The sequence below is a fragment of the Leopardus geoffroyi genome, chromosome D2 (genome assembly GCF_018350155.1).
Source record: "Leopardus geoffroyi isolate Oge1 chromosome D2, O.geoffroyi_Oge1_pat1.0, whole genome shotgun sequence".
Lineage (NCBI taxonomy): Eukaryota > Metazoa > Chordata > Mammalia > Carnivora > Felidae > Leopardus > Leopardus geoffroyi.
In genome coordinates, this window is record NC_059334.1 from 25,193,041 (window position 1) to 25,732,268 (window position 539,228).

A 539,228-nucleotide genomic window follows, 5' to 3' on the forward strand; every position below is an offset into this window, starting at 1 on the left:
TTGTAATCCATATTATTTTATTAGTTTGCCAGCACCTTGAGGACTGAGCCCATAATTATTTGTTTCCCTAGTCCAGGGCCTGGCTTAGCGTTGCTCAAATATGATTTTTGCTTTTGCTTTTTTTTTTCTTTAACATTTATTTACTTTTGAGAGAGAGCAAGTGAGGGAGGGGCACCGAGAGGGGTACAGAGGCTACAAGGCGGGCTCTGTGCTGACAGCAGAGAGCCCAAAGAGAGGCTCTGACTCACAGACCGCGAGATTATAACCTGAGCCGCAGCCGCAGGCTTAACGCACTGAGCCACACAGGCACCTCTCAAATCTGATTTTTGAAAAAATCAATCAGGTACACGAATAAAGGTGAGGACTGGAGAGCAAGAGAAGGCGTAGCAATCTGAGGGATCTGGGGGGAAAAAAATCATGCTGGAAGTAAACCTGAGAGGCCAAGAGCACAACTCAGCCATTTTACTCAAGTTTCAACAAGGCTGCCCATCCCCGCGTGACGTCAGAGAAGACTTCAAGCAGCTGAAGATACGCCTATCGCGAGAGGAAAGACAGCCCGCGAGCGAGTGTACGCCAGTCCGGCCCCGCCTTCCCTGAGCCCCACCCACTCCCCGGTCCTCACTCCCACCTTTAACCAGCCACGTGTGACGCCATGACGCATGCGTGGCCGCGGCGCGGGGGGCGGGCCCGCGGCGCGCCACCGGAGGAGGAAGTGGTGCGGTTGTTGCTCCCTCTGCGCCCACTGCTGGCTCCCGGGGCGCGGAGAGGGGCAGCTGCCGCCGCCGCCGCTCCGTCGCCCTGCTTACTACTGTTTCTCTCCATGTGCTCCGGCGCCGTCGCTCCCCTTCCTCAGGCCGCCGTTTACCCCGGGGTCTATGGAAGTAATGGAAGGACCCCTCAATCTGGTGAGTAGTCCGCTGAGGGTCGTGTCCGCCCTCGGGAGCCTTTGCTTCAGGAGTCCTGTCGCGCCTCCAGCGTGCTGCTGACCCTCGAGGCCAGGAGGCGGGTTTGGCGGGGGGTGGTCCTGAGGGGTGGAGGAGGGGGGCAGGCGTGGTCCCACATCGGCTACGCGAAAGGCGCCCCAGACATTGCTCCCTCTGGCATCCCCGGGAAGCTATCACGTCTCATTTCCCGGCTCCCCGAAGCGTACCCTGCTGCAGTGTAGTGAGTGAGGGGCTTCCACCAGCCGGGAAAGCCACCTACTCTTCAGGCTAGAGGAAATGCTTCCACGCGCCACGTAACCACCTCTCTGCAGCCTGGAGGGGCACTGAAGCCGGCCAGCGCAGCAGTGGTGTGAAATACTGGTTTTAACTTCTAATACGTAGGGTCTGAAGTCTCAGCTTCATTACGGTGGAGAGTTGGAGTAATACCCCCTCTCACCCCCGTCTCTTCCTCCACCCATTCATTTCTCGCCTACATTCGGATGCATAAACTGAGGATCACCCTTCTCGAATAAGTTGGAGACAGCTGGAAGAAAACAGGGCCGTCCCTGATTTTAGCTCCGTTTCATCACTTTAGGCATCGTGAAAATACGGTAGATGTTTGCCCCTTCAGAAAAAGCGCTCATAGGCCATTTACTTATTACTGTAGGCTTTTCTGATGATCTCATTAAAACAGAAACGAGAAGCACGAGTTCTTTTCTAACTGACCACTGCATCTTTTGGTTTCCTAGAGGGTACCTATTTTGGTTACTTAAGATTCCTTAAGGTTGTAGCCAGACAGGAGGAACTTGTACAGGCACAGGTTTGCATGCCGTTCACTTGCGCTGGTGGGCGATGTTGGCATTGGGGAAAGGGGTGTGTGGAGAATTCGTTTCTCAGGTTGGAACTCTGAATCCTAGTGTCGTGGAAGACCCCCGGCTTCATTTAAACCATTCTATAGAGAAGCAATGGAGCACGGTGGCTTAAGACTATAGATTCTGGAGCTCTACCGCTTCGGTATCAGTTATGGCTTTGACACTTAATAGCTGTGTGACCTTGGGTACATTTGTTGACCTCACCCTCTTTCCTGGTTTGTTGTGAGGATTAAAGGAGTAAATAGGTGTAAACAGTACCTTGTCCCTAGTACAGTGTAAGAGTTAGCTATTATAGTAATCAGACCATAAGCTCTTAATTTAAAATCTCATTTGTAAAATGAGGTTTGGATTTGCTGAGCTTGAAAAGCCTAAGATTCTAGGACCTAAAGCTGTTTTTCCCAAATGACTGGTGCCAGGTTAGCTGCTCTGAGAAGCGCCTCCTAGTTTTAAGTTAAGCCCACCCCCACTGGTAAGAGTTGTTTACACTTAAAAAGAATTGGACTAGATTTGTGAGTTTTTAAAAACCAGGGACACATCTTGCACTTTTTGTTTTTAAGGTCACATATAGTTTACAGTGAGATAGAATGGGTGGCTCAATACTGAAACTTCACAGGAATATTATTAGAAATAACTAGCAGTTTACAGAGTGCTTCAAAGTTCAAGTGTCCTTGCAAAATGACCATTGGTTCAGTTCCAGTTAGCTTCACTTTATTTGGCCAGAGGCTGCAGTATATACTGAGCCAAGTGCCCCACTAGTGTATGGTAGCTTGTGAGAAGACGGCAGCTGGGTGACAGTTGTAGATGGGGCAGCAGAATCACCAGTTTAGGAAAAATTAGTTAAATGGTGACAATAGTACTTTTATAGAGGAGAATTTGGGAAAGAGCCTCTTTAAGCAGGCTAGGATAAAATGTATGTGGACAAGTATCAGAAATTTGGCATCTTGAACTCTGAAACCATTTGAGATTTGAAAGATCTGAGTTGTAGCCGAGCCGTTAGAAGAGAACAGTTGAACAGAGATTAACATTTAACTTGAATCATTGGAATTGTACTTGTAAATAAGTACCAGTGGCAGGCCTCGGAATTTGTCACTCAGTTTTAAAAGACTGTTTTTGTTTGTTTGTTTTTGTTTTTTGAAGGTGATCACTTTTTTTATGTCAGTTAAACAACTTAGTATCAAGTTGACTGAACCTGAGAAATAGTTCTCAATACTAGGATTTAATGAGTACCTTTGAAAATCCCAGTAGTTTATACAGGCTTTTTCTAATGACATTATAGTGTAGTCCAGATTTGTTGTATAAGGACTTATTACAGTATCTAGATTTATAAATATGTGTTCTCAGAGCATCCTTGGAATTTAGGAAGAACTGCTTCCCAGTTCTACAGAGAAATAAGCCTAGACTGAGAGAAATTAAGTAATGACTTAGATCAGTGGGTCACAACTTATTTTAGTATCATGACCTTTTCTAGCAGTACTTCTGAATTAATGTACAGTACTCACCATTTTCATTTCAATATGTTCCTTATATTGAACTGTGGATTCTGTGTCATTTAGTGTCTCTGCTTTAGTGTTGATTCTCTTATGTTAGGTTTGGAGTAAAGGCCATATAGGCTTAACTGCTGGTAGTAGATTTTTAAGATACAGAAAAGACTGGTTCAACTTACTCATTTTTTAAATTTATTTTTTAAATGTTTATTTTTGAGGGGGGCTAGGGGCAGACAGAGAGACAGGATCCGAAGCAGGCTCTGTGCTGACAGCAGAGAGCCAGTTGCAGGGCTTAAACTCACGAACTGTGAGATCATGACCTAAGCCACCCAGGTGCCCCCAAAATAGTCATTTTAATATGTCATACAGACATTGTATTCTAGTTCTCTTGTTTTTGAAATTAGACAAACGAAAAATAAACTAAATCATATTTCCATCGTTGGGGGGAATAGCTAGTCTTTGGACTGAATAAGTTTTGTTTCATCAGTTTTTTTATTTCTTTTTGTGAATTTTTAATATGGAAAAATTGTAACTTGTAAAGTTACTTGGTGTATATTTAGGCCTTTCTTTCCATTTAATTTTGGCAAAGTGGGTGCTGTGCTGGTAGCAAATGTCAAAACTTGTGTGACATAATTTGTAGTTCTTTAATTTGTTTACTGCCTATTTGGGAAGTGATGTCAGACTAATTTACACATGACTGTTGCTCATGCTTTGCTTACCTACTCTGCAGACTCTGAGAACAGGGTCCATGTGACTGTGGCCACAGTTGTATGTTTTTGGCCGTATTAAGGGTGCTGAGAATGTTTGTTGAGTAACTGAGCTTCTCTCTAGAGTGGTCAGTTTCATCTAAGACAAGGAATCCAATATCATGTTTCAAAGAATGGCCTTTTACATACCTGAATTCTTTGTAATTATCTTATCTTAATTATGTTGGCAGTAAAATCTTTAAGGTAAAAATGAAGCTGTTTTGAACCACTTCCTTGTTGCCCTGAAAAATTTCAAGGAAAGTTCATCCTGTCACAAGTTAGTTGGGGCTCAGTGGAAGGACTGGGGAAAGGTGGTAGAGCACTAAGACTTACCCAACAATTACTAAGTGCTGGGATTGGCATCAGGCACTTTATATATACACTTGACCCTTTTTAAAAAATGTTTATTTTTGAGAGAGCACAAGTGGGGGAGGGGCAGGAGAGGGGGACAGGATTCAAAGCTAGCTCTGTGCTGACAGGCTGACAGCAGTGGGCCCAATGTGGGGCCGGAACTCAAGAACCACGAAATCATGACCATAAATGAGAACATAATTTAAATATGCCTCCATTGTATTACCAGTATTTACATAAATTTAAATATTTGTTTCCATGACCCTAACAGTCTTTATTTATTAAATGTTTCACATTTTTATTTAAATTCCAGTATCACATAATAATAGTTTCAGGAGTAGAATTTAGTGATATCACTTACATATAACACCTAGCGCTCAATCACAAGTACCTTCCGTAATACCTGGCACCCATTTCGCCCATCCCCCTCCCACCTCCCTTTCAGCAACCCTCAATTTGTTCTCTATAGTTAAGAGTCTCTTTTATGGTTTCTTTCTTCCTTCCTTCCTTTCTTTCTTTCTTTCTTTCTTTCTTTCTTTCTTTCTTTCTTTCTTTCTTTCTTTCTTTCTTTCCCCTATGTTCATGTGTTTTGTTTCTTAAATTCCACATATGAGTGAAATCCATATGGTACTTGCTTTTCTCTGGCTTCTTTCACTTAGCATAATACATTCTAGCTCCTTCCACATCTATGAGATTTCATTCCTTTTGATGGCTGGATAATATATATACACGATATTCCAGTGTGTGTGTGTGTGTATACATACATACACATATACACCACATCTTCTTTACCCATCAGTCGATGGATATTTGGGTTCTTTCCATAATTTGGCTATTGTCAGTTTGCATTCCCACCACCAGTGCAAGAGGGTTCTCTTTTCTCCACATCCTCACAAACATCTGTTGTTTCCTGTGTTGTTAATTTTAGTCATTCTGACAGGTGTGGCCTGATACTTATTATAGTTTTGATTTGTATTTTCCTGGTTATTGATATTGAGCATCTTTTCATGTTTCTGTTAGTCATCTGTATGTCTTTGGGAAAATGTCTATTCATGTCATCTGCCTATTTCTTAAAACTGGATTATTTGTTTTTTAGGTATTGAGTTTTATAAGTTCTTTATATATTTTGGATATTAACCCTTTATCGAATACGTCATTTGCAGATATCTTCTCCAATTGCAGAGGTTGCCTTTTAGTTTTGTTGATTGTTTCCTTCCCTGGGCAGAAGCTTTTTATCTTGAAGTCACAATAGTTCATTTTTGCTTTTCTCTTGCTTCTGGAGATGTGTTTAGTAAGAAGTTGCTATGGTAGATGTCAAAGAGATTCTTGCCTGTGTTCTCTGGGATTTTCACTATCTCTTGTCTCACATTTAGGTCTTTCATCCATCTTGGTTTTATTTATTTTTAAATTTAATCTTTTAATGTTTAGTTTTGAGCAAGTGAGTGTGTGAGAGAGAGAGAGAGAGAGAGAGCGCATGGTGGGGGGGGGGGGAGAGAGAAGGAGACACAGATCTGAAGCAGGCTCCAGGCTCTGAGCTGTCAGTACAGAGCCCGACATGGGGCTTGAACTCATGAACCATGAGATCATGACCTGAGCTGAAGTCGGATGCTTAACCAACTAAACCACGCAGGTGCCCTGATTATTTTTTTATTTTTTTAAGTAGGCTCCACGCCCAGCACAAAGTCCCACGTGGGGCCTGAATTCTGACCCTGATCGAGACCTGAGCTGAGATCAGGAGTTGGACACTTGGGGTGCCTGGGTGGCTCAGTCAGTTGAGCATCTGACTTCAGCTCAGGTCATGATCTCACAGTTTGAGTTTGAGCCCTGTGTTGTGCTTTGCACTGACAGAGATTCCCTCTCCCTCTCCCTCTCCCTCTCCCTCTCCCTCTCCCTCTCCCTCTCCCTCTCCCTCTCCCTCTCCCTCTCCCTCTCCCTCTCCCCCTCCCCCTCCCCCTCCCCCCATTGTGCATGCATGCACACACTATCAGCAATAGCCAAAGTACGGAAAGAGCCCAAATGTCCGTTGATGGATGAATGGATAAACAAGATGTGGTATATATATACAATGGAGTATTACTTGGCAATCAAAAAGAATGAAATCTTGCCATTTGCAACTACATGGATGGAACTGGAGGATATTATGCTACATGAAATTAGAGAAAGACAAAAATCACATGACTTCACTCATATCAGGACTTTAAGAGACAAAACAGATGAACATAAGGGAAGGAAGACAAAAATAATATAAAAACAGGGAGGGGGACAAAACAGAAGAGACTCATAAATATGGAGAACAAACTGAGAACAAACTGGAGGGGTTGTGGGAGGGGGAATGGGCTGAATGGGTAAGGGGCACTAAGGAATCTCCTCCTGAAATCATTGTTGCACTATATGCTAATTTGGATGTAAATTTTAAAAAATAAAAAAATAAAAACCCAACAGGAATTTAAAAATAAAAGTAAATATAGCATAAAAAAATAAACATTAAAAAGAAAATTAAAAAAAAGAGTTGGACACTTAACTGGCTGAGCTACCCAGCCATCCCTCATCCATTTTGAGTTTATTTTTGTGTATGATGAAAGAAAGTGGTTCACTTTCATTCCTCATGTTGTTCAGTTTTCCCAGCTCCCCAAAGACTTTACTAATAGTCTACTGTTGACTGGAAGTCTTACCAATAACATAAACAGTAACACGTATTTATATGTTATACATATTATGTACTGTATTAACAATAAACTAAACTAGAGAAAAGAAAATACTAAAGTCATAAGGAAAGTACTTTATAGTACTGCACTGTACTTACTGAAAAAAATCCATATATAAGTGAACCATGCAGTTCAAATCCATGTTGTTCAAGGGTCACCTGTGTTATTTATCTTCTTAGTAGCTGTTATTTCCCCATTTTACTGATGAAGACATTGACATGCAGAATAAGTGGTGACAGTGGGATTTGAAAGCAAGGTTCTCATTAAAATATTGGTCTTACTATTAGATCATTTTGACTGGGATCCACAATTAGAGATTTTTACATAATCAGTACACACATACATATGTATATACTACGTAGAGCTGTCACATTATGCATGTCTCTTGGGATTGTGTAAAATGCAAGGGCCCTCATAAATTTCACCCAAAACAAAAAAAGCTGAAACTGAAACATTATGATGCCATAAATGTATGTCTGTGTGTATATGCAGATATATAGAGTGTGTGTATATATATATATATGTATATATATATATATATTTATAATACTGTGTATCATGCACTCTAATATTTACTAAGATTTTTTAAAATGCTGGTTTTGGGACGCCTGGGTGGCTCAGTCGGTTAAGCGTCTGACTTTGACCCAGGTCATGATCTCACTGTTCCTGAGTTCCAGACCTGCATTGGGCTCTGGGCTGACAGCTCTGAGCCTGGAGCCTGCGTCAGATTCTGTGTCTCCCTCTCTCTCTGCCCCTCCCCTGCTTGTGCTCTGTCTCTGTCTCTCAAAAACAAATAAATGTTAAAAAAAAAAAAAAATTTTTTTTTAATGATGGTTTTGACCCACTGAATTGATTTCAGAACTCATTGGTGGATTGTATCCTGTAATTTGCCTTCACAGCAGATGGCGGCAGTTCTGAAAAAAAGCAACTGAAAATGAGGTAGAAAAAAGATGCAGCAGAGCTGCATGTGGGAGAAGTTGATCCTTAGACTTAAAATCAAAAATAGGTCTTGGCCTTCTCTAACACTTGAGCAGTTATCTTAAGTGTGATTGCATTATATTAGTTTGACCGAGGTCAATTCAGTACTTACTCTTAGGAGATACTACTTGCCTGTAGGAGACTTACAGTGAATTGATGGTGGAAGGGAGAGTGAATGCGACTTCTCCGTTGCTCTCTATTGAAGACCCTACCACAAGGTTCAAGAGTACATTATATTTTCCTCTGCCTTTTTGATATTGTGTTTGGTATGGTGTTCCTTTTCTTGTCATCTTTACATACACAGCTTTCCCCAGGGACACGGAAATAATTAAACGGAAAGTAATAGAAAGTAACACTGTTTTCCTTTGGGGAAAAAAGACAATATTTAATCTGTATTTAAAGAAAATTTTTTTGAAGTTTATTCATTTTTGAGAGAGAGAGAGTGAGCAGGAGAGGGGCAGAGAGAGAGAGAGGGATACATAGAATCAGAAGCTCCAGGCTCCCAGCTGTCAGCACAGAGCCAGACACAGACGGGACTCGAACTCATGGGGCTCCAACTCATGGGGCTGGAGCTCACGAACCGTGAGATCATGACCTGAGCTGAAGTCGGACGCTTAACGGACTGAGCCACTCGGGCACCCCAATCTATTTCTGAAGCAGTTAGCATGTGGAAGTAGAAGGTACTTCTTGGTGGCTGCAGTTATTAAGTGATCTAGTTTTAGCTAGGATTTTCATTGGTTGCAGGTGATGAGAGCCACTTCAGATTAGTTTATGCCAAAAGGAATAATTTATTGAAAGGGTAATTGATTGGAATCCAAAGAAAGGTGCAGGAAGGGCAGGGCTACATTGCAGGTAGGTCTAAGAAAGTATGGGACCTGAGGCTTAAAGATGATCAGATTCTCCCTCTGCCACTTCAGGCTTGACTGCTTTATGTCTCTGCAGGCTTAGTTAATTCCTGAATGTCACAGTAGTTAGAACCACTTAAAACTTTCTTGACATAGTCTCTGTCCCTAAGTTTGAAAATGCAGTGGAATGAATTCTTTAGTGTCCAGGGGATGAGGTAATTAAGAATATGGCAATTTCCACAAGAATCATATTGATTGCCTGGAAGAAGAGCAGTTCACAGAGACCAGTGGGATGTGTGTAAAGGGTTGGCTCTTCTGAGGAGGATTCAGCAAGGGAGGAATCTGTACAGGGCACACAGTAAGACGTTACGGTTTTACTTTTTATAAAGGTTTTAGAACATTTTGTAATAGCGTGCTTTCATTTTTTTTAAAACTTAAAAAAAATTTTAAGTTTATTTGAGAGAGAAAGATAGAGAGAGGGAGAGAGAGAGTATCCCAAGTAGGCTCCACACTGTCAGTGCAGAGCCCCATGCAGGGCTCCAATTCACAGACTGTGAGATCATAACCTGAGCCGAAACTAAGTCGAATGCTTAACTGACTGAACCACCCAGGTGCCTCTTGTGCTTTCATTTTTACTTGAGAGGGAGTAGGAAAATTCTGATTAAAATGTCCTAGAGATTGGGTGGATGAAATGTGAATGAAGTAAATGCATCAAAGACCAACTCTTGGGGCGCCTGGGTGGCACAGTCGGTTAAGCGTCCGACTTCAGCCAGGTCACGATCTCGCGGTCCGTGAGTTCGAGCCCCGCGTCAGGCTCTGGGCTGATGGCTCAGAGCCTGGAGCCTGTTTCCGATTCTGTGTCTCCCTCTCTCTCTGCCCCTCCCCCGTTCATGCTCTGTCTCTCTCTGTCCCAAAAATAAACGTTAAAAAAAAAAAAAGTTTAAAAAAAAGACCAACTCTTTTTCTGTATATATGTATATCCATATATATAGTTATTTTAAATTTTGATGCAGAATTTGATTCTGATATTTTTCTGAAATACAGTAATGTTCTGTCAGCATTTTCCAGTCTTTGGTTTTGTTACCAACTTTTATTTTGATTTTTTATTTTTTTAATGTTTGTTTTTAAGAGAGAGAGGGGCGGAGACAGGGTATGAGTGAGGGAGGGGCAGAGACAGAGGGAGACACAAAATCCAAAGCAGGCTCCAGGCTCTGAGCAGTCAGCACAGAGCCTCACGCGGGGCTCAAACTAATGAACCATAAGACCATGACCTGAGCTGAATCAGATGCATAACCGTCTGAGCCACCCAGGCGCCCCTGTTACCAGCTGTAAACATGACTTCTTCCATTCTTCCCTGCAACTTACCATTCATTCCCTCGTCCAACTAACCAACAAATATTATGAGTAACTACCTTCTTGTCAGGTACTGTTCTGGACCTCAAGGACTTAACAGTGAATAGGACAAAGTCCCCAGTTCTTACAGAACTTTCATCCCATGTCTCTAGTTTTCTTTCCATCTATTGTATCCTCTTTCTGTATTTTCTTTAACATCTTAAGCATAGTTGCTTTCAGTTCCATGCTGTTAATTTCAACATGGATTATCTCTGGATCTGTTTTCATTGTCTTTGTCTTTATTATCAATCACATTTTCCTACTTCACATGCTTAGTAAGGTTATTTTAATATTTCATGCATTGTGGATGATATGTTGTAGAGACTGAAGTTAGCATCTTCCTCTAAAGAGTGTTTTGTTCTGGTTGGCGGTTAAAATACTGGCAGATCACCGTGATCCATCTAAACTTGGTTTTAGGCTTTATTAGGGTGGGTCTATTTTAGTTTTACCCATAATGCCTAGAGTGTGATTCTCGCTCCTGGGGCTGACCTTTCTGGGTTCTCAACTGAAAGTCTCCGGTGTTCACCAGCATCCCTATACTCTTCAGGTCTAAACTACAGCCTGTCTTCCCAACATCGTGTAGCTTGTGAAATGTCTGCTTAGAGTGTCTGCTAGGCCTCCTGGAATTATAACCTGGTGCATGTGCAGCTTAGACGTTGGCTACAGACCTGAAAGGACTTTTGTATGCATATTTTTAGGTTGTCTTCAGTGTAATTCTTTCCAATCCTGGACCCTCCTCAAATTCCAACCTTTTTGCTCTACTCTTCATTTCTTTTCCCCAAGTAGATACCACCTTCTGCTTGGGTTTTGTTTTTCTGCACTGCATTTTGGAAAGTGCTCTCAGAAAGAAAGCCTCACCTTGCACTTTTTCCTTTTCTTAAAGTTGTAGCCTTCTGTTATTTTTTGTTCAGTGTAAAATGTTGTTTTTATATATTGTAGCCAGCTTTGTAATTGTCTACAGCTGGAGGGTAAGACAATGCTTAGCTTGCTCATCTCCATGAGAATTCAAGAGGTTCTCAAAGCAAAATTACATCAGTTTATTAATAAATTCTAAATGCCAGAAAGTACTTAAATAAGAGATTATAGTATCATGAAATCTAATACTCAGTGACAGTCTTACGAGGATTGGCCAGTCACTGCTTTCCCTATTTAAACATTATCTATTTCTAGGGGCATCTGGCTGGCTCGGTCAGTAGAGCACACAACTCTTGATCTTGGGATTGTGAGTTCAAGCCCTATGTTGGGAATAGAGCTTACTTTAAAAAAAAAAAAAAAGATTTATTTCTAAATAGAATTTGAGGCAGCTTAAAATAAAAGACAAAGATGCCATACTATTAGTATATGAGATATGAGTTATACAGCAACTTATTCCAAAATTTAGGAGCTTAAAACAGCACACATTTGTTTTCTCATAGGTTCTGTGAGGCAGGAATAACGATATGGCTTAGCTGGGTCCTGCTTCAGGATTTCTCATAAGACTGCCATCAAGGTATCATCTGGGGCTGTGGTCCCATTTGAAGGCTCCACTGGGGCAGGAGCTGCTTCCAAGCTCACTCACATGGCTGATGGTAGAATTCAGTTCCTTGAGGACTTTTGAATCAGCTTTTGGATTCAGTTCCTTGCTGGCTGTTGGCAGACTACCCTCAGTTCCTTCCCTGAGAGCTTTTTGGTAGGGCAGCCTGCAACATGACCCTTGGCTTTATTAAAGTGAGTAAGGGAGGGGCACCTGGGTGGCTCAGTACCCTAAGCCTCCTGAGATTGAGCCCCTTGTCAGCTCTGTGCTGACAGGTGTGGAGACTGCTTGGGATTCTCGCCCTCCCTCCCTCCCTTCCTCCCTCTCTCCCTCTCTCTGTTTCTCTCTCTCTGCCCCTCCCACCTCTCCCCAGCTCTCTTTCTCTACCAAATCAACATTTTAAAAAAGTGAGCAAGGGGGGAGTGAATGCTACCAAGATGGAAGCCAGTGTCTTTTGTAACCTAATCAGAGAAGCAACATCCCCTCCCCTTTGCTGTATTCTATTCTTTAGATGCAGGTCACTAGGTTTAGTGCACATTAGAGGGGAAGAGATTACATACGGGTATGAATACCGGAAGGCAGGGGTCATTGGGAGCTATGATATAGCTATGATATAACTGCTTACCAACAGTTGTTGATAAAGAAGTAAAGAAAATAAGAAAATCAACAAAGAATATCAAGAAAATATAATTTTGTGGAACATCAAACTAATAAGCTGCACAGCAAAGGGAATCATTAACAAAATGAAAAGTGAAAAGGCAACCTGCTGAATGGGAGAAAATATTTGCAAATCATGCATCTGATAAGGGGTTAGTGTCCAACAAAATACATAAAGAATTCATACAACTCAATAGCAAAAAGAACAAACAGTCCAATTAAAAAATGGACAGAGAATCTGAAAAGACATTTTTCCAAAGGAGACATCCACATGGCTAACTGGTACGTGAAAAGATCCTTAATAATCACTGATCATCAGGGGAATGCATATCAAAGCCACATGAGATATCATCTCACCCATGTTAGTGTTTATTTTTGAAAGGGGGAGGAGGGGCAGAGAGAGAGGGAGACATAGAATCCAAAGCAGGCTTCCAGGTTCTGAGCTGTCAGCACAGAGCCTGATGTGGGCTCACAAACTCACAAACAGTGAGATCATGACCTGAGCCGAAGTCGGATGCCTAACTGACTGAGAGCCACCCAGGCACCCCTCATCTCACCCATGTTAGAATGGCTAGTATCAAGAAGACTAGAAATAACAAGTGTTGGCTGGGATGTGGAGAAAAGAGAACCCTTGTGCACTATTGGTGGGAATGCAAATTGGTGCAGGCACTATGAAAAACAGTATGGAGGTTCCTCAAAAAATGAAAAATAGAGACATCATGGGGCACCTGGGTGGCTCAGTCAGTTAAGTGTCCAACTTCAGCTCAGGTCATGATCTTGTCGTTTGTGAGTTCAAGCCCCACGTCAGGCTCTGTGCTGATGGCTCAGAGTCTCGAGCCTGCTTTGGATTCTGTGTCTCCCTCTCTCTGCCCCTCCCCTGCTTGTGCTCTCACTCTCTCTCAAAAATGAGTAAACACTAAAAAATTAAAAAAAAAAAAAAATAGAGATACCATATGATCCAGCAGTTCCATTTCTGGGTATTTGAAGAAAACAAAAACACTAACTTGAAAAGATATACCGACTATTTGTAACAACCAAGATATGAAAATAAGTGCCCGTTGATGGATGAATGGATAAAGATGTGGTATTTATATAATGAATATTATTTAGCCACAAAAAAACCCAGAGTCTTTCCACTTATGAAACATAAATGGAGTAGAGGGCATTATGCTATTTGAAAAAGTCAGAGAAATACAAACTTAAGTGATTTCACTTACAGATGGAACTTAAAAGGCAAAACAAAACAAAAACCCAAACTCATAGATAGATTGGTAGTTGCCACGGTGACTAAGGTTAAAATGGATGAAGGAGGCCAGAAGGTACAAACTTGCAGTTATGAATAAATCCTGGGATGCAATATATAACATGGTGACTATAGTTAATAATACTGAATTACATATTTGAAAGTTGCTAAGACAGTAGACCTTAAAAGTCTTGAGCAGAAGAAAAATTTTTTTTGTAACAGTGTATGGTGTATGATGTTAAAAGACTTACTGTGGTAATTGTTTTGCAATATATACAAATATCAAATCATGTACACCTGAAACTAAATAAATGTTTTATATGTCAACTATACCTGAATTAAAAAAATATATATATCCTATGGGACACAGCTACTAATGATTAGTTAACTGTGACCTATTAGAATGATAAAAGATAATTAGGACAGAAAAGAAAACACCATTTTTTTTTTTTTTTAAGTATAGTTGACATAGTGTTATATTAGTATCAGGTGTACAACATAGTGTTTTGACAGTTGTATACATTACTCAGTGCTCACCATAATTAGTCACCATCTGTCACCATACAATGTTATTAGAATATTATGGACTTTATACCCTATGCTGCACTTTTCATCTCTGTGACTTGTAAGTGGAAGTTTTTATTTCTTAGTCCTCTTTACTTCATCTGTCAACCCACCCTCTTCCCTGTATTTATGAGTCTGTTTCTGTTTTGTTAGTTTAGAAAACACTGATTTTTATGAAAGATTTATGCATTTTTATAAGAAATCCAGAGGGTTAAAACAGACAAAAAATTGAGCTCATTTATTTACCAGCTAGGGAGATGAAAATGAGTTAATGGAGTTGAAGCTCTTGAAGAGTGTTACATTGCCTTTTCTGTCTAACAGTTTCCTGGTCAATATTGATACTTTATTTAAGAAAAAAAAAAAAAAAGCTTAATTTGGTCAGTACTCAAAATAGATGCATTCTTAAACATTAAATTGAATTGTTAGTGAAACCACTCAAAGACCTGGAGTGTCTTTTATCCTTTCTGAATGAATATGAAATATTACGATAAAGCCTTTTCCATAAATCTTACTGCATCTTGAAATACTTGGCAAAAGAAAAATGTGTTAACAGAATTAAAATATATCAGTGCCCAGGGGCACCTGAGTGGCTCAGTCAGTTGAGCATTAGACTCTTGATATCGGCTTGGGTCATGATCCCACAGTCATGGTGGGATGAGCCCCTTGTTGGGACCCACCCTCACTGTGGATCCCACGTAAGATTTTCTCTCTCTCCCTCTCCCTCCCTCTTCCCCCCCCTTAAAAAAATTAAAGATATATATATATATATATATAGAGAGAGAGAGAGAGAGAGAGAGAGAGATCTACATAGATAGATATAGATATATATATGTATATGAGTGCCCAAACTGCTTTTTAGAATCTCTCACCAACATTTTCCATTTCAATTGCTTTTTGTTGCTGTTTTGAGTTACTGAAGAAACATAGTTATGGACTTAACATTTAATGGCTGTGATTCTACCAAGAACAGTATTTAAAGAGATCAGTTTTAAACTAGAGATTTGTTTTAAATGTTTGTTTATTTTTGAGGGAGAGAGACACAGAATCTGAAGCAGGCTCCAGGCTCTGAGCTTACCAGCACAGAGCCCAACATGTGGCTCGAACTCACAAACATGAGATCATGACCTGAGCTGAAGTTGGACGCTAAACCGACTGAGCCACCCAGGTGCCCCTAAATTAGAGATCTTTAAAATTTGTTTTAAAAATAAGAGGTATTAAAAATAATCATAAAAATAAGAAATATTACCAAGATAATTTTCCTATAGTATCTTCAGTTGGAAAAAAACAAAACAATTTAGTCTAGTCTCCCCAGCTATATATTGTGAACTTAATGGCAGGGATTGCCATGGCTTTTATTGTCTTCTAACTAATTTTCACGGTACTCTCATTTTAGAGATGAGAAAACTCAGGCAGAAAGTTAAGAAAGCCAGTTTCATGTGTCTAATAAGTGTTCAAGTTAAGATTTGAATCTAGGCAGTCAAGCTCTGTACAGAGACTCTGCTTGCTGGGTGTGTAACAGGAGCTTAGTAGGAACTGTATTTTATTTTATTTTTTTTTTGAAGTTTATTTATTTGGAGGGCAGGGAGGGGCAGAGAGAGAGGGAGAGAGAATCCCAGGTAGGCTTCTCTGTGCTGTCAGTGCGGATCCCACAAACCGGGAGATCATAACCTGAGGCGAAATTAAGAGCCTGCCGCTCAACTGACTGAGCCACCCTGGCACCCCTGCATTTTTTTTAAATAGGGAATTTGATTGCTGTGGTGCCAGATAACCTAGAGTAGGTGTGTATTTTTAAATGAGATGTAACTCTTGAATTGGCAGAGTGATCAGAGCTTGAACTTTACATGGGAAGGTTTTAGGGAAGTCAGGACAGGTATGAGATCCTATTCTCACCACTTGAGAACTTTTTGTGTGTTTCTTTGGTATTTAATAATTTATTCTGTTATTATGGAGCTTGAAGTTTATTTAGGGAGTTGTACTTCATAGTACAACGTAGAAAGTGGTTAATATCACCAGAGGCAACCTCAGAGAGCATCTCTTCCTGCTTTGCAAAGGGTGTCCCAGAGCCAGCAGCTTCAGCTACATGTGGGTAGAATCTCGACCCCCTGTTCTAGACCTACTAAATCAGAGTCTGCATTTTAACCAGATCCCCAGGTGATTTGTATTCCACTAAAACTTGAGTAGCACCGATATAGTCCATGTCTATCATCTTACAGGTTCATCACCTATAAACAGACCCTGAAGGATGAAATAATTTAGCTGGTTAGTGGGAGAGCCAAGACTTGTGCCCAGAGCCCTGGCTTCGTGGTAGGGCTGGATCTGCACTTTGCCGTCCACAGTTAGGAGATACTTTGGAATTTCAGAGGTTTGTCTCTTATGTAGGGCTTCTTTCAAAGCTCAGAAAGGTTAAGGCACATGCAAATTCACCCCTTCCTTTGTGGGTTCCCCCACACACACCTAGAACCTTGTTGATTGCCACTTGCTTTAACTATATTATCAGAACACATAGAGAAATCATGTTGATTATAACTTAGTTTTCTTTGTGTATATTCTCTTCCCAAAAGATCTGTGTCATTTCTAGGTACCAAAAGATACTCCTGTGTTCAGGACGTATTTTATGCTCAGTTAAAAGTATTTTAAGCCCCTAGCCATTTCTTTTACCCATCATTATTTTCAGGAATAAATTGAGACTTAGGGACAAAGCTTGTTTAGTTATCGTTTGAAGAGTAAACAGCCTCTGAAACAGTTGAAATGGATGATCTTGCTTTTAAATAGTGTTGTGTCTTCTGACATAAATAGAAGGGAAAATGTAAACAAGCATGCATTGCTGATTTCTGCTTTTGTCTTCACCTCTGTTTTACATTGAGTGTGATTTGCAAACATGCCCAGAATATTTCTACTCTGTTGCAAAAGTGATTCTCTGAAGTATTTTTATGAGACATCTGTGGCACAGTTTTTGAAAAGCATTCAAGATAAATCACTTTACACCTGACAGAACAGATTTGCTTTTTGCTTTCTTAAAAAATTGAGGTAAAGGGGCGCCTGGCTGGCTCAGTTGGAAGAGCATGCAGCTCTTGATCTCTGGTCCCGAGTTCAAGCCCCACATTTAAGTTAAGGTTACTAAAAAAAAAATAACAATAAATAAAGATTTAAAAATTGAGGTAATACACATAGCATAAAATTTATCCTTTCTCATTTTTAAGTACACAGTTTAGTAGCAAGTATATTCATTTGTGCAACAGGTCCCCAGAACCTTTCACCTTGTAAAACTGAAACTCTCCACCTTAACTCTCTTTTCTCTCCACCCCCTGGCAACCACCATTTCACTTTTTGTTTTTATGAGTTTTCACTACTTTCGATACCCATATAAGTGAGATCATATAGTATTTGTCTTTTTGTAACTGGCTTATTTATTTTAATTTTTTTAAATTTATTTTGTGGGGGATGGGAGAATGTGAGCAGGGGAGGGGCAGAGAGAGGGAGAGAGAATCTCAAGAAGGCACCACTCTGTCAGCACAAGTTCAATGCGGGGCTTGTACTCCTAAACTGAGATCATGACCTGAGCCAAAATCAAGAGTGATGCTTAACCGACTGAGCCACCCGGGTGCCCCTTTTATATTTTATTGTTAACATAATGTCCTCAGAGTTCATGTTGTAGCATGCATCAGAATTTCCTTCTTTTTCAAGGTTTAATAATACTATTATATATGTATGTATATACATATATAAATATATAGAGACATTTGGGTTGCTTCCACCTTTTTTTGACTGTTGTGATTGATGCTGCTATGAAGATGGGTGTACGATGCTTTTTACTTTTTTTTAAAGCAGCGTTTCTAAATCACCTGTGAGTTTGTTAGTGAGGAAAACTACCTAGTTAGAAAAATTGACTTTGATCATTTCTGTCTTGCTCCTTGTCTGCTAACTGTGGAAGCTTAGGTCAGATATGTCTGCTGCACATCCTCATGGAAGAGAGGGAATCACATTCATAAAGTTGTAGTAATTCTTTTTTTCTTTTTTAATTTTTTTTAAATGTTTATCTGTTTTTGAGAGAGAGTGCAAGCGAGCATGAGTAGGGAAGGGGCAGAGAGAGAGACAGAGACAGAGACAGAGACATAGAATCCAAAGCAGGCTCCAGGCTCTGAGCTGTAAGCAAAGAGCCTGGTGCGGACTTGAACTCATGAACCGTGAGATCATGCCCTGAGCCGAAGTTGGATACTTAACCGACTGGCCACCAGGTGTCCCATGTTGTAGTAATTCTTAAAGTGTAGCACACATGTAAAGAGGCCAGTGACTACTTGTTAATCCATTTACCTTTACATTTGGGGGCACTTGAGCCATTTGCATTCACATCTGAGTTTGTTGTTTTGGTCAGTGTTACCTGAAAAAAAAATCACTGTAATATTAAATATTGGTGTAATTCTTTAGCTGTACAGTATACAGATTTTTATCTTAAATAGTAACTTTAATGTTGAAAGGAAAGAATGAGTTAATAGAAGCTTGAATTTTACTATTTTATAATTTCCTTATTGTAGTTTTTAAACTATACAAACTAGTGAAAGGATCTACAAGATAGCTTTTGTTTTGAAAGGAGGTTGTTAAAAGTCAAGTAAATAAGTATACAATCTGTGATTGTAACTCTTGGTTAATCTCTGAAGAATGGAAGAATGTGACTCATTGAAGGAGCTCAGTGCTGGTGTTAAACTTGATAGTTTATTGGTAGAGTTGAGAAAAGATGCCAGTCCTCAGATGCTACCTGTTAGATTTCTCATAGATACAGCTGTAATGGTTTGATGGGTGGCAAAAAAGGCATTATTTATCTTGTCAAAAAATTTTAAGTCGTGTCTTTTTATATAATTTGGAGGAACTTAGGAATGTTTGTCTTCTAGGCTCATCAACAGAGCAGACGAGCAGATCGTTTATTAGCTGCAGGAAAATACGAAGAGGCTATTTCTTGTCACAAAAAGGCTTCAGGTGAGTATTCTTTTAAAGAAATACCAAGTCTAAACTGGAGGGCAGTTTCTTTTCTCCAGTATCTCTCAACAGTTTATTCAGAATGAAAGTCACAATAGTAATGATGTGCTGTTGGCCTGCATATACAAGGTTGACAGTATTGACCTACCAGAATGTCAGTTTGGACTATTTTTCAAGTGAGTATCTTGGATTTCCCAGTTCTTCCTAACCTTGTCTTTCTAAACCATGAAGGTTGTATATGCAATACTGGTTGTATATGCAAAATGACTCCTGGACACAGCTTTCTGAACCTGGAGAACCCTAAAGATAGAAGTGATTGCAAGATATCTGTCAATATACATCTTAGTTACTATGGAAAATGGATTTCAGTTAGTTAGCCATTTTGGGTTATGAAAGTAATAACTAACTTAATTCTAACCATTTAATTTTCACTGAATTTCTAAGATGCTGATAATACTCTTCTGTGGTCTTCCTTAGTTTCCTTCTGAATATTTCATCTGTACATTCATGCCTATGGTGTCATGCTGATGATAGCTTGCTTTTTTAGGTATGAAATTTAGAATTAATGACTTCTTATCAAGCACCTAATTTTATCCCAATCAGTCCCACAGTCTAGCATATGCTGAACTCAAATAGATTTTTGGGGTCTGTTTTGTACAGACTGGTTTCAGTTGGCTAATTAACCTAAAAGCTTTGAGGAGGGAGTGTTTTACTTATGCTGCATTCAAAATAGGCCACCTTTCTTAGAACAAATCTTATAGTCTTTCTGTTAGAGGAAAACACTTTCTTTTTCTTCTAGGCCACTGCAGTGATTAAAGCCATGTTCTTTCTTGGCAGAATATACCCCTCCAGTGTTGCCTTACTGCTGAAATACCACACAGTGGATCCTGGTTTGAATAAGTCCTTTTATGTTAGTGATTTTTGCCTACATGTCCATGATTTTTAGGAAAAAATTCGAGTCTTATTAAAAAAAAATTTTTTTTAATGTTTATTTTTGAGACAAAGCACAAGCGAGGAGGGGGAGGGGCAGAGAGAGAGGGGGAGACACAGAACAGAGCCTCACACAGGGCTCGAACCCATGAACTGCGAGATCATGACCTGAGCCAAAGTCAGACGTTTAACTGACTAAGCCACCCATGCACCCCTCAAGTCTTATTTTTAAAGAATGAGTTTTGCCACTGAAGTGTACTCCTTCAGCTGTAGGGCTGAGTGCATACTACGTACGCCATAAGTCTTTGTGAATTTTTATAGGGAGTTTTATGGGGACCTTTATGCAACATTAAACTTGGCAGCTAGTACTCTTTAAATCTTTCATAAACCATATTTTGTTATGAATGAAATTGTTATAGTCACTATACAGAAAAGTCAGTGTACTGGGTTGCCTGAGTGGCTCAGTCAGTTAAGTGGCACTTGATTTCTGTTCAGGTCATGATCTCACAGTTCATAAGTTCAAGCCACACATCAGGCTCTGTGCTGTGGAGCCTGCTTGGGATTCTCTCTCTCTCTTTCTCTGCCCCTCCTCTGCTCACGTGTTGTCTCTCTCAAAATAAATAAACAAGCTTAAAAAAAAAAAGAAAAGAAAAGACAATATATTACACTATTTAAAAAACAACAACAGTGTTGTGGGTGAATGCCCCAGTGAAGTAATACCTCTGGTTAAATAACCCAGAGTCTTTGTGGTTACATGTATATAAAATATATCACAATGGAGTGATCAGTATATGTTGTGCATTGAGCGTTAGGAGGTTCTGAATATATAAAAGGGAGAAACGTTTCTTTCATTCCTAATCTGTGTCCCTGTCTTTGAGGAATTAAAACCGATGTTGGGCTTTACACGCCTTTCCCCACTTTCTCAGTATCTACAATCTGTGACATTCTCAGGAGTAGAAAAGATAAAGGCAGCCTTTTGGATCCCATTAGTTTTAATTAGGGAGATAGAACTCAAGTGTGATCAGTTAATCCCACTGAGCTGATGTGATTTGGAGTTTAGACTGGGTTAAAAATAGCCTTGTGTTTTTTAGAGTGGAGTTGTGAATGTAATGCTAATTTGAAAATTGACGTGGTTGGAATAAGCTTAGTATTTTCTAAATTGACTTATATCTAGGGCTTATAGCAGAGGTGCTTTGGGAGGTATGGGTGTAAATATATTCTGAAGGGATTTATTTTAGAAATATGATAGGGAAGGGCGCCTGGGTGGCTAAGTTGGTTAAGTGTCCAACTTCAGCTCGGGTCATGATCTCACGGTTTGTGGGTTCAAGCCCCTGTCGGGCTCTGTTCTGACACCTGGGAGCCTGGAGCCTGCTTCCAATTCTGTGTCTCCTTCCCTCTTTGCCCCTCCCCTGTTCGCTTGCTCTCTCAAAAAGAAATAAACATTAAAAAAATATATAGGGAAGGTCATCATCTGAGAATGACTGATAAAAAGGAAAGCCTGAAATAGAGAACTTAAGGGCAAAGGAGGTGCCTCTTATCCAACTGTGAAAGATCAGAGAAGATTCTGAGACAAACATTTATCCTGAGATTACATAGCTAAACTCATAGCCTCTATACTTTGTGATCTTCTGATGGATTTTTTTTTTAAGCTCTACACCTGACATGGGGCTTGACTCCAGGATTGTCAGAAAAATCTGTTGCTCAGAAACCTTGATTAGCAGCTATAGCTGGATAGAATTCTTGCTCATAGTCTTACACAGTCCACTTGCCTAAGTGGGTTTCTTTTCTTTGACAAACAGCAAAAAGAGCAAAAGCTTAAATGCGAAGTTGATAATAGCCATTTACAGTGCTTAGAACTCCAGCAGTTTAGAAGATGAGCAGACCTCAGAGTTCACAGTGTCTACATATACTTGGTTGAAACCTATCTTGACCCGGACCTTCCCATGAAGCTATGGCAGCATGAAGATGATTCTGAGCAGATCAGTCTTTGTCATTCAGAGGCAATATTTTGCTGTGTGTGTGAGATACTCAGTTGTGACTCTGGAACAAATTCATGACTATGTAATCAGATGAAATTTTTTTCTTTTATTAAGACCCAAATTTTACTTATTTATTTATTTTTACTTTTTTTTTTTTTTAAGTAATCTCTATACCCAGTGTGAGGCTTGAACTCACAACCCCAAGATCAAAAGTCACATACTCTACCAAGTGAACCAGCTAGATGCCCCCTTAAGACCCAAATTGTAAATTAAAACATGGGAAATACTTTAAGTGGCAGTGTGACTCTTGATTTTTTTTTTTTTTTTTTTTTTTTGGCTTTGGAAACTCCTGTCCTTGGGTATTCTCTACTGTTGTGTTATAGTTGCAAGGTTCTACAAAGGCAGTCCAGTTGGTTTAAGCCTGGTTTTATGAAACTGTTCCCTTTGTTTAAAAAGCGAATTTACAGCAAACTATAGTTCAGATGGGGAGACGATGGTATGTGGAAATAATAGGGAAGTTCATCCACACTGTATCGCTGCAATAGGTAAGAGTGTCTCAACAGCCTTAAGCATGAAGAAAAAGACAAATAGTCTGTATGCAGTTATATAGACTTACTACAGGAATAAAAGACACAAAAGTTGAGGAAAAAATTTAACTATGGCTAGAGCAAAGGCTATATAGCCAACTGTTTTACTGTTGGGGAAGGACCATCCAGTATTTAATCCTATCTTAAACATTATGGTATAACCTAGTAGGCAACAGTTCTAAGTCATGAACTCAAAATCATTAAAATATTTGGCTTTAAGATGACAGAAACATTGCCCTGTAAGATCTGCAAAAAGGCAAAAAGGAACTTAATGTAGGGATGAGAGATACTGAGACGTTGATAATAAGAAATAAGAAATGGAGATTGTGTATGATCTATTATGATACTTGTCTATACTCTCTTTTGTTCCAGGCAGTACATAAAAGGTCTTCCAGAGGAAGACAACAAAATACAAAATGTAATTAAAAATAAGCAGATGAGGAATCCTTAGAAAGATAAAATGAGGAGTGCCTGGAAATATTGTTCACAAAGTGTACCATGAGTTCTTGCTTATTTGATAGAAGGAGAATTTGGCTTTAAGCTTTTTAGCAGAGAGGAAAAATGTATTTTTACAGTGACTGTTTAAATTCAAGTAAATTAAGTCACCCAGGAGCTGATCCTAAGGTCAAAGAGAAGCTTAAGTTTATTATTTATTAGGACTATTTAGGGTCTTAATAAAAGACAACAATTTACAATAAATATGTCAACAAGTTCTTAATGGCTTTTAACTACCTGATTCATGCATGGTAGGTTAGGTTGATGGGACAGCTCAGAAATAATTCAATAAAGGTAGTTTTGAAGGAGGCCAAAATGATATAGTCCAAGTATTCATGTGGTTAAAAAGACACCTATAATCAATCTCTTGACATTTTTGTGATCATAATAATAAGGTTTGATAAGGTTCTTGCTTAGTTTTAATCCTCCCTAATCCTATTTTTTTATTAGGCCATCTTTACTTTCTTAATTGTGAAATCTACAAGGATTTTGAAGAGCAGACTCCTTCAAGGTGGGGTAGAGAATATCTACAGTTGATTACCACTGACTTCTTGGAGAAGTTAAGAATCCTGTCCTCTTGGGAGGCTTGGGTGGCTCAGTCAGTTAAGCATCCGACTCTTGGTTTTGGCTCAGGTTATGTTCCTGCAGCTTCGTGGGTTCAAGCCCCATGTCAGGCTCTGTGCTGGCAGTATGGATCCTGCTTGGGATTCTCTCACTCTCCCCCTCCCTCTGCTCTTTCCGCAGTTGCACTGTCTCTGTCTCTCTCAAAATAAATAAATACAACTTAAGGGAAAAAAAAATCCTATCTTCTTAAAATCCCCACCTTGTTTGATTTTGGGAACAAGATAATTATGTAGCAGAATTGCTTGGAATTGCTTCTAAAACCAGTTCTTTTTTGTCATAGGAGTGTTGAAATTCTTCCTTTGACCTGTTGATTACAAAATTATGACACTCATTAATGTGCCTTTTTTTTTTAACCAGCATATCTTTCTGAAGCCATGAAGCTCACACAGTCTGAGCAGGTGAGACAATTTCTTAATATTTGCATAAGGGTTAGAAGGATTTTCTTGTGGATACTTGAATTGTGTGTAAAATAAAGTATTATGCCCTTCTTAAAACACTGTAGTCAAAAATACATAAAATGGAGAAGATAGGAGTACTTCAGAAATTAAAACTAAGTGAACTACTGTTGACATCCCAGAGATGGCATGCAGAAACTTCTGTTTTCTATTAGTTACTTCTAGATCTCAGATCGAGTGTTTCCCTTAGAGACTTCTAGGGTCTTTCCTGATCATTAACTCATTTGAGTATTAGCTCAACAGAAAGTAAGCAGGCCTGGCCAAGGGTCGACCAATTGGACTTCCCTTTGCTTGCCAAAAATAATTTAAATCTGAATTTGTCTTTTCCTGAATTCCTAAACAGTTCTGGTACCTTTATATTTGTTTCACCAATGGCTTTAAATGTTTTCCGTGTTAGGGGAGGGTGTACCTAGGTTTTGAAAATGCCTTCATCCAAAGATGATTTTCTGATTATGCAAGTGGCAGGGTACTTAGGAGATACTCAGTAAATGTTTGTCTAGTTGAATTAAGGAGATCTTTTCTGTGAGGGGATGTCAGTGGCAGGGAGAAAATGCCACTTCCTCAAACTGAACCAAGAAAATCTGAAAGTTGTGTTTTATTTCCTGCACTTCCTTTTGACAGTATAGAACTGCTCATGTTAGCCACATAATACATACATGCACTGAGCCTTCTGAGCCCCTTAATAAAAAGGGATTTTAGCTAGTTGTAGTATACATGCCTAAAGCAGAAAGTTATTCTAATTTCAAGCTGAATACAAATGGCATTTAAGTTTTTAAAAATCGTATCAGATAGAATTCTATTAAATTGCATTGTCATTTTTTTTTTTTTTAGACCAGTGTTTTTCTCATTTAGAAAATTTTTAAAGTACCCAGTGTGGGGGTGCCTGGGTGGCTTAGTCGGTTAAGTGTCTGACTTTGGCTCAAGTCATGATCTCGCAGTTCTGTGAGTTCGAGCCCCACATTGGGCTTTCTGCTGTCAGCATAGAGACTGCTTTGAATCCTGTCCCCTCCCCAGTCCCTGGCTCCTCCTCTGCTCTCTCTCTCTCTCTCTCTCCCTACTTTCAAAAATAAATGAAAACATTATAAAAAATTTAAAAAGTACATAGTATGGTTCACATATTGCCAGGCAATATTTTAAACCAAATATTAAAGTTTGTTTCACATACTCTATAGTGAATATGTTACTTTTCCAAGTAGAAAATTGTTAACAGAAAGTTTCCACAAATACTCACTGACAAAAAACACATTCAGCTTAGAAAATGTTGAATAGTCAACTGTTGAATAACTTGGGTCTTAGGGATGCAAGCCTCCTGTACAGTTGAAAATCTGCCTGTAATTTTTATACCCCCTCTCCCAAACTTAACTACAATAGCCTACTGTTGAGCAGAAGCCTTAATGATAACATAAACAGTTGATTACATATATTTTGTATGTTAGGTGATTATATACTGTATTCTTCCATGAATGTAAGCTAGAAAAAAGAAAATACTAAAATCACAAGGAAAACATTTAAAGTAGTATCCTGTATTTGTCGATAAAATAAATTTATGTGGTCTGTTTATGAGATGAATTGTCTGTTACCACCTATATCAGTACTGTCTTACAGAATACAAAACTGTAGAAATTAATACGTATTACTAACACTAGACATCAAAAATGAAAGTGAAAAACTCGTTTATGTGCAGGTATAACAGTTCATGCACTGATGAAGTCGTAGCAGTGTGATTGCTTCATGGCAGCCTGGTGTAATCCATACTCTTGTTTCACAGTAGCCTAACCTCCACACCACTGTATGAGTCCTTATAAAGGGTTTATGGTCTACAGTATTACAGTCATCCATAATACAGTATTGGAAACATTATTAACATTTTTAAAAACTCACTTATGTGGGATGATAGGCCAATATACAGTTTCTCCCAATTATGAGAGAGAGGCATACCTTATGGTAGTGTAAATCTCTGAAAGCAAACTTGTAAAATGGTAAGAAAACTTAATCACGACGCCCATGTGAAGGTAGACTGTTCGTTTGCACACAAGCCTCGCACGCGACATCCTACACGGTGAGTACTTAGGCGGTGATGGTGGTCGCCCAAAAACATCTCCCACGTTCTTGCAGCACAGTTACTATTCCACACGCACACATAGATAAGTTTACTAGCTGTATGGCATGATGATGGTTGACTGTTCATTAAGTGGAAGGAGATCATCAAGGTTGTCACGTTATAATAAAGTCTTTTTTTTTTTTTTTTTTTTCTCACAAATCAGGTTGATGGGGCTCAGGCTCAGCTGGGCAGTCCTCCGGGGTCGAGGGCTGTCATGCGGTCAATGGTGGTAGTTGGTGGTGTCACCTCAGAGGTGTCTTCTCTGTCTGGTGCTGGGCTGAGAGGGCTCTGATGCTGGGTCTGAAACTGCTAGGGCTCCTCAGGCAGCGAGGCATCTCTCCTCATCCTCATCCTCTCTTGTCTCTCTCTAATCTGCCCACATGGTGGTTGAGGAGAAGCCAACAGATAGTGGAAGTTCCACAACATTGTCCCTCCGTCTGCCTTGTTCCTTGAATTGACCACAGAGGCCCACCCAGTTCGAGGGGAGGGGAATTAGACTCCATCTCTTGATAGGTAGGACTTTTCAAAAAGTTACAGACATGTTTTTTTTTTATTTATTATTTTATTTTATTTTTTTCAGACGTGTTTTAAAACCACCTCACTGGGGCTGGACTGCCCTGGTTGGTCCACACCTCTGCTTTGCCTTTTGGCTGTGTGACCTTGGGCAAGTTCCTGAGCCTCTCTGTTCCTCAACTGCCATTCATTCTGTCATTTTTAAGTTCAGTTGATAATACAATGTTACATTAATTTCAGGTGCACAACATTGTGATTTGACGATTCTGTACATTATGCAGTGCTGACCATAAGTATAGTTCCAATCTCTCACCATACAGTGTTCTTACAATATTATTAGCCGTATTCCTTCTACTGTCCTTTTCATCTCCATGGCTTACTTGTTTTATACCTGGACATTTGTACCTCTTAATCCCTTTCACCTGTTTTATCCATCAGTCCACACCCCTCCCCCCAATTGGCAGCCACCAATTCTCAGTATTTATGAGTCTGTTTCTGTTTTGTTCATTTGTTTCTTAGATTTCACATACAAGTAAAATCATAAGATATTTGTCTTTCTCGGACTTATTTTACTTAGTGTAAGATCCTCTAGGTCCATCCATGTTGTCACAGGTGGTAAGGTCTCATTCTTATGGCTGGATAATACGCTACTGTTTATATATACCTCATCTTTTTTTTTTTTTTTAATGTTTATTTTTGAGAGAGACAGAGGCAGCATGAGTGGTGGGGGAGGGTCAGAGAGAGAGGGAGACACAGAATCCGAAGTAGGTTCTGAACTGTCAGCATAGAGCCCGACGTCAGGGCTCAAAACCAAGAACTTTGAGATCATGACCTGATGCTGAACCTACCGACCCACCCAGGTGCCCCTTGTACCACATCTTTTTTAATCCATTCGTCTACCCACAGATACAGATTGTTTCTGTATCTTGGCTATTGTAAATGTTGCAGTGAACACAGAGGTGTGGATATCTTTTCGAATTAGTGTATTTAGTTTCTTTGGGTAAATACCTAGTAGTGGAATAACTGGATTGTAGGGTTGTTGTATTTTTAAATTTTTGAGAACCCACCATACTGGCTTCCGTAGTGGCAACGCCAACTTAACATTCCCACCAACGGTGCATGGGGGTTCCTTTTTCACCACGTCCTGCGAGTATTTATTTCTTGACTTTTCATAGCCATTCTGACAGGTGTGAGATATTTCATTGTGTTTTTTTATTTGCATTTCCCTAATGGTTAGTGATGTTGAACATCTTTTCATGTATCTGTTGGCCATCTGTATGTGTTTGGAAAAATGTGTACTCAGGTCCTGTGCCCATTTTTAAAAACCGATTGTTTTTCTTATAATGACTTTTATGAGTGCTTTATATAATTTGGATGATAACCCCTTAGTGGATACTTCCATTTGTGAATACGTTGTCCCTTATGAAAAGTAGGTTCCCTTTTCATTTCGTTGATGGTTTCCTTCACTGCAAAAGCTTTATATTTTGATACTGTCCCATTTATTTTTACTTTTGTTCTTGAAGAGAGAGAGAAAAAAAAAATCACTAAGACCAGTGTGAAAGAGCTTACTGCTTATGTTTTCTTCCAGGAGTTTTATAGTTTCAGGTCTCACGGTTAGGTCTTCAATTCATTGAGTTTATTTTTGTGTATGATGTAAGAAAGTGGTCCAATTTAATTCTTTTGCATGTAGTGCAAACACCAGTTTTACCAACACCATTTATTGAAGAGACTGTCTTTCCCCATTGTATATTCTTCTCTCCTTTGTCATGGATTTACTCTATGTGCATTTATTTTTTTGACTTCTACTCTGTTCCATTGATGTATATGTCTGTTTTTGTGCCGTGCCATACTGTTTTGATTACATAGCTTTTGTAATATACTTGTGTGTGTGTGTATATACATACATACATACATACATACATACATACATAATATACTTTTATTTTGCAATAAAATCTGGGAGCATAGTACCTCCAGGTTTGTTCTTTCTCAAGATTGCTTTGGTTATTTGGGACTTTTGTGTTTCCATATACATTTTGGGATTATTTGTTCTAGTTCAGTGGAAAGTGTCATTGGTAATTTAGTAGGGATTGCACTGAATCTGTAGATTGCTTTGGGTGACATGGACATTTCAGTAGTATGTCTTTCCATTTATTTGTGTAATCTTTATTTTTTTCATCTGTGTCTTAGTTTTCAGACCATAGGCCACTTTGGTTATAAATTTATTTTTAGGCATTTTATTCTTCTTGAGGTAATTGTAGATACGATTGTTGTCTTAATTTCACTTAATGCTATTTTGATATTAGTATATAGAAATGTGATGGATTACTGTATATTTTGTATCCTGCAACTTTAGTGAAATCATTTATTCTGGTGGGTTTTTGGTGGCTTCTTATGGGTTGTCTGTATATAGTATTCTGTCATCGTCAGATAGTGAGTTTTATTTCTTCCTTAACCAATTTGAATACCTTTTTTTTTTTTAAATCTGATTACTGGGTATGACTTTGGTATTATATTGAATAAATGGCAAGAGTTGATGGTCCTTATCTTGTTCCTGATCTTAGAGGGAAAACTTTCAGCTTCTAACCATTGAGTATGATGTTAACTGTGGGTTTTAAACATTTATTTATTTTTGAGAGACAGAGCACAAGCAGGGGAGGGGCAGAGAGAGAGGGAGACACAGAATCCAAAGTGGGCTCCAGGCTCCGAGCTGTCAGCACAGAGCCCAATGCGGGGTTTGAACTCACAAAACCGTGAGATCATGACCTGAGCCGAAGTTGGACGCTTAATCGACTGAGCCACCCAGGTGCCCCAGCTGTGGGTTTTCATATATGGTCTTTATTAAGTTGAGGTATGCTCCCTCTAAACCCATGTTGTCAAGATTTTTTTTTTTTTTCCATGCATGGATGTTGAATTTTGCCAAATGCTTTTTGTGCATCTGTTGATGATTTTTATCTTTCATTTTGTTAACATGGTGTCTCTGGTTGATGTATTTACAGATAATTGACCGTCCTTGCATCCCTGAAATAAATTCCACTAGATCATGGTGGTAGATAATCCTTTTAATATGTTGTTGATTCAGTTTGCTGATACTTTGCTGAAGATTTTTGCATCTGTGTTCTGATATTGGCTTGTAATTTTCTTTTCTGTAGTAGTGCCCTTGGCTGGTTTAGGTATCAGGATAGTGCTGACCTCACAGAATTTGGAAGCTTTCCTACCTCTTCTATTTTTTGTAATAATTCCAGAAGGCTAGGTATTAACTCTTCTTAAAATGTTTGGTAGAATTCACCTGTGAAGTCATCTGGTTCTAAACTTTTGCTTGTTAGGAATTTTTTATTACAGATTCAGTTCACTTACTAGTAATCAGTCTATTTAAATTTTCTGTTTCTTCCTGCTTCAGTTTTGGGAGGTTATACGTTTTTAGGAATTTTTCCTTTTCTTCAAGGTTGTCCAACATGTTGGCATACAATTTTTTGTAGTAGTCTCTTACTTAAAAAAAAATTTTTTTTAGAGGCACCTGGGTGGCTCAGTCGGTTGAGGTCACAATCTCACACTCCATGAGTTCGAGCCCTGCATCGAGCTCTGTGCTGACAGCTCAGAGCCTGGAGCCTGCTTCAGTTTCTGTGTCTCCCTCTCTGTGCCCCTCCCCTGCTCATGCTCTGTCTCTGTCTCAAAAATAAATAAAAACATTAAAAAAAATTTTTTTTTTAATGTTTATTTCGGAAGGAGAGACGGAGTATGAGCACGGGAGGGGCAGAGAATGAGGGAGAGAGAGAATCCAGAATCCCAAGCAGGCTCTGCACTGTCAGCACAGAGCCTGATGCGGGGCTTGATCTCATGAACCATGGACCTGAGCTGATATCAAGAGTCTGACCTTTAAATGACTGAGCCACCCACATGTCCTTGTTCTTTTAGATGAAAAGTTAGATTGAGAGTTTTCTTGTTTTTGTAATGTGGGTCAGTATCACTATTAACTTTCCTCTTAGAAAGCCTCTTTTGCTGTATCTCATAGTCTTTGAACTACTGTGTTTTCATTGTCTTGTTGGAGTCCTCTTTGATTTTTTTTTATTGACCCCACTGATTGGTTAGTAGCATGTTTTAGCCTCCACATGTTTGTTTTTTCTCCATTTTCTTCTTGTAGTTGATTTCTAGTTTTATTTTCTGGTGGTTAGACAAGATGCTTGAAATGAATTCAGTCTTAAATTTATTGAGCCTTTGTCCTGTGATTTATCCTGGAGACAGTCCTGTGTGCACTTGAGAAGAATGTGTATTCTGTATTTGGATGGATTGTTCTATATATATCTGTTAAGTCCATCTGGTCTAATGTGTCTCTTAAGGACAGTGTTTCCTTACTACTATTATGTGTGGATGATCTCTCTGTTGTGTAAGTGGGGCCTTAAAAGTTCCCTGTTGTTTATTATTGTCAGTTTCTTCCTTTGCATCTGTTACTATTTGCTTTATATATTCAGGTGCTCCTTTGTTGGCTGCATAAATGTTTCCAAATATTTTCTTCTTGTTGGAGTGATCCCTTTAACATTGTGTAGTGTCCTTCTTTGTCTCTTATTACAGCTCTTGTTTTAAAGCGTATGTTCCCTGATATAGGTGTTGCTACCCCAGCTTTTATTTTGTTCTGTTTGGATAGAATATCTTTTTCCATTACTCCACTTTTATTTATTTATTTTTTAATTTTATTTTTTATTTGTTAAAATTTACATCCAAATTAGCATACAGTGCAACAATGATTTCAGGAGGAGATTCCTTAATGTCCTTTACCCATTTAGCCCATCCCCCCTCCCACAACCCGTCCAGTAAACCCTCAGTTTGTTCTCCATATTTATTAGTCTCTTCTGTTTTATCCCCCTCCCTGTTTTTATATTATTTTTGTTTCCCTTCCCTTATGTTCATCTGTTTTGTCTCTTAAAAGTCCTCATATGAGTGAAGTCATATGATTTTTGTCTTTCTCTGACTAATTTCACTTAGCATAACACCCTCCAGTTCCATCCACGTAGTTGCAAATGGCAAGATTTCATTCTTTTTGATTGCCGAGTAAAACTCCATTGTACATATATACACCACATCTTCTTTATCCATTCATCCGTCGATGGACATTTGGGCTCTTTCCATACTTTGGCTATTGTTGATAGTGCTGCTATAAACATGGGGGTGCATGTGTCCCTTCGAACCAGCACACCTGTATCCTGTGGATAAATGCCTAGTAGTGCAATTGCTGGGTCCTAGGGTAGTTCTATTTTTAGTTTTTTGAGGAACCTCTATACTGTTTTCCAGAGTGGCTGCACCAGCTTTCATTCCCAACCATTACTCCACTTTTAGTCTGTATGTGTCTTTAGATTGGAAGTAAGTCTCTTGTAGGGAATATTTACATAGGCCTTTTTTTTTTTTTTTTAATCTATTCAGCCACCCTACCTGTTTTGATTGGAGCATTTTGATTGGAGTCTTTACATTTAAAGTAATTATCGATAGGTATGTATTTATTGCCATTTTAAAAATTGTTTTCTTGTTTTTGTAGTTCCTGTTCCCTTTTTTTCTATTACTCTCTTCCCTTGTATTTGATTATTTTCTTTAGTGTTATGTTTGGACTTCTATTTGTGTGGTAAGGGTTTGGTTTGTGGTCGCCATGAGATTTATATATAATAACATGCATATATTGCAGTCTGTTTTGAGTTGGTGGTCATTTAAGTAGGCATGCATTCTACAGGCACTACATCTTTAGTCACCTTATCACCTTCGTGTGCGCACACCCACACGTTTTATGTTTTTGACATCTGTTTTATGCCTTTTTATTTAATGAGACCCTTAACTGATTATTGGAGATTTTGTTGATTTTAGTACTTATGTCTTTTAACCCTCATACCAGCTTTGTCCTGGTCGATCTACTTCCTTTTCTGTATGTTTTGCCTTACTAATGAGAGATTTTTCTTTCAGGTATTTTCTTGTTTCTAGTTTTGGGCTTTTATTTTCTGCTTAAAGAATTCCCTTTAATGCTTCGTGTAGAGCTGGTTTAGCGGTGATGAACTCCTTTAGCTTTAGTTTGTCTGGGAAACTCTTTGATCTCTCCTTCAATTCTGAATGGTAAGCTTGCTAGGTATGTTTGGTTGTAAGTTTATTCCTTTCAGCACTTTGAATATTTTGTGCCACTCTTGGCCTATAGACTTTTTGCTTAGAAACCAGCCAATAGTTGGCAGAGGATTCACCTCCTGTAACACTATCACCAGAGGCCTAGCCTTCCCCCCTTCTGTAACTGGCATCTTTCTGTGATGTAGCTGGAATTGCATTAAGCCTGTGTATCGATTTGGGGAGAGTTGGCATCTTTAGTATCCTGGGTCTTCTAATCAAGGAATGCAGTGGACTGCATGTGCCCCCAGCACTGGTGCCTGGTCACAGCTGCACAGGGGTCGCGGGCATCCTGCTCAGGCGCCGCGGTTCCTACCCTGCTTGCTGTGGGAGGGTTGGGAGAGAGCCACCCCTTTCCCTCTTCTCCCTGCCAGGAGCTCCTACCGCTGGCGCTGGGTCACCAGGAGCCCTGAATCCAGGAGCTTGGAGGCTTGCTTCACACAGACACAGGCACCAGCCAGAAGCATTCATCTTAAAAGGCCAGAGCCCTTCACGCTTTTAAGAAAGACAGTGTCAGTGACCGGGGGCTTTAATTGGTCTGAAACAGAGCACCTGAAAAATAGAACACGTTCTCCATTTCCTTCCAAATTCTGTAATTGGCATAGTTGGTATTTGTTACGACTCTGCTATTGTTTAGTGTGCAGCACGGTCATGATGTTAGAAGACCTAAGACCTTCGGAAAAAATAAATCATTCCACGTTTGTGATATCTTCATTGTGGTGGTCAGAAACACACACTTTTATACAGGATTCTTGCAGTTCCCTAAAGTGTGTACCATGTGATTTGTGGTCAACTCCTGCAGTGTTTTTCTGTCTCCGTCTTCAGTGACACTTCTCCAGACTGTGCTGCTGCTCAGGAAAGTGGAGAATTAAATGTGAGATTGTGAAAACCTGTCAGTGATTGCTTTCTTCTAGCCGTTGCACTTGGCTTAGTTGCCAAAGAACAGCAGATATGTTCAGTTCTTTACCAGTGTGTGGTACTTGTTGTATTTTTTCTTGCTTTCCTCCCTCCCTTCCTCCCTTCCTTCCTTCCTTCCTTCCTTCCTTCCTTCCTCTTTCCCTCCCTTCCCTTTCTCTTTTTTCTTTTTCTTTCTCTTCTTCTTCCTTTTCTTCTTCTTCTTCTTTTTCTTCTTCTTTTTCCTTTTCCTTTCTCTTTCTCTTTTTCTTTTTCTTTTTCTTTTTCTTTTTCTTTTTCTTTTTCTTTTTCTTTTTCTTTTTCTTTCGAGACAGAGTGCGAGCAGGGGGAGGGGCAGAGAGAGAGGGAATCTCACAGAATCTGAGCTGTCAGCACAGAGCCCGATGCAGGGCTTGAACTTGGGAAAGGTGAGATCATGACCTGAGCCGAAGTCGGACACTTAACCGACTGAACCACCCAGGCTCTCCACTTGTTACATTTTCTTCTACCATTTGTACACTTTACAGAGGCCTTTTTTTGGAACGTGTGTATGTTGGAAAAGTGTTTTTGTTTCTGAAATTGCCGTTTCCCATGTTGTACTTTTCCCTTGCCACCCAGTTTATATGGAGGCTTCATGTTTTTGTTGGCCAGACAGATAGCAGATTTTACACTGCTGTTGACAGAACATGATCCTTTTGATGGTGAAAATAAAATTATTGATTTATATAATAACAAAACCCAATATGTTATTTTATAGTTGAGGTTATATAAGTTTCGTCGAAACCAGAGTTGCAAAGATCTCTACAGAAATGACATTCATGGGGTGCCTGGGTGACCCTGTCTGTTAAACATCCAACTCTGGATTTCGACTCAGGTCATGATCTCGTGTGTGAGTTCCAGCCCCACAATGGACTTTGCACTGACAATATGGGGCCTGCTTGGGACTCTCTCCCTCCCTGTCTCTTCTGCCCCTCCCCCACTTGCAATCTCTCTTTCAAAATAAATTTAGAAAGAAAGAAATGATATTCAGAGAACAGCCCTAAAAATTAGATGTTGTTACAAAGATGAGGAAGGAGAATACCAAAAATTCATTTTCCCAGAATAGAATCTTGCTGTTTCCAAATATATATATATATTTATATATATATATAAAACAGCTGTTAATCTTTTGGGGATTCCCGTATACATAACTAGTTGTTTTTCTCTTGCTGCTTTTAAGATTTTCTTTGTCTTTAATTTTTGACAATTATAATGTGTCTTGGTATGGATCTCTTTGGGTTAATTTTGTTTGGGGCTCTATTTGATTCCTGGACCTGATGTGTGTTTTCTTCCCCATGTTAGGGAAGTTTTCAGCTGTTATTTCTTCATGTGAATTTTCTTAGTCTTGATATTTTCCTAGTAGAGATCCCTTAAATAACTATCCTTATCCCCCAATTTTTTTCTTTTGGTGTTTACTTTGGGTGATTTCTGCTACCCTGTCCTGGAGATTGCTGATCTGTTCTTCTGTATCATCTACTCTGTTCTGTATAATGTATTTGTCATTTCTTTTATTGTATTCTTCTGTTCTGATTGATAATTTCTTATATTATGGAGATATTTTTTGTCTCTCTGTTGAAGTTTTATGTTGATTCTTCTCCTAGGTTTGTTGAGCATCTTTATTTACTTTGAACTGTTTATGGGGTAGATTGCTTATCTTTGTTTCATGGAGTTGTTTTTCTAAGGATTTGTCTTTTGTTCTTTCATTTAGAATGTGTGCCTCGGTCTTCTTATTTTGGCTGGTTCTCTTTATGTATTAGGGAGTTCAGTTACATCTTGGTCTTGGAGGAGTGGCCTCACATGGGAGATGTCGGGCTCAGAAGCGCAGACCCCCCTAGTCGCCTGTGTGGTCCGCACGCACCCTCTTTTTGTGGTGGGGCCATGACTGTTGTCTTTAAAGACCCAGTTGTCTTTAACAAAATCAGGGGTTCTACTGAATTGCAAACATAGTATGTAAATTTTAAGTGTTATAAAGTTATTTAGAAAGGAGGACCTTGGGATTATATTCATTGGAGATTACTAAAGAGACTTAAATGTTAAATGACACCTTTCCTTCTGTGTGATAGGCTCATCTGTCACTGGAATTGCAAAGGGACAGCCACATGAAACAGCTCCTCCTCATCCAGGAGAGGTGGAAAAGGGCCAAGCGGGAAGAGAGACTGAAAGCCCAGCAGAGCACAGACAAGGATGCGGCTGCCCAGCTCCAGGCCCCGCACAAACCCCCTTCTGAGGATGCAGAGGGCCAGAGCCCCCTTCTCTCTGAGAAATACAGCCCTTCCACGGAGAAACATCTGCCTGAAATCCAGGGGGTCTTTGACAGGGATCCAGACACACTGCTGTTTTTACTTCAGCAGAAGAGGGAGCCAGCAGAGCCGTGCATTGGAAGCAAAGCCCCCAAGGACGACAAGACAATCATAGAGGAGCAGGCTACCAAGATCGCAGATTTGGAGAGGCACGTCGAATTCCTCGTGGCTGAGAACGAAAGGTTAAGGAAAGAAAACAAACAACTAAAGGCTGAAAAGGCCAGACTTCTAAAAGGCCCAGTAGAAAAGGAGCTGGATGTGGATGCCGATTTTGTAGAAAAGTCAGAGTTGTGGAGCTTGCCACCACATTCGGAAACTGCCACAGCCTCTCCAACCTGGCAGAAGTTTTCAGCGAATACCGGCAAAGCCAAGGATATCCCCATACCCAACCTTCCTCCCTTGGATTTTCCGTCTCCAGAACTTCCCCTTATGGAGCTCTCTGAGGATATTCTGAAAGGATTTATGAATAATTAAAATGAAAGGCCATAAAGGAGCTGAGAAGAAAGGACAAAATAATAGAATAGTAGTTGATCCAGAAAAAAAAAGGGAAAACCACACGCAAGGGTGATTCCAGAGATGCTTCGTCGTCTGGCGCACTGTGGGAAGAAGCGTCGCCGGGACTTGGGAAACAGTCACTGTGAAGTATGTCATGTCCGATTGACTGACTCCAGCTGATTCCAGACTTGGCAGACACTAGACTCTCGGAGGTTCACTTTCTCCTGATACAAACCAAATGGCTACCTGGAATAACTTTTTCAAGCAACAGTTATTTTTCTTATCTTCAGGGTTAAAATGTATAAAAGTATGTATGATTAATCTATAATGCCATAAATGATAATGCAAAAACCTAAATAATATGGTGGCCCTAGGGGCCACCTTGTGTTTGAAACATGCTTTCTATCATGCATTGACTGTATGCATTTTGTTATGCACATTTCGTTTGTTGAATAAGGCGTGTGAGACACACCTTTCTAGATGAAACTGTGCCACACTTTGCACTACTCACGACATAATGAGAACCTCAAGACTATCAGGAGAAATATTTAAATTTCCATTTTATGAAGAAAGGAACCAAATTGTTAGTTATGCTTTTTAAAAAAAAATTACCGGTTTACATAATTAATCAGGGTGCATTTTAAGTTCTAACTTTTTTGTTTATCGTTTAAATGTATCATTTGAAAATACTAAGGAAATATCCTTTACTGATGCATGAGTGGAAGTAATGGTAGTTGACAGTGTTTGATTGTAAGAGATCAATAAAGTAATTGTGTTTTATACCTTTGTTGAATGTGTTGGTAGCTTAAATTTTTTTTTTTAACGTTTATTTTCGAGAGACAGAGACAGCATGAGCGGGGAAGGGGCAGAGAGAGGGAGACTCGGAATCCGAAGCAGGCTCCAGGCTCTGAGCTGTCAGCACAGAGCCCAACGTGGGGCTCGAACCCACGAACTGCGAGATCATGACCTGAGCCGAAGCCAGACGCTCAACCGACTGAACCGCCCAGTCGCCCCAAATGTGTTGGTAGTTTAAGGGCACGTTTTGTATGGTTTCTCTGTTGTAAATCCTGAAGATGAATTTGAAGAGATTCAGCCAATGACAAACGATTCTGGTATGTTAAAGTTGTTCTCCGTTGTTGCAGTCTGTTTCCCCGACGACTGAGGTGAAAGAGCATAAGGAGGGTCCTGAGGTTTAAATGTGTGCCTGGCCGCCTGGACAGTGCTCAGTTGCAGGCGGCTATCCCCGGGGCCCCTGCCACCAGCCAGGGCACGGTGGTTGGGGAGCACCACGCAGGCACGGTCCCACCGCTGCAGCAGGAGGGGGGGTGGGATGAAAGTGAAACGTTTGGGTACAGACCACGGGGGTGTTTAAAGCACGGACTCGGCTTATTGTGTGTGATTGTGGGAGGGACAGACAGATGGACCAGCGCACCACACTGCCTTAGAGACTGGGTCAGGGACTGCCAGGTTGAGGGTGGGATAGGGCTCACACACGGGGTGATGAAACTAGCAGAAGTAGGAGGAGTCCAGGTGACTGTGCCAAGGCCCCATTTGTTCAGGTCTCATCTTGCTGCAGATGAAACCAAAAATAAGCTAGCTTCTTACGAGTAAGACTTCTATTCTCTGTTAAAAGTTATGTCAGTTTGGGGGCGCCTGGGTGGCTGTCGCTTAGGCATCTGACTTTGGCTCAGGTCATGATCCCATAAACCATGGGTTAGAGCCCCACATCGGGTGAGCCCCGCTTCTCTCTCTCTCTCCCTCTCTGTCCCTCGTCGGATTCTCTCTCCCCTCCCACCCCCTCTCTGCCCTTTGCTCACTTGCGTCCTCTCTCAAAATACAATAATAAAATGTTATGTCAGTTTGTCCATCTCAGTGTTGGAATATCCCAGACTGATTTATCAAACTTCAGATTTAAAAGTTTGTGCCTCAGATCAACTTACGAGTCTTGATATTTGTCTCTGAAAAACGAGGTTGGTAGGGCACCTCTTTGGCTCAGTCAGGTAAGCGTCGGATTCTTGCTTTTGGCTCAGGTCTTGTGGCTAGTGAGTTTGAACCCCACGTTGGGCTCTGCACTGGCAATGCAGAGCCTGCTTGGGATTCTCTTCCCCCCCCCCCCCCCCCCCAACTCCCATCTCTCTCTGCCCTGCCCCTGCTTGTGTGCTCTCAAAATAAATAAAATGAGCCTGGTTGTATTTTGACAGGAGCCCTTTGTAAGCCCTGCTCCTTTTCCACCAGCAGTGTCTCCCTTGCTTGCTTCCCTCTTTCTCCACCAGCAGTGTGGCCCATGCTTATCAGAACCCCATTCTGACCATCTCCGAAAAGTACACGCTTAATGGACTTCTTCACTTGTTCTGAAGCTCCTACACCAGTTAATTTACTCTTCAATCTGGTTAAATTTTGTGTTTGAATCTTAACATCCGTGTCTTTTGACCAACACAACTTGGCACCTCTGGGGCATCCTAGCGGTGTCTTCCACTGACTAAATAAAAACACATGGCCATCTCCTCTGGGGTTTCCAGCTGTTCTCGTGTCTTCTGTTTGGCTTAAGGCACCGCATGGGATTTAGGAATAGCCTGTTTCCACTAAATGGCAATGCATTATGCTTGTACGGGAAGCTGAGTGGGCTCCTGTACTAACTTACTTAGTTGGTGGCCTCTCACTATTGAACCCAGATGGCTAGCTGGATGTTAGAAGGCCTGGAAGGTGCTCAGGTTTGGCTTTTGCAGAATGATAAACATTTCTTTCAGAAATTAAGTGGTATGTGGTAAGTCTTAGCTGTCCTGCCATGGTAACCACAGGTAACCTCTAGTTCCTGGAAACCATGCGTAAGAGAAAAGAGAAGAAAATATTTCCAAGATCGTTTCTTCAAAGCCATTGTTTATCTCATGTTTTATCAAGGTTATTGAAATGAAAATATTTTGTCTCTAAATCCATTCAAAATGTTAAGTACGTTATCTTTCTGCTTTTAACCCTTTGTAGGTACTATGTCATGTATTTTGGATGTCAATTTTTAAAGCCTTTAAGACCTATTACCTCATAATGAAACAAATCGAGGTCCAGAAGGTCATGACCTACCTGCAGTTTTCTACCAGCTTGGAGACAGAGCCAAGAGTGAAGTGGTTTGACAGTCCTGGGCTGTTGTTACGGGGCCACACGGGGATGAGTTCTCCTACTGTGGCTAGTGACCCGGACGTTCCCATTCCTCTTCAGGTACACACTGTACTCTGCTTCCCAAGGACAAGTTGGGGACCACCTGCTGAAGGTTGTTGGTCCTTACACTCCGTTGTGAAAAGCCTGTCTCCATTTCCTGTGGTGTCCCTTTTCATTCGTGCAGGGTTGTGATTAAAGTGTTTTAGACGGTGAAGAATACAAGTGTGAGGCAGTTGGCCATAGGATGTTTATAATATACGTGAAGAGTCCAGGCTTTCATGAACTGTAATAACAGTAGCTATTGTTGGATCATTCTAGACCAGTAGACTATAAATGTAAAGATCAAAAGTGATCATTACTATATTTTGTCATAATCCCAGCATAGCTGAATTGGAGACCTCTGTGGGAACAAATGGTATAGTTTGAAAAAGGAGAGGCTCTTGAAGATTCTATTTTGCCACAGTTGGAATAGTGTCCTTGAAAAGTCACTGCTGAGCAAGCAGTGCCATCTAGTGGACGGTGAGGAACTTTTCTGGTTCTCGTTGGGTCAAAAGGGGAGTGAGTGTGGGCTGCAGTTAGGAACTCCTTAATTGGTCACTAGTAAATACCTCATATTTAAATACTCTTCTAATAGTAAATATTCTCTTATTCAAGTCGTTTGTAGATATGCATAGGCAAAAAGGGAAAGAAAGCCTCAATTTAAATCAGATATTTAATAAACACCCTCTTCTGCCACTAAACCTGTAAGGTAGCTGGTGCAGCCTTCATGGAAGATGGAATGTGACCAGAGGATGGGGAAATGGCTTCCTCCGTAGGGAACAGCATGAACAGTATGGAGTCCAAAATGGGAAAGAGGAACTGTAAGCTTGGTCACAGTCAAATCCTGGCAAGACACGTGAGGAAATCTGGTGGAGGCTCGCACAGATTGTCCGCTCATTTCCTAATGGTGAGGGGGCTGGGATCAGGTCCTGGTCTTGAGGAGTGGAAAATATTTGGAATATGCTCCCAAGATTAGGATTGCTCAGGAGCCAAAAGGATCTCAGAGAAGCTGGGCTCAATTTTTGTGGTTCTTAGCTTGCTTCTCCGTTGTAGATGTTAAACTGGGAAAAGAGGGTTGGGTTCTTGGTGTGACATAAGGACAAAAAGTGAAGGAATCAAGGATACAAATGAGAATATAGGTTTTTTTTCCCATTAATGTTTATTTTTGAGAGGGAGAAAGCAGGGGAGGGGCAGAGAGAGAGGGGGCAGAGGATCTGAAGGGGGCTCTGTGCTGACAGCAGAGAGCCTGATGCAGGGCTTCAACTCATGAACTGTGAGATCATGACCTGAGCCAAAGTCAGATGCTTAACCAACTGAGCCACTCAGGTGCCCCCAAGTGAGAATGTCTTTAGTATCAACAAACAGTCCAAGATGTACAAAAGATGTAAGACAGGTTAGATGATTAGGGAGCAGAGTAGGATTGAAGTACTAAAGTCTCAGAAGGGGTTCCCAAAGGCAAAGGATACTTTCTAGAAAGAAAGGTTGTAGTCTGAAAAGGGGGTTCTTGGTTTGAGGAACCAGACTTTTAGCTCTATGCTCCCTTGAAGTTGGTTCCCCAAAGAAAAATTTTGCTGCTGAGGGTTATTATAAAGACCCAGAGCCTCTCTGTTGCCACCGTACATCTTTTGTTGGCTTACAAATTTTTTTTTTAATGTTTATTCATTTTTGAAAGAGAGTGTGTGAGCAGAGGAGGGGCAGAGAGAGACACAGAATCCAAAGCAGGCTCCAGGCTTCGAGCTGTCAGCACAGAGCCCGATGCGGGGCGTGAACTCACAAACTGTGAGATCATAACCTAGCTGAAGTCGGATGCTTAACCGACTGAGTCACCCAGGGGCCCCTTTTGTTGGCTTTAGATCAGATAATTCCCTGTTCTTATGAGAAAATAGCTGCTCACAGGGAGGGGCCTATTTGAAACAGATGTTAACCTCTGCCCCCAAACCCTTTAGTTTCAGGGTTAAAACTAAATATGGATGCAGCAAGAAATTGAGTGGGACAAGGGTCATAGACCCATTTTCATCTTTAGGTAGTTTTCATTTATTTAAAAAGCCAACACCGGGGCTCCTGGATGGCGCAGTCGGTTAAGCGTCCGACTTCAGCCAGGTCACGATCTCGCGGTCCATGAGTTCGAGCCCCGCGTCAGGCTCTGGGCTGATGGCTCAGAGCCTGGAGCCTGTTTCCGATTCTGTGTCTCCCTCTCTCTCTGCCCCTCCCCCGTTCATGCTCTGTCTCTCTCTGTCCCAAAAATAAATAAACGTTGAAAAAAAAAAAAAAAAGCCAACACTTTGAGGGCTGCCTGGGTAGCTTGGTTAAGCATCTGTTGATTTTGGCTCAGGTCATGATCTCCTGTTTCATAAATTTGAGCCCCATGTCAGGCTCTGTGCTGATGGTGAAGAGCCTGCTTGAGATTCTCCCTCTCCCTCTCTCTGCCCCTCCCCCGTTCACTTGTGCAGGTGTATACATACTCTCTAAAATAAAAAATAAACCAACACTTTTGGGTAATGTAAATTCCAGAAGGACCTTTGTTCCATTCTTTAGAGTTGATGGACACTTCTGGGGAAGACAGCAGAATGGGAAGATTTTAAGCACACTTGTCAACCTAAGGAGCTCCACACTGAGACACATAGTAATTAAAATAGTAAAAAGTAGTGATAAGGGGAGAACTTTAAAAGCAGCAAAAGAAAACAGTTACATACAAGCCCATAAGCTTATCTGCTGATTTTTCAACAAACTTTTCAGGCCAGGAGGGAGTGGCATGATGTATTCAAAATGTTGAAAGAAAAAAAATGCAGCCAAGAATTCTCTATCCAGCAAGGCTATCATTCAGACTAGAAGGAGGGATAGAGATTCCCAGACTAACAAAAGTTAAAGGAATTAATGACCACTAAACCAGCCCTACAAGAAATGTTAATGGGGACTCCTTGGGTAGAAAGGAAAGACCATAGGGAGGAGGAAGTAGCATAAAAGCAGTAAAATTTTATCTATAAAAATCAGTTAAGGGATTCACAAAATAAAAGGATGTAAAGTATGACAGCATACATTTGAAACATGAGGGTGGTATGAGTAAAGAATGGGTTCAAACTTAGGTGACTGTCGACTTAATATGGACTGCTATATGCATAAGATGTTACATACGAACCTAATGGAAGCCACAAATTAAAAACGAGTAACAGATATACAAAAAATAAAAAGGAATCCAAGCGTATCACTAAAGGCCAGCACACTTGGAACAGATCAAGAGAAGAAAGGAACAGAGAAGAACTATAAAAACAACCATGAAACAAGTAACAAAATGGCAATAAGTTCATGCCTATCAAAAATTACTTTGAATGTAGATGCACTAAGTGCTCCAATCAAAAGACAGCGTGATGGAATGGATAAAAAACAACACCTATTTATATGTTGCCTATGAGAGACTCATTTCAGACTTAAGGCACATGCAGATTGAAAGTGAAGGGATGGAAAAGCATTTATTATGCCAATGGAAGTGAAGAAAAAAGCCAACGGAGCAATTCTTATATCAGACAAAACAGACTTTAAAACAAAGACTATAAGAAGAGACAAAGACGGACATAAGTGAAACAATCCAACAAGAAGATATAATAATTGTAAATATTTATGCACCTAACATGAGGGCAGCCAAGCATATGAAGCAGATAATAAAAATAAAGGAGGTAATTGATAATAACATTAATAGTAAGGGGGTTTAATAAACCCCACTTACATCAATGGATAGATCATCCAAACAGAAAACCAACAGGGACATAGTGGCTTTGAATGACATTGGACCAGATGGATCTGACAGATACATTCAGAATATTCCATCCTAAAACAGCAGAATACACATTCTTTTCAAATGCATATGGAACATTCTCCTCACCTATTAGACCACAAAACAAGTCTCAACAAACTCAAAAAGATCAGAGTCATACCATGCATCTTTTCCAACCATAACACTATGAAACTAAAAATCAACCACAAGAAAAATTCTGGAGAGAACACAGATACATAGAGGTTAAATAACATGCTACTAAGCAATGAATGGGTCAACCAAGAAATCAAAGAGGAAATTAAATAATACACGGAGACAAAATGAAAACCAAAATACAACAGTCCAACATCTTTGGGATGTAGCAAAAGTGGTTCTAAGTGGGAAGTTTATAGAAATACAGGTCTGCCTCAAGAAGAAAAATCTCAAACAACCCAATCTTACATCTAAAGGAGCTAGAAAAAGAACAAACAAAACCCAAAAGCAGGAAGGAAATAATAAAGATGAGAGCAGGAATAAGCAAAATAGAAACAAAAAAACAAAAACAAAATCCAAAAAGATCAAAAAAATCAGGATCTGGTTCTTTCCAAAGATCAACAAAATTGATAAAACTTTAGCCAGACCACTAAAGAGAGAAAAAGAGAGGAGAGAGGAGAGACTCAAAATCAGAAATGAAAGAGGAGAGGGGCACCTAGGTGGTTCAGTTGGTTGAGCATGTGACTCTTGATTTGGGCTTGGCTCAAGATATCACCATCTGGAGATTGAGCCCCATGTCAGGCTCTGTGCTGACAGCACAGAGCTTGCTTAGGAGTCTCTCTCTCTCCCTTTCTATTTGTCCCTCCCCTGTTTGCACGCTCTCTCTCAAAATAAATAAACACTTGGAAAAAAAAAAAAAAAAAAGAAATGAAAGAGGAGAAATAACACTACAGAAATACAAAGGATTATAAAAGAGTACAAAAAATGATATGCCAACAAATTGGACAACCTAGAAGAAATGGGCAAATGTCTAGAAATAACATAACTTCCCAAAACTGGATCAGGAAGAAATAAAAAGTGAACAGACCAATTACCAACAATGAAATTGAATCAGATGGCTTTACAGATGAATTCTACCAAATATTTAATGAAGAGTGAATATGTATTCTTCTCAAACTATTCCAAAAAATAGAAGAGGAAAAATGAAATCTTCCAAATTCATTTTATAAGGCCCACATTATCCTGATACTATAAAAACACTACAAAAAGAGAACTACAGGCCAGTCTCTCTCATGAACACAGATGCAAAAGTCCTCAACAAAATTTGGCAACCCAAATTCAACAATACATTAAAAAAATCACTCACCATGATCAAGTGGAATTTGTTCCCAGGATGCAAGGGTGGTTAAATATTCACAAATCAATGTGGTAAATAACATCAACAAGAGGTAGGATGAAAACCATATAACCATTTCAATTGATGCAGAAAAAGTATTCGACAGAGAACATCCACTCATGATGAAAATCCTCAACAAAGTAGGTTTAGAGGGAACATACCTCAACATAATAAAGGCCATATATGAAAAACCAACAGCTAACATCATCCTTAATGGTGAAAACCTGAGAGCTTTTCCCCTAAGGTCAGGAACAAGACAAGGATGTCCACTCTCATTAAACTTTTATTCATCATAGAACTGGAAATCCTAGCCACAGTACCCAGACAAGACAAAGGAATAAAATGCATCTAAATTGGTAAGGAAGAAATAAAAGTTTCACTATTTGCAGATGACATGATATTACATATAGAACACTCTAAAAACTCTAACAAAAAAGGTACCAGAACCTAATAAATGAATTCAATAAGGTCACAAGATACAAAAATCAATATACAGAAATTTCTATACCCTAATAATGAAGTAGCAGAAAGACAAATTAATAATCCCATTTACAATATCACCAAAAATAATAAAATACCTAGAATATACTTAACCAAAAAGGTAAAAGACCTGTACTGTGAAAACTATAAGACCCTAATGAAAGACACTGAAGATGATTCAAACAAATGGAAAGATATTCCATGCTCATGGACTGGAAAAACAAATATTGTTAAAATGTCCATACTACTCAAAGTAACCTACAGACATAATGCAATCCTTATCAAAATACCAACAGCATTTTCCATAGAACTAGAACAAAAAAATCCTAAAACTTACAGGGAACCACAAAAGACCCCGAAGAGCCAAAGCAATCTTGAAAAAGAAGAACAAAGCTGAAGGTATCACAATCCAGATTTCAAGAAATACTACAAAGCTGTAGTAATCAGTATGGTACTGGCACAATAGACACATAGATCAATGGGACAGAATAGAGAGCCCAAAAATAAACTCAGGATTAAATGGTCAATTAATCTTTGACAAAGGAGGCAAAAATATGCAATGAGAAAAAGTCTCCTCAGCAAATGGTGTTGGGAAAACTGGACAGCTCGACGCAAAAGAATGAAACTTTCTTATACCATACACAAAATAAACTCAAAATGGACTAAGGACCTAAATGTGACACCTGAAACCATTAAAATCTTAGAACACAGACAGTAATGTCTCTGACACTGGCTGTAACCACATTTTTCTTAAAAAAAAAATTTTTTTTTTACATTTATTTATTTTTGAGAAGCAGAGTGAGACAAAGTGTGAGTGGGGGAGGGGCAGAGAGAGAAGGAGAGGGGCAGAGAGAGAAAGAGACACAGAATCCGAAGCAGGCTCCAGGCTCTGAGCAAGCGGTCAGCACAGAGCCTGATGTGGGGCTCGAACCCACAAACTGTGAGATCATGACCTGAGCTGAAGTCGGATGCACAACCGACTGAGCCACCCAGGTGCCCCTGTAACCATAACCACATTTTTCTAGATAGATCTCCTGAGGCAAGGGAAACAAAAGCAAACAAACTACTGGGACTACAACAAAATAAAAATCTTCTGCACAGTATAGGAAACAACCAACAAAACTAGGCTAACTGAATGGGAGAAGACATTGTAAATGACATATTCAATAAAGGGTTAGTATCCAAAATATATAAAGAATTTACACAACCCAACATTAGAAAAGCAAATAACCCAATTACAAAATGAGAAGACCTGAACGGACATTTCTCTAATGAAAACATAAGATGGACAACAGACACATGAAAAGATGCTCAACATCATTCATCATCAGGGAAATGCATATCAAAACCATAGTCAGGTATCACCTCCCATCATATTGCAAAGAATGGCTAAAATAAAAAACACAAGAAACAAGAGTTGGCAAGGATGTGGAGAGAAAGGAACCCTCTTGCACTGTTGGTAGGAATGCAAACTAATATGGCCACTGTGGAAAACAGTATGGAGGTTCCTCAAAATATTAAAAATAGAACTACCATATGATCCAGTAATTCCACTACTGGGTATTTACCTCCAAAGTACAAAAACACTAATTTGAAAAGATGTATGTGCCCCTATGTTTACTGCAGCATTATTTACAATAGCCTAATTACAGAAGCAGCCCAAGTTGCATGGATAGATGATGGATAAAGATGTGGTGTATGTATACAATGGACTATTACTCAGCCATAAAAAGGAATGAAATCTTGCCATTTGCGACTACACAGATGAATCAAGGGAGTATAAATCTAAGTAAAATAAGTCAAAGAAAAACAGCATGATTTCACTCATGTGGAATTAATCAACAAAGAAAAAAGAGACAAACCGAAAAGACTCTTGACTATAGAAAAGTGACAGTTACCAGAGGGGAGGTGGGTGGGAGGATGGGTGAAACAGGTGAGGGTGAAACTTATTGTGATGAGTACTGAATTATAGAACTGTCGAATCACTCTACTGTACACCTGAAACTAACAGAACACTATGTTAACTATAGTGAAGTTAGAATTTCACAATTTTTAAAAAGTTGTATAGAAGAAGTATTTGTTGAATTTTTGAAAAGAGGCTCATATTATTGGAAGACTGGTGACAGAATGAATAGGCTCACAATTCAAGACAGACTTGGACTTTGACTATTTGTTTTTAATCTATTATTTATTTTAAAAAATTGTTTTAGAAGTGCCTGGGTGGCTCAGTCAGTTGAGCATCCGCCTCTTGATTTTGGATGAGGTCACAATCCCAGGGGATTGAAACCTGCGTTGGCCTCTGTGCTGCTGTGCTGGGTGCGGAACCTGCTTGATTCTCTCTCCCCATTTGTCCCTCTCCCCTGCTCATGTATGCTCTCTCTAAAATTAAAAAAAATAAAAGTAATCTCTAAAACCCCACGTGGGGCTCAAACTCAAGACACTGAGATTAAGAGTTGCATGTTCTAACAACTGAGCCAGCCAGGTGTCCCCATCTTTGGCTATTTTTAAATGCTATTTTTCATTGTCTTTTTGTGGTTATGTGGTGGTGAATCTGTGGGTTTACAACACTGCTAGAAACATTTAGTTTAAAAGTTAGAATGGCATAGTACCTGCTTTGGGTGAACTCGAGCCTTTATTCAGGCTCCATACTCTTCCCTGTCTGCTGCTTGCAAATCTGTCCCAACATAAATTTACAGGGAACAATTTGAGCACGATGTGAACTTTGTGTTTAAGGGGCAATTTTGCCTGCAAGAAAAACTTAAGTGAACGCAGAAAACTGCATCATCTGAACCTTCATGCTAGTGCTGAGCCACACCTTTCCATCCATCCACACCTGGTATTACACCTTCCCCTCTAATTCCACACAACCCTTCTTCCAACACGGCACAGTATTTCTCACCAAGCAGCAACCCTTCCGATGCTCATTTCCAATGCAAACTTCTACTCTTTCTTCTTTAGGGTAAAGTGCCATTTATTTTATAGTAGTAACCTATTCTTAAATATTTAACATGTTAAGACACTGCTGCCTCACTTTAAAAAAATTTTTTTTTAATATTTATTTTTGAGACACAAGAGAGAGCGCGAGAGCGAGTGTGGGGGCTCCAGGCTCCAAGCTGTCAGCACAGAGCCCAATGCGGGGCTTGAACTCACCAACCATGAGGTCATGACCTGAGCTGAAGTCGGACGCCCAACCGACTGAGCCGTCCAGGTGCTCCCGCCTCACTTTTTAAAATGTGTCACTGGTAAGTTTTTCAATGTTATGCCCAAATCCTTGTTTTTCCTCCTTTAAAAGTCCTGTGGTTTTCACCAGCATAGTGCAGGGATTCTTAGGAACTGACTGGAAAAAAGTTTGCTAACAAAACATCAGCATTGATCTTGTACTCCCCGCCGCCGCCCCTGTATTCTTTACTAGCTTGGTAGGACCTCTGAATCAGTTACCATCCTATGTTGGCAGAGGACCATGCTGGCTCTCCACCTTGTTTTGCACTTCTTCATTTTGGTTTGTTCACCGACCCAGCCCCCCAAATCTTTTCATCATCTGTCAAACCTGGGGTCAAAGACCAGGGGACAGGAGCACATTGTTGGGCTCATTTGTCCTCGGAATGTACCTCCTCTCAGAATGGGAGTCCAGCTGTGACCCACACATACAACACACCATTCTTGATTTGCCCCTCCACTGACCCCAGGGCTGAGGTCTTTTTCGTAAGACAAGACAGAAAAGACAGGCAATCCTCCAGGCTTAAGGGCAGCTGGTTGGCTCATTTACAGACAACTGAGTGAACAGCTTAAGTCAGCTGTGAAAATCTCTCCAGTCAGGAAAGGGAACCCACTTTGTGTGCAGCCAGTGACCTGGGGCTTGCCAACATTTCATTTTTGTTTGAAAGGAACTTTGCTTTCATTAAAAAAAGAACCAGATTTCTGTGAGAGCCAAACTATATACTACTCGGTTTGAAGGTGTCACTATCAAGGTTAATTACTGTGAAACCAGGTATGTCATAACTTGAGTCTGAATCTTGGCCACTTGCTACATCCCAGTATTCATAGTGCACGGTATACTGAATAGCTGTAGAATGGTAATTAAGTAATTTTCTTTTTTTCTCCCTCTTCCATGGCCAGCATTCCTGATCTGATCTGGGAGATGATCTTTGATAGGTTGGCATTTAGGAATAGAAGATGATAAAAAACAAGCAAACAAAAAAACAAAAGCAAAAACAAACCCCCAAAAAACAAAACAAAAAAAATGGGGGAGGGGCAGCACCTGGGTGGCTCAGGTCATGATCTTGCAGTTCGCGGGGTCGGGCTCTGTGCTGACAGCTCAGAGACTGAAGCCTGCTTCGGATTCTGTGTCTTCCTCTCTCTCTGCCCCTCCCCTGCTTGTGCTCTCTCAACAATAAATGTTAAAAAAAGAAATAAAATGCCAAATTTACATCACTGTATATGTACACACACAGAACAAAGGTATGAGAGCACATGTTTCTTCTGAAGCTCACTAATCTTACACAGATATCACCAAACCCATATTCCATCTATCAAAGGGAAGCATCAAGAACGACACATTTTATGGGTGTTCCAATCCCAGAATGTGCTGGGCAGAAGGGAAATGGGTTTGGACTCATGCAAATCATTACTCAGGAAAAAGAATTCAAATTCAAGTCCAAATTAAAGTAAAACGGGAGGGATCTGAATATTCAGCACAAGTTTCCCTGTATAGTCTCTTTGAAGATTATTTTACACATTTATTATGTACTCGATCACTGTCTGAAGGAAACGGACATGCTCAGATGGTTGCATATGTGAGAAGCATCTGAGCTAACCAAAAGGATGAAGGAAACAAGCTAAATGGGCAGAGGAATCGCTCCACCAGGGATGTGACCGGTAAAACAACTCACAGCATTCCAAAAAGTCACATGTCTTTAATGATGAAAGCATTAGAGTCCACTCTCTCCACCCTGCCTTACCAAGAATTAGGTCACTAGCATGGAATTCAGACCATGGATAGAATACCTGTATCAGATGAGTTTGTTTTGAAAGAAGCCACACTGCCAGGCTTGATCTGCCTTAGTTTCAGCCTCTTGTAGGGGTTGTAGTACGGTTAAAAGGTGGCTCAAACAACAGCAAAAGCAGCAAAACCTTTTGAAACCTTTTGGAAAAAAGTCACAAGACTTTAGGTTCTTGGCAGACTTTAGGGAGCAGCAGGCAGTCTACTCTAGAATTAATATCTTGGGCTTGAAATTAATTTCACATCAAAATTAAATCAGATGGGACTTTTGAAAGCGTTAAGCAGCAAATACCATTTAAATGAACTGAAACATGTTTAAAAAAATAGTATTAAAAAGGTCAAAAACTTAGAAGATTAACATTATCATTTGAACGATTCCTCAGCCCAGTGTTTCTAGTCAAGTAGTCGGCACCCATCCCATTAACCCCTGTGCCCCGTGGGACATTAATGTGACCCGTAACCTCATACTCCTGGCTGAATATTGCCTGGAGTAGGTGACATCATAGCCCACAGGTAGTTAAAAGATGGTACATATAGGGGCACCTGGGTGGCTCAGTCATGATCCTGCGGTTCAGGAGTTTGAGCCCCGCATTGGGTTCTGTGCTGATAGCTCAGAGCCTGGAGCCTGCTTTGGATCTGTCTTCTCTCTCTGTCCTTCCCCCACTTGCACACTCTCTCTCAAAAATAAAAATTAACATTAAAAAAAATTAACGATGGTAGATATAAACAATGGAAAAAACTAAGCAACTTGCATGGTCACAACTTGGGCTACTTACTACTTTTTTCTTTTTAACTATGTGCTTTCAAATGAGAAGAAAAGGCTGTCCCCTTCAGTATCCTGCAGGTGTCAGTGGAGGACGACATATTTCCAGGAACATGCAAATGGATAGGTCTATGTGAGCCTCAGAGTAACCAACTGGTGATAGCTATTAAAACGAAGACTCCGAATTAAAGCACCTTACCAGGGTCACACAGTAAGTAGCAGAACTCATATTCAACCTAGACTGGCTGACTTTAGGCCACTGTGTCCCCTGTCTTCCTCCCACCCCCAAAACTATCTTATCAGCTAGCTCTGTGGTGAAACACATTTACTTGAAACTGATCACGTACGCTCATAATCATGGCTTTAAAAATTCACATATGCATTCTTCTTTCAATGAAAATGTGTTCATAAATAACAAATAGTAGTTACCAGTATTCCTTTTTTCAGTTGTGCCATAGGACAATGAATTGAGGCACTTGTGATGGCCCATAAAGTCTAAAGAAAAGCACAAAACTTATAAAACAAAGGAAAAATGTCCCAGAAGAGAACATTGTAAGAAAATGCTTAGTAGTCATCATGACGATGAATCCTTGGTAGTATGCACATCATAAAAGGAAGAACTCTGGAACACGACATTTTTTGATAAAGTCCTTTTAATGGAAAATGTAAAACCCCTTTCAACTTTAATGTACAAAGCCATATGTAACACTTGCACTTTTAACAAATAAAAGCAAGCCAATGTTTTAAAAAAATACATCATTAAATGTATATATGTATATATTTACATAGCATATTAAGTTTAATATTTAGCTTTAAAAGTTCACATAAATTTTACCAAAATGAGACAATTTTAAATAAATTACACCTTTTGAAAATGTTAAATTGTACAGTCAATAGCTTCAACAAAATATTGAAGTGTCCGTATTTAGTATCTACTTTATATACTTCATATTTTACAAATTTTACAATTATTTGGCAGTAATTTCTGATTATGACATGAATGCTGTGCGATTCAGCAATTTCCCAAATGCAGGCAATAGCTGGTGTTTGTGTCCTATTCTCACAGTAACTGTCTCAATGTAGTGAAAAATATCCGTTATTTTAGTAAACTGTACAAGGTCACATTTACACTTGATCAACAATATAGCGTAGAATTTTGTGGGTTTTTTTTGTCAAAAATAAATACATCATTTTAAATCTGGCATTTTCACAAACATCATATACACTATAATACAAAAACAGCTATGAAGTGCTGCTTTTTAAATTTAGCTTGTTTTCATAACTAACATTGCATCACAGGAACTGTGACTTATGCTATACTGCTGCGGTATCAGTAACAAGTAATTGCTACAAAAGAGAATTTCTTGGCACTGATGGTTTTATGACGCTTAAGTCAATGTGCATACTTATCATCATTCGAAAGTAATTACAGTTCAATGGCCTAAAAGTATCAAACTGGACCACACCTAATTTTCTTCCATATCCTCTACTTCATCTTCATGTATCTTCAAAGCTCTCACCATTTCCTTAACTGCATGATACAATATATTTTTAACCTGAAAGAGATTTTGATATTTCTAATCACTTAAGCTGGAGATAAATTAAAGCTTTTTTTTTTCTTAATGAGGGAAAGATACACTCAAAATAAAATAAATGTCAAAGTTAAAAAAATGTTAAACTGAAAGTTAAAATAAGGGCCACTGAAAATCATACAGTTAAATGCATACTGTTATTAAGCTGTGGTTGTTATCCTAATGTGACAAACAAGGACAATGATTGCCCAAGCAGTTATGCACATATCGTATTTCTGAATATAAAAGGCACATAAGAACAGGAGTCAGTTAGAAAATTCATTTCCTACCTGTAGTTTATCATCGTAATTGATTTCCTCCTTCAAAAGTCTCAGTTCCTGTGTTAAATGAAATGACTGTACAAGATGTTCTGGAGACACAAAGTCTTCAGTTACCTGAATACAGCTGTGAAAATTCTGTACCTATCCCCGAAACAAAACAGTAAAATAAAAATTTTAGGAGGCAGGAATACCAGAGAACTTATTTTCTCCTGAACATCAAATGCATTTCAAAGCAGAACACCACGCTTTTATGAGAGTTCTATCACTGAAAAGCTTTCATGTGGAAGGACTGTGTAAATGTAGTATTTTTAAATGATGAAAAGAACTTTTCCAGAAATCCTTCAGAGAGGCTAATAATCAGATTCTAAATTACCAATTTGGTCATGGTGGATTTCTTGGTGTTACATTAAAAAAAAAAATAAGAGCGCAGCTGATAGGATCTGCTTCCCTGTTCGGTGCAAACAATCTGATGTCGCTCCTCTGGCTTTCAGCATGTGGGTCATTTCACTGTTAATTTTTACACCAGAGAGTGGGTTAAAACATAAGAAATGAAATTTAGTTTGTGAAAAACTGGGAAGAAATCCAGTTCTAGACAGATCTATTGCTCATGACAGTTTTGGAATTATCCTAGGATTTTATTTTTGCCTTTCAAATTAAACAACTAAAGACACATTCAGTCTCTAGTGGCGATATTACTACAACTGATGTCTCCCCTGACTAAAATGGTTTTCACAAAAAGCCAATTTTGTTATTTATACACCATGTACAAACTGACTTGGTACTTCACTATTTCTTGGAATTGTTTTTTTTTTTTATTAATGCTTAGTGTAATGACAGAGAGAGAACAAAGCTGATCCAGTCCAGATTTTTGTGATGTTCTAGGTCTTACAGTGATATTTAAAGACCTCATAAAATTCCTGGGAAAGGAGAAATAACTGAAAACTAAACATTTAAACTAATTCTAAATGGGAGGTGTGAAAAGTAAGATAGTAAGTGGGGATAGAGAACTGTGGAAAAAATGTGATAGAGTGATGGATTCCAAAAGTGCTGGAATTTCTCCTCTGGGAATAATGTCCACCTGCTCAAGTCTGCAGAGTTCTTTAAGTCAAGCACTGTGCCTCTACTGATAACTTGGTAGCACATATAAACATTCTCTTCCGTTAGTCACTAGGTTGTTGGTTCTTCTGTAGGACGAACACAGTGATGCCTCACATTTTCAGCACTGCTATATAGTCTCGCTGGATCTTCACCATGTGTCTCTAGAACAGATGCTCTATTTCACAGAACAGGAAATGATGGATAAGAAGTTCAGTGCCTGTTCCAAGATAAATCAGCCAACAAATGGCAAGCCAACAGGAACCCAGCTCCTGTAACATTTTGTCTAACAGATGCTTTATAGTCCTATATTAACTCGGTCCTGTATTAACTCAGTCCAGCATACACTCTCCAAATGTCCTTTCACTTATCTGAATGTACTGTGGGGATTAAGCCTTCAAAAGTTCTGCCGTGTACCTTTTAGCATGTCTGCACCTACTTATAATTTTTCTCTTCATTGGTATTCTAATTTTGTTCATACATCATCTTCCTGATTTTCTTTACCAGAGTCCTTTAGCTCTTTGAGTACACTTATGACACATGACTTAAAGTCTATGTCTAGTAAGTCCAATGTCTGGGCTTCCTTGAGGAGGGACAATTTATGTCGATTGTTCTTCCCCTATTATTAGGCATTACTTTATGGTTTCTGTTTATGCCTTGTAACTTTTTCCTGAAAAATGGACACCTGAACATTATAATGTGGTTACTGGAAGTCAGATTCTCCCTGTGCCTTAGGGTTTGCTGCTGACTGCTGAAGGCTGGAGTCATCTATATTTTTTGTGACTTTTCAACACTATTTCTGTTAAGACTGTATTATTCCTTGTTGGGTGTGATCACTGAAGTCGCTGTTCCATTATCTGTGGTCAGGCAGTGACCTGCCAGAGATTTTCTAAATGCCCCAAATCAGCTGTCCTTTTCTTTACTGAGCAGTCCCCTGGTTGATGTAAATTTGGATTAAATTCCAGAGTTCTGAATAAGTTGATTCTGTTGGTTTTACCAGTTTATGGTTGTTTTAAAATCATTTTTAGGACCATGACATTTATTATTGCTTATAAATACTATTATGCTTTCTGGGCTCCTGGGTGGCTCAGTCGGTTAAGGATCTGATTTCGGCTTGGGTCATGATCTCACAGTTCGTGAGTTAGAGCCCCACATCTGTGATAGCAAAGAACCTGCTTGGGATTCTGTCTCCCTCTCTTTGCCCCTCCCCTACTCGTGTTCACTCACTCTCTCAAAAAATAAACTAAAAAAAAAAAAAATGCTGTTATGTTTTCTAATGACCTCAACCTGATACATTTTACATAAAGGCTTACAGTTAGTGTGAAGAGTCAAGAACACATTTGAACTCTTCGTTCCACTTATTAATTCTGGGCCATCTTTGAGTCAAATTTCTCACCTTCTTGACAAACTGTTTTATTCATACTTGCCTTCAGGACCAATTATAATCATAAACAGGTAATGTTAAAAAAGTGTAACTCTTTGTGTTCACAGGTTATTATCTTGCCACTGATTGCCATATACACAAGTGATTTGTGAGAACTTCAGAGTGAAAGATTTTGCCAAAGTCCTTTTAGCATTATGAATGCAGAGAATTCACAAGTAGCAATATTATAAACTCACTATAAATGGCCAAACACAATCAATGAAGATAAATAGTTAAGGACAAATTTATCACTGAAGATTTTGTGACTTTTTTTTTAATAAAGTTTTTTTTTTATTTTGAGAGAGAAAGTGAGTGCACATGTATGAGCAGCGGAGGGGCAGAGAGAGGGAGAAAGAGAAGGGAGAGAGAATCCTAAGCAGACAGAGCCCAACATAGGGCTTGATCTCAAGAACTGTAAGATCATGACCTGAACCGAAATCAAGAGTCAGATACTTAACCAACTGAGCCACCCAACACCCCTGTGGCTTTAAAAAAGGAAAAAAAAAAAAGGGGGGTTTCTTTTAAAATAAAGGCCACGATGAACATCAGGGTACTAGAGCTAAGACCAAGGAAATCCTGGAGGTGAAGGTCCACGTGCCCCATCTAATGATATATCAGACTTTCACAGATTCAGTCATGTTTGCCAGTGAAGATAAGCCGGCAACTAACTGAAGAGGGAAGTTCTTTTTTTTTTTTTTTTTTTTTTTTTTTTTTAATTTATTTATTTTTGAGAAACAAAGTGAGACAAAGTGTGAGCAGGGGAGGGGCAGAGAGAGACGGAGAGGGGCAGAGAGAGAAAGAGACACAGAATCTGAAACAGGCTCCAGGCTCTGAGCAAGCGGTCAGCACAGAGCCTGATGCAGGGCTCGAACCCACAAACTGTGAGATCATGACCTGAGCTGGAGTCAGATGCTCAACCGACTGAGCCACCAGGTGCCCTGAGTAGTTAATACATATGGAGAGTTGTGGCAATGATACTTTCCCTCAGCTAGGCCTCTCAAAGTGCTCACTGATGACAAACCAAAGAATACAATGGATCATTTGGTCAAAGCCATGTTTCGATAGATGCCCTGGATTTGCAAGGGCTTCTTATCTGCCTGGTTTTCGAGGCGTGGTCCTCAGAGAGTACCATCAGCATCACCTGGGAACTTGTTAGAAATGCAAAATTTCAGGTCCCCCCTTGGACCCACTGAATCAGACATTCTAGGGGTGGGGTCTAGCAATCTGTGTTTGATTAAGCCCTTGAGGAAATTCTGATGTATTTTTAAAGCACAAGAACCACTAATTAGAGCTTGGGTTTATTTTAAGGGCTACCTGTAGTCTGTTGGAAGTGAAGTCATCAACGAAAAGTTTTTAGGACCTCTAAGGACTAAATGAGTTGTAAATGGTAATACATCTCAAATCCAAGTTAATATGGTGAACGGTTTTTTTTCCTTTTAATTTTCTCTCAAAACCACGTTATCGTCACTTGTGAGTCATGGACAGCACCCTTTCAACAGAGTACAAATATCATGCTGTCATTATCACACCACATAAGGAAAAGAAGACAGAAATTGTTGTGCTTATAGCTGGCGATTCTATGCCAAAATCTGCCGCGGAGCTGTCCTAGAGCACTCAGCGAGCTAGCGGCGAAGCTCGGAATAGAATCTGCCAGTCTAGGTTATCCATGCGTTTCAGTGTACCGGAGTGGGGTATCTTTTATACTCTAGAAATCTACGATGAAATTTGCTCTCTAGAATCTAAGTGATATTTCTACCTAGCTCAAAAGAGAGCATGTTTTTCTATGTACTTATGTGTACAGTCATAATTGGAGTTATATTCCAACCTAAGTAAACTTTCTGAAGTGGCCAGAGAAGACACATACAGAATGAGGCTAAAATTGACACGTTTGTACAAAGAGCACAATATATATAAATTGTGGAAAGTCATAACTTTGTTTTCATCTGTACTTGTGTGAAAATATGTTGTATATGAGAACATATTTTCAAGCTGTCAGGACTTACAAATATTTAAATGTATTATCCTAAACATGGGAGACAGCAATGAAAAACAGAAAGCTCTGTCCTCAAGAACCTTCTATTCCAGTGGGGATTAAAAGACAATAAACAAATTAAGTAAATTATGAATAATATTAGAAGGTGATGATCAAAATGGAGGAAAATAAAGCAGGGGAGATGACAGGGAACTGGGAGACACAATTTGCAGTTTAAAACTAGGGTGAGTGGGATGCGTGGGTGGCTCAGTTGGTTAAGCGGCTGACTTCAGCCCAGGTCATTTTCTCGAGGTCTCTGGGTTCGTGCCCCGTGTTGGCTCTTTGCTGGCAGTTCAGAGTCTACAGCCTGGAGCCTACTTCAGATTCTGTGTCTCCCTCTCTCTCTCTGCCCCTCCCCTGTTTGCTCTCTGTCTCTGTCTCTCTCAAGTAATAAACATTTTTTAAAAATTAAAAAAAAACCAACTAGGGTGAGGAAGGTGACATTTGAGCAAATAAAGCCTGTAAAGAATGTTAAGAAGGAAGTCTTACAACAGATTTCTGAAAAAAGAATTCCAGGCCAAAGGATTAGCAAGTACAAAGGCCCTGGGGTACAAACACGTATGGTGTATGTGAAAACCGTAGCAATGGCAGGCAGGGTGGTCAGAGAGAAGTAAGGAGGAGAGAAGTAGGGGAGGAAGGCAGTGAAATTGTGTATGTGTGTGTGTGCACGTGTGTGTATACATGAGAGCATGGACAGGATACAAATAAAGATCATTTATGGCCTGGGGAAGCTTTGAGTGGAGTGTTATATGAACAAAACTTTTTAACAGTATCACTCTGCCTAGTATTTTGAGAAAACATGGTTTTTTCCCCCAAAAAGCAGCAGCAGAGAGACATGTACATGGCATAGAATCTCTGTGGTAACACTGGTTACCTTTGAAGGAGAGGAGCTGGGGGCAAAGGTGAGAAAAAGACTGAATTTTTACTGTGAACCCTTTGTACTGTTTGAATTCTTAAAAATCATATAAATGTATTACACTTCAACATAAAAATTATTTGAAAATAGTCCTTTCAACAGATAATAGAACTGATATGTCCATATGCAAACAAAAAACAAAAAACAAAAAACCTCGGTCCAATACTTTGCACTATGTACAAAAATTAACTAAAAACTAGTTACAGACCTAAATTTAAGACTAACAACAATAAAGCTTATAGAATAAAACATATAAGAACATATTTGTGATCTTGGGCTACACAAAAATTTTGGAATTACAACAATAATAAAAGTATGATACATAAAAGAAAAAAACTGATCACCTGAACTTCATCAAAATTAAAACACTTCTCTTTAGAAGACACCATTAAGGGGGTGCCTGGGTGGATCAGTAGGTTAAGCATCTGACTTCAGCCTAGGTCATGATCTCGCCATTACTGAGTTCGAGCCCTGAGTCGAACTCGGTTGCTTACAGCTCAGAGCCTAGAGCCTGTTTCAGATTCTGTGTCTCCCTCTCTCTCTCTGCCCCTTCCCCACTCACACTCTCTCTCTCTGCCCCTTCCCCACTCACACTCTCTCTCTCTCAAAAATAAACATTAAAAAATTTTTAAAAAAAGAAAAAAAAAAACCCAACTGCGAAAATGTACAAAATATTTGAACACACATTTACCAAAATGGACATAAAGATGATAGCAAATAAGCACATGAAAAGATGCTAAACATACCTGGTTATTAAGAAAATGTAAATTAAAAGTACGAGATACCAATGCACATGTATTCAAATGCTTGCAAACAAAACTGGCAATAAGTACTGACTTATCACTGTCCCCAGATGGAAACCACCCAAATATTCTTTAATTGGTAAGTGGATTAAAAAAAAAAAAAAACCATTATATTTATACACAGAACTACCCAGCAATCAAAAGAAACCAAATACTGATACACACAACATGGATAAATATCAAATGTATTACATGTTGAGTAAGAAAAGTCAGATTCTAAGGGCGACATATCATAGGACATTCTAATCCAGAAAGAACTATAGGAGGAAACAAGTGGTTGCTGGAATGTCAGGTTGGAAAAGTTGACTAATAAGGGGCAGGAGGGAATTTTTAGGAGTCATGGAAGTGTTCACTATTTTGTTGTGTTGTTACCTCACTATATAGTTCTCAAAACTTATAGAATGCACATATATAAAATTATACCTTGATTTAAAAAACTACACTGTCCAGTTTTATTAACTTGAAGAAAGTAGATACTAGATAAAGTTAAATATGTAAGGATTTTCAGGGGAACTTGTTTCATATTATCAAAGAATTCTTTCTATTTACAAAAAGATTCACTGCACTATTCTCTTAAAAAGACTGCTTCATTGAGGATATTTTACTTTTTTGTTACTAATTAGCTCTTTTCTGATAAGAGACTAGAAGGCAAAAAAAAAAAAAAAAAAAAAAAAGGGTATGTGGGGTGAATCCCATTTAAACTTTAACCATAGGGGCACCTGGGTGGCTCAGTCGGTTGAGTGACTCTTGGTTTCCGCTCAGGTCATGATCTCACGGCTAGTGGGTTCGAGCTTGGGATTCTCTCCCTCTCTCTCTCTGCTCCTCCCCTACTCACACTCTCTCTCTCAAAACAAATAAATGAATAAAAAACTTAAGAAAAATTAATGAAAAAATAAAGCTGAATCAAAAATGAAACAACTCTGATCACTGACCATGGGACAATAAAACAATTTAATATAAATAATGTATTAATTTAATCAACACATTTAATATATTTTTTCCTCCAGTAAGTTATTGTAGTGAAACAGGTGTATTATTATGTTTGTGTTTTACTATCATAAATGCCATTTGATATTTAAGAATGATAAATCTAACCCTGAGCTTGACATATTAATAAAAACTAAGTAAGTAACTATTATCATTTATGGAGTATTTGTGGTATTATATAACAATGTCACAACACTACACAGGCAGTTATTGCATATATATGGTTATACAAAATGTGGAAAATTTTCCATGTCTTATGTAAAAGTACACATATGAGATATATATAATATCTCAATAACCAGGTGGTGGGAAAGGTGGCAAACCCACTCTGGGGGCAAACTAGCTTTTTGGGTTCTTGGGTTTCCCCTACACACTTTGTTACTGTGAAGGCTAAGCTGGTCCACAGTAGCTCCAGTCTATTGGAATCCACTGTGTGCTTTTAATACAATCCTCCAAGCCCACTATGCCATTTTGCCAAGTGCCACATAGTCCAGCCACAGAAGCAAAGATAAGGTGTTTTAGTTTCTAAATTTTGTGGATCAGTAGCTATGAAAATTACATAGTTTCTTTGGAAACATTATCACTGTGTTAGCAACCTGACAAGGGGGGAGTTACACAAAAGCCTGAATTTTTGAACGGTCTAGTCAATACTTCATTCTGCTCAATTTGGTGCCTTAGAAAATGTGTGATCTCCTAAGTCTTATTAATAACTTAAGTGTTAAGTCTCACTACCAGGAACCGAATATATAGTATCTCATTTTCCCCTTAAAAAGACTTAAAAATTAGATTTACATCCACTAAACCAGAAACAATACAAAAATGGAAATCTGGCTCATGTTAAAATAATTTCAGTTCTCAAACCATTTAACTACGTCAGATCTCTTCAAGCACGGGAAAGCTATCTTGGTAATTTCTTAAGGAAAACAAACCGGTGTGGGTCATTCTCTTACTTACCAGAACAATTCCTTTTTCAAAATTGGTTCTTTCAGTAAATAGACTGTTAGAAATAAGTTTGTACACACCTGATGAAGTGCTCCTGCTGGTAAGACAATGGCATCACCGAGGAACTGAATGAGAGTGCAAGTTCTGACTCCATATTCCTCAAGCAGTCTTTGGCGGAGCTTTCTGTTCACATACCAGCTTTGGTCACGTATTGGATCATGTTCTGGTAGAACTTCAAGGCCTTGTTCTTTTGAAATCTGCAATATGGATTAAAATTAAAATTAAAATATATACCTCAGTTTTAAGTAAGGGAAATGATAAATCCCGTTCAGTTAAATTTCAATTTTCTTTACAATAACCATCTCTTGTTCTAATAATCTTTTTTTAAAATTTTTTTTTTTTAACGTTTATTTATTTTTGAGACAGAGAGAGACACAGCATGAACGGGGTAGGGGCAGAGAGAGAGGGAAACACAGAATCAGAAGCAGGCTCCAGGCTCTGAGCCATCAGCCCAGAGCCTGACGCGGGGCTCGAACTCACGGACCGCGAGATCGTGACCTGAGCTGAAGTCGGACACTTAACCGACTGAGCCACCCAGGCGCCCCTCTTGTTCTAATAATCTTAACCATCTTTTGTTCTTAAAATCTTATGGAATGTGTGCACTTAAGGTAATAATATTCTACGACAATTTGAAAAGCCAAAGGACATTACAACAATATTGCACCAAGAGGTTGTTAGTAAAGCGAATCATACTACCACCTTTAAAAAAAAAAAAAATGTGTTTATTTTGAGAAAGACAGAGAGTGAGTGAGTGTGGGGGAGGGGCAGAGAAAGAGAAAGGGAGAGAATCCCAAGCAGGCTCCACAGGGTCAGCACAGAACCCTGAGGGGTTTGGGGTTTGATCTCCCAAACCATGAGATCATGACCTGAGCACAAATCAAGTGTCAAGACTCAGATGCTTAACTGGCCGAACCACCCAAGTACCCCTATACTATCACCTTCTCAGCTCCTCCTTGCCCCATGAAGATTCTATCCATTTGGTTTCTTTACTGTTATTTCAAGAGTACAGCACAGAGATTAGAGAAAGCTCACTTTAGTAGCTTTTTTTCCAAGAGCCAAACCATCCATATGTATGGACTTCTTAAACACTTCCTGATCCTGATCTTTTTAGAAAGGTAAGTACAGGGGCGCCTGGGTGTCTCAGTCAGTTAAGCATCTGACTTCGGCTCAGGTCATGATCTCATGGCTCGTGGGTTCCAGCCCACGTCAGGCTCTGTGCTGATGGCTCAGAGCCTGGAGCCTGCTTTGGATTCTGTGTCTCCCTCTCTCTCTGCCCCTCCCCACTCATGCTTTGTCTGTGTCTCTCAAAAATAAATAAAAAACATTAAAAAAATATATATGTACAAAGGTAAATACCTTTATATTACTAAACTTTTAATCTTTGAAAAACCAATTTCAAGGGACACTTTTACTAAAATAAAGATCCTACCTTCTTTAGATGTTTCTATGACATATTAGTTTTTCTATCCTGTACTTTTTACTACTTTTCACCAAGAGAAACATCTGACTCATCAACAGATTAGTTCTTTACTACAAAGGAGATAGGGGAGCACTAGCAACTGAGAAGAAGTTTGCCATTCAAATATCTCAACGTGAAATGGGCTTTAAAAGGAGTAAGAGAAAGGAGTTTCTGACTTTCAACAGCAACAAGATATCCTGTCCTCTTTCAAAGCAAAAATTATTTAATGATCTTATGTTGCTGAATGATAAATGAAGTTACGTTAAAAATTTCTAGGGGCGCCTGGGTGGCTCAGTTGGTTAAGTGTTCGACTCTGGATTTCAGTTCAGGTCATGATCTCACAGTTCAGGAGTTCAAGCCCTGCACTGGGCTTTGTGCTGACAGCGTGGAACCTGCTTGGGATTCTCTCTCTCAAAATAAATAAATAAGTAAACACTAAAAAAAAAAAAAAAAAAATTAACAAGTCCTTGGGGCACCTGAGGGGCTCAGTCGGTTAAGTGACTAGTTCTTGATTTTGGCTCATGTCATGATCTCACAGTTTGTGAGATCGAGTCCCGTGTTGGGCTCCGCACTGACAGCAGGGAGCCTGCTTGGGATTCCCCCTCCCCCACTCACACTCATGCTCTCTCTCTCCTCTTTAAAAATAAATAAACTTAAAAAAAACTACTAAGTCCTTGATCAAGGTGAAGAAGTAAATTATTCGTAACCTAAATTATACCTTTTGAAGAAATTCCCTTATCTTGTCAATGTCTTTCCCTGCATAAATATGCCACAGAGCACCAGGTATCTCACTTGAGTCCTTCAATCGTTTTCTTAAAACATCATCCAAATCTTCTTCCTCAAATTTCTTGAGTACTCCTGAAACATAGGAGAATATTTTCAAATTAGTCAATAAAGAGCACCAGGGAGCCAAGTGTCCCAGAACTGACCTATGAGAGCAGCACAGTGCCTGACTAGATAGGACTCTTAAGAGAGGAGGTACACACACAGTTATACTGTTACAAAACAGAAAACACTGACCCTAAGGAGGGGGAGAGTAACAGTAACTTTCCCAGATCATTTGTTTTCTGAAAACCAAAGAACAAGGATAAAACACTCAGGGGCTTCTAACTCAAACTTCACCAACTTTCTTCCTGTCCTAAGGGGGTGGTCCTAACAATGATTTGTACTCATATAGCATTTCATAACTGACTGAAGACTTTCATGACCACTGCTAACTACTTAGTAAGGTAGGCAAGGATCATAATCTCTATTTTAGGCTTGAGCAAATAGGTTCGGTTGGGGGGGGGGGGGGCTTGTTCATTACCATGACATGACTACTAAATGGCCAAGCAAAATGTCTTAGAATTCCTGGGAGATCTCATATGTACATATCTGTAATTAAATGCAAATGCTTCATGTGCTGTGGTTTTGAGGCAACATCAGGCCATTCTTCTAAAATGATGACAAACTAAAAACTGAACATCTATATGCACGTACAGAAAAAGGAACAGCTAACTGGCTATCTCTGAGTGAAGCATAGTATACTTTTACAAATTCCTGATTTAACTACAGTGAACATTTAAAAGAAATGTTCTTTTGAGAGAAAAAGAAATTTATTGCTTGCTACAAAGAACATCTCAGATATTTCCTAGTTTGTAACAGTACATTCTTTTTTATGCTTAAAAACTGGTTGCAAGGATTTCTTTACTTAGACATGAATGTACCAGGCACTGTCCTAGAATTTTGGGACAATAGAGTTAAAGAAAGACCCAGTCAAGACCTCACAGAGTAAAAGAAGGGATTAATAAATGTAGGCGAATAAACAAGAACACTACACTGAGGTCAATGCAATCAGGAGTATAAAAGGTACACAAAACTGGTTCAGTTCTCAAATGTTTTATATTAACAAAATTATAAATTGGCAACCTCAGAATGATTTCTCAATTTTTTCCCATTAAACTTCACTGTTCTATGAATTAAAAAAAAAAGGAGGAGGGGGATTATTGGGGTAGAGAAAGCTTATCTTTTTTAATAAAGGCCTCTAGGGGGAGACAACTATATGAAGGAATATGCCCAGGAGGAGGTAGGAGGCAGGAGAGCCATTACAGGTGGAGGAAAAAGCATATGCTTTCAGCAGGTCAGTATTTCTTGATGTGTTTTAAGCATTAACCCTAAACATTCCTTTTTAAAAAAACACTCCTTTTTTTGGGGATCATCTATAAAGAGTGGCAAAAGCTTCAGATAAAGACAGCCAAAGGATTAAAATGGATGTTTTCTCAAAAGACCAAATACTATGCTACAAATGAGGGATTGAAGTTGTGCAAGAATAAAGATAAATAACAGTCTCAGCATTTAAGGACATGAAAGACTAGTTAAAGAGAAATGCAGGTATAACCTCTGTATTGGAAAATAAATGCTAGAGGGGTTGATTTGAATGAAGTACAATGAGGTACAAAAAGAGTTAATTAACTACGTAGCATCAGAGGCTTTAAAAAGAACAGTAATCTGAACCATAAGTCACACGTTTCTGTATTAGAGCTAAGACTATAACCCAAGTATGCCCAACTCAAATCCTGGAGGGGGTGGCGGGGGGGCTCAGGGGCAAAAAGTTTTTATCTACTATAATCAAGGGTCAATCTAAGAAGCTAAATAAGAGTGTAAAAAGGATTTTCTAGTTTTGGGGGAATTTAGGTTGTGTTTTATGGAAGCTGTCAAATACACAGAAAAACAGAGTGAATACTACAAATGAACCCCCATGTTTTCAGCACCTAGTCACTAAGTTTAGATACATCCTTGGCTCCAGATACAGAACTGGTGAAGTATGTGGTAGGTGGGTAATGTGTAGAATTTCACATGAAGTAAATGCAAACTAGGAAAGATAAAAAATAAATAAATAAAATTCTCGGACCCTAGAAAAGCCTGTGATTCCATAAGGTGTTAAGAACTAGGGGACTAGTACTATAGAAGCCAAAGGCAGCATTTGAAGAAGACGCAGTGATTAACAGTGCCATTTATTACAGAGGGTAAGCATCAAGACCAGAAAGAAACCACTAGAACCACTTAAACTGTGAATGTTGTGAGGGCCGCAGCAATAGTAATTTCAGTAGGGCAGCAGGTATAAGGCCAACCCGCACTGAGCTGAAATGTGAATGGCAGTTGACAGGGACAGCAAAGAATCTGTTATGAGGGCAGGAGCGATAGGATGGCAGTGAGGAAGACAAGATTTGAAGGACGTTTCCTTTTGATAAAGAAGAAATAGTCTAGAGTGTACTCCTACTCCAAAGAAAATAAACCAGTCAAGAGGGAAAGTACAAAGAAGAGGACAGCAGGTGGAACAAGGTTTCAGAAAGAAATCCAGAGGATGGAACCTAAAACCTATACACTGGGTAGAGAGCTTATTTCTACTTAGGAGAAAAGATTCCTTCCCTGATAGTAGAGAGGAAAAAATGATGAATGCTTGAGGCACAAACCACATCTTATTCATCTTCAGACACCCAGTGCCCAGTTTCTAATATCCAATAAATGTTTATAAGTGAGCCTAATGGTTTATTTTCACAAACAGAACATTTAAAGATAGCAAAGGTCAAATAATAACACTCATTTTTAAAACTAAAATTCCTATTATATCAAAAAAAGACAGGCAAATCAACCACTCTTAAAGTAATAAAGATCAGAATATCTCTCTATCTACTGCAATTCTTTTTGCAATCTTTGCTGTTTACTGAGAGGCTGACATTCTGGACAATAAGTCCTAGTGTGTGTGGTTATTTAACTGTCATCCCAAAGACCACTATTCAAGTTTCTTTACCTGCTTTTGAAAGAATGCCATTTCCTTTTGCTATGCCAACATAGACTAGAATGTTTACAACATCAGAGACTTCAACATGGAGATTTGTTGTTCCTATGTCATGATCTTTAGCAGCAGCTACACCTGTGTATAAAAAAAAAAACTTTTACTTGACCGAACACATATCCTAAATATTCTCCCCAAAATTGGCTCTATGAGGAACATTTGTTAATTGTAATTTGAGCTATAGTCTCCTTGTTTCAAAACCTGCTTCCCAAAAGCCACAATGCAAGAAATTCCCATAAAATCAAATTAATAGAAAATGTAAATATTTTGCAAGGAATTCATAAGTACTTAACTATATTGGCTATTAATTTCCAATATACTATTTGATAGGAAAAAAAGATTTCAATGGATTACTAGAAAACAGATTTAGTAGTACCTAAAAATAATCTGACAATTATCTTTGGACAGAAGTTAAAATTTCATATAATTCCAAATTCATGGAAATGTAAATATATACCTACCATAGGCACTGCACAACCTGGGTCCTAGATCAGGGCGCACAAAAAATCCTGGCAAATGAGAGGCCAAGTTGAATTTTCCTTCTGGATTACAATATTCTGGCAATGGCAGGCTTTTTAAAAGATCTTCATATCTGAAGAATAATAACACTGACTTGAACACAGATTTACATTCTTTTCTTAAAATTTCTAATGTTTACATTTTTTGAGAGAGATAGACAGAGTGCAAATAGGAGAGGGGCAGAGAGAGGGAGACACAGAATCTGAAGCAGCCTCCAGGCTCTGAGCTATCAGCACAGAGCACAATGCAGGGCTCAACATGGGGCTCAACCTCACAAACCGTGAGATCATAACTTGAGCAAAGTTGACAAACTAACTGAGCAACCCAGGTGCCCCTACAGATTTACATTCTTCAGTGCTTTCATAATTTTCAAGTTGTTCAAAAGTTAATACAACCTTTCTCTAAGGACTTGGACAGGTACACTTTCCTTGACCTCATTCAGTTAAAATTTTTTTTAAACATCTGAGAAAGAGGGCACCCCTGACCTCATTCAGTTTAAATGAATGCGTAACACAAGGGTAAGCAAGCATCAAACAAAAGTGACAATGACTAAAATTGCAGTTCTGCTTCTCTAGTCTTAGAAAATTAAAAGCATGAATGGGTGCCTGGGTGTCTCAATAAGTTAAGTGTCAGACTCTTGATTTCAGCTCAGGTCATGATCTTGTGGTTTGTGGGATCAGGCCCTGCATGGTGTTCTGCACTGACAGCATGAGCCTACTTGGGATTCTCTCTCTCCCTCTCTCTCTACCCCTCTCCCGCTCTTGCTCGGTCTCTCAAAATAGACACGTAGATAGATAGATGGATAGGCAGACAGATAAATACGTACATACATAAAGCACCGACAGAATGGAGGTCCCAAAAAGAATTCCATGTCCTTTGACATTAGCATTCTTTCCTTTACTTCCTAACATAAAGACTTTATCCTGCTGAGGCTACAGAGATTGGGTTTTGCTTTTAATTGGCAAAGAAAATGCCTACAGGTCAAATATACAGTTCCTTATCCTACTTCTGGGGATAATCTCAGCTCAATTTCAAAAACCCAGGTGTTAAAAAAAACAAGTTTTAAAATCTATACCTTGCTGGCATCATAGTCTTGAAGTCTTCTCCTGAAGGGCAATCTTTCAATTTTAAAACAACTGTTTCTCCACTTTTCATTTTTTGCCGTTCTATAAAGAATGCAATTTATTACTAAAAGATAATCTCTGCCTTTTCATTGTTATTAATGTTTGGAGAGGAAGGAAGAGATGTAAAATGAATGATTCAATTGTACAGTAGGTATTTAATGAATGCTTGCTCATTGCCTTTAATTTCTTATGTACTTATATAGTTTTAGGAATTTCATTCCTTAAGTATATAGGTACTTATAATAGTGCAAAAATATTCTTTAAAAATTTTTACAATTGTTACTGAAATCAGTTTTACATTTTTACTTTTAATTTCTAAGTGTTTTACATACATAACTCTCAAAGGTTTATGGGGTTGCCAAAAGTACTCGCCATATAAGGAAACATGGTATGAATAACTTATGTATGGTCAAAGGAAATTAGGGGTGGAGCCAGGAATAAGACTCAGTCTCTTCTTTCTAAGTATTTGTTTCTTTTTTTATTAGCCAAAGTAATATAGAAGTTTCAAAGATTAAAAATCTGTTAAGTCATATTTGCAATTTATCATTATTGGAGGAGTATGTTTCAGAAAACAGTAAAACAAACAAAAAACAACATACTTGAAACTTCTTCAAAACCATCCCAGAATTCCTTAACATTGGCATTTGAAATAATGCTGTCTTTGCAGTTCAAGAGATCAGCTTGGTGGTCTCCAAAATCAAGACTAATTGACTCCGCCTTCCACAAGCTAATGTTCATTTTCTTATGCACACCAGAAACCACTGCAGGCTTATAAATAGATAGATCAATAAATAAGTTAAAAGGTATATAAGGACACTCAAAATTTGATTTTATATGCACATACAACAAATGGATAACAGCTTAAGTTTCAGGACTAATGACAAACTGTGAGAATAAAAGAGACTATTAAAAATAGTCCCTGACCTGGAAAGATGTTTACAATATACTGTCAAAGAGAAAAGATAACGGGAGAATGCCATATAAAGTACACTGCCATTTTTGAAAATTAAAATGTGTAGTAATTTTTAGGAAAGAAGTCCAAAAAGCTATACTAAAAATTTTTGTTCTGGGCAGTATAAATATGGATTTTTGGTTGCTTTATCTATAGACTAATTTTTGAAGATAGAACACATTTGTATGTATCTAACATACATAATAAGATTTTACAATAAAATACATACAGTCATTGAGATTAAAACATAATTTGTATCACTTAAAACACACAGGAGGTTCTTTACCTCCACAAGGATCATGATAAATAAAACATTAAATAACCAGGCATAACATTAAATTTCAAGCTTAATGGCTGATTCCTTAAAAGTAAGTCTCCTTTGAAATCATATGAATTTGAATTCCCTCGAGGCTATTTAATCCTAAAACTAACAACTGAAGATTTATAGCTTCTAAGACTCCAATGCTGATGTAAAAAACAAAACAAAAAACAAACACACAAAAAACAAAACAAAAACCTTTAAGATAGTCTGATGTACTGTTCTTAAGGTGGTTTTTTTTTTTTAATTCCTTTATTATAAAAGAAGCAAAAATCTGGGATATGGAGAACAAAGAAAGTTGTGATTTGAGAATCTCTTGTAAAATATAATATATAGTAAGTAATCTTAAACTTCATTAAGACAATTAAAATTTGGGGAACCATAGAGCATAATACAACAAAAACCATCCTTGAGTCTAGTTAACTACTTGGGTGACTATTCCATTAAACCTCCTTTCAAGGGAGTAATGATACACATCCAACATTTAAAAATAGGTTCAGTTAGGGGCGCCTAGATAGGTCAGTAGGTTGAATAACTGACTCTTGGTTTCGGCTCAGGTCATGATCTCACGGTTCATGAGATCGAGCCCCACACCGGGCTCCACACATTGACAGCATGGAGCCTGCTAGATATTCTCTCCCCCTCCCTCTGCCCCTCCTCTCCTCACACGTACATGCACAAAACACTCTCTGTCTCTCTCAAATAAGTGAACTTAAAAAAAAATCCTATCAGCTATTAGATAATTAACTATTATTGGCAATTTATGTATTAATTCCCAGCCCCTATTATGGCTATCCAGTAATACTCCTAACCAGCCCAATGCCACTCTTTCTAATGGTAACCATATTGTTAAAAAAAAAAAAAAATGACAAAGGCAAATTAACTAGTGTATTAGAATCTTCTGAAGCAGATTCCTAGGGTACGTACCATCATCATCACCTTCCTGAAATAATGGAAACCTACCTAATTTGACTCCTTGTCTCTAGTCTTATTTTCCTCTAATTCAACTTCCAATCTGCTTTGCTGTCAGTTAATTTTAAAATGTCAATCTGATTACTTTGATTCCTCAAATAAAACCAACAGCTACAGAATAAAATTCAAACTCCTTAGTGTGATTAAGGCCCTTCATAATCATAACTCTAATTACCATTTCCTCACCATTATCCCACAGAACTCTTATCTGTGTTCCAGGCAAACAAAACTACTTAACAGTTTCCCAAGCACCTGATGCTTTTGATTATTTCCAGTATCTTGTTCACATCCAGAAAATTTTCACTTAACCCCTGAGACATTAATTCAGACTACCCCTTTGGAATTAGTACTCTAGCCTAGTCATTCCCTCTTTTGGTTTTTTTAGAGTACCTTAAAATGGTCCTTAGCATATTTAATGTATTTATTAAAATATTTCCGTTGACTGTTCAAGCACACAGAAAATCAAAAGGTCTAAATTATGACCCACCAATGGCATCAGGGCTTCAAGGAGAGCCAACCAGAAAAAAAAGAAAGAAAGGAGGGGGAACTAAATATTGTGTATGTGCAATGAATGGGTATGATATTTTCTGGGGAGAAAGGAAACAAGCTTTCTTCACAATGTGAAAAGGTTTAGTGACTTAAAAAGATTAAGAACCTTTGCACTAAAATAGTTTGCTCATCTACTTATTTTTATATAACTTACTCATTTTATATATCTTTAATGGCCAGCAAAAAGACCAGGTTTTATTAGGTGCTCAATAACTACCTGCTCAATGAAGAAAGTAAAATAAAATAGCAAAGAATGTTTTCCAGAAAGCAAGAAAAAACAACATGACAATAGTAAGTCATGCAAATTCTCAATTTTGTTCACAATTTTTGTTCGCATTAATGTAATAAACTGCCATCTGACATGAGTGCCAAACATTCTATCAAAACTTTGGTCAAAGGGAAAATCATTTTTATTTGAACAGAATAAAATAATGGCGTTTGTCATTCAAGATCTGATGAACTAACACATCAATAAATGCTCTACGGATAAACATTAAAGGCAAAAACATCTACACTTTTCATTAGTCCAAGGAAAGTGCTTCTAGTATTAACACTTTAATAATAGATACGTATCTGTTAACTGGACCAAAGTACAAATGTAAAAAAAGGCACTGCCAAATTTGGTAAATATATGGCTTTATTAAAAATCTGTTGACTGATAGCTAAAAAAATGAAACATCAAACAACCCGTGCTTCCCTGTTAATTCATATAAATTTGACCAAAGAATATAAATTCAGAACCAGTAATTCTGGTAATCTTTTTGTTTTCGAGATCTGACTTCCAAATCCAGTAAGTACTATCTTTCCCCTTTCTTCTTATCCAACCAGTTTCAGTTTCACTAATCAGCTTAAAATACTCACTTGTCCATGTTTCCAACACTCTCTGAAAAGCTTCCAATTATTAATATTTTTATAATCCTGAAGCCACAGAATATGCTTCTCGCAGATCCAAGAATGTGGCACGTCATTGTACAACATACTGTTTTCCTCCGTGGACGAATTTCTGCACTCTTTAGGCTCTTCTTTCAGCTCTGGTTTTACATTTATCTTAGAGGCTTTATTTGGTGGAATTTTGTTTTCAACAACTGAAGCAATTATGTCATCAAGAATGTTTGGCATACTTCTTCCACTTTTACCACTCTATTAGGGGAAAAGTTGTATTTTGAGAGGAAACATATATACATTTTTAAACTTTCACTAACAACCAACATTAACATTTTATCTGCCTTCAAGAATATCTAATCATGTCAGCAAATATGGATCTGTAGTCCCTACGCTGTTCCTAACAGGTATGAACCAGAAGTCTGGTGGTCTTCCATGAGAGAATCTGCCAGGTCTGCAAAAACTGCAACTGTGGCCTTTTACATTATTTTAGGACTAGGACAGACAAGATAGATAGGTGGAATTTCCCATATATTTTAAAGATCACTAAAAATTTGTGCCTACCTATGCAATTACTGGTTTTTATTTTCTTCTGGTGGATAATTAGAACAAAAATGGATTACTAAATATTTTAAGTAACAAAACATTAACTTCCATGTGGTTTATTTCCCCTACTAGATAGATACATGGTTTTCAAATTCTGAAGGAGTTATCTTAGGGCTCTTCTGGCATGAAATGCCCCTCCCTCAACCTTTTTCACATGGGAAAAAACCTAAAATCTCCAGCTTTTAAGCTACAAGATTTATAATGCAATTGGGAATATGTCTGGTAATTGGTGTATTTTATTTCATTTGCATCTATTTATTGTGTAGTTCACAGCCAAATCCCCAATTCATCTAAATTTAAGGTCCATATGAAAACCAAAAATCTGGCATCTCACTCACTGGGGTTCCCATCGAATACACTGGGGCAAAGGCAATGCCAGCATCTGTAGAACCCACACGGAGCTTGCCAGCTGTTGTGGTCAGTAAATCTCGTAAGGTTGAGCCTTGTTCATTATTCTGGGACACAGGAGGTGATGTTCTGCTATTTGGAGAATCAGGATTGTCGTGTTCTCTCTCTTCTTTAATTTGATTTTCAAGGGCAAATTCTTTGTTTTCTGAAATACAACATTTACAAAATTCAAATAAAACTAATCATGCTGCTAAAGTACAGACAAAACTGGGACCCTACATTTGATAGTGAGAGATAAAAAGTGTAGCACTAGTGATTTATTCACCTGAACACACACCAGAGGATGGGTTAGATCCTTCAAAATGGAGTCAAACAGTTTGAATATGAAAAGGCCTTCCTCAATATCTTAGACATGTAGCTGAGTTTGCACCTGTCACAAATGAAAAATGCTATAGCTAAAACAGGGAGAAAGTATAGTTTAAGTTACAAATCTACTGCCCTGGTGGCTTTAATGATATGCTCATCCACAAATGATTCTAACTACTTTTGATACAATCACAGGGAGGTGAGTTCCTAACAATAGAAAACAAATGTTTTACTGTATCCAAGCCATACATAATGCAAGCAAAACACAAATGTAAACTGTTCTAAGTGAATATTATAATGTATCATAGTACATTGTTGGTTATATTATAGTCATCTATTATATACTTAGATAACTTCATTTACCTTTTTTTTCCTCTCTGGACTTTTGCTCTGCAAGATCTGCTAACCAGTGCAGTGGTGACTGGGATTCTGGAGGAGTTAACTTGCTGTCTGTGCTTACGTCACTCCCTGGGCTGCTGTTGCCATTACTTTCAGACTTCTGAGGGTTATTCTGCTGCTGAGACTCAGGCATGCACAGAGAAATTTTATTACTGTGATTAAGAACATTCTGTAAAACCTATAAGGGTAGAACAATTAAACTTTAAAAATACTACCTCTTCAATTATTGAGAGTTAAAAGTAGTAACATTTATACAGTAACATAAAAAACATAATTTACAAAACACAAGTCCTAAACTGATTTCAAATAGCAAAGATGATTAATTTAACTATGCATTTCATTTGAATAATTAGAAAGTTTTACTTACTTGAGATACACCATTCACTGCAGGAAAATTTCCAACCTGTATATTCTGTTTGTTAGTACAATGACAATGGGATTTAATACCATATTTTTCTCTAAGAGTGTGCATCGCATCTAGAAGATCTGTCAAAACTACAAAATATATAAGAGTGGTTAATAAAAAGATAGTTAAGACAATAAAATTTTTTCCAGTCTTTTCTTGTGCAGGTTTTTTTATGTCCTTTCACTTTGCTTCCCATTTTTTCCTTCAATTCTTCCATCTCTTTCAGGTTTGATTATTCAACCAAATTCATGTTCTCTATTCTTTTCTCTCACCTCTATTCTTGAAAACTCAGTATGCTCAAAAAAAAAAAAAAAAAAAGGAAAATAACCTTTCATCATAAATCTAGTAAGCTTTTCTGCCACACTCTAGTTTCCCCCTCCACAATGGTTCCTCTGACTTTCTTCATCACTGGGTCTGGGCTGGCCTCATTAGGTTTATTACACACCAGCTTCTAAGAACTGAACAAAAACAATTCAAGATTAGATAAACCTTACCTCTCCATTCTATTATATTTCTACGCACTCCTAAATAATCTAGACCAAGAAAGAGCTGTTACACTACTAAGTAAATAATGTACATTTATACTTACCAGAACCGGGTATAATTTGAGTTGGCATTAAATGTTTGTGATCATGAGGCTGTCCCTTCACACACTTCATCCAAGCATACAGTTCTTTATCTGTATGATTATAACATACATACTTTTATATCCATCATGGTTTTATAATTATAAAATTGATAACATATATAAAGAGCTTAGCAATTATATAAAATACCAATAGCAGGCCTCAAATTGGTTTGGTTGGTTTTTAAAAGACTAAGTTCCACCAGTCCGAGAATTTTATAAAAACAAGATACAAAACTGATATAATATTATTTATCCTTTTCTGAAATTACCATTCTTTATTGTCATTAACGTATTAGTTACCTCTATCTTCCTTGTCTAAAATATAAGCTGTTAGAAAGCATTTACAAGTTATTGTGTAGGTTCTGGAGGGGAAAGTTGGAAAGTTTTTAAAGAAAACCAGTTTTAGACTGGATTTGAATTTTATTTAGTCTGAAACTTCATCAAACAATAGTTCTGGATTTTTTATGCTGACTTTAATGAGCTTTATGATATATATTGAAGCTCACAGAGCCACATCATAAGTAACTGTGTATGTCATCAAATTTATAGAAAAAGATTTCCTTGAGATCAAGGTATTGCATATTATGCTAATTACTGTTATATAAAGCTATAACCTAGCCAATAGGAGTTTATCACAATATTTGACAGAGAAATAGAAATATATAGATAACAATATATAACTGAAGGCATAGAGGTTAAAAAAAAGATACAATGACTATACTTTTAAAATTAACAGGACTGTGAATATCAATAGCAATGCAACTACTAAGGTTTATTATACATACCCTATCTTATTCCAAAAATGATACATGCTCATATACATGCAAACAGTATGGAAAAATACGATGAATTAATTTCTTTACTTGGGCAAAGGGAAAACAAAAGTAATATGGAAACAGGAAAAAAGAATATAAAATGCATGTGATGAAGTTTTATAACAGTAGAGCTAATTTTTAAACTAAAAATATCCAAATACATTTGTATAGTTTTGAAGATAGGTAACTGCCCAGACTGCATTCCTTATTATAGCCTCACATCTTACTTATATTTATGTATCTTTTGCATGTCACAGAAACACCCAGCTGTGATGTTTGGAAATGTGTCCCCACTCTAGGGGTCTTTTTGTTTATGTGTTGGGTGTCTAAGAAAAAGGCTCTAGTAATCTTATTAGTGGAAAAGATACTGATAGCTAAATCATGGTTTATCAAGTTAAGTATTCTGAAAGAGTTTGTTGGATATGAAAATGACATATATCATTTTTAGACATTAAACAGTTTTTTATCACTAAACATGACTTTACTTCTAATACTTTCACAATTCAAATCCTCTCATTTCATGGAGACTTTATCCCAAACAAATAACTAAAAATTTCAGGTTACCAATATGAGGTAGCTACTTCTAAAACTGCCTTGGATAAGCTTTTTCTAAAAACACTTTTATCATGAGAAAACGTGAATTTAGTTACTTCTTTTTTAAATTTTATATTATCTTTAACTGTATCAACATGTAGAACACTGTTTTAGTGACATTTCATCTAAAATAATAGCTTCAAAGACTACTGTTAAATATAATAAAGACTTCTTCATTCTCTAAGAACTACGGGACAAATTGATACTAGTGGAAGCATATTCTTGAACATTTTGATCTGAACTTTATGGACCAATTACTCAGGAAAATCAGTTCACACGAGTTAAATATTCAATTGTGACTTATGTGCATGACCGTGTAATTAACAGGTCTTAGAATAGGCTTCAGGCTCCTACACACTGGAGTCTGAAGGGAGCAAAGCCTATCCTAAATTGGGCTACATTAAAAAACTACCTGCTGAAAGGAGTGGGTGGATCTACTAATCAGGATAAAAAGATGTAGATGCAGTTTTTATTCTAGGAAATCTGGACATTAATAAATTTACCAAACTTCTTTAATGTATTGGGGGGGGGGAACCTCACACACATATCATTTCCAGATGAATGATCCTAAAGAAAATGAACATTATAAAAATTTCAATTTACAGAAAGTTATAAACCAACCTCTAGAACTCTTCCTTTCCTTTGCCTTGTAGCAATCTAAGCAGACCACAAATCCACATTTCTGGCAGACCCAATGAATGTTAAACAATGTTGCTTCACATGCATCACACATTTCCCGGACTCCTCTCACTGCTCTTTTCCAGGCGATTTTGGCTGAAACACAGAGAAATAAAAATTTAAAGGCAAGTATGCTCCTTTCCACACAATTTTCGCTGAAATACACAAACACAAAAATTTTATGGCAAACCAAGAACTCTGAAGGATATAATTAAAGATCAACAGATTTCTTGAATCAGTAATTCTCTTCAGAAGACTCACATCTAATGGAGTTTCTCAATCTTAGCACTTTTACGATTTTTGACTGAATAATTCTCTGTTATGAGGGACTATTCTGTGCAATGTAGGAAGTTCAGCAGCATCTATGACCTCCACACATTAGATGTTGGTGCTCTACCATCCACTCCCGACCTTTCAGTCATGCAACCAAAAATGTCTCCAGTCATTACCAAACATCCCTTGGGGGACAAACCACTGATTTAGGAGAAAGGAAGATTTAAAGTAACTCATATATTAGGTGCTTTACATATGTAAATATAATTACTTTCTAAACAAAGCTATGAGGTAGTTACTCCCATCTTACAGTCATACAGTTAAAAGCAGGGAATAAAGTTGAGATTCAAATATAAATCTATCTGATTCTAAAACCTGTGATGAACCACAGCAGATTAAAAATAAATGGTATGGACTGTGTCTTATGCTGGCAAATGCTGAAATTTCCCCATTCCACATCTGAAGTATCCTTACCATGCTAACTTATGTCATAATGGCAGAAACAGCATAGTGCTATTGTGACTTCATGAATTGTTAATACATTAAGTTGGAAAAGATGTTGATTTAAGTACACATAGGTGCCTTTGTACATAAAAAAAGTGTTATCAAATTAAAATGTCAGTAACACTAGATAAAATAAGGGACTGCTCCTATTAAATATACTTCAAAGAGAAATTCTTAAAATCAAATTTGTACAGTTGTATATTCTAAGTATTTAACTTCCTTACCATCCTTTTTCACCCAGGACAAAGCTGTTTTTTCAGATGTTACTAACTGACAGAACTTATCACCTATTATATCCAAGATGTATTTTGAAGTTTCTACGTCTAGTTCATCATCTTCATAATTTTCATGTGTCCATAAGCTCATAGCTTCATCGTCATATTGGTCAGGAGAAGAGAAACCATCTATTCTAACCACTCCATTTTTACTAAATGACAATCTGAAATATTAAAACATAAAAGGATTAGACACCAGTCCAGTTTTTTTTTTTTTAATGTTTACTTATTTATTTTGAGAAAGAGACTGCGAGTACAGGAGAGGCAGAGAGAGGATCCCAAGCAGGCTCTGAGCTGTCACCACAGATTGAGTCACCCAGGCACCCCAAGACACCAGTCCAGTTTTATAAAGTTGTATTTTTATAATTTACACTTTTGTATTATAAACATGTAAATTACATTTGTTAAAAAAAAAAACAAAACAAGAAAATAGGGTAGTCCTTCATATACACACACACTTTTCATTATTAATTAAATTTAACAAACTTAAATGACTCCCATAGTGTTACACAAATGGCAATGATAAGCAGCACCAATTTTAGGTTATTTCAAGAAATAATATTTTTCCTATCAGTTATACTTAACTATTTATTTCAGTCAAATGAAAATTGTGTCTGAGTGTGTAATGACAAGAGTTAAAATGTTGGCCAAATGTTGCCTAGAGCAATACTTTTATTTTATACATAATCTAAATCAAGAACCTCTAATATTGAAAATGCCCTAAATCACCTTAAGACTTTCACTGGGAGGATTTAAAAAATACCAAGTATAGGGGCGCCTGGGTGGCGCAGTCGGTTAAGCGTCCGACTTCAGCCAGGTCACGATCTCGCGGTCTGTGAGTTCGAGCCCCGCGTCGGGCTCTGGGCTGATGGCTCAGAGCCTGGAGCCTGTTTCTGATTCTGTGTCTCCCTCTCTCTCTGCCCCTCCCCCGTTCATGCTCTGTCTCACTCTGTCCCAAAAATAAATAAACGTTGAAAAAAAAAAAAATTAAAAAAAAAAAAAAAATACCAAGTATATATATACATAGTTTTCATTAATTAAAATGACACTTTATTTATTTATGATTTAGAGGAAAGGATGAAACTCTCAAAAGTTTATTAGGAACCCAACTAAGTATACTTAGTTCCTCTCAGCTTGCCATCCAATTTACTTAACTACTCAATTCAGAAAAGTTTAGAGTAAATGGAAAGCAAAATTGCCATTTTCTTCCGGGCTGGTAGTTATTCTTCAGTATCATAGTACTTACTCTATTTACTCTCAACTGGGGGATATCAGAAATTCATTACAATTCATTCTCTATTTTTCAAATGGACAACACCAACAACATTCCTTTTCCCAGGCCCTTTTCTCATCCTTTTATTACCTAAACCTTTCTTTTTTTTTTTTAAACCAAATTTTCCCTTCATTATAATCCATCATCCTTTTTTGAACCAGATTTCTCCCTTTGTTATAATCTATTATCTTATTTCAGCTTTGTGTTATTATCTCTACCTGAAAATTTCTTTCCTTCAAATCTACTTTCCTTCTGTTTTCTTTTTCTTTTTTACTGCAATTCCATGTGCCCTACTTTCTACAACTATTCTTTAAAGTTGTTGATCCTTTGGGGATTGTTGTCGGTCCATTGGGGATTGTTGGCTGGAAAAACCATGAAGTAAAAGTAAGAAACAGAACTTGGTTCTGTTCCTAACAATACATGTTCTTGGGGTCTCCACTGGGCCACCAGCAGAGGTGTATTTGCCAGAGCAAAGTGTTTCCTAACTTCTTAGGAAGTTGATGATTAGGAAAATATTTGCAGCTTATATTCATACACATTCATATGTGCCTGGTACGACTAAGGACCTTTTGTACTTTATCTCATTTAATCATGAAATCTCTCTGAAGTAGGTACCACTATAATTAGCATTATGCATATGAGACAGGATGAGCTATATAATCCTACTATAGTTAATAAAGTCATATAGGAAGCAAGAGAAAGAGCTGAATCTCAGGAATGACTGATTCTACCTGTGAAACGTGATATGGTAGTATGATATGGTACTGACAAACCCTTTTTCTAATTTTATAACTCATATTTTTATAGCTACATGTTTAACAAAACATGTGGGTAGTCCATGTAATGCAATGACTTTGGTTTGATACCTAGATTGTTTGCCTAGATTTATAGACGATTTGTGATTGCTAACTAATATAAATGGTCAAAGTATATAACCATTTAAAAATTCCTTAAACCAAACAAATTGCTGCTTCCTATCATTTTCTAGAAAATACTATTTTCTCATTAAGGAAAAATAAATATCTCAGAAGAGAAAGGCCATATGAACACAAGTAACAAGAGAATATGAATTTAGTCACATGGTTAGATATTATTAATCACAAAAAAGTTTAATACTCTTTTCTGATGTTTCAGAAACAAACTCAAAAGACTCACTCCCACCTCTAAAAGAGACCCTCAGAATGGCAGTATAATTTCCAATATCCAATAGACATATTTTCCCCAATTACATATTTCTACTCACCGTCTAAAGTAGTAAAATCTACAAAACACCGGGGAGTGGGTTGGTTCTTCTCCTTTTTTACTCCGAATAAGTCTACATTCTCGGCACTTTTGCAAATTAGGCCCTATCTCACAGCAGGAGTCATCCTGTAAAAAGGATTCCCCAGTTTGCTTCAGCTTCTTGACTTTACGCCAATCTTTTAATACCGAACGAGGGATGCCAGCTGTAAAACCAGTAGGAAATTATTAGCAAGATTACAACTTTTTAAAAAAGTACACTCCTTGAGATAAAGTTCAAGACAAGCATACAACTGTCACAACATATTAAGACTGTAAAAAAGAAGCAGACATTATACTTCTAGGTCCTCATTAATAACTAAAAGTCCACAGCAGCATTTCTATTTACTTACTATTCTATTAATCAAATGAATTCTTATGTCAGTATACTGGAAATGCAGAGCTGAGTAAATCTTCCAGCTGACTGAAATCTTTATATATTAAATATTTATATTTGTACAATAGCAAACACAGGAATCATTCATTTCTATGTGAATCTATAGCTAAAAATATAGCCCTTCTACACAGGGATTTGGTATACACAGGAGAAAGTTATTTCAAGATCAAGATATTTCAGGAAGAATCTGAAGACCAAAAGTTAGTACTTTCAGAAACTACAGACTAATTCCAACATACTTATATTGTTTTGAAATATTTAATATGATTCTCCAAGGTAAGTGTGGTCCATTAAAGATAAGAGGTAATTTTATAATACCATTATTTGAGAGAAGAGGGGCTAATAAGCTGTCTCTTAGTATCTCTCCCTCATTATGATGTCCTCCATTTGATTCAATATACTGATGGAAGCAGTATCTTTTAGAAAATAAAAGGGATGAAGAAAATAAAGAAAAAAGCCAGTATTAACTTGATGGTCTTTTTTGATGGTAGAAAAGGCATCAGAGAAATCTAAAGGAAAAAAAAAAACCTCAAATGATTAACATTTGAAGAAATTATTTACTATGCTCTACATCACTGCACCATCATGTTTACTAACTTCAACTTAATTGTTATAACACTGGCTCAAGTATCAAGTAGATAATCTGTCATCTACAGAGCAGGACTCAAAATATTATACATAAATTAAACTTTGCCTATTAAAAAAATTTAAAGCATATTCTTTTAAAAACAACCTATGTTGGGACAAGCATGTATCAGACTCCTTTTTTAAAAAAAAAATTTTTTTTGAATGTTTATTTTTGAAGGAGAGAGAGAGAGACACAGCATGAGCTGGGGAAGAGCAGAGAAACGGAGACACAGAATCCAAAGTGGGCTCCAGGCTCTGAGCACAGAGCGTGACACAGGGCTCGAACTCACAAACCGTGAGATCATGACCTGAACCGAAGTCGGACACTTAACTGAGCCACCCAGGTGCCCCCAAATATCAGACTCTTAAAAGTGTACTTACATCTGTATGTCAGGTATGAGATTTACATAGTTTGCTCTTTCTGTCATGTTCAAAGATATTTCCTACCCTGTGCTTTCTAATCACTCTGATGTGTGGAAAAGAGGCAGTACAACTATTCTCCGGAGACGATCTAATTCTTGCAGAAATATGTAGCAGATCTCTGGCCTTGAGCTCCCACTATTACTTACCTGTTGACAGTGTAAGGAGTACAATGACAGCAAGATAGCACATCTTAACATAGGAAGTACAGAGTTTAAGCTTCGGGATGGCTCATTTAAAATCTGCTTCCAGTTATTAAGCACTTCTAGGATTGTTGCCTGGTTCTTTAAACTACCTGCTCTCCCCTCTTCTGTCTCTAACTTAGGACAAGCCATTTGGCTTAATCCACTAAAGAAAGACATATTATATGCACACACCACTTATGGAATAAAAATGTTTCCATAAGGCTAGTATGAAGAGTTTGCTATCTCCTCCACTGCATATAAGGCAGATTTCCCCTATAGACAGTATAAAAAATTCAGAGCTTTTAGAAGTCAGAATGAACAAGAATGGTACACTGCTCATAGATTTTTACTTGGCACACGTGATTTCAAACATTTATTTACTTTTTTTTTCTGTTACACTTAGAATAAACTAAATTCAATGTATTTCTATTTTGACTAGAAAACAACTATTAACCAATATGCTTTTACATTACAGGTAATGGAACAGTTCAGAGAGTATGGATAACCATACCACTATGAACAATTTAAACAGTATTTATAGAACTGGACATTTCAAAGCAAATTTCAATTCTGTGACACAAAATAGACAATCTGAAACTATTTTTAATTTAAATGAATGGATGAATTACAAAGACACAAAGTCCTAGGTCATAGAGACAGTTTGTGATATTGTGATTTTTGTTTCTAAACTAGGCGACACACAATGGTAGCGAACTCCTTTTATGAATTTTATTATAAAAGTATTCACATAATAAAATAACTTTATTTTTCAAATCTATACATCTAATTTATTGCCAATATCTAAAATCTAAACTTTGAGAATAACACATTTAAATCAACAAAAAATACCTAGTATTCTTTCATGCCATAAGAACATTTTCATCCTTAGTTCTCAATTTACTAGCAAATACTCAATCAGCTGCTCTAGCCAACAGAAAACTATGGAGGAAGAAAATAGGAAACAAATACATGCTAATCTTTAATCTTTGATAGTCCATCACTTAAAAAAAATTTTTTTTGAGATATAGCAATTAATTCTGATTATATAGTCTGGTTTTGTGTATCATAGGACTTTGGACATATTTAAATTTGATGGATAATTTCAGTTCATAAAATTATATAAGAAATTAGTCACAGAAAAACAACCAACTTTTAATTAGCAGTATGGAAAGGCAGCAGATACGAAGACATTCCAAAGCAATAGATAAAATCTATTGTACCTGGCTTTAGAAGGTACTAAGAAACACACTATTATAGGAGTTATGTGTATATAACTTACACATGTGTAACAGTGTATGTAATCACATTACACTCTCTAAGTACTGACTTAACTCACTCTTTTTGACTATGACTGATGACAACCCCAATGACCATTAGATAAAGGTCATATTTAATTCACGAGGTAGATGATCCACTCAAATATGGAAGTTAGATTTATGAACTCCCAATTTAGAGAACTTTTCTAGATAGCCAGAACAAAGGCAGAACAACTCTGCCCATAATTAACAGATGGCAATGAACAGTCAATATTATTTTGGACTTGACAATAGATGGGGCTTAGAATACCCTCTCTGAGGCTAAATGTTAGTTACTAAGGAGAAGAGATTTGACTAAGCAGCACAACTTGGAGGGGGGTGGGATGCTGATTCCAGTCTGTCGTTGAACTCTTACTTGGGAACCTGTACATTCACTGTCAACATGAACTAGAATATGTACTTAAGAGTTAATTTTATAAACTTAACTTCACAAGAGTTTTCTAAGTGTTAAAAGTTGGAAGATTCCTATCTCTGTTTTCTGTAAATTTAACTCAAGTATCTATCTGTATACTCAACACCAAAGGAAATGTCATGTGAAACAGAAAAGAAACAATTATTGACCACACTATGCCTCCTTAAGAATTCACTGGGGAAGCAAAACACATGAGAAAAGAAAAGGCAACACAGTACACAATCCAATACTCAAATAAATGGCATGTATATTGTATCCTCCGATGTCAATCTCCCTCTCTTTCTTCTGACTATATTTGCATTTCAGTCTGTCAGCCTTTCTGTCTCTAGTAGAGCTTCGTTCTTTCACTTTCTGACTGTCCTTTTCTATGATTCCATCCTCCTGTTTTTCTGTCCTTCACTTTGCCTCTGGTTTCCACACAGGCATGTGAAAAAACCTCATTCAGTGAAAAGGCCCAAATACAAGCCTTCAAGCATCCAAAGTACTTCTTGAATGTCCACACTGTCAGATATTTCATATATTGTATGTGGATGAATACATGGATATAGTGAAACTATTAAGTGCTTTCTGCATTGTGCAACATACCTAAAAAGAAATAAGCAAACTGAGAAAAACTACTTCTAGAGTTAAAAACCTACAGAAACACTTTAGAGTGAACACTACACTTATTTTGCCTTGCTAATAAGGCCACAAATGAAATATAATCAGTTTTGAAACTTTTACTTACAGAAATTTTTCTTGAATGTAGAAATGAGCACACAAAACCACAATCCCCTTTTATTTAACTTTTACCCAAAATAAAGAACTTTTTGAATGAGTGGCAATATTAGTTAAATAGAAGGTAATTTCGAAAAGCTTTCAATTTTGTTACCAGATGAGAGAAGGGATACAGGGCGTATCCACACTAATTGAAGTGGTATTTTTCTAAAAATGTGACTTAAAGGAAGTACATGTGACTAGGATTTTTTCCACAACTACATCATGTTAAAGGTAAATAGCTAATTTTAGGAATCCACTTGACAGTACTTAGAAATGGTCAAAATTCTGAGTAACTACTAAATCGGTTTTCGTCAGAATGCTAGGTAGAACATATTTCTACAAGTCTTTTAAAAATGGAGAGATAGGTCTTCTCTCATTTTCTTTTATAGGGTACTTGGGAAATGCAGAAATGAGGTCTACGAGCACATACATTATGCTAGGGCAGACAAATAAAAGTCAAAATATGCCTCTGTGCTCACTCATCTTGACAGAACCTACACCATTATTGCAAGAACATGCAGCCCATTTTGCCTGAGATAAAAAAAGTAATTAACTTACCACTATTACTGTTGCTCTGCAATTTCAATTTACTTTTTTCTTTGGCACTCCTGCTGAGAACCCCATTGGGTTTTAAATCTTCTTCTATTTCACCTTTTCTCTTCTGCAAGTCATTTTGCTTCTTTTTGTAAGTTGGCTTAGGTTGCCTCTTAGTCCTTTGCTCTGACTTGCTTTCACTTTCATCTGAGTCTCCACTTTCAGAGCCAGATTCGTAAGTTCTTTTGGCTTTTCTCCTAGTGACTTTATCATCTTTTATGTATTTATCAACTATCATCTTACTATCTACACTATTTTGTATGTCATTAGATGTAGAGGCTATTAAATTGACAGAACATGGCTTGATAATTTCTGATACAGAATTCCCTGAATTTTCCATTTTATTAGTATTTTTATCTTCCTCTGAGTGTCTAGTAAGCCAGGCCTTTTTCAGTTTAGTATGGTAGTTAGGTTGACTTGTCTGGGATGCTTGCCCATTTCCTACAGAGTTTGCTTTGTTTATTGTACTACAGGCTACAGTGCTATCCGAGAGAAGGGAGGCTGAAGATGTCTGATTTTTCACAGCATTAGGCTCAGTCTCACTGACATTACTACTTTTATACTGAGCTGCAGCCAATGCTGCCTTGTGCTTTTTTAAATGGATAAAATCAGTTGTGCCTGAGAACCCAGAGCTGGGCTGAACAGCACTTCCTGTCTTACTACTGGCTGGTGTAACTGGAGCTGTGGTGCTGACCCTGCATTCTTGTATCTGAGCCACTGAATGACTGACACTTTTTGAAGAGGTACATTCTAAGGATTTAGAGGCCAAAATGGTATTCGATAAAGAGTAAATTATTTCTGAACCCCCCCAGCTGGAAACACTGGTGGTAGTGGCAGCAGATGTGAATACATCCGTTTTGGTATTACACACTGTATTTACGGCAGACATGACTGAACTGGGAACACTGCCCTGTGAGACAGCCTGGACATTTTTTTCAGATTTTATGTGAGCACTGTCTGAATTCACACTTGGCAGAATGATTCTTCCAGTCTCCCCAGCTTCTGCTGGTTTGAGACAATCTGTTTGATTTGCCCCAGTTGAAGATCTTTCACTAACTCGATCTTTGGAAGCTAACTGCATTGCTGGCACACTCTCAAGTTTTGTACTAGATGGTGGACGAACAATGACAGATGCCATAGCAGCCTGTGACTTTCCACTGCTTTTCTCCACATGCCATTCAGCTTTCTCTTTGCTGAGGTTATTATTAGATTTCCACATTTCTGACAAACTCTGTTCAGAAGAACTCTTAAAATTGGCCTGAGAGTCTTTTGGCTCTGGAATTAGAGTTGGAGGCTTTTGTGATTCTTGAACTTTCCCACCAGCATTTACAGGCATCACTGGGGTTAAAGTTGGAGGGGAAAGACTACTATAGTTGCTTTCCTTTCTTTCCAGGCTGTGATGGATTGGTGGGTGAAATACTGGTGCTCTATGTAAAGCAGGCATGCTCCGGAGTGCATTTGTAGAAGAAACTGTCAAATGGGTAGGACTCCTACAATCATTTCTGAAGGTTGTTACCGAGTGAGAAGCAATTTGATGGGGAAGATGTTCTGGTATCTTGCCTACTAAACCTTCACTTTCTGGTTGGTGTTTAATTAAGGGGGGAGGCTTTGAAAGAGAGGATATAAATGAAGTCAGAGTTTGAGGATTAGCTGTTGCAGCAAGGGTATTACTCTGTTTTTCAGTGTAAATATGTGAAACCTCTTTGGATGGATAGGACCTTGGTGGTTCATTGACCACACTATTAGACAATGTAGTGAAATAGTTACTTTGGGGCAAACTCTGAGGCACTGAGTGCTTCATTTTATAAAGATCGGATACTGAACATTCTACATCCTTGTCTTGTTTGACAATGACATGGCTTTTAGGGCTAGAAGATGACAATGCTACTCTGGAATAACTATCTCTCTCACCCTCAAGCCCCTTGATTTTAGTTGTAAAGGGAGCAACATCAATACTTTCTTGAAGGATTCGACGGTGTTCCTCCTTATATTTGTGTAATCTCTCTCCAGTCTCCTGGGGTTGTCTCTGTAATTGATTCAATACAGGATCCACAAAATGTCTATGCAATAGACCATCTTTTCCAGTCTGTGACCTATTCAGATCTAGGTCATTTTTTGCTGATGTGGATGCAACAGAACGTAATGGTTCAATGAAAGCTTTCCTGTCCAGTTCTCTGTAAAGAAAATACACATAAAGGTTTCTGTAACAGCTTTTTCTGGTATGATATGAAGATAGCTTCTGTGTAATATTATGAAAGGAAAACATGACTTTGCATGTACTTTAATAATACAGAGTACATTAGAAAGTATATCAAAATGGAAACAATAGTACTTACTCAAAGCCTAGTTTTAAGATGTTTCTTAACTTAAAATTATCTGTTTAGAAACCAAATTAAGAAAAACTATGAAAGACGAGGTACTCGTAAGTTTTAAGCATTGGTGAACTTACTCTTTATGGTGATCTATTAAACTTTTTGTCAATGGTGGACTGGAATGTGCTGTAATTTTAAGAGACCGATGAGGCTCTGCACTGGAAGGTCTGACAGGAATGTGACTAAGTAATCCAACACCATCTGCTGAGGTCACAGGGGTGGGCTGATGTAACCAGGGACTGGGAGAATTCTATTTAAAAAAAATACATATACATGTATATATATATATCAGACTTCAATTACTAGAAAAAGCTAAACACAGTTATCACAGCAGGACTTTAATGTATATTTATGAAGCATAAATGACCTTTTCTAAATATATCTTACAAGAACTATTCAGACAAATAAATAACATAATTATATGGATTTTTCCATGTAGGAAAATCAACCAGTATCATCATAGTAATTTCCAAACATTTGTTATTTTTTTATATTGAATGCAGATCTTGAAAGCATTGTCTTTTAACTTCTAAATGTACAGAACCTAGTTCATCAGATTTCCTAACATTCTAATACCATAAAAATATGTACTGCTAATACAAAAAACAGAATTTGTTATTACTGAAGTACATGTCACCAGAAATAGAATTTCTGTTGTCAAAAATAACAAACTTTTTCAATGCATCAATTTACTTAGAATTGGCAGAATATTACATTTTGAAAGCCACTTGTACTTTGTTTCCACTACAAGCTATAAGCACTGTTGGACCATTAAACTTGGAAGTGTGGAAGTACAACAAAATTAATCTTTTATATATCAATATGCTGCCTTTCTCATACTGAATGTTTGGTGATACTGATCTCTATGTTGATACTTAAAACTCTCTAATTACATGGGTAAGAATTCGTTCTATACTGACATTCATACACACATCCACACTGACATTCTTCCAGAACATACTTTGTGGAGTTATACTTCACTGAGATATTGGGAAAATCCCCTTTGGTTTTAACAAAGAGTGTATTTTACATCTCAAAGTGATAATGCAAAAGCAGTATGATATCTTAACAAAAACATGCTGCTGTAAAATTACTTGGATTAAAAATATACATTATATTGGGGCGCCTGGGTGGCGCAGTCGGTTAAGCGTCCGACTTCAGCCAGGTCACGATCTCGCGGTCCGTGAGTTCGAGCCCCGCGTCGGGCTCTGGGCTGATGGCTCAGAGCCTGGAGCCTGTTTCTGATTCTGTGTCTCCCTCTCTCTCTGCCCCTCCCCCATTCATGCTCTGTCTCTCTCTGTCCCAAAAATAAATAAACATTGAAAAAAAAAATTAAAAAAAATATATATATACATTATAAAGCATAAACCTCACATAACAGAAAAAATACATATATACACATTAGACACACATGCACATATGCATAAAGATCATGCAGATATGTTTAAAAGGCCTCAGTTTTACACTATCCAGAAATTTTAAGCTACAATCACTTATGGCAATGTTAAATTTTTGACTATAAAATACCAACAAAAATTATTTCCTAATTGTTTCCTCACTTCTACTCACAATATTAGGATTAAGAGATCTTCATTTTTGTTCAAAATGTTACTTAAATTCACTGCTATATAACTTTACATAACAAATGAAAATGTGATATGCTTGTTTTTAGTTTAACAAGTTTGTGACCAGTTAAGAAGACATTTTATGCCCTTATATATATATGGAGGCTAGATTGACACAACTGAGAGAAAAATACTACCCAAGCCACTTCTAACAGTTACTTAGACTGATTTTTCAGGGTTGGGAAATTATGGAAGACTCAAAACGATTTGCCAGCTCTCAGTTCCCATGTGTTCTAGTCTGTCTTTGTCCAGTATCAGCTGCATCTACATTTGTGACACATGAGAGTGAACGGTCAGAGTAAAATGTGGGTGCATTAGGCACTAGGGTCACCAGGCCTGCTTTCAATAACGGTAAAGAGGATACTGTAGTAATTAGTGACTCTTCATTGACTTCAACTACTTAATTTATACATTCCAGTAAGATTCTACCTGCCACAAGTTCAATAGCACCATCAAGAATGGAAATGGGAAGCTTATGGATCAGATCAACATAAGCAAAATTCTCCTAGAATTGAGATCCTGCCAACATCAAATGTGGGGATGTTGGTGCAGAATAAATTGTGGAGTTCACTAGTGACTTCATTAAAGAAGACCAAAACTCACACAGAAATGGAGTCCAAAGGAGTTGATTATTTATTATGGGATTAAACCACAAGAAATATCCTTTAAAACTGTCAGAACTCTAACTGCTAGCTGATGTCCCTTTACCAACAAGGTAAACAATCACAACTTAGGAATCAAGGAAGGACTTACTACCATAATCTATGTCACCACTGCTACCCAGAATATAACAATTCCTCTGACAGACTTGGCATGAGGAACACCACCCTTGCATTTATTACCAAGGCTCTACATAAACAGTATTATCCCTAAGTGAGAAGCTCACTAGCATTACCTTCCAAATCGTCACCCCCTCTTGCCTAACTTGTGAAAGATGTCAAAAATACAGAAGTTCATTGCAGCACTATCCATTATAGTCAAGGGGTAGAAGTTACCCATAAGTCCACTGACAAATGCATAGAGAAAATGTGGAATATACATATAATGGAATATTACACAGCTTAAAAAAAAGAAAATCATGTTACATGCTACAACACGGATGAACTTCAAAGATATGCTACATGAAAGAAGCCACAAGAGGACAAATACTGTATGACTGCATCAAATGGAGTATCTAAAGCAGTCAGAATCATAGAAACAAAGTAGAAAGGTGGTTGGCCAAAGAATAGGGGGAAGAGGAAAGGGAATTAGTGTTTAATGGGTATAAAGTTTCAGTTTTGCAAGATGAAAATGTTCTAGAGATCTGTTGCACAACAATGTGAATAAAGTTAACACTATTGAACTGTACACTTAAAAATGATTAGGATGGTAAATTTAATGTTAATTGATTTTAATCAATCAATCCATCAATCAACCAAGTTTTAGAAATATTCTGGGGAGACAGCTGAAGAGCAACTTGAGCTGCACCAAGGACAAGGACTAAGTTGTCTGGTGGAGTTTAAGACACCCATTCTCATTCTTTTTGATACTGTGGATGGTAATGCCCTCAACAATCACTTCTTAGCATGAAAATAAATGTGGCTAGAGAAACCACATTCGCCCATGAGGGAATAGGAGCTCTCTATACCACCACCTTCAGCAAAACTCCTCACATTTGATGTTGGCAGGACTTCAGTCCCAACTTTACTCCCAAATACCAGAAGTCTCCAACTTAGTCACCCTTCTGAGAATAAGAGCCTCAGAGAGTCACAGCCTGTAACATACCATCAATATTATATCTAGCTGGGAAACATAAAAATTTGTCTTGAGAATAATTTAAGATATATATCCAATTTATATATAATTTATATATATATATATATATTTACATATAACTTTACATAAATTTTAATCCACAAATTGTACTTGTAATTTAGCTGAGCATAATTATAGATATGTACCATAAGTTATCAAGACATTCATTCTTCATAATAGATATGTCAGAACCAATCTAAAAGTTTTACTTCTTTAAATTGGCTTTTAAAAGTATGTAGGCTTTTCTGAGATATCAGCTTCCATGGTTCCAAAGTTACTAAGTATCAAAAGTTTCACTATGATTGGAAAAATTAGTGCTTGAAAGGTTCTAACATATTTTATAATAAGACAAAAAATTAATGGGATATTGGAAACGCACTTGTATACATGTTGATTAATGCACATACATTGATGTGTGCCAAACCACAATGTAACTTACCCTCCTTAAAGAAGATTCAGCATTAACTGCATTTTCTGGGTGAACCCACTTAGAAGAAGGTAGACCAAGTCCTGAGTATGCATGTGTTCCATTTGGATATTGCCAAATAATTGGATAAAGTCCAAGCTGATTATATGAAGCAGAAGGATGGGCTTGTCCAAGAAGATGAGGGGACTGATGCTGTAATAACTGTTGCTGTTGCTGGTGTGCTAATGCTAAGTGGCTCAAGCTGCTGGCGTGAGCAGTCTCTAGTCGTGGGTGGCCACCAAGTAAGGAGGCAGCAGGCACTCCAGGTAACACAGTAGGAAGTAAATGAGGGTGATGAACAGAATGGTGTGGACCACTAGTCAGAGGGTGAGTGTTAATGGTAGGTATTGGAGTTTGACTAGATGATCCCGCAAGTAAGTGAGGTGCAGGAGTTAAGGCAGGGTGATGGGTACCTGGATTTAAACAGGTTCTATGGGATGAAGAATGAAGAGGAAAGGGATGCTGGTTTAAGAAAGGTGAAATGTGATTAGTTCCTGTTTCTGACCCAACAAGTGCAGGATCTCTGTAAACTGTGAAATGCTCATTTTTATCAATGATAAGAGGGCTCTTTGTAGCTTCTAAGGTACTGCCTCGAGTAGGAACTGAATGAAAATTGCATCTTGATAACTCATGTTCTATCTTGTTTGCCAGTCTTCTCTCACCAGCAGCTTGGCTGTTCACATAATTGGCCTTAGACTTTACAGAATCAGGAGAATGGGTAATTTTAGGTTTAAGAACTTCAGGTGAGGGATTTGATTTTGTCTTGTGAATATCTACTGAAGTATTAAGTTTAGATTTTACTGTCTCTGGGGGTGGGCTTCGCTTATGCAGCTTATCTTCTGTGACAGAAACTGCACTCAGAGAAGACATATAAGAGACATACTGGTTTTTCTCTTTTTCCATATTCAGGTGATCATTTCCTGAGGAAGCACTCCTAACATTCGATTGGGTTAAATCTACTTTAACTACATCACTGACCCAGCTCTGGTCGGAATCTTGTTTTGCTGTTTCCAAGTATTTTGCATTTGCAATAGAATGTTTTGAATCACTAACATTAGGATCCATTTTCTGAAGTGTCTGAAGGCCAAAGGTACTGGAGGTTTCCTGAGCCACCTTTTCTGAATTAGTGTCATTCGTAATATCAATAACACATTTTGGTGTGGGTGGTCTGGACACAAATTTCTCCTTTGGTAATGATTCCACTGTATGTGTTTTTTCCATATTGCATTCTTGAAGAAGTAAATCGTTAGGATTATGATCAGAAAGTGTGGCCTGCTCTGATGAACGAATAATCATTTTGTCTTGAAGCTGAGTGTCAACAGACTTCTGCTTCTCTGCTTCTTCATGTTTTTTATCTTCCTGTATTTGATCCCAGGGAGGCTGGCTGTCTATTATTAGTGTCTCTTCTCCTACCTTCTCATTATTCTGGGATTTTCCTTCTTCTCCATTTACCTTTGAAGTGTTTTTATTCTTCAACTCATTCTCTGGCTTCTGCTCTGAGGAATTATTTATTATTCTCTTATTTGAATTTTCTGAGTCACTGCTCTCAGAAAAGTCTGAAACATTGTCGGTTCGTAGTCTTTTCATATTTAGTTTCTTTTCATCTTCCTCAGGTTTCCTTCTTTTATTCATCAACTGTTTGTTTTTCCCTTTAGCATTTTCTGAAAGATAAAAAAAAGGAACAGTTTTATTTTGCATAACTAAAATATTAAATAAGTACCTTTTAAGTGTATTTTTGTTTTATTTGTTCTCATTCCCTTAAAAAAATTGAGTCCTACCTCCTCGTGCTATATACTCATACTTTTCCTCCTTCATCTTCTCTTCATCTGGTATACTGCTATCTGAGCCCTTCCTCTTACTTGGACGAATATTTCTTTGTTGCTGTTGCTGGTGTGTATTCTGTTTTGGTACAGCAGCTTGGGAGTTCATTGCTGGTCTGGGACTATTTGCTTGGGCACGTGTATAATGACCCTAAAAATAACCGATTGAACAATGATTATTTATTACCTGATCCTAAGTAATCTAAGGAAAAATATGTATATAATAATACATCATTAACAACATACATACGTGAACAGCGTTGCTATTTTGACTGGCGCGAGACCTTCGCCGTGATGTGATGCCAATATTTTCACCTTTTAACAAAGAGTGAACAACATCATCTAGAAAGGTCATTTGAACCATAGAAGGATCGACATTCTGTGGTTCTAGTACCTAATCCACAACACAAAACAAGAACAAAAATTAAATCCAATCAGCTAGTCGATATAATATTAGGTATAACTACTGAGTAGAAAATGTTTAAAAATCAGTTTGGGATACTTAATTCATAAGATACTGTCAGACTTGCAATAAATCATTTAGTCATCAAACATAATATTAGCTTGTTTAACATTCTGAAACCTACTGTTTCTTCTGCTAACCAAAAATTTAAAAGCAAATATATTTATTGCAAGTATATCTTAAAAAAAGCAAGGCTAAGAATCAATTAGGAGTATAATGCCAAGTCATAAAATGTATTTTAAAAATAGGAATTTCTAGGGGTGCCTGGATAGCTCAGTTGGTTGGGCATCTGCCTCTTGGTTTCATCTCAGGTCACCATCTCATGGTTTTATGGGTTCAAGCCCTGCACTGGGCTCTGTGTTGTCAGCACGGAGCCTGCTTAGAATTTCTCTGTCTCCCTCTTTCTCTACCCCTCCCCCACTCCCTCTGTTGCTCTCAAAATAAATAAATAAACTTTTAAAAAATTTAAAAGTTAAGGGGTACCTGAGTGGCTCAATCGGTTAAGCGTCTGACTTCAGCTCAGGTCATGATCTCAGTCTGTGAGTTTGAGCCTCACATCGGGCTCTGCACTGACAGCTAGGAGCCTAGAGCCTGCTTCAGATTCTGTGTCTCCCCTTCTCTCTGCCCCTCCCCTGCTCGTGCTCTGTCTCTCTCTCTCAAAAATAAATAAACATTAAAATAATTTTTTTTAATGAAAAAAAAAAAAGGAATTTCCAAAAAGCAGCTATAAAATAAAACTAGGAAAGTAGAACTTGAGAAGAAAATGACAAAAATTGTGTAAATGAATACAAATGGTAATAATTTTTTAAAAAGACATGTTAAAGAAGTAACTATTTTAAAAACCAAAGGCAATTCTATGTTCCATTAAGAAATGAAAATTTGCCACCATTTTAGGAAAAACAAATAAATACAATTAACCGATATAATTTATTCAGCAATTTGGCTAAAATTTTAAGCAAAGCATTTGAACTGTTTCTAAAGGGGTACTCAATTATTCAGAAACCCTCCACAATCCACTCAGGTTGCAAGGTGTAAATATTTTTTTTTTGAGCTACAGCTTTGAAAGATTTGAAATCAAGACTTTCAGACTGTTCTTTAAAACTTCATATGAGGGGTGCCTGGGTGGCTCAGTCGGTTAAGCGTCCGACTTTGGCTCAGGTCATGATCTCGTGGTCCGTGGGTTTGAGCCCTGCGTCAGGCTCCGTGCTGACAGCTCAGAGCCTGGAACCTGCTTCTGTTTCTATGTCTCCCTCTCTCTCTGCCCATCTCCCGCTCGCACTGTCTCTCTCTCTCTCTTAAAAATAAACATTAAAAAAATAATAAGATAAAAAAATTTAAAAAACTTCATATGAAATTTATATCCTTAATACTTAAGGGAGCATACCAACTATGAAACTTGACTTGAAAAGAACTACAATGGTGTGCATTAGTTTTCATTAGTGAAAAGCAATCATTTGGGAAATACATTTATTACTGGAGATAGAAAAACAGATTTTAAGAAAGAAAATATTAGCTGATGAAAGGATTAAAAAAAAAAAAGGAATACTCAAAAGAGTTTGATGCTTCTATTTCAGAGACTTATTTGATCAGTGTTGAAACAAATTTGGTATCACTATCTCACTATGACCTAAAGTGACCTCTAATAAACATCAGATACACTTAAACTTATTAGAAGTATATTACTACAGAAAAAACTTAAGAGATGAAAATTATTTACTGCAAACTTATTGAACCATTTTTTGGGAGGCATGGACTATCTGAATTGTAAGTATCTCTCTTCGAAAGTATTATTAACTGGACTAGTTACCTGATCATTCATAACGATCATGGTGCGAGTGAAGAGATCATGATGAGTAATTATGCCAGTAAACCACTGGGTGGCAGAGTCTTGTCTATATACTCTCACTCTGTATCCATTTAAGGAATAAGGACCTTAAAAAAACACACACACACAAGAAATAGGGGTATCTTAAATGGAGACATTTTCATTGAAGAATACCTTTTAGGAGAAACAGGAGCTTTGTGATAGATGAGTAATATCATTTTCAAATATTGGTTTTTAAAAAATGTATTAGAAGTGACTACATATACCTTAGCGCCAGATCACTGTGAAGTTATCATTAAACACTCTGCTACACATATATGTTCTAACTCAATGGAAATAAAATAAAGTATTTTGGCATCATGAATTAATAAAAGGACAATATAAAATGTAAAGTTATAGTCAACTAGAAAGTCATAAGGCTACAAAGCTACTTAATAGGTGTGGGGTACAGGACTACGTGGCTGAAATGAAAAGGTAATTTGGGATTCCATTATCTTGAGTTTTCTAGTTGCCAAAACTCTACATAACAACTACAAATTTTAATTCTTCTGTTGACAGCTAGAAAAAGCTGCCAAAGTCTTGCAACATACAGAGATTATTAAGTGAATTATAAATATGGCACTAAAAGGCATTCTAAATAAAGAACTATGGTGTACTTTTAGATTAAACTCACTTTTTAAAGGGAAGGATTAAATAATAATAATATATATCTGCATATATTCACATTTACCTATTAAAACAAAAGTCAGTCCACAGAAGAGAATAATGGGAGATAAAAATTTCTTCAATTCAGGTACTAAAATGGTATCAAATATTTAAAAGTTTAACAAGAACTGTGAGGGATAGGATGGAAACTGATACACCTTGATGACAGCATTATACATGGACAATTTACAAACGCTTTCAAAATGTGTAAGTGCTTAATCTTCTTTAATTCTCATTATTTTGCCTCTTATAAAAATTAAGAATATGAAGTTGAATATGGTCAAATAAAACTTTTAGGTGAGAGATCTAGGAATGAATTGATTTTTAATTCCTGGGCATACAGTTATAAGCCATTTAACATATCAATTAATGGTTTAATATTTATTTGCCAGTTTCAAAACAAAACTATGCTAATGTTGGCCTGAAATATAAGTCAATTAACAAATGTATAGAAAATGTTCCACTTGACCTATAAGTTAAATATATTCGGGACCATGATAATCGATTATACAAACTCTAGTCTTTTCTAACTGTGGAAGAATAAGACTCTAAGAATGTAATATAGCAACAGCTTACAGAATAAGTATGATCAATTTTCAATTTCTATTAGCACAATTTTCAATTTTTAACTGTCTTATTCCTACCACAAAACACAATTTAGAGTCAGCCTCAAATAATTCTGCTTAGGTTGAACAGGGACTATACTGCCTCAATTTTTCACCTCTATAAATAGGGTAAGAAAACAAAAGTTGCCAAAATATATTAGCCTGGCATCTTCAATAAATTGCAAGGAAAAGAGGAAAAGAGATCGGACACATCAACCCATTATATTGTGGACATTTTTTGGATCCCCTGATTTAAAATACATAAATAAATAAAATAACAATAAAAATCAATCAAACCTGTTAAAAGTCATTTGAGACATTTACGAAATAAGTGAAAATTTGAACTTGAGTATCCAGTATTTAATATTAAAGAACTATTAATTTGGGGGGGGGGGCATAATAATGGTATGCTGGCTTTGTTTAAAAAATTCGGCGATGACTGAATTTGATGGAAGGAAACAGGAGCGTGGATGGGGCAGGACCAACCAAGGTTTTATAGCTGTTAGGGCTGGAAGATAGGCACATGGAAGTTCGCTGAAATATACTATTTCTATGCATTTTTCATATTCTCTATAGTAAGTTTTAAAGAATATTTAGCCTAAGAAGAATTTAATACATAGATGATCTGCTCTATAAGTACCCATACAAAGCAGAGTAGCCACACCTTAGAGATGATCTCTATTATAACTGAAGTTAAATGACATGGAAGTTGAGGGTTGAGATAAATATGGGTATTTAAAGACAAAATTCCTTTTTAAAACCATTCAACAAAATATCAATACTTCATGCCATACTGTCCTAGTTTCAATTCAATGTCACAAAAAGCTTATATGATTTTACAAATAGAAAAAGAAATCACTAAGAATTATAAAACCCCACTGGTTTGAAAGTCACATGTTATAGACAAATTTATAACTTACTAAAAAAAGAAACAAAACTAAAACTAGTATGATGGTCATTGCTGAGGAAGGTGAACTGAAATAGGCCACTTTTATCAGATACTAACAGCATTCTTCAAAGGAAATCATTTGTGGCTTTGGGCAATCCTTTACTCAAACAATGCTTCCTTCTCCAGGAAGGACACACCTAACTGTATTCTGTAATATGGAAATTTTCCTATTAACAAAACACCTGTGTGGTTATAATGTCATGCCAGTCATTTAACTCAGATGAGCTAGTAAGCTGGTGAAGTTATGAGCTTTCTACTGAAATTATGATTTTGCTATTTTCCCTCGACTGGACAGAACTCAAAATATTAAACTGGGTCTTCTATTTATATTGCATGTAATTGAACAACCAAAACCAAACAAGAAAAACTGCCCAGTTCCAAAAAAAATTAATGCAGAACTTCAAAATAGTTACCTTGCATAAAAATCTCCTGAACCTTTTGTTCCTTTACCCAGACTTTCACTTCTTCCTGAAGTTGCGGGTTGTCCCTGAGAACTGGGTTTAGGCTGTCTATGTCGTCCTAGAATTACAGATTAAAAGAAAGGTCCATGTTACGCTGTCCTAACGTTAATATTACGAACTCTCCCTCCTATATTTTCTAAGGATTGAAGAAAATTCCTTCATCTAAATGTATGTAAAAACACAAATTCGTAAGTTATAGTTCATTAGCAATTACATAACAGCAGAGCATAAGAAATTAACCTATGTAAGATTTGATCCTTGACAACAATCCTAGACAAAATTTGAAATTTACTAATGTGTTTTCTAACTTTAAGTGTGGCCTTAGATAAGTCACATTTTTAAGGGTTTCAGGATGAGAAGCAATATACAAACCAAATAGCATCAGGTCATCTAAGGCTGGTAGCAAAAGAATCGAGTTGAATATTTTAGCGACAATACATATATACATAGATGAATTACCCTCTTCCCATAATGCCTAAAATGTTTTAAACTACAAAAGTCATTATCCACTCTCTTGATTTAAATGCCATCAAATTCAGTTCTACTCAAACTCATCTGACCAGTAACTTCACTGCTAAAAGTTTTATTTTTTCAACCCAGTGTCAAAGCATCCAGGCAATTAAAATTACATTATTGATGGTATTATCCTCATAACAGGGTGGATCTAGACACAGAAACAACCGGTTCTCTCTCCTTGGAGATGTGAATCACACAGTCACATGGTTTCCCACAATCTGTTGGTCCCCCGCTGGACTCTTTGACATTCTGTTCTCTCTCTCTCAAAGCACCTCTGCTGCTCCTGCATTTGAGGTCAGCGGCAGGAGCCCTAGAGTAGAGCTGGGAAGAACAACAAAGCAGCACTGTCAATTGGCGGCCCTTATAAAAGTGGACTGGCAGATCATGGAAACCAGTGAACAGAAGGGAGCAGAGTGAAGGGAATTCTATCTGGTGAATAAAAATAATGTGGCAATTTGGAAAAGTCAAAAAGTAGCTGAAGAGTACAAAGAAGGACCCCTCATCAAGCAGGTGATACTTCAGTCTTCTAGTCTAAAGTTTATCTAAATAAAGCTTTTTCTTCTCATCTCCTCATGACCTTTAGGGGCTATCATGTATGTATTTTTGCAATAATAGTGTGGCAAATACTCTGATATTTCATTTATACCTAGTGAATACCAACCAAGAGGAAGAAATACAGGCCTTCAAAGTTATCAACTATATTCCTTCGCAAATAAACTGAAATGCTACTTTACAGAAGGAAATACTAGAGTGGAAAAGTATCATACAAAATGTAGATAAAATCTGTCATTTTGGGGGAGGGGGTGGAATGTCCATGACAGGTCTTCTTTTTTGTAAAGAAACTTTCTAGCAATCCCTTTTTTCCACACTCCTTTAATAATACACTGCACACTTACTTACCCTCTTTATTTTAGGAACAGAAAATACCATGGAAAAGTTCAGACTCTAAACCTCTTGATGCACACCAGGTGACAGTCTATTCTATGACAACAGAACAAAGGAAACATTCTATCTCCCAAGGAAAACCATTACCATTTCCAGATAGCTCTGACAACTATCAAGTTCTTTCAAAGTCTTCCTTACTTTAACTTCCACACACAGATCCAAGCTTAACTCTTCGAAGTCAACAAACAAGTCTAATCACTTCCCTACCTTAGTTCTTCAAACATGTGCATTCTGGTTTTGTTTCCACAGCTATGAATCTTCTCTAAACACCTGTCTTTATTATAACCACTCTTCCCTTATTCTAGACATTTAATTGGAAAAAAGATGGGCACTTGTCTAGAAAAACACTACACAATCACCTGGGTGTCACTGCTGACTTCTTCTTTTTTAATTTTTAATGTTTATTTATTTTTGAGACAGAGCAAGAGACAGAGTGCAAGCAGGGGAGGTTCAGACAGAAGGAGACACAGAATCTGAAGCAGGCTCCAGGCTCTGAGCTGTCAGCACGGAGCCTGACGTGGGGCTTGAACTCATGAACCGTAAGATCTTGACCTGAGCCGAAGTCAGACGCGCAACCAACTGAGCCACTCAGATGCCCCACTGCTGACTTATTTTAAGTTTACTATGGTCTACTACTTCCAATCTTTCATACTTTGGGGTAGAAGGGGTATAAACTGCTGTTAAAGCAACACTGGCAATACTTCACAGACAGTCATGGGTATGGTCTAAAAAACCAGTTTCCTGTATTGAAACTTCACGGTTTTGGGCGCTTGGGGTGGCTTAGTCAGTTAAGCATCTGACTTCAGCTTAGGTGATGATCTCACAGTTCATGAGTTTCAGCCCCGTGTTGGGCTCTGTGCTGACAGCTCAGAACCTGAAGACTGCTAAGGATTCTGTGTCTCCCTCTCTTTCTCTCTCTCAAAAATAAGTAAATAAACATTTAAAAAGAAAAGAGGGGTGCCTGGGTGGCTCAGTCGGTTGAGCATCTGACTTTGGCTCAGGTCATGATCTGGCAGTTTGTGAGTTCGAGCCCCCTCACCCCACCCAGTCAGGCTCTGTGCTGACAGCTCAGAGCCTCAAGCCTGCTTCCGATTCTGTGTCACCCTCTCTCTCTGTCCTTCCTTCCCCTGCTCATGCTGTCTCTCTCTCTCTCTCTTTCAAAAATAAAGAAACATTTAAAACTTTTTTTTTTTTTTTTAATTTTTTTTCAACGTTTATTCATTTTTGGGACAGAGAGAGACAGAGCATGAACGGGGGAGGGGCAGAGAGAGGGAGACACAGAATCGGAAACAGGCTCCAGGCTCTGAGCCATCAGCCCAGAGCCTGATGCGGGGCTCGAACTCACAGACCGCGAGATCGTGACCTGGCTGAAGTCGGACGCCTAACCGACTGCGCCACCCAGGCGCCCCTCAAAAATAAAGAAACATTAAAAAAAAAAAAAAAAACAGAAAGAAAGAAACCCATGAAACTTCACAGTTTAAAACTACTAGGCGTAGGGGGGCCAGGCTGGCTCAGTCAGTACAGCATGCGACTCTTGATCTCGGGGTCATGAGTTCAAGCCCCACATTAGGTGTACAGTTTACTTAAAAAAAAAAAAAAAACAAAAACAAAAACAAAAAAAACAAAACACCTACTGGGATATAGAATTTGCTCAACATTTATTTTTATTTTATTTAAAACATTAAGATAACAGGCTATATTTCCAGGATCATTAAACATACAAATATCTCCTCAACAATGACCCATTTCTAGTGAGAAAAACGCACCATTAAAAACTGATAACTTGAATCTATTTACTGAAATGACCTTATAGATCAAATTTCTATGGAACAATTTCCTCATCTATAAAGCAGTCACTAATATCTGCCTCTTTCCATCTTAATGAATGTGTTTTTACAATAAGATTTTTTTAAAAATAACTACAATTAGCTTTCTTAAGACATCTAATTCTTAATTATCCATGGTATTGGATGACATGTATTACTAAATTAGTTAAAATCCAAGAAAATTATCCCAACATACTGTCCAGTTATGACAGTCCTATTGTTGCTGGAGTACTCCTTTTTGAATTGTGCTAAGCTACAGGTATTTGTATTGTAGTCATCATTCCCATTTTAAAGGATAAAGGATCAAATCTTACAAGAGCCACTACCAGGTAGCCAAACAAGGTGTTTTTTTTTTTCCATTTATTGACTTGAACAATTTTGTGAAAGTGCTACAGTCTATAGTGCTAAAGTACTACTGTACTACCCTTATTTTTGCAGAGAACTGAAACTAAGGATCTGTAATTAGTATTAATTATTAATATGACTATTCAGAATCTTTTGGAATACAACTGATTAATAAAGAACTTCAGCTGTGCCCTGAGTTGGTATGAGATTTTAAAAAATTACACAGTACTTCACTTTTTAGTAATTAAGTTACCTATACACATAATTTTTATATTGACTAACTAAAATAATATGTATTCTTTAATTTCCCCAAAACAAATCACCCAGAGTGTGAAGCTACAGCACCCTCTGTGAATCTCCTCTCCTCCATAAATTCTATCCAATATATTATTCTACGAATTATAACCTCCAGCAAATGACTTAACCAGGTCAACAAGATTTGTTTTAACTAGAAGCTTATATAGAAAACATAGGAAAGTTCTAAACAATGCCTTAAGTGATTAGGTTCTGGACCTTTACGGTTCATTTGTGTGCTGTTCCTCTGTTTGCAAAGAGAGCAGAAGCTTGCTCTAATTAAACATCAGTGGGGTACCTTACTATAAATAACAACAGCTAACATGATTGCATGTTTACCATGGCAGATACCATGCTACCATACTAGGTGCTTTCCATACAAATCAACTTTTACAACACTTTTCTGAGGTCTAAATTATTATGCCCATTTACATGTTATATACCCAGAGAGGTCCATGGTCATATAATCAGGATATGATGGAGAGAGATAGCATTTTAATCTACTTCTGTAACTCTAGAGAGCTCAGGCTCTTTTCACCTACTCTTTCTCCCCTGAGTCAGTACAATGAAAAGGAATGAGTAAGACTGTTTACTATAACTGCGTTTCAAAATTTGATATATTTCTTCACATTATATGTAAGAAGTAAAAGGCAACTTTATCTTATGAAGTCAGAAACAGAGTCAGGTGGAAGTTATCTTTCTGTAACCCCCCTCAAATTAGTTATGTGAAATTCATAGGTAGCAACAGTCTAACACTTATCTAAGAGGGGAGACTTTGGATGTTAAACTGATGCAGTCTTTTTTTTTTTTTAATTTTTTTTTTAATGTTTATTTATTTTTGAGAGAGAGACAGAGAGTGAGAGGCGGAGGAGCAGAGAGAGAAGGAGTCACAGAATCCGAAGCAGGCTCCAGGCTCCGAGCTGTCAGCACAGAGCCCGATGCGGGGTGTGAACTCACGGAGTGTAAGATCATGACCTGAGCTGAAGTCGGATGCTTAACCGACTGAGCCACCCAGGTGCCCCAAACTGATGCAGTCTTATAATCAGAAAGCATAAAAGAGAATATTTTGGCAATATGACTTCATCATGACCTACAGACTCTGAAATGGTATATTTCTAGGTAAACACTGCCCTAAATTACTATTTGAGGTAATAAAAAAAACCAGATTTTTTTTCTTGTGTAGAGAAGAATATGATGGAATATTTTTTTTAAAAAAAGCATTCCTCAAAATATAAAAAATTTTAAAATCAGGTTAGAATCTGTACTTTGACATTAAGACTACTGTACTACCCTTATTTTTGAACCAATTCTCTACTTCATTCCAGTTCAAAGGAAAAAAAATTATAATTTATATTTAATTTATATTGTTATAATTATAATTATAATAGCATAAAAAATAAGATCACAGGACTAAGATATTCAGATATGCCTGACTAGGTTTAAGAACAGGAATATTATGACAGTGTTCAAAATATATGTTAACAAATTTTCTAAGATAATAAGGAAATGATTTATCTTACCATAACACAGTGCTCCTTACTGATTCAACAAATATTTTATGTCACATACACTCTGGATGGAACTACTGACAGAACAGCCAACAGAGGCTTGAATCAGAGAATATACCAGCTGTTAGTTTCTACCTAGGTGACTGAGTGCATTGGCTTAATTATAACAGATTTGTTCTAACGTCCTAACTGATGTCTAGAATAGCACTTTCATTTTAGAATACAATATCACGAAACTAAGTTTCTCTCCCTTTGGACAATTTCTGTTACAGAATGACCTAATACCTGCTTTCAAACTGATACTGATATGTGGCTTAGTAATAGAATGATTTTTTCCCCTACAATAAAATCCTTGACCTTTGTAGTAACCTCTTAAATCCCATATTACACACACTTCCCCATAAAAAAAAAATGACACTTGATTGTATTTTATAAGAGTTATTCATAAAAGCAACTACCTGTATGTCGAATGTCAGGTAAAGTAACTGAACATTCATTGCCACGCCATTTTCCCACAGTCATCATTTAAATTCATGGTTCAGCAAAACTACAAATAATTGCCAGTCCTTAGATCCCTGGGGTTGCTAGCCAACAGTTAAAAAACATGAATGTTAAGTCCACATAGGTCAAGAGTGACATCCACTGCTATCGCAACAATTCTTGTATAACTTATAAAAGAATCCACTTTGTTAGTAAGGATTTACTGGAACAGGAAATCTACTTAGTCTGAGAACTACTACAAAGATCTTAAAAAAGAAAAAGCAGAGTTGCCTAAACCATCTGCAGTTTAACTAAATCTATCAATGAAAGCTTCCACATATTTTCATGATTTAAACCAAGGGTTGGCAAACTTTTCCTAACTTGGCCAGAGAGTAAAAGTAGATTAGGCTTTGAGGGTCATACTATCTCCAATGCAAGGACTCCACTCTACTACTGTAGCACCACAAGCTGCCAAACAATACCATAAACAATACACAAATGAAAGAGTAAGGCTGTTTTCTAATACCTTTATTTACTGACATTCTGTGAAGCTTGAATGTCACAGAACATTCACGTGCCATGACATATTATTCTTCCTTTCACTCTTTTCCTGTTTAAAAATGTAAAAGACCTAAATATTTTACCAGCAAAAAAAGAAAAGAAAAGAAAAGGAAAGAAAAGAAAAGACCTTATAGAAACAGGTGTCTGGATGGATTTGGCATGCGGTAGTAGTCTGCCTACTCAGGATTTAAAATAAGAATAAATTACTGGTACAAAGCAAGATTAGAAACTTCTAATCAAGGCAATGCAATTTGATGGTAAACTGACTGTAAACTATTTCCATAAATGGCTGCATTTTACACACACACACACACACACACACACACACACACACACACGAGCACAGGAAAATAACTCAATGACCAAATCCTTCTCATTAATAATTAAAGAAAAAATATACTAAGGTAAGTCATTTTTTAAGGCTTTCACAAATAAATGAAGTTTCCCTGATATATTCCTGTGCCATGTTTAGTGTTCCAAATATAATAACATATCTGGTTTCAGAGTAGAAAAATCACCTACTCTGAAAGATAAAGTTTAATTCTCTTAGGACAATGAGAATTATACTCATTAAATACAAAGATTGGTACCATCCACATCTGTGGACTTCACAGGAGGGTAAAAACAGGCATGTGCATTGAAAAGAGAAAATTTTCCTAAAGATAGTGTTCCAACATTAATCCTATGCTTCACATGTCTGATTTGTTAAGAATACCAGAGATTTTAAAATTTCTGTACATATATGTTAAGATACACAGATTTAAAAGTTTTACATAATTAAAATCCATAGATAATTAAGTCCTGTGTATACATATTTTCATAATTCCTGGTTGATTTTGGTTAATTCAGAAGCCTAGAATCTAGACTATGATTTAAATAAACATAATATCTATCTTTCAAAAACAAAATCATAGGGGCACCGGGGTGGCTCAGTTGGTTGAGTGTCTGACTTTGGCTCAGGTCATGATCTCACAGTTCAGGGTTCAAGCCCCACATCAGGCTTCCAATTCTGTGTTTTCCTCTCTCTCTGCCCCTCCCCCGCTTGTGAGCTTGCACACGCTCTCTCAAAAATAAATAAACATTAAAAAAACTAAAATCATAAAGATTCAAATGACAGAGAGAATGGACTAATGTTTTCTATTATCCACACAATTCTTTCTTCACTCATATAATCAAGGAAATAATGTGATACGTTCATTCTAAATTATGTCCTGAAATCAAAAAATCTAATTTCTATTAATTTCTCAAAAAAATGAGGTAAACCGTCACTACAATTAACTTCTAGTTCCTTTTCTTTTTTAAAAGTAAAGTAAATGTTTATTTTTGAGAAAGAGAGAGATACAGAGCATGAGTGGGGGAAGGGCAGACAGAGAGGGAGACACATAATCTCAAACAGGCTCTAGGCTCTGAGCTTGATACAGGCCTCAAACCCACTGACTGGGAGATCATGACCTCAGCCAAAGTCTAATCCTTAACTGACTGAGCCACCCAAGCACTCCTAAATTCTATTTTCAATTAATACCACCAATGGGAAAACAGTTCTGGAAATGGGAGTAACGTTCAGAAAGTTTAAGTGACATTTAGGTGTATTTTTATTGGTTAAAAATGATTCTGTTGTATCAAGACAAACAGCAGTCCCCAACATTTCAATATTTGATAACTTTTAAATATATGTTTTTTAAACAATATTCTCAGCATTAGTTTTATTTTTATTTAGAAACAAAAACAAAAAAAAAAATGATGAACAGCTTTCACCCTACACTGATCCAAACCAATTTCAGTCAACAACTTACAGAAAATTAGAAATATTTTGGTGTATTATGTTTCTTCTCGAAACTAACTTTTCTATAAGTATCTTCATCAGACATTGTGGCCTAAAGGTAAGTGATGCCTTCTAGTCATTTAAGACGATATCCAGCATGTCAATAGGAAGTCATTTTAAGTTTGTCCAGGCATAAAATGAAAACACCACTGTGGTTTCCCCCCACATTTTTCATGTTTTCAATTCCATCCATTTCACAGCATCATCACTTAATCACAAGAGAATAACAAATTATCTAATATCCAGAAGGTTCTACTAACTGCATAGGATCCTAGAGCTAAATGTTTCATCCTTTTCATAAAGTAAGAAATTGTAATCACAATGGTAGTTTACAGGACTATAAACGTATGAGGTATACATTTTTTAAATCTCTGGTTAGAAGTTAAGATTGAAAACTGAGATGTGCCTGGGTGGCTCAGTTGGATTAAGCATCCAACTCAGGTCATGATCTCACGGTTTGGGAGTTCAAACCCCACATCGGGCTCTGTGTTAGTAGCACACAGCCTGCTTCAGATCCTCTGTCTCCCTCTCTCTCTGCTTCTCCCCTGCTTGTGTGTGCAGCACACATTCCCTGTTCTCTCTCTCTTTCAAAAATAAATATGCATTAAAAAAGAGAAAAGATTGGGGGCACTTTGGTGGCTCAGTTGGTTAAGCATCCAACTCTTGGTTTCAGCTCAGGTCATGATCTCACAATTTTTTGAGTTCAAGTCCCACGTCAGGCTCTGTGCTGACAGCACAGAGTGTGCTTGGGATTCTCTCTCCCTCCCTCTTTGTCCCTCCCCCACTCGTGCTGTCTCTGTCTCTCTCAAAATAAAGGGATACATCTTTATTAAAAAAAAAAAAAAAGATTGAGGGTGCCTGGGCGGCTTAGTCGGTTAAGCAACTGACTTTGGCTCAGGTCATGATCTTGTGGTTTGTGAGTTCAAGCCCTGCATCAGGCTTTAGGCTAACAACTAAGAACCTGGAGCCTGCCTTGGATTCTGTGTCTCCCGCTCTCTCTCTCTCTCTCTGCACTACCCCCCCACAACCGCGCTCTGTCTCTGTTTCTCAAAAATGAGGAAACGTTAAAAAAAAAATAAACATTGAAAACTGAGTGTTTTCTCAATGAGGAGGTAATATAACTATTTCTGTATGGGGAGATTAACTTAATCTTATTTATATGGTCTTATTTATAAGGAACACAGATACTCACTGAAAAACAAAACAAAACAAAACAAAACAAAACAAAACACAGAGGAGGGGAGGACCCAAAGAGGGATACATATATGGAGAAAAATTCTTTGTTTCTTTTATGTCCTCCAGGCACTAACTATAGGATACTCTGAAAAAGAAAACCATTAGGGCTGAAGAGGAAGAAAATGTTACTTCATCTTGCCACAAAATTGTCTCCATATACTTCTGAGAGAAATGATCAATTGCTTTCAAATAGTTTACCTGGTATTTTCTGCTGAATAAAAATAATGCTGTTACTTCTAAAATGTTTCCAAAACATAAATGTGAATCAATTTTGGTGACTAAACTCTTTACAACACATTATATGATAAGACGTTAAGTCTTTGGGATTTATTATCATTACTAAAATTATAAGCTTTAGGCAGAAGTTTAAATTATAATAATTTAGGAGCTACTTGATTACCTGTATATAAATAAAACATCAATATTTTAAATATTTAGTTTTGAGAGTGAGTGCAAGTGGGGGAGGGGCAGAGAGAAGGGGACAGAGGATCTGAACTGTCTCTGTGCACTGACAGCAGCAGTAAGCCTGATGTGGGCCTGAACTCACAAACCAGGAGATCATGACCTGAGCTGAGTCGGATGTTCGGCCACCCAGGTGCCCTAAAATATCAATATTTTAGAGTCAAGAATGTTGGAGACATATATCAACACGAAAAAACCAAAAACAAACAAAAAACAAAAACAAAAAAACAAACACTATGCAAGAACACAATGTACATGAATCAGAAATATATAATTCACTGAACCCTGATCCTTAATTTGTGTGATTTCTTTTTTGAGAAAACAGACTTCAATGAAAATTAAGCCTCACTTCTATAAAAGCAAGCATTAGAAGCAATGACCTGTTGCAAATAGCTTGGGTGGCCTTAATAAATTCTTGCCAAACACAATCAAAGGCATTGACTTCTTGTAGAAATCAGTGAGCAAACCTGAGGTCAGCAATGAATCCGTAAGTGGGGCTTAGGTTATGATTACAAGCACATAAAACAAAAAATAGACTCTTTCTTCTACTTATCTTAAGGGCTTACGTTTATACTGTTTCTTTCTTCTAAAGTCTTTTTGCCATAGTCTTAACAATCTTGTCAATATATTACTATGAAAATAAACGTATCACCCTTCTAGAAAACCTCCTTTCTGACATTGTCCAGGTTAAAATAACCTACTAATCTTTCTAGATTGTTTTACATGCATGCCTCATTTTATTGTGCTTCAGGAATACTGCTTTTTTTTTTTTTTCTTTTTTTAAATTGAAGATCTGTGATAGCCCTGTCTTGACTAAGTCCACACTGGTGTAATTTTCCAACAGCATTTGCTCACCTCGTGTCTCTGCAAAACATTTTGGTAATTCTCAGAATATTTATTTTTCATTAATATTATATTTGTTATGGTGATCTGTGTTCAGTGATCTTTGATGTTACTATTGTAACTTTTATGGCACCATGAACCATGCCCATTTTGACAGCGAATGCAATTGATAAATGCGTGTGTTCTGACTGTTCCACCAACCAGCCACTCCCTTTTTCTTTCCTTCTCCTCTGGCCTCCATATTCCCTAAGACACAACAATACTGAAATCAGGCCAATTAATAACCCTACAATGGCCTCTAAGGTTCAAGTGAAAAGAGGTCACACATCTCTCACTTCAAATCAAAAGCCAGAAATGATTAAGCTTAGTGAGGAAGGCATGACGAAAACTGAGACAGGCTGAAAGGTAGCCTCTTATGCCAAACAATTAGCCAAGTTGTGAATGCAAAGGATAAATTCTGAAGGAAATTTAAAGTGCTACTCTAGGGGCGCCTCAGTGGCTCAGTCCATTAAGCGTCCAACTCTTGCTTGCAGGTCAGGTCATGATCTCACAGTTCATGGAATTGAGCCCCGTGTCAAGCTCTGTGCCCATAGCACAGAGGCTGCTTGGGATTCTCTCTCTCTCCCTCTCTCTCTGCCCCTCCCTGCTCCCCCCCTCCTCAAAATAAATAAACTTAAAAAAAAAAGTGCTACTCCAGTGAAAACACGAATGATTAAGACAGCAAAATAGTCTTATTGCTGATATGGGAAAAGTTTTAGTAGTTTGGACAGAAGGTCAAACCAGCCACAACATTCTCTTCAACTAAAACCTAATCCAGGGCATGGTCCTAACTCTCTTCAATTCCCTGAAGGCTGAGAGAGGTGAGGAAGTTGCAGAAGAAAAGTTTAAAGCTAGCAGAGGATGGTTCATGAGCTTTAAGGGGAGAAACCCTCTCCATAACATAACCGTGCAAGGTGAAGCAACAAGTGCTGATGTAGAAGCTGCAGCAAGTTATCCAGAAGACTTTGTTAAAAGATAATGAATGAAGGTGCTACAATAAACAACAGATTTTCAATGTAGGTGAAACAGCCTTCTACTGGAGATCCCATCTAGAACTTTCATAGCTAGAGAGAAGTCAATGCCTGACTTCAAATATTCCAAGAATGGGCTGACTCTTGTTAGGGGCTAATGCAGCTGGTGACTTTATGTATTTATTTTAAATATTTATTTATTCTTGAGAGAGAGAGAGAGAGAACAGAGGAGGTACAGAGAGAGAGAGGGAGACAGAATCTGAAGCAGGCAGGCTCCAGGTTCCAAGCTGTCAGCACAGAGCCCGACACAGGGCTTAAACTCACAAACCTCAAGATCATGACCTGAGCTAAGTCAGACACTTAACCAACTGAGCCACCCAGGCGTCTTGCTGATGACTTTAAAGTAAAGCCAATGCTCATTTACCATTCTGAAAATTCTAGGTCCTTAAGGATTACATTAAATCTACCATGCTTATGTTCCATAAATGGAACAAAGCCTGGATGACAGCACATAGGTTTACACGGTCTACTGTTATTTTAAGTGCACTGTTGAAAACTATGGCTGAGAAAAAAGATTTCTTTCAAAATATTACTGCTTTCAAAATATAATGCACCTGGCTACCCAAGAGATCTGATGGAGATATACGTTAATGTTGTTTTCATGCTTGCAAATACAACGTCTATTCTGCAACACATAGATCAAGGAGTCATTTCAACTTTGAAATCTTATTCTTTGAGAAATAGATCTTGTAAGGTTATAGCTGCCATAGGTAGTGATTGCTTTGGTGAATCTAGACAAAGTAAATGGAAAACCTTCTGGAAAGCATTCACCTTTCTAGATGCCATGAAGAACATTCATGATTTATGGCAAGAGGTCAAAATATCAACATCTACAGAAATTCAAAAGAAGCTGATCCTAATTCTCATGGATAAATTTGAGGGGTTCAAGACTTCGGTGACAGAAGTAACTACGGATGTGGCAGAAATACCAAGAAAACTAGAATTAGAAGTGAAACTTGAAGATGTGACTGAATTACTGTAATTTCATGATAAAACTTGAATGAATGAGGAGATTTCTTGAGAGGGATCTACTTTTGGTAAAGAAGCTCTGACGACTGTTGAAATGACAACAAAGGATTCAGAATATTATATAAACTTAATTGATAAAGCAGCTGCAGGGTTTGAGAGGACTGATTCCAATTTTGAAAGAAGTTTTACTGTGGGTAAAATACTATCCAACAGCATTACGTGCTACAGAGAAAATAGTGATAAAACACAGTCGGGTAAAATACTATCCAATAGCATTACATGCTACAGAGAAATTAGTGATAAAACACAGCCAATCAATATGGCAAAAGTCACTGTTGTCTTATTTAAAGAAATTGCCACAGCCACCCCAACCTTCAACAGCTACCACTGTGCTCAGTCAGCAGCCAACAAAACTGGGGCTAGACCCTCCACAAGCAAAAAGATTACAACCAGCCAGAAGTGAACATGATGGCTAGCAATTTTTAGCAAAATATTTTTTAATTAAGCTATGTATGTTGGCTTTTTTTAGACATAATGCTATTACACACTTTAAATAGATTACAGTATAGTGTAAACATAACTTTTATATGCACTGGGAAACCATAAAAATCACTTGACTTGCTTTATTGCAATATTCAGTTTATTGCAGTGGTCTGGAACCGAACCTGCAATATCTCTGATGTGTGCCTGTATTCACCACATCTCATGGCTCCTTGTTTCAGAAAAGCAATTTTATGAAGTGAATGAATGTTAAAAAAAAAAAAAAATACAACAACTATATTTGGACTTCTTCAACAATAACATAATTTACCTTTATCTATAAAACCTGTATGGGGCACCTGGGTGGCTCAGTTGATTAAGCTTCCTACTCTTGATTTCAGCTCAGGTCATGATCTCAGGATTCGTGGGACTCAGCCTGCAGGGATCTGCACTGACAGCACCGAGCCTGCTTGGGATTCTCTCTTTCCCTCTCTCTCTGCTCCTCCCCCCATCACTCTCACTTTCTCTCAAAATAAATAAATAAACATTAAAAAAAAAAAAAAAAAACTAATCCCTGGGCACCTGGGTGGCTCAGTCAGTTAAGTGTCCAACTCTTGGTTTCGGTGGCTCAGGTCCTAATCTCACCGATTGTGGAACTGGCAATCAGGTTGGGTTCCACATTCACAGCATGGAACCTGCTTGGGATATTCTCTCTTCCCCTCTCTCTCTTTACCCCTAATCCTCTACTGCTCTTACTCTCTCCCAAATTACACTTGGGGAAAAAAAAAAAACAACCTTTATGTAGCTTGATCCTTGAGTTTTAACTGAGAGAGGGTGGGGGACAGGGGAGAGAAGAATCATCTTCAAAAATCTACCTTGAAAAGGGGCGCCTGGGTGGCACAGTCGGTTAAGCGTCCGACTTCAGCCAGGTCACGATCTCGCGGTCCGGGAGTTCGAGCCCCGCGTCAGGCTCTGGGCTGATGGCTCAGAGCCTGGAGCCTGTTTCCGATTCTGTGTCTCCCTCTCTCTCTGCCCCTCCCCCGTTCATGCTCTGTCTCTCTCTGTCCCAAAAATAAACGTTGAAAAAAAAAAAATTAAAAAAAAAAAATCTACCTTGAAGCTTTCTGCCACTGTAAGCAGAGTCATTACAGACCAATCCAAAAGTTTAGGAATCTCCCCTTGAACCTTCCACTTGGTACTACTTACCATTATTTAATTCATTAATAACTACAAAGGAAATGGTTAAAATTAATTTAAGAGAAGTATATATTGCCAGAAACTATAAAGCAGTGAAAACATTCTAAATTTTTAAAAAGTCTTAAGACATTTTAATTTCATGTATAGTTATAGTTCTATGATGTTTCTGTGGTCTTAATGACTTCCCAGTTTTGTACCAACTGAAATATGATAATGTGAAACAACATTCTAATATTATTTTCATTATATAGATCTTCATCACTGAATGAATTTCAAAGTTCATTTACTGTTTACTTAAAAAATATCACCTCTGTTCAAATATATGACAATCCATAATTCTGGGGAAATCAAATGTTACTATAAAATATCATTTAAAGTGAGAAATGTTCTAACTACAGTGAATTTTCTAACTTCAGTGTTCCACTGAACATTTTAAATTATGCCCTTCATTAGCTAATTTTGACACATTCTGATTTGCAAAACTGACTTTGGTCTGAAGGCTTTCACCAAAAATTATCAATACAAAAGAAAAAAAGTAAAACCTAAACTGAACACTTAACAGAATCCCAATTCAGAAAAGGTTGCCATAGTTTTGGTTAATTCTTTATAGTTAAAAATGTATCCAATTAATCTGTATAAATAAAATATGCTGAACTGAGCATTACTGTTTCTCTTTCTTAAAAAAAATTTTTTTATTTTACTTTTTTCTTTAGTAAACTCTATGCCCAACATGGGGTTCGAACTCACAACCCCAAAATCAAGAGTTCCATACCTTACTGACTGAGCCAGCCAGGTACCCTGAGCATTACTACTGTTTTCAAACTCTTCACGGCATAATGATAACGTATGTTATTTATCAAATATATTTCTCTGGGTAAAGAGTAAAATCATTTTCCCTGACAAAAACACTGCTTATAATATTAATACTGATAAAAACAGACTAAATAAAATAGAACCAAGCTTCAGACTTCATGTCTAACCAAAAGACACATCTCAAATCACAATAAAGACACCAGGGAAACAAAATTCATGAAAGTAAGTATTTTAATATAATTTTCTATCATTATTGGTTTGAATTTATAACTTGGAATTAAAATATTTCCCCAAAGAATACTCACTTAGGTAAATGGATACTGCTTTAAAAATATTGTATCTTTGATTAAAAGATTACAAATACAATCACAATAACATTCTTTTTTCTCACTACTTTTCCAACCAGAAAGGAAGTAATACAACATTTTCAAGAACCATTACTTTCCTAAATTATTCAAGATTAATTAATTGCAGAGGGGCACCTGCCAGGAGGCTCAGTCGGTTGAGCATGTGACTTCAGCTCAGGTCATGACCTCATGGTTCATGGGTTTGAGTCTCACATTGGGCTCTGTGCTGACAGCTCTGAGCCTGGAGCCTGCCCCTCCCCTGCTTGCTCCTTCTCAAAAATAACATTAAAAAATTTGTTTAAAAATATATATATGAGAAAAACTCTGAAAAAAGTTCTATTTCACTATTATTCAGGAAACACAAAATTTAAATATATTCTAATATTTTGGTTGATCAGATTGTTAAAGTTAAAAAAAATTTATGACACTGGGGTTAACAAAGCAAAATTAAGACATAAACAAACACTAATCGTAAGAGAAAAAAACCCTGCCTTTACTGAAAGGCAGTTTGACTACACATCCTATTCTGAAACAATATTGTTTTCTATAACTCAAATAGGCTTGAAGGGACTTGGAAACATAGGTGAATGATGTTAGTATATAACATAGAAGTAATGCTGGTTCACATGTCTTTTTTTTTTTTTGCACTACCCATTATGAAGTAGTTGAATGCTACGTACACGAATAAAGCTGAACATCGTACTAGATACAATACTCATCCATTTCACTTTCTTCTCTTAGTTTCTAATGTGACCACATGCTGACTTATAAGTTCATATTGATTAGACTGCCCCAATCTTCTTTTGCTTTGATTCCTTAATTCAGCAATCTCAATTCTTCCTTACACATTCTTATTTTTCAAGCAACTTTCCCCTTTTTCTTAAATGCAAAGTACTATATTTAACTAACTTTATTAGAAATAAACTGTTACAAGAGTGCTGGCTAGCTCAGTCAGGTAAGTGTCCAACTCTGATTTCAGCTCAGGTCATGATCTCATGGTTTGTGAGGTCAAGCCCCCTGTCAGGCTCTGCGCTGACAGTGAGGAGTCTGCTTGGGATTCTCTCTCTCTGCCCCTTCCCTGCTGGCGCTCACACACTCTTTCTCTCTCAAAATAAATAAATAAACATTTAAAAAGAAAGAAATAAAATGTTATAAGATTATTACTTAGGTTTGTCCTCATCTGCATAAGGTTTAAACAACCTATTCTGTGAACACCATTTCCCCCCAATCCTTGTCATTATAGTTTGAGATTTTGTAAAACATGAGATCATTCATACATACTCTTCCACACAATTAACTTTAGAGGAATCTAAGAAAATAAATGAACAAATAACAATAACACATGGACAAGAAGAGTCTACGTTTTAAAATAAATATAAATATAATATATATTATAAAATATATAATATATATAATATAATATAAATATAAAACATTACAGAATTAGTGTCATATGTTTCATTACTATCAAAATCTATTATAAGACTCTTTTTTTTTAATTTATTTTGAGAGAGAGATAAAGAGCAAGTGAGGAGGGGCAGACAGAGAGGGAGTCAGAATTCCAAGCAGGCTCTGTTCAGTAAGTGCAGACCCTGATGTGGGGCTTGAACCCACAAACTGAGAGATTACGACCTGAGCCAAAATCAAGAGTCAGATTGCTTAACTGACTGAGCGACCCAGGTGCCCCTATTATAAGACTCTTGATTTCATGGTTGTGAGTTCGAGCCCCACACTGGGTATAGAGAGTGCTTAAAAATAAAATAAAAAAAAAATTATGTATAATAAAAAGACAATTTATTAAATTGTTTATTAAAAATAAAATTAATTTTAAAATGCAAAAGAATGTCAACAATTTGCTCATATTAATAACTCCCTTTGTTATACATTAAAGTTCCAACTGAAGAAACTTTGAGTAACAAATATAATATCTAGGAATAAACCTATCCAAAGATGTAAAAGATCTGTATGCTGAAAACTACAGAAAGCTTATGAAGGAAACTGAAGAAGATACAAAGAAATGGAAAACATTCCGTGCTCATGGATTGGAAGAATAAGTATTGTTAAAATGTCAATACTACCCAAAGCAATCTACACATTCAATGCAATCCCAATCAAAATTGCACCAGCATTCTTCTCCAAGCTAGAACAAGCAATCCTAAAATTTGTTTTTAATTTTTAAAGTTTATTCATTTTTGACAGAGAGAGAGAGAGAGAGAGAGAGAGAGAGAGAGAGAGAGAAAATATGAATCCGAAGCAGGCTCCAGGCTCTGAGCTGTCAGCACAGAGCCCGATGAGGGGCTCAAACTCATGGACACCAAGATCATGACCTGAGCCAAAGTCTGACGCTCAACCGACTGAGCCACCCAGGTGCCCCAGCAATCCTAAAATTTGTATGGAGCCACAAAAGACCCCGAATAGCCAAAGTAATTTTGAAGAAGACCAAAGCAGGAGACATCACAACCCCAGACTTTAGCCTCTACTACCAAGCTGTAATCATCACGACAGCATGTACTGGCACAAAAACAGACACATAGACCAATGGAATAGAATAGAGACTCCAGAACTGGGCCCACAAAAGTATGGCCAACTAATCTTTGACAAAGCAGGAAAGAGTATCCAATGGAAAAAAGACAGTCTCTTTAACAAATGGTGCTGGGAGAACTGGACAGCAACATGCAGAAGAATGAAATTAGACCACTTCTTACACCATACACAAAAATAAGCTCAAAATGGATGAAAGACCTAAATGTGAGACAGGAAACCATCAAAACCCTAGAGGAGAAAACAGGAAAAAACCTCTCTGACCTCAGCCGAAGCAATTTCTTACTTGACACATCTCCAAAGGCAAGGGAATTAAAAGCAAAAACGAACTATTTGGACTTCATCAAGATAAAAAGCTTCTGCACTGCAAAGGAAACAATCAACAAAACTAAAAGGCAACCAACGGAATGGGAAAAGATATTTGCAAATGACATATCGGACAAAGGGCTAGTATCCAAAATCTATGAAGAACTCACCAAACTCCACACTCGAAAAACAAATAATCCAGCGAAGAAATGGGCAGAAGACATGATTAGACACTTTTCTAAAGAAGACAAGCAGATGGCCAACAGGCACGAGAAAAGATGTTCAACGTCACTCCTCATCAGGGAAATACAAATCAAAACTGCACTCAGATACCACCTCATGCCGGTCATAGTGGCTAAAATGAACAAATCAGACTATAGATGCTGGAGAGGATGTGGAGAAACAGGAACCCTCTTGCACTGTTGGTGGGAATGCAAACTGGTGCAGCCATTCTGGAAAACAGTGTGGAGGTTCCTCAAAAAATTAAAACTAGAGCTACCCTATGACCCAGCAATAGCACTGCTAGGAATTTACCCAAGGGATACAGGAGTGCTGATGCATAGGGGCACTTGTACCCCAATGTTTATGGCAGCAGCACTTTCAACAATAGCCAAATGATGGAAAGAGCCTAAATGTCCATCAACTGACAAATGAATAAAGAAAATGTAGTTTATATACACAAAGGAATATTACTTGGCAATCAGAAAGAATGAAATCTGGCCATTTGTAGCAACGTGGGTGGAACTGGAGAGTGTTATGCTAAGTGAAATAAGTCAGGCAGAGAAAAACAGATACCATATATTTTCACTCATATGTGGATCCTGAGAAACTCAACAGAAGACCAAGGGGGAGGAAAAGGAGGAAAAAAAAAAAAAAAAGTTACAGAGGGGGAAGGAGGCAAACCATAAGAGACTCTTAAACACTGAGAATAAACTGAGGATTGATGGGGGGGTGGGGAGGAGGGGAAAGTGGGTGATGGGCATTGAGGAGGACACCTGTTGGGATGAGCACTGGGTGTTATATGGAAACCAATTGACAAATTTCATATAAAAAATAAAATAAAATAAATAGATATGTATCATGATAAAAGAAATTCATTTTAAAATGCAAAAGAATGTCAACAATTTGTTCATATTAATAATTTCCTTTGTTATACATTAAGGTTCCAACTGAAGAAACTTAAGTTTCAATAACAAATACAATACAATCTGATAGTTAAGGACAATGAGTACATTCCATAGAAACATAGCTAGTTCAGACATTTTGTTGATATTGATATACTTGAAAATACTCTTTGCATTCTCTTAATCTCCCGATTAAGATAAAACTCCTTAGATAATTTTTTAAAATTACTAAAATCAGAAACTTAAAAACACTGCTATTTAAAATCTGTTACTGGGGAGCCTGGGTTGCTCAGCTGATAGAGCATCTGACTTCAGCTCAGGTCATGATCTCATGGCTTGTGGGTTCAAGCCCCGTGTGCGGCTCTGCATTGTCAGCGTGGAGCCTGCTTGGGATTCTCTCTCTCCCCCTCTCTCTGCCCCTCCCCTGCTTGTACTGCCTTTCAAAATAAATAAATAAATTTTAAAATAAAATAAAATATAATTTGTTTCTAAAAATAGTTAAAGGCTTACAAAAAGAATGGGTTATTTTAAAAGCAATTCTAGGGGCGCCTGGGTGGCGCAGTCGGTTAAGCGTCCGACTTCAGCCAGGTCACGATCTCACGGTCCGTGAGCTCGAGCCCCACGTCAGGCTCTGGGCTGATGGCTCCTGATGGCTCAGAGCCTGGAGCCTGTTTCCGATTCTGTGTCTCCCTCTCTCTCTCTGACCCTCCCCCGTTCATGCTCTGTCTCTCTCTGTCCCAAAAATAAATAAACGTTGAAAAAAAAAAAATTTTTTTAAAGCAATTCTATTAACAAGTCACTGATTATACCAAATAGGTTCAACTGAATGTCTTACAAAAGATATTTATAAAAATAAAAATCTTTAATTTTATAATACATTTTTGATAAATATTAAGTCATAAAATTTAAATTTCACTAAGCTAGAGTAAATAGTTTTTTTCCCCTCAATAATTGAGAGGTTGTGGTACAAAAAGAAACACTTTACAATGCATTTGGTGAGTGTTCAGGGGGAAAAAACAAGAACACGTGCAAATAAATGACTTTTTAAATAAGGTAATTTATACAGTACCCATGTAAAATAAAATATTTTATATTCATCATAAAAAAACTGGATGTGGCATTTCAGATCCTGTGCCAGAGAATTAAATGCCTATTTTAAGTATTTAGACAACATATCAATTTAAGAAAACCCATATAATGAAGAAAAAACTAAATTTCTTCAGTTCTCAATTATTCACAGAAAAATTACTTATTTTATGTACCCTGGGCCATACAAAGTTTATCTCTATATGGCCACTCCTGAAAAAAAGCACCTCCAATGATAGGTTTTGCAACTTAACTCAAATTTAAGCAAAATGAAGATAGTATGACACTCACAACTGTTACCTGTCAAAACATTACAAAATCAAAATTTAAAGACTCTGTGGACTGTTGGCATTACCAGTCTTCAATCATCCTAGCTGAGTAGCATCCTTAGGTTCAATATAACTTAACTATATGCAAATTAACTGTGTATGATTTATGGGACAAATCTATTTTCAACCTTTAAAAAATATCTATTTAAGTGTAAGCTTATTTATACTCATCAGTAAAATCAACAAAAATATTTTGTAACTGACAGAACTGATAGAAATGTTAATTTCATTTAAATGTAACAAACCCTTTGCTAGTCCGACATGCTCTCCATTTTACAGATGAGGAAACATACTCAAAGACTAGGTAATTCGCCCTTAATCACATGGCTGAAGGCAAATTCTGCAAGGGTCTGACTAATGTCAAAGCTCCTCCCGCTCAAACTTTTCCTAAACCATCTACTTGTAGAATCAAAATTTTGAATGCTCTCTGCTGGGTTTCCAGTAAATTTATTAGTAATATACTCACAAAAAGTGAAAGAAACCCCAACAAACCAAATCATTTATTTTAAATACAGATCAGTTCAGGGGTGCCTGGGTGGCTTAGTTGGTTAAGCGTATAACTTCGGCTCAGGTCATGATATCGTGGTTTGTGGGTTTAAACACCACACTGGGCTCTGTACTGACAGCTCAGAGTCTGGAGCCTGCTTCATGTTTTATTTCTCCCTCTCTCCATCCCTCCCTCACTCACACTGTCTGTCTCTCAAAAATAAATAAACATTAAAAAAAAATAGGGACGCCTGGGTGGCTCAGTCGGGTAAGTGTCTGACTTCAGCTCAGGTCATGATCTCGCAGTCTGTGAGTTCGAGCCCCGCGTCTGTGCTGACTGCTCAGAGCCTGGAGCCTGTTTCAGATTCTGTGTCTCCCTCTCTCTCTCTGCCCCTCCCCTGCTCACGCTCTGTCTCTCTCTGTCTCAAAAATAAATATTAAATATTTATTATTAAATATTTATAAAAATAAATATTAAAAAAAATTTAAAAAAAGGATCAGTTCACAGGAATATGGTATTGTAAGATTTGGAATGGATATCATAAACAGCAAAGTATAAAATATGATTTATCAGATATAATTAATTTATTAAACCATCAAAAAGGATTTTAGAATGGGACATACTATATTAACATACATGTCCTATCACATCAAATTATAAGAAAATGACTACATATCTTGCCTCATTTTGTTCAATTATATCAATGTTAAATAAAAAGCTAACTAAATTATTTTCATTATATTAATTAAAGGGTGTGCCTGGGTGGCTCAGTCGGTGGAGCATGTGACGTTAGATCTCAGGGTTATGGTCTCAAGGCCCACATTAGGTGTGGATTACTTAAACCTAAAATCTAAAAAACTAAACACCATTTGGGTTTCTCTGCTGATCTCCCAGCTGAAATCAAGCTTTCAAAGAAATATTCTCTTGCTTAAATTTTATGCAGACCTGCAATACTTCTGCATTTTTAACTACAACTTGCTAAGTGTCACTGGTGTAAAGTCTGCTCAGAATTACTACAGAGCAAAAATCAGAACAATTAAACTTTTAAAACCACTTGAAGGAAAAGGTGTTTCCTTCTAAAGCCACATGTTAATATTCTTTGTGATACCTTTAATAATAGTTTTGAACTTTTTATGGCAGTTCAAAAGTTTGGAAGGCGATTTTTCTTTCAAGCTATTTATCAGCATGGTTTTAACACAGTTGAGTCATCATGAGTTCAACCTACTGAGTCACCTGCTTACAGCATCTGCCAACCACAATTTACTAACTGCAGCTTCCTCAAACTTACAACTGAACAAACTCAGTAAGGCCTAGGAACTGTTTAATGTTTTCCAAAGTAGCAACTGAAAATGCTAGTTCAGAACAGCCCCTGTTTAAAAAAAAATGAGACCAAAAAACCACCAACTTCCTTGCTCTGAATGAGTACTCCCCTATGGCAGTCTCACTCTACCTTGTATTCCCCCTTCCTGGTAGGAGAGGGAGTTCAACCTAAGAAGGACATAAAATTATATGCTGGCTTAATATTTTTAAATAAGTAGTATTCTACTAAAAATAATTCCTAGGTACCAATACTGAGCTGGAGTATATATACAATTGTGCCAATAACTATCCTGATTGTACATGGTGAACATTAACTTTAATAAAATATTTAAAAAGTATAAAATGAAAGTATAATTTCAAAATTAGTATCACACCACGTACTACTTGGGGCTGACTTTCACTATTTCCAATTTCCACCATTTCCAGCTATGGAGATGATAAAAGTATGATCTTGGAGAACTAGTGTACTATACTTCTCTTCTCAGAAATCCAGTGCAAACTGGTAAAATCAACAAATCTTATACCTTAACAGACTTAGATCTGCCAAGTGACTTATCTTTTATCATATGACCCCTATTTAAATCTATCTGTTCTCTTCATTAGGATCTGGTAGAGTAAATGCAAATATATGAGAAATGTGTTAAGTTATTCAGAAAAAAGGAAGGAGTTAAAACTACAACTCTTAGGGATCATAACACAGAACATCTTAATTACCTAGTACTGCTAAGGAAGACAGTATGGCACCATGTACTTCACAATGATTAGCAATCATTGTTTTGCTATTCCTAAAAGGAGAAGTTTAGCTCATCTAAAAATCTAATCAGAAAAGGCAAGGGGGGCACTTGGGTGACTCGGTCAGTTGAATATGTGACTGCGGTTCAGGTCATGATCTCAGTTTGTGAGTTCGAGCCCCACATCAGGCTCTGTGCTGACAGCTCAGAGCCTGGAGCCTGCTTCAGACTCTGCCCCTCCCCCACTCTCTGTGTCTCTTTCTTTCAAAAATAAACAAAAACATTAAAAAAAAAGAAAAGAAAAAAGGGATGAGAACATAACAAAGTGTGTTAAACAAATGGTTTGTCTCCAAAAAGGGAAGTTTTAAAAGGTAACTGAGAGAAATAAGAAAATTTATCAAAAATACTAATTCTGAGAGTATTTCTATAGTTCCTTCACTAAATAGCATACTAAATACAATTTAAGCTTTTCATCAGTATTCATGGTTATCACCATCATTGATTATTCTGACTGACTCACTCATAATTCTTAATTGATGTAAAGTGTTGTTCCCTCTCTATCAAAGCATTCCAAAAAAACAAAATTTGAGTTGTAACTATTTTTTAGTTTCTTTTGTACCCTCTTGTGCTCTCAGGTTCCCAATCTACTACCATCATCCCACGTTAAAAATTCTCCTTTTGGCTTCTCCTGTTCTGTGGCAGAGGAAATCAGATTAGACAGCTTGTTGGAATTATGGTGGGACTAAGAGGCTCCCTATGAGCAAAATTTTTAGGAATAGATTTCATTCAGTAAGATTTTGAACACCAGGTGTCTATTAATTACTATGTGAAGAAACTGGCAACACATATAAGAGTTTAGGCCCTTGATGATCTTAACAAGTCTGTAGGAACAGGGACTAACACAATTCACTGCAATACAGATTAAACAGAATTTTACATATGCTACAGAAGAGAGACAAAGATAGTGGGGAAGAATCTAGCTAGGTGTATTGGGAAAGGTATCACAGAAGAGGAGATATTTGAGCTGGGACTTGAGAAAAGCATGGACACCTAGAACTTTGGAACTTTAAAAATTCAAGGACACCTGCCAGCCTCTGGGAGATCAGAAAAGGACTTTCAAAAAGAAGGAAATGTAGGTGCAGGCACATACAGATGACACAGTATGGCCTATGTGGAGACGTGTAAGTACACTGGTATGAACTGAGTGAGGACAGGGGATTAGCTGAGTAGGAAGACTAAGGATTAGTGAGTAGGAGAGCTCTGTAATAGACTAGCAAGATGAGAATGAAAGCCTGACAATTAAGATGAGGACAGCATGGACACAGTGATGCTACGGCAGAATCAAAAATATTTGAAGGCCAATAAATAAGGGCAAATGCAAAACATAAAACATTCCCAGGTGTCTTTTGAGTGACAAAACAGGGTAGATATGTCATGCCATTTAGCCAGGATACAGAAGGACTGGCAAGAATGACAAGGTGAGTGCTGAAACTTAGCACAGCAGAGAGTAGAATATATGGGTTTTACCTGCTCAATGACATCTACTGAGACGACAATTTATTTATTTATAAATAAGTCTTATTTATAAATAATTATTTTAATATTAACATTAAATATAATTGATTTAATAAAAATTATTTTATATATATGCATCATGATAGTCTATCATTCCTGATGTTGAGAACTTGTAACAATTTAGAATGTCAACTGTGAATTAGAATCAACTATATATATAAAACTTTCTTGTTTATATATGTATACGCATTTAGGGATGAAAATAGTATGATATATGGAATTTGCTTTAAAATAATACATAAGAAAAAAATAACAAATAAAATAATACATGAGGAGGTGCCTGGCTTGCTTGGTCAATAGAGCATGACTCTTGATCTCAGGGTTGTTAAGTTTGAGCCCCATGTTGAATGTAAAGATTAGTCAAAAAAATAAAATCTTATTTATTTATTTATTTATTTATTTATTTATTTATTTATTTATTTAATGACTGCGTGAGTGAGAGAGGGAGGGAGGGAAGAGAGAATCTTAAGCAGGCTCCATACTCAGCACGGAGCCAAATGTGGGCTGGATCCCATGAGCCTGGCTGGGATCATGACCTGAGCCGAAATCGAGAGTCAGACACTTAACAGACTGAGGCACTCAGGCATGCCCCAAAATAAAATCTTAAAAAAAAAAAAAACAAAAAAAAACTCTCTCTCTGCCCCTCCTCCGTTCATGCTCTGTCTCTCTCTGTCTCAAAAATAAATAAAACGTTAAAAAAAAAAATTAAAAAAAAAAAAACAAAAAACGGGGCGCCTGGGTGGCTCAGTCCATTAGGCGTCCGACTTCAGCTCAGGTCACGATCTCACAGTCTGTGAGTTCGAGCCCCACATCGGGCTCTGGGCTGATGGCTCAGGGCCTGGAGCCTGCTTCCGATTCTGTGTCTCCCTCTCTCTCTGCCCCTCCCCCGTTCATGCTCTGTCTCTGTCTCAAAAATAAATAAAACGTTAAAAAAAAATTTTTTTAAAAATACATGAGGAACAGTAAGAGGAAACAATTTTGGCCATTTATTGGTAATTGTTAAAAGTGGATGACAGGTACATGGGAATTCATTTTACTCTTCTATGTCTGTATGTTTTAAATTATCTGAGAAAAAAGTTTTATCATATCACACTTCTGCTAAATACCCTCCAAAAGCTTCCACTTCAGGTTTAATAAGAACAAAAACCAAAGTATAATAGCCTAAAAAACCTTACTTAATCTATCTTTCTTATTTCATTTCCTACTCATCTCTATATAGTTGTCTTCTTGTTATTCTATGAATGCTTTCATTTTAGAATCCTTCTATTTTTCTGTTCCAGCTAATACTTCCTATCAGGTTTTATTTTCCTCTATAGCACTTACAGTCTCCTAATACACTAAAATAGTTACTTTGCTTGCTATTTCTTCTCACTACAAGGTAAGCTATATAAAAGCAGGAAAATTTTTTTGTTTTGCTCATGGTTGTACTTTAACTATCAGAAATAGTGCCTGGGACACAGCAGGTGCCCAATAAATATTTGTAAAACTGAATCAGTTATAGAAAAGGGGAACACATTTCTGATAGGAGAAAAATGGAGGTAAGGCAAGGTGCAAAAACAGGTTTGAGGGCAGGAAGTTAAGGGGGTTCCTGCGTGTAACCTACATTTCCACTGTGCTGCAGGGAGAGGTCTTCTATTAAGAGAAAAGGAGGAAGCTAAGTAGAACAGTGATAATTTAAAATAACTACTTTAGGAAATGCAAACTCAAGGAACATAGAAAAGGATGCCAACTGGTACCAAAGGATCAGCTGAGATCAGACACAATACAATGATACCAAAATACATGGGGGTATTTTTCTCCTGCTTAAGTCTTAAAGCTTTTAAGCATTTGGGGCAAGGCTTTCCAACAGGATTTTCTGTAATAATGGAAATGTTATATATTTGTATTGTCCCACATATGGCTATTTGAGTACTTGAAAAGTGGCTGGTCTAACAGACAAAATTTTAAGTTTACTTTTACTTAATTTAAATTTAAATAGTCACATGTGACTAGTGGCTATCAATAATGGGTAGTGCATTTTTAGGGTGTAAAAATGAAGAAAATAAATGGTAGAGGACTATTCTAGGATCAGAAATTAAAAGGCAGATGTGGCAGAAAGACAAAGGCATAAGGAAGTTAAAGTGTTGGTAAAAATGGGTAAAATAATATACCACAGAAATATCTTGGCTGGAAAAAAATGAAAAGAAAACTCGAAGGGGCGCCTGGGTGACTTAGTTAAGCGTTGGACTCTTGATTTCGGTTCAGGTCATGGTATCCCAAAGTCATGGGATCGAGTCATGTGTTGGAGCCTACCTGGGATTCTCTTTCTCCCTCTCTTTCTGCCCCTTCCCTGCTCGTGCTCTCTCAAAATAAATTAGATATTAAAAAAAGAAAAGAAAAGAAAGGAAAACTGGGAAAATACAGGAAATTCTCCAAATATACGACCCACTGGTAAAATTGTAAAGTCTGTGAATGAGATTTATTTTGTCTGCTTAGGGTTTTAAGAAGTTGCTACTTCTTCCCCCCCAATTTTTTTAAAGTTTATTTGTCAGAGAGGGAGACAGACAGAGTGCGAGCAGGGGAAGGGGCAGAGAGAGAGGGAGACACAGAATCTGAAGCAGGCTCCAGGTTCTGAGCTGTCAGCACAGAGCCCAATGCAGGACTTGAACTCACAAACCATGAGATCATGACCTGAGCCATGAGCCAAAGTAGGCACTTATCTAACTCTGCCACAGAGGTGCCCCAAAAAGTTACTTCTTCTAATGAGTCTCTTGAAAGTACACATATCATGAACTGAGATTTACCCAACCAGACCTATTTATTTTTGAACTTCTAGCATATTTATTCTCTTTATCCCCAATTCTATAGGGCATAATGTACTTCCATATACACTATCTCATAGACAATGGCAACACTATCATGAGGCAGGTATTACATATCTAATTTCATATATGAAAAATAAATTCTTAAGTGGCTGCATGCTTTGCCCAACATTTCATAATTAGAAGCAGAGTTGGGATCTGAGTCCAAATTCACCTGTTGTTCTACTAGCAAATTCTGATACTTAATAGATGTAAATTTTTTCCTCCACACCAAAGGGCCACAATTCCCTAATAAGATACATTTTAGATATGTGTATATATGCAAACGACTACATTGTAATCTTAAAAACAAAATTTCAAAACTTTGGCAGCTTATTATTTAATTGATGTATGCTGATTTTCCCTCTTTATTTTTAAATTTGATTCACTGTAAACTATTATTGGCACTAGGGGTGCCTGGGTGGCTCAGTCAGTTAAGCCTCTGACTTCAGCTCAGGGCATGATCTAACAGTTCATGAGTTCAAGTCCTGCATTGGGCTCTCTGCTATCAGCACAGAGCCCACTTGGAATCTTGTGTCCCTCTCCTTCTGCCCTTCTGTCTCTGTCTCTGTCTCTCTCTCAAAAAAAAAATATATATATTGGCACTAAATCAGATACAGTAATGTCCATGGAGTTTAGGGGCAAAAGGCAGAGTTACCCAAGTTGTACCATGATCGACATCGAATTCATAAAAAATTCTGGTACAAATATGTATACATATGCCTATGTGTTGAATAAGACAGAATGGGAAAGAGGAAGTGATCAAGACCAATAAAAACAAACCAGTAGTACTGTCTGCTCCTTTACAGCACTGGTAGTGAACATCATTAATTAACTACACCCTTGGCCAGAGCAGAGTCTCATAATCCTTCATAACACAAACAACATGCTATTTAGATGATACCAACTAATGCCAAGTTTGCTCGACTGACATAATGTGTATGCAATAAACATTAAGAAAAATTCTCAACAATGAACTTTGTTAAGTATTGGAAGGAATCATTAATATGTGATAGAACTTAATTCCTTGAAAAAAGAAGTGGATGTGGGAAAAACAAGATTAAAAAACTATCCTTCCGAGGTGCTCTAGGTATTGTGTTTTTAAAGTCTACATACTGGATAATGCCTTAAAGACCTCTAAGTTTGAGGTCTATTACATACATGAGGAGACTTTACCTATTCAGATTTTTTATTCACCCCTTTATACAGAATTTTTCTATTTCCAGACATGGCTATTCCATGAATGGCAGTGGGGAGAGGAGTTATTAATTGGTAATATCATGTTATTCCCTTGTAGGGTACCTGACACACAGGCAAAAAACATCTAGGAAAACATTGGATTTTTAAGATCTGTTACTATAGGTATCCCTATTTAAGTGCAAATCTGATGGAAAAACAGGACGCATTTATGATTAATAACCTCTATCAAATGACTAGGTATAAAGATCTCAAGAGAATGTGAGTGATATAAGAATTTGATCTAGAATGAAAATGGGGGGCGCCTGGGTGGCGCAGTCGGTTAAGCGTCTGACTTCAGCCAGGTCACGACCTTGCGGTCCGTGAGTTCGAGCCCCGCGTCAGGCTCTGTGCTGGCAGCTCAGAGCCTGGAGCCTGCTTCCGATTCTGTGTCTCCCTCTCTCTCTGACCCTCCCCCGTTCATGCTCTATCTCTCTCTGTCCCAAAAATAAAATAAACGTTGAAAAAAAAAAAAAATAGAATGAAAATGGGTTGGTAGGGGAACCACTGATAGCCATGAGAAAACATCACACTGTTGAGACTCAAGAAGCAAAACTATGGTAACATTCAGAAAGGAATGACAGAGGGTGCCAGGGTGGCTCAGTTGGTTAAGCGTCCGACTTCAGCTCAGGTCATGATCTCACGGCTCGTGAGTTTAGCCCCATGTCGGGCTCTGTGCTGACAGCTCAGAGCCCAGGGCCCGCTTCAGATTGTGTTTCTTTCTCTCTACCCCGCCCCTGCTCGTGCTCTGTCTTTCAAAAATAAATAAACATTAAAAAAAAAATGGATACTCTTAAAAAAAAAAAGAAAGGACTGACAGATACTTTCTTCTCACATTTTAGGGTGTTGGCAGTGGCTGGTAGGCCACTGTCTGCAGACCACTTCTAAGCTGATTTGACAAGACTGTTTTGAAGGTTTCTAACCTTTCCAGTTTTCTTAATCTACATCCTAATGGCTTGAAATAAAGAGGAAAGGATGTGTGAGGAAGTTTTTCTTCTATTAGCATAACAGAGATGCTAAAGACACTTAACTGTACCAAAGCCACAGATGCCTACCATCCTACAATTCATTACAAAGCAAAGAATCAAGTATCAGTAATACCTGTGACAGTTAATATTGTGTGTTACTTTGGCTAGGCTATGATGCCACAGTCTACATGTTGCTGTGAAGGTATTTTTCAAATGTGATTAACGTTTCAATCGGTAGAATTTGAGTTAAGCATATTACCCTCCATAATATGTGTCGGCCCAATCCAATCAGTTGAAAGCCTTATAAGAAAGCAAGAAGGAGGTTTTTTAAAGAGGAAAGAATTCTGCCTCCATACTGCCTTTAGATTCAAAATCAATCTTGCCAGAAATTTCCAGACTGCTGGCCTGCCCTGTGGATTTCAGACTTGCCAGCCCCCACAATTACATGAATCAATTCCTTAGAACTGCTCCCTCTACTTCCTTTCTCTCTACACATGTTTGGGGTGTGTGCACGTACGTGTACACACACACACACACACACACACTCTATTGGTTTTGTTTTGCTAGAGAATCCTAATACAGTACTCTATTGAGAAATACTATTAGCTTTACGTATCTCTTTCCCATCTTCTAAACCCTTGCCTTCTGAAATAAAATAAAATAAAATAAAACCAAGAAAAAGAAACAGGCAAAACTCTGGTATTACTGCATCAGTTGATTCCACAGCACAGACACTATGAATATGCCTCAATTTTAGAACCTTCAGCATGTAGCTATAATTATGTCTCTCCCCCTGACTTGAAAGAGAACAAAGAATTTTATCTGTCTTAAATTCCTAGTACTAGCCAAGTGACTGGCAAACAGCAATAAATGAATGACTATATCTTAAGACTGATTAGGTGTGTCAGAAAATTTCACCAGTTCAGCAGAATAATATACTTTAATTATAATTTATCTTTAGGGTTAAACAATCACTTGGACAAATTAAGCAGTTGTAGAAAAGTGAAAAAAAGTGGTACCTCAAGTAATCAACAGTGTGTACCTCAAGTTATCAACAGTTTAAGGACAGACATATAGACTAAGGAAATAGAACAGAGAGCCCAGAAATAAAATTTTAGAATCAATGGTCAACTGATTTTCAACAAGGGTGCCAAGACCGTCCAATGGGAAAAAGACCATTCTTTTCAGTAAATGGTTCTGGGAAACTTAGATATCCACATGCAAAAGAATTAAGTTGGACATTTACCTTATGTCCTATAAAAAAATTAATTAAGAAGGAGTCAAAGACCTAAATGTAACAACTAAAACCTCAAAATTCTTAGGAGAAATTTGTTATGATGTTGGAGTTGGTAAACATTTCTTGGATAGAATAGTAAAAGTACAGGCAACAGGAAAAAAATAAGCAAGTTGGGCTTCATCAAAATTAAAAACTTTGTACATCAAAAAACACTTCTGAGAGAGAAAAGACAACACAAGAATGGGAGAAAATGTTTACAAACAATCCATATCTGATAAGGGACTGATAAAACTCCTGGCCTCAACAACAAACCAACAACTCAATTCAAAAAATAGGCAAAGAACTTCATACCCACTAGGATAGCTATTAAGAGGGCCACGTGGGTGGTTCAGTCTTTAAGCATCTGACTCCAGCTGAGGTCATGACCTCCCAGTTCAGGAGTTCGAGTCCCACATCAGGGTACTGTTAGTGCAGAGCCTGCTTGGGATTCTCTGTTTCCGTCTCTCTCTCAAAATAAATAAATATACTTTAAAAAATTAAAAAAATAAAAAGTAATCTCTACACCAAAGATGGGGCTCGAAATCACAACCCCAAGATCAAGAGTCACATGCTGTAATCACTGAGCCAGGCAGGTGCCCCAAGGACTCCATTACTTTCCAATTTTAATCTTGAGTAAATCTAGGACTTCAGGACACCTGTATGCACAAGAGAGAAAACTGAGCAGCTGAGAAAATAGGGAGAGTGCAAAATATCTTGAATAGCTGTTTGGATTCTCTATCTATGGAAGAAGTGAGTCTGAAAATGATGCACAGATCTGGAGTACAGCTAGATGCCAGTGTTTGAAAAGTCTAGGGAAATTGTGCAGACAATAAAATTAAGAAAAAATTTAATCTTGTATTTAGGAAGGATGTCAACTCTAAGAAAAATAACAAAGTGACAAACAATGATGCTAGCTACTGTGTGAACCGAGATGCCAAGTCACAACTTCCTTAAACCTCACTTTCTTTGCCTATAAAAATTGCTATCATATATTCTCTCCCTTCCTCATAATCCTTCCACCTTCCCCTTTCAGACTTTCATTCTCCTACACTCTATCTCTACTTTTACAAAGAAACACAAATATTAGGTCTAAAAGGTCTTGGGGGTGGGGGGCAGGTGGGCAAATTGACAATGACACACACAAGTCACATGGAAACTACTATTATGAGAAGCAAAACCTATGAGTAAGCAGAAGAAACCTGTCTGCAGAAAGGACACTGAGGAAGAGGGGAAGAAGGAATATGTGACTTGAGTTCCTGACTTTCTAGTTCCTAATTCCATTCCAAATAAGGTTCAGCTGTACTTGCCTGCTACAGATCTCCATGACACTGCCTATTGTATCTTTTTAACACCCCCACCCACTTTTTATTTGAGCTAGTTTAAGTGGGATTCTACTTTGCCACCTATGCATTTGTAAGTTAGGCTTCTCATAGACTTGTTATGAATTAAATAAATTAATATATGTACCCCGAAAACATTACACACAATTAAGATAACACAATGTTTTCCTCATAAAGATAACATAAGGACTTACAAAAATAATGCACATGGAAACATTTTGCAAATTTTTGAACTTTACAAATGTAAAATATTAACACACTAAAATAAAATTTTGAGATTTTAAAATAATATGGCTATGCCTTAGTAAGAATTTGCAACTGGGTAAAAGGAATAAATAGTATCAACCTATTTTGACTGGCAGAAAGAAACTAGAAAATCTTTCTCAATGGTAACTAGTGACGGCTTAGGATCCTTTGAATCTGGTGTCTAGAAGCATAATTTTACATACTTTAAATTCATAACAGCAGTCACAAAAAAATTACAAAGAGACTGGCAGATTTTTCAGCATATGATCATAGCAGATTTGGGACCAAGAGAGAACTATTGCAGACTGTGACTTATAAATGTTTTTAATCTGAATATTGCAGAACAGCTCATACTTGCGCCAAATTTCAGTCAAAATAACATGTTCCTGGACTCCATGGATACATTTTCAACACACCAAGTTTTGCAACCAATTTTCACAAATGAAGAACTCCCTTTTTAATGGCAGCAGAAATGCATTTAGATAAATCAACATACCTGATTTGTGGGACTTTAAGAAGCATATTTTATAACTACTTTTGAAATTATGGTGATATAAAAATCAGGTAGGTGGGACATAAAAGTACTTTTAAACAGAATGTAGTGAAAAACTACTGAATATTAAAACATTATGTACCAACTTTAAATTTTAAAAAAGCCTACTTAAATGAGGAAGTTCAGTGGACTGTTTTAGCTACTGGTTCCCCTTTTCTTGTAGTCCATCCTACTTTCTAGGCTTCAGCTTGGCTCCACTATTGCAAGCTGTCACTTTTGCCTAGAAATGGAATAAAGCCAAGTACTACACAATAGCAGCTTCCTGCTTTGGCCTCGTCTTCTAGACCACCCCCAGGCCAATGCCTGCCCACAGATGCTGATCCTACCACGCCAAAAATCCACCAACAGTCAGTTCACAGCTAGGGCTATGATCCTGTATTTTTTTTTTTTTTTTTTTTACACTCTTGGCAGAATATATATTCCACAATCTCACAGTTCTCGTTTTCACTGACTTTATGGCAACAAAGCATCTCTAAATTTCAATCAAAGGTTAATATGAATGCAAAGGGAGTGAAAAGGGAGATGCATAAAAAAACTCAGGGACTAATTGAGAATGTGCTCAACTTCTTTCTGTCGAAATATAAATCAGAAACAGGTATAGAAAAATATAGGCTAAAAGTTCTCTCAATAAGTACCATTAATACACACAATTCTGTTATTCTAATCCTGTATAATTTTGATTTGCATCTGGCACTGTCTGACTCACTAGTTTTCTCTTTTGAGATAAACCTGGAGTTAAATCGAATGTCTCCTACCCCTGAAACTAAAATAATTAGTCAGCGATAAACTTGTTTAGGTTAATGTTGGTCAGAAATGGTTGTTTTTTCACCTTGAGCAAGTTCACAGAACTGTTAGTGTTGAGAAGGAACTTCAAAGGTCATATAGTCCAACAACTTATTCAATGCTTAGAGGGCTTCCAAAACATAGTACTGTGTCCACATGGCTTCTCACCAGAGCCAAATAAAGAAAAACAATTCTGTAACTTCCTGAATAACACTTATGCTTTTTGAGATAAAAATAACTATCAGCAGCAAATGGAGCTTAAGACTTTCCCTGTGGAAAAAAAAAAAAAAAGGTAAGAGAGTTTTTTGGAGGGTAGTATCACACGAGGGTTCTATATCTTTTCTAAAACCATTTTCTTAAAATAATACTTTAAGAAGTCACCATAGAATCTTATCTAAAAGGTGTGGGGGGGGGGCATAGAAAAGAAACACTACTACAAAGATATGTTGTTACAAGCTGACCATGGCTTGTACAGACAGCTAACAAGTTTATCTACAATCAGATGTAGAAAGAAACGGTAAGAGATCCAGAGACAACAAATAAGACAGATTGTTAAAAGAGGTGCAGATGGTGGAAGACAAATATCCAATGGTTATGTATCATAGGAAGAGAAAGGAGTTTCAAATATCTAGATACCATCTATAAAGAGAAATAAAGAACATGTCTAAATAGGTACCTTCTCCTGAGCAATTTGTATGTAGTAATAACTCCTAAATATGTCACTTCATTTAATCTTTCTAACAACTCTGAGGTAGAGAACAGCTTTATCTTATACATGAAGAAACCATTTATTTAGAATGCTTTAGACTTTCCCAATGTCACATAGCTAGCAAATGGCAAAGCTAGGATTTGAAACCATGTCTGCATGAACTGACTTCAAAACTCTTTCTTAACCATCATGCTATACTGACTGTCTAGGACAAAAGACTCTAAATGAAGACCCAATCAATTAGCTGCTTCTGATGTGTATAATAACCAGATGCCACTGTTAATGTAGAAAATTTTGTTACTCTCTTGCTTCAAAGCTTCCAATGATTCATTTGGCCTACAAGATAAAATTCACTAATAACCGTACTTAACAACCCTTTTCCTCTTTTATTTGACCCCACAATACTTATTAATGTAGTGTGAGGTCTACTATTCAAAGTCAAATGCTCTTCTCCAGCTGGACTGATCCTCTACAGTCTTCTGCATCTACCTCCTTTCCTTACTGATGGATCATGCTATCCATCCTGCCAAATGTCTGGCCTTACTGTCCTTATTTTTCACTTCCATCTCCCTTCAAATGAATCCCACTCAAATTCTACTTCCTTCATGAGACTTTAACCATTTCAAGCTCTACTGATTTCTCTTTTCTTCGTTTTCCTGGTCTTTACTATGTATTTTTGGCTCCTTAAATCGAGTCTATTTTTAATATAAGTTCTTGCTGTGAATTATAAACACCTTGAAAAAAAGTACTAGGACTTAGTATATCAATTTTTTAAACCATTAAGCACCTAGCAGGATGCTGTGCACAGGGAAACCACAGAATTTAAATAACTGTTAAATGAATGAAGTCAACTGGGATGTTTCCAAGATCAGACATCAAAAAATTTTAAGGGTAAGTCAAAGGGAAGTAGAATCTAAGCATAAAATTTCCATTTAAAGACTCCTTTCTGGGGAAGTATCAAGTGAGTCAATAGTCAGTGGAACACAAAATAAAGAGTTTTAGCCTCTCTCTCTGCTCTGGGCTGGTTTCTCCCTCTCTCAACTACACTGTAGATGCTCTCATTCTTGGGGGCCGGGTGCGTATGTGTGTGTTCCACTCCCATATTCTAAAAGGCATGCTTCCAGTGTTTCTTATAAATTTCTATAAAACATATCTCTTAATAGAAAGCTCAGTTATCATGAAAAAACCTAATTTCTTTCTTTAAAACAGTAACAACGACAACAACAGTTTGTTGGGCAGTATCTGGAAGTCCATTTATTTTTTTTTCCTTTTAGTTAATTAAATTAATGGGAAGCAGTAATTTGATACCAGGAAGAGAACAAATCGGAGAGGAATTCTGGGAAAGAAACATTTATATAACTATGCTAATAAATCCTGTACCCGGCAAAAATCCCATTTCCTCTATAGGGATGTTAGTCTTAAAATGATAGACCTACACTATAAATTGAAGTGAGGGTAAAGAAAAGTTTAAAAAATATTTTTTTTCTCTACCCACCAAAGTAATACTAACATGAAGTTCTGTTTACTTCCTTCTGTAAACTATTAGTACCACCACAGTACCCTGGGGAATAAATCTGCTCATGAAATGAACTACTACCAACAAGATTTTCAAAATTTTGTCAGTAGCTCATTTATGTCAAGTGTTTAATTCAACAAAATATAACACCTAGCTAGTAACAACTAAACCAGCAGTTAATTGTTCACCTTAGCTGACTGAGGACTAAATTTTACCTCACTAATATCTCATCTTGGTTGTAAAGCAGTTCCGAAGTCCATAGGACAATAACAAAAGTTTATAAGGAAAAAATACAGGTCTCTGCTACATTCCACTCTCAAACTACTGGTAATTTATCCTAGGCAATCATTTGAGCTATTTTTAGTAAACCAGATGTGTTGGGCAACAGCTACCTTAGGGATATTCTGAAACCAGAGCCAATAAATTTGTATCATCAATGATGTAAAACTTATGGGTCAAAATGGACTCAAGCAGGGATAACAACCTTTTCACTGAGCAATACAGAAATGACAGATACACAGATGTGACACAGTCCAGACACATTCATTAACTAAGTATTTTAAGACTCTTCTCTGTTCAAGTCTTTAAGCAATTTTTAGTCCAGGTACTAAGAAAATACTGAGGTTTGCTCCACCTGTTCCCTTTTTCTTCAACCAGCAATTCACAGCACAGTAGTACTATATCTAATATTTAGTAAAGCAATTCAATGTGCACATTCTATGATGACAGAAACTGCAGCATTAATAGTCCTATCCCTAAACTTTTATCACTTTATTATGACCCAGAACTTCAAAAAGGATCTTTCCTTCAGGTCTGTGATGAATCTACCTTATAGTAGGAAAAATACCTCATTACTACGATGAATTTTAATACACAAGAAGACAAACATAGGGTATAAAGTTGAACAAGCACATTCTGCTTCAAATCTCTAATAGTTTTAAAGCAGTGCCCTTGGTATTATCCCTTTATTACATTTAAAAACAAAGAGAATCGAGATCCCTAGAAAATACTGGACTAACAAGCCAGACCAACCCAGATTTGTTGAGATGAGTCATGTACAATTTTCAGGTAAGAAATAATCTCTTCTATATCCTCTATGAAGCAACCAACCTGAAAACTGCAGGTGTGTGCATGGCCAGAAGCCAAAATTCTGAACAAGATGATTTCAAAATCATGCTAAGAGTTCAATGTTCGTATTTCATTATCAAACTTTTTTCAATGAACTTGATAAAAAACTTCAAATTTTAATGTTTTTAAAAATTTTTTGTAATCACCCTCCAAAGAAAAGCAACCATACCACACAAAAATAATAGCAACTAACGAAACAAAAACAAAACCCCAAACTATGAAAGGCATCTTTCAGAATCAATAATTTGATTTTTTCCTCCTTCTTCCCAGCCAGTTGAAAGACAGAGTAGAATGTGCAGAGTTCCCTCCTACTTCCTCTCTTTTCCCTTCCCCCTCTACTTCAAAGAAAGTTAACTGCAGCCAGGCATGATCAGGAAATCTGAAAGGAGGAAGCAGAAACTCATTTGTGTGCATAAGGAAGGAAAAAAAACAGAATTAACAATACCATGCTGCTACAGTGACCTAATTAATATGCATAGATTATATTATTTAGAAGATATTGGTTTGGTTTTTCTCCTCATTCAAGTTTCTTTCCAAAAGAGTGAAAACTACAACAGTGATTGTACCCCAATTCCCCAACTACATGCCACCTAAAAAAGTGACCAGATCAACTTTAATACGCGGCATGTGATACTCAATGCACTGAAATCAGAGGTTAAGTGTAGGATTCAAACCAGTGACCTAAAAGTTAAATGATCTATATTCATCTTGGTTTCCTAACCACTACACCTTAAACAATGTTACTTTCCTGATATATCAAAAAATAGGGCTGTACAACTATATAAAGGAAATTAAAGGGAGCATACTACTACAGAATAAAATGCTGAGAATGCAAGGAGAAAGATGGTAGGTGGGAATTCCCACTATGAAAACATTTGTGAGAATTTTTAGAACAAAAGTTATGTGTACTCATCACTCCATACACAAAGGCAATTTCTAAGGAAGGTTTTCCTCCATCACACTTAAGAAGTCTATAAAGGGTAATTAACATCTAGATTCAGAAGAAACTGCCTCATGCAATTTAAAGAAATGAGAAAAAAATAAGGAGAACATTTAAAAAACGTGTTCAATTTTCCCCCAAACTCCCTTTGACTTATATAAGGTTACCCTAAAGTTAAGATATGTCAAGACACTATTTACAAAATCTATGCCAGTAACAGCTGCCATGTTTAAGATGCCAAGGAATTTAATGTACTGTTTGGACAAGTGGTTAGAGAAAAGCATTCTGGGATAAAGCCACTCTAATTACATGAACTCTAAAATTGTTTCCTTTATTGTGAATGTAGCTAGCTATATTTCACAAACTCATCTTAATAAATAAATTTGAAAAACTAGACTGAGCCATCTTAGGTATGTGGAGTACATTTTCATTCAAAATGTTACAATAGGTGTCTATCATTTACATATTAGAGAAAATATCCTTACATATTTTTTAACCAGATTTAATAAGACACTAAATCTATTAAAATACACATAAAATAGCTCTATTATAGATCATCTATTACTTTTAAAACTCCTAAGAAATTCTAAAATTAAGGTATGCTGGATCCCTGAATCAAGTGCTGTTAGTATAATTCCTTCTGATTTTTTAAAACTGAGAACTCAGATTTGTGAAAGACAAATGGTTAAAAGGTCAAGAGAAATCACTTCACCTTTAGAAGACACAGTATTCTTCTAGGTTAGAGATCAACTGGCCTATACCAGCAGAGCAATATAAACAGCTTACTAACAAAGACAATCATACAGTTCACCAAATCAAATAAGACTTTAGCTCTTGTGCTTTGTTTTTTAAATAAAATTATGTAATTAATCAGAATCTAAAAGCTTAACATGTAAAAAACAAAAAGTCACCTCAAAACCCCTATAAAATGTTAGCACATTCTTTCAATGATTATAATTTTAATAAACATGTTGTGGAGTTTTAGGCCACCTGGCAAAAGAGTTTATTTTTAAAAGTAATTTCTACATAATGATTTCACTTCTCTAAATCAAATCCAAGCTGAAACTTCCAAAGTGCTGCTAATCAGCAACCACAAAATTAAAACATTAAGGGCTGGAAGGTTCCTTTGATTTTACTAGACTCATCCAGTCTAATTCCCACTAAAAGACTGTTAGAAATGAAATTATAATAAGGCCTAGAGTTAAGCTAAATGGCATTCACAATTATAAACAAAACAAAATAAAACCCAAGGGAAAAGCTCAACACCTCCAATATTATACCGGAACTTGCTATGAATTTTTAGCTATAAATACTGTAAACAAAGAACAAAAAAGCTAACAGTACAAAAACTAGGTCATTTAATGAAATAAGAAAAATAATGTGAAAGGACAAAGAATATCTTTGTAGACTTCAAAATAACATCTAACTCAGGAACTATCATCCCATTCTGGTAGATCTAACAGAAGATGCACATAACTACTCTAATTCCCTAAGTATTATAACTCCACACACAACAAATCACTGCTCATTAACTCAGCTCTTGTTCTTTCCATGGAAACGATGCCTCTATATTTTATTTTCGGAAAACAGTAACTATTCTGAAATGAAATAGGAGTACTGACTTTCAGCTCCATTAAAAAAAAACCGTCAAGCTAGTCCACTCATCCTTTCTTTCAATGCAATTATATTATTTTAATCACTTAAGTAAAAAATGCATGAAAGAGATTTAATTCAATCTGAAATCCAAATATATAAAGAAAACAAACTTCTGTTCATTTTTACTTATACCTTAAGAAACTAACCGACAACTTCACTAGAAATTTTAAAACTCACTTAGTCTATTTTTGATAGGAGTTTCTTCACATGATTTCTATCTTAAGGTCTACTAGAAAATATTTTTCCAATTAAATGTATTTGTATTCAGACTGTAACTGGGAACTAAAATTTAGAAAATGAACAATTAATGACAGTCTAATGGAAACTTCTCACTTAAAAAGAAAAAGAACTACTATTACTATATGCATAAACATTAATCTCATTTAATTACATTAATTGACCCAATTCTTAATCTTTAGAGCTTGGAGAAAAGGTAATTTATACTAATATCTAACCAGTTATTTTCTAACAATGAACATTATTTATAATGGTAGGGACTTAATTTTGCTCACTTGTGTATTCCCAGCAACAGAATGCTGCCTGGCTCATAGTAAGTTCTCGGTATATAAATCTGTTGACTGGATAAATTAACCATTTATCCTATAATTAAAATTTATTGAAAGCACTGGGTTTCTTGCACACTACATGTTAGTTCGAACTGACTATTTAAAAGAATATCTACATTACCAGTGAAGTTTAAAGATTAGCTAACTTTTAAAAGCAACCTAAAATTTCTTACCTGGTAGGGTTGAAAGGCACTATCTTCAGTTAAAAAATCCAGTTGTTTATCTACAAGGAATTCTACCGCAGTGATTGAACTGGGTATACTTTTTTCAACCAGGGGTTTGAAAGTCTGGTAAAAGAAAAAAAATTTATAATGGTTATTTTCTCGGTTTTATATTCAAATACGAAGGGTATATATGAATACAATGTATAAATGTCATTATTATAATGGTTTTAGGATACCAATTAACATTAGTTTTTATATTATAATCTAAATGCTTTTATCCATACAATATTTTGTATTTGAAAGGAATGAAGTAGATGTAGAGGTTGTTTATTTTAAAAATCAAATATACATGGTGTATAAAAATTTCTAAGATAAAAAAAGAAATTGCTTCTGAAATAATAAGCTTGGTAGGAGAGCATTCTACTCCAACTCTCTTTTAAAAAAGTATTAAGTATTAATCTTTATAAAAACAGAGCAGGTATAGTTTATAGTTATTTTTTTCCTAGCTCATTCACATCAAGGATTTTAAATGATCAGGATGCATCTGGTCTTTTAACTCCACCCCGTGTACTACCCACCCCCGCCCCTGCCCCTGCCCCAAGCACAAATAAAAATCCAGCTGCTTCAGTGAGAGCAGCATGGGGGAAGGGAAGCAGGAAAAGAGGGAGGTAAGAAGTATTACACAAAATCCACCTCTCAGTCCAGACTCTACTACTTTAAAAATCAAACGAAGGCACAAACAAACCAAAAATAGAGGATCCATGGTGATTTGATTATTTTAAAGAACACTGGCTCATCTTTTACATAAAGGAGTTTTTACCTATATCTTGGGGTAGGGTGGGAGTGAGGGAGGCGGAAGAGGAAGGAAGGAAACAAACGCACTATGTATGCATTTTTTTAATTACTGTCACACTTTCGAAGCAGAAGCAGCCTGAATAAAAACCCAAGTGTCATATCCTCGGTACTTTTCTAAAAACTTAACATATAATGGCTTTACTATTATAAAAGAATCAAAGTTTGGAAAATGGAATTAACCAACTTAGTTTATAAATTACCTATAGAACATGGAGAAATCTTTCTTGTTACAAGCCAACTTTGGTTTGGATGCAAACCAAAGCTTTTGGCACAGACAGTAAAAATGCCCAGGAGATTCAAAGCCATTGTGTTTCCCCTTCTCTTATTAGGTCTTAAAGAAATCTAACATCCTGCTAATCACAACTAATATGCACTGTGGGGAAAAAGTTTTCAAGATCTTTAGTTCAGAGTGGCTCTTAAGGAGTTAATTTCTGTATTTAAGAAATTCCTTTTAAAGCTTTCGATTTGATTCATTGAGGAGTCTGTAACTGTTAAACACATGGGGGAAAAAATAAGCATTTTAAAGAAAACGATACCATGAACTTAGAAATAATATCTTCCTTCCAAAATTAAAATAACATGAAAAAAATCCTCTTACATTCCCACTTATTTTCAGTATTTATAATGAGAAAATCGAACCACAGTAATAAGTTCTTTCCTCCCCAGTCAGTCCTAAGGCTAACCTTTTAAGTACTACATATGTATCAGGAGTATTCTTATCTGGGTGAGAAATTACATTTCAAAACAGACATTCTCCCATTATTTAGCTATCTCCTGCTACTGTTGCCATCTAGCAAGTTTCCATTTACCAAGACTAAATTCCTAAGATTATTTCATAAAATCCTATTATTTTACCTAACAAGTGACTAAAGTTTTGTAAGCAATCCAAGAGGATTTATCTTATTTAGACTTTAAAATGCCTACCACTATGTGATTGACATGAAATACGTAATATTTTTCATATTATATCTTGGTTTAGTTTTTAGTAAACTAGAAAACATTGGCACCTTTTCAAGACTTGATTTAATCCTTGAACTTTATTCAAATGCTCTATTTCTTTTCAAACAGTACCATGTCAGGTCAACTCGGGAAGGTTAACAAAAAGGTCCACAAAAGCTATTATCTAAGTGGCTAAAGGTACAATTCAATTAAGTAGGATTTGAAAAAGAAGTAAACTCCTGTCTGAGTGCCTCTTTCTTACGCAAATAATACAGGTGGTTTGCATTTCCTATGAGACCTAGTCATTTTATAATATGAAAAACATTCTTGTGAAGAAAATCTCTCAGAACTCAGCTATTTAAGGTAGGTCAGAGTGCTAAGGGTAAATTTTAACAGGCCAACTAATCATGATTTAAATTACTAAGTTTAGTTTCTAGGCTAAAATAAAATTCTCTTAAGGTAACTAATTGAAAGCCATTGGGAGAATTTAGCTACCAGAAATGTTAAAAAAAATTAGTTTATAAAGGTCTATTTCTGATAATAATCATGTACAAATGGAGGTCAAGAGTATACATGCTTCTTAAAATAGTATTAAATAGGGCCACAACTTGCAAATTTTAAAATGTACAAATTATATTTAAGCTACAAATATGTTCCAAGCAAGTGCTGATAAACACTTTTACAGTACTTTGAAAGAAATGTTCCAATATGTATTAAATAAACAACCCTGAAAATGTGTGATTTTTACTACTTTATGGAAAAATTAAAGACAAACGACATATGTAATTAAGTAGTTAAAAAACACTGATTTTTTTTGAAGTGGAAATCAACGATGTAACCATTATTAGTATTTGTATCCAAGTCAGACACATTTCAAAGACATGTTAGTTTAAAAAATAAAAAAATATTTAAATAAAGTGAATGGATCCTACAGCTTTTAAGATGATTCTGTAGTATATTTCATGGGTCTAGGTGTACTGGAATGTAAAGAAACTAGAACTCATACATAACTAATTCAAGACTCTAAAGATATATCATTCTATGAGGAACTTCCACAGCCTAAGGGGAAGGAATGAGCTACCATTTGATGAAAGTCACAGAATATGGCCCTAATCACAAAAAGACTATTATTCGAATGCTGAAAAAAGCCTTTCAAAATTTAAATAAAAATTACTAATTTAAAATCGAATAATCATAATTAAAAAAAACTTTTGCAATTTTATTAATGGATTAAGAGTTCCTTTAAGGTCCCTTTGTCTGTGTTAACGATACTTTAAAAATAGTCTAAAGCTAAAATAAATACTTAGTTGAGAGCCTGCATTTCTAGTAGGGCCTACACCACGCTATAGGAAGAATGCTTAGAACAACTGTATCCTGTTTGGGGCTCCATGCTGCACCACATTCCATTCACATGAGGAAGAGGAGAACAGATGAGCCCTCCTCAAAAAAACATTTTTAAAATAAATCAACTACAGCTCTCAAACATAACTCAGCTGCTCAAACAAACCACGTTAAAGCTCACATTTAACGTTTAACTAGAAATTCATGGAGTTTATGTCTGCAGTCTGAGTTTCTAACAACCTCCAGTTAACATTTAACAATTCCTTTTCCAAGTTAAAAAAAATCATGCTCATTAACTACAAAAATCTGATATAAGCTTTACTAAGGGAAAATAAGGAAGCAGAAAACTAAGCAACATTTTAGAAGTCAAGGTTTAGTCTACACACACACACACACACACACACACACACACACACACACACAAAGACTGGAGTGACTTGAAAGAACAAAGTCCAAATTCCCACCCAAGCAGGTCTATTGAAAAACACGATACTGTTAGAAAACAAGTTGGGGGTGGGGACTGGAATACACCACACAAAAAACCCTCACAAAACAAACACCCTCACTTCCCTTAAAACACTATATTCTAAAAATGCTAATCTGAAACATTTCTGCTCTAATACTTTAAACAAACTCTAGTTTTTAATCTTTTTACAGTGTTATGAAATTACTACACACACAATAATTCCTTCTAAACAAACGAGATAGTTAAAATTTCTTAAAACTAAGAACACTAAGGCTCGATCAATAAAAGGCAGTGACCTTAATTCCTAAGGCTGAGAAGTAAAACCAAATGTAAATTAAGACAAAAGAAAAAAGGAAGCAGAAAAATACAAACCGTACTTTGTTCTTTAAAATTTTTAAGTATCTTTAAATCTCAGAAATCCACGACACCGTTTTAAAGGTCAAGAAGTAGCTGACATTTCCATTTCACTCTTGAGCAGGATTTTTTATCTAGCCTAAATACTTCTTTAGTCTTCAAAAATCACAGGCAAATGGCTCTCAAACCAAGCATTTCTGAGCTCACTTGCAGCGTCGTCATTGTATAGGAAGAAAAGCCAAGACCACAGAACGAAGCAGAGCTGTAACCTAACAAGTCTCCGACGAGCAAATGACGATTTTCTGTCTGCTCTGGCTCAGCCCTGGCAGCGATGAGGATTACAACTCGCTCTTTGTCATCAGCACTGTGGTGTTAACGACTAAGAAATCCTGCAGCTGAAGCACTACTGCATCCTCCGATCTGGGTCAGGATAATTTCTCCCGAGGTCGCTTACATAACCAGTGAGATACTCCAAATAGAGAGAACAGCCATCCATCAGCTAGAGAAAGCCTTTCCCACTGTACTCTGTCTGCGTGGAAACACACTGCAGTAGCTTCCAACAGTGCAGACACCCAAATGAGAAAGACTACTTGGCTTAGGGCACACTGAGAGAAGGGAAGGGGCGGTGCTCTGTAAACTGTAACTAATCCCCCGTCACAGGTGCTGATGGAGTCACTTCCAGCACGAGTCACATTACTGGTGATTACTCATTTGGCTGCGGCCATAGAGACTGGCTCATAATTTTAACAACAGACAAAGACAGACTAGTGGTGAGACGGAGACCTCAAGTTTACTGTCTCTTTCAGTAAAGCAAATGCAAATACAAAGTTTTTGCTTTCCAGATTTACCAAGGTGAGAAAGTGCAGAAAACAAATAATATGTAAACATCTCTCAAGCTGGCAAAAATGAAGTATAACATTAAACCACTGAAAATACTTTGTTTTAGAGTACCTATTTTTAGTTTAATCATTTGTCCTTAAATATATACTGCCATAAAAAATTCTCAGGAAAAAGAGTTATAAACATTTTTGGATTAACAGTCTAAATGAAATCAAATGACAACAACACTTGAAAGAAAAACTGGTAATATTTATTTTAGCAGATTTAAAAAGATACTCCTGTAACATTTTTTTCTTTAGAAAAACAATTTAATCTAGACAATTCACAGTTATAAAAATCTGAAAGTTGAAAGCATAAAATATATTTTTCTAATGTGTTACCTAACATATGCTCTTAACTTCTTTCTAATCTCGAATTATATTGTCCAATATGGTGGCCACTAGATACACATGGCTACTCAGCACCAGAAATGAGGTAAGCCTAGATTCAGAAGTGTGCTGTAGGTATAATATACACACTGAATTTGAAAAAAGAATGTTAAATATCTGTAAGTATAAGAAGACAGTCACTTATTTTTAAATGATGTGAATGTTCTTTTATTATAAATTTGATATCTTGTAGATATCAAAGACAGATATCTCCCAATTTTATTTAAAGATTTTATTTTGGGGGCATCTGTATGGCTCAGTCGGTTAAGCGTCCAACTTCGGCTTAGGTCAGGATCTCAGTTAGTGAGTTTAAACCCCGCATAGGGCTCTCTGCTATCAGCACAGAGCCTGCTTCTGAACCTCCGTCCCCACTGCCCCCCTGCCTCTCTGCCCCTCCCCTGCTCTCTCTCTCTCTCTCAAAAATAAACATTTAAAAAAGAAGTTAAAAAATTTTTATTTTTAAGTAATCTTCACACTCAACATGGGGCTTGAACTTAACAACCAAGAGCCACATGCTACAATGAGTGAATCAGCCAGGCACCCTCAATTTTAATAAACCTAAAAATTGACATTTTTTTTTCATACAGCATATCCAACCAGTTCATCAAATCATATTAAGAGAAAAACTTCCCAGGGCGCCTAGGTGGCTCAGTCAGTTGGATTGAGCATCCAACTCTTGATCTGGGCTCAGGTCCTGGGTTCGAGCCTCAAGTCAGGCTCTATGCTGACAGTGCAAAACCTACTTGGAATTCTCTCCCCCTCTTTCTCTGCCGCTCCTAGCCGATGAGAGTTGGCATGCACTATCTCTCTCTCAAAATAAATTAAAAAAAAAAAAAAAGAGAGAGAGAGAAAGAAAGAAAAACTTCCCACCACCAGCCAATGCCCTGACTCTCTACACCTATTCCAGATGTACCAGTTTCATTTCACAGAAAACATCAGGTTCACTACTGAAAAGATATTTTCAATTTAGTATATGGTATATGACTGACTGTACCTACAAAACTCTCAACCTTTTTTTTGTTGTTTTAAGGATAAAGGAGATGGATAATGATTATTCTAAAAATATTAGTAAGATACAACTTTAAGAGACTAATAGTACTAAAATACAACTTTAGAACAAAGTTTTGTTTTGTTTTGTTTTTTACATTTATTTATTTTTAAGAGACAGAGTGCAAGTTGGGGAGGGGCAGAGAGAATGAGACACAGAATCCAAAGCAGGCTCCAGGCTCTGAGCTGTCAGCACAGAGCCCAATACAGGGCTCAAACAGTGAGATCATGACCTGAGCTGAAGTCAGACGCTGAACCTACTGAGCCATGCAGGTGCCCCTAGAACAGTTTTTTTTTTTTTTTAATAAATCAACTGCATATTACATCATACACACCATTCCAATAATTTATTCATAATCACTTCACACATGAATATAAAACATACATGAAAAGAATTCACAATGTCATTTACAAAAAAGCCCACAACAACTGGATAAATATGACAGTTTTATTCTGACCCTCCAATAACACAGAAACATCAAATGTTTAATTCAGGCTATTATATTATAAAACATCACATTTTAAATACATTTCACACTACATTTCTACAATTTCTTGTTCATTAGAGAATGAGTTTAATACTTCATAGGATTCATCTTACAAGCTCACGTAAATTCAGGTTTGACTATATATAACGTATACTTAGAAACAGCTGTCTTTGCTCCTCAAGTACTATCCGTCCCCCTACAGAATCAAACAGCACATAGAACTACAGTTAGCTAACAATCCACCTGCCACGATATTTATATATTCCTAGTGACATAAAATGCAATATTTTTTTAAATGTTTATTTATTTTTGAGAGACAGAGAGAGAGTGTCAGAGTGCAAGCAACGGAGGGACAGAGAGAGAGGGAGACACAGAATGCAAAGCAAGCTCCAGGCTCTGAGCTGTCACCCCAGAGCCCGACGTGGGACTTGAACTCACAAGCAGTGAGATCCACGACCTGAGCTGAAGTCGTAAGCTTAACCAACTGAGCCACCCTGGTGCCCCAAATGCAATAATTTTTTAAAAATAAAAATAAGTAACATTAGTAAAGAAAAACCATTCATTTTTATTTCATACTATATCATGGCTGAATTAAATACTTCTCCATTAGGATAAAGAAATACTATAAGTCAACTTTCAATGCAAATGAGTGGGGCACAAAGATGCAACTAGTTGAAAGCCATAAATATCTTTTTAATATCTATTTAATAAATTGGGCTTGACATACAGTTTAAAAAATGTTTTTAAATATTTTTAAAAACATATGAATGTGAGTTTGGTCTGGTACTCTGGAAATACAGAGTATTAGTATTCCTAACACAAATAAAAACAGTGAAATAACAATATAGAGAACATACTTGGTAGCAAGCATATAATAAATTGCTCAGCTTTTACATCAAATCTCCTTAATTTTTCTCTTGTTCTTAGAACTCCTTAGGGATGGTAGATGCCACCTTTCAGACAGCAAAAAGCACCATTTTGAGGAGAGCAGCATTTTGGGCCTTTAGATTCGTTGTTCTTATGGGTTATATCTTAATGGATTAAGGTAGTAAGCTGAATAGTTATTGCTAATTTTTCTTTTCTTTCATTTCTCCCACTCCCCACCTGCCTTTTTTTTTTTTTTTTTTTTTTGGTTGGGTGAAGGTGGGGGGCAAAAAGTTTTCTCTGGCAGCTAAACCAGGCTAGAGGAAGAGGAAACTACTCCAGTTACTGCCCAGAAATACACATGTCTGACTTCCTTCCTTTTTAGCTGGTTTCTAGGTTACAAGCTGAATAAATCAACAGAGGTGAGAAAGTAAACAGAAGCTAAAAGGAAAGCAACACGGTATGGCTAGCTAAAGAAAATCTGTTCTTTCCAATAATGTAAGAACCTTAATTACATGTGCAATTAAGAGTTAAAATAAATGAGCATTTTGGTTCCATTTATCTTGGGTCATGAAAGAAATAAATCCCTCATCTTTATAGATGTAGAAGTCTAAGGAAACAAGTGGATTTCTCTAAGTATAGATTTTCAAAAAAACCAAGAGCCTCTAAGTTCAATAGCCTAGCATTGTAAATATTTTTGTACACATAAAGGTAAGAAAGATGAATAATAGTAGTTCAGAGAATTTCAACATGATATGGCCTTACATGAAGGCTGACTAGATTCAGGAAAATATCTTTCAATATGCCCTATTGTCCTGTAATATATGAAAATATATAATCAAACACATAACTACTGCATTGTGGTAATGTTCAAAGGATTAACTTCTTTACAAAAATGAATCCATGCAGAACTTCCTGGGACTGCAAAGATTATGTAGCACTGTTTCCTCCTTTCAACAGACTGTGAGTTCTACAACGATTTCCAGATGATACTGGCCTACTCTTGCTGATTTTTTAAACTCTTTTCTCTCCTTCAATCATGCAGCGCAGTCATTCAACCAACAGGTATGGGGTATCTTTTGCTTGCCAAGCACTATGCTTGACCCCAAGGAAACAATGGTGAGGAAAAGACAAACAAATTCCTACCCTAGAGCACATTTCACACTTTTTCAAAAAAATTTTTTTAATGTTTATTTATTTTTGAGAGAGAGAGAGAGAGAGAGAGAGGGAGAAAGAGAGAAAGAGAGACAGACACCAAGCACGTGCAGGGGAGGGGCAGAGAGACAGAATCTGAGGCAGGCTCCAGGCTCCAAGCTGGTCAGCACAAAGCCTGGCGCAGGGCTCAAACCCAGGAACTGTGAGATCATGACATGAGCCTAAGTCCAATGCTTAACCAACTGAGCCACCCAGACGCCCCATATTCCACACTTCTGGTAGGAAACAGATAATTATCATAGAAATAAAATATTACAGCCTTGTTAAGAACTTAATTAATAATTGGAGAATTAGTGCAACTTTCCCTCCTTTCTTCAGCATATCTTTCATAATGGACCCAGTCATGAGAGGAGGGGAGTGCAACAAAATGTGTCCATTCTTGGGGCACCTGGGTGGCTCAGTGGGTTGAGCGCCCGACTTCGGCTCAGATCATGATCTCATAGTTCGGGAGTTCGAGCCCCACGTCGGGCTCTGTGCTGACAGCTCAGAGCCTGGAGCCTGCTTCAAATTCTATGTCTCCCTCTCTCTCTCTGCTCCTCCCCCACTCAGGCTCTCTCTCTCCTTCAAAAATAAAAACATTTAAAAAAAATTTTTTTTAAATGTGTCCATTCTTTAAACCTTGGTAAATTTTAATCACATATAGTTGAACAAAGAAGTATCCTCACTGTTGACGATACTAAAACATAAAAAGTCTACACAAATAGTCTATATATTTTTCAATATGCTTATGGCTGAATTCAGTTTCCTTTGTTTTGTTTTTATCCTTCTAAGCTTTCTGAATACTAATAAGCCATCCACTCTACAGTAGTTTTGAGTTTGTCATTTCTAGGTTTTCTCTTTCAGAATCTCCCTGATTAGACAGACTTCTTTCCTCCCAGTATTATGAGGTTCCATTTCCTCTTCTGTCTCTGTAACTTTGCAGGTATGTGCCATTAAGATAATCAATTTTTTGTTCTACAAATAAGTGAGTAATTCCAGACTGTATTTTTAGACTTGTATTTCATACTAAATACACTGTCATATATAAGTAGGACACTGTCATACTTATATCCTGTCACCACATAAAGCCAAATATGAGTAGAACTAAATGCTTAACCATTCCTAAGTTATTCATACTTCTTTCCAAACCAGTGTAAGTACTATCACTACTTAATTGAGATGTCGATACCTCAAAATTAATTAATAAAATGATCCTGTTTGATAATTTAGTTTGTTTCCTTTGCTCATATACTATTCTGTATACCTGATATTTTCCTTTAAAACTCTGTAACGAAAATGTAATTTTTCTATACATTCTTCTATAACTTTAATATGAACTCAATAAAAGTACCAATAAGATTTGGAACTAAAAAATCAATTTTCTGGAAAAGTAAGTATAATCAGAAAAGTTGTAAAAAGAGAGAAAGAAGAGAAAAAAAAAATCAATGACAGGGAACTATCCCTAATAACATACCATATTTGAATGCTCTAATTAATACAACAGTGTGAAACTGGAGCATGAATAAACAGTATCAGTGGATAGTTTAGAAAATCCCTAAATAACATCAGTTAAGTAGGAGAATTTTGTGTAAGATAAAGATGGATTTTCACGTCATAGGCGGAGAAAAAGTGAATTAGAAAACTGAATAATTGGGGGGGGGCTTTTAAAAAGGGAAATGGAACTTGAGAGAATAACAGTCTAATTTTTGAAAGTTTAATTTGAGAGAGAGAGGGAGTGAGCATGTGCACGTGATAGGGGGAGGGGCAGAGAGGAGAAAGAGAATTCCAAGCAGGCTCTCTGCTACCAGTGCAGAGCCTGACATGGGGCTTAAACCCAAAAACTGTAAGATCATGACCTGAGCCAAAATCAAGAGTTGGATGCTTAACCAACTGAGCCACCCAGGTGCCCTGAGAGTAATAATCTAATTTTTACAGATGAAGAAATGGACATCCAAGTGTCTGGAGTACCTGGGTGGCTCAGTCAGTTAAGTGTTGTACTCTGGTTTTGGCTCAGGTCATGACCTCACGGCTGCTAACATCAAGCCCTGCATCAGGCTCTGGGCTTTGCACTGACAGCATGGAGCCTGCTTGGGATTCTCTTTCACCTCTCTCTCTCTGCCCCTCTCCCCCACTTGCATGCACATACACATGCACTCTTTCTCTCACAAAAAGCCAACCAACCTTGTTTATAGAAGCCCTGGGACTAGAACGTGGATTTCCTAATTTATAGCTGAATGATTTTTACTTTCTAAGATGGTGTAAAAACTGTACTGTTTTTATGCTTGTTGGCATGAAGCAGCACAGAGGAAGGTGTTTTGCTATCTGCTGAATAAAACTTTAAACTTTGAACATAAAATGGAGGAAAATGAAACCAGTCTATAACAAACTACAAAATCATATACCACCCAAGGAAAAAAGGGTAGAGCATTAAGAATTTACATATTTCTAATATGCCTTAATAACACATATGCCACCTTTCAGAAAGGAGAAATAAGCAGGATTAAGAAAAAAAAGCAACTCAACATGAAGAGGTTTAAATAAATAAAAAGAACACTTGGGAAGATCATAAACCATTAATGGTTAAAAATAAAAGGAAAGTTTAATTTAATTCCTATTTTGTTACTCTACTTTCTGTCAAGAAAATGATTTTCAATATGACAAGTATAAACTGGAGACTAAAAATAAACTAAGCCATAAAGGATAGTAGAGGATTCTTTTTAAGAAACTGATTTGGTGGGGCACCTGGGTGGCTCAGTCAGTTGAGTGTCCGACTTCGGCTCAGGTCATGATCTCACAGTCTGTGAGTTCAAGCCCCGCATCGGGCTCTGTGCTGATGGCTCAGAGCCTGAAGCCTGCTTCCGACTCTGTGTCTCCCTCTCTCTCTGCCCCTTCCCTGCTCATGCTCTCTCTCTGTCTCAAAAATAAATAAAAAAAAAAAACCATTAAAAAAAAAAAAAAAAGAAACTGAATTAGTAAATCACATAATTACATTAGAGATAATTTGGAAAACAAAATAAATGGGTAAAAAGGATCCCCTGGTTTTAACAATTCTTCTCAGCCAGTTCAAAAGTAATTGCACTTTCAGCCCTTTTTTCACAAGTATATTTGTTACCAAGTTTTAAGATATAATTAAAAAAATTTTTAAATTTATTTTTGAGACAGAGAGAGAGGGCAAGGGAGGGAGGGGCAGAGAGAGAGGGAGACACAGAATCCAAAGCAGGCTCCAAGCTCTGAGCTGTCAGCACAGCCTAATATGGGGCTTGAACCCATGACCTGTGAGATCATGAACTGAGCCAAAGTCAGATGCTTAACCGACTGAGCCACCCAGGCACCCCCAAGATACAATTTAAAAGGAGCAGCTTATAAATTGTATCTTGAAACTCTTTTCATTTTACTACATTGACATTATTTTAAATAGCTACCTAATAAAAACTTAATCAAGTAAATGAACATTTAATTTTATTATGCATTTTCTTAGTGTTGGATATTAAGTCCTTTTTTTCACTCTTCTATTATTACAAAGAATAGAAACATCATCGTGCTTTCATTAACAATCCAAGTTTAGATGGGTTCAAATAAATTACATGTTAGCATACTGACTTGATGGATATAAACTCAGAGCTGTTACTGGGAGCCTCTGAAAATAAATCAAGGCATTATCAAGATAGTATGGACATAGGCATCTATTGATATTTATAAAAGAGGGGGCAATTCAGGAACAAACTACATACTAGCAACTCCAGCAAAACTCCAAGATGGAAAATTAGAATCATGAAAAAAACTAATACACAGTGATTACTAAGAGCCAAATATACTCACTGAGAATAATTTGTCTTCTAATAAAAACAAAGGCTACTTTCATCAAGGTAAAGTCAATGAAATATGGGCTGGATGACAGTTTTTGATGCATTTGAAACTGGTTAAAGAAATACTAAATAATAGTACTGTTTCTAACCTGAATGTTTAACCTGTACCTGTACTCTGTCTAACTTTCATCTTTTGTGTTGCACACTATCACATGCTGACTATCTTTATTAGCAAATTAACAAATGACAGAATGATTCAAAAAGAGACACAATAATCCCTTAGATCTTGCATTGGTCATACTATCTCTGAATATCTTGTTCAGTTTGGGCATCACAATATAAGAGAAAAAATTACAAACTAAGATGTGTCAAAGACATTTAAAAATCATGGATTATTAGGGGGTGCCTGGGTGGGTCAGTCGTAACGGTTAAGTGTCTTAGTTCAGCTTAGGTCATGATCTCGCGGTCCATGAGTTCGAGCCCCAAGTTGGGCTGTGTGCTGACAGGTCAAAGCCTGGAGCCTGCTTTGGATTCTGTGTCTCCCTCTCTCTCTCTGCTCCTCCCCTGCTCACACTCTGTCCCTGCCTCTCTCTCAAAAATAAACAAATATTAAAAAAATATTTTTTTAATAAATAAAAAAAATCATGGATTATTAGGATCATTGAAAGGAATGGAGAATGTCTTGCTTGGAGAAAAGGAGAAGGACAAATAATAATTATTTACAATTATTTAAAGGGCTAGGAGCACCTGGGTGGCTCAGTCGGTTAAGTGTCTGACTCTTGGTTTCAGCTCAGGTTATGATCTCATGGTTTCATGGGTTTGAGCCCCAAGTCTAGCTTTCCACCAGCAGCTCAGAGCCTGCTTGGGATTCTCTCTCTCCCTCTCTCTTCCCCCTCCCCCACTTGCATTGTCTGTCTCTCTGTAAATAAATAAATAACTGAAAAATAAAATAAAATAAAATAAAATAAAATAAAATAAAGGGCTAGGCAATCTGGAAAGGAAGGACCTTATAAGTAAAATTTTGAAAGCCAATGCTAGCTCAGCACAAAGAATAAAAAAATTTCCAATAATTAAATATTACCATACCAAAACAGACTTACTTACGAAGTAGTAAGCTTCTAAAAACTAGAAGCAGTTAAGAAAAATCTGGGACAAACACTTGACAAGTCTATCACTGAAGGATCCGCTTTATGGCTTTGGCAAGGAGTGATTTATAAAACACTAAAGATTCTCTCCAATTCTAAAATTCTAATACTATGTTATTTAAGCCACTTCATGTTTATGAGCAAAGTGAAGATAAGATTAAGTCAAACTTTTCATAAACACTGCTACTTTTGCATATATAAAAGCATAAAACAAATACTGCTAAATGTTCATGTATTCAGAAAAGGTGGCAGAATTAAAAGTAAATAGTAACTTCTGCTATTTCAGAATAAATTAATAACCAAGGTTTGTACCACTGGGCAGATATAAAACTCCATGGGAGACTTCTGTGACATGGAATTTCTGTAATCCACAGACCCTTTATCTCTTATGATAAAAAAGCAAATGTAATTTTGTGGGAATTAAAATATTACAAAATTAAATCAACCCAACCATTAATGCAAAGTATGTGTTAAAATGGTTAATAATCACAAAATCACAGAAGAAATTAAAACTTAAATTAAAATAAAATATGACTTACAGTCTTCAGTCCTGTCATACATACCATCTTCAGAAAGTAGTACATATGCACTTATGTTTGCATATGTCTGATTACCTGGCCATTTTTTGTTCAAAAACGAATTTAAAATGTATTTTCCGATTTTTCTTAATCATTTCACTGTTTGTACTCTTGGAAACTTGAATAGAATATCTATCTCTTCACTAGTTTTGTTCATTTCCATCTGGCAAACATCTGTTTCTTGTGCAGCACAAGTCAACAAGGCTCTACAATTATTTCCCCATTACCTCCTTGTTTGTCAAAAACATCATCTGATGATGTCAGCAACAATCTGGAAGCTGGATTTTTCAACTAATAAGGGGGATTCACAATTTCCATTAAGTATGATATTGTAATTATTTTACTTATTTAAAAAATTAATGCATTTTAGGAGGCACCTGGGTGGCTCAGTAGGTTAAGTGTCAGACTTCGCCTCAGGTCATAATCTTGCCATTGATGAGTTCAAGCCCCATGTTGGGCTCTGTGCTGACAGTTCAGAACGTGGAGCCTCCTTCAGATTCTGTGTCTCCTTTTCTCTGTGTCCCTCCCCTGCTCCCGCTGTCTCTCAAACATTAATTAACATTAAAAAAAAATTTTTTTTAAGTAATGCATTTTGGGTGGTGATGATCATGTATACTAAGTACCATTTAGATTCAAAATATGGTTAATACAAAAATTACCAAAGTTTCAATCATGTTTCTTTAACTATTGGTAACTTATGCCAACACTTAGACAGTCATAATATATCAAAATACTGCTATGTAAATCTGAAAAACTAGGGGCACCTGGGTGGCTCAGCTGGTTGAGTGTCCGACTTCGGCTCAGGTCCGTGAGTTCAAGCCCCACGCTGAGCTCTGTGCTGACAGCTCAAAGCCTGGAGCCTGCTTTGGATTCTGTATGCCCCCTTCGCTCTGCCCTTCTCCCACTCGTGGGGTGTCTCACTCTGTCTCTTAAAAATAAATAAATGTTAAAAAACTTTAAAAAAATACTATTTAAAAATTTTTTTTAAACTAAAATGGAAGAGAAAAGTTGACATAAAGACTTTTGTACTGAAGTGGTTTCTTTCAATTACCAACAAATTAATGATTCATTTAAAATGAACTTTTCTTGGGGCGCCTGGGTGGCTCAGTTGGTTGGGCTTCTGACTTTGTCTCAGGTCATGATCTCATAGTTGGTGGGTTGGAGCCCCGCATCGGGCTCTGTGCAGACAGCTCAGAGCCTGGAGCTTGCTTCAGATTCTGTGTCTCCCTCTCGTTCTTCCCCTCCCCTACTTGTGCTCTGCCTCCCTTTCCAAAATAAATAAACATTAAAAAAATAAAAATAGGGGTGCCTGGGTGGCTCAGTCGGTCGAGCGTCCGACTTCGGCTCAGGTCATGATCTCACAGTCCGTGAGTTCAACCCCATGTTGAGTTCTGTGCTGACAGCTCAGAGCCTGGAGCCTGCTTCCGATTCTGTGTCTCCCTCTTTCTCTGACCCTCCCCCGTTCATGCTCTGTCTCTCTCTGTCTCAAAAATAAATAAACATTAAAATAAATAAATAAATAAATAAATAAATAAGACAAAATGAACTTTTCCTCTGGGGTGCATTGGTGGCTCAGTTGGTTAAGTGTTCGACTCTTGGGCTCAGGTCATGATCTCCCAGTTCATGTGTTTGAGCCCCACATCAGGCTCTGGGCCGACAGCACAGAGCCTGCTTGGGATTCTGTCTCCCTCTCTCTCTGCCCCTCCCTGGCTTGCTTTCTATCTCTCTTTCAAAATAAATAAAAATAAACTTTAAAATGAACTTTTCTTCTTTTATGTTGTGTTATAGTACAATTTAAAGTTATATTGCGTGCTCATTTTAACAGCACATACACTAAAACTGGAATGAAAGTTATACTGCAAATGAATACAAAGAAAATGAAAACCCATAATGTAATATCAGGTCAATTTCTAATGTAATTTCAGGTCAATTACTAATGTAATTTCTATACACTTCCTTTAAACAAAGACCCTCCCCTCTAAAGCTCTAAGTTTTCTTAATTCAGGTCAGTTCCTGTTTCACTAAGGACTTTCCTTCCCTCTAAAGGATGAGGCAACAAAAATCCCAAGAAAAACTGGGAAATGAAAAAGTTGAGACTCATTAATGATGCCCAGAAGCCTGGCTTAAGTTTATCTCTGTAGAGAGAGGAAAGTTTCAAAATTAGAGTCTTCATGGATAATAAAGATTCCTTCCAGGGCCTTAGTTTTCTTCAAAGTTTCAGATAGCCTGGAAGCAGTCTACTCAAATAAACTTCTTTTGGACTCCTGTGGATTTAATAGTGCTTTATAGCTTTTCAAACAGTTGCTTTTTCCTTGGGTATTTGAAAGCTTCCCAACATTGACAACTTGGACCACCTGCTACAGGAGATTTTTAAAATAGAACAAGTTTTCCTAACTTTCAGGAATCCTTAGGATTATATTTCCTGCTTCCTATTACAGGTCAATTTATATTTTAATGTTTTAACTTTGAGTTCTATTCTACTTGGCCTTGGAGAACATAAGCATACTTTAAAAGCTACATTACTTCGTTAAAGGAAAAAAAAATATTTTAAGTGATCATGGAACTATGCAGTTTTCTACTCTCGTAGAAAAAATGCCACACAGAAAAGCAATTGTTGGGGTGCCTGGGTGGCTCAGTTGGTTAAGCATCCAACTTGGGTCAGGTCCTTACCTCAGGGTTCCTGAGTTGGAATCCTGCATCTGGCTCTCTGCTGTCAGCACAGAGCCTGCTTCAGACCTTAGGTCTTCCTCTCTCTGCTCCTCCCCTACTTTCACACACACACACACACACACACACACACACACACACACTCTCTCTCTCTCTCTCTCTCTCTCTCTCTCTCTCTCAAAAATAAACATTAAAAAATAAAAAATAAAAAAAAGCAATTGTTTATGAAACCAGTTTATCAATTAATAGGTCAACTAAAAATGCCTGTGTACTTTCCACTGCTGCTTCCTTTGCCAGGAAGGAGTTTTCTTTACTATTCTCTTATGGTGGTGAACTGGATTGAGCTTTGTTATGCTTCATTATGTTTGTTACTATTTTAATTGGTGAGAAATTCTGAAAGGTACACTTTCCTCCGAGAGCATGATGTTGAAGGCACGGAGTGGTGTCAGCCAAGTTCTAGGATAGAGGTTCTCAATGGGTAGCTCCCTGTCCAACAGCATCAGCAATAACAAACAATTAGCTAAAAATGCACATTATCAGGCTCCATCCCACACTACTTGAACCAGAAATTCTAGGGGTGGGGTCTAGCAATCTGTTGTGACAAGTCTTTGAGTAATTCTGAAGCACTGTGTAATTTGAGAACCAGTGACTTAAAGCTTGTGTCCTTAACCTTTTTGGAGTTGAGGAACTCTTAAGAGTCTGAAGAAAGCTATAGTTTACCCAGAAACATGAAAATACTTAATTTTGCATCACAATTTGAGGGGTTTCCAAGATCATCTGGAACCTAAGAATATATATTCCTAAGTTTTAACCCTGATGACCTACTGAATCAAAAACTCTGGGTACTATACTTTAAAAATACTTTTAAAAATATTTTTCAAATCTTTCCCCTGCTGCCTCAACATTCCCACAAACAAGCTCTAAGTACCCTGCCCAGGTGACCAGGTGCCCCTGGCCCACAAGATCCCCTTGTTGCCCTTGCCTCTGACCTAGTAAGAACATTCAAATATACCAATAAAATACCCTTGTTCTTTTTTGTTTATTCCATGCAGACCACCAACAAAGGTACTAACCCACAGATCTTTGTACTCCCTCTTGGCTCCACACCTACTTGGTTGAACCTACTCCCTTCTGGCATGCAGTGACTTTGTTTCTCTATGACCTGTAAGTGTAATAAACTTTGTTTCCCTGTGCCTCTCCTGTGTCTTCTCTTGTGGCTGCACCTGACTGAACATCACAAAGAACACAGAACAGGCCCAGGAATCCTTAGTTTTAAAATGCTATCTGAGGTTCAGTCAGCTTTGGGAGGCCATGAATCTTGGTTGAAAACACCTGGCCTACTGTGGCTATATCTCAGGACAGAATGCCCCAGTCAGGTCTTAGACATTCTCTTGACAGATCAGTCTCCTTGTCACTTTGCTAACTTAACCTCCTACCTTCTCAGGAAGCACAGGATCTTTAAATAGCTTACATTGGAAAGCTGTTCATTCTCAATGTGGGGATATTTGAGCCACGCAGAGATCAATTTCACTCATCAGGTTTTCAAAATCAAATAACCTAGGGCTAGCAGAGGCTAAGCTCATTCCTCTTATGCAGAGAGATAACTATTTAAAGATGTCTTCGCTTCCTAAAAATATCAAGCAGTTAAAGCAGCAGGCTTAGAAAGTGGCACTGCTGCTTCCCTAGATTACACAGAAAGAGAAAACACTGTCCAAATAGTAAACAATATAACCACAAAGGTAGTTTCTTCTTGATGCTTAAAAAAGATGAGGTTTCCAATCATTGTTCCCTACTTTCTACTCATAGTAGGAGGAACAAAGAGGAAGTTCCTCCAGAGAAGATATGAAGAGCCAGAAGTGTGGTTAATCATTCAACAAAAGATTTCAAAGCTGATTAAAACTGCCTGTGAAGCAGCAAAAAAAATTTCCCAGGTCACATGAACTATGAACTCAGAATGAGTTGGCTCAAGACTGTGGCCCAAGGAGTTGAAGGACCAAAATCGAACCATAAACTTTTCTATCACATATAATTGATTGTAGCTATTTTAGGGGATGGAGTAAGGGTGGAAACTAAGGTTAAGTGTCCTACCCTGACATCTAGAAAGTATACATGATGTTATAATTAAGATGCTCATCTGTGAAAAAATACATTCAAAATGTTCATTTTGACATATAAAAGCATAAAACATTTACTACTAGTGAATCAAGCTCTCAAAGTAACAAGCTTTGATAACTATAAGTTCATGGCCATTCATTATTCATTTAGTTAGCAAATGTCTGTGAAGCACCTATAATGTGCTACCTATACCACAGAGCATGTGGAAATTTTACACAGGAAAGTAAAATTATCAATATTTTATTTTCCCTGGCATCTATCTAGATAACAAAGGAACTGCTCTTACACAATGAAGTTTAACAAGAGTAAATGTTAAATCTCCAGGTTTAGGTTCCAAAAAGCTACTACTTAAGTATGGTGCAACATATACTCCCACCCCATCCCTCACAAGCACACATTAGTATAATATGTGGTAAAACTTGCTTGGCAGCTTTCGATGCAAAAAAGGATTAGGAAGTTTTATTCATTCAACAAATATTCAGGGGAACATCTACAATGTGTTAAGCACTGTCCCACAGGTTTTGGATGATGCAAAGATGAGGCTAAACAGAAACTCATTATGAGGCAAGAATGTACTGTGGTGTGAATGCTAAAAATGCTGTTATAGAGTGTTCCAAATATGTTAACAGTCCCAGTATATTGAGATCACTTCACATGAAAATGAAAAGCATCCCATTCAGAAAAACATTGACATTAGAATATAAACAAAAGCAGGAAATCTGCATAGTGAAGCTCTGTCTATAATCAAGTCATACTAATACTGGTTAAAGGAACTGGGAATGTTTAACCTGAGGTCTTTACTATAATATATAGGAAAAACTTAACATATCTTGTTCTTTTTTAAAAAAAAAAAACTTTTTTTTTAATGTTTATTTTTGAGAGAGAGAGAGAGAGATAGCGCAAGTGGGGGGAGGGATGGACAGAGAGGGGGACAGAGGATCCAAAGCAGCCTCTGTGTTCACAGCAGAGAGTCCAATGTGGGGCTCAAACTCACGAACCATGAGATAATGATCTGAGGCGAAGTAGGACGCTTAATTGACCAAGCCACCCAGGCACCCCAAGATTTTTTTTAAGTAGGCTCCACACCCAATGCAGGGTTTGAACTCACGACCCTGAGATCAAGAGTCGCATGCTCTACTGACTGAGTCAGCCCCATAACATAACTTGTTCTAGAGTAGAGGATCTTAACCTGGGTTTAGAACATAGAAAGAAAATAAAGAAAAGAAAGACAAGTAAAGACCTTCAAGGAGTCCAGAAAATCCTTGAAATTATTTACAAAAATTTATGCATATAAGCATTTTCTTCCTAGAAAAAAGGGTTAGTTGATAGTTTCTGTAAGGTTTTCAAATGAGCCTCTGATCCAACAGATCTAAGAAATGGTGTCTAAAAGATAAATGAGGTCCACTAATGGAGGCAACGTTAACTAGATATAACATATATAAATATAACATATAACCAGATTTTGGTCCAATGTTAGAAAAAGCTGGGGCGTCTGGGTGGCTCAGTCAGTTGGGCGTCCAACTCTGGCTCAGGTCATGATCTCACAGTTCATGAGTTCGAGCCCCATGTCAGGCTCTGTGCTGACAGCTTGGAGCCTGGAGCCTGCTTCAGATCCTGTCTCCCTCTCTCTCTGCCCCTCCCATGCTCACACTCTGTCTCTCTTCTTTCTCTCAAAAAAACAAAACAAAACAAAACAAAAAAAAAAAATAGAAAAACTAAAAGAAAAAAGAAAAAAAAAGTTAGAAAAAGCTTCATAACAATTTTAGGTGCCCAGTAATAGAATGAGCTACTTTATACCGGCCGTAATATCTCAAAAAGAAAGCACTTATGCAGAAGGTGTTTGTTTATATAGGACACCATGGTAGAAAAAAATGCAGACATACTTTAAGAAAATAAGAGTTTTCAACATTTATCAAAAGAATTTTAGAGGCTAAAATCATTATTATGTAAAAATTTTATTTATGGGTAGGAGGTATATGATATAATAAATGGCTGTAAAAATATGTTGTGTTTTTGGGATAAAATCCAATTCTGATCTAGCTAACAACAATAAAAATGGGAAGGATGAAACTCATAAGATGTGGTTGGTATAGACAGCAAGCACCCTGTGTAGCACAGTAGACACAGAAAGAGAACAGACAGAAAGAGAATACACAGAAACAGCAAGTAATTCTAATCATTAAACTCAGATGTCACCTATATAATGATAGCTATGTCACCCTTAAATGCTCATTCATTGGTAATTCTCATTATGGCCTTACATGTCTTCTGCCAAATATGTAAAAGATTTAAGGAATGGCTGCTCAGCAAGGCTTTGGTGAGTAATACTTGCGGCCAGGCTTACTTACTCCTGCAAAAATAAGCATGTATTGATTCCAGGCCCCTTCCCTTGGCTGAGTTCCAGCCTCATATCTAACTCTGATCTTTAGTTATGTTATCAGCTGGGAAGGCTGTGTGGCATATACAGGACAAAAACACTTGGTTAAGACTCAGAATTATGATCCTTTCATCTCATCTGCAACCTATTCTCAATGTGTTCCTCAACCTCGTATCTTTCTCCTTCTTTCTTTTCAAAATTTTATACATATGTATACATATTTTAAGTAAACTCTATACCCAACATGGGGGCCTGAACTCATGACCCCACGGTCAAGAGTGGCATGCTCTACCAACTGAGCCAGCCAGGTGCCCCTGTTTTCAAAAACTTTAACAGATCTTATTTATAGGAGCAGTTTTAGGTTCATAGCAAAACTGAGCAGAAAACGAGAGAGTTCCCATGTAGCCCCTACTGCTGCACATGTACAAATTTCGCCATTATCAATATCCTGAAACAGAGTGAATTATTACAACTAGTGAACCCTATATTGACACATCATTATCACCCAAAGTCCACGGCTTATATTAGGGTTCACTCTTGGTGTGGTATATTCTAAAAATGTATGGGTTTTGACAAATGTATGATTCATAATCATATTAGAGTATCACAGAATAGTTTTACCGCCCTAAAAATTCTTTGCGTTCTGCCTATTCATCTCTCCCTCCCTCCCCCCAATCTTTTTACTGTCTCCATACTTTTGCTGATGCCAGAAAGTTACATAGCTAGAATCATATAGTATATAGCCTTTTCAGATTGGCTTCTTTCATTTAGTGACATGCATTTAAGGTTCCTCTATGTCTTTTCATGGCTTCATAGTTCATCTGTTACTAGTGCTCAATAATATTCCATCATCTGGATGTATCCCAGTTTATTTATACATCCACCTAACTGAAGGACATCTTGAATGCTTCCAAGTTTTGGTAACTGTAAATAGAACTGCTGTAAACTTCTCACGCAGGTTTTTGTATGAACATAAGTTTTCAGCTCATGTGAGTAAATACCAAGGAGCACAACTGCTGCATCAAATGCTAAGAGTATGTTCAAATTTTGTACGAAACTGCCACACACACTGTCTCTCAAAGTGTCTATACCCACCGTACATTCCCACCAGCAATGAATCAGAGTTTCTTTTGCTCCATATCCTTGTCAGCATTTGGTGGTGTTAGTAGTTTCGGTGTTTCCCATTCTAGGAGGTGTGTAGTGGTATTTCCTTATTTAAATTTGCAATTCTCCAGTGAATCTGATGTTGAACATCTTTTCATGTGCATGTTTGCCATTTATAAATCTTCTTTGGAGAAAGGTTCTGTTCAGGCCAATTTTTTGATCAACTGTTTGTTTTCTTATTGTTGAGTTTTAAGAGCACTTTGTAGGGGTGCCTGGATGGCTTAAGTCTGTTAAGTTTCCGACTTTGGCTCAGGTCATGATCTCACAGTTCATGGGCCTGCCCCGACATTGAACTCTGTGCTGACAACTCAGAGCCTGGAGCCTGATTCGGATTCTGTGTCTCCTCTCCTCTCTGTCCTCCCCCCTCCCCCCCTCCCCCCGCTCCTGTGATATGCCAGAGCGCTCTCTCTCTCTCCCCCCAAAATAAATAAATAAACATTAAAAAAAAGAATTCTTTGTATATTTTTGATGATAGTCTTTAATGACTTTGATAGACTTTGATGATAGTCTTTAATCACACATGTACTTCTGAAAATACTTTCTTCCAGTCTGTGGCCTGTCTTCTCATTCTCTTAGTCCCCTTACTTGTTGCTATATATTTTAAAACTAATTTAACAGTTCTGTAATTCCAGTATTTTAATATGATCTGTGGGTCTTTTTGTTGCAGAGCTTCTTAGAGACTTTGCCAGTTAGTGTGCATAAAAAGTACATTATATCAGGGTAATTTCTTATACAACACTAGTAAACTTCAGCTCACCTATCAAAAACTTCACAATTACTTACGTTTAAATCACTGTACTTCTTCTCAGTTCATTTTTTTGATAGTCATGTCAAAAGGCTTTCATTTGGTTTATTCATGGAAGAATGTCATAAGAGAAAACTATTTGTTCTCCTGGAGAACAATTTACTTTCTAATATCCATTTTGTAGGCACATGATAAAAATGATTTATGACTTGAAGAAACAAAACCCACGGATGTAAACTCATGGCTAGAAATGTTAATTAAAACAGCAAAAACAACTGATAGATAGTAACAACTTTTAGAAATAAGTATTTCTTTTCTCTTGTAGCAATAGCAGGAGTGCTCTGGCTTATAAATTAAGACAATGAGCAGTGACCTGCTTTTCATGACTAAAGCTACTTGATGGATGGTATTTGCATATTTATTTATAGCTTAAATTTATGTATTTATAAATTAAATCTTGTCATAATAAAACTCCGAGACTGTACAAATTCCTTAATTCTAAAGTAAATATTATTGCAGCTGATATTAAAGTTCGTAGGCTACTGGCTGAATCTTTTAGAAACAAAATTTTTAGGGGGTGCCTGGCCCATTCTGTTGGAAGAGTATGCAAATCTTGATCTGAGGATTGCTGAGTTCGAGCCCTATGTTGGGTGTAGAAGATTACTTAAAAATAAAATCTTAGGGCGCCTGGGTGGCTCAGTTGGTTAAGCATCTGACTTTGGCTCGGGTCATGATCTTACAGTTCATGAGTTCGAGTCCCACAACAGGCTCTGTGCTGACAGCTCAGAGCCTGAAGGCTGCTTCAGATTCTGTGTCTCCCTCTGTCTGCCCCTCCCCATCCACACTCTGTCTCTCAAAAATAAATAAATGTGCATCCTTTCTTAATAAAAACCCTCAAGAAAGTCGGATAGAAGGAACATACTTAAACATCATAAAAGCCATTTATGGAAAGCCCACAGCTAATATCATCCTCAATGGGGGAAAAACTAAGAGCTTTCCCTCTGAGATCAGGAACACAACTGGGATGTCCACTCTCACCGCTGTTGTTTAACATAGTGTTGGAAGTGCTAGAATCAGCAATCAGACAACAAAAGGAAATCAAAGGCATCAAAATTGGCAAAGATGAAGTCAAGCTTTCACTTTTTACAGATGACATGATATTATACATGGAAAACCCAACAGACTCCACCAAAAGTCTGCTAGAACTGACACATGAATTCAGCAAAGTCGCAGGATACAAAATCAATGTACAGAAATCAGTTGCATTCTTATACACTAATAATGAAGCAACAGAAAGACAAAGAAACTGATCCCATTCACAACTGCACCAAGAAGCATAAAATACCTAGGAATAAACCTAACCAAAGATGTAAAAGATCAGTATGCTAAAAACTATAGAAAGCTTATGAAGGAAATTGAAGAAGATATAAAGAAATGGAAAAACATTCCATGCTCATGGATTGGAAGAATAAATATTGTCAAAATGTCAATACTACCTAAAGCTATCTACACATTCAATGCAAGCCCAATCAAAATCGCACCAGCATTCTTCTCGAAACTAGAACAAGCAATTCTAAAATTCATATGGAACCACAAAAGGCCCTGAATAGCCAAAGTAATTTTGAAGAAGAAGACCAAAGCAGGAGGCATCACAACCCCAGACTTTAGCCTCTACTACCAAGCTGTAATCATCAAGACAGCATAGTATTGGCATAAAAACAGACACATACACCAATGGAATAGAATAGAGACTCCAGAATTGGGCCCACATGGCCAACTAATCTTTGACAAAGCAGCAAAGAATATCCAATGGAAAAAGACAGTCTCTTTAACAAATGGTGCTGGGAGAACTGGACAGCAACATGCAGAAGGATGAAACTAGACCACTTTCTTACACCATTCACAAAGATAAACTCAAAATGGATAAAGGACCTGAATATGAGACAGGAAACTGTCAAAGCCCTAGAGGAGAAAGCAGGAAAAAACCTCTCTGACCTCAGCCGCAGCAATTTCTTATTTGACATATCCCCAAAGGCAAGGTAATTAAAAGCAAAAATGAACTATTGGGACCTCATGAAGATAAAAAGCTTCTGTACTGCAAAGGAAACAATCAACAAAACTAAAAGGCAACCAACAGAATGGGAAAGGATATTTGCAAATGACATATCAGACAAAGGGCTAGTATATAAAATCTATAAAGAACTCACCAAACTCTACACCCGAAAAACAAATAATCCAGTGAAGAAATGGGCAGAAAACACGAATAGACGCTTCTCTAAAGAAGACATCCAGATGGCCAACAGGCACATAAAAAGATGCTCAACATAGCTCCTCATCAGGGAAATACAAATCAAAACCACACTGAGATATCACCTCACGCCAGTCAGAGTGGCTAAAATGAACAAATCAGGAGACTATAGATGCTCGTGAGGATGTGAGGAAACGGGAACCCTCTTGCACTGTTGGTGGGAATGCAAACTGGTGTAGCCGCTCTGGAAAACAGTGTGGAGGTTCCTCAAAAAATTAAAAATAGATCTACTGTATGACCCAGCAATAGCACTGCTAGGAATCTACCCAAGGGATACAGGAGTGCTGGTGCATAGGGGCACTTGTACCCCAATGTTTATGGCAGCAGCACTTTCAACAATAGCCAAATGATGGAAAGAGCCTAAATATCCACCAACTGATGAGTGGATAAAGAAACTGTGGTTTATATACACAATGGAATACTACTTGGCAATGAGAAAGAATGAAATATGGCCTTTCGTAGCGACGTGGGTGGAGCTGGAGAGTGTTATGCTAAGTGAAATAAGTCATACAGAGAAAGACAGATACCATACATTTTCACTTTTATGTGGATCCTGAGAAACTTAACAGAAGACCATGGGGGAAGGGAAGGAAAAAAAAAAGGTTAGAGAGGGAGGGAGGCAAAACATAAGAGACTCTTAAAAAAGCTGAGAACAAACTGAGGGTTGATGGGGGGGTGGGGGGGGAGGGTGGGGGGTAGAAGGGAGGGGAGGGTGGGTGGTGGTTATTGAGGAGGGCACCTGTTGGGATGAGCACTGGGTGTTGCATGGAAACCAATCTGACAATAAATTTCATATTAAACAAAAATTAAAAAATGAAATAAAATCTTTAAAAAAATTTAACATAGCTTTCAATATAGCAATACTTACTATAATATTACCTAAATATAAAATCAGATGTCACAAATATTTTAAAATTATGGCATTTTCAAAATGTCATTTATTATTCAAAAACGTGATTACAGAGCATTCTTTTTTTCTTTAACATTTTTTTACACTACAGAGAGCACAAGTGAGGCAGAGGGGCAGAGAGAGAGAAAGAGAGAGAATCCTGAGTGGGCTCCATGCACAGCAAAGAACCCAATGCAGAGTTTGATCCCACGACCCTGGGATCTGAGCCAAAACCAAGAGTTAGCTGCTCAGCCAACTGAGCCACCCAGGTGCCCCCAGAGCAAAATTCTAAGATGACTGTCTCTGTTACTTATAACATTTTTTATTTTATTTTATTATTTTATTTTAGAGGGAGAGACAGTGTGAACAAGTAGGGGAGGGGAGCAGAGGTGGGGGGAGAGAGAGAATCTTAGCTCAATGCTCTTCACAGAGCCTGACACTGGGCTCAATCCCATGACCCTGGATCATGACCTGAGCCCAAATCAAGAGTCGGATGCTCAAGTGAGTGAGCCACCCACGTGCCCTTGTTACTTACAAAATTTTAAAAAATTATAAAAAACATGAGTATAAAAATCACAGAAAAATATCTAGAAGGAAGATTAACAGTAGATGCACAAAATCAAACATATATAATATAGCCTTTTTCAAACAAAGAGATGACAAACAGGATAATACTCTAAAATTACATAAATTATATAAATGTTCTAGGAAGCAATACAAGCATGTTTAGGCCAACATTGACAAAATATCCTTAAAGGAAGGAATACAGGTATGAATTAGAATGTTAAGGGAACTCCGAAAATTTATGAAATTTCAGAAAACATTTAAAACTGAACAAAAGCTCCTGAGGTTATACTACTGGGAAATACTGTATCCTACTGGCAAGACACAAACAAAATGACTTAATACATCTCTAATGTGCATGATTTCCCTGATACTTATTTATGAAAAAGATTAACATATACACTATTACAAAATTCTTGCGACTTTGATGTTAATATAAAATCATTTATATTCAAGGTTGGAATTCATTTTACAACAAAAAGACAAAAATGAAAAATGAGGAATGCCTGTAGAAATATATGTGATGAACTCATGAAAAGAATATTAACAAGGTGAAGAATCAGTATAATGTGTGCTTTTTTTGGAGGCAGTGTTGAGAAGAGTATTAAATATATCAGTTATATATCTGTAGGATCTTTTCCAAATACTCGTAGCTATTTATTAAGAAAAACCAAATCAGAATTACAACTTTCGCATTACCTATGTTACTCTTTTCTTAGAATAAAGCCTACTTTTAAAGACTAATCCTTTAACTTAACATTACTTTTCTTTCTTTTTTTGTGGGAGAGGGGAAAAGATGAAATCAAAGGGAAAATATGTATAGGCATAAAATATTTACATTTCCATTCTATATTTTAATTGCACTCCTACTAACTTGTTTTATTTTTTAAGTTTATTTAAGTAATCTCTACACCCATTGTGGGGCTTGAACTCACAACCCCTAAATTAAGAGTCGCATGTTCTTCCAACTTAGCCAGCTAGGTGCCCCAGGACTCCTACAAACTTGTTTTAAGAAACTGTTTAAAAGTCATCTTACTGGTCATTCCCACAGACTGAATGACCCTAGGATCTATTTAAGTCTGTGGGAGTAATTAAGACAGGACAAACATCATCATGTCATACTAATATCCCACATTCTAATGCCAAATCCACTTTATAGTTCCTCATTATTAACATGATAATATAAGATCAGCCACCATTCTTACTCTCTTCTGCAGAGTCATACTGCCAACCTAGTCAAATTGTCTTATGTTATTAAAAAAATTTTTTTAATTTATTTATTTTGAGAGAGAGAGAGAGAGAGGCAGCACAAGTGGGGGAGGAACCGCAAGAGGGGGAAAGAGAGAATCCCAAGCAGGCCCTGCACTGTCAGTGCAGAGTCTGATGCAGGGCTCAAACTCACAAACCATAAGATCATGACCTGATGCCTAACCCACTGAGCCACCCAGGCACCCCTTAGCCAAGTTCTCTTTTCCAGCAGGATCATGTATTCTAACCCTCAACCATAATCATTTCCACTATTGTTACTTAAAATTTTTTTTTTAATCTTTCATTTTTTGTAATCTTTTGACCACAAATATCTAGGGGATAAGCACTGTGTAGAACCAAACTAACATCTCCAGCTCTCACAGAGCTTTCATTCCAAGTGGGGGTGAATATACAACAATCACTACTTTCCTAGCCATATTCCAAAGTGAAGACCTCTGCTGTTTCTTTCAGGTCTTTTTTTTTTTTTTTTTTTTTCAACGTTTATCTATTTTTGGGACAGAGAGAGACAGAGCATGAACGGGGGAGGGGCAGAGAGAGAGGGAGACACAGAATCGGAAACAGGCTGCAGGCCCTGAGCCATCAGCCCAGAGCCTGACGCGGGGCTCGAACTCACGGACCGCGAGATCGTGACCTGGCTGAAGTCGGCCGCTCAACCGACTGCGCCACCCAGGCGCCCCTCAGGTCTTTTTTTTTTATGGTTACTGCTACCACTCTCAGAGGGCTACAACATAGCTGGCAATATGTAACATTTACTTGTCACCCTTTATGGAAAACACTTTACATAACACACTCCTTGACATTAAAATAGGGCCTCAAAATAAAATCTTCAAGTTATGCTATTTTGATAAGCCAATATAATCTACCTTTCTATTTCTGCATTCTCTTCAAACTGCTCTCAAAGTAATGTCCCATTTATTGCCAAATCCCTGTCTCTTTTCAGTACTCAATTCTACTTAACTCATAAGCATTTCACATTAATGTTCCTAGAAACTTATTCTTTCCTTGACTCTGAAGCCTGCTTGGGATTCTCTCTCTCCCTCTCTCTGCCCATCCCTGACTGTGCACACACTCTATCTCTCAAAATAAATAAACTTAAAATAAAAAAAAGAAAGAAAAGAAAATGTAGATCTAAACTGTTATAGCCAGCAAGTTGTTTTATTATATTATATGAGCCTACTATGTAAAGTAGTGTCACAATCATCTTGAGACCACTAAATTAAAAAGGGGAAATAGCAGTTAAGGAATTCTCCCTCAAACATTAAAAAAAAAATCTTATGAAGTTAGTACACTAGTTAGTATTTAGTTGGTTAGCATTTAGAAGAATTCTGAGGGTACCTATAAGTATTATAAAATAAAAACTTGTTTATTTTTTTAAGTTTACTTACTTATTTTGAGAAAAAGAGAGCATGAGTGGGGGAGAGGCAGAGAGACAAAGAGAGGGAGAGAGAGAATCCCAAGCAGGCTCCACACTGTCAGCACAGAGCCTGATGTGGGGCTTGATCTTAAGAATCATGGGACCATGACCTGAGCCAAAATCAAGAGATGGATGCTTAACCGACTGAGCCACTGAGGGGCCCTTATAAAATGAAAACTTGAATAAGAAATTAAGTGTTTCAGGGCGCCTGGGTAGCTCAGTCAGTTAAGCATCTGACTTTGGCTCAGGTCATATCTCTCAGTTCATGAGTTCCAGCCCTGCACTGGACTCTGTATTGGTGGTGTAGAGACAGCCTGCTTAGGATTCTGTCTCTGTCTCTGTCTCTCTCTCTCTCTGCCCCTTCCCCCACTTGAGCGCATCCTCTCTTTCTCAAAATAAATAAACTTAAAAAAAAAAAAAGAAATTAAGCGTTGCCTGGGTGGCTTAGTCAATTAAGGGCAACTTCCACTCAGGTCATGATCTCGTGGTTAGTGAGTTTGAGCCTCACGTTGGGCTCTGTGCTGACATCTCAGAACCTGGAGCCTGCTTTGGATTCTCTGTCTCCCTCTCTCTCTGCCCATCCCCTGTTCACACTCTGTCTCTGTCTCTCTTTCTTAAAAATAAACATTAAAAAAAAAAATTAAAAAAAAAAAAAAGAAATCAACCGTTTCAAGCTCATGAGTTGTCTTTTCATAGATTCTTTTCTTGCTCTGAATGCATACAGGCTCACTAGTTAGCCTGTTGATCAAGAAAAAATGAGCTTTAGGGTTGCCCTGGTGGTTCAGTCGGTTAAGTAGCTGACTTTGGCTCAGGTCATGATCTTGCAGTTTGTGGGTTCGAGCCCCACTCTGCTGTCAGAGCAGAACCAGCTTCAGATCCTCTGTCCCCCTCCCCCATTTGAGCATGCACTCTCTCTCTCAAAAATAAATAAACATTTATTTAAAAAAATTTTTTTAATGTTTATTTTTGAGGCAGAGAGAAACAGAGCATAAGCAGAGGAGGGGCAGAGAGAGAGGGAGACACTGAATCTGAAACAAGCTCTAGGGTCCAAGCTGTCAGCACAGAGCCCAACGTGGGGCTTGAAGTCATGAACCATGAGATCATGACCTGAGCCTAAGTTGGATGCTTAACTGACTGAGCCACCCAGGCACTCCAAAATAAATAAACATTAAAAAAGATCAGCTGTAAGAAAACAGGAACTTAATTCTGAGTTAACTTTTATGACCAAGATTCCTTACATGCAAAAATTTACAATTTAGCTCCAAGTGTCAGAGAACAAATTCTGTAATATTTTAGTCAATAAGTACAATTGATAAGTATAGTTGTAGTAGTTATGTCTATAAAGTTACCATAAACACTGAATTACCAAATATTGAGCCACACAGCTCCTAATGAAGAAGTATGAGTAGCTTCCTGCAAGTCGCTGAGTCACAGCTGTATCAACCTATCAATACACAACCTTCTTTTATGTGTTTGTCTGCTTCAAGACACCTTAATAAATCACTGACATTGAAATCAAGGCCAACAGCACTACAACTCACGTCTAAATGAAGCTTATTTAATTTTCTCACCTATGAAATAATATGCTTCTGGTATAAAAATTCAACTATTACTGGGTTTAAGTCATTCCTGGGTTTAGTGGGGGGAAAAAAAAGTTTGGTTGGTTAGAGCTAGTATTTCAGCTATAAATAGAGCACAAAGTTATCCTCACAGAAACGTTAAAGCCAGATTAGTAATTTTGAACAAATTGTGTATACTATGTACAAAGTACACTTTTACACACAACAAATAATGTTAACTTTTAAATGCATCAACTTCACAGACACCTGTCTCTTCATTAACATTTTGATTTTCAAAAGCCCAGAAGAAAAATTATATTAACACCAAGAACTTATTTAGCCAGGCCATTTTAGAAAATGACAGCACAATTGGGGCGTTTGGGTGTCCGACTTCGGCTCAGGTCATGATCTCACAGCTCGTGGGTTCGAGCCCCGCGTCGGGTTCTGTGCTCAGAGCCTGGAGCCTGCTTCAGATTCTGTGTCGCCCTTTCTCTCTGCCCCTCCCCTGCTCACACTCTGTGCCCCTCTCTCTCTCAAAAATAAATAAACATTAAAAAAAGAAAAAAGAAAAAAGAAAATGAGAGCACAATAAAGAAAGAAATGAGACAGTTAAAATTTTCTCCTATTCACGAAATGAAAAAGTTGGACAAGATGACTTTTGAAAGTCCATTATACTGCTCTACAACTACATAGTCTAAGGTTCTCACTAAGACCATTAGGGACCAGACCATAAAGGCACACTCTGCAATATCTTTGGTGACTGATTCAGGGTTTCATCATGCCCAGGTATTACAGACTTCAGTGTCTGAAGAAAAAAAAGGTTCAATTTATAGCCCTGATAGATAAGCTTGGATAAAAGGACTTCAATTACAACCTCAGCTAGAGAAGAGAATGAGATTATACCTGACCCTTGAACAACATGGGTTTGAACTGCGTGAGTCCACTTATACATGGATTTTTTTTCCAATAAATACAGTACAGTATTATAAATGTACTTTCTCTTCCTTCTAAATTTTTAAATAGTATTTTCTCTAACCTACTTTATCAAAAAAAAAATACAGTTTATATCATATAACACAGAAAATATGTATTAATCAACTGTTTATGTTATTAAGGCTTCTGGTCAACAGTCAGCTATTAGAAGTCAGGTTCTGGGGGAATCCAAGGTTACATGCAGATTTTTGACTGTGTGCACGGGAAGGTGTCAGTGCCCCAACTCTCAAACTGTTCAAGGGTCAACTGTATATGACCAAAAAAGGCAAAGGAAATAAGGAAATATGAAAAGGTGAGAAAACAAGAAACAAGGAAAGGTTAAAAATGAGACATCAGAACATATGATATAAAGTAGAAAAACAAAATTATTTTAAACTTGTGTTTTATCGTTTCTTAGGACTGCTGCAATCAAGTACTGTGGGTGGCTTAAAACAACAGAACTTTACTGGCTCATAGTTCTAGAAGTAAGAAGTCAGAAGTAAGAAGTGTCTGACTTTTCGGCTCAGGTCATGATTTCATGGTTTATGAGCTCGAGCCCCCGCATCAGTCTCTGCTGTCAGCACAGAGCCTGCTTCGTATCCTCTGTCTCCTCTCTCTGCTCCTCCCCTGCTTGTACTCGCTCGCTCTCTCTCAAAAATAAAAACATTAAAAAAGAAAGAAAGAAAAGAAAGAAAAGAAGAAAGAAAGAAAGAAAGAAAGAAAGAAAGAAAGAAAGAAAGAAAGAAAGAAAGAAAGAAGACATCTGAAAGCAAGGTGTCTGCAGGGTTACTGCTCCCTCTGAAACCTGTGAGGGAGTTTCTTCCTTGTCTCTCTCTGTGTAGGTGGTTTGCTGGCAATTTTGTGTGGTTTGCCATACAGCTGCATCACTCCAATCTCTGTCTGTGTATCTGCCTCCCTTTCTCCCTTAAAGGAATGCTAGCTGTAGAGGATTTAGGCCCACCCTAATAACCTCCCCTTAACTTGACTACATCTGCAAAGACTCAATTTTCAACTAGGGCATATTTGTAAGTACCAGGGGTTAGGGCTTCAAAATATCTTTTGGTGAATACATTTTAACCTGAAACATATTATTTCCAAATATTTACATATTTGAAGTGTTCTCTCCACACATTATAACAAAAAAAGACAGAATGCTGTATTTGTTATAATCTTTCAAAATCATAAATCAATGATTTACAGATTAAATAAACATTACAGACAGCCTATAATGTCAAGAACCATTCTAGAAAATGTGCAATTTGGAAAAAAGTTTAGAACTTAAGATATTTCAATTATTGTACCTTAAACACTAAAACTGGATTTTGTATTACAGTATACTGGTAAGTCCGCTTTAAAATAAATAACTCACCTGTTTCAAATACCCTATAAATACATACCTACTCTGTTACTGCTGCCCATAAATTTTTAAATAAAATATTAATTTACAATCTTTAGAAAAATATAAAAATAAAATGGTTTGCAGATAACAAGATAAGGTCAATTCCTATGAATTCCAAGAGGCTCTGCATGAATGCCCTTATCTTTGTGGTCAAACTTCAAGACCATCCCAAAAGTCATCTCCCTAAGAAACACAGAGAAAGCCTCTCAAAGAACCCAGTCTTCTTGAATTTTCAGTTTTCTGTGGATGATTAAGCCTCTGAATTATGTCACTTACAGTAACAATGATGATCCTTTATTTCTAACAAATACATGTAGACTGTACAATAAATTCCTAGAAGTGGAATGTCTGAATTAATGGGTATGTATTATTAGAATTGCTGATAAACTGCATTGTCTATAGAAACAGAGAAGTATACATTAAACAAATGTATTTCTTAAATGTCTACTCTACTAGGCCTTATCACACTTCAGTGACTATAACATCCAATCAAATATCTAAGGTAATATGCTAATTCAATATAGTTGGAAAGCTATGGTAATTATATTACTAATGAGGCCAAGGTTAGGGACTCTATCTCAAATAGATGTTTGGTTTCAGAGCCACAAACTACCTCCTAAAATAATAGGTCAGCACTGTGATTAAAAGCACAACAAAATTACTGATGAAATATTTGTGCCACAGGGAATGGGAGGCTATCTTTCTTTGTCTAGACATAAAACAACTTTGTACATCTTTTAAATTTACTACTTTAGGAAATGATAATAGTTTGGAGAATTTGAAAAGAGGAAAATGTTTCATCACAGGAAGGGAATTTTACAGAACCATCCCTCTTACATGCACAAAACCTTTGGTCAACTAATTTTCTTTAATAAATGTTAAAGGTAGATCATTTAAACAGCACAGCACTGCTTGCAGGGTGAAAACTGAGACCTAAGGAAAAAAAAAAACATTAAGAAAGTACCATCTACAAGGGCTGCATATTCAATTTAAAGACCTCAGCAAATTTCCTTAATAGCCACTAAAGCATAAATTTATAGGAAGAGCAATAAAAGAAAATGCTTGAGAATCACTATCTCTCAGAAACACACAGGGTACACAATATTAAAATATATACAGGGAAACACCAGTTACCCTTTCAGTCCAGGTAAGCACATCCAATTTCTTTAGCTCAGATGCAACAAGTTTTATCACAAATTCTTTCATAGATATTGTATGTATATTCAGGCATGCATACACGTATACACAATATAGAGACCATATATAAAACAAATGGTTTAAAAAACTCTATATACCTTGTACTGCATTTTTTAAAAAGCTACTCTCAGTACACTTATGATGAGCACTAGTAATATACAGAATAGTTGAATCAGTATATTGTATACCTGAAACCAATATAACACTGTATGTTAACTATACTGGAATTCAAATAAAAAACAATAAAAAATGAAATAAAATTAAGAAGTTCTGGAAGTCATCCTGTTCCCTATCAGTATATACCGAGCGACTTCATTCTTTTTAATGGCTGGCTGCATTCCATTCCTCTAGATGGATGGATCATAATTTTTTTTTAAGTTTATTTATTTTTTGAATGAGAGAGAGAAAGAGAGAGAGAGAAAGAGTGCCAGAGAGGGAAGGGCAGAGAGAGAGGGAGAATCCCAAGCAGGCTGTGCACTGTCAGCAAAGAGCCTGACATGGGGCTCAAACTCATGAACCATGAGATCATGACCTGAGCCAAAGTCAAGAGCCAACTGATTAACCAGGCACTCCTCATAATTTATTTAATAGATATTTAGGCTGCTCCCAATCTCTTGCTATTATAAACACAAGAATAAGCCCCCACATAAGTCATTTCCTACAAACCCATGTATGCTGTAGAACAAATTCCTAGGGAAAAAAAAATGAGTTGAGTATATAACTAGAACTGTTCTCCATAAAAGCTGTATCTCTATATCTTATTCCATCAACGAATGAGTGGCCGTTTCCCACACCTTTTTCAAAAAGATGCTATCAAGAGGTGCCTGGGTGGCTCAGTCAGTTAAGCATCTGACTCTTGATTTCAGCTAAGGACATGATCTCAAGGTTCATGAATTTGAGCCCTACATTGGGCTCTGTGCTGAAAGTATGCAGCCTGTTGTAGATTCTGTCTCTCCCCACTCGCTTGTGTGCCCACACATGTTCTCTTTCTGTCAAAAATAAATAAATGTTAAAAAAAATTTACACAGAAAGCTAAGCCACAGTTAGGACTCAAACATGGTAAGAAATCTATTCAAATTCTCAAATAATAGCTTTTCTTATACTCCAATTAACAATTAACCTTAGCAGCTCAGCATACCTAACTAAAGAAAGACTGGGGGCAGGGGGGGCGCCACTTAGTGGAGCATAGAACTCTTGATCTCGGGGTTGTGGGTTTGAGCCCCACACTGGGTATAGAGATTACTTAAAAATAAAATCTTAAAACAAGAAAGATTTCAGTATCCTATAAAGAAAGGTATCTAGATAAAGATAAGTGCAAAATATCATCTATTTACGCATTTGTAAAGTGTTTAGTATTGGGACTATTATTGAGTGAATCTAGTACTTGGCTTGAGTTCCTGTAACAAAAAAGTGATTATCAAGCTGCCTCTAAGAGGATCTATCTAACGGGGAGTTGGCTCTTCCCAGAACTGGTGCTGAGATTTCACTGCTGCTTCCCTTTCAAAACCATGCTTGTAGGGGCTTCTGCGTGGCTTAGTTGGTTGAGCGCCTGACTCTTGACTCTGTGCTGACAGCTAGGAGCCTGGAGCCTGTTTCGAATTCTGTGTCTCCCTCTCTCTCTGCCCCTGCCCTGCTCACACTCTGTCTCTGTCTCTTATAAAAAGTGAATAAACATTTAAAAATATTTAATAAATAAATAAATAAATAAACAAACAAACAAACATTAAAAAACATTTTTTAAATTCCTATGTTTAAAGTCTTCATTTCCAGTGCCTCCAAATATGACATTTCGAAGACAGGGTTGTTTTTTGTTTTTTTTTTTTTTTTTTTTTTACAGAGGTAATTCAGTTAAAAATGAGATCATCAGGGTAGGAGATAGTCCAGTGAGGCTAGCGTCCTCATTAAGAGGAGGAAATTTGGGCACAGGTCCAGAGGGCAGATGATGTGAAGACACAGGAAGAAGATAGCCACTTATAAGTCAAAGAGAGATGCCTGGCACAGATCCTTTCCTCACAGCCCTCAGAAGGAACCAACTCTGCTGACACCCTGATCCTGGACTTCTAGTCACAAGAACTGTTGAGAATATAGATTTCTGTTGTTTAAGCCACCCAGTCTCTGGTATTATGTTATGGAAGCCCTGCCAAACTAATATAGCAAGTGTTTTATCACTTAACATACTTCACAAAATAAAGTTCTAGTGAAACTACAGGGAACTCAGGAAAAAAAGTGAGCAATGTATATGCTATCACCACAGAGTTCTTTCTTCTGAGCAAAATCTCACAGTGAGTCACTATATCCTGAGTAAAACTCACACTAAACAATTCTAGCCTCCACTGAAACAGGGCTTTTGGGTAGGATGTTTTATGTCAGAAAGAAAAAAAAAGGACTTGGTCACACAACAATTTGCTCCTTCTTCCCTTTTATTCTTCAAGAAGACTGAGACTATCTTAGTACTCAAGCTCTGATATGCAGAGCAACATGTTTTTAAGTAATGGATACTGTATAAGTTCTAAGTTTAATTCAACAGAACAACATGAATATAGTGGTACATAAAAACTGTTAAGTGTCTCTTCACAGTAAATAGTAAAATAAATAACTTTAAAAGTACACATGATGCACTAATGACTAAGTTCTGCCTTGACTTTGACATAATTTTTTGGATCTTTTTCTATGGTTTAGATCCCCAAACTTCATAGGGACTAGTTAGTTGTATGTGACTTATAAGACTATATAACTTGACTTACCTACTCCATGTTTTTTTTTTAATCTTAAAGACATCCAAAATACTTTGAAAATATATATTCAAGTACAATGACCTTTTTTTTTAAGATTTAACTTACAAAAAAAAATTTTTTAACGTTTATTTATTTGAGAGAGAGAGCATGAGCAGGGGAGGGGCAGAGAGAGAGGGAGACACAGAATCCAAAGCAGGCTCCAGGCTCTGAGCTGTCAGCACAGAGCCCAATGCAGGGCTTGAACTCACAAACTGAGAGACTGTGATCTGAGCCGAAGTCAGACACTCAACCAACTGAGCCACCTAGGCGCCCCTTAAGATTTTAAGTAATCTCTACCCAACATAGGGCTCAAACTCACAACCTCGAGATTAATAGTCGCATGGTCTACCAACTGAGCCAGCCAGACACCCCTCATGAGCAATGACTTTTAAGTGTCCCCATCATTAAGCCTATAGAGGAAGTATAAGAATTTTAAATATCAATAACCTATTAATAACACCAGATGCATTGCTAAGCTAACAGAAAGACATTTTTCTGTTTTCCAAATTTTCAAGTAAGCACCACAATAAGATAAATTTTGTGGGTAGTTTTACTACCATATAAAACAAGAGTACTTTCCAATACATATGTAAAGATCATTATTCAGTCTGGTCAATCATTTGCTCTTCATTTTTCATGGCTTATGTATCCCTGAATTAACTGAATTTAATTTACTAGAAGGTCTTTCTCAAAGGCATACTGCTATGCTTGTAATCAAAGTTTACACCACCATAAGTAATTTAATTAAAATACATTTTTCTGACATTACCTCTTAGTAGTTGCATCTGAAAAGAAAGTATAAAATACGTAATTTTTATTTCAATATTTTATAGTGGTTGGCATTCACATTGAATACTTTGACAGATTCATTTGACTTTTCCTAGTATGTCCTTTCTTTTTATCTAGTTCCTATTCCGAAAGGGAAGTAGGAATGTTGACAGTCACAAAAAGAATTAATATCTTAATGTTTTACTATTTTTTTAATATATGGAACACCTAGATATTATCCTTTACAGGATATTTCAATGCTTCAACATAAATACTGTACATACTAAAAATAAGTAGGACAATTAAAAAGTAGGTTTAGGTTTCCGGGTTAAGATGGAGAATGATATACATGAATTTAATTTCAGTCCCTCCTGAAATTCCACTAAAAACTACATCAGGGAACTCCCTTAGAAGGAAATATACTTTAGAAGGATAGGAAAAAAAGGGTAGTAAGAGGTATAAAAATCAATGACATTTTGAAAGTTAGAATGGAAATGGACCAATGGTAAATGACTAGAGAAAGCTAAGTTCCAGGCTGAGATAGAAAGAAGGTGAAAACCAATCTATTTCACACCATAGAATTTTCAAAAATGGGCAGTATCAGGTAACAATGGAACTGAGGGTAAAGGGAGTAGAGGGCTAATAAAGCAAGAAGGATGTCAGTGAGAGCCATTTAAGAAGAAAAAAAAATCAGATCCCTCAATCCCCTCCATGACTAGGGAGATATGCTGTCTTGAAAGGTTTTTTCTCTAAAAAGTTTAAAACAGAGGGTCTCTGGATAAAGAACACAAACTCAGTTCAGGGCTTCATCATCTTGTCCAAACCAAAACAGGAAAATTAAGTGACTATACATATTAATATCTAAAGTCAGAGAATCCAGCCTTCTTCTCCAATTGGAACCCAGAATCCTTACACTCAGATCCTTACCATGCATTCAGAAGAGTGACTCTTCCCTGGAGAAAGTAACCAATCTGAGAAATGATAACTCAAAATCCTACCACACGAATTTGGCCCATAAACAGTCTTCCCAGATCACCATCCAATAAAGCCTAAAACAGACAAACCCTATCCATGCACTTGAAACTTCCAATCAGCATTTTGGTTTCCTTCTCAATCACGAGCAGCCAGTCAGTGATATTTGGTTATCTTTGGAAAGCCTCTAAAAGACAGAGTCTATAAATAAATAGACAGATGAAAGGGAAAGCATAACATGTAAGAAATAGAAGCTAGGAACAGAGACTAAAACATGAACAAAACCAAAATTTATATTCTCAGATTAAGATATCTCGTCCACAAAACAAAAACAAGATGCTGTAAAAGAAAATCAGTTGGAATCTTTTTTTTTTTAATTTTTTTTTTAACATTTATTTATTTTTGAGACAGAGAGAGACACAGCATGAACGGGGGAGGGGCAGAGAGAGAGGGAGACACAGAATCGGAAGCAGGCTCCAGGCTCTGAGCCATCAGCCCAGAGCCCGACGCGGGGCTCGAACTCGCGGACCGCGAGATCGTGACCTGAGCTGAAGTTGGACGCTCAACCGACTGAGCCACCCAGGCACCCCCAGTTGGAATCTTAAAAGGAAAGTTGAGGAGCGCCTAGGTGGCTCAGTCAGTTAAGTGTCTGACTCATGATTTCAGCTAGGGTCACAATCTGAGTCATGAGATCAAGTGCCAAGTTGGGCTCCACACTGAGCATGGCACCTGCTTGGGATTCTCTTTCTCCCTTTCTTTCTCTCTCTGTGCCCCTCCCCCACTCATGGGTTCTCTCTTTCAAAATAAAGAAACAACAACATAATGAAAGGAAAGTTGAGGAAATTTACTTCTTAGGAAATTAGAAATTGAAAGTAGAATAAAAACAGAGAAATGAAAAACAGGAGAGAAAATTAGAGAACCAGAAGAAAAATGAAGGGCCAATGTCCATTTTAGGTGGGAACAAAAACAAAGAAGGGAAAGCTATAATCAAAGGGGGTAGAACAAAACAAACCAAAAACAATCTCCCAGATTTGAGAAAGTAAACTACCAGATTAAAAGGGCCTAAACACAATGGATGAAAATAAACAGATAAAAAGAAACCTCGCAGTAGAACTTCAGAAACTTTGGGGAGAAGACAAAATTCTACGAGCTTCCAGAAAGAAAAAAAAAGTGACTCCTGGGTGGCTCAGTCTGTTAAGCGTCCATCTTAAGCTCCGGTCATGATTTCACAGTTCATGAGTTCGAGCCCTGCTTCAGGCTCTGTGCTGAGGGCTCAGCCTCTCTGCCCCTCCCCCACTCATGGTCTGTCCCCCTCTCTCTCAAAATAAATAAATATTAAAAGTTTTTAAGAAAAAAAAAGGGACATAGTCTCAACATCTGGCATGGAAGCTTTTAAATAAAATGGTGTATCTTCAAAATAGTGAAAAAAAACTTATTTTGAAGCTAGAATTAAATACCTAGACAAACTATTATCAAGAAAGACCAGGGGGGTCTGGCTGGCTCAATCAGTAGAGCATGCAACTGGATCTTGGGGACATGAGTTCAAGCCCCATGCTGGGTGTAGATTACTTAAAAACAAAATCTTAAAAAACAAACAACAACAACAACAACAACAACAACAACAACAAAAAACAGAAAGAAAAAAAAAAGAGAAAGACCAAAAAACATCTCTCTCAAGCATCCAAACTCAAAAAGCTATTCAGGATGTATGTCCACCAAAATGACAAAATAAATGAAGAAAAAGGAAGACAGGAATAAAGAAAACAAGTGAGCCAGCACACAAAGGAGAATAAGGCAACCTTTATGAGCAAAGATAGCAAGAATCTAGGGGATACCTGGCTGGCTCAGTAGGTAGAGTGCGACACTTAATCTCGGGGTTGTAAATTCGAACCCCATGTTGGGTATAGAGATTACTTAAAAATAAAATCTTTATTTACTTAAAAAATTTTTTTTAATATTTACTTATTTTTGAGAGAGAGAGAGAGAGAGAGAGAGAGAGACAGAGTGTGAGGAGGGAGGGGCAGAGAGAGAGGGAGACACAGGATCTGAAGCAGGCTCCAGGTTCCAAGCTATCAGCACAGAGCCTGATGCAGTGCTCAAACCCAGAAACTGCGAGATCATGACCTGAGCTGAAGTTGAAGGCTCAACTGACTGAGTCACCCAGGCACCCTCCCCTCAAAAAAAAAAAAAAAAAAAAATCTTTAACAACAACAACAACAAAAAAAAACAACACAGAAAGCAATCCACATTAGCATACTGTGACTTAAGTCAGTTAAGTGTCTGACTTCAGCTCAGGTCATGATCTCATGGTTTGGGAGTTTGAGCTCCGCATTGAGCTCTCTGCTGTCAGTACAGAGCCCATTCCGGTCCCTCAATCCACCTCTATCTCTGCCCCTTCCTCACTCGTGTGCAGGTACGCATATGGGCGCTCTCTCAAAAATAAACATTAAAAGAGAAAGAAATAGATTGTTGAGATCTATTATCAATGAGATCCTCTCTGCCTAAATAACTTTCTGTAGTCTGAGGATAGAATTCCTGGTTTTAAGTCTAATATATACTTGACATGTCTAGATCATGTGGTAATGAAGCTCATGCTCTCTCCTCCGTGTTGTGCTGGATATATTATCAATGGAAAACATGCATTTCATACTAAAAACTCTTCTGCTTTGACTTACTCCTCTGAACTTGGGGTAAACCATAGTGAGTTTAGAATTATGAGGCAGATAGTAGCCCATTCCCTCTGATTTCACTCTATATAGTATCTGTATTAGTAAGGGCCCACCAGATGCCTCAATGGTGGTAAAGAGGACTCACCACTCAACACTATTCACTTTATGAGTGAGTCATTAGGATCTCCCCCAAAAGAGACTGTGAAGACACACAATGACCTAGAAACTGTTCTGCTTATATCTTCTTCTGAAAGCCTTTAGCCAATGGTAGCAATAATATGCTCTATACAGAGTTAAATCTGTGTTCTTACTCAACTCTTGAAAACTAAATAATAACTGTTTATAGATACATATTGGGTTATAAAGCTATAAATAAAAGCAAAGGAATGGTAACACAGAAGTCATGATACTAGTTACCCCCTTTGAGGTGAGGAAGGAGGAAGAAATGCAACTGAGGTGCACTGGTAATGCTCTACTTTTTAACCTCGGTGGCAATTAAAGAGTTGGTCATTCAACTGCATAAATTTATGTAAATAAAATATTACATAAAAATGTTTATACACGTTTTTATTTTTATAGTGCATTTCACAATTTAAAAAATAATGTTTATTTTCCTGAGCTAGCAACAAGATGAGTCACATAAATAAAAACTTTTCTGTTAAATTGATCTAGAAATGCTCAAGGCAGACTTCTCCTAAGAATGCAGGCTATTCTATGAATGTAATTCACCATATTAAGATATTAACATTCTCTCTCTCCTTCCTCTGCCCCTCTCCTGATGGTATGCACAAGTGTGCACACTTGTACACTCTCTCAAAAAATATATATCAAAAGAGAAAACTACATAACTATCTCATTAGATTAAAAAAAAGCATTTGATGAAGCTTAATAATCATTTATGAACAAAAAACAACTTTTAAGCAATAAAAGAAACAAGGAGTTTTACACTAATAAATGAATCTATGTAAAATCTAGGGCTAACAGCACTTTAGTGGTGCAAGATTAGAGGACAGATTTCCAACTGCAATGCCTGCAATACCTATCAGGGTAGAAGCGCTGATTTTGCTCTATTTAGCCTTTGAGGCAGGTGGATGAGGCCTAAGGCAATGCGAACACCAATTACAAGAAGCTGCCTTAGCTTATTTTAATGTGTTACATACAAATGTGACATTTTCTATGTATGCCATGACATGAACAAGGTTGAGAAAGCAATGTTGACACAGTATATTTTAATTTATTTAAAAAAAATTTTTTTTAATGTTTAATTTTGAGAGAGAAAGAGAAAGAGAGAGAGCATTGGTAGGGAGGGGCAGAGAGAGAGGGAGACACAGAATCCGAAGCAGGATCCAGGCTCTGAGCTGTCTGCACAGCTCAGCCCGATGCGAAGCTCAAACTCGTGAATGTTGAGATCATGACCTGAGCCGAAGTTGGAGGCTTAACCGACTGAGCCACCCCAGGTGCCCAGCCTATATTTTAATTTTAAAAGCTACTGCAAACCTTTTCATCATAGAAGTTAGTATTCCCTTTTACCATCAAGAATGATATAATGATGGGGAAGCCTGGGTGGCTTAGTCAGTTAAACACCTGACTCTTGGTTTTCGCTCAGGTCATGATCATGTGGTTCATGGGTTCGAGCCCCACATGTGGCTCTTTGCTGTCAGTGCAGCGAAGGGATTCTCTCTTTCCCTTTCTCTGTCCCTCCCTCACTCACACATGCTCTCTTTCTCTCAAAATAAATAAATAAACATTAAAAAAAAAAAAAGGAATGATATAATAATGCCTACTACAAATGGCACAAAGATGCCTGTGATGACTGTTTGTATCCAACACTGACCTGTAGGTTTTAGTGAACATAGCAGACAAGAAAAATAAGTTTTGAAAAAAGTATAATCCTTGGAGAAGAAGAGTAAAATGATCACTAGGCAAAAAATCCAACATAATTTATAGTCAAACCATTGTAACACTTGAAAGAGTTCAGAAAGTCTCCTGGTTACACAAAATTTAATCATAGTTCTGGGGCGCCTGGGTGGCTCAGTCAGTTAAGCATATGACTCTTGATTTTCGCTCAGGTTACAATCTTGCAGGTTGTGAGCTCAGGACCTGCATCAAGCTCTGCACTGACAGCACGGAGCCTGCCTGGGATTCTCTCTTTCCCCCCACTTCCTCTCTGCCCCTCCCCCATGTTCTCTCTCTCTCTCAAAATAAATTTTAAAAACTTAAAAAAATCATATTTCTATATATTAGCATCTATTATAAAGTACAGCATAAAAAGATTTTACTTGCAATAGCAGTAACTACTAGAAGAGTGAAGGAATTAGTTATCAAAAGATTATCAAGACTTTTATGAAAAAAACTATAAACTCTATCTAAAAGCATAAGACAAGATCCTAAATAAATAGACATATACACCATTCATGGAGGAAATGATTCAATATGGTAAAACAAACACTCCCCTCAATTAATATACACATTTAATATGATTCCAATAAAAAATGTCAAAGGAATTCTTTTTTCTACATATCAAGCTAAACGTGCAAACTGCCAAGAATAGCCATGATAGAACTTAAAGACAACAAAATATGAGCACATGCTTTATCAGGTAACAAGACTTATAATAAAATTACAATATTGAAGACAGGGTTCTATAAGTCCAAGAAATACAATTGGCACAGATTAGAGAAATCAGAAAGAGACTTATTCATTAAGAAAACTTGGTATTTAAAAGAGACTGCACTGAATATCTGTAGAAAGGGATGACTTAATAAACACTGTTTTGAAAAAAAAATGTTGCTTAGAAAATTAATATACTACATGGAAAAATTTTGATCCTTGTCTAATAAAATACACAAAATTTACTACTCTAAAATCTGAAGCTTTTATTCACTAAATCTTATAATCACATATGAAAAAATGAGCTACTGGGAGATGACATATGTAGTGTAGAATCAATAAAGGATTAGTATCTAGAATATATAAAGAAATCCTACAAATCAATCTTTTAAAAGCAACATCCTCCTACTGAACAATAGACAAAAATATTGGACAAGTTACTGCAAAAAGAAGAAGCCTACAGGGTCAACAAATGTATGAAAAGATATTAAGCTTTCTTAGTTATCAAAGAAGCACAAATGAAAACATTAAGATGGTATTTTATGACACCAGCAATTACAAAGACTGACATTAAATGTTAAAAAGATGTGAAAAAAATAGGAACTCTCAATAAGAGCTGATGGGAAAATATACGGAGAGCACTTTGCCTCTGGAGAGCCATTTGGCAATGTCTAATGAGGTAAGTATGCCCTAAACTCAACAATTACACTTCCAGAAATATACCCTCAAAAAGGTCTTACTGTGTGTCATGGAGATAAGCACAGAAACGTGCACTACAACATTATTTCTTATAGAGAAGTAAGAAACAACCTAAATGTTATTTGTCAGGGTATGGATAAATAAATTTGAAGAATCATATAACTGAATACTATATGTAAGTTAAACAAAGTTAAATGAAAAAAGCAAATTACAAAATGACATATAGTATGTCGTTTATTTATTTATTTTAATTTTTCTTTTTAACATTTATTTATTTTTGAGACAGAGAGAGACAGAGCATGAATGGGGGAGGATCAGAGAGAGGGAGACACAGAATCTGAAACAGGCTCCAGGCTCTGAGCTGTCAGCACAGAGCCCGATGCGGGGCTCAAACCCACAAACCTTGAGATCATGACCTGAGCCGAAGTCGGCCGCTTAACCGACTGAGCCACCCAGGCGCCCCTAGTATGTCAAGTTTAAAATATGCAAAAATAACACCACATATTATTATGAATGTCTATGTATGTAGTCACAGGATATAAGCACATACAATAAGAAACAACAAATTTGGATAGTGATTACCTGCAGAGAAAGAGGAGAAATAAATTAAGGAGAAGAATCTGAGGAACACTTTTCTTTCAGTCATAAAAAATCTAGAGCAGACGTGGCAAACCATTAAGATGACGCAGCTGCCCTGTATGAACACAGTGGCATATTACATTATTCTTATTTGCTGTAGGCTTTTTTTAATCCACCTCATTTTTCCTTCAACTTGAAAAAAATCTGAATTAAACCATATATCTATTAAAAACCAAGTTTAATTCTTTAACAAAATAAAAAGCAAACAAAATTGCTCATAATAAGGACTATTTCCAATCTCTCACTAATTTACTCCAGAAAATCTAAACATTAAGCCTATCCTGTGCACCTTGTAATGTCAAAACCCTGAAACAATGTGAACAGAAATAAAAGACATATAAAATCTGATTTTGAGGTCCAGAAGAGAATACATACTTCAACCCATAAAGATCACAAAATAATCACTAGAAGTTCAAGTTGAGTAGATTAAAAATTTTACTGATTACACATCAAGATTCGTATCTCATTGTCAGCACAGAAGAAAACACAAATATAGGCATTTATAAATGCAGCATTAAAAGAAAAAAATGATTCAACAATTATTGAATATCTACCATGTCCTATAAACTAGAAATTAACATACAAATATTCATTTCATCTATAGCTTCTAAAAAGCATTGTTAAAAAAAAGTTACCCTATGTGGTCATCCATTATTATTCCCAACTTTGTGCTGAATAATATCATGAGGATTATTTTTATAAAGGTACTATATATGCTTTAAATGAATATATACTCTGCAATCCTTGGGTGTAATGCTCTCTCAACATATATCCAGTACTTTAGACCTGTCACTTGTGTTGTTTATATTGTTTTTATTTTATTGCTTTATCTTTTGTCACTCAAAGAATTGTTGTGGATTCTTCTATTTCTCCTTGTAGTTTTCTCAGTATTTGCTTTAAATATAATCTAATCTTATCAGGATATTTATTTCTTTCTCATGAACTGAATGTTGTAATTTTGTAGTATATATCACGCTAATAATGCTTTCTGCCTTAAGATCTAACACATCCTAGATTTTTTTTTATTACTTTTTGACTTATTTTTCCATTCTTTTACTTTCACTTATATTTTTTCCTTAGCTATTTTAGATGTATGTCTTGTACAAACATGTTTTACTACTTAATAAAGTGTAACAAGCTGGGTTCTAACTGATGAATTTAGTACAGTTACATTTAATGGAATTACTACTATATTATATTTACATCTCCCTATAATTTTCCTTTGAATTTTCCATTTGTCCCACTTGTTCTATGTTTATTTTTCTTTATTTTCTTTTTGATGAACTTAGAACTTTTAAAAGTTTTACTGAATCAATATATACATACAGAGAACTTCACATAATAATTGTAGAGCTTGATGTATTAACACAAAACAAATCTAGGTAATAAAAATCTCAGTCAAAAATAGAGAACTACTAGAAGCTTAAAGAACCCAGTAGTGTCTCTTTATCTTCTCTTACCTCTCTTCCCTCTTTCTGCAAAGATAAGCACTATACTGACTTTCGAGACTTTTATAAATTAAATTTGCCTGTGTTTGAATCATGGAGCAGGTACTCTTTTTGTCTGACGACTTTTGTTAAATATTGTTTTTACAACTTATTTGTATACTTGTGTATAATTGTAATTAGCTTAGTGTCAGTGTTTTATGGAATCTAGTTATAATGTACTAAAATTTTTAACCCTAAAAAAAAAAAAAAAAAGAAAGAATTAACCTAATCGGAGCTAAAACATTTTTTTTAACTCTACAAAGAAATCTAAATAAAAATATCTTCTTAAAAGAACTGAACTGAATATACTCAAAGTACAAGCTTTTAAAAAGAAAAACCTGTGTTATATGAGATATATATTTTAAAAGTTGTAAGAAGTTGGGGCACTCAGGTGGCTCAGTTGGTTAAGCATGTGACTCTTGATCCCAGCTCAGGGCTTGATCTCAGGGTCATGAGTTCTAGCTTCATGTTGGGCTCCAAGCATGGAGCCTATGGGGAAAAAAAAAAAAAAAAAAAAAAAGGTTGTAAGAAGTGAAATGTGAAGTAAATGATTTTGCAGGAAGACTTTTCTAAATCCCTTATACAGTATTTAGCAATACTGTTAATTCCTGAGTTTTCTCTTTTCTCATTCTTATACTTACTTCTCCTGCTAATTAATCACTTACTTAAAACCTGAGACAATAATTTATTTTTCTTCACACCAACTTTTCAATCTTGCAGCATTTCAGAATAGCTTACAAGATTGAAAACCTAGAAACTCAAATTGCAGAAAAGAAAAGTCAAGAATATTTTCTCCTCAAATGAGTATAATAAAAATGATGGGGCGCCTGGGTGGCGCAGTCGGTTAAGCGTCCGACTTCAGCCAGGTCACGATCTCACGGTCCGTGAGTTCGAGCCCCGCGTCAGGCTCTGGGCTGATGGCTCAGAGCCTGGAGCCTGTTTCCGATTCTGTGTCTCCCTCTCTCTCTGCCCCTCCCCCGTTCATGCTCTGTCTCTCTCGGTCTTAAAAATAAACGTTAAAAAAATAAAAATAAAAAGAACTAACTAGGCTTTTATTTTAGGATTAGTATGAACATATCTCTCTATTCTTTGGTATTAGCTACTTTTTTTTAAGGAAGAAAACAAAACTTTACCAACGTGTTTTATTACCTTCACTTCATCTATCTTTTTCAGCATTTGTCTTTGTATCTGAATGACAGTTTGGATGTATAAAAAAATTCCAAGCTCTTTCCTTCAAATTTTTAAAAATACCAATGCATTTTCTGCTTGCATTCATAGTTGCTGTTTGAAAATGTGATATAAATCAAATTTTTCATTTCTTTGTGACTTCTTTCTCATCTCTGGAAGGCTTTAGATTTTTCTTTCCCTTTGGAAGTTTTACATTTAATGTGTGTTGTGGGATTTTCCTTCTCTCTCCCATGACTCTTTGTGGGCCTTTTTTTTACCTGAAAATACTCATCCCTTCCTTCCCTGCCACTCTAATTCTAGAAACTCTATCCCCTTTATTCCTTCACGTATTTTCTGATCACTTTTTTTCTCCCTCCTCAGATTCCTATCATCTGGATGTTAATACTTTTGCTCTTCAAAGGATTTATTCTGTTATTTATCCTATTGTTTGTATTCATGTCAGCTATTATGTTTCTTATATTGAATAACTTTTCCTCCCTTATATTTTCTTATTTTATATTGTTAATCTTTCTTCCCCAATTTTTTTTAGCATAAGTATTAGGATAATTTTATATTCTCAATCTATTTTTGTATTTCTACTATGAATTGAATCTGTAACTGAGTACACTATTTTTCTTTTCTTTGAAATATCTTATTATTTTGGCCTGTGTGCTCATTTTCTTCTAAGAAAACTCACTCAAACAATGCATATGGGACAATGCCAGACCACTTGTCAGCCCCAGTGAGCTCAGGATGTTGAAGTGGCAAACACCTAAGGTAAAGAGTTTTAGGCAGCAGAAAACTACAGTTAATCTCTCTTCTTTTTTTCAAAAAACAATTCCTTGCGGGTCATCTGGCTGGCTTGGTCTGCAGAGCATGTGACTCTTTTTTTTTTTTTTTTTTAATGTTTATTTATTTTTGAGAGAGAGAGAGACAGAGTGTGAGTGGGGGAGGAGCAGAAAGAGAGAGGGAGACACAGAATCCAAAACAGGCTCCAGGCTCCAAGCTGTCAGCACAGAGCCTACAGTGGGGCCAGAACTCCAACGAGATCATGACCTAGGCTGAAGTTGGACGCCCAACCAACTGAGCCACCCAGGTGCCCCATGCATGTGACTCTTGATTCTGGCTTTGTAAGTTCAAGTTACGTTGAATGCTGGATATAGAGACTACTTAAAAAATAAAATCTAAAGAAAACAAAAAACAAAAACCAATTCCTTAGGAAGGGAGCTTCACTCTTTGTTCACAGGAAAAAATGTCATGCAAGGGAGATTCTCTTCAGACTATAATTTATCAGTACTAGGAATGTGGTGGGCATGAGGTAGGGAAGCAACAGTCCATCTCTCTCTCTCATCCCCTAAGAGGCAAAGTACACCATCCTGATTTCATTTCCTGAGGATATGAGGACAAGGGTTCTGAGACACTGCAGATATGGAATGATTAGGCAATTTGGGTTTAATGGGGAGAAGCAAGAGCAGAACTCCAATAGTTCATTTTCAATTTTTCTTCACAAAGCCAAAGTAAGTTGCTTCTAGCCCTCAAACAAAACTCCCATCCCATACACCCACTCAAAACTCTTCCACCATCTTAGAAGTTTCTCGCTATATGTTCTAAACCTTTAGTTTTCTTTATAAGACTACTGAAGCTGATCTTGGGTAAGGGAGCCAACAGTCACACAACTTGAACATCTTTGTAAGAATGTGAACATTCTTTTTAATGATAAAATATTTTCTCATCTCTTGAGTATATTAGATTTTTTCCCCTTAAGTTTTCATTCTTTTTAATGATAAAATATTTTCTCATCTCTTGAGTATATTAGATTTTTTCCCCTTAAGTTTTCATAACTATTCCTTGCAATTTCTTGGGTATCATTTTTTCCCCCTGTTTGTATGCCCTCATGTTGGGAAGCTCTTTTCAAGTATTGAGCACTCTTCACTATTAATTTATATTAAAGAGAAATGAAAACTCTGGCTGGAAAATGAGTGGGTGTCAGCCTCACCAAAAATGACTAGGTAAATGCTGACTGTTGTAGTGAAGGGCTCCTAAGGGTCAGAGTATTTCTTCTCTGAAAAACTGTAATTTCTGTAAGAAGAAACCTCCCTCCAATCTCTTGCTTAGGAGGTATATGCCAAAGTCGACAGTATTCCGGGAAGAAGCCACAGAAAATAGCATAGGGGAAGGAACTCCCACTACTTAGTATGAAGATTTTTAAGTTGCTAGATTCTCGGGGCACCTGGGTGGCTCAGTCAGTTAAGTGTCTGACTTCAGGTCATGATCTCAGGGCTTGTGACTCCAAGGCCTGCATTGGGCTCTGTGCTGACAGCTTACAGCCTGCAGCCTGCTTCAGATTCTGTGTTTCCCTCTCTCTCTGCCCCTCTCCCACTCATGCTGGGTCTCTGTCTCACAAAAATGAATAAACGTTTAAAAAAAATTTTTAAGTTGCTAGATTCTAAACTACAAATTACAAGAACCTAAAGTCAGGATACTTTAGTTTTTTGTGATTTTTTCTTTCCTTTTTTTTTTTTTTTTTTTTTACTTTAGGTGTTTTCTCACCTTTACATTTATTGAAACTGTTAAAAATTTCTATATTTGTCACAGCACAGTCCAGAACAGAATATATGAGGTGTTTCCATACCCAGTCAAAAAAAAAATGGTATGATATTCCTAATGGAGAAAAGGGTTTTGAAAAATATATTTTATATATATGAAAATTTAATGGATATGAAAATTAGATAATACTGATGGAAGAACAGGACAGAAATGGCTACTTGGGTAAGACCTAAGTAGGGTTGTGATGAGAGTAAAAAGAAAGGGTAATCAGAAAATTGTACTCCTACTCATGAAGGACAGGTGTCAGAGCCAAACACAGGGAAGCATGCTGGCCACACAAACTAAGCCTAGAGATTGCACTCGTGTGTCCTGAAGCACAAGTTGGAAAAAAATATTATTCATTCATAAAACAGAAATCACACTGAGTATAAAAAGGTTAGGAACAAAAAAAAAATAAAAATAACCTCTTGTATATCTTGGCATACTTAGATGTTATATAAAATGAGATAATAGCCTTTTTCCTTTTTGAAAATTTTTATAAACAATAATATAAATTAATCAAAAGGAATGAATAAATGCTTTTATCATCTAGACAATAACGTCTGCATTTTATTAAGCTTACTACATAAGATGAACCATGTTATACATACTCAATTTTCAAATAAACTATCTTGTATGTCCTCAAGTAACACCATCTAGTATATTCATTTAAAAAAAATTTTTTAATATTTTTAATTTATTTTTGAGGGGTGGGGGATGAGGTGGGGTAGAGAGAAGCTAAGGCAGGCTCTGTGATGTTAGCGCAGAGCCTAACATGGGGCTCGAACTCACAAACCACAAGAACATGACCTAAGCCAAAATCAAGGGGTGAGTAGGGGAGGAAATGAGAGAGAGGAAGACACTGAATCTGAGGCAGGCTTCAGGCTCTGAGCTGTGAGCACAAAGCCCGATGCAGGGCTTGAACTCATGAACTGCGAGATCATGACCTGAGCCAAAGTCAGTCTTCTGTTCATTTTTAACTGGATTCTTTGTTTTCTGTTGAGATTTTTAAGTTCTTTATTATTTTGGATACTAAGCCTTTATTGGCTATGTCATTGGCAAATACCTTCTCCCTTTCTGTAGGTTGCTTTTTAGTTTTACTGATTGTTTCCTTTACTGTGCAGAATTTTTTTATTTTGATGTAGTCCCAATAGTTTATTTTTACTTTTGTTTCCTTTCCTCAGGAGACGTATCTAGAAAAAAGTTGCTAGGGTCAATGCCAAAGAAGTTTTCCTATATTCTCTTCTAGGATTTCTATGGTTTCATGTCTCACACATTTAGTAGGTCTTTTTTTTATTTTTTAATTTTTTTCTATTTATTTATTTTTTTAAGTAATCTCTACACACAATGTGGGATTCAAACCCTGAGATCAAGAGTCACATGCTCTTCCAACTAGGCCAGCCAGACACCTCTCACATTTAGGTGTTTATTCCACTTTTTCAAATGTTTATGTTATTTGGGGGGGGGGGGAATGGAGGGAGACGGTGCACACACATGCATGGGGGAGAGGCAGTGAGAGAGGAGGGATAGAGGATGCAAAGTGGGCTCTGTGCAGAGAGCAGACAGTCCCATGAGGGGCTTGAACCCACTCAACAAACCATGAGATCATGACCTGAGCTGAACTCAGATGCTTAACCAACTAAGCTACCCAGGCACCTCTAATCCATTTTGGATTTTACTGTTGCATGTGGTATAAGAAGATAGTCCAGTTTTCCCAGCACCATTTGTTGAAGAGGTTGTCTTTTTTTCCATCAGATATTCTTTCCTGCTTTGTCAAGGATTAACTATGGGTTTATTTCTCAGTTTTCTATTCTGTTCTATGGGTCTATTTTTGTGTCAGGATCATATTGTTTTTATTACTATAGCTTTGCAATGTAACCTGAAGTCCAGAATTGTGATGCCTCTAGCTTTGCTTTGCTTTTTCAAGATTGCTTTTGCTATTTGGGGTCTTCTGTGGTTCTGTACAAATTTTAGGGTTGCAAACCAAACACTTATTTTTACCATGTAACACCAGCTGGCTATCTACCTGAGCCTTCATAGGTCTTTATCCCAGCAAACTGACCAAAATGCAGAGTATAATTCTCAGTGTTACAAACTCAAATGTGTTCTTATAAGCACACTGAGACTACTTAGGGGCAGACATTAATTAAGCTTGTTAACAGTTACATATAAAACAATGTAAATTTATTATTTAAAAATGATTAACATTAGCTCTCAGTTACTATGGAATACATGGATAAGCAATAGTATGATCTCTTCCTTAGAAAAGTTACTTAAGAGGGGTGCCTGAATGGCTCACTTGGTTAAGTATCTGACTCTTGATTTCAGCTCAGGTCATGATCTCACTGTCATGAGATCCAGCCCCGAGTCAGGCTCATTGGGCTCCAATCTGAGTATGGAGCCTGCTTGGGATTTTCTCTCTCTCTCAAAATAAATAAACATTAAAAAAAGAAAAGCTTAGGGTGTTTGGGTGGCTCAGTCAGTTAAGTGATGGATCATGGCTCAGATCATTATCTTATGCCTTGTGAAATTAAGCCCTGATTCTCCCTTCCTCTCTCATTATCTCTCTCAAAGTAAAATAAATAAACATAAAAAAAAAAGAAAAGCTACTTAAGAAAGCAAATTATAATAAAAATTTTTTACTTGATAAACATGAATGATGTAAAATAGGGGGATAATCAGCCACAATAGTAACATAGGGTATCATTTACGGCAGACAGTACTTGGATGGGCAATGTCAACTTTGGCTCTTTGTATTTCCCCTGTCTGATTCTATTATAACCTAAGCTGAACAGTTTTTTCTCTTCCAATCTCTAAATAGGAGCAAGTACAACTGATTAGATAACATATCTACTTAGTAAATTCTGATTTCATTTTAGGCCTATCTCCTAAATCCCCAGAGTATTTTTTTGACAGTTCATTTACATAACAAATAAGTTAATTTACATAAAATATTTTGCTGATTCCAGAGACTGTTAAGTATAATCCTTGTTAGGATGAATTATATTAGTTTACATCTCAGAGAACTATCATATTTCCAAGTTTTTAGAGCCATATATTACAGCTGTCCCCATCACTTCAGTATATATTCGATGTAGATTAACACACTGTAAGTGTGCTCATCCCATGTAGCTTGTACATATTAACTGCTAAGTTAGTTATACTATAGCTATTTACTGAATTGCAAAAAATTATTTTCAATAATAACAGCAATATATAAGAAGGCAAAGATGTATTATATATTCTGGTGCAACTAAAGCAACATTATTTCATATAGTGAACGATCATATGAGAGAATGGGTAACACGAATGAATGACAACTAAGAAAAGAAGTCTGTAATTGACAGAGAAGGCACTAGGTAGAAATCTGAAGGTTTCAAAGAAGTGTAACAACCCATTGAAAGTTCTGTTTAAAGAGAATTAAACACTGGGGTGCCTGGATGGCTCAGTCAGTTAAGCGTCCAACTTCAGCTCAGGTCACGATCTCATAGTTCGTGAGTTTGAGCCCTTGCATTGGGCTCTGTGCTGACAGCCCAGAGCCTGGAGCCCGCTTTGGATTCTATGTCTCCCTCTCTGCCCCTACTCCCCTCACACTCCCTCTCTTTCTCTCTCTCTTTCTCTCTCTCTCTCTCTCTCTCAAAAATAAAGGTTAAAAAAAATTAGAAAAAAAAACCTAAACACTACAGCAATTGATTAGTTAGGGATCACTGTACTAATTTATGTAGTGATTCCTTAAAAGAACCAGGGAGCATCCAACCTGAAAAAGGACAAACTTTAGAAGAATACAGTAATATCTAGAGCCAAGACACATGCCTACAAAAAGATGCTTCATCTTCATGCCACTACCATGTTTCATGAATTTACATAAGCCTATATAACTACAGTTTCATCAACTGTAACCTAATTTGTAAAAGGGTGGAACAAATGGAAAGCTACTTCATTGCCAGAAGACAGACAGATATAAATGTGTCTATATGTATGTGTGTATATATTTTTCCCCCAGGTACCTAAAGTCTTTTAGTGCCTTACAAGAATAAATTTTGGGCTAGCTATATATTCTAAGAAGCGCGCGCGCACACACACACACACACACACACACACACACACACAGCTCAAAAAGCTTACAAAAGATAAATGATTTGGTCTTAATCACAAAATTAAGGAAAGATCCACTAGAGATTCCAGGTTTCCGATTTTTATTTTGCTGTCCATGATCTTTAAACCAAGTTGTTTTTTTTTTAAAGCATTCTGAAATTTTTAAGAAAGTAATGAAAATGCTGAGATATCTAGGCAAACACCAATAAACAAACAGATTTGAGGAGCTTAAGGAAAAAGTACTCTGATAGCTTTTGCTTTTGTGTATATTCAAAAATTTTCATAATAAAAAATAAAATGAAATACTTATAGGAAAAGAAAAGTTTCTGCTCCAAATTTATTACAAATACCTATATGGACATTTTCATAAATGACTTAATATTATATTTGTGGAAAGGTATAACATTAAGTGTTGGCTTTATTTCTATATTTTTATTGGTAAAGGCTTAATGTCATGGCTGTTTCATATTAGATATAATTTTTTCTTTACAAAATTGAAAGTCAACACACACATATATACAAAAGTACATAAATATAGGAATAATTTTCACCTAAAACTAAATGTTTTCCCTTCTAAACTGTGTATCTCCTGAGGTCATGGATGCATACTTTTGCATCTTTCTATTCCAAATACATAACATGTGCTTACCATGAAACACAATCTAATAAATGGCTAAACAATAGAATCATATCAAAATGTTTAATCCAGTTTTGATACATTTTAACTTTGCTAAAAGAGGTTGTTTTAATTTAATTAATTTGAGGCACTAATTTTGGTTACATTTAAGAAATTTAAACAGACAATATGTAGAAACACATATTTTAATTACATTTCACAAGGTTTAGGAACCTTAGCATTTACCATCTATACAGAAACTGATAAACTACTGACCTTAAAAGGTAGGACAAATTTTTTTGAAATAATGATTCACATTATACAGTTTTTAAAGCTAAAACACAGTATCTGTACTCCCTTTCCTGCATATGTGAAAGGCAAAATACTGCTATTAGAAATTTCTCCTAAGGACAAATCTCAATGAATAAAAATGCTACTACCATCCGCCCTGCAAAAATTTCCCACTAAGTTGTATCACCAGACAATTAGGAGGCAGAAACTTAAGAGTATTAAGAATACAATTACCCTGCTCTAAAAATGAGGAAATGTTTCTTGACAATCTTTTCATTTGAGCACTCACAATTTTGTCTCAGAGTTTTTCAATTCTTGCAAATGAAGTATAAAGGTCACTTCACCTTGATGTCTTTTCTCAGTTGAATTTTAGATATTTAAGTACAACTTTTTTCAGCAAAATTAATTTATAAAGATAGACAAAATTTTCTAAAGTCAAATACCAAAATGAACTCACAAAGCCATTCCTCAAGACAATTAAAAAAATGTGTTAAGGGGCGCCTGGGTGGCTCAGTGGATTAAGCAGCCACCTTCAGCTCCAGTCAGGGTCTCACAGCTTGTGAGTTTGAGCTCCACATCTGGCCTTACGCTGACAGCTCAGAATCTGGAGCCTGCTTCAGATTCTGTGTCTCCCTCTCTCTCTCTGCCCCTCCCCACTTGCACGCTGTCTCTCTCTCAAAAATAAATAAATGTTAAAAAAATTTTCTTTTAATTAAAAAATGTATGAAAATGAGAGCCTATTTTGTAACTGATAAAAAGCAAAGGAAGGAACTTCAGTGATTCACAGCACCCTTAAAAAGCCTTCACAGACAATACTGACATAAAAGTATAGCCACAGAATACATTAGATGCTGACCCAATAAAAGGTAATAAATATATTCCATTACTGTTAAACATATATCACTTTTTCAGTACCATTAAATTTGATTTATTGGCATCAAAAGTTTTAATAAAGGAGAAATGAAACATGGTCTTTGCTATTCCTTTTGAATATAAATTTGTGTTCAAACAAGTTTTGTTTTTTTTTTTTAAAAAAGACAGACTTTCCTCTTTTTAGAATAAGGAAAAAAATTTAACTTAGCTTTCACCACTTTAATAAATCAAATTGTATCAATTTTATATTTCCTGCATAAAAATAGTAATTAACACAGGTTACTATAACCTATAATTATATATGCTAAGCATACAATCCAGGATCTTTTTTTAAAACTGTGGTTTCTTTTGTTTTCAAGTCTTGTTCCCTAGGCTAAGGAGTTCTAGTCCTTCACAAAAAGAACTGACCCAGAAAAATGGAGACACTACCTCACAGAGGATAAGGTCAGTACAGCAGTCTGAGAAAGTGCCTCTAAATGTTGCTATCAGAGACTGCTGTTCTAGGTAGCTTCAACCTTGAAAATAAAATTTATAAGACAACCAACTGGATACTTATCCAAAAATGATGATTATCTAGTTGTGAGAACAATGAAATACAAGAAAGGCCTTTACAGTACTGTATAAAACCAAATATTCTACTTAATATTCAGTTAAAAGGACACTTAATTCTAAATACAGTTCCTCTTGAAACCTGGCATTTTGATTGTGACATGCAATTTGAACCATTATAATTGTTTGGAAAAATAATGGATAGAAATATCTAAACCATGTTAACGTCTTTAGTAAGCATATAAGAGTAGAATCAAATCTAGGCATCTGGGTTTACGTAACTATGTACTTACCAAGTTTACAAGTTACTACTATATAATGCCTTTCAACTTGATTTTCTTTAAAGATTTCTTTCTTTCTTTTTCTTTTTCTATCTTTCTTTCTTTCTTTCTTTCTTTCTTTCTTTCTTTCTTTCTTTCTTTCAAGAGAGAAGGCACAAGTGAGTGAAGGGCAGAGAGAGAGACAAGGAGGGAGAGAGAGAGGTGGGGTTCACGCAAATGGGGCTCAAGCTCACTCAATGCAGGACTCAAACTCACGACCATGAGATCATGACCTGAGTTGAACTCAAATGCTTAACTGACTGAGCCCCCCAGGCTCCCCTCAACTTCATTTTTTTTTTTTTAATTTTTTTTTTCAACGTTTATTTATTTTTGGGACAGAGAGAGACAGAGCGTGAACGGGGGAGGGGCAGAGAGAGAGGGAGACACAGAATTGGAAACAGGCTCCAGGCTCTGAGCCATCAGCCCAGAGCCCGACGCGGGGCTCGAACTCCCGGACCGCGAGATCGTGACCTGGCTGAAGTCGGACGCTTAACCGACTGCGCCACCCAGGCGCCCCTCAACTTCATTTTTAAGATCAGGTAAGATATTATGGTACTGCACATATGCTTCTAAATTTGAAAAAAATTTCTTTTTTTTTTTTTTTCTTGAGAGAGAGAGAGCACAAGGCAAGAAGGAACAGAGAGAGACAGGCAAAGAGAGAATCCCAAGCAGGGTCCATGCTGTCAGTGCAGAGCCCGATGTGGGGCTTGAACTCACCAACCCTGAGATCATGACTTGAGCAGAAACCAAGAGTCAGGTGCTTAACTGACTGAGCTATCCAGGCACCCTGCCTCTAAAATTTTTAACCTCAGTAATGTTTACTTTGCTTATATTTCAAACCTCATCTAGAACTGAAAAGTTCTGAATCACTGCTCTTCCCAGTAAAGAAACATGGAGGAAAGAACAACTTTATGTGTTGCTGGGGGGAAGGAAGTAGAAGGCATGTATGTGAGGAAGAAATCTGAAAGAATCTTATTCCTAGAGCTACTTCCTGGGATATTTAATAAAATCTAGGGCACAAAAAAAAAAAAAAAAAAGGAAAAGGAAAAGAATGAAAAATTCAATTTGAATCATAATGGTTAGAATACAAAGGACAAATACCATAAAAGTTCTCAGCACAATGTGTTTTAATGTGATCATCAAGATGTTACCATGATTCCTTGGTTTTACACAAATTCTCTGTTAGGAGGCCTTGAGAATTCACACAAGAAGAGCCCCACAACAGAAGAATGCTAAGAGAACCTTAGAAAAACTAATTCCTAATTAGTGACCACTGCATTAGATCCTAACCCCTTAGTTTTCATATCCTTCTGAGATGCTTTGTAAAGTCGTAGAAAATCCACTATCTTTTTTTGTTTGTTTGTTTGTTTGTTTGGTTTTTTTAGTAAGTTCTACGGCCAGCGTGGGGTTGTGAATTCACAACCTGAAATCAAGAGTTACATGCTCTACCTATTAAGCCAGTCAGGTGCCCCCACCTTCTTTCTTATAGTATTCCCCTTACAGTGGCAAAGCTGTTCCCTGGGCCATCCTTTATTCAAGTCTCTTTCCTGCTTTGCTTCATTCATTTAGCTACAGGAGGAACAGAAAGCAGATGAGCCAGAGGCATCTGCCCTGTCTTCCTAGACACAAAGTATACTTAGTGACATTCTGCAGGTTTTATTACTAAGTAAGGAAATACTTCCCATTTAAAAAGTATTTGATAATCTAAAAAACAAATCTACACATTCATTATTTTACTTAATCATAACAACTTCCAATGAAACTGGTACAAACTGATAGAGTTTAAAAGATATATAAACTCATAAGGTTTATAAAGTACATGTTATCTTACAACTAACCCAAGTGTTCTTTCTATCCAGGCAAAAATTCTAAACCAAAAGAAATGAACAGTGCCAAGAAGGGACAAAGAGATAGAGGGAGGGAGAGGGGGAAGGGAGGGGAGGGGGAGAGGGGGGGAGGGAGGAGGTGAGGGGGAGGGAGAGAGGGGGAGAGGAAGTACAGGAAGGGTAGGGAGAGGGGGAGGGAGAGGGGGAGGGAGAGGGGGAGGGAGAAGGAGAATCCCAAGCAGGCTCCACATTGGCAGCATAGATCCCAATGCAGGGCTCAGACTCACAAACTCTGAGATCGTGACCTGAGCCAAAATGAAGAGTCACAATGGAGCCACCCACACGCCCCCAGAAATACTATTTCTAAAAAGCTTATTTGGAGCTCTTTAAAACAGATATAAATATGATTGGGAGTTTAGAGTTTTTCTTTTTTTTTTTTTTAATTTTTTTTTTTAACGTTTATTTATTTTTGAGACAGAGAGAGACAGAGCATGAACAGGGGAGGGGCAGAGAGAGAGGGAGACACAGAATCTGAAACGGGCTCCAGGCTCTGAGCTGTCAGCACAGAGCCCAACACAGGGCTCGAACTCACGGATCGTGAGATCATGACCTGAGCCGAAGTCAGACACTTAACCGACTGAGCCACCCAGGCGCCCCTAGAGTTTTTCTAAAGGTTATTCAGATACAATTTAAGTATGTATTGCCAAGATAGACCCAGATGTAATGGCATAATTTTAGAGATGCTTAAGAGTTGACTACATATGCTACATGAACTCCATAAACTTAAAAAATTTGAAGAAATAATCTTTTGATGTTTTAGCTTTTTATTAAGCTAAATTCTCTATCTTTTATAGTGGGACCAGTTATATTTTCACATAATTAAGACATGAGAATGGGCAAATATTATTTCCTTCATCCCAGTGGAGTCTCCTTGCTTATAGGAAAAAAAAAATTAAGAACAAAAAAACTAGTTTATACTTTCAGTAACATTCTCTTTGAACAGATACATAACTCATTTTGATAACTGCTTAATAGATCTAGACAGCCCCACAGGAAGAGGACAGCAATGAACATACCAAAGGAAAGGTATGTAAAAAATGGGATAAAGTAAAATGGGACAATCACTGAAACATAATACACTCAATATCTGCATTCTTTGAATGTCTAGCTTATGAAACTCTTATTTTGGGAGAAACCTCTACCTTTTCAGGCAGTCTCTCACCTATAGAAACTGGAAAATGCCAATACATTTCCAGACTCCTTAGCAACTAAGTCTATCGTTCAGACAAATCTGCCCCAGAATTTGAATCTAAAGCCTGTAGGAAGAAGCAAAGGACAAGTAAAGTCAATGCTGGCAAGGGTACTGGAAGTAAAAGTATCTTTTTTTGTTGTTTTGTTTATTTTGAGAGAGAGAAAGTGAGAGCAGGGGAGGGGCAGAAAGAGAGGTAGACACAGAATCCAAGCTGTCAGAACAGAGCCCAACACAGGCTCGAACTCACGAGCTGTGAGATCATGACCTGGGCCGAAGTTGGGTGCTCAACTGACTGAGCCACCCAGGTATCCCAAGAAGTAGGAGTATCTTCATCTGCTTTCCAGAGGCAGTAATGTTCCAACATCAGAATAGTGACTATGTAATTTATTGTCCAAACTGGGACATTTCTGAGAGTGAAATGAACCATCAATTATTACCAAGAAAAACCAAGATGCATGGCTATATAAGCATTAATGGTATTGCTATAGTGCCTCTGTCCAGCACAGAACCACTTTTGTGATCTGATTTCCTGTCTATATTGGTTCCTGCACAGTCTGCAAGCATGGTCTCAGATCTTGCCGGGAACCTGTGTTCCAAAGTTCTTTACTGAAATCCTTTTTCTGCTTAAAATTGTCTTAGTTGGTTTCACTACTTTAACAAAGAACTGGTAAGAACATCTACAGTGAACAGGTGACTATTTAGTATAATGGGGAGAATTAACTTTGGATGCTTTAAAGTTCCACTTGCTATTTAAAACCACTAAAGTAAGTATATTATAAAATTTATCTACCATATTTCTAGTTCCCTCTTATTTCAAGGAGATGAACTACATTCTCTACTATATTTTTCTACTTTAGCAAAGGAAGATACCATTGTCTCAATTTACAAGACAATGTAAAAAATACAAGATATAAAGGTTAAATGGAAAGATTTGTCTTTTCTGCAACTAGATGGAATGAAGGGAAAGGGCAGCTAATTAGTACTTATCCTCTGCTACCTCCCTGGTGCTTCTATTCTTAACTCCTTCCTCTTGGAAGTTGGGCCAAGAGTCCTACAGTATGCTTTAAAGCCTGTCTGAACAGTACACCAAGCACAGTGGTGCTGTGGACTCCTCTGTGACTCATTTTTACAGCTCTCCCTCAGGCTCTTTATATTCAAAGTATCATCACTTCTGCTATCCCGGTTTATTTTGAGGGGTAGAGGGAGGGTAGCCTCTCTGCTTCCTGGAGACACCTTGGTGGAAATTCACTTCAGCCTCTAAACAAAACAAAACAAAACAAAACAAAACAAAACAAAACAAAACAAAACAAAACAAAAAACAAAAAAACTCCAAAAAAGAAAAACAGAAAGAAAAAGTCATATAAACCTAGAATGCGTATGTCCTAATTTGTGCAGAAGCTTTAACAGTTCTTAAAATTAATAAGCAAGAGAAACTAGTAAGAGAACCAGCCACCCTAATGTTCCTGAAAGAAAGGTGCCTTTGGCCATATTTAACTAATGTGACTTTGGCACCCTCTCTGTCTCTTCTAAAATCCCTAAGAATAATTACCTTACACATATGATATTACCTTACCTATGATAATTACCTTACACCTATGATAACTTTCTCATATGAGAAAAATCATAATGCAGAGGAGTACAGAGGAAATACAATAGCAGGATAGTTTCTTCATCTGTCTAAAGAGGCAGTTGAATTTAAACTTCTTCTGGTTCCTTTTAACACAAATACTGTACGGCTCTACATTTAATCATTTCATACTAAATTTTATAATTTAAAAACGCTTATAATCTTTGTTTTTGTTTTAATTTTTTTAATGTTTATTTTTCAGAGAGAGAGAGCAAGCATGAGCAGGGGAGGGGAGAGAGAAGGAAATAGGCCCCAGGCTCTGACCTGACAGCACAGAGCCCGATGCGGGGCTTGAACTCACAAGCTGTGAGTGACCATGGATTTTTATCTATATCCTTTTAAGTTTTTCAGTCTCTATATTAGCGAATTTGAAGCTAATCTTAATGAAAGCATATAGATTTAGAGTTCTTACATCTTCTTATTGAACTGACCATTTTAACATTGTAATGTTTCTCTAAATCTCTAGTAATAATTCTTACTTTGAGTATTTGTACAATAGTTCTATAATTATATCAACTTTTAATGATGCCTTGGAATAGTTTAACTTTTTCCACTGTATTATTTTCAATCTCTTTTATATTTTAAGTATAGCTCTAATAAACAGCACAGAGTTGGGTTTTGTTTTTTATTTTGTCTGCCTATCGTTGGATTTTAACTGAACTGCTTAATCCATTTCAATGTAATACAATGACTAGTATAAATGGGTGAAGGTCTACCATCTGATTATTTGTTACCTATTGGTCCCATCTGCTCTGTTTACTTCTTTTTTAATGTTTATTTATTTTTGAGAGAGAGAGAGAGAGAGAGAGAGAAAGAGAGAGACCGAGCAAGCAATGCAAAGGCAGAGAGAGCATTAAGACAGAGGATCTAAAGGGGGCTCTGGGCTGACAGTAGAGAACCCAATGTGGGACTCAAACTCATGAGACATGAAATCATGACCTGAGCAGAAGTTGGACACTCAACCAACTCAGCCACCCATGCGCCCCTCAGTTTACCTGTTTTTAAATGCATTTTCGATTAAACAGATGTTTTATTGTTCCATTTTTTTTCCTATTTTACTTCCTATTTTATTCACTTTTAAGTTATACAATTTTAATAACTATTTTGGTGTTTACTCTAGTAGATTGAAAAAAATTCCTTAATTATTTTTACCTACCATAATTAGCAGTTTAATAATTTTAAAAATAATGCAACTTATAGCAGTTTAATCCCATTAACCTTCCTTGTCACCCACTGTGCTATTATCATATGTTTTACTTTTATGATTTAAACTCTATAGATCACAGTAAATAGTTTCTTAAAGGTAATACTTTAAAATTTACCTACATTTTATATTTGTATTTACCTCAATTTTATATTTTATAAAATATCTTTATATTTATCTATAACTCCTCTGACACTCTTCATTCCTTCCTGCACTTACATGCCTTTATCTGGAATGATTTTCCTTCAGCCTGAATGCTGAAAGGGCTTTACAGTTAAGTTCTACCATGCTTTCAAGAAACTTAATTCCAATCCTTAAAACATCTTCCAGAATAAAAGGGGAGAGTATTTCTCAGCTCATCTTTTGAGTATGCATAACCTTCAGACAAAAAGCAAGCCAACAACATATATAAGAGAAAAATTATCGGCCAATCTCAGGACTACAGATGCAAAAATTCCTGAAAAAAGTTAATGGCAATCTAAGGCCAACAATATGAAAAAAGATCATTCATTAGAACTGATTTGGGTTAACCCAAGAAATCTAGGGGTAGTACTCTTAGAAAATGTTATAAATGTCACTCAATATAGTACAATAGTGAGAGATGCACCACGTCTTCAACAGCAACAGTGGGTCTCATGGTCTGGGCATTGTCAGGCCCTGTTCCAAGGGACTGTAGGCATATGCCAGTCCTTGCTCTACCATAATAATGAAAAACCATGATTAAAAATCGCCAATATGTTGGAGGAGATGAAACAGGACTCTGTGAGGTATGCTCCTGAGACACTGGAGAAATATGATATAGAAAAGGGCATTGTGGCCCATATTAAGAAATATGGCTATTAAGAAATAGTGTAATAAGAATTCAACCCCACCTGGCACTACATTGTTGGGAGGAACTTTGGTAGTTACCTCACCCATGAAACCCAATACTTCATCTACTTCTATCAAGGCCAAATAGTCTTTCTTAAAACTGGTTAAAAGTATAGACTATTCTAGGGGCACCTGAGTGGCTCAGTAGGTTAAGCGTCCAACTTCGGCTCAGGTCATGATCTCATAGTTCGTGAGTTCGAGCCCCGCGTTGGGCTCTGGGCTGACAGCTCAGAGCCTGGAGCCTGCTTCAGATTCTGTGTCTCCCTCTGTCTGCCCCTCCGCTGCTTGCACTCTGTCTCTGGCATGGTCTCAAAAATAAATAAACATTAAAAAAAAATTAAAACAAAAAAGCATAGACTATCCTAGACCCAGTGATCCATCCAAAAACAAGGACCACAGCCTAAACTCCCAACACCAGTTCCTGAAATCTTCAACCTTGATTAAAGGAACACTTCAATCTTTGAAACTTTGTGTTGTTTTGTACAGGGCATTCTCTGTACTAATTTGTTGTAGCTATTAAAATATTAGCAAAATATCTTGTATTTATTTTCCATTCCATTCATCTCTGCCCTATGTTTTTTCTTCTAAAAATAAATTCCTTTCAAAAAATTAATAAATTTGTTGGAGGAAAACAGTATTACATATAATTTTTTTTAATACATGGAAAAATACAGTCAACAGATGCAGTATTCCATACAACTCAGCACATACTCATGATAAAAAGAATCAGGCAAAATGAAAAGAGAATTTCCTTAACTTGATAAAGAACATCTACAGCAAAGACCAACTTTAATGATGATAAAGAAGCCCACAATCACATCTATTCAATATAAAATGGTAGTCCAAAATTATTGAAAGAAAAAAGAGAAAAAGAAATATTAATAACACAAGAGACTAAAAAAGAAATACTGTCATTATTTGCAGATGGATATATCCTCCATGTTGAAAGTTAAGAAAATTTTGTCAGGTTGTTAGATACAGAAGTAAAAATTTAATTTCATTTAATTAATTGCATCTATTAGAAAGTAAAAGTTTTTTTTATTTATTTTTTATTTTTTATTTAAAAACTTTTTTTAACGTTTATTTATTTTTGAGACAGAGAGAGACAGAGCATGAACGGGGGAGGGTCAGAGAGAGGGAGACACAGAATCTGAAACAGGCTCCAGGCTCTGAGCTGTCAGCACAGAGCCTGACGCGGGGCTTGAACTCACGGACCGCGAGATCATGACCCGAGCCGAAGTCAGCCGCTCAACCGACTGAGCCACCCAGGCACCCCTAAAAGTTTTTTTTTTTAAAGAAATGTTTATTCATTTTTGAGAGAGAGAACATGAACAGGGGAGAGGCAGAGAAAGAGGGGTACAGAGGATCCGAAGCCGGCTCTGCACGGACAAGTCCAATGCAGGGCTTAAACTCACAAACCACAAGGTCATGACCTGAGCTGAAGTCGGATGCTCAACTGATTGAGCCACCCAGGAGCCCAAAGGTTTTTTTTGTTTGTTTGTTTGTTTTAATCCCAGTATAAACATACAGTGTTATACTAATTTCAGGTGTACAATACAGAAATTCAATAATTCTATACATTACTCAGTGATCAAGGTAAGTGTGCTCTTAATCCCATTCACTTAGTTCACCCATCCCACCACCTGACTCCCCTCTGGTAACCATGCATTTGTTCACTATAGTTAAGAGTTTGTCTCTTGGTTTCTTTTTCCTTTGTTTCTTTTGTTTCTTAAATTCCATACATGAGTGAAATCATGTGGAATGTGTCTTTCTCTGACTGGTTTATTGTGATTAGCATTATACACTCTAAATCCATCCATATTGTTGCAAATGGCAAGATTTCATTCTTTTTATGGTTGAACAACATTCCATTGTATACAAAAATCACTTCTTTATCCATTCATCCATCAGTGCAACTTGGGCTGCTTCCCTGATTTGGCTACTGTAAAAAAATGCTGCAGTAAACACAAGAGTGTCTATACTTTTTCCAATTTATCTTTTTTGTTTTCTTTGGGTAAATACCCAGTAGTGTAATTACTGAATCGTACGGTAATTCTATTTTTACATTTTTGAAGGACCTCCATACTGTCTTACACAGTGGCTATACCGGTTTGCATTCCCAACAGGGCAAGAGGGTTCCTTTTTCTCCACATCATAACCAACACTTGTTTATTGTCTTTTTGATTTTAGCCATTCTTACCAGTGTGAAGTGATATCTCATGGTTGTTTCGATTTGCATTTCCCTGATGATGAGTGATGCTGAGCATCTTTTCATGTGTCTATTGGCCATCTGGATGTCTTCTTTGGAGAAATCTCTGTTTATGTCTTCTCCCCATTTTTTAATTGGATTATATGGTTTTGGGTGTTGAGTTGTATAAATTTCTTACATATTTTGGATATTAACCCTTTATAAATATGTCCTTTGCAAATATCTTCTCCCATTTTTTAGTTTTGCTAGTTATATCCTTTGCTGTGCAGAAGTTTTTTAATTGGATGTAGTCCCAATAATGTTTTTGCTTTTGTTTCTCTTGCTTCAGGTGACACGTCTAGAAAAATGTTGTTATGGCCAGTGTCAGAGACATTACTGTGTTTTAGATTTTATGGTTTCTGGTCTCATATTTAGGTCCTTAATGCATTTGGAATTTATTTTTGTGTATGATGTGAGAAAGTGGTCAAGTTTCATTCTTTTGCATGCAGCTCCCCAGTTTTTCCAATACCATTTGTTGAAGAGACTTTTTCCCACTGCATATTCTTGCATACTTTGTTAAGGGTTAATTGACCATGTAATAAGTGTGGGTTTATTTCTGGGCTTCCTATTTCTGTCCCATTGATTGCTATGTCTATTTCTGTACCAGTACCATACTCTTTTGATTAATACAGATCTGTAATTAAAATGTGAAGTTCAGTGTTGCCTGGGTGGCTCAGTCAGTTAAGCATCTGACTTTGGCTGAGGTCATGATCTCACAGTTCATGGGGCTGAACCTCGTGTCAGGCTCTGTGCTGGCAGTGCAGAACCTGCTTGAGATCCTCTCTCTTTCCCACTCTGCCCCTCCCTAACTTGTGCTTTCTCTCTGTGAAGTTTTGAATTGTGATACCTCCAGCTTTGTTTTTCTTTTTCAAGACTGCTTTGGCTATTCAGGGTCTTTTGTGGTTCCATAAAAAGTTTAGGATAGTTTTTTCTAGTTCTGTGAAAAATGCTATTGGTATACTGATAGGGATTACATTAAATCTATAGATTGTTTTAGATAGTATGGATATTTTAACAATATTTTTTCTTTCAACTCATGAGCATAAGGAATGTCTTTCCATCTGTGTGGACTTCAATTTCTTTCTTTAGTTTATTCATTTATTTTGAGGTGGGGGAAGAGAGAGAGAGAGAGAGAGAGAGAGAGAGCGAGAGCACGAGCAGTGGAGGGGCAGAGAGACAGGGAAAGAGAGGATCCAAAGTAGGCTCTGGGCTGACAGCAGAGAGCCCAATGAGGGACTCGAACTCACAAACCATTAGATCATGGTCTGAGCTGAAGTCAGATGCTTAACCAACTGAGCCCCTTCAGACATCCCGGTCTTCAATTTCTTTTATCAGTGTTGTATGGTTTTCAGAGTACAGGTCTCACCTCCTTGTTAAGTTTATTCCTAGACATTTTATTATTTTTAGTGCAACTATAAATGGGACTGTTGCTTAATTTCTCTTTTTGCCCTCTCCTTAGTAGTGTATAGACATGCAATGCATTTCTGTACATTGATTTTGTACCCTGAGACCTTACTGAATTCACTGTTCAGTTCTAGCAGTTTTTTGGTGAAGTCTTTAGGGTTTCCTATGTATATTATCATATCATCTGCAAATAGTTGAAAGTTTGACTTCTTCCTTACCAATATGGAAGGTATTCCTTGTCTGGTTGCTGTAGCCAGGACTTCCAGTAACATGTTGAATAAAACTGATCAGAGTAGACATCTGTGTCTTGTTCCTGACCTTAGGGGAAAAGCTCAGTTTTTCGCCAGTGAATATGAACTTAGCTGTGGGTATTTCATATATGGCTTTTATCATATTGAGGTATGTTCCCTCTAAACCTACTTTGTTGAGGGTTTTTTATCATGAGTAGATATTGTACTCTGTCATATGCTTTTACTGCATCTATTGAAATGATCATATGGTTTTTATCCTTTCTCTTGGTGATGTGCTGTATCATGTTGATTGATTTGCAAATAATGAACCATCCTTGCATCAGGAATAAATCCCACTTAATCAGAGTGAATGATTTTTTTTAAAATGTATCATTGGATTCAGTTTGCTAATGTTTTGTTGAGGATTTTTGCATCTCTGTTCGTTCATGAGAGTTACTGGCCTGTAGTTCTCTTTTTTTGTAGTTTTGGTATCCAGGGTAATGCTGGCTTTGCACAGTAAGTTTGGAAGCTTTCCTCCCTCTTCTAGTTTTTGGAATCATTTTTAAAGTAAAACTTTTTAAAGAAGCATTATTAAAATATCTAGAAATCATCAATATAAAAAGCTTCTGCACAGCAAAGGAAACAATCAACCAAACTAAAAGGCAGCCTATGGAATGGCAGAAGATATATAAATGCCAATGACATATCTGAAATCTACAAAGGACTTATCAAACTCAACAACCCCCTTCCCAAAAAAACCAAATAACCCAGTTGAAAAATGGGCAGAAGACATGAATAGACACTTTTTCAAGGAAGACATCCAGATGGCTAACAGACTCATGAAAAGGTGCTCAACATCACTCATCATCAGAGAAATACAAATCAAAACCATGATGAGATACCACTTCACACCTATCAGAACGGCTAAAATTAACAACACAAGAAACAACAGGTGTTGGCGAGGATGTGGAGGAAGGAGAAACCCTCTTGCACTTTTGGTGGGAATGCCAACTGGTATAGCTACTTTGGAGAACAGTATGGAAATTCCTCAAAAAACTAACAATAGAACTGCCCTACAATCCAGCAACTACACTATTAGCTATTTACCCAGAGGATACAAAAATACAGATTTGAAGGGGTGCATGCACCTCAATGTTTATAGCATTTTCAACAATAGACAAACTATGGAAAGAACCCAAATATCCATCGACAAATGAATAAGGAAGATGTATATACAAATACAATAGAATATTACTCAATCATCAAAAAGAATGAAATCTTGCCATTTGCAATGACGTGGATGGAACTAGAAGGTATGATGCTAAGCAAGGTAAGTCAAACAGAGAAAGACAAATACCATATGATTTTACTTATATGTGGAATTTAAGAAACAAATAAGATGATCATATGGGAAGTGGGGGGTGGGAGGGGAGAAAGGGAAACAAACCACAAGACACACTTACCACAGAGAGTAAGCTGTGGTTAAGGAGGTGGGCGGGGGATAGGTTAGATAGGTGATGGGCATTAAGGAGGGCACTTGTGATGAGCACTAGGTGCTTCAATTCAAAATGGGCTTTAATCCCTATAAGGCCTAGTTTATTCAAGTATACTTTTAGGGCTATCTTCCCTAAATAGGGGTGATTTTCGCTAACCAGGGGACATTTGGCAATATATGGAGTTACTTTTGATTGTCACAGTGGGTCCTGGCATTGTCTACATTGTCCTCTATTGAGTCTACAGGCCAGCGATGCTTCCAAACATCCTTCAGTTCACAGGACAATTCCTGACAACAAAGAATTACCTGGTTCAAACTGTCAACAGTAGTAAAACTGAGAAACCCTGATGTAGAGTACAGCTCCTTGAGGTTTTAGCATAAAACCAGAGAGGTTTGTTTAGCAAACAGCTCTATCCTTAGAGGTCCTGAACTCCAACTTTTGTCTCCCTAGTCCAGTAAGCATGTCAAAACAACTGCTTAGCTTCTCAACCTCTCAGTGGCCTTTTCTGGAATCTGTACACCATCAGGGGGAAAGAAGGTCTCAAATGTCCTTCTCAGGGGACTGGTTTTCTTTTCACCCCAGGGCTTTGGCTCTGTAATTCTTCACAGCCTTGGAGACTGTGATATCTTATAAGATAAGCTCTTTATTTTTATTTTGATTCATCTTTTACAGTTGTTTTCAATAGTAGAGTTGATTCAAAATACCTTCCCTACTTGACAAGATTCTAAATGTATATGTGAGAACAAAAGGACAAGAAGTAGCACAATATTTTGTCCCACCAGATACCAAGTCATGTGATAAAGCCATAGTAACAAAACAGTATGAGAAAAAAAGACACAAAAGAAAGGAAAAAAAATTAAAATAAAACCAAAAACCTTCAAAGAACTAAAAAAAAACAAAACAAAACAAAAAAAAAAAACAAATAAAAAATAAACTTCCAAAAAAAAAAAAATCCCCAAACCCCAAGCAAAACCACAGTAATGAAGTTTGTATGATATAAGAATAGTAATATGGGGGACTAACAGAGGAAAAAAAGAAAAAGCCTCCAAATAAAGCCAAACATATATGGATACAAATGACAAAAGCAGGCATCAAGATTGACAGGAAAAGAATGGACTCCATCTTGCTGAGACAAGTGATTAACTAAAATGAAATTTTAGTAGTACCTAACAGCAGATGCAGTCACTTCCATAACAATGAATACAAGTGGACATCAGTAAAAAGCAAAACAAACAAAGAAAACCCATACAATGCAATGGCAAAAGATATGGACATTTTACTGAAGATGATACATTAAGATGGCAAATAAGCACATTAAAAGATGTTCGACATCATTAGCCATTAGAGAAATACAAACTAAAACAGAGTGAGATACTTCATACACACCAGAATGGCTAATATAAAAGTACACTGATGACTTCAAATACTGGCAAGGATGAAAAAAACTAAATCACTCATACATTACTGATAATAAAAAATGGTATAGCCACTCAGGGTAAGAATATGGTAATTTCTTACAAAACTAAACATATGCTTGCCATATGACTCCCAACTGCATTCTCAGGCACTGATCCCCCCAAAAATATAACTTATATTAACACAAAAATCTGTATGTGAATGTTCACAGCAGCTTTATTCCTAAGAGTAAATAACCAGACACCATCCAAATGTCCTTCAACAGATGAATGATTAAATAAACTGGGTACATCTATGCCATGGGAATATTACTCAACAATAAATTGGAACAAATTATTGAGGCCCACAACTGTAATGAAACTTAAGGGAATTACGCTGAGTGAAAAAGGCATTCTCAAAAAGATACAGTATCACTCCGTTTATACAATAATCTTAAAAGACAAAATTATAATAATGGAAAAAAGAGGGGTGCCTGGATGGCTCAGTCAGTTAAGCGTCCGACTTCAGTTCAAGTCATGATTTCACTGTTCGTGAGTTCAAGCCCCACACCAGGCTCTGTGCTAACGGCTCAGGGCCTGAAGCCTACTTTGGATCCTATGTCTCCCTCTCTCTTTGCCCCTCCCATGCTCATGCTCTGTCTCTCTCTCTCTCTCAAAAATAAATAAACATTAAAAAAAATAATAAAATAAAAAAAGATGGAAAATAGATTAGTGTTGTCCAGGGGTTGGAGAGAGGGGTCATCATGGCTATAAAAGCATGAACGTGGGACCCTTGCAATGGTACTTCCCTGAATCTTGACTGTGGCGGTAGTCATAGGAATCTACACAAGTGATGAAATCGCATACAACACTAACACACATACACACACACACACACACACACACACACACACACACACACACACATGAAATTTGAAAAAGTTGGCAACTGTATCAATGTCAATTTGCTGACTGTGATATTATACTACAACAGCTATATAACATGCTACTACTGGAGAAACTATATTCGCACTGATAAACATTATACTTCATAAGGTACATAATTGGTCCTGGAGTGTTATTTTTAAAAATATATTTTTTAGTAATTTTTTTAATGTTTATTTGTTTTGAGAGAGAGAGAGAGCGTGCACACATGCATCAGTGGGGAGGGGCAGAGAGGGGAGAGAGAGATTCCCAAGCAGACTCTGTGCTGTCAGTGCAGAGCCTGAGGAGATTATGACCTGAGCCAAAATCAAGAGTCAGAGGCTTAACTGACTAAGCCACCCAGGCACCCCAGAGTGTTATTGTTTTTAAAGTAAACATAAACTATTTTTAACTCTCAATTATGTAGAACATAGGTAATATGGGGAAAAAAAGACCATAAAATAAAAATGAGGTGAGTAAAATAACAACATAACAGAAAAAGGAGATATGGTATGCCAGGATAAGATTACTGAGTAGTACAGAATTCATACTATTGTCTTCAAATCAAGACATTATTATTATTATTTTTTTTTTTTTTTGAGACAGAGAGAGACAGAGCATGAACGAGGGAGGGAGACACAGAATCCGAAACAGGCTCCAGGCTCCGAGCTGTCAGCACAGAGCCCGACGCGGGGCCCGAACCCACAGACCACGAGATCATGACCTGAGCTGAAGTCGGCCACCCAACCGACTGAGCCACCCAGGCGCCCCCAAGACATTATTTTTTAAAAATGTTTATTGAGTTAGAGAGAGAGAGAGAGAGAGAAGAGAGCATGTGTGAATGAGGAAGGAGCAGAGAGAGAGGGAGAATCCCAAGCAGACTCCACACAATTCAGCACAGAGCCTGATACAGAGCTCAATCTAACCAACCATGAGATCATGACCTGAGCTGAAACCAAGAGTCGGACACTTAATCGACTAAGCCACCCAGCTGCTCCAAGACATTTATTGTTAATGGAACAGAATTGAGAATCCAAATATAGAGCAAGTCATATGTATCAACTGATTTTCAATAAATATTCCAAAGAAATTCAATGGAAAAATGATAGGTCTTTTCAATAAATGGTACTGGAGCAATTAGACATTCATATGCCAAGAACAGAAAAATGTCTACCTTTCTCTTGTACCATACACAAAATTAGGGGCACCTAGTTGGCTCGGTTAGTAGAGTGAGTGACTCTTGCTCTCAGGGTTGTGAGTTTGAGCCCCATGCTGAGTGTTGAGATTACTTAAAAACAAAATCTCTGAAAAAATAAATTAGACTTCCTCTAACATAAAACATCTGCTCTCTGCAAGAAATTAAGAAAATGAAAAGGATATAATTAAAAAAAATCAAAATAGACATAGAATATTAACAGGTCTTTTCAAACTCAGTTAAGACAACAACAAAAGTATGCAAAATCAGTAATTCAAAACTGTCAAGTCATGAAAAACGAGGTAAGGCTAAGTGTCCGTTTGTTTATTAGGCTGCTATAACAAAAATACTGTACTCTTGGTAAGCTTTAAAGCAACAGAAATAAACCCATGCATATATGGGCCAATTAATTTATGACAAAAGAGCTAAAAATATACAACAAGGAAAGGACAGTCTCTGCAGTAAATGGTGTTGGGAAAATTGGTCACATGCAAAAGAATGAAACTGGACCATGCCTTTGTACCATACACAAAAATAACTCAAAATGGATCAAAAACTTGAATGTAAGACCTGAAACCATAACTTCTAACATAGGCAAAAATCTCCTTGACACAGATCTTGGAGATGATTTTTTGAGTGTGGTATCAAAAGCAAAAGCAACAAAAGCAAAAATAAACAAGTGGTACTATATAAAACTAAAAAGCTTCTGGGGGCGCCTGGGTGGCTCAGTTGGTTAAGCATCTGACTCTTGGTTTTGGCTCAGGTCATGGTCTCATTGTTTCATGGGTTTGAGCTCCACGTCAGGCTCTGAGCTGGCAGTGCAGAACTTGTTTGGCATCCTCTCTCTCTCCCTTCTCTCTCTGCTCCTCCCCCACTCATGCTGTCTCTGTCTCTCTCAAAAATAAATAAATAAACTTAAAAAAAAATGTAAAAAGCTTCTGTTCAGCAAAAAACAACCATTACCAAAATGAAAAGACAACATACTATGTGGGAGAAAATATCTGCAAATCATATATCTGATATGGGGCTAATATTCAAAACCCATACAATTCAATAGGAAAACACCAAAACAAAACAAAAAACCCCCAATACATTAAAAAACAAAAAACTCCCAATCAAGATCAGAACAGACATTTTTCTAAAGGAGACAAACAGATGGCCAACAAGTACATAAAAAGATGCCCTACACCATTAACAGGGAAGCACAAACCAAAACCACAGTGAGATATTACCTCATGCCTATGAGAATGATTATTATCAAAAAGACTAGAAATAACAAACGTTGGTGAGGATGTGGAGGAAACGCATGAATTGTATACTATTTGTGGGGATGTAATTTCTGTAGCCACTACAAAAAGCAGTATGGAGGTTCCTCAAAACATTAAAAATAGAACTACCATATGATTCAGCAATTCGACTTTTGGGTTATTTTTCTGAAGAAAAATACTAGCTTGAGAAGACATATGTAACCCTTGTTCACGGCAGCATTATTTACAACAGCTAAGATACAGAAAAAACCTGTGTCCACTGATGGATGAATAAAGAAACTGTAGTGTATATACGTGTGTATACACAAACACACACACAATGGAATATTATTTGGCCATAAAGAAGAATAAAATCCTGCCATTTGCAACAACTTGGACAGATCTCAAGGTCATTATGGTAAGTAAGAAAAAAGACGAATTTTGTATATTCTCTTATATGGAATCTAAAAAAAATCCAACAAGACCACATACACAATGAAAAGATTGGTGAATGACAGATAGAGGAGTGAAGGGTGGGAAAAATGGGTGAACTGTTTTTGGTTTTGCTTTTAGTTTAAATAAACTGATAAATTGGGGTGCCTGGGTGGCTTGGTTGGTCAGGCGACTGACTTCAGTTCAGGTCATGATCTCATGGTTTGTGAGTTTAAGCCCCGCGTTGGGCTCTGTGCTGACAGCTCAGAGCCTGGAGCCTGCTTCTGATTCTGTGTCTCCCTCTCTCTCTGCCCCTCCCCTGTTCACACTCTGTCTCTCAATAATAAATAAACGTTAAAAAATTTTTTTAAATTTACATTCATACAAAAATGTGTGTATGAATGTCTTCAGGAGCATTATTTACAATTCCCCCAAACAAGAAACAACCAAAGTTATCAATGGGTGAATGCATAAACTATGATACACCTATATAACGGAATATTCCTTAATAAAAGCAACAAACTACTAACATGAAATAGTACGAATGAATGTCAAAAGTATGATGCTAAATGAAAGAAGCCAGCCTGAAAGAATTACATATTATATGATTACATTTATATATTACATGATGTTCTGAAAAAAAGCAAAAACTATAAATGAAGAACAGTTCAGTGGTTGCCAGAGGTCAAGAATAGGAAAAAAGGAGCAGTGCAAGGAAATTTTGAGAGTGAGGAAACCATTCTATATACTTATTGTGGTGTTATTTACAGGTGTCTGTAAATTTGCCAAAATTCACAAAACTATACGTGAAAAAAATAAATTTTATTGTATATAAGCCTTTTAATAATCCAACAATTTTTTCAGAAATTGTACTCAAGTACTTATAAAAGTGAAGCTATTTACTTTTACATAAAGGAGGGGGGGAAGTATATACAGATTAAAAGAAAATGTATCCAATTCTTTAATAGTTATTTTCTGCAAAATATTAAAGATGACTTACTTTACTCCTTACAACTTGCTTTGTCTTTCAAAAGTCCTAGAATGGATATTACTTTAGAATCAGGAATTATATGCCATTTTTAAAAAGTGGAATTGTAGGGGCATGTGGGTGGCTCGGTCAATTAAGCAACTGACTCTTAATTTCACCTTAGGTCATGATCTCATCCTTTGTGAGATGGAGTCCTGCATTGGACTGACAGGGGAGTCTGCTTGGGATTCTCTCTCTCTCTCTCTCTCTGTCCTTCCCTTGCTCACACACATGCTCTCTCTCAAAAATAAATAAACTTAAAAAAAAAAGTGGGATTATATACCAGTTATAAAATTTCTTTGAGTAGCTGAAAAACAACTAAAATCAAACCATGGAAGAGGAAAAATAAAAAAGAAATCAAATGAAGAGGAGGCATTAAAGCCTGTGATAAACAACAGTCTATTTGTATTTCCTTCTACTTTGCTACTATTTTTAATTACCTTAGAGTATCACTCAGTGTCACAGTATATTATCCCTTCTACTTCACATCATCATTTAACTCAATTAAGATGCAATTAAAAAAACTAATTTAAAATTCATCTGCTACTGAGAACTTTAATTTTGGTGAAAAGAGGTATGTCCAAAAATTTCAGGATTTAGGTGTTTCTGCATGAGAGGACACACCAACTATATTATCATGCCAATAGTAAAGCTGGCTCCTGCAGGTGACATTTTCAATCAACTTTTACAATTCCACAATATAGAAATAAAAGGAACAAGTGAAAATTACATTTTTACACAAGTGTGTAACTTCTCTTTTTATGCCATCTCTGATTTAAGTGTTTTTTTTCATATATGAACATTCAATCATAAACAAAGGAAGTAAGTTTTCTAATTGCAGCTACGGAAAGGCACAGAGGTCAGCAAGTAGCTTGAAAAAGATTTTTAGGGGCACTTGGGTGGCTCAGTCGGTTAAGCTCCGACTTCAGCTCAGGTCAGGCTCTCACGCCTTGCAAGTTTGAGCCTCGCGTCAGGATCTATGCTGACAGATCAGAGCCTGGAGCCTGCTTCAGATTCTGTCTCCCTATGTCTCTGCCCCTCCTCTGCTCACACTGTCTCTCTTTCTCCTTCAAAAATAAATATTAAAAAGCTTTTTTTAAAAAAGATTTTTAATAGACTATACTTTCAAATAGTTCTCAAAATACTTAATATACAGAGAATATTCCATTCCTTTCCCCCCTTTTCCTGTATCTATTTCTATTCCCCAAATATCCCCATTTGAAATACACACACAAAGGTAACCAGGATTATTGGTTTCTTTCGCCTCCTTGTCAAGTTCCTTGATGTGTAAATAAATAAATACAAGCATGTGTATTGACTTTTCTCACCTGTGTTACCATTTTTTTGCAAAAAAAAAAAAAAAAAAAAATAGCAGAAAACCATATGTAGAACTCCACATCTTTTCTTACTAATATGAGATAGCATTGTTATATTCAATTGTTAATATCTTTTAAGTACTAAGAATAAAAACAAAATGTGAAATATAAGGCTCAATAAAAGTCCTACAATGAAATGTAATATGTAATACACTCACAAATTTAGGTTTCAAGGCCATCAGGAGTGCTGAGGTGAAACATATTAAGAAAATGTTAATGATTTCTACAACTGTAAATGAGAAGCAAGACTCATTGGGAGTTAGCTGAGGTTGCTTCCCTATCGCCAGTATAACATTAACCTTAGTGAGATCCCAAAATGCCTCTTTTTTTTTTTTTTTTTTTAACGTTTTATTTATTTTTGAGACAGGGAGAGACAGAGCATGAACAGGGGCGGGTCAGAGAGAGGGAGACACAGAATCCGAAACAGGGTCCAGGCTCTGAGCTGTCAGCACAGAGCCCGACACGGGGCTCGAACTCACGGACCGCGAGATCATGACCTGAGCCGAAGTCGGCCGCTTAACTGACTGAGCCACCCAGGAGCCCCTCAAAATGCCTCTTTAAAGTATGGTAACTTCAAAGCTTAACCTGCCTATACTTAATATATAAATGATAGTCACTAAATTTGTATCAGGTACTTCCAAATTTTTCAGCACAGCAGCTATTTAGGTAGAGTGGCTAAAAACATACAACTGAACAGAGAAAACACATTTCATAAATAGATAATACCATATCACAACTTTTACTTCCTCATGGCACAAAGTACCAAAACAAAGCACCAGCAACATTAAAACCCAGAAACACGTGGCACCTGAGTGGCTCAGTCAGTCAAGGGTCCAGCTCTGGATTTCGGCTCAGGTCATGATCTCATGGTTTGTGACTTTGAGCAGGGCATCCGGCTCTGTGCTGACAGTGTGGAGCCTGCATGGGATTCCCTCTTTGCCCCTATCCTGTTTGCTCTCTCTTTGAAAATAAATAAATAAAAACTGAAAAAAGAAATTAAAAAAAAAGATTTTCTCTCTCTTTACCTCTCTCCTGCTCGCTCGCTCTCAAAATAAGTAAACATTTAAAAATAAATAAATAATGAAAAAAATAATAAAATCTAAAATAAAAACCCCAGAAACTGTGCCATGGGATTTTTCTTCTGCTTTTAAATTCAGTCAAGGGACAGAAACAAAAAACTTTCTATTGTTTGAGCTATAATGAAGCCTGGATTCATGTCACCTTCAACTTTGTCTTCTTGTAAAAATAATTTCAATAGGCAAATTCTATCTGTTAATTTGAGCCCAAGGCATTTATCCTGAAATCAGTATAATAAAAACAAATATTTAAAGTTTTATCAAATATAAAATTAAGATCTAAAACTAAGTATTACCTATTTTTCAAGCATGGAAATGCAAACACTGCTTACTAATGATAACAAAGTTAAGAAAACATTCAAGTATCATTAAGGTACCAAAGTCTCGGCATTTGACCAAGAGACATATCCTACATAGGAATCATTGAGTCATCCATAAGAATTTGAGTCATCTCCACAGATCATGAAAGTATGGAGATGTACAAACTTTGTGGACTAAGACTGACCCAGAGCTTAAAATATGATTAACAAGAAGCTTTATGTAATCAATAGGTGTTATACATTTCTAGGATGTTTTCTAGGTGTTATTCATTTACTAGGATGATTTCTAGGATGGGTCAGGATAGTCTAGGTTTTAATCTTAGGTCTGGCACTCAAAAACTGCAAATACATAAACAAATTGCTTACATCGTAAACTTCAGTTACCTCACGTGCAAAATGTACATGAAAAGGATGTTGTAAAGATTCACTCAGATGATACAAAGGTGATTTTGCTCTGGTATGGAGCAAAAAGTTATCAATAATGTATTTGTGTTGTCATATACTACATGTTAATGATATTCAAGATACTGTGCTCTAATACTTGGGTAAAGTATTAATACTTCCTCTCTCACTCAACATAAATATATAAACTTAAAAATAAAAGTACATGGTTTTAAGAACTCTTAACATTTTGTCCCCCAAAAATACAAAACATGGCTTATAACTAACAAGGGAAGCACTTATTACTTCTATATCATAAATATCTTACAATGTCAATAAAAATTTCCACCAAAAATATCATGCAAAAAGAATGATTTTTATTCATTATATATCTGAAAAGATTTCTCCATTTGTTTCAATGAAATTTCACAAATGAATACTTAATCTTTTCTGTAATAAGTGCTTATGTTTCTTTTCCATATGTTTTAAAACCTTATTATCTAACCTGATGCACTAACTTGAAAATTATTCCACCATTTTACTTATGATTAACAAATAAAAAAACAAAAATAAAACCCCAAATCTACCAACAATTGTTTCAGAACATTTTATTTTACAAAGTCATGTCAGTTTTGCACAGTAATAGCACCAACATATGCCATGAATTTATTGAAGGGTTCTATATAAGAAACTGCTTTTAAAACTCACAAACAGGGGCACCTGGGTGGCTCAGTCAGTTAAGCGTCCAACTTCAGCCGAGGTCATGATCTCAAGGTTCGTGGGTTCCAGTCCTGCATCAGGCTCTATGCTGATGATAGCTCAGAGCCAGGACCCTGCTTTGGATTCTGTGTCTCCTTCTCTATCTGCCCCTCCCCTGTTCACACTCTGTCTCTCTCTCCCTCTCCCTCAAAAATAAACATTAAAAAAATTACATAAAATTTACAATTATAATCTACATGTGAATAATTCGTAGATTAAATCAGGACAACACTAATTTGGGGTCTGCAATTCATAGGAAATACTAATTTCACTTACTTCTAAATGCTCATATTAAAAAATAGAAACTATATATATATATATATATACACACACACAGACACAGACACACACACACACACACACACACACACACACACACACACACACACGCTTTACCCTAAGAGCATCTGCTGAATGGAGGCAAACTTGAGATTTTGGGAAAAGAGTAACAACACATGAATGCCACAGTCAGCTCAAAGCAAGAAGGCTAACAAGAGACTCACCCCTCAGAAACCTGGAACCATAAAGGGCTAACTAAGCATACCTTGAGATAAGAATAGACTCACTCCATTCTTTTCACTTTCTTGGGTCTGCAAAGAAAGGTAGGTTAGCAGTAAGCAAATGTAGTTTACAAAAAATTCTTTGTAAGTTGTAACTACAAACTAGCTCTCATATGGATTCATTCACATCACCTTAATGATACAAAAAAACCTTCAAGCTTTAAATTTAAAGAGATCTAAGGCCATCATGATGGTGCCAGCCTAAATATATGTCAGCCTCTCCTCTCTGGAGAAAGCTACCTTCATTCTACGCCTCAAAACATCCTCACACAACTCCCCCAAACATCTCAGTCTGGAAAAGGAGGGAGTGGTGTGAAGAATAAAAAGGTAACTGAAAACAAGAAAATAAGGTAACATTACTGAGAACCAGAAGAGACAAAAAGGAAAAAATTCAGACACGATAATTAATAGACACAAGTTAATACAGAATAATCATGAGTACTGTATGTTTAAACAAATGAAAGACAAGTTTAGAAATATGTGTAGAAAACAGATTTTTTTTTAAAAAAAGGCAAGCAGAATTGGAAAAGAACCAGATAAAACTTCTAAATATAAAAAAGCCAGATTTATTGAAAGATTCTGAAAACACAATGGATGGATAAAAGCTTATTAAATATAGGGGCTCCTGGGAGTCTCAGTCGGTTGAGCACCCAACTTCGGCTCAGGTCATATCTCACAGTTTGTGGTTCGAGCCCAGCATCAGGCTCTGTGCTGACCTTTGCTCAGAGCCTGGAGCCTGCTTCAGATTCTGTGTCTCGTTCTCTCTCTGCCCCTCCCCCGCTCACGCTTTGTCTCACTCTGTTTCTCAAAAATAAATAAATGAAAAAAAAAATGAAAAAAAAAAAAGCTTATTAAATACCACTGAAAAGAATAAGTAGACTAGAAGTCAAATCAGAGGAAATACAATACTGAGAAACATCAACAAACTGTGAAAAAAGATTATAGATAGGGAGAGGAAAGTGTGATGAAGTCTACATTAAGTCTAATTCAGAATTCCATTAATTGAGGAGAGAATTTACAATTCTGATAGTAAACAAATACGACCCTGTCTTCACTGGATATAGATTCCAGTAAGAAAGGGTGACATTCACCAAATTGTCACATAAAATATATAAAATTATACTGTGAAAAATCAAATTGGGAAAATTTACTAAGTACTTTACTCAGTTTATTTATTTTTTTTGCCCCTTGCAGTGCTTTCCTCAATTTAAACCCTGGGTTTAGAGAGCCCTTCCACGAAGACATGAAGTAATATTTAAGGTATGAATTGAGTTAAGTAGTAAAAGTGTTCTAAGCATAGAGAACAGTATATGCAAAGGCATGAGGCAGGAGAAAATACGCTATTTTCCTAGAACCTGAAATTATAGGGATGATCAATGAAGAACAAATGGGGCAAGGGGTAGGGGTACCTGGGTAGTTCATAAAACTAGAAGAGCAAGATCATATAAAATCTTATAAATGGGGAAATTTGATCTTTTTCCTAATAAGATTAATGAGAAAATGCTAAAGTAATTTAAGCAAAGGAGGTGAAAAATTAGATTCTCACTTGGAAAGTATTCATAATAATTGTTCGTCTTTTGGGAACCAAATAACTTTGGGAATTATTGCTAAATCTATTACCTCATTAACATTTTATAGTAATCAGGAACTTAACTATAAACATAAATATAATTAATATAAAGTATAATATAATCAGTTGCACAACCACAACTGCAACAAATGGCTTAAAGATTAAAGACTTCCCTCATGTCACTGAGAGATGGGAGAAAGGTGATCAAGATTTTCATTTTCTTTTATGCCAGTGAAATTTTAACTTTTTAATTTCCTTGCTTTGAAATTGTTTTGACATCTTTTCTCCATTTAACTTTAAAATTTTTAATTTTATTATTCACTGTGCTTAACTAGCTGGATCTTTCTTATTAATCATTTCTTTATTTCAACCATTTTTTAAATTTTTATGTATTTTTAGATCTCTAAATTTAATTGTATTTTATTACAATTGAGCATGTTTAACACTGACTTTTACATAAACTTGTATATGTCACTTTTCCTCTAGCTTTTTATTTAAAGTTTATTTATTTCTGAGAGGGAGAGACAGAGAGAGCACATACACACATGGGGGATGGACAAAGAGAGATGGAGACAGAGAATGCCAGGCAGGCTCCACACTGTTAGCAAGTAGCCTGGTGTGGGGTTCAAACTTATGAACTGTGAGATCATGACCTGAGCCAAAGTTGGTCATTTCACTGACTAAGCCAGCCAGGTGCCCCTCATTTTCCATCCAGTTTTAAAAACAACCACTATTTTAGTTATCTTTTACATTTATTTCTTTTTCAGAGTATTTTCTATTTGAATTTTTAGTTTATTCTATCATTTTTATCACTTCCTATATCTTTTAGCTGTTTGTATTTATCAATAATCTTTATTTTTTAAAGCTTAATCTACTTTAATGAAAAGTAAATGCCTTTCAATACTTTGTCGAGGGTGCAGATCTTATTTAACAAACAAATTAAAAAGCAAGTGTTTCTTTGATTTTTCTCACGTGTTGTCATCCAGTTGATCTACTTACTTTTTCCTTTTATTTTGAAATAATCATAGATTCACAGGAAATTGCAAAAAAGGAAAAATAGTACATAGTTACTTAGTTTCCCCTAACAGTTGCATTAGTATAGCTATGGGACAATGTCAAAACCAGGAAACTGAAAGCGGTACAAACTACAAATCCCATTTCACCAGTTTTACATGCACTCATAGCCGTGTGTATATGTGTGTGCACACGTGCACACAATCTATTCGACTGTATCCTTAGTGTATATTCATGTAACCACCACCACAACCATGATGTGGAATTTGTTCCATTGCCATAAGAATCCCTATTGCCCTCATACCTTTTACAAAAACCTTGAAATGAAGCTTAAATTGATTTACATAAGAAAGTGTATAGAGCTACTCCGCAAAAAGAAAGATTCCTGCACTTTGTGGAGAAGATAAAAAAGATCAAAGGTGTAAGAAAAGGCAAAAAAGATTTTTTGAGGAACAGCTGTGTGAGAGTAGCTCTCAGTTGGAGACAAAGATATGCAAAGACCTGGTAGTTTTGTCCCACATTCTGTCCTATCTTCTCCAGAAACTTCTTTAAAAAAGATAGTATATGCTCATATTTAAATAATGATATGGGTACCACATTAAGAGGCAAGCAGACCCAGCTTTATTTGGACCACACGATGATGAAGTTTCAAGACTAGCTCATTTAAAGCCCAATAAAACCATAATTTAGCAGAAATAGGCTACATGCATCACTATTTTCTAAAATAAAACTCATCTGGTACTCCAAAATTACTCATATGTTCTTTAAATACACTATATTTAAATGAGGACTCCTTGCACTTCAATAAGAAAAAAAAACTAAGCTTAAGAACCATTTATCTCACATTTAAAATTATAATAGTATCAGATTTACACAATCTATATTATAGTGCATAGCAGTGCTATATCATAACAAAAGGGTTGCAGAAGATTTTATCCAAACCCACACATACCACCACTACATACATATTCCTTACCACTACACTTCACAGATTACAAAACAGAAGACAACATTTGTCTGCAAACACGACATATGTCAGAATACCAGAGATTTACTGGCTTTACTCACTAAAAAGTGGGAGACAGAACCATTTCCAATGATAAAAATATTTCCAAATCTGTAATTATTTCTTCACCAGAAAAGGTGAGAGCTTCCTTTTTCACTCTGAAAGTGAATTCCTTTGATATGTTTTACCTCTAAACCTTCCCTGAAGAACAGAAAAAACCTTGCTAATAATTACATTCCTAGAAATCTGTAGTTGAGCCCAAGATTAGCACAATCATCTTTGAATTTACCCAGTTTAGAAGATATTACAATGGTTTGACAGGTTCTTTCATGGCTCATACATCCACTTCAACTTTATCACCTTAAGATATTCAAAATCACATTTAATTCATAAAGTAGTACATGAATAATAAGTTTTCCATTTAGTTTTAAAAGATTTTTTGAAAAAATTTACATGTTTACCAAAAAAAGAGGAAGAAAAGCAGGGTAGGAAAATCTAAAAGAACACGTAACAACTGGTTAACGGCAGATATCTATGAGAAACACATAGATGAGAATAAGAGAAAATTATCACTTTTAACCTTATGTAACTCACAATTATTTAAACTTTCCAGTGGTGCCTGGGTGACTTAGTTGGTTAAGTGTCCAACTCTTGGTTTCAGCTCAGGTCACGATCTCACGGTTCTTGAGTTTGAGCCCTGTGTCGGGCTCTGTGCTGACAGTGCTGAACCTGCTCGGGATTCTCTCTCCCTTCCCCCACTTCCTAATACATAGTTGCTTCTGTCCTCAGTAAGTTACATAACTACATGTCTCAGTTTACTCATCTGCAAAACAAGGATAATAAAAGTATCTACCTCAAATAAAAGATACAAAACACTGAAAAAAATGCCTGGAAATTAAGACTTCAAAAATTGAATAATGTTATATTATTGGTACTAGTATATGTAATGAAACAATAAAAACTTAATACAAATAATGTTTTCAGAAGGTAAATATAAATACTTCAAAACAGTAACAGAGGAGATGTTTACCTATTTATTTTCAGGTAAGATTTATGCCCAGTTGTGGGGCTCGAACTCATAACCCCAAGATCAAGAATTGCATGCTCCACCGACCGAGCCAACCAGATGACCCAATCTGTATTTAATTTTCATAGAACTTTTCACAAGTGCAGTTAAATAACCGTGTCCAAACCAAGGATCACAGTACTCACATAATCCTTACTTAGCACACAGTAAATGGCAAAGAATATGTAATGAATGAAATTATCATGCAACACATATATGATGTTACTGCATTTTAAGTTATTTGTAACCATTTATAAATTAAAATTAAAAGCTAATTTTTTTTTTTCAAATTAGAACAAATGGTAGACATGACAACTACATTTCTGAAAGACAGGAAGAAAATGGAATCAACACTCTCCCATCTTTATTTTACATGGCTAGCTGCTTTTGGTTGCTTCAAATTATAATAACAAAATGAAAATCCATAGCAAGTATAACAAGTATAACAAAAAAGATTAACAGATATAAGAAATAATTAATAGATATAAGAAATGGAAAGGTCAAATAATCAAGTAAATGTTTCCAAAATAATTTCAGTGTATAGATATTTTTCACAAATTATATCCTGAGAAGAATAATTCACTGTGGCTTAAGAAAATGGCAAGAACAAAAAGCCCTACCACATCATGAATACCCTTACTGAGAAAAATTAACCATTCTGAAAAATAAATTCTAGTTAACTGCAACTAACTGCCATTTTTGGTTTAAACAATAAAATGTGACAACAATCTAAAACACAAAGGGGTGCCTGGGTGGCTCAACTGGTTAAGCATCTGACTCTCTATCTCAGCTCAGGTCATGATCTCAGTTTGCGAGTTTAAGCCCCACATCTGGCGCTGCATGAGGGTGTAGATCTTGCTTGGGATTCTTTGTCTCCCTCTCTCTCTGCCCTCCCCCCTCAAAGTAAAAACAATTAAAAATAAATAAAACACAGAAAAAAATGTAAGACAGATCATGGATTAGGGTTAGAAAAGGAGAAAAAAGCAGAAAGAAAAAAACTGCAAATTCAGTAATATGTAACTTCCCAATTTAAGTCTCCATAAAAATAAGATTTTAAAATGGAAAAAATCCACATTTGTATAAAAAAATCATTTCTTTTAAATACTTTTAAATTGCTTTTGATGATTTTAAATGTTAAACTGTTTCAAACATTAACAGTAGCTACTGCCTTAAAATTATAATTATTTTTTGTTTCTTTTTATGTAACCTTTCTGATTTTAATATTAAATAAGTTTTTTAAATGTCTCAAGAAAGAAACATTATTACTTGGTACTTGTATACCTAGAACTTGGCATACTGAAGTTAGGAGCAACAAATTAACAGATAAAAGAAGAAATGCCTCTGGGGTTTGATATATAATTGCTTTGCTGGCTCCTTCCTAATTTCATTTATGGCATGTCTTATATTTATGACTCAGTAAACATATCCTGCTCCTCAATTTGATCCCACTCAACAAACATGGAAAGCAAAATCCAACTTGTGGATTAGAAAAAACTTAGATCTGGGGTGACTGGGTGGCTCAGTCGGTTAAGCGTCTGACTCTTGGTTTCAGCTCAGGTCCTGATCTCAAAGTTTCAGGAGTTCGAGCCCTTGCATCGGGCTTTGCGCTGGCAGCAAGGAGCTTGCTTCGGATTTTCTCTGTCTCCCTCGCTCTCTGCTCCTCCCCCACTCATTCTGTGTCTCTCTCAAAATAAATAAACTTAAAAAAAATTTTAGGTCTGTCAAAGGTACTCAATTCTGGAAAAAAATTTAAGGATACTTGGAATACTAGAGTTCACTTCTTTTTTCATGTGATTTTAGAAATACTGATATATTAACATTACTAGTTTGAAAGAACATGTTTAACATTTAAAACAAGAAAATCCTTTCAATTCATAACCACACTAAAGTATCATTCATTCATTCATTCATTCATTCATTGTTACTCAATAACAGTATCAGGTCCTGTGCCTGTACTGAATACATTTAAGTGCATAATTGTTGCCCGCATTCAGGCAAAAAGTTAACTATAAACCTCATTAGGTTAATATCTATTATTTATATACTATTTTAAAACTATGATGTGAGCCTTGGTCAAGGTGAGCCTTGACTATCCATATAAGCATGAGGCACTAAAAACGTACAGAAAAGGCTTTGTGAGTGACCTTGGGTTAGTGAGAATCACTGCAGGTTTGCTGCAATTTTAGTGGGATTTCTGGTGTGTCTCACCATAGACTGAATGGGTGGAAATATGACCATTCTGTTGGAGGATCCTTAATAGTATTTGTCGCTTTTTTTCTCTGGGCACCTTCACTTTCCCTAAAAAGTCAATCCTCTATTCATTTCCCTAGGGGCTAACAATGTTCAAAATGCAGAATGTAGGAAAAAGGGCTGAAGGAAAAGATGCACCACTTAGTAAAAGGATTTTAATGTAGTCCTCTCGTGTCACACCAGAAATACTGACGCAAATGTCCTTGAAGCCAAAACCTCTAGTGCTCAGATTCTTGATAATGTACCCTCCCACCCCCATTTCCCATACAGTGAGAAGGGTTGGCTGCCTGGATGGGAGTGTGGGGAAGGTCCTGAGAGAGGCTACTTCTGTTCTTACCACCTTTCAATTAATCCCTCCATTTTCAGCCCCATCCATTACTTCTACTGTGCAAAGCATATGGTGCTCCAATTTTTGAAACTTTCTGTGATCTGATAGCATTCTCTGCTGACATTTACGTTTCAGTTCTCCTGAATCTTGCTAAGTAGGTCACTGCTTCTCATCCACTGTATATTCTAAAACGTTATTAATACCTTGTTACTGTCGTCTCCTGTTCTCTTTGTCCTCTTCTATTTTTTGTTGTTATTTTTGTGAAATTTTGGAGGAATGAAGATAAACATATATTCCACCAGGTACATTTATCCAAGTCTCACTTAGATTTTTTAAACAAAGGGATAAATGACAAAGTCCTAGTCTCCTTCCCATCACTTCACTCTCTTGCTATAATAATCTATCTAAAATACAAAAGTGACTATTTAACCTACATGTTGTGATTCGGTGACTGTACATTCTGTACAGCAGGAAATGTCCAAAATCTTCATTGTAACGCAAGACCATTTATGATCTAGTCTCTGCTCGTTCTTCTTTACTTCATCTTCTGCCATTCCATCATAATCTATGTTCCAAATTGGCATAAATCCCTGGAATTTTTCAATCAGGACCTGTTTCCCCATAAAACGGCTTCTACCCTTTTCTAGTCAGAAAATAATCAATTCAGCATATAAAGTCACATCAAGGATCACTCTCCTCTGTGTAGCTTTTCCTTAGCTCCCTTGCCAAGCTAGAGAGCTTTCCCACTTCTCCCATTTTTTTATAAACTTTGATTGTATCACTGATTGGTTCATTTTCTACCCATGTCTGTCTCTCTCCTTACTCTCTGGACTTCCTGACCAAAGTTTTCTTTCAGTTTAGTCTTGGTTATATCTGCAAAACTTTAAATTACGTGATCAGAAATAAAGTACGAGTATTAGGTTGTTTTCTTTCTGAGAGTTTTCCCAAAATTAGCCTGATTTTTGAAAAATATAAATGCTCTTCCCATGATTTTCCTCAGTAAGATTCAATAATTAGCAGGATGTATGTTCTACTACACACACAAAAAAAGCATTATCTTGGAGATAGGAGTTTAGGGTTCCATTTCCATTGTGCTAGTTAAATTGAAAATAAATGTAAACAAATCAACTAACATAATTACTCTAACCGCCCCCCCCCACACTTTTTTTTCTTGCTGGGAAATAGAGGACATTAAACTGACTAATGGTAACACCATAACAAGAGACTTTTATGAAGTGTTTTATATATGATATATGCTTGTATGGTAAAGAATTAACCTGATCAAAAGAGGAGTCTGGCCTCTACCCTGGGCTACTGGGAGGGGACCTCTATGCATCTGGAATGTCTTGCTTAATAGGCATGTCTATCTGTCTAGAGGCTTTGGCCACCGGACAGTCTAACAATCTGATATGTGATGGGAGCTCTGGGATACACGGTATCAGCTGTGACCTCCAGAGAAGTGATAACTAAAGGTATTAGACTGACCTGGGAGGGGATGAAGACTAAAGGTCAGTCATGTGGACAGTATGTGATCAAGCCCCAATAAAAACAATGAACACAAAAGGCTTGATTTGAGCCTTCCTGGTTGGCATTATTCTGCATGGTGCCACACACTGTGGCTAAAAAAAGGGAATACTGTCGATGACTCAATAGGAGATGAACCCGGAGCTTTATGTTTGAACTCCTACTGGACTTTGTACCCTAGGACTCTTCTCTTGACAGATTTAAATTTGTATTCCTTGTCTGTAACAAACTGTGGGTGTGAGCATAGCAATTTTCAGTCAGCTCTGTGAGTTTTTCTAGCAAATTATCAAACCTGAAGGTAGTTTTGGGAAACCCTTGAACTTGCAATGGTGTCAGAAGTGAGGGCAGTCTTGTGGAGGTGGTTTTCTCAAATTGTACAGATTGCTAAATTCACTGCAGTTGGTATCAGCAAGACAGATGCTAACCTGCTGAACTGTGTGGTTTGGGAAGAAAAAGAATGAGAAGGTAGGAAATGACAAACCTTTTATTTCTGGGTGGCCACAGGGCCAATCCATGGTATGAAACTACAACTCTACTGTGATCAGTTACCAGAGGTGAAATTTACCAACGGAATTTAGAGATGGTGGATCTAACTCATAAGGAGTTAGCTCACTAAATACATTAAAAAAATGCAAAATTTTAAAAATGAGCTAATTATACAATCTCTTAATTATTGCTATATTTAATAGCTAAAGAGAAAGTAAGGGAGAGTGTTGGGGAAGATCCTGATGCTGAGCCAAGCCTGGGTTTTGGCCAGATCCAGCTATAACCACTAGCCACAGATCCATTTCTGCAGAGAAAAGTTATGCTGAAACAACAGATAATAAAGATTTGTAGGAGAACAGGGAAAAAGAAGAGTCAAGAGACTCATCCTGGCTGAGTGAAAATCTTTAAATCATTTTAAAGAAATGAGATGACTGAAGCAGACACTGAGGACTGTCAAAACAAAGATCTTATCGCAGCACTCTCAGAGTTTAGGAGAGGAGGCCCTGATAGTCTCCCCAACATTAACAAGAGCTAAACAGATCTACTTCATTCACTCCAAGTTTGGAAAAATCTTAAAAACCAGAAAGGGGGAAGATGACCATACGAAACTTAACTTCAAATTTCCTGAGCTGATGTTTCTACAATCTAATCAAGATTAGAGATAAGAATGCCTGAGACCCCTGGCTAAGCCTCAGCTGGGATCCAAAGATCAGAGGCACATTAAGTAAGTAAAATAAGACCAAAAAAAGATGATTCTGGGACTCCTTGCTACAGGAGCCCCAAGCACTAAGGATATAAATCCAATGGAGGCTACAGTTAGATTAAGGGGATACAGAAATATAAAGGTTGATAGGATTAAGGTAAAAGTTTAGATGAAAACTGGACTGTCTGAACAGACTTTACATAAAGTGGTTGCATCTCCTTTACCTGAAAGTATTACAAAAATTATTTATTATGTCTGGGGAAGGTTTCTCCTACTTAGTACTATAAAACAGATGGCATATAAAGCCATTTTAAGGGCAGTTGGTTAAGTGTGAACCAATGAGAATGCTCTAAACCACACAAGTTAATTTCAAACAGTATAGAAAAGAAGTTAGACAAATTCTTTGTACAATAGCTCTGTGAACGGGACTCTTAAGTGCCAGTATCATTTGGCTCTTACTTTTCAGGCTACATCAATTATAAAGGATACCATTTGGAATAGAATCTCTGGGTACTGGTCCTATTGGGCTATTGGATTATGTGGTATACAATGTCTGACGAACTGACCACAAAATAACTTGATTAAATGCTAAAGAAGTTCTCTGTTTATAACAGAGAAAACATAGCAGTGGCATATCCAACATGCTACAGTATACTATGCACAAACACATATCGTTTTTGTTGGTGGAAAGCTATTACACAGAATACAAAAAATAAAAAACAAACAACAATGGGTTTCTCATGAGATTAAAGCAATAAGCATCACATGGTGGGTCTGAAACCCCCTGGGAAACACCTCCATCCTGAGACAAGGAAGAAAGAAGGCCTATGGGAGGCTTTATGGCACACTCTAATTTACATCTAGGTGTGATTACCACTCATCGAATCCTAGTATGGGGGACTCAACATTTTAGAGTAAAAAAAAATGTATCCTAACTACTCCATTGGTAATGAAATTCATGGTAAATTAAACAACACAGGCACACAAAACAGAAAAGGACTTTAGAAGGTATTGCTACTGATCTAGGCATTGTAGGACAAGATGAATTTGCTTTTAATGAGGAGTGGCACTCAGAAGATAAAGACCTACTAACTAGAATAAGCAGATTAGAAGGAGTTCTCTTCTAAGACGAAAGCAAGGGAGGAGAATCAGTCTATGAAGATAATGCGGTTGTAGTGAAATGGTTCAGGCAGACTCAGCAAATAAGGCTAGGAATGAACATTGGGAAAGAACTGTGTACTCTGACCTAAAAGGGCCCCTGGACTGATTTAATATAGATGAGGGCTAAAGTAGCCATGGGACAATGGCCCTCTATCTTAGCTGCTAAGGCTCAAGGGGCACACCTAAGAGGATCTTATGGACCTCCAAACCCATGGAAGTTCTTCTGGGGTACTTGTAATATACATAAATGTACTATGACTGCCCTTGCCCCCATGACCGACCAAAATAAGGCATACCCTTCGGTATAACCTAACAGGGGCAGGAATTATTCTGAACACTACTTGAATCCTCCCCGTATGAGAGAGGTGGGCCCTACTATATATAACACACAGTCAAAACCAGTCTTAGTACAAGCTTGTGAACTGAGAGTGAACTGGCTTTGTTCCAATCTGACTTGGGACCCAGAAATAATGGAGTAAGGGCCAACTGTAACTAAGACAATGGTATATGGGCAAGAGTCAATTTTGTTGAGGAGACAAATTTCTCTGCAATTTATTCTGTAATGAAACTGAAAATCATTCTCTAATGAAACTAAAAATAATACTGATGATAATCGTATGTATCAGGAGATTGAGTAAAAGCTTTCTCAGGATACAATGCTGATAGAAAAAGAATGGCCTGAGGAAAAACTACATCTAGCTGGCCATCAGCTAATTTCTATGCTAAATAAGTTTATCAAGTTATAAATTTATCGTAAGTTACAAACAGCAGTAAATCACAGAAGTAAGTGGGTAAGTTAGTACAAGAATATGAAAATGTATGAAATGGCTTTATAAGTCAGATCAACTATTTATTTCTATCTATCCCTACTCCACACTAGCTCCTCCAAATGTTGATCATATTCATAATGTTGCTAGTGCTATGACCATCACATAAATGCTATTTATAAGTATATTTATAAGTATAGATATCCAGACAAATATTATTGTTTTGCTGTAAGAGAGCACAGGCCACAGACTAGCCTGTATGGTAAAGAAGCATCCCTTCCCAAAGAGAGATCTGGCCTAGATGTCAGCTACTGAGAGGTGATCTCTAGCCACCTGGAATGTCCCGCTTGGTAAGAGTCTTGGTTTGCCTACTAAACAGTCTAACAATGTGATTTCTGATAGGCCCTTCGGGAATTTCAGTATCATCAGCTCCACTTCCAGAGGAAGTTGTAACTATAGGTATCAATCCGATGTCCAGGAAAAAATAGAGACTAAAGCTCAGGTATGCAGACAGTATATACACTAAGCTCCATTAAAAACTGTGAACAGCAAAAGCATGGGTGGGCTTCTCTGGTTGGCAAAAGTCAGAATATTGTTGCACATTGTGGCTGGAAGGACATAATACTCTCTGTGACTTCATAACCCCCCCGTTGTGAACCCCTCCTATTCCCTGTGGCCTATGCATCTCTTCTACTGGTGGGTTTTAATCTTCATCCTTTCTCTGCAATAAACTGTAGGCACTAGTATCACAGTTTTCATTGAGTTCTAGGAGTCCTTCTAGTGAACTATCAACCCTGAGAGTGGGACAGGGAAACCCTCAAACTTACAATTGGTGTAAGAGAAGGTGGTTTTCTGGGGATTCCCCTAAAGCTGTACAGTTGACAAAACTCACTGTAGTGCTACACTAAGGCTTTTATTTATATATTTTGTTGCTTAACCTTCACAACGTTATATAGTAGGTGCTACTATTATGAATACAGTGAAGACAGAATAAATAACTCAAGATCATCCTGATATATACAAATATGTGTGTGTATATACGTATGTGTATGTATATGTGTGTGTGTGTGTGTGTGTATATATGTATGTTTACTTATTTATTTTGAGAGAGTGAACATGAGCAGGGGAAGGCAGAGAAAGAGAGACAGAGAGAGAGAGAGACAGAGAGAGAGAGAGAGAGACAGAGAGAGAGACAGAGAGAGAGAATCCCAAGCAGGCTCCACACCATTAGCAGAGCCCGACATGGAGCTCAAACCCACAAATTGTGAGATCATGACCTGAGCTGATATCAAGGGTTGGACGCTTAACTGACTCAGCCACCCAGGAGCCCAAATTCATCCTGTTATTAACCACAGATGGCACAGTAGGAATTTGAACGAGGAAATGCAACATGAAGACTTGCATTCTTAGTATATTACACTGCCTTCCTAAGATGGCTGCTAAGGTTCTCTTCTTCAGCAACTACATTCTCTAAATCTATGACTAGAAGATCTCTAAAGTTACATCAAGCCATGTAAATCTATGAGTAAGCAGTAATTCAGACAGAGTTAAAAACAAACCTTAAATAAGCTTCATTATATTTTGTCATTGTTTGAACTGTTATTTTTATTAGAAAGTTTTAATTCTTTGTACTAATATAGGAAAAATATTAAAAATGCTATATTAACAAAATTTATTTATTTTTTTAATGTTTATTTTTGACAGAGAGAGAGAGAGACAGAGCATGAGTTCAGGAGGGGCAGAGAGAGAGAGGGAGACACAGAATCCAAAGCAGGCTCCAGGCTCTGAGCTGTCAGCACAGAGCCCAACGCGGGGCTCAAATTCACAGACCGCAAGATCATGACCTGAGCCAAAGTCGGACGCTCAACTGACTGAGCCACCCAGGCACTCCTATATTAACAAAATTTAAAAAGCAAATGTTAAAAATATAAACAATAAAACATATATGATAAAGTCATTATATGAAATTTCCAATTTCTTGGGAAATAATAGCTATTTCTATTGAAAAGACAAATTAGGTCAGACATAATCCCACTCTTTCAAACAATTATTTTAAATACTTTATATTATTTTATAAGTGATTTTGACACTGCTATAATCAAGATGTTTTTTACTTGAATGTTATTGTCCACACTTCTCTGAAGTATTCATAATTCTAATTTTTAAAAGCTGCATAATATTTGATTAATTTCAAAATATTCACTAATTTTTGGGCACTGAAGTTGTCTCCTTTTTTCACAGGACTACAATGAACATCTTTCTTCATGTAACATTCTGGCTTTCAGTTTTGTATGTGCAGGCCTAGCACACTATCTGGCTCACATAAAGTGGTAAACATTAACTGAATTGAATATAATTTTTACTTTTTAAGTTTATTTCTTTTTGAGAGAGAGAGAAAGAGAGAGAGAGAGAGAGAGAGCGTGCACGTGTGTGTACATGCACAAGCAGGGAAGGGGCAGAGGTAGACAGAGGGAGAGAGAAAATCCCAAACAGGTCCTATGCTGTCAGTGCAGAGCCCAACCTGGAGCTTGATCTCACGAACTAGAAGATCATGACGACCTGAGCCAAAATCAAGAGTTGGATACTTAACTGACTGAGCCACCCAAGCACATCTATAACTTTTACTTAAAAAAATTTTTTTTGTTAGAATAATTTCCTAAGAGTAGAATTAATGAATCAAAGAGTATGAACTTCCTTATGGTTCTTACAATATACTTTTCCCCAAAATAATGTCATTTGTGACCCACAAGAAAAGGTAAGCGTGCTCATTCACTGCAGTCTTTCTCAGCATTAGCTTTTATCATTTAAAAAATGTGATACTTTACTACACTTAATTTGATCTCATAAAGTGCTTTACCTTGCAGAGAATAATAATCGTGAAGGTATAAGGTCTTTATTACCATTTCATCATTTACCAAAGCACAAAGAACTGTAAAACTACTCATTCTAAATCTGGAAACTCAATTATCAATATGCAAATATTCTTTAAATGAATTTATTTCAAAGTTCAATTCAGAGTTGGAGTATGGCATAGCTTCACATTTCAGTAAACTTTGGTTGAGGTCCTAATCTAAAAACCAAGTTTGGCAATGTAACAGCCAGATATAATGGTATTTTGTCCCAAAGAGCAGTTAATTCTGTTCTACGTTGAGGGTTTCTTTCAGAACAGAAAACAACTGAAAAGTACTTTCACCAAGCAAATAATATAAGTTCTTTCCCTCTACATCTTGAAAATAACCTATTTTGGGTAATTTTACATCACCTCCTCTCCTCCATAACAATTTAAAATCTCATACTTGTATTTGATTAGAATGAGGGTATCTATTATAAACATTTTTATTATTTGTCTTTGACTACTTGCCATGTTTAAAATTGGTTAGTTGCATATTTTTGCCACAACTGGCTGATTATGCTTTCCTGTCAATTTTTATCTGAGTATAAAGTAATAGCCAGAAAACTTGCTATAAGTCCCAGTAAAATTCTTTTTCACTAGCTGGGGTAGAATAAGTTCATCACTTTAAAATGAGCACTTACTAAGATGGATAAGGCACTGTGCTAGATGTCTAGGAATGATTCACAGATGACTAAGACATGATTCCTGTCCTCTAAGAACTTACAATCTAGTAGGGAAAGACAGACATGCAAACAAATAGGTATAATACAAAGCAGAAGTGCTAGCTGTTAAAACAGAGGTACAAACAAAGTTCTACAGGAACACAGGATGGTGAGATTAATTCTGGTTGGGGTGATCTGGAAGGCTGAGCCAGAAGAAAAGTAGTAGAAAACTCTGCCCCTTAGAAAATGCAGCAGTGTTACAGCCCAGCTGGGTTAGGGTCGAAGCCCCACTCCCCACAGAAGGTTTTCCTAAAGGAGATGGAGCCAGGGCCCTAATCCAGTTAGGTAGGTTATTCGCTGATTTCAATTATGAATGCCAACACTTTCTTTCCCTGGTGCAGATAAATGTGATTTCATGAATATCTTACTTTATTTTTAAAAATGAAATTTAACAATGTATTAAGTAACTTACATAAAAATGTAAGATATTTTGACTTTCATCATCAGAATAGCCTCAGGTGGTACCCTGATCATAGAGGACCAAGCCAAAACAAAACAAAAAAAGACACCACTTCAGCAGGTTTATAGGCGGTGGGTACTCCAATACATGTTTTGCTATTGATACACTGAGAGGAAAGATGCAGAGACAATTCCAGAGAATTGGTATCATACTATCCCATATTTTGTTGATTTTAATTTTTAAATTTTTACTTTTTTTTTTAATTTTTAAAAATTTAAAATAAACTTCAGAAAAGGCTAATAAGACAACAGGGGTTTTTTTTTGTGTCATGTCATGACTTCAAGAACCAGCAGGCACATTGCTAGTTTCTACTGATTTCTTAGAGTAAGTAGGCAAGATAATATAACCAATATATAATATTTAACAGGTACCACACGAGGGGTGAAACAACTACAAAGAAGATAATACAAACATATGTTTCAGTACAAAAGAACATGAAATCAAGTATCATGTACACAGAATCAGAAACATTAAATCTGTAGAGAATTAAAGACAATTCTGGCTGTTTAATTCCACTGCTATCTCATATGTATCCCTCAAATTTCTCAAATTTGTAGATATAGCATTTTATTCTACCAAATGAATTTAAAAACTCTGAATTCATAACTGCTGCTTATAGATATCCTTAAATAAGCCTCATTTGAATGAACAGTAGAGAAACTATAATCTCAGTTACATGTACTAAAACATAAAGGAGTGTTTGCAGAAGGCTATGAAACTTAAAATGATTGTCTAAAGTATACCAAGCACTCTCATTTCAATGACTTATTCTATAAATTTTGACAACCTCCTGAAATAAAGAAAGAAAACAGGAAGAAAAGAAGGAAAACACATCCTGACTATCTAAATTAAGGAAGATATCTCATTATAGACTTTCTTTAAATATAAACATACAATTCAAAAAGACTTGCTAAAATTAGCCGAGCAAACCATGAAACAAATACAAAAAGGGTTATAGTATCTCTAATAATATAAAGAAAGCTTAGAACAAATATTAGAAAGACACAAAATCCTGATAATATTTGAAAAAACACAATCACAAAAATACAAGTTGCTAATAAATATGAAAAAGTATTCATCCATTAAAGAAATGCAAATTAAAATAATAAAATAGTATTTTAAAACATGAAATTAGTAGATATAAAAATTACAATATTCAATTCTGCACTCAAGTTGTAAAAATCCTTTTTTAAATGTTTGGGTTTTTAAAACAAGATGGTCTGAAGCAAGTAATCAGTGTTTGTGGATGCAGGGGTGAGTTGGGGGGGTCAGGATTGGGGTGAGATGAAACCCTCATACATTGGGGACTATGGCAGTAAGTGCAACTTTTAAACAATCTGTGAAGAGTATCAGGAGATTTCTGTATCTTTTTTTCAAGTTCACACCCTCTGACCAGTAATTCTACTGCTATGAATCTAAATTTTTAAAATAATCAGAGAAGCAAACAAAGATTTACATATTTATCACAATAATATTTATCAGTTACTTATAGTCACAAAAAGATTAGGAACAATACCAAACATTAGGGAAATGGATCATTTTAGAATGAAATATTATGCAGCCATTAAAAACTGTTACAACTACTACCTGTGACAGAAATGTATAGAATCAAATATCAAGTAAAAAAAGCAGGATCTACAATTTTAATACATACTTAGCTAAAACTATGATTAGAAAGCAGAGATTTTATATCCTGCTGTTTATTAGTTTTAATATGCGGGAGGGCACATACCATCTTTACTATTTAGGATTTTCTGTATATAAGATCACATCATCTGCAAACAAATAACTTTACTTTTCCTTTCCAAGTTAGATGCCTTTTTGTTCTTTTTCTTGTCTACCTGCTCTGGCTAGAATTTCCAATGCTATGTTGAACAGAAAAGTGTCATCCTGGTCTTATTCCCCATCTTAGAGGAAAAGCTTGCAGTCTTTCACAATTGAGTATGATGCTCGCTAAGTAGAAGGATTTAAAATCGGCACATAAAAAAAGAATTGTTTCCATACTCTAATAATGAACTATGTGAAAACAAAATTATCAAATTGACTCTACTTATGACAGCATCACAAAAAAGAGTAAATTACTTAGGAATTGACCACATAAGTCAAAGACTCGTACAGTAAAAACTATAAAACACTGCTAAAAGAATTTAAAGAAAACACAGAGAAAACACATCTTGTGGTCATGGATTGAAAGGCTTATTGCTGTTAAGATGTCAATAATACCCAAAGTAATCTATAAGTTCGGCGCAATCTATATCAAAATTCCAAAGTTTCTGGCTGAAGAAGCATCCATCCTGAAACTCATACGGAATCTCAAGGAAAACCAAGTAGCCAAAATAGTCTTGAAAAAAAAAACAAAGGTGGAATACTCACAATTCCTGATTTCAAAACTTACTACAAAGCTATACAGTAATCAAAACAGTACGGTACTGGCATAAAGACAGATATACAGACTGATGGGACTACAACAGAGAGCCCAGAAATAAACTCTTGCATATATGATCAAATAATTTTTGCACAAGGTGCCAAGACTATTCAAAGGAAAAAGGAAAGTCTTTTCAATAAATAATAATAGGAAAACTGGATATCAACAAACAAATGAAAGAAGTTGAACACTCACCTAAAACCATAAGTAAAAATTAGCTCCGAATGGATCAAAGGACTACATGTAAAATCTAAAATAGTGACATACAACAAAAGCTTCACAATGTTGGATTTGGAAATGATTTCTTAGATATGACACCAAGACAGAGGTGACCACAAAAAAAAAAACGACAAACTGACTGGACCTTATGACTATTTAAGAAAAACTGTGCATCAAAAGACAATGTCTACAGAGTAAAAGGCCAATCCACCAAATGGAAGAAACTGTTTGCAGATCCCATCTGACAAGGGATTAATATTCAGAACATACAGAGAATTCCTAAAACTAAACATAAAACCAACCTGATTCAAAAATGGGCACAACTTACATAGATATTTCTCCGAGGAAGATAAACAAATACCATATAAGCACAAGAAAAGATGCTCAGTATCATTAATCATTAGATAAATGTAAATCAAAACCCCAAGAAGGTACCACCCATTAGGATGGCTATTATCAAAAATTAAAACCAGCAAGTATTGCCAAGAATGTAAAATAGTACAGCTGCTGTGGAAAACAGTATGGCAGTTCCTCAAAAAATTTAAAAACAGAATTACCATATGATCCAGCAATTCCACTTCTTCAGCAATTCCAAAAGAATTGAAAGTATGGTCTCAATGAGATGTATGTACACCCATATGCATAGCACCATTATTCACAATAGCTGAGAGATGGAAGCAACCTAAGGGTCCCTCAACAGACAAATGAATAAATAAAATGTGGTACATACATACAATGAAATATTATTCAGCCTTACAAACGAAGGAAATTCTGAAAAGGCTACAACATAAATGAACCATGCAAACATCATGCTAAGTAAAATAAGCCAGTCACAAAAAGACAAATACTGTATGATTCCGGTTATACTGAGGTACTTTGAGTACTCAAAACCATAGAGACTGAAACGAAGATGATAGTTGCCAGGAGCTGGGAAGAAGAAGGAATGGAGAGTTGCTGTTTAATGGGTACAGAGTTTCAGTTCTGTAAGATGGAATAAGTTCTATAGATGGATGATTGCACATACAACACGGTGAATGTATTCAATGCCACTGAACTTTTATACTTAAAAATGATTAGGGTGGAAAATTTTACATTAAGCATATTTTACCACAATTTAAAAAAATTCATTAATTCTATGGTGCAAAAAGAACAGGGAAATACTTTATAAGAAAATATGTCAAAGAAGTAAGCTGGCTATTATTTGGTAATGAAAACAGAATGATTATTATGATTTTCTATTTTATACCATTTAGCATTTTCCAAATTTTTAAATAATGTGCAGGGTTTTTTGTATAAGAAAAAATGAACTGAATTTTAAAAAGAGGCCTCATGATTAATTACTTATGTGAGGTTAAAAGGTTTTCAAAAGAGGCACCTGAGTGGCTCTGCGGCTGTGTCTGACTTCAGCTCAGGTCATAATCTCATGGTTCCTGGGTCCGAGTCCTGCATTGGACTGGCTGCTGTCAGAGCAGAACCGGCTTTGGATCCTCTGTCCTGCTCTTTCTGCCCCTCCCCCACTTGTGCACAAACTCTCAAAAATAAATAAACACTAAAAAAAAATAGAAAATAAAAGGTTTTCAAAAGAAATTTCTAAAATAGTGACAAAAACTATTTTTTTAAAGTTTATTTTGAGAGAGAGAGAGAGAGAGAGCATGCATGCGCACATGAGAACAGGGGAGGGGCAGAGAGAGACAGACAGAGAATTCCAAGCAGGGAGCTCAATATGGGGCCTGATCTCATGAACCACAAGATCATGACCTAAGCCGAAATCAACAGTGAGACACTTAACTGACTAAGCCAGCCAGGTGCCCCTGACAAAAATTATCATTAAACAATATTTCCTAAGATATATTTTCTCCAAAGTCAGTAATTTATGAATATACATTAGGAATTCACCTTGATATTAATAACCGTCTCTAAGACATGGCAAAGGTTTTTCTAAAGTTGTTTATTCTTTACGATACTGAAGCATACTTTTTAGTATTATTTTTACTGCTTCCTACTTTTGAGACTTTTCATACAAAATTCACATGTCAAGTTTTAACCATTTTTTTTTTTAGGTTTATTTATTTATTTACAGAGACAGAGAGTGCAAGCAGGGAAAGGGCAAAGAGAGATGGAGAGAGAGAATTCCACACAGGTCCCTACTGTCAGCATACAGCCCAGGGCTCAATCTCAGGAACCGTGAGATCATGACTTGAGCTGAAATCGAGAGTTGGACACTTAACCAACTGAGCCACCCAGGCTTCCCTTAACCAATTTTTGAGTTAAAGTTTATAAAATAAACATAGGGGCGCCTGGGTGGCTCAGTCAGTTAAGCGTCCGACTTTGGCTCAGGTCATGATCTCATGGCTTGTGAGTCTGACCCCTGCGACGGGCTCTGTGCTGACAGCTCAGAGCCTGGAGCCTCTTCAGATTCTGTGTCTTTCTCTCTCTCTCTCTCTCTCTCTCTCTGCCCCTCCCCTGCTCACACTCTGTCTCCCTCTGTCTCTGAAAAATAAATAAACATTAAAAAAAATTCATAAAATAATAAACATGTTAGTCATGGCTTTAAAATCTTCATGTTAACAATTCAATATACTCATGCAAAAAGTATTTCTTAAAATCTTTCATAGATAAAATTATCTTCTTTGCTAGAGTATTCAAAGTATCTGGCCAAAACTATAGTTCATGGAAAACTATAGTTCATGGATATCATTTTTCATCTTTCGATATTGTAAGTATTATCTCTTAAAAATATTATACAACTCACTTCATTCTCTCTTTCTCTCCCTACATTTTCTTTTTAACCACTTATCTCTTCAGACTTATAAGGTCTAACTAAAAGAGAAAATGTATAGGCACTACAATTATTAACAAGAAAATCCATTCTTGTAAATATTTATGTCAAAAAATATATGAAAGTATCTGCCCTGATGGTAGTTATACCAAATACCTAGAATAACATTTCAATGGCTTTAAAAATATGTCTTCAGGGGCGCCTGGGTGGCTCGGTCGGTTAAGCGTCCGACTTCGGCTCAGGTCACGATCTCACGGTCCGTGAGTTCGAGCCCCGCGTCAGGCTCTGTACTGACAGCTCAGAGTCTGGAGCCTGTTTCAGATTCTGTGTCTCCCTCTTTCTCTGCCCCTCCCCTGTTCATGCTCTGTCTCTCTCTATCTCAAAAATAAATAAACGTTAAAAAAATTTTTTTAAAAATAAAATAAAAATATGTCTCCAATATCAATGTAAAAACATTATTTCATTCGAACATATACAGCAAAATGGTTAAACATGATATGGTTTTTTTTCTTAATAAAATTACTTTATTTAGTTAGTATCTTTCTTTTTTGTTGTTTTTTAAGTTTATTTATGTATTTTTTAGTAATTGCTACACCCAACATGGGGCTCAAATTCACGACCCCGAGATCAAGAGTCACTTGCTCTTCTGACTGAGCCAGCCAGGTATCCTTAGTATGCTTCTTTTACAAAACTCTTCAAACTCTAGTTGAAAATGTTGTGAAACCTATTATTTATTAAATAGAACACATCCTGATATGAATTTTACCTATTACATGAACATATAATTTCACATTAAATATCTGCTATCGTCCACAAAGAATTCACTCAATTTTTACTCAATTTAACCAAGGAAAATTACATGCTACTGAATGCTTTATAAAAAGTATCCTCTTATCGTCCACATACACAGTCATTCAGCAAAACTGCTCCCCATGACACTCAAACTAGTCAACTATTTGTTAGTAACCTTTGACGCAATTTATAGATTTCTCCTAATTGGATGGAATAAACTATCGGTAGACTAAATATGCTAAAAGAGCACTAACAAAAAAGACATATAAAATTGTTTAACAAAATAAAAGCTGTATTTGGATATTTCTGCCAGATACTACAGAGCTTCTTCAGCAATAATCTATAATCACCAAGATAAATCTGAAATTATATTCAGTAATTGTTCTTTTAAAACAAACAACTGAAAATGCTTAATGAAACAGGAATAGATCTTACCAATGCAGGCCACTGAATTTGTTTGCTCTTTGATCCCTGAGTCTGGCTAGGGTCGATCCTTCTGGCCCAGATTAAGTGGTATTCCACCAAGAAAGTTGAAAAATCTTCATAAACTTTAACCCACTCTCGTTTATCCCATTCAAGATCATCAAATTCCACATACACCTATAGAAAAAAAAAAACATAAAACTCCCTAAGTTTGTGGATACAGAGTATGATATTTTAAAATACAAGCCATGAAGTTGAATTAAGAAAGACATCAACACATTCATTATTTGAATTAACATTTCTCTTAAAATCATTATTTAACGAATTTTCATTAACCTCATTAGAACTCCCTACTTATTGTATATCAAGAAGTTTATTAGGAAAAGCAAATTACACAATATTAATCAGTCCAGACTGGCATCTACTAAAGACATATGAAAAGACTGTGGATACTGATGATTCTAGAAGCAGAGGTTGGGAAATAATAAATATTTTAGGCTTTGCAAATCATATGGTTGGTCTCTGTCACACCTACTTACCTCTGATTTTATAAGTACAAAAGAAGCCATAAATAATATGTAAACAAATGACTTTGGCTTTGTTCCAATAAAACATTACTTAAAAAGACAAGCAGCAGGGCAAGGATGGCTCAACATACGACAATCAGTGTACTATACATTATCAGAATGAAGGAAAAATACTACATGATCATCTTGCTTGACACAGAAAAAGCATTTGACAAGCTTAATGCTCTTGCATAATAAAAATACTCCAACTAGGAACAGAAAAAAACTACTCCAACACAATGATGGTAATATTGAAAAACCTACAACTAACAGCATACTGAATGGTGAAAGCCTGAAAGGTTTTCCTCTAAAATAGAAACATGAATGTTTGTATTTGGAAAACCAAAGCAGACTCTTCACACTCATTCATTCAACTCTTTCTTCTCCCATTTTCATCCTTTTTCCATTCACCACCTAAGAAGATCTCTTCATAGAGCTGTCTTCTCTACCACATTATGAGTTTTGTTGGAGGCATTCTTGGTCTTACCCTTCTTCCACCCATCTTCTGCTCCCTTATATGTGAAGTGTTTCACTTCCTCCTTGTTTAAATCCTGTTTGTTCTTCAGACCTCACCCAAGTTCTTCCGGAATGTTTATAACCCCCACTTTGACTCAAACTTACTTTTGAACTCCTACAAGCACTTATTTTTCATATAGTTTATATTAGTGTATAATCAAATTCTGCCCTATATTCAAATAAAATGAGATTATTATTATATTATGCGTGCAAACTCACTGAGGGTTCAGCTGTTACAGTGCCCAGAACAGCGCTGCATACATGTGAAGTACTTAATAATATTAAATATCTCCTGACTCTTGCAATCATTGACTTTTAAACATGGACACAAACTGGTGTATGTTTGATTTTGAGGTCTTTGTGTTGCTGCTCATTAGGAAGCTAGTTAGACATGCTTACCTGTTAGAACTGGGAAAAAGGAATACTGTTCAAGGAATTAACATCTATTCCTAGTTATCTATGCCAAGTCAGAGCAGGAGCCCAACAAGAAAGAAGCCAACAAAACTGGTGGCTTCTTCTAAAAACACATTCTAAGGGGTTGAGCTGAGGTCCACCTGGTGCTATGCAGAAGTTTTAAACTATATACCAATATCTCTATTACCTGAAATCTTGCAAGAGTCTTGTAATTACTGAATTGTGGTATAAATGAGTTATTGGAAACTACAGAAAATTGGGGTGCCTGAGTGGCTCAATCAGTTAAGCATCTGACTCTTGATACTGGCTCAGGTTGAGATCTCCAGGTTATGGGATTGAGACCTGCACTGTGCTCCATACTGACAATGCAGAGCCTGCTTGGGATTCTCTCTCTCCCTCTCTCTCTGCCCCTCCCCCTCTTGTTCTCTCTCTCTCAAATAAATAAACATTAAAAAAACATTGCCGAAAACTACAGAAAACTGAAGCAGAAACAATGCTCAGGGAAACCTGGGTAGTATCTTTGCTTTCTCCACATGGGCAATAATATGGTCTTGTTGACAAAATATTTCCATCAAAAACCTAAAGAGCCATGGTTTTAAACATTTCCATATCTAAAGGGCATAAATTCAATGTAAATTCTTCCAGATGCAAAGTCTTTTGATATAAAATTAAAATTTTCAGCATGGAGTGAACTTTCTAAACTCATAGTTTATCTTGCATGGACAGTATCACAGACTTTTGGGAATCTGCTAGGACCCTGGGGACAAAAGGAAATGAAATTCTTTTCCTTTGCTGTGTAGCAAACTTACCTTCATATTATCAGGACAGTGAAGCGTTTGAATGTCAATACATACATAGATAGACAGACACTAATAAGCTAGCCTATTATTGTTACATGGATTCTGGCAAAATACATGAGACCCCCTAGGACTTTATTACTTAAAGCAAAACCTACTTATTACTTAAAGCAAAATACCAGTGTGCTGCTTGTGCTGACTCCTCATGCCTCCCAAGACCCATGGAAAGGTTGCCAAGCACCAAAGGATGAACACCTGTGCACACAGAGAGTTGTGCCATAGGAGAGGAATGCTGATCATGTGAGTGTGTGGGGAGGGGGGAGTTCCCCCTTTTATATTTTAATTTTCATTTTGAGAGACGAGAGTGTTGCATGCATATGTGAGGGGGGAGGGCAGAGAGAGAGGGAGAGGGAGTGAGGGGGAGGGAGGGAGAGGGGGACAAGGAGGGAGAGGGGGAGAAGGAGGGAGAGGGGGAGAGAGAGGGAGAGGGGGAGGGAGAGAGGGAGAGAGGGAGAGAGAGAGGGAGGGAGGGAGGGAGGGAGAGAGGGAGGGAGGGAGAGAATCTCAAGCAGGCTCTGTGCTGTCAGTGCAGGGCCCAACATGGGGCTCGAACTTACAAACCATGAGATCATGAGCTGGAATGAGAGTCAGACGCTTAACCAACTGAGCCACCCAGGCATCCCTAAGGAAGAAAAGTTTTTTTAAGTAGGCTTCACACCCAGCATGGAGCCCAATGCAGTGCCCAATGCATGGCTTGGACTCACAACCCTGGGATCAAGTTCTGAGCTGAGATCAAGAGTCTGAGGTTTGACTGATTGAGCCACCCAGGCACTCCCCCACCCCAGCTTTTATAATAAGTAGAAGCAAGCCTGCTATTGAAGTTATTACCTCACCCTTCATTGCTGCTCACAACTCTAAGAAATGGCCCTGGTAAAGAGTGGTCAGGTTTTCCATTCTTGGTATATCTCACAAGAACATGCAGGGATGATCAGTGCCCATATTGGATTTTCTGAACCAATGCAGATACGATTAACCAAATAAGTAATCTAGACTTATGATGTATTGGTATGTATGTAGGGTGAGGTTTGGGGAGACACAGTTTCTTTCCATCAATCTGCAAACCTAACCTATATAAACACTGTACATACTTGGTTGTTTAATTATATGTTATATGTTTTTAATGTGTACTTTTGAGAGAGAGGGAGAAAGAGTAAGAGTGTGCGTGAGCGGGAGAGGGCCAGAAAGACAGGGACATAGGATCCGAAGCAGGCTTCACATAGTGAACGCAGAGTTCAACGCAGGGCTGGAACTCACAAACTGTGAGATCTGACCTGTGTCGAAATCAAGAGTCAGGGGCTTAGCTGACTGAGCCACCCAGGCACTTCTACTTATATGTTACTTTATATTGACTCCCTCCTCATTCACCTCTATTGGGTCCTTCTGTCTGCTTATTTTTCTGTCTTAATAACTAAAAATACAAGATCCCTGAGGGCAAGGATTAGTTTGCCTTTTTTTTTTGCATCTCTAGTACCTAGCATGGTGCCTAACAAACTAAAGTGCTCAGTAAATGTTTCTGACTACCCAGCACCATGTAAAACATATCATGAGTACAATTAAATGGCTAATATGCAAAAAGGAGGGCGGGGGAGGAAGGAAGGAAAGTTCCTAAATGCAATATGAATACAGTTGCTTCATTTACTAATTAATCGCTGCATCCATAATTATGAAGAAAAAGAAAAGGAAAATTTCACTCAGTACACACTTCTGATTGCATATTAGAGCCTATCATTGTGAACACGAAGAATTCAGAAATGAGAGACATACATCAAGAGTTAACAGCTGTGGACATTGTGGTAATTACCATGAGTGAATATGATGTGAGAAAGAGGCTAAGCAAAATAGTCATTAAAAATAATTACTTCATAATAAATACGTGGTAAATGCAGTTTTTAGCCCAAGATATAAAACAGTGATTTCTAAGAACTGGTCACTAGATAATTAAAAGACTGTCACATATCTCTTTTAATACATGTCTTCTACAACAGATCTCAACACGCACAAATTCTCAGTTTTATATGTGCACAGTAACAGGCAACAGAAGAAAAGCAGTCAGACTGTCAAAGGGATCACTAGCAAGATGAAAAAAGTGTAAGCAGTAGTCATGCGATGCAGTTTCTGCTATATGGCCCATTAAAAATAACGTAACCTTTAAACTTTTCAAACACAAGTATCATCTAAATGAAGAATGTCTCTTTTCTCCTGCATGGGTTGATTGCTTGAACGTGGCAAATAGATTATGGTCCCTTGGTCTGGAGACCTGTATTCAACTTACATATATCAAAATAATAGCATATTAAAGCTCAGAGTTATTATTTTTGTCTAAATTGTACTTTCAGCTCTGCCACTTTATTTTAGGGCCTCCAAATAAGCCAAAATCTATCTGCAAAATTACACACTTAATTTGGGAAATAAAGCAGGAATAGTAAAGATATTTGCTATATAAAACTCTACTAATGTACCAATTTGAAAAAATATTCAGATTGGTATGATGGAACATTTTGGGAATTAAAATTTATCAATAATTATCACAAAATTTTTGAAAGCTCCTAGAAGAATCCCTTATTTTTCTAGAACTATAAGTAAAACAATGACCAATGACTAAGAAAGCTTGTATCCTCTCACAATATGCTGTTTTCACTTATATTTATAAAGAAATTTAAAATTACACTATTGTCACTGTTAAATCAAATGATAAAAGCAAATTTAGTTATTTTTACCTTGGTATCAATATTATCATACCAACGTGGTGCATGATGAGCCTCACCTTCTTATGCACCTAAAAATAAGCGTGACCTACATGATGTCATGTGAGAACTGTGAAGAGTTCCTAGGATTGGTTCTGCCAAAAGCAACAACCAACCATGTGCTAAAACCTCTAGACTCTAAAGAATCTTTTGTGTTAAAAATAAAAGCACAGGGGCGCCTGGGTGGCGCAGTCGGTTAAGCGTCCGACTTCAGCCAGGTCACGATCTCGCGGTCCGGGAGTTCGAGCCCCGCGTCGGGCTCTGGGCTGATGGCTCGGAGCCTGGAGCCTGTTTCCGATTCTGTGTCTCCCTCTCTCTCTGCACCTCCCCCATTCATGCTCTGTCTCTCTCTGTCCCAAAAATAAATAAACGTTGAAAAAAAAAAAAAAATTTAAAAAAATAAAAAAATAAAAAAATAAAAGCACTGAACTATGTATTAGCATTCCTCATTATAGTCTACATTATAGAAATGTCACTTCATTTTTTTCTTTTTAAAGTTTATTTATTTTGAGAGAGAGAGTGTGTGTGTGTGTGCGCACAAGTGTGAGAGGGGCAGAGAGAGAGGAAGAGAATCGCAGGCTCCGCACTGTTAGTACAGAACCCAATGCGGGGCTCAATCTTACCAACTGAGCCAGATCAAGAGTTGGATGCTTAACCAACTGAGCCACTCAGACACCCCAATATAGAAATGTCATTTGTTTGTATATAAATAAACATTAGGGAAACCAAACAAGCTATGAACAATCACGAACTAATAAGTCACAAATGTCTCACTTTATCAGGGGTCGGTCGTCTCAAGGCTTTTAATGATGCCAATGTTCCCTGTGCATTATTGATAAGAGTTTTACACCATGAAATTTCCCCCAATTTATTTGTCCATAAAATCTTCATTATGAGATACCTAACAGAATATTGCTCTATAAAATAGCAATATAGGAAAAAATGGACTAGTTTTTCCAGAAAATTCACCTATCTACAAATCTATATAAAGAATTTGGTGGATAACAAATGCGGGGGGGGGGGGGAGGGGAGGGATGTCCAAAATCTGGTCATTGCTGCCCAAATACTCAAAAATTTAAAATACGATACAAAATTTATGGGGTTTAGAATATAGTACAGTAAACTCCAAAACTTTTTCACTGAGAACATAAACACTGTCCTATGCTTTCACAAAACCAGAAACATTTAACCATGGCCTAAAGTTCATACATGTTAAAAATCAGATTACCAAATTAAAAATATAATATGACAGATTAAATTAAATCCCGCTCTAAAAAATAAAGCATATTTATTATAAAAGACAAACTGCAAGTGGATATTTTATATGAAAGTAATCAAATAGAGAAAATATGATAAATTGACACACTTTAAGTAATGCTATTATGAATGGCTTAGAATCATACTTAAGTTTTACAGGGTTTGGAAAAGATTCTGAAAACTAAATAAAATTAAAATCATTTGTTAAATTAAAACGGTCAAAATTAATAGGCACCAAAGGGTGCCTGGGTGGCTCAGTTGGTTGAGCATCAAACTCTTGGATTCTTTTTTTTTTTTTTTTTTAATGTTTATTTATTTTTGAGAGAGACAGAGACAGAATGTGAGTGGGTTAGGGGCAGAGAGACAGGGAGACACAGAATCCGAAGCAGGCTCCAGGCTCTGAGCTGTCAGCACAAAGCCCGATGCGGGGCTTGAAGTCACGAACTGTGAGATCATGACCTGAGCTGAAGTCGGATGCTCAACCGACTGAGCCACCCAGGCTCCCCTAAACTCTTGGTTTCAACTCAGGTCATGATCTCATGGTTCATGAGTTCGAGCCCCACATCAGGCTGTGTGCTGACAGTGCACAGCCTGCCTGAGATTCTCTCTCTCCCTCTCTCCCTCTGCCCCTCTCCCCAGCTCTCTCTCAAAATAAATAAATGAACTTAAAAAAGAAAAAAAGATAAAAGGCACCCATATGAACTAGCCCAAGCTTAAGCAGAAGTAGTGTATTGAGCAATAATCAACAATTCTAAGAATTATTCTAAAGAAACTAGTTGCTCTTTTTTTTTTAATTGGTTGATCTTAAAAAATAATGAACTAAAAGTTTGAAATTAAACCTGGGAAACATTCTGGTATAATCCAAGGTATAAACAATTTGAAACAATAGAAGTGGCTTCTGAATTAATGATTCTGCCCTAAGATTAAGATTTAAAATTATATTTTCTTAACATTTTCAGAAGGTGTTAGAGTCTCCTTTAGTTATAAAAATCAACACCATTTGACTTTATGAGTACATGGAGAGCCCCAAAATACAGAAGGGGCCTACACAGCATAGGTGCTATAAATTGGCATATATTTCACAGTAATCTGGTTTCAGGAATGCACGGACCATATTCTTCATTTATCCAGAGGTCACTTACTTACTTATCAGCTGCATAGCCAAAACTTCAGAAGCAAGCACAAACATCTCTGAATAGTCCTAAATAGTAGACATCAAAGATCCAAACACTAGAGTGGAAGATCCCAATCCCATCCATGTCTGTGAAGAGAAAAACCTTTAATAGGCACAAGGCTGCAAACCTTGCAGCAGCAATCTAGAAAAAGCCTCAAAAGATGAAAAGAAGCAAATAGAATAAAGGACAGACATCCTTTGGAGGCTTAAGAAGCATTTACCTTGACCTAGGTCTCATTCTACTTTATGTGGGGCAAGGGAAGGAGGTTAGTGACTAGATATAAAAAGCTGGATTTTTGTTCTACTGGCTTTTTCCATTAAATATAAGGAAAGTAGCTACACGCTCTCTGGAAACCATAGCCCCCCATAATTCTCTCTAGAGACCTTAGGGCAATAAGAATTATGTATATTTATGTGGTGTGTGTGTGTGTGTGTGTACACACACACACACACACACACACACAATGGAGTATTACTCGGCAATCAAAAAGAATGAAATCTTGTCATTTGCAACTACATGGATGGAAGTAGAGGGTATTATGCTAAGCGAAATTAGTCACAGAAAGACAAATATATGACTTCACTCATATGAGCACTTTAAGACACAGAACAGATGAACACAAAGGAAGGGAAGCAACAATATAAAAACGGAGGGGGACAGAACATAAGAGACTCTTAAATATGGAGAACAAACAGAGGGTTACTAGAGGAGTTGTGGGAGGTGGGGGACGGGCAAAATGGGTAAGGGCCATTAAGGATTCTACCCCTGAAATCATTGTTGCACTATATGCTAACTAACTTGGATGTAAATTTAAAAACATTTTTAAAAATAATAACAAAAAAGAATTATGTATCTTTAAATAGGTAAGCAGCACCCATCCTTTCTCTGACTCCCAAGTACAGAGGAGGAAAGGTCTTTCAAACATGTTAACAAAGGACATTTATTTGCCATTCACATCATTAATTAGAAATGCTTATCCAAACAAAACTAAAGTTCAACTAAGTAATATTTTCATTGTGATGAAATATATATAACATAAAACTTGCCATTTCAGGCATTTTTTAAGCATACAATTCAGTGGTATTACACTCAAAATGTTATAGAACCTACTACAATCTAGACCCAAAACTTTATCATCACAAAGAGAAACTTTTTATCTGTTAAGCAATAAATCCCCTTACCCTCTTCCCCAGTCCTTTGGTAACCTCTAATCTTACTTTCAGATATATGAATTTGCCTATTCTGCATATTTCATATAAATGGAAACATACACTGTTTGTCCCTTTGTGTCTGGAATATTTAACTTAGCATAATGTTTTCAAGGTTCATCCATGTTATAACATATATCAGAACTTCATTCCTTTTTATGGCTAAATAATATTCTATTACATGTATATGCCACATTTTATTCATTGATCTGCTGATAAACACTTGGGTTGTTTTTACATTTTGGCCGTTATGAATAATGTAGCAGTGAAAACTGGCATATTTCCCTGACTTCCTGTTTTCAACTATTTGGGGGTATATATCTAAACGTGGAATTGTTGAATCATATGGTAAATTCTATGTTTAACTTTCTGAAGAACCAATAAACTATTCTACACAGTAGCTGCACTACTTTGCACTCCCATCAGCAATCTATGAGAGTTCCAATCTCTCCACATCCTTGCCAACACTTGCTATTTTCTCTTTTTTTTATTTTTTATTATAGTCATCCTAGCAGGTGTAATTTAACCTTTTAATAACTAAATCTTGCATTTTATGTAGTTGTATTAAATTTGCCGTGGTGATGGGGCGCCTGGGTGGCGCAGTCGGTTAAGCGTCCGACTTCAGCCAGGTCACGATCTCGCGGTCCGTGAGTTCGAGCCCCACGTCAGGCTCTGGGCTGATGGCTCAGAGCCTGGAGCCTGTTTCCGATTCTGTGTCTCCCTCTCTCTCTGCCCCTCCCCCGTTCATGCTCTGTCTCTCTCTGTCCCAAAAATAAATAAACGTTGAAAAAAAAATTAAAAAAAAAAAAAAAATTTGCCGTGGTGAAATAAAAATGTAAGTACAATTCTATAGAGGAATCCAGTATGTATTCACACCAATATATTACTAGAATGATAATCATAACAAGTGAAATTAAAGTACATATGATGGCATGTAAGTCTAGGTTCTAAAAGCTGTAAAGTCTGGAGATCACAGGGATAATCTTTCATCTCCCAAGGGGAATTCAAACTTATTATTGATAATGGTAATTAAGGCAATACCAGTAACAACAAAAATATCTAACATTTCAACAGTGTTTAATTTTTGCCAGGCACATATATTAAATCATTTGATCATCACACAACCACCTATAAGATAACTAGTATTGTTGATAATGGTAACAAAAATAATACCAGTGACTACAATAAAAGAAAAAAACCCAGCTAACATGTGAATAGTGCCTACTATATGCCAGGTACATATATTAAGCTATTTGATCATTACATATACCCAGTAAATAGGTATTATTAACAACTTTTCAAAATGTGGAAGCTAAAATATAGAAATTACTTGCCCAAGGCCAAGCAACTAATAAATGATGGAGTCAATGAAAACACTGAAATAGCTCATAAGAGGCCTAACAGTCATAGCAGCATAGTCCCCAAAGCATATACACAGCATATGATAAATTACTGAATATAAAGTTTGAATAGGTGATTCCTTTTCGGCTTAAAGGTCGAAGACCACACACTTAAAATGGCCCTGAGATTTTCCACACTGAGTCTGTAAGTTAGATTCTTGGCGGGGGGGGGGGGGGGGGGGGGGGGGGGGGGGTGTAAGGGCAAAAATGGGAAGTGATGATCATATGAAGATATAAGCAGCAAAATTAAAAAGAGAGACTAAATTTTGATTTCAATATTCATAATGTGAACTCCTTTCTATGAATCACTTGCCTAATAACTTTTTACAAGACTACTTGGTGAACAATAAGATGTATCAAGAATTACAAACTATTCAAAGATGTTTAAGTTTCAATTACCTTCTTTACATCTAATGAAAAGAATTATATTCCTGACCTGTCACCAAAGTTCCTATTTCATTACAAAATCAATATATATATATATATATATATATATATATCCATATATATGGATATATATATGTGTGTATATATATATATATCCATATATATGGATATATATATGTGTATATATATCCATATATATACACATATATATGGATATATATATGGATATATATATATCCATATATATATACACACTGCTATCTTTTGAATAAATTATATATAGTATTTAATGTAATATCATTGATGATGATGATTGTCTTATTCGGCTTGGGCAGTCATAACAAAACATCATATATCGGGTTGGCTTAAACAAGAGAAATTTATTTTCTCAGAGTTTCAGAAGCTGTCTGAATTCAAGGTGCCAGCGTGGCGGGTTCATGGAGAGGACTTTCTCCTTAGGTTGCAGACAAGTTGTCTTCTCAGTTTGTGCTCACATAACCTTTTCTTCTTGGAAGTGGGGAGAGAGAGAAGCTCTCTGCTGTCTCTTACTAAGGCACTAATTCAATCATGAGAGGCCCCTCCCTCCTAACCCTAATTATCTCCCAAACACCCATCCCAGATACCATCACAATGGGGGTTAGAATTTTGTAATACGAAATACTGAGTCCATAACAACAGTAATGGCAGCATAAACTGTCATTGGGAGTACTTACAATGTGTCAGGCAAGGTTTTACAGAAGGGAATACTAAGGCATAGAGAAATTAAGCAACTTAACAGCTTTTGGGCAATTATGTAAATAATGATACACACATGAAAACACCTAAGTTTAGACTTCTCTTTTTTCAGTAGCACCACCTAACAAACTAAGAACTGCTGAATGGCTCAGGAGGAGGAAAATCATCAAGTTCAGTTCTTTCTTAGCATAAGGTGGCTTGACAGACAAAACAGTAATTTCTAGACATTTGAAAAAGTGAAGGAGTGAAGCAGCCTGACCAAACAAGAAGGAAAGAGCCTTCCAGAATCTCAAATTCTGAGAATGCTTTTAAAGCACGGAAGTAAAATCAATAAATAGAGCTTTTCTATATAAGAAAAAAGGGATACCTGGGGAGTAGTTTACAAATCTGAAGGCATGAGGATGCGACGAAAAGAGTTTAAAGGAGTGGGACAGCAACCAAAAAACAATCTGAGGAAGAAAAATCCAAGTTAAATGCAAAGTCCTGAATATTACAAATGCTTGTTAATAAATCCCCAACATAATTTATTTAGAAAAAATCTCAAATTCTGATTTTGATCTTTTGAGGCATGATTAGAGATTATGCTAAGGATATACTGTTTCTACAGAAAAGAGGTCAAATGCATAAACTCCCAATATGTAAATATAATTCCAATTCCTAGGAGCATTTAAAAAAATTTTTTAATGTTTATTTATTTTTGAGAAAGAGAGAGAAACAGAATGTAAGCGGGGGAGAGGCAGAGAGAGAGGGAGACACAGAATCCGAAGCAGGCTCCAAGCTCCGAGCTGTCAGCACAGAGCCTGATGCAGAGCTTGAACTCACAAACTATAAGATCATGACCTGAGCTGAAGTTGGACACTTAACTGACTGAGCCACCCAGGCACCCCAAACCTTTTTTTTCTTCTTTATTTCCCTTTCTTTTCCTTCTTTCTTCCTTTTCTTTCTTTTCTTTTTAATTTTTAATGTTTATTTATTTTTGAGAGAGAGAGACAGCATGAGCAAGGGAAGGGCAAAGAAAGGGAGGGAGACACAGAATCCAAAGCAGGCTGCAGATTCTGAGCTGTCAGCACAGAGCCCCATGTGGAGCTCGAACCCATGGACTGTAAGATCATGACCTGAGCTGAAGGTGGACACTTAACTGACTGAGCCACCCAGGCGCCCCTATAAAGTCTCATATGCTTTTTAGGGTAAAAGAAGAATGAAATAGCAATCTCAAATGTAGGCCACCTCCTAGTATGTTGGTAGGGCAAAAATTTCTATAATTATACCACATTATCATGTCACAGGTTGATTCCAGGATTTTTTCCTTGAGAGAAAGGAAGGAAAAACCCCAGTTAGGGAGTCCTCTGACATATCCGCTTTCAGCTTTCCCTCCTTTTTGCTTTTAAAAGGAAAATGTGGGAATAGAGGTAAGGGTGAGGAAAGACATATAAAATCACTAAACAATAAATAAAAACACTGAAAACTAAGATTAAATATACATATACTATTCACTCCCTAAATGCCATATAATTGTTAATGAAGCAGCTTTGGTGGGAAGAGAATATATTAACAGAGAAGCAGGACATAAATCGTGGGTCCCAGAAAGTTTAGAATATGGAACCCTATCTCTAAGCTTGCAAATGTTCTATTTCCAGGGAGCTCTTAGAATGTATATCAATTTTTCCATGAGAAATTAATGGTGACTTTTCATAATAGGCACAAGGGGGCACTGAAGCACAAAGTATTAAGTATGTCTTCTAATATACCTCAGGACTTACCCTAGGATTGGGGGGTTATGGAGGGGGTAGGAGACAGCTGGAATGTATACTATATCTCCATTTCATAAAATTTCTATTCTTAGTTGAAGAAAGACTTTACAAAACTGGATCTAAATGTACACATTTTTTCAGCAATCAAATTCATGGAATGAGTGTTTCCTTCTATCAAACCTCATTAACAGGAATTGCTCTGATCTCTTAATTCTTATTAGGTCAACTGTAATTCATGAATTTAATAAACAACACAAAGTCCTTCAAATGAAAATCACTACTATTTACTGATCTCACCTTTCATTTACTTATTTTTATTAATGTTTATTTTTGAGAAACAGAACATGAGCGGGGGAGGGGCAGAGAAAGGGAGACAGAGCAGGCTCCAGGCTCTGAGCTGTCAGCTCAAACCCAAGAACCACGAGGTCATGACCTGAGTCAAAGTCGAAGCTTAACCAACTGAGCCACCCAAAAGCCCCTGATTAAAAGACCCCTTTTAATCTATGGGTCTTTACCATAATAGAGTGAAATCTACAAATATAAATTCATAAACAATTTGTCCAATTTTATATACATATAGGCATATACCTCATTTTATTACACTTCACTTTATTGTACTTCACAGATATTGCCTTTTTTTTTTTTTATAAAGCAAAAGTGAAGGTTTGTGGCAACCGTAAGAACAAGTCTACTGATGTCATTTTTCCAACAGCATTTGCTCACTTCACATCTCTGTCACATTTTGGTAATTGTCTCAATATTTCTAACTTTTTCATTAATATTGTATTTGTTATGGCGATCTGTGGTAAATGACCTTTGATGTCACTAGCATTAACAGTTTTGGGGCACCACAAACTCACACCATATAAAACAGCAAACATAATAAATGTCTTGTAGGTTCTGAGTGCTCCACCAACCAGCCATTTCCCTATCTCTCTCCCTCTCTTCAGGTCCCCCTATTCCCTGAGACACAATAATACTCAAATTAGGCCAAATAATAATCCTGCAATGGCCTCTAACTGTTCAAGTGAAAAGACGTCACTCACCTCTCACTTTATTTTTATTTTTTAACGTTTATTTATTTTTGAGACAGAGAGAGACAAAGCATGAATGGGGAAAGGTCAGAGAGAAAGGGAGACACAGAATCTGAAACAAGCTCCAGGCTCTGAGCTGTCAGCACAGAGCCTGACGCGGGGCTCGAACTCACGAACTGTGAGATCATGACCTGACCAGAAGTCGGACACTTAACCAACTGAGCTACCCAGGCGTCCCTCACCTCTCACTTTAAATCAAAAGTTTGAAGTGATTAAGCTTAGCTAGAAAGCTGAAAACCAACACAGGCCAAAAGCTAGACTTCCTGTGCCAGTCAGCCAAGTTGTGAATGCGAAGGAAAAGTTCCTGAAGGAAATTAATAAAAATGCCACTCCAGTGAACACATTAATAATAGAGCAAAACATCCTTAATTGCAGATACGAAGAAAGTTTTAGTGGTCTGAATAGAAAATCAAACCAGCTACAACATTCCCTTAAGCCAAAGCCTAATCCAGAGCAAGGCCCTAACTCTCTTCAATTCTAATTAAGGCTGAGAGAAGTGAGGAAACTGCAGAAGACAAGTTTGAAGCTTGCAGAGGTTGGTTCATGAGGTTTAAGTAGTCATAACAAAAAAATACAAGATAAAGGAAGCAGCAAGAACTAATGTAGAGGAGTATGGCAAGTTTAAAGATGATCTAGCTAAGATAATTAAGGAAGGTGGCTACACTAAACAACAGATTTTCAATGAAAGCAAAACAGCCTTCTATTGGTAAAGATGCCACCTAAGACTTTCATAGCTACAGAAGGTTCCAAGAACAGGCTGATTCGTGTTAGGGGCTAATGCAGCTAGTGACTAAATTGAAGCCAATGCTCATTTACCATTCTGAAAGTCTTAGGGTCCTTAAAAATTATCCTAAATCTACTTTGCCTGTGCTCTATAAATGGAACAGCCTGGATGATAGCACATCTGTTTACAACATGGTTTACTGTATTTTAAGCCCAGTCGTTGAGACCTACTGCTCAGAAAAAAATTTCCCTTCAAAATGTTACTGCCCACTGACAATGAACCTGGTCATCCAAGAGCTCTAATGGAGAAACACCAGATTAATGTTGTTTTCATACTTGTTAACATAAAATCCAGGAGTCGTTTTGACTTTCAAGTCTTACTATTTAAGAAATACATTTCATAAGGCTATAGCTGCCACAGATGATGATTGCTCTCATGAATCTAAACAAGTAAATGGAAAACCTTCTGGAAAGGATTCACCATTCTAGATGCCATTAAATACATCTGTGATTTATGGAAAGAGGTCAAAATATCAACATTAACAGGAGTTTAGAAGAAGTTGATTCCAACCCTCATGGATGACTCTGAGGGGCTCAAGACTTCACCTGAAGAAGTTAACTGCAGATGTGGCAGAAACAAAAAGAACTGACAAGGGAAACCTGAAAATGGGACTGAATTGCTGCAATCTCCTGATAAAACTGAATGAATGAGGGGTTGCTTCTTATGGATGAGCAAAGTAGTTTCTTGAGTTGTTATATACTCCTGGTGAAGAAGCTGTGAAGATTACTGAAATGACAACAAAGGATTTAGGGTATTCATGAACCTAGTTAAGAAAACAACAGCAGGGTTTGAGAGGACTTCAATTCTGAAAGAAGTTCTACAATCAGTAAACTGTTATCAAACAATATCACATGCTAGAGAAATCATTCCTGAAAGGGTCAATAAATGCAGCAAATTTCATTACATTAAGAAATTGCCACAGTCACCCAACCTTCAGGAATCACCACCTATCAGTCAGCAACCATCAACAAGGCAAGACCCTCTACCAGCAAAAAGATAACTACCTAAAAGCTCACATGATGGTAATAAGCATTTTTTTAGCAATAAAGTGTTTTAAAATTAAGGCAACACATTTTTTTTTAAGACATAATGCTATTACACACTTACTAGACTATAAAGTAAACATAACTTTTATATGCACTGGGAAACCAAAAACTTCATTGGATTCATTTTATTGCAGTATCTACTTTAGTGTAGTGATCTAGAACTGAACCCACAATACCTGAGAGGTATGCTTATATATGAAAAGCTATTTTGAAAAATCTAATTTTTTTGTAGAGACAATAACATAATGGATTCCCATGTGCCCATTACCCAGCTTCAACAATGTTTATCTCATGGTCAATCTTGTTTCAACTAAAAAAAAAAAAAAAAAATTATTAATCCATCAGTCAGCATTCAAGTTTCCCAGCATGGGCCTTTTTTTCCTTTTCCATTTGTTCAAATTAAGATCATAGTAGTACCACATATTCCAACTCATTGACATGAAATTTACATTTCTTTTTATCTATAAGGTTTCATTTACCTCTTTTCCTCCTGAAACTTCTTTGTTAAAGAAATGAAGTCGCTTGTCCCATGTAGTCTTCAAGTATCTGTATTTTGTGGACTATACCCCTGTGACATTTTTAAACATGTTTCTCTGTCCACGTAATTTTTTGTAATTGTCGAAGTTAGAGTCTTAATCAAATTCAGAATTGATAAAGAAGACAAACTCATACACGGTACTGTGTTTTTCATTAAGGGGCATACACATATTGCCTTGTATCTGTGATAATAACAGCAATGATGAACAATGCCTAAATACAACATTTCATTGAGAGCAACAAAAAAGTGACATTCTACTTTTATCATTCCTTCATTATTTACTATCTGTAATGTGCCTATTAAGTGAAAATTCTCATCAAATCTTTGGTTTCCAAAAGGTAGTTTGTTTAGAAAAGGAAGAATAAATGCTTGTTTTTTAAGAGTTTTTGAAAAAAAATGAGTTGGTATCCTAACCTCCCAGAATGGTAAACAATGAGAACACATTTTTTAGGGGAGGGATCATTACAAACTTTTGGATTTAAATAAATGTAGTATGCTTCAAATTAACTGCAGTTGGTTATTTCTATTAGTGTCAAATTTTCCCATCTTGACCAATGAGAGACTCTTCAATTAGTTTCTGAGTCTTTTAGACACGGACTTAGTAGTCTTTAACAGCTTTCTTGCTTCTGGTATAACAAAATACTCCAGGATCATCTTATCCATCTCCTGACCCAAACCTGAAACCAACCACATACCCAAGGAACATTGTACTTTTCAACGGGAATCAGCATTACTCAGAGACAACAGTCTGGATTCTAAGGAGTGCTCATTACTCCTGGGTTTGTCATTTTATCTATCTAGACCTTATATAGTGATAAGAGTTAGTATGACTTGATACTGAAAAAATTCTATAGTATTTTTTTAAAGTTGTGTTGTTCTTATATTTCTATTTCTTTCTTCTCCCATACCGTAATTCTTGTTATACAATGCCACCAACACAAATTCATTTGCCTTGTTGTACAATATACATACAACAGTTTAGGAATAATAATACCAACACTATGATTAATGAAAACCATATAAGGTTTTTATATTGTTCTTATATCTTCAGGGTATAATCCACCAGGCATATATAATCAAATTACTTGTTTTAAAGTCACTTAAAATAGTTCCTTCCTATAATTACACCACTTAGGCTTCTTTGTTTCATTTTGCTTTCACTTTTAGTTTTTTAAGTTTATTTATTTTGAGAGAGAGCGAGCAAACGGGGGAAGGGGCAGAGAGAGAGAGAGAATCCCAGGCAGGGTCTGCACTCCCCACAGATTCCGATGCAGGGTTCTATCTCCTGAACCATGAGACCACGACCTGAGCTAAAATCAAGAGATGGATGCTCAACCAACTGAGCCACCCAGGCACCCCTACTTTTTTTTTTTTTAATGATTAAAACTTGTTTTAGAATTATGTACATTTACATAGTTTCAAAATCATACCTAGAAAACAAGGTACTGTATATTCATAGAACTTTAGCTATTCCCTCTATCCTTGTTCCCTAAAATGGGTTAGTTTTTTTTATTAATTCCTAAATTTAAAAAATAAAAGTAGACGGGGTGGCTGGGTGGCTCAGCCGGTTAAGTGTACAACTCTTGGTTTTGGCTCAGGTCATGATCTCATGGTTTTTGAGTTCAAGCCCTGCATCGGGATCTGTGCTGACAGTGTGAAGCCTGCTTGGGGTTCTCTCTCTCCCTCCAAATAAATAAACTTAAGATAAAATTTTAAAAACTTCTTAAAACATAAATAAAAGTAGAAAGGTACACACACACAAATATATTTAATTAGATACACAGTAACATTCTTTATGAACTTTTCTATATCTTATTACTTTTGCTGCATAATATGTATTGGCCATCATGGCACAGAAGATGCTCCCCATTTGCTTTTACACCCATACAATACTCTATTGGGTAAATGAACCACACTTTATTCAGTCAGAAACCTACTGATGAATACAGTGTCCTTTCAGTCTTTTGCTATTTAGACAGTGCTACAATGAATGTAGCCTTGTGCATGCCATTTTGTATTTATGCCAATCTGTGTTTGAGATATATTCCTAGGAGATTTACTAGATCAAAGAGTAAATGAGTATTTAACTTAGCTAGATGTTGTCAAATTCTCAATACACAAGGTTGTAACATTTTGTATTCCAATAGACAATGTGTGAGAGAGTGCCTATTCCTCCAGTCTCAGCAAATGGATATGTTGCTGATTTGAAAGAAGGGGGGGTGCAGGGAGGAGCACCTGGGTAGCCCAGTCAGTTGGGGGTCTGACTTCAGCTCAGGTCATGATCTCACGGTTTGTGGGTCTGAGCCCATCAGACTCACGGCTGTCAGAGCAGAGCCAGCTTCAGATCCTCTGCCTACCTCCCCCCACTCCCGCCCCTCCCCAGCTTGTGCACTCACTCGCTCTCTCTCAAAAATAAACAGATATTAAGAAAAAAATTTATATAAAAAAAAGGAGAGGGGAGAAAGAATCTGACTGATGAAGATTATCACCTAAGGGCAGTTTTATTCACATTTATATGCTATTTCATTGATCTAATCTTATTTTTATTTCCTGCCTTGTTCTTAGTTTGGGTTTTATTTGCATTTCTTTTTCTCTCTTAAGGTAAACCCTTGGGTCACTGATTTTTAGGTTCCTTCTTTCCTTTTTTTTTTTTTTTTTTTAATTTTTTTTTTTAACGTTTATTTATTTTTGAGACAGAGAGAAACAGAGTATGAACAGGGGAGGGGCAGAGAGAGAGGGAGACACAGAATCTGAAATGAGCTCCAGGCTCTGAGCTGTCAGCACAGAGCCCGACGCGGGGCTTGAACTCACAGACCGTGAGATCATGACCTGAGCCAAAGTCGGACGCTTAACCAACTGAGCCACCCAGGCGCCCCAGGTTCTTTCTTTTCTAATAGAAGCATTTAAAGATATAAATTTCTCTCTCAACCCTGAAGATGCACCTACACATTCTGATATACTGCATTTTCATTATCATTCAGTTCAAAATGATGTTTAATTTCCCTTGCTTTCTTCTTTGACCCACAAATTGTCTAGAAGTGTACTGTTTAATACCCAAACATTTGAATTTTTCCCCTAGCCATCATACTGTTATTAATTTCTTATTTAACTCCACTATGGTTCAAGAAAATAGTCCTGTATTATTTCCTTTTAAATTTATTTAGAATTGTTTCGTGACCCAGCATATGGTCTCTTTTGATGAATATACCATGCGCACTTGAAAATAACATGTATTATTACAGCATGAAATGTAGTGCTATATAAATGTCAATTAAATCACGATGAATGATGATGTTTTTCAAATCTTCAATGTCTTTGCTGGTTTTTTATGTAGTTGTTCTACCAACGCTATGGGAAGAGTGTTAAAATTTCCAACTATGGCTGTAAAGTTGCCTATATGTAATTTATATATTTCTGTAAAATTTTGCTTCATGTATTTTGAAGTTATACTGTCAGGTGCACACATATTTGTCATTGTTATATCAGAATTGTGACCAAGAGGCAGTACATAGATATGAAAAGAAACAGCAACTACATTAACACTTGTTCTAGGTCTGTTTTTTAGGAAATTCAATCCAAAAGTATGAGTCATTGCTATTTATTAGTTGCAATGGATCAGGATCAATATGATATAGTTCTTATTTCCAAAGAGACTTACAATCATATTTCAAAAGCATTGCAATAAATATCTAGACAGTAATCCTTATAAAAATACCACAGTACAGATCCTTAAATTCAATTTTTACATAATATATGTATATACATTCTTTCAATTCATTTTTACATCTAAATTCTCTCAATTCACCCAACAAAGTAGATATTACATACATTTTATAGTTGAGAGAGGTAAAACCCAGAAAGACTGAGTGATTTATCCAATATCACACAGTTAACATTTGGCAGAGCCAGAACTCAAACCTGAGTCTACTTTTGCAATATCACACACTGCTCAAAAGGAAGAGAGTATTCAACAATGTGGATGGGAGGCCAAAAAGCAAAGTTACAGTTTTTAATTGTATAAATATGGATAATTCTAGTAAGAAATGGGAGATATTACCTATGAAAGTATGAATTCTATTAGTAAAAGTAATATCAATATCTTATTTCTCAGGACCTAAAATACCTGGGGAATTTAATAAATGTCAGTGTACTGAATAAATGAAGTTGATGAGTGAGTGAAACAATATGGCTATTACAGAGTTTTCTGATTTTAAAAGGACATATATAAATAATGAAAGGAGGGAAATGTAACTAATATATATGAATTAATATCATAAACCTTATTTATAATATTGCAGAATAGACTAAATTTTATAAGTAATACAAAGGAAAACCAAACAAGCCTACTGGTTGTATAAATGTAAGAGGACGAACTAAGAAGAAACAAGAATATTGCATGGGAAAGATGATGTAATGTTAACAGATGCAGAGAGAATAAAGAACTACTCACACCTCCTCTTTTGCATCCATCTTCTCCACCAAGGAGAATTGAGTAGAAAACTGGAAAAGGTAGAAGAAACATAGTTAAAAAGTAAATGAAGTTGAAATGAGAAAAGAAGACAGTAAGAGAATACCTAGCTAACTTTTTAAATTAGTTTTTGCCTACACTGCTGTCTACAGGTCTGAATTAGACATGCAACTCTAATGTGTGTAATATGTAAAACATCATAGGAAAATAAGTTCTAAAATGCACTGGTTTGGGAAATGGAGAAACTTTTTTTTTAAGAAAATTATTTATCAAAGAAAGACCCTTGAGTTGAAAAGGCTCTTGACAATCCATTTATGTTGATCTATATCCAAAGTACAAAAATTATTATTTACAAGTTGGATTATAAGCACTAAAAAAGAAAAAGGTCACACCAAAAGCAAATTTTATTTCACTACAGTGATCCTAAGTTTTTTCTTCATTGATAAAGTTCTTCTTTTTAGGGAGGCTAGTGTAACTAATACACCAAATTTTTAAAATTATAATATTGTAGAAAAAGATCCTGAATATACTTTTGAATGAAAGAAAAAATATATAAACTCATAGCTGGATTAAAAAAACATAATTTACAGTATTAACCAAGAACTAAAGGAAAACTGACTGAATGTCTTCAAAAGTAATGCATAGGGCTCTAACCTCACACTTCAATCAAGATACTTAGCTGACTCAATAGGATGCAAAGGAAAATAACACACTGGATGATAAAATTAAGATTCCAAAAAATTTCAACAGACTGGAAAAATGAGCAGAATCAACTAATATTAAAATAATAGCAATAGTAGTGATAGTCGACTTCATGAAATAAAGGAAGGCTAAGCTAAGGTCAAAATTTGGGAAAGCTGATAAACACTCCAATTTATAAGACAGAAACCGACAATGGCTCAATATTGGTTGACAGGAAAGTAGGGCTACCAAGAATGATACTGTCTGTTTAAGCAGCAGCTAGACACACAGATCTCTTCATGGCTAGCAACTGCCTCCTTTCTCTCTTTGTAGAAAAGGGAGGTTTTTCTCCTAGAAAAAGGTTATTTATTACAGGGTCTCTGAATAGAGGAGCACATATTAAAGCAAATTGAAGGCAGAGATTACTACTGACAGGAAAATCAAGTGGAAGTTTACATTCTGAAATATGCTGAGAACCAAACCCCTCCTGCAACACCTAGTTTTGTTCGTTTACCTCAATAGGTACAAACTTTGAGAAGGAAAAGATTGGTAGATACCTCTGAGAAACTTGAGTTTAACATACAACATAGTTAAATATACAGACATTAGGTGTTTCCTAAAAAAGCAGCATGATCTCCAAACTATAAAATACAGTCACCAAAACTTGCTCATGTGGCCCAGAGTTCCCAATGTACTTTTAAAGTGTTAAACTACTAAATCTGAGTAGTCAGAAAGAATCATCATATATTTCATGTGAGGAAAATGTCAAATTTAAAACACAGGAACTAAATTACACATAGAGAAAAAAGTAACTGGAAGACGACAAGATTCTGAAGGGAGAAGAAAACAAAACCTTAATATTAATATTCTCAATAAGATAAATGTAACAATCAAAATACAGAAATAGGAAGTTATCAAAAATAACTTTGCGGGAAAACAAAAACATTTTAGGAAATTAAACTGTGATGGAAGAAATGAAAAAAACTCAATAGAAGGTTTACAATATAAAGTTGTAGGGGCGCCTGGGTAGCTCAGTTGGTTAAGCATCTGACTTTGTGTCAGGTCATGATCTCACAGTTTGTGGGTTCCAGCTCTAAGTCAGGCTCTGTACTTACAGCTCAGAGCCTGAAGCCTGCTTTGGATTCTGTGTCTCCCTCTCTCTCTACCCCTCCCCCACTCATATTCTGTCTCTTTCTCTCTCTCTCAAAAATAAATAAAAACATTAAAAAAAAGAATACAGACTTGTAAAAATTTCCCCACTAACCAGAACAAATACAATATAGGAGAGAAAAGATATGATAAAAAGGGGACCAACGGGGTCCCATATCCCAAACTAAAGTTCTGGAAAAAAGAGAGAGAGGAAAAAAAAAACAAAAACAAAAAGAAACAATTCAAGATTTCCCAGAAAAAAAACAAAAAGAAACAATTCAAGATTTCCCAGAACTGAAATTCAAAGTTCCCAAACTAAAAAGTAACTCCTAAAAAGCTAATAAGCATTCAGATGAAGAGATATACATCTAGGATTGTCATTGTATAATTTCAAAGCACAATTAAAAGAGAAGATCCCACATACTTCTTTCATATAAAAGATTAAAAAGTTAAGTTGCATGACTTCTCAAAGCAACAACAGAATCTGGAAGACAATACATGAGTGCTTTCAAAATTTTGAGGAAAAGTCACTTCCAATCTCTAATCTAGAATTCTATATCCACTCACATATGAGTCAAGTTTGAGCTTAAAACACAGATTCTTTCGGGGAGCGTGGCTGGCTCAGTCAGTACAGCATGTGACTCTCCACCTCAGGGTTGTAAATTCAAGCCTGATGTTGAATGTAGAGATTACTTGAAAAAATAAAATCTTAAAAAAATATATATATAGATTCTTTCAAATGAACAGGCCACCAAAAAATGTGCAGACAGGCAATCTTTTTTTTTTTTTCTTTTTTTAAGTAGGCTACATACCCAACATGGGCCTTGAACTCATGACCCTGAGGCCAAGAGTTGCATGCTCTGCACTCTACCAACTGAGCTAGCCAGGTGCCCCAGCAGGCAATACTTTTTAAAGAGATTAATGAATGATATATTCCACCAATATTAGAGAATAAACCAAGACATGGAATACAGGATAAGAATCCAATTTAAAAAAAAAGAAAAAGAAAAAAAAGAAATACCAGTATGATGGCAAAACAAGATTACAAGAGGTCTGGAGAGTCCACATATAAAGTCACCAGAAAAGATTACATAAAGAAGATAAAATGGATAGGATACCTAATATACATACTTGAATGTACTAAAAATATTTCACATAATTTGAGGACTCTGTAATTAAATTAGTGACAAGTACATTGGAAATGAAATAAAGGAAATGCAGGACTATTACTATATAATATATAAAAGATCTCCCCCCAGATTAAGTCAATATATAGTAAGTAGGCAACCAAAAATAAGTCAATATATAGTAAGTAGGCAACCAAAAACAGTGTTTATATGTCATGATAATATAAATATCAGGGATCCATCTAATCAAAATTATAATTTTATCGTAAGTATGGTAGGATACAGGTTTATCTCGTTTTTACATTTTTTATCTAATCTTGATATTTTAGAAAAACAATTTTCATTTACTTATTTTTTAAAAAATGTTTATTTTGAGAGAGAGCCAGCATGAGCAGGGGAGGGGGAGGGGGGAGGGAGGGGGAGCAGGGAGGGTGGGAGAGGGAGAGGGAGAGAGGGAGAGTGGGGGGAGAGAGAGAGAGAGAGAGAGAGAGAATCCCAAGCAGGCTCTGTGCTGACAGCAGATGTGGTGCTGGATCCCAAGAACTGTGAGATCATGACCTGAGCCTGAAATCAAAAGTTGTATGCTCAACCACCCACTGAACCACCCAGGTACCCATGGAAACAACTTTTATATCTTCTTTTTTAAATGTTCCCTCTCATGCATGTTAATTTCAGGAATTCCTAAAGTTTAATAAGTATTGTTAGCATTTCAAAAGAATGGCCATGGAGAAACCGCTTGTAACTTGTAATCTTCTTACATATGCAAATACCACAGACAGAATGCTCTAAGCCTGACAGAACTGTAGCTGGGATGTTTAGGAACATAGTACCTGGCACACAATATGTCATCAACAAATACTGTCTGAATAACAGGGGTTGGGGGGGGTGGGAAATCACATAAGGAACTATCTTACCCTCTGGAAATAGTAAAAAGTCTCATAACCCCCTTTCTGAATGCCTGGAAGTACTGTCAAATATCTACCAAAGAAATCAATGGAGCAATAGGCCTAACTATTCTTGATTTAGTGTGTTTTAACCATTTATGAATGACCCCAAAAGTCTATGACATAAAAACAACATGCTTTCACCCAGGCACAAATTTTATCACATGTACTTCATGGCTCTGGTACCCAGGAAATTACTTGTTAAATGAACTTGGTAATGAACAAAAAAGCATCCACAGCTCAACACAACTATGAATCTTTCCTATATCAACACATCTTTTATTAATCTCAACTTAGTCTAATATAAGCTAACATTTGTAAAGTAATAATGTACCAAGAAAATAAAAAGGTTCAATGTTCCTAAAGGTAAGAAGAGTATGTGAAGAGGTAAGAAATCGATGGTATTTGAGAACTTGGGAACCACTGCAAATACCAAGGGCCATATAAAAAATGGGAGACATGTTCCGTAAGGACTGAAAGACACAAAAGCAATTAAGGCAACAGGAAGCTGAGTACCTACCATTAAAGAGAGTACAACAGCCCATAGAGATATAGCATAGAAGCAGTAGTTTGAAAAAATGCCTAGAGCATATGGGAGGGAAAGTTATTTACTAACCTGAAAGCCTGTCCCAAAGGGGCAGAAATCAGTGGGAGATGCCTTGAGGAACAAAGGAGCTGGTAGGCGCCATTTCCCTCCCCTGCCCCCCAACATTAAACACACAGCCATCTGCAGGAATCAGCACACCAACATTCAATTACTTAACTTGCTGAAACCAAGCCCCACCCCCCAAACTTTGGTGGATCCGCTCTTTACAGTTACACTTGCCTCAGTCCCAGAGCTGCAGGTCCCTCACCTGGAAGACTAGCCCAAACCTTGCCAACACATCTCCAGAGCCCTGTGCTTTATGAGATCTCAATCTGGTGGTGGAGGACCCTTCCCAGAAAAGACCTGTGCGTACCTTGTTAAAACTGTGTGCCCCGCCCATGCACACTTTGTGGATCTTCCCTGGCCAGCCACCCTCCAAACAGAAAATCAACAAGTAAACAGTGGCTGAACCAGATGAATTTAACAGATATATTCTGAACATTCCATTGAAAACAGCAGAATACACATTCTTCCCAAGTGCACATGGAATACTCTCCAGAACAGATCACATATTAGGCCACAAAACAAGACTGAACAAATTCAAAAAGATCAAAGTCATACCATGCATCTTTTCTGACCACAACGCTATGAAACTAGAAGTCAACCACACACACACACACACACACACACACACACACACACACACTTGAAAAGAGCACAAATATTTCGAGGTTAAATAATGTGCCACTAAACAATGAATGGGTCAACCAAGAAATCAAAGAAGAAATCAAAAATTACATGGAAAGAAATGAAAATGAAAACACACCAGTCCAAAATCTCTGGGATGCAGCAAAAGTGGTTCTAAGAGAGAAGTTTGTAGCAACACTGGCCTATCTCAAGAAGAAAGAAAAATCCCAAATAAAAATCTAACCTTACATGTAAGGGAGCTAAAACAAAACAAAACAAAACAAATCACCCAGCACAAGGAAGGAAATAATAAAGACTAGGGCACAAATAAATAATACAGAAACTAAAACAACAACAACAACAACAACAATGGAACAGATCAATAAAACAAGGAGCTAGTTCTTTGAAAAGATCAACAAAACTGATAAACCTCTAGCTAGACTCATCACAAAAAAGGAGACAAAATTCAGTAAAACAAAATCAGAAATGAAAGAGGAGAAATAACAACTTAAACCACAAAAATACAAAAGATTGTAGCAGAATATTATGAAATCTTATACGCCAACAAATTGGACAACCTACAAGAAATGGATAAATTCCTAGAAACATGTAACCTACCAAAAGTGAAGCAAGAGATAGAAAATTTAAACAGACTGATTACCAGCAATCAAATTGAATCAGTAATCAAAAACTCCCAACAAACAAGTCTAGGACCAGAAATTTTCACAGGTGAATGCTACCAAACATGTAAAGAAGGGTTAATACCTATTCTCCTCAAACTATCCCAAAAAATAGAAGAGGAAGGAAAACTCCCAAATTCATCCTATGAGGTTAGCATTACCCTGATACCAAAACCACATAAAGTTACCACAAAAAAAAAGTGAACTACAGGCCAGTATATCTAATGAACATAGATGCAAAAATTCTCAACAAAATATTAGCAAACCAAATCTCACAACACACTAAGAAAATCTTTCAGAGGGACACCTGGCTGGTTCAGTCAGTGGAGCATGCAACTCTTGATCTCAGGGTTGTGGATCTGGGCCCACGTTTGGGTGTAGAGATCAGTTAAAAATAAAATCTTTAAAAAAAAAAGAAAAAGAAAAAGAAAATCATTCACCACAATTAAGTTGGATTTATTCCCAAGATTCAAGACTGGTTCAGTATTCACAAGTCAATCAACATGATACAACACATCAACAAGAGAAAGGATAGATGCAAAAAAAGTATCTGACAGAGTACAAATCCACTCCGGATAAAAACCCTCAACAAAGTAGGTTTAGAAGGAACATATCTCAACATAGGAAAGGCCACATATGAAAAACCCACAACTAACATCATACTCAATGGGGAAATATTGAGAGCTTTTCTCCTAAGGTCAAGAATAAGACAAGGATATCCACTCTCACCACATTACTGGAAGTCCTAGCCACAGTGATCAGACAAGAAAAAGGATTTATAGGCATCCAAATGGGTAAGGAAGAAGTCAAACTTTCACTATTTGCAGATGACATAACACTATATAGCAAATCCTAAAGACTCCACCAAAAAAACTACTAGAAATGATAAATGAATTCAGTAATATCACAGGATACAAAACCAATGTACAGAATCTCTGTATAGTAATAATGAAGCAGCAGAAAGAGAAATTAAGAAAACAATACCATCTACAATTGCACCAAAAATAATAAAACACCTAGGAAAAAATTTAACAACAGAGGTGAAGGATGTACTCTGGAAAGACATTCCATGCTCAACAATTGAAAGAACGATTGTTAAAATGTCCATGCTACCCAAAGCAATCTAGTGATTTAATGCAATCCCTATCAAAATACCAACAGCATTTACTATGGAACTAGAACAAACAATCCTAAAATTTGCAGGGAACCACAAAAGATTCTGAATAGCCAAAGCAATCCTGAAAAAGAAAAATAAAGCTGGAAGTATCACAATTCCAGGCTTCACATTTTATTACAAAGCTGTAGTAATCAAAACAGTATGGTATTGGCACAAAAACAGACCCAGAGATCAATGGGACACAATAGAAAGCCCAGAAATAAACCCACACTTACAATGGTCAATTAATCTTTGACAAAGGAGACAAGAATATGCAATGGGAAAAAGATAGTCTCCTCAACAAATGGTATTGGAAAAATTGGAGAGCTTCATGCAAAAGAATGAAACTGGACCACTTTCTTACACCATACACAAAAACAAACTCAAAATGGATTATGGACTTCAATGTGATACCTGAAGCCATAAAAATCCCAGAAGAAAGCACAGGCAGTGATTTCTCTGACACTGGCTGTAACAACATCTTTCTAGAAATGTCTCCTGAGGCAAAGGAAATAAAAGCAAAAATAAACTATTGGGGAGCACCTGGCTGACTCAGTTGGAAAAGCATGTGGCTCCTGCTCTCGGTGTTGTGAGTTTGAGCCCATGCTGGGTGTAGAGATTACTAAAAAAATAAACTATTGGGACTACAAAAAAGAAAAATCTGCTGCACAGCAAACAACTAACAAAACTAAAAGACAACTTACTGAATGGGAGAAGGTATTTGCAAACGACATATCCAATAAAAAGTTAGTATCCGAAATGTATAAAGAACACACAAATAATCCAATTTAAAAAATGGGCAGAAGACACGAATAGACATTTCTCCAAAGAAGACACACAGATGGTCAACAGACACATTAAAAGATACTCAACATCACTCACCATCAGGGAAATACAAATCAAAACAATGAGGTATCACCTCACTCTGGTTAGAATGGCTAAAATAAAAAACACAAGAGTGTTGGTTAGGATGTGGAGAAAAAGGAACCCTCATGCATCCCTCATTTTGGTGGAAATACAAAACTGGTGCAGCCACTATGGAAGACAATATGGAGGTTCCTCAAAAAATTAAAAATACAACTACCCACACTATGATCCAATAATCCACAACTGGCTATTTACCCAAAGAATACAAACATGCTAATTTGAAAGGATATACACACTTCTATGCTTATTGCAGCATTATTTACAATAGCCAAGCAGCTCAGTCTATCGATTGATGAATTGATAAAGATGTGGTATACACGCACACATGCGTGGGCAAACACACACAATGGAATATTATTCAGCCATAAAAAATAGTGAAATCTTGCCATCTAAAACAACATGTATGGATCTAGAGAGCATAATGCTAAGCGAAACAAAAGCCAGAGAAAGAAAATTACCATGATTTCACTCATACGTGTAATTTAAGAAATAAAACAAATGAACACAAGAAAAAGAGACAAACCAAAGAACAGACGCTTAATACAGAGAACAGATGGTAACCAGAAGGGAGGTGGGTGGGAGGATGGGTGAAGTAGGTAAGGAGATTAAGAGTCCACATATCTTGATGAGCACCGAGTCATATATGGAATTGTTGAATCACTATTTTGTACACAAGAAACTAATATAACACTGTATATGTTAACTACACTGGAAGTAAAATTTTTTTTTTAAATAAAATAAGATGAAAAAAATTTTAAAGAATATACTGGAATCAATCTGGTAATTTTATATAGATTTTTATTATATATAATTTTTATTTCTTATTACAAAACCCTGGTTATTAAAAATTTTTATAATATTTGCCTCAGAGTATATTGATCAGACCTCCTCCTTTTCAGAACCAAGAGAACTAGAGTCTACTGGATAAAAGTGAGTCAGAATGAGCCATGTTTTCCCAATATGAAACAATGCCAAACATTTCAGGTCCTTAAATAGTCAACTTTCAGCCAGATAGGCTAGATAGTTCAATGATCACAACATAAAAACTATTGGTCACTGTATAACCAATGGATAAAGATAAGTAAATCCTGTCACTAATCAACTGTATGTACCATTTAAAGAAGTATCAAGTATCAAGATAAAATGGATTGTCTGTTTTTCATAATGCCTGCTCAAAGTCATGGCACATTTTAGTTTCTTACCTTGAAATGTGGATCTCTTCATTAACTTTTGGATTTGAGAGATTTCTCATTGCTCTTTCTTCTTCTCTGAGTAAATCCACTAGATTATATGATTCAGTGGTTAATGTATCTTCATCATATCAACTAACCATTTTATACCAATGCAAGGGTATACTAAAATTTATCTAGTTAATTCCTTAAGAAACTTCAATTAAAAAAATTTTTTAAATTTCAAATCCTGGAAGGAATATTTGTAACGAATATTTTCTAATTAAAAAATACCCCCTTTTAGGGGCAACTGGCTGACTCAGTTGAGCATCCAACTCCTGAGTTCAGCTCAGGTCATGATCCCAGGGTTGTGGCATCAAACCTCCACATCTGGCTCTGCACTGAGCATGGAGCCTGCTTGGGATTCTCTCTCTTCCTCTACCCCTCTCTCCTCTCACATGCGTGCTTTAAAAAAAAAAAAAAATTAAAAAAATCATCCCCTTTTAGGTTTTCATAACTTTGGATTCAGCATGTTCCCCCACCTACTTAATTATCTATCTCACTTCCTATCTCTCTACTAATAAAGGTGTATTTCTTTTTTTTTTTTTAATTTTTTAAAATGTTTTATTTATTCTTGAGAGAAAGAGAGACAGAACATGAGGGAGGGAGGGGCACAGCGAGAGGGGGACACAGAATCCGAAGCAGGCTCCAGGCTCTGAGCTGTCAGCACAGAGCCCAATGCGGGGCTCGAACTCACGAGCTGTGAGATCATGACCTGAGCCGCAAGCCAGACACTCAACCGACTGAGCCACCAGGTGCCCTAATAAAGGTGTATTTCTACTCAAGCCCTTTAAGTTCTCTTTATCCAGTCCTTCAGAGAAATCATCTTCTCACATTGCTTAAACTATTATCTTTATTCTTTCATCTCCCATTCAAAGTCTTGAATAAAACAGGCACTCAAAATATGTTAAAATAATGCTACTCCAAGATTTGCATCTCTAGACATATTTTCATCCAACATTCAGGTGTTTATTTTTAGTGATACAGCTCCATGCAATAGTGTTTCATTCCCATCTCACACAAGGTACAAAACACATCATCCTTTGCTAGTAAGTGCTCTTTCTCATATTCCTTTTGTACTAGTAATAGTATTTCTGGTCTTCTTTGTGCAATGTATGGGAATTTTTCCCCCTAGTCTTCTTTGTCTAATCATTCTCCTTCACTTACATTTTAGTTTGTCTCCACAATCAATCTACAGTTAATTTACATTCATCATTATTGGCCTGTCCCTTTTCACTGTCAACATTCCAGTTCAATTCTTAACTACTTTGTAAGTTGGTAATAAAACAGCACACTGATAAGGAGCAGTCTTTGTTCAAATACTGCTCTATCACTTAACGCTTGTGTGAACCTGGATAAACTATTTAACTTCTCCATGTTGTATTTTCCTTATCTGTGCAAAGGAATTAATAGCAGTATCTACCTTACATGGTTTTGTAAGGATTAAATAAATTAACATATATAAACATTCAGTACCAGTGCCTCACATATAGTAAGCGTTATATAAGCTTAAATGTTTCATAATTATTTTCTCTGCCTCTAATTGCTTTTTTTTCCAGCTTACCTACTACTGCCAAACTAATTTTCTTGGAACAATTTCTTTGGTCATTTCACTTTATTAACGTAAAACATATCATGACTACCTTCTGAATCAAGATCAAGCTTCCAAGTCTCACGTTTATAGCTCTCCATTACCTAGTCCAGGGGTCAGCAAAATATGGCCTATAAGCCAACCACCTGCTTTTACACACAAACTTTTACTGAAACATGGCTATTCTCATTAACTGCATTGCCCATGGATGTTTTTTCGTATGGATATCAGAGTCGAGCAGTTGTGACATAGTCTTTAAGGGCCACAAAACATAAAACATTTACTATTTGGACCTTTACAGAAAATATTTGCCAATCGCTGACCACTTCAATCTAACTGTATTATCCCCCAATGTATATTTAGCATGCTTAAAATGGAACTCATGTTTTGTTTTGTTTTGTTTGGATACTTGCTCATCTCAAGTTCCCTATTTTATTAAGATCTACCAAGTATTTGTTAAGGCTTCATTACATGCACACACTGCTCCAGTGACTGGTAAACAGCAGGGGATAAAAAGAAAACCCTCAATTTTCATAGAGCATATTTTCTTTTGGAGGGCAATAAACCAAAAATAAGAAAGTGTATACATAAGTATATATAAGTATATGTCAGTTGGTGGTAAGTGCTATGAAGAAAAACAAAGTGTTCAGGATGACAGAATGGCAGAAGAGTGGGGTGCTAATTTAGATATAATGACCTTTCTAATGAGGCAACATTTTAACAGTGTCTTGAATTAGAGAGGGACCACCAGGAATGCTTTGGAGGAAATGCAATCTGGGAACACAGGAAACTCAACCCTAAGAGTAGGTGCCTCCTTAAATTTGCATCCTTGGTGCTTCATTTGCCTCACTCTAGTCCCAAATCCTGCTAGCAATAATTCATAACTGGAATACATAAAGTACTCCTACTAAACAAAAGGACAAACCAAATTTTTAAATGGCCATGAGACTTAATTAGAGAGAATGCACACCCTCATCAATAAACATATGAAAAGGTACTAAGCAAATTACTCATCAGTGAAATGCAAATTAAAATTACAACAGCTCCTATTAGACACCCATGGGAATGGCTAAAATTTCCAGGTGAATCCAACTTATTCAAAAGCCAAAACCTGGCAACAACCCAAAACCTATCATTTGAAGGACAGCTGAAGAGTGATATACTCATATAATAGGAAATTACATGACAATAAAAAGAATGAAATTCTGGTAAATCTAGTAATACAGATGAATATATTATTTCTCTGGGGCTGTATTAACAGAACACAAAAGTACCTGGTAGCTTAAAACAACAGAAATTTATTTTCTCACACTTCTGGAGATGAGAACTATGAAATCAGGTGTCCTCAGAGTCCTGCTTCCCTTCAAAGACAAGGAAAAATTCTTGTCCTTTAAAGTCTTCAGAGAGAGAGTGGCCCTGAACACCTTGATTTCATAAACCAGGCCTCCAGTATCGAGAAAATAAATTTCTACTGTTTTAAGCCACCATGTTTGCAGTAATGTTATATGGCAGCCCTTGGAAACTAATACCAGGAATTTCACAGATTATAAGTAGAGTTTAAAAAGCTACTGCATAAAAAATAAAATTAAGTAAATAAAAAGCCACTGCATGATTCCATTTATTTGAAGTTCAACAATAGGCAAATCTCATTTATGGTGACAGAATTAGTGGAATAAATGAGCAGTATAGACAGAATGGGAAGGGGTAACAGGATGATGTGTTAGAAGCATTCTGTATTTTGATCTGGGTGGTAGGTACATAAGTAGATAAAATTAATTAATTTTTAAATTAAAGAATAGTGTATATTCTGTATAATTTTAAAAAATAAGAAAAAGACAACACAGAGATACATATATCTACATAATAATCACAAAAAAAACTTGCTAAATAAATATGATTGAAGACTTACTAGTAGTTCAAAGCTAACTTAAGACTTAAGCCATTGTAATCAGGCACACTGAAAGATATATATTTCCAAATACTTAGTCTCATCTTTCAAGATACGTGTTTATGTATTTATCTGAAAGAGATTAACAGGAAAGTAAGGTAAAAGACAAGTACTCTTCAATATTTTAATCTGACAGCATTGTTTCGACTTAAACAGTTTTGGTGAATACCAAAACAGGTTATTTGATTTGTGCTTTGTCATCTTAAATATATGTTATTAGTGATGAAATAAGTTTATGTCTGTTACATAACATTTTTAAATGACATGTTCTAGTTCAAGATGCAGATTTTTAATAATGAATTTCCTGAGCAGAGACTTACAAAATAGAGACACAATCTCATACTGTAGAAAAATTTTATGTAAACAGTTGCAACTATTGACAAGGAGGAGATCTTACATTTACTTAGTAAAATAGTTGGCTAAACTTGTCCTTCCTTCACAGCTGCCTTAAGCTGAACCTTTTTTCCTGCTTTGCTAGGAGACAAAAAAATGATACCAGGAGATAATGGCAGAGGATCTTTGCAAGTCTGTGCATGTGCTGGATAGAGAGAGAGAGAGAGAGAGAGAGAGAGAGAGAGAGAGAAAAGATGTGCAAAGAAATCTAAGTAAAGCAATTCTTTTAACTTTAGCAAGCATTAAAACTTTTCTCCCTCAAGTCAAATTAAAAGCTGAACGGAAGACAGTCACAAATTTTTGTGATGCAATCAGAGGATTTCAAAATTACAAACACAATGAAAATTCCACATCAATGAAGAAAACAGGTTGACTGATTCTATCCATATCTGAAAGAGAACCAGAGTAAAAAAATGATAAATACTGAAAGACTAAAAAGTATATACTTTAACAAAGATAATTGGATTTCTTAAAATGTGAGCTGAATACTACATATTCTTCCAAAACTATTAGTAATTAAAAAACTTAATAGAAAATCTTCACTAGGAAAGTTTTTTTTTTTTCCTCTCTCTTTAAAAAGCATATTTGAGGGGGCGCCTGGGTGGCTCGGTCGGTTAAGCATCCAACTTCGGTTCAGGTCATGATCTCACAGTCCGTGAGTTCGAGCCCTGCGTCGGGCTCTGTGCTCACAACTCGGAGCCTGGAGCCTGCTTCAGATTCTGTGTCTCCCTCTCTCTGACTCTCCCCCGTTCATGCTCTGTCTCTCTCTGTCTCAAAACTAAATAAACATTAAAAAATTTTTTTTAAAAAGCATATTTGAGGGGTGCCTCAACACTTAATGCTCAGTTGGTTAAGAGTCTGACTGTTGATTTTAGCTCAGGTCATGATCTCATGGTCGTGAGTTCGAGTCCCTCATTGGGCTCTGTGCTGACAGTGCGGAGCCTGCTTGGGATTCTCTGTCTCCCTCTCTCTCTGCCCCTCCCCTGCTTGCTCGCTCTCTCTCCCTCTCTCTCAAAATAAATAAACAAACATAAAAAAAGAAAAAAATTAAAACGAAGCATACTCTGAGTCTCTGAATTTCTGATTTAGAAGTTTCTATTTAGAGATCTCAAGGCTAACCAGATCTCCAATGCTAGAGCTCCTTTCCTCACCACTTTCTCTGGGCTCTCATAACGTGAGCACCCTGCCCAAAAGATGAGTCTAGAATTTAGAGATGCAAGAAAGATGTAAGTGTAAGAAAATCACTTTATCTAATGTACAAAAAAAAAAAAAAAAATTTCCATTCTGAAACAAACAAAAAAGCCAGCTGTGTTGGATGAGGTGTAAAATGACAAGTTAGTCTTCCCCAAAAGGTTTTAAGAGTAAATTTGATTACATGCATTTTCCCCTGCTGTTGCCAACTCTACAACTTAATCTCCTCTTAAAATGCAACTCTTTTACACTGGTTTTGAAAATAAGTAAATGTTACAGTATAAGTAAGAATATAGTTACCTACCAAATCTCACTTAAGAACCTATTTTTTCTTCACATAAAATGACTTAACTAAAACTTTAATATTAGTATGTAATATCACAAGTATTAGAGACAGATGAGATAGACTTCATTAGAATTTTGCCTACAAACTTTAGTGGCCGAACTATCTATATATTTTATTATTTTTTAATGTTTATTTTTTAGAGAGAGAGCAAGGGAGAGGCAGAGAGAGAGGGAGACACAGAATCTGAAGCAGGCTCCAGGCTCTGAGCTATCAGCACAGAGCCCGATGCGGGGCTCGAACCCATGAACCATGAGATCATGACCTGAGCCGAAGTCGGACACTTAACTGACTGAGCCACCCAGGTGCCCCATATGTTTGATTTTCTTAAGTTTTGGTTTAGCATAGTTATTTTGGAATTCCTGATACTGACTCTATTGAATCTGTAACTTTAAAATAACACCTATTTACTTTTTAAGGTGACATATAAGCACATACCAACACTTAACTACAAATCATAAACCTCTATTTAGAAAAACTAATTCAGTTTAAAAACCTAAGGCATACATAATTGTTATAAAACCATAAAACAGAACTATGTAAGACTATATTACTTTAACTTTCCTTCAAATAAAATCTTTTTTTGTTCATGTGACACAATAAAAAGCAACTGCAATGCCCTATGGAACAGCAGCACCTGCAGGAAAAGACCCAGTCTAGCAATGGTTGATACTATCAATTCATTACTTGATTCTCACACATCAAGGCACTTCTTCTCCCCCTTCCTGTACACTCAGTTGATGAAACCAAGAAAACAGAGCTTAGAGTGTTCATGCTGAACTCCCACAACTACACAGCTGACCCTTGTACATCCTGTCAAAATAATGTCCTTCAGAGAAAAGGCTTTAAACACACAACAGTGCAGCATCTTGCTTCTAGCTAGGAGTTGCAGAGAGGATAACTGCTCCATGATACATTTAACCTCTCTAAAAGAGTCCATATTTTAAAAGATACTTACAATTAAATAAGAACTAGATAAGAACACTAAAATAAGAAAAAACCTGCAATGTTTAAACTGCACAAAAAAAATATGATCGAGGAAAAAAATTACATACTTCAACCCTTAATGACAATGTCATAAGCAAAAATATTTTAAATAACAAAATACAATATCTTTCACTCAACAGTATTTTCTTAGTGTATTTTTTAGAAATGAAAATGTAAAATTATCTGAACTGTAATCCATGATTTGAGAAAAATAATCTATCCTGTTTTGTCAATATTTTAATATGTTCTTAGGATTTTAGAAAACTTTTGATATTACAAAAAAATGTTTAAAATGTCTTTGGTGTTACTACACCACTAACGGTCTGTCAAATAAGGGGGAAAACTGTCTAGTCGGCTGATCATGCTGTGCTGGCAATTTCTCAAACATCTGCTAAAGGTCAGATTTCTATTGCATGGAAGCAATCAATGGAACTACACAATTCTCCAAGTACTAAAGGAAGCTAAACAAAGAACACTATTTTACATAAGTAATGAAACATAACCTTAGCTTTGTATTAAATTGTAGCAAAGTCTATCTGCTTCTCCGAACAGAATTCATACATTTAAAACATGGTTATAAAATTCTATTTGCATTTTATTTATGTTCTTGAAGTATGCTTATAAAACTACCTGCCATTTGGTAAAAAACTACATAATCAATTTTTTAATTTTATACTCCGAAATAGCACTCTATATCCAAATGAAATTTTAAGGATAATTTAAACAATCAATATTTATAGGTATTTTTTTACAAGTATGAAAATTATAATAGTAGGCCACTTATTTCAGTGGGTGTTTGATTTTGCAACTAATTCACATTAAGATGACTGAGTTTACAAGAAGTTTTATTGTTAAAACCAAATTTGTCATAGGAACATTCAGATTCTTCTATGATCACCGAGACTGGTGTCAGTTACTTTGAAAAAATTTTTGATACGAATCACCTTGAACACATTCCATACTCTACAACTCTGGAAACTTGATCAATTGTATAAAGAAAGTAATGAAATGCAATAGGTTACCGAAGAATTATACTTAAATATTACAAGAAGCATTGTCAATGTACATATTTAGGTGAGGTACTACTTTACTGAATTTTCTATTTTTTAAGAACAGAAATATTAAAGCTAAAATAAAAATTACAGTACTCGGGCACCTGGGTGGCTCAGTCGGTTGATCATCTGACTCTTGATTTTGGCTCAGGTCATGATCTCCCAGTTTGTGGGATTGAATCCCAGCATCGGCATCACAGAGCCTGCTTGGTATTCTCTCTCTCCCTCTCTCTGCCCCTCCCCAACTTGTGCTCACACTCACTTGCTCTCTCTCAGAATAAAGTAATAAACTTAAAAAAAAAAAAAACAGGGGCGCCTGGGTGGCGCAGTCGGTTAAGCGTCTGACTTCAGCCAGGTCACGATCTCGCGGTCCGTGAGTTCGAGCCCCGCGTCAGGCTCTGGGCTGATGGCTCAGAGCCTGGAGCCTGTTTCTGATTCTGTGTCTCCCTCTCTCTCTGCCCCTCCCCCGTTCATGCTCTGTCTCTCTCTGTCCCAAAAAAAATAAATAAACGTTGAAAAAAAAAAAAAAATTAAAAAAAAAAAAAAACAGTTGAAGTACTTTTCCCTTCAAAGTACCATGCACTCCGTTAAACACTCAAATTGCCGCCAAAGTTTTACACAATAGCCATAAAATGAAATATATTTTTAAATATAAAAACGTGCTCCTTTATATAAGCCTACCCAATTACAAATGGACAGTCTTAAATCTTAGATTAAAACACTTTGCCAAAAGACTCTCAGAAAATTAGTGAGCAAAACTTAAATGATCAAGTGACTATTTGAAGTTTTTTTTTTCAGAAGCTTAATGTTAATATTTTTATGTAACATAGGAATCTTTTCTCATTCAAAAATATGTTAAAGCTACTAGGAAAGAGATGAATCATAAAACCTGCCTGTGATTATGCCACATGCTAGGGAATTTCTATCATATTATAGATATAAATTATTTCCTTCCAAAAAATGAAAAACAGGTAACTTACTTCTAATGAGACTACTGTTAAGGAAAAGTTGAGCCCTAAACAATCCAATCTCAACAAAAGACTAAAGACAGGTGTTGTCAAGTTAGAACTACATCATTTTCCTAATACAGACGAGTTTTTATTTTTTGATGAACTCAACTATTTATATGGTAATTTTGTTCTATAAACTTCATTACTTTATATAGGATTATAATCTAATTCTAAAGAAAGACTAATATTAGGTCTATGCTAAATATTTTCCAATATTATCATCATAAAAAGATAAGTTCCCAAGTGATGCTGATATTACTAATCTAAGGATTACACTTTGAAAACTGCCATACTGGAGGATACCCGTTAACATGCATCCCTATAAACTATCTAATCTTTCTGGCACACGGTTTTCAAATTAATCTCTCTTTAACAACACTTGAAAAGAACTAAATACTTTTTCAGAAATCTCTCCATGATTTCCCACTCCACACAGCATACCATCTAAATTCATTAAGACTAGTTCATTCATTAACACTGAAGGTGTTACAAGAAATAAAGCCATTAAACTGTTAATCTCATTTTTCTTTGATGGCTAAAAGGAAAGTCTGTCTACATAATATTTTTTAAAGCCATGCTAAAATCACTCAATATTTTCCAAGTACTTATATATCAGGCAAAGCCAGGAGCAGAGTTATAAAGAGTAAAAGCTACCTCTAACTAAAGGACATATATGTAAACAAATAATCAAAATACCATGTAGTAGTTTCTGCTTCCTGTATAATTCATATCACCATCACCATCTCTGTATTAATTAAAATGCTACATAAAATATATTTCAAGTCTGGGTTTTTTAAAGCAAACTGCTAATGCTAACAAGATAGAATTATTGAACTAAGAACCTGAAGAGGTTAAAAACCCCCATAGATAAAGCAGTGTCAGCAACTTTTGCCCTGAGGTTCAAAGTCCAAGCAATACAAGTAGCAAACTTAACTTGGTGGTCTCCCTAAGGCCACATCTAACAAAGTCCACCATCTAGAACCCACAAAAGGTAAGAACCATGGTAACTCCCCTAAATGGATTAGAACTCTGAAGGTCTATATCCTGGGGACAAGAATGACTCAGAATTAAATCACTTCTTGCATGGTCTGAAGGCTATCTTTGAGTATAAAGATGAGTCAAAAAATCTCAAATGAAACTTAGAATAAGACACTTTACTGGATTATTCCTGTCACCAGGCACTTGAATGAATCAAATACAAATTCTCTATGGAAAAAGACAGTATCTTCCTGGCATTAAAGTTATTCCTACAACTAACTCTTCAAATGAAGAGCTCAGCATGCAATTACACATAACCAAGCACATGAGAAGATAAGGTAACATGAAAAACTAGCAGAACCAATGAACAATGAAAATTAAAGTATTCTTGTGAAAACAAATGCCAATAAATGCACCACATATCAAAATTTGTAGAATGCAGCTAGTGAGCTAAGGGGAAAATTTAAAGGCCTAAATACATATACTGAAAAAGAAGAAAGGCTGGGAAATAATGATTAAGAATCTATTTCAAGAAGGGGATTGGCTAAATGGGTGATGGGCATTAGGGAGGGCATTTGTTGGGATGAGCACTGAGTATTATATATAACTGATGGATCACTAACTTCTACTCCTGAAATCATTATTACACTATATGTTAACTAACTTGGACTCAAATACACACACACATATGTAAAAGAAATTAGAGAATTACAAAACATTCTATGAAAATGGAAGGAAGGAAAATTAAGAGAAGAAATTTATAAAGTACAAAAAAAAATCCAATAAAGATCAACAAAAACAAAACATGCATTTTTAAAAGATTAGCAAAACTGATAAGCCTCTGATAAGACTAATGGGGAAAAAAAGGCAGACACAAGTAAGAATGAAAAAGAAGATATCAAAGTGGCAAATCCTTACTGCTTAGAAATGCAAACTTAGATGGCAAAACTATAGAGAAAAGCAAGAAAAATCTATTGCCATAAAAACCAGGATGGCAGTTATCTCTCAGTAAAAGAAGAGTGGAGATAACTAGTGAAACTGGTGGAGTTTTTGAAGTCCTGGCAGTGTTCTATTCCTTGATCTGAAGAGTAGGTACACAGGCATTTGCTTTACATAATTAAACCGTACAGTCTCTACTTTGTACACTTTCCTCTATGTGTTATTGTTAGGAATTGACTGTGTCCTCCAAAATTCATGATGTTGAAGCTCTAACCCCCAGTGGGAGAGAGCCAAAGCATAAGAGACTCTTAAAAACTGAGAACAAACTGAGGGTTGATGGGGGGTATGGGAGGGAGGGGAGGATGGGTGATGGGTATTGAAGAGGGCATCTTTTGGGATGAGCACTAGCTGTTGTATGGAAACCAATTTGACAATAAATTTCATATATTAAAATTAATTAATTAATTAATTAATAAAAAAAAAAGAAGCTCTAACCCCCAATGTGACCATATTCAGAGACAGGGTATTTAAGGAGGTAATTAAATGAGGTCATATGGCGGAGGGGGGCTCTAATCCATCAGTTCTGGTGTCCTTAAAAAGAGGAAGAGACAAGAGACCCCTCCACACCCACCATCAGCACAGAGGAAAGGCAATGTGAGGACACAGCAAGAAGGTATACATCTGCAATTGAGGAAGAGAGCCCACACGAGAAACTAATCTTAACAACACCATGATTTTAGATTTTTCACCTCCAGAACTATAAGAAAGTAAATTTCTGTTGTTTAAGCCACCCAGTCTATGGCATTTTGTTATGGCAGCCCTAGCAGATCAATATAGTTGTTTTATATTTTGAAAGGTAAAAAAATAGAAGGTGACAGGTGTTAAAAATGAAATAGAATTTTGGATACCATACGCAAGGGAGAAGCCATTTATTGAAAATAATTTTAATTGTAACAATATTGTAAAAGAAACACTTGCAAATTGCCCAGCCTAACACACTGATAGATTTATTTTACCCTTTTCACACTTTTCTTACAGCATTCCCTCTACCTGAAATATTTTCCACTTAGTCTAAGCACTTTTCTCCAGATGAACCAGCCAAATGAGAATAAATGTTGTACCCAACTCCCACAATAAATAGAGAGCAGATGGGCGACAGACCCCCTGAATGTGAAAACCACAAAAAGAAACAGTGAAACTTGAGAGTGTAATTAAAATCACAGTCATAGAAAATATAAGATTTTGCTATTGCATACTACAGTGGGACAGTTTAGTGAAAAGGTATTCATGCCTTTTTTTCCTACTGTGATGAGATATAGACAACATAAAATTTGTCACTTTAGCCATTTTTAAGTATAATTCAGTGACAATTACTTTCACTCTGTTGTGCAACCATCATTACTATCTATTTTCAAGACTTCTTTATCACAACAAACTCTTTATTCATAGGCAGTAACTCCCCATTTTGCTCTCCTGTTGGCCCAGGGTAATCTCTGATATACTGTTTCTACGAATTTGTTTATTCTAAATATTTCATATAAGTAAAATCATGTAATATTTGTCCCTTTGTGTATGGCTTATTTCATGTAGCATATTTTTAAGGTTCATTCATGTTGTAGTATATCAGAGTATCATTCCTTTTTCATGGCTTTCCGAATCTATATACAACAATTTATTTATCCATCTATCTTTTGCTGGATATTTAGCTTGTTTCTACTCAATAGTTATCGTAAGTAATGCTCCAATGAACACAGGCATACAAGTGTCAGTTCGAGTCTGAGCATTCAATTCTTTGGGATATATCTAGGAGTGGAATTGCTGAGTCATATGGTAATTGTTTTAGCAATTTTTGAGGAACCACCAAACAATTTTCCATATTGGCCACACCATTTTTTACATTCCTACCAACAATATATAAAAGTTCCAATTTTTCCACATCCTTGCCAATACTTGTTATTTTCTGGGTTTTGGTCATGTGAGGTTTTTGGTGTTTTCTTTTTTGTTTTTTGTTTTTATTATAACCATCCTACTAAGTGTGAAGTGGTAATACATGGTGGTTTTGACTCACATTTCTCTAACAACTAAAGATATTGGGACTTTTCACATGCTTATTGGCTATTACTATACCATCTTCTTTAGAGAAATGTCTATTCAAGTCTTTTAGCCCATTTTTACATTGGGTCATTTGTCATTCTGTTATTGAGTTTTAGAAATTCTTCATATATTTTCATGGAGTTAGAGTGTATTATGCTAAGCAAAGTAAGTCAGAGAAAGACAAATATCCTATGATTTCATTCATATGTGGAATTTAAGAAACAAAACACATGAACATATGGTAAGGGAGAAAGAGGGAAACAAACCATAAGAGACTCTTAACAGATAACAAACTGAGGGTTGACGGAGGGAGGTGGGAAGGGCTAGATGGGTGATGAGTACTAAGGAGGACACTTGTAGTGATGAGGACTGGGTGTTGTATGTAAGTGATGAATCACTGAATTCTACTCCTGAAACCAGTATCACACTGTATGTTAACTAACTAGAATTTAAGTAAAAATTTGAAAGAAAAAAAAAAAAAAGAAATTCTTCATATATTTTGGATACTAAATCACTATCAGATAAATGATCATGTATACTTTTGAAATGAAGAATACAATAACATTTCTCATATAAAATAATTTTTTATATATAAAGATTAGGGTCATTTTAAAGAGGCTTGCTCAAATTTTTCTAAATGACTGAGATAACAGAAAATATTATTAGTCTCTGACCTTGATCCCTGGCAAAGAACTCCTGAAACCCTTGTAATTTCCTGAGGGATAAAAAACCAAGGACAATCTCTTGTTCTAATATTTGTCTTTGACTCTATCCCTAGCACAGTTCTCCCAGAACCCTTTTAAATTCCTAAATGATGGGGCTCAGTCAGTTCAGTGTCTGACTCTTCATCTCAGCTCAGGACTTGATGTTGGGGTCAGGAGTTCAAGCCCTGTGTTGGGCTCTGCACTGGGCATGGAGCCTACTTAATAAATAAAAATAAAAATAAAAATAAATTTAAAAAAATTCCTAAATGGTAAGTGCACTAGGAGCATCTTTTGTTTTATTAAGATGACTATGAGTGGGTTCCTAGATGGATGGGGCTGGTAACCAGAAAAACCAACCCATGATTAGAAGCTTGAAATATTCAGTCCCATCCATCATCCTCCAGAGATGGAAGAGGAGCTAAAATTGGCATTAATGATTGATCATGACTATATGAGGAAACTTCCATAAAATCCCGATAGTACAGGGTTCAGAGAACTTCCAGGTTAGCAAATACATCCACAGTGGGAGGGAGATGAACCTCAATCAGGGGGATGAAAGCTCCTGTACTTGGGACCCTCGCAGACTTCACCTTATGTAACTCTTCATCTGGCTGGAAAGATAAGCAAATTTTCCCTGAGTTCTGTGAGCAGCTCTAGCAAATTAATTGACCTAAAAGAGGGAAGGAGGTCATGGGAACCTCTAATTTGTAGCTGCAGAGAAATGATTTCTAAGAAATATATAGTTGGTCATTTCTCAGACATATTTGGTCTCTATCCACAATTCCTGAAAACAATTTGGAGCCATAAAAATGAAATGGGTGTGTCACTAATAAATAAAGGTCTGACTTTTGGATCCCACCAAGGGGTGGGAGCTGATTGCCAGGAGGACTAACAATGTGACTAGAAGGTCTGAACTTTCAGTCTGAGTCCCCAAACCTCCCAGAGGGAAGAGGGGCAGAAAGTTAAATGAGCCAATGACCAATGACTCAGTCAATCATCACTATGTAATGAAACCTACAGTAAAATCCAAGAGGACATCTCTTTTGTTTTTTTTTTTTTTTTTAGACTTGGGAAACCAGAATAGTTTCATGTACCACTGAGCCAGGTCCCAAACTCCACAAGGACAGAAGTTCCTTTGTTAGGACCTTGCCCTGTGTATTCCATCTGGCTGTTGATTCATATCCTTTATCATATCCTTTAATAAACTGGTAAACATTTAAGTGTTTCCCTTAGTTCTGTGAGCTGCTCTAGCAAATTAAACAAACCTAAGGAGGAGGTAGCTGGAACTGCCAATCTGTAGTTGATCTGTCAGAAGCACAGGTAACAGCCTGGGGTTTGCAACTGGCATGCAAAATGGGGGGATGGAGCAGCAATCTTGAGGACTGAACCCTTAACCTGTGGAATCTGATGCTATTCAAGTAGAGAAGTGTCAGAACTGAATTGAATTCTCAGACACCCCACTGGTGACCAAGAAGTGCTAGGTGTTGTGTGTAGCAGAGCCCCCCAACCCCCAATGGAATTGGGTCTGGGAACCCTAAAAGAGTAGCCCAATCAGACAGATAAAAGATTATGTTCAAATAAATTGTACAGTTGACCCTTGAAAAACACAAGGGTGAGGGTGCCAACCCCCACACAGTTGAAAATCCATGTATAACTTTCCACTCCTCAAAAACTTAACTACTGACAGTCTACTATTGATCAGAAGCCTTAACAATAACATAAACATTTGATTAACACGTAGTTTGTACATTATATGTATTACATACCATATTCCTACAATAAATTAAGCTAGAAAGAAAAAAAAGTTAAGAAAAAAGGAAGAAAAAATACATTTACAATACTGTTCTGTATTTATAAAAAAAAAAAAAAAATTCATGTATACATGGACCCGTACAGTTGAAACCTTGTGTTATTCAAGGGTTAACTGCATATTGATTTGCAAACAACAATCACTTCTCAACCTTTCAACAAAGCATTTAAAAGTGTTTACCATTATATTGTATTCTAAAAAACCAAATTAATTACAGAATAGGCTAAAAGAATTTAAAAAAATGGGGGAAAAGAAGAATGATATATTGAGTTTATTGTTTCAGAAGTGCATCATTATGAGAAATAAGGTGGTCCAGCCTATAGCTGTAAGAGCCTTTTACCAAAGTACCATGATTTCTGAGGCACAAACTTCAAGTAGTATACCCAATATCCATCCACCCCTGCTTTCCTAAGAAAAGCACATGAGTTTTTGTTAGGGGCAATAAAGGCCTATCCTACATTTCCCAGCCCCTTGGAAATGGCAATGTGACAGATTTCAGGAAAATAAGATATAAGCATGTAAGATTTGAGGTGACCTGAGATGAAAATTCTTAGAAAGATTCTTAAATAGAGCAAACACAGATGTGAACCTTTTTGCTCTTTTCCACTTTCTCCTCCTTCTTCTTTAGAGCTACACTGAGCAAGGCAACAGCATCAGCTATGTTGTAACCCTGAGAAAAAGACTGAGAGAACTGCCCTATCTTCAAAAGCAACATCCTTATTAAGTGACCATATCAACCCTGGAATGTCTACTTCTAGACTTCTTCCTATGGCGGGGACAACGAAGTACCTAACCACTCTTACCTGGAATTGTGGTTAAGTGAAACCAAACTCAATTTCTAACTAAAATTACCTCAACACTCTCCAAGAATAGGGGACATGTATACATCCCCAATACAGGACAAGGATAACTGTGATATCTAAGAACATGAGATATTACAAAAGAAAGTATTAGTGAAATTGAAGACAAGAAGCAACAGAAACTATATGAAATTAAACACAAAAAGATTGGGGGAAAAAAGAGTGTCACTGAGTTGTGTGTGACACAACTTAAAAGCTGAATAATGCATGTATAATTGCAATCCCTGAAGTAGAGAACTAAGGGAGAAAAACAATTTTGAAAACTAAGGATGAATGCTTTTACAAATTTGATGGAAACTAAACCTGTAGATCAAAACAGCTCAATTAGGGGCACCCAGATGGCTCAGTCAGGTGAGTATCTAACTCTTGATTTTGGCTCAGGTCATTGATCCCAGGGTTGTAGAACTGATCCCAAAGTCAGGCTCCATGGTGAGCATGGAGCCTGCTTAAGATACTCTCTCTCACCCCCTCTGTCCTGCTCCCCAACTCGCATGTGCTCTCTCAAATTTAAAAAAAAAAAAAAAAAAAAAAGCTCTTTAAACTCAGCATCAAGAAACATGAAGAAATCAACACCAAGGTCATATAACCAAACTGCTTAAAATCTCTGATGAGATGAGAGAAAATCTTAAATGTAGCTAGACAAAAAAGAATATGTATATGTTATATGTACAAGTTATGTACAAAGGAATGTAATTTGTTTTCTGAAACACTGCAAATAAGAAGACAACAGAGCAACATCTTCACAGCAATAAAATAAAATTTAAAAAAACCTGTCAGCTTAGAATTCTATTTCCAGTAAAAATAAGCTATTTAAAATAAATAAACTGTTGGGGCGCCTGGGTGGCTCAGTCAGTTAAGCGTCCGACTTCGGCTCAGGTCACGATCACGTGGTCCGTGAGTTCGAGCCCTGCATCAGGCTCTGGGCTGATGGCTCAGAGCCTGGAGGCTGCTTCCGATTCTGTGTCTCCCTCTCTCTCTGCCCCTCCCCCGTTCATGCTCTGTCTCTCTCTGTCTCAAAAATAAATAAATGTTAAAAATAAATAAATAAATAAATAAATAAATAAATAAATAAATAAAATAAACTGTTTAAATGGTGGAAAGTACTTTCACAGATGTGCATGAACTAAAATAATTCATTATCAGCTTTTCCTCTGAGAAATATTAAGTATCATTTGACACAACAGATCAATCCCTCCACTTTCAAACATTTTTTTTTCCTTCTGGCTTTCTAAACATCACTTTCTCTTGGTTTTCCTTACCTCCTTGGCCCTTATTTCTCATCTATCCAACCTTTAAGCATTACTCCAGGGCTCAATCCTTAAATGTCTGTATCTGTATTCACTCTCTGCATCAACTCATCCACACTCATACTTTTTAATACTGTTTATATACTGAATACTCCCAGGCAGACCCTCCAGTCAGACCTCTCTCTTGAACGAAGAGACACGATAGCTTAACCAACTGCCTACCTCACTTGAATGTCCCATAAACACTTCAAACTTGACATATCTAAAAATCAAGGAGTGCCTGGGTGACTCAGTTGGTTAAACATCCGAATCTTGGTTTCAGCTCAGGTCACAATCTCACGGTTCATGAGTTTAAGCCACATTGTCAGGATCTGTGCTGACAGCACAGAGCCTGCTTGAGATTCTCTCTGCCCAATAAGCAAGCATATTGACATCTGAACAGTACTAGCTAAAAGAGAAACAAGTGTAAAGGCCATAAGGGAGGACAATACCTGGAACGTTCAATAAGCAGCAAGGAGGCCACTGTGGCTGGAAAAGAATACATAAATCAGAGAGTAATGAAAGAAGATTCAAAGTGGGCTGATGGGGACAGAATATAATGTAGAGCCTCTCAAGCCACTAAAAGGCCTTCAGCTTTTCCTCTGAATCAAGTTAAGTATCTTTGGAAGCATTTGATCATATGACTGACACAATCTGTGTGCTATAGGCAATTTCATGGGTAAGGAGAACTAACTAGGAGGCTGATTAAGTACCTGGTTTTTATCAGCAGCATACAGGAACTAGTTAGAAACAACTGGAAAATTTGGGCAAAAGATGACAATGGCTTAGATCAGAGGGGTAGTAATGCAAGGTGAAATGTGTTGTGATTCTGAATGTATTTTGAAGGTACAATCAGAAAGACTGTGCTGACAGTTTGGATATGGGATGTGAGAGAAAGAAGTCAAAGTGGACTTCAGGGTACCAGAAATGGAAAGATGGAGCTGTCACTCATTGCATGGTGAAAACACAGAAGAGTGCAGGTTTAGGAGACTAGTATCAGAAGCTCAGTTGTGGACATGTTAAGATTGAGATGCTCATTTAGACATCCAAATGGAGACAATGAATGAATTGTTCCAACGTGAGTCTGGGGAAAGGTCCAAACTAGGGTATAAAAGTGGGAATCACCAGGCTATACATGGTATTTAAGGTGATGGGAACAGATGTGATAAACAGGGACAAGAGTGTACATATAAAAGAAAAATGGTCTAAGAACTGAGCCCTTAATGGAGTGTAGAAATGAGGAAAAAAGCAAAGAAAACTTCTAAAGAGAGGCAAAGAGGTAGGAGAAAAATGACATGAGCATAATGTCCTAGAAGCAAAATAAACAAAATATTGAAGGAAGAGAGGGTGATTAACCATATTATATGGTCAAATAAGAAGAGGACTGAGAAATGACATCTGATTTAGAAAGTAGCAGGTCATTTGTGACCTTGATCACAGGAGTTTTCCTGGACTAATGGGGGAGGGGCCAAAAGCTTACTAGAAGGCATTCAAGGAATGACAGTCAAGAAACTGGGAACAGTTTGGATAACATCATATACCTTATATGGTCAAGGGGCCAAGGATACAGTAAAGATCACTTTTTGCACAAAGTAGGGATTCCAATTTCCTTCCAAACCAGAAAATTCTTTCCTTTGCAACACAAGTTTCTCGGTTTTCATCACATTTATGTTCCAGGTTATTTGCAAGAGATTGGTAGAACTTTAGGGACAAAATATTTATAAGCATTTTAAATAGAAAAACAAGATACAATAAACTTTTAAATAAAAATCAATCTTCCCAAAAACTCAACATTAATAGGGTACTCTAAGTGTTAATGGTCACATTCATAACGAGCAAGTTTCTTAAGCCTGACCTTGTACAGATTCTCCCATAGAGCATAGCACATCACAAAAGCACTCAAAGGTTTATAGCTTTCCTGACCTCAACTCAGTTTTTCCCTACATTCCCACATTATATCTACAAAGCTTCTCAGAAACCTCCTCTTTTTCACCAGAATAAAAAGGAGACTTCAAAACAGAAAAAGAAAAAATACATAATTTTAAAGGGTACAAGATTGATGTCGATACCCTTCTCCTTTTTTTCCCTGTAATCAAAGTGAACATATTTCCAGCCTCTTTCATTTCCTTTTGCAGCACTAAGTGAGCAAATTTTACCCAGCCTGTACATTTTCCTTCTAACCTTCAGGGCACTCTAACCTGAATGATAATATCACACATTAATTTACAGGACAGAAATAAAAAGGTAATAGATTATAATTTGAAGAGATTAAATCTTTCTGTGTCTCTGTGGCATTAATATTGCAACTAAAAAGAATCACCTGTATAAGTGCACTGTCCATCTAATTCTAATATGTCAACATGGGATAAGGTGCAAGAGAAAAAAAAAATCTACGCTTATTGTATTATTACAACAGAAAAAAGCTCACCTGGAAGATATTAAGATAAGAATTAAGAGCTTTTGGGGCACCTGGGTGGCTCAATGAGTTGAGCATCCAACTTCAGCTCAGGTCATGATCTCATGCTTTATGGGTTTGAGTCCCACGTTGGGCTCTGTGCTGACAGCTCAGAGCCTGGAATCTGCTTCGGATTCTGTCTCCCTTTTTCTCTGCCCCTCCTCCATTCATACTTTCTCTCTCTCTCTCAAAAATAAATAACCATTAAAAAGAAAAGTTATGAGTTTTGGGGGCACCTAGGTGACTATCAGTTAAGCGTCTGACTCTTGATTCTGGCTCACATCATGATCTCACAGTTCATGGGATCGAGCCCCACGTCAGGCTCTGTGCTGTTAGTAGGCAGCCTTCTTAGGATTCTCTCTCTTCCTCTGCCCCTCTCCAACTTGCACACATGTGCGCTTTCTATCTCAAATAAATAAAACATTAAAAAAATTTAAGAGTTTTTAAAAGTGTCCATTGATTGTTAATTTTGTCAAGATCAAAACTGCTTAAAAAAAAAAAAAAAAAACGGGGCGCCTGGGTGGCGCAGTCGGTTGAGCGTCCAACTTCAGACAGGTCACGATCTCACGGTCCGTTGAGTTCGAGCCCCGCGTCGGGCTCTGGGCTGATGGCTCGGAGCCTGGAGCCTGTTTCCGATTCTGTGTCTCCCTCTCTCTCTGCCCCTCCCCCGTTCATGCTCTGTCTCTCTCTGTCCCAAAAATAAAATAAACGTTGAAAAAAAAAAAATTAAAAAAAATAAAATAAAATAAAAATTAAAAAAAAAAAAAAAAAACGCAAGGGGCACCTGGGTGGCTCAGTCAGTTAAGTGTCCGACTTCGGCTCAGGTCATGATCTCACAGTTAGTGATATTGAGCCCATGTCAAGCTCTGCGTGGACAGCTCAGAGCCTGGAGCCTGCTTCAGATTCTGTGTCTCCCTCTCCCTCTGCCCCTCCCCTGCTTGCTTGCTCTCTCTCTTTCAAAAATATTAAACATTAAAAGAAATACAAAACTTCCCTGAACAAAATCTGAATAAAAGTTTTGTCATATTTTCTAAAACAAAATAAGAGAAAAAAAATCTCACTAAAGTGGAGTATAAGGATAGAAGGTGGGAGTCATACCATTTGAGGTCAATTACAGACCCCAAGAGAAGAATCCTGAAGAGGAAACAATCATTGATTACAGGCCCCAACAGGGAAAGATGTACATTGTACCTCCTATAAGAAATCAACTACCCGGCAATTCAGCCAATGAGAAACTGTCATCACCCTGAAATCTTGTTCTAACAGACGTTAGCTCAAAACAACCCCTCCCAATTTCCTCCTTTTACACAGAATAACTTTTCTTACATTTGTTGGACTTGACTATGGCTTTTCCACAACTTGCATGTTTCAAATTGCAACTGTCTGCCATTCCTGAATAACCCATTTTTTGCTGGTAAAATAAATAATTTTTATAAGACTAACAGTAAAAAGCTGGGTTCTCTTTTTTTTGACCTATGTATGTAAAAAAAATTATAATAATATAGACTAGGGATGCCTGGGTGGCTCAGTTAAACATCCAACTTGGGCTCAGGTCATGATCTTGCAGTTCGTGGGTTCGAGCAGGCTCTGTACTGACAGCTCAGAGCCTGGAGCCTGCTTCAGATTCTGTGTGTGTGTCTCTCTCTCTGCCCATCTCCTGCTTATACGCATGCGCGTGCGCTCTCTCTCTCTCTCTCTCTCTCAAAAGTCAATAAACATTAAAAAAAAAAATAAAGACTAGACAATAAGTTAGTATCTAATGTACTTATGATCCCTTCACTATTTTTGCATTTTTTGATTTTATTAAAACTAAACATTTTCCTCATACATATAAAAATTTCACAAGTGGGGTGCCTGGGTGGCTCAGTCGGTTAAGCATCTGACTCTTGATTTCAGCCCAGGTCATATCATCACAGTTGTGAGATCAAGCCCTGCATCGCACTCGGTGCTGAGTGTGAAGCCTTCTTGGGATCTCCTCTCTCCTTCTCTCTCTCTCTCTCTCAAAATAAATAAACTTAAAAAAAAAAAAAAGGTAATAAAAAGGGGCGCCTGGGTGGCTCAGTCAGTTAAGCGTCCAACTCTTGATTTAGGCTCAGGTCATAATCTCATGGTTAGTGAGTTCAAGCCCCGCATCCGGCTCTGGGCTAACAGTGCAGACTCTGCTTGGGATTCTCTTTCTATCCCCTCTGTCCCTACCCTGCTCTCTCTCTCTCTCAAAGTAAATAAACTGAAAAAAAAAAAAAAAAAATTTTTTTAACTTCACAAGTAATTGTCTCAGTCAAGAATCCAGAAAGTATAGACATTTGTTCAAAATGAATACATTTTGATTTACTATTTCCTCAACTCTGCCAGAGTTCAAGATACTAAAACTTGAACAAAACATATTAAAAAATTACAGGGTAGGGGGCACCTGGGTGGCTCAGTCAGTTAAGCGCCCAAGTTTGGCTCAGGTCATGATCTTGCAGTTTGTGAGTTCAAGCCCCGTATTCAGCTCTGTGCTGACAGCTCAGTGGCTGGAGCCTGCTTTGGATTCTGTGTCTCCCTCTCTCTCTGTTCCTCCCCCATTCTCTCACTCTCAAAAATAAATAAAGATTAAAATAAAATATAAAATTACAGGGTACATACGGTCAGTTTCCTTATTCTCTAAGCTTTTTTTTAAGTTTATATTTATTTATTTATTTTGAGAGAGAGAGAGTGTGTGCAAGCAGGAGAAGGACAGAGAGGGCGAGAGAGAGAACCCCAAAAAGGCTCCACATTGTCAGCACAGAGCCCAACGAGGGGCTCGGCCCCATGAACCACAAGATCATGACCCGAGTGGTAATCAGTAAAACACTGAACCAACTGAGCCACCCAGGTGCACCCCTTATTCTCTAAGTTTTAACCTTCCTTAAACAAGATTTCTTGAGACATAAAAACAGAACAGTTTTCTAAAATATATATGAGAAATCAATTGAGAATAGAGTCTAATTGCAGAGGAGATTAAAGAAAAAACCCTATAAAAAGTCTACACATATACATGCCATCCTTAACAGATTGTAATTTTACGTCATAAATATAAAACTTTGAAAAAGTAGTGTCTACAAGGAATTGATACCTCATGAAATAATTTAAATACAGTTTAAAAATTAAAATTTAAAGTATTCTGATATGTACCTCTTTTGTATCGTAAATAACCACCATCAAAATATCTGTACTTTTTTTCCACATTTTTGAATACAGAAAATTGTGATGCAATTTTACTCAAAGATAAACTGCTATATACTTAATCTAAAAGGAAAACTCTATACATTTCCACTGATTACAATTATAAAATGAAACTAATGTAAAGGAAATAACTTCAACAGTCTATTACAAACCTTAGGCAAGGTAAGATTTAAGATGCTAGTAATATTATTATGTCAACTTTTTTTTTAAAACATTTTCTTACATACTGGGGCACCTGGGTGGCGCAGTCGGTTAAGCGTCCGACTTCAGCCAGGTCACGATCTCGTGGTCCGGGAGTTCGAGCCCCGCGTCAGGCTCTGGGCTGATGGCTCAGAGCCTGGAGCCTGTTTCCAATTCTGTGTCTCCCTCTCTCTCTGCCCCTCCCCCGTTCATGCTCTGTCTCTCTCTGTCCCAAAAATAAATAAACGTTGAAAAAAAAAATTTTTAAACATTTTCTTACATATAACCTCTACATAAGCTAAAAATATACACAGAGGAATAGAGAGGGGACACTATTTGTAGTCCAAAAATTGTGCATGGGAAATCAAATCAATGACTTATAAAGGTATGTATTAATGACTTAGGACATATCCACATACATTTAAAAATCAGAATATATAGTGTCTAAGAATAAACCTACAAAAACACAACACCTACATGAAGAAAATCTGTAGAACTTAAAAAAAAAAAAAAAAAGAAAACCTGAATAGGGAGAGGGATATTCCACGTCATTTGAACTACAGACTCAATAATGGAAAGGTATTCATTCCTCCCAAATTTGTCTATAATAAAATTGTATACAATTCCAAGCAAAATTAAACCATAGTATCTATGGGAGAAAGGGGAAAATGACAATTACAAAACTATTTTTAAATTAAATACAATGGGGCATCTGGGTGGTTCAACGGGTTAAGCGTCCAACTCTTGATTTGGGTTCAGGTCATGATCTCATGGTTCATGGATTTGAGCCCCACATTGCGCTCTGTCCTCACAACTGCGAAGCCCGACTGGTATCCTCCTCCCCTACTCAATTCATGAGCACGTGCTCTCTCTCAAAAATAAACATTAAAAAATTTTAAATTAGGGGTGCCTGGGTGGTTCAGTCAGTTAAGTGTCCAACTTCAGCTCAGGTCATGATCTCGCAGTCTGTGCTGACAGCTCAGAGCCGGGAGCCTGCTTCAGATTCTGTGTCTGTCTGTCTGTCTCTCTCTCTCTCTCTGCCCCTCCCCCACCCACACTCTGTCTCTCTCTCTCAAAAATAAACATTAAAAATTTTTTTAATTTTTTTAAATTAAACACAATAAAATCTACCATACACAGAACCAAGTGGGTTTTACTCCTGGAATGCAAGGATGATTTGAAATACAAAAATCAATGTAATATATACCACAGTTAAAAAGAAAAAAAATGGAAGGAAGGAAAAACCACAAGCTCATTTCAATTGATACAGAAAAAGCATCTGACAAAGTTAAATACCCTTTCATGAAAAAACCACTCAACAAACTAGGAATGGAAGAAGAAAACTACCTCAACATAATAAAGGCCATAAATGAACATTCCACAACTAACATCATACTCAACAGTAAAGACTGCAAGCTTTTTCTCTAAGATTAAAAATAAGACAAGGATGCTCACTTTTTGCCACTTCTATTGGAGTTGTAGATGGAAAATTAGACAAGAAAAAAAAGACCTCCAAACTGGAAAGAAGATTATCTGTTTACAGATGACATGATCACATATGTACAACACTCCTAAGAATTTCACACAAACAAAAAACTGTTAGAATAAAATTCAGAAAAGTTGCAGGATAAAAAATCAGCACATAAAAATCAGCTGTATTTCTATATATTAATAATGAGGAATACAAAAGAGAAATTAAGAAAACAATTCCATTTACAGTAGCATCAAAAAGTATAAAATACTAAGAATTAACTAAAGAGGCAAAAGACTTGTACACTGAAAACTACAAAATACTGCTGAAAAAAAAATTAAAGACATAATGGAAAGACATTCTGTGTTCACGGATTGGAAAACTTAATACTTTTAAGATATTGACATTACCCAAAGGATCTATGATTTGATACAATATCAAAATCCCAATGCCATTTTTTTCAGTAACAAAAAAAACCAATCCTAAAAGTCATATGGAATCTCAAGGACTCAATGAGCCAAAGGAATCTTGTAAGAACAAAAGTTGGAGGTCTCATACTTCCTGATTTTAAACTTACTACAAATATAAAGGAATCAAAACAGTGTGGTACTGGAATATAGACACACAGACCAATGGAATAGAATAGAGAACCTGGAAATAAACCCTCACATATACTGTCAAGTGATTTTTTGCCAAGAGTGTCAAGACCACTCAATGAAAAAAGAACAGTCTTTTCAACAAATAGAGCTGGGAAAACCATACCACATTCAGAAGAATGAAGTTGGATCCTTGTTTTACACTATATATATATATATATATATATATACACACACATATATATATACACATCTATATATACACATATATATACACACACACACACACACACACATATATATATATATATATATATATATATGTCAAAGAACTAAACACAAGAATTAAAACTATAAAAGATGGGGTCCCTGGGTAGCTCAATCAGTTAAGTGTCCAACTTTGGCTCAGGTCATGATCTCACTCACAGTTCCTGAGTTTGAGCCCTGTGTTGGTCTCTGTGCTGACAATGCAAACCCTGGGGCTTGCTTCGAGAGTTCTGTGTCTCCATCTCTTTCTGTCCCTCCCCTGCTCACTCCCTTTCTCTCAAAAATAAACATCTGGGGCACCTGGGTGGCTCAGTCGGTTGAACATCCGACTTCAGCTCAGGTCATGATCTCACTGTCGGTGAGTTCAAGCCCCGCGTCAGGCTCTGTGCTGACAGCTGGGAGCCTGGAGCCTATTTCAGATTCTGTGTCTCCCTCTCTCTCTGCCCCTCCCCCACTCATGCTCGCTCTCTCTCTCTCTGTCAAAAATAAATAAACATTAAAAAAATAAAAATAAACATTAAAAAAAAACTATAAAGAAAACATTAGCACAGGGCACCTGTATGGCTCAGTCGGTTGAGCATCCAACTCTTGATTTCAGGTGAGGTCATGATCTCATGGGTTAGTAAGTTCAAACCCCATGTCAGGCTCAGTGCTGACACTGCAGAGTCTGCTTGGAATTCTTTCTCTCTCCCTTGCTCTCCTTCCCCCACTTATGTGTGTTGACTCTCTAAATAAATAAATAAATTACAATACACTTAAAAAAAAAAAAAGAAAGAAAGAAAGAAACACAACACACACAAAAGTTTCACAGCATAGGATCTGGCAGTGACTTCTTGGATATGAGGCCAGAATCAGACAACAAGAGAAAAAAGATAAACTGGACTACATCAAAATTTAACCTTTTGTGTAAGACTACAAAAAAGAAACCCACAGAATGAGAGAAAATAATTGCAAATCATCTTTCTGAGAAAGCATTAATATCCACAATATATAAGGAGCTCCACAACAAAGCAAAATAACCTAATCCAAAATGAGCAAAAAATCGAACATTCTCCAAAGAAGATATACAAATAGCCATAAGCACCTGAAAAGGTGCTCAACATCACTAATCATTAAGGAAATGCCGATCAAAACCATAATAATATACCACTTTATGCCCATTAGGATAGCTATTTAAATACACACAAAACAGCTCAGAAAAGAGCAAGTGCTGACTAGGATGCTGAGAAACTGGAATTCACATGCATTGCTGGAGGTAATGTAAAAATGGTGCAGCTGCTGAGGAAAATACTATTGTGGTTCCTCCTCACAGCACTACACATAGAATCACCATATGATCCAGCAACACCTTTTCTGAATTGAACAAGCATGGATTTGAACAAGTATCTATACACCAATGTTCAGAGCAGCATTTTTCACAATAGCCAAAAGGTGTAACTTGAGTTGTTAAATGTCCATCAATAGATAAGTGGATAAAGAAAAAGGAGTATGTAGGGGCGCCTGGGTGGCGCAGTCGGTTAAGCGTCCGACTTCAGCCAGGTCACGATCTTGCACTCCGTGAGTTCGAGCCCCGCGTCAGGCTCTGGGCTGATGGCTCAGAGCCTGGAGCCTGTTTCCGATTCTGTGTCTCCCTCTCTCTCTGCCCCTCCCCCATTCATGCTCTGTCTCTCTCTGTCCCAAAAATAAATAAACGTTGAAAAAAAAAAAAAAATTAAAAAAAAAAAAAAAAAAGAAAAAGGAGTATGTACATGCAAGAAAATATTATTCAGTCATAAAAATGAATGACGTTATGATTCTTGCTAAAACACGGATGAACCTTAAAAACATTATACTAAGTTAAATAAATATTAGGTTCTTCTCCAGGTTCCCCTGATCACTAAAACATTACAGACCTGGACCTCATTAATCTCTTGCAGAAATATCATCATCAAGTGCCACTTTATAATTATACCTTTGATCCTTAATTACTAAAAAAAGAGCTCTTTATTTGCTATAATAATATTCATTGTCTTTAACAAAACTTGTATGCTACTTAATTCTCCTGTAGAAGTTACCAGTTTCAGAATTGTTTGTGAGGAAAAGTTTCTCTTTAAAAATAGCATACTTTCTTTTCCCTGGTAAAAGAACAGCATAACCTAATTTTTTTGACCTGAAAGTCATTATTAAATAAAAATGATAAAATCAAAGCTGTTCTAATTGAAAGGCTTGAGGACCAAAATTCAGCACCTTTCAGTTTCCTCCTTTTCTCCTGCACCATCTGGCCATTCACTTTTCCAACAGACAGCAGAAAGCAATCCAAAAAGCCAGTAAGCAAGGCTTACTGAAAATTGCTTTGAAAACCAATGCTATCAAGGAAAATCAATTCTCATTTTGGCTCTGAAAGCTAAGAAATTCAGAAGCAAACTTTATGCAATATTATGTTAGCCCTCTTTATAAGCAAATTTATACCTTTTTCCTTTTTTGCAGCTTTAACTTTATATTTCAAGGGGAATTAATCCTTATTTCCATAAAAATGTATGTGTGTTTCTAGATTTCAAAACCATTATGGAAAGATGGGACACACATAGTCTATATTCATATTCATTATTTATTCCTTTATTCATATGAACAATGTAAAATGTTTTCCCTTAAAACATTCACTTTTGTAGTAATATATGATAAGAGATTTTGAAAGTTAAGGCAATTACACATTTAAGGGAAAAAGGGAAACATTTTAAAATATGATCTACATATTTTCATCAATGTGACTCTGAAAAAGAAAGACAGACTAAATTAATAGTGGTGCCATATAACATATTGGAACACTTTATCAACCTCAAATTGTCTCGAAATTAAATATCTTACCAAGTACTTACATTGCCTTGATGTAAAGATTCAATCTAAGCAATGACAATTTAGAGAGGAAATAAATTCTATATTCAATATATATAAATTCATTTTACATTAAATGGCAATGCATAACTTTATCCACACATTGCCATACTACTTCTTTCTCTGACATTCCTCTGAGCCTAAAGATGTTTTCTGAATCATACTTAAACTCATAATTTTGACAGATGGATCAGATGTTTCAGCTCATAAGTGACAGTCTTTCACAACACATGAATTAGTCACACAGACCTCTTCTAGCTTTGAAAAATTCTAAAATCTATTCTAGGAATAGTGAGTTTCTACTGCATGTTCTACTGTTTTTATATTCTCTGGCATGTGACAGGAAATCTTCTACATTTAAAATACATAATGTTCACAGCAATATAGCAACATAGCAAATACTAGAAGACATCTGAAATGATGATGAAGAAGCCAAATTCAACTAAAACTTTTAAGCACCTGCCATTATACCAATGTAAATAATTCTAACTAAGGAAACAAGTTAGATGAACAGGCATCTTCATTACAAGTTTTCAAGGGTTATAATTAAACCCATTCAAGGGGTTAGTAAAATTAAAACTTTTCATAATAATACTTAGACATTATTTGCCTTTTCCACTTTTATTCTCTCATCAGTGTACAAGCAATTTTTTTCCAGGCTACATGTAGCATAATAGCACTGTTCTGATAGGTAATGGAATATCTATTTCTATGTCCTAACTTCTGAATTTAATTTTTAATACAGTAAATGTCAACATATATAACCCACAAAAACCAAAGCTCTATGGGATTCTTAATAATTTTTAAGAGTTTAAAGGGATACTAAGACTGAAAAGTTCTACAACAAGTTCACACACTTTGCAGTTAGACTACTACCAGTATATCATCACTTAATATTCTTTTTTGTTTTTCTTTTAAAGAGAGAGAAAGGGGGGGGGAGGGGGGAGAGGAGAGGGGCAAAGGGAGAAAGAGAGAGAATCTTAAGCAGGCTCCATGCTTAGCATGGAGCCCAAGGTAGGGTTCGGCTCCACAACCCTGGGATCATGACCTGAGCTGAAATCAAGAGTCAGACGGTCAACCGACTGAGTCACCAGAATCTCATTTGATATTCCTGACGAGTGATAAGTCACTTTTGACATGAACTACAAACTGTGCCTTAATTTCAAAAACATTAAAATGTGGAAAATGTATATCTTAAAATCAAAGAAAAGTAGTACTTCCAAATTCATGAATACTGTGTAACAAATTGGATTCTTTCAAAAACAAATGGAATAACTAGTAACACTTTATGTATAATTTGATTAGGAGTCTATTTTCTCATTTGATTCAGTTCATGCAATACCAAAGTAATACCAATTTTAATAAAAAAAAAGAATATGCGGGGCGCCTGGGTGGCGCAGTCGGTTAAGCGTCCGACTTCAGCCAGGTCACGATCTCGCGGTCCGTGAGTTCGAGCCCCGCGTCAGGCTCTGGGCTGATGGCTCAGAGCCTGGAGCCTGTTTCCGATTCTGTGTCTCCCTCTCTCTCTGCCCCTCCCCCGTTCATGCTCTGTCTCTCTCTGTCCCAAAAATAAATAAATGTTGAAAAAAAAAAATTAAAAAAAAAAAAAAGAATATGCCTATCAGTTTGACATGAGAATCTTTACCAGCAAATGAAATTTGAAAGTAAACATGAAATACATTTTATTATTTCATAAATAGTTGGTTATTAAATTTTTTAATTGCAACAAAAGACTTTTACTAAATACCACAACAGTTTGCATAAGGGATTAGAGAATTTTAAATTTCAAAAGATAGGGGACAAGACTGAGGAGGTATAAACACTAGGGTAATGGAGTTTGGACTTTATTGGAAGAGCAAAAGAAAAACTACTTAAGTGAGCTAATGGGAAACTCAGTCTGATAATTTGTCCACAGTGAGTAGAACAGACTGGAGAAGGAAGAAACTTGAAAGTGAAAAGATCACTTACTATATGCATAAGGCAGTGGAAGTTGTAGCCTTTGGCAGTACAGATTGAAAAAACAGAGGGAACAAGTAGGGAGAACAGATTGCAATTTGAAGGAAGAAATTTGCAGAACTCATACCTACATTCTAAGTGGAAAGGTGAAAGTAAATGACAGTTTTAAAGCCAGTATGAGACTACTTTAAGGTAAGTCTCAAAAGGGGCACTCGTTCCACATGAAGATAATGAACACCAGACATTATATCATACTCAAAGGTGGGACATTCATGTAAAGACATCAAAGAAGAAGGCAGAAATGGTGGATTCAAATTGAACTCCAATGCTTAAGCTGCAGGCAGACCTGTGAGTCATGATGCAAAGACGTAGCAATAAGTTCTCTAAAGAGAACACGAGTTAACAAACAAAACAAGACAGAAGAAAACAGTAATCAAAGAACTGAATCTCTACTACTAAATTAAGAAGATGGAAGAAACTAGTCAAAAAAGGAGGAAGTCCCAAAAGGACTTGAATAATGGGGCTATAAAAAGTAAAAAAGAGCAAAGGTTCAGGGAGATCTTATTAAGATTTTATTTTTAAGTAATCTCTACACCCAAAGAGGGGCTCAAACCCACAACCCAAAATCAAGACTCACATGCACCTTCGACAGAGCCAGCCAGGCACCCCAGGAAGAACATTTATCATAGCAATAGAAGAGGTCTGTGTTTTGTTGTTGTTTTTACTTTGAAAGTTTGTGAATTACTAATCATTTAAAGAAGTAATTTTTCACTCCTTTTAATCAATTTGAACTATAGACTATTTTCATCAAAAAATCAAATATAAGCTGATAAAACGTTCCAAGTGTATGAGAAAATATTATTATTTCAATATTATTGAAAATATTATTGAATTAATTATTGAATAATTATACAATTATTATTGTAACCTTGGGATATTTATTCTACTGCAATTTCTACAATCATAAAAATTCAAATCTTATGAACTCATCTTGACCATCCAAAAGAAATACTAGGGTCGCTTGGGTGGGTCAATCACTTAAGCATCTGACTCTTGATTTTGGCTCAGGTCATGATCTCAGTTTGTGAGATCAAGCCCCCAACAGTTCAAGCCCCACAACAGCACAGAGACTATTTGGAATTCTGCATCCCACCCCACCCCCCACCCTCTGCCCCACTCCCTCCACTGCTTGCATGTGCGCATTCTCTCTCTCTCTCTCAAAATAAACTTTAAAAAATCCTCAACAGAAATCACATTATTTTAACACAAAATCACATTATCTTATAACAGAAGATTTGCGGTCCATGTAATGTAACACAAAAAGTGTATCATAATGAAAACTTCCATTGACTCAGAATTAAGTGCTTTGGGGAGGAATCTGAAATTTATTTCTGCTTAATAAACATTTTATTCCAGGACATTCCAGGTAAAAACTATTAATATCATAATTCTGGAATTACAGAATAGAAAAAACTCTGAATCTAGACAAATTTTTTTTAATGTTTTTTATTTATTTTTGAGAGAGAGAGAGAGAGATGGAGCATGAGCAGGGGAGGGGCAGAGACAGAGAGGGAGACCCAGAATCAGAAGCAGGCTCCAGGCTCCCAGCTGTCAGCACAGAGCCCGATGAGGGGCTTGAACCCACAGACTGTGAGATCATGACCTGAGCTGAAGTCAGATGCTCAACTGACTGAGCCACCCAGGAGCCCCTAGACTAATTTCATTCACTCACTAGATAAATGAGAAAACTGACAACCAAACTGTAAATCAAGTGAAACGTATAAACTATAAATCCAGTACTTCTGAGAAATATTTCAATGAAACCTAAGATCTTCTACATGTTCAGTTACATGGATTTATTTATACATACTTACAAGCAATTCCTATCTCTTCAAACTAATTTCAAAAGATGTTCTATTAAGACCTATTTTGTTGGGCTGTTTTGAACAAATACAGATGAAATACTGTACCCGAAATTTGTAATGTATTAAGAAATATGTAATCCAAAACTTTTATTAATTCTAAAGGGGTCTGCCACCAATCAATCCCGAAAGTCAGATTCTACTGTATTCATATTTTATTAAAAGGTTTAAGCATTTATCTACCCTGCTCAATTTCAATAAATGAATTCCTATATGACTCCCAGTCCCAAATGGTTGAGAAATGGGGACTAGACTGTTATATCTCAGAATTTTAAGCCCTGTGTCCAACAGTGAAAGGATAACAAGCTGTTTTCTACTAATTAATCACTTATTCCATTATTAAATCAATAGGTTCTACATTATAAAATAAAGATTTTCATCAATGGTTTACTAGAATACTTTTATAAAATAGCTAGAATATAAAATTTTCTACATGAAAAGATTCCATCCAATTAAATAATTTCAAAGAATGTTTCAACATTTTGAAACTTTTTAATATTTTAGTAAGCATCTTAAAGGGCAAATTATGTAATTCTTAAAGATTTAGCAGATTAAGAATTTTTTCTCAAATAAAATGTAAGTTTGTTAAAAATCTACACTGAAGAGACACCTGTGTGGCTCAGTCTGTTAGCATCCAGCTCTTGATTTTGGCTCAGGTCATGATCTCACAGTTTGTGGGTTCAAGCCCTGCACTGGGCTCTGCTCTGATCGTACAGATCCTGCTTGGGATTCTCTCTCTCTGCCCCTCCCCTGCTCTCTCTCTCTCTCTCTTTCTGAGCATAAATAAATAAACTAAAAAAAAAAAAAAATCTACATTGAAAACAACTGTTTACCTGAACATCAGGCAGAAATAGAATCACTGTCAAATTGAAACAAATGAAACTAGTAATGTTTGTTATCACTAAATCACCATTAAAAAACATCAATATTAATTTTTAAATAACAATCCTTTATCCCAAACTCTTCCAACTAGATGGATTTTAGAATTCAAAATTTTATAAAGTTAACTAGGGCATATACAGTGATAGCTAAATAGTGACACACTGCCGTCCATATGTCATATGTACATTACATGTAAAAGTATCTATGTTGTACATAAACCTGTGGAGTTTAGAAAAGCATCCTAAAATTAAGCACATTAACATTTCTCTTACAAAATAAGAATATTCAGTTCATATTAGGTTTTACTTTTTAAAAAGTTCATTTGGTCAGGTTTTCCTGATGAATCATTACAAAAATTTTGTTGGTACAAAACTACAGTATTTGAATTTCAGAACTGTGGATAAAGAATAGTGTTCCTATAGGTATTTATCTGGCCAACAAGAAACATACAACATTTATGGTATATAGCCTAAAAAAATAAAGGTTAATTTCTTGTTAATTTCTGAAATATTAATAATACCTCTTTCCTGAAATTTCTTTGTAACTACAAGGGGTTTATAGCATACTTCCTGACATAAATATTCAAATGTTATTTCTTATTTTTCATTATTTAGGAACCTAGATATCTGTGTAGCTTACATACATTTAAACCAATTTTTCAAAGCTTTGAAGACATGAAGACACAAAGCAGAATGTATCATCATTTCAGAAAATCATCACTGAAGTATGACAAAAGTCTGAATGTCTCAATATCAAATAGCAAACAAAGCAGGAATGTCATGAAAATACTTCTTATATGTGCTTTCCAAAAAAATGGAATAGAATATTACCATGTATATCAATCAGTTAAAATGCTTTTAGTTCCACAGAAAAAAACAACAGAAAGAGACAAAATAAAATGTACTCTCCCAAAATGAAAAATCCCATACGTGAAAAATCCAACAGTAGTATTTGTTTGGGCTTTAGAAAACAATTTGATCTGTTTATCAGTTTTGCCCTCAAACTGGTTGACCTTAAAGCAGGGAAATGGCTGTAGCAATTTCAGCGTCATACCCACACACCACTATACTTGATTTCATTCTGATTGGACCTAATTAGTTAAGGCCTGCAACCATCAGTGTAGCCAGAGGAGTTTAACTGCCTGATTATCTAAGGAATACCATGGCCCATAGTTCAGCCAAACCACACAATAGATAATGGATATTGCAGAAATAACCACCAAGGTACACAATGTCACAAAACAAAAAAAATATCCAAAAACAACAAAAAAGAGACACTCAAAATTAATAAATAGTAATAGGTAATTGATCCCCATCATTCATACATATTTTTTTTACTTTTTTAAGTTTCTTTATTTATTTTGAGAGAGACAGAGACAGCATGAGCAGGGGAGGGGCAGAGAGAGGGAGAGAGAGAATCCCAAGCAGGCTCTGTGCTGTCAGCACAGAGCCCAATGTAGGGCTCAAACTCATGAACTATGGGGTCATGATCTGAGCTGAAACCAAGAGCCTGATGCTTAACCAGCTGAGCCACCCAGGTGCCTCTATTTCTCATTTTTAAATACCCAGCTTAATACCTGGCCTTTTACAAACGTGATTATTTGTAAATCCATTCTTTGTATCATTTAAATTTCCATATAAGAAGGTTTTTAGTATATTTAACTTTGACGACTTGACTGTCATGAATGATATTCATAATTTAAAACTATATTTCCTAATTTTCATGCATCTACTTAAACAAAATACTGTGGAAAACAAAATATTACTCCAGGTTTGCTGTGAAATAATTTTAAAATGCTAAACCATAATCCAACTAGCTTCCACATAAAAACCAAATCATATCACAGTTAAGAGGAGGAAAAATAAACTTAGCATCTGCCTTTTACACACAAAAAAGTTACTGAATAGACACAATCTGTAGAATCACTAAGATCAGAAATTTTAAAGATCCTTTTTCTTCTTTCCAATGAGAATAACCAAAATCTTCAAAACTACCATTATCCTGCTTATTTCCTATTAGAAACACCTATTGGCGAAACAAACCTATTTTGTAAAATCAAGTCAACATTAATACATGCCCTATAAAACCGAACCATTGACTACAGTCATTAAACAGTGGTTTACAAAAACACAGACCAATGTAAATATTAAAATAGGTATGCACATGTGTAGAGAGATATTAAAGTGAATTTGGAAATGTAAATTCGAAGATATACAAATGGAAAAATATTACCGTTTGAGGTTATCAATAAAAAATTAAATACCGCAGGACACTACCAATAAATTTCATGGATTATGCAGTCGTAAATCAACCCCGCAAAGACTAGTCAGTCAATGCCTAGCCTCTACTCCGCCCCTTACCTCCAACCTGTCCCCAAGTGAAAACGTGCTTGGAACACTAACACAGCATATCCCGTCTTGAAACGGTGTACATTCCTACACTACTGAAAGAAAATATTGGCAGGATCATTTGAAAGGAAAAGAAAGAAAGCAAAGCAAAGGACACTTCAGGTTCGGCAGGGAGTAGCATATTAATTTATAATATTCCTTGCTTTATTTAAAATCGTATAAAACCCAGGATGTCTTTTAAAGCACTATTCACTTTCTAAAAAACCACAACACTATGGGAAAAAAAAAAAAAAAAAAAACAAATGAAAACAAGGGGTGGGTTAATTTCTATAACCCGTCAAATCAAAAATTTTCATTTTCATCGTTTCCAGTTAGAAATCCAAGCATCTGTATAAAGAGGTTGTATCAAGACGTCGCCACTACACAGCGTTTGCCTCGAAAACATACACAATCCCAGGACTGCCGGAAAAACCAAAGATCTTTTTCCTTTTCTCCCTCCCCTTCAGCAACCTTACTGCCTAAGTTTTAAGTCTCCAACCCCTGCACTACTAAGACTTTTGCAAGGAAAGAGATGCTGGTGAAGATGGCCCCCTACCGCCATGAGTGGTCTTGTGTTCTGTCCGCCACCCCCACCTGCCCCAGCGGCTCCGGCTCACAGCCCGGCCTTCGGTAAGGTCTCCCCGGCGGCCACCGCGGGCCATGACCCCCCCGCCCCCCTCCCAGACAGCAGCCAAGGGACCCGGCGGGGCATGGGCAGGAGCCCGGGTCTCCCGCTCCGGACACTGGACAACACACCACTCCCAAGGGGGAGCCACTTGCGAAGAGAGACCCCGGCAGGGGATGACGGCTAAGCGGCTGACTGCTCCAAAGAGGGGCGTGACCGCCAGCCTGCTGGGAGGCGCAAGGTACCAGAGGTAACCCCACAAGGTGCTGCTGCCGCCAAGGACCAGTGGTGCAGGCGTGGGCCAGGAGGCTGAGGGACACTCGCTCTCTTACCGCCAGGTCCGGGTTTCGGCTGTCCCTGTGTGACACAGCTCGGATGACCCCTGCTCGCCAGCCCCGCCAACAGCGTCCACTCTCCCCGTGCTCTGGCCGAGCCTCTTCGCCGACCGCCACGCACAAAAACCGCTTCCCCACCAGTTCCAGCCGCGTCTCCACCGCCATAGCCATCACTGCCGAAGCGGCTGCTGCCTCCTCCACTGCGAGGTAATCGGTGAAACCCCGCTCCTACTGGCCGCCCATGCTGAGGAGGAGAGAGGACTGGGGGACGGCGGCAGCCCCGCGAGCAAGCGAGCGTCGATTCGGGGGCGCACCGGACGCTCTGCCCAGAAGGGCACAGCGACCTCGGTCTGTGGCAGTCCTCAACACTCCCCTGGACTCCCGACGCCCGACTCGCAGCCTCTGACTGTAGTCGCGCGCGCACGCGCGCACACACACGCGCATACACGCGCGCGCGCGCACACACACACACACAAACTGACAGAAATCCCCACACCAGTCGCCGTCAGGCAGCCCCGGTCACTGCCGCCACCTCGTCGTGGACAGCACTACTCCACCTCCCCCTCCACTCGCAGGCTGCGAGCGCCGAGTCTCCTTCCGCCGGCGCGGGCAGGGAGCCGCGGGAGAGGGTCGGAGGAACAACCCCACTCGGAAAGTAGTGCCCCACGACTCTGCCGCGCGGAGGCCGCGGGACGAGCCAGTCTAAGAAGTAAAGAGAGCGGAGGTAGAAAGAATGCTCCCCTGCCGTGGCACTAGGAAGAACGTTTGAGGTTCACCTCTCTAATAGCCGCTCCCGCAGAATGGAGGGGGTAGGTGACCCAAAAGTGAGGCGTGCCGGTTCCACTCTGGGTCACAAAATAAACCCCAGGTTAAATGCCGCATCTCCAGAGCGCTGTTTTTCGGAACACATGCCGCCTGCTGCCTGAGTTAGCCCGAATTTCGCCCGAAACAGCAGTCCGGTAGTGACAGCGGCAAAGCAGAGCAACACTTTCCACTGAAAACAGTCACTGCAGAACAGTCCACAATTCTAAACAAAAAATTAAGAAAACACTGTCATCCTTTCATCCTTCCCGTCTGCAACGACACTAATTACATGTTTGAACTATTCAGAGATTTACACCTCGATACAGCTTTGTTGTAAGAATGCCAAACGCCCCGTGGAGGGCTTCTGTCACTGCCCCTAATATTTACAGTCTCTGTGCCAATTTGAGTCCTTTCAGTACCAGCACATACCTCAAACTCACTAGTCATACAATAAAAACTGGGAAAGGCTCCGGATTCAGTTATTAGAAAATACTGTGGAAAGAAAAGGTTTTTAGCCAATCACAATTCAGGAAAATATATTATGTTTACTTCCCGTCCAATCACAAGACTTTGTAACCTATACACACAAAGATCTCAAACTTGGAATAATTACTCCTTCTTTGATCCAATCCTCGAGTTCTTCTAAATCAAACGTATCTTATACATGTCAGTGAGCAGTTCGATTTCAGACATACATCTTGAGAACTACAGACTAAGATTTCTAAAATCTCAACTTGAATTAAGGAGCCTGTAAAATAATCTGGTGAAAATTACCTAACATGGCAGGAAAAAAGAGTTAAGATCACATTCAGATACCAAATTATCAATGATCTGCTTTGGCATCTTGGGCACCACACAACTGTTCCAATGGAAATTGCTTGCTTCCCAATCTCACTTTCTAGGAGCAAGTGAGAAAATATAAATAGTCACTTAAGAGATGAAAATAACATTCTTATTACATAAATCCCACTCACTAAATTATGTAGTTGGAGTACTGATTGTCAGGTTGCCTTACATAAAACTGCCACCTGATTTCATTTTTATAGGCAAATTTCTAAATGGACTCCTAAGAACCCTCATTACATATTGAGTGCTATCCTTTTAAGTACTCTGAAAAACATGTAAATCCACCAAATCAATCAAAGGATTTCAAGTGCAGAAGGCCCTATGTTTCATAACCTTTTCAATCAAATGTCTTATATTCCCAGTACTACATTCCAAATAGTATTCTATGAAGTCCCTGACTCTGGCCAGTGTTTATGGTTTATAAGAAAAAAGATCACGAATTTGTGGATATTCTGCTTTTTGAGAAGACTGAAGTGTATATATTTTTTAACGTAGAATAAAAAGGCCTTAAAAGATTTTTTGTTTGCTTGCTGGCATTTTTTGCTTTGTTTCAGGGAGTGTTGATACGGTTTTGCAAGCAACTCGTAACTGTAAGTAATATGGAATTAAAATAAATTTTAAAGTCAGATTTGAAACCTCAGAATTTTGTTACTTTACATACTTTACTTTTTTATAAAGATCCTCACAAAAATGCATTAGTCAGTTTTACTTAAAGTTATAGTACCTCTCACTATATAGGTAAAGAGTGACACAGAAGTGTTTAAAATGACTAGGTTTACTTAGAAAAGCTCAAAAATTAAAAATACAAATTTGATCTTCTACTTTTTCCATCCCCCCATGTAATGTTTACATTAAATAAACCCACCCCCCTCAATTCAAGCAAACCTCATACATCAAATATTTTTATATAAAAGATACATTGCAAAATTACTTTGGTCTTTTTTTGTTTTTGTTTTAAAGTTTATTTATTCATTTTCAGAGAAAGAGAGAGAGAAAGAGAGAGAGAGAGAGCATGCAAACGGGAGGGGGCAGAGAGAAAGGAGAGAGAATCTCAAGCAGACTCCCTGCTGTCAGCACAGTGGGGCTCGAACTCACAAAACGGGATATCATGACCTGAGTTGAAATCAAGAGTCAGATGCTTAACCACCTGAACCACCCAGGTGCCCCAAGATTATTTTGTTTTTTAAAAAAACCATAAAAATTTATTCATAAAAACTATTTTTTTTTTAAAAGCTAACTTATAAAGGAAGGAAATATATTCATTGCAATGATAAGGGTCATGATTACCCACTTAATTATCAATAATTAGTAGTTCATGAAGCTTAGTTTCAGTAAGCAAATAGCCTACCAGCTATACATTTTTCACTTTTTGATTTGGTGCAATTATAGAAAAGGCCAATTATCTGCTCTCCTAAATACCAGTATTCTGTGTCACTATAAGTGACAACAGAAAAAACACAGAAAAAATTGAGTGCATGAATCTTATAATAATATTTACTATTTATGGAACACACTATGTGTCAGACATTATGCTAAGTACTTTACATCTATAATCTTACTTTATTTTAAAGATGAAGGAAATGAGGTTTAGAGAAGTTTAGTTACTCATCTAAGCATACACGTAAGGATGCTTACAAAACTAGGCCTTACGATTCCAAAGCACCCTGCATTATGCTAAATTGTCACTTAAAAGAAACATGAAGGTCAGTCAACAAATTGCTACCTCCTATTAACACAAGTTATTCATAAATTATTTACTTACTTAGCACGTGTTATGTGTCTCACACCGTGCAAGTTTTGGAGATAGGTCCTGTGTCCTTGAGAAGCTCATAGTGTATGTGGAAAAACAGACAATAGAAATGCTTCAGTTTGTTTATTTAAGGAAGCATCAATAGAATGGCATACAAGATAAGTTTAGTGTATTTTAACAAATAATTTTCAAATCTATTATAACTTAGAGGCTTTTATTAATTGTCAAATGTAAAGACTGGATTGAATTATGGGGTCGCTGACTTTATACACAAGCCCATCTACGAACTGTGAAAGTCAATTATTACGATGAAGGAAGCCAGGGTAATGTGTTTAATAAAGTACTTCTTCTACATAATTAATAAATGAATAAATAAATAAATAAATCTAAAAATAAAAAATAAGAATAAAAAAATAAAATGAAGGAATCCAAGAATTACAACTGAATTACAAAAGTGGAAGACCAAGAACAGAATGGAAATAAATTTATGTTACTGTGGTTATTATTAAACCTTAAATAATTTCCATTTAAGTATTTCCCTAAGCACTTAAACTGAATTCCTTGACCATATTTATGTTAATGAAAATATAACTCAAATGTCACTTCCTAAAGAAAGCCATCTCTGATTCCCAGACTAGGTCGAATCCCCGCGCCCCCCCCAACTATGGATTTTCAAAACATTCCCTATTTGTCTTAGTACTTTACCACAACTGCACTTATACCATTAATTGTATAATTGATTGCTTTATATCTGAGTCTCTTGATAGGGTATAAGCTCCAATAAGGGCAAGCACAATGTATCTTTTTCCTAACTATACCCCCAGTATCAACTAAACTTTGTGCAGAATAGATACTCAGTAAATGCTATTAAATCAAGTAATGAATATATCAAAATGTACCTTTTTCTAAATCCAACCAAGTTAAGCAGAACTTCAAATCTCTATATCAAGAGTCATAAATATGAGTTTACGTTCTTTCTACAGTTATTCATTGCCTTTAAAATAATGGCTTATACACATTATTTCATTTCATTATAGAGGTACAATGTAAAGCCTTCATAAAACTTGAGCTTCCCAGAAAAGCAAGGTTGTTTCTGGGGATAATTCCTAAAGAACACGTACAAAGAAAGAGTTACAGTTGACAAGAAAAACATTCATTTCGTTACCAAACTACCAATTTGATGCAAACCCAAAAATGATCCTATGAGTACATATCCAAAACACCAGTCTATTCTTAGTATTCTAAAGAGAACAATCTCAAATAATGTCTTTGATGAAGCCTACATACAAACATAATTTCCTCACTGTCCTCTTGATCCCATGTGGACTGAGGAGGACAGAGAAAGAAGAAAGGAAGGCAGAAGTAAAGGAAGGAAAGAGGAAAAGAGCAATCTCCCCTCAGTCTTTTAACTGTATGCTCTGCACATTTCTTACCCAGTTTCCAATTTATATTCTGGCTGCACAGGGACCTAGCCACTTCTCAACATTTTCTATTAAAAATGAACCTTGAAATCTGATTTTTAATGATAAAAATTTAACTTAGAATACACATAACATTGGAATTTTCCTAATCTGCTGAATGAGGAACTACAAGCAACAGGGAACTAGACAGCTGCCACTGAGCATTCAGCAAGGTTTTCCCAGGGTGTCCCAGAGAACTGTTTGTTCATCATCCCTCTCATAAATGCTTCAACTATTAACTACTATTAAAACATGCTAGATGGCAGTCTGCATTTTTCCTCTTCAACTGTTATATTAGTGCTCTTATGTATAAACAGGGTAGGTTCCTAAAGGGTTATGTTCCTATTAGTCTCACAAGATTTCATTATTGCCACATTAGTTGTAGCAGAGCTAAAAGTCCTAAAGAATGCTTCTGTTCATGTCCATGAAAATTAATTAAGTTAAAGAGCTACTCTACATACATTCAAAGCTATAAATGAGGGGAATTCAAAGTAAAATCTAAGCTAAAAAGTAATACTCAAAACCTCAGCATGCTACCTATACTCCATCGATGTTCTTCCCCACAGATGCAACTAGATTCTACATAATGAAGGAACTCTATGATCAAGAACACACAGCTCGGAGGCACATTTCTCAAATTAATGGCATCTGGCTTCAAAGAAACCAAACAAAACAAGACTTAGCAGTAAAATATGGGGAATCTTTAGTCATTCTTTTCTTTGGCACATTCTAGAAAAGGCCACATGGTTACATATAATAAGATTTATAACATACTACAAAATATAAATATGCAGTAAAAATAAATTACTCCATATAAAGGAAAATATTGTCTTCTGGCTCCACATGTGCTTCACCACTACAAATTATTTATTCAATTAAAGAGTGTGTATAAAATAGTGTTCCAATTCCAAGGCCTATGTTCACAGGAGCTCACAGGAGAAGAGGCCTTAAAATTCTCCCTTAAAAATCACAACTGAAAAACAGACCTCAAAAAAAGACCTTAACTACAAACTTAAAATTGAAATCAACATCCCCCCAAACATTCTGTTACTCCAGGGCACATTTTTATATTACCTAAAATCAAATGGCCAAGAGAAATACTCAAAAGGCTAACCAGCTTCACTATTCACAAAGTGCACAAATACTTAGGTTAAAACTGGTCAATTCCCATTCCATACAGCCATTTACAAATGGATGTTTACAATGTATACCCCAGATGTATCAAATTAGAAATCAGCAATCACACACCACAGTATAATCAAAGAACAGGAGTCAAACAAGTCTAGGTTACTTCTACCACTAACCTTGGGCAAACCATTTTGCTGCTCTAGGAATAATAATATACAGCACATAGGGGCACCTGGGTGGCTCAGTCAGTTAAGCATCCGACTTCGGCTCAGGTCATGATCTCACAGTCTGTGAGTTCGAGCCCCACGTCGGGCTCTGTTCTGACAGCTCAGAGCCTGGAGCCTGCTTCGGATTCTATGTCTCCCTCTCTCTCTGCTCCTCCTCCATTCATGCTCTCTCTCTGTCTCAAAAATAAATAAACATTAAAAAAATTTTTTTAAATAATATATAGCACATAGAGGCCGACATAATCTTGAAAGTTCCTAAAAGCTTACATCTAAGACTTCTGAATAATTCATCAAATAGCAAATATCCTCTCCTGTCACATGGTAGTTTCAAAGCTGAAAAATATTAAAGTACAGATGAATGTAATCTTGCATCAGGAAAACAATCATGTTTAGCCAGAAAGGTTCTCTCTCAAAGGTCTCACAGAAGATATATAAATACATATGTATATATATATACACATATATATGTATATACATATATATATATACACACTAATACATACATACCAAGAGTAAAAGCCAAAGGACTTCCCAATGAAACAATTTTAAACAACACTGTAGCATTGCTTTCTTCTGTCTGCTCTCCAAATTTGCTCTTAAAGCTATCACATTAAAATAATCTGTCAGAACTAACTTCAAATGGAGGAATTCCTGAGATTCTCTGTATTACAAATAACCTTTATATGTGAAACCTTTACCTTGTATGCCTTTATATTCTTTGTTTATAATACATAAAAGTCCTTCTTTTCAACTATTATGACTGTGAAAATTATCTTAAAATCAACTCTTGGGGTGCTTGGGTAGCTAGGTCAGTTGAAAGCTCAATTCTTGGTTTCAGCTCAGGTCATGATCTTGCAATTCATGGGTTCCAGCCCCACGTGTGGCTGCCAGCATGAAGCCTGCTTGGGACTCTCCCTCTGCCTTTTTCTCAGCCCCTCCCCTGCTCACATGCAAGCACATGAGCTCGCTCGTGCTCTCTCTCTCTCTCTCTCTCTCCTTCTCTAAAACTTAAAAAAAAAAATTAACTGTTTCATTTACTTCTATATCTACATTTGCATGAATGTTTATTCCCCCCCCCCCCCCGGTAATTTGGTTTTCATATTCACGAGTTTTAATTTTTTATACAAACATGCTAGTAGCTTTACATTTCAACCTTAAGTCATGCTTAGAAAATATGTAAGTAGGGGAGCCTGGGTGGCTCAATTGGTCAAGCGTCCGACTTCTGCTCAGGTCAGGATCTCACTGTTCATCTGTTTAAGCCCCACATTGGGCTCTGTGCTGACAGCTCAGAGCCTGTAGCCTGATTCAGATTCTGTGTCTCCCTGTCTCTCCCCTGCTCATACTCTCTCTCTCTCTTAAAAATAAATAAAACATTGAAAAAAAAGAATTATTAAAAAAAAGAAAATATGTAGGTATTCTTCTGTATTTTCTTCTAGTAGTTTTATAATTCAAATTTTTATAATTCTTTCAAAATTAGATGATAATATCCACCTCAGATGGAGGGACAGAAAATATCCTGGCCCCAAACAATAGAGGTCTACTGGTAGTGGGGAAAAAGTGGGACTAGTAGGAAAAGGGAAATTATTAGGGAAACAAAGCCTGCCTAAGACTAAAGGTAAAAACTTTTCAACAAATCATCCCCCACCCTTAAGCACAAAGTGATGCCATAAGTATTTAAAATTGATGATGCACTGAATGTAACCAGAGCAGGAAAAACAAACAAACAAACAAACAAACAAAAAAACCCTAATCAAGTAAGACTAATTCAACCCTGCATAGGAACAACTCAATATAACAAGAGTCATACCCATTTCTTAACATAAATACTATATACTTCAGTCTCTACTATCCTGCAAATGACAGCTCGCATTCAAACAAAAAGTATAAGCTTGGCCATAGGGGTGATTTCTGTGGTCTTGAAGGCAGTGCACGCATGCTGAGGTTACCATTACCTTTTCTATAAGTTGTATGAAAACATCTGAAGTTCTTTCAGTTGCATCATTCCTTCAAGTAAAGTAATTGGTAACATCCCCTCCCTGTCCAAATTATAAGCTACACAAAATCTCAAGAGCAAACAAATCATTGTCAGGTGACAAAACAGTCAAAAGAAGCAGACGAAGCCGTAACTGAAATGCTGGAACTTTCAGCCAGTCAATTAATTAAAGTAACTATTAATAATAATAATGGATCAAATGGAACAGGTAAACCATAGGTATGAGCAAGGTGGCAAACATCAGAGATAGAAACTATAAGAGTTGAACAGAAAAACCTATAAGAGACAATTTGAAATGATAAAGACTATGAGAAATGCAGTAACAAAATTTTTAAAAGCCTTTGACAGGTTCAGCAACAGACTTGACAGTTAAGGAAAGAATCAATGAACTTTAAGGTAGGTCAACAGAGATCATAAAGCTGAAACTAACCAGGAAAAAGAGTGGGGGGAAAAAATCAACGTAAACAGTATAGAAGGGAACAGTTTCCAACTCATTTTATGAGGCCAGCATTACCCTGACAACAAAATGAGACAAAGAAATCACAAGAAAAAGCAACTATAGATCATTATCCCTCACAGATGCAAAAATCCTCAACAAAATGTTAGCAAACCAAATTCAAATTCAGTAACTCAGGAGAAAGATAAAATACCAAAACCAATAAGGATTTATCCCAGGAATACAAGTTGATTGAACACTGAAAGATGAAATCAGTGTAATTCACCAGGTCAGCAAACTAAAGAAGAAAAATATGATGGCATCAACAAATGCAAAAAAAAATAAGCATTTACGAAAATCCAACCTTTATTCATGGCAAAGTTCTGAGCACATTAGGAATAGAAGGGCACTTATACAACCTGATCACGTGCATTTACTAAAAACTTACTGCTAACATCCTATCAAATAATAAAAGACTAAATGTTTTCCCCCAAAGATTCAGGACATCAGCTGTTACCACTCCTATTCAATAACACACTCAAGATTTAGAAAGTGCAGTAAGACAAGAAATAAAAGAAATAAAAGGCATACAGATTGCAAATGGCATGACTGGATGTAGAAAATGACAAAGAATCTTTAAAAAAAGCTTCTGGAACTAATAAGTGAGTTTAGCAAGGTTGCAAACTATAAGATCATTAAGCAAGCAATAATTATATCTCGATATACTAGGAACAGAAGTTGAAAATCCAAACTTAAAAACAATACCATTTACAAAAGAGCCAAAAAACATAAAAATATGTATAAATATGGGGCGCCTGGGTGGCGCAGTCGGTTGAGCGTCCGACTTCAGCCAGGTCACGATCTCCGGGTCCCTGAGTTCGAGCCCCGCATCAGGCTCTGGGCTGATGGCTCAGAGCCTGGAGCCTGTTTCCGATTCTGTGTCTCCCTCTCTCTCTGCCCCTCCCCCGTTCATGCTCTGTCTCTCTCTGTCCCAAAAATGAATAAACGTTGAAAAAAAAAAAATTTTAAATCAGCAAAGTAAAGGGTACCTGGGTGGCTCAGTCGGTTAAGTGTCCGATTTTGGCTCAGGTCATGATCTCACAGTTTGTGAGTTTGAGCCCCGCATCAGGCTGTGTGCTGACAGCTCGGAGCCTGGAGCCTGCTTCAGATTCTGTGTCTCATTCTCTCTGCCCCTCTCCCACTGGTGCTCAGTCTCTCAAATAAATGTAAAAAAAAAAATTTTTTTTTATAAAATCAGCAAAGTGAGTCAAAGGGACTGGAACAGCCAAAAACAATTTTGAAAAAAATCAGAAGACTCATACTCTTATCTGAGGACTATACTTATAAAAATACATTAATCAATTCAGCATGACATCAGCAAAAAATAGATAAATAGAACAAAATAGAGTCCAGAAATAGACCCATACATATATGGGTAATTGATTTTTAACAAAAATAAAAATGCAATTCAGTGGAGAAAGAAGAGCCTCTTCAGCAAGTGGTTTCAGAACAATTAGACATCCATGTCCCCCAAAATGAACCCTGACCCATATCTCACACCATTATTAACTCAAATTGCATTTACTGAATTAACTCCAAATGAAAGGCCTAAATGTAAAATATAAAACTAAAAAAGTTTTAGATGAAAACATAAAAAAAATTTTTAAGATATTTAAACATCCACAAAATTTATAAAATTAAAAATTGAACATTACTAAAATTAAAAACTCCTCTCCAAAGGTTATAGATTGGGAGAAAATATTTGCAAAATACTTATTTGATAAAAGATTGGTATCCAGAATATTTAGAGAGCTCTCAAAACTCTGTAATAAAAAAAAATTTTAGGGGCACCTGGATGGCTCAGTCAGTTAAGTGTCCGACTTCAGCTCAGGTCATGATCTCAAGGTCTGTGAGCTCGAGCCCAGCGTTGGGCTCTGTGCTGATGGCTCGGAGCCTAGAGCCTGCTTTGGATTCTGTGTCTCCCTCTCTCTCTGCCCCTCCCCCAGTCATGCTTTTTCTCTCTCTATCTCTGAAAAATGAATAAACCTTAAAAAAAAATTTTAACGGGCAAAAGATTTAGACAGACACTTCATTAAATAAGCTATGTGAATGGCATAATAAACACATGTAAAGACACTTAACATTATGGGAAATGCAAAGTACAACTATTTGTGTCAGATACTATTACATCCATCATGATGGCTACAATTAAAAGAAAAATAAAACTGGCAATACCAACTATTGAGGAGTATGAAGAGAAGCTGGAATTCTCACACAGTGGTAGCTGGGAGGAGTGCAAATGGTACAACCACTTTGCAAGTCAATTTAGTAGTTTCTAATAAAGTTAGACACCCTTCATATAACCAAGCAATCTGACTATTAGTTATTTATCCAAGTGAAATAAAAACCTATGTTCACACAAAAATCTGTACTTGGGAGTGCCTGGGTGGCTCAGTTAAGCATCCGACTTTGGCTCAGGTCATGATCTCACAGTTCAAGAGTTCAAGCCCTGAGTCAGGCTCTGTGCGGACAGCTCGGAGTCTGGAGCCTGCTTCAAATTCTCTGTCTCCCTCTGTCCCTGCCCCTCCCCTGCTCATGCTCTCTCTCTCTCTCATAAATAAATAAACATTACAAACATTTTTTTAAAAACCTGTACTCAAATGTTTATAGCAGTTTTATTTATAATTGCCAATAGATGGAAACAACCAGCGCAAATGGAGAATGAACAAACTTCGAATGCTAGTCAACAAAAAAAAACAACTAAGTATTGATGCTTGCAGTAATATGGATGAACCTCTACAGTTCAGCATCATTAAACCCAAAGCCACCTTCAAGTTTAATGATTCATTAGAAGGACTCATGAAATTCAAAAGGGCCATTTTATTCATGGTCAGTTTATTATAGCAAAAAAAAAAAAAAAAAAAAAAAAAAAAAGATTAAAATCAGTAAAGGGAAGAGGGGTATAGGGCTGGGTCCAGGAGACACCAAACTTTCACTTGTCCTCTCCCAGTAGAGTTGTAGAGACAGCACTTATTTCTCCCAGCAAGAAATGTGACAGCACACATGGAGTACTGGCAACCAGGGAAACCCCCCCGAGGCCTGGTGTCAAGCATTTTTGTCAGGGGTCTGACGCACAGGCAGGTCTGACCATCTGCATAGGTGACCTTAGTGTGCAACTCCTCCAGAGGTCAAGCTGATACCACACCACACAAAGCCTCCTACCACACTGTCAGCCCATTGTCAGCACAGGCAACGTGGGGTGGCCAAAGGCCCTCAAGTAAACAGACACTCTTCTCAGGCAAGATATTCCAAGGGCTTAGAGGTTACCTTCCAGGAGATGGCAAGGGCCAAACCTTAGGCAGCTCACGGTTGCCTATTCTTTGAGTAACTAAGGTATTTTTACTCAAAACAACACTTCTGTGACATAAAATGTGTCAGTTTTCTCCCTCACACCAAGAAATTCTCTAACTCTACAGATGCCACCAGATATCTTACAATTCATTTTAATTCTAATAATAACTACTCAGTCAGCATCAGACTCCTTGGGCTTTTGGGCTCCATCCCACAAGACTGCCCTCACTTCAGATGTCAGTCCTAAGTATTGGATCTCCAGGTCCACATACTTCTGTTTGACCTGGCTACAAGGTGGTGGGTTCCCAAAACCATATCTCTCTTTCAATTTCAGTTATTTGCTAGAACAGCTCATCATATTCCAAAGACCACTTTATTCACTATTACCAGTTTATTAAAGAAGACAAATGAACACCTAGATGAGAAGGTACACAGGGAAGGTCCAAATGGGTCCTAGGAACAGGAGCTTCTCTCTCACAGAGTTGGACTATGCCACCCTACCAGCAAATGGATATGTTCAGCAACTCTGAAGCTCTCCAAACCCCATTGTTTCAAGGGTTTTATGTGGGCACAGCTGATTAAATCATTGGCCGCTGGTGACTGAACTCAATTTCCAACCATTCTCCCCTCTGTGAAGGTTCAGGGGTGGGGCTGCAAGTGCCAACCCTCTAATCACAGGGTTAGTAACCATGTGACAACCAATTACCATCCTGAAGCTGTCTAGGGGCCTATCAAAAGTAACTTTATTAGCATAAACTCACGTGGTATAAAGGTTTGTGATGAATAACAAAAGATGTTCCTTTCAGGAAATTGCAAGGATTTTAGGAGCTCTGTACCAGGAACCAGGGACACAGACCAAATATGTATTTCTTATTGTGTCACAGGAGTGCTATGCCTTTACTGCACAACATTATATTAAGTGAAAGCAACCAAACCCAAAGGTATACAAGGTGTGTGATTCCACTCATATGACACTGAAGAAATAGTAAGAATACATTGACTGAAGGCTGCACTGTGGGAGGAGGGCTTGTCTCCCAAAGGGCACAAGATAATATTCTTTATCTTTTTTTTTTTTTTAATGTTTATTTATTTTTGAGACAGAGAGAGACAGAGCATGAACAGGGGAGGGTCAGAGAGAGAGGGAGACACAGAATCCGAGGCAGGCTCCAGGCTCTGAGCTGTCAGCACAGAGCCTGATGCGGGGCTTGAACTCAACAGATGGTGAGATCATGACCTGAGCTGAAGTCGGATGGATGCTTAACCGATGGAGCCACCCAGGCATCCCAATAATATTCTTTATCTTGATTGTGATGGGAGTTACACAAATATGTGTGTTTATCAAAGCTCACAGAATAATGATTTCTACTGTTTGTGACTTATACCTTTATTAGCCTAATACAGATTCATTCACCCGCAGCAATTTCAATAATCTAGATATATTCCCCTGAAGCAATCCCATCCCTTAAATATGGTACATATAAACATTATGTGAGCAACCAGACAAATGCCTTTGCTAAGTGAAAAGCAATGGAAAACCGTATCTCTGCTCCATAATACTTTGTAAAAATAATGCATGCACACAACCAAAGGAAAACATTTTGATACACTGGCTGGCAGGATTATGGGGTGAGTTTTTTCTGTTCTACTTTAAGTTTCATAATGTCATCTGTGTAATAACAAACAAAATAAGATACTTAAAATATTTTTTAACAGGCAATAGTGTAATCTTGGTAGGCAGGATACTGAAATGCAACCCCCAAGGCCCCATGCCCAAGTATAATCCTCTCTCTTTGAGTGTGGGTGGGGCTTATAACTTGTTTCTAACCAATGGAACAGGGCAAAAGAAATGGGCTATCACTCCCATGATTATGTTATTTTAAATGGCAAAGGTGAAAAAATTTTGCAAATGCAATTAAGGTCCCTAATTGGCATTAAATTAATCAGAGGAGATTTTCCTGGACATGCTTACCTAATAAAGCTGAGTCCTTTAAAGAGAGTCGAGAGATAAGAGACTTTCCTGTGGCCTTGGAAAAGCAAGCTGCCCTGAGTTGTACCACTAAAAGGAAATGAATTCAGCCAATAACCACGTGAGCTCGGAAGATCCAGAGCCTGGATGACACTTCAGCCCTGGCCAACACTTTGATTTGTAGCCTGTGAGGCCCTAAGCAGAGGACTCAGCTTAAACTGTGCCCAGACTCATGATCCATGGAAATTGTGAGATAATAAATCTGTGTTGTTTGAAACTGCTAACTGTCACAATCTGTTACAGAGCATTAGAAAACTAATCCAGTAATTAAAATTATTCTTTGGAGAATCTTGGTTTTACCTGGGTACTCCTTGGGCTCATGTCATATTAGAGTTAATGTACTGTTCTTGTTAGTCATTCCTATTTTCAGAGAAGAATGTGCACTTTAACAGAGCTTCAGTGAATAATGGTTCATATTTAATCAATAACACAGAAGATCTGTATTTCAGACACTTGCCAGGAAATATAATCTCAAATTCACTGCTGCTCAATACTCAGGAAAAGCTCCATGTGAAACAATGTTTATGGAGAATTGTCTGCAGGATACTTTATACAGTCCATCTAGTTACTCTTAACACAGATTCTCTGAGAGGCTGGAGGGGAATTTAATATCAAAATCCCTGAGGGAGTAAATGGCTATGGTATTTTAAATGCCTATTTTAATATAACACTTTTACTTTAAAAGACTTGTTTTTGAGACAAACCAGAGAAAACAAAATTCAGTAAGATTTTCTTTGCCAACAGAAACAGCTATAAGGATGGGGCACCTAGGTGGCACAGTCACTTAAGTGTCCGGCTTCGGCTCAGGTTATGATCTCACCATTTGTGAGTTTGAGCCCCACATCGGGCTCTGCGCTGACAGCTCAGAGCCTGGAGCCTGCTTCAGATTCAGTGTCTCCCTCTCTCTCTCTCTCTCTGCCCCTTCCTGCCCTCCCCTGCTCGCACTCTGTGTGTGTCTCTCTCTCAAAAATAAACATTAAAAAAAGAAAGAAAGAAACAGGCATAAGGAAAATTCCCTTTTATCTATTATATTAACTAATTTTGCAATGGTGGGTTACATAAAAAAGTCATAACAGAAATGGAACGAAGGAGAGATGATGGGATAGGAAGTTTTTATGTTTCTCTAAGCTCTTATTTTATTTTTGTAGTTTTTATTTTTTATTTATGTTTATTTATTTTTGAGAGAAAGAGAGAGTGCGAGAGGGGGAGGGGTAGAGAGTGCAAGAGGGGGAGGGGTAGAGAGAGAGGGAGACACAGAATCTGAAGCAGGCTCCAGGCTCTGAGCTGTCAACACAAAACCCTATGTGGGGCTTGAACTCACAAACTGTGAGATCATGATCTGAGCCAAAGTCAAACCCTTAACCGACTGAGCCACCCAGGCACCCCTATTTTTAATTTTTAAAAGTAAGCTCTACCCCTAACATGGGGCTCAAACTCATGACCAGGAGATCAAGGGCCACACACTCTACCAACTGAGCCAGCCAGATGCCCGTGTTTCTCTAAGCTTTGAAAAGACAGGGATAAGACCTCTAATGAATTCTCCTTGCGGAACCCTACACAGCTTGAAGTAAGGTTTCTAGAATGTATCAGAATGGTTTGCCATAAAGCTGGTTTCACTGGAATTAACCATGGATTGTATTCCACTAGCCATTTAGCCATTTTGGAATGCTACCAAAAAACAACAACAACGACAAAAACTCAATTTATAGAAGGAATATAATTGAAAATGCTTTTAACAATATATTACATGGTGTCCTCAAGAACACTATCAAGGAAAACTTTTTTTTGGCCTTAATAGGAAGAGTCATGCTTTTTCCCAGCAGGTGTTTGTTTTCATCATATAGACACTACGTTACTGACCCAGTTTTCTTCCTATGTAGACTGCTAGAAACCATGCTACACATTTTTGATTTTTTCAACTTTTGGTCTAAAAATTTTCAAACATTCACATAAGGAGATAACTGTAGAACAAATGCCCATGCAACCCATAAATGTCTCATTATCTCAGTTCTCCCATCCTACAACTTTTCTCTCTTTTGGGGAGCAGGGAATGGAGTATTTTTACAGCAAATCCCAGACATCATATCATTTCACCCATATGTAGTAAAGAATGTATCACTATCATTTAAAGACCTTTTTGTTTGTTTGTTTTTTAGAGACAGGCAGAGAGAAAGAAAGAATCCCAAGCAGGTTCCACGCTCAGCTCAGAGCCCGACACAGGGCTCAATCCCACAATGCTGGTATCATGACCTGAGCTGAAATCAAGAGTCAGATGCTCAACCAACTGAGCCACTCTAAAGATTTTACTTTGACACTACAATGCCATTATCACATCTGACAAAATTAGCAATAATTCCTCAAAATCATTTAATATGTACTTTATGTCCACATTTCAATCATCTCAAAAATGAAATTTCTACTGTTGGCTTTTCTAAACCAAGACCAAAGCAAGAACTACACACTGTATCTGATTAATATGTCTCTTTAAGTCTCATTTAATCTGTAATAACAAGTCATTTGTCCTGTAGAATTTATCACATCCTAATTTAGCTGTTTCCTCCTGGTGTTGACTTATTCCTCCATTCCCCATATTTCCTGTAAACTTACTAAGATCTAGGGACATGATTCATGTCTTTTGCCAAGAATACTCCATGGGTGATACATCTATGTTCCCAATCCATCACATTAAGACTCATAAGATGTCTGGTTGTCCTACTTAAAGTGATATTCATATTGGATATTGTATTCAAATGGTGCCAGTCTTATTTACTCAGTGGTCATTCTCCATTATTTACTTAGGGGTTGCCTGAATGGGATTTGCTAATTCTATCATTCCATCTGCATTTATTACCTGAAATTCTTCTAAAAAGGACTTTCCCTAATTAACTATTTGGTTGTCCTGCAATACAGTTTACACAGGAAAGACTGTATGAATTATTGACTCTTTCCATTTATAAATTCTCAAAATAATGAACAGGTGATCTAGCACCTTCCAAAGCTATGATACCTATTTATTAATATCAATTTCTTTTTGTTCTTCTTACTAACATTTAAGTTGTATTATCTTGCAGACTTCTATGGAAATAAACAGACTTCTATGGAATAAACTTCTATGGAAATAAATACATTCAGAATTCTTTGGACAGATTCCTGACTGCTAATGCGAAGTACTGCAAACTTTTAACACTGAAAAGATGTACTAAGTAATTTTAACAAAAATAGGGCTTCTTTCAGAAACTGACAATTAGTAGCATCAAGAAAATCAAAGCAATTTGAAGGTTGTGTCCTGGACTTTTTTTTTTTTTATTTCAAAACACTGCCCAAAAAATTTCTTTTTTAATGTTTATTTATTTCTGAGAGAAAGAGAATGTGAGTGGGGGGAGGGGCAGAAAGACAGGGAGACAGAGGATCTTAAGGGGGCTCCTCACTGGCAGCAGAGAGCCCGATGCAGGGCTCAAACTTACAAACCATGAGATCATGACCTGAGCTGAAGTCAGACTCTTAACCCACTGAGCCACCCAGGCACCCCTGCCCTAAAAACGTCTTGCAAATCTTTTGGATATCTTTGGCATAAAGCATGGATGTATATAGGAAAACAATGAGAATACTATAGGCATATAGCAGATAAACTGTAAAGGCAACATAATAAAATATCTCAAGCAATAGAGAAAGTCATAGGTGAGAAACAAAATTTACTTCCCCAGAATTAGTTTCTAAAAGTCAAAAGCATCTTGTGATTCCAAAACACAGGGTATCTATACCTCCCTTAACTGCCTGAGAGAGCAGAAATGTACATGATATATACAACTAAGTATAAGAGGACATGGCAAGTGTTATAAAGCAGTATAATTCCTCCTGGAACACCTGCATAAGGAATTGTATCTGGAACAGTTTAAGAATGCTTCCCAAGGAAGATGACATTCAAGTTGTTCTGAAAGAAGCATTTCTGGGGGAAAGTAAAAAGAAAAAAGATTTCAAGGCAGAAGAAATAGCACAAAAGATGACACTGGTGTTTGGAAATATGGGTTGCATGTAGGGGATAATCAACTTGTATAAGTCGTGTACAAAGTACCTAGTCAGAAGCCACTATAAATGAAGCCACTATGTTTCCTATGCTTCTAGCACATTATATATGCTATAATATGTTATCCATACTTTCTCTTTAAAGCATTTAGAGACATGGTATATTTTTAAGTCTACTGGCATGATCACACTTGGTTTTTAAAGAAATAAACCAAATAATGTGAAGAATAAAAGAGGAAAGATAATAGAAACAGAATGACTATATAGAGAAGACTTTTAATGCCTAAGACAAAGACTGTGAAAAGGAGTCAATCAGGAGTTGAGGGGCTGAACAAATTAACAGCCAGAGCAGAAACAGAGCTACTAGGATTTACTAAATGTAACCAACCAAAGATGAACCACAGTTTTCTACTCTGGGGTATTAAGAAAAAGAGGATTCCAGTAACAAAAAAAGAAGAGATTTTTTTTTTTTTTTTCATCTCCAAAGGCAAGAGAAACAAAGGCAAAGAGAAACAAAAGCAAAAATGAACTACTGGGACTGCATCAAAATAAAAGGCTTCTGCACAACGAAGGAAACAAGCAACAAAACATTAAGCCAGCCCATAGAATGGGAGAAGATATTTGCAAATGATGTATCTGATAAGGGTTAATATCCAAAATCTATAAAGAACCTATAAAACCAACACCCAAAAAACAAAACAGTGAAGAAATGGGTAGAAAACATAACAGGCACTTTTCCAAAGAAGACATTCTGATGGCTAAAAAACACATGAAAAGACGCTCAACATCACTCATCATCAGGGAAATACAAATCAAAGCCACAAGGAGATACCACCTCACACTTGTCAGAATGGCAAAAATTAACAACACAGGAAACAATAGATGTTGGTGAGGATGCGGAGGATATTACCTTTTTACACCATTGGTGGGAATGCAAACTGGTGCAGCCACTCTGGAAAAGTTTGGAGGTTCCTCAAAATGTTAAAAATAGAACTACCCTATGACCCAGCAATTGCAGTACTAAGTATTTACCCAAAGGATACAAAAATACTGATTCAAAGGGGCACATGCACCTCAATGTTTATAGCAGGATTATCAACTATAAAAATACAGAAAGCCCAACAGTCCATAGACTGATGAACGCATAAAGAGGCACGTAGGTGGTTCAGTCGGTTAAATGTCTGACTTTGGCTCAGGTCATGATCTTGTGGTTCATGAGTTCAAGCCCAGCGTTGGGCTCTGTGCTGTCAGCTCAGAGCCCGGAGCCTCCAAATTCTGTGTTTCCCTCTCTCTGTGTCACTTCCCCACTTGCGTTCTCTGTCTCTCAAAAATAAATAAACATTAAAAAAAAAAAAAAAACAATTTAAAAAGGGCGCCTGGGTGGCTCAGTCAGTTAAGCATCTGACTTCAGCTCAGGTCAACACCTTGCAGTTCATGAGTTTGAGCCCCACGTTGGGCTCTGTGCTGACAGCTCAGTGCCTGGAGTCTGCTTTGTATTCGATGTCTCTATCTCTCAAAAATAAACACTAAAAAAATTTTTTTAACTTTAAAATTTTTTACAAAGATGTGGTATGTGTACACAATGGAGTATTAGCCATCGAATGAAATCTTGCCATTTGCAACAAAGTAGATAGGGCTAGAGTGTATTATGCTAAGTGGAATAAGTCAGTCAGTGAAAGACAAATACCGTAGGATTTCACTCATGTGGAATTTAAGAAACAAAACAGATGAACATATAGGAGAAAAAAAAAAAAAAGAGAGGGAAGCAAACCATAAGAGACTCTTAACTACAGAGAACAAACTGAGGGTTGCTGGAGGGGAGGTTGTCAGGGAATTAGCAACATAGGTGATGGGGATTAAGAAGAGCACTTACTGTGATGAGCACTGGGTGTTATATACAAGTGATGAATCACTAAATTCTATACCTGAAGCCAATTTTTCCATATATGTTAACTAGAATTTAAATAAAAACTTGAAAAGAAAAAAAAAAAAAAAAAAAAAAAAAAGGCCTAAACAGGATCCATGGTTTCTTTCAAGTAGTAGGATTACCAGATTTTGTGGTCGTTCTTCTTCCTACTTTTCTGGATCTTCCAAATACAGGACTGTGGAAAAGTACTATGGAAGAACGAATATCTGTTTCTTTGACAAGTAAAAAAATCATCTCAACAAATAGTATTTTTTTAAATAGTATTTTTTAAACTACAGTATTTAGTTTTATTCTAGAGGTTGTCCAAACATTCAGCAATTTTCTATGGCCAATATGCAAGTTGTGATCCAGTTGGGAAGGAATCAAATTTAATCAAGAAGTAAAAGACACAGGGCACATGGGTGGCCCGGTCAGTTAAGCATCTGACTTTGGCTCAAGTGATGATCTCATGGTCTCTGGGATGGAGCCCCGCGTCAGGCCCTGTGCTGACAGCTCAGAGCCTGGAGCCTGCTTCAGATTCTGTGTCTCCCTCTCTCTCTGCCCCTCCCCTGCTCACATTCTGCCTCTATCTCTCTCTCAAAAATAAGTAAACATTTTTTTAAAAAATTAAAAAAAAAAAAAGATGTAAAAGACACACAGAGGTCCAAGTCCCTGCTCCGCTGTGTCGGGTATACTTGGGCCCAAGCTCGAGCTTGCAAATAAACCCTCGTGCGTTTGCAAAAAAAAAAAAAAAAAAGACACACAGAGCCCATCTTCTGAAGCAAGATCAGCCCCTAACTGGGTATATTCAATGTGGGCAATAATGAATCCTTCAGAAACAGCCTAACATGTAGTTTTAAAAGCCAGGACCACTCAAAAGCCTAGTACACTAGCACTGAGAGCCGTGAACACAGAGTTATGGAATGGATGCACTCAAGCTTCCCTCGGTGCAGTTATTGACAATTTAAAAATATTATTACCTAACAATAATAATTACTGCTCACAGATAGTTTGAATGCCTATATGCAGAGGCACCATTTCTGATAGATAATGTTTCTGGTTCAAAGTGGGTTTCTTGCCCTAGATTCCTGATGTATCACGCAATAAAAAATGGATAGATGGAAAATGAGAAAGCCCAGGACCACCATGGGCACCAGTGTATGTCTGCGTATGTATACACACACACATATATATACACACACACACACAAAAAAGTCCCTTTTTGTGAGCCTTAACAACAGTCCTTTCCTTACTTTCATTCTATACATCACAGGATATTAATTTTCAGGGGCGGAAATGGTAAGCATTTTCATCATCCAGCCCATAATTCATATTTATATGTTAGATAAATTATGTTTACTATGACCACACTGTAGACTCATCAGAACAACAGAGGCTCACATTTATAAATTTTACAAATGCCATTCATATGCTGACACATTAAAAAATAGCTGTAGGGGTACCTGGGTGGCTCAGTCGGTTAAGCAGCCAACTTCAGCTCAGGTCATGATCTCACGGTTTGTGGGTTCGAGCCCCATGTAGGGGACAGCTCAGAGCCTGGAGCCTGCTTTAGATTCTGTGTCTCCCTCTCTCTCTGCCCCTCCCCAGCTCGCACTCTGTCTCTGTCTCTCTCAAAAGTAAAATAAAGAACGTTAAAAAAAAAAAAAAAAGGTGGGGGGGGCCTGAGTGGCTCAGTCGGTTGAGGTCCAACTTTGGGCTCAGGTCATGATCTTGCGGTCTGTGAGTCTGAGCCCCGAATGGGGCTCTGTGCTGACAGCTCGGAGCCTGGTGCCTGCCTCGGTTTCTGTGTCTCCCTCTCTCTCTGCCCCTCCCCTGCTCATGCTCTCTCTATCTGTCAAAAATAAACATTAAAAAAAATGTTTTTTTAAAAAAGCTGTAGAATAGAATAGTTTTCAGTGTTACTTTAGGTAATTCGTATTTTAGGATTTGAAAAAAAATTAAGATTAAAAAAACTTTTTAATGTTTGTTTGTGAAAGAAAGAGAAAGACAAAGAATGCAAGCAGGGGACGGGCAGAAAGAGAGGAAGACACAGAATCTGAAGCAGACTCCAGGCTCTGAGCTGTTAGCACAGAGCCCAGCACAGGGCTTGAACTCATGAAAGGTGAGATCATGACCTGAGCCAAAGTTGGACGGTTAAGCACCTGACTCCTGATTTCAGCTCAGGTCATGATCTCACTGTTTGTGGGATCGAGCCCTGGGTCGGGCTGTACACTGACAACACGGAGCCTGCTTGGGATTCTCTCTCCCTGTCTCTCTGCCTCTTCCCCGCTTGTGCTGTCTCTCAAAATAAACTTAAGAATTAAAATTAAAATTAAAATTAAAAATAAAAATATGAGTACTCAAACTGAACAAATAGTCCTTAATTCTGTGGCTTTGATAGCTCACTTAGAAGTTTCACTTAAGACATTTCTGAAATAAACTAGCCAATTACAGATCATCCATTCATGTTTTATTAATTCTCTATTTCTGATGTTTTCTCCTGCCAATCAGTACATTTTTAGACCTTTTAGAGCTCATAGTAGCATAAACACTTCTTTTAGAAATAAATTAATCTTGGGGTGCCTGAGTGGCTCAGTCGGTTGAGCATCTGACTTCGGCTCAGGTCACGATCTCACGGTTCGTGAGTTCGAGCCCCAAGTTGGGCTCTGGGCTGACAGCTCAGAGCCTGGAGCCTGCTTCAGATTCGGTGTTTCCCTCTGTCTGCCCCTCTGCTGCTTGTGCTCTGTCTCTTGCATTGTCTCAAAAATAAATAAACATTAAAAAAAAAGATTTAAAGAAGAATAAATTAATCTCTAGTTTATTAAGACCACTTTAGGGACAAAACAAAAGTAAAAATCAGTGGACAAACAAAACTTAAAAAAAAAAATGAAGTAATATATATGCTAACTAATTTGGATGTAAACTTAAAAAAATAAAATTATAAAAAAAAAAAATGAAGCAATAAAACAACCAAGACCTCCATCTGCATAATGCAGACTCTCCCACTGGTAGCTAACTTCTGGTTTATCAAACCATTAAGGATAGAACAAAGATAAAATTCAGTGGACAAACAAAACCTAAAAAAGTAGTAAAACATAGGAGAGGAAGAGACAAAAAGGAACTGGAAAGACATATGTGGAAAAGAAAAACTGAAATCAGAGAAAGAATCCTAGGTGTCTTTTGGATTAAAGACACTAGAAACTGCATGGAGATGAAAAACTCCAAATTTCCATTCTTTCACATCCTAATCTAGAACATATAAACTGATACAGTACATTCCAATGCCACAAGTACATTTTTAAATTATGTCTTTCAATTTAGTTTTGGCTATACAACTGACCCTTGAACAATGCAGGTTTGAACCGTGCAGGTCCACACGGATTTTTTTTTCTTCAATAAATATAGTATTGTAAATGTATTTTTCCTTCCTTATGATTTTCTTTAAAACATTTTCTTTTCCTTAGCTTACTTTACTGTAAGAGTATGGTATATAATACATATAACATACAAAATATGTGGTAATTGCCTATTCATGTTATTAGTAAGGCTTCCAATCAAGAGTAAGCTATTAGTACTTAAGTTTTTTGGGAATCAAAAATTATAGTGGATTTTCTTTTTTTTTTTTTTTTTAATGTTTATCTATGTTGAGAGAAAGTGTGTGTACATGCAAGAGCAAGAAAGGGGCAGAGAAGGGAGGGGGGAGAATCTCAAGCAGGCTCTGTGCTGTCAGTGCAGAGCCCAATGCGGGCGGGGCTTGATCTCACCAACTTGAGATTAGGACCAGAGCCAAGATCAAGAGTTAGGCGCTTAACAAACTGAGCTACCCAGGCTCTCTCTATATAGAGCAGATTTTCAAATGTGCAGGGGTGGGAGTCCCTAACCCCGTTCTCTCTACTGATGTAGAGAGATGGAATTAATCGGAAAATATTTTAATACTCTTTGTTGACAGTAGTATAATGTAACATAGTGGTTAAGTGAGCAACCTTAAACTAAATTGTCTAAAGTCTAATCCCAGCTCCACCATTTACTAGTTGTATGACCCTGTACAAGTAACTTGATCTCTCTGTGCCCCAATTTCTCATCTGTAAATGGAAATGATAATAGTTTGCATATAAAGAAATGGTTGTGAAGATCCAATGAGTGAATACATGTCACAAGCTTAGAACAGAGTGACACAAAGGAAGAATTCAGTAAGTATTGGCTATTGCCAAGAAAGGTCAGTAACTGCCCATTTGTTTATTCTCTGAAATTAGTGAAATGCTTCCAATTAAAAAAAATTTTTTAATTCCTAATTGCCATACACAGTTGATCTAATCCAACTATGATCATTTTGTAAAATCTTAACATGTCTAGTCCATATAACTATTTTCATAAAGGAACTCAAATTACAGTAATCATAAAATCTAATATAAAAGAACTATAAGTCAATGAAAATCATCTTTAAAATGGGTCAACTGGATTGTTTCTTATTATTCCTCATGAAAACAATGAAGTGATTACCTAAGAAACTTACTAGTTTAGGGGCACCTGGGTGGCTCAGTTGGTTAAGTGACCGACTTTGGCTCAGGTCATGATCTCACAGCTCGTGAGTTCGAGCCCCATGTCAGGCTCTGTGCTGACAGCTTGGAGCCTAGAGCCTGCTTCGGATTCTGTGTCTCCCACTCCCTCTGTCCCCAACTCACTCGCATTCTGTCTCTGTCTCTCTCAAAAATAAACAAACATTAAAAAAATTTCTTTAAATAAAAAAAAATAATAAAAAAAGAAATTTACTAGTTTAATTCCCCCATAAAAACTAACACTATGTAAAGAGGATAAACCACTATTTTCAGTTACAGATAAAGCATGAAACATTAAAACAATCCAGTAATTTCTACAAAATATTCACCACAAAACACACCCTAATGTTAGCTCCCAGGTAAGCTGATGTCTAAGCCTTTACTAACATTTTGAGACAAGTAATTTTACTTTGGAGGAGGCGCTGTCCTGGGCATTCACAGGATGTTTCAGCAGCATCACTAGCTTTGACCTACTAGATGTGAGCAGCACCTTCCCCTCTCAACTCTTTAACCCCCTGCCCCTTTGTGACAATGTCTGAAGACATCGAATGACCCCTGAGGGGCAAAATTGCCCCTAGTTGCTCTAGATTATGCGAGAAGTTCTTTTAATTCTAACGTTATAATAACAGCCAGGTTTTCTCTCCCCCCCCCCCCCTTTTCGGGGCTATTTCCTTGAAAACTTCACAAAAAAGATGAATTATCTACCCACAGTGCATTTTAGTATCTTGATAATACTTGCAAATAAGATTGCTGCTGGTGTCTATTTTACATTTACTTGATTCTCTGCAGAAACCAGAAAGATGTAATTCTTAATACATTTTTTAAAACTATGATTCATTTAAAATTTTCCCCTTAGGCATTTGGATTGCAAATTTTAATTATAGCTTCCGTTTAAACCAGACACATTATGTTGCCAATCATGAACACAATACTTCAGTAAAGGAATGGCTTAGACTTATCAGCATGTGAAATCTATTAAGTCTGTGATAAGCATTTAATATGTATCACTTCATTTAGTCATAACAATATTCTTTAGAAATATTATTACCGCCAATTTTTAAGATGAGAAAACTGAGGCTAAGAAAGAACAACATTCCTAAGTCATACTGCTAGTAAGTGACATAATCAGGATGAGATCGCAAGTCTCCCAAACCAGAGTTCACACTCTCTATATTGGAATAAATGACCCTTGGAAACATCACTTCAAAATACTGAATCAATTCTTATCTTTCGACATGGTACTGCTTTTCTTCACTCAACAATTTTTGAATATATAACTTTTAGTGCATCCAACTTTTCTAAATGAACAATACCTTTTCCCTAGTATTTAGTCCCCTCTCCTCAGAACAAGCACAACACTTATTTGAGCCTCAGTAGTGGCCTTTCTGATAGAAGAATTTGTAGTTGAAGAACTTAAGATTTTGTGTTGAAAAACATAATAATAAGATCTGGATCAAAACAATGAAAGCAACAACAATCTTATTTTTATATTTATTTGTAACTTATGTTGATATATATAATGTATATATGATGGCAAGAATAAAGAAAATACCCATTCCAACTTATATATCTAAAAAGCCCCATACACTTAATTTGTATTGACCTTTGATTTGAAGATAGTAACGACACATTTCCTACAAGACCCAGACTCGTGGTAAAAATACAGGAAAAGAAAAGGAAACGACTTTTCCTCCGTTTTCCTGGCCCCACTGCTACAAGGCCTGGAGGTAAAGCTAGGGTTCATGCTGCTCTCCTCTACCCTCATTCTTTGGAAGATGAGTTAAGATATAACATGATAGGTTTGTTTAAAAAAAAAAAAAAAAAAAAAAACTGCTCAGAATTATCTCTTCTTTGCACAAATTAAGAAAACTCTAGGAACAGAAGTATATTCTCTAAAGGGACAATAAAAACACTAGCCCCATGAGGATTAAGTGAAATCATTCATGTAAAACAACTCACAAAGGGCCAGGCACAGAGTAAATACTCAGTAAATGATATGTATTTGTAACTTTTGTTGTTGTTAAAAGGAAATGTTAGTACAAAGACTTTTTGTTAAAGTTTACTTATTTATTTTAAGAGAGAGAGAATGCAAGCAGGGGAGGGGTAGAGAGAGAGGGAGAGAGAGAGAGAGAATCCCAAGCAGGCTCCACACTGTCAACACAGAGCCTGATGCAGGGCTTGAACCCACGAACTGCAAGAACATGACCTGAGCTGAAATCAAGAGTTGGACACTTAACCCACTGAGGTACCCAGGCACCCCTAGTATAAAGGCCCTAGTGTTCAAGGTCCTTCCTGAAATACCTCTGTGCTCTCCCCTCTCTGTACTTGTTCTTTTAAAATTCCCTTGTTTTGGGTTATCCTCAAATAATCCAAGTTGTTCTTACAACCTTATCTTACCTCACAAATCTTTATTCAAACAGAACAAAATAGTAGCAGGAAAAAAAAAGAAGGTATTTGCTCTCCCCTTCTCAAGGCCAATGTTTTTCTCTTTTTGATCCTGTGACAGTTAAATGTAGAATAATGAGGAGTGACATCTTATCCTACAAAAAAATTATCACAATTGACAAAGTGGTATTACAAATATATACAAACTTCTCAAAATCCAAATTACAAGAACCTGTATTTGGACAAGCATCACTGTGCACTAACTTTACTTCTAGAAGTGGACCAGAGTGTTTTGAAAACAATGACCGGGACCCTTGAATCCCCCATAGCACTTAACACAATGCCTGGCACAGACTGTTAAGTAGAAGTGTTATATAAGTGGATCAAAGTTTTTTCTCATTTTAACTAAAAATTAAATCTATTAATTTATTCAACAACATCTGTCAAGGCCCTACCATATGCCAGGCACTGGTGACTAGCATGGGGATCCAAAAGTGAACAGGAAAAGACATGTTCTCTACTTTCACAGAGTTTGTCTGTATGTAGCAGACACACAAACGAGTAAAAAGACCTTTACCATTTGGTATTAAGGTATGAGAAATCCAAGAGAAGATATTAAATGGATAGATGAATGGCGGCACACAGAAGGAGCAACTAATCCGGGCCTGGAGTCAGAGCAGTGAGCAGAAAGAAATGATAGGATTGATGAAGCCTGAGGAATAAATGAAAGTCAGCCAAAGAAGGAGAAAAGTAAAGTGTTTCAGGCAAAATGTAAAAAACAGAGCTTGAGACCATGGCATATTTGAGGAACTGAGGGAAACTCTGTACAACATGACAAAAGCCTGGGGTAGGGGTAGGGGTAGGGGATTGGGGTAGTGGATGTTTAGGGGCAGAGGAAGTATAAGCTGAGAGAAACCGGGCAGCGAGAGCTGAGGGGGGACCCGTAGGCAGCGACCAAGTGGCCATGACCTAGTATAAAGCACCGTTATGAAGTGTGGGTTTTGGACTAATAGCAAGGGGAGGTATTTAAGGACTTGAAGCAGGGAAGTCTAAGAATCAGATTTGTGTTTAAAATGATTAATCCACTGCAGCATGGAAGATGGATAGAGAATAATTAAGAAGTTGTCGCAGCAAGTTAGCTTATTCTATTTTTTCTTATAACTTTAATGTTTCCCCCTCAAATGACCTTACAATGGGCATTTAGAAATGCTCATGTCTTTCCCAACTAAAACCACACCCACTCATTCACTCCCTCCTACTCTATTCTCCTATTGTTTTTCAGTTTTTACCTACTCATGTCTTCTTTTCACAAAATACAACTTTAAGTTAAAGTTATTGTAAAACTTAATAAATTTAACACGGTAATTATGAGAAGCCACGGACAGCACAACCAAAAAGAACAAAAATTAAAATAAAAAAAAACTAAAACCAAACAATGTCTTTTCTGAAACAACCAGTAATAATTGATTGAGTTTAAGGAAGTTCAGAACTGAAATTTTAGGGCTTTTAATACATAACTGGCTTCCCGACCAGGCTGAAAGAGATGGCTTTGGAGGTCCTCTAACTCAAGCTCCAGTGCATCCACAGGGGTGACCTTCCCTTGGGGCCTCAGGGAGCACTGAGAGTTCACCAGGAAGAGGCACTGAACAGCTGAGCAAAAGCCTGCTGAGGAAAAACAGCAGGATGGGGCCCCGGGCCCTCTCAGACCCCCTTCTCTGCTTTCTGTGGTCCAGGCACACTTGTTTACTTATTTATTTACCCTCAGATGTGCAGAGGTGCCTCCAAACCTCAAGCTTGCATGTGCAGCTCCCTTTGCTGGAATGCACTTTCCCAGGCTCTTGACCTAATGGGCTCGTTGTCAATCTTCAGGCCTCTTCCAGAAGACCTTCTCAGATACCCTCACCTAAAGTGACCTCCCCAGTTACACTTCGTTTCTCACCCTTCTACTTATTTCCTTCAGAGCCCTTAGCACAACCTATAATTACTTATTTACTAGTTTGCATTGGTCTCATTAACAAGAATGGAAGCTTCATTTGGGCAGGGAACCTCCTCTTGTTTAATCACCAACTTCCAATAAGGTAGCTTCATAAATATTTTTGCTGAATACAGGAATACAGAAGGTACAGATAATGACAATAGTGATGGTAATAATATTAGCTAACATTCAGTGAGTACTTATCACCTGCCAGGAACTCTTACTGAGCAATTTACAGATGAAGTACTAGTTTAGCAACCTTAGAGATAAGAAAACGGAGACACAGAGCTATTAAGTTACTTTGCCCCAAAGTCACACAGCTTAGTGTGTGGGCCTCTCCACAGAACAGCCCCAAAGTTGGCAGAGAGGAACTGATTCATTAGATGGAGAAAACTGGAATTGTTCTTCTCCTTTACTCCTCTACTTCCTTCTTTCTCTTGCCTTTCTCATCTAGCTTTTGTCATCAATACTTTTCCTCCTGATCCCCAATCATTTTTAATTACTGACCCTTTTCTCTCTTCCACTTATCTGATACAAAATAATTTCATGATGTACTTTAATATAGAATATTTTAACATAAGGTAATTAATATTCACTAAAGTATTACACAAAGATCTACAATTTTATTTTTTAATAAGAAGGAAAATGCACTGGGGCGCCTGGGTGGCTCAGTCAGTTAAGCATTTGATTTCAGCTCAAGTCATGATCTCACGGTTTGTGAGTTCAAGCCCTGCTTCGGGCTCTTTGCTGTCAGCATAGACAGAGCCTGCTTTGGATCCTCTGTCTCCCTCTTTCCCTGCTCCTCCCACAAGCTCTCTCTCAAAAATAAACATTAAAAGAAGAAGAAGAAGAAGAAGGAATCTGCACCAATACTCTTGACTCTCCTGTTTTTTACACAGTGACTCTCATACTGCAATCACCTTGGTTGTGGATTGTTAGAATAAACAGGAAAGAATAAGAAAAGGAGAGGCTTGGGGCGCCTGGGTGGCACAGTCGGTTAAGCATCCGACTTCAGCCAGGTCACGATCTCACGGTCCGTGAGTTCGAGTCCCGCGTCAGGCTCTGGGCTGATGGCTCATGATTGCTCAGAGCCTGGAGCCTGTTTCCGATTCTGAGTCTCCCTCTCTCTCTCTCTCTCTGACCCTCCCCCGTTCATGCTCTGTCTCTCTCTGTCCCAAAAATAAACGTTGAAAAAAAAAAATTAAAAAAAAAAAAAAAAAAGAAAAGAAAAAAAAAGAAAAGGAGAGGCTTCCTCTTCTTTCCTCTCTTTTCTCTTGGTCTCCTAAGAAGGTGAACATGAATATAAATATTGTGCAAGCCAACCTGTAAAGAGCCCCTTCATTACTGTGTCTGAAAATTTGCTTTGGAATACAAATTTAAATTTATGCCTTGGTTCTGCTCTATTTTATACTGTCACCACAGAATCTTTCATAGTTGTTCCCATAACAGCTTAGAGCTACAATCCTCCTCAGGGGAAAAGGCAAGTTTGAGCTCCAGACTCTTTCCAGACAAATAAGGCAACCTTGAGAGCGTTTTCTAAGCAGCTGGATCAGATAGCTGCCACAACACTTCTGTGAGTCCCAACAGGGAGCTTTCTTGCCAGCCTCAGAAACAGTTATTTGTCACCACAAAAGATAATTCTTCTCAGTTAAAAAAGAAAAATAACATTCAATCTAGTAGAAATTCCTTGCCCTTATAGAGAAATTATTTTTTAAAAAACATAGAATTATCACTTTTTCTTTGAAAGGTAAGCTGAATCTCAAAATAAAAAGGTTCCTTCTAATAGGAATTAAGTCTGATAAAATTAAACATGAAAAGGAAAACTTTTAATATATGACAAAGACTTAAAAGATCATTTTTAAAACGCTAATTTATAAAAACAAATCATGAAAAATGTAAGAAAAAGAAAACAAATTATACTTTTACATATCAAGCTCAAAGTGGGAAATCCAAAATGAAGTTGGGGAGGGAGAATCAAAGCAATTGAAAATCAGACAAATAACCTACCACCATTCTGCCTGAATGACACCCATCCTAAAGTATTCACTTTGAGCTGTGAGGTTCTGACTAAAGGGGAAAGATTTTAAATTTTCTGGATTTCTTTCTCCAACTTCTTTGCCTTCTTTTGTTTATTCTCCCTTGATCTTTCATTTTTTTCAGTATCATTCATAATTCCAAAAAATTATCTGGGTATGGAGACCTGACAGAATTATATATTTATAGCAGAAAAATTAAAACAAATACTATTAAAATCTGGATTGACACATATGTAAGAACCACAGTCTATTTTTAAGTACACAAACAAAATTATACATTTTGATTATTAATGTATTATTAATACATTATTAATAAAGATTAAGATAATAAATTCAACAGTACCTAAAAGAGCACCGATGTTCTATTTTCACATGTAAATTAATTTATGGGTTAGCCATTTTCACAGACCACAAAAGTGGCCACCACAAACTGAGCTAATAAAGTCACATAAAGGGAGAAAGAGGCTGATAAAATCAGAAGTCTCCCAAACTACTTTAAGAATGGTTTTCTTTCCAGGGCATCTGGGTGGCTCAGGTGGTTAAGCGTCCAACTCTTGATTTTGGCTCAGGTCATGATCTGATGGTTAGTGAGATCGAGCCCCGCTTCCAGCTCTACACTGACAGTGAAGGGCCTGCATGGGATTCTCTCTCTGCTTCTCTCTCTGCCTCTCTCCCACTCAATCAATCAATCAATTGAAAAAAGAATGTTTTCTTTCCAATCCAGATCTCCAGATCATATTCCAAAATACAAAACAAAAGAAAAAAATGAGAGAGAGAAATCAGGAAGCCTTTTCTTCCTGCAGCTGGTGGGAAACAGGGTATATGATTACTGGGTATTTAACTTTGAGTTACTTTACAAAATATAAACAGTTATTAATTCATAATAAAATATTAGAAAGCTCCATTATAAGGAAACATATTTAAGTGAACTTCCTTTGATATTCTGGGAAGGAATCAAAACAACTGATACTGAATAAATGAAAAAAATTTAGTTTTAAGATTTTACCATCATAGGTGTGAAGAAATGGGCACGAGTATACTGCTGGTAAAAGCTGTAAATTGTTATAAAATTTTCTGTTAGTGATTTCACAGTATCTGTAACAAAGGTATCCAACCTACTCTTGGATTCTGTAACTTCCTTTCTAAGAATCTTGTCCTATCAAATACATGACAAATGCACAAGAGTAGACACACAGTGTCTTGCAGTATTACTGTATTATTGCTGACAGAGAAAACTTGGAAAAAGACAAAGTATATGCTGATAAGTGTCAAATTTATAGCAGAGGAAACTGAGCCTCATCCTGGTCAGGTCACTGGTGGGAAGACAAGGCATATCAAATACATGACCTAAATAAACAACCCTTGAAATTATCGCTGCTTCACTATATTCCTCAAAGCTAAGATCAAGTGCTATCGCCTTAAGGAAGCCTTCCTTGACATCCCCTTTCCCTATAACGCTTCCATACCAAAAGCCAAACATTTCAGCATTTTTGACGTCATCATTTAATTATTAACAAAGACAGGGATCGTGCTTTAGATCTATTTGTCCAATTACCAAGCACAGTGCCTATGCATTAAAAAAACAAAAACAAAGTGGGGCACCTGGGTAGCTCAGTCAGTTGAGTGTCCAACTCCTGATTTTAGCTAAGGTCACAATCTCAGGGTTGAGGGACTGTCAGGCTCAACACTAAACTTGGAGCCTGCTTGAGATTCTCTCTCCCTACGCCTCCCTCCGTCCCTCTTTCCCACTCTTGCAGTCTCTCTCTCTAAAAAAATAAAAATCAAACAAAAAATTCTGTTCATCGAAAATCCAAATAGCAATGAGCACCCCTAGCACCCAGACTGTGGTCTCTCTACGTACCAAAGTTCTTTAAGCAAATGCCTGAGTCTTGGTCTGGGTCAACACATTTACAAGATGATCCTGGGATATCTTACACCAAAATCAAGAAAGCAATCAAGGAATACTAGGGTCATGTCAAGAGGATATAATAGCCAAATTGAAAAAACTTTCACTGGTCAATTTGAGCACCAGTGGAGTAATGGAATGAAACATTAAATATCTTTAAATCCACAAGTTAATATTTGTGTATTAATATTAATGTATGTTTTTATTAAATTTAATATTAATCTAAAGTTAATTCATTTATCATATTTGGAGGATCCAAAGGAACCAATTCATTCATTTGAAAATTGATAAATAAAGGGAAATACTTAAGCATTATCCTTCACATTTAAATTTTACTTTAGGGTAATAAATTGTTGAAAAGGGAAAATTTATTTAAAAATATTTTAGTTATTAAATGTGAGTTAGAAATGATTTAAAAAAGAATATCATCATTTTACAATATCTAGTGAATTAACAGATCTATGTAATCACCATCAATAGTTGCTACCAGACATTAAACACTCTTAATGGAAAGACAAAATACAACTTTTGAGACAGTTGTGCCAAAATAGTCAAACCTGAATTTGATCAAGCCTCTAAATCTACTACCGATTTATAGTAGAGGAAAGGAACGTGTTAAATGACCATTGGTATACAGTCAACAAAATCAAGACTGAGGGAAACTCTACAGAATAAATAACCTAATTTCTTCAACAAAAAGCAAAAGGGAAAGAGGGCAGGAGGAGGCAAAATTTAGAGATCAAAAAACTTTAAGAGACAGACTACTACAGATCTCATTTTGATCTCAATTCAAGCAAAGGAACTACATTTTTAAAAGATAAAAGTATAGGGGTGCCTGGGTGGCTCAGTCAGTTAAGCGTCCGACTTCTGTTCAGGTCATGATCTCACAGTCCGTGAGTTCGACCCCATGTTGAGTTCTGTGCTGACAGCTCAGAGCCTGGAGCCTGCTTGGGATTCTGTGTCTCCCTCTCTCTCTGCCCCTCCCCCGCTTGTGTGGGCACACTCTCTCTCTCTCTCTCTCTCTCACTCAAAAGTAAACAAACACTAAAAAGGAAAGTTTTTTTTTTTTTTTAAGTTTAAAGAAAAAGTATTAAGTGCAGATAACTATTAAGAAATAGAGTGATAAACACACACAAACACACACGCCTGGGAAAAACAATGCCCAGCTATTATGAGACACCTGCATGAAACAGATAAAAAGATGTATTATTATTCAAGTTTGTTAAAAGTCTTAAGCTATTAACTTTTAATTTTTAATCTATAAAAAAGTAGACAAGAGGACTTATAAACTTACGTAAAATCTATAGGCAAGACTGATTAAACACCAATGTACTAATGTCAATTTTGGCCTTCATGTCAATTGAAAAAGACCTAAATTTAGAATAGTCTCTATAGTAAATATATCATGGAAAAACAGCAATTCAGAAATGCTAAAGGATATCCTTTCAGCGAGCTGAAAGGCAGGTTACACATGCAAATACTAAAAAAAAAAAAAAAAAAAAAAGAGAAAATGGAAAAATCAAATCCATTCAAAAAAAATTTAGGGTAAAATCTCAAGCCCTGTTCACTAAAAATTTATAAATTCAAACTTCTGAAATATAGTTTATGAAAGTATTTTAAAGAGCAAATTAATAAGATAGAAGGAGACATGTTAAAATACCTCAGAATAACTATTAAGTGGACTCATTTGTCTTAGGTGAAACTCTACCCTGTATTTTAAATTGTTTCACGTGATATTTACAAATCACTTTTACCTATTACAATGCTATCATCCTTTTGAACTCTACTACTTAACATTTAGTAGTCCTCTTCTTGGACTATTTAAACATATTAAGTAGAGTAGGCTTAGTCATATTTTAAGGTTTAACTAGGGATAAAAAAAAAATAACCCACTGAAATGCCAGGCATATATTTCGTGTGTTATTTTGGAACTGTCCACAACAAATGAATATTTAACTATCAAAGGTGGCTTGGTAGAGAACCACCAACCTGGTTAACGTAATGTATCTTAAAAATAAACAACACTTTTCCCCTCAGCTGGCACTTCAGAATTTATAGCACATATGAATCAATACACTTCTATGAAATAGATTTCATTAATTCCCATCTTATGCATGAAGATGAAAAGACTAACAAAACTAAGTAATTTGCCCAAGATTCTCTGTCAATAAGAGGTAGGGTCAGAGTCTGAACTGAGGTCTTGGCTCCTAGGCCTGCTGGACACTGTAGCTTAATCAGGACACATGAGCCCGTATTATCAGCTCACTTCAATACCACTTTATTGGATGTTATGAATGTTTATAACACGTTAGTTATAAAAATCTGAGAGGCATGAAATTTAACTGTATACTATCAGTAAATTTTACACTACCTACAAAGGTATTGCATAAGACAAAGAAGTGACTCATTGAAAAAGACTGAACCAAAGGTACTAATGGTAATTGTGCTTTGATTTTAAAGTAAAAAAATTACAGTACTGTGTCACACATTTTCCAGCTCTTTCTCCCTATACTTAACTCTTAGAAGGTACTAAATATAAGATTATTTTCAAGGCAAAAAAAAATCATTTTATAAAGAATAGTACCACTATTTTTGCCAGTAAGATCTCCAGCAAGATCACCATGAGAACAAACCAGCAGTGGTACTGGGGAGGAAAAGGGGAAAGAGAGAGGGAGGCAGGGAGAGGGGAAAGACTACATTTTAATATTTAAATTCACCACTGATAATCTTTTTCTAAAACTAGTAAGACTAAATTATAACTTCAAAGGGAAATATTTTTGTTCCTATATTAAAATAACATGCCCATCGCTAACCAAGGAAATACACTTTATTCATTTATGTACAGTCATCTTCATATTGATTCCAATTATGAAATATGTTGCAGTAAAAGGGAAGGCATGAAAGACATTTAAGGTCAGAAGCATTTTTACGAATTTTGCCAATTGGAAATTTTTATCCCTCTCCTTACTTTGACATAAGGTGACCTCTAAAATATCACCAGCAGCTCATCATGTCACCTCAGTAATCCTTTATGATTGAAGTTGAAGCCTGTTTCCTCTCATCCTGTGCTCAGTGAATGAAGAACAGCTGGGTTTTTGTATAGGCTGGAGGCTTTAAAAAACCTGCCAGGTCTTTAATTCTCCCTCCACCCACAACTGCCAATATAGTAAATCCTTTGCTCAACTCCATTTTTCTTGGAGTTAAGGAAAGAGAATCAATTCTTATGGATAAAAAGATCAAACTCTGAATCCGAGACCTACAATACAATTCCAGGAAATGGAGCTGCAGTGCTCTAAACAGCAGTAACAATTATAAAAATAGAATAATGGCTAATAATTATTAAGGTCATCCTATGTTATCAAGCAATATGCCAGTGATTAAAGGCATTAGCTCATGTGATTGATCCTCAACATAACTCATTGAAGGAGATAATATTGTTAAACTCATTTTGCAGATGGAGAAACTAAGTCTTAGAGCAAAGTAACCAAAGTAACTTAGAGCAAAGTAACCAGAGTGCAAAATGGCACTGCTCTAAGTAACAAAGATTTGACATCAAAGGACCTGAGAGATAAACTTAGGGTTTCAATGGCCAAGTTCCAAAGCAACCAATCTGAAGTCCACATAAAAATCTAAATGAAACAACCATTTAACTAAAAACGCATACATAAAAGGTAGCTAAAAACTGTAGGGTTTTTTTGTTTTGTTTTGTTTTTTTTGCCTTTAGATGAACTTAACATCAATTCAGTATGGATAGCATATGCTGTTCTAATTATAATCTTTTGGTTAAAAATGGGGAAGCATATTATTAATAAGGCCTTGAGGAAAAATATTTTTGTAATATGAGTAATATGGGATTTACAATGGAAAAACAACTTAAGAGATCTTTTGTGTAAAACTTTGCGGAGACCTCAATGCTCTGGGATGGCTCAAACAATATCTGATTGTCTGTCAAACAAATGTTTCTACTCCAGAAATATGTTTGCTCCACCCTCACTCTGGTACCTCCTTCCCTCCACATCTCACAATCATCCACCAGCTGCTTTCTATTATCACTAGCTGGCCTAGGAAACTCTGAGATTAGCTCTCAGTGTGATGAGCTGACCAAAGGCAGCTGGCATTGACTCAACATTTATTCTTTGCTGTGAATCCTGGGCAATTCTTTCTCTCAATTACCTGGTTTCTTCCATTTTTTTTTCCCCCTGATTCTCCTGGCTACTTGCTGACTGACTGACTTTCTGTTCAACTACTGAACACTTCCCCGCAGTTGCTTAGTAGATCACTGAAGTTTCCATCCTAGCCCCCCTCTCTGGGATCTGGATCATTCTGGCAGATTTAGAAGAATCTCACTCCACCAGTGTGCACATGCTTGTGTCCCACAAGTACTGTTTTCCCCATTCTACTTCCTTGCTAGTTCCACTTGAGCGCTGCAAGGCACATTCTACCATGACACTCTAAAATGATCATTATATTATGGCTGATTTTGGTTGGGGGCATGTTCCACAAAATACTATGGGCAGCCTGTGGACAAGAAGTATATAGTATCACACCCAGTGTATAAAATCATTACTTTTGTGCTTTTATGGCTAGTTATCCACTCAAAATCCTAAAGGATGTTATATAGCTACCCTCACATCTTCCCCATCCCCCAACCCCTTAATAAAATAATTTAGGACTCATTTTGGGATCTTTAGAAGTTATTTTTATTTGCAATATGATGACATTATCAAATCAACGATAACTCTAAACTCTTTCTTATTGCCCATTTTACTTGCTTTGGACACATTTTCTCATTCTTCTAGATTTCCTTAACTCCTTGAATTTTGAAACCCTGTCTAGTCTGAATAGTGTCACAGCACTTAGTGTAGTCCCAAATACTCATTCATTAAGACTTGGGGCACCTGGCTGTCTCAGTTGGTTAAGCGTCTGACTTCAGCTCAGGTCATGATCTCACAATTCATGAGTTCGAGCCCCATATCAGGGTCTCTGCTGTCAGCACAGAGCCTGGAGAGCCTGCTTCGGATTCTCTGTCTCCCTCTCTCTCTCTGCCTCTCCCCTGCTCATGATCTCTCTCTCTCTCAAAAACAAACGTTAAAAAAATTAAAATGTTAAAGACTTAATGTAGTCCAAATTATTTCAGTAAATATTTATTATAGGCATTGGGAATATAACAGTGAAATCAGAACACACAATATTCCTGCTCTAATAGACTTTACATCTTAAGTAGAGGAGGATACAGAAAATAAGAACAGCAGCAGAACTGCAGAGAATTGGAATGATGATCCAGGCTACTGGGATGATAAATGAAGGAGGCACCCTGGAATCTGAATAGCATTAAGAAACCAATCCAGGGAAAAGAGTTGCTCACATTCTGGAGCAGGGAACAGCAAATGCAAAAGACCCTATGACAGAGAGTAAGATGGCATATTTATAGGAACAGAAAAAAAGGCCAGGGTAGCTAAGCCTAGTAGGCCAGGAGGAGAGTGTTACGAGACAAAGCTGGAAGACTAGCAGGGGCCAGCTCACACAGGGATTTTAATTCAAGTGCAAGGAAAGGCACTGGAGCGGGTTCTAAGCAGTTAACAAAGTCCTATCATTTGTGGACTAAAAAGGCCACTCTGGTCGTTATGCAGAAAACAGACTGTAACAGGTCAAGAACAGAAATAGGGCACTTGCAGCTGAGAAAGGTGGTTGAGATAGAAAGATGCAGACAGATTCAAAAGGTTAGGAAGCACATCTGACAAGACTTGGTGGTATGCTGGGTGTAGTAGGTGAGAAAAAAAGAAAAAGGATAAATCTCATGTTTCTGACTTGAGAAACTGGATGGAGTGATGTCATTTAGTGAGACAGGGAAGACAAGACAAGAGAAGATGTTGGGTTTAGTGAAGGGAAAAGCCACAAGTACAATTTAGTGAGATGGGGAAGGCTATGGAAAATGCTGGCTTGAAAAGGGGAAATTAAAAGTGGAATTGTGGAGTCAGAAGAGATGATATAGATCATTTATTTGACCACTTTATTCTAGAGAAGTAAACAGTGACTCAAACTTGCCAAAAATGGCAAAGTACACTCCGGAAGAGCCACTCTCTCGGTTGACCAAGCTTTTTTTTTTTTTTAATTTATTTATTTATTGTGATGGGAGGAGGGGCAGAGAGAGACGGAGAGAGAGAGAATCCCAAGCAGGCTCCGCACTGTCAGCACAGAGCCCAATGTGGGACTCGAAATCACAAACTGTGACACGAAACCTGAGCTGAAATCAAGAGTCAGATGCTTAACCAACTGGGTCACCCAGGAGCCCCAGTTCACCAAGCATTCTTAACCTTTTTGTGCCATAGGCTCCTTTAGTAGTCTGATGAAGCTTGGACTCAAAATAATGATTTAGTTTAAAACAAGTTTTAAAGGATGGAATTACAAAATAAACCAATTGTACTGAAATATAGTTATCAAAATAGTAAAAAAAAAAAAGTGATTTATTAACACTATGTGTATTTCTTTATCAACTCATTAAATAATAAGACCTCATAGCAGATCTCATTACTACTGTAATTCCAGAGTAATGATACATGGTGTAAGCAATAGCACAAGATATTTGTGACAACTTTAATGTTATAGACAAATGTGTGATTTCTATTGGCAAAAAGTGAAAAGTACTACTAAAATTACTGTGGTGCTTTGTTTCCTACATTCATAACTGAAGGATAAGCTAAATTTTAGAAGAAGGTTAGTCCAAAAAAATGCAATTTTTCACCTTCTAAATTCATGGCCTCCTGAATTCTATCCAGGATCACCTAATTTGCAGACCCCAGATTAAGCCCTTGGTTAAACCCCTGATCATTTTTTCCCCAGGTTCTCGATGGTGGCTGCCCCAGATTTCTGCAGCCTCAGGCCTGGGCCTTTGTAAAACAGGGCCCCTGGGGTGGTGGCAACCTGGGTACTGTGGGGCCTCTGCTCTGAGCAGACCTGGGGCTTGGCCTTGACTGGCAAGGAGACATTCCTAATGAATCTACATCATCAAAACCTTGCAGCCTTTGAGGACCTGAGTAGGTGGAAACTGCCAAAGACTTTATTTTTCCTTTTATTATTTCTTAAAAGCCCCTTCCCAGCTCCACGACCCTGAGGCAGAAGAGGCACCAACCCAGTCTGCAGTCCTGAGCTCTGGCCTTGGATGCATGCTCCAGGCAGACAGAGAGGGTGAGTGGGCGCCTTCCTATAGGGATGACATGGAGAGAAGGCCCAAGCTGGCCAGTGTAGGAGAAAGGAAAGGGTTAGGAAAAAGCCAAGAGACCGAAGGAAAAAATAAAAACTCAAAAACAAAAGAAAACAAAAGCCCTACACACACAATTTTCCATACCCCAAATGCTAGATTTGGAAGGATACCAGTCCCTCCAGCCAGAAACAATTCCTGAAACTGCCCCAACATGGGAAGTCTAACCGTTCTGAACAATCTCATGCATATACTTGAAGGAGCAACCCAGTAAAGAGGCGTACCCTTGGCAAGAAGAGTCAGGACCACTGTAGCCAGCCCCCTTGTGACTGATTACCCTGCCTTTAGTATTTCTTCAAATCTATCCTTCATCCTGATGAAAGATCACAAAGGCCAATCTATCAACAATACTCCCCTGCTTAAAGTCCTTGCAAGGGTTCCTCATAGCTTCTGGAACAGCACAGCATTGATAGCTACATTCTTCAGGATCTGCTTCTCCAATACAGTACTTTAACTTGATTTCCAGCATTACACTGCACTTCCCAGATTTCCTGCCTGTGTTCTCTTTTCTCTCTTCTACTAGCACAAGACTACCAAAATATCATTTTTGAAAGCATCTGATTCTTTTCTTCCAGAGAAATCTCTCTCTTTCCTATGAACCTCTGCAAATTAGTAAAGGTTTTTGCCTGGCACATTATCCTGGGCTGTAGTCATTATCTACATATACGTTCTTTTTCCCACACATGACAGTATGCTTCTCTCAAATTCAGTGTTCTGCTACAAAAGGCTGTCTTGAATATTTGTGCTGGATTTTTACTAATCTAAAAATAAATAATATCTATTATACCCATTTCAGTGTTCAGTTTATGAAGAGATTTCATGCATTTTCTTTTAATAACTTTTTTTTTTTCAACGTTTATTTATTTTTGGGACAGAGAGAGACAGAGCATGAACGGGGGAGGGGCAGAGAGAGAGGGAGACACAGAATCGGAAACAGGCTCCAGGCTCTGAGCCATCAGCCCAGAGCCCGACGAGGGGCTCGAACTCACGGACCGCAAGATCGTGACCTAGCTGAAGTCGGACGCTTAACCGACTGCGCCACCCAGGCGCCCCATAATAACTCTCTTAATACCCTGTGAAGAGTTAACCTTCTTAATCACCCTGTGAAGATAAACAGTCCAAAGTATTACCCTAAAACCCTATAGAGACCAGCAGTCTAAGGTATTCCCTTTTTTTTGCAGATGAGGAAACAGAAGTCATGTGAGATCAATGGACTTGTCCAGGTCTAATCATTTAATGAGATATGGAGCTTGATTCATAAATACCAGGTTCTTTGGTGTAGTGCTTGATGTGAACTAAAGCCACTGTGCCAGGCCCAGGACAGGTGAGTAAATAGAATGAGAGAACTTCTCTCAAGAATCGTTTCAAGGTAGTACCAATATGACCCTATTAACAATAGAGGTTTTTTGGGGTGCCTTGGTGGTTCAGTCGGTTAAGCGTCCAACTTCGGCTCAGGTCATGATCTCACAGCTTTTGAGTTCAAGCCCCGCCTCGGGCTCTGTGCTGACAGCTCAGAGCCTGGAGACTGCTTCGGATTCTGTGTCCCTCTCGCTCAGCCCCTCACCTGCTCATGCTCTCTCTCTCTCTCTCTCTCTCTCTAAGTAAAACAAAACAAAAAAAACTATACAGTTTTTTTTTATTACAATAGTACAAGTACTATAATAAAAACCTATCATAAAGCTAAACACTCAATGTTTAAAATTACAGCCGATTTTCTCTTTTTATGCTAGAATTTTTTATTACTCATGTTACTCCAGACCTCTAAAATGAAAGCTTCTTGGAACGCCTGGATGGCTTAGTCAGTTAAGCACCTGACTTTGGTTCAGGTCATGATCTTGAGGTTCGTGAGTTCCGGCCCCACATCAGGCTCTTTGCTAATAGCTCAGAGCCTGGAGCCTGCTTCAGATTCTTTGTCTCCCTCTTTCTCTGACCTTCTCCTGCTCACATTCTGTCTCTCTCTCTTTCAAAAACAATCATTAAAAAAATTTTAAATGAAAGCTTCTTGTAAACACTAAATATTATACAACTTACTAGAGATTATTTCCATCTTCAGAAAGAGAAACTAAAGTAATATTTCAAAAGATTTCTCAAGGATATGCCAATTTAAAACTGTCAAACAAGAACTAAATTTTGGGGGGCACCTGGGTGGCTCAGTAATTTAAGCATCTGACTCTTGGTTTCGGCTCAGGTCATGATCTCAGGTTCGTGGGATAGAGCCCCACCTCTGACTCTGCACTGATGGCAGAGCCTGGATGGGACCCTTTCTCTCTCTCCCTCTTTCTCTGCCCCTCCCAAGCACTCTTGCTCTCGCTCTCTCTCTCTTAAAATAGATAACTAAAAAAAAAAAAAAAAAACCTAAGAATTTTCTACATTTGTCCTGCTCATGCATTCATTTTGATCAGGTTACTGAGATATGTTTATGCAATTTTCATGTATTATAACATTCCTAGGTAGCTTATCAATAGTTCTCTCATGAGATTTAAAACTTGGAGAAAGAGGGGCGCCTGGGTGGCTCAGTCGATTGAGCGTCCAGCTTCAGCTCATGATCTCACAGTTTGTGGGTTCGAGCCCCTCATCGGGCTCTGTGCTGACAGCCAAAGCCTGAAGCCTGCTTCGGATTCTGTGTCTCCCTCTCTCTGCCCCTTCCCCGCTCATGCTCTCTGTCTCTCAAGAGGTGAATAAACGTTAAAAATAAATAAATAAATACATAAATAACTTGTAGAAAGCTAAGTTTTCAAGAGGGTATTGCATGAACAGTAAAAAACAAAATTCAATTCAATGAAACATTTATTATCTATTTTATGTAGTGTTGGCAATGCTCGTAAGGATGTATAAGATACAATCTCTGCTTTCAAGAAGCTTAAAATCTAGTAAAAAGGATGATAATCCTAAAAATGTCTATAATTTTTGAAGCATGATGCTTTCAAAATCACATATCTTAGATAAACCTTGACAAAGAAAAACAGCTACAGGAAAAAAAAAATTTTTTTTCAAACCTCCAGAATATCCTTACACAGAATGAAAAATACATTGTTGTAGGGGCACATGGGTGGCTCAGTCAGTTAAGCATCCAGCTTCGGCTCAGGTCATGATCTGGCGGTTCGCGAGTTTGAGCCCCACATCAGGCTCTGTGCTGACAGCTCAGGGCCTGGAGCCTGTTTTGGATTCTGTGTCTCTCTCTCTCTCTCTGCCCCTTCCCGGCTTGCACTCTGACTCTGCCCCTCTCAAAAATAAACAAACAGTAAAAAAAATTTTTTTTAATAAAGAAAGAAAAATACATTGTTGTGTGTATTTATATATACACACACACGTTGGAATATTTATATATACTTATATATTTATTTAAATACATTTTTATTTAAATATAATATTTATTTAAATACATTTATATATTTATATATACACACACACATATTGGAATATTACATAGTAGTGGGAATCCACGAATGACAGTCACAAGTAACAACTGGATAAATCTCAAAAACACTGAATGAAATAAAGAAGGAAAAGTAGTAGGGACAGAGAGAAGGAAGAAGAGCACAGAGTATCTGGAAAGAGGTGTAAAAAAAAAGATGGAGTTTCCTTGCACTAAGGGGTAACATGTTTTCTTAGAACCAAGAATAAAATAGTAATAATAAAAGGAGAATGGTAAATGATATAAAAGAATTTCAAAGTAAGGACAATACAATAGAAACACAAAGAATTAAAGATGGACAAGTATTCTGGTCAAGTCCTTCCAGGGTTAAAACTAGATGAGACTGAAGCTTTATCAGAGCAGCAGTTCACAAACTTTAGAGTCTGAAAGAAGGGCTGTGATTATTTACCCAGTTACTTTTATATCTAATTATGGTTAGCTTGTTTAAAAAGATTCCTGGGCCCTACCCAGAGATTCTGATTTAGTTGGTCTGGGATCGAACCGAGAATCTGTTCTTTTCAGAAGCATTACAGGTGATTTGAAGACAGGTTCTACAAACAACTTTGAGATATATGATATGGAAATCGCTTTTGAGAATATAACAGAGAAAATGAAAATAGCTTTTAAACACATACTGGATGGGCCACCTCACACCCAGGCAAACCAAAAGGCCCAGGATAAGTTCTTGGAGGTGGGCCTCAATATTCAAGGTCTGGTGTCTACAAACAGGTAAACGTGTGCAATTTCTCCCTCAAAAATTTCAACAGGGACTTGGGAGTACCACACGCCCTCACCAACACAAAGCAGTAACACTCTAATGCTTGCTAACTTGGCAGTAAGGAGGAAAATTTTTATCTGGATTTCCTTAATAATCAGTGAAACCAAAAGTATTTTCTTAGTGTAACCTGGAAAAATTTATTAACATATGAACATCCACAGCCCTCCTCCCTCTACTTATTTTTCCCTTTCTAAAAAGGAATGACTTACTGATACAAAGTTGATCAACATAATAAAGGAAACAAGTAAGAAATGTTTAGAGGGGAGTGACCTTGTTACTTGGGATTTGAGAAAAAAGCTTTAGAGCCTGACCTGTGAAAAGATTCAGGGCTGTAAAAGAAATGGGGAGGAGAAAAGATCCTGCAAGAATTACTAATCTGGTTATGAATTAAATTCCCTTTAATGTTCTTTGAGGACAAATGGATTTACGTTTTTAATAACTTCTGGTGCTGAACTATGCTTCTTGAATAAGACCCAGTCCTGAATTTGGACCATGTGTATCTCTAAATTAGTTAGGATTACAGTTTTGTCCTGGCAATTTGTACTGATTTTGTAAATTGCCTGTTGATAGTCCTTGTACATTTTTTCTACTTAGATTTCTCATTAATAAACCATTTTTTAGAGCAGTTTTAGGCTCACATAATTGGAGGGAGGAGGACAGAGAGTTCCTATATAACTACCGGTCCCCACAAACATACTTTTCCCACTATTAACATCCCCCTTCAGAGTGGTACGTTTGTTACAATTGATAAAACCTACACTGACATATCATTATCACCCCAAATCCACAGATTATCTACAGGTCATGTTTATACCAGCATAGTATTTACAGAATATTTTCACTGCCCTAAAAGTCCTCTGTGCTCTGTCTATTCATTTCCTAGTTTGCTCCTAACCCCTGACAACCACAAATCTTTCTACTGTCCACATAGTTTTGCCTTTTCCAGGATGTCATGGAGATGGATTCATACCGTATCTAGCCTCTTCAGATTGGCTTTTTTTAAATTAGTAAAGGGGCGCCTGGGTGGCGCAGTCGTTAAGCGTCCGACTTCAGCCAGGTCACGATCTCGCGGTCCGGGAGTTCGAGCCCCGCGTCGGGCTCTGGGCTGATGGCTCAGAGCCTGGAGCCTGTTTCCCATTCTGTGTCTCCCTCTCTCTCTGCCCCTCCCCCGTTCATGCTCTGTCTCTCTCTGTCCCAAAAATAAATAAACATTGAAAAAAAAAATTTAAATTAGTAAGTAATATGCATTCAAGTTCCCTCCATGTCTTTTCATGGCTTGATAGCTCATTTCCTTTTGACCCTGAATAATATTCCATTGTTTGGGTATACCAAAGTATATCCATTCACCTACGGAAGAACATGTTAGTCGTCTCCAAGTTTAAGCAACTATGAATAAAGATGCTCTAAACATCCATATGCAGGTTTTTGAGTGGACGTAAGTTTTCAGTTCCTTTAGGTAAATACCAAGGAGTGTGATTGGTGGATGTGCTGGACTAAGAGTACGTTTAGTTTTGTTTTGTTTTTTTTTTTTAATTTTTTTTTTTCAACGTTTATTTATTTTTGGGACAGAGAGAGACAGAGCATGAACGGGGGAGGGGCGGAGAGAGAGGGAGACACAGAATCAGAAGCAGGCTCCAGGCTCTGAGCCATCAGCCCAGAGCCCGACGCGGGGCTCGAACTCGCAGACCGCGAGATCGTGACCTGGCTGAAGTCGGACGCTTAACCGACTGCGCCACCCAGGCGCCCCGAGTATGTTTAGTTCTTTAAGAAACTGTCAAACTTTCTTCCAAAGTGGCTGTACCATTCTGCATTCCCACCAGCAATGAATGAAAGCTCCTGTTGTTCCACATTCTTGCCAGTATTTGCTGGTGTTAACATTTTGGATCCTGGCCACTCTATTAAGTGTGTAGTAACATCTCATTTTAATGTACAATTCCCTAATGATTTGACATGTGATGTTGAACATCTTTTCATATGCTTTCTTGCCATCTGTGTATCTTATTTGGGGATGTGTCTGTTCACCATTTTTGCCCATTTTTCAATGAGGTTTTGTTTTCTTTTTCTGAGTTTTAAGAGTTCTTTGTATATTTTGGACAACAGTCTTTTATCAGATATATCTTTTCTAAATATTTTCTCCCATTTATGACGTATCTTCTCATTCTCTTGAAAGTGTCTTTCACAGAGCAGAAGTTTTTTGTTTTTTTTTTTTTTAATGTTTATTTATTTTTGAGACAGAGACAGAGCATGAACGGGGGAGGCTCAGAGAGAGAGGGAGACACAGAATCCGAAGCAGGCTCCAGGCTCTGAGCTGTCAGCACAGAGCCCGACGCGGGGCTCGAACTCACGGACCGTGAGATCATGACCTGAGCCGAAGTCGGACGCTTAACCGACTGAGCCACCCAGGCACCCCCAGAAGTTTTTTTTTTATTTTATGAATTCCCATTTATCAATGATTTCTTTTATGGATAATGCCTTTGATTTTATATCTAAAAAAAATGACTGGTATATCCAAGGTCACCTAGGTTTTCTCCTATGTTATCTTCTAGGAGTTTTAGAGATATGCAATTTACATTTAGGTTTATGACACATTTTTATTTAATTTTTGTGAAGGGCATCTAGGTCTTGATTTATTTCTTTGCATGTGGATGTCAAGTTATACAAGCACTATTTGTTGACAAGACTATTAGCTCAAATAACATTGTCTTTGTTCCTTTCTGTCAAAGGTCGGTTAACTATAATTACATGGATCTATTTCTGAACTTTCTATTCTATTCCATTGATCTACTTGTGTATGCTTTTGCCAAGACCACAACGCGTTAACATAGCTTCAAAGTACATCTTGAAGTGAGGTGTCAGTGCTATAACTGTCCTTCTTCAAAACAGAGTTGCCTTTTGAGGGGCTTTTGACTTGGCATATAAGCTTTTTTTTTTTTTTTAATTTACTTATTTATTTTGAGAGAGAAGGAATGCATGCATGCGCGTGAACTGAGGAGGGGGCAAAGAGAGAATCCCAAGTAGGGGCTCGACCTCACTGTGAGATCATGAACTGAGCTGAAATCAATTGTCAGACGCTTAACCGACGGAGCCACCCAGGCACCATGATATATTAACTTTAGGATCAGTTTGTCAACATGCACAAAATTACCTGCTGAGATTTTGATATGGATTGTATGGAATCTACAGATCAAGTTGGGAAGAACTGACATCCTGACAATATTGAGTCTTCCTAACCATGAGCATGGAATATCTCTCATTTAGTTCTTTGACTTCACTCACAGTTTAGTTTTCCTCTTGCAGATTTCATATGTAATTTGCTAGGTTCATACCTAAGTATTTCATTTGGGGTTGGAAGTATTAACGTAAATGGTACTGAGCTTTCAATTTCAAATTTATATGAAAGCAATTACCTTTAGTACATCCTACAACATTACTATAATCCCTCATAATCAGGGAATTCTTTTGCCAATTCTCAGGGAATTTTTTTGCCAATTCTTTCAGATGTTCTGCATAAATGATCATGTAGAAACAAAACCAAGAACAAAGTTTTATTTCCTCCCTCCCAACTCATATAGTTTTTTTCCCTTTTCTAACCTTACTGCATTAGCTCTGACTTCCAATAGGAGGTTGAAAAGCAATTGTGCCTCAGAGCTTCTAGTTTCTCACCATTAACTATTAGCTGCAGGTTTTCTGTAAATGTTCTTTCTCACGTTGAGAAAGTTCCCCCCCTCCATTCCCACTTTACAGAGTTTTTTAATCACAAATGGGTGTTGGATTTTGTTATGATCATGTAATTTTTTTTCTTTAGCCTACTGATATAATGGATTACACTAACTGATTTTCAAAAGCCGAACCAGCTTTGCATACCTGACATAAATTCCACTTAGTTGTAATGTATAATTCTTTTTACGCATTGTTGGATTTAACTGGCTAATATTTTGTTGAGGTTTTTTTTTCCCCCAATTACATGAGAGATACTGGTCTGCAGTTTCCTTATAATGTCTTTGTCTGGTTTTAGTATTAGGGTAAATACTGACTATGCAAAATAGAAATTATTCTCTCTCCTATCTTCTGGGAGACTGTATAGATAATACTATTGGTATTAAATGCTTGATAGACTTCACCAATGAACCTGTCTGGGCCTGATGCGTTGTTTTAAAAGGTTATTAATTGATTCAAAATTTTAAACAGATATAGGTTGATTCAGACTTTATTTCTTCTGGTGTGAGTTTTGGCAGATTGTGACTTTCAAACAGTAGATTCACTTCACCTAGGATATCAAATCTGTGGGCATAGAGTTCTTCATAGAATTGTTTATCATAGTAATATTGATGGGATCTGTGGTGATGTCCCCTCTTTCACATCTGATCACTAATGTGTGTCCTCCTCTTTTTCTTAGTTAGCCTGCCTAGAGACTTATTGATTTTATTGATCTCTTCCAAGAACCAGCTTTTGGGTTTATTGATTTTCTCTTATTTCCTGTTTTCAATTTAACTGATTCATGCTTTAGTTCTTACTGTTTCTTCACATCTGCTTACTTGAGATTTAATTTGTTCTTCTTCTCGTTCCTAAAATGGAAGCTTAAATGGCTAATTTTAGAACTTTCTTGTTTTCTAACGTATTCATTCCATGCTACAAATTTCCTTCTAAGCACTGCTTTTGTTGGTAAACTATAAACTCATTTTCATTTAATTCAAAATATTTTTCAATTTCTCTTGAGATTTTTTTCCTTGACCCATCTGTTTTTTAGACCTTATGCTCTTTAATCTCCAGATATATGGGAACTTTTCTCTTCATGTTATTAATTTCTAGTTTAATTTCATTGTGGTCTGATAACAGATATTGTATATCTGTTCTTTTAAGCTTGTTAAGGTGTGTTTTATAACCAGAATGATGTCCATCTTGATGAATGTTCATGTGAGCATGAGAAGAATATGTAATTTGCTGCTATTGGATAAAGGAGTCTATAGATGTCAATTACATCCAGTTGATTGATAGTTCTGTTGGATTCAACTAGGTCTTTACTGATTTTCTGCCTGCTGGATCTGTCCAATTCTGACAGAGGAGTATTAAAGTCTCCAATAATAGTGGATTTATCTATTTATACTTGCTGCTCTATCAGTTTTCCTCACATATTTTGACACTCTGTTAGGTTTATACATATTAAGGATCGTTACATCTTTTTGGAGTACTGACCACTTTATCATATGTAATGCCCCTTTTTATTCCTAGTAACTGCCCTCACTCTCAATTTCTGTCTGAAATTAATATACCTATTTTCACTTTCTTTTGATTAGTGGTAGTATGCTGTTACCTTCCTCTATCCCTTTACTTTTATTTATTTTTTTATGCATTTATTTATTTTTAATAGAGAGAGAGAGTGAGCAGGGAGGAGCAGAGAGAGAGGGAGACACAGAATCTGAAGCAGGTTCCAGGCTCTGAGCTGTCAGCACAGAGCCCGACACGGGGCTTGAACTCACAAACCGTGAGATCATGACCTGAGCTGAAGTCGGACGCTTAACCGACTGAGCCACCCAGGCGCCCCTATCCCTTTACTTTTAATCTACACATATTTTTCTTTACAAAAAAATTTTTAATGTTATTTATCCTTGAGAGAGACACAGAGTGTGAGCAGGAGAGGGGCAGAGAGAGAGGGAGACACAGAAGCCGAAGCAGGCTCCAAGCTCTGAGATGTTGCACAGAGCGTGAGGCAGGGCTCAAACCGACCAACTGTGAGATCATGACCTGAGCTGAAGTCAGATGTTCAACAAACTGAGCCACCCAAGCAACCCAATCTACATGTGTTTTTAAAGTGAGTTTCTGGTAGGCAACATATACTGGGGTCTTGTTTTTGATCCACCCTAATAATCTGTCTTTTAAATGATGTATTTAGAGGAAATTGTTATAGATGAACTTCTACACATATTTGCTACTGTTTCTAAAAAAAATTTTTTTTAATGTTTATTATTTTTGAGAGAGAGAGACAGAGAGCAAGCAGGGAAGGGGCAGAGAGAGAGGGAGACACAGAATCGGAAGCTGTCTCTGAGCTGTCAGCACAGAGCCTGATGTGGGGCTCGAACTCACCAACTGCAAGATCATGACCTGAGCTGTATTCGGCCGCCCAACCGACCCAGCCACCCAGGCGCCCCATATTTGTTACTGTTTTCTACTTGTTGCCCTTGTCTTAGTTCTTACTTTTGACTTTCATACTTTTTTTGCCTTTTGTGAATTTGAATACTTTATACAATTCCATTTCCGCTCTTACTAATGATACTTTCTTTTAACTTTAGTGATTGCTCTAGACTTTGCAATACAGGTAAATCCCGTTTTATTGTGCTTTGCTTTGCTTTGCTTTACTTTACTTCACAGATACTGTGTTTTTTGCAAATTAAAGTTTCATAGCAACTGTATTTTGAGCCAGTCTATGGGTGCCATTTTTCCAACAGCATTTACTTACTCTGCATCTCTGTGTCACATTTTGGTAATCCTCTTAACATTTCAAATACTTCCACTGTTAATATATTTGTTACGGTGATCACGGATTACAACTCATGGAAAGCTCAGATGGTAACATTTTTTAGCAATAAAGTAGTTTGTAATTAAGGTATGTATATATTTTTAGGAATAATGGTACTGCACACTAATAGACCACAGTATGGTTTAAACACAATGATTACATGCAGCAGGAAATTAAAAAAAAATCACTTTTTGATATTTGCTTTGTTATAGCAGTCTGGAACCAAACCTACAATACCTCTAAGGTAGGCCTGTATATATTTACAAGTAACCTAAATCCACTTTCAAATAATACTGTACTCCTTCACAGCACAAATACCTTAGAATAAAAATATTCCTAATTCTTTTCTCCCATCCCTTATATCATCACCTTCATTCATTTCACTTATACATAAGCATACATTAAGCATACACACACACACACACACACACACACACAAACTGAATTTACTGCTATCATTTTGAACCAAAAACTATTAAATCAATTAAGTATAAATAAAAGTTTCTATTCTATCTTCACTTATTTTTTCTCCAAAGCTCTTCCTTTATTTATGTAGATCAGCTTCTGATATGTACCATTTCCTTTTCTCTAAAGACTTGTTTTAACATTTCATGCAAGGCAGGGCTATTAGTAACAAATTCCACTAATTTCTGTTTGAGAAAGTATTTCTCCTTCACTTTTGAAGAAATTTCACAAGGTTCCGAACTCAAGGTTGGTGGGGGTTTTCCCTCAATATTTTAAACATTCTACTCAACTTTTTTGCTTCCATACTTTCTGCAAGGTTGAAAGGTTAAAAGAATGTGGTCCTTACCCTTGCTCTTCTATAGGTAAGGTGTTTTTTTCCTCTGGCTTCTTTCAAGATTATTCTCTTTAACGTTGATTTTCTGAAGTTTGAATATATTCTGCCTAGGCATAGGAGGGTTTTTTTTTTTTGACATTTATCCTGCTTGGTACTCTCTAAGCTTCCTGGTTCTGTGATCCAGTGTCTGTCTGATTTCAACTAGAGGAAATTCTCAGTCATTCTTGCCTCAAATATTGCTTCTCTTTTCTTTTGTCTCCATCTAGTATTCACATTAAATGTATGCTTTCGTAGGTGTCCACAGTTTTTGCATGTTCTGTTCTGCTTTTCTCATTTTTTTTTTTCCTCTTTACTCTTCAATTTTGAAATGTTCTATTGTCACATCCTTCAGTTCAGAGATTCTTTCCTCGGCCGTGTCCAGTCCAATAATGAGCCCATCAAAGACATTCTTTGTTTCTGTTACGGTATTTTTGACCTAATATTTTAGTCTTAGATTTTCCACCTCTCTGCTTACAATATCCATTTATTCTTGCATGTTGTCTACTTTTTCCATTAAAATCCCGAGCATATTAATCATAGTTGTTTTTTTAAATTCCTCGTCTGGTAATTCCAACATTCCTTCTATATCTGACTCTAGTTCTCATAATTGCTCAGTCTCTTCAAACTGTATTTTTTGTCTTTTAGCATGCCTTGTATTTCAGACATGATGCACTAGGCTAAAGAAGTTTGGTAAACAGGTCTTCAGTAATGTAGTGGTATGGTATGTGGTTGTTAGGGGGAGGCATCCTACAGTCCTATGATTAGGGCTCAGTTTCTCAGTGAGCTGGTAGCTCTGGGCCATGAACTTCACCAATGCTTTTTAGTCCCTACCTTTTCACTCCCCAGGGATGGGACAGGATAGCTGGAGTAACGCATTTCCCTCTCCCTACATGGCTAAATGAGCTCCAACTGGTGTTTTCCCTTCTCCCAGGTGGAAGGCTAGAGCTGGCTGATGTTGAGAATTGCCTTCCCCCACTAAGGTTAGGCTCTGATAAAATAGTTTCTCTTGAGGGCCTGTCTTCTTAAGAAAAGCAGAATTCTCTGGTGAATGTTGAAATAGTTCCTTTTCCCCTCCTCCTGCTGGAAACACTGGGTATTTTTCTCCAATATTAACTGTGAGCACCTGGTAAGAGCTCCTGAAGGTAAAATTCACTGAAGTGTGGGGGTCTCCCGTGACTAGATTCTCCTGCAGTTTTCAACTCTCAGAGTTGTCCACACTATGCCTCCAGATTCATCAATTACAGTTTAGGTGGTCCTACCCTGGCCAAGGTTGCTGCAGAGGCTTCTGGTCTGGTAAGTTGTGGTTCTCTGTGCCTTCTTGTTGCTCCAATTTGGGGACGGCAGTTTACTCTGTGACTTCACTTCCCTGAAGAATCTAAGAAAAGTTGATTTTTTGAATTTGTTCAGCTTTTTACTTGTTAGAATACAGAGGCAACTCCTAAGCAACTTCTTACACGCTAGACTGGAAACCAGAGATTCTGAGTTTTGAGATACATTTTTAATTAGTGGGATTTTTTTAAGTGCATTGTATAGTAAGACTATTAACCCTTTGTCTGGTTTTACACATATTTTTTTCCAGTTTGTCATCTGTCTTGAAATCCCATTTATACTGTTTTTAGAGGCAGAAGAATTTTTAAATTCTTATGTAATCATGTCTATGAAATTTGCCTTTTTGGTTTCTGATTCCACTATCAAGATCCTATTACCTTCACATGCTTTCTTTTTGTACTTTCATGGTACTTTTAGTTTTCACATTTACATTTCTTTCTTCATAAATTAGTTTTTCTTTGGTTTTTATTAAATGGCTGGCTGTCACAAAATCATTTACTAAATGTATCATGTTCCATCTAATATAAAATTCCACCTTTACCTTAGACTAGTTACCTATATATAATTGAGTCTGTTTCTAGACTTTGCTCTGGCAAAAAACAAAAACAAAACAAAACAAAACACTACCAACAGAGACAGCCTGTGAAAGGAACTAGATGGCTGGAGACAGGTGATAAAAGACTAACTTCATTGTTTAGCCTTTTTGAATTTTATTCCATGTGCCTTGAACTACCACTCAAAAACATCAATAAAAAAAACTTTTAAGGTCTGCTTAATACACATGGTAGAATTATCAAATATTTCAGCTTTCTGCAAATTATATCATAACACCTGTATGCACCTGAACAATTCTTGAAATCATAGGTCTGCCTAGAATTTAAAACTGCGAACCAGGGGCACCTGCGTGCCTCAGTCAGTTGAGCGTTGGACTTCGGCTCAGGTCATGATCTGTGTTCTGTTGAGTTTGAGCCCCGCATGGGCTCTGTGCTGACAGCTCAGAGCCTGGAGCCTGCTTCAGATTCTGTGTCTCCCTCTCTTTCTGCCCCTGCCCCACTTGTGCTCTGTCTCACAGAGCACAAAAATAAACATTAAAATAATAATAAATAAAACTGGGAACTATGATTTAATCTGTCCTTTTTTTTTTTTTAATGTTTATTTATTTATTTTTGAGAGAGAGACAGAGAGACAAGCAGGGGAGGGACAGAGAGAGAGACACAGAATCCAAAGCAGGCTCCAAACTCTGAGCTGTCAGCACAGAGCCTGACACGGGGCTCAAACCCACAAACCATGAGATCATGACCTGAGCAAAAACCAAGAGTTGGACGGATACTTAACCAACTGAACCAGCCAGGCGCCCCTTATCTATTCTATTTTAAATGAATAGTGAAAGTGCTCCAAAAGTCTTGAGCTTTGTGTTTTTCTGCCATTTAACATGGTCAAACAAATGACCTGAAGGGAGAAAAAAGTTCTTCTACATAAATCCCTAACTGTTTTAAGTAAAGCTACTTCAAATGTATAAGAACTTCATGTATGGTCAATTCCTTACTATGTGAGTTCCCCAGATCCAGCCATCACAGACATACTTTGCTTTCATCTTCTTCAGAATCTTTCTATTCCCCTGCAATCTGATTATTGTATTTTCAATATTACTTTTTTTTTTTAATTTCATTTCAGTGTCAGATGGCAAATTTGACCTTTGTTGTCACCATGACACTATAAAACAGACTGGCTAAAAGAAATATTCATCTAGCAGGAGATGGAAAAAGAACAGGTTTCATCTTTTAAGTCATTCTCTTTAGGATCCTTTCCCTCACTCTATTTTCAAACTACTATTAACATAGACTCATTTAGTAATTTTAGCCTTCCTCCAAGTAAAATATTCTCAAGCATGTGAAAATACTCCCCCAATAGAGAGGGGAAGGTGACCTAGTATTTAGTCTCATTGGTATACTCATTAATAATTACACAAATTAGATACTATCTCTGTACCATGTAATTCTGCTCTCACTATCTGCTCTCCTATGTACTTTCTTACTCTTTTTTTTCCCCTGATAAATGAACTCCTTTAACATGTAGAAGATGCACATTCTACACATCTCCTAGGAACACTAAGTGAAAATGCTGAAGAGAAAGAAATTCTTTATTTAATAGAGTCTAATTAGTTTTAAGGTTTAAAACATGTTGCATTTGATCATAACATTATCAACCCCATTTAAAACCCAGATGACTTGCCAAACACCACACTATGGAGAGTAGAAACGGGTCTCCTCATAGAAAGTCCTTTGACCTAAATATACTGCCTCCCACCATGTTAAATTTCAAAACCCAAAGGGTCTTTGCAGAGTGCAATGAAGGAGGCATTCCACAGCACAACAAATGAATACTAGTGATATATGTTAAAAATAAAAGAAACAATTTAGTGTGTAAAGAAATAATTTTAGGGGCGCCTGGGTGGCTCAGTCAGTCAAGTGGCCGACTTTGGCTCAGGTCATGATCTCGTGGTCTGTGAGTTCGAGCCCCATGTCGGGCTCTGTACTGACAGCTCAGAGCCTGGAGCCTGTTTCAGATTCTGTGTCTCCCTCTCTCTGACCCTCCCCCGTTCATGTTCTGTCTCTCTCTGTCTCAAAAATAAATAAACGTTAAAAAAAAATTTTTTTTAAAAGAAATAATTTTATATTTTCTATACAAGAAATGTCTCAAGTATGCCAAATGAGGCAACACTTTAAAAGCTTCTAGGTCGGAGGTAATGTATTTCCTTTTCTCCCAAGTCTCTAAAGCCTTGCCTCACACCATAAAGCACTTAATTAATGGCCATCTACTAGATCTCTACCATCCAAGATTCGGCCCGATATAGAGATGAGAAACACCTACTACTAAATCTGGGCACTGTCCATAAGAGACTCCTCATCAGATGAATTTACTCTTAATTTAGACAAGAATTCTCAACCATATCAGACTCAAGTGTTTCCCCTGCATAAAATATTTTCCAATTTCTGCATTATCACCCTGAAATGAAAGGAATAACAATCTTCCTACAGACTACTTCAAACAAAACTTTATACCCTAAATAAAAATGTAAAAGGGAAATGAAAATAATTTATAATAAGATAAATATTTCAGTGTTAATCCTGAAACAAAACTGAACTAGAGGACATACCAAAGTAATTAGCAGGTGAACGTGACAACAAAGTTGTTTGTGATGCAATTTTCCAAAACTGTAAATAACCCTTGGTCAAGTTGTGAACAAAACAAATCTTCCTTTCCGCGCAACATTTTCGCGTGGAAACAAAGACTGCAAAGTTCAGTCTCAGTTAAAACTAGGAGTTTTTATGTAAAAGGGAGTTTCTAGATTCAGATAATTATGAATGTTACATACACAAATGTCAGGCAGAATATTGCTAAACCACACAGGACACTGGGAACAGTCTTTGTTCAGGATAGCCCATGCACTGCAAAAAGTATAGCATCCCTAGTCCCCACCCATTAAATACTAGTGGTTAGTCCCAGTCATTCCAACAACAAAAAATTTGCCTCCCAACTTCCTCCAAGAGGGCACCTCCCATTTAGACCCACTTCCTTAGACACAACTCAACTATCACAGTATAATGTGAAGAACACTCAGGAAGCATGGATTAGAGTTCCAGTTCTACCACCTATGAGCTACGTGGTGATTGGCACTGAGTACTCTAACCCTCAGTTTCCAATGTTATCAAGTGGGGATAAACCTATGCTTTTTGGGTTATACAGGTTGACTCAACAACATGTGCTTAACACAGGCAGGTGGTTTCCAACACATGGCATGTTGAGATATATAAAGAAGGAGGCCGTTCCAGATTGAGAGCAGCAAAAAGTGACATGTGAAGGAGGCTGAAGATACAATAAGCATACAAAACGAAATTTAACACACAGCAGCCTAGGGACATTTCAGAGAGCAGCCAACAGTCCTACACATCTCAGCAACCCCTGAAGGCATATATTACAATGCAGTAAAATAATATTCAGAATGATGACCGCCAAACCAAGAATGCAAAAAAGACATCTTTAAGAGACCTCTATGGTATGAGGCTGAAATTTCATAAAGCTTCAATAATTAAGAGAGTAACTGTACTAACAAACTTTTCGAACCTTTCCAACTTTCATTGGGCAATTACCCTAGAGACTTGGAAAACACAAAAAATATCTAATATACAATATCTACCCTCAAACATTTTACGATCCAGTAGATTAGACATCAGTAAAACATAGCCATAATATAAAGCAGAATGAAATAGGCATTAAATAGAAATTCACCTAATAAATCATAGGGTCCTGGGAAAAATTATGAATAATTCTCACTGGGGAAAATCAAGAACATCCTCATGGCATAGGACACTGAAAAACAAGAATTCTAATAGGTAGAGAATAGAGAGTAAATCATTAAAGAAAAAATGAAATCTAGGCAAAGGTACTGGGCATGTAAATATAATTTGGTTCCCAAAAGAGAACTAGGGAAAGGGTAGGGGGTCCGAAGGGGTTGGGAAGGCAGTAAAATTCCAAGTTTTAAAAACATTTCAGGACCTGTTCATGGATGGATTTAAATGCTATTCAAATGAGTTTGAGTTTTATTGGGCAAGAGAGTTTTCCAGAAAACTGGTGCTTATGTGACACACCTGATCCCCAAAGAATGCTTGAAATAACAGCCAAAAATAAAAGGTTCCAAACAAATACAAGTTTTCATTAATGAGATCACTGAAACTAAAATATATATTCTTAATGAGTAAATAAGAAAAAGAACTTAACCTAAAAGTTGAAAGCAGCTTCTGAGCTCACTTCTTAAATAATCAAAATACTACTAAGTTTATTGAAACTTGGAACTTAAAGGAAGTCAGGATCTTATATATGTCCCCCATCTTCTTCTAAGCAATTTGGAGAACTTCCTAAACATGTTATTTAGCAGTACCTCATGTCACTCTGAAAGGCAAGAGGCAGGCTACAGTATAATTTGTCTGTTTTTACTATGGGGAAACTGAGGAACAAAAAGAATAAATTACAACATGGTCAAAGAATAAGCTATTTTCTTGGACTTTAATTAAAGGCTTGAAGCCCACATTTCATCCTTTATTCTTCGTACCATCTGAATATTAGAATTAACTTTCACCATCTTCTTAACTGGAGGGGGAAAAAAGACAAGACTAAACCTGAAGATCATTTTCTCAATTTGGTACCGCCACCAAAAGCTGTTTTTATATTCTATCTCTTGAAATTATGCTATCTACAAGAACCTCAAGGTGTAAGTAAGCAGTAACCCAACCTCCCCTGAAAAAAGACAAATGTAAATAGCAGGGCAAGGCAGGAATCCTAAGCCCAGTTTTCACTCTGAGTATTTGGCAGGCTCAGATGTGTGTTTGTAAAACAGGCCTTGCAGATGTTGTGATGGGAAAGGTGCTGTGAAAGGCCTAGAACACTGGTATCAATACACCCACCGTTGCAAACATGAAATCCAATGCCACCCTCCTCTGCCCCTCCCTGCATTGCACCACGCACCACGCGACTCCTGGCACACACCGAGGCCTGTGCAAAGATCCTCCCGACGTTTCCTTAAAATGCCGTACTCTTGAGGATGCCCAGGGCGCTGGGCTTCAGCGAATAGTGAGGACACCCGATGTGGCTAAACACATCTCAAAATCTTGCCTCCCTAGAATCTAGGGCCAGGTCCAGAGGAGTCTACCGGACACAGAGTTCCTGCTATTTTTTCCCACATATGATGACAACCCCTACCCGCAAGTCCCCTGCCTCAGCCCCCGGCCACTCCCTCGGCCCCTGTACGCCAGGTGGGCGTCCCAGAGATGTAACGAGTAGGGAGATGGAGGTTGGAGCTCAGGAGTCTGGGCCGCGAGGCTTTTCGGCGCCGGCCGGGGTCCCGACCGCCCTGCCCCCGGAGCACCACCGCCCAGACCCGGGCACGACCGACGCGCCGCCGCTGCCGCCGCCGCCTATCAGCGGAGTGCAGGGGCGGGGCCGGCTGGCTCGGCGGCGGCTCGGCCGCGGGCGGGGACGGGCGGGGACGGGAGGGGGAACCGACCGCCGCGCAGCTCCGGCCGCTGCGCGCATACACCCGGCCCGGCTCCCGAGGGCGCCAGCGCGGCCCCGGGGAGCGCGAGGAGCCGGCGAGCGCGCGGCCTGCCGTTGGCGGCCTGGTCCGCCACGCTCGGCGCCCACCCGCCCCCTAGCTGGGGTGCAAGACCCCGGGAAGATGGTGTCCTGGATGATCTCCAGAGCCGTGGTGTAAGTGCAGCTCACGGCGCCCCGCCGCCCGCGCGAGTCCCGGGAAGGCGTAGGGAGGGGTAGGGGCTAGGAGAGGGGAAGGCCCAGGCCTGGGCAGGGATGGGCTGGCCCGGCCTCGGGCCTGCCCGGGGGCTGTGGGCCCTCGGCCTCCTCACCCTGGTCCACGTCGCTGCGGAGCTCCCTGCGGCGGACTAGGGCCCGGCGGCTGCGGCGCGGCCGGGCTGCGTGCGGCGCGGCGGCCCTGCTCCCGAAGCGCTGGGCGGGCAGGCGCGCAAGGCAGGCGGCGCGCGCTCCCCGCTCCCGCTCCCCGCGCTGCGCGGCACCGCCCTGTGGGCCCGGGAGCGGCGCGCCTCGCGGCGGCGCCCTGCGCAGGCTCCGCAGGCGTTGAGCGCGGGAGGCTAGGCGATCCTCCCTGGGATGCGGCGGCGGCGGCGTCGAGCCTTTGTATCCCGCGGTTGGTGCGGTGAGGTGTCTCGGCGGCTGAATACCATTCGGTCACGTGTGGTAGGAGGAGAGATTTGTCTAAAAACCTGAGACCGCTCCTAGCTCAGATCTCTGGGAAAGGTTCCAGCTTCCCCCGAGATTTACAGCTTACCTAGAGAGACTCTCCTTGTTGATGGGGACACCCGCTTGTTCGCCCAGATCTGGCCCTTTCTTGTCGGAAATATTTGCTAAGTGATTGAGAGGCTGCAGGCGCCTGTTGCCTTTATTCAGATTATCAGTTAATTTCATTGTGCTCTTACCAACAAGTGCTACAGGTCCATAAGAAAAAATTAAACACCGCAACTCAACTAAAGGTATTTGACTACAGTTTAAACTGATTTTCTCCCATTCTCCCCCATCTTACGCCCCCGCTTTTCAAAGAAAAAAAAAAGTCACAAAGTAAACAATGACGTAGGGACAGCCAGGGGGCCTTGGATTCATTATGCTTGATCTCTGTAGGGGTAATATTACCTCAGTACCTTTATGAAATGTTTTTGTGAGGCAGCAGGCTATTCTAATTAGCTTTAGAATGTGGAAAAAATAATATTTCCAAATTTTCAAATTTTGTTTTCCACTGGAGAGAAGGAAAATTTCTCCGTGAGATTTGGTTTTTTGTTTGAGAGTGAATCATTCAGCATCCCTATTCTACCTGATTTGCAGTACCATTCTAAATTTGTCATTTGATCGTCTTAATGAGGTTTGTCCTTACTCTGTACAGTTACTAGTTTTAAAGCTGCAGGGCTTCCTGCTTCATCTGTACAGAACTAAAAGTCAGGAAATAAAAGCATACTACAGGTGCGTTCAGATTTTTTTAAGGCTTTTTTTTTTTTAATCCTTTGACTGTCATTTACATAATACAGGCATACTTTTCTTGACCTAGTAGATGTATATCAACTGTTTGTCTGCACCTGGAAAATGAAGTGCCCCATTAAGAAGCTGTACTTTTTTTTTTTTTTTTAACTCTGGTTTCCTTTGACCTATTTTCTTTTTTCAAGAGATAGAAAATTGTCAAGTACTTTGATATAGTTTGCATTACTCAAATCAGATTCTTGTTTTGGATCATTGACTATGAGTATGTCTTTTCTAGGTGTTACCTATAACACAAACATTAGTAACAGTGTTGGTGTTAATGGAACTGACAGTTCAGATACACTGATCCCTGCAGTACAGGTGAGAATGTCAAATCTTGTAAGAGTTACACCCAGTGCTGTAGGGGTCAGATAAGGAGGGAATTATATCTGGTTGGAGAATCAGCAAAAACAAGGGAGATTACATTTGAGATGGGCCTTAAAGGACATTCTGAATTTAGACAGCCAAAGATGAAAACGTAAAGGAGTCCAGATAAAAGGATCATTATGAGCCAAAGCACAGAGGAGGAACAACCTAGATTAGTTACAGAGGACTTGAGGGACTTGGTTGAGAGAGAAAGCTGGAAAGGTAGAGTGGGGCCTGTTTTCAAGGAATTTAAGGGAAAAGTGATAAATTCTGTTAGGCAGTAGTAGCTTTGCTTTGGGAGATTCTCTCCCTTGTTGAGTGAGATGGTTATAAATGAAGAAACACTAAAGACAGGGAGCCCACTTAGGGGGCTCCCTAACTGGAGAGAGAAGATTAAAGCTTGCAGTGCTAGAATCTATGGAATTTGAAGTGTGAGGCAAAAGAAAAGAAACAAAAATGTGAGGGAGAAAAGGTCACGGAAATGTATTTCATGAGCCATTGAGTTATTAGCATACTAGAAAGCACAATTGTCAAGGAATATAAGCATCATTATATTTTGCCCCTGTGGTCCTCAATTTCTCGATCTCTAAGCACTCAATGTTTTCTACTCCCTTGATTGTACTCTAGGGACACAAAAGCCCAATCCCAGGATCTAAACAAACTTGGAAACCTTTTTCACACCATGAGATAGAATTTCACATTCTTTTTAACCCACTGGAACAGCCAGCTAGTTTTGAGCCTGAAGAAAAGAGATCAGACAGTTCTCTCAACACGAACCTCTGGGTGGATTGGGCAGGGAACACAAGGAACTTCCATACCCTGAGCTCCCTGTGTGCTTGAGCACTTTCTCCCCAAACCCTGTGGTACATACTGGAGGAAGAACCCTGGCTTTGGAATCAGATCTGGATGCCAGTTACTAGCTGCATAGTGCTGGGCAATGTACGAAGCCCATCTGGGCTTCAGTGCCTTCGCCTTAAAGTGGTTATAATATTTACCTCCTTAAAACTATTGTAAAGATTTAACTCTGGGGGGTGGGAGGGAGGGGAGGGTGGGTGATGGGTATTGAAGAGGGCATCTTTTGGGATGAGCACTGGGTGTTGTATAGAAACCAATTTGACAATAAATTTCATATATTAAAAAAAAAAAAAGATCTGTTTAACTAAAACACACCAGATGTGATGCCTGGCATTTATTGTGCACATAAAACATAACATATTTTTTTAGGGGGGAGGGGAATAAGATAATATAGAAAGAAGTATCATTGGGCTATCATCAGGAAACCTGGAATTTAGAACTAGCTTTAGTTATATTAACCAGCTGAATGACCTTGAGCCAGCCTCTTACTGATTAGATACCTGTTTCTTTCTCTGTGGAAATAAAGGATCTGGTTTATCTGTATTCTCTTGTACAGCTCTAGCATTCTGTAATGCTATGAGAGGGCTTTTTGGTTTTTGTTGGGGTTTTTTTTCCCAGTCTAAAATCAATTTTAACTTTGCAGGCAAGATTGAAAGTTAGTTAGCAATTATTAAGGAATGGGCACCTGGGTGGCTCAGTCAGTTAAGCATCTGACTTTGGCTCAGGTCATAATCTCACAGATCGTGAGTTCAAGCCCCACATAGGGCTCTGTGCTGACAGAGTTTGGAGCCTGCTTCAGATTATGTGTCTCCCTCTCTCTCTCTCTGTCCCTCACACTCTCTCTCAAAAAGAAACAAACATTAAAATATTTTTTGAAAATTAAGGGTTAGTAGTCTGAGATTACCAAATGATATTTCATTCATTTGTGATACCTGTACCTTACCTATTGAAACATGACTTACAGGTTAAGAGAAATCCCATTTTTCTAAGTTTTCTTAATTTGAGTATATATCATTGTGGTTAAGATCAAGATGAAAGACTGCCTGAATTCAAATATTAGCCCTGCCATGTATTAGCTATAACCTACTCCATAGGATTGAATGTGTCCCTATACATTATGTCTGTAGTCCAGCATTGGACACATGGTAAGTATTCAGTAAGTATTAGTAGTTGTTACCAGATAAGGAAGAACGTATTCCCCAACTGTCCCAGAATACTGAATGTTTAAACTGTTTTCAATTTACATCTTTCTTTGTCTCATTGTAGGTGACATAGTTGTAATTACAGTAAAAAAAAAAAAAAAAAAAAAAGTTTTCTTATTCTTACTATATTGTAGGCATCTAATGTGTTCTCTGAGATCATTCTGTCTCTTTTATGATCAGGCCAATATTCATAATTTTCATAGCCATTCATTTTTTAATTTTGCTTTTAGATCATTTTAATATGTTATTTTCATAACTAATGCTGATACAATTATAAGACTATACCAGACATCATCTATATATGCTTTTTTCTTTGTATTTTCTTTCTTAATGCTTGTTTATTTTTGAGAGATAGTACGCACAAGAGTTGGGGGGGCAGAGAGAGAGAGGGAGAGGGACAGAGGATCTGAAGCATGCTCTGTGCTGACAGTAGCCCTATGTGGGGCTTGAACTCACAAACCATGAGATCATGACCTGAACCAAAGTCAGATGGTCAACCAAATGAGCCACTCAGGCACCCCTCTTTAAGTATTTTTTTAGGCTGAATATCCAAGGGAGTCAAAGGCTATGAATATGAATATTTATGACTATTGATATGAACTGCCAAACTGCTATCCAAAGGATGTTAATATTTTACATGGCCACCAACAATGTATGATCGCGGTCTTTATCACGGTGTAGCTAGATTTGGGTGTTTTGATTTTTTCATATTTTCCTAATATATATAATAGATCTCATTGTTTTCTTTTGTATTTTATTTCTTATTAGCCAGATTTAATATTTGTCCTAATATATATTGTATCTCCTGTTGTACAAATGGTCCTTATGTACTTTAGCACTTTAACTCTTGGTTACTTGCTAATTTACTTGTTGGTCTGAGCTCCTTACTTAATTAACCTTAAGTCATGTTTGATGCAGATGTTTCTCAATCTAATTACACTTCTCTTTAGATATTTTGTTTTTAGTTGAAGAGAAAATTTATAGTTTTAAGACAGTTCAACTTGTTCATGTTTTACTTTGTGATTTATTTTTCACCTCTAAATATAGAATACCGATCACTCTACTTTTATTTCTGTCAGAAGTAAATTGATCCTTCTCAATTATATTTAATGGGTATCTATAAAGTCTAAATTGTATACCTTAAAAACCATACTCCAGCAGCTTTCCTCCTTCTTTCTAGCATACTTTCCCTCTCTCCTAGATTTTTCTTTTTAGCAGGCAAAAACATGCTGTCATTTCTCCCATTTAACAAAAAACTCTTTCAGCCTGCTATACTTTTCATCTTCTTATCCCATTTCTCCCCTTCCTTTTAAAGCAAAAACTCCTCAAAAGAGCAGTCCATATACACTTTCTCCACTTCCTTCGGGTCACTCAGACCCACACCATGTAGGCCTTGCCACCACCAACCATTCCACTGAAATACCTGTTCTCTAAGTCATCAGTGACTTCTACATGACCAAACTGTCTGGTCCTCACCTAACTTACCAGGACTTTTGGTACAGTTGCTCACTCTGTCCTTGAAATGGTCTCTTCACTTGGTTTCCAAGAAGCCTTGTTTTTGTACTCTTCACAACTCACCGACCACTGCCTCCCTTCTCTGTCTCCCTGCCACATTCCTCCACATGCCCTGACTGATTAAAGTTGGCAGGTCCAGGAGCTCAGTTCCTAGAATTTTTTTCTCTTCTATAAGGACTCGTAATTTACATCTCCAACCCAGACCTCTGTGCTGAACTCATGATCCTATTTTTCAGGTGCCTACCTTACTTGGAAACATCTGAGAGTCATGTTGAACTTAAGATATCCAACACTGAGCTTCTGAATGTCCTTCCCAGTGTGGCTACCCTGGCAGCCTGCACCAGCTCAATTAATGTCAACTCAGTCCTTCCAGTAGCTCAGGCCAAAAACCTTGGGATCATCCTTGATTCCAGTTTTTCTCTCATTACCTGCATTGAATCCTACAGCAAATCTTGTTGACTCTACCTTGTTGCAAATCTACAGCAAATCTTGTTGACTCAAAATATAGTTTTCATCACCTTTCTTACATTATTGTAGTCCAAGCCAGCATCATCTCTTAAATGCATTATTATAACGGCATCCTGTTTCTCCCTTTTGTGGGTTAAGTTCTTGATAGGATTAATGAAAAACATCTTGAGTACTTTTTAAATCCTTGTGGAAGTTTGAGGTCAGTCACAATCTGTAAGTGATATTTCTCTTCCTTTATATGTGCTTTACATACTTTTAAGTAGTTGTAAAATCTCAGTGATGGCTAAAATATCATCTTTCAATTAGGTTAAGGTAGATTTTTTTTTCCAGTTTTGATGAGATTTGTCATGTGAATAACAAATAATTAGGAGCTATGTCTAAGAATAGGATGCTTACTGAAATTACTGTTAGGCAATGAGAAATAAAGTAAATAGGAGCAGTGTTTTCAAGGACATTGGAAAAGTTAAAATCTTAAAAATATAATTTGTCATGAATGCCCTCCAAGAGGTCATCCTTTCTGTCTTCCTTCATTGAGACAGAAAACACAACCTAAACTATTGGGTCTTGCTTTCATTGCCTAGGCCAGAACTTCAACAAGATTCCTTTATTAGCCTTCATTTCAGAAACAGTTTGCTTCTGTTCACTTTTTGTTACTGCAGCTATTTTAATAACTTCTTTTTCCACTGGATTTTTGAGCCCTTTTAGTTTGGATATTTCCATGTTCTCTCCTTTTGGCGTAGATTGTAATGTTCAAATAAAGAGTATATTACAATAATCATGGCATAAATGGGTAATTTAAATATCTTAAATATATTACTGTTTTGTCATGTGGAAAAAGATTACTGGTGAGTCTCCGTTAGCAGAACATGAGCTTTTTAGGTCATTGATTATGTATTTGCACTGAACTAGCCCTTACATGTATTTCTGAGGTTAAATGAAAGGTTAAAAGTAAAAGTTATTCTAGGGGCACCTGGGTGGCTCAGTCGGTTAAGTGTCCAACTCCAGCTCAGGTCATGATCTCATTGCTTGTGAGTTCAAGCCCCATGTTGGGCTCTGTGCTGACAGCTCAGAGCCTGGAACCTGCTTCAGATTTTGTCTCCCTCTCTCTCTGCCCCTCTCCTGCTTACCCATCTCTCTCTCTCTCTAATACAAATAAACATTAAAAAAAATTTTTTTTTAGGTAAAAGTTATTCTGTTATAAGTGTTTTCACATTCACAAAACTGTTAATCATTTATGCATACTTAACGCTATTTCTGAAGTAAAGTTACCAGCTTCAGTCATGTTAAATTTACAAAGGCTGCTAGGATGGAAAATCAGGTGAAGTAGCATACTCATTAAGATACTATGGACAGAGAAAACAGCTGTTAGGTTGGAAATATTGAGCATGGCAAAAGATTTTAATAGCAGACTAGCTAATGTTTGAATATCATTAGGAATGGCTGTATATTATTCTAAATATTTTTTATTTCATTTGAAGATCTTTTAAATATGTCTAAGTTTTTTAACCTAGCACTTTTCACATTTTAGACTGGGTAATCCTTACTTGGGGATGCCTGTCCTGTGCACCGTAGGATGTTTTACCAGCATCCCTGGCCTCTGCCCACTAGATGCCATTGGCATCTCCCAACTGTGACAGCCAAAAATGTCTCCAGATATTGTCGTAGGTCACTAGTGGGCAGAATTGCCACTAGCTGAGAACCACTGTGTTAAGTGAAAAGAGAAGAAACCTGTGCTGTTCAATATGGAAGCCACTGGTCCCTTGTGGCTATTTAGATAATTAAATTAAACATTAAATTCCTCAGTCACACCACATTTCAAGTGTTCAGTAGGCATTCAAGCTTAGTAACTACCTTATTGGATAGCACAGAAATAGAACATTTCCATCATTACAGAAAGTTCAACTAGAGTGAGCCCTTATAAGGCATGGTTCGCTCAGCATTTCCATTTGAAAATGGCTTTGTTTGCTGCTTCTGTGTACTTTGTGGGAGAAATTACAGGCTATAATGATACTTGGAAATTTATAAGTGTCTCAGGATATCTCTTGCTTAAGAATTTTCTGTATAAAACACTGTTGCTGATCTTAATTTTTTTAAGTTTATTTATTTAGAGAGAGAGATGGGGCGCCTGGGTGGCGCAGTCGGTTAAGCGTCCGACTTCAGCCAGGTCACGATCTCGCGGTCCGTGAGTTCGAGCCCCGCGTCGGGCTCTGGGCTGATGGCTCAGAGCCTGGAGCCTGTTTCCGATTCTGTGTCTCCCTCTCTCTCTGCCCCTCCCCCGTTCATGCTCTGTCTCTCTCTGTCCCAAAAATAAATAAACGTTGAAAAAAAAAAAAAAATTTATTTAGAGAGAGAGAGAACACAGGTGGGGGAGGACCAGAGAGAAGGAAAGAGAGAATCCAAGCAGGCTCCGTGCTGTCAGCACAGAACCTGATGAGGGGCTCAATCTCACAGTTCCTGAGATCATGAACTTGAGCTGAAATCAAGAATCAGACACTTAACTGACTGAGCCACCCGGGGACCCCTCAAAATTAATTTCTATTTCAGTATTTACAGAGAAGTTCCCAAAATTGGTGAGAATCACTGATATAGTATACTTTGAAAATAATTTATATAATCACATATTCTCCCCATCAATGGTCTTACTCCTTATTTTCTAAATTTGTAAATTATAGTTTACAAGTTACAGTTTTCTTGGTCCTAAAAGTTGTTCAGATACGAAGATTTGAATACAGAGCTGAGAGTTACCAGTATTTGCTGTCCTTACTGTTTAACAGTTTCATCAGCTCTGCAAAAGCATAGATACTAAGGAAATCATGAAAGCAAAAGTCATAGGAAAAAACTAAACATAATAGGTTTGTACTAACCAGTAGTTCAAAACATAATTTCAGGAAGTATTCAAATATATTAATGCTGAGACCTTTTATGTTTCCAAGGAATAATAAGTCTATTTTAGGAAAGAATTATTTTCACCTGTAAATAAAACCAAGCATTCTGCTGTGACAAGTTTCCTTAACCTTTTATCATGTCACATTTCTGAGAAATGCGTTAGGTTGCTGGGGCTATTATAATGAAATACCACAAACCTCGTGGCCTGAACAACAGAAGTCTATTATCTCACAGTTCTGGGAGCTAAAAGTCAAGGCAAAGGTGTCAATAGGTTCCTTCATTCCTTCTGAGGGCTGTGAGGAGGAAATCTGTTCCAAGACTCACTCTCTCAGCTTCTGGTGGTTTGCTGGCAATCTTTGTCATTCCTTGGCTGGTAGATTCATCACACCCATCTCTGCCTTCATTTTTGTGAAGGTCTTTGTGTCCAAATTTTCTCTTTTTATAAAGAACGTAAGTCACAGTAGGTTAGAGCCCATGCTAATTACCTCCTTTTAACATGATTTCCTCTTTAAGGACCCTGTCTCCAAATTAGGTCACTATTCGAAGTAGTGGGGATTGGGACTCCTTCATATCTTTTTTGGAGGGCACAATTCAACTTAAAACAATATCTTTTACATATCCTGAGAAAAACTAAAAAGCCAATGAAGTTTTAGGGATTGGATCAGAAAAGGAGAAAAATTAATGACTAACAAAATAACTGTCTTAATTTAAGAGTTGTCACATGAGGGAGAGAGTACTGATTTTTTTCTTCTTGTGAACACCAGGTTAGAGCAATAAATGGATGTTATAAGGAAGAATTTAATTCAGTAGATAAGGGAGAGCTTTCAAATACCCAGAGTTGTTCACCATTGAGACGGACAACCTCATGAGAACAGTGTGTTGTCTATCACTTGAAGCAGGAAAGGGAGAGTAGAACCCTTGCTGAAGATCTTGCCTTTTATGACTTGTATGCTTCCAATGGAGAACCATAGATAGATACTTTTCAGTGAGAAGCTGTGAAGTGCTGACTTTGTATTTAATAAAACTACTTATTTGCGAAGAACCAACTGATGGTTGGCAGAGGGAAGGGAGGTGGGTGGGGGAGGGACTGGGCAAAATGAGTGAAGGGGAGGGAGAGAGACAGGCTTCCAGTTACTGAATGAAAAAGTTAAGGGGATAAAAGTTACAGCATTGGGAATATAATCGATGGTGATGTAATAGGGTTGCATGGTGACAGATGGTAGCTACACTTGGTGGTAAGCACAGCATAAGGTATAAAGAAGTTGAATCACCATGTTGTATACCTGAAACTAATGTAACATTAGTGTCAACTGTATTGTAAAAATTTAATAAAATAAAAATCTAAAGTGTAAAAAAACTACTTGAATATTTAAATAAATGAATACATTAACTTTGTACTAAGTGAATATCTGCGATGAATAATAAGCGGCATTATTTGGTATTAAAAAATAACATGAATATATACAGCACTGAATAAATGATATGCTAAAGATTCTGCCAATGTGACACTTTTTCATCATCAAACTTTAATCACTAATTTTCAGGACTCCCAAAATTTAGAATACACTTTCACCAAAACTGTAAAGTGGATAAATGGGACTTCCTTTCCATGTTTAAACTTCCAGAGGCCCACAGAAACAATGAGCTGTAGGCATCCTTTTATTTTCTTTTTTAAATATTTATTTACTTTTGGCAGAGTGCAAGCAGGAGGGGTAGAGAGAGGGGGGACAGAAAACCAGAAGTGGTCTCTGCGCTGACAGGCTGACAGCAGCAAGCCCAGTGTGGGGCTTGAACTCACAAACCGGCAGACTGTGACCTGAGCCAAAGTCGGACACTTAACCCATTAACCCACCCAGGTGCACCAAGCAGTAGACATTCTTGACTGTGAATTTAAAGAAGGTGCAGGGGGCGGGGTGGGGGCGGGGTGTGCCTGAGTGGCTCAGTCAGTTAAACATCTGACTCTTGATCTCAGCTCAGGTCATGATCTCGTGGGTTTGTGGGATCGAGCCCCACATCAGGCTCTGCACTGAAAGCACAGAGCCTGCCTGGGATATTCTCTCTCTCCCTCTCTCCCTCTCTCCCTCTCTCTCTTTCTCTCTCTCTTTCTCTCCCTCCCTCCCTCCCCCCACCTTCTCTGTCTCTCAAAATAAATAAAACATTTTTAAAAAGTGCAGATATGAGAACAGAAGAGAATTTGGTGATATTTGCCTAAGGGGGTTAATTTTGCCATGATCAGTTCCTTGCTGCTTTGTGCCTATGGTCTTTGTTTTCTGTTCAGATGCTGATTCATCTCAGGATTACGGAACAAACTTTCCAGTTGTCCGTTCAATATTTATTTATTTGCATTTTTTAAATCATTAATTTCATCAACCATAGTTTTTATTTATGGTTTTCTGAAACATAAGGCCTTTTAATTTTCACTTTATATACGTAAGTTAATCTTGCAAATAGAAATGTTGGTGGTTTTAAGGTGTTTAATGGATCATTAATGGATAGGTGAAAGGTACCCTTTAAAGATACACCTCTAGATCCATATAAAGGGGACTTAGAAGTGTGTAAATCTTAATCTGAAAACATTAAGGTGTTAAAATAAATTATGTGAGAAAAGTGGCCTGAAAGCTTTGTGTAAAAATATTCTGAAAGGATATCTGGTGTTTTCCTTTGCCAAGCTGAATGACAGAAATGCAAATTGGAGATAAACTCCCCCGCTCACACACACACGCACAGTTAATGCTTTTTAAATTCTGATTAAATGCTTTTTTAGGCATTTCTAAATCCTAAGTCTTGTATTATTTTGTGTGGTAAACATGATGCAAATATGGCTTTGTTGCAAATGGTCTCCTAAGTTTAAGTTACTGTCTTCTAGTGAATCTATACCACATTACCTTAAATGTTTGCTAGTGACAAGTTCTTGTAGTGTTTGAACTAAAATAGCTCACCTACAACTAATGAGAAAAACAAAAGTGGTAAGCCGTTTTAACAGAAATAGTTACAATTAAAAAGAGGCCTTGGTTACCTCGAATGACTGAGAAATATAAAGGAAACGCTGCAGATGATACAACCCACTACTTGGAAGTGCCACCACCTGAATGCCCTCGGAGCATGTGATGAGAGAAGGAACAGCATGAGGAAGGAAAGCACGCAGCCCCCTTTCTTTGAAGAGCTCAGCTCTGCTCTCCACCATCACCATTATCTCTTGTCCTCCCCTTTATGCTTGCCTCACCTTTCTCTCTATGTCTTGTTTTTCCTCCCACTCTAAATAAAGGCGTGACTATCTGTGTCATGTGCAGAGAGATGATAATTTAAAAGGATATTAATTTGTAGTTTTAAAACAGAGCAGGGTTGGGAAAGAGGAGGCTATAGGGATATAGAAGCCCAAAATTAAAGGGGACAGGAGATGGAGGACCTAGGTCAGTAATGACAGTAAAGGTACACAGATTACATCTCTCCTGGTAAAAGAGCCTGTGGGGCACCTGGATGGCTCAGTCGCTTAAGTGTCAGACTTCAGCTCAGATCATGATCCTGTGGTTCACAAATTCAGGCTCCGCATCGAGCTCTGTGCTGACAGCTCAGAACCTGGAGCCTGCTTGGGATTCTGTGTGTCTCCCTCTCTCTCTCTCTGCTCCCCCCCCCCCCCCCCCGCCGCTCACACTCACTCTCTCTCTCTCAAATAAACATTAAAAAATTTTTTTAATAAAAAACAAAAGAGTCTGTAACACTGGGGACGAAACTATAAAGAAAGTTGTAAAACATGATTGAAAGATAAAAGAAGTTCTGAGTAAATGGATAGCCCATGTTAATGGATCAGTGTTAGCTGATAATTATCAATTCTTTCCAAGTAGATCTATAGTTTCACTGGGATTCCAACAGAATTTTTATGGTTTTTGTTTTCATGGGACCTAACAGACCAATTATTTAAAGTTCACAGGAGAGAGCAAAAGCCCAGCAATCAACGAGATAGCTATAAAGAACAAGGAAGGAAGACCTGTCCTATTACCTATCAAGGTTGATTATAATGTAGTAGTAATTGAGACAATATAGAGTTGGCACAATAATTGACAGTAAACTTAAAGGAACATAGTCGAGAATCTAGAAACTAACCCAGCACACGTGAAAATCTGATATGACAGACTGGTGTTCAAAGTCAGCAGGAAATGATGAGTAACTTAGTAAGTAGTGTTGTGACAACTTGGCCATCCCTCCGAAAAAAGAATAAAATACATCCTTATTTCACAGCAAACTCCAAAATAAATTTTAAGTGGACTACCTGCCTGTAGGTGAAAAAACGAAAATGTTTACACTTTTAGAAGAAAATGTCAAAGAATATTGTTATGGTTACGAAAGGAAAGAACTTTTCGGACTCTACAAGAAACCATAAATGATTGATGGTACAGCCTAACATATGTCTGCTGCACCAGACCTTATTTTAATCACTTTTACACAAATATACTTCTCTCTCACAATAGCCCTAATAATGTAGTTACTGCTGTTATCCCCATTTTGCCATCAAGAAACCCAAGGCTTAGTGAAGTGAAATAACCTGCCCAGGGTGGTCATGTAACTCACTAAGTGACAGAGCTAAGTTGCAGTCTAGCTCTAGAACCAGACCTTAGCCAATATGCCTCACCATTTCCCCATGTGATAGAATTTGCATGTCATAATTTCAGTGAGTGTTGTTAAATGTGTGTACTCGTGTATCACCACCCTTAACAGGATCGAGATTCACTTTACATTCTCACCAGCAGTAGTTGAATGTCTATTTCTACCACTTTCACCATCCCTGATGATTTTATCTTTGCTAATTTCTGTGGAAAAAATACCCAATTATTTTAAATATCCTCTTCAGGATATGTGTTTTAAAACTCTACTTAGAAACCCATACTTCTTTTTTCTCAATTCCTTAGTAATTTAAGGGCTGGGGAGGAGGATGTAATGGAAGCCAGCACTAGAATTGTGGCCCAGTAAGGGTAAAGAACGAAGACCATTTTGTAATATATATGACAAAGTTGGATGGAAAATGTGAAGAATTCCTTAAAATCAATAAGAAAATAAGCGAACTAAAAAAAAAAAAGACAAAAGTAAAAGGCATCTCCTAGAAGATGAAACCAATGGCAACTGCACATATAAAAAGAATCGCAAAACTCATTAGTTTTCAAGAAAATGTAAATTAAGACCACATTGAAATTCCATTTCACACATTCTAGATTGCAAAAATTAAGAAGTCTGAAAATGCCAAGTGTTGGCAAGGATGGGCAGAGCAACGTTTTTGGGAATGACAGGAGAGGAAGTCATGGAAACTTACAGTGTTCATCATTCACATACCCTTTGACCCAGCAATTCCACTGCTCAGTAGACCTTAATACCTGCACCAGGAGACATTTGCAAGGATATTTCTAGGAAAGTTCTTAAAGCAAGAATCTATAAAGTATACTACAAAGTATTACACGAAGAGGAGACTGGGTAAATGTTGTTATTTTTACATAATGGAATATTACACAGCAACAAAACTGAATGCGGTACCACTTTATAAATATCAACATGGATGACTGTTAAGGAAATTATAGTGTTTTGTTTTGTTTTTTAAAAACAAGCCAGATGGGATTACATTTAGTATGATATAGAAGACCAAAATTAAAGGGGACAGGAGATAGAGGACATAGGTCAGGTTTAAAGACCCCAACAAAGGTAAAACTAAATGATATAGGAGATAAATACATATATGGCAAACCTATTTTTCCAAAAAGATGATAAATGCAAATTTTAGGATCAAAGTAACCCCTGAGGGAATATCCTAGCAGAGGAAAAAGCTCAGAAGCAATGGTAATGGTGGTATTCTACCTTGATTTGGGATGACTAATTCACTTCGTTGCGCTTCATAAATTAGAAGCATGTGTCCTGGTTTCTTCATATCAACTGTTACGTTTCAGAAATACTCAACCCAGTGAGGACGAAAATACAGAAGCTAAAGGGACAAGCTTAGACAACGGGGAGCAGATACCATCAGAAAGGAGAGGCTGCCCCTGCCCCAGCCCATATGCTTCTTGCTGGTGGAGAGGCCAGTTTTAGTGCTTAGCCAGGCCCCAGATGGAGGGAGGGATGGGGCCGCACCTGTCACAAAGAGTTTGTGAACAGAAGGCCAGAACCCCTATGAAATTGCCAGGCAGGCTGTCTCTAGTCTCCTTCTTTTTCTTAAAGCTGGTAGGAGTCCAATGAAGAATGTCCAATTTCTTATGTATCCAAAGGATTTTTGGGGTTCTAGAAGTAGGTACATAAACACTTAGGAGTTTTCTTGTTTTTTTTCCCCCCCACTTATTTTCAGATGACAGTTTTCATGTTTGATATGTGGGATGTTGCTATAAAAAGCAACTTGATGTCTAAAAAATGTATAAATTAATGTGCCTTCACTATAGCTACTTCTAGACTAAACCAGACCTAAGAGAGTATTACTGTTGAAATGCAGAATAATAGTCTCAACTCTATAGTATGCTTTGTGTTCTAATGATGTTGCTTGTCCGTTTTGAGTTTAGCTGGTCAGAAATTTTATGTTACTTGAAACTCCCTAATGCCTACAGAAGAATAATTTAACTTTAAGGTTATGTATTTCAAAGCCTAGTACTAAGGAGGGGTATGTGTCCTAGAACATGGGATGGGTCTGAACCTATCAAGGGAAGTAATGTCTAATAGTAACCTTTTATACCAATGTATAGCTCTGATTTCTTATGCATGCTGAACCTCATTTATAGAAAAGGAAGGAAATGGAAAAGAATAGCGAGCTGTGTGTTTTCCATGTGGTGAGCATTGCTGTGGGGGTGATCTGGCTAAGACATCTGTCACCCACTGATGGCCAGGATTTATTTGGCCTGTTAGGCTGTCCCCTTGCTCCCTTGTCATTCCACGTGCTGTGTTCACTTGGTTAGTAGAGGAGGACGTTCAGAACCCTGCAATATCTCAGGAACATGATTGTGAGATGATTAGCTAGTAGGTTTGCAGATTTGTCTGTATGTTTTTCTAGTTTGAGAATGCAAAGTAAATAAATTTAGTAGCTTTAACTTCAAAAGTTATCCATAATTCTGTACTAGCCTAGCATCTCCCAGAAATACCAACAAGATAGCCAACTTAGTTTAAATAATACTTTTTTTTTTTTTTTAATGTGAAAGAATTCTGTTTGATGAGGAATCCTGGAGGATTTGGGGAGAACGGTATAAGAAGAAGGAAATCAGAAAATGAATCAATTAGCTTCTGTAACAAGTGCATGATGCTGCCCAAAGCCCAAGCATGTACTAGGGGGATAAATGAAGTGGGTTATTATGGAACATTTCATATGAAACATGATTGGAAATTCATGAAATAAAATGGAACTAATACAAACAATCAAAGATTTGGAAACTGGGATAAGCTAAAAAACAAATGAAAAAAAAAGTTCGCCTACAAATGAGCTCTGAAATCAATGACCATTTATTCCTTTTACTCTTTGCCAGATTCTTGTTTTATTGTTTTGTCAGTCTTCCGTTTTGCTAACATTTAATCCCTCAAAGTAATCCTAAAACGTCCCAATAATCAGACAAGATTTCCTAACCCTGTTTACCCTTTAAAAAGAAGTTTTGTCTTCTCTGTATTGTTGGAGAATAAATTTTGGATGTTTTTTTTTTTTTTTCTTTACCCTGTTCCCTTCACCCCCCCCTCAAAAAAGATAAAAATAAAAAAATAAAAAGAAGTTTTGTATAATGGGGTACTTTAAAATTATGGCTTTGGACCAGAAAAGCAATTATATAGCTTTACAAATGTTGAAAATTAATGCTGTTTCTGAGAAATATGGTTGATACAACGATAACATTCACTTCTTAAAAATCCTAATAAAATTATTTTCACTGTTTCTGACAGTTTTAATTGAGAGTAGCTCAATTACGTAGAGATGCTTTGGATTCTTTATTTAGAATAAGAACTCACAAGGCACTGTATGGTATTTAAAAGATTTTTAAAACACCTTTCCTAGACCCCATTCTCAAAGATTCTGACTTAATTGATCTGGAATAAGGCCTGGACATCCTTAGTTTTAAAAGTTCCTCAAGCAATTAGAATGTACTAGTTTGAAAATCTTTACACTGGAGATTATGAAATAGAAAACCTAGTGAGGATTTTGAGAAATAGTAATGTCAGGAAACTATCACAGAATTGAGCTGCTGAATTGTTACCATTTAAAAAAAAATTTTTTTTCAACATTTATTTATTTTTGAGAGACCTAGAGCACAAGCGGGGGAGGGGCAGAAAGAGAAAGGGAGACAGAGAATCCGAAGCAGGCTCCAGGCTCTGAGCTGTCAGCACAGAATCTGACACGGGGCTGGAACTCATGAACTGTGAGATCATGACCTGAGCTGAAGTCGGATGCTTAACTGACTGAGCCTGACTGAGCCACGCAGGTGGCCATGAATTGTTACCATTTTAAAGCAAGGATGGGGCGCCTGGGTGGCGCAGTCGGTTAAGCGTCCGACTTCAGCCAGGTCACGATCTCGCGGTCCGTGAGTTCGAGCCCCGCGTCGGGCTCTGGGCTGATGGCTCAGAGCCTGGAGCCTGTTTCCGATTCTGTGTCTCCCTCTCTCTCTGCTCCTCCCCCGTTCATGCTCTGTCTCTCTCTGTCCCAAAAATAAATAAACGTTGAAAAAAAAAAAAAAAAAAAAAACAAGGAGAGAAAAATTGTAGAATATCCTTAGTTTGGTTTTCAGTGATTTCATGATATTTGAATACGTAGAAAATACTTATCTGAAGACTAGCAATAAGCAACATTAGTAGTCTATACAGCAGTAATCGTCCCAGACAGATTTGCTTGTCCTTTTAGATTGAATTACAAAAGTATTAGAGGAAAGGAATGTAGTGGATGGAATGTCTGGATTTTATTACAGCATTCTCTGTAGTACTACTTCATGAAATCCACCTTGGAAATGCATTTCATGTTCCCAGCTAGCGTGTGAAACAAAGTCTAGCAAATATCACATTTGTCAGATTGGCTAAATAGCACATTTGCAGCACTACACAATTTACACTGCCTTAAAAAGATCATTTTAAAATTTGTTGGTGTGGGGATTTATATTTCTTTTTAAATTCATCTGAAATCATTCCTTGCCTTTAAAAGCATCCATAGAATTAATATTGTCGATTAGAATGTGTTACGAGTGGCTAAAAATATAATAGGTAATGGAAATCTGGAGGCAGGGGGAGGATGGGAGGAAGCTCGAGGCAAATTTCATCCTTCATGGGAGAAAGCCAGATGCTGTTTGGAGCTGGAGCACCAGCCTTTCGTGTTCCTTTTCTTAAAATTAAAGGATTACTTGAGGTTCTGACACTTCGGCTGTTTAAATAAGATTTTATTTATTCCTTCAGTTTTATTTATCATCTGTTCAGTTAAACAAAATTGGGGTTATTTTAAATGCCATCTATTTTAAGATCCCATTTTACATACCTTTTTATCAATCTTCTTTCTCCACTAATAATACTGAAAGAGATGTTTGGATCATCAAATGGTATCATTATGTCTGGGGAGCACATCTGGGGGTGAGTTTTAGATTTCTTTGTTCTTTTTGGTAATGTATCTATTAAAAATATGAACATTTCTGTTTAAAAACATTCTTTAAATATGTTGCTGTTTAAAATATGTATTCTTTAAATCAAAGATTAGTTTTAATAGTTTCCCTCAGAAAAATAAATGCCTTTATTTTATAGTTTCAACTTCTAATACCAAACAAGACTAAAATCTTTTAAGTGGTAGCATTTAAACCCAAATAGCAGTATGTGTTAGATAGAGAAGGAAAACCACCTGCCAACAGAACTTAACAAAAACTAATGGCTTTTATTCTAACATTTATTATACAGAAAAGTATTTTTTAAAGGTTAAGAAACTCCAGTTATACTAGGGACAGAATTGGGTGCTTATAAGCTGGTAGCATTTTACATGATGTTTAAGTTCTTCGGGATTTCATAATAATAAGGTCTCAACAAAGGATAGGTATTTCTTTTTGCCAGCTAAAATGGCACTGCTCTCTGGCAGCAGTATAAAAACAAGATTTAATCTTTTCTTCAGCCTGCTTTAAAATTATTGTGAAATTCTAATAACTCTGTGGATACACATTTCAGGCTTTTTTGCATAAGGTAAAAATACAAATACTTTCATGTCATTATTTCTAATTTACAGAATTCAGAGTTTCATAAAATGCAACCTCACATTATCATTATCCTTTTGAGTCACTACAAGTGACATCACTACTTAGTACGGTTGACCCTTGAACAACGCAGGGGTTAGGGACACTGACCACTGCACAGTTGAAAATCTGTGTAGAACATTTGACTCTCTCAAAACTTAAATACTAATAGCCTACTATTGACTGAAAGCCTTACCAATAACATTAACAATTAACACAGATTTTGTATATGTATTGTATACTATATTCTTACAATAAAGTAGACTAGAAAAAAGAAAATTTAAAAAATCATAAGAAAATATATTTATACTTACTGTACTATATCGAAGCAAATCCACATGTAAGTGAACCCACCCAGTTCAACCTGTGTGGTTCAAGGGTCAATTGTAGTAGTAGGACTTTACTTCATCCCTAAAATGTAGATAATTCTGTTCTTGATTAACTCAGGTTGCTTGAGGCACAAATGTGACATTCTGTGTGAATGTCCTTTATACCAACACGAGCCTACGCAGAAATCTATCAGTCCTTGCTCCTTAAAACAGTCTGTTTGCATTACAGCAAGGCATTAATGAGTATTTCAGAGTTGCAACTCTTCCATTAAATGTCATTAGAGTTACAAAGAAATGAAAGAGGAGGAAAAACAGACTTAGTTTAGTTTTGTTTTATATCTTCCTGTTCTCTCAACACCGAACTGTGAACCTTAAGTAAACTTCAGTAAGGCCACCTTAACAGTTGACCCTTAGTCTAATAGATTACAAATCCTAACCCATCTAACTTAGGTAAGACCTCAGTTCTTCACTTCTGTGTCTCTGGGTACATTTAAGGGTATAGAGTGCCACCTATATAGTTGCTACCTGCATACACTCTTCTTGCTCTGGCTGTTCCTTGTGCCATCGAAGCCACCTTTCCTGTGCTTTATTATGCCTACTTGCTCCACAGCCATTCGTCAGGCAGTATTGATTCACCTGGACTTCCATGCCCTCGGGAGTCTATGCTCACTGCCACCAGGGCCACCTGGAGTTCCCAGCTGCTTTCAGTGATCTGTTGCTGCTTGACAAACCACCCCAATACCTAATGGCTTCGGGAAAAAGTCTAGCTCATGATTCTGTTGCACATGAAAAGGGAAATTGGCTTTCTTTAATCTTTTCTAATGTTATGATCCCATGGCAATTGCTTTTGATTAGAATTAATTTTTAAAATGATTTCATGTATTAGAAGGATTCTGGTGCATTAAAGTTTTTTTCTAGTACTAGTTAGTAGACCTAATGCCTTAAATTTAGTGGTAGAATAACAAAGTTTACAGGTGTCATCTTTAAGTATTTAACTCACATTTTTTCCCCCGTATGCAAACCATGCTTTTTATCTTTATCATAAGCTGACTCAGGTTCTAGGACAATTCATGAAGTTGCCTCTTTTTGGTCAATAAGAAAGAAAAACTGATTCAAGTAAAGAGGAAAATAGATAATTTGTCAATTCTTATGTGATCATGACTCATACTAGTGTAAGTAGCTTAATTTTTCGCTTATTAAAAAGGTTGCTTTGATTGTTAGAGAATACATCTCTTATGAAACAACCTTACTTAACAGGTTTAAACATTTGGGTGGGAAAGAATATAATTTTCTAGAAGTGTTTTTTTTTCGGAGTGACAAATTCAGGCACACAATTTACGATACTATTTCTAGCATACAATGCTTGGAGTATTCATTTTGTGAACCTTGTTTCTCTGCAGCTGATATGTGTGTGTATGTGCTTTAAAAAGAAATTTTCGGAATCTGTCCTTCCTCTTTTTTATATCCCTTCCCCGAGAAAAAGCTATGTTCATACTTAAAGTATAGTTCAGTGTGCTTCTATGGAAACTAAAAACATATGAAGGAAATAAATAAATAAATAAATAGTAAATCTTTGGCCATCAACCAATAACAAAAACATTCTGTGAAAAGAAATTTTTTTTTAATGAAGCAAATACATTTTAAACAAGTTGAGCATAGATGCTCTCCACAAAATAAGGATGAATCAGAAATGAGGAAAACCAGCACTCCAAATGAATATAATAATATTGGGAAATATGACCATTTGTATATGTATGTCAACATTGAGACTTCTGCTACTGAAGGAAAGTAGACTTCTCACTGTGTTTTTAATTTATGTTTTAATAAATTAGGATAAATCACATGTGTCAAATTGAGAATTAAACTTGCTGATACGTATGTTTAACTAAGTGGTAATTATACTTAACCCACCAGAAAAAGATGCTACTGCCGTCCTATTTTCTAATCTGAAGTAGCCACTGCATATATTTTTAAAGGCCATAAAAGAAAATTGTAGAACCGTCAGATTGAATAGCACTGTGTCCATTTCTTTTGTCACTTTTTCTGGCCTCAGCTTGGGCAATATTTGTCTTTCAGACTATGCATACAAAACTATTCCATTCTCCCTTTTTGTGTACAGTAGGGGAAAGAGTTTTTGTTTTGTTTTATACTTTGTGCAAGTATTTATTGAGTACCTATCATGTATCAGAGTGTTCTAGGCTTTGAGGATGAAGAGCTAAATATATCCTGAAGAATGCTAAACACACAGACAGCAGATGGGTAAGTCCATGAACATATTGTTGTGGGACAGTAATAATTGATATTTGTCAACTGTGTATCACATGCCTGGCATTGTTACATGGCTTAAGGTATTTAATACTCACAAGGTAGTCTCTTTAAATCATATCTTACAGAAAAGCAAACAGGAACAGAAAAGTTAATAACTTACCAAAAGCCACACTGCTAGTAATCACATCAACTACGTACAAGATGCTGTGAGAACAGGGAGGAAGTCTTCCTCACCTAGAGGAGGCAAGGAAATACCCTGAGAGGAAATAGCTTTTCAATTCCCTCTCTGAAGTGATCCTTCTTGAGAAGAGCTCCCAATCAGAGAGGGAAAGTATGCCAAGACATAGAAACAAAGTGACATGACTGTCTTAGGGAACAGCAAAGCAGGTAGTTCAAAAGTATTGGAGCACAGAGCTGCCAGCGATGAGATTAGAGAAGTCAGAAGCCTAAGATCAATTCAGTCTAACTTCTAATAGCGTGATGAGAAGCTGTTTCTTGATTGAGAAAGGAAGGAAAAGCAGTGAAAGGTTTGAACAGGAAGCCTGGGGAAAGTGGTCCAGGTGGTCCCCACGAAAATTAAAAAGGATCAGAATTAAGGCTGAAGTAAGTGTTTGGGACATGGGAACAGACATGAGAGAGATTTGGGGGTGGAATTTGACAAAAACGATGAGGAGGAAAGAATTGCAGGTGTCTGGCTCGGGTTATTTGAGTGCGATGCGTCACCATTTTGTGAGATGGAAAACATGAGGAAGAACAGGTTTAGAGAGGGAAAGGAATGATAAGCTTGAGCAAGAGCAGCAGCAACTGCAAGGTGTGGAACAAAGGGTCGTCAGAGCACTCTGGACAGGGGAGGCATGCAGAGGTAGATGGGATGTTACAGGCACTGCTCTCATTTTAATCTGGGGTTGGGTTCACATGCATCGTTTGACTTCATACTTGCATATATATTATATATACTCTAGCATAGAGCAGGTATTACATCGTAAATTTTAAAAGTAGCATTTGGGAAAACTGCTCTAGAAATAAAAATACTCTTAACACCTTAAGATTTTGAGAAACCTTCCCAATTCTCCTTATATGCGTTAGAGTTTAGTCAAATGCCATTAAAGCAAAGGCTATTTGATTTACCTAGTCCTTTCTCCACACACTAAAATTTAAAACTAAGTAACAAAAGAGCCATGGGATCAATGGCCAGCAGAAGGAACTACCTTCTGCTGCTTTGTGGTAGTTTTCATCATTAGGTTAATTTCCATGACTGTCTTATTTTTAACAAATACAAGGAATATTGAAAGCGCTACTTAAAAAAAAAAAAAACCTAAAACTTTCCTTTTTAAATTGCTTACATTTATTAAGGGACATAATTTATTATGTTATGTTTCTGTTAAAAGATAAAGCATCTTGTTGGAATAGAGTTTCCATTTACTCTCGGGGTGACTTGGAATTTTTAATTAGGGTAGCTAGGGAAGGCTTCGGTGAGTAGTTGACATTTATTTGAGCAAAGACTTGAAGGACGTGAAGACATTAGCCTTGCAGATCCTGGGGAAGAGCTTCTCAGGAAGGGAGTTAACTCAGTACAAGCTCCAAGGTAGACTTGTGCTCAGCAAAAGAAAGTCAGTGTGGTAGGGCAGAGCAGTACTGCAGCAAGAGATGTAGGCCATTGTTAAGGACATGGGAATTTACTCTGAGGGAGGTGGGAAGCCATTGGAGGGTTAGGAGTATAAGAGTGACATTATCAGATCCTATTCTAAAAGATTTCTCTGCCGTGATAAACAGACTGTAAAGGAGTAAGGGTGGAAGTATGGAGATCCATTAGGAGGCTATGTTAATAAATCAGTGAGAGATGGGTGGTTACTTGGACCGGGCTGGTAGCAGTCATCAGATTCTAGATTTAGTTTTAAGGATATAACCCAGGGGACTGACAGATTGGCTATGGATGCTGTCATGAAATGGAGTTCACTTAAGGAGTATGTAGACCTAGAGAAGAGAATTGACAACTTATCTCTAAAACATAGATGGAAATGCAAAGGTCCGAGGGTAGCCAAGACAATGTTGAACTAGAAGAGCAAAAATAGTGGGATGACGTATTTGATCAGCTATTACTGGTGGGATGAGTTTATTTAGATATGAAGATTACAAAGTTACAGTAATTAAGACAATGTGATACTGGGGCAAGGATAGACAAATAGGCCAATGAAAGACTGTAGGATCTAGAAAGAGTCCCATACATATGCGGATTTTTATTTTGTGACAGAGGTGGCACCACAGAGCAGTCCTATGCCAATTGGATATCATAAGTCCATTTAATCATAGCCCCAAACTCAGATCACACACAAAAATTCTAGTCTCATTACAGGTGAAAAGTAAAAGTTTCTAGAAAATAATATAGAAAAATATCTTTATGATTTTGAAATAAGGAAAAGCAAACAAAAGAGGGCACAAAAAGCATTAGTCATAAAGGAAAAGACCAAGAGTGATAAATTGAAACAGACTAAAATACTTTTCATCAAAATAGACCATTAAGAGAGTGGGGAAAAAGGCAGACTGGGAGAAAATATTTATAAAACACAACAAATGGCTCCTATTCAGACTACATAAAGGAAAATGGACAAGGGACTTCACACCAAAAGGGGGGGGGTGGGAACACATGCAAATAGGCAATAAACATGAGTAAAGGTGCCCTCCCTTCTCTTTCTGGAGTAGTGGCAAAATTATGTAATACTGAACCACATTTCTATCCTTTTCATATATCTTTCAGGAAAAAAAATAAAAATCTAGCTTCTTGGGTCTTTATTTGTATTACTAAATCTTTAGAATTGAATAGGAATTGAGACTGTTCAAATTTAATCTAAAACTTAAATGGCTGTTTAAAGAAAATAAAAACCAATTCTTGAACATGAGATTACAGTCTTAAGAAGAGTTCTCCTAACATAAGCACCTGCAATATTAGACACACTCATGCCTAACCTCATTATTATGAGTTGGGTGCTTTGGCCTTGCTGTCCACACCTGTGAGTATGAGGGGCCAGGCAAGACAAATACCAACATGAAAACTAACGTTTCATATCTTAAAGGAAATATCACTGAGAAAGAAGAATGCAGAGACTATTCTGTACACAAAATGCATATTTTCTTATAATGTTTCAAAATTTATTTTGTCCTTTTTTTTAAGAATGTAACCTAAAGGCAGAGGTTGCCATGAGTGGCAGTTATTGATGGTCATAGGAGGAAGGTTTTCATGAGAGGGCCCTGGGATCCAAGGTAACCAGCGTGTGTTTAGCAGGGACTGGAAGTGATAAGGATAGAAAAGCATCTGTGTTTAGAATGCTCCAATGAGCAATCAGCACTCTCCTGAGATGACCCTTTCCTGTTGCTAGGCACTCATTTCTGTTCCTAGAGTGGGTGGCAACATTATGTAATGCTGAACCACATTTCCATCCTCTTTATATATCTTTGGGGAAAGAATTAGAGCTCCCAAGTGGTTTTTTTTTTTTTTCTGTACTATTAAATTTTTTGGATTGAATAGAAATTAAGATTGTTCAAATTTGGCCAAAAATTTGAATGGTTGTACATTTCAAGGGGGAAAAAAAAGTATATCCCTGAAGATGAGACTACTATTTTAAGCTCTTTTACCATAAGCATCAAATAATGTTAGGTACTGTCAGGTATAAGCAGTTTAGGTGATTAATTTACATATTTCACATCAGATATAAGGAACTCCCATCTCTCAGCTATGTCTTCCAGCCCCAGAAGTGCTTGATAAGAGACTGATTTCTTTTCTCCTTATGGAATGTTCCGATTCTCCTTTTCAGAGCAAATCCTCTGAAAATTTAAATATAAACAGCAGTTTAGGGTTTCATTTTGAGCAGTCTGGTGGACAAAAATGTAACTGTGATGGGCCCTGGAATTGAAAACATGAAAAACGGCTTGATGAAATATTTTATGACATGTTTTCAAATGTACCAGTGATGAAAGCTATTAAAGTCCTGAGTATTCTTATAAATAAAATGAAAATACTAGCTAGCAATATAGTCAATCAAAAGCTTTACAACCAATCAATATTATGTAAAGAAAATAGTATTGTTTTATATAATGGCTGGAAATTAGAAATGTCTGATGGTGATCTCCTCTAACAATCAAAAGAAATGCCTTTGGAGTTATTGAAAAGAAAAAAAAAAAAAAATACACCACTGAGGTCACTAAGAAGTATACACTGCTTACTGGCTGGTAGCCCAGCAAGACAAAGAGAGCACAAAGGAGCTAGCATTTACCTAGGGGCATTTCCTGTAACCTGATGACCTTGAGTGGTTTTCCTGTTCTCATGGGGCATATTGGGATCAGAAACAACACCCAGTGTAGGCAGTCTAATACCATAACACTAGAAACCAAGGACTAGAGGACTAGGTCTCAATCATTCCATAGAAGAAAAAGAACACAAGTAGAAAAAATAGTACAGAATAAGATGTTAGATTTAAGCATAAATATTTCAAAATTACAATAAATGTGTATAAACTGATAATTCTAGTTGAAAGATTTTAGACAGCATAACAAATCTAGTTACATATTTACAAGAGGATGTATTTAAGCAAAATTAACCAAACTATAAGAATAGATGAATCCACAGTTAAGGTAGGAATTTTTCAATATAAAATATTTTAACTATTTCTGTCTTTAGTGGCTGCTGTTCCTCTTTTATATTCTTCTCTGGGAATATAGTAGTTTGTTAATTCAGTTTTAGGTTATCCAGTTTTGTACATAATTACAATCTTTTATATAACTGAAACTTAACCCTTTGAGAGACAAAGAACTTAATGAAAATTCTTCTAAAATGCATTTTATTCTTCCCTACCTTCTTTGTAAAATTATTTCATTGGTTTTATAGAAAAATGTTAAAGCTATGGAAAATGTGAACAAGTAGAAGGAACATCCATTTACGCTTCACCTAGAATCACTTATTGTTAACAGTTTGTCATAATTGCTGTATCTCTTCCTCTTCCCTCTCTTCCCCCAAGAGCAACAAGTTTTTGTTACTACTTTTGTTGCTTCGACAATGGTACTGTACCAATTATATGTCCTTGTGCAATATATATAATGTGTGTGTGTGTGTGTGTGTGTGTGTGTATAGCTAAAGAAAGACCTTATGCCTTCCACAAAAATGACTTCAAAAATGGATCACAGACCTGAATGTAAAATGCAAAACTTTTATAAAACCTCCAAAAGAAAATATAAGAGAAAATCTAGGTGACCTTGGGTTTGATGAATTTTTAGATTCAACACCAAAAGCATGGTCCGTGAGAGAAAAAAAAATAAATTGGACTAAAAACCTGCTCTGCTGAGGACTGTTAAAAGAATAAAAAGATAAGCCACAGACTGAGAGAAAATGTATGCAAGGAACACTTAAAACTTAACAAGGAAATAAATAACCTAAATTAAAAATGGGCAAAAGAACTGAACAGACACCTCACCAGAAGAAGAGATACAGATGGCAATTGCACATACGAAAAGTCATACCACATCCCATATGTCATTAGGGAAATGGAAACTAAAACAGTGAGATACCAGTACACACCTATTAGAATATCTAAAATCATAAAAGTTAATAGCACCAATTGCTGGCAAGGATGCAAAATAAAAACTCCCATTCATTGCTAGTGGGAATGCAAGGTGGTACAGTCACTTTGGAAGACAGTTTGGCTATTAAAAAGCTGAACATAATCTTACCATAGAATCTCTCAATAATGCTCATACATAATCATCCAACTGAACCAAACTTAGGTCCACACAAAAACCTATATGCGAATGTTCGTAGAAGAATGCTCATAACCTACCAAACACTGGAAGCAACCAAGATGTCCTTTGCTAGCTCCTAGTGAATGGATAAACACACTGGTATATCCATACAATAGAACACTACAATGATAAAAAGATAAGAGCTTATCAGGGCCACACAAAGACGTGGGTGAATTTTAAATGAAGGAGGCAAGTCTGTAAAGGCTAAATACTGTATGATTCCATTTGTATGACATTCTGGAAAAAGCAAAACTATGGAGATTTTAGACAACAGTGATTGTCAGGCATTAAGGGGAGTGTTAAATAGAGGATTCTCAAGGGTTTTAATAGGGCAGCAAAACTGTTGCGTAGGGTACTATGATGGTGCATAAATGACATTACACATTTGTCAAAACTCCTACAACTTTACAGCACAAAGAGTAAATCTTTATATACAAATTTTAAAATGTCATTTTAGGTGATTGAGGAATCAGGATGGGAAACTAAATGTGACAAAATAATCGAACTCTATAAATGTATTAAACACCTTTGGTTGAAGAGAGTAGAGGGAAAAAGTGCTGATCTAAGTAACTTGGGAAATAATTGAAGGCTTATCTAAGACTCCAGTAAAAAAGAACTATAAATGGCACTGTCCTCTAGTTGATAAAGTTGTATCCAATCAAAGTATGAGTTAACAATTTTGAAACCATTACACATGCATACTAGAATTAACTGTTTCTCACTGTTGGAATGGATGGTGACACGTAAGCAACGGGAGGACCTTGTGGAGAAAAAAGATGACAGAGGGAGGCATGCACACACTCTCCCAGGTTGAAGTAGAAATACAAGAGGTATACTTAGGAAACCATGTGGGAACATGTGATTTATATAAGGCAGTGGTTTTCAAAGTATGTTCTGATGAGTCCCTTCAGAGGCTGGTGGGCAAGGGGATAAGGAGGCCAGCTATTGAAGTCTTCAAGCAAGGAAGTACAGCAGGTATATTAGGAAGACTGATCCGACAGTGGAGCCAGAGGCATGTTTTGGGAAATTATCCAATAAGTCAGAGATGCATGAGCCTAAGGGTATCGCTGACCACTCCCAGTTTGCACATAGAAAAGGAAGATGTACCTTGGACTCTCACCAAGGAAAAACCAACAGGACTGGGTTACAGGTTGGATGGAGGGGAAAGAGGAGTCAAAAATCCATTGTAGAAGTGGGTAAAGGGGGTTGAAGGGTACAGTCTTCCAGTTATAAGTAAGACATGAGGATATAATGTACAGCATGCTGACTATACTTAATAATACCGTATTGCATGTTTGAAAGTTACTGAGAGTAGGTCTTAAAAATTTTCATCATACGAAAAATTTTTATAACTCTGAGTGGTATTAGACTTACTGTGATCATTTTGCAATATATACAGGTATCAAATTGTTATGTTGTACATCTGAAACTATTATGGTATAGGTAAATTACTCCTCAATTTAAAAAAAAGAAAGGGAGGGGGGAATTAAACATTAAAAAAAAAATACTATCTTGATACCAAACCCGGACAGGCCAAGTGAGCTGAACCACTCCAGCCTAGCAATATAGAAGGACTTTTTCATAGCAGCTTAATATAAAATGTTTTGTAAGGTCTTCAACTTTACAAAAGAATATCACTATCATTATAATTTATGGAGTAAAATAAGTATTTTAAAAGGTTTTTTTTTTCCCTGAAGAATTTCATGTGGAATTTAAATTCAGTGGTACTGGATTATATGGGCATACAAGGATAATACATTGATTTCATCCATAGTCTAGAGGGAAATACAAAGTGGACTGAAATTAACTTGAATATGTAAACTCGAAGTATGATGACTGTGGGATTGTACCTCGTGTCAGCAGTGGGGATGAACACACAACAGACCTGGAAATTGTGTTCTTGTTAAGCTTCAGTTCTTAAGGTTAGTCGCTTTCTCAGAAGTCACTAGGCTGGATAGCATCTGTGCCTTTTGGGGGGTGCCCTGTGTTAAGCCCTAGGTTCTGTGGCACAGCTAAAAATCCCATGTCCAGAGTCTGTGAATTGTCTCCTGCTAGTAGTGTTGTTAGGTGAGACAGAGACTGTTACTGATGTGGCTTCCAGTTGGTGAAGATAAAATCCCCAGCAGAAGATTTGGTATTCCTCCTAGCTGGTGACATCAGCCCCAAACCCAGGATTCATTTTTGTGAGGGATAATGAAGTCACCAGGGATTTACTGCCCATTTCCCCCACTACAAGAAATTAAACTATGAGCGAACTAAAAAGAAAAGAAAAGCTAATCTAACACCAACGCAAACTTATTACCAGGGTTCACAAATACCCATGTTCATATTAGCAAAATTCATAAGCAAAATCAAAAGACAACATACTAGAAAAATATTGGTTAAGATATAAAGTAAACAAAGAAGGGCCTAGAATCAGGAATGCTTAAGTAGTAGCGAGCACACCTACCACTCAGATCTTGGTTTCAGATACATTTTCCAATAGAAGGAACCAGGGCTCCTTGGCAAAATAGCTGATTCTAGGAATGCGGCAAAAAGTATTGACAAGATAAGCCTGGACTATCTTGCAGTGCCAGAAAGTAGCAAAGTGCTCAAAAAAGATAAAAATAAGAACAATGATGGTATGTTAAAGGGACATAGGAGCCAACTGAAAGAGATCCCAATGACCAAACCTAGAACAATTTGAGCAACACAATAAAGCGGTAGTGTAATAGAACCCAAAATGTACAATAAATATCTGTGAGTCATAGTGATATAAATAATGATTGAATAAATGAATGGAGGAAAATAGAAAAATCTCCCACACAGGGGAATTCCAAAGAGTGTATATAGATGCTCTGCTCTCAAGATGGTGGAACATAACTTGCCACTCAACGAGCACAGGATTTACATAGTGACTTTCTTCCCAAACGTGTGGTGTGGGAAGTGGGGCAGGATTTTGGAGGGGGTTGGGGGTGGGGGATGGTTATAACTGTCCTGAAAAATACTGCTGCAATCAAGTGATCAAGGTTAACATCATAAATGATTAAGTCATGCTGATTGTACATACTCTTGATATGTAATGAAGATGGCGTATCATGTTTGTGATAAACCCCCCAGAAACCCTTATCCCCAATCCAGTCCTGACAAAAAACAAAGGAAGAATCCCAATTGAGGGTCATTCTAAAAAATATTTGACCAGTACTCCTCAAAACTATCAAGGCATCAAAAATAAGAAAAGCTTGAGAAACTTTCTAAGGAGCCCAGGGAGACCATGATCAAATGTAATGTGGTAAATGGGTGGGATCCCAGATGGAATCCTAGAATAGATATATGTAGAAACTGAGCAAATCTGAATAAAGTATGAACTTTAATTAATACTAATGCATTGTTAATGGCTCACTGTTGTGCAAATGTTCCATTCTAAGCTAAGATTTTAATGGGGAAACTGCATTGTGATATATGGGAACTGTCTGTACTATTATCACAATTTTTCTGTAAATCTAAATCTCTATTAAAATTAAAAATTTTTAGAAAGTTGAAGACATTGTGACATTTAGCCCTGATTATTATGTCTCTAAACAAGGGCATTCTTATATAGCCTCAAGACTAATATCCTCCCAAAAATGTAACATTGATGAGATATTAATACCAAAAGTACAGTTCATATTCAAACTGCCGACATTGTCCTGATAATGCCTTATATAGCGGCACAGTTGTTTGTTTGCTTTGTTTGTTTGTTTGAAAAACAAAAACAAAAACGCAGGGCTTGGACTCTGACCCTGAGATCAAGACCAGAACTGAGATCCAGAGTCAGACTCTTAAATGACCGAGCCACCCAGGTGTCCCTGCACTGTGGTTCTTAATCCAGAATCCAATCAAAGATTACACACTGCACTTAATTGTCATTTCTCTTTAGTCTCTTTAACATACAGCAGTCCTCTGATGAAGAGGAATTTTAACGCCGCTTTCTTTAGAATTGATAGATCAGTTGCCCTTTGTTTAATCATTTGTGTGTGTGTGTGTGTGTGTGTGTGTGTGTGTGCGCGCGCATGTGTATACACACACACATGTTTTTTTGTTTTTTTTTAAGGAGCAAAAAGCAAGGTCACAATTGGTAGAGACTATACTATTTCTCAAAAACAGGAGTAGGGTCATCTAAAACTGCTTCTCATGAAACAATGAATGATGTTTCATAAGAGGCAGAGGGCTTGGTAGTACCAACCAGCCAGCATGCTGGTTTTGTGCTGTCTTACTGACATCAGAATTAAATTAGGTGGTGGTGTAGTTCTTGCAGCACATGTTTGCTTGCTTTTTCTGCTAGTGAGTTGTCCAAGATAGTATAAAGTTCCCTCTCTAATTTTCTTATACAAAGAAAGTACTTAGACATCCTCTAATCAGTTGACTATCTCAAGAGAAGAGAATATAAAGACTATTTAATTCTTTCATGTTTAAATTACAAAAATGACCAGAACATAAAAATTTCTGTTACTCATTCGCTACACAAAATAGGGAGACCAAACCATGCAACCTCATTAATGAGAAATAGTAACAAGTAGGATGCTTATGAAAAAGGAGGTATTCTAGCTCTAGGGAAAGGCATGAGGAAAAAAAAAAATCACTGAGTTGGAGACACTGGAAGTACTGGAAAGATTTGGATGAAAGAAATGAAGTGGTTTAAGAAATATGAAAATAGAATGTTTTGGGGTGGTTTAGTTGGTTAGATGTCCGACGTTTGATCCCAGCTTAGGTCTTGATCTCAGGGTCGTGAGTTCTAGTCCTATGTTGAGCCTACTTAAAACAAAACAAACAAACAAACATACTAGAATGTTTTGATTTCCAAATCACTGCAAACTTAGTTTTAATTAAAAAGCAATGGGGAGTTCACAGATGTATCTTTAGTGCTAGAAGACAGTACCTGGCACATAGGATGCCATCAGTGATACCTGTTTTTGTGTAATGGAGAGGAATTAAAAGATTATTTTAAAGCAGAATATTAAATTCACCTTAGGGTGGGTGGAACCTAGAAGAGTTGTCATGTGCATCTGTGAGGTGACCATAGTTGACTGCTGTGCAGTCCAAGCTACACAAAGTGTCCAAAGGGAGGACTTGGCCACAATTGTATTTAATTTAGTTTTATTTTATTTTTTTGAGAGAGAAGACGTGAACAGGGGAGGGAGAGAGGGAGAAGGAGAGAGAGAATCGTAAGTGGGCTCCACACCCAGTGTGGAGACTAACACAGAGCTTGATCTATAAAGACCATGAGATCATGACTTGAGCCAAAATCAAGAGTCGGACACTTAACTGACTGAGCCACCCAGGCACCGCTGGCAGCAATTTTAGATCTGAGTGCAATTCATGGAAGTTCACTTCATGGTCATGTAGTGCTGAATGAACTGCACAGAACGAGAGAGAATCCACATTTACGGATTTCCGTAGTCATTTTGAGGCATGTATTTTTAAAAAGGAAATTTTCTCAACATTTTCAAAAGTGGTTTGGGATTTTCCTTCAATGCAAGCTTTTTTAAAACCTTAGATTACAACTGAACTCTTGTTATTAGTGTCAATGGAGCTAATGCTAAGTTTGGGTTTCAACATACCCTGTGCTGAAAGGCTAAATAAAGAAAACCGTTCCTCTTGAATTAACAGCTAACATAAGAGTGGGGTTGGGGCGCCTGGGTGGCGCAGTCGGTTAAGCGTCCGACTTCAGCCAGGTCATGATCTCGCGGTCCGGGAGTTCGAGCCCCACGTCAGGCTCTGGGCTGATGGCTCGGAGCCTGGAGCCTGTTTCCGATTCTGTGTCTCCCTCTCTTTCCGCCCCTCCCCCGTTCATGCTCTGTCTCTCTCTGTCCCAAAAATAAATAAACGTTGAAAAAAAAAAAATTTAAAAAAAAAAAAAAAAAAAAGAGTGGGGTTGGTCAGCTCATAGGAGTAATTCTTAACCCCATCTAGTATAGTCACCTAACCAGTTTGATAAAAATTGGAGAACCTATAAATTTAAACTAAAGATGCAGGTATTCCTCCATGTAGACTTTGTACACAATCAAGAAATGTGTCTCTGAAATCTTTTTATATATGAGAGTAGTATATTGATGGGTCACAATTTCTTAGGTAACTTCTGAATACTGACTTCATTCAACTAATGTTGGGGATCTGCTTGCTATGGGTTATAGATTACATGAAGTAGGAAGTTGTTTTGATTTTTGGCGGGTTTTTTGTTTTATTTTGCTATGGAGGGAAGAGCACAACTCTTAAAATTAGAAGTTTTGTGTTTCTTATGTTTTGGCTTTGACACTTGCTGGGTACTTAATTCAGAAGTTCCTTAATGTCTCCAAGCCTTACATTTATCATCTGTAGAAATAAAACAATACTTACCCCACCTTGGAGTTTACTTGTAGTGACACTCAGAAAAATTACACTTGGTAAACTGGGGAATGCTGGAGATTGGCTCACTTAGTTACAAGATGACAGTCCCCATATTCTGTGGAACTCTGCCCACCGGATGCAAGGTTACTTGAGTGCTTCAAGGGTCTTCAGCCCTTGGTTCTATAGTGTACTGAGTTCAGCATTCTTTTTAAACAGTTTTCTTTGGTTTGGGTCTACCACATAATAGGCCCTAGTGGTGGGAAGGGATGGGAGTGGCTAGGGGAGATGAAGTACGAGTCTGATTTGCTTGTGGACTGATTTCTGTCCCCTAGTTTAGCTTTCCTTTTAAAGTAGAAATGAGAAGCTCTGGGGTAAAATTAGAAGTTTAGCTCTGACAACATGAAAATTCCAAGCTTCCTAGTGCTTGATGACTATAATTAAAACATGTATAAGGTCTTTCAGAGGAATTTTTACTGTCTTTATCTCTCCTTGGCAGTTTTAAACTTGTATCATTGGTTACAGAATTCAGGATCTGAGGTTTTCTTCTCATGGGTTTGACTTTTTCTTTATGTAATTTTCATAATTCTCTTCAAGGCTGTAGTTACCTGATGGCCACTTAACTGTGTTTTACTGAATGGGAATTCTCTACTAGCCAAGATTCTTAGCAATAAATCTTTCTCAAAATTTGTGTAAGACAGAGTTGTGTATTGTTCTGGCAGTGATCATGCACAAACTTTGATGGCTGCTTTAAACAGCAGCATAATGAGGGATGCCTGGGTGGCTCAGTCATTTAAGTGTCTGGCATAGGTCATTTGGCTCAGGTCATGACCTCACTGTCATGAGATTGAGCCCCGCATCCAGCTCTGCACTGACAGCCTAGGAGACTGCTTAGGGATTCTCTCTGCCTCTCCTTCTGCCCCTCCCCTGCTCGTGTGCACATGTGCATGCACTTTCTCTCTCCCTCAAAATAAATTTTTAAAAAAAATACTGTTTCTAGGATACCTTATCAGTTAAGATTCTATTTTGGAAATTCACAAGAGTCTTTGTTAATATTAGAGATCTAATAGTCAAACAGAATTGAAGTGAATTATGGTAAAGGGCAGAAAACTTTTTTTTCTTTTTCTCTGTCTTGCATGAAACCCTTTATAAACTTGGTTGCCATAATAGCCTGCCTTTTATTTACTTCAGTGAATTCAGTGAATTCCCTCTACATACAGTGTTTCATGGTTTTTCTGATGGAAAGATACTGTAGTTTCCCTTGGCTAAAACACATATCCAGTGGTGTGCTGGTAATGCTTACCAACTGAGAGAAAAAGGTCTGATTCATATCGTTTGCTAATTTCCCTGATGTGAATTCTCCCTACAATAATAGCCTTTTCAAGCCACCAATGTGAGGTCACTGAATGTGGAGCTGGGAGGAGAGACACACGGTGCAATGAGCATTTCCACCATACAGACGAATAGATGTAAATAACTTCAAGACCACATAGTAAAATGTACTAAGATGATTGGAAAATGCGGAGTTTGAATATTTACTGTCGGTTTTTAATGTCTTATGTATTTAAGTTGTTTTACCATAGGATACACAGGAAACTATTTGCATGCCTATCTTTGGGGAACTATGTGGTTTCAAAACAGGAAAAGACTTTTACTTTACTTTTTCATTCTTATGTTCTTTAAATTAGTTACTGGTGTTAAATTTATGAGCAACAACAAACACAATATTAAAGCAGCAGCTCTCTGGGTGATTCTGATGTATGTCTAAGTTGAGGAACTACTAATGGTTCTCAGCCACTAGCTTCCTAAACTAAAAATGTTTTTCTTGGTTCTCTGGCACCTTAGAGCTGATTTTGTGCTTCATCGCAGTGATTATTATATCCTAATAATTTACATGCTCTTATGTTCTTCAGAATGATTTGAGAACTTTTTTGCCAAATGTAGATGTTCAAATGCAAAGAAAAATAAGAGTTTCACTGCTAGAAAAAAAATTGCAAAGTCGAAAATCAGAATTTGTAAATACAAATATGCCAATCTTAAGGTTCACCATACTTGATAATCGAGTTGAACAACAGATTTTTTGTGTCTGAGCTTCCTAGCAATCAGGGATTGGGGGGAGGGAGGGAATAATATTTTTACCATCATAATCTCCTAGAATGCTAAGCATTGCATTTACTGAATTCCAAAGTAAATCACATACATGAAATTTCATGTAGAGGGGTACTCATAGACAATGCCCTTAACACATTCCTCTAGTATTTATAGCCATGGGTTTCATATGGCTGTTTCCTATACCTCGAGAAAAAAAATTTTTAAACCATAAAAATATGTTCTTAATTTTTTTTAATGTTTATTTTTGAGAGAGAAACAGAGTGCGAGCCAGGGAGGGGGAGAGACAGAGGGAGACACAATCTAAAGCCAGCTCCAAGCTCTGAGCTGTCAGCCCAGAGCCCGATGTGGGGCTTGAACTCACAGACTGCAAGACCATGACCTGAGCCAAGTCACATGCTCACCCAACTGAGCTACCTAGGCGCCCCAAGAATGTAATATTAAAAAGCATCTCAGTTGAAATGACTTTTCCCTTAAAGGAGAGGTTTAACAGTAACCTGATGGTCAAGCTTGATTCAAATTTGGAATGACACCTCCTAGAGGAATAAAGATTTAGAATAAGGCTGACAAAACATGGCAAATAAGTCTACTCAGCTCCTCTCCTTTGTAGGTGTGAGTTTATGGTGCTGTGTTGAAGAGGACTCTGAGACCAGGGTCAGCAGAAAGGAGTACAGTCTGTCTGGGTTACAGGAATGGAGAACAGCAGAGAAACTTCTGTGTGTTTGCCATCCTTATGCAGGCTATCTTATGTAAATTTCACTGGTCTCTGTAGTGTAAAGTGGATTGCAGACAAATGCAGTTTACAATCTTCGATAAGGGCCTGGAGTGTTATATTCTGTGTCGCTTCTTGAGAGTATATATGGTATCTGTGTTAATTGTGACTAACTCATGCTAACAGCCTGGTGCATCTATCATCATTCTGGTTTTTGACTCTGTAGTTTATTTTGTCTATTTAATATTTGGTATCCCATTTTAGTTCATCTCCAGTCTGAGTTGTTTTCAGTTCTTTCATCTAATAGAACATCATCATTACTGTTTGTTTGTTTGTTTGGGAGTATGATTCTAAAAGCAGTGAAATAAGGAGAATTTGTCAAGTAATTCCTGTGGGAGCATTATCTTGTTACGCATTAGTATCATGTAGTTCCTATTATTGGCAATGAGCTACTTGTTGCACTTACTTTTAATGAACTACAACAAATTCTTTTATGTTATTAGAGAGGAAATTTATTATCTAAAGACAATCTCAGGGGAAATTAAAATAGTTCAGAAATGTTAATATCATTAGCTATAATATTTTGGGGTTTTTTTTTTAAGTAATGATACAGAAGTTAAACTAATGTCATACACCTTGTAAGTTTACTGGTTCTCTCATGCACTCTCCAAAACCCACATTTAAAAATTAGTGTTTATTTCCTAATGACATCCTAACGTGGAATAACTAGGCCAAACTATTCTTTAGAAGCGTAGCATCAATTTATATTCTTATGGGGAAATTACTCATTCAAGGACTATTTTTAACAGGCTTAGAAAAAAAGTCACATAGATAGTCAGTAGGCATTTTTTTCAGATGAACTGTGTTTTTCTAAGATATGGATTAGAACAATCATACAAAAACAATAATACAGTGTATCAGCCTCAGTCTTCACATCTGTAGAACAGGTATGAAAATAGTACCGGTCTCTGGGTATTATTGTGAGAATTAAGTGCAGCAATATATGGAAACTGCTTACTATCCTGCATAGTATAAAATGTCAATAATTATTAATTATTAGTAGTCATAGAAAGATGGTTCACCATAGCGTTAATTAAAATAGTAGTAAACATAGGAAAGGATTTAAATGATTTTCATCCATGAGTTAATATTATACCATGTCTTTTTTTTTTTTTTTTTTTTTTACATTTATTTATTTTTGAGAGACAGAGACAGAGCGTGAGCAGGGTAGGGGCAGAGAGAGAGGGAGACACAGAATCCGAAGCAGGCTCCAGGCTCTGAGCCATCAGCACAGAGCCTGACTCCTGGCTCGAACCCATGAACCGTGAGATCACGACCTGACCTGAAGTAGGACGCTCAACCAACTGACCCACCCAGGCGCCTGTACCATGTAGTTTTTTTATGTTTATGTATTTATTTTGAGAGAGCACATGTTGGCAAGGGAGGGGCAGAGAAAGAGAGAGAGAGAGGGAGGGAGGGAGAGAAAACCCCAAGCAGGCTCTGCACGCTGGCCTAAGCCAAAAATGAAGAGTCGGACACTTAACTGACTGAACCACGCAGGTGCCCCATACATACCATGCACTTTTTATTTTTTTTTTTTTTTTTAATTTTTTTTTTCCAACGTTTATTTATTTTTGGGACAGAGAAAGACAGAGCATGAACGGGGGGAGGGGCAGAGAGAGAGGGAGACACAGAATTGGAAACAGGCTCCAGGCTCTGAGCCATCAGCCCAGAGCCCGACGTGGGGCTCGAACTCACGGACCGCGAGATCGTGACCTGGCTGAAGTCGGATGCTTAACTGACTGCGCCACCCAGGCGCCCCCATACCATGCACTTTTTAAATGACATTCTTTAAGGATATGTAAAGACGTGACAAAATGGCTTATAATATCACGTTTACTGAAAGAGTATATAGATTTTTATCCTGCCCTAAGATGTCAGTTAATTATGTTTAAATTATGTTTTAATTAGGTTATAAAATATTGTTTCTAAAATATTGTCTTTAAATATGTTAATTATATTTTAAAATAATGTTCTTTAAAGAGATCATAGAAAAAACTGGAAAATACCAAAATGCTAAGGATTAATGTTAAAGATTTTTTTAAATTATTTTTTTAATGTTTATTTATTTTTGAGAGAGAGTGCAAGCCAGGGAAGGGGAGAGAGAGAGAGAAAGAAAAGGGGACAGAAGATCCAAAGTGGGCTCTGTGCTGACAGCAGAGAGCCTGATGTGGGGCTTGAACCCACGAACTGTGAGATCATGACCTGAGCCAAGTTGGACACTTAGCCTACTGAGCCACCCAGGTACCCCAATGTTAGTAATTCTTAAAAGTAGATGATAGGTATAGGGAAGTTATATTAATACTATTCTGTTTCTATACTGTAGTTTTCATTTTTCATAATCATTTCTTAAAAGAATGACAATAAAGTTTAAATCCTTGGAATTAGTGTTTTGTGACTTGTTTAGATGTAAATTAATCCCTTGGCCAGTTTTGTTATTAAAATTTTATTGGTACTTGAAGGTTTTTTAAAGCATTTAAGAGAATGATAGGTCAAACTTGAGACCATTTGATAAAAATTATAAGAAATGCATATAAATATTTGGAATGGCATTTAACAGAAAAGATGGTTCATTCAGTAATGGGATTACTTAGTGATTTTTGTCATTTTTTTTACTATTTTACATCTTCTAAAAATTCTACAATAAACTGTGTTTAGAATCTTAATAAGGAAAAGCTTTAATCAATATTTGATGAAATCCAGATAACTTTTATGCATTAAGGATATTATTCTAGGGGCGCCTGGGTGGCTCAGTCGGTTAAGCGTCCGACTTTCGCTCAGGTCATGAACTTAAGGTCCATGAGTTCGAGTCCTGCGTCGGGCTCTGTGCTGAGAGCTCAGAGCCTGGAGCCTGCTTCAGATTCTGTGTCTTCCTCTCTCTCTGACCCTCCCCCATTCATGCTGTGTCTCTCTCTGTCTCAAAAATAAATAAACATTAAAAAAAAATTAAGGATATTATTCTAGTACTAAGAGCACTCCTCCTTGTTGCTTCAGAGACTGGTCTTTGAATACACTGTTCTTCTCTAGGACAGTTTTGGTGAATGATGGATTATGTCTGAATATCTGTCCAGAAAATAGCTATTTCAGGTATTTTCTATATATGAAATACGATATAAGGGCCACCCCTATTACTACATTCTCATAAAATTTCCTTTTCAAATAAAGGTACAGAATTTTCAATATAGCCAGTGTTCATATATAAAACTTTACCTTAGTGGGAGGAAAGGGTATCATGAGTATTTTGGCAAAATTTTCCCTCTTTAGGCAGAAATAAGATTAAGAGGAAATGAGTAACTATTTCTTCCTGCCTCCAGAACTGAAACAGTATTCAAATTTATGAGTGAATTTTATTTGTAGCAAACACTTTCTTTATAAACCATGAGTTTATTTTGTAGGTGGCCTTTTAAAATAAACTATTTGATTTTATACACTGTGCTCATACTCTGGCTTTATGCCCGACCTCCCATGTCGCAAACATCCAGAGTAAGACCCAATATTAAAGAAAATAAACCAGAAAAAAAAAAAAAAACCTAGAAAATATTACAGATGTTAGTAATAAATTACTCAGTAATATTCACATTAGAGCAGTAATAAATTATAATAGTGGTGGTCCTTAAAAAATTGTCCCACTGTTTACTAAGACATTTAGCCTTTCCTGTGTTCCAATTGAAATACATTATTGTTTTCTACTCTTACAAGAGTGAGATGTTAGGGGATATTGTGTTTATTCATTTGACTGATTCTATTCAATACAGAAGTTAAAAAATAAAGGTAAAGCACCTATATGCATTGTATAAACTAGCACCAAATCCTTACTATATATGAGAAAATACCTGTTTTGGAAATCACTTACCTGAAAAAATACAATCTAGAATATGCTAAAGGCAAAGTGATTAATCCTGACACATTCTAAAATTCAAAACAATTTAGAGGCGCCTTGGTGATTCAGTTGGTTAAGAGTCTGACTTCGGCTCAGGTCATGATCTCGCAGTTTGTGGGTTCGAGCCCCGCATAGGGCTCTGTGCTGACAGCTCAGAGTCTGGAGCCTGCTTCGGATTCTGTGTCTCTCTCTCTCTCTGCCCCTCCCCTGCTGGTGCTCTGTCTCTATCTCTCTCTCAAAAACAAACATTAAAATTTTATTTTTTAATTAAAAAAAAAAGAAAGTCACACACTTAAAAAAAAAACAATTTAGAAGTCTATGAAGGGGTAGGTAGCTCTTGAAGAAAAAAGGATTGAGTAAGGTAAAAAAAAAAAAAAAAAAAAGGCATATTGAGAAAACCATATTGGAACAGATGGATTTTATAAGGAAGAGATTTTCAAATTATGTTTTGATGAGCCGCCATAGGGGCTGGTCAACAAGGGGGTATGGAGGCCAACTATTGAAGTCTTTAAGCAAGACAGTGCAGTAGGTATATTAGGAAGATTGAATTGACATTGGAGCCAGAGGGATGTGTTGGGAAATTTTTCAGGAAGTCAGATGAGATGGCACGAGCCTAGACGTATCATTGGCCATGGGTTTGAAAATAAAACAGGAAGATGCACACTTGGACTCTCACCAAGGAAAAACCAACAGGACTGGATTAGAGATTGGATGGATATTATAGCAGGGGAAGGAGGAGTCCAAGATCCAAATGGTGACAGAAATGAGTCTCATGTTGAATTTCAATCCAGGGGTACAAGATGACATGGGACTATGGCAGGAGGTGATTGTATCCAAATTCTAAAGGGAAATACAAGGTGAACTAAAATAACTTGAATACGTATGCTAGAAATATGATGACTAACTGTGGGATTGTACCTCGTGTCAGTAGTGGGGATGAACACCCAACAGACCTGGAAATTGTGTTCTTGTTCTTCAGTTCTTAATGTTGGTCCCTTTCTCAGAAGTAACTAGGTTAGATAGCCTCTGTGCCTTTAATGGGGGGGGGGGGGGTGCCCTGTGTTAAATCATAAAGCCCTAGGTTCTGTGGCACAGCTAAAAATCCCATATCCAGAGCCTGTGAATTGACTCCTGCTAGTAGTGTTGTTAGGTGAGACAGAGACTGTTACTGATGTGGCTTCCAGTTGGTGAAAATAAAATCCCCAGCAGAAGACTTGCTATTCCTCTAAACTGGCGACATCAGCCCCAAACCCAGCGTTCATTTTCTGAGGGGTAATGAAGTCACCAGGGATTTACTATCCCTCCCCCCGCCAAAAAAATAAACTATAAATGAACTAAAATTATGGAAATGTAAATACTCATTCTCAGTGTAAGAAAAGCTTATTTAATATAAAAGCTCATATGGGGCGCCTGGGTGGCACAGTCGGTTAAGCGTCTGACTTCAGCCAGGTCACGATCTCGCGGTCCGTGAGTTCAAGCCCCGCGTCGGGCTCTGGGCTGGTGGCTCAGAGCCTGGAGCCTGTTTCCAATTCTCTGTCTCCCTCTCTCTCTGCCCCTCCCCCATTCATGCTCTGTCTCTCTCTGTCCCAAAAATAAATAAACGTTGAAAAAGAGGCAGCCAGCTTGTGAGCTGTAGTTTGCCAATAAAAAAAAAAAAAAAAAAAAAAAAAAAAAAGCTCATAAATATATACATTAAGGTCATAAATATATATGTTAAGGGCTGACTTGTGTCCCCTTTCCAAATGCATTTGTCTAAGTCCTAACCCCCAGTACCTCAGAATGTAACTATTTGGAGATAAAAAGTTAAGGTGGTTAAGTTAAAATGAAGTCTTTAGAGTGTTTTAATCCAATATGACTGGTGTTCTTATAACCCAAGTTTGCACAGTCCAAGGGATGACCATGTGAGGACACAGTGAGAAAGTGACCATTACAATCCAAGGAGAAAGACCTCAAAAGAAACCAAACCTGCTGACACCTTGATCTTGGCCTTGTTGTAGCCTCCAAAACTATGAGAAAATAAATATCTTTGCTTAACCCATCTAGCCTGTGGTATCTTTTTAAATGACAGCCCAACAAACATAATCTAACACATATCTTAGCAAACTTTAGAATCAAAAGATAACAACTTAGACAAATATTGGTTAATATGCAAAATAGACAAAGAAGCTACAACACTCCAGGAACAGTGAGCATATGTCGTCCCCAGAACTTGGTCTTAAATACCATCCTCCAGTGAGAAGAACCAAGGCTCCTTGGAGAAATGACTGATTATAGGAATGCGGCAGGAAATACACATTATGAGCCCAGGGCATCATGTAGTGCCAGAAAGTAGCAAACTGCTCAAAAAAAACCTCACAATTATAGGTCTGTCAGAGGGACACAGGAGCAAACTGAAAGATGTTAGTGTTCAAAGCCTTGAACAACAAAATGAAGTACTATTGGATTAGAATCCAAAGTGTAAAATAAAAATATAGGAGTGCATGTTGATATAAACAGATCATTGAATAAATAAATGGAGAATAGACTAATCTCCTTTGCAGAAAAATTCCAAATAATTCATATAGATATTCCACTGTCAAGAAGGTAGAACACAACTCCCTGCTCAAGTGTGCCCTGTGCATAGTGGCTTTCTTCCAAAGAATGGACAGGGGTGAGGTGGGGAGTAACCTTACAGTTTAAAGTCTGACAAACACTACCTCAGCCAGGTGGTCAAGGTTAACATCAATAGTGATAATTCATGTCGATAGTGTGTCCTTGATATGATAGGAGGAAATGGTACTTTACCTCTTGTGGTCTTCCTCCCAAAACCCATACCTTGATTTAATCATGAGAAAAACATCAGACAAATTACAGTAAAGGGACTTCCTCCAGTACTCTTGAGTAATACTCCTCGAAACTGTCAAGGTCATTTCCAAAGAAAAATCTGAGAAATTGTTTTTCTTTTACAACCAAGAGGAGCTAAGGAGACATGACAGGTAAACATAAGGTGCTATCCTGAATGGGATCTTGGGACAGAAAAAGGATAGTAGGTAAAAACTAAGGAAATCTGAATAGAGGATGGACTTTAATCAATAATATATCAATATTGGTTTGTTAATCGTGGCAAATGTACCATGCTAATGCAAGGTCTAGGGGAAACATGATGTAGAGCTTATGGTAACTATAGTATATTCCCAACCTTTCTGTAAAATTAAAACTATTCCAAAAGATTCTTTTTAAATAGACCCAAAAAGTAGACAACAAGATATCATACACCCTGTGCATCAAAAGGCCAATAAACACTTGAAAAGAAAATCATGTGTAGTGCTATTCAGGAATGTATATTAAAACATCTGGCACACTTTAAAAACAATAATAATAATAATAATAATACCCATGATCGGCAGTGTATAGGAATGCTTCTCTGGAGGGCATTTTGGTAATAGGTAAAAACGTATGTACTATTTGAAGCAGCAACATCCCAACCAGGAAGTGAAATGTTTTTACATCACATGCAATAGCACACCCCTGAAATTGACCAAAAGCCTATTAACATTGGATTATTTAAATAAAGTAAGGGCATATCAATGTGGAATGTAATGAAGATATTAAGAATACACACTGTAGGGGCGCCTGGGTGGTTCAGTCGGTTAAGTGTCTGACTTCGGGTCAGGTCATGATCTCATGGTTCGTGAACTTGAGCCCCACATCAGGCTCTGTGCTGAACCCTTGCTCAGAGCCTGCAGCCTGCTTCGGATTCTGTGTCTCCCTCTCTCTTGGCTCCTCCCTCGCTCGTGCTCTGTCTCACTCTGTCTCTCGAAAATAAATAAATGTAATTAAAAATTAAAAAAAAAAAAAGAATACACACTATAGAATATTTGGGGGCAAAAAAATCCCATGATGTGTCACATGAAAACGCTAACTATAAACCATATATATACTGTTATGCTACCTCTATGTCTATTCTTTCATTTTATGTGTGATTGTACATATCTGTTGGGTCTGGGATTTGGTGAAATAGTCTTCACAGATGGCATTAAGTCCTGTTAATGATTTAGGTATTTTATAAATGTTTACAGAGAGCTATTTTAATGCATGTTGTAATATATCAACTATTGATAATTAGAAGCCAGTGCTTCTCAAAATCATGGAGTAAAGGACACTTTTGTATTACAGGTTGTGCGTGTACATATGTGTTATATTTAGATTCTGGGAATGTTACATGTGGATAAAAAGTAGGATTTGCATACAGTAAAATGTTGCCTGCAGTTATCTCTGGGAGAGTTGGGACAATTTTTATTTTTGGTGATTTTCTACCTGTTCCAAATGTTCGAGGAATCATATTTTTTGTGATGAAAAGGTTTTATTTTAAAACTCAAATATAGGGGCTCCTGGATGGCTCAGTCGTTTAGGCGTCTGACTTCACCTCAGGTCATGATCTCACAATCCGTGAGTTCGAGCCCCACGTCGGGCTCTGTTCTGACAGCTCAGAGCCTGGAGCCTGCTTCGGATTCTGTGTCTCCCTCTCTCTCTGCCCCTCCCCCACTCACGCTCTGTCTGTCTCTATCAAAAAATGAATAAACATTAAAAAAAATTTTTTTAAATAAGTAAAAATTAAAAAATAAAATTCAAATATAATTAACAGTGTTATTAGTTTCAGGTATACAAAGAGAAAGTTTTTTTTTAAGGTGATTTTCCCATGATACTATACCTAGAATATTGAAATCCTCTTTTTGTTACAAAAGTATTTTTACTTTGCTTTCTGAGCAGATTTAGTCTGTGCACAAATAATGCATTTACACAAATTTATATTATTGCATATTTCCTATGTAGTTTCTGCTTTACTATTAGGTGAAATTTTCATGAGCTGTCAAAAGCATTGTTGTATGTGATTAGTCTCTCATTCTTTTTACTTTTAGGTTGGTGTTTGGAATGCTTTATCCTGCATATTATTCATACAAAGCTGTGAAAACAAAAAACGTGAAGGAATATGTAAGTATAGTTTTATGAGTGATTGATTCTAACTTAATGTATCTGTGATATACAAGACCAGAAAATCATTATTTTAGAAATAGCTGGGATACTGTTTTTGGTTAAAAATGTTACATGAATACGAGTTTAATGAAGTTAGTCTTTTAAAAATAATTTTGAATACAATTCCAAAGTGGAGTTTCAAAAAAAGTTCACTGTCAGTTGGTATTTAAGTAAGTGTATGATCCAGTGAGTAATTGGATCTCTTACTCATTTTGTCTCAGTTCCAGTATAAGAAGTTAGGGGGCTGTCTGGTTTTTAGCCTTGTGAATTTATAGGTACACTGAGAACATAGTTCTTTCTTACTCCAAACCTTTTCCTTTTTTCATAACTGGTTTGTCACTTTTTAATTCATTTAAGTATACAGATGTCTTATCATTGCTGACAATAGCAGTCTTTTTTCTTCTTAAATCAGACTCTACAGTTGACCCTTGAACAGCACAGGGGTTAGAGCCACCAACCTCCCCCTCCCCTGCAGTGGAAAATCTGAGTATAATTTTTTTTTAATGTTTATTTATTTTTTGAGAGAAAGAGAGAGTGTGTGAACAGGGGAGGGGCAGAGAGAGAGGGTGACAGAGGATCCAAGCAGGCTCTGGCGGACAGCAGTATAATTTTTAACTCCCCAAAAACTTAACTATTAATTGCCTACTGTTGATCAGAAGCCTTACCCATAAGGTAAACACATGTATGTGTATTATGTACTATATTAAAAGTAAACTAGAGGGGCACCTGGGTGGCTCAGTCAGATAAGCGTCCGACTTCATCTCAGGTCACGACCTCGTGGTCCCTGCATTCAAGCCCCGCATCTGGCTCTGTGCTGACAGCTGGGAGCCTAGAGCCTGCTTCAGATTCTGTGTCTCCCTCTCTCTCTGACCCTCCCCCACCTCTCTTGGAAAAATAAACATTGAAAAGAGAAAAGTAAGGTAGAGACAAGAGGTTAAGAAAAATCATAGGGAAGAGAAAATACATTAATAGGCCTGTAAAACAAATTTATGCGTAAATGGACCTACACAGTTCAAACCTGTGTTGTTCAAGGGTCAACTCTACCAGCCAATACATTCCTCCTCATTTGGAATGTTTGTCATACTGTTATTAAAGGAGATCTTTTTTTCTAAATCTGATTAGCTCTGCAGTTTAAATACAGGGTGAATTTTCTCAACTTTGTGCCCATTTTTTCACCTATAAAGTATTATAAACCCAGGATAAGAACTCGTGTGGCTCTGTGTGTCTTTGTGTATATTTCTGTGCTTACGGTATACTCCTGTCTTCCCTCCAAATCTGGGTGATTTTGTTGGGAAAAGAAATAAGCACAAATTGAAAATGAAGTTTATATGAGAAGCTCTAGTGATACAAAGATATCAGTGGGCACACAGATACCATGCCCTAAAATAAAAAGGGGGTAACAGTAAGAAATATGAAGGTATAATAAATTATAAATAAATATACAAAGTTATAAATAAAGTATGTAAGTTATAATAAATTATAATAGGCCTGTCATTTATAAATTAATGCTAAAAGAACAGAAAAGATGGTGTTTAGGGATTAGCCTAAGAACCATTATAAAATATTAATTCATTTCTTTATTTTTTTAATTTTTTTTAATGTTTGTTTATGTTTTGGGAGAGAGAGAGAGAGAGTACGAGCAGGAGAGGGGCAGAGAGAGAGAGGGGGAGGGATACACAGAATCGGAAGCAGGATCCAGGCCCTGAGCTGTCAGCACAGAGCCCAACACGGGGCTCAAACCCATGAACCATGATATCATGACCTGAGCTAAAGTCAGACACTTATCCAACTGAGCCACCCAGGCACCCCAATCCATTTCTTACTATGTGTCACTTTAAGTTTGTTAGTATTATCTTTTAGAGACTTAAAAACATGGGTTTCTGTGTTTGAATCCTTAATAAACACTCAGATTTTTATTCCTGTATTAGTCTATAAATTTGGGATGAATAAGAATGGTTCTAACCCTGAAATTTTAATTCTACTTCATAAGTTAAAGATAACCTTTGGACGAGAATCCAGTAACATTCTCATTCAAACTGATGGAAAAACTAGGGAAGCAGAAAGGCAATTGGTTTGATAATTACATGGTAATCAACTCTCCACAAATGAAAAAGCTAAAAGCAAAAATGGTAAGGCATTGAAACAGAAGGCAGGGCATTTGCTTTTGACAAGGAAATGTGCTACAACTCAGAAGACATGGTGACCAAGTTGTCTGCCATCAAGGCTGCTAGAGAGACCAAGCTGAGATATCATATTAAAACATTTGCATTTATATGATTTCCTACCAATTTCAAAAATACTTTTATTTATTATTGTTTGCAATAGCTACTATAACAAAATGCCAAATACTTACTGGCTTAAACCAACCCAAATGTATTTATTCTCTTACCATCCTAGGGAACAGAATCTGAAATGGATTTACAGGGCTGTACTCTTTCTGGAGTCTCTAAGGGAAAATCTTTTACCTTACCTTTTCTAGCTTCTACAGGCTGCCTGCATCCTTGGCTAATGGTTCTATTCCTCAGCTTCAAAGCCAGAAACGTTGAGCTGAAACTTCTCACATTTCCATCCCTCTAGTTCTCTCTTCTGCCTCCCGATTCCACTTACAGGAATGCTTATGGTTACCTTGGGACCACCTGAGTAACCCACGATCTTCTCCGCATCTTAGGGTCAGCTGATTAGCAACCTGAATTCCATCTGCAGCCTGATTACTCCTTTACCATGTAACATACTCACAGGTTTTAGGAATTAGGTAGGACATGGGCATCTTTGGGGTAGGGAGACATTTTTCTGCATACCATAATATCTCACTGGTCCTCATTTCATAAATAAATAAATAAATAAATAAATAAATAAATAAATAAATAAATAAATAAATAAGTAAGTAAGTAAGTAAGTAAGTAAGTCTGGGAGAATGTTTTGATGTTACAGTCTCGGAGAAATAAATTGACTTACCCAGGGTAACATGGAACATTAAGGCAGGAATCATACCAGTTTGGACATGTTGTTACAAGTATTTCATTCTGTCTCTTCTACCAAAAGTAGGTGAGGATTCTAGCTTGTAAAACAGTTTTCACAACCAGCCAGTGGGTGTGCTTCCAAAGTAGACCTCCAGGAGCCACAAAAATAAGGATATTTTCAAAGAAGGGCAATGAGGCTGTTTAACCAGTACTTAGGGCAGGACTCTTACATATCGAAATCAACTATGATCAGAACGGCTAAAGATGAAATTAGGTTTTGAAAGGGTTGGCAGGTAACTATTTCCAACCTAAATTTAGTTGTTTTTTGGGTTTTTTGTTTTGTTTTGTTTTCAGTTTATTAATTTGAGAGGGTGCGTGCACGTGCCTGCACAAGTGGGGACAAGACAGACGGAGGGGGAGAATCCCAAGCAGGCTCCATGCTCCGTGCTGGGCCCATCGCAGAGCTCAGTCTCACAAACCTAGAGATCATGACCTGAGCCAAAATCATGAGTTGGAAACTTAACCCACTGAGCCACCCAGGTGCCCAAACCTAAATTTACTTTTGACGAAATGTTTGAATATTATTATCTTGCTGAGTCTCACCTAGCCTTACTTTAAGCTTTGATTATAACAGTTGTATTAGAACTCTGTTCTCAGAAAGTTTTCCTATATAGTGATCCCATCCTAATTGATTTTGTTTTGCATATGGTAATTTCTTAGTAAAGTTAACCTTCATATTTCCCTGTTATATTTTTAATGGCCTTTTATATAATCTGATATTATATTATTTGTATGTGTATTTGTCCTCCCCACCAGAAACAGCTCCATAGAGTTTGGTTGTTTTGTTAACTGATACATTTCCCTACCTAGAACAGTACATGGTATATATAATAGGTACTCAATATTTTTTAAATGAATGAGTGAATGAATGAATAAGAAAAGGAAGAAGAGTTGAAGAACATGTACATTTCTTAAGGGGATTGGTCTAGGTTCTCAGCTTTGATTCTGCTGGGTTAAGGAGTACACAGTCCAGTCTGACTTAACCCAAAGCTCAGTGTCTTTGTGGTATTTGGTTGTTACCTAAATTCCACTGATATCTACTTCAAAATTGTTTTCAGAAAGCAAACATTTTAGATTAATTTACTTCTTTCCACCCTAACTACTACCATTCCCTTTAAGCCTACAAACAGTAGATTGCACCTGATAAAACAGATGCTGTGCTCAAATCAAAACAAATGGAAAATGCTGTGTATTTTGGCAACCTTCCTTTCTTCCTTTGCCTATTTTTAAAACAGAGCTTTCCTAGGATATAATTTCCTGTATAGTGTGGCTGATATGGCCTACTTAAAGTCTTTCAGCCTTGCAGTAATTGAAATGTAAACTTACTGAAGAATTAGTATGGTTTTGCAAATTTTTTTAGGCTTATACCATCTCGTGACTTGAAAATAGAGTGTTTATTTCCAAGTCGTGTGTAATTGCTGTAGCTTTTCTAGGAAACCGTGTTCTTATTCTAAGAATGTTGGAGAACGTGGCAATGAAAAGATTGGCTAACAGCACTTAAAAATCAAAATCAGACATTTGGTCTGATCACAGAGATTTACTGTGAGCAAGAACAAAGAACAGGGAAAATTCTGGGAGATTACTCTTTTAAAGGCTTAGAAATAGCCCTCTACGGATGCCTGGATGGCTCAGTCAGCTAAGAGTCTGACTTCAACACCGGTCATGATCTCATGGTTCAGGGTTTGAGCCCCACATCAGGCTCTGCACTGACAGTGCAGAGCCTACTTGGGATTCTCTCTCTCTTCCTCTCTCTCTGCTCCTCCCCCACTCACACATCCATTGTCTCTCTCAAGATAAATAAATAAACTCATTTAAAAAAAAAAAAAAAAGGAGCTAGCCCTCTAAAACCCTATTGACTTGGTTTTGAAAGTGACCTAATTTTTCCTAAATACTTGGGTGATATGAAAATGAACAAATATACCACATACTAGCTTTATAGTTCTTGTCAATTGGTAAAATCTGAAGTTATTTACTAGTTTTAGAGTGGATACAGAAGGGAAAAAATGCAATAAAGTACTTTTTTTTTTTTTATTGTCAAGAAGTGTTCCCCAGCCATCTTTTCATATTTTGGATTAAAAATACTCATTTGATTCAAGGGTTTTAATTTGGGAAGTGTAAAGGTTAACCCACTGATTGAGATGGAATTTTTGAAAATTAGTCTTGTTAGACCACATGTTTATTTGTTTATTTTCCACTTTGATCTACTTTTAATTTAGTTTTTGTTTTTATCAAAGCTGTAATTATTTAAATTTTAAAAATCAAATAGTTTCTAAGGCTTATTATGAAAAGAACAATTCCCCCACCTTCCCCATCCCCATTTCTCTCTAGAGGCAACTACTTTCAGCTCTTCTAGCTGAATCCTTTAGTATTTATTTCCATATCTAAATGACATGCTTATATTACCATTTCTTAATTTTTCAGATGGGCATTATCAGTTGACTTCTTGCTATTATTAAGGATGATTAATAGTAGTTATCACATATAACTATACACATGCATATTTCCCTGTCCATTATAGCCTCCCAGGGTCATTACAGTGTAATTTGTATTGGATCAGTATTCAGTATTTGCATTACATAGGCTAAGTTAGAAAGAAAGAAGCAATAGACTAAACAAATAAAGAACACAGCACCTAGAACCAGGCTGCCAGGGTTAACATCCCAGCCCTGTCTGTTACTAGCTATGTCATTGTACAAGTTATCTGACTTTTCTGTGCCTCAGTTTCCTCATCTGTAACATGAGAACTGTTATAGTACTTACCTCCTCAGGTGGTGGTGAGAATTACATGAGTTAATGAACATAAAGCATTTAAATCAGTACCTGACATAGAATAGTACCTGTTGTATAGGATTTTTCATGATAGAAACACTATTTGCATTTGGTCTCTGTGGTATCCTATCATTACCATTTTTTTTCCTGCACAGTGGTTTGTTTTCCCTGCTTGTTATTCATTGTCTTGTTTTCTGGTTTGTTGTTTGGTTGGTTGGTTTTTCACTTATGTGGGATTCTCTATTATTGCACATTTACACCTGAACTCTGCCGCAGTTGTGTGGATTTCTTCTCTGTGTTATCATCCAATGGATATTCCAGACTAGCTCTTGTTTTAGATCCTCAGATTTCTTAATCTCCTGTTTTCCTCCTTTTTAAGTTTACTTCCTCATTTTAATGAAGTACATCCTTCCGGAGAAGACTGTGTGAAAGACAAATTTTTTGAGATGCCAGATTGGAAATAATTTTCCTTCAGAATTTTGAAGACATTTCTCCATTGCCTTTTAGCCTGCAGTGTTGCTGTGGAGAGTCTGAAGCCATTCTGATTATCACCGGCTTGTGGGATCTTTTCCATGTGTGGAAAATTTAGGTTTAAAATTTCATGATTATGTGCCTTGGTGTGAATCGATTGTGGTAGATTTTGCTAAATCCTCCCCTTTTAACTTGGGAAATCCTTTGTCCTTCAGCTCTGGGAAATTTGGTTAAAATTTATTTCTTTATCGATTTTCTCTGCTTTGTTTTCATTGTTTGTTCTGTCTGGGATTCCATTTATTCAGTTGTAAAGCTACTTGGACCGATTATCTAATTATCTGATCTTTTTTCTTCTTTTTCCTGTCACTTTTTCTTTTTGTTCTATTTTATGATGAGTTCCTCAATGTCATCTTCTAACCCTTTAGTTAATCTTTAATTTCTGTCTCTGTGTGTTTAACTTCTAAGAGCTCTTTTTATTTTCTGAATGTTCCTTTTCCTATAGTGTTCTATCCTTATGTTGTCTAAAATAGCTTCCTTTTTGTCTATGTATATGAAAAATGGGGTTTTTTTTAGATACGTTCTTTCTGCATAGTCTCTCCTTTGACTTCTGGTTTTTGTTTGTTTGAGCCTCTGTCTCTCATGCCTGATTTTCTCAAATGTTGGATAATATTTGGTCCTCCACTCACATTTGAGTATGATAATCAAAAGCTGGTTACAAGGCCTGCGCCCATGAAGAGGCTTGCTGAATGTCATCCTTACTGTAGGGTGATCTGACAAGGCAGCTGTATTTGTTCCCAGTGTTCCCGGTTGTACCACAAACCAAGTGGCTTAAAAAAACAGAAATATATTGTCTCACAGTTCTAGAGGTTAGAAGTGCGTAATCAAGATGTGGACAGGGCCAATTCCTTCTGAAACCTGTTGAGGAAAATCCTTTTCTTCTTTCTTTTCTTTTCCTTTCTTTTCTTTTAAGTTTATTTAAATAATTTATTTTGGGAGGGGGAAGGGATAGAGAGAGAGGCAGAGAGAGAATCCCATGCAGGCTCTCTGTCAGCACAGAGCCCAACACAGGTCTTGAACTCACAAACTGCGAGATCATGACCTGGCCCGAAACCAAGAGTTGGATGTTTAACCGACTGAGCCCCCCAGGCACCCTGAGGAGAATCCTTTTTTGCCTGTTTGCAGCTTCTGGTGGTTGCCAGAAGTCCTTGGCATTCCTTACCTTCCAGGTGCAGCACTTTGGTCTCTGTCTCTGTTGTCACATGGCGTTTTCCTCTTGTGTCTGTGTATCAGTCTCTTCTCTCCTTCTTACAAGGAGCCAAGCATATTAGATTCAGGGCCCACTATACCCCAGCATGACTTCATCTTAACCAATTACATCTGCAGTGACCTTATTTCCAAACGATGTCACATTTTGAGGTACTGGGGGTAAGAACTTTGTATTAGTCAGCTCAGGCTGCCATAACAAAATACCACACAGTGAGTAGCTTAAACAACACAAATTTATTTTCTCACAGTTGTGGAGGCTGAAAGTCCAAGATTAGGGGGCCATCAGCGTTGTTTTTGGGTACAGGCTCTTCCTGGCTTGTAGACAGCCATCTTCTCTCTGTGTCCTCACGTGGCCTTTTCTGGATGCCTGTGTTAAGAAAGCCCTGGTGAGTTCTTTCTTATAAGGACACCAGTTCTATCAAATTAGGGCCCCCTTATGACCTCATTTAATCTTAGTTACCTCCATAAAGGCCCTGTTTCCAAATACAGTCACCTTGGGGGTTATGGCTTCAGCATATCAGTTTGGGGGAATCACGGGTCAGTCTGTAAGAGACTTCAACATATCTTTCTGAGGGAGACACAGTTCAAACCATTACGACTGTTTCCTGGGAAAATGATCAGTGTCTGTATGTTTAGATATTTTCTCTCATGTCAGAGTCTTCAGACAAGATTCTTCCATTCTGAAAGGTACTTGGTTGCTAGCGTTCCGGTGAGAGACTAAGGGTTGGGGGCTCTCAATGTTTAATTTATAAACTAGAACTTAATGCCTACTCTCAACTGTGCCAGAGATTTGCAAATCCAGAGGCCCTTTGACTCTTCCCAGAGAATCAGCCGCAAGGTTCCTGTGGGAGGAAGGAGGGGCATCGCCTGACCACAAAAAGGGGAGGGCATCTGGGAGCCTACCTGCTCCTCAGGCAGACTTAACAGCCATACTTCCTGGCTTTTGCCCTCATGACCAAGGATTGTGTCACCAGTTCTTGAGCGTTTGGGGAGCTCTGCGGTGTAAAGTTGGATTGCTTCTCCACTTTCCCACTGTCAGCTTAATATCCAATTTTCTCAGGCCTCCTAACTCAGGTGCTCCTCTTCCACTTCCTTCCTACCTCCCCAAAATTCGGATTGCTGTCTTCTTTTCTTCATTCTTTTGGACTTGTCTTTTTTAAAAAATCATGTTTACTGTTGTTTTAGTGAGATTTGTGGTAAGGATGCAATTAAATGTATATGTGCAGTTTATCAATCTTTACCCATATTCCCAAATTGACTGTGTGAGTGGAACACTTCTGGTTGAAATATACTGTGATATCAAATATAACTTATCATGAAATAAACCATTATTGTTGGTTTTTAAAATGTGCTCACATAGAAGACAGATTTAAAGTAGTGATAGATACCATTTGTTTTAGATCTTTGACAACAATTTTGAAATTTAATTTTAACTGACATACAGGGAATCTATGTGTATCATGTCTTGAGTTATATGGTTTGTAAATCAAGTATTGATACATAAAAATCACAATTTTCACTTAGGACAGTTGAATAAAGTCACTTGGGACAATTTATTATCCTTTAATGAACTAAACCTACTTACTTTTACTTAAAGTAAAGCGGGTGACAAATATTGTTTTATAAACCTAATTCTTGATGTGCCAAGTTTACATATTGTATGTATAATACATATCAGTATGTAACTTCACTGCGGAAGTAATTGATGCTGTTATAATTAAGTGACTTATACTCTTCCTTATGTTTTCAAGAAATGATTTCTTCATGATCATCTCATGACCATTACAGTGGATCCACTTTAGGAAACAAGTGTTAAATTTAAATAAGGTTATTTACTTGGGGAGGGTATTTAATGAACACCTAGCACGGTTTTTTTCTGAAATTTTAGAATGTGAGGGGCGCCTGTGTGGCTCAGTTGGTTAAGCTCCAACTTCAGCTCAGGTCATGATCTCATGGTTAGTGAGTGAGCCCCGTGTCTGACTCTGTGCTGACAGCTCAGAGCCTGGAGCCTGCTTCGGATCCTGTGTCTCCCGCTCTTTCTGCCCTTCCCCCGATTGTTGTTCTCTCTGTCTCTCTCTCTGTCTCTGTCTCTCTCTCTCTCAATAAATAAATAAACTTTTAAAATAAAATAAAATAAAATTTTAGAATGTGAATTAGAGCACCCCTTGACCTCGTATGAAGTAATTCAGAAGCATCCCCACAGTTTTCATGCTAAGATGCAGCCGGCCGACTGCAGCAGTCTTATCCTTTACTAACTTCCCATGCAAATGCTTTGGAAAACATGCACAAAGGGGAAAAAAAAAAAACAAAAACCACACAGTAACATTCAAACCTAAGAGGCTAACTCGGGCTTTTGCTAATGTCTAGGAAGAATTTTACCAACTGTAGTGCCAATGGAAATAGACTTTTTAAAAACAGGGACAGAAACCGTTGTTTCCATTAAAGGAAATGTTGTTAAGTAGTAAATTGGAGGGAGGCCTAGCCACCTCCACCCTAATCCCGTGATGGAACAGCTTAAAATCCGAAAAGCTACAGCAGCCAGAAAGGACTGCCACCACCCTCAGTGTGGGGAGAACGTGTTCAGAGGCTGCCAGTGTTCTGCTTCCCCCCCCCCGTTATCTACTCACACCCCATAACCTCTCTGCTGTGAAGAAACCTCCAGTAAGTTACAAAAAGAAGAAATAACAACTGAGTACAAGGGAAAATCAGAAGTGCAGTACTAGATGAATTCAAAAATAAAAATGACAGTAATTCATATTACAATTTATATTCTGAATCACTTTGAAAGCCTGTATTTTAGGGGTGCCTGGGTGGCTCAGTCAGTTAAACGTCCAACTTCGCCTCGGGTCATGATCTCATGGTTCATGAGTTCAAGCCCCACATGGGGCTCACATCCTATTTCAGATCCTCTGTCCCCCCGTTCCCCCCAACCGTGCACTCTCTCTGCCCCCTCCCCTGCCCACACTCTTTCTCTTTTAAAAATAAACATTTTTAAAAAAGGAAAGAGCTGGGGCGCCTGGGTGGCGCAGTCGGCTAAGCATCCGACTTCAGCCAGGTCACGATCTCGCGGTCCGTGAGTTCGAGCCCCGCGTAGGGCTCTGGGCTGATGGCTCAGAGCCTGGAGCCTGTTTCCGATTCTGTGTCTCCCTCTCTCTCTGCCCCTCCCCGTTCATGCTCTGTCTCTCTCTGTCCCAAAAATAAATAGACGTTGAAAAAAAAAAAAAAAAGGAAAGAGCCTATATTTTAAAAAGGAAGAAAATGAAACACTACACTCGCAAAGCAAGAAAAAATACCAAAATAAAAGAATCTGTGAAGGAAGTAGAACAAGCAAAGCAATAAAAAAGCAGAAATACAAATAAAAAACAAAATTGAGGGAATTAAAGGAAGAGTTGTTCCCTTAAGTGAGTCTAATAAGGTAAACACTTGAAATAGTTAAAGTAGGGAGAATAGTAGAGGGATTGACACAATGAGAAATCAGAAAAGATATAAGCAACCAATGCTAAATTAAAATTTAAAAATAATAAACTACCTAAAAATTCTCATTTAAAATTTTTTACTGGGGCACCTGGGTGGCTCAGTTGGATAAGCATCCAACTCTTGATTTCTCATGGTCATGAGATCAAGCCCCACATTGGGCTCTGTGCTGGGTGTGGAACCTGCTTGAGATTCTCTTCCTTTCTCTCTGCCCCTCCCCTGCTCATGTATGCACGTGCACTCACTCTCTGTCTCTAAAACAAACCAAAAAAATGTTTAAAAATTTTATTAAATTTTATATTTTTATTAAAATTTTTTTATTTTTAGAAAATAGAATCTTCTCTGATAAAATATACCTAAGCTTTTGCCTTTTCAGCTAAAGTTGACAATATTTTTGCAGAGAAATTTTCCCTTTTACACAGTACCAGGATCTATCTCTGATATGTTTAGATACGGACTTCGTCTTTCCATAACGTAATTTTAGAAATACAGTCCTTTCCCAACCACAGGTGTAATAATGAGATTGTCAGCCAGATCACCACCACACTGTGAAAGGTCCTCCTAAAAATATAAAAGCTAGAACTGTTCCCTAAGATTTTAGCTAAGTTAGAAAAATAAAATCTTTCCCCAAACCTCATGTAATTTTAAAAGCTCATGAGAGGGGCGCCTGGGTGGCGCAGTCGGTTAAGCGTCTGACTTCAGCCAGGTCACGATCTCGCGGTCCGGGAGTTCGAGCCCCGCGTCGGGCTCTGGGCTGATGGCTCAGAGCCTGGAGCCTGTTTCCAATTCTGTGTCTCCCTCTCTCTCTGCCCCTCCCCCGTTCATGCTCTGTCTCTCTCTGTCCCAAAAATAAATAAACGTTGAAAAAAAAAATTAAAAAAAAAAATAAATAAAAATAAAAAAATAAAAGCTCATGAGAAATGTTACTTCAGAAATATAATAGAATTGTAAAAACATGAAGTTCTTTTGAAAGACTACAAAAAATTTAAAGTATATCTAATTATACAAATATATGAAATTTTGGGACACCTCAGTGGTTCAGTTGGTTAAGCATCTGACTTTGGCTCAGGTCATGATCTCATGGTTTGTGGGTTCGAGCCCTGTGTCAGGCTCGGTGCTGATAGCCCAGAGCCTGGAGCCTGCTTCAGATTCTGTGTCTCCCTCTCTCTCTAACCCCTCCCCTGCTCATGCTCTGTCTCTCTCTCTCTCTCTCTCTCTCTCCCTCTCTCAAAAATAAATAAATTTTTTAAAAGTTTAAATATATGAAATTTTGCCTATCTTTTGGCTATCAGAATGAATATAGACTGATTCCTTTTCTTTTTTTTAAACCACAGATCCAAACTCTGTAGGTAACATGGGAAAGCAAACTTCAAAAGGTCTTGAAAAGTCACAAAAATAGACTGACTTGAGTAATTTTACTTTAAAATATTGTATTAACTTATGAAGGTTTCCAATAGACATCTTTTTTTAATGTTTTTATTAAAATTCCAGTTAATACACAGTGTACTATTAGCTGCAGGTATATGATACAGTGATTCAGCACTTCCATACATCATCCGGTGCTCATCACAAGTGCCCTCCTGAATCACCCATCCCCCACCCACCTCCCCTCTGGTAGCTATCAGTTTCTTCTCTATAGTTAAGAATCTGTTTCTTGGTTTGCCTCTCTCCTTTTTTCCCTATGCTCATTTGTTTTCTTTCTTAAATTCCACATATGTGTGAAATCCTATGGTATTTGTCTTTTTCTGCCGGACAGAAAAAGTCACAAAAATCGGTGGAGTTGAATAGTCCTATTTTAAAATATTACATTAACTTTGAAAGGTTTCCAAGAGGCATCTCTTATTTATCTTTTAGCTTTTTTTAAGTTCATTTATTTCTGGAAAGAGAGAGCAGGGGAGGGGCAGAGAGAGTGAATCCCAGGCAGGCTCTGCACCATTAGTGCAGGCTCTGCACCCAACTCAGTGCTCGAACCCGTGAACCGTGAGATCATGAAATGTGAGATCATGACCTGAGCCAAAACCAAGAGTCAGACACTTAACCAGCTGAGCCACCCAAGTACCCCTCAAAAGGCATCTTTTTTTTTAACTTTATTTTTTATTTTTTAAAATTTACCTCCAAATTAGTTAGCATATAGTGCAACAATGATTTCAGGAGGAGATTCCTTAGTGCCCCTTACCCATTTAGCCCATCCCCCCTCCCACAACCCCTCCAGCAACCCTCAGTTTGTTCTCCATAGTTATGAGTGTCTTCTGTTTTGTCCCCCTCCCTGTTTTTATATTATTTTTGTTTCCCTTCACTTATGTTCATCTGTTTTGCCTCTTAAAGTCCTCATTGTGTGAAGTCATATGATAGTTGTCTTTCTCTGACTGACTAATTTCACTTAGCATAATACCCTCCAGTTCCATCCATGTAGTTGCAAATGGCAAGATTTCATTCTTTTTGATTGCCAAGTAATACTCCATTATATATATATATATATATATATATATATATATATATATATGTATATATATATATATATATATATATATATATATATATATATACACCACATCTTCTTTATCCATTCATCCATCAATAGACGTTTGGGCTCTTTCCATACTTTGGCTATTGTTGATAGTGCTGCTATAAACATGGGGGTGCATGTGTCCCTGCGAAACAGCACACCTGTATCCCTTGGATAAATGCCTAGTAGTGCAATTGCTGGGTCGTAGGTAGTTCTATTTTTGGTTTTTTGAGGAACCTCCATACTGTTTTCCAGAGTGGCTGCACCAGCTTGCATTCCCACCAACAATGCAAAAGAGATCCTCTGTCTCCGTATCCTTGCCAACATCTGTTGTTGTCAAAAGGCATCTTTTAAATGAAGTTTTAACACTTCTGTTTTAGTATGGTATATCTTTTCTTACGATGATTGTCAAAATCAATTATTGGAGCCACCAAGAGAAGTTTCTGCCATAGATATGATGTTTGAATGTAATTTCAGCCTACTAAGTCAACATTCTTACCTTTTCCCTATAGGAGGCAGATTTAGATTTACTCTAAGAAAGAGAATCTAAAGGCACTTCCTTCTTGGGAGAGGGAGGAGTCTGCACCAAGTGGTCAGTGTCCAGATAACTCTGGGTTCTGGTGATGGGTAGACAACAGGGACATTCCTCAAGGAACCTCTTCAGTGTAGAAGAGCCTGTAGGCTGCTCTGCCAGGAGAATTTACTCTTAATTTATAAACAGTGCCTCTGAGAGGTGGGCTAAAGGTTCAGCTTCTTCATTTTTTGAGCTTTTTCTTTAAATGATGGTGTACCTAAACAGTGTTATGAAAATAGGAGTACATTTTAACTGTCCACATTGAATAAATTATCACACAAAACTGAGTTCATCATCTTTTCTCCAAACCCAAGACTCTTCTTACATTCTCTTCATGAATGACACCCACCTTCCCCTAGGTGATATTGTCAGAGAATTCTCCTGCTACAGCTCTTCTCCAACTTTAAGGCACATAGGAATCCCCCTGGGATCTTGTTGGAACGCAGATTCTGATCTAATAGGTCTGCCCTGGGCTTAAAATTCTGCATTTCTATCAGGCTTCCAGGTGATGCCAATACGACTTGTGTATATACCACAGTTCAAATAGCAAGACTTTGGGCACATTCTCATCTCTGATTACATATCAAAAACACTTTTGTCTTTTATTTTATTTTTTTTTTAATTTAAAGTGTTTTTTTTTTTTTTTAGAGAGTACAAGCAGGAGAGAGGGGCTGTCAGGGGGTGGGGGAGCAGGGAGAGAGAGAGAGAGACTGAGAGAGAGAGAGAGAAAGAGAGACAGAATCTTAAGCAGGCAGAGAGAGAGAATCTGAAGCAGGCTCTACACTCAGCACGGAGCCTGATGCAGGGGTCAATCCCACAACCCTGGGATCTTGACCTGAGCCGAAATCAAGTCGGCTGCTCAACCAACTGAACCATCCAGGCACCCCAAAACCCTCTTGTCTTTTAAATTACTGTCTGCCCTCTCTCTGGGCATGGTAATGATGAGGCCTAGAATCTAATAATTTTTTTTTTAATTCCCAAGGAATTTTTATCTATAACCAAGGTGAAAATAACTAAGAGGTATCTTATTGTGAAAAGTGAATAGTTACCACGTTGTACTTTTTTACTATAAGTTTATGTATGCATATGGACACTAAATAGCAAATAGTTTGTTTTAGAAACATCTGTATGTACATGGATTGATTAACAACTTGGAACATACTATAGAAAAATAATATTTTAACAAAATTAACCATACAATACAATTATCGGGGTAAGGATATTGAATTAGACTTTCTCCTAGTTTCCGTGTTGTAGGGCTGGCCATAAACAAAATTTTCTACATCAGTGAAATTTCTGTACCTTACTCCAGCCTCTTCATTCCTCCCACTGTGTTTACCTAGGTCCTTCATGCTGTCTTGCATTCTGGCACTGAGCCAGCCCTTTCTTACCCCAAGTATCCTGTGACCTGTCACTTGTCTCTCTACATTCATCCAAATGTGAACTTCGGTTCTCTAGGTAAGGTTGGTTGCACATGTTTTTGAAGGAAAGTAATTTGATATCGTAGGTTCATTTTCAGTCATGACAGATTTATTCTTCCTGGTTTTTTTTTCCTACCAGTCTTTGTTTCTCAAGAACACTGTGTTATCCCATGTGGTATAAAGGCTGGTTCTCACTCTTTGAATGATTATTGTACATTTAAAGTATACTGTCAGTGGGGCACCTGAGTGGCTCAGTTGGTTGAGTGTCTGACTCTTGATTTCGGCTCAGGGCATGATCTCACAGTTTTGAGTTCAAGCCCCACATCCAGCTCTGTGCTGATAGCGTGGAGCCTGCTTGGGACCCTCTCTCTCCCTCTCTGTCTGACCCTCCCCTGCTCACGCTCTCTCTCTCTCAAAAAATAAACTTTAAAAATAAATAAAATATGCTGTTGAGCCTAGACTATAAAGCTACAAGTTGTATATAAAAGAGCATATCTTACCTAAAGAATGAAAATCTTCATTTTCTAGCTCAGTCATCAACCTGTCTGTCACCTGGACAAAGGAGCATACCATTTAGTAGCTCGGTTTGTTCACTCATAGAAATAGTACGATGGAATTGTCTATGTGAAGGTAGATGGAATGGGGATACCGAGGTGCCTAAGAAATGGAATACCTTGGGAATACCTCAAGTAGGAAACATGATGGGCCAAGACTTTGGGAACACTAAGGGAAAGAAGAAGGTAGAGTGACAATTTAGTGTTAAAATGAGCACATGTCACTCCTATCTGGATATGCTCTTTCCCATGCTAAAATCCTGAGAAATTCTGTGTGGTTCTGGTAGAAGGGAACTGTCTTTCTCAAAAATATTTATTATTCCAAATAAATCAATAATACTTTAAACAGCATAACAAAGCAAATTCTGAATTCTCAGCCAGTGTGGGTGGAGAGTTATTTTGGACCGAGAGGTCATTTCTTCCTAAAGTCTGCTCCCAGGAACAGTTCCCATAAGCAGATCCTGCTTTTTATGTCTTCTTTCCAACACTCCTTTTAAATTAATTATCAGTTAGTTTTTAAACATTTTTGCACTTTTGCTTTCTTTCATGTTCCTCAAACTGCTGAGGTCAGGGATGAGATACACCGGGCTTCTGTGATTCAAAATCACTGGGGAGGGGGCTCCTGGGTGGCTCAGCCAATTAAGTGTCCGACTTCAGCTCAGGTCATGATCTCATGGTTCATGAGTTTGAGCCCCGTGTCGGGCCCTGTGCTGTCAGCTCAGAGCCTACAGCCTGCTTCGGATTCTGTGTCTCCCTCTCTCTCTGCCCCTGTCCCGCTCATTGTCTGCCTGTCTGTCTGTCTCTGTCTGTCTCTCTCTCCCCCTCTCTGTCTCAAAAATAAATAAATGTTAAATTTTTTTAAAACTCACTGGGGAGGACCAAAGCAGTGTCGTTGACAGAGCTTTCCCTTTCTAGTTACAGTCCTTCATACTTGAAGAATACTCTGTGAGCTCTTTGGCAGTGATGCCTGGAATCTGCAGGTAAACTATGTTGCAGCAACCTCAGCATCTGAAAGTATAACCCCCAAACATCTGAGTTTGGACAAGCTGTACAAAGTTAAGATAGTCTTAAATGGGGCAGGGAGGGAGAAGTACCTCAGAGTTGAGGAAGCTCAAATCAATTCTAGCCTAATGTATTCACCCCGAGCACATGCCCCATCTTTTTAAAAAGAACTCTTTTCAGCCATGGTCTCTATGCACTTGGGATTGAACTTCAACTAGTTTATTTTCAAGCATGCTTCTAACTTGGCACAGCTGTGGGAAAAATCCCATAACTGAGCCATCTGGGTTGGATAAAAGAGGGAGTTTTTCTATTGATTTCTCACATTTTGTTCCTTTTTGTTTTTAATGGGGGAAAATCATTATGAAATAACCAAATTATTGCATAATGTTAATGAAAGGGGAGAAATCTTTTCAACTCTACACTGTTTCTAAAGAATTCTATATTGGAAGGTCTCTCTGTTGTCTCTGAAATGTGGTATAGAGTGAATGTTTTGGGTGAATTGACTTGAGTGAATAATAATGGTCAGAAAATAAAGTTCTCTTTGGGTGGTCTGAAATTCAGCAGTGTTTATTTCTTTTCAGACTCAGCAAAGATTCCCCCCCCCCCCAGGGAAGCATATTTTAGCATTTGATGATCTGGATTTACTTAGTGTGGTTATAATTGAAATCATTAGGCATATATAATTTTTCATTTTTTCATAAAGACCAGCATTAATTGCTTTATTACTCAAAGAATCTGAAGTTAAGAAATGTTGGAAAATTGTTTAATCTCTGATAACTTTGAGAACAACTTTGACAAAATAGACTATTTTAGATGTTAGAAACTGCTGTTTGCAGTCCAGAGTTACTTGTTTGAGTCTTGCATCAATTCAGACCTTAGAATTAAGAAACTTTTAAGTAAAAGTCTTCCTCCGTACGTGCTTCACCATGGGTACTGGGAACATGATGAGAAACAGGATGCTTTCTGTCCCTGTTGGTTATTACAGTCAGAAGACAGGGGCAGATGTTATAAAAACCGTTGCTCAGATATGCTACAAAGAAAAAGTATGGTGCACAAAGATTGTATATGACCTTTAGAGGCGGCAGAGTTAGGGAAGGCTTTCCTTTAGAACTGAAGAAATTTCATTCACACAAAGCCAATATATGGTATATAATATAACATGAAATAGTAGTAGTTATATGGTAGATCAAACATTATGCTGGTAATCAACTATTCCTTATCTTCTTTTACTGATCCCTCCCATGAAAGCTTCTTGGCAGCAGGATCACCTTGACATCAGAGTTTATGCCTATTTCATGTCAGAGGGCTTTGTTTATAAAAGGCCCTGAGTAATATTTCTCATTAATATATCACATAATTTTTATTTCTATCATGCTAGTGTAATTTAGTAGTTGTATCATTTAACATACATTACTGTTAACATCATTGTTGTTATAATATCACACGGGTCCTAGCATAGAAAGAATAATTTATACAAAGATACAATTTAAGAAAAATATTTTGGGGGCACCTAGGTGGCTCAGTCGGTCGGGTGTCCAACTTTGGCTCAGGTCATGATCTCATGGTTTGTGAGTTCGGGCCCCAGCTCAGGCTCTGTGTTGACAGTTTAGAGCCTGGAGTCTGCTTCTGGATTCTGTGTCTCCCTCTCTCTCTTTGCCTCTCCCCCATTTGTGCCCTCTCTCTCTCTCTCAAAAATAAACATTAAAAAAAAATTTTAAGAAAAAATATTTTTTTAATTAATATGCCATTTACTGCTATTGCCTTGACTCATAAATCTACAGCAAGATCCCTTCCCCCAGAACATTATGTCCCACTATATATTTGGAGCCTGTCCATCACTCTCAGTTTCTGTGATGAAATGATGAGGATTGTTTTACAGTTGCTGTTGACTTTTTGTTTGCTTTATTTGGGCATTTAAATCAATTTCATTGTCTTAAGAATGTAAATCATAAAAACTGGTGTCCTTTAAAAATGTTAAAAGATTATGAAATGAGGCCTACTTTTCTTTTGGCATCAAGGGTAGATAAATGCATACCTATTAAATGGAGCATGGTCTTTTGATAGTAAATTTAGCCTATGGGTATATTCATTTTACAGTGTTCACTCAGGCTTAAAATATCCTCTAATGCCTTTGAGAGAGTAAAGCGAAGAACGCCATCACGTGACTGTCTGGGTTTCTGAAATGCTAAAGCTTTGTATAAGCCTTATGGATTTTGAGTAATAATAAAGCAAGTGCTGGCTTGTTAAAAAAGATAATCTGATCCATCCACTATATAAACCAGAATGTAATTTTAGATACTGTGGTTTTACATCACAGATGATTCCGTAATCTCCAAAAGAACTTGCCTAATTATAAGAGTATATTTTCTTGGAATATAAATTCATTTTGATACTGAAATGATTTTAAGATTCCATTTGAGGAATCTTTTACTTATAAATATTGTATTTTCAATTAAAATATTCACATTTCTCTAGTCGTGAAAAATATAGTGCATAAAGGGTTCCAAGATTTAAATATGACTGCCATTTCATTGTGACCGCTTTCAAAAGAAGTTGATTACCAAATAGTTAGGAAAAATGGAAGTTACAGTCTTGCGTATAGTTAGCCCAGTTTACTAATTCTTATACTAAATATTTTTGAGCATCTTTTTTGTTCCAGGTACCATAGTAGGCATCAGGTATATTCTTGAGAAATAAAACAAAGTTTGCAAAACAGACCATCGAACAACCTTTCTCATGTAGTATTCCCACTGACGTTTATGTGCTTAATTCTTTGGATATCTTGGCCTCCCGCTCAGAATATATCCACTTCAATCTTTGTGCAGATCTCTAACAAGCTTCTGTGTCTGACTTACTGGTCTACTGGAAGTAGAAAGGGATTGCCACTGAAGCCAACCGTACTGACAGTGCAGGTGATAATGACCAAATTCACACAGACAGAGCCACATTTGGCAAGGGATCACAAAAATAATTTCAAGTAGTATTTCTCTGGCCCTGCTCCAATCTGCTACATGAGAACATCAAACCTTCCTATCCTCCAGATCCTTCTGAGAGTCCCCTGAAGGTGTCCCAACCAGAATTTCTTAGCATGGCAGTCCTCTTCTCTGTTTTCAGGGCACTGTGGAGGTATCACCCATCACCACCACAGGGCATTAACTGTGCCGCGCATGGCAGCCGACGGCGCTGTGACCGATGCGAACCTCGTGCTACTCTGGCCCTGCTTTCTCAGTCTCCACAGAGATTAGAGTTCAGCCTTTCATGTTAGGGTAGGCTCAGCTGCTATAATTGTAATGTGTAACAAAAATGCAACAGCTGAAGGAATATAGAAGTTTATTTCTCTCTCACATAACAGTCCACCTTAGGTGTTCATTTTGGCAACAAATCTTGTTCTGTCGTTCAAGAACTGGGGGGAGGGGGGCTCTGCCTGTCTTCAACACATAGCCTCCAAGGTTGCCCTGCTCTCTGCCCTTCCAGCCCACAGGAAAGGGGAAGAGCCTAGGGGGGAGATACCCCCACTTCTCAAAAGCCTCAGCTCACATTCAGTTGGAGAGAATTAGCCCCACCTCTCTGCAAAGGGCCGCTTCCCAGTCACATTTCTGCTATGACAGCAAGCTGTCACCTCCGTCTCCCTCTTGTTGCACTGTCCTAGACCTAGACCGCTGGCGGCCTCCTAGAACTAACCTCCAGAGCAGCTGAGGGCATCCTCCATCATGTGATCTGCAGCATCTGTACCCTAGGCTGCCCTCTTTCCCATCCAGATCAACAGCTTGTCTAAATCTTTACCATTGTCCCCAGATCCACCCTCCTTGCCACTCACACCAGCCTGAAAGGTTGGTGACCTGCCCCCTAGATACGGGGCCCTGGCTGTGGTCCTCTCCCCGACAAGCCACTCTTTCCTTCCATCCCAGTGGAGGACACATCTCTACCTCTGTCTCAAGCTCACTCTCCTTCCCAGTGTAATTCTTTTCTATCTCCTGTGGGATCTTGTTCCACTAAATATTCCTGCTTTCTCTGAAGAGAATCTTATCTTGCTGGTAAAGTTTTCAATCGTTGAGAGTGTAAACATGCTTTCTTTTGCTTCATGCTGTGTGTTTTGTTTTTTTTTTTTTTTTATTGCCCCTCTTTTTCCTTTTTAAACCAGATCTCTTAAAAGACTAGTTTATGTTACCTGCCCTGTCTGCACCTCCTGTCTAGTGTCCAGCCTTTTGCAATCCTTACAGAAAAGGAGCACACTGAGCTGTGTGCAGCCCACGTTCATTCAACAACTCGTCAACATGTACTCCTGAGCTCGATCTGTGCCAGGCACAGGGAATTCAGCAGTGAACAAAATAAAGGTCTTTTTCCTCCTGGAGTTTACATTCTAGTAGGGAAAGGCAAAAAGTAAACATCTATCTGTTAGGTGTGTCAGTGATCTGTGGAATGTTCTAAAGACAAAACGGAGTCAGGATATAAGGGGGCTAAGAGGACATGGATATTTTAAAAGACCTCACAGGTAAATATTTGAGCAGAGATCTGAAGCAAGTGAGAAAGCAATCCACGTGGATAACTGGAAGGAGAGCATTTCAGGCCAAACAAAACAAAACAAAAAAAAAACAAAACATGTAATAAGGCCCTGAGCATATCTGCACATACAAGGAGCATATCTGCACATACAAGGGACAGTAAAAGGGCCAATATGACTGGAGCAGAACAGGGCAGGAAGGAATAGCAGATGAGGCCGGAGATGTAGCTGGTGCCAGATCCACAGGGTTTTCTAGACTAGGGTGAGAATTCTGATGGGAGCCTTAAGAGGGGCTTGAGCAAAGGAATGACATGATTTTGTTTTTGTTTTTGTTTTTGTTTTTGTTTTTGTTTTTTTTAGTTTACTTATTTATTTTGAGAGAGAGAACACGGGGAGGGGTGGAGAGAGAGAGAGAGAGACAAAGAGAAGCCCAAGTAGGTTCTGCACTGTCAGCACAGAGCCTGACCCAGGGCTGGAACTCATGAACCATGAGATCATGACCTGAGCTGAAATCAAGAGCCAGATGCTTAACCAACTGAGCCACCCAGGCGACCCTTGTTTCTGTTTTAAGGAGAGACTCTGACTGCTGTATGCAGAATAGACCCCAAAAAGGCAGAGTGATCAGTTAGGTTGCTATCAGAATAATGCAGACAGGAGATGATGGTCATCTGGGCAGGGGAGGTATCTGTGGAAGCAGAGAGAAATCCATTCTGGGTAGATCAAAGAGATGACAGGCTAAGCAGTGCTGGCACCTTTCATTCGCCCCGCCAGTGGACTTTACTCTCCACATTCCACGTTTCTACACCTTGCTTATGGCCCAGGAGGCTGATCCATACAGACTGAATCATATCTGGCTTCCGTTTAGTTTGGCCCCTGAAAGGCTTCGCAGAAGATCAGAAGGAAGGATGAGCATGAGGTCAGAGTACTGTTCTCCCAGCATCTTCCCTTCCTCCCTGCCACCAGGGGTTGTCTGTGACTGTCAACCTGAGGCTCCCCACTCTCCCCTACAACAGTTGCCCTCTCTGGATTCCAGGAAGCTTTCCCCTGTCCTCCCTCCTTCACATCCAGGGGTGATTCCAGTTCCTACTGTTGCTAACTCCAGGGTGCTTCAGTATCCTTTCATTGGGTTTCCTGAACCTTGCCCACAACTTTATAAATAGTCCCTTTAGTAAGATTTCCTCAGATTCTTACACTCTTGACTCATACTGGAAGCTAGGGCATCTAATGTAGTAAAAACAGCAGAACTTTTTTTTTTTTTTTAAGTTTATTTGTCCATTTTGAGTGAGAGACAGAGAGAGAGAGAGAGAGAGAGAGAGGGAGAGAGAATGAGTGGGGGAGGGGCAGAGAGAGAGGGAGAGAGCAAATCCTAAGCAGGCTCCAAGCCATCAGCACGGAGACCAACTCAGGGCTCAATCTCACGACCCGTGACATCATGACCTGAGCCAAAGCAAGGCAGAGCTTAACTGACTTAACCAACTGAGCCACCCAGGCACCCCAGAACATTGATTTAATCACAGTTTTTTACTTGTTTGTTTTTCTTTTCCCTAGTAAAATGCTAAATCCGTGAGGACAGGAACTATCATACTCATGTTTCTATTCTCATAACATAAAGTAGGGTTTACTACAGTTGTATCAGTGTTATAGGTAATGATGCCACCTGAGTCCTTAAGAATTGTCTAAACTGTTTGATATGAAAGATTTATCAAAAGTATGGTGTGTGTATATCCATCTTAGTGCTTATAGGTATAATCTTCACCTTACTGGATAATTCAGTTCTCTGGGACCAAAGAGACTTTTAAGAAAAAGTTGGGTATACAGCTTTCTTATTACTCATCCTCATGGAGATATGTAGACAATGGTTTGCTGATTTTACCAATTGTTTCTGAACTAGAAAGATACTGTACTATTTGTTCCCACTTTTCCCAAGAACATAAATTTTTACCAAATAAAGATGATGCCAATAACTTTTTTCCCCAGGAACTTAAAAGGTGTGTGACTTACTAACTTAACAGTTAAGTTACTAACTTACATTTGCTTAACATTTTAATAGTGACTATATTTGGTTATATACATTCATAAGATTACCAGTGTGAGGGGCTTCTCAGGGGCTCAGTCAGTTAAACATCTGACTCTTGATTTTGGCTCAGGTCATGATCTCATGGTTCATGCGTTCGAGCCCCGTGTCAGGCTCTGCGCTGGCAGTGCGGAGCCTGCTTGGCATTCTCTCTCTCGCCTTCTCTTCCTGCCCCACCCCTGTGTTCTCTCTATCTCTCTCTCTCTCACACACACACAAAATAAATAAACTTAAAAAAAAAAAAGATTATCAGTGTGATCGTTTTCCTGCCAATTTTTGGTTTTAGTTTTGCATTTTGTTATTGATGTTTTCTGTTGATCTAAAGAATATTTTATCTTTATTCTTCACATGCTTAATTATACTTTTATAGTTTTGTGACTTGTTTTTTTTTTTTTTTTTTGACCTTGACTTCTTCCTTGCTATTTCCTTGGAGCAAAACCTTAAACAGTAAGCTTCATGGCCTTGAGGTGTAATTTTAATGAAAGCTGTGCTGAGTAATCATTTGGTATAAAGTCCCAACCAAATCCATTGATAGAAAAATAAGCAATGTCTTTTCAAGGTTAACTTTCTTTCTGGTTGCTCGCACGAATAATACACACTTATTACATTCATTTAATTATTGCCTGCTATTATAATTTAAGATCCATATTTCTGGTAAGGACAACCAAAAAATAACCTTAAGTTTAAGAGCAGATTATCAAAGAATTTGTTCATTAAGGACAAATTAATATACCATGGGGTTTTGCTTATATAAAATTGTTGTTAATCCAGGAAAATGTCCAGGAATACCCTCTTGACTGGATACTTTGTTGTGTTTTAACTAAAAAAAAAAAGACATGGCTAGGGACTCCTGGGTGGCTCAGTCAGTTGAGCCTCCAACTCCTGATTCAGCTCAGGTCATGATTCCAGAGTCCTGAAATCAAGCCCCCTATCAGGCTCTGTGCTGAGCATGAAGCCTGTTTAAGATTCTCTCTTTCTCCCTCTGCCCCTTTCCCCTGCTCACACTCTCTCTAAAAGAAAAAAAAAAAATCTATTTTTAAAAGGCATGACCTTCTTTTTCTCCTTTTTTTATTTTTGACATTACTAAATATAAAGTGGGGTTTTTAAAGAGATAAACATTACAGGGGCACCTGGGTGGCGCAGTCGGTTAAGCGTCCGACTTCAGCCAGGTCACGATCTCACGGTCCGGGAGTTCGAGCCCCGCGTCAGGCTCTGGGCTGATGGCTCAGAGCCTGGAGCCTGTTTCCGATTCTGTGTCTCCCTCTCTCTCTGCCCCTCCCCCGTTCATGCTCTGTCTCTCTCTGTCCCAAAAATAAATAAACGTTGAAAAAAAAAATTAAAAAAAAAAAAAGAGATAAACATTACATTGTTTAAAGCACTTTTATTTTGTGGATTTAAAATTAATTTAATAACTTCATTTGGAAACTGAGTAAGCACTTGACTGAAGCGAGTGTGCGCTTGAAATCTGGGACGTTTAGCGGTTCTCATTCATTAGAGAACTAGTCATTTGGAGGTATCACCAGTCACTCTCCGTGCAGTCCCCTTTTCCTCTCTCTTCTCCTCTATTAACCAGTAAATTATGACTACTTGGGGAGTTGTTATCCATTTGGAAACTCACAACGGTAACAGCGGCGGGAAATAGTGAAGTAACGAAAAGTAACAAGCACCGACTTAAATAATTTTACCTTGCTGAAAGTTTCCTAAGCTTTCTAGAAGAGAGTCAATTTAAGCCTCCTCTTTCCTGGGCAAGAAGGGAACAGTTTACCCTGAAATCCCCGTGTTGAGTACAAGGAGGGGGACGGGGGACCGAAAAGATCTGGTCCGAAGGCCGCCGCGCACCGAGACGCCGCCCCCTTGATAGACTTGTTCCTACTCCTGCCATTTCTTAGCTCACCCGCCTGATGCGGCTTGATTATTTAGGCCCCTCAGGAAAGTAAGAGGAGTTTACCGTATTGTCTCAAACTCTGGCCCATGCAGCGCTCGAGTCTCCTCCAGAGTCGCACCGTGGGTGGACCGGTGGGGCCCCTCGGGAGCCATTTCTTTTGTAATTGGCTCGGTTTTTTTCAGTAAAGAGTTGTATAGTTTTAAAAAATTAAAACTCCTTAAATTCTTTCTAGCTGTATAAAACCTCATTCTTCTGTTTGCAGCCTTTTCTTTCTTTTCTTTTTGGGGAGAGGCATATAGTCAATCAGGGTACAAGCTAACCCTCTGAATACAGTTGAGAGGTCAAAGTGCTGAGTTAGTGTTTGGCTCTGGAGGGGCAGGTGAATCAGAGCTTGTCAGAGTATCACTTAACTTAAAAAAGGGAGGGGCAGGAGAAAGTATACATAGGATGAAAATCCCCATATTGGGACAAAAGCTTGGAATTGGTGGCAGTGAGAGATTTTAGAGAACCCATGAAAAGTGAACAACTAAAGAGTACATTTGGGCTGTTTTGTTTTGTTTTTTAATTTGAGATGATAATTGTAAATCCATTGCTTTGTTTTTCAGATATAGATAAGATGCCCTATTTGCTTTGGGCAATTTTTTTAAGCTCTCAGGAGTCTATACATTAGAGTAAATTGGTGTGATTTCTATTTCATAATACATTGCTTCAAAAGTTATTCGTGGCTATTTTTAATTGATTTGTCCATGTAAATAGAAAACCATAAAAGCCACTTGAATTGTAATTCATTTCTATTGTCTATGGAATACCCAAACAAGCTTCTATATTAAAACTAAATAGTAGGTCAATTTTCTAGCTATTTATAGAGACCTAAATTTTTTTGTCCTCTCATTTAGAAGAGAACAAGGGAAGCAGTGGTTCTTCTTGGATTTCACATTTAGCCAATCCTCACAAATTCTTTCTCTACATAGTATAATTGATTAATAGCACCAAATCCAGGGTCAGAGAGCCTGGATTCAAATTCCGGCTAAATGACCTTGAACAAGTCATTTCACCTCTCTCTGTCACTGTTTCCTTATCTATAGTGGAAATAATTATGTTTCCTACCTTGTAATATTGCTGTGGAGAGTAAATTACTTAATATATGTGATATAGTTAGTGTAGTCCCAAGGCCATAGTTGGCATGGTTTTACATATTAGCTATTATTATAATATTGAGCAGGAGAGCAGAGATTTTAATCCTTAATGAAAATCCAACCTACCTGAGCGATAAGAGAGTTTGTGTACTCAAGTAGGTGGAAAAGTATAGTCGGGGAAATGAATTCAAGAAAATTAATCTGGTAGCATTCAATGAAAAGGATTGGTATAAAGAGACACTGGAGTCTCAGGGGCCAGTTAGGATGCTCTATTCCAGGAAAGAGGTAAAAACGTCTTGAACTACTATCTCAGTCCATCCAGATTTCTGGAACAAAAATACCATAGACTAGGTGGTTTATAAACAACAGAAATATATTTCTCACTGTTCTGGAGGTTAGGAAGTCCACGATCAAGGCAGGTCTGATTTCTGGTGAGACCCACTTCTTGGTTCATAGGTGGCCATTTTCTCACTGTGTTCCCACATGGTGGAAGGCATGAGAGATCTCTTTGGAGGCCCTATTAGAAGAACAGTAACTCCATTTATGAGAGCTCCACCAACACGACCTCATCAGCTCCTGAAGGCACCACCTCCCAATACAAATTTGGGGTTAGGATTTCAACATATGGATTTGAGGGGGAGGAGGACACAAACGTTCAGCCTATTGCAGCTGCCATTGTGGTGTTGGTAGAAGATGGAAAATGATATGTGAGAAGTTATAGGCTTACATATGGGGGAAAAGAATACACTAACTTGGGGTGCCTGGGTGGCTCAGTTGATTAAGCATCCAACTCTTGATTTTGGCTCAGGTCAAAATCTCACGGTTCGTGGGTTTGAGCCCCGCGTCGGGCTCTGCACTCCCTCTCTCTCTCTTCTCTCTGCCCTTCCCCTGCTCACAGTCTGTTTCTCACTCTCTTACAATAAATAAATAAACCTTTAAAAAATAAATGGTTAAGCATTAAAAAAGAGAGAGAGAGGGGCGCCTGGGTGGCGCAGTCGGTTGGGCGTCCGACTTCAGCCAGGTCACGATCTCGCGGTCCGTGAGTTCGAGCCCCGCGTCAGGGTCTGGGCTGATGGCTCAGAGCCTGGAGCTTGTTTCCGATTCTGTGTCTCCCTCTCTCTCTGCCCCTCCCCCGTTCATGCTCTGTCTCTCTCTGTCCCAAAAATAAAAAGTTATATTAAAAAAAAAAAAAAAAAGAGAGAGAGAATACAGTACCTGATTTTCAAACTGGGTGACTAACATTATGGATGTAATAAATCCAGGATCGTTCTTTGGTTTCTGAATAGTTTCTATATATTGAGAGTTAAGGAATGTAAAATTTAAAAGACAAGTCAAGATTAAATGTGGTCATATCTTATTATGCTGTTATTTATATAACAAGTAAATGGCTAATCGTCATCCATAAAGAAGCACGTTGATAAGAGTAAGATCTTTCAAAGAACTTTCCTCCAGTTGAGAAAAATCTATCCTATTGTGCTGATTCTTTCATTCAGATTCCTACATTATATTGTGTCAGGACTGGCAATTTGTTATTCTTTGATTCTTGTCTTGTATCCCAAGATTGTTGATGTTGTGATACGAGGAATTCAGACATAAACCTATTGAGAATTAAACCATCAACTTCCGCGCTTGGTCCAACTATAGATGTGGAAACATACATGTAATTATTCAGAGTTGCAAGTAATTTTCATCTGTTATTTCATAAGTATTTTTATTATTTCCAGGTCCGATGGATGATGTACTGGATTGTTTTTGCTCTCTATACTGTGATTGAAACAATAACAGATCAAACAGTTGCTTGGTAAGTTCTAGCACTGAGAAAGGGCCAGACTATAGACACCTCATCAGGTGTCCTGAGTTCTTATCCTGCCCTTGGCTGGTAACCCGGTGAATTTGATCAAGTTACTTACTTATCCAGTGTTTCACTTTCTTTATCTGGTTTCCCCATAAGAACATTACTTTCCTTACAGTCCCCCCTCCAATTAAAGCAGCTCTTGTCTCCCCTTGGGTTGCTCCCTGCCCTCCTCCCACACAGGTCCCAATATCTTGGAATACAAAAACTTAGTTGTCATCACCCTTTTTCCACAGGATGACTTGAGGCTATTTTTATCACTTCCTAAATGACTCCCTCTTTGAAGCCCACAGCATCTGGTTCTAAACTCCCTCCCCATCCTTAAAACTCTCAACTACAAACATTCAAACTGGATGACGTCAGCATCCACGTGGACGCCCACTCACCACCAGCTCCTTGGCTGCTCTGTTCCAAATAGCTGAGACAAAATTAAAGCATGTTTGTACCCTCAAGGATTTAACATTTTACCAAGAAGCGATACCAAAGGGAACAATTTGAATTCCTGTGCCATATTTCACTGGTGCGTTTCCATCTAAACCTTACCATCACCGGAGAAGTCCTCCTTTCAAAATCTTTAAACTTCATACCTTGCCAGTATCCTAAACTGCCCTCGCTGCACAAACTTTCAGCCTAAATTAGCCTTTCTTTGTTTCCTTTCATGGGCTACAAATGCAGCACCTCCAGAACATCATTCAGCTGCTCTCATGTAGGTACCAGTTTGACCCTCCCCATTCCCTTTACTTGCTGCTTCCCTGCCCTCCTGTATCTGTTTCAGACACTTGCTATTCTCTCCTTTAAACTGTCTTTCTGGCTTTGCTATTCTCATCGTATTCTCACAGCACATTAGGTCATATTGGATTGCTAGGAAAAAAATAAAGAAGTCACCAGACTTTACCATTCTTAACAACTTGCCCTTATTTATGAACCTCTCTGTGTCTGCAGCCATCTTTCTCTTCTGACTTGAAATGTGAGTTATTCTTCCTCTGTCCCATAGCTCATTCATTTACCTGTTAAGTGTTTGTGGAGAGTTTTGGGGGAGGGTTTTTTGTGTGGTTTTAAATGGCAGAACACAGATTTCAAACCATGCTAGGTCTCTTAAGTTTCCAAGTTCTCTTTTTCAAGACTTCTCATATTTTCCTGATTGCAAATATCACCTATATATATTATTAAGAAGCGAGTGGTGTACAAAAAGTTTACCGTGAATAGCGAAAGCCCAGAAACTCCTCTGTAACTGTGCCATGGTAAAGACCCTTTGTTGACTACACAACAGCTTTTCCTTACTGCCCTGGACCCCTCTGCCTCATCAGAAGAGCCCAGATTTGTTCAGTTAAACCATGTATCTTAATAATCTGTGTCCCATGGGATGCTAGCCCCTGTGGTATATTGTTCACTTTTGCTGTGGCAGCAAACAACCCTAAAGTCATGATGGGTTAGAAAAACAAACATTTATTTCTTGCTCAACTTATGTAAGGGCAAAAGGTTGGCTGCAGCTTTGCGGGGCTCAGTTCAGTTTTAAGTGTCTTCTCGTTTCAGGCCCAAGGCTGAAGGAGCAGCTGTTTCATGGCAGAAAGCAAAAATTTAAAGCAAGAGGTTGGGGGTGTTGGGGTGAGGAAGTCAAAGGACATTTAAAGCTTCTGCGTGCATGTGATATGTCACACTCACATTATGTTGGCCAGAGTAAGTCACATGGCTAACCCCGCAGTCATTCCTCGAGGAAGTGCACTCAGCCCGTAGGGAAAACACTGCAAAGTCACATGGAAAGGGGCATGGGTAGCTGACACTAATTCCCAGTCTACCACAATGGTAATTCCATTCCCCTTACAAGTGAATGATTGTCTGCCAAGTGCCATTTTCCGGCCAAATGAGACTGGAAGGGGAGTTTTGGGGGGAGTGTTGAGAAAGAGAAGGACATGTGTTCATGGGGTAACTTTGTGCCCTTGGAGTATTACAAAGCTTCCTCCTGGCACTTGGAGAGATGTCCGGTACTGACGCCCCCGTTGGGCTCTGCAGAATGGTGGCTGGTATACCTTACTGCCGTGGTCAAATGCTGTTAATGTTCTCTCTGGACTGCTACAGTCAGCGGGCAGCTTGCCTATGGTTGCTTATACAGTTGTGGTAGAAGTTTCAGAATCTCAGCAGGGATCAGGTCACTCTTTGGTTAACTGATTTATAGTTAATGAAATTAATTCGTCAATTCAAACATAGTTATTTCCTTAATCACTCACTTTTACATGTGAAAACTTAATACGATGACTGAACTTTCTTAAAAGAAAGGGTGTGTGTGTGTGTGTGTGTGTGTGAGAGAGAGAGAGAGAGAGAGAGAGAGATTGATTTCCTCATTGTAGTTTATTTTCACCAGTGGTTTTTTCAAATTTTTTCTTGCTAGGTTCCCCCTGTACTATGAGCTTAAGATTGCTTTTGTCATATGGCTGCTCTCTCCCTATACCAAAGGAGCAAGTTTAATATATAGAAAATTCCTTCATCCACTTCTTTCTTCAAAGGAAAGGGTAAGATCTATAAATCCATAAATCATTTGTTAGAAATGGACATCATCACATGTTTTGTGCTGTTAAACAAGTAAAACTATTATATCTTCGGGGAAAAGTCCTTGTTTTTGGCTTGTTGACACTATTGTTAAATAAAATTTATACCCATGAGTTTGTTTGTTTTTCCCCCAGGAGATTGATGACTATATTGTACAAGCAAAGGAGCGGGGCTATGAGACCGTGGTAAACTTCGGGCGGCAAGGTTTAGCTTTCGCAGCCACTGCTGCTGTCACTGCAGCGGTGAAGGTAATTGTTTATTTATGTTTTTTATTCAATGTCACATTAAGTCAATGGACAAAGTAGGGTGGCTTTTTATTCTAGATCATTATAAACTTTTGGCAGAATTTTGCTTTGCTTATTTTTGTAATGTAAATGTAAATGATAATTTAAAAAACATTTTAATGCATGTGTTTTATAACTGCTCAATATTCTGAAAGTCTTAACTGATCACAAAATGAGAGCTAGTTAATATATAAAACCATACCTGAAGATGTCATTTTGTCATAATTTTCCTACTTTATAGCCTTAAAATAAGGTTGAGTAAATCACCTATAGTAAAGATGACCATTCTTTCTTTCCCTGTCTCTGGTCTCTCTGTCTCTCTCTCTCTCTCTCTCTTTCTCTCTCTCTCTCTCTCTCTCTCTCTCTCCCGATGGCAATATCTTGGTAGGATTTCTGGCTTACTCCTGCACCCCTACTTCAACCAATTTGAGGTAACTGATTATTCAAAATAAGGCATGAAAAAATTCTGTTCTTAAAACTTGAGATTTTACTTAGCCAGTTACTAATGTCATGTGTTGTGTTTTTTTGCAAGTGAAGTTATCAAATGTATGCCTTCTGTGAAAACTTGCGTTATGGCTTTTGGATTTCTTTGCATGTAGTAATTAGTGTGGTTTATTTTGAATACCATAGCGTAATTGATTTTGGTGTGTAGTATATGGAAAGAAAACAGGCTTCAGATCCCGAAAATGCTGAGTGTGACTTTTTAAATAACTATTGGTGATTTACTTAACCTCTGTGTTCACTGGTTGCTTCATGTATAAAAGAGGGGTAATATACCTGTCTGCCAGAGCATATGAAAAAGCACAGTGCTTGCCAAAACATAGTAGGAGTCCAATAAACATTAATATCATGTGTGTGTGTGTCTCTCTTTCAAGTGAAAATTTGAGTTGGTTGCTATGAAGTTAAATTGAGATTAAATAGTATTCCAGCTTCTGAGTTAGACTTTTTCAACTTGGTTATCTTGAACTAAAATAACAATGCTATGGAAATAAATATTCTAAGTGGTGATTCTGCATAATAGCAATGGTGATGGGATATAAAATGTCGGTGGGGTTTCCAGAATGATCCTTAATTTTTCAGAGTGAACTTTGGCTCAAGTACAATTAATATGATCAACAAAATTAAAAACCAAAATTATATTCGGGGCACCTGGGTGACTCAGTTGGTTGAGCACCCGACTCCGGCTCAGGTCATGATCTCACGGTTTGTGAGTTTGAGCCCCACGTCAGGCTCTGTGCTGACAGCTCAGAGCCTGGAGCCTGCTTCAGATTCTGTGTCTCCCTCTCTCTCTGCCCCTCCCCACTTGTTCTTTCTCTCTCTCTCTGTCTCTCTCTCTCTCTCTTCCCCCCTCTCCCCCCTCCCTCTACCTCTCTCTCTGTCTTTCTCAAAAATAAACATTAAAAATCTAAATTATATTCAGATTATATCCCCAGAAGTGTTACATTCAGAATTAAGTGTAAACTTATTAACTATGCAGCCCTAGACATGTAAGACAACTGTATCATTAATGATTATTAACTATCAGCACCTTAGTGAAGAATAGTTTACCTGTTACCTGGCTTTTAAAGGCTTTTTCTTTTATTAGTATAGATATACTAAAATTTTTAATCTTATTGGACTGTTTTCCATTGTAAAAGAAATTCATTTGCTTTTTTTTCTTGCTTAATGAGAATACATTCCTGATTTCCATGTGTCCTAAAAAAGAGCATCCAAGAGACATAATATTCAACAACTAGAAATTCTACCATAAGACCACAGATGCAGTTATTGAAGAAATAATACAATAATATTTCCCAGAACTGAAGGACATGATTTCTAGATTGAAAGAACCCACGGGGCCTCTGGGTGGCTCAGACAGTTAAGCATCTGACTCTTGATCTCATCTCTGGTCTTGATCTCACCTTGGGAGTTCAAGTTATGCCCTGGACTCTGCACTGGGTATGAACCTTACTTAAAAAAAAAAAAAAAAAAAAAATAGAAAGAGCCCACAAAGTACCCAGCACAATGAATGAAAAAAAGACTGACTGTAAGCAAGGTCATTGGAATAGTCCAGAGACACCAGCGACAAGGAAAAAGTGTTTAAAGATTCCAAAGATAAAAAGTATGTCACATCCAAATGACCAAAAATCGGAAAGGCATTAAATTTCTGAATAGTGACAATGGAAGCTTGAAGACCAAAGAATAATACCATCTGTGATACCATAATTTTCACCCTCACATTCTGAAACAGTCAAGCTCTCAGTCATGTGTGAGCTTAGAATCAATCTAATTTTTTTTTAAAGCATGCAAAGTCACAAAATTTACCTCCTATTCATTCTTTGTCAGGGTAGATAAGCTCTGCCACAATTAGGGAATAATCCATGAAGAAGGAAACCCATGGTATCAGGAGATAGGGTATCTAGCACTGAAGGGAGGGGACAGTACTTCCCAGAATGTACGTCTACATAACAAGTCAAGTGCAATTGGCCGAAATTGGATGTGATGGGTGCAGGGTGCCAGGAGAGGTATCTCAGGGGGACGTATGAGGATGAGAGTATCTAATAGGTTTAACCCTATGCAGGGATGATACTTAAATTAGTCAGCACATGCTACAGCCAGTCAGAAGACACTGAACACCACGAAAAATATACTGGAGGCAATGTGAAGAGGGAGGCATAGCATGACTAATCAAAGGAGTATTTTAAAAACGGGATAATTGTTGACTCTGGAAAATAACAAAAGTTATATAAGAAAGGAAGTGTAATAATGGAGCATGACTAGGCCCAGCAGCAAGCAGCATTTATATCAGAATCATGAGAACACAGACTGTAGATTGAACAACTGTGATTTTGCTCTCTCAGGAAGGTGGAGGAAGGAGAAAAGGAAGTGGAAGAGAAAGAAAATCCTCACCTGTCAGCTAGGAAAGTAAAGGGTTTTATTTATTTTTTTTTTTTTTTAACATTTATTTATTATTAAGAGACAGAGAGGGACGCCTGGGTGGCTCAGTTGGTGAGCATCCGACTTCGGCTTAGGTCATGATCTCACAGCTCGTGAGTTCGAGCCCCACGTTGGGCTCTGTGCTGACAGCTTGGAGCCTGGAGCCTGCTTCGGATTCTCTGTCTCCCTCTCTCTCTGCCCCTAACCCACTCGCGTTCTGTCTCTGTGTCTCTCAAAAATAAATAAACATTCCAAAAAAAAAAAGAGGCAGAAACTGAGCATGAGCATGGGAGGGGCAGAGAGGGGAGGAGACACAGAATCTGAAGAGGGCTCCAGGCTCTGATTTGTCAGCACAGAGCCCGATACGGGTCTCAAACTCACAAACCCTGAGATCATGACCTGAGCCAAAGTCAGACACTCAACCGACTGAGCCACCCATGTGCCCTGGAAAATAGAGGGTTTAAAGTGGTGCCTTCAAGAGGATACAGAGGAGAAGGGGACCAGGGACAAAACAAGAAAGCCTGTTGCTTTCCTTTGTTATAAAATGTACTTTTATTTGACTTTACAAATGAAGTATAGTTGATCCCTGAACAATAAGAGTTTCAACTGCCTGGGTCCACTTACATGCCAGTTTTTTTTTCAATAAATTCAATACAGTCCTCTATATGTATTTTCTCTTCCTTAAGATTTTCTCAGTAGCATTTTCTTTTCCCTAGTTCACTTTATTGTAAGAGCACTGTACATAATACATGTAACATACAAAATACATGTTAATCGGCTGGTACTAGTGAGGCTTCCATTCAAAGGAGTCAAAACTTGTAGGCAGATTTTTCACTGCCCGGTAGTTGATGCCCATAACCCCCACATTGTTCAAGGGTCAAATGGTACGTGTATTATTACCCCCCCACCCCGCCACGAAGATGCTTTCTCAGTTTAACATTTTTAAAAGCATCACTCAACATGATTCTATGGCAAAAACCTAAACATTAAATTTCCACTTGAAAAATTGCTTAGAAAATATGGACATATTGTTTTGAGAAATGTAGAAGCATACAAATTGCATTTTTCCTACTCAATTCAACACTTAAATGTACTTTCTAGTCCTGCTACTCTGTGAAACACCTTCCTACATACATATTGTGACTATTTCATGGGATATGTGTTTTACTTTCACTTATGTTTATTGCTTCCAAACCCTCTATGTGGGGGATCAGAAAAATCCCCACTAGAGCTACCTGGATGGCACAGTCAGTTAAGGTCCAACTTTTGATTTTGGCTTAGGTAATAATCTCTCACGTTGTGGGGCCCCATACTGGGCATGGAACCTGCTTAAGATTCTCTCTTCTCCCTACACATCTTTCTCCACAAGCCTGCTTGCTTAATCCCCATTATGTTGTCTTATCCCCATCCCTTCCTCATTTGTTTTTATTTTATTCTTTGCTGCCATCAGTGTTTAGCATCCTGCACATTTATTCAACATCTGCTGGTTTAATGCCTACTGTATGGTCGGTGCTGGGGATGCAGCCGAGAACAAGATAGATACGGTCACTACTCTCACTGCCTGCTGTCTTGCTGAATGTCTGTTTTCATTAACTGAAAATTTTATCTCATCTTTGGTTGCTAAAAGCTTTCCCCTTGCCCTCCATTATTAAAATAAGCATTAACTCACAGAAATACTTTCCTTTAGAAAGGCTATAAAAGCAATCCTATACCTATATTTCTCTGCTTTCTTCTTTGTGATTCATGGTTTGTGTTTATCTATATATTTAAGCATCATAAAACCACCTCTCCATTCAAAGGCAGGAAATAGCATACGAACCATTCATCTAAGTTACCACTGCAAATCAAATGCATGTCCCATAATTTGAATTCGTTTTGGAACTTTCCCTCCTTGTCTGTGATGTGGTGGTCCTTTTGTTATCAAGATCACTATATGTCAGGTAGCCCTCACCGTTCTCAGCATGAACACTGTGAATGTTGGCTTCAGCCTGGATTTTGTTCATTAGGAATAGTCATTAAATATGCCAAACATAGCATAATGTTAACACTATTTGCCTCAGTTTGTACTGTGCCTATTTTCGTGTAAGTGAAATTAGTTTCATCTCTGGAGATGTCAAAGAAAGGCCCTATGATGGAAGAAATCACTGAACCAGACACTTCATACTAAAGAGTAAATTGAAACTGAAATAGAAAATAGGTCAAGTTTAAGGAGAAACTCCAAGAAAGCCCGTAGTAAAGCTTGAGAATTAATTTATGATTTTTACAACATATAGTTTGTTAAAAATATCTTTCAGGCTAAAAATGATTGGACTCTTGGTATGACCTTTAAAGATCGGTAATACTCCCTGACTAGGATTCCCAAGTTGAACCACCTGAGCATGTTAAAGATGAAAATAGGAATCTAATCAGAACATTTATTACACCGTAAAGCAATTTTCTGAAAATGTTACTCAGTTCTGTGACCTCATTACCAGGCATCTGTTCACAAGGTCAGTGTACAAGTTTATTTTGGCTGAGCAAAGCAGAGACATATGAAGGACCTTCAAGGATTTTGCTGAGGATGTTCAGCATTCCATAGCTTTCACATGAGAAATGCAGGTGGCTTTTGTACAGATGAGCAACATTACTACCAGATAAAGGGCCGATGAAGAAAAGTACCATTATAACGTCATATTAACCATCTCTGACTTTTCTCTGGCAGCCTTTTCTTGGCAAACTCTTTAGCAAATATTATTTTAAAAAATCAATTATCACAGAAATTAGAGCCTTCCAGGTAAAACTGCTAAAAGCTAATAAACTTTAAATGATGATGATGATTAGGTCCAAATCCTGACATCTTGCTGTCTGCCTTAATGACTTTCTGTTTGTGAAAGGATTTGAGGATATTCACAGGCTTAGTATCATCCATTTAAAAAGAGAGCATTTGTCCAGACAATGGAAAGAAGGGTCAAACTATTTTCCCTACAATCTAGGGAAGCAGAATGTTATAATGAATATTTAATTCACGAATAGTCTGGTTATCTGCATTTTCTAGCCCTGGTTCTGCCCTAATTAGTCATGAGATTTGGGGCAGATCATCTGCACTGATCTAAGTTTTAATTTTCTTACCTATAAAACAAAGAGGTGATACCTGACTTCTGAAACCTCTTCTAGTTCCAAAACAGTAGTTGGTTGTCTCACTGGGAGAAGATTTTGCCCCCAAAGGAACATTTGGCAATGTCTGGAGACATTTGGGGTTGTCACAACTGGGGTTGTCACAACTTGTGTCTAGGGGGTAGAAGTCAGGAATGCTGCTTACTATCCTGTGATCCAGCCCCAAATTATCCAGCCCCAAAACAGCAGCAGTGCTGAGACTGAGAAAGCCTGCTCTAAAGGTACAATGAGTCAGAAAAAATGGAAAGGACATATAAATATGTATAGATAGTTTGGTGTGGGCTACAAATAATATACTTCCTTTTTTATGTTTTTGTCTGTTACAGATGTTCTTTGATAAATATATATAGATATACATATATAATCTTTAATGTTTATTTTTGAGAGAGAGGGACCACAAGTGGCGGAGGAGCAGAGAGAGGGGGAGACCCAGAATCCAAAGCACACTCCAGGCTTTGAGCTGTCAGCACAGAGCCCAACGCCAGGCTTGAACCCACGAACTGTGAGATCATGACCCCAGCCGAAGCTGGATGCTTAACTGACTGAGCCACCCAGGCGGCCCTTTATTGCTTTAATCTTAAAACCACTAAAATTTATTATTCACTTAACAGGAATGCAATCAATTCCATTCTAGGCTTAATCAGATTAATTCTCAAATGTCCTTAGAAGAAAAGGATATTTCGCTAAAAACTTGGAAGTAACCTTGTCTGCATTTTAATGTAGTATGTCAGAGATCAACAAGAAATAGAGCTTATTCATTATTGAACAGTATAGTAAAAATTATTCTGTAAAAGCTTGCTTGTAAGATTACAAAGATTGTTTTTAAATTCTTAAAAAAAATAAGAGAGTAAGTTGAAGTTTTTATATAAAAATAAGCTCAGTAAATTCTTACTTAACACAAAATATAATAATTTTAACAGTGTTTAACCAGGAAATGAAGTATTTAAACAAAAGCAGAATTAAAAAAAAAAAGTAAATAAATAATAAAAAAAAACAAAGAATTGTTTGGGAGTAGCAAAGTTGGAATTAGTCATACATACAGGGTCCCCTTTTACTACTTCTCAGCTGAAGAATATTTCCCAGAGGATGAATGTGTTAGATCTGAACCCAGGACCCCAACCCAGTCAGCCCCTTATAAGGGTTCTCATTTTAATTAATTAATTTATTTTGAGAGTAAGAAAGAGAGAGAGAGAGAGAGTGCATGTGTGGGTGGGGCAGAGAGAGAGAGGGAGAGAGAGAGAATCCTTAGTAGGCTCCTCACTGTCAGCACAGAGCCCCATGCAGGACTCAAATTCAGGAACAGGGAGATCTTGACCTGAGCTGAAACCACGAGTCAGGCAACCTGCGGACTCAGCCCCCCAGGTGCCCCGCATTCTCATTTTAAACGGATGTTCTGGGCCCATTCAAATTCAAACCCTGAGAACTTTGAGTCACCCAAAGGGTTTAGGAACACTGCTGCTGGTGATGATCATTTTTAATGTAAACTATTCTGCAAAAGTGTTCTTAATTATTTTGATTTTTGTGTTCTCATCGTAATCTTTCTGTTCCTTTCTCTTCGATTTTTAGGATCAATTTTAACACAAGCAGTGTACATGCAATTCTGTAGAGAATAGGACGTAAAATCTGAGATATTGACTTCCTTTGTGGATGGTAACTCCCTTCCTCCTTATTGACTAATGACTAAGACTACTGTTTCCACACATCTTTTGCTCCGCAAACTAGAACGTTTCTTCATTTTTCTTATACTTCTTGCTTAATACAGGGTAAACCAAATAGAAGAAAATAAAGCATTATTAAACAAAACCTCAGTACTTTTAGCATTGTTATTGACAAGCAACTATAAAACCTACTTGTTCCCTCAAAATAGAAAACAGTGTTTCTCTTAATGATGGGAGTAAGGGAGTGGATATAGGGAAGATGAGCAGGAAATAGATCAGAAATTCTTACAGTGCACACAATACAATTAAAACTTCACCATGAAACTAGAAAACGTTCATTCATTTGGAGAGTTGTAGCCAGGCATTGGAGGAAATTAAAAGAAACCAGGATCTCATCCAGTTTATAATAAATAGTATTCAAATCTAAGACAACAAACAAATAAAAACTTCACTATACCATCTATTTATGACTAATTTTTTAATATTAAAGAAATTGTTGAGAAAAAATAAAATCGCCCATCCCACCTGCCTAAACATCATACAGTTTCTATTTTTGCGTATTTTTGCTGCCTCATTAAACCATACTACTTGTAACTTGTAGTTGTACTTGTACAACTACATACTTGTAACTATATTATGGATGTGATTTAGAATTCAGAGGTCAGGGGGAGGGATTTCCACTTAACATTTTATTATGAACATAATTTCTTTGTTAGTAGACTTTTTTGTGCTGAAGATATTAAAATTGGAGGGAATAGGCCTGCCTCTAAATGTGAATATTTTAAAATTACACTTCTTTAAAGTGATCACATTGGATATTTATAATTTATGTCATGTTTCTGAAGTTCACAATACAGCATTCTCTCTTCACACATTAGTTCTATTCTGAGCCCCTGAGAACATATATAGTGGAAAAGCCAGTTTTTTGAGGTGATAATGACTTTTGAAGTGTTGGGAGTCCTCAGAAAGTGTGTAGAGCCCCCTTTTGCTTTTCCCTACAGTACTTGGCCTTCCTTTAAGTCTTGAGGACATTGATAATACCTGGGGCTACAGATTTGGTTACTTAAGAACTCCATTAAAATTCAGGCTGTAAATAGCTCATCCAGATACCTCAGGGTCGGTCATTGCTCACCTTTAATCTAAACCCCGCAGCAAACCCCTGGTGGATGGTGTAGTCGACCAGTGTGAATACCCACGACCACACCTGGAGTTCACTGCCGAACCTCTCTTATCCAGGCCAGTGGGTACATCAAAACCCACTGCTGTCTATGGAGAACTCTCTAGCAATCAAGAGCAATGAAAAAGAAGCGGCATAAAAAGAATATTGAGTTTACTTATTACATGCTCACCATCAGTACCATACCGTATGCTACGAGAAGGCAAGAAGCCTAAAATTAGTTTCTGAAATTCCTCCTCTGAAGACAGGATATACACAGCACAGCAATAGAACTAACAATAATGTGTGAGTTCATTTGTGAGGCATGCTCTAACTAATTTATTGATTATACTCGTTAAAGATACCAAAGTTTGTAGATGATATCATGTTAGATTGATTCAGTGGCAGTTTGACTTACTTGCATTCTGAGATGTTCTTTCTTGAGGGAGAGGGTTTGGATGGTTACAGCCAGTCTTGGAAAGCACCTGAGTCAGATAGAGGGTGTCCTAGATGTGCATACCAGTTACCATCTGTTTGGCAGTAGGTAGAAAGCCAAGAATTGCTGTGAGGGGGCACAGAAATACAAAGGTGGGGTAGAGAAAATGACAGTTGTGAGCAAACAAAAGGGTCTGTTTCAGATGTGCACTGGTCATTTCCTTTTAGTGTGTCTCTGATGTCTTCTTTCACCTGTCTTTAAAGGGACATCTGATAAAGAGGAGGAAAGTACAATGGATTAAACCATAACAAGAGTATTTACTTATTTATTTATTATATTTCAAGTTTTTATTTAAATTTTAGTTAGTTAACATACAGTGTAATATTAGTTTCAAGAGTAGAATTTAGTGATTCATCACTTACATATGACACCCAGTGGTCAACACAGCAAGTGTTCTCCTTAATGCCCATCCCTCATATAGCCCATCCCCTGCCCACCTCCCTCCGGCAACCCTCAGTTTGTTCTCTGTTGTTAAGAGTGTGTTTTATGGTTTGCCTCCTTCTCTGTTGTTTTTTTTTCCTTTCCCCTATGTTCATCATCTGTTGTGTTTCTTAAATTCCACATAAGAGGGAAATCATACAGTATTTTTCTTTCTCTGACTGACTTATTTCACTTAACATAATACACTCTAATTCCCTCCACATTGTTGTGAATGGCAAGATTTTGTTCTTTCTGATTGCTGAGTAATATTCCATTGTACATATATACCACATCTTCTTTATCTATTTGTCAGTTGATGGACATATGGCATGACAAGAATGGAAAGATATATGGGACCCAATTATTTTTATTGAGGATGCGGACCCTTTAATTTAATCATTTCTTTTCACAATGTAAAAAATATAGTAGAAATACAAAGTCCAAGTGGGGTATAGGAATGGCCTTTGGTTCTGACATAATATGAATATGATATGAAGTAGAGTAGTTGAATGAAGATCTTTTTTCAGTGTAAAATACAGTAACGTCCAAATGTTTATAGTGCCTCAGCCTTTGAAATCTGGAAATTTAGAGATGGACCATTATGGATGAGTTTCTACAGTAACGTCATAACTAGAGGTCATCATAAATTCGCATGTGTGAGAAGAAATAATAGGAGTAAAAAAACCTTTAAAAGAATATTTTTAAAGCAGCTATAAATGAGTCATCTGTATGCTATGCAAATTTTCAAAGTGGGTAAATTTAGAAATTATTTTTTCTCTTTACATTTGGGAAAGAAATGTAATTAGGTCTGTAAAGTTCAGAAGGGTCTCTTTCAGAGCCATGCAGTGATGAAAATCACTGAACTGTCTGCAGTGATGGAAATGTTCTGTATCTGCTCTATCCAATACAGTAGCCTCTAGTCACATGTGGCTAGTGAGCATTTGAAATGTGCAAGTAAGAAACTACATTTTAAGTTTATTTAATTTTAGTTAATTTAAATTAAGTACCCACATGTGCCCATTGTCTATCATATTGTTAAGGCTTTAAAATGATTTGAAGTCAAATTGCATAGTAGTACATACACCTTGCCAGATAGTGAATTCATTAACTAAATATCATTTTGCATCCAAGATTCTTTGACTTTTAATTTTTTTACTTTGTTCTAAGTAGAGCGATTACCACTGCTGACTTAGCTTATCTTTAAAACAGTATGTCTTTTACTTTAAAAAGTTATTCTAAATCATAAACCCCAAAGTGCCAGTTTTAGGAGAGAGCAAAATAATGGATGCTGTCTTCTCTGAGGGTAAGCTCATCATACATTTTTTTACATTTAAAATAAATTACAAAACTGAAATGTTTGGGAGTGCAATGTACTGATGTCTACAACTTACTTTGAAATGCATTTTCAAAATGAATTGATGGAGGCATCTGGGTGGCTCAGTTGGTTAAGCTTCTGACTCTTGGTTTCTGCTCAGTTCACAATCTCATGGTTTCGTGAGTTCAAGCCCCACGTCAGGCTCTGTGCTAGCAGCTCGGATCCTGCTTGGGATTCTCTCTCTCTCTCTCTCTCTCTCTCTCTCTCTCTCTGCCATTCCCCTACTCGCTCTGTCTCTGTCTCTCTCAAAATAAATAAACTTAAAAAAAATGGATTGAGGGGCTCCTGGGTGGCTCAGTCAGTTAAGCATCCAACTTCGGCCCTGATCATGATCTCACGGTCCATGAGTTCGAGCCCCACGTCGGGCTCTGTGCTGACAGCTCAGAGCCTGGAGCCTGTTTGGGATCCTGTGTCTCCCTCTCTCTCTGCCCTCCACCACTCACACTCTGTTTCTGTCTCTCTCAAAAATAAACGTTAAAAAAAATTTTTTTAATGGATTTATGGATAGATTGATAGTAGATATGTGATAAAATACAGGAAAATGTAAACAATATATGGGTGTTCACTCTGCAATTCTTTCAACTTTTCTGAAAGTTTCATGATAAAATCAATAAAGCTTCATGATAAAGTGTTGGGAGGAATTTAAATGTAAGCATACTAAGTATTTTAAAGTGTACTTTTTTCCTCGAATCTCTCACTTCTCTGTTAAATAGAGCCAAGGAGCAATAACAGAACGTTTACGAAGTTTTAGTATGCACGATCTGACAGCTATCCAAGGGGATGAGCCTGTGGGACAAAGATCATACCAATCTCTACAAGAAGCAAAAAAGAAAAGTAAATCAGTCTCCGGTGAATCAGCAGGTGTGTTTGTTTGTTTTAGTATATTTTCCTTACACGATTAGAATTTTGAGTCCAGGTAGGTACTAAAATAATACATGGTAACTACCTGAATTTGAGCAGAGGGAAATTTACTTTTAAGCTTATGTTGCAAATTTACGCTTAACTGTAGTTCTCGTTCTCTAAATTTTCTCTGAATAAAGTTGGTGCTTGCCTTTTGTTGACTCCAGAGATAATCCAACTAAGAAAGTAACAGTAGCCTCTTGTGTTGCCATGAATTTTTAGAAACCTTGGGTGTGATTATTACCACCTCCCTGCCACCAGCACCAGTTCTGACTTGTGATCAGTGCTCTTTCTACTCAAGTCATGTGGTGACATCTGAGTGTTATAGTTAAACACTCTTTACTGTAAATGCTATGAACAAATAAGGATATTGACTCACAAGATAAAAAGTTTTAAGTGGGTGACAAAGGGTGACTCAGTTTGTAAATAGGATTACTACAATGGAAAATATGTTGAAATTCCATAGTCTAGTTCAAGAACTAACTTGTAGGTATTTCTAATATAAATTATGAGCATGGCATAGTTGATATGTTCTAAAACTTTGATAAAGCATTCTGATCTTAGAAATATACACATAAATAAAAAGACATACCTCCTTAGTTATTTTGTCACATATAAGAAAATTGTAGTTCAAGGCTCAGATGAAAATTAAGATCATTATGACATTTCTTATTAATATATTATTAACTCCTTAAGGTACAAGGCTTTTTGGTGTGTGTGTGTGTGTGTGTGTGTGTGTGTGTGTGTGTTTAGGTAGTTTTCTTTTGAGGGAGGTTAAAAATCACCCTTTACATTGAAACCAGTTTGAGAAATAAAACAACGGTCCCTTCTTACAGACAAAAAATAGTGAACTTTTTCTGAGTTCTCCGTAGAATGAATAACTTTACCAAGTTGGTGGCTGTTACCTAAAAGGTAGTAATTAAGCATTAGCCATTGATTGAGGTAGTAATATTTTTAAGAATGAGAACCAGTGAACTTTGAACCATCATCCTTAATACATTAACAGTGTAAAAGTAGTTTATAATATAGGCATTTTCTTAATATACATTTAAAAATTAGATATACTGATTTTGATTGTGGAGTCTGCTGTATATATTTTGCTTGATTTGGAACAGTTATCTGACAACTTTATCAGCAGTTTATTCATAATTATACTTTGGAATTGGTTAAGAGTGATATTCTAATAGTTAAATGAAAACAAGATTACAAATATGAAAGTGCATAGTTGTTTTGTGATAATCATCTATTAAACTTAAAATAATGGGGTTAAAATATTTTAAGATAGTAAGATGCTATTTAGGTCTTCTGTTAGATTTTAAGCCATGAAATTAAAACAACAAGATTAGAGAAATATGAAGTAAATAGTAGCAGTACAAGAAAGGAACTTATTCAGTTATTAAATTAAAATTTTAATATGCATTACTTTGCGCAAGTTCTAAGTTTCCTACAGAATGGTGCATACTTTGAGCCCTCTTCCCTAAGGAAAAAATTTAACAAAAACAATCTGTCTTAAAAATATTTTTTTAAGGGGCGCCTGGGTGGCTCAGTTGGGTGGCCTGAGCACCCAACTTCAGCTCAGGTCATGATCTCACGGTTCGTGGGTTCTAGCCCCGCGTCGGGCTCTGTGCTGACAGCTCAGAGCCTGGAGCCTGCTTCAGATTCTGTGTCTCCCTCTCTCTCTGCGCCTCCCCTGCTCATGCTCTGTCTCTCTCTGTCTCAAAAATAAGTAAAAACATTAAAAAAAAAAATCAATGAACATTAAAAAAATTTCTTTTTTAAAAAGTGATAAGGTTCTAGGACAGGAAAAGTTGAAGAGAAGATAATAATAGACAGTCTATATAAACATAAGTCCAAGATATACATGGAAATTTATCAGATGAGAATGATGGCCTTTCAGGCAAGTGGGGGAGATGTTAGGATAATTGCTAGACTTAGAAGATGGGGTAGAAGATGAAGTTATTCCTCTATCTCAAACCTTTCATCAAAATACTTAAAAGATTAAGACTTAAATATAAGATACTAAGCTATAATATAGTAGGGAATTCCTAAGTATATATTTAAACCAGAATTCTTAAGCATGACATCAAAACTAGAAGACATAAGGGAAAAACTTGAGAGGTTTTTCTATATAAAAAATATATATATAACACATAAGGGAAAAATACTCCATACCATACAAAACAAACTAGAAGAAATGTTCTCATGTGATACAGGCAAAGGGTTCAGATTTTAACAATACAAAGAATTCTTTCAAGCCAATTATTGTTAATTCTACTAAAGAATACAGCATGAAAAAGACATTCAGCCTCACACACAAAGAAAGAGTAAATTAAAATAGTAATGACAGTAATTTTTCCTCACCAGATTGGCAAAAATATTTTTTTAATTAGCAGTGCTCTCTGTGTTGGTAATTATTCTAGTTACCTGTTTCTGTGTAACGAACTATAAACAGTGACCTGAAAAAGTCACAGTCATTTTTTTGCTCATGAACCGGGGGGAGACTGGGCTCAGGGAGGGAGATCTTGCTCAAGGTCTTAGGCAGCTACAAACAGCACCTGGGGCTCGAGTCAGAATCTCAAAGGCTTCTTTATTCATATGTGTGCTGTTTCAGCTGTGAAGAGTCAAACAGGTGATGGCTGAAACAGTTGGGGCTTCTCTGGCCTCTCCTTCTCTACGTCTCTCTACATGGTCTCTGAGAGTGGGGGGGGGGGGGGGTTCTTATCTGGCAGCTAAAAGCTCGCAGAGAGGGTGTTTCAACCCAAGTGGCAGAAGTCATGCAGCCTCACTTCCGCCTCATGGCAGTTGTTGAGACTGGTACCTACGAGAGGAGGAGGGGCGCCTGGCTGGCTTAGTTGGTGGAGTGTGCAACTCTTGATCTCAGGGTCGTGAGCTCGAGCCCTGCATTGGGCAGAGAGATTACCTTAAAAAGAAAAAAGGAAAAAAGATTTAATAGAAGAGGAGAAAAGTGTCAGAATTTGTGGACATGTTTGAAAATCACCACAGCAAGCATGTTGGGAAACAAACACTCTCATACAACTTTGTATGAGAGTTTAAAGTGGAATAATCCTTTTGATGACAATCTGGCAATAATTATCAAAATGTATTCCCTCTAACTCAGCAAGAAACTTCTAAGACTATGCCATAAAGAAATAATCAGACAAGTGTTCAAAGATGTAGGTACAAGAACAATTATCTCGTTGTTTATAGTAACATAATATTGGAACAAACTAAACGCCTAAAAGAAATGGTTAAGCAAAAGCATGGTTTATTAGCCACGAAAATTGATAATGTCGTTCTCTACTTACTGACATAAAAACATATCCAGATTGTGGGGAAATAAACAATAACAAAACAATCTGTGTGTTATAATCCAACACTGTAGAGACACAATAAATACATGAAATGAATTAATATATGTAAGTTATTTTTCAAATGTGTATACATAGGGAAGAGTCTGGAAGGGTATTGCTAAAATGTTAACAGTGTTCGGTTCGAGTATGGGACTTCAGTGATCTTTTTTTTTTTTTAAATCAACCTATTTCCTAAATCAGAAAGAACAGTACTCTTTCTTTTGAAAAACAACTCAGGTACTCAATTTTTAGGTCATGAATTATTTTTTATTTCATTTACTTCCAAAATTCCTCAAGAAAAAAATAAGTTTTTCAGTGTGGTAATCACATTCATATTGCAAAGTCTCTTTACTGGTTCATGTGATTAATACATTTACCCCAGATGATCTGCTTGTTCACACAAGCAAACTCAAATTATTTGGAAAAGTGGGTCCATTTTGAAAACTCCTCATGGCCTGCTCTGACTGGTTTGAGGTTGGCTGGTCAAGAAAAATTCTGCTTTGATGAAGCTATTCAAATCTTCATGTTGTCACCATGGCAAAAAGAGCTCCCTCCAGATGCATTTCTGTAAGAAAATGGACTCCTTGAACATGATGTTCACATCCCTTGAAAGAACACCACGTTGGGGCGCCTGGGTGGCGCAGTCGGTTAAGCGTCCGACTTCAGCCAGGTCACGATCTCGCGGTCCTTGAGTTCGAGCCCCGCGTCGGGCTCTGGGCTGATGGCCCAGAGCCTGGAGCCTGCTTCCGATTCTGTGTCTCCTTCTCTCTCTGCCCCAACCCCCTTCATGCTCTGTCTCTCTCTGTCTAAAAATAAATAAAAACGTTAAAAGAAAAAAATAAATAAAAAGAAAATGATTTCAAAAAAAAAAAAAAAAGAAAGAACACCACGTTGTGATAAGTGGGAATGTTTTTTCTGCAACGAAACTGCTTCTCCCATATTATTTAAAATTGGCTCAATATTCAGTTTTAGTACCAGCACATAAAGAAATAAAGCACATATTCTTTGTTTTGGGTGCTTTACATATTTACTTAATCCTTAAGATGACTATACAGGTTAAATATTTTATACTTATTTTTCAGATGATGAAACTGAGACATAAGGAGATTAAATTACCTGTCAAGATAGCCCTTGACATAGTCAATGACATAAATGAGGTATCCAAGGTTCCTAAGCTAATTCTTATTCTTTCTCTTTTTAATTTATAAAAAGGCTACACTTAGGGAGACAGTTGGGGCTGGAACTCTGAATTCAAATAATTTGAGTAGGTAGCAACCTTAGAGATGCTTTCGTCAAAGATGGCAGATGGGTAACATGCCTGCTCCCTGCTCCCGTGCCCATGGTGGCAGACATTGCTGAAGGACTGTGGCACTTTCCGACACTAGTTCACAGTCCCCCTCAACATAATGCTCCCAACACCTCAACGGGGTCAGAGTTCACATTCACATGGAAACTTATCCATCATCTTTCATCTGTCTCACTACCTTACCATTGAAGAAAACAAAGGCCTGGTGAGCCTGGGTAGCTCAGTTAGTTAAGCATCCAACTTCAGCTCACGTCATGGTTTCACGGCTTGTGGGTTCAAGCCCCACATCGGGCTCTGTGCTGGCAACACGGAACCTGCTCTGGATTCTCTCTCTCCCTCTGTCTCTGCCCCTCCCCTTCTTGCTCTCTCTCTCTCTCTGTCTCCCTCTCCCCCTCTATCTTTCTCAAAAAATAAAAAATAACATTTAAAAAAGAAAAGAAAGGCCTGGAGAGAGGCAAGATGTACTTTGGCTCTCACAGCTAATAGGCAGTGAAGTCCTCTAAGAGGTCCAGGGTGCCTTCCAGGTCAAACTTTCTGTGATTCTACACCTATATTAATATAAGATGGGAAAACTTAAAATATACCAGCTGTAACATGTGTGAGCTGTGAATACCAGGTCAGTTTGCAAAAGCATCTGCTGGTTTCCTAAAATGGTAACAGAGCTTTGGGCTGAAGCTGGCCAGACATCTACAGGGCCCCGGGCAATACAGGCTCCTCAGCCTTGGATCCCCAGTCACTGCTCCTCAGGAATGTGTGTGGAACGACTCCGTCCAGTGTAGATCACTAATGTAAACTTAGCATCACCTTTGTATGGCCCCGCAGTACCCCCACTAGTTTCGCTTTCCCTGGGCTTGGCAGACCTGTAAACCACTCAGCCATCTCACTGAGTGCCTGCTGTGATAGGACACCCAGATTTGGGCTTCCCTCATAGTCTCAGGTCTCCCTCCTACTCTGAACACTTTTAAATCCTTGGACAACTTTGATTAACACTATTTCCAGCACTCACAGCAGAATGTTCATACATACTCGTTTCCAGGTTTTAAGTGGAATAGAAAAATGCATATTTTAGCGAAGATATTTGACTTGACTCCTCGCTCTTTGACGCATAGTTTGGTTTAATCAATTGCTGAGTTAAACTTGTCAATTTCATCTCCTTGTGGATCCCAAATCTGGCTCCTGTCTCTGTCTTTCCTCCTTGGACCCCGTCATCTCTGACCTGCCATACTGCGGTAACCTCCCTGTGTCCTGTGTCATCCACTTCATTCCCCAAAGTGCAAAAGGAATCTCTGAAAGAACCCAAGTGTAATCATATCACCCTTCCGCTTAAAATGCCTCAGTGGCCCCCCACGTTGCTCTCTGGTGAAGTCCAAACTCAGTAGCATGTGGCGTATTCGCTCCCCTGCCTTGTTCTCCCACTCCATCATGTGCTGGCTGTATTGAATCATGAGCCTTCCAGAAGTTAGCCACCACCTCCTACAAGAAGTCCTCTCTCACAGCCCACTTTCCCCCACCCCCAGGCTGAGTTAATTATCTTACTGTAGGCTCCCATAGCACCCACCCCATCCTTCTCTTCAATTTACAGCATCTATTATAGTGCTGTCATGCCTGTTAAAGTCTGTTCCCTTCCCTTGTTGGACTAAGTTTCTTAGGGTAAAAGATGACAGTTGTGTCTTTTTCATCACTGTATCCCCATAATATAGTGCACTGCCAAACACAGAATTTTTTGAATATTGTGAAATAATGAATCAATCCATTAACTTTCTCTGAAACCATAATTAGAAAGCTAATAAGATTTGTTACCTGAAATTGGGAAACAAAGAAAGAATAAGGTGTGTATATAATCATCTTTTGAATAAGGTTCCAATCCCATCCCATCAGAAGCATCTTCCCAGGACCACTGACCGTTCCCCTCCCCTGTCCACACTGGCCTGCTTGCAGCTCTTCTCAGCAGTCATGTGCCCCCTGCCCTCGCTCCCGGCAAGTGCTCTCTGTTCTACCTGGAACACAATTCCTTGGACTGACGGGGGAGGAGTGGGGGGACAATGGATCTTGGCCTAAATCATGACCGATTCTATCCCCAAATCCTCCCTAATTTTTAGCCTAGTAGTCTGGCAGCATAAAATTGTGCTTGCATAATTTACATCTAAAGGTATGTCTCTTATTATGAGACAAAAAAGCTTATTAACAACTCTTCATGGTTTGCTCAGTGAGTCTCAAGTTACTCATGGCCTGGGAGAGCGGATTAATAAACATTTGTTCAGTGTCTTTTTCTTCACATGCAAGAAGTCCATCCACTGCCCCCACCTGAGCCTGGAAAAACTACTTTTTTCTCACCTGAAGATGTAGGTATTTATGCTCCTTATCTTTATTAAAGGAGAATTTGAAACTTAATGGGGCCTTGTAACCTCACCCTTGTCTTGATAACTTGCCTAGCACTCTTCTTGCCACAGACTTGGGCCCCTCTCTTGCTCCATCCAGGCAATGGTTCTCAAATGTTTCGAGCCCTGGACCCTAGGATAAGCATCACCTAGGAACTTGATAGAAATATAGATTCTCAGCCCCACCCTAAGCCTAGCAGTCTTTGTATTAGTAAGTTCTGACTCTTAGTATGTGCCTTTACTAATAAACTCTACTAAGCTTGATAACCACTGCTTCAGGAATGGGAGTGTTTCTGTCTCTGAATCTTGGGCATTAGGATGCTGTCAGACTTCCTGACAATAACCAGCCTGACTACCTGCAAGTTTGCATATTGGCCAAATGTCTTTTGTCGCAACACACAGCGGCCTGTTAGCACACCCGCAGGACCTCTTGCTGACCTTCCTGATGCGGCTGTTTTCTTTGACTAACATCTGTCATCGTAGCCTGTGGTGTTTGTAATTGCTGAGGCCTGCCTGCCTGGCTTTCATCTCAGCAGCTGCAACAGTGTTGCTTTAACATCTCCATGGCTTGCCCTCCCCCCCACCCCCCCAACCTTTCTCAAAGTTCTAGCCCCTTTGGGTCTTATCTGACTCCTTACGTTCACCCTCCCTTTCCCAATCTTGACAAAAGTTTTGACACACAGTGGGAGGAAACCCTTAATTTCTAACTAAAGTCAAAGGCACAAGTGACTAAATGAAACACAAAATTGCTTAGATTGTTTAGAGTTCAGGAAAAGGAGAAAGGGCAGGGAGGAGATCTGCTTATGTTCTCAGAGTTTTGGACAAAGTGTTACCTCCTCAAAAATCAATTATTTAAAATCATTCTGAAAAATGCATGGTGAAAATAGGAATAGTCAGGGGAAGAAGTGAGTTATGAGCCTCATCTAGAATAGTGCACAGGGCAATGATTGATGATAAAGGGCGGGGAGCACATTCCAGAGGAGAAAGGGAGAGGAAGGAGTAAGCAGGCAAATGCAGACCATGCATCGAAGTGTGCTCGGATGGAGCGGTGTCCTTTCCCCGAAACATGCTGGTTTTGACCTGTTTAGGTTATGGAATTCCGCTGAAAGACGGAGATGAGAAAACCGATGAAGAAGCCGAAGGGCCGTATTCAGATGATGAGATGTTAACACACAAAGGGCTTCGAAGATCGCAAAGCATGAAATCCGTGAAAACCGTGAAAGGCCGCAAAGAGGTTAGTCCTGTACAGAGTTGTTTTCCTAATGATTGGTGTTGAAGGCATTATCATCCAGGATATTAGCGATCCATAAAGGAAGGAACCCAGTGGTAGATCAGCAGTTACATTTAAAATTCTTTCTTCAGGAAGAACCTGGGTGGCTCAGTCAGTTAAGCACCTAACTCTTGGTTTCAGCTCAGGTCATGAGCTCACAGTTTGTGAGCTCAAGCCCCACGTCAGGCTCTGCTCTGGCAGTGTGGAGCCTGCTTGGGATTCTCTCTCTCTCTCCCTCTGCCCCTCCCCCTGCTTGCTCTCTCTATCTCTCCCTCAAAGTAAATAAATAAACTTTAAAAAAAATTATTTATTCAAGGGGTGCCTGGGTCACTCAGTCAGTTGAGCATCAGACTCTTGATTTTGGCTCAGGTCATGATCTCACCGTTGGGTAGTTTAAGCCCCGCCTCAGGCTCTGCACTGACAGTGCAGAGCCTGCTTGGAGTCTCTGTCTCCCTGTCTCTCTGCCCCTCCCCTGCCCCTGCTCTCTCTCTCTCTCAACATAAATAAATAAAAAACATTTCAAAAAGATTTTTTAATTAAAAAAATTCTTTATTCAGATCGGATATATTAGGATCTCTGGAAGTTTGCAAAATGATAAATTCCTAGTCTTCCCCTGTAAGCAGAAGATGGTATTCTTATATAGCAAATCATATGGTTGTCATGAGCACCCAGTGCCAGCCCTACGCCTAAGCAAAGAAAGCAACTGACAGAAATAACTACATAGTTTTCTTTGAACCAACCCTGTATGAGGACTAACTAGAAGTTTATCTATAATAATATCCTGTCTTTGTGTCTGGAAAGGAGAATTCCAGCGAATGGTCAGATCATTGTGAGCAATGTTCATTGACCTACCAGGCGAAGCACAAATAAGGACAGTTAATGTTTTTATAATGTTACATAAGTAGCCATGTCTTTTGAATACACACTTATAGGATAATTGATTCTTTATATTAGAAAAGCTTTAAAAAATATTACTATGATCATGAGCTATTAAGTTCTAAGTTGAAAAGTAATCATCTAATTTGTAATAATGACACATTTCTCTCTTCAGGTGCGATATGGGTCACTAAAATATAAAGTGAAGAAGAGACCACAGGTGTATTTTTAGTCATCTGCACCTCAAGATCCCAAGACAAGTTATGCTAATCCATCAGCTTTTCTTCTAACATTATCCAGGATTTACACATTAAAATAATACTTTAAACTGTGGCGGTGATAGGGTTTATTTTCATCAATCTAAGTAGCTTTTATTTCTTTAACCATTACTTCCATGTCCTGACTACTCCAGGTAATTATGCAAAGCTTATTTATATATATATATATATATATATATATATATATATATATATATATATGTATATCTATATATATAGATATATATATGTATATAGATGTATATATATAGATATACATATATATCTCAGAAATAGTAGAAAATTGTGGTATCTGTTTTCAAATTCCTCAACAACATTGAGTGCCTGGGACATTAAGATGAAACACAAACCCACAGTATACTTGAAAAGAGTCTTTTTACAGTTTAAGATACATCAGCCTTTGTGGTATTGTATTGTGTTTACCTCCGTTTATGTTATATCTATCACATGAGGATAGTAATTAGATAGGCCTCTGATCAGCAGTGATAGGACAAGGGCATAATGTAAGATATAGTGTGTTTTATATATTCTTCAAATTTTTACTTTTAACATACTTGTCGGTTTTTCCACCATCAGCTGAACGTTTTCGAAACAAATATTTGAAAGCCAGGTCTCCACATAGCACTTTTATTCCTGACTAGTTTTGCACACTTGAAAATTGTTTACTTATTTACGACTGTACATTTATTTTAAGCTTTACTGACACTTTATTGTTATTTGTCATATCCTGACATGTCACATTTATGCCTCGAATTTCATCATCTCTTTTCCTGTGGGTTTCATTTGTTAAATTTGTTAGGTTCTAATAATATGAAAATATACCTAATTGTCCAACTTTAACTATTTTTAATTCTCTCCTCTATAGATAAGAAGCTGTTTTAGACATCAACTAGTTTTCCATATTTAACCCTACATTGGTAGTCAAACTTAGCATGTTTTTGTTAACACTGGTGACATTTTCAGCATTTAGAAGCAGTAGCTTTAAAAAACAAAAAAAAAAAAAGTAGTAGCTTTTGTGAAACAGAGTCACGAAATTATCCAGCAGTCAGTCCATTCACAAGGTTGACCTCCTATGTGCTGCTGACTTATAAATCTGTATTGACTACATTTGAATCACTCATCTTTCTGGCTGAGATCATTTCCTGAATATAGGTGCCAATGCAAAATACAGATGTTAATCTTACATACTAGAAACTATTAGAATAGATATTAGAAAAATATATTTTAATCCAAGAGATTGTGAGTTACTAAATGTGGAGGCTTTTTTAGGTTGCATTGATAACTATGCATTAACTCTGTTAATGGTGGTGGTTTTAGTGATCACTCATCAAATTGGTACAGTTGTAACCATTCAGATAATTTACTTGACTGTTCTGTTTGTCCAAAAGAGAAAACAATGAGTGAGATTTGTGAGATCTTTGACCTTTCTACCTTTTAAGAAGTGAAACCAGCTGGCAATGTATATTCAGGACCTCCTCGGATTGTTGGCAGAGGATAGAATGTTTACTTAGGACTACCTTAGTTTAATTCATACATTTCTCTTGATACATTCTCTTAAAACATTATCTAGACTCTCTCACATTCTTGATATATGACACCAAGAAAAAATTCCCTCAACTTTGTTTCTCTGAAAGTTTAATTCTATGAGTGTCTTCATTACTTTACCGTGACTAATTTTTAGCCTTTTAGTTTTCTAAAAAGACTCATTTGTGTTCAAAATTCCTAGAAATCCTGATTATAAACTCTTGGAAGAGAGTTTTTATTTACATTGCCTAGTCCTAGAGTTACCAATGTAAATGCTACACCACGTTTGTCTTTCCTACCCAAAGGCAGCGTCATCTCGAGTTGCCTGACAAAGTCATGTAAGTGACTTTATATAAAAACATTACCTCTGGGGGCCGCTCTGTGCCATTTTATGTTTCCTAAGACTAAAGTATTAAACCTATTCTGTAATTATAGTAAACTCATAAATACTGCTGTAAATCGGAGGGATTATTTATCCCTTTGCACTCCTACAAAGAAAGACAAGACCAGTCGCAAAGAGGTAATGAATGTCCTTTTTAAATCTCTCTCTCCACACAGTGTTCCCTCTGATCTATTTCTCCTGTTACATCCTTACAGGCAGTGGATGTCATTTTGCTGTCCTATTACTTCCTTTCTCTCCTTTTCTTACATTTCTGAGATTTTGCTGCTTTTCTCTTGTGTGTGTTTTAGCATGCCCTTTCCTTTGAACTTTGTATGACAAGCTCACAAATCTTAGCCTCTTTTAAAGTGGAGCAGGCCATTTTTTGTTTCTCTGCTTTTGAATCCACTGCTTTTAAAAGAAGGAACTTTATCTCTAGACCACAGTGCCTTGCTTTCCCACCACCACCATTTGGTGAATGGGCATCAGACGCTGCGCAAGCCTATTTAAGGGCGCTATTTTGGTGGCTGTTGAAGTTTATGCAGAAATTGTAGCCGGTGTTTTATTATATATTTCTTCAACTTGTGCACTAATATTAACTATTTCCAGAGGTTTTGGAAGTGACAGTTGATCTATTCTTCAGTTTACCATGCTTTTTCTGGGATAAAAAAGAGCCAGAAGTATGTCTTATTGCTAAGTAATTAATTATGTAAACCCACCTAGGTCCTGCACAAGATTCCCTCCACACGATTCACTATTCCATATATGTACGTGGATTTGGCTAGAAAGTGGTAAGTGTCAGCATTTGCTAATTATAAGTACTTGACTATACAGATTGATGGAACAAAATTATTAAAATATGTTCAGGGAACTAATCCATATGTCACCACCAAAGATTTCTACAGTGTTATAAAATATGTAAATACTCCAAATTTCTGTAAAACACTGGTTAGATAAATACATTTTATTTCATGTCTTTTTTTTAAATAACACAGTTTGAGCTTCTGTAATACTTGAACTTTTGTGTTGTTAAAAATAACCCAATGTTACCTTCTATGAAATATTAGTAATTTGTATGTTTAATTGGAATGGACTAAATTTTTATTTTGATTTTCTCGTATTGGGAAGATTAAGGAGTTAATATGTATTGACAAGCAGTTTCCTAAATGTTGTCCGTATAGGCTGGTTCATTGACAAAGCAATTTGGTGATTTTGAGGCGATAGTTGTTACTGTGGTAGGCAGTGTATATTTCTTAGTAAACAGCATTTACATTTACTTAAGTTTACTAAGTTTTACTGAGTAAAACTTTGTGAAAGAAAAATATGGCTTTTTCCTCTAAATGCTTAAGATTTCGTCTACTGGTAGTGTCCTACAGTTTTATTGTACATTAACTTTTTAAAAATTGACCATGAATTAACATTTTCACCTCTAACACCTCTTAAATCTGTGTACTTTAATAGTTAAGAGAAAGCAGTTTTATAATTTTTTAAACTCTTTGTAAAGGCTATCTTTAGGCCTAGTCTGGGGGTAATTTTACAGATGTGTTTTTTGAAAACTTTAATATAAAATAAACTCATTTTATTAGTGACAACTTGTATTTGTGTGTGTGTATCAGAATACCTATGTTGGGTTCCATAAGTTTATAATATTTATTATTGAGTATGTATGTAATATTTTGTGTGTGTGTGTATATATATATAATATATATATATTTATGTATGTATATAATAGATGACATATGCACACAGTAAAGATTCCAAATCACAGAACAAATTATAAAAAATCATATACATTCCGGAATGGTCACAGGATTACAAAAGAAACATTGAATTGTTAAATTGGATGTTGGAATGGGAAGATTTTAAAAAAAAAGTACAGAAACCCTAGCTATCAATTTGTATTGGTTAGCTGCCTCAGACATAAAATATAACACAATTCAGTTTTATGTATCCTGGAAATGTTCTGAGGTTCCATCTGTTTTAAAGTCAGACATCTGTCTGCCTCACATTTAAGCTTTAGAGAGAAATCCCATGTTTAAAAAAGTTTCTTTGTGTTACTTCATTTTGATATATAATGTGTTAAAGCATTTCCAAATGGAGTTATGTTTTCAGCTTTATTAGGACGTACATCCTCGTGGTGATCCAAAGGAGTTAGAAATTTAAATAAAAATTCAAAAGAACACAATGAATATATGAACTGTGGCATTTTTCCCATTTTATTCTCCCTTTAAATGGTTCACTCTTCTTGAGAAAGATTTATGCAATGAAAATCATGTCAGAGATTGATTTATTGTTCCCTGGAAAACATTCCTCCCTTTTACCTACCCATAGATATTCTAGCCTTGAAACACTCTCCTCGTGGTCTGGTTTTGCTTTTTATAAGATAATGCTTTAAAATGAAATTTTATTATTTATTTATTTATTTATTTTGTGTGTGAGAGAGGGAGGGAGAAAGTGCACCTAGGGGGGAAGAGGCAGAGAGAGGGAGAGGGAGGATCCTAAGCAGGCTCCGTGCTGTCAGCACAGAGCACAATGTGGGGCCCAAACTCAGGAATCCTGAGATCATGACCTGAGCCGAAACCAAGAGTCGGATGCTTAACCGACTGAGCCACCCAGGTGCCCCAATTTGTTTTGTTTTTAATCCTTGATTCCCTTCTTTTCCTTACTTCTTATATCCAGTACATTGGTATTTTGATTCTGTCCAAAATATACAGGCTTACTCGTGGAGAAATTGCCAGTTTGTTTCTAGACCACTGCAGTCAAGCATGTATCACAATAAAGCAAGGCAAAGTAAATGTTTTGGTTTCCCTATGTATATAGAAGTTAGGTTTACACTTTACTGCAGTCCATTAAATGTGCAATAGCATTATGTCTAAAAATACAACATACATACTTTATTTTTAAAATATTGCTTTAAAATGCTAATCATTAATCACTCATCACAGATCTCCATAACAAATATAAAAGTGGAAGAGTTTGAAATATTGCAAGAATTACCAAAAGGTGACACAAAAACCCAACAAAGTGAGCAAATGAGGTTGGAAAAATGGTGCTAATAGACTTGCTCAATGCAGGGTTACCACCACCTTTAATTTGTAAAAAAATAGTAACATATATGCAGTTCAGTAAAGCAAAGCACAATAAAACAAGGTGTGCCCGTATCCTGAATTTGTTAAACTCCCCTCCCCTCCTACTAACCTAGTTTAAGCCATCATCATCTCTCACCTGCAATACTCAGGGCATACCTTTTATCGAAGGCAGAATTTCAGCAGGGGCAGATGGTCTTGCACATCAGCCTTGGGAAAGAAGTTTTTCTCCTCCAAGCGTTGTTTAATGCTAAATTTGGAAGAAGTGAGTGAGAGTTGATGAAGCCAGGTTAGAATATCTGGCTGAATTATAATGCGTTTTGCCATGAGGCTATCTCAAAGTGTTGAGAAAGAATATGGGATAATAGGTGGAGGTTTTTTCCCCCTTCAGAATGTTAGGCCTAGTTACTCTAAAGTTGACTGCTACGACAGATCGTGGTAGTGGCAGGAATCAATACTAGGTATGTATATTAGAGTTCTCCGGAAAAATGGAACCAATAGATGTGTGTGTGTGTGTGTGCGCGCGCGTGCGCGCACAAGTGTGCACGTACACAAATGTGTAGAGAAAAAGAGGGAGGAAGGAAGAGAGACTGACTTATTTTAAGGAGTTGGCTCATGCAAGTGTGGAGGTCGTCAAGTGCCAAATCTGCAGGGCAGAGGGCTTACTGGAGACCCAAGGAAGAGTTGATGTTACAGCTCCAGTCCCAAGGTCTACGGTAGGTAAATTCCTCTTCAGGCCTTCGACTAAGTGGATGAGGGCCACCCGCATTATGAAGTGTAATATTCTTTGTTCAAAGTCTACTGATAAACTAAATATTAATCTCATCTGAAAAATACCTTCATAGTAACATCTAGACAAACCGCTGACCAAACGTCTGAATACTGTGGCCTAGTTAGTTAGTTGACACATAAAATTAACCATCACAGTATTCTTAATTAAGTTCCAAAAGAAAATATTTACCTTGAAATATAAAGTTATATGTAAAAATTACAAGTCCTGGGTTTTATTTATCTTACAAAGAAAAGGATTGTTGCAGCACATGGTTGGTTTGGAAGAGGAAGAACAGTACTTTGTAAGGCTTTTAATGTCTCTCGTATTCACCTGTGGTAACCTAACATTTGCGTATCAGTTTGTTTTCACATTTTGGGAAGAGGTGTCATCCCTGTTTTGTAGATAGAGAAACCAGGACTCAATATTGACCAGCCTAGGACCCAGGCACAACACTTGTGGCTTCAGACCCTTGTTAACTCCATTACACTTGGTTATCTTGGCGATCACAGAATATTTAACAGCTCACCTAGAGGAAGATTCTTAGCGTATCTGTGCTAAAGCAATATTTTCAGATTATTTCTTAGAAAACTGAATGGAGTGAAGTTTTTGAGTCATTTGATGTTAAGAATAGATTTCACTCTTAGGAGTAGCTTCAGTAAGGAGAGAAAGGATGATTTGCAAATGGAGACAAAAAAAGAAAGACAGATAATTTACTATTAATTATTGGCGGAGACAAACAGGAAGAGATCTGAAGAGAGGTGGTAGCTTCAACGGGAGGAGTATCCTCCCGGGAAGTGCTTTCCTTCCTTCCTCTCTCCACCAGCACTTGCTGTGTGGCTTCCTCTCTTCAAACCACACCTTGTAAACCCTTTTATGTGCTCCGTTCACAAGAATTTTTGTGCATTGTTCCCTACTGGGTTTTAACCAATAAAACATACAAAAAAGGCCAAATGCCTCTTTACATAGGAGATGAACTCCTTTCAGTCTTTTAAGTCCAAAGCAAGTACAGTGAGTATACATAGCAGGGGACAGTTTCCATATGTTGGAAGAAAATGGTGCTGTATTATTTATAGTTTGCAACATGTTGTATAAAATGCAAACTTGCAGGGGGCTCCCAGGGAGGTAAATGAGACAAAGAAGGAAAGACTTGGGGTACTCTGTTTTGCTATAGTCTGAGAAGATGCCTGAAAAACAAACAAACAAAAAACCAAAAAATAGTTTTTAAAATATTTAACACTAGCCAATGTAGAGGAGAGGTTGTGGTCTTTACCTTACCATAACTTACATTCTAAAATTAGAAAAGACACTGAAGCATGAAGAGGGGGAAAAGCCCTTAATATTGTAACCTTACTAGGAAAGGGGGAGTTTCAGAAAAACAAGGGGAAGTAATTGTCATTAAAAGGATACATCTTCCAAAGTGCAAAGCACAGTTGCATGAGATGTGGTTGATATTTGACCGGACAGTCTCAAAGTACATGAGACAGTGGCAAGCAATAATTGCTTCCTCATTTAGATTAGACAATGAGCTCTCTCTGCAAGCTGCTCTCCTCTAAATAGATTGTAGAGGGTAATTGAAACAAGTTATACTGGGAAGTGGAGTGACCAATTCCTCAAAGTGTGAGAGCAGAGCTATGGTAACCTCTTAAGCCTGGCCTTCATCCTGTTCCTATTTAGGGAATCCTCAGGGCAGCCAGTGTGGAGTGCAGTCTGCAGTTCGCCAGCTTTATTGTTTAGACTTGAAGGGAAGGTCATATGCCCTCTTTGACAGAGAGGTTTATGGGCTCTCTCTAATTAGCAGCACCCTCCACCAGACAGACTGTTGGCCACCTTCCAAGATTGAGATTTGGTAGCGGCCACTGATGAAGGAGAAAACAAGGTTATTTACCCTGTGACTGTAATTCTTGGCACAAATTCTCTCTTTACACTCAGACACATTTTCCTTTTGTTCCAACTTGCCTTTGGAATTCTGAGTAGGGCGTTAAGGGAGGGAAATACGGCTATATATTTAGTAGTGTAAACAACCCATATGTTGGCCTCAGATACTTTTTCTTTTTGCTATTCTAGGGCCTCATGGTTCAACAACATAAATTGAAAGAGAGAGAAATAAAAGGCAACATATTCAGAACGTTTCTCGCAAATGTAAATACTTGAGCAGATGCCCACACACAACCTCAGAAAAGGAAGTCTAAGTTGCAACATTAAAATAACGACAACTGTGCATTAGGACACTTAGAAATACCCGTGGTAAAATATGATTGCGTTTAGCCATTACTGGGAGCACCGGGAATACATTTGGCCTGTCCTGCCCTGTCGGTTCCATAAGACGGTGGGTTAAGCTGATAGAAGTGCTTTTTGGTTGACTTAAACCAGATGCTCTATTTTTGTCCTGTTAGCAGATGCAGCCGCACTGCAAAAGGCAATACTGCCCCCCTCGGCCGCCCGCCAACTGCAGGAGCAGGAGCCTCGTCTCCACCAGCTACCTCGGCCATAAAACCCTTTCAAGTTCCCATTATTATTCCAGGCACATTCCAAGGGGTTTGAGTCACAGGGTTCACTTGGCTTTCCTCCCGTCCCGAACTGCTTGTACCAGGTGGAAGACGACCTCCAACTTCAAAAATGAAATCCATAACCGGTCAAAGAGCGCTTTAGGGCAAGCCCCAGATGCAACTCGATTGCAACTTCTCTCCCACACCTGCTGTTTGCTGGCTGCGCACCTGGAGTCCCAGGGCCAGCGCTAGGCCTGCTTGGTCTAAACACAAGGGTTTTTCTTTGGGGAATCCTGTAAAGCTGCTCTATTTTCCCCGATGGTTTGAGAAGTTCCGAGGGCTGCTGGGCAGCGGGGATGGGTTGGACATTTTTTCCGTTTGGCGTGCGTCGCGGAGCGCTTGGAGGCCAAGGCTGAAAGCCCAGGGGGCTGAGGTTCCGCCGGCTTTTAAGACAGCTCGGAGGAAAAACTCCCAGCCCCTCCCACACGTCCAGGCAGGCTCGCCGGCCGCCAGGCACCGGGCGGAGGAGCGCGCACATCTGGCCGCCCAGGAGCCACATCTGGAACACTAACCCCCCCGCACCCAGATGTTCAAGGGGCAGGGGGAGTCCAAGAACTCGAAGGGCGGGGCTTCCGCGGCTGCAGCTCCTCCCTGCAGGCCAAACGGCTGGAGTCCAGCCTCGGGAGCCGCCCCCGGGGCGCGCGGGTTGAGCCGAAGGGGTAGCTGGGGCTGTTTGAGGGGGTGGGGAGGATGCCGGAGCCGGGGTCGGAGGCTGTTGGAGTGCTGGAGCCACACTGAGGGATAGGGGGAGGGGTGGTGGGGTGGTGGGTGAAGGCTAGAGACGTGCCGAGGACGGCGCTGGGGCGTCTGGGGAGCTGGGGGTGTTGGGGTTGAGCCAAGGGCCCGCCCGGCTCCCGAGTCGGCCCCACTTCGTGGGATTTTACAACTGAAGGGGAGGTGGTGGGGGGAGGGGAGGGGAGGGGCGCGCTGATCGGGCGGGCACCGAGGGCGGGGTTCCCCCCTGTGGGCCCGCCGCTCTGGCGCGGAGACGCAGCCGTTTCCTCCCGCGCCGCAACTCGCCCCCGCCTCCTTGCGCCTCCCCGGGACCGCCCGAGGCGTCCTCCCAGACGAGGGGAGCTGGCGAGCCGTGCTCCTCTAAAGCTCTTTCACCCAGTTCCTAACCCGGAGAGGGAGGAGCCACACAAGCCCTCCGGACTTTCTGGAAAACCCTAGCTTGCCGGAGGAGGCTGCTTGGCGCAGGCCGGCGCGCCCCTCCAACGTTTTGTGTTTCTAGCTGGACTTTTGACGTCCAGCTAAGCAACAGTGTTTGCCAAGGAGTCAGGGCACTTTGGAAGATCCTCCGATTTTAACAAATCGTTTCCATTTGATTTATTTAACCAAGGTGAGGGCGGGCGGTGTTCTTGCTTGCAAACTGTCCTTCATCCAAGTTGTCCTTAGATTTTCATCTAAGGGTGTCACAACGCCCCAGGTCATTGCGTAAATGTTTTGTGACAATTTAGAAAAACAGAGGAGAAAAACATCCTAAAATAAAGCCACAACCGTCAGGAAAATGCTAAAGGATGTTGGTTCTTCTTCATCTGACAGCCCCAGTCATCACATATTCTCCACCAAAATAAAATAAACAATTCTATTCACAGCCCTCAATTTATGGCAAATCTCCCCCATTAGGGGCAAAGTGCATGAAAGGGCTCTGGTCCCACCCTAGTCACCAGCTGAAACTGGACGAGCTTGTTTACCTCTCCCCAAGGATTGCTGGGCTTCACTGAGAACAATCAAAAGAACACATAGTCCATGAATCGGTCAGGGTACAGTGTCCAAAGAATAGCTCTTCCACTGCTTAAGTCTGTGACCTGGGGCGGAGTACTCTACCTCTTGGTGCCTGGTGCCTCAGTCTCACCATTATAAAATGTAACTGCCTGTAACAGCACAGGGGTGGTTTAAGGATTAGGATTAGTGAGATAGTGCAAATCAAACGTGTAACACAAAGCCCAATGCACAGGAAGAATTCAGTACTGTTATTATCACGGTCAATGAGAGCAGGCTCTGTGTATCACTAAGATAAAAGTTGTGGGCAATGGCAGTTGGAAAAGGTAGGCTCCAGAGCTCACCCCTTTAATATGAGTCTTTATACCTGCTGAACCTGCAGCCCTGAAGTCATGGCTCTAAATCCTTGCCCTGGTAGAGCTTTCAGTCTAAGTAGAGGAAATTAGGTGAAATGGCAATGGTACGTGAATGTGACTTTTTTATAACATGAATTTGACTTCTGGGTGTCCCCATTAAAACCACTTCCCAGAGAAGAGCACTCTTCTTTGAGAAGATTTCACTAGGGTGATGATAACATGCGCAAAAACCATCTTTCTTTGCCTTTTGCTTGTCTACACATCTCCTTCTCCCAGAGGAATCTGATCAGGGCAGCGCCCATATCAAATGAAAATGTGGGTACTTAGAAATATTTTATTGTATTTATTTTTTAATGTACTTTTCTTTCTTGTTTGTTTGTTTAGAAATATTTTAGATGGCACACAAGGCGTAAGTCTGAAAAAGTAAAGGCTGTTGTGAACACAGGGCAGCTGTTGGAATTTATCTGAATCTTAAATTCTTCTGTTTCCTCCACTGTAAGGTAAAGGGGTTGGATTCCCTTTTCCTTCCTGCACTAACATTCTTTAGTTTCTAGAGGTGTCCAGGTGATACTTCCTGGGTATGCCAGGGCCCACAGGAGGGAAGGAAGGGATTTGGAGACACTTTGGGCTTGAGAATGATCATCATTGGGTGATGAGGGACGGTGATGAAGGAACTCAGATCAGTACTGACTTGAGCAAGGTAAAGTACCTATAACCAGGTAAATGCTAACATGTTTTTATGCACACAGTGGATATATTTATGTTGTATACACTGGTGTGTCTATTTTAAATCTAGGAGGTACATACCTATGTGTTTATAGTAGCATAGATTCTATATACACAGATCCCTCCTCTACTAAGTTTTTCCACCGCCTCCAAAAAAAAAAGTAGAATTTTCCTCCACTGGCCATGACTGCTCAGACTTTCCAGCAGAATGGGCTAAAACAGAAGGTGTCCATGATTCTGACCGGATGAGAGAAGTGTGCCCTTTTGTGGGCCTCCTGGCATGTTAACAAGAAAGTCCCCCAAGAAAGGAGGACAGTGGCCCTTGTGTCCACAGCCCTAATCTCATTTTACCTCAGAATATCTCCCATACCATTTTCCGTCATCGTCTTCCCTGAGATATTTCCAAATAATAATGCAGCTCCCCCCACCCCCCGCTTCCCGTCACCCTAGATTCTTCTCTCTCACACGCCACACTCCTCACTCTCTCACACTCCACATGCTATCAGCCATTCCCGTCAGGCACTCTAATTTATGCCTATGGATATGGATGTGGATGCATGGCAAACCCCACCCCTTCTCACCACTTCCGATACTAGCATCACTGTTTCTTGGCAAACCTACTGCAATAGCTTCCTAATTGTTATCTCCGCATCTCCTCCCTTACCCTACATTTCATTCTCTGTGAAGCAGCAGCAGCAACACTTTTAAAATAAAAATGAAATGTGCTCACTCTCCTGTTCAAAATCCTCTGCCTCCCGTCACGTTTGGAATAAAACCCACGCTCCCAATGACAGCCTGTGGGATTTGACTCTTGTCTGATTCTCTCACCTCATCCTCTGTCACTTTCTTCCTTGTTCATTCCTCTCTAGTCATTCCAGCTTTGTCACTGTTCCTCAAAAAATGTCAAGCAGACTCCTACTTCAGGGTCCCTGTTTTCAACTCAGATTTTCACAGGGCTTCCCCTTAATTCATTCAGGTATCTGGGCCAGTCTCGCCTAAGAGCGGACCCCTGAGCATCCCATTAATATAGATGCAACATAGCCATAGCTACTTTCTCACCGATCACCCTGGTTTATTTTCTTTCTTTTTCTTTCTTTCTTTCTTTCTTTCTTTCTTTCTTTCTTTCTTTCGTGTAAAAAAGGTGATTTTATTAAAGCACAGGGACAGGGCCCATGGGCAGAAAGAGCTGTTCCTTTCATATTTCTCATCAAATCTCTTATATGTCTACCTGTTACTTGATTATTATTTGTCTCCTCTCTAGAATGTATGCTCTGAGGAGTCCCTGGGTGGCTCAATCAGTTGAGCGTCTGACTCTTGACCTCATCTCGGTCTTGATCTCAGGGACATAAGTTAAAGCTCTGTGCTGGGCGTGAAAAACAAAAAATAGAATGGTCGATCTTGTTCAACAAAGCATCTCCAGTCTAAACCAGTGCCTGTCTTATAAAGGGCACCTAGAAAATAATTGCCAAATGGATGAATATAAAGTCTCCACTTGGAACAGCAGTAGGAAAACAAGGTATCCCTCAGTTAGTGTAAACTCAGGAGAATGCCATGCATCCCGCGTCTCGTGGGCTTCTTTCTGATTGGCTCCTACTCCAAGATGGATCTTGACTCTTAGAACGGAGTTTAATTGTAGGTGCATATAAATATGGGGATCAAAGTACACTCACTCAATGGGGGAGGGGGAGAGAGAAATGGAGAAAGAAAACAATGTAAATAATGTGGGTAATTAGTTTACCATTTTACTCAGCAAGTGTATGTACTGAAATAAACATGGGATGGGAGACACAAATCTGCTCTCTTCTCAGTTCCTCTCTGTTCCTCCTGCTTTTCTTAGTAAAATCAGTGCTCTGTGCTGGGTGTTTCAACATGCTCATTGTCTGAACAGCGTGGCCCATGCAAAGCAGGTGGGCAATGAGTTTGAATCCTCAACCCACCACATTGGTGTGTGGCCTGGGGCAACTTACTTACCTTTTCAGTGCCTCAGTTTCCTCATCTGCGAAAGGGGCCAATAAGATTATTATAATGATTAAATAAATAATATTTGTAAAGTTCTTAGGACAGTGCCTGGAACATAGTAGGCAATGTATGAATATTTTTTAAGAGAACCTATTTAAATGTTTGACTTTACTTGATTTTCCACTTCTCAAGGAATTTAGTATAAGATACTGCTTTACTGTGACTGGCACTGGAGTTTTCATTATGTTTTCAGGCTAGTAATTTTAGTTTTAGCACCAAGCACAATATTTGTTTTGCACCCATTTTCTACTCTAGCATTTATACTTGCCCATAAATTCCATTTAGGCCAAAATATCCCTAACTTCACAAAAAAGAAATTGTACCTTCAGGAGGTAACCCCTGTTACAGTTGAACAAAAGTGTTCCTTACTCTTCAGTTCTTTAAGCTTTTCTTGGCCAGCTTTTCTATAACATAATATTGTTATTTGGTAGTTGAATGTTAGTCCTGCAGGAAAATAAGTATCAGTGCTTTTTCTAAACCTGTGTGCCAAATCATCCCTGAAACAGGGGAATTGGGCCAGATAATCTCTGGAAGTCTCTTTAGCTCTGTTTTTCTATGGTTTTCATGAAAATGAAAATAGCTTATTAATGAGTGGTTCAGGAGTTAACACTATATTATTTGTACCTGTCAGCTCTGTGAATAGTGGACAATTGAGATAGTTTTAACTCTGCTGTATTGTCTGGAACAGATTAGGTTCAATGCTAGATTCAACAAGAATAAAGTCTCTTTGAACTGTGGACAGTCTGTCAGCACTCTTCTGGGATCAACATTTCACTTCTCCTCCCAGGGTACTGGTCACTCACTCCTTCTTACATGTCTGCATTAGAAAGAATTGGAAACACTCCCTTGGTTTGGTAAAATCTCTTTGAGATTATTCTACACACGATACGTTGATAAACATATCTCCTGTAGTCTTTGCCTTAGTTATGGTAGCATCATTCATGCATTTATTCATCCAGTAAATATTGACTAAGGGTTTAGTATGTGCTAGGAATTGTACCAGTGCTGGCCACTTGGTTGTCCAAGCTGGAAACCTAGGAGTCATCTCAAATGCACTTTGTCCCTTGCTCTCCACATACAAGATCAGACACCAAACTGGTGTCTATACTACCTTCAAATATCTCTTGTATTTTTGTCCTCTGCTCCACTCGCTCCCCCATCACTGTGTTTGTAAAGGCAACCTAAGCCCAGCAGAGTGTGAGGCACTCTATTTAGGAGGCTCCAGCCCAGAACAGCAAGAGTAAGAGGGAAAGGGAATGAGGCAAGGGAAGATGTGACCCTGTGAGATGCACTGTGTTTCCACCCTGGTTACTATTGTGCAGTGACACAACAATCACTCAGTGAATTGTGAGACTTCTCTGGAAGGGTTACAAGGAGAAACCACCTCTTGCACTGGTCTACAAGAGAGGGGAAGGCTATCTGCTGACCTCTCTCCTGGCTCTATTTGTCATTGGTGGAAGTTTACCCCCAGAAAGCTGAACACCTTTGAACTTCTTCTGGGTTGTATCATTTGACCACTTGGTGGCTCCCAGGAAGGCAGATCCCATGCCCAACTTGTGGTACATCATCAAATTTCAAAAGTAGAGCAGGAGCTTGACACAGGGGAAGTTCAGACCCAGAGAGGAATGAGGCGGTCAGGAGATCTGAGAAAGTACACAGGTTTGTGTCTCATTATAAAAAAAAAAAAAAAAAAAAAAAAAAAAAAGACTTCAGGGGGTGCCTGAATGGCTCAGTTGGTTAAGCATCTGACTCTTGGTTTCAGCTCAGGTCATGATTTCACGGTTCATGAGTTCAAGCCCCATGTCGAGATCTTTGCTATCAGCGTGGAGTCTGCTTGGGATTCTCTCTCTCTCCCTGGCTCAGGCTCTTTCTCTCTGTCTCTCTCAAAATAAATAAACTTAAAAAAATAAGTAAGTAAGTAAATAAATAAATAAATAAATACATAAATAAACAAATAAAAGACTTTATACTTTTTCCTTTAGATCCTTCTATCTGCCTACTAAGTGGATTTTGTACCTCTCATTTGCTTCCTTCTAATCCATTCTTCACACTGTACCCAGAATGATCTTTGCAAGATTCCAAACTTTGACTAGCTCTCCTTAAACTCTATAATAAGATTCCAGATTTATGCCATAGCATGTCAGGCTCCATGGTCTCCCCTGGGCTGTTTTCTTCTTATTAAAGATAATTTTTTTTTTATTAAAAAAAATTTTTTTTAACGTTTATTTATTTTTGAGACAGAGAGAGACAGGGCATGAACAGGGGAGGGTCAGAGAGAGAGAGGGAGACAGAATCGGAAACAGGCTTCAGGCTCTGAGCTGTCAGCACAGAGCCCGACGCGGGGCTCGAACTCACGGACCCTGAGATCATGACCTGAGCTGAAGTCGGTCGCTTAACCGACTGAGCCACCCAGGCGCCCCTTATTAAAGATAATTTTTATCAGTGGACTCAGTCATTCCTCTCAAACTCTTTGTTAGCACTTAACTGGTATATTTTCTGAATCAAAAATTAATACACTTGTTATAAAAAAAATTGGAAAATACAAAAATATCAAAAAGGAAATAAAAATCAATTGCCTAGAGGAGAAAACTCTTATTAACATTTGGAATACTTTCTGGCCATATTTTGTCTGTGCATATGTATGCATTCTTTTAATTCTCAGGTGCATTTATTAAATAAAAATTATACTTCAAGAGGTGCCTGGCTTGCTCAGTCAGGATAGCATGCAACTCTTGATCTCAGGGTTGTGAGTTTGAACCCCATGTTGGGTATGGAGATTACTTGAAAAAAATAAAATCTTAAAAAAAATTATACTTCAAGAATTACTGCATTCAAGTTTATATTCAACCAAAAGTACATGTCAAGATCACCTAAATGATTGAATTTGATAACATGCATTTTACTATAATTTTTCATGTCTTTGTTTTATTTCCTTACCTGTTACATTTCAGAAATATAGTACATTAGAAAACCCTCTTAGACATAACCCCTTCTCAATGTATATCTCTGCTTTGTCTTAAATAAAATAGCTTAATAATAAACTTAATAGATAACAATCTAAAAATCATAAATGCAACTATTAACTTCTGTTCCATTGGGAGAGATAATTGAAGGCAATTATAATTAGCTGTTTCCCACATCATGGACTAAAACTAGATACAAAATTTGCCCTACATTAAAGGTTTGGCAAGAAATTGTTTTATGATTCTATAAATACCAGTATAATATTTTTACTTTTTTATTATCAATACATTGACATTTTAGCATCACAAATTACTATTTTCTCCCTATCGATCACATATGGACCCTTCGTGGTAGTTGATAAAATTGTTGTGCGTTAAAAAAAAAAAAAAAAAAAATGGTCGAAACTAAATTTTGAAAACAATAGCAGTGAAAGTTGAGGTTTTTTTTTAATGTTTATTTATCTTTGAGAGACAGAGAGAGACAGAGCATGAGTGGGGCAGGGGCAGAGAGAGAGGGAGACACAGAATCTGAAGCAGGCTCCAGGCTCTGAGCTATCAGCACAGAGCCTGATGCAGGGCTTGAACTCACCAGCTGTGAGATCACGACCTGGCCTAAGTATGATGCTTAACCGACTGAGCCACCCAGGAGCCCCAATATTAACACATTTATAAATCAAAGACATCTCTTGTCTATTGATTTATTAGAGAATCACTTAGGGTTCATTAGATAAGCACTCAAATTATTTTACTTAATACAATTAGAAAAGAAAAATCTGCATGTTGGCCATGTTTCATTTTATGCATTACATTATTCTCTTAGGCTTTGAATTAGAGGATATAAATCATAGAAAGCAAAGCATCACATTCTCAACTAATGTTCCAATTATATTTAAATGATTCATACTGCACATAAGGAATTATTTTTGAAATCTAAGTTTTCGAAAAAAATTTTAAACAAAACATAATCTGATTCACATAAACTACCAGCTTAATTTATACTTAAGAAACTAAGGTTTTTTTAGTTGTAAAAATCAAATCACATGGTCTTATAAAAACCACGGTTCTGGTGTACATAATTAGTCTAAGTCAGTATTCACTAAGGCTATGTGAAATTCTATCAACTTTCAGCCCAATGTAAGGTCAAACCATATTTGCACATAAACAAAACTGGAGCTTACGATGCAAATGGCAACAAATCATAACTTCTGTATCACGGTGGGTTCTACTAAACTTTCCATGGGATACAACAGATGGCAAAATTTGATAGTTTCCAGAAAATGAAAGCTATCAGAGCAACAAATAAAGAATACATTAGATACTAGAAAATAGAAAAGTCCACAGCACTGATGCTGTTAAAAAGTGAATAGGATGTTAAATAAACATCTCCAAAACATAGAACATCAGCAGACCACAAACCAAAACATGTCACTTTATTCCTACTTATAAATCTATGTTTTTAATAACAATGATAACTATTAAGATTATCATTATTATTTCTTTTTAGAGAGAAAGAGAGTTTGTGAGCAGGGGAGAGGGGCAGAGAGAGAGAGAGAGAGAGAGAGAGAAAGGGAGAATACAAGTGGGTTCCATGCTCCACACAGAGCCTGATGCAGGGCTCAATCATGAGATCATGACCTGAGCTGAAATCAAGGGACGCTTAACTGACTGGGCCACCCAGGTGCCCCTGTTTTTAATAATTATTTTATTAAAGGAAAACACTTATTTCTGTAATGCAACAGGCAGTGATGGTTTTTTGTTTTTGTTTTTTTTCCTACCTCCCTGACTACTGCACAGTCTTTTTTTTTTTTTTTTTTAATTTTTTTTTTTTTTTGAACGTTTATTTATTTTTGGGACAGAGAGAGACAGAGCATGAACGGGGGAGGGGCAGAGAGAGAGGGAGACACAGAATCGGAAACAGGCTCCAGGCTCTGAGCCATCAGCCCAGAGCCCGACGCGGGGCTCGAACTCACGCACCGCGAGATCGTGACCTGGCTGAAGTCGGACGCTTAACCGACTGCGCCACCCAGGCGCCCCTACTGCACAGTCTTTAAACCATCCTCCAGACTGGCATTATCTCATCGAGACTTCTGCCTGAAGTCAGCTTGTCATGGTTTCAGCAGGACTTGGTGTTTGGTAGTCTGCAAAGTCCCTTTCTCGTCTTTCCAACCCTGGGCTCCTGCCAGCCTGCCCCTATTCTCAGTGTCCTGTCCTCTCCCTGGCTGGGGCGGGGGAAGGACGTGCGTCGCCTGTTTTCCACCAGCTACATGCACAGCATGGGGAACTAGCTCTTCATACCAGTGAGAGGCCATTGCTTCTAGGCCACACAATGTTAATGGAGCCCCTCCCTTCTTGCACCTTCCCCTGCCTATTCCCAGAGGAGAAAGCCAGTAGCCGTAAGGTTCTCCGTCTCCCTTGAACCTATCTGGATGTTTCTCTCGTCTCCCTACACAGACTGTACCCTAAGAGGGATAATTTGTGGATACCTCCATTTCCTTTCCCTAATCTTTCCTTTTATCTCTCCTCTCCTCTCCCTAAACTCAAACTTGCCCTAAGCTTTCCCTTCTTGGCAGGAAGGTACCACCCTTCCGTCATATCCTACTCGTGTGCAAGGTGACATTTGCCCTTTCTCTTCTCTGGGGCCACAGTGATAGGAGGGCTGCAGAGGAACACAGTTTATGGGAGGGATGAAAAAACACATCAATATTTTCTAGATAATCCTCATTATGCTATGGTAAGTGGTATCCACTGTGGCTGATAAATTTACAGTTTTCAAAGCACTTTCTTATCTGCTATCTCACTATCGTCATGTTACTACAGGATGGTTGGGTTCCCAGAAAACAGACTCTAAGATGGAAATTTACACGCAAGAATTTTCTGGGGGCGAGTGCTCTCAGAAACAGCCTCTGCGAGGGCGTGAGAGGAAACCGCGCTGGGCCCAGAGAGAGGTTGGACTGTGGATGCCGTGTAACTGGGGGCTTGGCCGACCTCACAAGGAGCTCTGGAGTTGGGATAGTCCTTTTCATATTTTCCCCAAATTGCATCCTTTATAGCCCTGAATTGACAGTCATTGGATCTGAGCTGCTTCCTGGGAAGGGGACATGACCTTGGATGAGGCAGCTGCCTTCGGCAGCAAGCAATTCTCTAGAGAGACTTAGATGAGCACTGTTAGCCGAAAAACCCCAGGCAGCTGCTGTCCTGAAGGCAAACTGGAGGGTGCATCACAGCGTCCACTGTATTTTACCAAAAGTGAACTTGCTTCCTGCCTGTTCTCCATATTTTATGCCTGGGAACCTGGGACATAGGGAGAGTAACTAGGTCAAGTTTCCAGAGCCAATAAGTGATTTACATATTTTATTTCATTTGCCCTGCAAAATAATTCTATTAGGTATATCTTGTTAGCTCCCTTTTGTGGACAAGGCTACTGAGATTCAGAAAGTTTCAATGATTCCTCTAAGTGTTGAAGGCTGGCGAATTGTAGAACAAAGATCCGTATCTTCTCATTCCACATCTGTGCTTTCTGTATCTCACACACTGACTTGATCTTGCCAAATCACGTGGAATAAAGGAATTTTAGAACTGGAAGACATTTCTGGAAAACAGTCTAACCCACTCATTTCTCAGAGATTAAAGTAACTTCATAAATTGTTCAAGGAGATAAGGCTGGTGAATAACCTCCCTGGGTCTCAGTTTTCTTATCTGTTAAATGGGATCTGTTAAATGGGATGAGCTGCCCACCCACAGGGTAGTTTTAAGATTCAAATGAGATAATGGATGCAAAATGAACTTGAAATTTATTAAGATCGTACAGGGTTGTCAGTGTTTAGCCATTTAGACACTATGTTGGCGGTAAGAAGGGACTTCCACCTGTTAGAAACAGCAGGGTCAGGCTAGTACAGCAGAGAGTGTAACGTTTTAAGTTTTGGGGGTGATTTGCACAGAAAATGAACTTACAATTTAACAAATTCTACTAGTTCAGATTTTTGTTAAAGGTGTACAAGTTTCCAGAAAACTAAAACAAAAACAGAAGTGCTTTCTGGCAAATTCTGATTAGAAGTTACATCCTAGGAGGTATTTGCTGTGAATAATTCTGACTGATACCCAGAATTCAAAATCGCATAACTTCCCATTCTCAGATAAATCAAATAGCACAGCTCAGTTTGCTTTGTATAAAGGAAACACCAGAGTTCCTTCCTCTGAACTTTGGAACTGTTTGTGACATAAAAACAAAAGATCCAAAATATTTTTATGCTTTGTCATGTAGGCTGAGTTCCTGAAACACCACCATTTAAATTTCAGTTATAGGGCTTAATTTGTATCCACAAGTGATCACAGTTCTGCTTTATTCGTTCCTTAATGTGGAGTTTGGAATTCAAGAAAGTCTGTGAGTTGATTGTATCACTGCTTCTCTTCCAGAAAACTCACGGGTGAATTTATTTTCCATGTTTTTAACATGACAAAATAGAAAGTTCTATTCATACAGTTGTTCATAACAACAACAATGCTATCTTTTTAAAGACAAAATGGATGTTATCTATTACCAAACAATGAGTCACCCCAAAACTTAAAATATAATAATAATAATAATAATAATAATAATAATAATAATAAATATAATAATAATAAGTATCATCTTTCAGTTTCCCTGGGTCAGAAATTCTAGAGCAGCTTGGATAGATGGTTCTGACTTGGGGTCTTTCAAGAGGTTGTAATCAGATATCAGTTGAAGCCTTGTGAAGCTGGGGGACTCACTTCCAAGGGGGCTCACTCACATGCCTGGCAAAGTGGTTCTGGCTGTTGGGGGAGACCACAGTTCCTTTCCACATGAACTCTCCAGGGCTAACTAAGGACACTCTTGAGTGTCCTTAGAATATGGCAACTGGCTTCTCCCAGCGTGAGCAGTACAAGAGAACAAAGTGGAAGCTGCAATGCCATCATGACCCAGCCTTAGAAATTACCCATCTTTGCCTATTGGTAACTCAGAGCAGTGCTCAGTCCTAATTAAATGTAATAGGAGACTACACAAAGATGTAAATACAAGGAGGTGAAGATCATTGTAGACCATCTTGGAGGAGGAGGAGTTAGCTGATGTGTGAATTCCAGTCATTTAGATGATCATGCATCATAGGGCGCCTGGCTGGCTCAGTAGGAAGAGCATGTGGCTCTTGATCTAGGGGTTGTGAGTCTGAGCCCCACGTGGGCATGGAGCCTGCTAAAAACTATAAATGAACAAGCAGGAATTAAATGTGTTCAGTGAGAGAGGTCTGACATCTTTTCTTGTCTTCCTCCAGAGAAAGGGAAATGCCATGATAGCTGAGAGAGATTCAATATGGAAAATCCAAACCCTTCAAGAATATTTACACAGAACTCAGAACCTCAATCAGAGAGGGTCGAGTGGTCCATCTGGGTGCTCTCCACCTTCTGACACGAGGCCGATTAACCTTCAAAATTGCAAGCCAAGTGTTAAAGTGGTTGTGTGATTTAAAGGCATGTTGGCACAGCCAGCAATGGGAAATCTCAGCTGTGGTGTCCATACTTCAAGCACTCGTGTGTGAGAAACTCCTCTCTCCTACTTGATATCTCGACTCTGCCAGAGCCACCATGCTATACTGGAGGTGGGGCTTGATCTCATGAATGGTGAGATAATGACCTGAGCCAAAAAGTGCCTGACGCTTAACCAACTGACCACCCAGGAAACATTTTATATCAAAGGATTGGAGTCAATGCTAGAGGGCTGTATGCTCAAAATATCTGACTTCCCAGACCCAAATTCCAGCTCTCATCTCTAGTTGGATGACTAACTGGTATCTAAAGTATGTCATGTCCGAAACAGAACTCTTACTTTTCACCCCATTTAATACTCAAAACCTGTTCCTCTCAATCTTCATACATGTTACTCACTACCACCACTCACCCCGCAGCTCGGGCAGATAACCTAAAGAATATCTTTGATTCTTGAGGCAACTGGGTCCCTCAGTCAGTTAAGCATCAGGTTGTGATCTCACAGTTTGTGGGGTTGAGCCCCTCACGAGGCTCTCTGCTATCAGTGTGGAGCCCGCTTCAGATCCTCTGTCCCCTGTCTTTCTCTGTCCCTCCCCCACTCATACGTGCTCTCTCTCTCTCTTTCTGTCTCTCGAAAATAAACATTAAAAACAAAAAAAAGAATATCCTTGGTTCCTCCTTTTCCTCACCCCCTAGATCTAATTCATCAGTACCTTTCATGAATTCTCCAAAATCTATCCCAAACTCGTCCCCACTTTTCCATCCCTACCACCATTATCACCACGGTCACCACCACAACCCTAAACTAAGTCGCCTCTACCTGAATGAAGTAGAAGAACTTCATTTCCACTTTTGAAGTTCTCTCCTTTCCATTTTCGAATCCGCAAGCAGTGTGGTAGGTGTCCTAGGAAGCCAGCAGATAGCACCACATCACTGAGCTCCTGACATGTATTAGAGAGAGTCCACCTTCTTCCCACTTAGCCAAAGAGCCCTAAACAAAGGGCCACCAATATGTACATCATCTTTTTTCTTGCACTTTCATTTAGACTTGGAAATGGGTATGGTGGACACATTCTGTTTAGTTAGGACCACTATGGTCCTAGTGAAGCAGATTTAATTATAGTTTACACATCACATTAGCTATTATACTTTACTGTTCCCCTACAGTTAACAGTGTATGTTGAGAATACATGCATATAGATATAATTTTCAACATCAACCTTTTTTTTTTTTTAATGTTTTTTTCAATGTTTTATTTATTTTTGGGACAGAGAGAGACAGAGCATGAACGGGGGAGGGGCAGAGAGAGAGGGAGACACAGAATCGGAAACAAGCTCCAGGCTCTGAGCCATCAGCCCAAAGCCTGACACGGGGCTCGAACTCACGGAGTGCGAGATCGTGACCTGGCTGAAGTCGGACGTTCAACCGACTGCGCCACCCAGGCGCCCCTTAACATCAACCTTTTAAACAAGTCACTCCTAGGGGCGCCTGGGTGGCGCAGTCGGTTAGGCGTCCGACTTCAGCCAGGTCACGATCTCGCACTCCGTGAGTTCGAGCCCCGTGTCAGGCTTTGGGCTGATGGCTCAGAGCCTGGAGCTTGTTTCCGATTCTGTGTCTCCCTCTCTCTCTGCCCCTCCCCCGTTCATGCTCTGTCTCTCTCTGTCCCAAAAATAAATAAACGTTGAAAAAAAAAAAAAAATTAAACAAGTCACTCCTAGCAACCCCTCCCCCTCCCCCAAGTGATAGAAATCACTGGTGCAATGAGGGGTAAGAGTGGAAACTGGAAAACAATCTGTAGCATTATAAGTAAAAAAGAAAGTTGAGTTCTGAGTATGTATGACAAAGAAGCCAAATGAAAATGATGATAGATGTAGATCTTTAATCAAACATAAAGGGTGTATTCTTGTAAAAAATATTTAGAGGCATACATGTTATGTTTATTGTTTGGAGGAGTATAGGACCAGAAGGTCATTTTGACCAGAAAGAAAGTCATCAGAGTCATGGAAAAAACCCACCTTACAGAGAAAATAGCATGTAAAGTAACTGAGAAAGAAACCTAAAAGCTTCTGGTAAAATATTAATTTCTTAGGCCTTTCATATTTTACTCTTTATTTGGAGTTCGAAAAAGGATTTTGATGGTTGAATGATTTCTTCAGGCATTACGTACACACTTAGAGATTGTATTTTTCTTATAACTAAAAATATGAGAAGCGTTCTTCATAAACAGAAAAAGTATGGAAATAGAATCATCTCTTGTGGCCATGTTAATGAGACTTCTCTCAGGTAGAATAAATTTAAACCAAATTTACACTGAATGAATCAGAGGATTGTTCTGACGTTTTTCCCTTTGAATTTTGAATTTCCTACCTTGAGTGTTAAGAAAGTTCATTAAAGTCATTATCAAAGACTGATACAAATCAGAGTATGATTCAGGGTTGCTGAAAATACTTCTTTTTTTCTTCCTTGTTTGTGGTCTATCTGTATTTATCCCCTAACCTAGGTAAAAATGTGTAATATAGTTTACTTTTTAAATAGGCTTTTAAATTTTAGTGTATATTCTGCTATAACAAAATAAAGAGATGATTACCATAAACCAGTAATGATGCCATGCTTCAGTGATGCCAATCCCCACAGCTAATCAACATTAGATAGGGATTTTCAATTCTAGTTTCAAAATGCTGTGAATATTATCTAGAACTACTGGCAGATATATTATAAAATTCTAAAACAAACTAACTAATAAAAAAAGGACTTCCCCAATAATTTGATTTCACTTTAATCTTGTAAGTCTAACGCACTTTTGGAAGGAGGATGAGATAAATAGTAGCTCAGATAAATAGTAACATGATTTGAACCTGTCAATGTGTTTTTTTTTTTTTTTTAACGTTTATTTATTTTTGGGACAGAGAGAGACAGAGCATGAACGGGGGAGGGGCAGAGAGAGAGGGAGACACAGAATCAGAAACAGGCTCCAGGCTCCGAGCCATCAGCCCAGAGCCCGACGCGGGGCTTGAACTCACGGACAGTGAGATCGTGACCTGGCTGAAGTCGGACGCTTAACCGACTGCGCCACCCAGGCGCCCCGTCAATGTGTTTGAGCATCACAGAGGCACGGAATGAAATGGCACAAGTCCCATTTATTGCTCTTTGGCCTTAGTTGATACAATTGTAAGATTTAAACTTTTTTTTATGTTTATTTATTTTTGAAAGAGAGAGACAGAGAGAGAGAGAGAGACAGAGCCTGAGCAGGGGAGGGGCAGAGAGAGAGGGAGACACAGAATCCGAAGCAGGCTCCAGGGTCTGAGCTGTCAGCGCAGAGCCTGATGCCGGGCTGGAACCCACGAACTGTGAGACCATGACCTGAGCCAAAGTCTGATGCTTAACCAACTGAGCCACCCAGGAGCCCCGTAAGATTTAAAATAAGGACCAAAGAATCAGAAGGCTAGGATCCTTCCAACCCTACACACTTGCTCACTGGGTGGCCTGTATACATTATAAGACACTGACCACCTCTGAGCTTCATTTTGTTTTTTCAGAACAGAAGCAATACCACTGACCTCCCAGAGTTGCTTTGAGACTTAAGCAAGATCATCAATGTGAAACCACACTGTACCGAACAAATATAAGACATTGTTCAATTCTTAATGTGAGGTTGAGTATTTTGGGATAGGTGCTACCTATTAAATAAAATATATCATTGTATTTTAAGAACAAATACAGACTCTTCTCCATCTTTAAATTTTAAACTGAGCATTAACAGATAGATGACCTCTTTGAAGAATTATAGAAGGAAAACATGATCCAAAAATTCAAGGAAAAGAGACATTGGCAAAACAAATTAATTTATTAGAAAATGTAATGAAACTTATACAACAAGTCAAAATCAATTTGTTGGACAGAGCTAGAAATCGGTTCTCAAAATGGAAATCAAAGAAGTGTCAGCATGCCATTAATTGGTAAATCTTGAAATGTCTTATTAAATGAAAGGAAAACGAACATACATGTATTTGATACTGGCCTGCTTTTTAGGAGCTTTGGAATTATTTATTTAGTTGTTTGTTTGTTTGTTTTTAATTTTTTTGAATGTTTATTTATTTTGGAGAGAGAGAGACAGACAGAGCACGAGCAGGGGAGGGACAGAGAGAGAGGGAGACACAGAATCCAAAGCAGGCTCCAGGCTCTGAGCTGTCAGCCCAGAGCCCCACGTGGGGCTTGAACTTATCAACTGTGAGATTATGACCTGAGCTGAAGTCGGACACTTAACCGGCTGAACCACCCAGCCGCCCCAGGAATTACTTTTATGTTTTGATTAGTACTTAGGATATGAGTAAGACAGTCTGAAAACACCACAAGTGCTTTCTTCACTTGATGCAGTTAATAAATCACCTAGACTTCGTGTAAGTGAAGAGAGATCTCCACGACATGACTGCACAGCACTGCTCACAGATTTCTTTTTATTCTCTCTGTAGCTTTTGCTCTGCCTCATCTAACCCAATGCCTTTGCTAGGAATGAGCCATATCATTGCATATTGGTCCAAGCCACGTTTTTATTACCCCCCCCCCCCCGCCAATGCACATTCTTTTCTTTCTACCACTATTTCCACATGTGCTTGATGTGTTATTGTAGGTGTGGTTGATGCTGACAGACAACGTAAGCTAACAGCGATCTTCAAAGGATTTATATTCCCAGCCTTGCATCCACATAGTTTAGTGAATGAATGTATGTGTGTATGTACATTCATATGTTTCAAGTTAAAAAAAATGTTCAGGGGCGCCTGGGTGGCTCAGTCGGTTAAGCGTCCGACTTCAGCTCAGGTCATGATCTCGCGGTCCATGAGTTCGAGCCCCGGGTCGGGCTCTGTGCTGACAGCTCAGAGCCTGGAGCCTGTTTCAGATTCTGTGTGTCTCTCTCTCTCACCCTCCCCCGTTCATGCCCTGTCTCTCTGTGTCTCAAAAATAAATAAACGTTAAAAAAAAAATTAAAAAAAAATGTTCAATGAATCTTTTTTAGAACATGACCCTTCACTTTAAATTATTTTTTTCTTGTTCACTAAGCAACAACCAGTCCTGACTGTGTCAAGAAAGAAAGCTGCAAAGGTGTCTCCTCAAAGGACAGATCTAGGATCAATGATTTCAATCATAGAGAGACAGATGCTGGCTTAGTTCAGATAAGGAATTTCCAGTGATCAGAACTGTCCCCCCAAAATGTTTCCTTTGTGGATAATCCTGCAATTGGGAGGTTTCATCAGAGGCTGAACACAATAGCCTGCTTTTCTTTTCGGAGTGCACTGGTCCACCTGGGCGCTCGTTTGTAGTGCAGAATTTCATGCCCCACTTCCATCAAAGAACTTTCTAATTTTTTTATTTTTTTATAATTTTTTCTTCTTAACGTTTATTTATTATTGAGAGACAGAGAGAGACAGAGCATGAACATGGGAGGGGCAGAGAGAGGAGGAGACACAGACTCCGAAGCGGGCTCCAGGCTCTGAGCTGTCAGCACGGAGCGCGACCCGGGGCGGGGCTATAACTCACAGACCTCGAGATCATGACCTGAGTGGAAGTCGGAGGCTTAACCGACTGAGCCACCCAGGCGCCCCTGCATCAAACTACTTTCTAACAAGATCCCAGGGTGACCTTGTGTTTGAAAACCACTGCTTTAGGTTTCTTTCTAATCTTGAGGTGATATGTCTCTATGGCTCTGCATCCTTCCCTGTCAATACTGAAAGATCCTGATGAGTAAGTGACTTTAAAAGGCATAGAGCCATGGAGTGGCTTTCCAATATGGGACCAAATTTTCAGGATGTCACCTCAGTCTAGGCTTCAGACCAGTCCTGAAAAGTCTTATGTCCAGATGCCTTTTTCCTCGATTATTCAGTTGGCAGCCTCCTGCTACACCTCTGCTCTCCTTCCCTCGTGTAGCATCTGCCTCACTCTGGAATCCCACAAATCGTTAAGGATTCAATCAAGCATCAAAGAAAATCTTAGTTACATTTGAGTCATACCAATGTTGATATCTCTCTGATATTTCACACTTTTTGTGGGAAATTTGAATTTTTCTTAGTGAAAGATAAAATCAAATACACACACACACATACACGCACACACTTCACATATATCAGAACGTGTCATCTGCTTAAATACCTCTCATGTGTGACATCAGGATAAAAATTCAAACCCCTTACCATGGCCCAAGGGCTCTAAAAATTATATTCCCCTACGATTCCTCAAGCCACGTGCCACAGTCTCTCTTGCTTCTTCATGCTAGTCATCTGCCCTTCTGTCAGTTACTAGAGCTTTCTTCTGCATTAGGACCTTTGTACATGTAGTTCTTTCTGCATAAATAACTCCCACCGGCCTAGGTGGCTCAGCTGGTTGGGCATCCGTCTTTGGCTTAGGTCATGATCTTGCTCTTCCCGAGTTCTAGCCCCATGTCAGGCTCTGTGCTGACCACTCAGAGTCTGGAGCCTGTTTTGGATTCTGTGTCTCCATCTCTCTCTCTGCCCCTCCCCCCACTCGTGCTCTGTCTCTCAAAAATAAATAAACATTAAATAAAAAAAATTTTTTTTTAATAACTCTTCCCCTGGGGCTCCTGGGTGGCTCAGTCGGTTAAGTGTCCGACTTCAGCTCAGGTCACGATCTCGCGGTCCGTGAGTTCAAGCCCTGCGTCAGGCTCTGGGCTGATGGCTCAGAGCCTGGAGCCTGCTTCCGATTCTGTGTCTCCCTCTCTCTCTGCCCCTCCTCCGTTCATGCTGTGTCTCTCTCTGTCTCAAAAATAAATAAACGTTAAAAAAAATTTTTAATAACTCTTCCCCTGACTTTCAAGTCGCTGTCTTCTTTTACAGTCCATGTTTACTGTCTTCATTGTACTTCATGAATGATCTCTGTGGTTTTGTTAGGTTTTTGACTCATTTACTGACCCTTTTTTCCCCAACCCCTTCCCGGTTTATAATACCTGTAAGGGTAGAGACGCTGTCTTCTTTTCCATAGCACCGTGCCTAACTCAAAATAGGCTTACAATAAATATTTGCTAAATTAATGAATATAGTAAAGTCACTTTTTTATTTGAAAGCTTTATTTGCCTCAAATGAAATTATAGGCAATTATAACCATTTGTAGAAACATTTCACAAACATGAAATAGAATAGCTTCAACCTTTGGTTGCAAAAGTAACATAATTACAGAGCAAAGATGATAAATTTTCTTTCTTAAGCCTGGAATATGTTCTGTCAGCTGTAACCTTGGTATTACTATAGGCGTGTTGAAATGTAGTTTTTCCGTAAGTAGATGACATCATTTTAGTACAATCTCTTTTCTTTTTAAATCTCCGATGGTGCTATTAATCAAACACAAAGCCTATAAAATCAGCCGGTGTCATCTTGTCCTTTGCTGGTTTCCTGATTGGAAAGCTCACCCTTGGCCTGTGATCACATTCATTTGGCAGAAAGTCAGTTTATTTGATGGGTCAGGACATCAAAATGTTTCTTTTCTTGGCTAAATTAATTCTCTTTCCCCCAAAATACAATATAAATGGAACGGATGTGTTAAGTAAACCCACAGATACTTTTTCTCCTAATTCGCCAAATGCTACTGTAGCTCACGTCTGAGAATACAGGAGGTGACATGAGGGACACTAACACCAAACAGAAGCTCAGCGAGTTGGCCAGCCAGATACTTCCCTTGGCTGGCAGAACTCAGCTTCTTTCTCTCCCTCTTCACTAAGTTGTAGATTTTTTTTGAGGATAAAGATGGTATCCTCTTCCTTTGCAACTTAGCACACATATAAGCTAACTGGTTGATTCCCAGTGTTACTGATTATGCGCCATGAAGAGGTTTGGACTCCATGGAAGAATGGTCTGCATAGTACAGACCATTTAGAGTGGAAACACAATTTACTTACCCCCCAAAAACAAAAATCTTCCATCCGCCTCCTTGAGCAACACTGTGTAATGCAACTAAGATGATATTGTTGAGTGCATACTATATTCTAGGCATTGCTCTACATGATTCACACACATTATCTGATTTAGCACCCTATTATAGCATGCGGCCATTCGAAATGTATGAGGAAGAGCTGATGTAGAGAACAGGCTAATGAAGAACAAATGTGAAGAACATCATTGCTTGTTCATTTTCCAACTTTATCGAGATATAATTGACATAAGTTTAAAGCGTACCGTGTGATGAGTTGATGCATGTATACACTAGGAAATGTGTACCACGATGAGGTGAGTTAACACATTCTTTACCTCACATAATTATCGTTTTGTTGTTGCCGTCATGGTGAGAATATTAAAGGTCTACTCTCATAACAGTATTGATAACTACAGTTGCCACGCTGTACTGAGATGCCAGGAAATTATTCATCTTATAGCTGAAAGGCTGAAGCCTTTGACCTACTTCTCCCCATTTCCCAAGCCCTCAGACCCTGGCAACCACCATTCATTCTACTGTTTCTGAGGTTGCTGTTTTTTGATTCCACATATAAGTGACATCATACAGTATTTGTCCTCCTGTGACTTCATTTTACATAATGTCCTCAAGGTCCATTCCTGTTATACTTAATGGCAAGATTTCCTTCTTTTTTATGGCTGAATAATGTTCTACTTTATATATACGCCACGTTTTCTTTTTCCATTCATCCATTACTGGATACTTAGGTTGTTTTCATGTCTTGCTGTTGTCAATTATGCTGCAATGAACATGGGAATGCAGATATCTCTTTGAGATAGTGATTTCCTCTTCTTTTATTTTTTATTATTATTTTTCTTAATGCTTATTTATTTTTGAGAGAGAGAGAGGGAGGGAGAGAGAGCGAGAGAGAGATCATGAGTGGGAGAGGGGCAAACAGAGAGGGGGACAGAGGATCCAAATGGGCTATGTGCTGACAACAGCAAGCCCAATGTAGGGCTCAAACTCACTAACTGTGAGATCATGACCTGAGCTGAGTGATCAGACACTCAACCGACTGAGCCACCCAGGTGCCCCAATTTCATCTTCTTTTAAATATATATCCAGAAGTGGGATTGCTAAATTATATGGTACTAGCATATTTTTAATTTTTTGAAGAAGCTCCATACTGTTTCCCACAGTGGCTGCACCAATTTATGTCCCCACCGACAGTGCACAAAAGTTCCCTTTTCTCCACATCCTCACCAACACTTATCCCTTCTTTTTTTGATGATAGCCATTCTATCATGTGTGAGGTGATATCTCATTATGGTTTTGATTTGCATTTCTCCGATGGCTGGTAATATTGAGCATGTTTTCATGTACTTGTTGGCCATTTGTATGTCTTATTTGGAAAAATGTCTGTTTAGTTCCTCTGCTCGTTTTCTTTCTTTCTTTCTTTGGCTCAGGTCATGATCTCACAGTTTGTGAGTTTGAGCCCCATGTTTGGCTTTGCACTGATAGTGCGGAACCTGCTTCGGATTCTGTCTCCCTCTCTCTTTGCCCCATAAGCATGCGTGTACATATGCACACATGTGCTTGCTCTCTCTCTCTCAAAAATAAGTAAACATTAAAAAAATTTTTTAAAGGTTCAGCATCATAGAAAGCTAGACGACCAGGAGTTTTTAATCTGTTTGCACATTAGAAACACCTGGCTAAGGATGGGGGAGGGTAGGAGTAGTTTTGAAAAAATATGATCTTAGGGACACCATAGACCAATTATATCAGAATCTCTGGGATGGGCTCTTGGTGTCAATATTTGTGAAACGCCCCCTCTCCTATGATTTTACATTTTTTTTTATTGCTTATTCACTTTTGAGAGACAGAGAGAGACAAAGTGCGAGTGGTGGAGGGGCAGAGAGAGAGGGAGACCACTCCTGTGATTTTAGTGTGGAGCTGGAGTTTACTACTGATCTAGAATAAGTCACTGTGAATTGCACTAAGGTTTCTGGTTGTTGCTCAACCGCTTTCTCAAGAGCTCACAATTCAGTAATACAGGGGTTTAATGGACCATCAATTGTTAATACAAAAACAATATTTCCTTATTCTAATAGTATGATTTGAGCTCATAGGCTTATTTTTCATCAGCAATCCCAAGTCAGCCACTATAGTTTGTTTTACGGCTATGTCATCTTTGAATCTTTGATAGGAGTAGAACTGTTCTGTATCTAAGCACTTGACTTTTAAAAATGTTTTAATTTTATTTTTGAGAGAGAGAGACAGAGTGTGAACAGGGAGGGACACAGAATCTGAAGCAGGCTCCAGGCTCTGTGCTGCCTGATGTGGGGCTCGACCTCAGGGACTGTGGGATCATGACCTAAGCCAAAGTCGGATGCTTAAACAACTGAGCCACCCAGGCACCCCAGTACTTGATATTTTTTTAATGTGAAAGCAAGATGAGCATCTGGGTATCTGAAAAAAAAAAAAAAGTTGTGGGCTGGGAATTTGACTTTTGAAGTTCCCTTGTGAATTCTAACAAGTTGGCTTATTTTTGAAATCTCTGTTTTAAAACTACAACAATGATATAATTTTGTATTTTGCTCTCAAATTCTTCAATGGTTCTTAAAGGCCAACAGCTCTTTCCACTGTGAAATGGGACCCAGAGGTTTTCACTAACTCCTCTCCAGAAAATTCAGTAATAAAACTTGAATTTGTGTTCACTGTTACTGAAAAATCTCTTATCGCCGAAGGACTCTGAAAGTCATGGTGAAAGATACCCACGTCTAGGTCGGGACACAAAGAAGACTCAACTCATTGGATGGCTGATTAAAGGAATTATCTCAAACTCCCCAGCCATAACATTGAAACAGGCCTGGCTGTAATTTATTTATTTACTCAGCCATCTGGTCTCAGGCGCTAGAGGAAAGAAGGTGATTATGTATGACGCAGATGAAGCAGCAGTTCATTGCACCAAGATACTTGAAAGGCTTATTCTGGGCCCATTCTGCTGGCCAGAAAGGCCCACTCTGGTCAGACTGCAGAACTGTAGAGCCTAATCTCAGGATCATCTGGTGAGCTCTCTCTTCTCTAGGGAATGGGGAACATGGAAAAGTTTTCCCCAACCTTCCTCCAGGTGTGAACTACCTGCAGAACACATGGAGAATCCTTTCAGTGGGAGCCACGCACTCAAGCATGGTGCAGTGTCCATTATGTCCGCCCTACAAAGTGAAGGCCAGGACTGAGTCTTGGGAAGGAAAGGAAAAGACAAATATATCCAGTGTCATGGAAGGTCTTTCTGCTTGTTTGTCATCCTTGACCTTTATCTGTATACCTACTGTGGATGATAAAATTAAAGGTAAAAGGAAACGTTTCCTTCTTAGAGAAAGAGGTGGTGCCATCCAACTGTGATTCCTTTTATGTTGATATATATTTTTGGGGCTCTGTGTTGCCCCAAAATTTGCCTGTGTTGAGACCTGGTTCCTGGATTTCAAAGTGCTGCCATAACAGGCAGCAAAAGAAAAGACTCCTCATATTTCAGGATGCTGCTGAGAGAGAGCGCTCATGTGACCCAAAGTTCTCTTTCACGGTCAGTTGTACTCTCCGCTTAAATCTGAAGTAGGCTGTGATTAGAAAGCTGATCAAAAGCAGGGCGGTGAAAAACCACTGATAGAACTATGAGGGTACTCTCATTAAATATGAAAAGTCTTCGTTGCAAGTCAGTGGGTAGGGAAGAAAAGGCTGAGGAGGGGGCCTCCGCACTGAATGTTGCCTTTTAGTAGCCACCGCTGACTTTACTGGACTGCTAATAAGGACTTTGTTTATTGTAATTCTTCACAGACACTGTACTGAATCTATATGCATCCATTATACCTGTGACAGGTAAGATAATGTGATTATCCTGTATATATTCAGAGAAACTGAACCTGACCTTTTAATGAATAAATACAAGAATCTTATGCTATGCTCCTAATCAAAATATATGGATTCAGAGAATTGGTTTTGTTTTATGCATCAGACTTATTTTTAACAGCATACATTTTCTTTTTTTTTTTTTAGAATCATGTGTATGCATTCTTTATACAATTTCAGAGATAATAAAGGCCAACATATTTTTAAAATGCCTATTTCATTTGATTTCTTAGGGTTTCTGAAGACCTTTCTTTTTTTTTGATGTTTATTTATTTTTGAGAGAGAGACAGTGTGAGCAGTGGAGGGGCAGAGGGAGAGGGAGATACAGACTCCAGGCTCTGAGCTGTCAGCAGAGCCCGACGCGGGGCTCAAACTCACAAATCGTGAGATCATGACCTGAGCCGGAGTCAGATGCTTAACCAAGTGAGCCACCCAGGTGCCCCAAGAGCTTTCTATTTGAACATGCATTTATAAATTTGCATACTTTCTCCTTCACAATTGTATCTTTTATAGCAAGGTCTGTAGCCCGATGGCTTACATATTATAAGCTCACAAATATTTATTGATTGGTTGATTTTATGTTACATATGGGACACAATCTATAATACTGAGTTTTCATGCTGCCAGACCCTACCAAACTTTTTGGAAAAGAAATAATTTTGCTTCTGTCCGTATTTAAGCATCTCCGATTCAGTTTGTATCCACTGAAATATAGCTCCTGTCCTCAGCAACCCACTGAAACAGCCTTTGATGAGATCACTAGTGGCTACAGTAGAGGCATTTTTCTAGACCTCTCTGTGTATTCTGAAACTCTCCCCTCCTTTGTCTTTTATACTATTTCCTACTTCTCTGCTCCTTCTTGGTATCCATTATAGATTTCTCTTCCTCTGCAGATCCCTTAAATATGATAGTAGATTCATCTGTCCCTTCTCTTCTTATTCTACCCTGCTTGAAGGATCTCACCCCACTTGTAGGACTTTAGTGTTACATGCTGGGGAAACTTAAATTGACCTGTCCACACAGGCAAGGTTTACCTGACATTTAGACCATTATTTCCAGGTGTCTGCCAAACATTTCTACCTGGATATCCCCAAAGCACCACACACTCAACATATAAAAACTGAATTCCTCACTGCATCCTTACCGTTCCCATCCTACCACATGACTCCTCCTGCTTATCCCTTTTATATCCTGACTTAGTGAAGTTCATCCATTTCCCACCACTCTGTCAGTTGTACAAGATAAAAAGGTTGGAACTATTAGTAGAGGTGGCCTCAGCTGTTAGTCATAGGACAAGAGATTCTTGATTTTCTTAGCCCATCGGCACTCAACTCGAGCACTGTTTCCCCTCTGAGGCCTTTGTCATACCCAAGAAAGTAGTTAGATACTCTCACCTCCACATGCCCTTAGACTTACTTACTTACTTTTACTATAATACAAAATCATGTTGTATTATAGTTGTACCCTACTATGAACTCCTATGAGTTCAAACTGATACTAAAAAATAACAGCTAGGTAGATACCATTGTGGGTCAGACACTAGTAACCCAATTCACTATTTTGAAAACATATAGTAAAAAGATCTAAGAATTTATACTGCTTTTGCTTTACGAACTATATAGTGAGAGCTATATATATGAGCTATACAGTAAATGAGGGAAATTTTCTTAGTATTCTGGCTAATAAATGAAGGACGAATAGAATTATATCATCACTATGCAATCCTTAATGAATCTACACATTGAAAACCAACATCTGCTAACATGGTAAAACAAGAGATAAGCAGACATTAGTGCCTCCTGATGGAAATGTACTCCATTTATTAAATACCCTTACCAAAGCTAACCAAATCTGAATCTTTTCAAACCTGTTAGATTCAACTACCGATTTAAAAAAAGAACATTGAAGAACATATCAAACAATACCACAGGGTTGTAGTCAGCAAAATCCAATCTCTGTCTACAGGAAAAATGAACTGGTTTCTTTCTTCAATAAATAAGTTACAAATCTAAAAAAAGACGGACGTTTGAAAGCCTAGAAAAAATTTAAAGACCTAAGAAATATGGAGTGAATCACGATGAGTGGATTTTATTTGGATCTTGATTCAAACAAACTGTTAAAAAGTACTGTATTTTGAAATAGTTGGAATTTTGAACACTGTGTATCTGACAGCATTAAATTATTATTATCAAATATTTTAGGTATGATAACAGTATCTTTGCTATTTGTTTTGAAGACACTTCTTTTAGAGATACATACTGAAATGTTCATGGCCAAAATGATATGTCTTGGATTGGCTTCAAAATTATTTGGGAGGAAGGAATTCAGTGGGATTTAGTTGAACTAAGATAGACTATGAGTTTGAGATTCTCAAAACTGATGGGTCAAAGGATTCATTTAAATGTTCCATTATGCAGAGGTTTTTTGTTTTGTTTTGTTTTTTAAACAGTCTAAGTGTCTGACTCAGTGCAGATCTCTTTCCACCACTCTATTCGATTGATCGTGGAAAAAAAAACAAGCAAAATTCCAGAATTTTCTGCTTTTTTTTGGAAAGGGGTTCCCAAAACAAGGAATGAAGGCAGTGGTTAAAAATGTCCACGCTTGGAGTTCATGAACTCTGTTTTCTCATCTGACTTTGCCAAGAACTTCCTATGTGGTCTTTGGCAAGATTAGATTTTCCTGTCTTGATTTGGTTACTCTCCAAAAGTGGTCGGAGATCAAGGTCTACACTATGACTTAGCAGAGAAGGTTCCATCTAAGGAGGTTTCCACCATTTGTACAAAGATGATGCATAAAGTGAGTCTATTTTAATCAGCCTTTAAATAACAATACAATAAATTGCATAACAAATGTAAAATTAAAAAAATCTTCATAGAGGAAAAAAAATGTATTATAATGAAAGGCCTTTTATTGACCAAAGCTTTATAAGTAACAGTATTATTGACTCAAAATAGTAAAGCTAGTCCCCGCCCCCCTCTTTATTTAGAACTGTTTTTTCATTTTAATATTAAGTCTCATGGTTGGGATCCTCTGTAACTGATCTTTTTTTCTTTTCACAGTTTTCCTTACTGTTTATTTGAAATATGGTAATAATGCTTTCTACACTGGTTTTAATCTATGGTTTACATTAATTTCTTTTATAAAGGGCTGCTCTTGCTTAGATTTTGAGGTGTTTTCAATGCCAATATTTGCAGACAGCTTTGCAAACAAATGAAACATGATGATCATTTGATGCTGATGCATATATATTTTGTCTATCTTGCCCCAGAAATAAATGACACGGTAAAGTAGATGGAGATGGAGTCAACTTTCTCTTCTACCCACCTGGCATCATTTGTTTCTAATTCCAGGCATCTAGTCGAAGACATTTTGTCAGCCAAAGAGGTTGGGTGTCGCTCCAGAATTCTCAGTTGCTTATGTAACAACTAGACAATACCCTTCTGTATAGCAGGGTTTTTTATCCATACTAATCCTCTCCCATACATTTGGACAGACATACTTACTCAACCACAAACATATGCCTGCTCTAATTTTTTTTCTTATAGCTGTAAGTTATTTTGCCCAAGATATACTTATTCATCTGTTTCATATTTAGATAGCCTTCCTTAGTATAAGCCTTAAAAGGCTGTCATGGCTATTGGAAAAAAAATTTTAAATAAGGAGAAAAGTACATGCAGGATAATTATATAGCAGAGCTGTTATATCTTTTATAGGAGGGAAGAGAAAGAGGGAGGGAGAGAGTTGAATGCCAAATGGACACACGAGAAAGTTTTCAAACTTCCACAACTCACAAAAATTCATGGGGAATCACAGGTCGAACTTCCTTGCTCTAGAGTATTGAGAGGAGATGTTAATGTTTAAACAAAATGCAGGCAATAAATCTTGGGTTGAAAAGTAAAAATATGAAAATAAAAAGTGCATTGAGGGTGCATATGTATGTGGAGGGGTACCTCAGAAACGCTCAAAACTAGCTGTCAGTAGTCAACAGATTTTCTACTGTGTCTGCTGTAAGCATGCAGAGAGATATCATATTAGAATGGATCTTGGGTTATAAATGATGTGTTAGAAGTTCATAAATAAGTTTTGGAATTTACAGCCCAAACATTCTTCACATTGTTCTCTATCATATACCCTTTCCAAAAATAAGCTCACAAGGCATATTGTGAGGGCTTAGCTAACTCTCCAGATTCCAAGACAGAATTGCTAAACTTATCCGTTCTGAACTTTGAATACTTTTTTTTTTTTTCAAATTTACACACTACTGGAGAATTCTGCATTTCTAAAAGTTTTAGTGAGAATCAGCTATTCCAATAATGATATTCAAATATTTACTGCTGCTTTTAATATTATATTTTAGGAGCTACACTGAAAACATGCTTAAACAACTTTAGGAAGTTGTAGGATTTTAACTGAAACAGAGGCAGGTTAAGGATTGCAGATTATGGACTACTTTGAGTTGTCATTGTGTGGCTGAGACTGGCTGGCTGCACACCGATCCCTTTTCCTCCTCCTGGATGAACAAGAAGACATATGGTCTAGTATGTTCTAGTCCTGTCTGCAGGCAGGTTGGTGTTATTTGACTAGGTTTGACTGATGGGGTGTGTAGGCAAGTAATGTCCACCATGTCCAGACTTGTCTGTAAAACATCCTCAGTGACCTTCTTTGCCCTCTGTCTTTACTTTTTGGCTGAGTGATGATCAAACAGAGAGTCCACGGAGGCTCTAGGGGATAGCAGAGTCATAAAACAGAAGTAACCCGATCTCTCCATCCCTGTCTAGAGGATAGCCCCTAAGGGAGAGCTGCCCATTCTGTATTGGGCAGGGAAGTGAGAAAGAAAAATCTTTTAATTAGATAGTGAGAATTCTTTCACAATGTATACTATATCAAATCATCACGATGTACACTCTGAATGTCTTACAATTTTATTTGTCAATTACATCTCAATAAAACTGAAACAGAACAAAACAAGCAAAGACAGACACACAGACAGAAAGAGGAAGGAAGGAAAGAAGGAAGGAAGGAAGGAAGGAAGGAAGGAAGGAAGGAAGGAAGGAAGATGGGGCGCCTGGGTGGCTCAGTCAGTTGAGCATCCCACTCTTGATTTTGGCTCAGGTCATGATCTCACAGTTCATGAGATCAATTCCCACATTGGGCTCTGTGCTGATAGCATGGAGTCTGCTTGGGATTCTCTCTCTCTGCCTCTCCTCTGTTCCCTCTCATTCTCTCTTTCTCTCAAAATAAATAATAAACTTTAAAAAGAAGAAAGGAAGAAAGGAAGGGAGGGAGGAAGGAAGGGAGGGAGGGAGGAAGGAAGGAAGGAAGGAAGGAAGGAAGGAAGGAAGGAAGAAAGGGAAAGAAAGAAAGAAAGAAAGAAAGAAAGAAAGAAAGAAAGAAAGAAAGAAAGAAAGGAATTCCTGTTGTTAAGGCACTGGGAAATCTTTAGTGTTAAGCATTGGGAGTGTATATTGATAGCCACTAATATTGATTACCTTGAAAATAACATTGTTTGTAGGTATTTGGTATACCATTCTTTCATTTTGTTTACCAAGAGCCACTGTGCTCAGTACCTCATCTTTTTTAAATGTTTATTTTTGCGAGAGAGAGAGTGGGGGAGGGGCAGAGAAAGGGGGACAGAGGATCTGAAGCAGGCTCTGTGCTGACAGCAGACAGCCCGACGTGGGGCTCGAACTTACAAACCACGAGATCATGACCTGAGCCAGACCTGTTAAGGCCAGACTTAACAGACTGGGCCACCCAGGCAACCCATTTGTCTCTGTTTCTTAAATAATGCTCTACACTTCTCCACTCTCAGACCTCTGATATTGACCCCAGGCCCCACATCATGTAGGCCATGATGTTATACTTCCAAAGACAGCTCACTTCCCGATCACAGGTTTGAAGAGTTTCAGAGTACTTGTCCTTTCTTCAGGTAATAGATACTTCTATTCAAGCAAAGTAATTTCTGTTGGGATAGTAAACAACTTTATGACAAGACGCTTTACATTATGGAGGTACCCCCTCATATACATACACATCACCATTCTTTTTTTTCAACCCAAGATTCAAGTTGCATTCTGTATGGGTATCAAAATTTCCTCTCAGATTTCACAGCAGTGAATTTTAACCCATGACTCACCATTACTCGTAGTTGTGGAAATGTTAATACTTTCCGGTATCTCATTTGGGTTTCACAACTCCCTCCTGTTAAGTGTAAATAGCTCTATTTTACAATTACCTGGTGTGTGTTTTTTCTCTTTATTTTAAAAAAGTTTTTGTGTTGGGCCACCTGGATGGCTCAGTTGGTTAAGCATCCAACTTCGTCTTAGGTCATGATCTCAGGGTTCGTGAGTTTGAGCCCCGTGTCGGGCTCTGTGCTGACAGCTCAGAGCCTGGAGCCTGCTTCGGATTCTGTGTCTCCCTCTCTCTCTGCCCCTCCCCCACTTGCATGCGCGCGCACTCTCTCTCTCTCTCTCTCTCTCTCTCACTTTCTCTAAAAAAATAAGTAAATAAACTTAAAGAAAAAATGTTTCTGTGTTGGGAAAAAACCCCAGTTGTCACATCCTGTGCTTGTCCTTCACCTCGTGCTACTACCACACTCACAACGTTTCTGGCAACGCACGTGTAGGTGTTTCCCCACACCAAGCAATTCTGCAGCAGCACTGGACGTCCTCCACTTTAACTCAATTATGACACCGTCTGTCTGTCTGGAGATAGCACCACATCCCACCGGTGAAGGGCTCAGTCCCGGTAGACTGTCCCCCTCTTCAGATGCCCGTTGCAATTCCAAGCTGTCACCTGTGTTTCCGACCAATTGGCTGTAGATAGGAAGTTCTCACGACCCCCTCCTCAGATTCGATTCATATGCTAGAGCAGCTCACAAAACCCATGAAAACAGCTTACTTACTGTGCACCAGCTTACTATAAAAGGATGTGATAAAGGACACAGATGGATATCCAGATGGAAGAGATGGTTTAAGGGCAAGGTATGTGGGAAGGGGTGCAGCGTTTGCGTGCCCTCGTTGGGTATGCCACTCTCCCAGCACATCCACATTTTCACCAACCGGGAAGCTCTCCCAAACACACACGTTTTAGAATTTTTATGGAGGCTTCATCATGTAGGCATGGTAGCTCATTAAGTCCATTTTCAGCCCGTCTCCCCTCTCAGAGAAGAGGGTGGGGAGTGAAACTGAAAATTCTAAGCCTTCTAATCACGACTTTGTCTTTCTGGTGACCAATTGGCTCCATCCAGGAGCCTACCAAGAATCACCTCATTAGAACAAAAGACACTGCTATCACCCAGGAAGTTTCAAGGGATTTAGGAACTCTGTGCCAAAAGCTGGAGGCAGAGATCAATGTATATTTTTTCTGTTACCTCACAGTTTCTAATAACCGTGATGGCATTTTGTACCCCTCCCCCAAATCTCAGCAAGGAAGGCACAGGATTCACCAGCTGTCTGTCCCCTCCCTGCCCAGCACAGCCTATTTAAGGAACAGGTGCCTAGAAAATCCCGAAGGCCTCATCTCCTCCACCTGACCATTTCCAAAACCTCAACAGAAACTCTGGCCTCTTCTCCATCACCATGATTGCCACTTCACTGGCAATCCTACCTACAAATTCTGTTATCTTTTTTTTTTTTAATTTTCCGTTTTCTTTTTTTACATTAACATCCAAATTAGTTAGCATATAGTGCAACAATGATTTCAGGAGTAGATTCCTTAGTGCCCCTTACCCATTTAGCCCATCCCCCCTCCCACAACCCCTCCAGCAACTCTCAGTTTGTTCTCCATATTTATGAGTCTCTTCTGTTTTGTCCCCCTCCCTGTTTTTATATTATTTTTGTTTCCCTTCCCTTATATTCATCTGTTTTGTCTCTTAAAGTCCTTATATGAGTGAAGGCATATAATTTTTGTCTTTCTCTGACTAATTTCACTTAGCATAAGTTCCATCCACATAGTTGCAAATGGCAAGATTTCATTCTTTTTGATTGCCGAGTATATATATATATATATATATATATATATATATACTCGATATATATATCCTAAAATCTGCAGAGCCTTTAGTCCATTAGATTTTGGGTGCTTCCTAGGAATCTGTATTTTTGTGACGCCCCTCAGATATATCTGTCCCCGATGGTGCAAAGATGTACTTTGAGAGTACAGATGGAGTAATGTCAGCTATCAAGTGACATATTAAGATGCCCTGAGAAAAATGTTACTCTGTGTGAAAATAAAGTCAATCAAAAAAAGCTTTATGACAGGTTGGCCTTTGTCATTTGAGGACCTTCTCAGGATTTTGATGCTTAGTCTCTTTGCTTACAGCTCTCCAAATCTCCTCTAAGCCATGACTCAGCCTTTTGTTATATGTCCTCAGCTTTACCTCTCAGTGTTTGTTTCTGTCCTTACATTGCATTAGGAATTCATCCAAAGTTCCAGGTCACTGAGTTTGTGGTGGAAATTACTCTAATCCCCAGTTCTCTTCCTCTTCCAGACACAGCTGACACAGAACTTCTCAACCCCTTCTGCTAGGAGGAGCTATGGCATTCATTCTGACTGATGAAATACGAGCAAAAGTGATAAACGTGGGATTCTCTATTCCCTCCCTTTCCTCCCACCACCTCTTTTGGGCTTTGTGTTCCAAAAGGCACAACTATAAGCCGGTGGAAACAATCTGCCCGAGTCCTTTAGTGACTGTGTGTTAAGAGTTTCTCCTGATTCACATGGACCTAGTAGTATGAGCAAGAAATAACCCTGTTTGGGTTAATCCACTGAGATCTGGGGTAGTCTGTTGTCACAGAAAACCAAGTCTATTCCAACTAATGTGAAGTGGTGTATTGCTTTAATGGAGTTTGTCCAAGGCTACCTCTTTTCTTGCTTATTTAGTTAATGGCTGCTGACTGTCTTAGAGAATTCAGTCTTTTGGCAATTTAATAAGTTGTCTTTATTTAGCGATAATGTTAAGATGAGCACCTAATAAACATGTTTAAGTAAATAAATATTTAGTTTGAGGGGTGCCTGGGTGGCTCAGTCAGTTAGGCGGCCGACTTTGGCTCAGGTCATGATCTTGCGGTCTGTGAGTTCGAGTCCTGCGTCGGGCTCTGTGCTGACAGCTCAGAGCCTGGAGCCTGTTCCAGATTCTGTGTCTCCCTCTTTCTTTCTCCTCCCCCGCTCATGCTCTGTCTCTGTCTTCTCAAAAATAAATAAACGTTAAAAAAATTAAAAATAAATATTTAGTTTGAAACAGAAATATTCAGGGGAATCTCCCCTTACCAATTATACTGTGAACTCTTTGAGTCTGACCAGCACAGAGCTGACAGACTATTGAGCATTTATCTTTTAGTATCATTCAAACATCCAGATTTGAGAGCCACCAGCCATCATTTGCACCGACTTTAATCTGGACAAAATTTCTTCTTTTTTACTTTTATTATTATTTTATTTTTGAGAGAGAGACAGAGTGTGAGCGGGGGAGGGGCAGAGAGAGGGAGTGAAAGAATCTCAACGTGGGCTGATCCCACGAACAGATCATGATCTGCATCAAGATCAAGAGTCAGACGCTCAACTGACTGAGCCACCCAGGTGCCCCTGGACAGAATTTTTAAAATTTCTTCGGAGTGTTTGCTATTTTGTAGACATACAGCCTTAAGGTATCTTGTAAGTTTGAAAAAAACCCAAAAACTGTCCTGACAAAATACATTAAAATGACTGAGTCACACTTTTTTTTCTTTTTTCTTTTGACTCCTCTAGAGGTAGCATGAAAGTTCAGGGCAGTTGTAATCCTTAGGAAGCCTTTAAGTGTGACCCTTGTGGATCTGTATTCCACGTGTTCTCCTTAAAAACTTCCCTTGTCCACACAAGGCGAGTTAGGTTGACTAACTGTCCTTGTTTTACCTTTGCAAAGGCTTAGCTAAAATCGTGCAGCTGGAAGAAGGGCCTCCAAACAGATTTTGCTGGAGTGATTGTGTCTGGTTCCTGGCCCAGAGCAAGATGCAAACTGACAATTTTCTTTTGTTTTGTGCATGCCCTCCCCTGCCCCTTTCCCCAAGTTACAAATGGTTGGTTCTGCTTTTGAAAGTTTTTTGTTTTGTTTAGTTTTGTTTGCCTCCTTGTATCAGTCCTGGTCTGGCTGACTTTCTGGGCCCTGAGCCAGTGTAGTTTAACATTGTTTACTGTTTCAGAGCCATTTTGGGAGATTGGTATTTTAATTAAGAACATATTGATTTTAGATACTAGAAAATGTCTTTTGACACAAAATGTCTCTCCATTCTAAACCTTCTCAACAAACTTCTCACGGAGACTTAATCACTGCCTTAAAAATGATGGCAATCTATTTTAAGCATATTTACATTGCTGAATGTAGGTTTTCTGGTGGCACTCAATTAACACAGTACACTTTGGCTAAACTATTCTCTTCACCTTACTTTGCTAGCTTTTCCCCTTTTGCTACATTTAAATTACTTTATACTTTTAAGAAAATCTTAGCTCAATATAGCACACTTGAAATAAAGAAGAGGTAATTAACTTTTAATATAGTAGCTATTATTAATAATAATTTGTAATATCTTAAATCTCAACTTGTTTATTAGAACAATTTGGGGGCACCTGGGTAGCTCAGTCAGTTGAGCGTCCAACTTCAGCTCAGGTCATGATCTCCCGATTCATGAGTTGGAGCCCCACGTCAGGCCCTGTGTTAACAGCTCAGAGCTTGGAGTCTGCTTCAGATTCTGTGTCTCCCTCTCTCTCTGCCCCTCCCTGGTTTGTGCTCTCTCTGTCTCTCAAAAATAAATATACATTGGGGCGCCTGGGTGGCTCGGTCGGTTAAGCATCCGACTTCGGCTCAGGTCATGATCTCACGGTCCGTGAGTTCGAGCCCTGCGTTGGGCTCTGTGCTGACCGCTCAGAGCCTGGAGCCTGTTTCAGATTCTGTGTCTCCCTCTCTCTCTGCCCCTCCCCTGTTCATGCTCTGTCTCTGTCTCAAACATAAATAAACGTTAAAATTAAAAAAAGAAAAAATATACATTAAAAAATTAAAAAAAAACCAATTTGGTGGTAACCATAATTATTTACTAATCTCCTGATTTGTGTTCTATCAAGGTTGCCTTTCATAAATATCTCTTCCTTCTTAATATTTTAAAATAGTAATTCTACCTCCTATATCAAAATGGGAAAAATACATGAACAATAAGGTAATTAACTGAAGAAGGTGGGGGGAAGTTCTGATTGTTTTGGTTTGGGCTCTCTAGCCCAGAAGAAGACTCTGAGATAAAGATTCAAGTTCAAGTAGTTTATTTGGGAGATGATCACTAATTAGGAAGTGGAGAAGTGACACCACAAAGGCAAAGAAACCAGCAAAGAGTGAGTCATGAACCATTTCCCCTGGGCAACTGGGGCTCAGCCCAGTGTCTCCCTCCCTACTCTGGGAGAGAGTGTGAAACATTCCCTAGACTTATCCCACTTAAGGGGTGCAATTTGGGTATTTATCTCTCCACTTGGTTAAGGCTGCTTTTGAAGGTATTAATTCTCTAGTGCTTCCCACATGCCTTGCACAGCTTCCCACTCTAGACAACCAAAGAAACACCCTCAGCATTGGAGCAAGCAACCAGAAGCTATAGAGGTGGATACAGAAGGATATGGGAGGGCCTGACGGTGTCTGTTACTCATATGAAAAAATAACTTATTAATGATCAAATACATGCAAATTAAAATAATGAAATGTTATTTTTGGCATATTTTGACATTATTTTGGCATATTAAAGTAGAAAAGATTTTTTTTCCCAAAAGAAGAATGTTGGAAAACATATACTACTGGTGAGGGTAAAGTACAATCTTTCTGTAAGGACCATTTGGGATATAAATCAAAAGCCTTAAAAATGTGCTTCTCTTTGATCCAGGAACTCTGCTTCTAAGAATGTATTCCTAGATGATAATTAAATCAGGATGCAGTGTTCATTGAACCTTGATAACAGTGATAAAAGTGAAATAACCAGGGGCACCTGGGTGGCTCAGTTGGTTGAGCGTCCGACTTCGGCTCGGGTCATGATCTCACAGTTGAGTTTGAGCCCCGCATCGGGCTCTGTGCTGACAGCTTAGAGCCTGGAGCCTGCTTCCTATTGTGTCTCCCTCTCTCTCTCTGCTCCTCCCCCACTCAAGCTCTGTCTCTCTCTCTCTCCTTCAAAAGTAAATAAAAACATTAAAAAAAAAAGTGAAATAACCAGAAAAATCCAAATGTCCACTAATAAGTGGTTGGTTAAGGAATCCATTTTCGAATCCATTCATCCAATGGAATACAATGGAGTCATTTGAACTGATAAAGCAGAGATGATTACCTGGGAATATTTTTACAACATACTGATAAATGTTCAAATCAGATGCTCCTATTTTGTTAAAATAGGTATGCATGTGTTGTGTGTATATAAAAAATTCTGGAAAGATAAAACCCAAAATGTAGATATTGCTGATTGGAAGGAAAACAGATTTTAAAAAATGTTAACATCTATTTTTCTAATTTCCCAGTTACTCATAATAGTATAATACCTTATAACAAAGTTAAAGTTACTTTTAAAAAGTGAACACAGGGGCGCCTGGGTGGCTCAGTCGGTTAAGCGTCCGACTTCGGCTCAGGTCGTGATCTCGCGGTCCGTGAGTTCGAGCCCCGCGTCAGGCTCTGTGCTGACTGCTCAGAGCCTGGAGCCTGTTTTGGATTCTGTGTCTCCCTCTCTCTCTGACCCTCCCCCATTCATGCTCTGTCTCTCTCTGTCTCAAAAATAAATGTTAAAGGAATTTTTTTTTTTAAAAGTGAACACATAGTTTATGAGATTGTTATATAAAGGCCACTTAGCTTGCAAAAATGATACCATAAAAATGCCAGTTGTATAAAATCAATGTAGAATGGTAATTTGCTGTGAAAGCAACTTCTGTGAACTAAAAAGCATTAAATATACACCAATCTAATCTTTGAGAATTTTTTTTTTTTTATAAAATTGAAGCCACTTGATTCTTTTCTAGAAAAGTATCACATAGATACTCTTCTCTTCTCTTTATACAAAAATATGGGTCATAGTAATTTTGTTTTGAGTAGAGTTGTAGCTCATGTAATTTTGCAGCTGGGAGGAAAAACTTATTATAGCAAAAACCAAAATTAGAAGTAGACTGTGTTTAAAAGTTCATGTATATCCTGTGGCTAGAAATGTGGAACAGTGACGGAGAATATGTTTTCTCATAAGATCAAAAAGCTGTAGAAATAATGATGACCAAAATGTTATGACTCTTTATGGCCTAAAATCATGGTTACATACATTATCTGATTTGTTTTTCTCACCAAAACCTCTTTGAGGTTAGTGTGATATTACCATCCCGTATCACAGAATGGAGTCCCTGAAGCCTAAGAAGTTTTAACTAACTATTTCCTATCTCAGTTAAAAAAAGCATCCATCCTAGGAATCAGAAATTTTCTGGTTCTTAAGTTGATTCTTTTCTTCTAATGCTGCACACAGGATTCAGAATCACAAGTTCTGGCTCTTGTCCCTGACTCCATTAGCTGGGTTATGTATGAGCTAATGTTCCCTCATTGGTGAAATAAGGATAGTAATATGTATAGATCAGGGCAGTTGTTCCTAAAATGTGGTGTACATCAGAATCACTTGGGCTTGTTTTTTTGTTTTGTTTTAATTGAGGTATAATTGATGTATAACATTGTGCATGCTTAAAGTGTATGACTTGTTGATTTGATAATTCGAGTGTTTGTTAAAGCACAGACTGTTGGGAGTATATGACTGTTGGGAGAGCCCCAAAGTTTATGAATCAGTAGGTCCAGGGTGGAGTCTATGATTGCTGCTGGTCCAGAGACCCTTTTTGAGAACTACTGGCTTAGCATCTTTTAACCATTTCTTCTACTGAAAGTTGGTTTTATCTGTCCATGGCATTGTGATCACAATGTAGATTATAGTTTTCTTTTTTTTAATGTTTATTTTTGAGAGAGAGAGAGAGAGATAATGATTGGGGGAGGGGTAAAAGGAGAGGGAGACACAGAATCAGAAGCAGCCTCCAGGCTCTGAGCTGTCAGCACAGAGCCCTACGTGGGGTTCAAACTCAGGAGCTGTGAGATCATGACCTGATCAGAAGTCAGACACTCAACCGACTGAGCCACCCAGGCGCCTGTAATCACACAGCAAATTATAAATTGTGTGTGTATGTATATGTGTGTGTGTGTGTATATATATATAAATGTGTATATACATATATATAAATATACATACATAATAGATATGTGAGCTATTTTGAGCTATACAGATATCCATTTGTTTTATATGTTTTTTAATTGACTGAGATTTCCCCCAAATTGTTTAAGTTGTGCCCTTTTTGGAATTACAAATGTATCTCTACTATGAAAATTATTTGAGGTAATTATTTTGGGTAAGAGTATTGTAGCATTGCAAGGTGCCTGGGTGGCTCAGTTGGTTAAGAGTCCCATTCTTGGTTTCCGCTCAAGTCATGATCTGAAGGTTCATGGGTTTGAGCCCTGCATTGGGCTCTGCACTGACAGCACAGAGCCTGCATGGGATTCTCTCTCCCTCTCTCTCTGTCCCACCCCTGCTCATGCACATGCACTCGTGCATGCTCTCTCTCTCTCTCAAAACAAATAAATAAACATTTTTTTAAAAAGTAGTGTAGCATTGTTAATGAAATAAACACAAGTTAAAAACCGACTTTGATTGTCTTCAGAAATTAAGAGAATAGGGGCACCTAGGTGGCTCAGTCGGTTGAAACTCCGACTTCGGCTCAGGTCATGACATCGTGGTTCGTGAGTTCGAGCCCCGCCTCAGGCTCTGTGCTGACAGCTCAGAACCTGGATCCTGCTTCGGATTCTGTGTCTCCCTCTCTCTCTGCCCTTCCCCTGCTGTGCTCTGTCTCTCTCTGTCTCTCAAAAATAAATAAACATTAAAAAAGGAGAAATTAAGAAAGTAATGTCTGAAGTGCCCACTCAAAATTGCATGTTTCATCCTCTTTGGACTGCTATTTACCAGTGTTTCTATATCAAAAGGGATGAGAGGTGAAGTGTTGTTGCTATGGAAACAGAAAACAAATGAAGCAGGAGTAACTGAAGTATGTGCTGCTTATTTGGTCCCCTCCTCTTCTTCGACTACTCTAGGAACATGAAGTAATTGCACAATCTTCCCATCCTAGAAGAAATCTTTGCATCTGGGTCACCATTACCACAGACCCTCAAGAGAGAAGTGGACCCAGGAAGGGCCATATAAGAGAACTAAGATTCGTTAAGCACCTTCCAAGTGGCTGGCACTGTGCTAAATGGCTAGGGACAGAACAGTGATTAGATCCAGCCTTCAGGGAACTGATGATTTAGACAAGTAATCAGAAATTATACTCCTTCTGTGATAAGCAGTATGATACCTTCCAGGCTTCACAGTAGAACTTCCCTTTGCTTGTCCCAAGTGCACCTCACTCAAGTTTCAGGAGAGGCACTTATCCTGGCAAGTTAAGGACAGAGTCATTGTTTTATCCATACAATTCATTAACTTTTGTATCTTTAACATTTACCTTTTTCAGACCAAGAGTACTGCATCTTTGCAGAGAGAGAGAGAGAGAGAGAGAGAGGGAGAGAGAGTAACCCTAGCAGGCTCCACAGTGCCAGCGTCGAGCCTGATGTGGGGTTCAAACTCACAAACCGAGATCGTGACCTGAGCCAAAATCAAGACTCAGATGCTCAACTGACTGAGTCACCCAGGTGTCCCGAATCTTTTTATGTTTTTATATGAAAATGAACAATAGCTGCTGGTCATGACCCTCAAGTGTGCTACATGCGTTTTCACCCACTAGATATACATCTTGAGACTGATGTCGTTTGCTTTTGGAGGCTGTTCTGCTGGGTGACAGAAGATGAAGCTGTTGAAGTCCAGTGGCTAGCCCCTGGCTGAATGTCTGCAGGCCTAGGCCCCGGAAGAGTTCAGATTTTGATCTAGGAGTAGAAACTCCTGATGCTCAGCCTTTTACTCTGAAAGAGAATCCAGAGAGAACATCCCGACCCTTAGGGAGATTTGTATACTTATGGGATCCACTTCCTAGCTAATGTGCCTTTCTTTACTTCTAATCATGGAGACCATTTAGCTATTTGAGCTTTCGGTTACTTCGTTTTTACAGTGACATATGTTCTTTGTTTGGCTTCGTTTTCTCGCACAGAGCTTTGGTTGGAAATAGCTCAGGAAGGGGATCTCTTGTGTTGTAGCTATCTAATTTAGAATCGCCTGTCATTTCTCACAGTAATTTTAGCATAATATGTTAATCAAAGTTGTCTTATTTGTTTCCTCTCCTTATTTCTCTGTTTTCCCATGACTTTGTTCTTTTTTGTCTATCTCTTGCACAAAGAGCCAAATAAAAATCCCACAAGAAAACATATAATTTGGACCAATTAAAATAACAAAAATGTTAGGACAATATGGCATTTATTTCTAGGCTTTCTGTACTAAAAATAATAACGCCTCGGATTTATGTTGCAACTCAAGTCACTGTTGCAGACATTTATCTTCCTATTATCCTCAGAAGGGAGAAACATTTATTACAATTCCAGTTTCTTTTTTTTTTTTTTTTAAGATTTTATTTTTAAGTAAGCTCTACAACCAGTTTAGGGCTCGAACTCACAACCCCTGAGATCAAGAGACCCATGCTTTACCAACTGAGCCAGCCAGGTGCCCCCACAATCCCAATTTTGTATGTGGAGAATAAATGATTTGTCCAGAGTTGCAAAGTTAGTGAGTGGCAGAAGTAAAAACAAAGGCTCTGGGTTTCTTGATTCTCATCATAGTATTCTTTGTAGTAGACTTTGTTGTTGTTAACGTAAGAATACGCTTCCATGACGTAATAACAGACATTTAAAAGACACATTGGTTACGGATTGTATTTTATTCCTTGCAGAAGCTTTATGTAGGGTTTCTCTAACAATTTCAAATGGATTTCAGCTTTACTGTTAAGTTAGTTTAGAAAATTGCAGATGGCATGAAATTCCATGCAGTGTCAGGTTATGGCATCATGACTGGCCCACCTTACCACATGTACCAAATACTGCTGAGGTTTTGTCTTTCACACATCCTTTTAGATTGTTGAAATATTCACATGGAGTAAACCAAAGCTTGTATGTAGCTTCCCAGAAGGTTGACTACTGTCTTTTGAAAACAAGAGATTATGTGGAAAGTTCAAACACAGCATGTCATAGGGCATCCACGTTACATTGGAAGCATGGAAAAATGTGATCCAAAAACTTTCCTGCTCATCATTCTGTCCTACCATTGGGCCAGTGAATTTCAATCTTCACTCCTTTGGGATAAGACATCGATTGCTACCATTAAAAATAAGTGTTATCTGGTAAGGACGATGGATAAAAATAATAGTTAAGATTTTTGTGTCAATCTGTCCACCTTAAATTTCATCTCCTGCCTGGGCTTTGAGGTTGAGGAGGTTGGATAGAAAGGAGATCTACAGTTGAGAGACTAGACACAGTGTGAACTTGCTGGGCATCTGGGAGTTTTAAAGGCTGAAGGAAAACTAGAAATCAGGAGCAAGCCACAAACACTCCCACGTTAGTCCATCCTGCGTTATTCACAGAAGGTCAAACAATGTGTGAAATGAGACAAGGGTCCAATAGAAGCAATCATGAAGAGTTAAAGTAGAATTTTTAACCTAACAGAAGCTGATAGATTGTAACTGATTTTATTCTGAATCAAAGGTGGTGTATTATTCTGTGTCATCATGGTGTGTGAGGACATTAAATAGTTAATGCTTGAAATAGAAAACAATGCTTGTATCAGAATGGATATTTGTAAATAAACCTGGGGAGTCCCATCCTCCCCACCCCCACTGCAACTTCTACTCAGTCTAAAGAATTTATCAATTCATTTTAAAATTTTTAAAAGTTTATTTATTTATTTTGAGAAAGAGAGAGAGAGAGCGAGAGAGCAGGGAAGGGGCAGAGAGAGGGAGGGAGAGAGAATCCCAGGCAGGCTCTGCACCATCAGCACAAAGCCTGACATGGGGCTCAAACCCATGAACCGCGAGATCATTACCTTAACCAAAACCAAGAGTGGGACATCCAACCAACTTAGCCACCCAGGTGCCCCAATCCAATTCATTTTAATTCAAACATTTTGAGGATGTCCACCTCGTGCTGGAGTGTCAGGGCTTCAGACACAGGAAGCCACAAGTGCTACTCAAACCTACAGGTGAATCCCAGGGTCTCCTAAAGCAGATTATAACTGGAGATATCAGGTGTAACCTCTCCCACAGAGAGATACAAAGTACAGGGGTTATAGTCCTTTGGCTTTCTTTAGTTTGTAAAGAAAAGAGTATCAGAGTTTGCTACTTTTGCTGTGTACATCCAAAGAAAAAAAAAAAGAAAAACATGTTTGACCACTCAGCATGAGAAAAGATGCTCAACATTATTGTTATTATTATTGTTAGTCATCAGAAAAATGTAAATTTAAATAGCAAGATCTTACTACTCAACCGCTAAAATGGCTAAAATTGAAAAGACTGATAATACCAAGTATTTGTAAGGAGGTAGAATGATTGGAACACTCACACATTTATCATATGACTTAAATTCTACTCAAGACTTATACATGAGTGTTCTTACCAGCTTTATTCATGATAGCCCAAACCGTAAACCCAAATGTTTATCAACAGGTAAATAGATGAAAAGTTTTGGTATATCTTCATTCAATTCAAAATGGAATACTATTCAGCAATAGGAAGTAATTAACTATTGATACATGTAAAGGGATGGATGGATCTCCAAAGCTAATAAAGTTAGACACAAAAGAATACATATAACATGATTCCATTTATCTGAATTAACAGTCAGAATTAATCTATAATGGCAAAAAGTAGATCAGTGGTTCCTTAGGACTGAATGTGGGGGGTTGGTGGGGACTGACTACAAAAGAACACGAGGGGATTTCTTGAGATGATGGAAATAGCATATATCTTGACTGGGATGAGGGTACATGGTCTATACATTTGTCAAAAATCATCAACTTATACACAAAAGTGGCACATATTGTATAAAAATTATACCTCAATCAAGCTGATTTAAAAAGAATACTCCTATCTTTATTGTGATTTAGCACTAAAGTTATTTTCCACAGGATAATTCTTTCATAGAGGATCCAAATTAGTCTCAACATGGTGCCCAGTGGTGAGATTGGGAACACTTTTATAATTTAGTGAAAAGTAGGATACTGATGTTGGGGAAGCTGTCTAGCAAATGCTAGGAGGTGATTCTTTTTCAGTCAAGCGTGGGTTAGACTTTGTGACTCTAGATTTAGGCTGTCAGGATTTGAACCTAGCTCACCATCTGCTGGCTGAGTCACCTTGGGAAAGTTACTTAATTTCTCAAAGCATCACTGTTCTTATGTATAAAATAGGAATAACGATGGTCTCTGTGTCGTAGTGTGTGCAGAGATGAAAGGAGACAGCTTATGTAAAGAGCCTAGGATTCAGGAAATGCTTCATAACCATTATGAAGCTATTATTTCTCGTTTCACTCCTTACAGGAACATGAAGCTCCAGAGAAGGGAGAACACAGTCTGTGTAGATACAAATCTGTTTTTTTCCCCTGGTTTTTGTTTTTCTGTCCTAATGTACTTAAGGCTCTCGTGAAAGGAATATTGTTTATTCCCAGAAGGAAGGAGACTAGGGACATGGGGCTGAAACTGAGAGATTGAACTAACAGAAAGCATAAGGGTGAGTTTTGCAGCATTCTGTCTGTCCTCATGGTTTTGAGAAGCAGATGGATTTAATGGCAGGCAGCTGCTCGCCAACCACTTACCTCCTTCACCTGTGATTCCAGACCACATCAGGCAAAAGGTAAAAATAAAGCCCCACCAAATGTTACCTCGTGTCCACATTTAAAACCACAAATCAAGGATCTGTGAATCATCTTGTGTTCTGGTTTCAGATTCTACCTTTATATTTAACCTCAAACTATCCACTATTTAAGATCCGTGAACACAATCAATAGAGAATGAAGTGTATTTGAAGATAGCGTTGCTGCTAAGTTTAAAAATATGTCTGAGGAATGTAGTCTTCCTCTGCTTGTCTTATCTGCTTTTTGTGCAGGCATTTACAAATTCTGTTCAGATTCTTGAAATAAAAGTGAGTGGATTTAAAAATTTTTTCTGTGGAAAAAAAGCATAATAGGTGAAAACATTCTGGAATATTCATTTATTCAGAAATACTTTCCCAGTAGCTGTGTGTGTGTGTGTGTGTGTGTGTTAGACATTTTTTATGGTGTTATTTGGCAGTATTTTAAAACTCTGGGATATAAAAACTATTTGATTATTTTCTTTGCTTTGAAAAATCTGGCTGAGTTCTCAATTCTTGAAGTCTTAAAATGAATGCATAATTACCTTATAAGCTATTGTGCACATTAGTTTGCAAAGGAGAAAAGCCAGGGAACCAACTTTGTTTAAATGGAATGAACTTTCACAATTCAATCCTTTTTGGGGTGCATGCTTCCTGAATCCCCAAGATGGCTGTGTTCCCAAGGCAATGTGGAAAAGCAGAGGGGGTGTTGCAACACATTACCCATGAGAATGCAAATGTAAGTCTGAATATAAAATTAAAGACATCTGTAGGAACAATGAAAATGTGTGACTTAACATCTAGTGTCCCCAACCAAGTGAAACACCCAGGGTTTGGCAAACCGTATCTGAGATATGTGTGTGTTTATGTGTGTATGTGTGTGTGTGCGCACGCATGTGTGTATATAAAATTAGTTGAGTGATAACGTGAAGGAGAAGGCATGAGCTAGTGCAGATTAACCACCATGAGAAACTGCTTAAGATTGTCCCATTTTATCACTTATCTAAGAATAGATTTTTCATATAAAAATACCCAGTTGGCTGACTGGTTCAAACAATGTATATAAATTTAGTTCTTTTTGACTATGGTGTGACCTATAAGAAATTTGAATCTTTTGAATGTTTTCAGTAGGAAAAACACTAAACAGAATAACTAAATAATTGGGGAAGCAGTTTAGTCTGCTGTGAAAAAACACTAGACTGAGGTCTCTGGATACTTAGCAAAAGACCTTTGACCCACAATCACAAGATTTTCTGATAGGTTTAACTCTGCTGCTAATGTTCATGAACAAATCACATTAGCACCCTGCAGAGTTTGCTCTTCTTGAAAATGAGGGGGAAAGTGTTGGATCTGACGGTCTCAAGCTCTGTAATTCTGCCCTTTCCAAATGTAGACGGAATTTTCAAGGTGTCTATGTATATGGAGAAGAACCTTTCTTTAAACTTCATGACTTTAGTGTGGTATCTCAACTCTTTCATTAGTTAATTGTATGACACTTAAGATATATAAAAGATATAAGGAATTAAACAGTAGTCACATCATTATATAAACTGCTGGGTAAAGATGGTGGCTTTGATACACACGTATAATTTCAATCCCTCCTGAACTCCCATGTAAGCCACACAGAGACACATTTTTAGTTGAGGGCATAAACCTCCAATGACAAGGAGAGTATGACCATCTCCACAGACTGAACAGTGAGAACCTACCTCCAAATCACATGTAATATACACTTCCTAGTTGGTCTTTTCTTTTTATGACCAGGCTTAGTTTGTATTTTGTTTCACGGCCAAGGGGAATCCATAGCAACAGCATTTTAGAAGCGTAAAAATAGATGCATGAGTGGGAATTGACAGTAAACTGGAGAAAGCCAAATCCTAAACTGATATTGGGTAAAGATGAGAACCAATTAGATTTCTACCACATAATCCTGAAACACCTCCACATTCGTGGCACCAGAGTTGGGGGACAGGTGGAAAGAGGGGAAGCAAGGGCTTGGCTAAGGATGACTGATTGAAAGCTAAAGAGTATTGTTAAGAAGCATTCAGATCCCAAGGCCCCTCACTGCCACCACAGCAGAGAACATGAGACAAGTAAAGAACCAAAAACAGAGTTTCCAAAATCTGAATTAAAGAAAAACAGCAGTAAGAGAGGAAATGGAAAGGAGGGAATCATCAACAAGGTGGTTCAAGAATGCTTCTCAGAATCAAGGGACATCGGTTTTCCAAAATGAAAGGGCCCAATGAATTCTCAGCACAATGGATTAAAAGAGATTTGTACTAAAAAACAACACTGGAAGCTAAAGGCTATGGAAAAAGGCCTTCAAAATTCTGAAGGAAATTATTTCTCAACCAGAATTTTATATCCAGCCAAACTGTTAATGAAGTATCAAGGCCAGATATTTTCAGATTCAAAACATTTATCTCTCCAAAATAATTTCTTAGAAAGTTGTGGGACGATATGTTCTACCAAAATAAATGAACATGTGGGGCGCCTGGGTGGCACAGTCGGTTAAGCGTCCGACTTCAGCCAGGTCACGATCTCGCGGTCCGTGAGTTCGAGCCCCGCGTCAGGCTCTGGGCTGATGGCTCAGAGCCTGGAGCCTGTTTCCGATTCTGTGTCTCCCTCTCTCTCTGCCCCTCCCCCGTTCATGCTCTGTCTCTCTCTGTCCCAAAAATAAATAAACGTTGAAAAAAAAAATAAAAAAAAAAAATAAATGAACATGTGAAGAAAGAAGAAGACATAGGATACAAAAAACAGGACACACAACTCAGGGAAGAGATGAAGGGGCTCCCCAGGACGATGGTGCAGGGAGTTCCCAGGGTGAAAACTGTATGTCACGCTTACAGTCCACATTGGAGCAGTGTGACTCAGAGGCATATATGTCATTATCTTTTCAACCTAAAAATGGCTGAGTGAGGCTTGCCCTCTGCTTACCTGTACTTGGCTTTCTTGGGTCATGTGCAGATGAAGTTCCATTTCTTCTCTTCTGCTTGGGTCAGGTGAGGACACTTGTATGTTCCCCATATGTATGTTCTGCTTGGACCTGTTCCTGAGAGCTGAATGTTAACCAAGATGAGATCAGAAGCAGCAAATACAGACCATATTCCTGCCTATTGTCCAGTACCTGGCCCATACCATGCCCTGCCAATTGTCCCAATTGTGTGAGTCCAGTGTTTCTTAGGACTCACTCATGGCCTAGTCTGCTGTCTCTCCAAAGGGGTTTGGTAAACTCTCGGTGAAACTACAGTCAGACTAAGACCCAGAATCATACTGTCAACATCCTTCTGTAGATTCCTCTTTTCCATTTAATATTATTTCTGTGAAATGTAATACATGTTGATACATTTGGCTCTAGTTCATTTTCACAGTCTGTATTCTATTGACTATACTATAACTTATTAATCTGTTCTTTTGCTATTTGAACTTTTAGTTGGTTTACTATTTTGTTATTACAAACAATGAATGTATGAACATTTTTGTACATGTCTTCCAGTGAACGTGTAAGAGTTTCTCTTCATTACTTGCTTAGAGAGGGATTGCTGGGTCATGGCATTTATATATAACTTAATGGATATTTCCAAAACTTTCTAAGTAATTTTTTTTTACCAAGTTTCACTGCCACCAGCAATGTATGAAAGTTTCTGATGCTCTATATTCTAATACTTGGTCCTACCAGACTTATTAACATTTGCTAATTAAATGTATATGAAATGTTTCCTTGCTCTGATTTTCATTTTCATGTGTCCAGTGAGGTTAAACATCTTTTCATTTTCGTTGACCATTCATGATTCCTATCTATGACTTGCCTCATCACATCTTTTGCACATTTTTCTATTTGAATATTCATCCTTTCCCCTGGGTTTGAGGAAGTAATTCATATATTCTGGATAATAATCCTTTGTTGATTGTAGGTATTCTAAATATCTTTACCCAGAGTGTGGCCAACCTTTTCACTTTTATTATAGTGTCTTGTTTTTGGTAAACTTAAAAAAATTAAAGTATAAGAGACATAAACAGAGTACACAAATCTTAAAGATATAGTTCAGTATATTTTAGAAATAAAAATACTATATACATATATTATATATCTTGATGCATTTTTAGAATTTTAGAATGTGGTTGAAATAACAAATCTTTTCCTTTATGATTTATGTTTTTGTGATTTGATTAAGAAGTCTTTCCCCATCCCAATGTCATAAATACATCCTCTTATTTTTTTTCTAAACATATTAAAGTTTTATTTTTTTACATTTCATGAACCTGGAGACAGAGAGAGAGGGGGAGAGAGAGAGAGAGAGAGAGAGAGAGAGAGAGGTTTTAAGTAGTGATCTAGGTTGTTTTATTTTTATTTTTTTCCCATATGGAAAACCATTTGTTCAAGCACTATTGATTGATGGGCTATTGTTACCTTCTAATCTACGAATCCATTGTTTTCATGCAACAAGATTATGTGTGTGAACCTAATTTTGAGGTACCCCACTGTGTTCCACAGGTCTCTGCTTAGCTTTGCACCAACACCCATTCTCTTAATTACTGTAACTTTATCATAAAATATAATGTTGAGTAGTGAAAACTTGCTCTGTGTTTTGTACCACAAGCTCCCAGTTGGGCACTGAAGTATGCAAGCACTCAAATAAATGATTCTGTAAACCCAGGTTAGTGAGGAGGAAACTGTACCAGACTTGACATCATGGGTGTGGCCTCAGTTTTGCCTCATCTGGGTATTTGATTTGGGGCAGATCACACTTCTGTCTCGGCCTCAGCTTTTTTCATTTTAAAACATGTAAATTTGATTGGCTCCATGAGTTTCCTTCCCACTCAGAAAATCTTGACTCCATCATACCCGTTTTTCCAGATTCCCCAGAACCTATCCCCTGCGCCCAATAAGCAGCAATATGTTGTGGAATTCACCACTAGAAAAGAATGACTTCAACCTCCAATGTTTTGTTGTTATGTTCAAAGACTAAACTAGATTATCTTTTTTTTTTCCTTTTAAAATCTTCTCAGATCTTGTCAACTCTCTAAGCTCAGAAGAGAACAAGTACCATTGATTTCTCATAAATGCCTCATTTATTTTCTTCATTCTTTCTAAAACAACTTGGTTTACAAGTTTAGTTGGTCTCATTGGGACGGTAAAAATACCTCTTCCTCTTTCAGAATGGATTATTTTGAGTATGATATAAATGAAAATCAGCATGTAGTTTTATCTCGGTTATTTTGAACTAGAACCACCAGAAGCAATGTTCCTGCCCTTATAAAGCAAATTAGTTACATAGTGACGCGCTGCTACCAGTGTGCTTTATTTTAAACTCTATTCATTCATTTACATTTACAAGATAAATACTTGTTGGAGGGTGGATGTGATTATTCTCAGTACTGAAGACTTGAAAAGTTTAAACTGAGTATTCACTACGGACTTCCTTTAAAATATTATTTGCTGGAAAATAATATTGGAAGTATAGAAAGACAGGTATCAAGTCAGGATTATCTGAGTGGGAAGGGATCTTATGGAGCCAGTCAACCCTGCACGTTTTAAGATGGGAAAGCTAAGGGTCCAGACAAAAGAGTCACTTGCCCAAAAGTTCAACTTAGGGGACCTCTTCTGCTCTAGACAAGTCATCGGGTGAACTGAGATTTATCTATGTGCTTTTCTCAAATTGCTTAATTACAATGTTATTCGTACATCCAAGGGCAAATCCAAATTTTGTGGAGTCTAAAGTAATTTAATTTGGGGGGGTACTTTTTTTTAAAAGGACATAAAATTACAAATATAAAATTAAGTATAAAAGGGAATATGTATTTAAATAGAAAACTATCAGATAAATTACTGAAGATTTAGAGATTCCAGTCCCTTTCTTCAGAGATCTCTTAGGCAACTTACCAGAAACACATACAATAATGCTTCTGAGCGCAGTCGGCCTTCCCTTCCCCACCGAGAAGGCTCCACAAGACCCAGCAACAAGCAGCATTTGTGGTTTCATCAGCTTCGTGGTAAATCTGTTTCTGCACACATCATGCACACTATTTCGCTATTTGTAAGACACAGTATAATCCAAAAACATCAAGGAATCTATATTTCATTTTTATGTCATAATAAAAGAATAAAAGCATATTTATTATAAAGAGTAGTGGAACACATGGGCTTTAGCTGACAAATAAGGCTAAGGAAAAATGATACCTTTTATTCATTGTCTGTTACATGCCAGACTCTCCCTTGTTTTTAGATGAGGAAACAGAAGCTCATAGAAGTAAAGCAAGCTGTCCAAGGAGATACAGCTATTTGTATTCTATCGCTCCAGCCTCCCACCAGTGATTCCGAAATGACTCTGTTCGAATGCTCTGTAGAGGGCCTGGTGCAGAAGATGCAAAATGATAAATGAGGCCATTCCCCGGCAGTGGAGCTCAGAAGCACAGAATATTTCCCCAAAGATACAGACTCACATCCCTTTGGAAGCTTTCTTAACAAAAATAACAAACCACACAGCTGGTCGGAGGTAGAGTTTGGGTTGTTTCCCGGCATTTTAGCTTTAAATACGTTACATAACTGCAGCCTGCTATGTACCAGTGTGCAACGATGCCAATGTATTTCCTCTTAGCTTGTGATTTTATCCTTCTTATCAGTTAGTAGAATATAGTAACATATTCAGAACTTACAATTTCTAGGATAGCGCATATTGAATTTATCTAAACGAGCCATTTCAGTACCCACTTTCAACACTTGTGTGATGAAAAACACTTAATTTTATCTATCTGTCTATCTACCTATCTATCTATTTATTTATTTATTTTAATTTTATTTATTTATTTTGAGAGAGAGAAAGGGAGTGCAAGGGAGGGGCAGAGAGAGAGAGAGGGAGAGAATCCCAAGCAGGGGATGCGGGGCTCCAACTCAGGAACCGTGAGATCATGACCTGAACTGAAATCAAAGGTCTGATCCTTAACCGACTGAGCCACCCAGGCACCTCGAAAAATATCTAATGTTAAGAGATTGTTTTGTATTTTATATACCTGGTAAATAGGTTAAATATGCCAGAGCATGCAGCCTGAGAGCTGGGGGAGCTAGTTTTTGTCTTGGTCTTGCTACTAACTACTTTTCTGCAATGTTATGATTTCTCTCCTTTGGATGCAAAATTCTTAACCTCTTTCAACGTAGGGTCCTTGGCAATGAAATAAAAGCGTTAGACCTAGAAGTCTGAAACAGGGGCGTCTGGGTGGCTCAGTCAGTTGAGCGTCCTGCTTTGGCTCAGGTCGTGATCTCGTGGTTTGTGAATTCAATCTCCCTATCCAGCTCGCTGTGGTCAGCACAGAGCCCACTTTGGATCATCTGTCGCCCTCTCTCTCTCTGCCCCTTCTGCACATGCATGCTCCCTCCCACTCAAAAATAAACATTAAAAAGTTGTAAAAAAAAAAAAAGACGTCTGAAACAGTCTATATGATTAAAACCTCTTTTTTTTTTTTTTTTTTTTTTTACAGAAGACTGATATATGAAAATGTTTGTGCCAGCATTATTCATAATGGGAGGGTTGTGGTAGTTATCTAGGGAACACACAAGGAGAAAGGGTAAGTGATTTGGGTAGCATGATTACCATGGGATATCCCTCAACTATTACAAACACTAAACTAGATGGACATACTGCAGTGTGAATAGATCTTAAAAACATAGCATATAGTAAAATATATATAGGAACAATCACTTCTATAGAATAATACGTTATATAAATTATGAATACTTATTTTTAACACAAAACAACTGCATGCATTTTACAAAGACAAGTGGATATTCAAATACATATGTTAAATCCATCATGTGCTGGGGCGCCTGGGTTGCTCAGTCGGTTAAGCGTCCGACTTCGGCTCAGGTCATGATCTCGCGGTCCGTGAGTTCCAGCCCCGCGTCGGGCTCTGGGCTGATGGCTCAGAGCCTGGAGCCTGCTTCGGATTCTGTGTCTCCCTCTCTCTCTGCCCCTCCCCCATTCATGCTCTGTCTCTCTCTGTCTCAAAAATAAATAAACATTAAAAAAAAAAATTTAAAAAAAATCCATCAGGTGCTACAGTGAGGCTGGTATTGGGCCTGATGATGAAGACAGAGGGGCGCAATGGTAGAAAGAAAGGTCTTAAGAACCAGTGATTCCAGAGTGTTATAAAATAAAAGGTATCATTAACTCAATTCTGTGCACACACAAAATTCTATAACAGTCACTTGCTCAAGAAAGACGAGGAACTTGTAAGAATCAACACTAAAAATACTGACTGAGAATAGTATGAAACATAAATTTATGCTAACAAACGTAGCTAGTATATACCTTCTCATATAAATTCAAACTTACGGATAAAATTAGGAAAGGTGAATTTAAGGAAACGGTCAAAACTTCTACTTCAGACTCAGGTCCCCAGTTCACATGTGTGAATGCGGGTCAGATTTGGGCCTTGAAAAATTTACAGGAAATCCACATGTCATAACAATGAAAGGTTAAATGTGCTCAGCATTGGACACTCACCAGCTTCATTGTTTCTGTCATCTTTCCTTCTTTCAGCCAGATTATTTTTGGCTCTACTTTCTCTGGCTTGCTTCTATAGCCAGTACTGGGTTTCCTCTTCCTTTGGCTGCTGTCTTGGCATGAACATTATTGATATTTCTTTTAAAGAAGTAAACAGTTCTTGCTTTGGCCACACACAATGTAAACTCTCTCCCTTTCTATCTCTTTCCCTCCCTCTCTCTCTCTCTCTCTTTCACACACACACACACACACACACACACACACACAGCTACTCCTAAGACATTGAATCAAGCCAACTCTACAATTAGTGGCTTAGGAGTGAAATTTAATACAAGGGTAAAAGAGGTGGTATAAATATGACACTGTGAACGAAAATGCCCCAGAGAATTCTAAGAAGTTATTTGTTCCACGAAGAAAGAGATAACCAGGAACCAAAACTTGTTATTCTTTATCGTATTCTCCATTCCCATAGCCCAAATCTAAGTATTTGGATTATGCTACTATAGACGATAGGTTTAATATTTTACCGAGGGAAAAAAATTTTTTTAAGTTTATTTGTTTATTTTGAGAGAGAGGGGGAGAGAGAGTAAGAAGGGGAGGGCAGAGAGAGAGGGAGAAAGAGAATCCCAAGCAGGCTCTACACTGACATCACAGAGACCAATTCGGGGCCTGAACTCACAAACCTCGAGATCATGACCTGAGCCACAACAAAGTGCTGGAGGCTTAACTGACTGCACCAGTCAGGCTCCCCAAGGAAAAAACTTTTGATGGTCATAAAGCCCATCACCAGGTAGAGCTTGCACCCTGCAACTTTTTCTGTGATCGCAACTTAATGATTTCTTTTTTTGTCTATGATTTTTGCCTTGGTGTTTAGAGGTTTTGTAGAGTATGCAAATTTCAATATAGAGGTTGAAGACAATGTTTGTCACTTAGAACGGAAAGAATTTGAGATCCAACATTGCTATTTTAGTTAGCTCTCATTAACAGGGAATGAGGACCTTCAGGTTAATGAACGTCCCAGATACCTCAAGTTTTTAATTTGAAAAGCCAAATATTATTATTACAATGCTATGATATTAGTAATATTGGTGTGTTACTTTGGAAGAAAAATATTTTACACTGAATTTTTCGCTTTTTGGCTTTATTGCGCAGAATATATTCGTTGTCTATTCTAGATTTGTTGATGGCAGTCGTCGTGAATAGTGACTGGTAGTTAGGACGCTTGCTGTACAGCAGGGACGGGTACAACGCCATGGCGTGGTGGTGAAATGAAGGAGACCAAGAGCTAGTTGCCTGGGTTGAATCCTGGTGCTGCCGATAATGAGTTGTACGGCCTTGGGCAAGCTATTTAACTTCTTTGTACTTTACAACGTTATTATACAAATTAAATGAGTGTACAAATCATATTTGCAGAACACTTAGAATAGTACTTCTCACATATAAGCACTATTTCTGTGTATGTTAAAAATACAGGCATTTCAGCAAGTGCTTCTGAGGTGTAAGTGAGTTACCTTGGACCTGCCGTGGTTCTCGTTTTAAGTTATGTTGGGATTTTACAGTTTTTCGGCCTCCTCTCTTTCTGTTGGTTGCCAGTCGAGTCCATTTCTAGCACCCATTCTCACTCTCTTATTAAATGAATTTGTGGTGGCCTGGGAAATGAAGATATCAACTTATTAGAATTTTGTCTAAAGGTAAGTTGAGGGACTCCTGGGTGGCTCAGTCGATTGAGTGTCTGGCTGTTGATTTCAGCTCAGGTCACGATCTCAGGGTAGTGGGTTCAGGTCCCGAGCTGGGTTCTGCACTAAGTGTGGAGCCTGCTTAACATTCTCTCCCCACACCCACCTCCCCGCTCCTCCGATCTCTAACTCTTTTTTTTTTTTTTTTTTTAATTTTTTTTTCAACGTTTATTTTTGGGACAGAGAGAGACAGAGCATGAACGGGGGAGGGGCAGAGAGAGAGGGAGACACAGAATCGGGAGCAGGCTCCAGGCTCTGAGCCATCAGCCCAGAGCCTGACGCGGGGCTCGAACTCACGGACCGCGAGATCGTGACCTGGCTGAAGTCGGACGCTTAACCGACTGCGCCACCCAGGCGCCCCTGTCTCTAACTCTTCAAAATAAAAAAAATAAAGTTAATAAAATTAAGTTGAATAGTTGAAAAATCTCTATTTTTTGGATGAGGAGAAATTTACCTAACTTGCTCAGGAATGGTCCTTTTTCCTCCTCTTCCAAACACCAATTATGTTCTGAATAATTGAGTTCATTTGCTAACTGTTGTCTAGTTAACAGAGTTTATCATACTATCTTTTATTCAGTGAAATATATTCTGTATCACAGTGTTTTCCTCTTTCCTTCCCATTTATACAAATGCTTAAATATCTCAGCAATCATTCTGGGATAACACAGAATGTGGTGGGCTAAGGGGGAAAGGAATGGATGTCATGGAAGGTGATGGTTAGACAGTTTCTCCTGGGCTCCACTCTATCGCTCACTGCAGACAACTGCTGTAATTCTCTGTGAGCTTCTGGACTAGCAAGGTTTTCTTAAAAGTTTTTGTATGGGCACCTGGGTGGCTCAGTCGGTTGGGCGACCGACTTCTGCTCAGGTCACAATCTCATGGTTTGTGAAGTTTGAGCCCCTCATCGGGCTCTGTGCTGACAGCTCAGAGCCTGGAGCCTGCTTCCGATTCTGTGTCTCCCTCTCTCTGCACCTCCCCTGCTCATGCTCTGTCTCTCTCTGCCTCTCAAAAAATAAATAAATTAAAAAAAAATTTTTTTTAAGTTTTTTTAACCTAACCTGTGTCTCTTCTACATGAAAGTAGATGTGCAATTCCACTGATGATGCATGAAACAAGACAGAGCTGTTGAAAACTCCTGTAAGTCATCACTGGATTGACTCCCCACTTCCTCCCACTCTCCACCTTAAAAATGCCCAACAACCAAAAAAAAAAAAAAAAAAAAAAAGAAAAGAAAACAAACAAAAAAAAACAACAATCCATTCTTCTGGAATTATTCTTCTTGGCTTTGCAGTGAATGGAAAGAGTGAATTTAAGAGGAATCTTGAAGGTTGCCAAGAAGACCTTAATTTAAGTCATGGTCATAAAATTTTAGAGTTGGAAGGGTCTATAAAGATTTCTTAGCTCAATTTCTGCATTTTTCAGATGGGGAAACTGAGACCAGGAAAAGTTAAATGACCTGACAAAAATTACAAAGCCAGAACTTGACATTTCATTTTTTCTAAATGTTTATTTTATTTTTGAGAGAGAAAGAGAGAGAGAGAGAAAGAAAGAGAGAGGCGGGGGCGGGGGGGGGGGAGAGAATGAGCAGAGGAGAGGTAGATAGAGAGGAAGAGAGAATCCCAAGCAGGCCCTGTGCTGTCCACACAAAGCCTGATGCAGGGCTCAATTCCAGGAACTGTGAGATCACGACCTGAGCTGAAATCAAGAGCTGGATGCTTAACCAACTGAACCACCCAGGCACCCCAGAACTTGACATTTTAAATGTTGGTAAGTCTGTGAGTTTTTGGCCATGATACCTACCGTGGGCCCAGAGATATATTGTAAATTATACCAGTTTGATTTATCTCAGTTGCAAGTGATTAAAAAAAAAAACAAAAACAAACTCCAAAAACCTAGCTTCAGCTAATTTACGGAAGAGAGGAAAATGTATTGGCTCCTGGTCATTAAGAGTCTAGGAGGGGTTTGGCTTCCAGCATCCCATGGTCCAGCAGCTCAAATAATGTCAACAGAACCCATTTCTTCTGTCATGGATCGGCTTCATGCTGTTATTGTCTGACAGATTTTTCTTCCATATTTGAAATATGGTGGCAACAGCTCCAGGCTCAATATTCTCTCAGATTCTATCCTCTTAAGTTTAATAGGGAAGAACCAGGAGCTCTAGAGTTAGACATATATCATCCTATTGGCTGTGATGGGGACTATGGGGCATTTCCATAGAAATCGCAGAGACGAGGAGAAATGTGATACATTGATTGGCTTAGGCTTGCGTCACATACAGTGAGAATCAGGACACAGATTATCTGAAAAAGTTCATATAGACATGAGATTTATTATTTTCTGACAATTATATAGCACTTACTCTGCCAGGTTGTTCCAAGAACTTTACAAACATTAACCCATTTAATCATCTTAACAACCCAATGAGATAGGTCCGATTGCTATTGCCATTTCATAAATGAGAAAACCAAGTCACAGAGAGGTCAACTAATGTGCCCAGGGTTACACAGCTTGTAATCTACAGAATTGTAGCCACAATTCCATCTGACGCAATCTTGCTCTTAAATACCTGCTTTCCCATTGTGGGCACCAAGTAATTTAATTCTTCCACTTTATCAGGACAGCTATCTTCTTAACTGCAACCGTTCACTAAGCTGAGATGGGGATTTTTCTTCCTTCTTGTCATGGGGAGACTGATCAGAAAGGTGAATGGTGTACACGGGTGGGCGGGCAGGGCCTGAGGTAAGGGGCAGACCCAGCTCAGTGCGGAGGTAGCAGCTAGTTCTCAGTGTTCTGGGCTTCCTTCTTAAAGCAGTCCTCTGGGCTCTTGTAGAATGAGCTCACATGCATACTACATTTGCTAATTCTGGGAACTGAGATCTGCCAATAAGCTTTTTGGAGATGGACGACTTCTTAAATGTCAAGTGCAACATTGAGCCGTTAAATTGTGCTGTTTAAAATGTCAGGAAAAACCATTATTTTTGCAGACGGAACTTCAGTGTGGTCTGATTTCAAGTCTGTGGAATGACTCCTGTCTTTGAGGAGGATGCTTCCTTTCTTATTTTGAAATGCTGCTATTGTTTTGTACAGAGAAGAGTGGTTTAAGAGGCATTTCTGGCCAGTGAGCCCAGCCCAGCACCGGCGAACAGTTTAACTCCTCCAAGGTGCTTCCGCTCCATAGTAGCCCAGTCGTCCCAGAAACTCCTAGAATAGCTAGCCACTGTCCTGCCCTCTTCCCACTTTCCTCTGCCTCCTCCCTCCTCCCCCAGCACAGAGCTCTGGGTGATGTTTCCTCTGGAATCCATTCCAGTTATGTTGTTTTAAATCATTTTCTGCAGAGCCTAGTGGGGACTCGTAGAGTAGAATTTATTCCTCAAAAGAATATTATAGTTGAGTGCTTTGGAGTACAGCAGCCCCAGGCAAGTGCCAAATAATGACCAGTCGCAGTGGAGAGTGAGAGCCTTGAAGCTTTGGGTCTATTTCTCCACACCTGTCATTTTCATCCAGGTATTGTCACATGATTAGGAGCCTGAATGAAATCGCCCAAAAGTAATCTGAAGTTTAAGTGATATGTGTGGAACTGGGTGAGAGAGAGGTCAACTGACTCCCCTTGCTGCAGGGGGGCTGGGGGAGGGAGGGCTGGAGCTGCCTCTATAATCTGTGGCCCTGTGGTCTTATGAAGCACTGTTTTAGTATAGTCGGCCCCTCCTCCTCTGGCTTCCTCCCTCATCATGACCCAGCTTGATCGTCTCAAATTGTTAGGTTGTAGGAGGTGACTCCCAATCCATCTCTGTATCTGAAATTATACGGTAAGGCCTACCACATAATTTACGAGAAACACAATTAATTTGGTGTGCGTGTAGGGGGGACTCTGTCTTGATAGTGTAGGAGACTGCCATCTTGTGTCTTACCAAGACTCAGTATGAGTATATTATTTTACATGTCCTAGATCATCACATTTACAAAGCCCTTAAAAGAGGGTGAGCAACGTGACGTGGAGCCCAAAGCACCGAATTGCACGCGGAAAGGCCCAGTTTTTAGCCTCAACTCTAGAACCATCTAGCAGGCTCATACTGAGCAAAGCAAAATTTTTCTGATCCTTTTTTTTCTCTTGTGAAATGAGGAAATACACTGGATAATTTGTAAGATGTGCTTCCTACTCGAAGACTCAAATCTGTATCTCTGAAGTCAGATTTTAAAAAAATGTATTCAGAATTGTTTTCTGTTTCCACAGCCTTGGAAATTTAAATGAATATCTATCCCTGTGTAACAAACAGATAAGACAACTGAGACCCAGAGACATTTATAGCCTGTCTAACATCAAACCCTGAGTCCTTCACAGAGCATCTATTCCCTTGTGTGATACTTTGCCTGTGAGTCACTGACCTACATCACACAGGCCATGCTGGCTCTCCACTCTGGGAGGAACACGGTAAAGTCAGTGGGTACGAACAGCTTGGTTCCCAGATCACTCAGCTGGGAGATGATATTTAGAATGATGACTTAAAAACAGTTCTGACCAAGCAAAGCATTAGTCAGCTTGGGAAAAACTTTATGGCTTGGGAGGAACTTCTCAGGGAGGGAAAGGTAACAGTACATTCTATTCATCCCAGGAGGACCATTTGCCATAAGTCAGTCAGGGAAGAATTTGTTTTGGACCCACACAGAGAAAAGAGAAGCAGTGAGGGAAAGAGAGCCTGACTGGAAGTTAGAAGACTTAATTTGCTTCTAGTCTAACTCTGCCAAGCACTTAACATAGGACAAAGTACATACCCTTCTGACCTTAACTTTTTCAATCCATAGAATGTGAGGATAAGACTAGATGGTCTCTAAGCTCTGATGTCTACTTCTGTGTCACAGCCGTGATTCGGAGCCTTCCTAATTTTCAAAATAAGTCCTAAAGGATCAGAAGGATCTCTTTTGCCATGGTCTCCCTCTGCCCTGGCTTTGTGTTTTCTTTAGCTTACAAACACCCTCCTCTAGGTTGCCTCATCCCAGCCTAATTTGTATTCTGGAGATTGATTCCCCTCTCTCCTGTGGTGGGCTCTTGGCAAACAGATCCGAAGTCATTCATGTTAGGGTCACTAGAGTGAGCACAGAGTGAGTGCTGCCTTGCCTTTTGTTTGGTAGAATTGCATATCCAGGAAATTGCAAGTCTATGACTGCTCCATATTACTATTTCTTAAATTTTGAATGCTCATTTTTTTTTTAACGTTTTATGTTTTGAGAGACAGAGAGAGAGCATGAGTGGGGGAGGGACAGAGAGAGAGGGAGACACAGAATCTGAAGCAGGATCCAGGCCCTGAGCTGTCAGCACAGAGCCTGACACGGGGCTCCAACCCACGAACCGCGAGATCATGACCCGAGCTGAGGTCGACTGAGCCACCCAGGCACCCCTGAGTGCTCATTATTTAATAATCTCTTGTGCAACTTTCGTGGCATGCTACTGATATGCAGATATAGGGCTCCTTTATTTAAGTATACAATTATTGGTTGACAATTACTTTTTTTTTTCTCATTAAGGGAACAGCAACCTGTGTATGCAGATGATTGCATGTACTTATGATTTTATATACACAATACGCATTTTCTCCTGCACCAGTATATATTTTATTGGCTTAAACAAGTGAACAATTTTTATATATTAAAAAAAATTTTTTTAATGTTTATTTATCTTTGAGAGAGAGAGAGCAAGGGAGGGGCAGAGAAAGAGGGAGACACAGAATCTGAAGCAGACTCCAGGCTCTGAGCTGTCCGCACAGCTGACACCCAGGTGCCCCTTTTTATACTTGTTTTTCATTTTTATGCTGTAACTCTGGTTATAGCTATCTCCTAGCTCTTCCTACTATTTGCTTATTATAAAGCCCTTATACAGAACTTTAAAGGTGAAAAGTTCATTTAAGGTCATCTCTGATTCCAACCCCTTATTTTACAGAAAACTGAGGCCCAAGAGAGGCTTAAGGTATCCCTGCTGGTCATGGTCAAGAAGGAGCTAGAACTGAGGGGTCTTTTGTTTCCCTGCTTCCACTCAGAATACTTATAAACATATAACACACATACATGTTTATAAAATCGAAACAGAAATATTTATGTTTTGCTTACATTCTGTTGCAGAAAGGTAGAGAAATTCAGGTATAAATTTCCCTCTTGAATGTCTCAGAAACGTGCATCTTCATGAATATTATTCATTGGTTGAAGAAAATATTGCTAGGTAAGTAGAAGATTCGTATCCTGTTTCTTTAGAAGCTCAGTTCACGCTGTGCCAAGGGGATAGAGTACAAGTGCCGGTTAATAATTTATAGTATGTATTCGTCTCCATTCCTCTTTGACTAAAATATTAATCCTCCATTGATCATCATTATTTGCTTTTTGCCTTGGCAATATACAGTGTGCAGAGAGTTTGATGAAAGGGTTATTTCCTAGACTCGTCATGGCCCCCTGCGCTCTGCCAGTAATTTACTGACTTTATTTACTTGTGGTAATGAGCACACCATGTAGAAGATGCCAGCTGCTGGGATTGTCTTGGGTGCCTTTTTTCTAGGACAGGACAATGTAAAAAGCACAGCTGTTTTTCTAATTTAGTATTTGCAGCATGTGCCTGCATTTTTATTACATTTTTAATGGACCAATGCAGGTGAATATGGAGCATAAAAAATCTGAGCCTGATTTCTATTAATAAAGCGAATTTGTTTAACAGTATCTTGAGAAGTGCAAGGGGTTTTTGGGTATGTGTTTTAAAAGACAACAGGCCTTGGAAGGTTAGGACAGAGAAGATTTGGTTTAGTGACTTAGAAATTGTAGAATTGTTTAATTGGTATAGTTTAAATACGTGGAGACATTTTATATACGCACGCGTTTTGTGTGTGTGTATGATTTGTATAGTTGTTCGTAAATTATAGTCTAAGAGATAGGAGAAATTTGGTATGTAAACCTTCCTTTATATGTTAGAGGAGAGAAACTTTATACTTTGATTTGTAAGAAGGAAGTCCATTTGCAAAAATCATTCTTTGTTTACTACAAAATACAGCTTTGAATTTTATTGGAAAATATCTGTTTTTCCAAAATGCAGACATTTTGACTAAATTGTGAAGCCATGAGGATGACCCAATTAAGGAGGAACTAGCACTTTTCCTGCTTCCTCATTTGGCCACTAGTTCATTCCCTTTCTGTCCCTTGTCCCATGATGGGGACTGAGTGCATTGCCTTTCAGACCACAAGACCCCATGAGTCCTCTCACCCCTTCTCTTTCTGATTTTCATCTCTGCCTTCCTCTTTCTTTAAAAAATAGAAACATTTCTGCTTTTATCTCCTCTCACTACCTCTTTAAATCTTCTGTTTATTTAAATAAACTCAAGCATTGCAAGAGCTCTTGGCACACCCAAGCTGTGGGCTGAGCTGCCTGCCCATTACAATCACAATACGTGTAGTTTCTCATAGGTGATGAGCCAAAGATATGGTGACCATGGGGCACTTGGTTGCTTATAACACACTTTCAGGACAATGGATTCATATTACAATTGCTCCTACTCAGCTAGTGGCCCAGTTTTTCCTGAAGCTCAGTGAGATAGATCTTCTCTTTGAGTAGTCATTTATGCAATTTCTACATGGCGGGGTGGGGGTGGTGGATGGGGAGGAGGGATAGGAAAGACTTAGTAGTTGTGCTCTACTCTTGAATATTGAAACTGCCCTACTAGGCAAGTCACCATTTTAATATATCAAGTATGGTTTTTTATATATATTTCATATATATTGTAATAGATAAAATATCAGGACCTAGCAAGGAAATCAGAACCCACTTTAAGCATATACAAGAGAAGAAATTCAGCACAGGAACTGTTTACACAGGTGATGATGAAGCTGGGGAAAACGGGTTTATCAACTGAGAGAGAAGAAGGCAGAGTCACACACAGGTAAGGCCGTGGGAGCCAAGGTTACCTACTTTGGCTGGAATCATGACAGCCCCATCCAATGGGAGCTAAAGCCAGAGAGGAGACCGTTCAGTCATCTGAGACGCCGTCCAAGGTGGAGGAAGCTATGGCCTCAAGTTTCTCTCCACTTTCCACCCCCTCCACAACTCATGCCAGTGTCTCTTGTTGGCCAATCGCAGTGGGCAGCCAGTGACCCTAGGAGCTCAGGAGAAGCAAACTATGGAGATCACCTCCCCTTTGCTGGCAATACAGATCAGAGTGGGGTGGTAGAGGAGGGACGAAAGGGGAAGGAAGAGGAGAATGGATCATGTAGTGAATATGCTCAGAACACCCGCACGGAGGTAACCATCTAACCCTAACTGAGCCCTCTTGACCCCTAATACTGGCAAAATCTTCAGGGAGTTTATGAATCCAGGTGGGCGGGGACTACAGATCTGAAGGTTCTCCAGAGTCTGCCAGTGGTCCTTGGATGACCTGATTGAGCTTCTCTTCGGGATTTTCTGTTTCTCTTTCTCCTTCCTCCCACCCTCACTGCTACTTCCTTGCTGAAACACTCCCTGTGGTTACTAGTTAGAATCATGGAGGTTTTCTGGGGAAAACCTCAACCCTTCTTCAAGGCTTACAGACTTGGGTTGGGGTTAGAATCATTGAGTTGAGGATGATGCCTGCAGAGAAATTGCTCAAGCCTCAGAGGTGGGATGGGGCCTTCTCCACACACCCACACAGAAAGCCATCTCTGAGCACTATGGTGGGTTCTTTGTCCTGTGTGTCATCACATGTTGCCAGATATTTGAATTATTTGGTTAATGTCTTCACAATCCTGATAGAATATAGATTTCTTGAGGAGAAGGGATGAGCCCTACAAGATTTCATATCCCATCGCAAAGTGCTACTCAAATATTAAGTACTTCAGTGTTCTTAATTGAAAGGTAAAGGTCCCTAAATGGAGAAAGATAAGCTTTAGTATCTGTGGTTTTGGTTAAGTTATATAAAGT

At 37.7% G+C, this 539,228-nt stretch overlaps 4 protein-coding genes and 2 long non-coding RNA genes across 12 annotated transcripts; 3 read left to right on the forward strand and 3 right to left on the reverse strand.

Moving 5' to 3' along the window:
- The first annotated feature begins 255 nt into the window (after positions 1 to 255).
- Positions 256 to 37,575, forward strand: NRBF2 (nuclear receptor binding factor 2). Of its 2 annotated transcripts, XM_045437546.1 has the most exons (4): positions 256 to 905; positions 19,160 to 19,244; positions 24,217 to 24,257; positions 36,057 to 37,575. In XM_045437546.1, exons 1-4 carry the CDS (start codon positions 660 to 662, stop codon positions 36,765 to 36,767), a joined length of 1,083 nt encoding a protein of 360 aa, XP_045293502.1. In that variant the 5' UTR covers positions 256 to 659; the 3' UTR covers positions 36,768 to 37,575. The 2 variants fall into 2 exon arrangements, with proteins under 2 accessions (XP_045293502.1, XP_045293503.1); XM_045437547.1 differs by lacking the exon at positions 19,160 to 19,244 and having other exon boundaries at positions 821 to 905.
- Positions 37,576 to 51,991: 14,416 nt separating this feature from the next.
- On the reverse strand, positions 51,992 to 310,883 carry JMJD1C (jumonji domain containing 1C). Of its 5 annotated transcripts, none has more exons than XM_045437550.1 (27): positions 309,426 to 309,832; positions 263,910 to 263,957; positions 242,998 to 243,162; positions 139,460 to 139,573; positions 98,269 to 98,374; positions 95,579 to 95,703; positions 93,555 to 93,623; positions 93,267 to 93,459; positions 91,462 to 93,149; positions 87,681 to 87,853; positions 85,196 to 87,405; positions 80,487 to 80,688; positions 77,920 to 78,134; positions 76,862 to 77,014; positions 74,793 to 74,882; positions 74,165 to 74,292; positions 73,762 to 73,975; positions 73,023 to 73,237; positions 72,058 to 72,336; positions 69,004 to 69,172; positions 68,356 to 68,446; positions 67,223 to 67,353; positions 66,717 to 66,839; positions 63,645 to 63,784; positions 61,488 to 61,664; positions 53,219 to 53,350; positions 51,992 to 52,913 (listed from the first exon to the last, which is right to left on the reverse strand). In XM_045437550.1, exons 1-27 carry the CDS (start codon positions 309,597 to 309,599, stop codon positions 52,824 to 52,826), a joined length of 7,614 nt encoding a protein of 2,537 aa, XP_045293506.1. In that variant the 5' UTR covers positions 309,600 to 309,832; the 3' UTR covers positions 51,992 to 52,823. The 5 variants fall into 5 exon arrangements, with proteins under 5 accessions (XP_045293506.1, XP_045293504.1, XP_045293505.1 ...); XM_045437548.1 differs by having other exon boundaries at positions 93,559 to 93,702; positions 309,426 to 309,831; XM_045437549.1 differs by lacking the exon at positions 263,910 to 263,957 and having other exon boundaries at positions 93,559 to 93,702; positions 309,426 to 310,883.
- LOC123576575 lies at positions 109,095 to 113,570 on the reverse strand. The gene is made up of 2 exons (XR_006701491.1): positions 112,787 to 113,570; positions 109,095 to 112,548 (listed from the first exon to the last, which is right to left on the reverse strand). It is a non-coding gene; the product is annotated as an uncharacterized LOC123576575 (long non-coding RNA).
- LOC123576574 (dynein light chain 1, cytoplasmic-like) lies at positions 204,185 to 204,515 on the forward strand. Its single transcript, XM_045437555.1, is given in 1 exon segment — positions 204,185 to 204,515. A coding segment is annotated over 1 exon segment (243 nt). The 5' UTR covers positions 204,185 to 204,193; the 3' UTR covers positions 204,437 to 204,515.
- A 46,995-nt stretch (positions 310,884 to 357,878) lies between the features above and the next one.
- Positions 357,879 to 368,023, reverse strand: LOC123576576. Of its 2 annotated transcripts, none has more exons than XR_006701492.1 (2): positions 367,913 to 368,023; positions 357,879 to 362,414 (listed from the first exon to the last, which is right to left on the reverse strand). It is a non-coding gene; the product is annotated as an uncharacterized LOC123576576 (long non-coding RNA). The 2 variants fall into 2 exon arrangements; XR_006701493.1 differs by having other exon boundaries at positions 367,892 to 368,002.
- An 85-nt stretch (positions 368,024 to 368,108) lies between these two features.
- Positions 368,109 to 466,866, forward strand: REEP3 (receptor accessory protein 3). The gene is made up of 8 exons (XM_045437554.1): positions 368,109 to 368,632; positions 413,832 to 413,904; positions 442,324 to 442,400; positions 444,838 to 444,958; positions 445,130 to 445,243; positions 457,167 to 457,314; positions 465,476 to 465,621; positions 466,709 to 466,866. The coding sequence occupies exons 1-8, from the start codon at positions 368,109 to 368,111 to the stop codon at positions 466,763 to 466,765; spliced, it is 1,260 nt and encodes a 419-aa protein (XP_045293510.1). The 3' UTR covers positions 466,766 to 466,866.
- The last annotated feature ends 72,362 nt before the right edge of the window (positions 466,867 to 539,228 follow it).

Bases quoted from the DNA above. Each gene is read 5' to 3' on its own strand.
- NRBF2 (XM_045437546.1), top strand. From the start codon at position 660: ATGCGTGGCCGCGGCGCGGGGGGCGGGCCCGCGGCGCGCCACCGGAGG. The intron at 906-19,159 runs GTGAGTAGTCCG...TTTGTCTTCTAG, and splicing joins TGGAAGGACCCCTCAATCTG to GCTCATCAACAGAGCAGACG. The intron at 24,258-36,056 runs GTGAGACAATTT...TCTGTGTGATAG, and splicing joins AGCTCACACAGTCTGAGCAG to GCTCATCTGTCACTGGAATT.
- JMJD1C (XM_045437548.1), bottom strand. From the start codon at position 309,599: ATGGCTATGGCGGTGGAGACGCGGCTGGAACTGGTGGGGAAGCGGTTT. The intron at 263,958-309,425 runs GTAAGAGAGCGA...TACCTTTTCCAG, and splicing joins GCCGAAACCCGGACCTGGCG to TTTTCTACTCAATTCTCCTT. The intron at 52,914-53,218 runs GTAGGAAATGAA...AATCTCTTTCAG, and splicing joins ATTACGATGATAAACTACAG to GTTAAAAATATATTGTATCA.
- REEP3 (XM_045437554.1), top strand. From the start codon at position 368,109: ATGATGACAACCCCTACCCGCAAGTCCCCTGCCTCAGCCCCCGGCCAC. The intron at 413,905-442,323 runs GTAAGTATAGTT...TATTATTTCCAG, and splicing joins CAAAAAACGTGAAGGAATAT to GTCCGATGGATGATGTACTG. The intron at 445,244-457,166 runs GTAATTGTTTAT...TCTGTTAAATAG, and splicing joins CTGTCACTGCAGCGGTGAAG to AGCCAAGGAGCAATAACAGA.